General features: G+C 39.9%; 10 protein-coding genes, 4 long non-coding RNA genes and 1 pseudogene across 22 annotated transcripts in view; 6 read left to right on the plus strand and 9 right to left on the minus strand.

The window, feature by feature from the left end:
* Positions 1–24,053: 24,053 nt before the first annotated feature.
* On the plus strand, positions 24,054–25,037 carry LOC143710521 (uncharacterized). Its single transcript, XR_013194578.1, has 3 exons — positions 24,054–24,101; positions 24,183–24,266; positions 24,488–25,037. It is a non-coding gene; the product is annotated as an uncharacterized LOC143710521 (long non-coding RNA).
* Positions 25,038–36,631: 11,594 nt separating this feature from the next.
* Positions 36,632–56,785, minus strand: LOC143710404 (complement C3-like). The gene is made up of 41 exons (XM_077201352.1): positions 56,652–56,785; positions 55,474–55,666; positions 55,180–55,342; positions 55,009–55,082; positions 54,721–54,809; positions 54,296–54,378; positions 54,094–54,181; positions 53,843–53,948; positions 53,437–53,557; positions 53,193–53,308; positions 52,936–53,082; positions 52,619–52,822; positions 52,344–52,535; positions 52,112–52,267; positions 51,877–52,006; positions 51,711–51,782; positions 50,926–51,126; positions 50,597–50,711; positions 50,424–50,515; positions 50,053–50,192; positions 49,710–49,919; positions 49,348–49,405; positions 48,964–49,050; positions 48,680–48,883; positions 48,503–48,578; positions 48,241–48,400; positions 47,126–47,221; positions 46,814–46,964; positions 45,830–45,993; positions 43,634–43,792; positions 43,324–43,383; positions 43,143–43,233; positions 42,672–42,720; positions 42,228–42,318; positions 41,647–41,736; positions 40,740–40,845; positions 38,795–38,884; positions 38,626–38,706; positions 38,426–38,509; positions 37,993–38,128; positions 36,632–37,000 (listed from the first exon to the last, which is right to left on the minus strand). The coding sequence occupies exons 1-41, from the start codon at positions 56,723–56,725 to the stop codon at positions 36,865–36,867; spliced, it is 4,935 nt and encodes a 1,644-aa protein (XP_077057467.1). The 5' UTR covers positions 56,726–56,785; the 3' UTR covers positions 36,632–36,864.
* Positions 56,786–57,636: 851 nt separating this feature from the next.
* c3a.6 (complement C3a, tandem duplicate 6) lies at positions 57,637–83,840 on the minus strand. Its single transcript, XM_077201353.1, has 41 exons — positions 83,746–83,840; positions 83,149–83,344; positions 82,825–82,993; positions 82,643–82,716; positions 82,243–82,331; positions 82,016–82,098; positions 81,346–81,433; positions 81,114–81,216; positions 80,916–81,036; positions 80,381–80,496; positions 79,867–80,013; positions 79,372–79,575; positions 78,736–78,927; positions 78,393–78,545; positions 78,185–78,314; positions 78,038–78,109; positions 77,712–77,906; positions 76,166–76,280; positions 75,907–75,998; positions 75,667–75,806; positions 74,525–74,737; positions 73,112–73,172; positions 72,926–73,012; positions 72,644–72,847; positions 66,469–66,544; positions 66,228–66,387; positions 65,573–65,662; positions 65,340–65,496; positions 64,290–64,453; positions 63,034–63,189; positions 62,852–62,911; positions 62,688–62,778; positions 62,547–62,595; positions 62,314–62,404; positions 61,766–61,846; positions 61,271–61,376; positions 60,213–60,302; positions 60,031–60,111; positions 59,859–59,942; positions 58,362–58,497; positions 57,637–58,205 (listed from the first exon to the last, which is right to left on the minus strand). The coding sequence occupies exons 1-41, from the start codon at positions 83,817–83,819 to the stop codon at positions 58,064–58,066; spliced, it is 4,932 nt and encodes a 1,643-aa protein (XP_077057468.1). The 5' UTR covers positions 83,820–83,840; the 3' UTR covers positions 57,637–58,063.
* Positions 83,841–102,081: 18,241 nt separating this feature from the next.
* c3a.5 (complement C3a, tandem duplicate 5) lies at positions 102,082–130,551 on the minus strand. 2 transcript variants are annotated; one of them, XM_077201350.1, is made up of 41 exons: positions 130,360–130,551; positions 130,080–130,275; positions 129,830–129,998; positions 129,379–129,452; positions 129,169–129,257; positions 128,978–129,060; positions 128,795–128,882; positions 128,535–128,637; positions 127,599–127,719; positions 127,346–127,461; positions 127,085–127,231; positions 126,796–126,999; positions 126,079–126,270; positions 125,839–125,991; positions 125,638–125,767; positions 125,478–125,549; positions 124,713–124,910; positions 123,930–124,044; positions 121,198–121,289; positions 120,979–121,118; positions 120,015–120,224; positions 119,845–119,908; positions 119,666–119,752; positions 118,054–118,257; positions 117,896–117,971; positions 117,534–117,693; positions 117,192–117,287; positions 116,900–117,056; positions 114,412–114,575; positions 112,638–112,793; positions 112,392–112,451; positions 112,222–112,312; positions 112,082–112,130; positions 108,607–108,697; positions 108,318–108,407; positions 108,054–108,159; positions 103,322–103,411; positions 103,142–103,222; positions 102,879–102,962; positions 102,604–102,739; positions 102,082–102,431 (listed from the first exon to the last, which is right to left on the minus strand). In XM_077201350.1, the coding sequence occupies exons 1-41, from the start codon at positions 130,470–130,472 to the stop codon at positions 102,290–102,292; spliced, it is 4,989 nt and encodes a 1,662-aa protein (XP_077057465.1). In that variant the 5' UTR covers positions 130,473–130,551; the 3' UTR covers positions 102,082–102,289. The 2 variants fall into 2 exon arrangements, with proteins under 2 accessions (XP_077057465.1, XP_077057466.1); XM_077201351.1 differs by having other exon boundaries at positions 120,015–120,221; positions 130,360–130,497.
* Positions 130,552–131,643: 1,092 nt separating this feature from the next.
* LOC143710401 (complement C3-like) lies at positions 131,644–165,921 on the minus strand. Its single transcript, XM_077201349.1, has 41 exons — positions 165,763–165,921; positions 165,483–165,678; positions 164,857–165,025; positions 164,289–164,362; positions 164,076–164,164; positions 157,696–157,778; positions 157,520–157,607; positions 156,710–156,812; positions 156,455–156,575; positions 156,252–156,367; positions 155,990–156,136; positions 155,692–155,895; positions 155,355–155,546; positions 155,128–155,280; positions 154,916–155,045; positions 154,613–154,684; positions 154,253–154,450; positions 153,763–153,865; positions 152,584–152,672; positions 152,340–152,479; positions 151,848–152,060; positions 151,659–151,719; positions 151,309–151,392; positions 142,764–142,967; positions 142,573–142,648; positions 142,288–142,447; positions 140,541–140,636; positions 140,279–140,435; positions 139,023–139,186; positions 138,787–138,945; positions 138,481–138,540; positions 136,993–137,083; positions 136,831–136,879; positions 136,328–136,418; positions 134,987–135,076; positions 134,560–134,665; positions 134,156–134,245; positions 133,757–133,837; positions 133,260–133,343; positions 132,972–133,107; positions 131,644–131,932 (listed from the first exon to the last, which is right to left on the minus strand). The coding sequence occupies exons 1-41, from the start codon at positions 165,834–165,836 to the stop codon at positions 131,791–131,793; spliced, it is 4,935 nt and encodes a 1,644-aa protein (XP_077057464.1). The 5' UTR covers positions 165,837–165,921; the 3' UTR covers positions 131,644–131,790.
* A 2,323-nt stretch (positions 165,922–168,244) lies between these two features.
* Positions 168,245–170,656, plus strand: LOC143710463 (uncharacterized). The gene is made up of 3 exons (XR_013194556.1): positions 168,245–168,523; positions 169,626–169,673; positions 169,797–170,656. It is a non-coding gene; the product is annotated as an uncharacterized LOC143710463 (long non-coding RNA).
* A 494-nt stretch (positions 170,657–171,150) lies between these two features.
* dennd1c (DENN domain containing 1C) lies at positions 171,151–193,754 on the minus strand. 4 transcript variants are annotated; one of them, XM_077201358.1, is made up of 23 exons: positions 193,523–193,657; positions 192,489–192,553; positions 192,032–192,075; positions 190,818–190,867; positions 190,610–190,729; positions 190,289–190,358; positions 189,617–189,697; positions 189,460–189,534; positions 189,123–189,176; positions 188,902–189,012; positions 186,230–186,330; positions 184,125–184,170; positions 183,930–184,031; positions 183,727–183,852; positions 183,545–183,646; positions 177,144–177,234; positions 177,028–177,068; positions 176,718–176,768; positions 175,977–176,024; positions 175,753–175,872; positions 175,162–175,247; positions 173,234–173,441; positions 171,151–172,399 (listed from the first exon to the last, which is right to left on the minus strand). In XM_077201358.1, the coding sequence occupies exons 1-23, from the start codon at positions 193,537–193,539 to the stop codon at positions 171,608–171,610; spliced, it is 2,601 nt and encodes an 866-aa protein (XP_077057473.1). In that variant the 5' UTR covers positions 193,540–193,657; the 3' UTR covers positions 171,151–171,607. The 4 variants fall into 4 exon arrangements, with proteins under 4 accessions (XP_077057473.1, XP_077057472.1, XP_077057474.1 ...); XM_077201357.1 differs by having other exon boundaries at positions 171,151–172,402; XM_077201359.1 differs by lacking the exon at positions 189,460–189,534 and having other exon boundaries at positions 171,151–172,402; positions 193,523–193,754.
* On the plus strand, positions 172,396–193,529 carry LOC143710465 (uncharacterized). Of its 2 annotated transcripts, none has more exons than XR_013194558.1 (4): positions 172,396–172,536; positions 173,178–173,397; positions 190,608–191,093; positions 193,293–193,529. It is a non-coding gene; the product is annotated as an uncharacterized LOC143710465 (long non-coding RNA). The 2 variants fall into 2 exon arrangements; XR_013194559.1 differs by having other exon boundaries at positions 193,297–193,529.
* Positions 193,755–202,759: 9,005 nt separating the features above from the next.
* On the minus strand, positions 202,760–208,609 carry LOC143710397 (tubulin beta-4B chain). The gene is made up of 4 exons (XM_077201346.1): positions 208,364–208,609; positions 207,142–207,250; positions 206,822–206,932; positions 202,760–204,283 (listed from the first exon to the last, which is right to left on the minus strand). The coding sequence occupies exons 1-4, from the start codon at positions 208,418–208,420 to the stop codon at positions 203,226–203,228; spliced, it is 1,335 nt and encodes a 444-aa protein (XP_077057461.1). The 5' UTR covers positions 208,421–208,609; the 3' UTR covers positions 202,760–203,225.
* Positions 208,610–225,035: 16,426 nt separating this feature from the next.
* On the plus strand, positions 225,036–442,787 carry LOC143710403 (complement C3-like; annotated as a pseudogene). Its single transcript, XR_013194544.1, has 41 exons — positions 225,036–225,148; positions 225,231–225,426; positions 225,540–225,708; positions 225,910–225,983; positions 226,144–226,232; positions 226,414–226,496; positions 227,653–227,740; positions 228,113–228,215; positions 228,333–228,453; positions 228,626–228,741; positions 229,190–229,336; positions 229,474–229,682; positions 229,806–229,997; positions 230,073–230,225; positions 230,308–230,437; positions 231,301–231,372; positions 231,556–231,756; positions 232,080–232,182; positions 234,408–234,496; positions 234,598–234,740; positions 235,168–235,374; positions 235,518–235,578; positions 235,683–235,766; positions 253,940–254,143; positions 254,263–254,338; positions 254,482–254,641; positions 256,080–256,175; positions 256,351–256,507; positions 257,392–257,555; positions 264,834–264,992; positions 265,123–265,182; positions 265,256–265,346; positions 266,008–266,053; positions 357,143–357,233; positions 357,373–357,462; positions 439,946–440,051; positions 441,182–441,277; positions 441,532–441,612; positions 441,706–441,789; positions 441,917–442,055; positions 442,308–442,787. The product of XR_013194544.1 is annotated as a complement C3-like (transcript).
* On the plus strand, positions 279,759–291,062 carry LOC143710460 (complement C3-like). Its single transcript, XM_077201424.1, has 5 exons — positions 279,759–279,854; positions 280,026–280,112; positions 283,345–283,428; positions 283,592–283,727; positions 290,547–291,062. Exons 2-5 carry the CDS (start codon positions 280,079–280,081, stop codon positions 290,686–290,688), a joined length of 396 nt encoding a protein of 131 aa, XP_077057539.1. The 5' UTR covers positions 279,759–279,854; positions 280,026–280,078; the 3' UTR covers positions 290,689–291,062.
* LOC143710478 (uncharacterized) lies at positions 305,051–306,864 on the minus strand. The gene is made up of 3 exons (XR_013194572.1): positions 306,620–306,864; positions 305,733–305,772; positions 305,051–305,170 (listed from the first exon to the last, which is right to left on the minus strand). It is a non-coding gene; the product is annotated as an uncharacterized LOC143710478 (long non-coding RNA).
* LOC143710454 (C-type lectin domain family 4 member M-like) lies at positions 316,197–340,388 on the minus strand. Of its 2 annotated transcripts, XM_077201419.1 has the most exons (5): positions 320,256–320,423; positions 319,725–319,967; positions 319,520–319,629; positions 318,144–318,259; positions 316,197–317,294 (listed from the first exon to the last, which is right to left on the minus strand). In XM_077201419.1, exons 1-5 carry the CDS (start codon positions 320,353–320,355, stop codon positions 317,162–317,164), a joined length of 702 nt encoding a protein of 233 aa, XP_077057534.1. In that variant the 5' UTR covers positions 320,356–320,423; the 3' UTR covers positions 316,197–317,161. The 2 variants fall into 2 exon arrangements, with proteins under 2 accessions (XP_077057534.1, XP_077057535.1); XM_077201420.1 differs by lacking the exons at positions 319,725–319,967; positions 320,256–320,423 and adding an exon at positions 340,030–340,388.
* On the plus strand, positions 370,742–382,724 carry LOC143710484 (complement C3-like). Its single transcript, XM_077201430.1, has 16 exons — positions 370,742–370,840; positions 370,925–371,120; positions 371,590–371,758; positions 378,410–378,483; positions 378,631–378,719; positions 378,931–379,013; positions 379,110–379,197; positions 380,226–380,328; positions 380,463–380,583; positions 380,731–380,846; positions 381,151–381,297; positions 381,392–381,595; positions 381,741–381,932; positions 382,012–382,164; positions 382,247–382,376; positions 382,660–382,724. The coding sequence occupies exons 1-16, from the start codon at positions 370,770–370,772 to the stop codon at positions 382,722–382,724; spliced, it is 2,001 nt and encodes a 666-aa protein (XP_077057545.1). The 5' UTR covers positions 370,742–370,769.
* Positions 442,788–464,799: 22,012 nt separating the features above from the next.
* Positions 464,800–507,472, minus strand: part of gcgrb (glucagon receptor b) — a 63,151-nt gene continuing 20,478 nt past the window's right edge. Inside the window, exons 2-14 of one of the 2 annotated variants that reach the window (XM_077201379.1) lie at positions 482,350–482,440; positions 480,107–480,203; positions 479,899–480,006; positions 479,191–479,285; positions 478,847–478,953; positions 477,478–477,637; positions 474,404–474,563; positions 474,169–474,229; positions 470,597–470,666; positions 466,977–467,065; positions 466,753–466,897; positions 466,594–466,635; positions 464,800–465,502 (exon numbers count right to left, since the gene is read on the minus strand). In XM_077201379.1, the coding sequence (XP_077057494.1) occupies positions 465,143–465,502; positions 466,594–466,635; positions 466,753–466,897; positions 466,977–467,065; positions 470,597–470,666; positions 474,169–474,229; positions 474,404–474,563; positions 477,478–477,637; positions 478,847–478,953; positions 479,191–479,285; positions 479,899–480,006; positions 480,107–480,203; positions 482,350–482,400 (1,545 nt within the window). In that variant the 5' untranslated portion in view covers positions 482,401–482,440 and the 3' untranslated portion in view covers positions 464,800–465,142. Of the gene's footprint in view, positions 465,503–466,593; positions 466,636–466,752; positions 466,898–466,976; positions 467,066–470,596; positions 470,667–474,168; positions 474,230–474,403; positions 474,597–477,477; positions 477,638–478,846; positions 478,954–479,190; positions 479,286–479,898; positions 480,007–480,106; positions 480,204–482,349; positions 482,441–507,472 lie in introns of both variants that reach the window. The other variant, XM_077201378.1, reaches the window with a different exon arrangement.

Here is a 507,472-nt window from a genome sequence, read left to right on the forward strand (position 1 = left end):
AGCGTATTGTATTACGGATCTATGAGGGAGGACTCAAATGCAGATTGATCAGGGTTTCATTGAAAGACAGCAGAAAAGACAAGATATTGTGAGGAAGAGGAGGGGAACAGTCCAAACAGTAGGCAGGGATGAGGCACAAAGACCGGCAGGCTGAGAGCGACCACTGAATTCAACCCAGGATGACAGGAGGGAGGGTAAACACAGAATGGCAGCAAGAGACTGGAGGAGAACAGTAAGTGCCAGGCAGGATAGCACAGTACAATGCGATTGACTCTCAGGGCACGAACAATTACTGCACTGGTCTTGCTGCTTGGCTGATAGTGTAAGCGACCAGGGAAGCTCAGCTTGAAAACTCAGCTATCAGTGGGAAAGTCAGTAGCTAGTGGCTATAGTATAGTGATTTCCTACGACAAATCATTAGTCCTATTTTTGGACCTTCCGGCCCGCCATAAATTAATGATTATGTTAAAACACAACCAACACCATTGGATCATCTTTTCTATTTGTTCATCTGGCTGTTATAACTCACATACAGCAGCCAAACAAAATCTAAAGTTAATGATTTAAGGGTCAAGAGCCCAACTAAACCAAACACTGATCACCATAATGGTGACTTAAACATTACGGTTTTCTCCTTCAGAGATTCTGCTTGTTAACATCAGGTGTCTTCAATAATGCTCAATCATCACTCAATTATTCACTGAATTATCTCATTAACTTTAACATTGCTTCAGTGTTCATTTAACACTCTGCTCAGAGTTTATAAAATTCGCACTCTCAGTGTTAATTTAACACTGGGGATTTTGCTGTGTACAATGAATTAAAAGAGTAAAAGATGATACATAGATAAACTTCTCATCTGGCAAAACACTGGTGTATCATATTTTTCACTCCCAGTTTTACACTGAGGCCCTGTTTACACGAGAACGCTCGCAGGTGAAAATGTAAAAATATTTTATCAGATGTGCCTTTCGTTTACACGGCGACGGCGTTTTTGGGGTTTAAAAAGGCAAAAAGTGAAAGCACCCTCCAGAGTGGAAATCTTAAAAACGCTCCACCGTCGCGTTCCCGTCTAAAGGGTAAAAATGCAAATCTTCTTACAGTGGCTCTCGTCGTGTATGCGTTTACGTCACAGGCATGCGCCAGTACAGGAAAATAACAACCAACATGTCGGATTATTTACATACGTCGGACCTTCAAGTTGCCCTAGCAGCTCTGATAAACGTACAATAGTCTTTTTGCTGTTCGCTACAAGCAACCAAATAAATGTGTGCAGGGATAATGTTTTACTGTGTAGCCTGCGGGCGTTCAAGCGTAGGTTCTTCAACCCCTGAAGCATTGGCTCATCGCGGTTGGGGGCGTGGCTTAGCCATAGGTCAATTGGATGTTGTGTTTGTGGAGGAAGATGACAATGCTGAAAGGTCAGTTGACGAAGGCGGCCCGACAAGAGAGTACCTAAGGCTGTTTATGAGGGCTGTCCACCAGTCAAATATCTTTGAGGGACATGAGAAAGACTGGCTGTTGTCTCTTGATACTCAAGGTAGGGAAGCCAAAATTCTTAGGACTGTCCTCATTCAACTGGCAGAATTATAGAAATGTATACATGGAAACCAGTTTAAAAAGTATTGCTCCCTTATTTCTCCTGTCTGATTTATTGTTTGTTCTGTTTGTTTTTAATGTGTTGGGCAGGTTTCATCCTGTGTTATTGTCTGTCTATCATCTTTTATTTGTTTAATTATTTATTATTTTTTTCCCATGACTCTTCATTTCTTCATCTTGTAATGTACTGAAACACCATTTTACATGTTTTGAAAGGTGCAATAAAAAGTTATTTGTAGTAGCACATTAATCATAGCATTTTAAGGTATTACATTATGAAGCATTACAGCAGAGCAAGATTTTACTGTTAAGTCTTTAATTTTAGCTTTGCAGACTAAACTTTACACAAGGGTGGCAAAAATGATTGTGTGTGTGGTCCATGGAGGAGTCGGTCCACACTACTTTTCCGAAAGGCTTTTCCATCAAATCTGTGGGATACCAAAACCAGCGTCCACGGTAGATGAAGTTGGTGACCATACTTTCTTACTGACGTGGACTTCCAGGGCAGAGACAGGAGAGACAGAGAAAACATGACAATATGCTTTTGGCGTGACTGGTTAATTGATATTGAAGGTATAATATTTATTATAAAAGTTATAATAGCATGGACTTCATAAGTACAATTATTAGTGGTCATTTTGTTGTCCTGGTTGGCAGGAAAATAAATGCTGATAATGCCATATTTGAAGTGACATTGTGAAGTCTGGTTGTGTGAACATAGCGCTCTTAAACTTCATGTTGTGTTGTAATATTTTACCAAAAAAGTACTTGACTGAGGCTTTTGTGGTTGGTATTTACCACAAAAAGTCCTTGATGTCAATATGTAGCTTCCAAATTGCTCCAAAGTAACACATACAAAAGACTAAGGCTGGGCGATATGGCCTAAAAATAAAATCAACATGTGTGTTTTAAGGGTCCTGAATTACTGTTTCTCAACACTTTCTTGTGTTACAGAAGGAGAATGCAGTCCAGTCACCCTAGTGAAGGCATTGGAGTTTACATCTGCACAGCAAAATCCCCAGTGTACATATGTACAGTCTCGGTGTACATATAGGTCCAACTACAGGGTGTTACAAACGAACACTGAGGCAGTGTTGAAGTTAATGAGATAATTAAGTGATTAATTAAGTGATGATTGGCCATTAGTGGTGACACCTAATGTTAATAAGAGGAATCATTGAAGGAAAGAGAAAGAACAAGAACAGAAAAAAGAGAAACACAAGAAATACTGACTTCGAGCCATTACACATTATTGTACTTATTATTACCAGTGTATTTCTGTCATAGATCTACACACATTCTTATTTATATTGAACAGAAGTTTAGATGGTAATGCTTTATGGAATGTTTCGTTTCATGTCACCATTATGGTGATCAGTGTTTGCTTTAGTTGGGCCTGGACTTCTTGCTTTTTAAAATTGTTTTTTATCTTCCTGCTCCAACTCTGTGTTTATAAAACACATGTGTTACTGCAAGAGAAACCATGACATGGGCTGTGTTTCCTGAAAGCATCCATAAGCTTAATTTGATCGTACAGACCTTTTGTTGCTATCGTTCTACAATCAAGTTAGGCTTAAAATGCTTTTGGGAAACACAGCCCAGGTCATGATCGTTATGTTTAAATTATGAAATTACAGTCCTGTAGTGTCCTGATTCACTCAACCAGCATTATAAACTGATTATATACAAGTTATATTCATTATAGTAGTTAATTCCAGCAGTGCTTTAATAATCTGAAGGTTTTAAAGTCACACACAGATATAAAGAATCTACATATGAATCTCAACAATGGTGACAATCACACGAAAGATTCATATTGCAGTGCATGATGGGAGCCACCAATCAAAATGCATCCATGGCTCCCATCATGCATTGCAGTATGAATAAATTATACAGCTGAATTGTCCTGTAATTTTCATTGTTTTTCCTGTTTGCATGTTTTTTTTGCTATTGTTTTGTTATGACTTTAATAGCTTGTTTTGTGATGTTCAGAGTTGATCTGTGTGTCACTAGTTTGTTTATTGTCAACATTGTTGTGATTCATATGCTTATTCTTGATCTTTGTGTGTCTAAACACAAGAGCTCCAGTGCACAAAGATTTTTCAAAATTGTTCATATTGCTGTTGGATCTCAAACTGTAGAATGTCAGGGCTACAATCACCAATACTAAACCTCAACATCAATCAAATAGTCAAATTTAGACTCTGAATGACATTACTCATTACAGCGAGATGGTCTTTCTGATGGGCCTTAGGCCTGTCGCACCTCCAACGGTGCCTTTTGTGGACTATGCATGGCAGAGGCGTCCTTTTCTCTGAGGCAGGCTTAAAAACCTGACTGCATACCACACGGTTTTGCTGCAGGGTCTTCAGCTGGGGACCACCGCTCATTGACGTTTCGCCCCTTAACCCAGAACGTCTCATGGTGGCGGGGCAGTGAACAGGGACGTCTCCCTGACACCCCCTGCAGCAAAACCTAACTTGATGTTACTCCCCACGACTTGTCTCGTCGTTTCAGCCAGAGCCAGTGGCTTGCTTTCTCAGCTTCCTCAGAGAGCTCTTTGGTGGATCTGCTCAGTGTGGCTCCCCGTAGTCCCAGGTCCTTGAGCAAACGTGATATTGATCTGCCCACAAAGCCTCTGGCTCCCACCTCCACCGGGTACAGCCTCACATTCCATCCACTTTCCCTGCACTCCGCAACCAGGTCTGCATACTTCGCCTTCTTTCTCTCGTAGGCAGCTTCCAGACCCTCCTCCCATGGCACTGTCAGCTCGATTAGTATTACTGACTTCACAGCTACAGACCACAGCACCACATCTGGTCTTAAGGTGGTGCTGCATATCTCCTGTGGGAACTGGAGCTGCCTTCCCAAGTCCACTTCCATTTTCCACACCGCCCCTGGTGTTAAAAGCTTGGCAGGTTGTCTCTTGCTGGTATGAATTACGTCTTCCCCCTGCCTAATGAAGTGGATCCTGCATCGGCTCTCTGATGGACTCTGGTTGTTTGCCTCCTGTCGACTTTTCTCCAGCACCTCTGCCAGCTTTCTGAGCACTTGGTCGTGCCGCCATCTGAGCCGCCCTTGTGTCAGTGCTGTTTTACAGCAAGACAGAATATGCTGGAGTGAGGCATTGATGGTCCCGCAGAGGTCACAGGTGTAAAGACTCTGGGGCGGATCTAATCCGTGGGGAATTTGCATATCATAATTAATAATTGGTAATTAATAATTATTCATACATGTTTGGATTAGATCAGTCTTACATGTTAATAAAACTCCCGATAAGGGATGATATGTCATTTTACCTGCATGCATGCCTGTGTATCCTTGCACTTAACCACAAGTTGATTGCAATTACCTGCACGGACCACGTTTTACAAAACAGGCTAAATTAATTAGCTCAATTGTCAGAATAATATCTGTGGGAATCCACAATATCATCTTACTTTATAGGATTTCAGGAAAAGCAATTCTGTGGCCACAAGAATTGGGTTTCCTGCCCTATAAACACATACTCTTTAAAGTATCTTTAATTTGTAAGCTTGTTGCTATAAGATCTTTTGGCACTTAAGGGACTTAAATGAGCAAAAAGGCAGTACATCAATCAGATGAATATAATGAATTTAATAAGGCAGAACTACTTATGTATTTACTACGGTTACATGGGATATATTTATTTACAAACATAATAAACAACAATACACGATAAGGCATCGATGAACGAGAAATGCATAGAGTGTGGACAATGGAAACACGTGTGAGAGGGGAAGGGACAGAGAGAGAGAGAGAGAGAGAGAGAGAGAGAGAGAGAGAGAGAGAGAGCATTGGCAACATTCCCCTGACAGTCCCCTGCCTGTGACAACACAAAAACATCATCTTAATGTTTCTTAGAAGCTCTATAAAGAGATATACTTAAGTTTCTGGGTCTCTCTGTGTCGCGGCATTCCTGCGCGTGCGTGAGCGGAGTCCTTTAGGAAGCGTCACTGGGTGCTGCTTGGCGCGCGTTGAACGGAGTTTCCAAGTCTTTGGGGTAACATTACCAAAGGAAAATAGTTCGGCTAAGTTTGTTTCACTTTGTGGAAGTGAACAGAGTCGACTACGGAAAACAAAACTTTGACTAACAAAGAAAAGAAATAAAGATCTCTACGGGGAAATCACGCGGAGTTAACGTCACATCTTCGCATGGCTGGTGAAGAAGCGTGTGTGCGTCTCTCGCCACGTGGTCACGTGCGCGTGTTTCTCCTTCAAAACGAGCGCGCGCTCGTTTAAAGGTCCCTTGTAGATGGATTTGCTGAAGAGATATGTCACACGGTGTTCTTTTCACTCGTCGATTGGAATTAAACACGGAGACTTATCTAAGACTGAAAAACACAAACTAAACTAGAAACAAATAAAAGAAAGGCGAAGAGCTCGCCCGGAGGCGAGACCCTACATTTTGACAGTCAAAAGTAACAGAGAGACGAGCGGAGGGGGGAAGCGTCATTTATCACCTTGGAGAAATCCGGCCTCTTCCTGTTGACTTGGCCAATTAGAGGGTTGGAATTTCACAGGTGGGACTTTGGTTTTTATTGCTCTTTGTCTAAGAGAGAGACATTTGAAACCGACGAAATTAGGGTGTTTAAGAGCAGAATCTTCACAATTCTTATAATACTAATGTGTCACAAGTTTAGCAAAATGTAATGTCAATTAACAAATGGGGAATGAAGATTGGAGTTTATCAAGACCAAACTTGCCACAAATGGATTTGGTTAAACATTAGTTGGCCAAGTTTAAAACAGTATCGCATTAGAGTTGTCGAGAAACATAGACCAAACCACAAAAAGGCAACTCATGAAATAGGGAACTTAGATACATTGTTCATAAAATTCTCAAGTGGATATATAATAGCATATACTGTATATATATGAATACAGGATTCATTTCTCCTCCTTGGTTAGAATTCAGAGAGGGTGGCAGTTCTGTGAACATTCCTTTGGGTCGTAAACACCGTTATCTAAGAACACCAGTGATGTTAGTTTTGGTCTCTTTTCACTCCAAAGATGGAAAACATAGTAAACTATATTTTTCATTAACTTCTTACATATATTTGGCTCGAGCAAGTTGAGCGATTTCGTTTAATACCAATCACTCCGTGTTTGTTACGCATACAAGGATATATATAAACTCTTAGACCTTTATAGAAGTCCGCAAGGTTCAACTACATAACTAACAGTCCTAGATAGACAGGATACAGTATAAACTTCAAACATGCAGGAATACATCATGTTTACATTTCATAATCACTCATTTCTGGGTTTTAATGTTATAGATGCATATATGTGTGTGTGTGTGTGTGTGTGTGTGTGTTGTCCATTTGCGCATCTGGCATTCCTTCCTCGCTGGGGGGGGGGGGGGGGGGGTTTGGAGATAACGGTCTTCTTGGATGTTGGCTCGCGAACAAATCAGGATCGCGCGAGGATCTCTGTGGGGACTCATTACGCTGTAAAGGTGTCACAAACTAATCTACCCTCCAGACTGGCTGGCGCTAACGGAAGATTTAGAATTGGAAGAGTCATAGGTTGGGGCTTTAGAAACCCCTGTTAACGTGTGTTTATTGTGTTAAGGAATGCTGACTCCATGATTCTGCGCTCATACCCTACACAGGATTGCTCTGTTCCAAGCCATTGGTGGAGGTTTTTAGGGCTCGGGAGGGTGTCGTACGTTGCCCTAATGAGGAAACTGAGCCGAGCCTGCGGCAGTTTCCAGAGCTCTGGCCAGCTGATTGCTCGGCTCGTGACACCCTCCCAAGTTGTCCACCGCCCCTGCTGCCCCTGTACTACAGACCTCACTCTGATCTCCTCCTGCTCAATCCTGGTGACCTCTGCAACAACAAGGTCCTTCCTCTCCTTCCTGCTTGCCTTGGACCATGGGATGGGTGGCTTGCTCCATCCCAGACCTGCCCGTCCTGTCTGGACCATGCCCACGACTTGTTGATGTTGCAGTCTTCCCATCACCTTCTCCACCTCCTCCTTGGCCCTCCACTCCGCCCTCCACAATCATTCCAGTCTCAACTCTGGCATTTGCATCAGCCACTGTCCTGTCAGAGGAGTCCCTTAATTCCATTACCAGCCTTGCCTTCTCCTGCCTATAGCCCAGGGTGATGGATTTCAAGGGTAGCTGGAGTGAGTTCCATCCATACAGGCCAGCAGCTGAGAAGCACCGTGGTAGGCCAAGCCATGTAGTGAATCAGGTCACTACATGATGATAATGTCATCATCACAACATATTGTTAGCAGGTTTCTCATGGAATAACAAATGTGCTTTATAAACACAATGTTGGAGCAGCCAGAGAAAAACTAACAATAAAAAATGAAAAGGTTCAAGAGCCCAACTAAAACAAACACTGACCACCATTATGGTGGCTTGAAATGAAAAATTCCATAAAACATTGCCGTCTAAACTTCTGTTGATTCTCAATAACTTTTTGTAGATGTATGACAGAAATAAAGTCACACTGGTAATAATAAGTGCAATAATGTGTAAAGGTTCGAAGTCAGTAGTTCTTGTGTTTCTCTTTATTCCATTCTTGTTGTTTCTCTTTCCTTCAATGATTCTGCTTATTAACATTAGGTGTCACCACTAATGGCCAATCATCACTTAATTAATCACTTAATTATATCATTAACTTCAACACTGCTTCAGTGTTCATTTTTAACACCCTGTAGTTGGACCTATATGTACACCAGGAGTGTTCATTTAACACTGGGGATTTTGCTGTGTACGGGAGGTATTGTCAAAATGTCACCTTTAATAAGTCAGTCTGGTCATTATGAACACACTTAAAACATTTGGAACATCCCTGAATTTCTGTAAGTTTTAAATAAAAATACTTGTGTACTGTATGTACAGAAGGTCCCTAAAGCAGCCTACACAACAAAAACTCCAGTGTTAACTGTAACTGTGTTAACTTTTAACTCTCCTGGGAGTTTATATGGCTCCACACTCAAGAGTGTTAAAGTGTTAAAATATGAGTGTTAAATTAACACTCAAGAGCGTTAAAGTTAATGAGATAATTAAGGGATTCATTGAGTGATGATTGACAATTATTTAAGACACCTGAAGTTAAAAAGCAGAATCACTGAAGGATAAAATATTTTTAAACCACCATTATGGTGATCAGTGTTTGACTTTGTTGGGCTCTTGACCCTTTTACTGTTAACATCCATTTTAGCTTGGCTGTTATTTGACTGAATTATAACTAACAGATGAGCTAAGAGAAAATGTGATCAGGTGATGTTGGTTATGTTTTAACATAGGGCTGGGCGATGTATCGCACAATATTGTTATGCGCATCTAGTCAGTAAAGCCGGTTCCTTGATTAGTAGTAAATCGCCATCACCTGCTTTCAGATGGAGCGGCATTTACTACACAGCACAAACTCCAGTGTTAAATTAACACTCAAGAGTGTTAAAGTTAATGAGATAATTAAGTGATTAATTTAGTGATGTTTGAGCATTATTGAAGACACCTGATGTTAACAAGCAGAATCACTGAAGGAGAAAATCGCAAATTGTAAGCCACCGTTATGGCGATAAGTGTTTGCTTTAGTTGGGTTCTTAACCTTTATACATTCACTTTAAAATTGTTTGTCTGCTGTTTTTTTTTTATGACAGTCAAATGAACAAAAAAAAAACAGTTTGATCTTATAGTGTTGGTTATGTTCTGGCAACATCATGCTGTGATCTGAAAAATGCATCTTATTGAGATAGTTTGGATTAACTTGTTGGTAATAACTTCTTGATTCTACAGCATATATGAATATAGGTATGTTTCTTACAATCCAAAAAATTTAATAAACATTGTTCTGATCAAAACACTTTCGAATAAATTTATTTAGAAACACTGACATCAATAATCAGCCTGTGAAACTCAACAATGGTGACAATAATAATGCATGTTGCAGTGGCTGCCACCAATCACAACTCATTAATGGCTCCCATCATGCATTGCGATATGAATAAATTATGATCTGAATTTTCTATGTAATTTACTTTTCCTAATTGAATATTCTGTTTGTCACCATTGTTGAGATGCATAGACTGAATCTTGAAGTATGTGAGTGCCTATAAGAAAGATTTTTTTTTTTAGAAACAACTTTTAAGAAATCTTTTTATTATAGCTAAAATTCTGGATATTTATTCAGAATCACAGTTATGCTGTAACCAACAACATAAATCAAAATCATAAAGTTCAAATGATGATTGTCATAATATAACCAACACCACCAGATCACTTTTTCTCTGTTCATCTGGCAGTTATAACTCAGATACATCAGCCAAACAAAAATTAAAGTTAATAATATAAGGGTCAAGAGCCCAACTAAAGCAACCAATGATCGCCATAACGATGGCTTACAATTTTAGATTTTCTCCTTCAGTGATTCTGCTTGTTAACATCAGGTGTCTTCATCAATGCTCAATCATCACTCAATTAATCACTTAATTATCTCATTAACTTCAACATTCTTGAGTGGACTCATATACACTCCCAGGAGTGTTAATTTAACACTGGAGTTTTTGCTGTGTACAAAGAGCCGTAGTTAACTGACAAGCTGAGCCATATCGCATTAATTATCGCTCGCGATACGTCCGCGATATTGATGCGATATGGCTCAGCTTGTCAGTTAACTACGGCTCTTTGTAGTAAATGCCGCTCCATCTGAAAGCAGGTGAAGGCGATTTACTACTAATCAAGGAACCGGCTTTAATGATGAGATGCGCATAACAATATCGTGCGATATATCGCCCAGCCCTATTTTAACATTATCCTTGTTTGACCAGAATCACTAAACTCATTTAAAGAGTTAGGTTTACCTTGTTGATTACAACAGCCCTGTGATTCTATAGCAAACGGTTTTCAACATTTTCCATATAATCCAAAATATTTCTTAAAAATTTTCCTTATCAAAATACTGAAAAGTTTTTTATTTATTTAGACACACTGACATCAATGATCAGACTGTGAATCTCAACAATGGTGACAATAGTAAAGCATGATGCAATGCATTCTGGGTGCCACCAATCAAAACTCATTCCTGGCTCCCATCATGCATTGCGGTATGACTAAATTATGATCTGAATTGTCCTAGTTATTTCCTTTTCCTAATTGAATATTCTGTTTCTCACCATTGTTGAGATTCATACACTGATTATTGATGTCTGTGTGTGCCTAAAACACTATTATTTTTCAGAACAACTTTTAAGAAATCATTTGAATTATATAGAAAATTCTGGATCTTATGCTATAGCATCACTGTGATGCTGTAATCAAGAATATACATTAAAGTCAGAGATTAGGCTCTAATTTAGTTCAGTGATACAGGTCAAATTATGATTTTGTTAAAACACAACCAACACCACCTGATCACATTTTCTTTTTGTTCATCTGGCAAATCATAACTCAGGTACAACAGCCAAACAAAATCTAATGTTAAAAAATTAAGGGTCAAGAGCCCAACCGACGCAAACACTGATCAGCATAATGGTGACTTAAACTTTTGATTTTGATTCTCCTTCAGTGATTCTGCTTGTTAACATCAGCTGTCTTCAATAATGGTCAATCATCACTCAATTAATCACTTTATTATCTCTTTAACCTTAACACTGCTTCAGTGTTAATTGAACACTCTTGAGTGTGGAGTCATATAAACTCCCAGGAGAGTTAATTTAACTGGAGTTTTTGCTGTGTAGGTGAATATTTAACAAATATCAAACCTAAAACTAACTTTACCCCACTTGGCAAATTTACTTTTTAGGAAAACTCGACTATGTTCGTGTGACATGGCGCTGTCCATGTATGTGGCACTGAAGGTCCTACATGATCCTACCTGCCTTAACATTTCAATAACTTTCAATAGCTTTTCAGTGGAGTGGTTACCCAAGTTAAACACTTTTTAAGCACTCTCAAAAGAACACATTACACCATGGGGATTGGCATATTTATTGCATTTAGTTGACTGTGAAATGCAGAAATATATGCACCTCAAAAATCTTATATAGTGGAACAAACAGCTCCAAAATTTGTTAAAAGTGCACTATTGCTGCAGTACATGAAGTGTGATAGTTGAGTAAAGTTGGCAATAAATTCACAGATTAGAACTTCACAGATCAATAACTTGTGAGCTAATCATAACATTGTTGTAATAATGTTTAATTATTTTCCTCAAAACGAGCTTTCCTTCGCAGTGGAAAATATACATTGATCTTTTTATGCGCAGGCGGCTGAGAGACAGATCCGAAGGGACCATTCAGTAACAGTCAAAAAAACACACTATAGTGTCACTAAATTCAATTCACACATCACTGCTGTCCTGATGGTATACTACAACACTTACTTTGGGGGAATTTTTATTTTATTTTTGTATTGTTGCCAAATTCAGATCACACATTGTTATACAATTATACAATTAAAAAAAACAAAGTGTTGTTATATAACCAGCGGGACAGCAGTGATGCATGATCTGGCATCACATTGTTGGCAACAATAAAGAGAATTACAGTGAAGTTGTTGTAGCACTTTTCAGGTTTTGCACTTTGCAGACGGTGCCTTCTCAGCAGCCTGCGCATAGAGATCAATGTATTTTGTCCACTTCGAAGGAAAGCTCGTTTTGAGGAAAATTAGGTTGTAATTGCTGGTGTTATGTGTGTAGTTATATGTGTAAGGTGTTATTTGTGTAGTAACAACGTTTAGTTCACGAGTTATTGAACGCGGAAGTCCACGAATGTGCGAACATAAAACCAATTTTACCGCAAGACCTTGAAGGCGTGTGTGTTAATTGTCTGTCCTCTGTCAATAAACTGCAGGTATGTTTAACAACAACAATAAGGAAATAAACCACTATACGATCTGACAAATTGAGACATAGGCTACTGCTATAATATTAATGTAAAAATATGTACTTTTGATGGAATTTAATTGCTTTAATTTGATTTGTGTGAATGTGAATTGTCATAAATGAGACGCAGAAAGAAAGTAATTGTTGTAATACAAGACTTTATTGTAAAAACTGCTCTCAGAACAGCCTGTGACTGGAGAGAGTCAGCTGGAAAAGAGTCAACCTTGAAGGCGTGTGTGTTAATTGTCTGTCCTCTGTCAATAAACTGTAGACGTGGTCCACCGAAACCAGTGGTGTCGTGGAGTTTCCTTGTGGCGTGAGACAAAATCCGCTACCCAGAGATATAAAAAATCAGCACATTAATCTCAACAATGTTGGTAATATATATATTTTTTTTTTATTCATGCAGCAGTGCATGCTGGGAACTTTAATATACTATCCTGGTACCCAGCATGCATTGCGACATAAAATTTTTGATTGTCACCATTGTTGAGATTCATATGCTGATTGTTGATGTATGTGTTTGTCTCAAAATGTTTCAATCTGATTTCAATATCTTAAAGAATAACTGTGTACATATATTTTGCTGGATTTCTTGTCGCAGAATTCACAGATGAAATCAGCACATCAGACATGTCCAGGACGCTTTTGCCTTAACAAATGTGTTTTAAAAACTCACAGTTATAACAACCAGAAAGAAGCTAAGGTTAAAAAGTCAAGAACCCAACTAAAGCAAATACTGATCTCCATCATGGTGACTACAAATTTAAATATTTTTAATAAAACATAAACAACTAAATATCTGTTAATTCTCGACAAGAACTTTTGTACATGAATGAAAGTAATAATGTTAAACTGGTTTGTAAACTGGTTTCACACTCAGTGTGGCTGGAAGTCAGTTGTAGATCTTGTGTTTCTCTTTTTTCTGTTCTTGTTTCTCTGTCCTTCAGTGATTCTGCTTATCAGGTGTTCATCAGTGTCTCAATTTACTCATTTCCTTTCATTCACTCTGTCAAGTGGACTATATTAGTGAACTAATGTAGGGAATAGTGAATGAGGGTATAGGGTGTGATTGGGAAAACAGCCGCTGAGTATCGATTTTGAGAACTGTTAATTTACAGTATATTCCTGTAGGCTATTTTTGTATTATATGGTATATTACTCTTTTAATGGAAAATGATATGATATTGTCAGAATTTGGCCTTTTTTTACAGCACGGGTTAACAGTGTATCACAGGGAGTGATAATAATGAAGCAACAAGGGTATATTGGTGCATACAACATAAGGAAGCAAGAAGTGCTGGTGCATACAACATCAGACCAGCTTTTACAAGCAGGTTATACAAATACAATCACAGAGTCCGGAATAAATCTGTGGGACGAGCGAAGTGCACAAGCACAATAATAGGCAGACAGCTGAAACCACCGCATACTGAAAAGACGCGGAACACAGAAGGTTGTTCTATAAATGCATTAGTCGTCTTGGTTTACCCAAGTAAAACAGTTCTTTGTGCGTATTTGCACTTTGAAGCATTAACTGATCACGGCTACCAGTTTTCCTGCTTAAAGTGTGGATTCCATCCATCTGTTGTTATCATGGATGCTCATCGAAAAGCAGCTTTTAGCATGCCAGGTATATGATACAGATCTAATTAGAATTTTGAATAATCCTGACTTGCATGTAACTTATTAGAATCAATCATCAATTGAAGTTTTAAGTTGAACTGTCTTTTATTCATCAAATAATCCTGAAAAGTATCACAGGTTATAAAAAATATTTCCACATTGATAAGTCATAATAAATTAGAATAAGATCATGTGACACTGATGACCATCACTGAAAATTGTTTTGCATCACAGAAATAAATTATTTTTGATAATATATTAAAATAGAATTCCATAATTAATTTTAAATTGTAATTTCTGTTTCAATAAATGCAGACTTGATGATCATAAGAGACTTCCTTCAAAGCATTAAAAATTGTGATGTTTCATAAGTTTTGACTTGGCACTGTATTTGTAATTTTATTTTGTTTAGTCAGTGAAATAGAAGAACCACCAGCAAACTTTGATGGAAAGGTGGATGCGGAGGCTTTTTGGAATTCACTGTGATTGGAGATTATTGCAAGAGGTCTTGTGGAGAGTAAGTTATTTTATTCATTTGGATCAAAGTACTACACAGAAACGGGTATTTGTTTTATCTTGTATTATGCCTAAACTTTTACACTGGGAGACATTACACATGAATGCAACATGCACACACACAAATTGGAGAAAATATCCCAGAAACACCTGCTATGAGTGTACCCCATGACATTATGTTATTACATATTAATTTATTTATATTTATGTATAACTTTATTTTGTTAAACTTTAGAGATAAAAGTTGAGTTCCCTTTCAGTCGATAACGTCGGACGTAGTCGACGTCGACTGAAATGGGATCACGCCAGGGAGCCTATTGTCTTCGAGTATTATTGAACGAGGCAATACACATTGGCGTGCGAGATCTACATCTCACACTCCGCCCCGCAGCGCAGGTATAAATACGGAAGTGGATGCACGCACCATTTGCCTTTCGCTTCGGAGCCGAGCTTCATGTCTGGATCTGAAGAGTGTTGTTGTACAACGAGCGAGTGTGTCGGGGCTTCTTTGGGAAGTCTCTCCTGGTGTCGGTGTTTGCAGCGCAAGTGCAGCGGTGATCGCGAGCTTCAAGCTCTCAACTGCTGTTCTCACAGCAACCAAGTTTCTGTTTGTGTTTGTTTGTCTGACGGTCGGTTGAGGGCGAGAAAGTGAGTGCTTCACTAACACAGGGTGCACCATTCCTGTGTTAGTGTTGCCGCGGTCATTCCCCTGTGTGCTCCAGCACTGGTGAGAGTTTTTCACTTCCTAAAAGAGCAACACGGGTGCGTTTGCGTCTTTTTCAAGCTGTCATTCCGCCCGTGCGTTTCTGGGTGCGGTCGTCCCTGTCTCTCTCTGATGGTCACAATTGTTGTATCACGTGTTTGGGCTTACAGCACGCTGTCACGACAGATTGTGGCCTCCGGGGAACGGCGACTCCATCCCCGGGCGGTCCAGCTGATTTGGGACCACTTCGGGGCAGCATAGATAGATCTGTTTGCCTCTCCGGACTCGTCCCATTGCCAGTTGTTTTATTCCTGCACCGAGGGGACCCTCGGTACGGATGCACTGGCTCACAGCTGGCCCCGGGGCCTCCGCAAGTATGCGTTTCCCCCAGTGAGCCTGATGGCACAACTCCTGTGCAAAATCAGGGAGGAAGAGGAGCAGGTTTTGCTAGTTGCCCCTTATTGGCCCAACCGAACCTGGTTCCCCGAACTTTTTCTCCTCTCGACAGCTCCTCCCTGGCCCATTCCTCTGAGAGAGGACCTGCTCTCTGTTGGAGACTCCATGTGTGGTCCCTGGACGGGACGCGGAGGTTCTAGGTAATCTACCACAGGCAGTCGTAGATACCATCACTTCAGCGAGAGCTCCCTCTACGAGGCTTGCTTACTCCCTGAAGTGGAACCTGTTCGTTTAGTGGTGTGCTTCTCACAGAGAAGACCCCCGAAGGTGTTCGATCATTTCCGTGCTTTCTTTCCTGCAAGAGGCTTTGCAGCGTCGGCTGTCCCCCTCCACCCTCAAAGTGTATGTTGCCGCTGTTGCCGCACATCACGATGCAGTAGACGGGAAATCCCTGGGGAAGCACGATCTGATCGTCAGGTTCCTGAGGGGAGCGAGGAGATTGAATCCGCCTCGCCCCCCCTCTATACCCTCTTGGGACTTATCTCTGGTGCTAACCGCACTGCAGAGACCGCCCTTCGAGCCTTTGCAGGTAGCAGAGTTAAAAATTCTGTCCCAAAAGACAGTCCTCCTGCTTGCTTTGGCCTCCATCAAGAGGGTAGGGGACCTGCACGCATTTTCGGTCAGCGAATCGTGCCTGGAATTCGGGCCGGCTAACTCTCACGTTGTCCTGAGACCCCGGCCTGGATATGTGCCCAAGGTTCCTACCACCCCCTTTCGGGACCAGGTGGTGAACCTGCAAGCGCTGCCCCCGGAGGAGGCAGACCCAGCCCTGGGTTTTCTCTGCCCCGTTCGCGCTCTGCGCTTATACGTGGACAGAACGCAAAGCTTTAGGACCTCAGAGCAGCTCTTCATCTGTTACGGAGATCAGCGGAAGGGAAAGGCTGTCTCCAAGCAGAGGTTGGCCCACTGGATAGTGGATGCGCAGGGTGCCTCGCTGACAGATGTCTGTAGAGCTGCGGGCTGGGCGACACCTAATACGTTTGCTAGATTCTATAGCCTACGTGTCGAACCGGTTGCTTCCCGTGTGCTCTCTTCTCATAGAAGCCAGTAACACCGTGAGCCCCGGTTCAGTGTCGGCTTGCTGTGCCATTCCCCTCCTACGGACCGGATACGTGCGCCATTTCTGCTCCAGTTGAATTCCCTTATCCGGAACCTGTTGAGCTCCTCCGCACCCCTCCAACGTCGGACGTGGCGGAACGTCCGGTGTTATGCCTACCACTCGTATGCAGTGTGGAACCCCTTGTTAGGCTGGGTCCATATGTTGCGGTCCCTACGGCGACCCCATATGTGTATTCTTCCACGATACGGCTTCCCAAGGTGAGCCCGTGTCTTTCCCTTGGCAGAGTCCTGCCGTCACTTTAAATCGGTGTTGTCTCCCCCCTCTCTAGGCTGGAGCCACCCCAGTGATACTCCATATGTTATACTGCCCGGTCCTCCGCCCAGTTCATATGCGTATCCCCCCACTTTTTTTTCGGGGTTGGTTGGGCTTCCGCAGCGTCCCTTCCTTCCGATGTTGGGCACGCTTTCCCAGTGTAACCAAGTCTATCTGAGTGGGTCTTGTGGAACAGCAGCGACTTCCTGGCCTTAGCCCTGTCCTTTTCCGCTAAAACGTCGGGAGGATCAGAAGGCTTTTGTCTAGGCACTGGAAGGTGGCAGCGTTAGTGGCGTGTTCAAAGGGTGATCCCATTTCAGTCGACATCGACTACGTCCGACGTTATCGACTGAAAGGGAACGTCCTGGTTGCGTATGCAACCCACCGTTCCCTGAAGGAGGGAACGGCGGACGTAGTCCCCTTGCCACTACCGCTGGACCACCGCTGACTCCGAGTTACGCTCGGCTCCTCAGCGAAAAGCAAATGAGGCATGCAACCACTTCCGTATTTATACCCGCGCTGCGGGTCGGAGTGTGAGATGCAGATCTCGCACGCCAATGTGTATTGGCTCGTTCAATAATACTCGAAGACAATAGGCTCCCTGGCGTGATCCCATACACAACCAGGACGTTATCACTGGCAACAACATTATGACTTGTTTTTTTGTTTTGTTTTGTTTTTGCAGCTGGAAGCCCCAATCCTTTTGCAGTCAAACCAAGTTATCACATTTGGGCTCCCTGGATTGGACCGAATACTAGGAAGTCTGGCTCTGTCTTAAATACAGAATGGGAGAAAGTACATTCATTAAATCCTAATCCTGCATCTGAAGTTCCAGTAACTGAGGAAAGGCTTATTGATGAGCTCATGTCACTGAAGGTGTAGTGTTGTTTTGTTTACCATTTTGTAACAGTATTCTATTGTAATTGTTTATTTCTAATAAATTCTGAGTTTTTTTGTTGTTGTTTTAATTCATAGGTGGCTGCTGTCCGACATTTATGTGCATCATGAGGGTCAGATAACAAGGGATCAAAGATGGACCTCATAATGAGACTGAGGAGTGAAATGCAAAACAGATCATATGACAAAATTTTTCAAAAGGTTTGGGGTGCATCAGTATGGAGGACCAACTCTACCATATTTAAAAATAAATACAGAAATAAATAAATGCTCAATAAATAAATAAGCATACAATTAATTGCCCCAAAAAATACAATAAACAAATAAATGTAGGTAGAAATTAATTATACAGTGAGACATAAATGTATATATCTCTTTTAATTAGCTTCTTTATTTATTCACCTTTGTAATAATTACCTCATTTATTTATTGTCCGTTATAATCTTCAACTTTATTTATTAATTACATATTTTTTTAAGTATTTATTTATGTGCATGTTATAATATTTTTGTCTGTTTTATTCTTCCTTTGTATTTTTTTACCCTATTTATTGCTTCAATGCTATTTATTTCTGCCTGTCGTTTTTACATTTCTGTATGCATTTCTGACTCATTATGCAAATGAGGAGGGGCTGTGTCTTAAGGGGTCAACTTCTGCCCATTGGTTGGTTAGCATTTTACTGCATCGGTCGAATCTACATGCCACCGGCCACAGTCACAACAAAGATGGCTACCTACGATGAAGTTGTCAGTGAGCTGAGCCATTTAGCAACTGTTTTTGAAAACAATGCTAACGTTTGTATTGATTCTATTATTTTTCATTTGGACGCTCTGACAGAACGTGTGTTTCAGTTAGAGGCACACATGGACACAGATGTCGACAATGTAGTTTTTCAGAATCTGGAGGAAGCGGCCCATCTTCTTAACTCGGTCGCTAACGTTAATCACACACCTGGGATAGCTGGTCGCCCTGCTTATATGCTGCCTGTGGACGCCGTGGAAGGACTTTTACATGCGGGTTTGCCTGTGGGTGCCATTGCAAGGCTTTTTGGAGTCAGCGAAACAACAGTTCGTCGTCGGATGGCAGAGAATGACATAAGGTGAGTGTACCATTCATTACATGTGATGCCAATAGAACCAGTGTGTGTAACGTTACCAAATCACAAGAATGACACAGGAGAAAGACAAACCCTTCCTAGATTGTGTTAATTTACAAAGTTATGGAACTAAACAAGAATGCATAGAAAGTAACGCTAAGTCGCACACACAGTGACTTCAAACTCCACTTTAGACTCTCCTCAAAAGACTTCAGACTCCAGATGGCAGATGGCCAATGCTAAGCTAAACATGTTTACTCACGACAGGTTACTAACCTATTTTGCGTCGGTTCAGCGTTTCTTTGTTTGGGGCTTGTTGTGTGACGTTTTAAAGCCAAAGTTTATGATGAATGGTGGAGCAGCTGCCGGTGTTTGTTGTCAACTCTCACTCACGTGCAGCCGCGTGCAGCAGATACTACATGTTACGGAGGAAGCTCATCAGACGCTTCCTAAAAATAAACATTGATCACGAGTCCCGCACCTCGAGTCCGAGTCGAGTCTGAAGTCTTTTGAGGAGTCTGAAAAGGGGGGGGGGGGGGGGCAGGAGTTCTAAAGTGGAGTCTGAAGTCACTGTGTGTGCGACTTAACGTTACTTTCTATGCATTCTTGTTTAGTTCCATAACTTTGTAAATTCAGAATCAGAATCAGAATCAGAAAGAGCTTTATTGCCAAGCGTGCTTGCACACACAAGGAATTTGTTTTGGTACTGAGGCTTCCAGTGGACTATACAAATACAAATACAACATGAAACATGAAACATAATACTACAAATTATAAGAATAAAAAAAATAAAAATAAAAATATAAATATATGAGAATAAAACTATCACAGTTTGGTTTAGTCAGAATAGACATTTTCAGATTTACAGATTATGAACCTATTTACAGTGTTTTGAATATTATAAATAAATAAAATCTACATATAAGTATCACCTGAGTTGTAGGATATTGCACTAAACAGTGGGAGTATTGCACTTACAGGCATATGCCTTGGGAGGAGTGTTAACTGTTCAGGAGGGAAATGGCCTGTGGGAAGAAACTGTTCCTGTGCCGAGATGTTCTTGTGGCCAGTGATCTGAGTCTCCGTCTTGACGGTAACAGTTCAAACAGGTGGTGTCCAGGGTGAGTGGAGTCTGTGATGATTTTACCTGCTCTCTTCCTCACTCTGGAAGAGTACAGGTCCTGGAGGTTTGGCAGGGGGGCACCAATGATCCTCTCCGCAGTCCGGACTGTCCGTTGTAGTCTCCTGATGTCTGATTTGGTAGCTGAACCAAACCAGACAGTGATGGAAGCGCACAAGACAGACTCAATGACGGCTGAGTAGAACTGAATCAGCAGATCCTGTGGCAGGTTGAACTTCCTCAGCTGGCGAAGGAAGTACAGTCTCTGCTGGGCCTTTTTCACAGTGGAGTCAATGTGATTGTCCCACTTCAGGTCCTGAGAGATGATAGTGCCCAGGAACCTGAATGACTCCACTGCTTCCACAGTGCTGTTCATGATGGTGAGTGGGGGGAGTGCTGGGCTGTTCCTCCTGAAGTCCACGATCATCTCCACTGTTTTGAGCGTGTTCAGCTCAAGGTTGTTATAACTGCACCAGGCAGCCAGCTGTTCAACCTCCAGTCTGTAAGCAGACTCGTCACCGTTTTAACACAAGCTAGGAAGGGTTTGTCTTTCTCCTGTGTCATTCTTGTGATTTGGTAACGTTACACACACTGGTTCTATTGGCATCACATGTAATGGTACACTCAACTTATTTCATTCTCTGCCATCCGACGACAAACTGTTGTTTCGCTGACTCCAAAAAGCCTTGCAATGGCACCCACAGGCAAACCCGCATGTAAAAGTCCTTCCACGGCGTCCACAGGCAGCATATAAGCAGGGCGACCAGCTATCCCAGGTGTGGGATTAACGTTAGCGACCGAGTTAAGAAGATGGGCCGCTTCCTCCAGATTCTGAAAAACTACATTGTCGACATCTGTGTCCATGTGTGCCGCTAACTGAAACACACGTTCTGTCAGAGCATCCAAACGAAAAATAATAAAATCAATACAAACGTTAGCATTGTTTTCAAAAACAGTTGCTAAATGGCTCAGCTCACTGACAACTTCATCGTAGGTAGCCATCTTTGTTGTGACTGTGGCCGGTGGCATGTAGATTCGACCGATGCAGTAAAATGCTAACCAACCAATGGGCAGAAGTTGACCCCTTAAGACACAGCCCCTCCTCATTTGCATAATGAGTCAGAAATGCATACAGAAATGTAAAAACGACAGGCAGAAATAAATAGCATTGAAGAAATAAATAGGGTAAAAAAATACAAAGGAAGAATAAAACAGACAAAACTATTATAACATGCACATGAATAAATACTTTAAAAATAAGTAATTAATAAATAAAGTTGAAGATTATAACGGACAATGAATAAATGAGGTAATTATTACAAAGGTGAATAAATAAAGAAGCTAATTAAAAGAGATATATACATTTATGTCTCACTGTACAATTTAATTTCTACCTACATTTATTTGTTTATTGTATTTTTTGGGGCAATTAATTGTATGCTTATTTATTTATTGAGCATTTATTTATTTCTGTATTTATTTTTAAATATGGTAGAGTTGGTCCTCCATACATCAGGTTTGTATGCACAGATATATCTTAATTTATAATAGAAAAGACACATTTCTTTATTTTTTTACTTTAAGTGCATAAATTAATTAATGATTAATTTTAAACAATCCATCACTTAGGTGGCTGGGCAGTTGTTATGTGCCCCTGCGGTGTCGTTAACAGCATTAAAGTCCTGCTGAAAGCTGAAAGGGACTTCACTGACATTTTGCTGTCCTGGAAACACCTTCCCAACGTAACCATTTATGACTTTGCAAGAGGACTTTCCACTCATGCAAATCTCCGTAATCCAAACATGATTCCCTTCAGCCCACATAAGGGTCGGCTTTTGGAGCCAAATGATGGCAATATTTCAGCAGCAGAAGAGGGAAGACTTAAAATTTCATTGGAATGGCTCAAAGAGAAGAAAACGCCTGTTGATGTGAATGGGCATCCATTAACTGGCTCATCTGATCACTATGTACTTTCTGACAGAATCCATGAAAACAACACAAAGGATCCCCGTGAAAAACTTCGTAAAACACAGCTTGTGCCTGAGTTGGCTGAAAGAGTTAATTCTCAGTGTGCGGAGCAGTTGTTTTCTCAAATGAGAAAAAACTATTACTTCCTAAATGTTATGAAGCCAACAAATCACTTGTTTCTTATGCGAAACCGGCTGCACCACTACAACGTTGCGATTAACACTAGGTTTACAGAACAGCTTACCAAGGCTGTTGGTTGCACTCAGGTTGTCCTGGATGAGCATGGCCAAGCACTTGCAGGTAAACTTGATTTTTCATTATGCAATTTAATGTCATTATTTGGCTTCTCCAGAAATGTTATTTGACAATAGGGTTAGATGACACTCACATGCTTTATTGCTAGGGGCTTTAAGTAAAAGCACAGTCGAAATGGATGATGAGCCAAGTACAGACAAGGTGTCTGTGACATGGCTGAAGGATGTAAGGCCCAACAAGACCGGCTGGGAACAACCATTCAGCGAAGAAAAGGGGATTGCTCTATGAAGGTTGAAATCTTAAAAATTGAGGAATGAGTAGCCTGAAACATTTTGTAATGCATGTTGATAATGTTTTTTAGCTCACACGTGTTTTGGCCACAAAGCAAAATGGGAGTGAACACATGGCACGTGTTTATTCTACAACCCTGATGCGAAAAGATTTTCAGACCTTGGGTTTGGAACCATAGGCGCCGATTTATGTTTTCCTCCGTGGGTGCTCATGGGCGCACGCCCTTTAAAAAAAAAAAAAAGTAACGTTAGGCCTAGTCAAAAAAATTTTGCATTTCAGAACCGAACGAGAAGCGCAGCGCTGCGTCTATGACAACTCGAGGTAGCCTATCGCACACCGGACGCGTACTTTGTCAGTTTATGGCCAGCAATATTGTAATGTTATGTTTAAGGACATTATGGAGTTAAGATAATGTCTGTAGGCTACTATGTTACGATTGTAGGCTACTGTACAATTAAATACAACCGGGCGTCCGTTAACTGAATGAATTGAGAATATCACCTGAAAATCCGATAACATCATCAATTTTCATTCAAGCAGCTGATTTCTGTAAATGAATGTAAAATAAATGTATATTGCAGCACAGGTTGAAGTCAGTACATTAACGACAATTTGAGACAAATAAATGTTAATTTAATATAAAACTATGTAAATCGCGCTCTGTGGCACGGCAGGATTTTGAACAAGGTCCTATAGCCGTAGCTGGCCGCCGCCGGTGTGTGTAAGTTACACTCATAGAGAATAATGTGTTCGAATTTTAAAAGACATGGCACTGCACGGCGCTGCGCTTCTCGTCCGGTGTGCGACTCCTTTTAGGAAATGGACAGCCGCCGACACGAACGCACACACCCATTTACTTGATAATAAAGCCGTAAAGTAGGCTATCTTTCAAATCAGGACCATAGCTCAGGACAGCGGCACTTCTCACAAATACAAACAGGATTGGAGATCAAAAGTTTAACTGACATGTAACCGCGATCAGAGGCGTTTTCATCCGAGAAACGCTGTGATTGGTGGATATGATATGGAGCAGGCGACTGACAGCGACATAACCAATCACAGTGTGACAGACGCTTCACATAGCACCAACTGCAATGTTTAATTTTAAATGAATGTAGCCTACTGGCAGTCTGGCACACACGTGGGTGCTCGGTATATTCTCGGTATCGGCGCCTATGATTGGAACGCAATGTGGAGGCAACAGTCAGGATCATCTTTAATGTCTTTGATCCAGTTTACTTTTCAAAAATGTTCCTGGTTTTAAGTGAAGCTGTTACATCTTAACAGATTCTGAATTGCTGTTTCAAGAAAATTGAAGACCTCAGCAAATTGCACGTACAATTTCATTGCTTGCCTTGTAGCCTGAATACAATGCAAAAAGCTATTATGAAGAAATGTGTATGTTTCTGTTATTAGGGCATCCAAGTCTGGACGTCTAACAGCTATGTGAATGCAACGCTGATTCCCCCACTTTCTGCAGATCCCATGTTACATATCCCTGTAAGCAATTATGTATTTTTTTCAACAGTGTAATATTGTAGTTATGATTTGTTATTGTTTAGCATACATACTTTGGATTTCATTGACTGTTTCGATGTATTATTGCTATTGACATTTTACATGGCATATATGTTGTAAGCATTCTTTCAAAGCGGCCAAAAAGATTTCACAGAGCAAAATAAACATTGTGCACCATTTTGTATTATATTTATTTGCGATAGGTTGATGCTTCTACAAAAGACTGCATTCTATTTCCATCGTGGATCAAGTCACACTGGATGCTTTGTGTAAGTCATCAAGACATTTTTATCCATGTCAAATTGATTTCTATATTCTGTGTTTTTTAACAACCATTTTCAGATTTTGCGTGTTTTTTCTTGATTCACTCTGCGCAAGTGGTCTGAGTGATGGGAGATAAAGTCAAGGGTACAGGTCTTTTACATAGCTCAATAGTTCATGTTCAGAAGTTCCAGTTGAACAGTTCTTGTTCAAATGTTTTCAGCTGCTGTATGGTGGTTCAGTTCTAAACCATTCAGCACTTTTTTTTTCATTTGTGACGTTCTTGTGTTAATGATGTCTGATGTGAATTATATGAGGTCATTTAAGTTTATTAAAGTTGAAAGTACCAAAACACGTATAACCAATCAACAGTAAGGGGCGTACACAATCAAAATGGGGGACTGTTGTATAGTGTGTTCGTAAGTTTAGCAGCGGAGTTATAAAGATAGGGGTGAGAGACCTTTTGAATAGGGGTGTGTTTTGTTGATTTTGAATTTCAAAATAATTTCTCAATTTCTAAAAATCACTTAATAGGAGGGTTGCTCAGACTGTCATCCCTGGCCATTGGACTGAGATCTCCTGTAAGGATCTTCCAGTAAGTTTTTGAATCATCACTTATTCTTCTAGCACATAAATCAATTAATTACTTTCTTGCTTACTTGCTTTTTCCATTTCATGATTTGCTTGCAAATCTATCCAGGAGATTCCAATAATTTAGTTATCCATAAAATCTCAAAAACCTTATTACCCTTTGTTTTACTTATTTGGAAATAGGACATTTGTACCAGTCGCACTGTGACATTTTAAATAATACCAAACATGAAAATACTCTGTGATAATCATTCACATTAAACCATTTAGATTCTTATGTGAGTTTGGGAGATCTCTGCCAGGATGAGATGGGCAGTCATGGCCTAATGGTAACAGAGTTGGACTGGTGACCCAAAGGTTGCTGGTTCGATTCCAGTACTGGCAGAAATATGACTGAGGTTTCCTTGAGCAAGGTACCTAACCCCCAATCGCTCCCCGGGCGCCACTCAAGGCTGCCCGCTGCTCCGGGTGTGTGTATCCACGTTTGCAGTGTGTGTGTGTGTTCACTGCTCACTACTCTGCTCCTAATGTGTGTGCACTTACTTGGATGGGTTAAATGCAGAGGTCAAATTCCAAGTATGGGCTACCATACTTGGCCATCACGTGTCACTTTCACTTTCACAGGATGAAGAATGGGGGAGAGAAATGTAGATTAGGATGAGGGAGGTGAGGCCTTCGTCTCAATAGTGCATGAGGGGGAGTTCAAATGTTAATTTCCTTTGTTTTCTCAGAGAGTGGCCGTCTCTTAAAGTCCTTCCAGATTTTCCAGTCTTACAGTGTCCCACGTCACACTTATCTGAAATAACGCTAAACCAAAATAGACAAAGCAGACGCACCCGAATCTAGGTCGGTCAAACAGCATTTTGCTCTTCTAGACGGAAATAACTCGTCTTTGCAAACCAAGTACACTTGAATCTGTGTAGAATATTGGTCGTCACCAATCTGATCCAAAAATTGCGTTAACATACGAATCCGTTTCTAATTGGGAAAATAATTGTAGAACAATTCAGAATTAATTCAAACGTAACCATTTATAAATGTTTGTAGCCATAACAGCTCCCATAGAATGGAGAGGAAAAGTATGCGTTCTCTAAAGCTTTGAATATGAAAGGGTTTTTGTTTCAGGATTAATGAGATGTGCGTTTGTTGTTTCTCTTTGTAGATTTCAAATGCACTGTAAAAACACATTGTAGCCACATGGCAATCCTATGCTCCTGTACAAGGAGGCAAACTAATTTCTCATAGACACGTTTACACAGTATACACAAGATACATGGCCTAGAATGCATGGCATCTACAGCCTTTAACCTAAGTGCTACATCCAACACTTACAGTTATGCAATCATGTGTTCCCTTTCAAGGGAACTCGAGCTGCGTCAAGCTATCGGAACGCCCCTGCGTGTGTGTGTCATGAAGCACGTATGGAATCAGTCCAATGGAGATACGGAACGTCATAGGCAGGTGACGTCATCGACCAGGAAACTATAAAGCACCCCCAAAACACAAGCGCGACAGCTTCTATGCCTTCAGTAAGCGCTATATGTGGATCTGTCTCAAGTGTTTTTGTCTGTCACTAAGCAGGAGTTTCATTATTTCAAAAAACTATATATATATATATATATATATATATATATATATATATATATATATATATATATATATATATGCGGGAGATATCGATGATTTGCCATCTCGTTCTCCCGAAAGTGAGGAGCTTATGGAGGTGCTCACTCGTGCTGTTTCTAAATTAAGCATTGAGTGGCCAGCTGTTAGGCAGGAGTCTAGAGAAAAATCTAAATTAGATGAAAGATTTTTGCATTCCCGTTCTCAACCTCCACGCCGGTGAACCTCTTCACACAGAGGTTTCGAGATCTTGGAAAAAGCCAGTCTCTTATCGTGTTTTTAGCCCTCAAACTTCCACTTATTCAAATATTGTCGGGGCTAAATCTCATGGTTATGGGGCGATGCCCAAAGCGGAAGAGGCGCTTGCGAGTCATCTTTCTGCTGAAGCTGCATCTTCTTTTAAAGCACCACTTTTACCCTCTAAGCCTCTTAGAAGTACATCAGCTTTAGTGGGTAAGGCGTATTCGGCGGCCGGTCAAGCCACAGGCGTCAGGATGCTGAGGGTGGTCCCTGCCGTGGGAGAGAGGTGTTCAAATCCACAAACAGCATTACCAGCTTCACTTATTACTAACCAGACTGACTTTATTTCTGTCAGACGTCTACAGAAGTTTTATTGAGAATGAACAGAGGTTTAACTCTGTTTCATTTGAAATCACCATAACAGTGATTAGTGTTTCCATTAGTGGGGCTCTTAACTCTTAATGTATATTTTGTCTTTTTTTAACTGCTGTGACAGCATTTTAAACACATTTACAGCATAAAAGAAAGCTAAAGTGAAATGAGATCAGGTGATGATGGTTACCTGTTGATGTTCTTATAATCATCCTGAAATAGATTGTTACATTAATATTTTCACATCTAAAACCCTGTTACTACAGCATGAGATCCAACACTATTATAATCAGTTAAATCTTAAAACAAACATGACCTCAAAAAACAAGCCTTACACTGACACACACAGATATCAACAATCAGCACATGAATCTCAAAAATGGTGACAATCAAAAATATTTAGATCAATTCACAACATCACTGGCAATCTAACAAAAACATCAGCAAAAAATAAAAGCAAATATTTAGATTTAAACAAAATAATAGGACAATTCAGCTGCATTATTTATTCATGATGCAATGCATGCTGGGAGTTTTGTACTATGCTGGTACCCAGCATGCATTGTAGCAAGGTACTTTTGATTGTCACCATTGTTGAGATTCATACGCTGATTGTTGATGTCTGTGTTTGTCATGGTAGATTAGATTTCCGTGTTCATGTTTGTTGAAGTCTTCTGCTTGATTATTATAATATTGCTGGGTCTCATGCAACAGTAACACAGGGTTTTTGATATGAATATAGTAATGGTTCAACACAATTTCTAGATTCAAAAGACATCAGTGAATCAGGCTATTTCATGATGATAATTAAACCATCAACAGGTAAACATCTTCACCTGATCTCACAAGTTTCTTTGCTGCTGATTCTTCGTTTCTTTGCAAAAAGCAAAAACTATAGCAAAAAGCTGAAAGAAAAACGGATCAGATGACAATGGATGTGTGTTAATAAGTCACATTCATCATCAAGGGGCCTGATTCACTGATTTAATTTATTGTTTAATGTTTTTTTTTTGTGGGTGATGTTTTGCATTTTTGATTGTCGTATCATTGTGATTTTACAGATTAGAGTTTTAACAACCAGCAAATATGAAGGATTTAAAAAAAAGCTACTGCCCAAAGCTTTTTGAATGGCTAGATCTTCTTCATCTTCTTCTTTGGGGTTTTATGGCGGTCGGCATCCAAAGTGTTGCATTACCGCCACCTACTGAATTAAATAGTTTTCCCAGTGCAGTATATATACAGTGATCACCCTAAAGTTCACTGCCCATTCTATATGTCAGACTCAATGGTCTGAGATGGTATAAATTCTTCCCTCAGCGTATTATCTAGTTCTTCTCCTGATATGTCCATAATGTCCAAAAATCTTCTCGCCGCATCCAACACCATCTTGATCCTCTCTGATTTGCCTTTAATTTCCACAGTACAATTGACCACCATAACAATAAATGCTAGAAATCGCTTCTTGTCCATGCAAATAACGTTATTCTGATCATCTACCTTCTTTTCCGGCTCCTGTTCTGTTTGCACTACTGCTCGTTCCTTTCTTTCCAGTCTTTTGGTAGCTTCTGCGTCTGTTAGCCCTTCTTCTGCTCTGATTTTACTCACTTTTACCTGTTTAATTTTTTCAGGACATTGCGTTGACCCCGCATGATGATTTCCCGAACAGTGAATGCATTTTACTTGTTCCTCTTCACACTCCCCTCTTTCACAAGTATTTTTCCCACATCTCCCACATCTCCTGACTCCTCTACACACTGCAGCCACATGTCCATACTCCTGACAGCAAAAGCACCTTAATGGAGCTCTTTCATAAGACCTCACCCTGTAGCATATGTAGTCTAAGTATATCCTCTCTGGCAAATCTCCCACAAAAGTCAGACACACTGAAGTACTTTGTTCCCTTTCTCCTTGACGGAATCTTATCAGTCTTCTGGCCTCACAAACTCCTTCAATGGCCCAAAACTCCTCGTCTTCCACTGAAAGCGGTACGCCACTTACTACTCCTTTCTTTTTGTATTCTGTCCCAAGTGGGAAGCATTTCACAACGCTGTAATCTTCATACACCTTAATCCTTAGAGCTTGTTCTCTCTGACAACTTGACACGCAGTCAATAATAACCATCCCACTCTTTGTTATTTGAATGGACCGAACATCTCCGATTTGCTTTCCAACGAATCTTCCAACCTCATGCGAATCCTTGAAGACCCCGTCGTTTCTTGATACTGCTATCATACCTATTTGATATCTCTCAACAGTTCTTGAATAGCTAGATCAGCCAGACACACACAGATATCGAGAATCAGCGTATGAATCTCTACAATGGTGACAATCAAAAGTTTCATGCTACAAACATTGTACAAAAAAAATGTCCATGACTCCCAGCATGCATTGCGGCATTAATACATTATGCAGCTGAATAAACTGGTCATTTTCTTTATTTTTTACTTTTTGTTTTTATTTTTCCTGTTGGTTTTGTGTTGACTCTATGTAGTGTGTTTTGTGATGTTCTGAGTTGATGTTATCTTTTTTGTTGATTGTCACCATTGTTGAAATTCATTGGCTGTTTCTTGATGTCTGTGTGTGTATATAATAAGCTGTAGTCTAACATTTTTGTTAGTGAATGAAGAGCTTAAAAGTTCTTTATAACTGATTGCACTGCAAAATATTGTACTGTAATTTCACAGTGTAATAATACAAAGTTAGGTAAATTAAAACAACACATTTTTGACTAGGAAGTAGACATGGGATGAGATTGGTGATCTAAACATTATGTGATGACATCATAGACAAAACATAACCAACAACACCTGATCTCATTTTTGTTGATTTTGTTTCTGCCACAACAAATTTGTCTTAAAAACACACAGTTACAACAGCCAAAGCAAAACTAATCTTAAAGCCAAGGGTCAAGAGCCCAACTCTCCATAATGGTAACGTCAAAATAAACAAAACAACATCTAAACCTCTGCTGAGATCTTGCTGTCCTATCCTCTGTCCTTCAGTGATTATGCTTGTTAACATCAGGTGTTCATCATTAATGCTCAATCATCAGTTAATTCATCACTGAATTATATCCTTAACTTCAACACTGCTTCAGTGTTACTCCAACACCCTGTAGTGTGGACACACAAGTGTTCATTTAAAACTGAAGATTTTGCAGTGGGGTTAAAAGGGTTAAATGTGTAAAAAAAAACAGAGTGAAGCGTAATTTAACAGTCATCAACTGCAAATTAATTTACGGCATAAAACCGCAAAAAAGAGCAATTTACTGGTAACCCAGCTGCCAGTAGATTACTGTAAAATCTACAAAAATTTGCACAAGTTGATATAGGAGAGATCTGTTAGTTTAATTAATGAGTTTTGTGGGTCACCATTGTGCTGGAGAGTAGAGCCTACGCTTCATTCATAGATGAGCAGGGAAACACTGATGTTATGCGGCCTGTTGCTTTATTTAAAAGCAGGAATTGTGTAGTTGCTGATGCAGTGGCAATCTTCTTGCTAAGTACTCTAGCACATAAATGTATGCTAATGTTCGCTAAATACGAACTACAACGATTTCAGTCAAAGTCATGTTTTTAATTAATTACCTATTACACATTAGGTGTTTGCAGTTAGATATTAAGATATATTATTAAGAGTTCAAAAGTTCACAGTACTATCAGTATAAAAACTAGTTTTTAAACTCAAACTGTTTGAAGCAATTGGTTTCCCAAATTATATGAGTTACTTTCCATGGTATTTTTATGTAACATACCATAAAAAAGGAGAGCTATAAATGAACAGTAGAGGGGTGAATGGAAACCAGCTGCCAGTAGATTACTGTTATTTTACAGCACAATATTTGGCTTTCTTGTAGCTCAAACAGTTGAGCGTTGGTCCTTGCAACACCGTCATGGGTTCGATTCCTAGGGAAAGCATTAACTGATAAGAATGTAATTGTGTACCTTGAAATGCAATGTAAGTCACTTTGGATAAAAGCGTCGGCCAAATGTAAATTTTTTACAGTATGTTTAAAATATATCCACCGTGGATTTATGTGAGTGTTTTATCACTTACCCTTGATTCAGTGTTGAATTATCCCCCCATTTCATGATCCCCTCGTTCTCAATGTCAGACAAACCAATCCACACTCTCTCCTTGACAAATGAAGATATGAACTTCTGTATGTGAAAAAAAAAACATTGAATCAACATTACATTTTAGATCTTCATCTGGTATTATTTGACGGACAGAATGCAAAGACAATTACCAGCATTCAAAATGAATATTCAACAGCAAAAATATATAAAATATGGAAGACGTTTGTTATATCATTGTAGCATTTATTTTCCAAGCAGTGTTAAAACAAGAGACTCTGGTGTGACTTTTTAAATTACTATTGGTTGTTTGTACGTATGACAAAATATATTTAAGTATGTACACTCACAACAGAATTACCGTAAACTACAGTAGATATGTTTGCCACTGAACTCACCTGCTTCTCTTCAGTGTTGATAATGACCAGATCAGCTCCTCGATCTCTGCAGTATTTCCTGCTCTCAGACCAGCTCTTCAACTCACTGGATATGAAAAACCTGTCCGTTCCTTTCAATAAACATAAACAATTACATTTATTAATTGTGTTGTAAAGTGCAAATATACATATAAATCCATTTGTACTGACATAGTTCATATAACTTACTTAGTTCAGTCTCTAACTCTAGTTTCTTCTGACTCAAAGAGTCAAAACTTCTCTGTAACGGACTTTTCTCAGCACTGAGATCATTGACTCTGGTCTCCAGCTCCAGTTTCTTCTGACTCAAAGAGTCAAAACTTCTCTGTAACTGACTTTTCTCAACTCTGAGATCATTGACTCTGGTCTCCAGCTCCAGTTTCTTCTGACCCAGAGAGTCAAAACTTCTCTGTAACTGACTTTTCTCAGCAGTGAGATCATTGACTCTGGTCTCTAACTCCAGTTTCTTCTGATTCAAAGAGCTGACGTTTTTCTTCAGTTGGTCTTTTTCAGTCATTAGATCAGTGTTCTTGTCCTGTAAGCTAGTCTGATTGAACTCTTCAACTGTGTTCTTGTAACTCTTTAACAGGATTCTCTCTGCTGTGTATGCCTACATAAAATATATTTTTTAGAAGTTTCTTTTTTTAATTAATTTGATCATTTGGATTGCATTGAAAAGGCTAAAAATGGTATGCTCTACAATGACAGTGCTTCTATAATCCATAAGGTAAACTTAACTCTGAAATTATGCTCTCAGTGAGTTCAGGTCAAATAATGATTGTTAAAACACAAAAAACAACATCACATCACCTTTTCTATTTGTTCATCTGGCTGTTATAACTCATGTACAGCAGCCAAACATAATCTAAAATTAATGATGTGAGGGTCAAGAGTCCAACTAAAACAAACACCGATCACCATAATGGTGACGTAAACATTCCGCTTGTTACCATCAGGTGTCTTCAATAATAATCAATCATCACTCAATCATTCACTTAATTATCTCATTAACTTTAACACGGTTCATTTAACACTCTGCTCAGAGTTTAATTAGGTCACATAAAATGACTTAATTCCATGATGTTGAAGTTACATGAACAAATTATGTTTGTTTAAAGGAGTCATAATGTGCAATTTTCACTTTTCCATGAGAATCAATGTATGTTATGATTGACTAACGATTATACATTGGCCGGGATGCCGATATTCAAAAGTGAAGCGTTTGTTTACCCCAGGGTTCTTAAACTAGCCAACGTGCACGCGCACTCAAATACGAGATTTCAATTTCTCCCCCGACTTGACGTCAAGACGGGGCCGGATATACCATATATAGACACCGCAGAGGAGGCCCGCCCTGCCCCTCTCCCCATCATATTCAGTCAAGAAAGATGCAGAAACGTAGTGCACACGTGAGTTGCTCTGTGGTTGACTCTCATAATCCACATTCTAATGTTTTTTTTTACCCAAAACTGACCAAACTACAAGGGACAAGTGGATGAAATTTATTTTTAATGACGCTGTTCCAACAACCATCTCAACTTGCTCAACGTTAGGTGTCTGCGCTAAACATTTCACAAAAGAATCTTTTACAAATTTGGGGCAATATCAGGCGAAGTTGGCATCGAAGCTACGTATGGAAAAAGGTGCCATTCCAACAATCAGGGACTTGCCTGAATTTGAAACGGTAAGACTGTGTTTTTATTACTATATTTTGTGTAACAAACAGCAGCTAACTACTAATGCGGTTAATGTATGTGATGTAAACACGGGGAATGGACTCTACGAATGCTAGCCACATCTTTCCACTTTGTATTACACTACAGTAACGTTAGTTACGGTACAGGAGTCCATGCTCAGTGCCTAAAACCGTTTGCTAAATGTAATTCTGAAAACAATATACCACAAAACATTAACATTAAATGATACAGCTATTATTTAATATAATCGTATATAATATAACAATGACAACATATCATTGTATTGATTTTTTTTATATAATAGATAAGGATAGATCAATTTAAAAAACAGTCAAGAATTAATAAACATAAAGAAAAACATAACGTTACATGTCTGCAGATGAAAATTATTAAATATCTAAAAAAAACACAACGTCAAAAAAGGCAAAAACAACACATTATAGCAAACGTTAATCTCTATAACCACTGTAAGCTGAAAATAAAGTAGACTACATCTCCGTTAATGTAATCTACATTAAATTAAAGCTAAACTTATGTGGGAGAAAATAGCAAAAAACTTTTTGGCTCGTTACTGATGTTTATGTATGTCTCAGTCAAAAAAATTGTCTTTACCATTCAGAGACATGTTGATGTAGACGTCCTTCAATTGAATGTTGTTCCTCTTCCGTTTCCAGCTCTGGTTCAGAGTCTGGCTCAAACATATACGGTTGAATCCCGTAGGTCGCGTTCATTAACAACTTGCGCCATGATCTCTTTTTGGAATGATATGCTGAAGTTACCTGCGGTGTCAAGCCCCCTCCTTCCTGCTACCAATCAACGCGCCCCTCATTTGCATTATTAAAATGACCGTCCACGACAGCCAAAACCTCGCATCAGATCTCGCGAGACAATAATGCATTCAGAAATAAGGGTCAAACGAGCTCTGTGTTTATTTTTTTCCAATTTTTCTTTTTTAGAAGGGCATGAAATGACTATAATAGAGCGTGGGTATCAAAGTTAATACTACATTATGACTCCTTTAAAGTAACCCAGTTATGTGGGACCTGTTGACATAAAAAAGTTAATTAAAGCCAACATATCATTTTTTTTTGAGTGCAGGACTATGTTGTCGTAGGTCCTTCATCAGATCTGGATACGGCCTGGATCCGGCAGACTGCGGTAAACCTTGGGATAAACAGAGAGACTAATATTAATGTAGATGCCATCCTTCTTATGATGTACAAAGTACATCAGGATTTATGAGAAGTGTTCCCGGTTCCGGCTGATCTAAACTATGCAGCCTAACATTGAATTATAGAAATCTAAATTGCTCAGTGTTTACATGAGTCCACACCCAGGCCTAGTCCACACGGACATGGGTATTTTTATAACCGGAGTTTTTTCGTCCTGCGTTAAAAAAAAAAATCCCGTCCACACATGCTCGGTTTAAAAAAAAATCTCTGTCTACATGAAAACACAAAAACATGCTATCAAGCGCTGTCAAGAGCATGCCACACCAGCAGGCGGCGATATATAACCCTAACCGTAAAGTCACGTTGGCCAATCAGAAGCCTAACAAAAAGTTATTACCGGTTCCGGTAGGCGCACAATCTGACGTCAAACACAGCGGATAACATCCCACACTCTGACGTCGCAAGACAAAAACACCGGTTTTACTTTTTACACGACAACACTGCAACCGGCGTTTCTGAAAATCGTCACACTGGCAGGGTTTTTCAAAAAAGTGCATTCTGGGTGCCACCAATCAAAACTCATTCATGGCTCCTGTTATGCATTGCTGCATGAATAAATAATGATCTTATGTTCAGAGGTGATCTGTTTGTCACCATTGCTGAGATTCATACGCTAATTCTAAGGCAAACTAAGCCAAATACTGATCACCATAATGGTGACTTTTTGTTTTTTTTCTCCTTCAGTGATTCTGCTTGTTCACATCAGGTGTCTTCAATAATGTACAAGTATCACACAATTAATCACTTAATTACCTCATTAACTTTAACACTGCTTCAGTGTTACTTATAACACTCTGAGTGTGGACTCATATAAACACTGAGCAATGTTTATTTAACCCTGGGGATTTTGCTTGTGTGGTCATAATTACAGAGAAGTGCACTGTTAAAAATCAAGAATATATGTTGAAAACTACTGGTATTCAATGTATACATAACTAAAATCACACTGAATGTCTTACTGTGATTTTGAGCTGTTGCTTCACTCTGGCTGAATTTTTGCTCCTTATTAGCATAAATATCTTTATCTCTGTCCAGTCCCCTCTCGTTGCACTTGCTGCAGGTCTCGCTGTCAACACTGTTATAAATGCCCACCAATTCCATTGTGACTTCTGCGTCTCTTCAGTTGAGCTGTGGACTTTTGGAGGACGAGTGCAGGGTTTAATATAGAGAACCTCAAATTTACATATTGCTGACCAACAAGAATTCAAACTTTGATGCACTGTACATCTTCACAACATAAATGTGATGAATGTCAAACATGTTGGGTTCATGCCCCCCTCCCCCTCCCCATTTCACTAATACTTCATTTCATCCAGAGTCCAAACTGTAAATTACAAAAAAAAGTACCATAAATATGTCTTACATATTCATAAATATTTCCTTATTCTCTTAAAAATTAACTGATTTTAGAGCAGTTTTTTATGCATAGTGACAAACAGCACAGCTCATTGTGCAACTTTCTTTAAATACTAGTGAAAATTAGTACAATAATTCTTGCCTTCACGTATTTTTGTGAATTTACCCACACATTAATGTACTTTCTTTTTGTTTAAAAAAAATGCACAGATAAGCATTAAAAATGAACAATTCTGAACTTTCTATTGAGTATTATTGGCGCTCAGTGTCACTATGAGGTGATGAACTTCAGACTGATGTGCTATGTAAAACACAAATGCACATTTCCTTCCAAAGAAACTTTTACATCCTGCTGAGCTTGAATTATTGGAAAATTACACAACATAAGGTTACTCTATGTTGAAGATTATAAATAATATAATATGTGCATTTCGGCATCAATATTGAATCTGTTTATTGTTTTGGGACAGTAATCAGAATAGATGACCTAGCTAGATTTTTTTTATTATGGAAATTTGCATAAGGATTGTAAGTCAAGCTGGTATACATTATTTAATTTGCTGAGTAACAGGACAGTTATTAAAAAAAAACAGTCAAAATTAACTCATGTTTAACATACATTGAAAGTTGAAAATTAAGCTATCCTGAGTTTTGTAATATATATGATCTTGTCATCAAAAGCAGTAGTCTGGCATTAGGGCCGATTTGACTGATTATCAGCAGCCGAAGCGCAGATCCTGCTGGAGACTCAACATGCCGTCATATTTTACTTTGAGTTCACCGCTCGTCTTGCTCTGCTCCAAACTGGGCCAAAACTCGACCCAGGTCCTCTCGCCCAGAGCGTACTGAAGTCTGAGGAGGAAGCAGAGGAAGTGCATGTTGAAGAAGCTCACATGACAAACTAAAACAATTCAATTAAATCCTTTCTCCTTGATTATTCTTCCAAATCAAAATGTCTAACATTTCTGTCATTCTTCTTACAGTACAATCCACCTGTGGTAAAACTTTACTCAACATTAGTGTTCACTAATGAATTTGTACATGGTTTGTCTTAAAGCATATTGAAAACAACACATAGTCATGTTAGAAATAAATGTTTGTTTATATGTCTAAGCACGTTGCTAGCATGATTTAGTTGTTAAAGTCCCCCTGTGGTAAAAATCGACAAATGTTTATGTCTATGTGGTGTTTTTAATATGCTTTAAGACAAACCATGTGTAATTTCATAAGTCAACACCATTGCTGAGTATTTAGTTTCTTAAAACTAAAGTGAACCAAAGACAGTCTCAAAAATACGGTTTGAAATCGCTGGTGTTTCTGATGTCACAAACTACCGTGTAACCAATCAGATCAACATGTGATCGTCAACGAGTGGATCTCTGAGCTGGAGTGAGTGAGTGAAGGGCGGGGCTCATTTGCATATTCATAGAACCCTTTATACTAAATGCAAGGGTGTTGAGTTACATTCAAGATATTTTAAGGCATGAAAACATTTGTTTCAAAGAAAACACATTTAAATTCATCATTTCAGCTGCTTTTTATGTGACCGCAGTGTCAATATGGGAACTACACTATACACATTTTTGGCCATGTTTGCAACATTACCAGGCTTTCATATTTCCCTCAGCAAGTATTACGGCGATTTAAACTGTGCTTTAAAAAATGACAAGCAGGCAAAATTAACTACGCCAATAATGTTTTAATTGTAGTTATTGTCTACAAATAATGTGATTGGACACCAACCATTCAGAAAGTGTTTCATATTTCACACTCTCTCATGAATATAGAAGCATTTTCACAGATCAGGACAGACAAGCTTTGGATTACAAGTCAAGTGCACTTACTTTCCACCTTCCAGTTGTACATCCTCAGACTGGCCCATGATCAGATAGCTCTCACCCCGCTTCAGATCCAACGCTTCTTTGCATGAGATCTGTACAGTGAAAGTGCGCAGCTTCCCCTCCACATTGTTTTCCGGCTCTACACAGATAAACAACATTTTAATACACAAATGCACAAGTATGGTGACAAGTTTGAGGCACTGAGTTTGTACTGGCACAACACAACTAAAAAAAATCTAATTTGTTTCTTCCAAAATACTGTACAGGCCAGAAGTGAGTATTTTATTTACTGTGGGTTATTAAACTTAAACAAGATATCAGCAGAACATTTGTATATCACTTTAAATCTTACACTGAAATAAGTGGGAAACTTAATCTTTACATTGACAGAATTTACAAATGTATACACACTGTGGTTGGAGTGAGGAATTTATACCTTTTTTGAGGGCAGTTTCAATCCTCATATTGTAATAAACTGTTGAAGCGTCGTCATCTTCAGTCACCAGAACAGCCTTATAAACTGTAAAAAAAAATATATATATATATAAGTATATACTTTATACACTTTGCTGAAGACATTCTCATTAACTGCAGTATGCTGTCACTACAAAAAACAAAATTTTCATAATTTATTACCGTAATTTATTTTTGATTCACATGCTTTCTTATTACGCTGAGCCTCGTGAATTTTCTCCTTCCGTTGAAGACTGCAGTTTTCTGTATCAGCAATAGACAGATAAATAAACCTGCTGTAGATTAACAGCATAACTTACTTAAACTTTCATGAAAACAAAGTGCACATTACCTTCGGCACACTGACAGACATCATTCTTACAGATTTTTTGAAGAGCCCCTTCCTTCCTGGATGGATGATAAAACTTCACACAGCGATTTTCTAAACATGGAGGAATCATGACATCACATGGGTCACACAGGTGTACAGCGATTATTGTGTAGCATTTAAGATATTGCAGTCAGTCACAAAAATAATAGCCAAATAAGTCATAAATAGATAAAATAATCAATAAACTTAAATCTTTTACTGTAATCATGATTTGCATAAAATGATACTGAATATATAAAATTATAATTCCATCAACAGATAACCATCATCACCTGATCGCACTTCACTTTTTCTTTCTTTGCTGCTGCAAATGTGTATAACAAACACAGCAGCCGAAATAGACTAAAAGAGTTAAGAGCCCAAGCCCAACTAATGGAAACACTAATCACTGTTATGGTGACTTCAAATGAAACGCATTAGAGTTAAACCTCTGTTAATTCTCAATAAAAAAAATTGTAGACGTCTGACAGAAATAAAGTCAGTCTGGTTAGTACCCAGATAGCAACTTTGTTTCTGTCAGACGTCTATAGAAGTTCTTATTGAGAATTAACAGAGCTTTAACTCTGTTTTTCATTCAAAGTCACCATTACAATGATTAGTGTTTCCATTAGTTGGGTCTTTAATTAATTAATTAGTCTTCACTCTTATTACATATTTTGTTTTTTTGGCTGTTATGACTGTTTGTCAAATTTTTCAAAATGAGATCAGGTGATGATGGTTACCTGTTGATGGATTCTTAATCGTCATGAAATAACCTGATTTACTGATGACATTTGGATTTAAGCAAATATAACAATTTTATTGAACCATTAATGCATTTATGATACAATCCTTGTACTTCAGCAGCACTGCAGCAAACCATTTAAACAACCGTGAGCACAACAAATTAGTTTATAGTGTTGTGGTGACACACAGACATCAACAATCAGCGTATGAATATCAACAATGGTGACAATCAAAAGTACCTGGCTGCAATGCATGCTGGGTACCAGCATAGTCCAAAACTTCCAGCATGCATTGCAGCATGAATAAATTATGCAGCTGAATTGACCTATTATTTTGTTTAACCCTAAATATTTGCTTTTATTTTTTGCTGTTGTTTTTGTTGTGACTTATTAGATTGTCAGTGATGTTGTGAATTGATCTGTTTATTTAAATATTCTTGATTGTCACCATTATTGAGATTCATGTGCTGATTGTTGTTATCTGTGTGTGTCAGCATAGGTTTAGTTTTTAGAGCTCATGTTTGTTAAAAGATTGTAACTGATTGTTGTAGTATTGCTGGGTCTCATGCTGCAGTAACACAGTGTTTGTGATATCTAATACCTTGTAATATAAAAACCTCAGTGAATCAGGCTATTCCATGATGATTATAAAACCATCAACAGGTATCCATCATCAATTCTCAAGAAAAACTTGTGTAGACGTCTGACAGAAATAAAGTCAGTCTGGTTAGTAATAAGTGAAGCTGGTAATGCTGTTTGTGGAGTTATTTAATCCTCCTCTGCTGGGATCTTCAGATTTAATGTCTTCTTTTCTCTTCAGTGGATTTCAACTTAGACTGTGTCTGAAGTCAGTTGTAGTTCTTGTGTTTCTGCTCGTCTCTTATTAAGGCTATGATGACTTCATATTTAATGTACACAGATTTTTTGGCTCAAATAAGATCCAGTTCTGGTTTATTTCTTTGCTCTTGGCTGACATGTGGCATTGCTATGGCCTGCTTGTGCTCCAGATCTGGCAAACAGGAGCGACCCGGCAAAGGGCCGTCATTCCACGCTGCATGTGGGCCATATTATCTTTCCACATGTGCCAGATGTGGGCCGGATCTGGGAATGTTGCTGTGTGGGAATCTTTTTGCAATTTATGTCAGACTACTGGAGGGTTGGCATGCACATCAGTTTCATACCTATAGAGTAGTATTCATATACAGTGACTGCCGCTGGTTGAATAAAGCCTCCATTCATAATCCTGTGCAGCCTGAAGACAATCCTATCTCTCCTGTCATGAGAAACCTGCAAGTGTAAGTGCAAACAGCAGACACTTTATAGTAGGGATGCAGGAGGAATTTTTAAATTAAATTTTTAGTTAAAATAAATAAAACAAATAAAAACAACTGTTATAAAAGCACAAAAAAAGATGTCTGTTCAACCTACTTAATTTTGACGCTAAACAAGAAAATATACCTTATTCTGTCCTCTTTTGTGCACTTTCAGATGGGCTTGCGCTACCCAAAATCATTGTTGCTATTCTGTTTGCAGTATTTAAAATGTATTGACTAGATGTTATTGAAAAGTCACAGAATAGTGTAATCACTTTAAAAATATTAATATTATGTATGTAACAGAATGTATGTTAGTGTTCATTCTTATAGTCATCATGGTAACACTTTACAATATGGTTCATTAGTTAATGTATTAACTAACAATGAGCAATACATTTGTTACAGTATTTATTTATCTTTGTTAATTTAGGTTAATAAAATTACACCTGTTCATTGTTTGTTGATCTTAGTTCACAGTGCATTAACTAATGTTAACAAATACAACCTTTGATTTTACTAACGTATTAGTAAATGTTGAAATTCATATTAACTAAAATTAATAAATGCAAAAGTATTGTTCATTCTTAGTTATGTTAACTAAGATAGTTAGCTAATGTTAACTAATGAACCTTATTGTAAAGTGTTACCATAATTATTATTTATAGTAATTTAGGGAGTAATCTAGGACTAGAGTCTCACTTTGCCTTTAACTTTTTTCTAACTTTACAACACCTATATATGAGTGTTTTCCGAGTAAAACTGCCACAGAGACCTTGTCCAGGTAGAGGATGAGGGATCCTCGCTCTGAAAGCTGCTTGTCCATCTCAAATTTCTGAATCAGCCTGTCCCGTCCAGTTGACAGCTACAAACAGGAACAGAAAATTATTTTTGGGGAGTTTGACAACTTTTCTGTGAAGCGCAGGGTATGAAAATTGTGAGAAAATTAAGCATAAAATTACATTTTGGAAATTTCCCACAACAGGACAAAGCGATATTTGTATGATTTACCTTGACACTAAAGGTATGTTTAAATATAAAATGCTAAAATGTTATGCTTACTAAGGGTTAATAAAATATACTATATTATAATTTGTTGTGATTAAAGATTATTAGAAATATAACAGAACGAGTTTGCTACAGTACTTCCACAGTTTACTGTGGGACAATACCATACCGGAAGCTCGTGTAGCACTGAAATTGTAGTGGAAATATTGGGCAGTTCATTCATATTTTTTCGTAGTGGGAAAAAAACGCTGTTTGTTAGGACTAATATGCACATTTCGATTGAAAGCCTATATGGACTTTCCATTTTGGCAATAGCAAATGTGATAATAATGAAAAAGTGATCCATACCGCCTTCAGATCATTCTCATCCACAACAAATCCCGTCAGTAATGATATGTCCAGTATAGACATGGCGGCGTCCTTGTCCGCAGACAGATACCTGTGGAGAATAAGAAAATGTGAACTTTCAATTGCACTAAAATATGAGCTTCAGACAGTTTTATCCAACTCTGCTCTACATGTTAAGATGAGACAATAGAGAATATATTAACATCAAAAAACATGCACACATCAGCTTTAACAGAATAAATAAATGTCATGATAAGGTACTGTAATTCCAGCCAAAAGTTTGGACTGTCCACAATGTTAGTTAAACTAAACATATATAATAATTCATTTGATAATTTCCAAGGATTATTTACTGAACTTAGATATTTTTTAGTGCAAATGAACTTTTAATATTCAGTTGATTAGAACAGAATAGTGTGATGAAAATGGCACTTATTTGCACACCTGGTATTTATAGTGAGTTTATAACTCTCAGTTGCTCCCCGATATGTTACTAAAAAGAAAGAAAGAAAGAAATTGTTTGTGATTTTCCTAATTTGTAAGTCAGTTTGGATAAATGTTAAACGAGGTGAATATCACAAAATGTGTAGGGCATTTCACCAAAAACAAAAGCAAACATTTGTTTTAATTATATTATATTTTAATCATATTATATATTTAATTTTGCATCAAGAAAACGAATCCTATTTTAGGAACATTCATATTATTTTCATGACAAATAAAACAATTGTCTTTAAATAAAATAGTATTTAATTTTGGTCACAAAATATTGTAATAAAATAAAAGTAAATATAATGACAAGGCCTCATTTGTCTTTATGCAAAACATTTTGACATAATGACATCTCAACATTTTGAAATTTATTGTATTTATGATCATGTCTCCCTCTGAAAATTGAAGACACAAAAATCTGACCTTGATCATCCCTTTCAAAAGTCAAATCAAGCTCAAAGTTCTTGCAAGTGCCACTGCTCTCTTTTGGTTTTGCATAGTACTCAGTCACAACCTGCAGTGGAGAAAACAGACAGTTTAAGGTCTGGCGCATTGGTAAATTTTCAGCTTTTAGCTTTGATTATTGCTTTCTTCAGTCACTTACAGTTACAGCGGCCTCTCCAGAACCCCTGGCACTGATGGTGATCTGCCTGCTAGATGGAAGCTGTTGATGTAGTCACAAACAATAATGTACACTGTAAATGAATTAATCTTGATCAAATATATCAAATGTAGCTGATCAATATAAGAATTAAAACAGAGGTTCCGTCTTAAATAAGGTACACAATATGACTAAAGCTACACTCTGTGACATAAACGGTCATTTATATCTCACTGTACGATATACATCTTAGGACTTATGAACTCAGTAACATTAAAATGGAACATGTTTTCCACTTCCAGCACAAACTCACCTTTGTTGTTTGTGCGAGATGAGAGTCGTCTTTGTTGAACCTCCACACAATCGGCTGCCGGCTGCCTTCCACTCGGATGGTCATCTCCAGGTCTAACAGCTTTATGTCCTTCACTTTAATCCTGTACTCGGCTACAGCCTGAAACACTATGATGGTGGCCTGGGAGGGAAGAGACACGTTTCAACTGTTATTCGTGTGTAGGTTTTGCCCTTTTGGTCCCTCATCCTTCCCTCGGGTCATTTCAATTTTTTTTTAAATTGAATGTTCATCAGAGGACTCCAAGACCCAAGGATTTTTGTCGCACTTGAACCACAAATACACATTCGAGGAGTTTTGTGGTTGAAAATTAAAAAAGTAACATATCCTTCCCTCACGGGTCAATTTGACCCCCTTAGGAATGAATGGAATGTGAGGAATGATTCAGTACACATAGAAAAACCTAAAAATGCTCAAAATTAAAAAAAATGATGTTATAATGTCTCCATGTGTCTCTGAATGCATACTGAAGTGACTTTAGGACCCAGGGGAAACGGCTCATTTGCTCCAAATAGTGCTATAAGGCCATCTAGTGGCAAGAGTCATGAAATATCATGTTATATTATTTTTTTCCACAAGAGGTCGGCAAAAACACCCAATGTAAGATATTTTGAGCTGAATTGAAAGGGTTATGCATGAAATTGTTGAGTTATTTTGAATTTAAGTTGAAAGAACATGAGGACTGTGCTTAAATTACTATTTCATTTTTATTTATTGTTCAAATCTAGTAGTTTAAAGATAAATAAAATAAAAAAATAACAAAAATAAAAATTGCATTAAAAATATATAGTAGTCTGTCTTACAGGATTTTTTTGTTTGTTTGTTTGTTTTTGTTTTACAATGGCTAAGACCACTTTCTCAATAGCCTACTTAAGACACTTTTTCAAAACTTTCCACACAGTGAGAACAGAAGCTTTCTATGTGGGCTAAACTGTGGATCATTTATCATTGCTTTGGCACAAAATGCAACAAATGACTACATCGTTCAAATGACATGAATCCATTTTTCACTTGGACAAAAACATCACCAAAACGCTGTGTGCTCAAAACTTAACATAATACAAAACTGAATAAGTATACAATAGCCTACATTTTTACAGTAATACATTTCCATAATGAAATATATTCCAAATCTAAAAAAAGAAATACTATTTTTTTTTAAATAGATGTACGTAGTTGAACACCTTCACAGTGCACCTACAAAGGGGACATCTTAGGGATCATTTTGTACTGTAATGTAAACAGAGACCATGTAGCAAACTGAGTGTCATTCTTTTTTGTAATTTTTTTTTACAAAAGAAAATATTGTATAATGCTATCTGTTGTTCGGGGTTTTTTTTTTTTTTTTAAGTCATTGTTTTATGAGTGAGTGTGTTTGTTGGGTAAAAACCTTTCCTAGTTTTATGGAAGAATTAATTGATTTGAGACATGTATGAAATAATTTGGAAGTTTTAGTGTATTTTGGGTATTTACTAACAGCTTGCGACCAGCGCAAACCCTCTTTTGGCGTTAAAAAACTACTGTCAGGATTTACTAAAGACACGCAGGAAAAATGATCGCTGAAAAGACGTGGACAGGGTTTATTTTTGCGGCTGAGCTTATTACATATGCATTTGTAAGAGTTTCCCTTTCAGATGCAAATATTTATGAGAGGATATATTTAAATTAATCATGCAAGGTGATTTACTAAGGTTTGCGCTAGTCAATTGACAAGGTCTACCATTGATTTGGTATGATCATGAGGGAGAAAACAGCGCAATATTTTGTATTTGCGTCATTATTTACCGCCCCCAAAAAAGCATGTCTTAAACCAGACGTTAATTTGTGCTTCTCTTGGTTATGTTGGTCATTATGGAAATGATCCGGCTGCGTCTGTGTTCTTTAATTTAGTCGCCGTCAGTCGATCCTTCCCATCCTTGCTTTTCTGGGATTGAGCTTTCACACTAATTTGCCCTCTTTAGTAAATCTTGCCCTAAATGTGAAATTAACTGGTAAGTGAAAGCCGGTAATGACAACTTTGAAAAATTGAGAAATGTGTATATGGAGTATTGAGAAATGTGCCCTAGCTATTGTAAAAAATTAAAAAATTAAAAAATAAGTATGTTGCATAATGAACATACTGTATGGATAGCTATACAATGTTTAATGTACACTACAAACCTGAGTCGTGCCATATCCTCCACTGTTCTGCCTCTGTTTGTTGAGCCAGTTTACGATGGGAGCTGCGCTCTGAAAGTCTTCAGCTTTAACAAGAGCCAGGAGCGCATAAGCCGAAGCCTCCAAAGTATAGCTACTGCTTCCAGGCACGGGCCAGTGACTTCCATCTGTATGGGGTTAATTCAGTTTCATTTTATTTGTATAGAACTTTTCGCCATAAGTATTGTTCCAAAGCAGCCGTGCTTTGTTGTTGAAATAGTGTAGATACACAATACAAGACATCAAGCACATTTTATACTTCTTGACTTTTAGTTTTATATTGTGTCATCATTGATGCTTTGTTTATGTTCATTATCATTACACACTACCGGTCAAAAGTTTAGAATTATTCATTTTTGAGCGTCTTTGTCTTCATTGCTTTGAACAAATGTTATATGTTGTTCTCAGGGCTTGACATTTTTTTGCTCACCAGAAACTCTGGCTAGGGGTTTTCCAAAGTTACTAGCCACTCAGCATTTTCACTGGCCACAATTTTGACATCTATACCATGGGGGAAAACTGCCATATAGATTTTTTTATATAATCTCATAATTTGACAGTCGGTATATTAGGCTGCTGTCACGTTAAGACCTGACGCACAGACCCATTATACAGTTTTATATAGCCAATATAGTGTATTTATGTGCACACACTTTGGGTGTGCGGGAATGAGTAAAATTATGCTTAATACGCGCAGTCCCTCGTTGAAATTCAAGCCCTGTAACAACAACAATATTCAAATTAAACGAGAGATGAGAGATCCACCCGCATTTGGTGGGTTCGCGGGTGTTAATGTCAAGCCCTGGTTGTTCTGCATCTTAATCATTTTGCGTTGATGTCTAGACAGGTAAAGCAAGAAATGTTAATGCTGATATGATGACATGGGTGCAGCATTGACACCTGAACATTTCAAGCACAAATAAACATAAGAAAAGGCTGTGTCTTTACCTGCAGAGGCTTTCCTAAAGAGGACTTGTTTGTCAAGAGCGTTTCCATTGGCTAGAGCATAAGATGTCATAGCCACTGAGTATGGATTCGTCAGACCATGTAACTGTAATCTAAGGTATGCGATGGCTTTATAAATGCTACTGTCGAGACTCTAAAGAGGAATAAAAACAATAGGATTGTGAGAATAAATTACATGCATGACATAATAAATTAACTTTGCTGATATGTTGTTCAATGAAGCTAGAAACATATTTTCACTTTTAACTTTTTTTTCAAGTGTTGCATATTAACTAAAAGCCTAGCAGGACTCACTGAGATTTGGCCAGCACAACGGCTTCTCCCCTCCTGTAGGGCAATGAGCACAAATGCCGTCATGGATGCTTGTGCGTTTGACCCACGTACGTTCCCCTGTGTCACAGTGATGTAAGAAATAATGCATATGTAAAAGGTGTGGTCACAATTACAATTGCTGTGTGAAATTTTGCAACGTGAAATCCAGTCATTTAAATGGGAACTGGCGAAGTGAAGAATTTCGCCAGATAAACTTCCGGTGACAAAAAAAAATTCTCAACACAAATTTGCATTCTTGGTTGATGTTCGACAGCAATTTCTGTGTGAGTAGAGACTCAAGACTCAGCAACAAAGCAGAACAAAAGAACCACAATGGACAAGCTGCATCTACTCTGCAATTTTTTTTACAACACAATATTATCAAATAATATATTAATAAAAGAGAGTGTTTTTAAAGCAGTTAATTAGGGATGGTCTGTTTGATAGCTGCTAGAATTATCCTAGGACTTGTACTTCATTCATGGTATTTTGTAGCATCAGGTGCCACTTTCTTTCGTCTGCAAAATTTCACGGAGCATCGGTAACCACACCTTAAAACTGAGAAGATAAATTGTGAAATAAATGCTCGCAGGTTAATGCTGTTTAATATTTTCAATGTTAAAATACTTTCCATCTTAATCTGCTGAGAAAACACTTACTCTGTTTGTTTTAAGAGTTCAAAATGTCAACTTCTAACTCAACTAATGTAAATGGAAGCTTTGGGAAAAGTTTATTTTTCTTTTGTCATTCTTTTTTGCAATTGCATTGTAGACCTTAATAGATAGATATATTAAGGTAAAAGTTACTGCATAATTTGTAATGGTTTAACATTTGATGTCAGTGACAAACCACCATCTGTTTTTGTTGTTTAGCACAACAAAAGGTTTTTTACTCCTTAAAACATAGCACATAAGTGTTACGGACTACTTTTTGGCACTTTTGGAGTATGACGAACATTTTTTAGTTTATGGGCCACTGAAGAAAGAAAGTCATACAGGTTTGGAACAACATGAAGTTGAGTAAAAGATGAGCGAATTTTCATTTTTGGGTGAACTTTTTTTTTTAGTGTCATAGTGTTTAAAACAGGTCTCACTCACAGTCATCTCTCCATGAATTACAGAGGCATCTTCTTTGAAAGCACCATCAGGTAACTGCTTGTTCAGTATGAGCCACTTGAGAGCAGAGCAGATCACATTCTGGTCTATGTTTATGATGTTACTGGCCATGGCAAACACTTTAGCAACATACGCTGTCAACCTTTAGGAGAAAGGCAACTAAAATTTAGACTTAATCATGGCAAGATGCTTGATTAATAGTTCTTACCAAACAAACAGAACTATTGAGAAACATATGAGTTACCACGTGCTGCTTGAGCGATGAATCCATGCGCCATACGACCCGTCGGATTTACGATACGCCAGCTGTTGATTATAACCTGTACATCAACACAAATTAGATGGCCAGACTCTATACAAGAATGTGAAACAAAAGTTTCGGAGCACAATAGTTTGCATTCCAGTCTTATGTTTAGTTTACCTTTTGAAATATAGAAAACAGCTGTCTGTCTAAGCCCAGCCTTCACGGTGTGCCACTGATTGGTTTTATCCAAGTAATGCGTTGCAATGACAGGCATTGTTAGGCCAATCATATTCTGCTCCCCACAGCCACCAGGCTGGATAACCAGGGAACCCATGGCATGACCACTTATAGCCGCCTCTATTGTTATGCTGATCGTATCTCCTGTGCACAAAGATATTGACATACTGTTAAAAAACCAAGCCAGAGTTTGTTTTACTTACAGCAGATGTTAAAAGAGTCACCTATTGCTGATACGTATGTGCTCGCAGGTGTGTTGGGCGCCTGGTCCCTCAGTATAAGGCTCCTGATAACCTCCACATGTTCACCACCTGCTCCAGAAAAAAACGGGAACTGTATAGTCATGCTTCACTCTTATTTGTACATGCAGGGCAGGAATTGACTAGTGTGGCCTTTATTTATTATTTACAAAGAAATCATCCAGGGCTCAAGACAAAAATCATAAAACTTGAAAACATTCACAAAACACTGAATGTGAATCTGAAGTTCCAGAGGCTACACATTTCCCCTTCAGGTATTAGTCTACCCAAAAATTAACATTCAGACAAAAAAGTAAACATGACAAAAAATTATTTGTGTGCATTTCTGTTTTGTTGGAATATTCTTACCTTTCTTAGAAGGACTTAACTGTAGATTTTCATTAAGTTTGGTCAAAACACCTTCTGCCTAAAGAAATTAAGAGAACAGTGAGTGAGTGAGAGAACAAATTCTATGTGTTCAGAATAAATGGTCATTGTAGTAAAAGTATGCACTTAAACAACACATAATATATATCTGCAACTAGCATGTTTCGTTTTCTTTGAAACTTGAGGAAAGCTGTGGGGATTGTATACCAGTCCATTTCTTTATGTCCCTGTATGGAATCTGCATGTTTTGGCATCATGTTCTGTTCACAATATGTTAAACCTACACTCTGCAAATTATATACTGTCTTTTTGTTTTCTGATCAAGATGAGTTTTTTTTTCTTACCACCACTAGGAGATCTTTCTTCACGCCATCGCTTCCACGTCCCGAGGCAGCTGCCTTCACCTCAATTGCGTGGCGTCCCAAAGCCACTGGGACAATGACGAAAGGTACTGAATATGATGATTTAGCATCTACCGCCACTACGATTTGGAACTTTCCTCTATTACTGGCCGGGCTGCAGATGTCCTTGGTTTCCTTCAGTTCCACACGTACCTAATACAAGAAATGAAAATCACATTCTCCTTAAGAAGAAAGGAGGGCTGGTAATAGCCAAAGCATATTTTGTCATTATGCTGAGCGCCTGTCTGATAAGGTTTGCCATAGTAAAACATTCTTCCAATCTGACCTTTACTTTTCTGCTGTAAAAGTTGTGGATAATAGCCTTGATTTCAATTTGCTCGTTGCGCACGGCTGAATATGGAATCTTTAAGTCAATAAAGAAGTTCTTCATCACAATCATCTCATGAACATCTGCCACACAGATACCTTTGTAGAAAAAAAAGAGAGCGAGCCGTCACAGAAAGCATGAGATGTTTTGTAGGCCTAGAACATTTTCAGCCCAGGACTACAGGACATCGAAAATTGAGCGATGCATTGAAATTATTGGTTGGGGTAATCAACAGCATGCCACAAATGCAATGCATAAGGATGGAAAATTCCCAGGAATTTCCTTTAATATGGACAAGTGGTTTGTATGTTTACAACATCAGGCTTTACCATGAGTCTTGGACAAGCTAATGGCTGTGATTTCCCAGGTAGTTATGGAGTCTTTCAACTGGAGGCCATCTCTGGGTTTGGTGGTTGTTTGACTAAAAGAGAGATCATTTTTTACTTAAACAGGATCATCACTAGCTGAGCACTGACTGTTGAAAACTGCAAGTCACACTCACCACTGGCGGTTAGTTGACGGACAGTTAGGCAACACCACTTCCTCCCAAAGCCAACTTTCAGGGAAGAGTGTACGTGACACAATGTCATCTGAGTTCACAAACTCTTCGGCTTCACCTGTGGGTGAAAGGGTGGTTGATTTATTTAGACAAAACAGAAGCAACCCTTAAAAAAGGTAATTTTCCAATTGGATCAATTCCTGCAATTGCAGAACCACAACTTCAAACAGCTCTGCCTGCTCAAGACACTCCTGAAGCAGGATTTGAGTCCAGGTGAATTCGCTCGAGTGTTTAAATTTAAATATGTATACTATTTTTGAGGATGCTCTTACTGCGGGATAGAATCTGTTCTCCCTGTTTATCCGACTCTTTGTTGTGGCTGGTCATCTCACTGCAGCAGTGCAGGAAAGCCAGTCTGCACTCCTCTCCATCCGTGATAAATCCTGCCCGATACTCACAAGTGTATGTCAAATCAACCATATTCTTCATTCCATCCATACAGCATTCCTTCCCAAGGCCAGAGAACTTGTTCACTAGAGGTGGATCAGAAAAGACAAGTGGAAAGAGACTGATTACAAAAAATTTGGTTAGTCTTTTTTTTGTTTTGACTTATCTTTTACATCTACTGATTACAAATGTCTATTCAATTCAACACATATTGTTTCCGTTCGTGTTCTTGCCATCGCCCTCATCTCTGGCTGGGAGTCCATAAACTGTATGAACCCCTAGAACTGTATGGTAAGAAGTTGTGATAAATGACATACTAATTGTGGGGAGTTACAAAGTTTTTCAGGCCAAATTTAAGGTCTCTCTCTCAAATTCTCTAGTGTTGAACTTGCAAAAAAAATGTAAATGTCAAATATAAACTTTCCAAACTCACTTTCTTCATTCCATCCTCAAATTTGTGTCAAGTACAAAATACTTGACACAGTAATGGTCAAATGCTATTCACATACTGTACATACCAAACCATTAATCTATGATGCATCTAAAGTAGTTTCTTGACAATTGTTTTGATTCAAATGAAACCTAGTACCTAAACTTGGGATCATTCCTTGAGTGTAAAATTTGAGGTTTGCTATTTGTGGGTGTAAATGGAGGAATGCAGCTGTCTAACCTAGATTTTCCCAGAGTTGTGTTATGGTCACTTCTCGTTTTTTCCTTCGAGATGAAGAAAGGCATGCGGCATCTGGAACAGACCAGTTTTAAAAATGGAATTAGTCAGATGCATTCATTGATAATAGTGAAGTCTGTACGTGGATCATTTTGAATAGGTCAAGTACTTTTTCTGACGCTGGTGCCTCCAGCAGAGCTGGACTCAAACAGCAGGCCGGCATCGCTAAAAACTTGCATGCTTTCTTTTCCACTTCCTGCTGTGCAGCCAGTGTCATGCGACTCAACAACGTCCCAGATCTGTTGGAGGAATTAATGACAAAGTGAATGAAGTCAATATGTTTAGGTAAGAAAATTTGGCCTCATTCCAGTTACAATGGAAGGATTCAATTCTGATCTACCAACCTTTGTTTGAGTTAGTCTGTTCTTGTTGTTGAGAACATAAACGCCTTTATCCACAGCAACCAACCCGACCTTGGCCCCAGGGTCTCCTGTTACTCTCAGGCCAAATTCTTCACCAGGCTCATAGACATTCACAGGATCGTGGACTTCCACTTTAAGCTGGGAGAGCAAAGAACATAGATCAGAAAACAAATGAAGATCGATTCACAGTGTTGTATGACCAGGGCCAAAATACCGTTCCCATGCACGTGTCCTTCACGTCGACCCAGACTGAATCTGACACCACCTCAGACGAGCCCACATGATAATAAGCCACAAAGCGGAAGGACGGCACCATGTCTTTGGTTACAGGTAGAGACAGAGTCACTAGAGATTGTCCTCTCCTCTTAAACCTGCTTGCTTGAACAATCTGACCTTTACTTAAGATCTGAAAATGAGGCAAATGAAAGACACTGAATACATTTTTGGAAACATTTTCACTTCTTGAATCATGACAGGTCTGTCTCTCACCATGTATGTGTAATCTTGATCTTTGACTCCTTGACTTTGTCCAGTGTTGAGATCGACTTTCATTTGATCACCGATCTGAAGCTCTGCAGAATTAATGCCGATGTGGAGGTAGTTGTTGGAGCCGCCTTTGGGAACGTAAGCGAGAGCCGTCATCGTCTTTACTGCCTGCTGTTCGTTGCTTAATTGTGGATCCTTGGATTTTGCCTGAAAATAATCAATACATTGTTATCTGATGTGCTGTAATATACTCCTTTGTTTTTTTTTTAACATCTGTTAATCTGACTGAACATCAGTGCAGTTGAGATGGATGTTCTTACAGTGATCTGCAGTGTAGAAGATCGTCCTGGAGTGTTGACGGTAACCTTTGCAATGCCATTAGCTTTTGTTTGACCTCTGACCCCTCCAGGATTGACCTCCACTTCAACATTTTGAGCAGGAGTCTGGTCAGGATTTGTTACATAGACCTTTACGCAAAACCCAGAACAAAAAAATAAGGTATACAATAATATTTACTTAAAAATTGCTCTTAAGGTTATCAAATCATGCTTTTTGCTTTTTAGCCTATGCTTTATACCGAGACATCAAAGGGCATCCCAGGTTTGAAGAATTGTGGTGTTCTTTTGAAGTGTATGGTGTACGGTGACGTAACAATCTGAATGCCTTTCCTGTGAGCTTCTACCATTTCACTGCCTGAAACACACATGCGTACGTTAATAAACGGAAATTAACACATACACATTACATAATATTTCTGAGGCCTGAATATGTCCACGTTGTTGTCCAAGAAGAAGGTATGCCAGACATGGTGTAGTTCTTACCAGTGTCGGTCAGCAGACTGACTGTAATGTACAGTGATTGGCCAACAAGCTGTACGATGTTTGGGAAGGTCTCTAGGATGTGTTTTCTTCTCAGTTCTGCAGTTCCACTTCCATCAGAGATCTGACATTCAACAGAAAAACTTTATCAGATCTGTGCAATTTCTGCTGTATTTGTCAACTATCAACTGTCATATATGGACTCAATATACTTTGTGTGTGTGTCTGCATGTCTAAGAAGAAATTATGAACACGTAAGACACGTGTTTCTGAGTTTACGCCATTCTTGAAGAGGGCCTTTTTTATATAGAAAAAACCCCACAGAAATTATTCATTTATGGAGCAAATATTCCTAAAATCTAAGTTTAATATAAATCTCTGGTATTTCACAAACGTGTGTGTGTAGTACCTGCACTTTCTGTAAGGAGCCTGGTAAACTTATCTTCCCTTTATCTTCAGTAATCACACCAAATACAACAAATCCATGACCATTGACTGTCTCCCCAAACAAATACCTTTAAAATACACAAACACACACTTCTATACTTTAATAGCTAATGTAGTCTAAAACACTATTGCAGCTGTATTTATATTTTCTAGCTATTAAATTAGAAAACATGCATATGGCCATAATATTAAGTACAAAAAAAAGATCTGTACTTGGCTTCAATATCAACTGATAGCCTGTCATCGTTCACATAGAAGAAGGCTTTCTGTGGTCTCAAAGAGACCTCAAAGCTGGGCAGGACTGCAAGAGGAAAGGGAAGAACCTGAGTTGATAACACTGGATTGCAAATGTCATGGGTGTATTGTGTAATGCTGTTTCGTAACAGCTCGCAAAGACCCATCCAGAGACACCTACCGTATTCCTTGACTTCAAACTCACTGGAGAAGTTTGTCTGTGGGCTGTTCAGGTGCCATGCCATAAGTTTCCACGTCCCTGGGCTAATAAAAGTTACAATCTTATTAAAAGATAACAGGTACTTTCCACAAAAAGGATACAACATTTTTCAAAAAGTGTTCAGTTAAAAAGGTGCCTACTCTTCATAAAATTATATTATCATATTATTTATTTTAAATGAGGTTTGCAATTTATTTTGTCAAAATAAATATTCAACATATTGAACGATTCTAATTCCAATGAGATTTTAAAGCAATAAAGGCACAAAGATGGGACACCAATTTGTACAATACTCTATTTTTGGAAAAGTGCTAACAAACTGACTCAGTAATATTGGGTCTAAAAGTATCTTCAATACATTTGAAGTACTGAAATAGGATAGTCACCTGGCCGGATCAGTCAGGCTGAATGTGCCTGACACCAGTCCTCCATCGGGATAAACGGATTTGCTCTGAAGGCTGATGCCATCAGGTGTCTGTCAACATTGCAGATTAATATTTATTCTCTAGCTGCATTGAAATTGACGAACAAATATAAACATATATGTGTAAAAAATTTGAACTCGCATGCACGGCCAAACAAAATCAGCTATTCACTGTAGAGTACAAAAGTAAAAAAAAAAATGGTAGTGACACCACTGTACTTTAATACACACAGGCGGAGGGCACATTTACCAAGATCTCCACTCGTACTCCACTTTCTACGGCCCGTGTCATGCCTGGACTCAGTGAAAACACCCTGTAAAAAACTAAAAGGGGAAGACAAACATCTGTGTCATTGCAGCTTATCTCAAGAGACAAAACTGGCTCCACAACAAACAATTGTAGAACAGCAAATATGTCCACCTGTGCTGTCTGGAGTGTAGATGGTCTTATCAGTCTGTAAAACTATGTGTCCAGATTGAAAAATCACCATGACCTGTTTCTCCAGCAGCTTCTGTGGAAACTGAGCTTGCAGGATGACATATTGCTCCACTCCCTTCTCAAAGGCATATCTATTACCAGATACCTACAGGCGAACGATACACGGACAACTGAGAAACAACACGCTGAAACAGTGTTCACACAAAGCCCAACATATCAGTTTAAGTCTGTAAAACACATCCTCTCTTATTTTTGACACATAGACAACCTTCTCACCTCTATCTCAACCAGATCCTGGTAGTTCTTGACAGATGTCAGAGTAACTGATGTGCTCGTCACTTCACGCTTATCTTTAGAGTTTCTCACTGAGATTTTAACATCCAGACTGGCTCCAGAATAGTCCTGCGCCTCCACAAACACTCTCTCTGGGGACCCGACTCTCAGCAGGTTCGGGGCCGAGAGAATGTAGCTGAACAATACAGGTTCATTTAGGAGGAGCAGGTGGGAATACAGAAGAATATATCGATCACACTTTATTTTAGGGTCCAATTCTCACTATTAACTATGACTTTTGCCTCAATAAACTCCTGATTACATCTTATTAATAGTTTATAAGGTAGTTAAGTTTAGGTATTGGGTGAATTAAGGGATGTAGAATATGGTCATGCAGAATAAGGCATTAATATGTGCTTTATAAGTAGGCATCTAATAAACAGTCAATATAATAGTAATATCCATGCTAATGAACAACTAATTAATAGTGAGAATTGGAACCTAAACTAAAGTGTTACCAATATATCTTAAGTCTCATTTCACAGCAATTTTACAAAGGATACAGCACTAAATAATGCATTATTTACTGAAAATTAGGGCTTCCGAAGTTATCTTATGAGATTAATTTAAATACAGTACTGTGTGTTTAAATGAATAGTTCACTTAAAAATGTAAATTCTGTCGTCGTTTACTCAAGTTGTTCCAAACCTGTATGAATGTCTTTCTTCTGCTGAACACAAAGGAAGATATTTTGAACAATGTCGGTAACCAAACAGTCGATGGACCCCATTGACTTCCATAGTATTTTTTTTTTTTGTCCTACTATGGAAGTCAATGGGGTCCATCAACTGTCTGGATACTGACATTCTTCAAAACATCTTCTTTTGTGTTCAGCAGAAGATAGAAATTCATACAGGTTTGAAACAACTTGAAGGAGTAAATGATGACAGAATTAACATTTTTAAGTGAACTATTCCTTTAACACAATTTAACAGTTACATTTACACCCACAATTATCTCATTCTGTTGTGAGTGATTTGGCTGGACTATTCAGAAGCTCTTTGCAAAAGCAGATACACAAGACGCAACAATCCCGTAGCCGGGATCTAATTTCTTAACAGCTATTTTAAATCCATTTCATCACAACTCAACAAGCATCAGTTGAGTGTGTTGATACTCACAGGGGGTCGCAGAGGGAGAGGAGGGGTAATGAGACGACTACAGCCGCCAGCCACACTGAGTCCACGCACATCATGCTGTATCTGTACTACATCAGACGCTTATTCTCAATATATTCATCCTCACTCGAGTCCCTCCTTCAGTAAAAAAGCATCATCATCATCATCTTTGCTGTCAGTTATTGAGTAACATGGGTGGAGGGACCAGAACTATGATTCACTATGATCATCCAGTGCGATTAAGGTTGTGACACCTTTGCTATCTTCTTCTCTGGTTCAGACCATCACTGAAGCATCATGCTGTCATGAAATTATGTGCTTTTAAATAGATCGATCGATCAATCAATCAATCAATAAATCACTCAGAGTTTACAATATGTAAAGAAAGCATGTTTGTGCCCATTGATCTCTATTAACCATCCAACACCCGTTTTATCTGTCGTTATCAGCCTGCACATGCAAACTCATAGGGAACATGAAATAAAAACCACTATTGCTCAACAGATCAAGTTGCTGTTAGTGTTTGTAATACTGCTACTCCATTTTATATATATATATTTTTTAAATCTATATTATAGCTCTAAAGGACTTGTGTGTCTTTCACCTTAATCAACCTTATTTAAATTATGAATTTTAAATTGAATACTGAATGCTGAGAAATACTGAGTTGTTTGGGGAGTTGTTAATTGTATATTTAACAATATTATTACAACATTATTTTCCTGTTGTCTATGTAAAGCTGCTTTGAAACAATCTGTATTGTAAAAAGCGCTATTTAGCCTAAATAAAGGTGACTTGACTTTAATCTCATGTAACTCTGCAATTATTTTACTTTTCAAAGGTCTGAAAGTTCAGAAGTTGATGCAGATATTCGGTTTAGACGTTGATCATTATGCATGGTCTGTCTTTCACAGCCACTGCATTTTCCTGTTGTGTGTGTGTGTGTAGGTCAATACATAATGTCTGGTTTTTCAGCCAAAGAGATGAGAACGGAGAACAAATTAATTTTATTTGGCTAAATTGTTCAAAGCTCAATTAACTTTAGAAAGTACAAATGATACAAATAGACTGGGGCGAGTTGTCACATGAGGAAAAGCTGTCATTATGACTAGATCACAGTCTAGTACCGTTACACTAATGTGTTTTTACTATAGCAGTGGTTGGAGATTAAAACAATAAAAAAAATTGTCAATACAATAATTAATGTGAATTCAAAGCAGATACCCTGCAATTGGGGCGCGTTGTCACAAAAGTAAAATGTGTTAAATTAACTCAATGTAAAATGTGTGACACCTTGTCCCAGTTTTCCCTATTACAGAAAGGTTAGCGTCAGTACATTGATCATTTATTTCAGTAAATCTGGAAAAGAAATAAAATAAAGCAAAGTCCACAGATTTCACACGTGATTAGGATCTTTATGTTGTGCATCCGAAGTTGAAGAGCTGGTGAGCAAGTGCAGCAATGCCGACGTACTTGTCTTTGTATTTTTCAGTTTGGGCCTCCTCTTGTGTCGGCCAGTATTCAATCCAGGTCTGCTCACCCAGGTTATACCTCAGTCTAAAAACAAACACATAAACACATCAAGATCGATCCATACTGAGTGTGTCAACTCTAGTCTCATAGATGACGCAGTTTGGAGCGTTTGAAACTGAACTCGAGTTCAGACCAAACAAGTGAGAGAGATTGTCCTTGTAATGTTCATAAAGCTCCTACCTTCCACCAATCCTAGGAAGTGATGTGGTTTGGCCCATGATCAGGTAGGTTTTGCCTTCTTCAAATTCAAGAAACTCTCTACAGTAAGGATGAGCCAAGAAAGACCTGGTCTGCCCTTCCACAGCTTGATCAGTCCCTGAAAACCATACACTCTTCACTGTGTTGTAGATTTAGTAATAGGAAAAGAAAAACAGGCTTATGGCACTTAAGAAGTTTAAATATGTTTGCTTTCTGTATTGCATTCATTAAGCTTTACATTCAATGACTTTTTCATAATAGAATCTATAGCCCTATTCGCACGGGATAAGTATTACCTGGTGACCTCTAGTCAATTTCTAAATCACACGAGGTCCCCAGATAGTACCAATCCCGTGCGAATAGGACTTATGCTGATTCATTATCAACAATCATTTTCATCAATCATTATCATCATATCACTGACCTTAAAGATGTTCTTAATTGTAACAATTAAAAATAAAGTGATGACACACTGAGTTGTGCCATCAAAAAAAGTTATTTATGTTTTTACATGCCAAGCCATTTTGCATTCTGTTCAATTATTATAAATATAAAATTATAGAGGTCAATGGCGACAGTAGGTGAGTTTCCATTACAGATTTGCGCGAAACTTTTGCGATTTTTTCTAAATGTCGACAAAAAACTATTGCGAAATGATGATGTTTACATTAACCGATGTTATGTGACTAAATGTTGTTTTCTCCTTTCGCGAGAAGTCATTGCAAAAATCATGGCGAAGGATGTTGGTAGGTTTATGTATATCCCAGCCACCGCACTGGCCATTATTATTACTCAAAGGAGACTTATGTGTGTTATCCAAGCATTAATGGTAAGGAAAGACCCGTATACTTGGAGCGGCTGGTGTTTCTACTTCAAGGTCTTGGTTGTGGGATTTCTTTGAGGTTTAGAATGCAGTATTCCTGTAATTCTTTTGTCTTTTTTTGATTTAATAAAGAACTCTGTCTCGTATTCTGTCCAAACACACCGCGTCTTCTACGTCAGGTGACCTGTAAATGCGCAAAAACTGTTTCAATTGCAGTTTTGCGAAATATTTCTTTTTAGAATTGCCTGAAAAACCACCTCTTGTGAGCGTAAAAACTTTTCAATTTCAATTTGCACAATTTGAAGGGTAATGGAAACGCGGCTAGTAGCTGAATCAATTACTAATAAAAATATGAGAAATATTGTAAAAGATGCATTATTTACAAATTCGGGCATACTCCTTCGCCCTATATTTGCATATCCATACTCTCAGAACTGAAACTATATTTCCAATCCCCCTCATAGTTGATTTTACTGTGACTTTTTTTCTGCAGATTACAGTGCACTTCATAAAACATCATACCTTCTAGAAACAAGTGTTGCAAATTAGCTTTAGCTACGAGCACTATGATACACGCATCACTATGATACTGTTGTCACAGTTTTTTCTATGCTTATTGTATCTGTCCCTATACAAATAAAACATTAAATAAATACCTTCCTTCAGCACTTGTTCAATGGTCATGTTGTAGATGTCTGCTTGCAGTGAAAGCTGCTTTCCCACCACCCTGGTTTTATAAACTATAAGAGAAGTGAGTAACACCATATAAATCCCAGCTCTTCACACAGACAAACACATTTACAAAAGCAGAAAGCTGTGTGTGTTTACCGTAGTCAACTCCAGGCGCGCAGGCCTTATCAGCACGCTGCGACTCTTTAATGTGATGCTTCTTTTGGAGACTGCAGTTCTCTGTAAATACAGACAGGTTTATCTACAAACACGCACACAGACACACACCAGCCTCACAAATCAACTCAAACAGTGTGTATTCAGTTCATAGACGCACGTACCTTCGGCACACTCGCACAGGTCTTCATGGCAGAGTCTGTTCAGTGCACCGTCTCTCTTATGAGGATGGAAGAACTTCACACAACGATCATCTGCGTGTTAGATTCAAGTCACCATGAAACTGGCAATTCTTGTTTTTTTATGGAATATTGCATTATGCCTTTTACAATAAGTTGACCTATTATGCTCTTTTACAAAGATTTGAGTTTGTTTGTAGGCTCTACTAGAATAGGTTTTAATGCTTGAATGTTCAAAAAACACATTATTTTCCTCATATTTTCCATTGTTGCGGCTCCTCTCTTCCCAGTCTGTCAGTAACGCTCTGTTTAGTTCCTGTCTCTATGAAGCCCCTCCTTCTGAAAAGCACACTGTGCTCTGATTGGTCGACTGGAGCAGTGTGTTGTGATTGGTCGAGCGCTTAGAGAGTGTTTGGGAAATGTCCCGCCCCTTACCATAACCACCAGTTTCAGCACACTACTAACTCAACCAGGCCCCGCCCCTTTATTCTGCATGTTAATTATTTAAATGAGGCATATTGTGACATGTTCCTTCCCTGAATAAAACTCAAGATTACAATGGAAGTATTTCAGGGAGTTCAGAAACACTGACACTGATATAAAGAAGAACTCCCGCTGGAGGGACTTTTGAACTTTGCAGAGCTTTTTCAGACAGCAACATTACACACTAAAGAAAATTTTAAATGTAAAAAAAATCATAATAGGTCCCCTTCAAATTCATGTGCCTCAATCTTTAATCAGAATAAGTTTTCCTGCAACTTCATCTCTTCTCTGATAATATGTTTACTGGGACGAGGGCGGGGCAACCTGTCACTCACATGAGATTGACCAATAGCAAACCACAACCATTCAATCAATTGCCTATGGACAAAATTAAGTCCCACCCACATATTATCCTGTTCCAGAAGCTGTTTCACTTGGGTATACGTCTCAATAGTGAAACTTATGTTTAATGATTTGTATACAATATGTCTTTTCCACTTTCTTGCACTGTTTTCACTGTAAGCTGTGTATCGTGTGTGTGTCCATGTGACATCATGCACCTGGAGCGTTGTACTCGTACACAGTGACACCGGCGGGCTGCAACATTCCCACTTCATTGATCTTATGCATTCTGAAAGCAATCCTTTCCCTCTCTTTATGAGAAACCTAATGAGACACACCGACAATTATTATGACACTACATTCAAAAATCACTTTTACATTTATGCAATCCAAGTATTTCCATACATGGGTAATAACTTTCTCAGCCATCATTTTAAAGAGAGATTCATACAAGTCATACTGCACCACCACACAAGTGAATGTTATAAAGAAAATATTAACAAGTTTAATGTGTATAAATTCAATGCATATCATTTTGCATTGATCAAAGTTACTTCAGCCAAATTGTGTTAATGTCACTGTTATGTTATTTATGGAGTCATACACATCATATCATCATTTCATTCTGGCTACACATTAATTTACACAGCAGTTTTACTAGATGTTCACATGTTTGGTGTTCAGAGTCTCTCGCTGGTGTTAGTTTTCAGTACCTTATTCAAGAAGATGATTAGCGATCCACGCTCCATGTTCATCTCAAATCTCTCAATGTACTTCTCTTTCCCTTTAGATAACTAATGGATTTAAATCAGAAAAGTTCAAACACTGAGAAAATGATCCATTATAGAACCACATCCATAATATTACCAGTCAAAACCGAGAATTATATATTATATAAAGGTGTGGATGAATGAAATTTGATTGTGGCCCAGTGAGTTTCAGGAAGCACCCAGCTAACAAAAATATGTTCTTAGAACTTTTTGCTAATGTTCCCATTAAGGGGGCGTTTACATGACAGTGCTTTCACGGAAAACTTTTTATGTGTTTTGGGAATCATTTATATAACAATGGCATTTTGAGGGCCTGAAAACACACATTTTCGAAAACGATACCGTTATCGTCTCTGTTTAAACTACAAAAACATGAATTTGTGAAAAACGGTGACGTCATGCGCGTGCGTGTTATGTGTTCAGTCTATATGCGTGTAGTGTTTCTTTACAAAGTGACAAGTGGTATTATTTAATTTCTGAATAATTTTTACCTTTGAAAGATCAGTATCATCTACTTTAAATCCTGTCAACAGGCCAACATCCAAAACAGACATGGCAGCATCTCTCGCTGGGTTCTTGAAACTGCACAGATGGATTAAAACACATGTGATCTAACTTTCCATCATGCTCACATGCATCTGAAGATGCAAATCTAACATTTTTACCACTGACATACAGTACGGATGGACGGATCTGCTTTTACTCTACATGAACTTTTACTCACTAGGTTTCAATGGTGAGCAGGTAACTTTCAATGGCTCCTGGATGTGACACTGCATCCAATGCAGATTGAGAAGATATAACACTGTTATACGTCACTAATAAATGAAGAAGACATGAATACAGAAGAACTGATGAATCCTACCGTCATGCTGTTTCTCCATCTTCACACTGAGATCAAACGCATTACAGTCATTTTCTCTCTCTTCAGGCAGGGCATAATACAGAGAATACACCTGAGGACAGATCAAGCTGTAAACCTTTTTAAATAACATGTAATTGAAGTCGTGAGCGCTCACGAGTGCTCACCGAGAGAGTGGCCATCCCGTTCCCATGAGCAGTGACGTTGAATTTCTGTGTCAGTTTGACCTGTTGTGAGAACATTTTACATAGTCCAATTATGTTGCATGATTTGAAATCAGAGAAATGCATAAGAATTGAAGGGCAAAAGCGAACTGTGCATGTCTGTTCACTCATATTTGTTCGTTCACCTTGTCTGACCGCGTCACATGCGTGTTGGAACGAGTGAAAGTCCATCTGTTATGTGTTGTTCTTCCCTCCACAGAGAGTTCAATGTTCAGATTCACTTCCTGCTTCTTCGCTTCTGTAAGATATTCAGCCACGGCCTGGAAAACGATGATGTTCGCCTAAGAGACGAGGAAGAAAAATATACAGCATTCCCTTATTCATGAAGCAAATGCTCCAGTGTTTTAGACCTGGGGTTTTAAATGGGGTCCAAGAAAACATTTTAAACATGAAAATTAATTAAAAAATAATTCATACAAATTATATAATAGTATTATTAGAATATTTTAGAACATGTAATGGTAACACTTTCCAATAAGTTCCCATTATTGAATATATTAACTAGCATTGAGCAATACATTTGTTACATCATTTATTGATCTTAATTAAATAATTAATATAAATTAACTAATATTAAAAAAACTATAACAGCTACTTAAAATTTTAATAATGTAATGTAACTATTGAAATGATCATTTACTAAAATATATAAATGCTTTGTAAGTGTTTTTAACTGTTAGTTTATTTTAACTAATATAGCTATTTATTGTTAACAAATTAAATCTTATTATGAAGTGTTAGAAAATAAATAAATTACCGTATATAATAAAATAATAATAATATACAATAAAGTTTATTCTGCCTTCTGAAGACTGATCTGTAGAGATTAATGACAGTAAGAAAAAAGGATAAAGTGTTGACTTAATAAAGTAATTATTTTTTATACATTTTTAACATTGGGAAAGGGGTTCGTCGCAAAGGCAACATCATATTTAGGGATTCATGACATCGAAAAGTTTGAAAACCCATGTTTAAGACCATCGATGAACTGGTCATTAAAATGGTGCACTGTTTATTAAACCTTTCACACATATGTTTAAAATATTCTGGCGTGAGTAACGATGTTGCCTACACCGTGTTATCCTCTTTTTAAAATTTGCACCCTGTTGACTTAAATGGGGCAAGTTTTAAACCTGCTTTTAGCCTCTTAATATCCTCGTTTTCGTCAATTAGCGCTCGTTCCTGTTGCGTGTCTTAAACTGACAACCCGCGTGAGCGTTGAGTCTGAGCAGGAAGGGGCGGGAGAAACAACGTTCTCCGATATTTTGAATTTTGACTGCAGTACCGATTTCGACCACTAGGTATGTATGAAGAATGTATGTCAGCACCTTTAAACCTTGTCAGCAGGTTTATTTTCACGCAGTACTGATCATCTCTGTACCTGTGTGGTTCCACTGGCTCCATAGTGAGATCTCTGTGCTCTCAGCCAGCGTACAGCCGCTCCGGCGCGCTCGAAGTCCTTCACCTTCACCAGCGCAATAAGTGCATAACCTGTGGCCTCCAGAGAAAGCTCACGCTGTCCAGGAACTTGCCAAAACCGACCGACTGTTCAGAAGACACAAATGGAAAAGGTTGACATGGTGTGACATGGACATGACACATGGTGTTTTTGAAAATGTCACAATTTGTTATTTTCAAATCGATTAGTAATTTGTTTGCCATTTCTGTTTAGGTTAGCAAGTCACCATGAAATCAAAATTTCTCGCAGTATTTATTATAAATGATTTATCCGTGTGCAATAAAAAAAAAAAAAATCATGTTCCCTCATAATCTAGAATCAAAATAACTTCCCCTCCCACTTGCAGCTTCTCTTATCTGATGATGAGGGCGGGGCAATAACCTATCACTCACATCAGATCCACCAATAGCAAACCTCAACCATCCAATCAATTCCCCACAGACAAATTCAAGCCCCGCCTACATTTGTTCTGGTTTGAAAAGCCGTTTCACACGGATGTACATCACAATATAGGGAATAAAAGACTATCAAAACTTTTTATTTTTATTTTATTCATAAAATGTCAAAAACAACCAGCCACTGTTCACTTCCCCTATTTTCTGAGTGTCAGTTGTGTTTTTATCATAAAATAATCATTCATAATAATCAATCATTCATAATCAACTGACACTTAATCAGAAAAAACAGAAAGTGAACAGTGGCTGGTTATTTTACATGTCAATCAAACAGCTGATTAGTCCTTTCTGCAACACACTTATAGTGTGTAAAGGATTGAGGGAGAAACTGAAAATACAAGTCCTTTACTCAGAATTTTATTAGTATTTTTAGTTGTTATTTGTACTTTATTGTCCATCCATTCTCCAATCCACTTATCTTATGTAGGGTCGTGGGGTAATTTACTGGGTTTATTTATTCACACATTTTGAATAGTGGCTGTAGTTGCGCTGTTGATTTAACTGTAATGTCACTGACCTTCGTTCTCGGTGGAATGACTCATCAGGATGTCTTTATTGAGTTTTCCGGCATGGACCAAAGCGTAAGAAGTCATAGCGACAGCATAAGTGCTGGTCAGACTGTGAACTCTCAGAGTCAGGTAATTAACGGCTCTGTTTATACTGCTCTGAAGACTCTAGAATGGAGAAAGAGACTCACTGAAAATCATGTGACGTATCATAGAGCTGTTTGTTTCCAGGAATCGGACTTACAGATTCAGTGCAGATCTTACTGCACTCTTGCAGTGCAATCAGAACGAATGCGGTTAGAGAGGCGTCACTGTCTTTCCCCTGTACGTCACCCTGTAATTAACATACAGTCAAATAAACCAGATCCCAAACAATTGTTTGGAAAAAAAAAACTTAAACATTAGTGTGCCTACTGCAGGATTTAACAGCATGTTGATGTCTTTCTTTAGAGCTTTTCATTTTATGACCTCCAAATCATTTAAAAGTTATTATAAATTTAAATTAATGACACCCCCGACCCGTCACAGGATAAATTATTTTTTCTGAAACATAATGGACATTTCACTGCAATTTCAAGTGATGTATTGTGTTTGACAGCCTTCTCTGGTGGAAATTACATTTTTGGAAAATAAATGGCTGACTTGGTCTGGCAATTTATGTATTAAATAAGAATTATTATTATAAAATATACATTATTATATTTGCTTTAATGTTGTTAATAATAGTAAAAAAAATCTAGATAAATTCTAAATGTGTTTTTGACAATGGCTGCAGAGGAATAGTAACCTTACTAGTACAGAATATATCAAAATTAAACTGAGATAAAACAGTGTTATTAATAGCAAAACCTTGTCATGAAATACAATTGATTTGTTTTCTTAATCCAAATGTAACTTACAAGCATCTCCTCATGTATAACAGCGGCGTCTTCTTTAAACATGCCGTCTGGCAGCTGTTTGTTTGTGGCCAGCCACTTGAGAGCGCTGCAGATCACATTCTCCTCTATGCTGATCAGATCGCTGGCCATCGCAAACACTTTCACCACATATGCCGTCAACCTGTAATGACCAGAAAAGAAAAGGTAAGAAACGACATGTAACTAATTGGGCAGATAAATATGGCAGGAACGCTCATCTCACCATGTGCTGCTAGTCGTGCTCATCGAGGCAGCGAAGGACCCGTCCTGTTTACGGAAAGTTAGCTCTCGCTGATAACCTTGACACGAATGATACAGTAAATAACTTACGACTTCATAGCTTTTGTCAGCATAATAGAGAATATTCTGTTCCCCTTCAGGGACTACCGCTGCGTGAAATCGCAGTGGGAACGCGTCTGAAGCATGAATGAAATCAGTCAATGGAGAGAATGAGCGTACGGCGAGTGACGTCATCGACCAGGAAGCTATAAATATCCCCTGAGTACACAATACGCCAGCTTTAGTTACTTCAGCAGCTCTGTGTGTGTCTGAATCTGTCGATTGTGTTTGTCTGTTTTGTCAGGAGTTTTCACTATATATATTTTATATAAAAAAACCAATATGAGCGAGCAGTATAAGAAGTGTGTTCCCCCCTGCACTCGGTACATCACGGGTGGGGATTCACACGAGCTAAGTGTGGCTTGTTTGGGAGTGCAGCAATGCCCAGTCGGCTCTCGAGGGAGTCGATTGTCAGCATTGCGAGCGTTTTCCCTTGAGAACTCTGCGCTCGCGGCGATCGCTCTTCGAGGAGAGTGATTTGCTGCGAGCTCCCCGAGGCTCGGGTCCCGCTTCTGTTGAGGCAGAGTGGCGGCGCTTGTCTTGGGGCTCGCAGATGGATCTCGCTGGCGACGTTGAGACGGGCTCCGCCCTATCTCAGCTATCTCCGACGAGATCTAGTGCCTCTCACCCGGCTCTGGAAGCACGCGCTGCGGCGGTTACTTCTGCCCGGGTGGAGGCACATGATGATGTTGAATTGAGATTTTCCAGTTCTGAGGAGCTGGATGTCGAAAGTTTTGCATCAGAGAAAACTAGTTTATCACATTATACTGCAAATGAAGAAGGTTTGATGGATGTATTATCTCGGCTGTTGAAAAGCTAAAAAAAAAAATAAAATAACAGTATCGAGTGGCCAGCTGATAGACAGGTTTCTAGAATTAAAAGCAATCTAGATGATAGATTTCTGTCTGCACGACCTCAACCTTCTAGCCGGTGCTTACCGTTCTTCCCAGATCTTCATGCTGAGGTTTCAAAGACCTGGGTTAGACCGGTTTCAAGCAGAATTTACACAAATCAGTCCAATGCTTATGGTAACATTGTTGGTGCTAAATCTGCTGGTTATGTGACGATACTGTAGTCGGAGGAGACGCTCGCGAGCTATCTCTCTCCTGCTTCATCGTCTTCACTTAAAGCACCGGCTCTTCCACCAAAAAATAAATAAATAAATAAATATATATACCTCTGTGCTGGTGGGGAAGGCTTACTCGGTGGCTCGGCAGGCGGCTGCATGTTTGCATACGATGACTTTTATGCAGGCTTTTCAGGCCGACCTGCTCAAAGGAAATCTGAGGGGGGTCCCCGCCGAGAGAGACTTGCGTTCACCTCCCTTAAGGGTGCCCTGTCTCTCCCGGCGCCCTCAGGGGCCCGTCCTACTAACCCTGCCGAAACAGGGCGTAGAAGGGTCTGGCGAGTGCTTTCCCGAGGGACGCTCGCCGCCTCTAAGGAGGGTTCTAGTGTGTTCAGACCAGTCGTTCCCTGCCGGTGCGCCATTACAGGCACTGTGTCTGTCACGCAGAATGTTCAACCAGAGCAAAGTCTTTCGTCGAGTTCGTCTTCCAAAAGAGCACAGCAGAAGCGGAGTGTCACGTCTCGTGCCCCCCTGCAGAGAAACTGGAGGGACGAGGCGGGGCGCTCTCCGGCGCGGCCTTCTCGGGGCAGGACTGATCTGAGGACAGTCATTGTCGCCAGAAAGGCCGCGTCGAAAAAGTCCTGACGGGCTGAACGTCAGGACTCTGAGGGTGGTCCCCATCGGGAAAAACTTGAGTTCACCGAACAAAAACACGGTGCCCTGTCTTTCTCGATGCCCTCAGGGGTCTGTTATACTAACCCTGCCTATACAGGGCGTAGAGAGACTCGGCGAGCGATTTCCCGAGGGACGCTCGCCCCCTCCAAGGAGGGTTGTGGAGTGCTCAGACCAGCTGTTTCCTGCCAGTATGTTACAGGGCGCTGTGTCTGTCACTCGGGATGTTCATCCGGAGGCCAGCCTCGAGAGGCTGGTTCCCTTAGTAGAGTTCCTGGCGGAATGGGTCCCCCACCATGCAGGGAGTTAGGATACTACTTCATCGAAAAAAAAAAAAATCCTGACGTGCTGAACGTCAGGGTTCTGAGGGTGGTCCCTATCGTGAAAGACCTGAGTTCACTGCACAAGAACACGGTGCCCTGTCTTTTCCGATGCCCTCAGGGGTCTGCTCTACTAACCCTGCCTTCACAGGGCGTAGAGAGACTCGGCGAGCGATTTCCCGAGGGACGCTCGCCCCCTCCGAGGAGGGTTGTGAAGTGCCCAGACCAGCTGTTCCCTGCCAGTACGTTACATGGCGCTGTGTCTGTCACTGGGGATGTTCAAATCAGATCCGAGGACTGGTTTGTCATGATAGATCTAAAGGACGTTTACTTCCATGTATCTATCCTCCCTCAACACAGGAAGTTCCTGAGGTTCGCTTTCGGGGGCGAAGCGTACCAATATCGGGTTCTTCCGTTCGGCCTAGCACTGTCACCCCGAACATTCACGAAGTGTACGGATGCTGCTATAGCCCCGCTGAGGTTACAGGGCATCTGCTTTCTGTACTATATAGACGATTGCTTGATTCTAGCTCAATCGGAACAACAGGCGGTTCGGCACCGAGATGTCGTTCTTGCTCATATCAAGTGACTGGGGCTGAGGCTCAACGCCAAAAAGAGTGTTCTTTCTCCATTACAGAGAACCACTTTTCTAGGTGTAGTGTGGGATTCAACGACGATGCAGGCACGATTGTCACCTGCTCGTATTGCTTTGATTCTCACTGTTGGCGGTGTTTCAGGCTCTGAAACACTTCCTCCCAGACCTAAGGGGCCACCATGTTCTTGTCCAGACAGACAACACATCGGTGGTTTCTTATATCAACCATCAGGGGGGTTTGCGTTCTCGCCCGCTTTACAAACTGGCACGTCAGATCCTTCTATGGTCCCAGGGGAAAATTCTTTCTCTGAGAGCTTTTATCTCCCGGGGTATTTAAATCAGGGGGCAGACATCCTGTCAAGACAGGGGCCGAGGCCCGGGGAATGGAGTCTTCACCCCGAGGTGGTGGAACTCCGATGGAAACATTTCGGTCTTGCCGAGGTAGACCTATTTGCTTCTCGAGAAACATCACACTGCCCGCTGTGGTTCTCTCTCAGCCATCCAGCCCCGCTGGGGTTGGATGCGATGGTACATCCGTGGCCGAGGTCACGCTTGTACGCTTTTCCCCCGATCGCTCTGCTCCCAGGAGTTCTGGAGAGGGTTCGCCGGGACGGGCTCAGTCTCCTGCTAATAGCCCCGTTCTGGTCGGCCCGGGTATGGTTTGCGGACCTAGTGTCTCTCCTCAACGGCTCTCCCCTAGAGATACCGATCAGGAGAGATCTGCTCTCTCAGGCGAGTGGGTCGATCCTTCACCCCCGTCTAGAGCTATGGAGGCTGTGGGCTTGGCCTCTGAGGGGGCCCAGCTCATAGATTCTGGTCTCTCGGCTGAGGTCGTTGAGACCATCCTCCGATCCAGAGCTCCCTCCACGAGGAAGTTATATGCCGCGAGGTGGAAACTTTTCACCTCTTGGTGTGGAGAGCGCCAGCAGGACCCAGTTAACTGCCCGGTTGGTACAGTCCTGGATTTCCTGCTGGATCGTCTCTCCACAGGGTTATCCCACTCCACACTGAAGGTGTTTGTGGCGGCCTTAGCTGCTTACCACACCCCTTCAAGTGGAGGTTCCCTCGGGAAACACCCACTTATGTCTCGCTTCCTTCGTGTCACTTTGAGGCTGAGGCCTGCAGTTCGCACGAGGGTACCAGCTTGGGATCTGGCCATCATCTTAGAAGGTCTCTCCCTTGCTCCTTTCGAGCCCATCGAGGAAGTTTCGGAAAAGTTTCTTACTCTAAAGACTATCTTTCTTCTCGCTATCTCATCTCTAAAAAGAATTGGAGATACTCAAGCACTTTCGGTGGCTCCCTCGTGCCTGGAATTTGCTCCTGGTTGGTTAAGGCCTTTCTCTTTCCGAGACCAGGTTATGTTCCTAAGGTTCCAACTGTTTCAGTTAGACCTACAGTTCTGCAGGTTTTCTGTCCTCCGCCTTTTCTGACGTCAGACCAGGAGAAAATTAATTTGCTGTGCCCAGTTTGGGTTTTGATGCTTACGTCCACAGAGCTGCCCTGTGGAGGAGATCGGAACAACTGTTCGTCTGTTTGGGTCACCTAAGAAAGGGTGTCCTGCATCTAGAAAAAGGATGAGCAAGTGGGTGGTCGAGGCCATCCCACTTGCTTATGGTTCGGCCCATCAGCCTTCACCTTTGGCTGTAAGGGCTCATTCCACCCGGAGTATGGAGCTTCTCTTCAGGACGTTTGTGATGCGGCAGGCTGCTCCTCACCGCACACTTTCATTAGATTTTATTCCCTCGATCTAAGCTCCACTCCCGGGGCTCAGGTTCTCTCGTCGGTTTGTGTCTCCTAATGACACACGACGGGGATTTGGTCGTATGGGGATGTGGGTATTGCGTTCCCACTGCGATTTCACGCAGCGGTAGTCCCTAAAGGGGAACGTCCCGGGTTACGTATGTAACCCTAGTTCCCCGAAGGGACGGACGCTGCGTGTCCTGCCATACTCTCGGCATCCCCTTGGGTCGCTGCTTCAGTAACTTTTAAGCTGGCGTATTGTGTACTCAGGGGATATTTATAGCTTCCTGGTCGATGACGTCACTCGCCGTACGCTCATTCTCTCCATTGACTGATTTCATTCATGCTTCAGACGCGTCACGCTGAGGGCGTTCCCACTGCGATTTCACGCAGCGTCCGTCCCTTCGGGGAACTAGGGTTACATACGTAACCCGGGACGTTTCTGAAGGATCTATTAAAGGGGACCTATTATGCAAAATTCAATTTTACATGTTTATTTTTTTACATTATTGTGTGTCTGCAGTGTGTGTACACAACCACCCCACTCCTTTTTTATATTCCCCATAAATCAGAAACCGTGTCTCTCCTCCAATCACCTGACTCCATTCTAGTGTGCAAGCCCACTTTCAATGATGCAATCAGTTCCTAGTGGACAATAGAAGCCCATTTCCACCAAAAAACATGCTTTTGAAAAGAATCATACTTATGACATACTAGTCGAAATAATGATGTATTAAGTCCTAATTATAACATAAAAGTCAAAATTCTGACATTAAAAATTGAATTATGACATATTTGAGATTCGAAAGTGAAAATTATGACTTTCATAATTTTATGGCATAAAAATACCAAGTACTATGACATACAAGTCATAATTATGATATGAAAAGTCAAAATTATGGCAAAAGTAATAATTATGAATAAAAAGTCAAAATTGTGAGATACTAAGTCATTTGAGATAAGTTGAAATTATGACAGTCATCATTTGAAATAAAAAGTAAAAATGATGACAATAAAAGGCGAAACTGACATTATAAAGTCGCCTTTGACATAAAAAGTTAAAATTATGACACTGTTATACTTAAAATTCGAAGGTCGAAATGGTGACAGCCATAATTAATAAAAAGTCAAAATTCTGACATTACAAAGCCGAAATTATGAGTCATTATGGCATAAAAAGTAATAAGTATGACATACTAAGTCTTAATTATGAGATGCAAAGTCAAATTTATGACATAATAAGTCATATTTGATTTTAAATGTCAAAATTATAACATCTTGTCACTTGAGATATAAAGTCGAAATTATTTCAGTCATAATTTTGACATAAAAGGTAAAAATTATGACATTAAAAAGGCGAAATTGCGACATTCTAGAGTCGAAATTTATGAGTCATAATTCATTTATATCTCAATTTCAACTTTTAAAGTCATAATTTAACATAATTCTGACTTAGTATGTCACAATTCTGACCTTTTTTTGTCATAATTGAGATCTACTAAAGCATGATTTTTTTTTACTTTATTTATTTTTTGTGTGTAAATAGGCTTCCATAGGATAGGATTCCATCTGTTCTGGTTCTATGCCCCGCCCTTCATTTATACTCATTAAATATCATGTTTCTCTCAGAAATGCATCAGATTAAAAGTGAGAGTGATCAGCTGACCTGTGCTGATATGGTTAATGGCTTCATTACGCCGGTTCATGCCCACAGTCTCCCACTGCTTGGTGCTGTCCAGATAATGAGTGGCAATGACAGGTAGAGTCATATAGATCATAGTCTCCTCTCCATTACCTCTGGGCCGGACAATAAACCGCCCCATGAAGTCTCCACTGATGGGCTGCTCGATCATCTTACTGAACTCCTGACCTTGAGGAACACACCGCGGTCAGGACTGCATGAGCGGATGGACAAGCAGAATAAAGAAGCATTCAGATTCCTCCTTACTCTTGACTGTGATGTACGTGTTAGCGGGTGTGTTGGGGACCTGAGTGTCTGGTTTGAGACTCCTGACAGTCACTTGTTGTACTCCACCTGTCACACAGATTCAGATTGAAATAAGAAAAGGGGGATTTTGGGATATTTCAGAGGGGCATTTTTGAATATTTTGGAGGAAAGACTCCAATAACTCACCCATCTTAGCAGGATTGAGCTCGACATTTTTCTCCTGTATCATAGTGAGCACACCCTCAGACTGAAACAAAGAGATTGGGTCTGATCTGTTTAGGGTGATTGAATCACATAATGAAATCAAGCTTCTATAATGACAGTAAATGAATGGTTGTCAAATGTATTGAAAACCAAACAATATATATGTCTTAAAAACTTAAAATTAAAGCAATTATCATATAATGCATGGTCTTTAATAATGTTTTCAAAATGTTAGTTCAAAGACGCTTACATCATTCATGGAAAGTTTTTTTCTGAAACGTTTTAGTTTGACGTTGGTCTAATGCTTTTTAACTCTGGCCTCTGGTGCAATATGCATGTCGGTCAAAAATGATTTTTTTAAAATTTAAATTAAATGAATGTACTATATTTTAGTGTGATACTGTTATTTATTTAATATTTTGTATTTTTAGGGGATTTAATGGTACTAAATTATATTTACACAGTATTTTTAATCCATGAATTAACTCTTTGGGCATAAACTTGAAAATTAAATTTCCAACTTAAACTGGCGTAAATCTTTAATGCTTTTAAACTTTTCAAAGACGACACTTTGCATATTATTGCTGAAGTGAAAAAAAAGTTTTAAAAAGTTAACTTAAAAAAAGTTACAGAATTTTATGTTTATTGTTATGAATAATGCGCAAAAATGCTATTTTAAATTTTTATATGAAACATATTTCAAAAACACGTTTTACTCTAAAACTACAAGAAAATCAAAGCCATAAATCTAAACAAGTTGTGTTCCAATTTTGAGCTTGGTATCTCAAAAATAAATTGCTTTCAGTAAGATTTTGTTTGGCCACAGTACCAAAAATTTTCACTAGATGAAATTTGTCTCCCATTCATTTACAATGTGGTCATATTTGACTGCGGGGAGTAAAAGTGTGACTATTGTTTCAGGACCATTTAACCTTTTCGAATCATGTCCCATGTCCCCCATTAAAACCTTTACCAAGTTCCGTGCCATTCCGATAAAGTAAAAAAAAAAAAACTAAACGTAAAATTTTTCGGTCAAAAATAACCGAAGAGCATCAGAGGGTTTTAACGTTACTACTTGTTTCGGAATGTTTAGAGAACGTTCAACAGTAACGTTTCCATAATGTTTGCACAATAAAGTTTCCTTAATCACATACTGTAACCAAGACAAAAAATATATATTTTTAAAGCATTTAAAAAAACGAACGTTTTGAATGTTCAGGGAACATTCAGAAATAGCGTTTCCATTTTTGGGTCTGAAATATAAATGATAGCAATATAAAGTTGAAATGTTTTTGTTGTTTTGAATGCTGTAATTTAGCATATTTATGGGATGCCAACAAAAAAAAGAGCTCAGCTTTGTAATTTTATCAGTGAGCAGAAGGGACGTTAACTCACCACCACCCTCAGGATCTTCCTCACTCCATCACTGTAGACAGAGTCATACGCCGCAGCCTTCACATCGATCCAGTGATTGCCCAACTCCAGGGGAATAATCACATACGGGACGGACCTGGAGGACATGGACTCGACCTCCACTTCTGTTTGGTAGGAGCCCTTTCTTCTGGCGGAGCTGCAAATGTGTTCAGTCTCGATGAACTCAAGCCGTGCCTGAAGGAGAAGCCAACAGTTGGACAAATGCACCCATGTGTTACTGTGTTGTGTGTGAAAGGTTTTGAATGTGTGTGCTTTGTGTGAGATTTACCATAAAGTCTCCCTGTAGTCAATCATTTTATCCCTTAAAACTCATCTTTGATCACCAAAATTACATATTTAAACGTTTTTTCCTTGAGACAAATTTCTTCATGACTTAAAATATCTTGAATGTAGCTCTACACCCTTGCCTCATTTAGTATTCTCGGTTCTAATATGCAAATGAGCCCTGCCTCCAATCACTCACTCAGCTCAGAGATCCACTGGTTGACGATCACTTGTGATCTGATTGGTTACAAGGTAGTTTGTGACGTCAGAAACACCTGAGATTTAAAACTGTGTTTTTAAAACTGTCTTTGGTTCACTGCAGTTTTAAGGAGAAAATACTAGTGTTGACTTATGAATCTGCACTTGGTTTGTCTTAAAGCATATTAAAAACACCACACAGACATATAAACAACATTAAAGCTTGAATTTCCCTACAGGGGGACTTTAAAAAATAAAATGGTGCCATAGTTGTGGTTAAAGATAACTTGTTTGCTTGTTACCGAAAAACACTCAAATTTTGGAAGATTCAGCCCCTAGTTCTAGTCCTTGCTGTACTAGCCTGGGGTGCGTTTCCCAAAGCCAACTATGGTCGCAAGTTCCGTCGTTACCAATAGAGTTCAATGGAAATTGCGATCAAAGTTGGCCAACGATGCTTTTGGGAAACGCACCCCTGGTCCTTTCAAACAACCATGTAAAACCTGTGAACTTGGACTCCCAGAAGTAATGCATGATTGAAACAACTCTAATTTGCCTCATTGGCACATTTATCCTCAAATTAATTGTATCTGACACCACATTGGGTGATTATCGAGGGCCAAAATGACTGTGTGACTGTTTACCCTAATTTTCTTCTTGGTGTAGTTGTGAAGGATGACCCTGATTTGTAGTTGCTCATTGCGCACAGCTGAGAACGGCACCTTCAGGTCAATGAAGAACCTCTTATAAACTATCATCTCGTATGGATCTGCCACACATATGCCTTTGGAGAAAAAGACAGCAATGGAGTATTAGCATGATGCTACAGGTCTAAAACGAGGTGAAAAAAGTGTATTATATAAGTGTACTTCATAAAGTTTTACCATGAGATTTTGACAGGCTAAAAGCGAAGATTTGCCAAGTAGTGATAGATTCTTTCAGGTAGATTCTGTCTCTTGTCATCGATGTTGTTTCACTAGGACAGGAGGAAATAGAAAATGGTTAAAATAGATAAAGAAAGAAAATACCCACAAAGGTTGACAGTGCATGTAAGACTATCTACAGATAATAAGTAACTAGTCACTAAAAACCATTTCCCATCGCTTCTGCTCATTTAAAACGAAAAATTTGTCTTGTACTCACCATAACTTATTAGCTGGGCAGAACGGCAGAATCTCCTCTGTCCAAAGCCAGCTCTCTGGAAACTGTGTACGTGATGTGATTTCATCAAAACTCTCATAATAGTCGCTGTCCTCACCTGTCCAGGTTAACAGAAAAATATATATATATATATACTGTGAGAAACTAGGAATTCACTTCACTCATTTAATCCATCATCAATCCTAGTGTTTCTTTAGGAAATCTATAAACGCAAATGAACAGTACTTCCAATATTACTACCTGCTCGAACCTACATGTTAGTAACAAATTTGCATAACACCACTGATTGGCTGCTTGCGAACAACATGTCTGCAGCCTTGCTGACATATAAGACAGATGAAGATCAGTATAAAGTTAAAAATACAAAGTTTTAATAACAATAATCCACAGGGCAAGACAGAAGATACTCCAAAAGAATGCTAACGCAAACGAGACCAGAACACCACTGAGTGAAGGTGAGGAACTAAAATACACAGCAAGAATTAACCAATTGACGAACAGCTGTGATAAGGACTAGTGTCCATGGAAACTGATGAGTGGCAAGAAAAACAAACAAAGGAACACATGTGACTAATGAAAACATAGTAAAAGTCTAAAAAAACCTGATACCATCACTACTGTTAGTATGACTGTGTATGAAGTGCTGCAGAAGATCTGGAGCTGAAATTCAGAAATGGTAAGGGTGTTTGGTTCCTGACACATGCTGTTAGGCCATCTGACTAATCAGAGTAGGCCAATCACAACAGACTGAGCCATCTGACCAATCAGAATAGAGTAGTAGAACAATCACAACAGACTGAGCCATCTGACCAATCAGAGCAGAGTAGACCAATCACAACAGACTAAGCCATCTGACCAATCAGAGCAGAGTGGACCAATCACAACAGACTGAGCCATCTGACCAATCAGAGAAGAGTAGTAGACCAATCACAACAGACTGAGCCATCTGACCAATCAGAGCAGAGTAGACCAATCACAACAGACTGGGCCATCTGACCAATCAGAAGAGAGTCGTCTCTTGGAAAGGAGGGGTTTAGAGAGAACAAATCCTTTATTAAACCATTTCAGAAACTGTGAGAAAAGAGCTGACGCTGCAATTAATATAATGAGAAAATAAAAGTTTTTTCGACCTTGGTTACATGTAAACATTTTGGAGTAGAAAATTAGGAACCTTTAAAAAAAAAGCATTATATAAGCAATTTGGTTGTTGTGGCTGATTTGTGTATTATTAGAATCCGGGTGTTTCTTTGGTCCTATTGTCTGTAATTGTTATGTATTGCGTGAGCTACTGGATGCTTGAATTTCCCGAAAGGGATGCATAAAGTAATTATCATCATCATCAACATCATCATCAACATCACTTTAACAACTGCAGTGTTTTATTCTAAATAATTATTTCATTATTAACCATTTTATTGCCATCTTATATGCATCTTGTAAAGAAAATGGGTTTGTTAGCCTGTGGAAACATGACACAGTGTTAAGATCATGAGTTTGACAATCAACTGAACAATATTTAAAAACGTACTCCGAGCCAGAATCATCTCCTCCTCTCCAGCTTCCATACTACGAGCCACCACGTCATTACAGCAGTGCAGGAAGGCCCGGACACATTCCTCTCCATCTACGATGTACATGGCTCTTCGTTCACAGGTGTAGCCGAGTTTATTATCCCTCATGCCATCCACACAGCACTTCCTCAGATCACCAGAGTACTGACCAGCTGAGAAGACAGAAGGAGAAGAACTAATGAAGAACGAGTAACTGGAGCTATTCATTCATCCTCTCTCTCCAAATAATTTCCTTTCATCCTTTACTCTCTGTCAAGGAAAAAGAAAAGCTCCAGCTTCTCACCCAGTATAGTGGTGACCTGCTGAGCACTCTCAGCTCTTCTTCTTCTCTTTGAAGGGACGGGACACTCTGGCACTAGAGGATGTTTAAATAACAGGCTAAGAGATTTGTACAGCTTTAGAAAACTGAAATAACATTATTTATATATACCAGTTCTGGTGTTGGTTCCTCCTGCAGTGCTGGACTCAAACATCAGACCTGAATCACTGAAAACCCCCATACTGTCCCTTCCACCTCCTGCCGTACAGCCGGTGTCATGCTTCTCTACAATGTCGTATATCTAAAGCAACAAACAGACCATTTATAAGACAATCAGAAGCGTTCAATGCCTGTTGAGGTGTTGATGTAGGACCTCCACCTTCATCTGAGTGAGTCTGTTCTGGTTCAGTCCATGCACAGCTTTATCCACCGCCACCAACCCAACTTTAGCTCCAGGATCTCCAGTTATCAGCAAGCTGAACTCTTCTCCTGGCTCGTAGATCGGTCGAGGCTCCTTCACCTGAACCTTCAGCTGTGAAACACAAGAAACACTAAGGACCCTCTGAAATAATCTAATGGACCCTAGTAGTATCTATTCCTGCTGATCCTGCATTAATATAATCGAACTTCAGACACCACTAATCCAAACGAGACACTTTTGAAGCTTAGTGTCAATTCTTGATGTCTAAAAGATCTATAATAATAATACGTGGTTGACCCACCATTCCCATGCACGTGTCCTTCACGTCGACCCAGACTGAATCAGACACCACCTCAGACGAGCCCACATGGTAATAAGCCACAAAGCGGAAGGACGGCACCATGTCTTTGGTTACAGGTAGAGACAGAGTCACTAGAGCTTGTCCTCTCCTCTTAAACCTGCTTGCTTGAACAATCTGACCTTTACTCAAGATCTGAAAATAAGAGGGAAATTTGACATTTAACCTTGACATTCATGCAGAAGGTTTTATTCTTCGAGTAAACTAATATGTATTTATTTTTATCAATGGATGTACAAACAGAAAATGGTTTTAGAATTTAACGTATAGTTCGTATTTTTGAGACTTTGGCACCTGATCAATTTGTGCTATTATTGGATTGTTGGTCTATATAATATGTACAATATTAAAATGCTTTTCTAATTCACTTTTCCATTAGATGGCACTTTTCAGAGCAAATTCATGCTCTGAAAATCCATGCTCTCGTTGTGACATTTGGTTTAAAAATCCATACATTTTTTTGTGACCGATTAATCAACAGCATTGCTACTGTGCTAGCATGTAGCAGTGGTAACAGGTTATTGATGCTTTATAATTAATTTCAATTAGGCCACAGACTGAAACAGGTCTGTCTCTCACCATGTAGGTGAAATCTTGATCTCTGACTCCTGGACTTCTGCCCAGGTTAAGATTGACTTTCATTTGATCACCAATCTCAAACACTGGTGTATCAATGCCGACGTGCAGGTAGTTGTTGGAGCCGCCTTTGGTCTTGTAGGCCTGAGCCGTCATCTTCTTCACTGCCTGCTGGCCGTCATCTAATTTTGGATCTTTGGTTTGTACCTGGAAGTGAAGAGATTGATGATTTGATGCTATTCTAAGCTAAAAAAAAACAAACATAAAATGTCAAGAAAAACGATCAATTAAAACAGCCTAAGCTTGTGTCCAAGGCTGGTCTCTATTGATTAGTGTTAAAGACCAGCTCAAGACCAGTTTGACCAGACTATAAGACAAGTTATACAAGCTTAATCCACATAAAACCAACAAGCAATCTTAGGCTGTTTTTTTTTTTTCAGTAAGCCTGAAACAATTCAAAATCAGTAGTTCATTAATAAACCAGACATCAGGTATTACAATGATCTCTAGTGCGGAAGATCCTTCGTGAGAATTGACTGTGAGCTTCGCAATGCCATTGGTTCTCGTTCGGCCTCTGACCCCTCCAGGATTGACCTCCACTTCCACATTTTCAGCTGGCATCTTGTCAGGGTCTGTTAGATAAACCTGTTAGATATGAAAACATCAATTACGTTTTTGCTAGACCTGAATGACTGTTTCTAAATGCCATTTAATTGTGTGTTCAAGTCATGTTGGATAGACGGTATTAATGAGTTTAAAGTACATGATTGGCACCACAGAATCGTAATAACAAGGGGGGAAAATAAGTCAAGATTTTCTGAGTTGGAGGCGTGACAATGATAACATGGCCGACAATGGATGAAAAACAACAAAAAAACATGGCGGACAATGGATGCACCGCATGTATTTGCTTGATATCATAATCAAACAGCAGGCCAATTAGTGTATTTTTCCAAATTTTTTATGAATATAGACTGCTTATTCTTTTTGCAAGAACTGAAATACTTCATACAGAGACACTGAAGGGCATCCCTGGTTTGAAGAATTGTGGTGTTCTTTCGAAGTGGATGGTGTACGGTGACGTCACAATCTGAATGCCTTTCCTCTGAGCTTCCACCATTTCACTGCCTGAAACACACACAAAATTGTGACTAAATTGCGCCATTAGTGCTGTGTTTTGTAAGACTTTTTTTTTCAGTGTAAAATTAAAAATAGTAGCAGTAGTTCTGAAAACCCCATCTTGAGATCCTTGCGTTCTGCTGTGCACTATTGAGAAAAGTCATTTATTAGACATTTTTCAATCAGATTTTATGAACGGCTTATAGAGTGTATTGCATTATTTAGTAAAAAATATGTTTATTTAAAAAATAGCTTCATTTTTAAACATATTCACACAAAATAAATGCATTACAGCCCTAATATTTACATAACACATTTTTCCATGAAATGCCACTTTTTAGAGCTAAATTCATGTTCTATTTTTTGTGACATGGCTCAGAAATGCATAAATTACTGTAGATTGGCACTGCACTTTTAATTAAACTTACCAGTGTCAGTTAAAACACTGGCTGAAATGTAGATTGATCGTCCAACCAGTTGACCGATATCTGGGAAGGTCTGAAGTATCGTCTCCTTTGTCAGCTTGGCAGTACCTTCTCCATCTGATATCTGTGTTTTATGTAAATGCCATCACTTTGGCTGCATCACTTTAATACATCAGGTGTGTTGTCATCTGGGAATCTCACCTGAACTCTTTGAAGTGAGGAAGGAATACTAGTTTTCCTCTCAACTTCCATCACACCAAACACCACAAACGCATGTCCGTTCACGTTGTTTCCATGCAAGTACCTAGACAAACAGACTTCATATGTGACATTGGGATTGAAGTGCTTTGATAAGTATACAACTTTATGGAGTAAACACAGCAAATGTGTGAGAAACATAGTAGATCAAGAGACAAAACCATTAAAGCCTTACCTGGCTTCAATGCTAACCCTCAAACTAGCATCTTTCACACCAAAGAACGACTGATTGGGTGATAATGTGACTTCATAAGTGGGGAGCACTATAACAATAAACCCAAATAACAATAATGAACACTAGAAAGATGATCATGTGCATGCTGTCGGTTCCAAAAGTCACATGTCACAAATCGTTTATGTAAGAGGAATAAGAAATATCTGAAAAATTAATATCAGTACCATTGTTTTCATTGTTAACTAAAACTATTTAAAGGATTTTCGGTAACTGAAATAAAGCTGATAAAATTAAATGAAAAACTTGAAGTCTAACTAAAACCTGAAATAAATATAAAGCTAAATGGCAAAAGCATGAGACAAAATTACTAAAACTTAACCTACTGTAAAATGAAAACTAAAATAAAAACAAAATATAATTCAAACTATTAATAGTACTACAATAGTATATAAATTCTACTAAAATAACACTGATCAAGTGCTGCTGTAATTAAAGCAAAACAGACACTTGCCAAAGACATTTTCAAATTCATGTGTTGATGATCTATTAAATAATAATAAAAAACTGAATGGAAAAGAGATGTATTTTCACAAGTGGTCCAACTTTATATATGCGGTATGTAATTTATTATATACAACAAACATATAATAAATATAGCTAAAGCTTCTACCATATTCTTTGACTTCGAAGTCAGCAGTGTAATTCTTTTGTGGCGTGTTTGCGAATCTTGTGACCACCTTCCAGATCCCAGGCCTACAAATATAAGCAGATCAAAAACAGATGTTTACAGACCTGCGAACCAATATCCTTTTCCACTCGACAGACAGACCGAGTGATAATCCAGTCGGTTAACTTGTGCCCAGTTACATCAAGTCTCAGTTTTGAGGATGAACGCACCTGGCAGGCTGAGGTACGGCATATTTTCCTGATCTAATCCCTTGTTGTGGAAATATGATTTCTCTCATAGTTGTGATGCCTTGAGGATCCTTCAAGAAAAGAAAAAAAAGATGAATAAAATATAATATTAATGATCATGAACAGCCAGAACAGATTGTGCATCATAAAAACAAGAAAAAAAAAATCCACAAATTGTGGTAAATAATAATATAAAGTGTAACAAATACAAACATACCATCATGGTAAACCACATGACACTAAATTCATTAAATAAACATGAATTTAACAGTAAATGCTATGATAAAAACCTCTTAGGTTAAGTTTTATGTTGCTTCGATTACTTTTTAAGTGCATAAATCATTTTTAGGAAAGTTTTAGTGCAGTTTTCTTTTAATAGTACCATGATTTCCACTGATATTCCAGCATGTTCAAGTGGTTTCAGACCAGGTGTCAGCGAGAAGATCCTGTACTGAACTGCAGAAAGGATATTTTATCTTTTTTTTTTTTTTTACAGAAGTTGTTTATTTTGTGCTTTGCATCATTACATTCAAGGGGGCATCTAATGTTGAAGCTGTTTCTTACCTGTGCTAGCAGGCGTGTAGATGGGCTTGTCTGTCTGTATAAATATATATCCAGACTGGAATGAGACCATGATCACTTTCTCCAGAGTGTGAGATGGAAATTGAGCTTGTAGATACACATACTGCTTCTCCAGAGGATCATCAGAGAAATAGTCCCTATCACTGGGAATCTGAACAGCAGTACATAAAAATGAAAGATTTACAACATGCATTAAAACAAACTAACTTTAAATAAAATAGAAGATTGTTCTAATATGAAGTTTGCCCTCTGATGAATGACACACATATGTTTACATAAGGACAAAGTATGTCAGAGTGGCATCACCTCTATATCTGTAAGTAACTGGTAATTGTTTTCTGCAGTCAGTGTCACTGTTTTGAACAGTATCTCCTGGTTCTTCTTTGGGTGGTTCTTCACTGAGATCCTCACGTTCAGGTCTCCTCCAGTGTAATCCTGAGCCTCCACAAACACGTTCTCTGAGGAACCCACTCTCAGCAAATTAGGAGCTGACAGAACAAACCTGAGGAGATCAAATGAAATAGCTGTAAATCCTGAACACATGATGGGCACTGGTCTAGTTGTCACTTTATTCCAGTGAATATTTAGCATGGTAGGTTTATTTTTTTAAATGCATTATCAGTATAGAAGGATAGCTTAAAATTTCACCGCTATGCAGACAAACAAAGATACCTTGAACACATTATAATTTGTGACAACATGCCCGAAAAGCATGGCACAGAGCTGTCTCATTATATGGGGCAAGTTGTCATAGCAAAACAACATTATTAACACAATCTAATGAAACACAAAACAGATCTAACTCAAAACTTTATAGGTACTATTTTAACGAACCTAAACAACCTCTGTCTCACCAAATAATAAGTAACCTATTCATTAAAATGGTGTGTTATTAATACTCACAGCGGGTCACACAGTGTGAGGAGGGGTGAGGAGAGAAGAACAACAGTCAGACACAGCAGCTTCACCTCCATCATGTCTCTGTGTGTGTGTTTGTGTGTGTGTGTTCATGTTTGTACAGCTCTGATAAACTCCTCCCATAGTTCAAATTGCACTCGACCGCGTCAGTTATAGTTGATGGAAATAACATTGCGATTGAATATTACATAATTCAACGTAGGGGAGAGTAACTTAGGGGAGTCCCCTACTGCACACAGCGATTTCTTTTCTTTAAAACAGCTTTTTAAAACTGACAGATGAGGCAGATTTCAACAAATCTTCAACAAAAGGAATCTAAAAAGAATGACTATAACCATAAGGGTTCTAACTTCATTCTCAAGAGTGAAGGCATTGCCACAGTAACGTTAACAGCTCAGACCTCAGAGGATCCTTCATTGTTTGTTTAATAAATGCAGTTTTTTAATTGCATTTTCTTTTATTTCATCACATGTTTGTGACAACACATATAATGTACAAAAATAAACAACAATATCCTTAAATTAAAAATGGCTTTGTTAGCAGTTTTTTGGTACCCCCAGGCCCCAGCTTTTTGAAAGGTAAAAACACTGACAGCCAATCAAAATCCTCCTCCCTCATAAAGCGCGCTGCCGCTGAGGTAACTTTGAAATAAACAGTTGACTTATGGTTTGGATAGATGGCTGCTAATAAAGTAATCGTTAAAGTCGTTTGTTACAGTTTTCGTTCTTTGTGTAAACCGACTTTAAATTCATACAACTTTAGTCTTTGTCAATCTAACGGTTACTTTGATCAGAAAAAAGATTCTTACGGAGCTTTATGGGGGAAAGAACAGAGTTCACTGCAGTGAGATTTCCCGTAAATGACATGCACTGTTGTGCAAATGCAACCTTTGGTAAGTCTGCTGCTCTTCTATTGATCAGTCCGGGTTGGGAAACATCCCAGTATTTCAACTGAATTATGCTGTTAAACAAAGTTATTTTGGAGTTTTCCCAGAAATGAGATGGTGTTGAATTATTATGCTGTAACTGACACAGAAGTCAGTTTTATATTTCGTGTTTATTTAATTCTTTTATAAATATATAGTTAAGGACTTTTAATTTGAAACGGCTTAGTAAAGAGCTTTTGTGAGTGGAGACTTTTATTATAAAAAGCACAGAGTGACTCCAGGAAGAAAGTTGTCTACACCGCATGGCAAGCTGAAGCTATATTCCACATTTCTAAAGTGTGCTAAAGTTATTTACTCATCTAAAGTTACAGAAGATATTACAAGATGCAAGATTAAGTTCTCCTTTGGAAATAAGCAGCCAATGAAGTAAGTTTGTCATTTATATTGTATGTGATAAATGTGGATTGTGTTGCTGTGTGGAAAAGAGTGATATCTATACAAAGACTATAGTTTTCTGTTAAAGTGAATTTAACTCTGTTTGGAAAGTTTACAAAGACAACATTTATTTATTTGATTTATTTATGTCTTTTTATATTCTTTATTGTAACTTTATTTTTTGTATATTTAGTTCTCACGGCATCTTGAGTTGGATGGTTATCCTCATGGTGAACCAATCAATAAATCGCCTGTCATCAGAGAATCCTTGTGCTCGTGAAATAACTGGGGGGAGCTATAGTGAGAATTCATCTGCTCTTCACGGGTAGAAAAAGGAACGTTTCCAACCAGCAGTCAAGTTAACTCCAAGTTCCATCATTCTGGATTCTACGAGCACTGTATACACTGGTAACCAAGAAGCTAGTGACATGCACATCCACAGAGTTTAATGGCATTGTCAAGTTAAGACCAACAAGAACATAAGCACATCCAAGTTCAAGTTAAGGTGCTTGAAGTGGACTTATTCTTGCCATTTGCTGAAAAAAGGACTCTTTAAGTGTACAGTACAGTGTTTAAAGAAGTGCGGGTCTTATGTACTTACCTTTTCAAATTTAAGTCATTTTTGAGCAGGTTTCAAGCCGCAAGTAAAGAAATAATTGTGAAGAATTAGCAAAGTGCAACGCCTAAAAATATCCTGATCTAAGTGTTATTGAATTTCGGTTACAAGTTTAATATACAGGTGATTTACTATTAAAATACTATTTTAACCAGAGTTAATAATCTAAGAGAGAAACATCTGTTTACCTAAGTTCAGTTCAGTTCACGTTACATGTACAATTTGTCAATTAGAGTAGTCATTGTAACTAAGAGATACAGAAAATGGCAGAAGGTGGTAAGTCAACTAAGAGTGACAAAGAAAATATAACAGAGACTGTGCAATCACAGCAGCAGCTAGAATCCCAAGAATGTGTAGACATGCAAGCATTATTAGCTGTTGATGACACAACAGAACAAGAGCCGCGAAGAAGTCAAAGAGCACGCAAGTTTACAGAGAAAGGTAAAGAGTTACATGATGAAAAGCTGACTAAACTTAAAAATTGCTTTCAAAGCTCTTATGAGAAATGGAAGACTCTCGCTAGAGATGCTAGACAAAGACTAATGGGGCGTCTCTCCAATGACATGCTGAACAGCCTCATAGATGAAGTCAATGGTTCTTCAAATGATGTAAATGTTGCTTATGAAGAGTTGCGACAAAAGATGAGTCCAGACAGTGATACTCGCCGCAGAGTCGACACCTGTGGAGCAGTCACAAAATTGATAGTTGAGTCTGCATGGAGTCGTCTAGGTGAGGGAGTTGAGGGTCAAGATCTTCTTAGACCAGAAGCATGCTGTATTGATACGGGTTCTGTGTTCTCATCCATAGCCTCCAAATCAAGTTATGGACATTCCAGGTCTTTTCAGTCAATGAAAAATTCAAGTTTGAGCTCCAGAGGTGCAAGTTTTTCCTCCGCTAAGAAACAAGAGGCCGCTGCAGAAATTGCTGCAACTGAAGCAACATTAGAAATATTACAGCAACAAGAGCATGAACTGGAAGAACTACAAAGACTTGAGGCTGAAGATAAAAGGAGAATAGCAGAACAAGAAGCTGAAGAATTGAAGCGACGACTAGAAAGAGAGGAAGAAGAAGCTAGGCTACGTGTTAAGATTGAAGCTGAAAATGCTGCTAGACGAATGGCGTTAGAAGACAAGCGCAGAGAGCTTGAGCGCTTGGAGACACTAAAAAGGTTGAATGCTGCAAAAGCACGAATGCAAGTCTACGAGCAGAACGAAGACTCAAAGGAAGAAACAAGAGAGCTACTTCGTGACTGCACATCTGTAAAAAAGAAGCATGTACCAAAGTTAAGCAGCTCCGTGTCACAGAGCATACCTCCACAGGGAAGTGTAACAAAATCATATCAAGAAGCCAGCACTGCAGACCTTGTTAAGGTGTTAGCAGAATCTATCAGCTCAAGTCGTCTTCCTATACCTGAACCTGCAACATTCTATGGAGACTCTCTCAGATTTAGCGATTGGAAAATCTCATTTCAAACTCTGATCGACAGAAAAAACATACCAGTGAATGAGAAGCTTTACTACTTACGCAAGTATGTGGAAGGACCAGCTAAGAAGGCCATTGAAAGTTACTTCCTGCTAGGCACGGAGTCGGCATATCAAGCAGCATGGGGCGTACTAGAGGAAAGGTACGGAAACCCATTCGTCATTGCTAAAGCCTTTCGAGACAAGCTTAATTCATGGCCAAAGATTGGTTCCAAGGACAGTGTTGAGCTGAGAGAATTTACTGACTTCCTCAGAGGCTGTGAAGCAGCAATGTCTACGATTAAGGGTCTTGAAGTCCTCAATGATTGTAATGAGAACCAGAAAATCCTTTCCAAGCTTCCTGATTGGTTGGCCTCAACGTGGAATCGCCAGGTCATAGAAATTGAAGAAGAAACTAAGACATTTCCTACCTTCAGTCGATTTGTAAAGTTTCTAACACGAGAAGCTAAGATAGCTTGTAACCCAGTGACCTCACTTCATGCACTGAAGTCTAATGAGATCGGAAAGGGAAAGGTATCAAGAAATCAAGACACTAGAGCAAAGGTTTTAACAGTACAGTCCAGAGAAAAAGCAGATGCTGCAAGATGTACCTTCTGTGAGAGACCAGGACATAGTATTCACAAATGTCGTACATTTATGGAGAAGAATGTTGCCGAGCGAGTCAAGTTTGTCCAAATGAATATGTTATGTTTTGGATGTTTGAAGCCTGGTCATCACTCAAAGAACTGTGAAGACAGGAGTGTCTGTGAGAAGTGTCAGAAGAAGCACCCATCATGTTTACATGAGGATCGTATCAAGGAAGCAAAGAGGACTCCACAGTCAGGTCAGTCAAAGGAGAAGTTAAAGAAAAGAAACCCAGAGTTGGTACAGAATGAAGATACCACAAGTGAAGCAACATCTAACCGAGTAATACGGGATGTAAATAATACTCACACCTCTACAATTGTTCCAGTATGGGTATCAGCTACCAGTGAACCAAATCATGAAGTTCTGGTATATGCACTTCTTGACACACAGAGTGATACCACCTTCATCCTTGAAGAGATAGCTCAAGCTCTTGACACAAAGAAGGAATCTGTGCAGCTGAAGCTCTCAACAATGGTATCAAAGAGTACAGTTGTACCATGCCAGAAGGTAAATGGACTAAAGGTGAGAGGATTTTATTCAGATAAGAAGATCTCTTTGCCTGTAACCTATTCTAGAGAGTTCATTCCTGCAAACAGAACTCATATTCCTACACCCAAAACTGCAAGAGTGTGGCCTCATCTAATGCATATAGCTGAGAAGATTGCTCCTCAACAAGTTTGTGATATTGGCCTACTGATTGGCTACAACTGCCCCCAAGCTCTCCTTCCTAGAGAAATTGTGTCTGGTAAAGAAAATCAACCATTTGCTCAAAGAACGGATCTAGGCTGGAGCATTGTTGGCTGTTGCAATTTATCTGTAGAACACAGATCAAGGGAGTAATCACTCCACCAAATGTCATCAAAGCTCTTGAGTCTGACTTCAATGAGAAAGCAGCAGAGGATAGTTGTATTTCTCAAGAAGACCTACGTTTTCTGTCAAAAATGAAAACGGGCATCAGACACAAAGAAGACGGTCATTATGAAATGCCTTTGCCTTTCAAAGAAGACCGACCAGATTTGCCCAACAATAAAGGATGTGCTATTCATCGCCTCAAATGCTTAGAAAAAAGGCTTAGAAGAGATGAGAAATACTATAGAGACTATGTAGACTTTATGAATGAGACAATTGCTCGAGGAGATGCTGAGAAGGTCCCAGCTGAAGACACAGACAAGAACCCTGCTTGGTACATTCCCCATCATGGGGTTTATCATCCTCAAAAACCTGGAAAGATCCGTGTAGTCTTTGATTGCTCAGCAAAGTTCCAAGGTTCATCCCTCAATGACCATTTGCTAACTGGTCCAGAGTTAACAAACACCCTTGTAGGTGTTCTCTGTCGCTTCCGCAAGGGTCCGGTGGCAATCATGTGTGACGTAGAGCGCATGTTTCACCAATTTCATGTAAAGGAAGACGATCAAGACTACTTACGGTTCCTCTGGTGGGAGAAGGGAGAGCTAGAATCCAAGCCACAGGTCTATAGGATGAAAGTACACCTTTTTGGTGCAGCCTCATCACCCGGGTGTGCCAATTACGGCCTTAAGCATATTGCTGCTCAAGGTCGTGGTTGCTTCAGTGAAACCTCCATTCGATTCATAGAAAGGAATTTCTATGTCGATGATGGGCTGACAAGTGTCTCAACTGTAGATGAAGCTATCAAGCTGATGAAGGAAGCAAGAGAGCTTTGTAGCACAGGAAGGCTGCGTTTGCATAAATTTTTGTCAAACAGTCAAGAAGTGAAAGCATCAATTCCTCAGGAAGAATGTTCTCAGAGTGTTGTGGAACATGACTTGGCTTTGGGTGAACTTCACATGGAAAGGGCACTTGGTGTGAAATGGTGCATCAGATCTGACAGCTTCCAGTTTAGAGTATTCGTTAAGGAACAACCGCTCACTAGAAGAGGAATCTTGTCCACAGTGGCTTCTGTATATGACCCACTTGGCTTTGCAGCACCCTTCAATCTTGTTGGTAAGCAAATATTGCGGCAGATGTGTCAAGATAAGGTGGGCTGGGATGAACCACTTAAAGATGACTTGTTGACAAAGTGGAAAGCTTGGCTTACAGATCTGCGAAACTTGGCTGATGTGAAGATTCAGCGATGTTATGTCCCGTCGACCTTTAAGGAAGTTCAGCGTTATGAGCTTCATCATTTCTCTGATGCTAGTGCATCGGGATATGGAGAATGCACATATCTCAGAGCTATTGGCATATCAGGAGATGTTCATTGCTCCTTGGTTATGGGCAAAGCCAGAGTTGCTCCTACCAAGGTTACAACCATACCAAGGCTGGAGTTATCAGCGGCAGTAGTTGCTGTACAAACAAGTGACTTTCTCAGAAAGGAGCTGGAGATAGAAAACTTAGTAGAGTACTTCTGGACTGACTCAAAGGTTGTCCTTGGATACATTAATAATGACGTAAAAAGATTTCATGTCTTTGTAGCAAATCGCGTTCAACGCATCAAACAAAGTACAGATAATAAACAATGGAGATATGTGAAGTCTGAAGAGAACCCTGCCGATTATGCGTCCAGAGGCCTTACAGCAGAAGAGCTCATATCCTCCAACTGGTTCACAGGACCAAAGTTTCTGTGGGAAGATGAACTGCCCAGAGATGTTAAGGTGGGAGAGATCATGGACAATGACCCAGAGCTACGAAAAGCTCAAGTTCATAAAACTCAAACAAAAGAAGAAAGATCAATGCTTGATCGACTTCACAAGTTTTCGGATTGGACAAGAGTGGTAAAAGCTATTGCAAGACTTCAGAGATGTTCCAAAGAAGTCAAAGGTCTAAGTTCAAGGGTTAATGAAGCCACCAGTATTGAAGAAAGACAGGATGCAGAACATACCATTATCAAAATGGTTCAACAATCAGCCTTTTGTGATGAGATCCAGGGACTCCGGCAACAGAAGGAGATTGAGTCCAACAACAGCACAAACAAACTGCATCGCCTGAATCCCTTCTTAGATGAGCATGGTATCCTCAGGGTTGGTGGTCGCTTAGTACATGCTGCATTACACCCACATGTGAAACACCCAGCAATTCTCCCACGACATAGTCATATATCAAAATTAATCATCAGACATTATCATGAGCAAGTGTATCACCAAGGGAGAGGAATGACTATAAATGAACTGCGATCAAACGGGTTCTGGATTTTGGGATGTAGCAAAGCAGTGTCTTCATACATCTACAAATGCACTAGGTGCAGGAAACTGAGAAGATGCACCGAAGAGCAAAGGATGGCGAACCTTCCTCCGGAACGTATGGAAACAACCCCTCCTTTCACATACTGTGGGATGGACTGTTTCGGTCCTTTCTACGTCAAAGAAGGAAGAAAGGAGTTGAAGCGCTATGGGCTTCTACTTACATGTATGTGTTCTAGGGCGGTCCATGTAGAAATGCTGGATGATTTATCCACTGACGCATTCATTAATGCTTTGCGTGCTTTCATTGCCATACGTGGACCTGTGCGGCAACTTAGATCTGACCAGGGTACTAATTTCGTTGGTGCAAAACGAGAATTCGCTGAAGCACTAAAGGAAATTAACCAGGAACGCCTAAAGGAGTTTGGCTGTGAATTCGTCATGAACACCCCATCAGCCAGTCACATGGGTGGCATTTGGGAGAGGCAAATTCGGACAATAAGAAGTGTTTTTGACATCCATTCTGGATCAATCAGCTCAAAGACTTGATAATGCCTCACTAAGAACATTTCTCCATGAAGTCATGGCTATTGTGAATAGCAGACCCTTAACCACAGAGCATCTGAATGATCCATCTGGTCCGCAGCCTCTTTCACCTAACCATATCTTGACTATGAAGACTTCAATAATTTTACCACCACCTGGAGAGTTTGTCAAGGAAGACCTTTACCTTTGTAAGAGATGGCGTAAGGTGCAGTATTTAGCGAATGTGTTCTGGTCAAGATGGAGAAAGGAATATCTTCTAAACCTGCAACACAGGCAGAAATGGCACAAACGTCGTAGAAATGCAAAGGTTAACGATGTTGTCATTCTGAAAGATGACACAGCTCCACGCAGTCAGTGGAAGCTAGCGAAGGTAACAGAAGTGCACAGTGATACAGATGGCTGTGTGAGAACAGTGAAGTTATTGATCAGTGATTCGACACTGGATAAAATGGGCAAACGTGTTACTAAACCGACTTACCTCGAAAGGCCCATCCAGAAAATAGTTACCCTGATTGAAGCAGATTAAGAGCTTACCTTGTGTCTACCATTCCTTGGGTTAGTCCATACTATTTTTTGATTAAAGGTTATGTCTCTAAGTTACAAAAATCACAAGAAAGTGTTTTGGTGGGAGTGTAACTGACACAGAAGTCAGTTTTATATTTCGTGTTTATTTAATTCTTTTATAAATATATAGTTAAGGACTTTTAATTTGAAACGGCTTAGTAAAGAGCTTTTGTGAGTGGAAACTTTTATTATAAAAAGCACAGAGTGACTCCAGGAAGAAAGTTGTCTACACCGCATGGCAAGCTGAAGCTATATTCCACATTTCTAAAGTGTGCTAAAGTTAATTTACTCATCTGAAGTTACAGAAGATATTACAAGATGAAGTTACAGAAGATATTACAAGATGCAAGATTAAGTTCTCCTTTGGTAATAAGCAGCCAATGAAGTAAGTTTGTCATTTATATTGTATGTGATAAATGTGGATTGTGTTGCTGTGTGGAAAAGAGTGATATCTATACAAAGACTATAGTTTTCTGTTAAAGTGAATTTAACTCTGTTTGGAAAGTTTACAAAGACAACATTTATTTATTTGATTTATTTATGTCTTTTTATATTCTTTATTGTAACTTTATTTTTTGTATATTTAGTTCTCACGGCATCTTGAGTTGGATGGTTATCCTCATGGTGAACCAATCAATAAATCGCCTGTCATCAGAGAATCCTTGTGCTCGTGAAATAACTGGGGGGAGCTATAGTGAGAATTCATCTGCTCTTCACGGGTAGAAAAAGGAACGTTTCCAACCAGCAGTCAAGTTAACTCCAAGTTCCATCATTCTGGATTCTACGAGCACTGTATACACTGGTAACCAAGAAGCTAGTGACATGCACATCCACAGAGTTTAATGGCATTGTCAAGTTAAGACCAACAAGAACATAAGCACATCCAAGTTCAAGTTAAGGTGCTTGAAGTGGACTTATTCTTGCCATTTGCTGAAAAAAGGACTCTTTAAGTGTACAGTACAGTGTTTAAAGAAGTGCGGGTCTTATGTACTTACCTTTTCAAATTTAAGTCATTTTTGAGCAGGTTTCAAGCCGCAAGTAAAGAAATAATTGTGAAGAATTAGCAAAGTGCAACGCCTAAAAATATCCTGATCTAAGTGTTATTGAATTTCGGTTACAAGTTTAATATACAGGTGATTTACTATTAAAATACTATTTTAACCAGAGTTAATAATCTAAGAGAGAAACATCTGTTTACCTAAGTTCAGTTCAGTTCACGTTACATGTACAATTTGTCAATTAGAGTAGTCATTGTAACTAAGAGATACAGAAAATGGCAGAAGGTGGTAAGTCAACTAAGAGTGACAAAGAAAATATAACAGAGACTGTGCAATCACAGCAGCAGCTAGAATCCCAAGAATGTGTAGACATGCAAGCATTATTAGCTGTTGATGACACAACAGAACAAGAGCCGCGAAGAAGTCAAAGAGCACGCAAGTTTACAGAGAAAGGTAAAGAGTTACATGATGAAAAGCTGACTAAACTTAAAAATTGCTTTCAAAGCTCTTATGAGAAATGGAAGACTCTCGCTAGAGATGCTAGACAAAGACTAATGGGGCGTCTCTCCAATGACATGCTGAACAGCCTCATAGATGAAGTCAATGGTTCTTCAAATGATGTAAATGTTGCTTATGAAGAGTTGCGACAAAAGATGAGTCCAGACAGTGATACTCGCCGCAGAGTCGACACCTGTGGAGCAGTCACAAAATTGATAGTTGAGTCTGCATGGAGTCGTCTAGGTGAGGGAGTTGAGGGTCAAGATCTTCTTAGACCAGAAGCATGCTGTATTGATACGGGTTCTGTGTTCTCATCCATAGCCTCCAAATCAAGTTATGGACATTCCAGGTCTTTTCAGTCAATGAAAAATTCAAGTTTGAGCTCCAGAGGTGCAAGTTTTTCCTCCGCTAAGAAACAAGAGGCCGCTGCAGAAATTGCTGCAACTGAAGCAACATTAGAAATATTACAGCAACAAGAGCATGAACTGGAAGAACTACAAAGACTTGAGGCTGAAGATAAAAGGAGAATAGCAGAACAAGAAGCTGAAGAATTGAAGCGACGACTAGAAAGAGAGGAAGAAGAAGCTAGGCTACGTGTTAAGATTGAAGCTGAAAATGCTGCTAGACGAATGGCGTTAGAAGACAAGCGCAGAGAGCTTGAGCGCTTGGAGACACTAAAAAGGTTGAATGCTGCAAAAGCACGAATGCAAGTCTACGAGCAGAACGAAGACTCAAAGGAAGAAACAAGAGAGCTACTTCGTGACTGCACATCTGTAAAAAAGAAGCATGTACCAAAGTTAAGCAGCTCCGTGTCACAGAGCATACCTCCACAGGGAAGTGTAACAAAATCATATCAAGAAGCCAGCACTGCAGACCTTGTTAAGGTGTTAGCAGAATCTATCAGCTCAAGTCGTCTTCCTATACCTGAACCTGCAACATTCTATGGAGACTCTCTCAGATTTAGCGATTGGAAAATCTCATTTCAAACTCTGATCGACAGAAAAAACATACCAGTGAATGAGAAGCTTTACTACTTACGCAAGTATGTGGAAGGACCAGCTAAGAAGGCCATTGAAAGTTACTTCCTGCTAGGCACGGAGTCGGCATATCAAGCAGCATGGGGCGTACTAGAGGAAAGGTACGGAAACCCATTCGTCATTGCTAAAGCCTTTCGAGACAAGCTTAATTCATGGCCAAAGATTGGTTCCAAGGACAGTGTTGAGCTGAGAGAATTTACTGACTTCCTCAGAGGCTGTGAAGCAGCAATGTCTACGATTAAGGGTCTTGAAGTCCTCAATGATTGTAATGAGAACCAGAAAATCCTTTCCAAGCTTCCTGATTGGTTGGCCTCAACGTGGAATCGCCAGGTCATAGAAATTGAAGAAGAAACTAAGACATTTCCTACCTTCAGTCGATTTGTAAAGTTTCTAACACGAGAAGCTAAGATAGCTTGTAACCCAGTGACCTCACTTCATGCACTGAAGTCTAATGAGATCGGAAAGGGAAAGGTATCAAGAAATCAAGACACTAGAGCAAAGGTTTTAACAGTACAGTCCAGAGAAAAAGCAGATGCTGCAAGATGTACCTTCTGTGAGAGACCAGGACATAGTATTCACAAATGTCGTACATTTATGGAGAAGAATGTTGCCGAGCGAGTCAAGTTTGTCCAAATGAATATGTTATGTTTTGGATGTTTGAAGCCTGGTCATCACTCAAAGAACTGTGAAGACAGGAGTGTCTGTGAGAAGTGTCAGAAGAAGCACCCATCATGTTTACATGAGGATCGTATCAAGGAAGCAAAGAGGACTCCACAGTCAGGTCAGTCAAAGGAGAAGTTAAAGAAAAGAAACCCAGAGTTGGTACAGAATGAAGATACCACAAGTGAAGCAACATCTAACCGAGTAATACGGGATGTAAATAATACTCACACCTCTACAATTGTTCCAGTATGGGTATCAGCTACCAGTGAACCAAATCATGAAGTTCTGGTATATGCACTTCTTGACACACAGAGTGATACCACCTTCATCCTTGAAGAGATAGCTCAAGCTCTTGACACAAAGAAGGAATCTGTGCAGCTGAAGCTCTCAACAATGGTATCAAAGAGTACAGTTGTACCATGCCAGAAGGTAAATGGACTAAAGGTGAGAGGATTTTATTCAGATAAGAAGATCTCTTTGCCTGTAACCTATTCTAGAGAGTTCATTCCTGCAAACAGAACTCATATTCCTACACCCAAAACTGCAAGAGTGTGGCCTCATCTAATGCATATAGCTGAGAAGATTGCTCCTCAACAAGTTTGTGATATTGGCCTACTGATTGGCTACAACTGCCCCCAAGCTCTCCTTCCTAGAGAAATTGTGTCTGGTAAAGAAAATCAACCATTTGCTCAAAGAACGGATCTAGGCTGGAGCATTGTTGGCTGTTGCAATTTATCTGTAGAACACAGATCAAGGGAGTAATCACTCCACCAAATGTCATCAAAGCTCTTGAGTCTGACTTCAATGAGAAAGCAGCAGAGGATAGTTGTATTTCTCAAGAAGACCTACGTTTTCTGTCAAAAATGAAAACGGGCATCAGACACAAAGAAGACGGTCATTATGAAATGCCTTTGCCTTTCAAAGAAGACCGACCAGATTTGCCCAACAATAAAGGATGTGCTATTCATCGCCTCAAATGCTTAGAAAAAAGGCTTAGAAGAGATGAGAAATACTATAGAGACTATGTAGACTTTATGAATGAGACAATTGCTCGAGGAGATGCTGAGAAGGTCCCAGCTGAAGACACAGACAAGAACCCTGCTTGGTACATTCCCCATCATGGGGTTTATCATCCTCAAAAACCTGGAAAGATCCGTGTAGTCTTTGATTGCTCAGCAAAGTTCCAAGGTTCATCCCTCAATGACCATTTGCTAACTGGTCCAGAGTTAACAAACACCCTTGTAGGTGTTCTCTGTCGCTTCCGCAAGGGTCCGGTGGCAATCATGTGTGACGTAGAGCGCATGTTTCACCAATTTCATGTAAAGGAAGACGATCAAGACTACTTACGGTTCCTCTGGTGGGAGAAGGGAGAGCTAGAATCCAAGCCACAGGTCTATAGGATGAAAGTACACCTTTTTGGTGCAGCCTCATCACCCGGGTGTGCCAATTACGGCCTTAAGCATATTGCTGCTCAAGGTCGTGGTTGCTTCAGTGAAACCTCCATTCGATTCATAGAAAGGAATTTCTATGTCGATGATGGGCTGACAAGTGTCTCAACTGTAGATGAAGCTATCAAGCTGATGAAGGAAGCAAGAGAGCTTTGTAGCACAGGAAGGCTGCGTTTGCATAAATTTTTGTCAAACAGTCAAGAAGTGAAAGCATCAATTCCTCAGGAAGAATGTTCTCAGAGTGTTGTGGAACATGACTTGGCTTTGGGTGAACTTCACATGGAAAGGGCACTTGGTGTGAAATGGTGCATCAGATCTGACAGCTTCCAGTTTAGAGTATTCGTTAAGGAACAACCGCTCACTAGAAGAGGAATCTTGTCCACAGTGGCTTCTGTATATGACCCACTTGGCTTTGCAGCACCCTTCAATCTTGTTGGTAAGCAAATATTGCGGCAGATGTGTCAAGATAAGGTGGGCTGGGATGAACCACTTAAAGATGACTTGTTGACAAAGTGGAAAGCTTGGCTTACAGATCTGCGAAACTTGGCTGATGTGAAGATTCAGCGATGTTATGTCCCGTCGACCTTTAAGGAAGTTCAGCGTTATGAGCTTCATCATTTCTCTGATGCTAGTGCATCGGGATATGGAGAATGCACATATCTCAGAGCTATTGGCATATCAGGAGATGTTCATTGCTCCTTGGTTATGGGCAAAGCCAGAGTTGCTCCTACCAAGGTTACAACCATACCAAGGCTGGAGTTATCAGCGGCAGTAGTTGCTGTACAAACAAGTGACTTTCTCAGAAAGGAGCTGGAGATAGAAAACTTAGTAGAGTACTTCTGGACTGACTCAAAGGTTGTCCTTGGATACATTAATAATGACGTAAAAAGATTTCATGTCTTTGTAGCAAATCGCGTTCAACGCATCAAACAAAGTACAGATAATAAACAATGGAGATATGTGAAGTCTGAAGAGAACCCTGCCGATTATGCGTCCAGAGGCCTTACAGCAGAAGAGCTCATATCCTCCAACTGGTTCACAGGACCAAAGTTTCTGTGGGAAGATGAACTGCCCAGAGATGTTAAGGTGGGAGAGATCATGGACAATGACCCAGAGCTACGAAAAGCTCAAGTTCATAAAACTCAAACAAAAGAAGAAAGATCAATGCTTGATCGACTTCACAAGTTTTCGGATTGGACAAGAGTGGTAAAAGCTATTGCAAGACTTCAGAGATGTTCCAAAGAAGTCAAAGGTCTAAGTTCAAGGGTTAATGAAGCCACCAGTATTGAAGAAAGACAGGATGCAGAACATACCATTATCAAAATGGTTCAACAATCAGCCTTTTGTGATGAGATCCAGGGACTCCGGCAACAGAAGGAGATTGAGTCCAACAACAGCACAAACAAACTGCATCGCCTGAATCCCTTCTTAGATGAGCATGGTATCCTCAGGGTTGGTGGTCGCTTAGTACATGCTGCATTACACCCACATGTGAAACACCCAGCAATTCTCCCACGACATAGTCATATATCAAAATTACTCATCAGACATTATCATGAGCAAGTGTATCACCAAGGGAGAGGAATGACTATAAATGAACTGCGATCAAACGGGTTCTGGATTTTGGGATGTAGCAAAGCAGTGTCTTCATACATCTACAAATGCACTAGGTGCAGGAAACTGAGAAGATGCACCGAAGAGCAAAGGATGGCGAACCTTCCTCCGGAACGTATGGAAACAACCCCTCCTTTCACATACTGTGGGATGGACTGTTTCGGTCCTTTCTACGTCAAAGAAGGAAGAAAGGAGTTGAAGCGCTATGGGCTTCTACTTACATGTATGTGTTCTAGGGCGGTCCATGTAGAAATGCTGGATGATTTATCCACTGACGCATTCATTAATGCTTTGCGTGCTTTCATTGCCATACGTGGACCTGTGCGGCAACTTAGATCTGACCAGGGTACTAATTTTGTTGGTGCAAAACGAGAATTCGCTGAAGCACTAAAGGAAATTAACCAGGAACGCCTAAAGGAGTTTGGCTGTGAATTCGTCATGAACACCCCATCAGCCAGTCACATGGGTGGCATTTGGGAGAGGCAAATTCGGACAATAAGAAGTGTTTTTGACATCCATTCTGGATCAATCAGCTCAAAGACTTGATAATGCCTCACTAAGAACATTTCTCCATGAAGTCATGGCTATTGTGAATAGCAGACCCTTAACCACAGAGCATCTGAATGATCCATCTGGTCCGCAGCCTCTTTCACCTAACCATATCTTGACTATGAAGACTTCAATAATTTTACCACCACCTGGAGAGTTTGTCAAGGAAGACCTTTACTTTTGTAAGAGATGGCGTAAGGTGCAGTATTTAGCGAATGTGTTCTGGTCAAGATGGAGAAAGGAATATCTTCTAAACCTGCAACACAGGCAGAAATGGCACAAACGTCGTAGAAATGCAAAGGTTAACGATGTTGTCATTCTGAAAGATGACACAGCTCCACGCAGTCAGTGGAAGCTAGCGAAGGTAACAGAAGTGCACAGTGATACAGATGGCTGTGTGAGAACAGTGAAGTTATTGATCAGTGATTCGACACTGGATAAAATGGGCAAACGTGTTACTAAACCGACTTACCTCGAAAGGCCCATCCAGAAAATAGTTACCCTGATTGAAGCAGATTAAGAGCTTACCTTGTGTCTACCATTCCTTGGGTTAGTCCATACTATTTTTTGATTAAAGGTTATGTCTCTAAGTTACAAAAATCACAAGAAAGTGTTTTGGTGGGAGTGTAACTGACACAGAAGTCAGTTTTATATTTCGTGTTTATTTAATTCTTTTATAAATATATAGTTAAGGACTTTTAATTTGAAACGGCTTAGTAAAGAGCTTTTGTGAGTGGAAACTTTTATTATAAAAAGCACAGAGTGACTCCAGGAAGAAAGTTGTCTACACCGCATGGCAAGCTGAAGCTATATTCCACATTTCTAAAGTGTGCTAAAGTTAATTTACTCATCTGAAGTTACAGAAGATATTACAAGATGAAGTTACAGAAGATATTACAAGATGCAAGATTAAGTTCTCCTTTGGTAATAAGCAGCCAATGAAGTAAGTTTGTCATTTATATTGTATGTGATAAATGTGGATTGTGTTGCTGTGTGGAAAAGAGTGATATCTATACAAAGACTATAGTTTTCTGTTAAAGTGAATTTAACTCTGTTTGGAAAGTTTACAAAGACAACATTTATTTATTTGATTTATTTATGTCTTTTTATATTCTTTATTGTAACTTTATTTTTTGTATATTTAGTTCTCACGGCATCTTGAGTTGGATGGTTATCCTCTATCCTAGATGGTAAACCCTGTGGACCAATCCGTCAAATGTAAGAAGGCAACTCCTGAGGAAAATGCTTTCAGATTTCCAAGGTAACGGTCTACCATAAGATCTAAAGATCTAGAACAAATCTAAAGAGTCAGCTGCGTTTCATATTATGGTTGGCACCATAGACTGTAAAAAAAGATGGATGACGCCCCTTCGCTCTCTTCCATTGGTGAGAAGTGAAGCCGCCATTGTCCCGATATGGCGCTGACATCTTGGGACTTGAGTCTGCGCAGTTGCGATTTCGGGACCAGACATGCGCAGTAGTGAGCAGGAAGTAAAGCCGCGAAATCAACGTCCCGCTCGCGATATTTTTTTTCACAGGATGGTAGGGGAAGACTCGTGAATATTCATTAGGGAACTCATCCCTGATTGGTCTTAACCCCAGTGACTGGTAGGTTTAGGGGCGGGGTTAGGGGTAGGTCATCAGACCCCCAGTGACAGGTAGGTTTAGGGGCGGGGTTAGGGGGTAGGTCATCAGACCAATCAGGCATGAGTTCCCCAATGAATATTCATGAGTCTTCCCCTACCATCCTGTGAAAAAAAATATCGCGTCCCGCTCTGTTCCCTCCCTCACTCTCACTCAAGCCTAAGCACGCGCATCTGCTGTAGAACAAACCATTATGTCGGTGTGAAATAATTAATTATAGAAATTTAGATATTAAATTTAAAGCTCCAATCTCCTCAGTCCTCCAAAGATCCAGAAAAAAAGTCAGTTGTTGCTTCAGTGACTACTTTGCTCAGAGAACCTGTCAATCACAGCTGTCAATCATGTACGCCACAGCGCTGTTTTTATAGCATCAAATAACTAACTAAAAACAAATTTATTTTAAAAACAAACACTTGAAATTACATCAGCATGATGAAAACTACATTAAATGACCGAAACTATCTTTGGAAAAAAGATATGTGAAGTGTAATTTAATTGTTTAGTTGGTCTCACGTCTCATTGAATAACATGGGGAGGCGGGGTTTATGAGCTATACTAGGACCAGTCACCGGGGGGCGATCGAGACGCTTTAGCTTCACTTTTCAGGGCTTGTGCGGCAGGCTTGGTTGGCACTTACAGTTTGGTGAAGTTCCACTTAGAAAGACTACAATTTCAAATTATAAGGTTGTGCTACAAATAATAGGTAGCCTACTTATACGTAAGTTTGCCAGAATGAGCAGTAAAATTTCATTCATGTTCTATTTTAAGACTTTACTCCCCAAATTTCAGACTTTCCCCCCAAATCCTCACTCTCTTTTCATGTTTGTTTTCACACAGATGCTTTAAATTGTAGCCTAATTGTCTACTCTTTTTACTTCTAATCTCTATAAGCAGTGCTTACTTTCTGAAGCATATTGTCTGTCAAAAATTATGAAACTGAAATATCAATCACACAATGTTGCAGTTAATTAACTTTTTTATATATATAATATAATATAAATAAATATATTTTTTATATAATGTACATATAGAAAAAATATATAATTTTTTTATATATAATATATATCACTACAGTGTTATTTAACACGTCTATAATATTGCTATGGAAATAATCAGGGGTTATTCAAGGTCTGTTGTAGTAATTTGTTAATGCTTTTACACTTTTAAATATCCTTTTAATGTTCGATGGTTGAAAGGTGAGTATAATAGTGTCATCTTATTGTACCCAGTTTTTGAAAATACTTTGTGTGTTCATAGGGAAAACCTTTCGCTGACTGTTTGCAGTTAATTAATGGAAGTTACGCTCATTCATGCAAAGCATCATGGGCCATGGGAAAAAGGTGGATACAATACAACTGTCCGTTTACACTAAAACACACTTCACTTATGTGCTAAAATGCTGACTCTAATAGAAAAATTCACTGCCTCAGCCAATCCCTCCTTTCCACAATCAGCACAGGCTTAGTTTCCAATTCAATCCCTCACAAAAAAAGACTGTGAATCTTTAAGAAGTTAACAACGTTATTTCGACATCATCTGATTGTTAGTCTTGCAAAGAATCAAGAATAAAGTCGGTTGTATGTTTGATAATTTTATTTGACAAATGGCTAAAAATGATTATTACATTTTAGTTGATAGACATCATGTTGAACTAATTTAATTAAGCATACTGCATGCACTTAAAAAAGAGAGAAAAAAGACTATAAATGCTTGTAAATCTGGGATTATACTAGAATTAAAAGCTTGTTAAGTTGATTAGTAAATGAATTTCAGCTCATAAAAATGCTTATGTGGAGCATCCAGATTTCATGAGCTTGTCGGCGAGCGTATCCATGCCAATGAACTTTTCTCGATATTCGGCCGTCTGGGCTTCCTTGTTTGTCGGCCAGTATTCAATCCAGGTGTCTTCACCCAAGTGGTACCTCAACCTGAGATGATTGAGAAGAGCGAGAACATTTTTCATTAGGAGTATTTATGCACCAGACATAAGCCATAATAATATTTCTATTCAAAATGCAAATGCATCATCGACACACGTCTCAAAATTGAAGTATCAATCTCCACATAAACTAAATCGACATCATCCTCCAAATGTCATACTTTCCGCCAATCTCTGGAAGGGTTTTGGTTTGGCCCATGATCAGGTACGTCTTGCCTTTTTCAAATTTCAGAAAGTCTCTACAGTGAGGATGAGCCAAGAACGACCTCATATTCCCTTCCGCATCTGGATCAGTGCCTGAAAACAGACACATAAAACCTTTGAGGATAAAGCCAGTGCGATAGAGACTGTCTGACCTTCCATGATCACAGCTGACATCTTTTATGTCCAGTTTTTCACTGACACAGCAAATCAGAAAGAAACTGGCAAACCGTACCTTCCTTCAGCACTCGTTCTACCGTCATGTTATAGATGTCTGCGTGCAGTGAGAAGCTCATTTCCAACAACTTGGTTTTATAAACTACAAGACAAAAATGTGTTAAATGATCATCTACAAAACAGCTCAATTGGCAAGAACTGTAGGCCGTACTGGGACTGTATTAAGGAGAAAACTGTCCTGAGATGGAACGCTATTGTACAATACATACATAATCAAACATTCTCTATTGCTAATTTACAATAAGTTTTCTGGATGTTTACCGTATTCCACTTTATGTTCACAGGCCTGCACTTCACGATCCGCCTCATCGATGTGTTGATTCTTTTGCAAACAGCAGTTCTCTGTCAGGATATTTCATCGTTTACCATATTTACTCTTTCTTTCTCATGGAGACTTCATGAAGTAATTTTTTTAAAGCATGTTCGTTTAAGTGTACGTACCTTCCGCACACTGGCACAGCTCCTCACTGCAGAGCCTGTTCAGTGCGCCGTCTTTCTTTTGAGGATGGTAGAACTTCACACAGCGCTTATCTGTTAAAATATTAAAGTGCAGAAGTTATAATAAAGTGCAGCATATTGAAGCTTTTGGACGGAAACATTGTATGTCCAAAACCGTTACTTTTCAGGAAATAGAGAGAACATTGTATTTTCTAAATAATTAAACACCACGTTAATATTGTTGTTTTAAATGTGGTCAGACACTTGTGTTATATTCATAACATTTCGCGAAAATCAAGCTCAAACTGAAGTTACAAGGTTTTTGACCAGTGAATGTCGAACATACATGTTTTTCCGTCAATAGAACGGCAGTTACGTTTTCATCAACATCAAATCGCATCGCATTACGTATTGGTTGGTTGGGGAAAATTGACAGACACAAACACTTAAAGGAATCATGGTGTTCATTTGTTTCTTTTAATGGCAGCAGTGAATATATTAACTAAACAATTATTTGAACTGTACATTAAACTAAACATTGGAACATTTATTTTTTTGTAATTAATCCACAAAGTGTGCAGCTTTTGTCACTGCAGTGTATCTTTCTGGGCTTCTGGAAGAAAATCTCCAGAGCCTCTTGATGTGGGAAGTCAGCAACGTCTGGCCCATTTATTGAGATCCGCATGCATGATTGGCTACATCGCTCAACGCTGCAAACATGTTATAAAAAGAAACTCTGGCCTGTAAATTGTTTCTATTTTGTTTTTGTTGTTCTTGTTCTTGTTGCTTTTCTGCAACAGATGAATAAAAATGTATTAGTTTTATGTTTTATTCATAGATATTTCTAGTTTGCGGGAGTCCCGCGAATTGTTTTATTTACCCGCAACGTGCACACACAGAGTGATTGCATTACCGCCCGCACTCGCACTCGGCCATCAAATCTAGTCCCGCGCCGCACTCTATTGCGTTGGCATTGCACGTCTCTAGATCAAGGGCCCGGCCCGGCCCGGCCCGAGGATAGTGACGGGAAATATCGGCCCGAGAATAGTGACAGGAAATATCAATCGATTGTTGCCATCTTCAGTTCCCTGTGAGCGTTTAAAAAACTGATTTTTATCTCGTTGACGCGACATATTTCCCGCCGCGTGCTCTCTGTCCGCAAGTGCTCATCTGTATGACTCAAGTGTTTGTTTGTGTGTGAGTGTGCGCGTGTGCACACTCATTGGGATAATTGTAAATGCGCAAACACCGACAGAAAAGACATGCCATCGTGGAAATAAGATAAATAACATATTACTTAAGGGCTATTTAGTTTGTTTAATAAAATAACGAATTGTAATCTAGCGCTATAAAGACAATAAAATCAAATTTACTCGACCTTCAACGGGGGCGGGGCGAGCCGTTAGGAGGGCGGGGCGCCCCCTTATATAATGGTAGGGGAAACCCTGATAGCTATGTGGGAACACAGTTCTTAAATAGTCTTTGTACAGACTATTTAAGGCACTACTGGCTATTACTCTACAACAAATGATAGACTAATACACTGTAAAACCCAATGTTGTCATCAATAAAGAAATCAAGTTATCATAACTTGACATTACTTAAAATATCAAGTTTTGGCATCAAAAGTTAAACAGATGTGTTGAATGTACTCATTTGGCAGCAAAAATCTTTCGAATTGAGTTTGTGTTATTAACTCAACATTTCAAGTTATTTAAATTATTCGGTATGTCTCTGTTTAATATGATTGGTCATGCCTGAAATTCTGCCTTGACAACACCGTTGATTGGTCGATATACAAGGCAGTAATTTTTTTGTTCATCGTGAATTTGCAGGCCTTGCATTTGCAGCCTAATCACACGAGACTTTCAATTTCTGACGCCTGTAAATCAAATCTTTTTTGAATCAACTACTGTCTCTCGACCGTAGGGGTGTGACGGTTATTATATAACCGTGAGACCGACGGTTATAGTTGAACACCATCATTAGAACTCTATAACCGCCAAAACCATGTTATTAAAATATTTTTTACAAAAAAAATGAATCATACATTTTTTAAATACTAATATCAGCTTAGGAGGGAAACGGAGGCGGAGTTTTGGTGCTTCAGAGGCTGCTACTGCTGGAGATGATTCGGGAGAGGTCTGTGCCCCTTTACCGATCAGAGCGCGCACTGACACAAAGCCTTGTTTATACTCGACGCGTCCGCACGAGCGCGAAGGTGCGCGCGGCAAAAATGACGCGTTGGGTGCGCAAGACCCCATTTCGCTTGGCTGTGTACACGTTTTATTTTGTAACAGCACGCGTGGCGCCGCATCCGAGGATGAACGACTTCAAGCCGAATCTCCCTGAGCATGTACGTCTCACCGCAAAATTGCAATGCAAAGTTTTTTTTAAGGTTTTGTTTACTGTGTGTGATTTATTTAAAACAAAGCACCTTCATTGCAGAGTTTTTTTTTTTAAGGATTTGTTTACTGTGTTTGATTAATTTAATGGACAGCACATTCACTTCTAGTTGTCTTGCTGTTAATTTTAAATAAACGTAGAGCAAGTAGCTAATCAGTGTCTGCTCGTTTAGTCAAACTAGAATAGACGAACGTTCCCCCCGCCGGATGACGACGACGGTGACGGTTATGTTATGAACCGTCACATTTGACTCACGCCATAACCGTCATCACCAATTCTGAAACCGGCACACCCCTACTCTCGAGTATGGCGTTATTTTTTAGTCAAAAGTTATGAGCGTGTAAGACATGCTCACGAGCACATTATGTTATTTCACACGCGCAAAAATGAACCTTCAGCTGGCATGATAAAAGTACTCGCGCACAAATTCAACAACCGAGCGGTGTACAGGTAGCTGCGAGCGAGCGCCTGGCATACTCTCACAGGTTAACTCTGCTTGTACAGTGGAATCCTGCTCGCGTGCAGCGGGCTTCTGCTCGCGGAGTGCTGTTTTGCTCGCGCAGTGGATTTCTGCTCGCTCAGCTGATTTCTGCTCCCTCGAGTCTACATGACTTTTGACAATTTGGGGGCGGAACCAAGGAGGGCACTGACCCTCTTATGATTGGTCACTTTAATCGTAATCACAACCACAGGGACATCTTTGTACTTTGATTGACAGCTCTCATTACAGGAAGCACGGAGTCAAAGTATCTGACGGAGTTTTTTTTTTTATTGAAATATCAAGATTTACAGACAAACATGGCTGCATAACTTCCTTTTCTTTAGAATAGGATACAAGGACAATATAGTCAGAGGGAGCAGCTCTTCATACAACAAGAATATAAATGTAGTCTTAGTACAAAAATAAGGATATTTGTAAGCAAAATAAACATTTTAATAAATAAACGGTAAGGAATTATAATATAACATGACATAAGGGGAGAATTCAGTCTTTGTTCATCCATTTATCTTAGTTGGGAAGTGTTTTAGGGTATCATATATTTTTTGTGCTTTAGGACCTTTCAAAGTTTTTAAGGATTTTATATACAGTTTAAATTCATTTTAAAAAAAAAACTAAAAAAAAAAACTCCGTCAGATCCTTTGACTCAGACTTCCTGTAATGAGAGCTGTCCATCAAGGTACAAAGATGTCCCTGTGGTTGCGATTACGATGAAAGTGACCAATCATAAGAGGGTCAGTGCCCTCCTTGGTTTCCACCCCCAAATTGTCAAAAGTCATTTAGACTCGAGGGAGCAGAAATCAGCTGAGCGAGCAGAAATCCACTGCGCGAGCAAAACAGCACTCCGCGAGCAGAAGCCCGCTGCGAGCGAGCAGGATTCCACTGTACAAGCAGAGTTAACCTGTGAGAGTATGCCAGGCGCTCGCTCGCAGCTACCTGTACACCTCTCGGTTGTTGAATTTGTGCGCGAGTACTTTTATCATGCCAGCTGAAGGTTCATTTTTGCGCGTGTGAAATAACATAATGTGCTCGTGAGCATGTCTTACACGCTCATAACTTTTGACTAAAAAATAACGCCATACTCGAGCCTGTTCTTCCCCTGCAGCCTCGCTGACTCTCTACAGTTCTTGCGGGCTCAGAGAGCATCCGGTATTTTCTGAGGCTGAGAAAATATGGTAAGCGTGAATTCATGAAACTATTTTAAATAACATGTTTGCCAGAACATAACATCAACATTTGTTCAATGTTGTAACAGTTTTTCTAACTGTATTTTCTAGCCCGACGTTGTTTTCGAGCCGTTTATTACGGCACCTGCTCCATTCAAATCTTGCGCGCTGACACCATCCGGTATTTTCTGTATTTACATAAGACGAAGGTAAATGTAAATTCATACATTATAAATAACATGTTTGCCATAGCACAACGGCAAAGTTTTTCAATGTCATTTTTTCCTGAACCGTATTTTCTAGCTCACAGCCTTCAGTTACTGCGTGCGATGACAGCGTCCTGTGTTTTCAGACATATAAGTGCAAATTCATAAAACCTTTTTAAATAGAGTATTTACCAAAACATAAGATTAAGTGTTGTTGATTTAAATTGAGTGCGTTTATGTTGTAAAATTAGTCTAGCTATCTTAGTTAGTTTGGTAACTGCTAACTGGTACGTTACCTAGCAACTGCTACATACATTTCTAAGAAGTTAGTCATTAGTTAAATATTCACGTTTATTAGTGCAGCTCGTCACACCCCTAGTTAGATGCTTTTCTTTTCTAGTCTTCTTGACACAGATGTGTGTTGGTATGGTTCATGTGTGCGATCGCCTGTGATGTACCTGGAGCGTTGTACTCGTACACAGTGACACCGGCGGGCTGCAGCATTCCCACTTCAATGATCTTGTGAATTCTGAAAACAATCCTTTCCTTTTCTTTATGAGAAATCTAAAATGACATTAAGTAAAAAACTAAAATGAATTATTATAGCATTCACAATGCCAAACAGCAATTTAGCAAACTGCTCACAGCAAAGGAGAAAGAAATCAGTTGCAATCACAAAAAGAGAAATGAAACTAATATGGGAATATTGGCATTGATTGTACCTTATCTATGTAGATGATAAGAGATCCTCGCTCTGAAAGTTCCTTGTTCAACTCAAAGCTCTGAATGTACTTATCCTTACCAGAAGATAACTGGTGAGAAAATCATGAGGGAATAAAAACAGGTGTGATATCAAAATTTGAGTATAAAATGTCCATTATATGAATTTAATAGCACTTGTAACAATATTACCATGGAAGAATGCAATAAGTTGGACTCAATATGTTGGTAAATATTCAGAGTTTACGATATTGCAGTCAACTTTCACAAGCATTGACATTATCTATTTACCTTTGAAAGATCACGTTCATCCACTTTAAACCCTGTCAGCAGGCCAATGTCCAGAATAGACATGGTTGAGCTTCTTAATGGGTCCTTGAAACTGCAAAGGAGGCATAGTGAAGCTGACTGATTGGTGACATTGGCACTGACCATCAGTGTCACTTTCTATTTGTTGCTTTTGCAATTTACCATCATGCATCACAGCTTCTTCTTGTTCAAAATGATCACATTTAACATTGCTTTGCGCCTTTTGCTAAAAGTATTACAAGGTTAGATAGATGCCACAACATTCTTGATAAATATCTTAATCATCTATTTCAGGGGTTCCCAACCTTTTTTGTGCCAGGGACCATCATATTCATAAAACAAATTCCAGGGACCAGTTGTCAATTTTAATGCCTCAATTTTAAGATGGATCGTTTGAATTCGGAACATATCACTGTGTAAAACAGTAACAGCCTATAATTTATTTGCATATGTGACCCTGGATGACAAAACCAGTCACATGGGTCATTTTTTTGAAATTGAGATTTATACATCACATGAAAGCTGAATAAATAAGCTTTCCATTGATGAATGGTTTGTTAGGATAGGACAATATTTGGCCGAGATACGTTTCTTTTTAGCTTTAGCTATTCAGTGAGCAACCAAATATGACGCCTTTGTTGCAGCTACGTTTACTTATGTTGAGGATATCAAAACTTGCTGCTGAGCGTCTAAATCACGTTTCTTTCTTTCGAAAAACTCCTCCGTTTTGTCTTTGAGAGTTGGGTGTTTGGTGGTTAGGTGCCGCTGAAGTTTTGACGGCTTCATTGCTTCATTGCAGAGTTTTTCACCACAAATAACACACAACGGATTTGGCGCCACGGAATCGCCTGTTGTCGCAAATTCATACCTAATGGATGAGCTATCGTATTTACGATTAAAGCTTGACTTTTTTTTTTTTCATTCTCTCGCTATTTTCGAGTTGGTCATTGCCTTTCCTTTTTACGGAACTGTTCGCAATGAAATTAGCCATTGAAGTTTGCTGAGGCCCGCTCATCTCTCCACATACTTCTCTGTCACTTCAGGTGCACCACGCTTTTTTTGCAGTCTGTTAAGATACGACACGTTGCTAAGCAATCGCAAGACGCTCAAAGAAACACATTTTAATCTATTTATTTATTTTAAACTATTTATTGTTTAGGTTGACATTAAAAAGCATTTAAAAAAGACAATTATTATTATAAATATATATTCTGGGAATATTTCAAGGCCCGGTACTAACGGGTCCACGGACCAGCACCGGTCTGGGGACTGGGGGTTGGGAATCACTGATCTAGACCAGTGGTTCCCAACCTTTTTTTGTCTGGGACCCCCTAGAAAATATTTTGGTGCCCCCGTTCACATTTAATGATATTGTCGCTCTTGTAAGCTTGCAGCAAGGATGAATAAATGTTTTGTTTTTAAACAAACAGTATGTTTATTACTATAACCAGATAGGTTATGCACAAATAATAGCATATAATATTGAAGATACTATAACAAAAACATCAGTAGGCCATTTGTAATTTAAAAACATAAGCCAAGGAGTAGCCTATTAATTGGCCCTATTTGAAATGCAATAACAAAAATATCAGTATTCACACTAGTGTGTAGGGAAAAAATAATTAATATAGGCTATAACAAAATGACTGGTGTCTGGGATCTCGTTGAAAACCCATTTTTTGGTCAGCCAGGGGATCGTGAATAAAAATAGCTAATGTAATATGATCATTTGGCGCTCTATCGACTAATAAACATGCATTTATTAACAGAATAGTGCGTCTTACGGAAGAACATTAAAGCCGGAGCTACTTCCCTCTGTTTATGTCTATGAAGAATCACGCAGGCACTGGGTTACACCGCAGCGGTACGACCCGAACCAGTGTAAAATAGACCCAATATAAACGCTTATAATAGGTGTACCATAGTGACTCAGGATAAGACAAAATCACGGTTTGGAAAATGGATTCATGATGTACTCGCTCATTATGTACATTTTGAACACAAAAAAAGTTACGGACTGCTGCTTTAATGCTCACTGTTCAACACTTTTCAAAATATGACGCGGCCCCCCAAAGAGCTCGCTGACGCCCCCTTGTGGGCCGAGACCCCCCTGTTGGGAACCGATGATCTAGACCAGGGGTCGGCAACCTGTTTGTCATAAAGTGCCATTTTTAAGTTTCCGAGTTCATCAGTGTGCCACAACCCATATATAACCTACATTAGACTTTGAAGAACAGATTGGACCTGGTCATTCATGTGTTTTTACTGACTTCTTTCAGTTTTGTTAAAAGTGTTACACTTCCACTTGGCAACATAACTGCATCTCACTACTTTTAACGAAGACAATTGTGTGTTGAGCTTCAGAATGTAAGCTGAACTTTCAGTTTAATTTGAGCCAGTTTGCACGTCGGCTTGCTGAAGAGATGCGTGTTGCAGCAGCGCTGTCATATCTATAAACTGGGTTATAACGCTCGCATGTTTTTTTTTTACCAATTTGGGAGGAGTAAAATTTACATTTGTGACTTCAACAAGCATATGCATTTTGTTAATTTTCATCTGGAATATGTAAAAGTGTTCTCTCTGTCAGAGGGCATATTTGTCTCACGATTGGATAGCTTTCCAATCAGAAAAAACATGAATTGATCAGTACGCATGAACGGAGTTTCCACATGCATCACAGTCATTTTAATAGCCTGTGTATGGCATGTTTAATAAGGACTCTATACACTTGGTTGAAATTTATAGCATTAACTATTTACAGCGGAACGAGCTGTAAGCTGTCAGTTGGATAACTTGTTTGCGCTGATGCGCAGTGGTCAGTGTGACCACTCTGACCAATGGTTGACTTGTGCAGTTTAAATCTCACACTTTAACAGTATTAATAACTCCTAACTTAATAAAACAAGCTGTTACTACAAGGAATTATTACATCAATATGTAGATCTGTAAATAGGTGGGAGGTAGGCTACTTTATCTGAATGAAATACATACACCCCTCTCGCGCTTGCTTGCGTGCCAGCGATTAACCCTCCGCGTGCCAGTGTTGGCACGCGTGCCTTAGGTTGCCGACCCCTGATCTAGACGTTTTATTTCTGGTCTTTCCATACATTTCAGAAAAGAAGAAGACAAATTAAATTGGACCTGTGAATCTTGTTTAAAGTTAGAATGTAACACTTTATTTAAGGGTCCAATTCTTATTATTAACTAGTTGCTCATTAGCATGCATATTACTAGGATATTGGCTGTTTATTAGTACTTTTAAAGCACACATTAATGCCTTATTATGCACAACCATATTCTACATCTCTTAATCCTACCCAATACTTAAACTTAACAACTACCTTACAAACTATTAATACGCAGTAAAGTATGAGTTTATTTAGGCAAAAGTCATTGTTAAAAGTGAATATGTATTCCCCATATTAAAGTGTTACCGTTAGAATAGTTGTATACTCACATGTATTCAATGGTGAGTTGATAACTTTCAGTGGCTTTATCATAAGACACTACATATAGAAAGATAACATCATGATCCAACTTTATTTTACAACACAGCAGTTCAAATCAGTCATGTCACGTTCTCACAATGAATCCTACCGTCAAGCTGTTTTTCCATCTGCACACTTAGATCAAACACTTTACAGTCACTGTCTTTCTCTTCAGGCAGAGCATAATATACAGAAAATACCTGCGAGGAAAGTACATGAGCTTTTAACACAGAACAACATGCTGGTAAATATTGCATTACTGCATTTGTGAACACTCACCGAGAGCATGGCCACCCCAGTCCCTTGAGCTGTGATGTTGAAGCTCTTCGTAATATCAAACTGTGGAATTCAGTCCATAAAGTAGACCGATAAAGACAACACACTTTTCATCAGTTAACACATAAACATGTGAATCAGACTTTTGTATGCATTTTAATTCTATTTCTCAATAATACTTTTGAAATTTGCTAATTGAGTGCTGTTTTAAGACCACAAACTCTGGTTTATACAGTCATATTTTCAGACCTTGTCTGTGCGTGCAAGATTCATGTTGGACGGTCTTATAGCGATTTTCTTTTTTTCTGATCTCTCCTGCACAGCGAGCTCCAGGTCCAAATTAATGTCTGCCTTCTTAACCTGAATGCGGTACTCAGCCACAGCCTGGAACACCATGATCGTTGCCTAAACAAACAGGTAATTAGACAAGAGAATTTTTTTTTCTTGGGTATCAAGTTAAAAGACATGGCCAATTAACATAATAATACATAGCAATTCATTTAGGCATGTTTGCATTTTATTTTTCATTTATTTTGCATCAAACATTCCCCTAATGGACTGTCGGAAATGTCACTCCAGTGAATTTTAACCTCCATTACCAAGTCGTCTCTCTGTTATAGTAGATTGGCACGATTAATCGTTAAAATATTGTGATCCCTATTCAAACATCCACGTGATCTCATTCCTAAATGACAGAGATTCAGAGACAGTACAGGGCTCTACATTAAGCCTTTTTCATGTGTGTGTCCTTCAGACAAGTAAATCTGTCATTCACTTGTCCGAGTAAAAAAGTTGTAAATATAATTTATTCTGAAGCATTATTCTCATCTGTGTTCCATCAGCTTTCATATTATTTAAATCTGCATATTGTCATATCTGCACCTTTAAAGGGCATTTCAACCCCTTAATCTTTTTAAATGTATGCTTCACTGTTCAGACTCGTGATCTCAGTTTGAAACAAAGAAATCGTGATTCTCAATTTATCCAGAATCGTGCAGCTCTATGTTGTAATTTTCAACTCCCATTACTTTACCCACTGCTAAACTTTTAGCATACACATGAAAAATATGTCAACATTAGCTGTTTACATGGACACTTTTTGTTTCATCAGAAGGATATCATTACGATTGATGAATCCGAACATAGTGTTTACATGATTGCTAAATTAAGTGATCTGGTTGATGTGTGCATTTATATGTCGCAAGCTTCAAATCGGATTTGATCTTTTGACATACGTTCACTGCGCGAATATACAGTTTCCCACTGTTTGCGCACACTAACCATCATCCTCCCATCACTTCTTTGTTTTAAAAAGCAGACTTAATATATATCTATTTTAGTTCCTAATTAGTAGATGACGAGCACATAAGCCATTGTGCAATGCGGCTTGTATTTATCAACGACATTGTCCTGCAGCACTCCACAGGCGATCAGTGGAAGGAGAATTTATGTCAATTAACACACAATATTCAACAACAACAGCTCGTTCTGTGCATTAAATGTCATTATGCCACTTCTACAACATTGCACATGCGCAGATCTTTCCAGTTTCAGTTTTTAATCCGGTCAAGTGTTTACATGTACTACAAATAGATTAGAAAAGGTTTAAACCACTCCTTACAATCCGAATGAAATTTCTATTTGGCCAATGCATTCCATTTGACTACAAATGGATTATTAGGGTCCATTTAAACACTGATTTACTAACATCATTTGAAAAATGTATGATTTTCTGACACAAAACGTTTTTCCCCCAGAATATCCAAGCTGCTCTCTTCCAAACAATGAAGGTGGGCACTAAAGTCTTGCAATTCACACTCATTCAGACATTCAAAGCTTCTGGAGAATTTCTCAGTCTGGGTGAAAATGTCCTTACATGTGTGCGTAGATATAAGCAACTAAAATAAGTTTCCTTGGTATAATGATAAAATGCAGTATGTACTATTCCTTTAAATAAATAACTCCTAATAAACAAATCCAGACTAGATAAATCAGTTAATTCATTTGTGATTTGATGAAATACCTGTGTGGTGCCATAACCTCCGTAAAGGGTTTGTTGCTTTCCCAGCCAACGCACTGCCCGTCCGGCTCGCTCAAAATCCTTTGCCATCACCAGGGCAAGAACTGCATAACCTGTGGCCTCGAGAGAGTGATAGTGCTGCCCAGGAACTTGCCAAAATATGGCATCTAAACAAATTGTGATATCGCAGTATTGATTTTTGATAATAATGTGTGTTACAATACACATTTTTATACAAAAGTGATAATTTTTTTTATAAAAGTTTAAGAATTGTTGGGAAACAATTGACACACAAAACTCACATTTTTTATTTGAACAATCATGTAAATTGCAATAAAAATAATATGTTAAAATGAATTTCAAATACAAATTTTCAAAGAAAAAAAGAGAGAAAATGCCATGATTCTGCCATCTTGTTCCTGATATTCTCTTGTCTTGAGGCAGAATCATGACAGACCCATGTTTTCATGTTCAGCACATGGCCATTTGTTTGGGCCATGTGCTTGCGTTGTCTCATTTCTAACCCCGCCCCCTTGTTATCCTCGTTTTGTAATTATTACCATATTAGTATCACCTGTTGTTCATTTTTAGCCTCCCTTTATAACCCCCTTGTGTTTCTCTGTCGGTTCATTGTCAAACTCTGTCTATCATTGATCATCGTGTGTCTATCTTTATAGTACACTTCTGTGAGTACTTTGTCTAGTATCCAGTTTAATGTATTGTGAGTTTTTATATTTAGTTCCTACGGTGGCCGAGAGGTGCAAAACAAATCACAATTATAAAAACAAAATAACAATTCAGAAAACACAACGACATTTCAGAAAACACAATAACAATTCAGAAAACACAATAACAATTCAGAAAACACAATGACATTTCAGAAAACACAATAACAATTCAGAAAACACAATAACAATTCAGAAAACACAACGACATTTCATAGAAAACGGAAAAGGTAGGTACATTTTGAGAATGGCAAACTTGTCGCTGATTGGACGAGACACCTGTCAATTAAGCTTTACAGGAAGTAAGAAATTTAAACGTTACTTTGAAGAAGGACATTCATATGCCGTGATTGTGGACATGCTGGCGACATACCACGACATTAAAATTAATTGTGCTCAAATGGCTTAAGTTTATCGCACCCATCAACATGCCAAAGATAGTTCGGTCCCATGGAGTGATATGCAGACATCCCAAGTCTCCCGGAATTTCCCCGCATATTGATAGCGGCTCCCTGATGCCCGCAAATTAGTTAAAAACTCGGAGCTCTAGAGAATCTAGAGCTTGCGAGCTCCAAACCGTGTAGCACACGGCAGAGAGGTAGAGACAGAGAGCGAGAGACCTTGCGTGTGTGTGCGCCTCACGAAGCGCATGTAAATATTTTTTAGTAATCTTGTAAATAGTTTTAATATCGGGGTATGTCGCCAGCATGTCCACAATCACGGCACATGAATGTCCTTCTTCAAAATAATGGTTAATGTGTTCCATTTTCGCATTTAGCAAAAAAAGTTGATCACAAATTTCTTACTTCCTGTAAAAGTTTGATTGACAGGTGTCTCGTCCAATCAGCGACAAGTTTGCCATTCTCAAAATGTACCTACCTTTTCCGTTTTCTTTGAAATGTCGTTGTGTTTTCTGAATTGTTATTGTGTTTTCTGAATTGCTATTGTGTTTTCTGAATTGTTATTGTGTTTTCTGAATTGTTATTGTGTTTTCTGAATTGTTATTTTGCTTTCTGAATTGTCGTTGTGTTTTCTGAATTGTTATTTTGTTCTTATAATTGTGATTTGTTTTGCACCTCTCGGCCACCGTAAGTTCCTGCCTAGTCAAGTTCTAGTCAAGTCTTTATTTATCATCTAGTCTTAGTCTTGCTTGTTGCCTCTAGTCTTGTTTTGCCCCCTCGTGGGTTTTGTTTTCTCTGTTTTGTCTTCAATAAATTGTTTGTAGAGAATTCAGTCTGCTTTTGGGTTCGTCTATCTGCATCCCCTTGACAGAAAAGACTGTCTGTTTAGCATCATTCTGCAATTCTTTCCTATTTCCTATTTTGGATGTTGAATGAGACCTTGCAACTATGATTAACATGTGTAAATACATTATGGTTCAGGTATTACTCAAATTTACACCAGTTGAAATATTTCAAAGTTACTGTTTTTAACAGTATTTTATACAACCCAGCATTATTCAAGGATAATTTTGCTACCGTTATATTTTTATGGTTTAGACTTTTTAATTTGTGTTTTTGTATACATTTGTATTTCAGTTTTAATTTAGATATTTAAGTAAATCAAATTTAAATTAAGAAGTGTTTCCTTGACAACTTGCTGAATTAAAAAAAAAAGTAAAATATTTTATTTCAATTGTTCAATTAACAAATGTGTTTTTTTATGGTTTTAGTTAACTAAAATAACCCTGGAATAACCAAATTAGAAAGCTTTTGCCATAGACAAGTTTTTTTTTTTTTTTTGGGACAGACTGTAATGTCACTGACCTTTGTTTTCAGTGGAATGACTCATCAGGATGTCTTTATTAAGTTTTCCAGCATGGGCCAAAGCGTAAGAAGTCATAGCGACAGCATAAGTGCTGGTCAGACTGTGAACTCTCAGCGTCAGGTAATTAACGGCTCTGTTTATACTGCTCTGAAGACTCTAGAATGGAGAAAGAGACTCAGTGAGACTAAGTTTGCTTCACACTTGATTCAATTACCTGGTCCAAACCAGAGTTTGATTACCCTCAGTGAGACTGTGACATATTGTAGCGTTGTTTCTACGAATCACACTTACTTGAACTGATTCAACGCAGATCTTGCGGCCTTCTTGCATGGCAATTAGGATGAATGCGGTTAGAGAAGCATCGGCATCTTTCCCCCGTGCGTTACCCTGGAATTAACATACACTTAAATAATATGTTGTATAATGATATAATAAAAAATGTCGGGATCTTTCTGAAGTGCAGAGCTGTAGGTGCTACACACAGCCAGAACCAGCCCACAGTTTGGCAGACTTTCTCACATTGTACTTAGTTAGTTCTGGACTGGTGCTCAGGAATACATTCATGGGCTCCAATTGTTGTTCTTGATTTTTGAAGAGGAATTTAAAACAAACAAATTCAGACATTTAACTTACAACCATCTCGCTGTGATACACAGGTGCGTCCTCTTTAAACGTGCCGTCTGGCAGCTGTTTGTTTGTGGCCAGCCACTTGAGGGCGCTGCAGATCACATTCTCCTCTATGACGATTAGATCCCTGGCCATCGCAAACACTTTCGCCACATATGCCGTCAACCTGTAAATGGACACAAGATTAAGTATACTACAAGAAACGCAATCAATATTTTTTCATAATTGATAGGCGTTGCAACGTTTACAGTTATTGATCTGAATTGAATCAACACTGAACTCAAGTGATATAAATAATGACACTATTGTCTTCTTAGAGCTGCTTTACAGCTAAAATAGAAGTTTTTTATTTATTAGCCTTATTTCACCATGTGCTACTCGGCCTGTGTATCCAGGCAGCATAGGACCCATCAGCTTTACGGAAGGTCAACTCCAGCTGATAACCTTCACAAGAACAAAAAATGATGACATAGTGGCATTTGCTTTGCAATTTAACAATTGAGAGCACATTATTGTTGTTGCTGACCTGTTTTGATATGTTTAATGGCTTCATTACGGCGGTCCATGCCCACAGCGTCCCACTGCTTAGTGCTGTCAAGGTAATGAGTGGCAATGAGAGGTAGAGTCATAAAGATCATAGTCTGCTCTCCACATCCGTGGGGCTGGACAATAAGCTGACCCATAAAATGTCCACTAATGGCCTGCTCGACTGTGCGCGTTATCTCCTCACCTGCGAGCATGGAAGGTAAATGGCTGTGATTGGCTTTTGAACATCATATTGGCACGCATGAACTGATAGCTCTAGTGACCTGATTTATGCAATGCGGATATTAATGCAGACAGAATCCAGTAATAAAAATGGAATTCACAGTATGTTGTAAAATGTCATGGATTGGTCAGGAATTGCTTTAAAATAAAATGGATTAGGGCTGCAACTCACGATTATTTTGATAATCGATTAATCTGACGATGATTTTTTTCGATTAATCGATTAATCGGATAGAAATTAAATTAGATTTTTTTTATTATAACTAAATAAAACCGTAAATCAGGGTATTTATGTGTAAAAGTGTACTTTAAAAAGTGCAAAAGCCACACATTGAGTTTTACTAATATCAATATTTGCATTGTTTTTAATGATAATTGCTGATGGCAAGTTGACAAACATGATTATTGTTAAAAAAGATACCCAACATATTATGTTTTAACACAATTTTTGTTAAAACAAATTTATTCAAATGTGAATATCTGAACTAAAAACAAACTAAAAACATCTAAAATATATAATTCATTTAATTTTTATTTAAAATTAATTATATGTAAGGAATATAAGGATAAAGAATATAATATATATTATATATAATATATAGAAGAATAATATAAGGATAAATTGATTAAATAAATATAGAAAGACTGAAAACAATTGTGTGAACGTAGAGCCGCAGTAGATCGCGTTTGAAAAACAATTAAAACTTAGTAGACAAATGCTATAAAAAGAGAACGGAATGGAGGTAACGTTACCCAGCAAGCTAACAGGCTTGAGTAAAGGACAGGAGAAATTATGCATTTGTGCACAAGCATTCGCTGAAAACCACTGAGTACAGTGACTAAAAAACAATATTTTACTGCTGCTGTTATTAACTGCCTTTATATTTAGTGCTTCGCTTTGTAAAGACCGTTTTAATTTAACCTATTTCTGCGGTAGCGCTATTTTAATCCATCACTTACGTTGCGAGCGAACTGATTGCGCAACCTGATGCTCGAGACAAAATACAGACATCCCAAGATCCCGGAAGTCCCGGGAGTCTCCCGCATATTGATTGCGGCTCCCTGATGCCCGCGAATTAGTTCAAACTCCCGAAATCTAGAGCGCGCATGCGAGACAGAAGAGACTGCTCCAAACCGTGTAGTGCGCGCGCTCGGCAGAGCGCCTGAGGGAGAGAGACCTTGCGTGTGTGTGCGTACCAGTAAACGCTCCCCGTGACGTAAGCAGACCAACTAATCGATAATGACATTCGTTGACAACGATTTTCATAATCGATTATAATCGATTTTATCGATTAGTTGTTGCAGCCCTAAAATGGATTTCACAGGTCCCTATAGTCCTCAGAAGAATGAAATTGCAATAAGATTTTCACCTATCACTTTGATCAATGTGGAAGCAGGTGTGTTGGGAACCTTTCGACGTGGGATGTCACTCCTCATCGACACGACCTGCACGCCACCTGTTCCGATCAAGAGGGAATAGGGTGTTTGAAGAGGGTTCCAACCATCATTTTCATTGCATATCCAGCATGTGTTTCTAAAGAACCTGCACCTGAGTGCTCGGAGGGGTTGATCTCCACAACTCGCTCTTCGACTTCGGTTAGCACACCTTCAGACTGGAAGAAAATCGGACGCAAATGCAATTTGGTGAATCTTCAAATAAAGTGATTCCTGCAGAAGTCACAAGATCCTTCCGTCTAAATGTTGACATGGCAGACTCACCACCACTTTCAGATTCTTTCTAATTGCATCGTTGCGATTGGAGCTGTATGCTTCAGCTTCGATCCATTGGTCATGGAGATACATGGGGATGATGATGAGAGGAACAGCTACGGAGGACATGCTGCCAACGGTAACTGTAATCTTGTATTTCTGTTTTTTTCTGGCACTGCTGCAAATACCCTCCGACGTCTTGAATTTGATATGCACCTTCTGGTAAAAGACAAATCAGGATCTTCAGCCATACAATTTAACCTTATAAAGCCTGACATATGAACAATAGTCAGACAAACACCTCAATTTTTTTAAGACGCCCAAACTGAGCAAAAATATGCTATTTGTAGCATATGCTAATATTTATATCAATAAAAAAATTCTGATCTTTACAACAGTATAGCACACTACTTACATAAAATGCATATAAATATCAGTCGTCACTCTATATCTGCCAATAATGTCTTAGTAAGATAATATTTAAATGCTTAGGCTTCTGATAAAGCTCTGTAGTTTTAAAACATAGAGTATAATGCAGTACAACAATGATTGAGAGATGAACAAATAAACGTTCCTAAAAAGCCTGATGATCATATTTGATACATTTAAAAAAAAAAAAATGATGTATGGATAATCAAGTAAACCCAAGTTTCCTCAGTCCAGTGTTTATCTTGAACAATATCAAGGTTATTCTTACTTTTTTTGATAAAAAAAAAGATAACTTACTTGCTAAAAATCAGTGCAGAATTCAGAGCAAAACGACACATGAATCACGAGCTGACGGTGGACTGTGTACAATTATATAAGTAAACTATCAATTAGACGACAGAAGGCATCTAGTAGATTGCGTGCAACAGAATTTTCTGTAAAGTTTTGATCGTGTTGATCATTTAAAGGCCTTAGAAATTGCGTATTAAATATGATACAGTAGGCTTAAAGAGTGAAAACAATGTGATCAGTAAACTGCACATACTTTAAGCATCTGATTGCTGTAATTGTGAACAATAGCCTTTATTTCCAGTTGTTCATTCCGCACTGCTGAATAAGGCATCCTCAGGTCGATAAAAAAATCCTTCTTAACAGTGATCTCATAAGGATTTGCCACACATATTCCTGCATTGAAAATGAGGGAGTGTCAAAAAACAGCAAATGATAAACAGAATAAGAAATGAACAAGAGCTGTGCTTTTTACCGAGGGTCTTGGACAGGCTGATGGCTGTGATCTGCCAGGTTGTTATGGAGTCTTTCAGATATATTCCAGTTCTTAATGCAGACGTTTCATCGCTAGGTACAAATGAAGAGTGTCTCATGGTCAGATGTTTTCAACATCCATAGCCTATCATGAATATGTTTGTTTCATTGTCTTCTTATTTGGTTCGGATTAGTCTTGGATTAGTTACGCACCTGTTTCTGTTCCAGTTAATTATTTTACCCAGTGTGTTTAAGCCCTTAGTTTCCTTTGTTCAGCGTTCGGTCTCGTTTCAGTTTACGTGGTTGTTGATATCTAGCTCAAGCGTGTTCTAGGTTTTGATTGATGATTAAAAAATGTCTAATGCTACCCCATATACGTGCGATTCATTACAGCCACCAACATGTTTCAGTTCCTTCAGGATTTTGCAAACTAATCTCCCACACTATTTACCTTAAACACTATAACATATCAATAAAATTAATGTTTGTAGCTGATTTTTAAGACAATACAAGTGTGTCCGAGATTGCCTGTTCCCTTCCAGTCTGTCACGCTCGACATACCGACGTATTGGAATCACGTTAGAGAGCCCCAATCATCTTCGAGTGCAACAGAATGAGCCAATGCACAAAACATCTTGCATCTTGCACTCCATCCCGCATTGGAAGGGGATGCAAGCACCTGTTGTCTTCCGCTTCAGAGCCTAACAGATCTTTCTGTATGCAGTCTCTGAGAGTACTAACAGTCAACGAGTGTGTCAAGCGTTGCTCGAACCTGATCCAGAATTGATGGCTCCCGGGCCACCAAGACAGTAGGGTCTCGAGTGGAACAACTGTGTCCCGAACCCTCGAGGCTGGACAATTGGTATCTCGGGCGGGCCGTGCTGGTTCTCAACGTGCTGCCCCAGTGCCTTTCTTTCCGTAAGTACATGAAGAGGTTACCAGGTTGTGGACATCACCTTTTTCTGCGAGAAACAGAGCTGGTACCTCCTCGCCCCTTACTACCCTTGACGGTGGTTCGGCAAAGGTTACGTGGATATTCCTCCGGTCTGTTGTGATGCAGCTGTGTCCGGTGACCGCTACTTCATGGAGGGGTAATCCACGTCTCCCATCCAAGGCCTGTAAGTTCTCGTCTGTTCTCACGGGCAAGGCTTACATAGCCTGTGGACAGACCACTTCCTCGCATGCCATGGCGGTGCTGCAGGTTCATCAGGCCAAAGCACTCATGGACATGCACAAGGGTAGACCTGACCGTGAGCTCATGGCTGAGCTCCGTATGGCAACTAACCTCGCCCGGAGGGCGACGAAGGTTACTGCACGTTCAGTTGGCCAGGCGATGTCCACACTTGTGGTCCAGAAGCGCCATCTCTGGCTAAACCTGGCGGACATTAGGGAAAGCGACGTAGTATTGGTTCCTGGACTCCCCAATTTCTCAGGCCGGCCTTTTCGGCAGTGCGATAGTGGATTTAGGCTGTGTGTCCACCAAAGCGTTTTTTCACGCAGCTGGCGTATTTTTCCAATTGTTTTCAATGGGAGCGTCGCGTTTTTTCAACGCCATGAGCATAACGAGGTGCCAACCGTTTTTTTTTTTTTCACGCTGAAGTGCTGAGCGCCTGCCGTTTTTCACTGGTCACCAAGAGTTGAAGAATGTTCAACTTTGGGGTAAAACGCAGCGCTCATCACTGTCACTTTTTACCCAACCGCCCAATCACAGTGGAGGAGGGGCGGGACAAATATCACACCGACCAACCGCCACATTCTGCTTGTTCAATGTCAACAGATGACAACAAGAAGCATAATAATGAAACAAAATAATTTTAAACAAGAGCCAGAGAAAATATGTTACATTGTATCGACAATTTAATATAGAATCAACACAGAAACATGTGTGTGAAATGAGATACTAGTAACACTTTCGAGTATATTCCGTAATATAACAAGCAAAGTGTCTCAACTGAAAAACAAACAAACAAAAAAACGCAGAAATAGAGAGTTTTCAGCTGGCTAAAAACGCTTTGGTGGACACGCGGCCTTAACCCAGCAGTTCTCTGCCGCCCAGAAGCAGACGGAGGTGATCCCGGCCCGGATATGTGCCCAAGGTTCCTGCCACTCCCTTCCGGGACAGAGTAGTGAACCTGCAAGCACTGACCCTGGAGGAGGTAGACCCAGCCCTGGCTTTTCTCTGTCCCGTCCGTGCTTTGCGCCTACACGTGACAGAATGCAAAGCCTCGGGACCTCAGACCAGCTCTTCGTCTGTTACGGAGGCCAGCAGAAGGGAAATGCTCTCTCCAAGCAGAGGTTGGCGCACTGGATAGTGGATGCCATTGTCTTGGTGTACCAAACCCAAGACGCACTATGCCTCCTCAGGTTGCGAGCCCACTCCACTCGGAGTGTAGCTTCTTCCTGGGTGCTGGCACAAGGTGCCTCGCTGACAGATATCTGTAGAGCTGCGAGTTGAGCGACACCTAACACATTCGCTTGGTTTTATAGCCTTCGTGTCGAGCCGGTAGCCTCCCTTGTACTCGCTTCCCATAGCCCGTAAACACCGGAGACCCCGTTCAAAGTGTCGGCTTGCTTCGCCATTCCCCTCCTATGGACCAGTGTTGCCTCCCCCTACATAGGCCGGAGCCACCTCAGTGTATATATGTAATTGAGACGTTTTTTTATAAAGAACAGCATTGGTGTTCTCAAATGTTTTCAAGTCAAATTTATTTAACTATATAATCTTTCACTCACCACGACTGTTTTGGAGGACATGGAGGTAGATTGATCTCCTCCCAGAGCCAGGTTTCAGGGAACTGTGTACGTACAAACACGTCATCTGGTTCATCATCAATATCATCTCCCTCACCTGAGAAAACAAACTAGTGTACACTACCATACAAAGTTTTAAGGCCAGTAAGATTTTTTTTCTGAAATATATTTACTCTGCCAGAACACATTAAATTGATAAAAAATGTACAGTAAAGACATTAATTAACATTTAATGCTACAAAAGATTTCTATTTCAAAACAATGTTTTTTTTTCATCCAAAACCTCTAAAAAAAGTAACACAGCTTCCACAAAAACATGAAGCAGAAGAGACTATACTTTAAAAGTTTAGAATCAGTAAGATTGTTTAATTTTAGTGTATTTATATCATTACTTCAACTTGAAGCTACATAAAAATAATATTTAGATGTAAGTCTAATATTGGAGCAAAATGATAAATATAAAAGCAATTCATCTAAAAATCACACTAATGATACGTTTATTCTGGTGGGTTGTAATAAAATGAGAATTTGTGATCATAATATTGTCATAATATTGATTGATGATTAAAAGCTATAACTTACCCCCCACATGCACTCAAACTTTACAACTGTTTCTACATATTATAATATGCATAAATGAAATTTAAGAGAAAAAAAGCAAGAAAGAAGCATTTGAGAGTTACACAGGTGGATAATTCTCTTTCTGAAATCACTGAATGACTGAGAGCTGTGAGAATGCATTTGCTAATGAGGCAAAAATCTCACTGCGGGACAGATACATCTCGTCCTCGCTGGAGTACGTCATGCTGTGGTCTTTGATCACTTTGCAGCAGTGCAGGAAGGCCTGGACACATTCCTTTTCATCTAAGATGTACTCGGCTCGCCGTTCACACGAGTAGCCGAGTTTATTCTCTTGCATGCCGTCCACGCAGCACTTCTTTATTTCGCCAGAGTATTTACCAGCTGAGAAAACAATGTGTAGAAGAGATGGAGAGCAGACAATGAAGGCAAAAGCAGAAAAACTGTATGAAATGATCTTCAATAAAACATATGGCTGCACGATTTGAGGGGGATATCTAATTGCAATTTTTCTGATAAAAATTGCAACTGATTTAAAATGCAAACGTAAAAATGTGGCCAAATTTTTGATATGACTAAAAAGTGGCTAAAAATAACATGGCCATAAAATAATAATAGTTATTATTATTAATAAATAAATATATATTATAATTGTAATATTTCACTGTAAAATACAAAAATCAAGTATTTAATAAAATAATATAACCCTTATTATTACTACTACTAAATAAATTACAAACTATTACTAATGTAATATTTCACTGTAAAATACAACCAATGGAGTATTTAAGAAAAATTATTTAATAATAACAACATAACAATAATAATAATAATATTTCACACTACAACTGTAAAATTGCAATTCTATTATTTATGGCTGTCTTCATTTCTTCATTTTCAAATGTTAAACCACAGAATGTTTATTTTGACTGAAATAAAAAGATTCTTTACCCAAAGTAGTGGTGACCTGCAGAAGACTCTCGGCTCGTCGTTTTCTCTTAGATGAGGCAGGGCACTCGTTATCTACAAGAACATGAAAGATTTCTTTAGAAATGTAATGAACAAAAGAAAACAAAACAGTTCAATTCCAACTAAAGGAATCAATCAATACTTGTTCTGGTGTTGGTTCCTCCTGCAGTGCTGGACGCAAACATCAGACCTGCATCACTGAAAACCCCCATACTGTCCCCTCCACTTCCTGCTGTGCAGCCGGTGTCATGCTTCTCTATGACGTCCCAGATCTAAAGCAGGAAAAAGACTAGGTAATTTTAAGTCTGAAACTACTGAGGTTATTGTACATGAGGTTAATTACCTTAGTCTGAGTGAGTCTGTTCTTGTCATTAAGGACATAAACACCCTTATCTACAGCGACCAGCCCAACTTTAGCTCCAGGGTCTCCAGTTATTTTCAGGCTGAGCTGATCTCCTGGGCCAAATTGCGCCTGGTCCTTTACCTCAACTTTGAGCTGGGATTAAAAAGAGTAAAGAGATGCTTAGAAATTTTGATGGTAGTGGGATAACTGTCCTTGGTCATGGTTTATCAGTTCACCCACCGTTCCCATGCACGTGTCCTTCACGTCAACCCAGACTGAATCAGACACCACCTCAGACGAGCCCACATGGTAATAAGCCACAAAGCGGAAGGACGGCACCATGTCTTTGGTTACAGGTAGAGACAGAGTCACTAGAGATTGTCCTCTCCTCTTAAACCTGCTTGCTTGAACAATCTGACCTTTACTCAAGATCTGAAAATGAGGCAAATGAAAGACACTGAGTTGTATAGAAACGAGTGGCGGTTTGTGCCCCTGCCTGTGACGCATATATCATATTATCAAATCATATCATAATTTATTTGAAAAATCAGTTGCATTTGCCAGGTACAAAGACAATTAGTGGCCACATTAAATATGGCTAAACTAAATTGACTTTAAAGTTCACTTGTCAGTGCAATTGGTTAGTGTATTTAACTTAATTTATAAATGAATACAACTGATTAACAGTTTTAACACATCCACAAGAGGAAATGTTATTCAACTAAATATTTATTCCACAAAAAATTGTATTGTAAATTGTATTAAGTAGTGCCACTGCTAAGTCGTTTAAACTTCAGCATGGATGTAGGTTTTCAAAAAAAAATTGCAATGCATGCACATGTATGAATATAATTTGCATAACTCATCCCTAAATGGATGTAAAATATATTACTGATATCAAACATCTAAGACATAAGAAGTAGTGTATGAGCACCAATTGCATCATTTGATCCTCACCAAATAGGTGAAATCCTGGTTTGTCACTCCGGGGCTGTTTCCCAGATTCAAATTGACTTTAATTTGATCACCGATCTGAAGCTCTGCAGCATCAATGCCGATGTGTAGATAGTTCTTGGAGCCTCCTTTGGGAATGTAGGGCAGAGCCTTCATCTTTCTTATTGCCTGCTGGTCGTCGTTTAATTGTGGATCTTTGGTCTTTGCCTGGAAATAAACAATTATTTTACAGGTTTGCAAAATCCAAAAGTCAATAAGACTTTGAGATTTTTCACTCAAGCTCAGATCTTACAGTGATCTCCAGTGTGGAAGATCCTCCCTGAGTATTAATGGTAACCTTCGCAATGCCATTGGCTCTAGTTCTGCCTCTGACCGTTCCAGGATTTACTTCTACTTCCACATTTTGAGCAGGCGTCTGGTCAGGATTTGATACATAAACCTTAATAAGAAATAAAAGGAAACATTAAACAATAGCTTCATGTGTTTTCGGTCAGCGGAGATGAGTATGATCCCGTTCTTAAATTTTTTGTCAATTTTTTTCATAGCTTTATACCGAGACATCAAAGGACATCCCAGGTTTGAAGAATTGTGGTGTTCTTTTGAAGTATATGGTGTAAGGTGACGTCACAATCTGAATGCCTCTCCTGTGAGCTTCCACTAGTTCACTGCCTGAAACACACACACAGTCATTTTTCCAGGTGAAGTCAACAATGCCAAAGTCACCTGTGCTGCTAGGATATAAAGACCTTGTAGCAACTCTCAAACAAAAATCCAAAGGTTGCCGCCTCTTAGTTAAATTTTCTTACCAGTTTCTGTTAAAACACTGACTGAAATGTAGAGTGACTTCCCAACTAGCTGTTGGAGATCTGGGAAGGTTTCCTTGACCATTTGTCCTTTCAGCTCTGCCTCTCCTTCTCCATCAAATATCTACAGAGTGACAATAGACACATTAACTCCCTGTACAGTAGTTTTTTTTTTTTTTTTTTTTTTTTACTATTTCATACAAATGTTTATAAAATTGTATTTTTATATAAATATATTTTTTTACTATTTTATAGTATTACTGTCACAGACCCTATTGCAATGACATTAAAAAAGGTATACTATTTTAATAAAATTTTATTTTTATACATTTAATTCTGTCACAGTCAGTTGCAATAATGAAGAGTTGTTGAGACAGGATATAATCGCAACAGTCACTTTTTTTAAACAATATCACATGATAACGCAGGAATAACGCAACCAACTAAATATCAGCAGGCTATTTATACACGGACTAAAGAAAGGGAGAAAACATGGAATAGGCGAGATTAATCAATAAACAAATGAGTTAACATAGCAACCAATGAACTGGGACAAATTAAACCTAATCTAACACAGGAAAAACTAGGAAGTACAAACTACAAAAGTCCACTAAACGGGAACCTCACATGACATATACATTCTTATTATTTTGTAAATTATACTTTTTTTTTAAATAAAATTACTATAAACGCTAAGTTTTAACTACAGTAGTACTCTAAAAGTACTCACAAACCCCGTTTTGCCCTTGCGTTAGGATTGCTATACGAATTGCACACCTCATATTTATGTTGCTTAATGATTACGCTACAAGAAAACGCATATTCATACTGAAACTGCAGTTATGGTGAACTACAAACACACTGTACAAGCGATGCCTTTTTGTCTCCAAATGAAGATGATTGCGTTATGTGGGATTATATTATATAAATAGCACTCGCCTGAACCCTTTGCAGTGAGGCAGCGATGCTGATTTTCTTCTCGTTGTCTATCACACCAAACACCACAAAAGCACTTCCTCTAACCTTATTCCCAAACAGGTACCTAACAAAACAAATATACTGTCAAAGAAACATTTGAGAACATCCCTTGTATTAAATCTTCAAAACAACCACTTCAAACACAGACTACTACTGAAGAGTACTAAATTACATGTTTGCACAGTGAAACAGTAAAATAAACAACTAAACTCCTGTCTTACTTAGCTGATATGCCTACTGTGAGAGAGCGCTCATTCACATAGAAAAAGGGTTTGCTTGGATTTAAGGTCACTTCAAAGCTCGGCAACACTGCAAAAATAAAATAAAAGTTCAGCGATTATTAAATTTTTCACACAGCTTTAACAATAGAATAATTTGTTCTCTAGATAAGGCAGTAAACGTACCATATTCCATAACTTCAAACTCAGTAGTGAAGTTCTTTTGCGGTGTGTTTGTGTATTTTGCGATCAACTTCCAAACCCCAGCACTTCAAAACAATACCAGCAGAAAACACAAGAGTCTTATTAACAGAGACTGCCTGCACTAAGATAATTGATAATTCACTGATTAAACTTCACTAAATAGTTCAACAAACCTGGCAATTTCAGGCAAAGCAAAGTTTTCGGCCCTGATGCCTCCCCTTGGTAGGAATGTATCTCTGTTGAGTGTGATGCCTTGAGGATTCTTGTTAAACAGTAAAAAAGCAACACAAATTTAGTGTTAAGTGGAAGCAATGATAAACAATATAGGTGGTTGTTACGGTTCCGTTATTTCATCTATGCTTGTAAAGTATTTAACTGAGTACCATGATATCGACTGAGACAGAAACTCCATCAAATGGATGTTGATCAGGAGTTAAGGAGAAGACCCTGTAATTAACTGGAAAATAAAATGTAATCAAATATTACTTTATAAGCTTAATTTTTATGTAAAATGTTATGCATATATCTTATTGTTGGGATGTTTGTCCATGGAAAAAGCCTTCTTTAAAAGTCTGCATGTTTACGTGACTGGGAAATATATCAAGTTCTCAACATCCTCTCTAAAATTAAAATGCAAGGCTTTTCTAAAGGACCTTAATGTATGTGTGATTCTCTCGTCTTTATTGTCATGGAAATTATAACAACTTTTAGTAATAATTTATCAAAAGAACATCCAATATCACAGAATAGATTGCAACAAAAAAACGTTTAAGATTCCTTAATTTGATAAGCCAGTTAAACCTGTGTGACCCATAAACAAAACTTAAATCTTACCTGTGCTAGCAGGCGTGTAGATTGGCTTGTCTGTCTGTACAAATATATATCCAGACTGGAATGAGACCATGATCACTTTCTCCAGAGTGTGAGATGGAAATTGAGCTTGTAGAAACACATACTGCTTCTCCAGAGGATCATCAGAGAAATAGTTCTGATCATCAGGGATCTAGAGAACAGATAATCAGTCTGAATTAAATCTGATAATAAACTAATTAGAAACACTGCACTGTATTTATGGAGCTCTCACCTGTATATCTGTAAGGATCTGGTAATTGTTTTCTGCAGTAAGTTTCACTGTTTTGGTCAGTATCTCCAGGTTCTGCTTTGGGAAGTTCTTCACTGAGATCCTCACGTTCAGGTCTCCTCCAGTGTAATCCTGAGCCTCCACAAACACGTTCTCTGAGGAACCCACTCTCAGTAAATTAGGAGCTGACAGAACATATCTGAGGAAGTGAAAATTAAGATTTATATTTGTCTATCACAAGAAACAATCCTTTTTTGGACGTTTCGAAAATTAATGTACTTACAGTTGGTCACATAATGTGAGCAAAGGGAAGCACAGAACGATGGCAGTCAGCGTCACTACGTCCACATGCATCATGTTCACCAGCTTCTGTGTTTGTGACTTAAAGTGGAGCATTGTTTTCGACGTTTGTCATTTATCCATGTCCCTCCTCAATTCAAGATATCATCATTGTCCTCAGAGCTAACTGTTGAGTAACTCGAGTGGAGGAACTAAAGTATGATCAAGCAGAAAAGCGGCTATGGGTGCGTGTTTGTGTTGTGCAACTCTTTTCAAAAGAAAGTGTTTAAGACATCCGTTACATTGTTGGTTGCCTAAAATCTTGTGTTCTCCACCCAGTTCCACAACAAAGGTTGCTTGTGTCTTGTCTTCAAAACTAAAGATGACGTGTGAGCATCAGTTTGGATATTGAGAACCACCCAAAAAAAACTGTCTAAATGCATGAAGTGCAACTACAAGTTATTTACTAGTTTTTCAACTGGCTTTTTGAATATTTTAATTGAAAATAAATGAAAGATGTTGAGACAAACTTTTTACAGGTTAGAATTTGCTGACTTCCTGATTTCTCAACCCATAAGTTATTTCTCAAAAGCGTTGTACCTTCATATGCAAGCTCATAGTAAACCTGAAATTAGAGACCACAATTGCTCAATATAAAAATTATGCAATATAAGTTCATGTTTCAAGTGTTCTCCAACATATGAGAGAAAAGTAAAATGTTAGCTTGGTTGCCATGCAAAATGAAATTAGAAACGTCCATCCATTCTCCAGGATTTCACATTTTTTTACAAACACTGTTTATTTAGGCTAAACTATGATATTTGTTTACCATGACATTAGTTTATTTAGATTCAAAAAGGAACCGTGTACATTAATGAATCTAAATTCCTGAAGGCAGGTTTTCATTGGTAGTCCCTTTGCCAGATGTTATAAGGCATAGAAACTAGAGAAAAGATGGAGGGAGAGGGAGGGAGGGAGAGAGAGAGAGAGAGAGAGAGAGAGAGAGAGAGAGAGAGAGAGAGAGAGAGAGAGAGAGAGAGAGAGAGAGAGAGAGAGAGAGAGAGAGAGAGAGAGAGATGATCTTGGACTTAGAATATTATATGAAACCTTGTATCTGTAAATGTATCATGAGAATGGGGGGGGGGGGGGGGGGGTTTCATACCGTTGAAAGAGTACCGCCTGGTTATTTAAAAACCCTGACAAGAGTTCATACTGGAATGAAGCCACACCACTGTCCTGGCAATATATCAGTATATCACACAATGAATAACTGGAGTCCAATACAAACTTATTTTCTCTTTTTTTCAGTTTTTATTCAGTCAGTGTTTTCTTTATAAAATTACAAGAAGTATTTTGGACGAAACAATATTATGAAGATTTATTGAAAGTTTGCAAGATATGTTTCGTTTTCTGTAATCAACAAATGTTTATATAATTATGTAGCACATCCTTCTTTGAGGAGGCTATCCTCGAGTACAGAGATGCCGATGTACTGATCCTTGTATTCTTTAGTTTGACTTTCCTGTCTTGTCGGCCAGTATTCAACCCAGGTGTGCTCTCCAAAGACGTACTGCAGACTAAAATAAAAGGAAAGTGAAGACATGAACAACTTGGCGACACATGAATCATTTCCAGTATAAGGGTCAATGACAAAGAAGGATGTACAAGATGATAAAAAAAAACAATGTATTAAAGTGTTAATGGCTTGATGCTAATTGTACTATAGCTAACTCTAATGCACCTGTTGCGCCAGGAGCTATATATTTCACAATCTATTCGGTTAAAATAATTCACTTAAAGTCCCAAGAATACTTTTTTGTTTCTTTTCTAGAAAGACTTCAGATAATATAAATTTATAGTGGGATGAAACCGATATTTATGGGCAAGCAATGCAATGCACAATATGAGCTAATAATGGCAGAATACAAACAAAAGAATAACAATAAAATAATAATGAAGATTAAGTCTCTTTACGGCAGAAGTGTGAAAGGTTCGTTGTGTGAAAACAATAGAACACGAATTGTGCAAGAAAGTTATCCTTGTCATGCATTACTCAATAGGCTGCAAATGGGTGTTTAAAGGTCAATTAAATATGTATGTAGCATCTTATCAGCCTTCTCTAAAAAACTCACAACATGGTCTTACAATATGCTGCATAAAACAGAATTTTAGAGATATCATCCTCAAATTTAAACTGAAGCATGACCACACTCGTGGCTTCACTTTATTAATTGTGGTTATAAGTTATACTACATTCAAATAATATTTTTATACGTTTAAACTTTATATTCTTAATATTTGTATGTATATGTTTGAGCTTTTATATCTCCATATTAATAACAGTCTGAGTAATTCTGAGTCTTGAACTGTAAACTCCCAAGTGTTGGCTTTTTAAATTGGTTATGTGTCTATTGAGAGTTACTTATGAGCAGCAACTTATGAGCAGATGTGTATCCAAGCTATTTTTTTGCATATATTAAATAACACAGCAGAACTTTGAATAAATTTGGTCAAAATTGGAGCTTCACATCACTGAGCCATAATCAAGCTTGTACATACTTTAAATGCATAAAGCTCAGGCAAATCCTGTTATTTACAGAGAGATGAGACACTTACGATCCTCCAAGTCTTGGCAGGTCAGTAGATTTGCCCATGATGAGGTACGACTTGCCTTTTACCAATCCCAAATGTTCTCTGCAACTGGGACGACCCAAAAATGGTCTGACTCTCCCCTCAACATCCTCATCAGTGCCTACAGGACAGAACTTGTTTAGGACACACTTTCACTGCAATTCAAATTAGCCTCATGCTGAATATGTATTTGAGAGAAAAAACTCAAATCAGACAATATTCATATGCATTTCACAATCCGTGGAGTAGCATGGAGAGAACATTGAACCGTACCTTCTTTCAGCACTTGCTCCACCTTCAAGTGATAGATGTCAGAGTCCCGTTGCAGATCCATCTCCACCACTGAGACTTTATAAACTGTCAAACATACATGTTATATCGTTATCTACATGTAGAGCTGTAAGGCTCAGGTCAAACTGTTCAAATTGCATTTCAGAAAGGGTTAAAGGAAGTCCACACAAAAACAAAAATTATTATCATTTACTCCCATCATGTTGTTCCAGACTTTCTTCTGTAGAGCAAAAAACGAATTGAAAAAAACAATATTTCAGGCGTCGTGAACAGTGAGTTTGCTTTGTCTGATACAGTATTTTCTCTGTTGGCACTCCTCTTTTCATCCGTCTTCAGCGTTTTCCGGCTCTGGCCTGTGTTAACGACCTGTTTACAGACTTCGTCATTTTCAAGAACTTTCTTTTTTCATTCCAATGAAAAAAAAGGGCATTAAGGAATAGAACAACATGAGGGTGTGTAAATAATAAAAACACATTTACCATAATCCATGCCAGCTTCACAGGCTTTAATCAAACGCTCCTCATCTTGGACACCTTTTTTCTTCTGGTAACTGCAGTTTTCTGTGTTAAGAGAGGTTAACGGTTCATACAGTTATTTTTCCTCATTCACATTCAAGAGTAAATCATAACTGAATGTTTAACTCTTTTTCCAAGGGTTAAATCTAGATGTAGAGGTGATGATTGCAGTCGTAACCTCAACCGTCTTTTCTGGTAATTAAAAGCCAGACTGTTTAAATTTTTTGTTTTAATTTCTAAATTTAGTATATTTTTTTGACACTTTGATTGGCATTACAAGTGGACAGTATGGAATAAAAATAAAAAGCTACAACGCTACAGGATATGGTCATATTGTGTTCTTATGTGTGTGAGAGATAATACCTTCTGCACACTGGCACATGTCTCCCTTACACAGTCTGTATATAGCGCCATCTTCCCGCTCAGGGTGGAAGTACTTTGTACAGCGTGCATCTGGGAAAAAAAAAACAAACACATTCATGAGTTTAATTAATTTCATGAAATGCAAATGAGATTTTGACCAGGAGTGACATAGTCTGGTGCGACTTATTTCCTGGAAAATGTGCTAATATTGTAACAATATTTGCTGAGAAAAACATCCAAATGCAGATTATTCAAAGGCATTATTGAGCCAGATGACTAAATCATTGAATGGACTTTGTGCAGGATATGAAACTGAGAAATAAACGACAATGTTAATTTGTGAGCTCCAGTTTAATTAAATAAAAGTGTGTGTATGTGCTTATGCATGCGCACAAAAAACTTACTGGGTGAGTAATATTCATATATTGTGACAGCGGCGGGTTGAAGCAGACCCACATTAAGCATCTTGTGCATTCTGAAGGTAATTCTTTGTTTTTCTGTACGCAAAACCTAATAATACAAAAACCAAAGCAAATGTATGATTACATATATTGTGCACTGCAACAAATAGTTAAAAAAAATCCAATAAAAAAATTAATCTATAGCTACATTTACACTGCAAAGACAGAGTCGCTTGTCATATAGTTGTACATTCTCTTGTGCTTAAAAATGTTGTGTGAAATATCAATTTTATACTCATAAGTGAAATAATGAGCACTTTGGAACTTCTGTCAGCCAATCAGAATCAAGAATTCAAGAATTGCTTATAGAAATATAAAGCAAAGCAAAAAATTTGATGAAATGATCAGGCAACACAGTCTGCTGAAATACCTTATCCAAGTAGAGGATGAGGGATCCTCGCTCTGACAGCACTTTGTCCATCTCAAATTTCTGGATGTATCTCTCCTTCCCTGTGGACAACTGAGGGCAAGAAAATTAGAAAAATAATAGCAATACATGCTAGGGCTGGGCGATATTGCCAAAAAATCATATCTCGGTATTTTTTGGTTAAATGGCAGAATGGTAAATGGTAGAATACTTTCTACGTTTTTCTATTTGGATAAAGAAAATGTGTTTATTTAAAAAAAAAAAAAAATTTCACATCCTGCTCAATGATATCCAAACAATGTTGATATTGAAGGATATGGAAACAAATAGGGAATGTAATGTAGGCTATACAATATATTATGTGCAAAAAGGTGGTTAAAATCACATTACATTCTAACTTTGTAACATAACAAACTAAAAACAATAATAATGCTTTTGTTTTTAAAAATGACTAAAGGCAAAACTAAAAATGAAAATAAAAACAAAAGCACGAACTAATTATATTAGCCTGCATTTGATTACACCATTATAATGGTCACTTTCATAAAAATATACTTGTAGGTTTAAAATTCCACATATTGCACATTTATTGTGTACAACAACAAATATTTTAGTAATATGTATTTTAGTCAGAATTATTGCGCTACTGTTCCACTGTGCTCGTCTGTTTGGCGCGCATGCGCGCGGCGGCGCTCGCTCACGGAAGCTTAAATTTTAGCGGAGATTCATTTGCAGAAGCTCGTCCTCTCCTGACAGTGAAATGGACATATTTGTTTGATTTGTTTGAACATTTACAGATGGTGAATATACCTGTGAAATGTAAGTTAAGCACTGAGGAAAGCACCACGTCTCAAACGCATTAAACAGCGCCAGTATTTATCTTTCAGTCACTAACAGTAGGCTATCTGTCCGAGCATCTGACAGGGCAAGCTGCTTTAAACTTGTTAACTATCTTACCAATTGTTTTGAAGCGCTTAATAAGCTTGTGTCATGTTTAGGACAAATTGTACTGTTCTTTCACTGCAAGAGCTCACATTGCGTACTCCACTATTTTTCAGATGTGCTCGTATCAAACTACTGTATCGATATAAACGGTAGCCTATTGCCTCATTCCATATCATGGGGGAAAAAAATATCGATATATTGTACAAACTCGATATAGCCTACCGCCCAGCCCTAATACATGCTATGATCAAATGTCCTGTCTGTAGATGTTTATTAGATTCCTCATCTGTTTACATTATAAGCTTCTAAAACTGAGACGCTCCACATGGCTTGTGAGTTTTTGTTTCTGGAATGGAATCATTTACACAAATATGAGGCATCAGTTTATCAGCGTATTACCTCTGCAAGATCTCTGCTTTCCACTCTAAATCCCGTCGGTATGCCAATGTCCAGAATTGTCATGGTGGCATCGGTTTTATCGCTTTTGTAGCTGTGAAGGACAGATCAAGAACAAACTTCAGTTTTCCTCCATCAACTGATTCTACATTTAAGGTTGCTTTCACACAAGAGCTTTTTAGTCTGCATGTCAGAATTATTATATTGTAGTATAAAACAGAGCAGCTTGTCTCCTAATTATCTTTCTTTGAAGGACAAGTTGCATCTGCATCAGAACGCGGTGAAGTTTGAGTCTCCGCTGGTGTAACGGTGATAACCAGTTGTTGCTAGTAATCGTATTCATGACGCAAATGTACCGTGGTTGTGGGAAAAAGTAGTGAAGGATCGAACTCCGACCAAGCAAACAAACCAAGTGTGAAAACAGCCTAAATGAGCACATGCTGATTAATTACAAATAATGGTTTCTTGACATAAAAATAAACTTATTAGGAAATTTGTTCACATACAAGAAATCCATGGTGAGCTTGTAAGTTTCAAAGGCTCCTTCTTGTTTTGCTAAAGGCAAAAAAATATATAATAATTAACATAAATATCCAACACACATGGGTATTTTGGAGATTTCACTTTCTAAATGAATGGAAAGTGCATGAACTCTTTGTCAATCTTACTTTCAAAGTCTTGCTCCATTTTAACAGTCAGATCAAAGAGTGTACAGTCAGACTTCTTCTCAACAGGTCTGGCGTAGTACAGCGTCAGAACCTGAAAAGAGCAGCACGTCTCAGATTAGATGTTCAAACTATAGACTGTATAAAAAGATGGACGACGCTCCTTCACTCTCTTCCATTGGTGAATAGTGAAGCCGCCAGTGTCCCGATATGGCGCTGAGATCTTGGGACCTGCGTCTGCGCAGTAGTGAGCAGGAAGTAAAGCCGCGAAATCAAGGCCCTGCCCTCACTCTCACAGAGTCAATCGCAAGCACTTTTTTTCGGATATGCCAGATCGGTTTGCAGTTAGCACAATCTACTGCAGAACAACCCTTTATGTCAGTGTGAAATAAATAGTTATGTCCTCGAACATCCAGAAAAAAGTCTGTTGGTGCTTCAGTGACTACTTCACTTTTACCGCTTTTCCACCAACAAGAACCAGGTGCTGGTTCAGAGCTAGAGCTAGTGCCGGTTCGGAGTTGGTTCAACTGACGATCTTTCAAAGAACCGGTTTTCCTTTCCACAGGCTAGAGAGCCATCACAGAGCCAAATCTTACGTCACTGTATATCTCATGTTGCCCAGCAACGCGACCGCGGCACACACAAACACACCAGGCTTCTTCGAGATGGTTCGGCACTGTGAATCTCGAACTGCGAGAGCGATCCAAAAGCAGAAGGAGTCGTATCCTCTCCAAACACTCCAGCAGCTCCGATCAGTCCATGCCGCTCCGATGCATCTCGAACAAGCCTTCCATCAACAATGGCGATCGTTGCGTTACTATTTAAGCTCATGGCTTTGCAAACCTACATCGGTATCCAAACACGGCGAATCCAGCACGTTCATGCAGCTCGCCGTAACGGAGATTACAATCGAGCTGCTATTAGCACGATTAGCTGCTATTTAAAAAATGGCGGTCACAAGTTTTGTGTTTGTCTTGTTGGTCACGGTACCCCGCCCCCAGCCGCTGACTTAAGCGGTTCTTACTTCTAGACCAGCAATGATTTGGTGCTACTTAAGAACCACTTTTACTGGTTCGGAGCTGGTGCTTTGGTGGTCGAAAAACAAAGAACCGATTTGAAACTAGGCTCTGGCTCCGAACAAGCACCAGCTCTGCCTTGGTGGAAAAGGGGTATCAGAGAACTTGTCAATCAAAGCTGTCAATCATGAAGTCACACCACAGTTTTTACAGCATCAAGTAACTAACTAAAAACAAACTTATTCAGCGTGATAAAAACTACAGCAAATGACAGAAACCATCCTTGGAAAAAAGATATTTGAAGTTTAATTTAATTGTTTAGTTTGTCGGGGTTTATGACCTATACTAGGACCAGTCACCGGGGGACGATCGAGGCGCTTTGGCTTCACTTTTCAGGACTTGTGCAGCACACTTGGAAAAGTGTTCAAACGCTTTAATCTTGATGTTGACAGTATAGACGCTCATGAACACTCACTGAGAGAGTGGCTGTTCCAGTTCCTTTAGCCGTCACATTGAAGTCCTTGTTGATCTCCACCTGTTGAGTGAACACAGATGCACTCGAGTCAGCAGAATCAAATCCATGATGTAATGGAGATATCTGAAAACCTCATTATACTGGACATCATTTGCTTCTGGCAGTGAGCACCACTTGTTTTATTTACCAAACACAACACTATTGACATAGACAACTAAATACGATAAATGGTGAATAACATAACAATGATACAACAAAAACATCCAATTGACACATTTTGAAGGAGGTTGATGAGTTTCTCCTCACCTTGTCTGACCGTGTAAGATGCACATTCTCTCTTTTAATAGTAAATTTGACAGGTCTGCTTCTTCCTGCCACTGACAGCTCCACGTCCAGATTGAAGTTTTGTCGGTCCTTCACTTGCGTGCGATACTCTGCCACGGCCTGGAACACCATGATGGTCGCCTGGAAAGTGCAGAACAGCATTCAAAGACAAGTTCTGCATCTGTTAATCACAGTCAGATGATGAGATGTTAGTGTACCTGTGTGGTGCCAGATCCACCATAATGAGACTGTTGTGAACGCAGCCAGAAAACTGCCTCTCCTGCTTTATCAAAGTCTCTGTCCTTCACAAGCGCCAGCACAGCATAGGCCGTCGCCTCCAGAGAGTGATGATGCTGTCCAGCGACAGTCCAAAACCTACCGGCTGGTTCAAACGCAAATCAGGAATAATAACAGGACTGTGTTCCATTACTGTTATTGACACCAACAAGCAGCAATCATTACACCATAAAATAAATAAAGCCAAAATACATTTTATAATTTTTCCTAGTGTTGGGGCGGTACACCGGTTCATACTGAATACCGGTGTTTATTTTTGTTATAATATGAATTTTTAATATACCTCAATACCGGTGAATGTTGCTTTAACAACGTTGGGAACGTGGTGCGACACTAGCTGCGTTTGCATGGACCCTTAGCCTAACCCGTAAAGGTGCACATCAACCCGATTACTTTATTTATCATGTTCATGTAAACAACGTGTTCGGATTCATCAATCGGATTGATTTCATTCCGACTGAACCAAAAGGTGTCCATGTAAACGTACTGTTGCACTGTTGATGAACAGTTGTGTTACTAAGCCTGACGGTGAAGATGGATAGGTTAATCTTGATACCTGTCAAATTAAATTACAGTGTTTTCCATACATTGGTTCACATATCAACACAGCCTTTTGGAAAATATATTTGTGGTTGGTATTGACATTGTTGAATAAAGTCGAATTGAGTCAAAACGCGGTGCGGGTGTTTTTATATGAATGAATCTGAAATGAACAGACAGTCTTTAGAAACGTTTCTTTAATCTTTCTTTATCTTTCATAAAAAGCAGCGTTTATAAGCGCTGCTGCTTTGTGTTCAGCCGTTACCGGGGAAACCGCTATTTCTGCTCCTAAAGCGCCTCCTTCTGGCAACTCTTTGTAAACACTTCAAACCTGTATCAATACTAGTGTGGATTTTTTCGACAATATTCACTCATGACAGTAAAATATGGAATTCTATGTTAATCTACTGCAGTATTTCCTCTTTTAATCAGTAGAAAATGTGGTTAACATTCAGTCATGCTTGAAAAAAATAAATAGAAATAATACTATCATATACCGTGAAACCGATATAATTTAGCAAAATACCGTGATGTGGATTTTTGGTCACAAATTTTTCCAATATTTACACTTGGGTTTTGGTTAGAATTGTTCCATGTTGTAAAAAAGCAAAACACTTTTTGATAACTTGTCACTGACCATCTCCTTTGGTGGAATGTTTCATCAAGATGTCTTTATTGAGTTTTCCAGCATTGGCCACGGCGTAGGACGTCATCGCAACAGCGTAAGGATTGGTCAGTCGTGGAAGCCGACCTTCTAAGAATGCAACAGCCTTCCTGATACTTTCATGCAGACTCTATAAAAGTGTGTGCAAGAGGTTAAACCCAAGAGGGGAAAAAAATCAACTTAATTTATAATTTAGCATTTTTGATGAATGAAACCGTGGAAGAGCTGTACTTACACCAACTGATCCAGCACAGATCTCTCTGCCCTCTTGCATGGCAATCACAACAAAGGCCGTCAGAGAGGCATCAGCATCTATGCCTCGTACATCACCCTGGAATAAAGCACAAATAAACAGTATCACAAAAAATTGTTTTCTAATTAAAGGGAATTTTACACAACATTTTGGGGCCGGAAAAAGCAAAATATTTAAAAACGGGTTTCAAAGGGCAAGTTTTTTTTTACAAAGTGAAATCGCCAACTACTGGCCTGGCAGCATTTTAGTTATTTTCGCGGATTCGTGTGAAGAGGGATAATTTTTACAACGTTGTCATCTGTACGCGAAAAAATGCGAAGGAAAAACATTTATGTTTTTAGTACATTGTTGTCATGTAAACATGCCCTGAATCAGCAAATGTAGTCTGCTAAAATATTTTTTACTAAACCTACACTGTAATGTTAAAACATAACCAACACCATCAGATCACCTTTTCTCTTTGATTATCTGGCGGTTCACCACTCAGTTTCAGCAGCCAAACACAAACCTAAGTTATAAATGTAAGGGTCAAGGGCACAACTAAAGCTAACACTGATCTCCATAAAAGTGACTTAAAAATAGTGATTTTCTCCTTCAGTGATTCTGCTTGTTAACATCAGGTGTCTTCAATAATAATCAATCATCACTCAATGAATCACTTAATTAGCTCATTAAAGGTACTTTAAGCTACGTCACCACAGGCTCCACAAACGGCAACAAAAACACACTGGGCTAACCCGCACCACGACACATAACAAACTATTCCAGCCAATAACCGACAAGAAGGGGTTTGGGGGGTTAGTGCGCGGATGAGGAGGAGGGAGGGTCTAGCTAGCCTCCGTTTTGTTTGACAATACTTTAAACGTCAACAAGAATTAACGTCACCCAACATCGCTTAGAGCACATTTAACTTTAATTTCTAAGTTGAAACAAAGGCAGTCTTCAAGTTGAGTGAACTTCGATTTTCAAGGCAGCATGTGAACTTGTATTTCCAAGTTAAACTAACATGAAATGTCTTACAGTGTATCAACCAATCAGTGGACAACAATTGAGTCCATGAAGAACTTTAACAAACTATGAGATAGTGACAGTATTACGCATTTCAAATGTATCTTGCTTTGGTTCATAATTCATTCAAATGTATTACACAACCACAGTTTTCTTTTAAATAATTATCTTTAATTTGCCTCCAGGGCTTCAGATTGTGCAAGCAGTATGCAAACTTATTAATTATATTTTACACATAAATTGTAGTTAAGTTAATCAGTCATAGTAAAGGTTGGGTATCATTTGAATTTTAGCAATACCGATTCTTATCGATGCCCAGTTTAGATTCCAATATGGTTTAAAAAATAAAGTCAAACATTTATATATCAAACATATCAGCAGCAAATTTATTATTGCTGTCACTTTAAGACCTAATACGTTTTCTTTCTCAACTGTTTTTGTTCACTTAAGACATAACCAAATGTATATACAAGGATATTTTGACATAATGTTGTGTATTTGCCCGTTCAAGCGCAAGAAGACACAAAAGAGAGCTCAATTCAGTATTCATGCCCTATATAAGAGGCAGCTTTTTGAGTTCAAGTGAGCACACAGGAATCAATAAGCGGAATCGAAATTTTAATTTTATCACAAGTATCCAATTCCTGACCTTAGGTCTCCGATTACAGAATTGAAATCGATTTTCGATTCCCAAACCTAGTCATAGTGACATTCAACTTACCACCATCTCTCCATGAATTACAGGTGCATCCTCTTTAAAGGAGCCGTCTGGCTGTTGTTTGTGGAGAACAAGCCACTTCAGGGCGCTGCAGAGCACATTTTCTTCTATAGGAGCAAAGTTATTGGCCATGGCGAAGACTTTGGCCACATACGCTGTCAGCCTTTAATAGACAGAAACAAATAATAATTTGTTACTAATAATTGTAAAATAATAAAATATGACGGGAGAAACTGGGCATGAAAATACATAAAACAAATTAAATTGATTGAAATGAAATGAAAATACCATGTGCTGCTTGGCCTGTCTACCCAGGCAGCGTAGGATCCATCTTTTTTACGGTAACCCAGCTGCCGTTGATAACCTTAATGCAAAATTAGTTAAAGAAAAAAATATTTTGTCTATATTATGTATTCTTTTTTTTTGTCTTTTATTTCAAATCATAGTCAACTTCTTTATATCTATTGTATCCTGCTGACCTGTGCTGATATGGTTAATTGCTTCACTACGGCGGTGCATGCCCACAGCCTCCCACTGATTGGTGCTGTCCAGATAATGAGTGGCAATGACAGGTAAAGTCATAGTGATCATGATCTGCTCTCCACATCCACCGGGCTGTTTAATAAGGCTACCCATCATGTCTCCACTGATGGCCTGCTCAACTGTCTGGGAGATCTCTTCACCTGGAAGGAGGAAAGAGGAAATGTAGGCTGAGAATTCAGTTTTTGTGATCTTTGTTATGATGAGCTGAATTGATTGTATCATTGTGGTTTGCTATTGGTTGATCTCATGTGATTGGCAGGTTATCCTGTCCTCTTGCAAGTTCATTTGGTTAAAGATTACGTGGGCATATTCATCAATGATCAGCACAGATGAATAATTTTCAATAAATACTGCAATATTCCATATAAAATAGAATTGTAAATAGTCAAAAATTGTCTATTTTGATTTAATGCTAACTTTAACATTCTTTATATGTAATAGATTTCTAGTGCGTTCAATTTAAAAAAAATGTTTACATTTTATTTACTTTCTTAACCTATTCTCAAAGTTGGAAAGCATAATTCTTTAAATTCTGTCATATGTCCTGGTTTTATTTCAGTAGTGGCCAAGCCCACGCTGTGGTTCGATCTAGACCGTGGGATAGTCAGTGTTCGTCCTGAAGAGAGAACAGATATCAGAAAACTCACAATGTGTCCTAACCAGATGCGAAACAATGAAACAATTACACAATAAAATGTGTCTATCTTTTCCATGTTCCCTTTCTTTTGGTAATGTTCGACGTGGTGTCGGACCGACATTAAGTGGGTCATCCTTGGGAGCCACAATCACCTCTGAGAGTATCAGAAAAGGCCAATGGAATTGGGTGTGTGGTATTTGCATGCCAGGCCACACCCCCAGACGTACCGGTATAGAGACAGAACGCATTTAGGCCACGCCCATACTGGGGGGTGAAACAATCCAACCCTCTCCATTGACTTTGCATTGCAGGAAGCTGCCTCCTTGTCATTTCTTGTTTCTAAGAAAAGACAGAACAATGCCTAAAAGCTACTGTGTGACAGGGTGTAGGCTACAGCAAACAAGCTACAGAACCCAGAAAGTTTTTATAACCTACCAAACCGTATAAGCCAGCCTTTAAGGAGACAAAAGTGGAGTATTAAGATGTGAAGCATCAGCAGGAAGAATGCAGGGCGGTGGGAAGATGTTTTAGGTAAGGGGTGCTGTGGGGGAGGGGTATTATTACAATACAAGAGCCTGCACAGTGACAGGAAATAGAAATGAACCCTAAAAACCTGCCTAGTGCCTACCTTACACAACGCTGACAGTGGACTTGCGCTCAGGATTAGAGTGGCTGTGGACTAATTCTTTCTACGCACACAATATTCTGTGCATATGTTTTAAAAAATATAATTTAACATATACATAACACTTTTTTGAATAGCCCACTCAAAGTGTTTATTACAAATAAATTACTACATTCTAATAATGAATAAATGTAACTTCACCAAAATCTGCGTTGAATTTACGATCCTGTGCCACACCCCCAGCACCTCCACTTCCCTCGCCCCTGGAAGAATTGGTAAATTGTGGGATCCTGACACTCAGTAGGCTATGCCTACGTGTGCACTAAACATTTTGACACTGGGAAGTCAAATATCCAAATGTCAGTTTTATATAGCTAAGCTATCCTGTCGCGGATTACGTACCCCTCCAGTGGGTATGGTTCTCAGAGTAATATGACACGTTGTGCTCTGTCTCAATTACCTGTATCCACTTTTGTGTCCTTAAACGCTCTTTTTGTTGGGGTCGACAGCTTATAAAAACTTAGTTCTGGGTTTTGGGCACAGCTTTTAGACAATGTTCTGTTTTGTGTTATAAGTCAGAAATGATAAGTCAGAATATAAGTGTTGCAAGTCAGAAATGACTTCCTTAAAGTTGTATGAAAGTAAACTTGGCTACAAGTGATGTGTAGCCAAGTATGGTGTCCCATACTCGGAATTTGTGCTCTGCGGTTTACCCACACACCCTGAGCAGAGGGCAGACATTTTTTCCTCGGCGCCCGGGAAGCAATTGGTTAGGCGACTTGGTCAAGGATACCTCTGTTGTAGGTAATGAGAGTGGAAGAGAGCAATGTTTATTCACTCACCCCACCTATATTTCCTGCAGGTTTTGGAATACCTTTTGGTACAAGTCCAACTCTCTAACCATTAGGCCACAACTTCCGCCCTAAAGGCCCTTTCACACCAAGCACGATAACTATAAAGATAACGATAAAGATTTCATTCTAAAAATCGTTCTCCATATTAAAGAATAACAGAGTTCACACCACAACTATAACGATAAAGATATAAGGAACGATATCGTTGGGATCACTTTCAGAACGATTTTTTCCCAGCTGTCGAACGATAAAACACTGACAGCCAATCAGAATCCATTCTAATTTAAAGGTCTCGCGCATTTAAAATGGAAGATGACACTGCAGAGAAGTTAATCGTCGAGGTACAAAAAAATCCCCCACTGTTTGACAAGTCAAACCCCCTTTTCAAGGATACGTTAAAAAAGATGTATATATGGAAAGCAATCGGTCGTATCCTGGGAATAAATGGTGAGAAGTATTAACGATGAGATATTATGCAGTTTAGCATAGTGTAACAAAATTACCTCAGGTAGGCTATCCAGCGCTAGTTTTGACAACATTGCTGAAGTTGCAGTGAAAAAGCATTGTATACATAAAGGTGTTGACTAGTCGATGTTTTTATCCCATCATTGACTTCGTCAGCTAAATTCACTGTTAGATTAGATCGATTACACTAGACTTGCTAGATTCACTGTTTAGATGCGCTCGGAACATAGCATGCTGGCTGAGGACATCTGCTGGCAAAGACATGTAAAGGCAATAAGAACAGAAAAAACATATTCAATGACATGTTGTAAACAACAATTATAATAAAATTCGGATTCTCCCAACTCCTCTCGTCTTTTAAGGATATCGTGTACCCAAAAGCGCCTGTTTTTCTTTTGATATTTTTTTGTAAAGTAAAGCAGCAGCAGGTCATCCATTTTTGCTACTTTGAAACCGCAGCGCGGGCGCGCGCGTGCTTAGAATAAAAAGCTCCGTTATCGGTCGTTGGTGTGGACGCATACATAGTTATCTTTATCGTTATCTTTATAGTTATCGTGCTTGGTGTGAACGGGCCTTAAGGTTCCTGAGAGGCACACAAAGAGGTTGAACAAGACCTCGCTTCATCCCTTCTTGGGATCTTTCTCTAGTCTTACAGGCCCTTAAAAGATCCGTTTGAGCCTTTGCAATCAATGTTTTCTTAGTGCCCTTTCCATGAAGATGGCCCTCCAGACTGCGCTCACATCTCTCAAGAGGGTGGGAGACCTACAAGCCCTGTCAGTTATTGAATTGTGCCTGGAATTTAGGCCGGCTTATTTACGCGTTATCCTGAGACCCCGACCTGGATATGTACCCAAAGTTCCCACTACTCCCTTCAGGGACCAAGCACTTCTGATGGGAGAAACCCACCCTTGTCTCTAGTGTGCGCCTTGCGTATCTACCTGGACTGTGCGCCTTGCATATCTACCTGGTTTTAGACAATCTGAACAGCTCTTTGTCAGCTTCACAGGCAGAAGAGGAAAGCTGTCTCTAAACAGAGAATGTCCCACTGGATTGTGGACGCCATTCTCTGGGCGTATCAGGCCCAACATGTACTGTGCCCGTTAGGAGTGAGAGCTCACTCCAATCAACGTATTGCTGCCACTTTGGCTTTGGCAAATGGTGCTTTACTAGCAGACATATGTAGAGCTGCTGACTGGGCTAGACCCAACACTTTCGCACGATTTTATAATCTCCAAATGGAATCAGTTTCTAGCTGTCTAGCACACAGAGGACTGTTCTTGTCACCTAGCAACTCTAACTGCTGCAGTTGATTAGCGACAGTAATGTTTGTACTGCACTTTTTATATTCAACTGCCTAAAAACAAAACAGGGTTCATAACCTGTCTTAATATGTTCACCTTGGTCCATTTATGTACATGGCCTAATAAAGAGCATAAACTATTGTGGTGACGCACCGGTCTCGTATCTCTTACGGAGGAGCGGAAGCATAAAGGAGTAGTGACGACAGTGAAGATCGAGAGAGGAACGACTAGTGTCGAGGTTTTATGTTGTGTTTTGTTTATGTTTTATTGTATGTGACAGCAGTCGTCCCCGAGGGGCTGCTGTCGTTTACTTTCGATTTCTATTTTAATATTAAAATGTGTCTTGAACGTTCACCGGTTCCCGCCTCCCTCTTCCCACAACATCTAACTGCGTTACACTGGTGCCGAAACCAGGGAAGAAGGAGAAATACACTGTCAAAGAGCCCTCGCCACTGTGGAGAATCCGCAGTGCCATTGAGCATGGCTGAGCAGAGTCCGTCGCCATGGACACTCGAGGTGGTGCGGTGGAGTCAGTTGCCGGGGGGACAGACGAACTAGCTGCCGGCCGTGAGGGAGCGGAGGAGCCGTCGAAGTCCACCTCCTTCTTCCCACAACATCTAACTGGATGTTATATAGTCGATCAGCCCTATACACACACTACGCAAGTTGCGTAGGGCTCCGCAAATTACTCAAGGCCCCACCTCCTCCTCATGTCAAAGCGCGTCAATCAATGTTTACAACATTATTGAGAAAATTAAGCGGACATTATAGGCGCACATACTTTTAAAACAAGACAAAGATTATCTTGTCTTCAAGTCAGTTTAGTTACAACTCTGCAATAAATCAGGATGGAAAGCAATGTATTGACATTGACTATTGATTTATAGGCTATATGGCATTTAAAATGTTGATTGGCTGGAATTACTGGTCAATATGGATGCACATCTCTCAGTAGATAATAACCATCAAGTATTGCTTGTATCATTTAAAACAGTGGCATGTTAATATTTAAATCCGTACTATTTAAAATGTGAATTCTTGATATTAAGAATGTACTTTTTCTAGTAACAATGTCTATTTCTGATATCAGGAATTACATTTTCATTAGTACTAGTTAAAGTCCCTGCAAAGTCAAAATTAAGTATGTGTTCTGAGTTTGTTATATCACAGAAAAATTTGTTATTAGCCATCCAGCCAAATTCGAATGATAAAAAAGCCGGCAAGTACATAAAATAAGCTATTAAAATCTTGAAAAAATGAGCAGTAGTCTCTGCTCTCAAACACTGGGGGCGTGTCCGCTGGCTGCGCTGAAACCACATCCACTCGTGGTAAAGCTGCCGTTGCCACACTCAACTGTCACCCGCTACAGCCGGAATGGATGCTCCTAGCAGCTTATTAGGTTAATTAGCGTTATAACAGAAGCACACAAACATACACTCATTGGTGGGCACGCACTGCCAATGATGGCACCAGCTGTCGGCGCAACAGGAGGATGAAGGCCGAGGCGGGAGATAGCTGGTTCGGCCCCATTCACCAGTAACAGCGGATTATCAGTGAATCCCAGTTGTCTCCGACGAAAGTTTATAAAACTATCCCGTGTAAAATGATCACTACAGAGGCGGGTTTTGGCGGTGATCCTCAGCTCTCCATTAAGGTGGCTCTTCACAAAATTAATCCACCTCTTCTTGATGTGATCGTTTTTAGGAAATTTAAATAAGGACACGATCTGTTTTGTACATGATCGCATCCAGGTAGTATGCATTTCCGTGACGAAGATATAACTAGCAAACTGTACGCTGTAGTAACTATAATAGTACTGACAGTAACTCGCGATTGAGCGCCAAACTGATACGAATGTGCTTTATTTATATTGTTAGTGGAGCGGCCAGCCTCAGTGGCTCCAGTGCATCATCGAGCCCCGTTTTAGACCTGCCCAAAATAGCAATGGTGAGAAACTGTTTAACGGTCTAAAGCCTGTTTTATGCTTCTGCGTCGAATCGACGGCGTACCCCCGCAGACCCCTCTGCGTCGCCACGAACCCCTCCGCCGTAGCTCGACGTGCACCTCCAAAAAATTTTAACTACGCGTCGAGGCGACGCAGACCACAAGGGCTGTGATTTGTCAGATGCACCGCGATGCAACTCAACCTGACGCAGAACCATAAAACGGCAACGACGAAGTAGGAGTGACGGCGTAGCTACGCCGTGGAGTTGACGCAGAAGCATAATGAGGCCTTAACTCCACAATTCAGTTCTTTACAGTTCACAGTCTTTGTAATATGTTTTAGCAACACATTTCTAACATTAATAATTGTGTTTAGATTTTTTTATTGTCTTTACAGGGACTTTAAAGGAAGGAGGATTGTAGTGGGAGCACTGGGGTGTCAGATGTGATTGTGTGGCAATGGCAAATGGTTACATGGGTCAGGTAGGAGGGTCCCTTAACAGGATTTTTCTTAGGGAGGTCAGGATCGGCTCTGGTTGCAACTCTATGTACTGAACAAAATTATAAACGCAACACTTTTGTTTTTGCCCCCATTTTTCATGAGCTGAACTCAAAGATTTAAGACTTTTACTATTAACCAAAAAAGCCTATTTCTCTCAAATATTGTTCACAAAACTGTCTAAATATGTGTTAGTGAGCACTTCCCCTTTGCCGAGATTCGAAAGTTTTGTTTCGGCTGACAAAAACCAGTCAGTATCTGGTGTGACCACCATTTGCATCAAGCAGTGCAACACATCTCCTTCGGCTTGAGTTGATCAGGTTGTTGATTGTGGCCTGTGGAATGTTGGTCCACTCCTCTTCAAGGGATGTGTGAAGTTGCTGGATATTGGCAGGACCTGGAAAACGCTGTCGTATATGCTGATCCGGAGCATCCCAAACATGCTCAATTGGTGATATGTCCGGTGAGTATGCTGGCCATGCAAGACCTGGGATGTTTTCAGCTTCCAGGAATTGTGTACAGATCTTTGCAACATGGGGCCATGCATTATCATGCTGCAACATGAGGTAATGGTCATGGATGAATGGAACGACAATGGGCCTCAGGATCTCGTCACGGTATCTCTGTGCATTCAAAATACCATCAATAAAATGCACCTGTGTACCATAACCCCACCGCCACCATGGGCCACTCGATCCACAACGTTGAAATCGGCAAACCGTTCACCCACATGACGCCATACACGCTGTCTGCCATCTGCCCTGTACAGTGAAAACCGGGATTCATCCGTGAAGAGAACACCTCTCCAAAGTGCCATGTGAACATTGAATGTGAGTGTGGCGTGATTACTGATGAGCGCCACCTGCACGATGCTCTGGTCTTGTATCTCTCACAGTGGAGCGGAAGCATAAAAGGAGGAGCGACGACAGTGGAGATGGAGAGAGGCCAGGCCTGGACTGGTGTTGTGTTTGTTTTGTTATATGTGACACCAGTCGTCCGAGAGGGGCTGCTGTCTTTTACTTTCATTTTGTATTTGTTTTATTTTTTATATTAAAGTTTGTTGAATGTTCGTCAGTTCCCGCCTCATTCTTCAGTCAGGTCGAGACCCCGATGAGGATGACGAGCATGCAGATGAGCTTCCCTAAGACGGTGTCTGACAGTTTGTGTAGAAAATATTTGGTTATGTAAACCGATTGTTGCAGCAGCTGTCTGGGTGGCTGGTCTTAGACGATCTTGAAGGTGAAGATGCTGGATGTGGAGGTCCCGGGCTGGTGTGGTTACACTTGGTCTGCGGTTGTGAGGCCGCTTGGATGTACTGCCAAATTATCTGAACGCCTTTGGAGATGGCTTATGGTAGAGAAATGAACATTCAATTCACAGGCAACCGCTCTGGTGGACATTCCTGCAGTCAGCATGCCAATTGCACGCTCCCTCAAAACTTTCGACATCTGTGGCATTGTGCTTTGTGATTAAACGGTACATTTTAGAGTGGCCTTTTATCGTGGCCAGCCTAAGGCACACCTGTGCAATAATCATGCTGTCTAATCAGCATCTTGATATGCCACACCTGTGAGGTGGATGGATTATCTCTGCAAAGGAGAAGTGCTCACTAACACAGATTTAGACAGATTTGTGAACAATATATGAGAGGAATAGGCCTTTTGTGTACATAGAAAAAGTCTTAGATCCTTGAATTCAGCTAATGAAAAATGGGGTCAAAAACAGTGTAAATCGCATCTTGGTAAGATATAAGTCAACATTTGAACCTGTTTTATATATTATTTCTACATTTGTATCATTAGATACATAAGATTATTTGAGTTAGTTGAAACCCAATAGTTAGATTTAAAAGTGTAATCCGGCAATTTCTCTATAAAAAGTTCACCACAGTGAATTCTAGTGAAGTGAAGGTCAAATTACTGTTCGTTTTACGGAGACGCATTTATGAATATGGAACATGCAAACTCAATTGGATGAGGCACATGTAGTGACCGAGTGACAAAAGCTTGATTACAATTATTACAAACCATCCCTGAGAATTAAACAGATGTAACCACTTGATTGTAGATAAAGGCATCATCTGTCTTTAAACAAAACATGCATAAAACGTTTAAGAAATAATCATTAAACATTCATGAAAACATATTTTTCCTTACCAGCAATTGAGATGTAGGTGTTAGCAGGAGTGTCTGGAACCCGGTCAGCTGGTATTTCAGCTCTAATAACTATAGGTTTCTCCCCTGTTCCATTTGGGATGAGAAACAGAGAAAAACAGGAAGACGCAAGAAGAACAATGAGTTATCAGAGTAGTCAAATTTTTTTTTATTGTTTTGGTGAGTATTGAGCAAGAAGAGCAGTTGATTGTATCAGGCCCTGTATCTTGATTGGCAGGAACTATAATGATATTCGTAGATGTTTTTGTCTTGACTGGATAGAAGTAAACTGACATCAATTCAATGATTTTATGATGAAGTATAAAGTTTCCATAGTTCACAGTAAATCTTACCATCCTTAACAGGATTGAGCTCCACCTTTGGTCTGTGTAATGGAATCAGCACACCCTCAGACTTAAAGAAAAACGAGAGTTAACTACACGTGGTGCTCTGGATAATCTGTTTAAAATATGACAAACATCTATTGAGTACTGTGTAACAAATGAACAAATCAAATTAAATAGAATTTCCATCAGACGTACCACCACCTTCAGTGTCTTTCTTACTCCATCAGTGTGGACAGAATCATATGCTGCAGCTTTCACCTCAATCATGTGATTTCCCAGCGTCATGGGAATAATCACATATGAAACTGCTATGCTGGAGTCTTTGTCAACGTTTACTACTGTTCTGTGTTTGCCTTTCTTACTGGCAAAGCTGCAAACATGTTCTGCCTCCATAAACTCCACACGCACCTGGTGAAAACCAGAGACAAATCATTTCAGTATATTTAGAGGATAGAAACTTCCTCTAAAGTAAATCAAATAGGAAAAATGTGATATACACAGCATTTAGCAATGCTCAATATCCTACACTTTTTTTCAGTTTGAGTCACATAGAGCTTAAAATCCGAAATGACTCTCAGAATCCATGTATCCTGTCTTATTTGACTTAAGCAGAAAATGGTTATTACGATGAACATGGTTTTATACCATAAATCTAAATGTATTTTTTTTTTTTCAAATCAAATCTACCTTCTGCTTCCTTGGTGTATAGTTGTGAATAATGGCCTTGATTTCCAGTTGTTCACCGCGCACAGCTGAATAAGGGATCTTGAGGTCAATGAATAAGCTCTTAAAAACAATAATCTCCTCAGGTTCTGCCACACAGATGCCTTTGAGGAGGAACACAGACACACAGAAGAGTTTAAAGCAGTAGCTCCTGTTTGATAATGATGTTTTTCAGACCATGTATCCTGTGTTTGCAGCTTCACCTTACCAAGTGTTGGCGACAGACTGACAGCCAAGATCTGCCAGGTAGTAATAGAGTCTTTCAGGTAGATCATTTTATCTTTGACTGGTGCTGGACTGGGATATGAGAAAATTACATTTAAAAATTAGACATTTTCAAGAACTCTTCTAATGGTTGTTAACCATTTAAACCTGTAGCCTATCAGGCTAAAAAGCTTCATAAGCCAGGCAGCCTAAAAGCATTATGTCTTTCCAGGACAAGATTCAGGTAATTTTGAAATGTAAGCAAATTAAATACTGTTGTCACACAATTTGTATTTCAATTATTTTAAAACTGTCTCCAGCTGTAATACTTCTCACTGGTCTTAAACCTGCATTATAGCTGCTTTGCTATCAGACATTCCCATTACTGGTTTCCTATCAAAATTCATGAACGACACTAGTGGATGTCATTTCATGTTGTTGACCTATAATCAGGTTTCTTGCATCTAAAAATAAACATTCTAGTGGGGATCAGTGCATAAAATGCATAATATCAAAGATAATTAAGAAACAATGTATGTTCTTTGTTTTGTGAGTGAGACTTAGGCTCAATCCAGATTCACCCCTTGGCCCACGTCTAGGGGTAGGGTGTCCCGATTCTTGTTGAGATAGAGGAGTAGGGCTACATAGCCCTCGAAACTGAGATTTTTCAGAGGCACACTCCGAACGGAGGGCTACGAGAAAGTTTGCAGAATACATCGCGAATCACCGGCGAGATGGCTTCGCAAACGGTTAAACATTTAAATTTAGCACCAGATGACACCACCATTCAATTTATTTACTCTTATAATAATAATATAGTAATTTAAATTAAGAAATTGTATAATAAATGACCTTTCCGAAACAGAAAAGACATACATTTCGAGGAAGGAATGTTGTAAACATCATGTTTCCTCAAAGTTAAAAGCAGCTGCGGTGATTGTCAGTCGTTGTCATGGAGAAATCCTGTAAAAACTCTGTAACGTCAGAGCCATCATTGACGACTGATGACGTATCGGGTTCATAAAGGGTTGTTCCATTTCGTAGGGGAATATTTCAACCCCTTGGCCCTAGTAACTCTTTTTTAAGGGCCAAGGGGTACACTCGAAAAACAAGGGGTAGGGGCAAGGGGTGAATTGGGATTGAGCCTTAATTTACAGCTTTTGACTAAAAGTCTCCTACTCACCAATTCTCACATAGATCAATCTCTTCCCAAAGCCAACTCTCAGGGAACTGAGTACGTGACACGATCTCATCAGAATCTGTATAATAGTCATCATCATCATCACCTGTTGTAACAAAAACAAAAAAACAATAACACATCAGATAATGATAATCAAATAAATTGCATCATTATTCTCTCTGATGACTATCCACTTTCATTATTATGCACAATTACTACTTTCCAAAGTACCCAAGATTCAAAATATCAGTATCAATCACTGCCACCGGATTCATGCAAGCTGCTTTGAAACAATCTTTATTGTATAATTCCCTATTGACTTGACTAAATGTGGAAAAATGGATATGACAGTTGTGAGAGTGTCACTTACAGTTGTGGGAACATCATGAAAACACTGTAAAGCCTTTACATTTTTAGACAGAGTACTGCACGAGATGGTAGAGCCATCTAGAAACTTAATGAATTGCAACAACCTTAATCAATTACTACTTACTGCGAGCCAGAATCATCTCCTCCTCTTCTGTTTTCATGTTTTTGCGGGTTTCCATCTCTTCGCAGCATTGCAGGAAGGCCTTTGTGCACTCTGGCCCATCTAGGATGTAGGTGGCTCTTCGTTCACAAGTGTAGCCGAGTTTATTATCCCTCATCCCATCAAAGCAGCACTGCTTCAGTTCACCAGAGTATTGACCAGCTGAGAAGATCATGAACAATGACAGGAGTAGGAGAACATGGTGAGAACTACTGGAGGAAGAGACAGAATTCCCTAAGGGCTCTTGAACTTTAACACAGTAAAACCAAAAAAATTCTGATTTGAATGGCAAGAGTAAAATCTGAGTAAATTCCAGTTCCTCACCCAGTGTAGTAGTGATCTGCAGGAGACTCTCAGCTCTTCGTTTTCTCTTTGCAGGGACAGGACATCCAGGCACTAGAGGACAATTAATTTGAATAAATTAGCATATTGTACAAAATTATGTAAAAGAACCCAAGAGCAGCGAGAGCTATTCATTAAACCTAATTATATATAGATCTTCCAAAAAACAGGTAACCAAGACACAAGGAACCAGACAACTCAAGTGAAATTTATAGTACAACATTCAAGACCTGAACAAAGGATGCAACCCTTGGGAATCTCTGTTCAGTAAAAAAAAAAAATTACTTATTCTGGTGTCGGTTCCTCCTGCAGTGTGTGACTCAAACATCAGACCTGCATCACTGAAAACCCCCATTCTGTCCCTTCCACCTCCTGCCGTACAGCCGGTGTCATGCTTCTCTATGACGTCCCAGATCTAGAGGTGCGAAAAAGACACCAGTTACATGCGGTTTAAATCAGAGCTGATTGTGCCACGACATCTGAAGATGGTCCTTCACCTGAGTCTGAGTGAGTCTGTTCTTGTTCAGGACATGCACAGCCTTATCAACCACCACCAGCCCAACTCTGGCTCCAGGATCTCCAGTTATCTGCAGCGTGACCATGTCTCCTGTACCATAGGTATTCATCTTGTTCTTCACCTGAAGCTTGAGCTGTTTAAACGAGAGACACTGAATCAGATCTAGTTGATTAGCACGTCAATCATTTCTTGTGATGGTTGACCCACCGTTCCCATGCACGTGTCCTTCACGTCGACCCAGACTGAATCAGACACCACCTCAGACGAGCCCACATGGTAATAAGCCACAAAGCGGAAGGACGGCACCATGTCTTTGGTTACAGGTAGAGACAGAGTCACTAGAGCTTGTCCTCTCCTCTTAAACCTGCTTGCTTGAACAATCTGACCTTTACTCAAGATCTGGAAATGAGACAGACAAGTAGAAAAGTCTTAAGGTATTTGTACAGTTTAAAACACAAGCTGTGATAGAAATAAAATATTGATGTAATTGATGCATTGGTGGTACTGGTACATTGGATGAATAACAAATAACTATAATCTTTACCATGTATGTGTAATCTTGATCTTTGGCTCCCGGACTTTGTCCAGTGTTCAGATTGACTTTCATTTGATCACCAATCTGAAGCTCTGCAGAATCAATGCCGATGTGTAGATAGTTCTTGGAGTCTCCTTTGGGAACGTAAGCAAGAGCCGTCATCGTCTTCACTGCCTGCTGTTCATCTTTTAATTGTGGATCTTTGGTCTTTGCCTGAAATAAATAAAAAAATAAATTCCTGCTGATTCACAGCAACTAAAAATACCTGTAAAAAAACAGCTTGTTCTATATTTATTCAATGCCTTACAATGATCTCTAGCTTGGCAGATCCTCCTGGAGTGTTGACTGTAACCTTTGCAATACCATTGGCTGTTGTTTGACCTCTGACCCCTCCAGGATGGACCTCCACTTCCACTTTTTCAGCAGGAGTCTGGTCAGGATTTGTTACATAGACCTTTTATAAAACCAAGACCAGAAAACATCAGCCTTCATCATGTCTATTAATATTTCGTTAAAATTGTTCCTCTGTTCCTACAACCCTCCAGGTTTGTAAAGTAAATGTTTTATACCGAGATATCGAAGGGCATTCCAGGTTTGAAGAATTGTGGTGTTTTTTTGAAGTGGATGGTGTACGGTGACGTCACTATCTGAATGCCTCTCCTTTCTGCCTCCACCATTTCACTGCCTGAAACACACACACGATTAGCCTCTCATTTGCAATTATACACAGGCATGTAAACATACAGATGTGCACGTATCTGTTGAGTCTTACCACTTTCTGTTAAAAGACTGACTGAAACATAGATTGATCGTCCAACCAGCTGGTGAATGTCTGGAAAGGTCTTAGTGATCATCTTACTGGTCAGTTCTGCTTCACCTTCTCCTTCACTAATCTATTTATATATGAGAAAGACAATAACATCAGTCAACAAGACAAGACAAAACATTTATTAAAAAATTTAAGTCGTCCTATAGTTGAAGAGAAATGAGATTGATCTCAGCTTGTAAACTGTTTAATTTCTCTCACCTGAACTTTTTGCAGAGAGGCAGGAATACTTGTTTTCTTCTCACCGTCCATCACACCAAACATCACAAACGCATTTCCTTCCACCTTCTGTCCAAACAGGTACCTATAAAAGCATATATAATTTCTGCTGTAAAAACTGAATGGTGACAACAACTGTGCTTGATCCACATCCAGCTTCAACACAATGCATTTCAGTCATATTAAACAATACTGTATATCTGTGTTGAATAAAAAATTAAATGGTTCCACATTTTAGGCTACCTGATGTATTTTAAAAAGTAAACACAGGTTATGTATTCTGGATAATAAACTACTATATTTCATAAATTAACATGAAGCAAGATTAATAAATGCTGCAAAAAGATTTGTTTGTTAGTTCATACTGTAATACCTAATGCAATAATTATCTGAAATGTTAACACATATTTTATGCTGTAGATCTACCGGGAAGTGACTGACACAATACTAATACGAATAGTAATAAAAATACGCCCTTTGGAGACTAAGATAAATGTCTTCCCAGACAGTAGGCATGGTCCTGCAATTCCAGTATGTTCAAATCAACTAACCCAGACAGTACTATAGTGTCGGCCCACATCTGGACTGTGGTGAATCCACGTGTACTAGATCTGGGCCGACACTATGTTGCTGTCTGGGTTAGTTGATTTGAACATACTGGAATAGCAGGACCAAGTTTTAGTTGCTCATTGTACATTATTTCAGTTAACATACTAACATATCTTAAATCAGTGTGTTCTCACATCATAGATTTACTTTCAATACAATGAAGCAGAACATATGTTGTCTTACTTGGCTTCAATGTCGACTGTCAGGCTCTCGTCTCTCACATAGAAGAATGACTTACTGGGTTTTAATTTCACTTCAAATGTTGGAAGCACTATAAACCAAACCAGAGAAAATACAAATAAATAAATACATTATTTTAGTTATCACATTTTTACACAGGTTTCTTACACACATCTTACCATATTCTTTGACCTCAAAGTCAGCAGTAAATTCCTTCTGAGGGGTGTGGGCGTACCGTGTGACCACCTTCCAAATCCCAAGACTGAAAAATACAGAACACATCCAGAAACATAAACATGTCTGATTTCATGACATCAAAACAGATGATAACAGACCATGAACAGGGTTTTGCTGTTGTTTATTGATAACTCACTATCCAGTATTTGTCACGGTTGGTAAATCCTATGTCTGCTCCTTGTCTCGTGGTTCTGTTATTGTATGTGTGTGTGCTGACTAGAGGGGCGTGCTCGTCAGCAATCACCCATCACCAGCTGCAGTCTATCATTCAAGTGTATATATTCTCATCAACTTCTCATCTCCTTTGTTAGATCTTTGTTTGTGGTTCCCAGTGTGTGTGTTCCCAGTCTCGTTCAGTCTTGTGCTTCTCTTGTTCCGGTTCTTGTTCGTTGGATGTTGGATTACTGTTTGTCGTTGGATTTTCACCACCACTACCACTGCACGCTGCACTGTCATCTGACCATCGGAGTCCCTGTGCTACTAACCTGTTTGCCTGGACTTTGGACTGCCTATCCATATCATCATTTAAATAATAGAGTTAACTGCAATTGCTTCCGTTTGATCACTCATGACAGAACGATCTGACCAAAGCATGGAAGCAGCAGGAAACTCCTCGAGCTCACTGGATGATTTTGTGAGTAACAGTATTCAACGAATGGACACTCAAGAAAATAATCTCTACGATACTGCTCGCGCTGTCCAGGCGTTAGTGGCACAGGTGTCCAAGCTTCAACATCTTCGTGTTCCCACCGCGCCACCCCCGCCGCTGATTCACCTCCAGCGGTGAATTCACCTCCCCATCACCTCCAGCGGACCCATCCCAGTGAGAGCCTCGTCTTCCGGTCCCCGAGCCTTACTCAGGTGAAGCAAACTTCTGTCGATCATTTTTAACCAGATGTTCTATGCATATGTTCTATGTTCTATCCCTGGAACCCAGGACGTTTCACGAAGAACAGACCAAGGTGGCATTCGTGCTGACGCTTCTGACTGGGAAAGCGGCACTATGGGGAAGAATAGAATATGGGGCTATCGTTCCAGAGGCTCTCCGAAGAGATGCGGCGAGTCTTTGACCGGGCCGCGTCAGGAAGAGAGGCTGCCAGGGTACTGGCGGAACTTCGCCAAGGAGAGAGGTCCGTATCTGACTTTTCTATTGAAATCCGAACCCTGGCAGCCGAGAGCCAATGGAATGAGGAGGCGCAGTGGGACATGTTCCTGCATGGGCTAGCTGACCGCGTCCAGAAGGAGATCTACGCCCTGGACCTGCCCACCGGACTTAACGATCTCATCGTGCTGGCTCTGAGAGTGGATGCACGGCTGTCTCGAGTCAGCAAATGTTTTCATCCTGATCGTTTTCCTGGAGGGATCGAGGGGCAGCGTCCAGGAGGCGAGGGCGCGGTCAGCCCCATCCACGATCACGGGCCCATGCAGGTGGCTCGAGCCCGGCTTTCCCGGGAGGAGAAGGAGAGGCGGAGATCCCTGGGCCTTTGTCTATACTGTGGTGGAGCGGGACATTTCGCTTTCAATTGTCCGTTAAAAGGCCCAGCCCGGCAGTAAATATGAGGCTACTGTCGGGTGGGATCTCTGCCGAGAAGACCTCATCGACATCTACCTTCCTCCCGGTAAGGCTCCGATGGTCAACTCACCTCCACGATTGTCGGGCACTGCTGGACTCAGGGGCGGAGGGTAATTTCACGGACCATTCATTTGCACTAAGATTTCAAATTCCCCTCAAACCCCTTTCACACCAGATCGACGTTCACGCCCTCAATGGACAAAGACTCCCCACGATTTCACTGATCACCGAAGACATAACACTCATCACATCCGGCAATCATTCTGAGACTATTTCCTTTTACATTCTGGACACTCCACTAGCACCCATCGTTCTTGGTCACCCATGGCTCACCCGTCATAAACCAAAAATAGACTGGCAAATCAAATCGGTGGCATCATGGAGCAGTTTTTGTCATAAGTCTTGTCTTGTGTCTGCCTGGCCGTCTGTTCCTGTTCATGTGTTACAGGAGGAGACAGTGGATTTATCAAACGTGCCCACAGAGTATCGGGATCTGAAGGAGGTGTTCAGTAAGTCTCGGGCTGATTCTCTTCCTCCGCATCGTCCCTATGACTGTGCTATAGACTTACTGCCAGGTACGTCTCCGCCTAAGGGCAAGTTATATTCACTCTCTGTCCCAGAGAGAGAGGTCATGGAGAAATACATTTCTGATTCTCTAGCAACGGGATTCATCCGCCCTTCCTCTTCTCCAGCGGGGGCGGGGTTCTTTTTTGTGGGGAATAATGATGGATCGTTGCGACCTTGTATCGATTACCGGGGGTTGAACAACATCACGGTAAAGAATACTTATCCTTTGCCGTTGATGTCTTCAGCTTTCGAGAAGTTGCAAGGAGCATCTATCTTCACAAAACTGGATTTAAGGAATGCTTATCATTTGGTCCGCATCAGGGAGGGGGATGAATGGAAGACCGCTTTTAACACCCCTAGGGGGCACTTTGAATATTTGGTTATGCCGTTCGGCCTTTCCAACTCCCCAGCGGTCTTCCAAGCACTTGTCAATGACGTGTTGCGAGACATGATCGATCAGTTTATATATTTCTACCTGGATGATATATTGATTTTTTCTTCGTCTCTCCAGGAACACGTGCAACACGTTCGACAAGTGCTTCAGAGGTTGCTAGAGAATGGGCTTTTTTCAAGGTGGAGAAATGCGTTTTTCATGCACAGTCTGTTCCTTTTCTAGGTCACATCATCTCGGTTGAGGGAATGCGCATGGATCCTGACAAGGTTAAGGCTGTGGTGAATTGGCCAAGTCCAGATTCTCGTAAGGCCCTACTGAGGTTTCTGGAGTTCGCCAATTTTAACCGGCGTTTTATTCGCGATTTCAGCCGACTAGCCGCGGCTCTGACCGCCTTGACCTCCCCAAGAACGACGTTCAGGTGGTCAGACGCAGCAGAAGCTGCGTTTGCCAAACTGAAGGGTTGCTTTGTTTCAGCCCCCATCCTGATAACCCCTGATCCATCACGTCAGTTCGTGGTGGAGGTCGATGCGTCAGGTGTGGGGGGTAGGTGCAGTGTTATCCCAGCGCTTTCCTTCAGACGACAAGATGCACCCTTGCGCATTTTTTTCCGCATCGTTTATCCCCTGCCGAAAGCAATTATGACATTGGCAACAGAGAGCTGTTGGCGGTCAAGTTAGCTTTGGAGGAGTGGCGCCACTGGTTAGAAGGGTCAGGGGTATCGTCTGGACCTTTTATCGTCTGGACCGACCACAAGAATTTGGAATACATCCGTACTGCTAAAATACTTAATTCCAGGCAGGCTCGGCGGGCTCTTTTTTGAGCCCTCTTTTTTGACTTTACTCTCTCGTACCGCCCGGGTTCCAAAAACATCAAACCCGATTCTTTATCGCGAATTTTTGACCGTTCCGATCGCCCGTCTGCTCCCGAGTGCATTTTACCAGAGAATCTATTCATCTCTACACTCACATGGGAGGTCGAATCGAAGGTCAAGAAGGCCTTAGAAGGGGTAACGCCTCCGACTCGTTGCCCACCGAACCGTTTGTTTGTGCCGGAGAGTTTACGGTCCAGCGTCATTCAGTGGGGTCATTGTTCCAATGTGGCTTGTCATCCAGGAGTCAATCGTACTATGTTTTTGGTTAAGCAACGATTCTAGTGGCCTCTCATGGCTCGTGACATTCGCAGTTTTGTATTGGCTTGCTCAGGTTGTGCCACGGGTAAGACTTCCAATCAACCTCTAGATGGGTTACTCCAACCGCTGCCGATGCCTTCGAGACCCTGGTCCCATATCGCGCTAGATTTTATCACCGCCCTCCCACCCTCCCAGGGTCACACGGTAGTTTTGACCGTGGTGGACCGGTTCTCGAAGGCGGCCCATTTCCTTCCCTTGCCCAAATTACCTTCAGCCAAGGAGACAGCGTTGGTTGTCGTTGACCACGTCTTTCGGCTTCATGGCCTCCCGACAGACGTGGTTTCTGACAGAGGACCCCAATTTTTGTCCAAATTTTGGCGAGAGTTTTGTAAACTTCTGAGGGCGACTGTCAGTCTGTCCTCTGGGTTCCATCCCCAGAGCAATGGTCAAACTGAGCGAGCCAACCAAGATGTGGAGAGAACGTTGCGATGTTTAGTGTCCAAGAATCCTTCCTCCTGAAGTCAGCAATTGTCTATGGTGGAGTATGCCCACAACACGTTGCCAGTGTCATCCACGGGCCTATCACCATTTGAGTGTAGTGTAGGTTACCAGCCACCAATTTTTCCTAGTCTAGAATCCGAAGTCGCGGTCCCCTCCGCCCACTCCTTCGTCCAGAGGTGTCACCGCACTTGGACTAGAGCCCTTGAGACTCTACTCCAAGTGGGGGCACGCACCAAGGCCAAAGCCGATCGCCACCGGCGGAGGTCTCCCGTATACGTTGTCGGTTCTAAAGTGTGGCTTTCTACCAAGGACATTCCTCTCCGTTCCGTTTCAAATAAGCTCACACCTAAATTTATTGGCCCGTTCTCTGTCACCAAAATCATTAGTCCGGTGACAGTCCGCCTTAATCTTCCTCCAGTGTACATGAGGATTCATCCAGTCTTTCACGTTTCCAGAATTAAGCCCGTATTTTTTGGTCGTATTAATCCGCCTGTCCCTGTTCCCCCCCCCGCCGCGTCTCGTAGATGGGGTACCTAATTATTCGGTGAATCGTGTTCTGGAATCGAGACGGAGGGGGTGCGGTTTCCAGTACATGGTGGACTGGGAAGGTTACGGTCCGGAGGAGAGAAGTTGGGTACCGGCTAGAGACATCCTGGATCACTCCCTTATCGATGATTACAATCGGCAGGTAAGCGAGTCTGGGAACGCCAGGAGGCGTTCCTAGGGAAGGGGGTACTGTCACGGTTGGTAAATCCTATGTCTGCTCCTTGTCTCGTGGTTCTGTTATTGTATGTGTGTGTGCTGACTAGAGGGGCGTGCCGCTCATCAGCGCTCGTCAGCAATCACCCATCATCAGCTGCAGTCTATCATTCATGTGTATATATTCTCATCAACTTCTCATCTCCTTTGTCAGATCGTTGTTTGTGGTTCCCGGTGTGTGTGTTCCCAGTCTCGTTCAGTCGTGTGCTTCTCTTGTTCCGGTTCTTGTTTGTTGGATGTTGGATTACTGTTCGTCGTTGGATTTTCACCACCACTACCACTGCACGCTGCACTGTCATCTGACCATCGGAGTCCCTGCGCTACTAACCTGTTTGCCTGGACTTTGGACTGCCTATCCATATCATCATTTAAATAAAAGAGGTAACTGCAATTGCTTCCGTTTGATCACTCATGATAGCATTGCCCTGAAGTACACATCAGGGTTCCTCAATTAGTTTTTTACCAAGAGCCAAATTATTTCAACAATACATAGCCAAGGGCCACTGTATGAAATGACGTTTGATGTTATCAGTTTTACAGGCCGTCGCGATATGCACGCACAAACCACACTGTCAGAGTAAAGACCCATTCACATCAAGAATAAAAAATTATAAAGAGATAAGATAACAATATTATATATTATCGTCCACACCAATGGACAATAAAGTTATTGTAAGCATGCACTGCAGTTATGTCTGCTGCTTTAAATGCTTGAGGTTTTTAAAGCTGGGTGGCTTCTGTTTGGCTGTCAACCAATCAGAATCATGCATGGAAACTATGTTTTTATAATCAATCTTTTAGTCTATCCAGTTTTCAGTAGATGAATGAACAGAACATTATTGAGCGCCTTCCATCAAAAAAAAAAAAATTCACATAAAGCTTTGAGCTTTTTTTTTATGAAATTCAAACAATAAATACTGTTTTGGCACTTTTTAATGTGGTTTAATGTGTAGATCACTATTGCCTCCTCAGATCACGCGAAGCTACAGCGCGGAGCACGTTCTTCCACTTTACTACTTGTAACGGCACGAAATGAACGAATGACCATCAGAAGGTATGTTAAAAGATATGGTACAACTTACCAAAATCCGTATCATGTCTCATGTAATCGCTCGATCAATGTTTCAACCACGGAAAGATTTCAATAAACCACTTTGAGAACATTAGACACAGTTAGACACTGTGCAATTTAAAAATGGATTTAGAACTATTAAGAATTATCAGTGATTTCATGCCAGTAACATGATTGCAGTGATGTTAAACTGACAGAAACATTTGACTTCAGCGCAGGACCTCGGACCAAACATTTGTCTCTTGTGGGCCGCCTATTGAGGAACCCTAGCAGAGACATATAAAATGTGTGGTCCATTCACTCCAGTCCTGTCAGCGTTTCACACACCTGGCAACCTCAGGAATGGCGTATTTTCCGGACTTCATCCCTTTCACTGGATATATCTTCTCTGATGAAACTGTGATGCCTTGTGGATTCTTAAGAAACAGAAATCAGTATTAACACTGTTTTCTGAGACCGTCATGCTCATTACAGCTAATATGGCACAAATGAATATATATGTGAATGTATGTGTGCGTGTGAACCTATATAAGTGTGTACCATGATTTCCACCATGACTCCAGACTGACTCAGTGGTTTCAGGTTGGGTGTCAGAGAGAAAATCCTGTATTGAACTGAAAGAGAGGTAAAAAAAATGAAATTTTAAACTGCTTGTTCTTTTTACATATTTGAGACACTTGCCATTCAGTGTGTAAAAAAAAAAAACGATAGCATAAACAACTTTTTTACAGTGTATTATTATAGCCATTATAGCAACAAAAATCCAATATAGGCTTATAACAGCTGAATAAACGGTAAAATTAACTTTTTAACGGCATAGCTTATATTGCAACAAATATTACATATAACATTTTTTAGTTTAGCTTGAGACGGCTTGAGGCAAAATTGCAATGCAATTTATTATCACTTGTCTGTGACCTTTCCAAAAAAGCAAATGCAGCCATTTTGTGGAACAACCCAGATGCCATTCACACTCCATCTGTCCTATATTTAATTGCCAATATACGTGCAAAACTACACAATCTTTATGATGTCATGCTGATGTAACAAATTTAAAGTTCACATTGTGTGTTAATTCCCTCTATATGTTCCAAGCACTGAATCGTACCTGTGCTAGCAGGCGTGTAGATGGGCTTGTCTGTCTGTACAAATATATATCCAGACTGGAATGAGACCATGACCACTTTCTCCAGGGTTTTGGATGGAAATTGAGCTTGTAGATACACATACTGCTTCTCCAGAGGATCATCAGAGAAATAGTTCTGATCATCAGGGATCTAAATAACGGAAAATGAATTAGTCCTTTGCAAATTTTGTAGAAAAAAAAGTAACAATTTACTAATTGAATTGTTCAAGTGTAGATGATGAATCACACACTTACACAACCCAGTGGGCAATTGATGTTGAAAAGACATCAAATTGATGTCAAAATCAACGTCAAGCAACAGGTCAAATATGCAAATCAAATTGACGTCAAAACCAATCCATGACATTGATTTGATGTAAACTGAATGTCAAACATATTGACCTGCATATACATAAACCAATTTCAGTGTGGGTATTAACTTTCTCTTTTCATCTAATTACCACTGGAAGACATTTTCTTTTCAAACTGACCTTAAAATGATATGCAATATCTTGATCAAGTCTTGACCAACTTTTGACGTCAAATTGATATCATGATGCCCGCTGGGAGGCCAAACAAAACAAAAAAAAGTGTCAAAGTGACATCACCTTTATATCTGTAAGTATCTGGTAATTGTTTTCTGCAGTCAGTCTCACTGTTTTGGACAATATCTCCTTGTCTTTCTTTGGGTGGTTCTTCACTATGATCTTTACATCAAGAGCTCCTCCAGAGTAATCCTGAGCCTCCACAAACACGTTCTCTGAGGAACCCACTCTCAGCAAATTAGGAGCTGACAGAACAAACCTGAGGAGATCAAATCACAGCGTTTGAAATCTTAAAAACAGATGATTAGTAATACTATGAATGAACGGTGTGTTTAATACTCACAGCGGGTCACACAGTGTGAGGAGGGGTGAGGAGAGAAGAACAACGGTCAGACACAGCAGCTTCACCTCCATCATGTCTGTGTGTGTGTGTGTGTGTTTGTGTACCTGCAGCAGCTCAGATTTATACCCGCCTCCGTGACCCTCACAGCCCTCACTGCTCTCTCTTACTAACACCCCTCTTCCCATCATGGCCATTAGGCAACACATTTGGGAAGGGGAGGATCTTGGAAAGAATTTTTTTTTGCAGGATTTCCAAAATTTCAAAACAAGCACCAATAATTGCACTTAAAATATTGTGTTTATTATTATTGTGTGTGAGGGAAAAAACCTTATTATGACGAAGCTGTCTCTCAATATCATGTGCATTTGTCAGCTACCATTATTTATTTTTAATCATGTTTACATGCATCCCCTACAAACTCAAACCAAAGAAATGACATACCAAAACTATTATGGTTGCAATTCATGAACCCTCTGAACTATAGGCATAATTGCCTCCCTTAAAGAAGATACTTGGTAGATTGCATTCCAAAAGTCCCAAATAAAAATATTCATTAGATAACTGTAAGTGTCAACTGTACTGCATGTCATTATGTGTTCATGAGTCTGAAATGCACTTTACCTATGTAACAGATGCAACTACTGTGAAAAAGAAAGCATGTTTCAGTGTGTGAGGTCTTTCCTTTCTTCATAGAAAGCAGTAAAAACAGAGATGTGGTCAAACTCTTAAAGAGTTTGAGAGTTCTCAGCAGTGCATTTCAGATTTCCCATAAATCATTATGGTTCATGTGTAAATACAACCTTTGGTAAATTGGCAGCTGCTCTATTGATCTTTCAGGGGTCGGGAGAACTATTGAACAGTATATTTTCATGAAAATGTGCCCAAGCTGCTCTGGAATGAGGTTTGTTGACGAATGTTTTGCTCAACATTTAACTTTTGTAACACTGGCAGGAACAAAGGAGATGGCAGGTGTAGAACGGATCTATATGAAGGGTTTATTATTGCAAACATTCAAAACTTAAGTGCTAAGGAACACAAAGCACCAGGGAACATGAGGCTCAAAAGAACACAGACCATCAACATGTACAACAACGAACAAGGAAACACACAGGCTATTTATACACAAGACAACAAGGGACAGGTGAAGGCAATTAGTTGCTATGGGAACAAACAAGGCTAACTATAGAAACTAATTAGACAGGAAAAATAAACAAAGGAACTAAACACAGGAAGTCAGAACACAGGAACAATTGCAAACAAAAATACTTCCAAAAAAAGTCCACAAAACAGGGAAACACAAGAACAGTATTCATGACAACTTTATACATTAAATAGCAACATTATCTTTCCCTCAAAATTCATACACCTATATTCTTTGTAGTCTACTACTACATGAAAATAAATGTTAATGATATTTTAGAACGTGCCTGGTGGTTGTGTGAATGTGCTCCAGGGAGTAACATAAAAAGTGAGGTGTTGTAACTCTATTATTTCTATTATCACCAATTAAAGATGAGCAACAGCACATGAATACCACAAACCTTCAAAGTTGAACAGTCAAACATACATACAGACACTCTGTTAAAGGATAATGTAAAGTTAACAGTCATTATCATAAAATAAACAAAAAGGTAAGTTAAAATAAAATGTGATCATGTTAAGCCCTGAATAAATGTATTTTGTAATAATAAAAATATGGCCACTGATTTTAATTGTAAACAAATATCTCTTAGATTAGTTATAGATTAGTTTTAAGAACAAAATAGTCCAGTAGCTACTGCGTAGAAATAATAGATAGATAGAACAAATAGAGAAACACTGCAGGTGCAAGAACTTTACTACATTTATAGGCTGTATTATGAGTATTAATCTGCAATAGGCCTATAATTAGGTAGCCTATGTCTTCCTCAATTTTTGAGTTAGGAGTTTGTTGTTTTTCCCAGCAATGTTTTTTCGTTCTTGTTTTAACTGAACACTCCTCAACATGTTTTATGTTTACCATAAAAGTAAACGCAAATTGCACAAAATCTACACCAGATGGCATAGATAGCGCGACACCGCGGAGGAATACAAAGACATGGAAGTAGGGCCTAGTAGCACAGGTAAGTAGTAGATCGTAAATTCCCGAAACGCGTGGTGGTCGTCAACCCTGTACTCTACTTTGCGAATTCTGGTCACATTTAGGCTATCATTCCCTCTTCACTAATCTTCACCCGGCTTATGGAAGTATCTTTTGAATCCCAAAAAATTGACAGTTTGTGACAGATAATTTTACGTCTCTTATGGATACGCAAACCCCCACGACCTTCGAAAGCTGGACAAGCAATTTTTTAATTATTCATTTTTGACAGTTTTGAAATGGGATGTGGCGATGGCCTTTGATTTACCAATGTAATGACAAAAAAAGTTTTTTTTAGGCCTACCTACAATCTACCTTGTATTGGAATTGAGTTCCTAGGCTACGTGCCATTGTTATTTAGGCAGTTTAAGGATGAGTTTGTGTGAGCGCGCGCTTTGGAAATAAAAAGTGGGCGTTGAGATTCTAGAGTGAGTTTCACCTGAGTTTCGTGAGTGGAACAGAACAGGTACAGCGAGTTCACGCGCTTCCGGACGCAGGTGAGAGAATCGCCGTCATGCGCGCGCGGATCAAACGAGGCTGCGTCGCGCTCTTCGCTTTCACGCTGAGGTCGTGAACGTTTTTGGATTAATAATAATACTATTAACAACAGTTCCTCCGCTGGATCTCACAACATTTTCTCAGGTGAGTTTAGTTTCTCTTTCAAACGATGGTTATTCCTCTTACTCGGTGTGTTTTGAGAACAGCTCGTCTAACCGGCTGCGCCTCCGACATTCCGTGACTGACAGTCATCACGAGGAGATAAAGCTCATTTATCCTCAGCCCTGTCTGCTTACAAATACATTTATCTCCAGGAAATAGTAATCCTTACACTTGAAATATCTTTTTAATAAATTAAGTAGGCTACTTTGTAAAGAATATATAAGAATCATACCATGTATCAATTTCAAATGAAAATACTTTGATATCAAGGGAAATGTTTTGAGTCAAAACATGACGTGCTTAAATTATGTAATCTGATTGTGAGGTAAACTTGTGTAGCCTATATTTTAACTTTGAATGTAAAGCTGCCATTCTTGACATTAGTTTGTGTTGGTGACATTAGTTTTGTTAGTATAAATCTGCCAGGATCACTTCATAAAGTCACTCTGAAATGATCATTATATAATTCATACACTAGTTTTTTTTTTTCATAGTTTTGATGACATTCTAAGATAAGAGTAAACAAAAAACAAAAATAAATTATGTAGGCTAACACCTGAACATTGGTACACTGGTAGTTTGTTTTAAAAATAAATATTAAAATCATGGTAGTGACCAAAAAGTGTCATGATGGTGGTATATATTGTATGGTACTTTTCAAGGCGTGTTCACCCAAAATGTAAATTCTGTCGTTTTACTCATCTTCGTGTAATTTCCAAACACAAAAAGGAGGAATTGTTGCCTACTGGCAAAAAATGATTGGGCTCTGAGGCTTCCTAGCTCCATGAGGATGCAAAAACACCATAACATAAAACTAATTTACTGTGTTCCAAACCTTCTGAAGTCAAAGATGGTTTTGTTTGAGGAACACACACCAGTTTGAGTCATTTACTAAGTAACATGGCTTTGGAACGCTGGGTTTTTGTAGATGTCCTTGTAATTGTAGGTCAGTGTTTTTCTCCCAGACTAATAATTAACCTCATCAGTCCACAGCCGAACAGTGGACCCTTTTTACACTATCTTCTCATCTGTTAATGTTTGTGTATTGAAGTCACCTCACCTCTATCTCACTCTTCCTCTATAGGTTAGAGTCTCCTTCCAAAATGACCACCGTGTAATCACTATTAACCAGGTACTTTGCCTCTCGCATGCATACGGATGCTCACATCTTGTTATCTTGAACAGACACACCCTTGGAACACAAATAGTGCATCTTTAGATATTCTCAGTCTGTGTTTGTTTTTACATGTGCGAGTGTGGAGCATCATGAGTTCGGTGAGTGTGTCGGGCCTGTTCATGCCGGTGTTGTTCCTGCTGGCTCTGGCCGTGGTTCTGTTCTCATGCGTGCTTCGTAAAAGGAGGCAGGTGGAGGGATCGTACCAGCCCAGTGCAGAAGAGCAGAAACAAGCCAAGAACAACAGAGCCGAGAAACCCGGTCTCACTCTCCCACTGCCCAAAGAGGAGAGACTGATCTGAACACAAACCTCAAAAGATGCTCTGGTGAAACCACACACCACTGGTAAACCTACATAAATGTCATCATAATGGACCATTGCTGTTTAAACGGAGTCCAATCGCCATGCCAGAAGCACATGTGTGATGTCCTGAAAGACGAGGAACATCTGAAATGGTGTTGGATATTTATTCAGCGTTTATGACTGAGATGCGAGAATGCTTTCACTCCCTAATGCACTGTTATAGTTGATAAATTAATTCAAGTATGCCTTAAAAGAGGTCGGGGCATCTGAAGACATTTACCTAAAGTAAAGAAGTCGATGATTTACATGGACGGCCAAACCAGTTTTTGTTTACTTTATCTGTACTCCCTTTAAGTTTACTCACCTGCGAGTCCATGTGAAGAAAACGCACCAGCTTTACCTCTAAAACAGATTAGCATCGACCGTATTTAAATGTCCACAAAGGAACTTTGTTGCAGCTTTTTCAAAGGTAGAGAGAAAAAAAAATGTATATTGCACTTTGCCAAATATTGTTTTGTGTTATGTTTGCATTTTTGTAACGTATCAATACTAGGATGTTGTTGATCATAACAATGTGATGAAGTTAATGTGTAAATGTGGTTGATTCATTAAAATGCATCTATGGTTTAAAAACCTCGTCCTTGATTCAAAGCATGTCATTCAGAGCTCAAAATTAACATTTTTACTTGGTAGCACTGGTACTCCCAACTTCAAATAGTTAGGAGCACCAGCAAAAATGTAGGAGCACCAACCAAATTTGCCGTTTAGCTCTGCCAGTAGAGTTTGTAGTGATTGACAGCAAATATTAACCAATCTAAAATCTTCTTTAAAGTTAAGTTTGATTGGTTATGTAACGTTGGATAGAATGATGGTTCGGCCACCGCGTATCAGCGCACATAAGGTACACACTGTGCAGTAATTTGTAAACGTTTTGTAGTGAAATGAAAACAGGTCGCACCTCAACCATTATTTGCACTCGCACAAATGCTCCCAAATATATATTTTTAAGTCGCACAGATTAAATTTCAGGAGCTTTGGTCACAATTTCAAGCCTTGTCATTTGAGATGCCATGTGGACCGTTTCTGTCAATGTTTGCTCTCTGAAAAGCCTTTTATAAATGATTAAAGATATTTGGATGAAAGGAGTTGGACTTGCTTTATTTGTCAGAACTGGCATTGATGACATTTGTTACTTTTTTAAAGTTAATAATTAAAAATCTAAATGGACCTAATTTAATGCATGTTCCTGGTCTTACACTGAACGATTCATCAGTTTACATTTATTCCAAAGGGGGGAAAAAGTCCTTCTCCAAAATGTAATGACTTTAAGCTCAAGTTTCAACCAACGGGTACATGAGGCGTTTCATGAGGTGAGTGTCCTTCCACAACCTCAGAGTCTAGTATTGAACGCCAACTTTTCACAATCCAATCAAAACCCAGTGCATAAAATCAATTTGATCTCGTTTGACTCAGAAATTTTGCTTTACAAAAATCTAAATGTGTTGCAGGTGTCTTTTCATGTTGACTCGAGATCTGAAAAAGTAATTTTTAGTATGGTTTTACTCCGATACACTTGATTTATGATGCTCTAATGTTCGAATCTCTTCTTCAGCTCAGAGACCTTAATGGGAGCCTTATCTTGCTCTTCTGGAGTTGATGTAACGGGTGATTTTGTACTTTGTTCTTCAGTCTGCACACCTGTTTTTGACCCCTTATTGATTTTGAAGGTTCTGATGGGAGGTTTAATGGAGATTTCCCTTCTTTGGGAAGCAGAAGAGTCAGTCATGGACCTAGACCGCAACAGAGCTACGGTAGACGAGACTTTCGGTGACGAAGGTTCAACACTTTTCTCCTCTGGCTCTTCTTCTTTGTCTGTCTCTTCGTTGAGGACGACAGCGATAGCTCCGATAGCTCCATTTGCGGGTCCATTTGACCCCAAGTCATTGGTCGTCTTATGCCCTTTCTGATGTTCCTCTTCTTTGTCTGGTTGTGTCTCTGTTTTCTCTTCAACTATTGTCTCGGTATGCAAGCTTTCCTCCATTGTCTCTGTTTTCTCTTCAACCATTGTTTCGGTATCCAAGCTTTCCTCCATTGTTCCATTCATTTGTCCATCTTTTTGTGAACATTGGTCCTCTTGCACCTCTTGAGAAACCACTTCAGGAACCAGAGAAGCATCTTCTAAACTGTGTAGATCTGAAGACAGACTTTCCCCTAACACGTTTAAATCCTTCTCTAATTCGTTAAGCTCATTTTCTGGGCTTTCAATCATGGCATCAGACTCCTCCCTCTCCCCTCCAGGCTCCTCCTCCTCCCAGCTCATAAGACTTCCGCTGTTTCCAAAAGACTGGCTCAGACTCTCCTGACTTGGTGTGGTGTAACTCTTCTGAAAGAGAAATTAAATGGTGAGACAAGTGTGTGGACATGTGTATGTGCTTCTCCTTTTCCACCGACAGGTTCCCCATGTTAGAGCGCACGGCTCTGTTCGACTATTTCAAGTTTTCAAGAAACATCAGTTGGGTAATACATCACTTAATTTGAAAAGCATTTTTCTTTATGCTGTTTTCACGCTGCAAAGCCACTTTGTTTTACCAGTTCATTTTATGTTTTAAATGATTGATTACCATGAATTTTAGTCATTATATATTTAACCCTTTATGGTACGGTGTAGCCATGTTGTTTTCCTTTACTTTCTAACCTTTCAGAATTTTTTTTTTAAACATTTATGATTTGTGTGAAGAGGATGAGTGATTTTGCACTAAATAACAGTGAGAAGAGTTTTTTTTTTTTAAGTAATATCAAGGAACATATGATAGTGGTTCACTCAATTTTAGTTTGTTGGAGACCAAAATGTAAAAATGCATCAATTAAAATTCAAGAAATGTTAAATCATGCAGAAATGGATAATTCTACAGGAAAAAAACATTTTCCATTGTGGTACAGGCACGCTAAATGACAACAATTCCCTAATTCCTTAACAGTTTTTTTTAAAGCTATTTTATGTCGTAAAAAACATGGGAAAAATATTCCACTGTAAGAACATATGCTGCATAACATATAGGGTTAAATACCTTCTGACTGTCTGGTTATGGGATAAAGACTGTAAAATGTGCTCTCATAAACAAAGACTGTAATGTGGTGTGTTTGTTGCAGGCTGACAGAGTCCAGCACCATTTACAAGGATTGTGTGAGACGAGTGAGAGGATCCAGGCCTTACATGTCTGATGAAGTCGCTGCTGTCGGAGCTGAAGAGGTCGAGGCTGCGTGTGCCGTACAGTAAACCCGGCTCTCTGGAGCTCTGAGCGCTCAGGGTGTCGAAGATCTCCCCGAGCAGGTCCATCTCCTCCGGGTCAGCCAAGAGGGAAAGGTCATCCTCATCCTGTAAGTCGCTGGTGCCAGAACACTGCTCAGCACTTTCTGTTACACTGCAAAGGGAGATGCGTTTTAAAGAGACACATTAAAAGGATGGTTCACCCAAAAATGAAAATTAGCCCATGATTTACTCATCCTCAAGTCATCCTAGGTGTACATGGCATTCTTCTTTTAGACTTATGCAATCGGAGTTAAATAAAAAATGTCCTGGCTCTTCCATGCTTTGTAATGGCAGTGGATGGTAGTTTCTGTTTTGAAGTCCAAAGTGCATCTTAAAAGCTGTAAGTGTGTAGTTGCTGATGCAGTGATAGTTACATTAGAGTGTTTCACAAAATTAATCCAGTAAAATCTAGAAAAGTAACTGGTTTTTGTAAATTATGAAATTTTAGATTCTTCTGTTAGTCATCGGCCGTTTCTGTTTAAACTATCTTTAACCATTATTTCATTAATGGTAATTGTTGGGCATCATGTGCTGCCATGCATTTCACAGTTGTTTTTTTCAGGGTTTTTTTAAAGTGTGAATTTCCCCAGCTACACTGAGAGACTAATAAAGAGTTAGAGAACCTTTAAAGAATTATACAGGGGCTTAACGGGTTCTTTGTATGGCAGTGGTACTATATACAGGTAGCACCTCAACCACCCCAAAGAACCGCTGAAGAACCATACTGGGCTTAACAGGTTCTTTACATAGCATCATGCGCTTGTGGAAGAAAAAGTATCCATATTTAAAACTTTATAAAGTCAAATAAGCAGCTTCCGGGCAAACGAACATACGGATTCGACAAAAGTCTAAGCGCAACTTATGCGAGTAATGTGATGCACTGGTGATATTTACTCTACGCCATGACTCACTACGCTACTTCTGACTTCACAAGTTGTGTAAGTTGCGCTTTAGGCTTAAGTGGAATCCGTATGTTCGTTTGACAGAAAGCTAGTTATTTTACTTTATTAAGTTTTAAATATGGACTTTTTTTACACAAATGCATGGCTTCAGAAGGCCTTTATTAACCCGCCAGAGCCATGTGGAGCACTTTTATCATGAGCCCCTTTCACACCGCGTGTTGATCCCGGGAAATTGCCAGAACACCTACTGTGTGAATGCAAACACGACCCGGGAATGATGCCGGGTTTGGGACCTAGTAACATTGCCGCGATCAGTCCCGGAACGCGCGCTGTGTGAACAAAAGCCGTAATCAATGCCGTGTCGTAATGATGCAGATTGAAACGGTATGTAATGCGCTAGTTTATGATCGAATCAGAGAAAAAAATGCACAAGCGTAGTTTCGTAGAGCGTAGAGAGAGAGAGAGAAATCGCAGCTCATAAGCAAACTATAGACGCTACTGAGACATTACATGTCACATCCATGTCACGTGTCTTTACGGGATTTTTATCTGATTCTGTAAAATCACTGTGAATGAATCACATTCAGTGAATCACAAAATCACATTCAATGAATGAACCAAAATCAAACGAACCCGGGTCAAATCCCGGGTCATTTTATCCGTGTATTTTCCGGAATCTCTGTGTGAAAAGGGCTAAGGATAGATGCACTTTTATGGCCTTTCACAGAAACCGAAAACACAAACGGCCAATCACTGCCATTATAAAGCTTGGAAGACAAAGGACAATTTTTTTTAATATAACTCTCATGGTATTAATCTGAAAGAAGAATGTCATATACACCTAGGATGACTTGAGGGTAATTTTCATTTCAGGGTGAACTATCCCTTTAAACGGAAAAGCTTTCATGCATGCGTTTCCTCTCCTCTCACCTGTCCTCATAGGTGTTGTCATCCTCTGTCTGTTCCTCTGTGTCCTGGTTGCTGGGGTGTTTGCGAGCCGGCCGTCGTGGTCGAGACTGAAAAACAGCATTGAAAGTGTAGTTGAGGGAGGGGGGGAGCAGCATATTTAGAAAGTAAAGTGCCTGTGCTGTACTGTTGATGAACACAAGGTGGAGCCAAACTGCTACAGTTTTCACACTCTGGTGAAGCTGCCTTTTATTTACATTTACATTTACATTTAGTCATTTAGCAGACGCTTTTATCCAAAGCGACTTACATTTGAGGATTAAACCAAGCGAGTCATCATGGAGAGGCAAAAACAACGCAAGAAGTGCTCAGAATACCAAGTTCAAACATTGCTCAGAGTAGCATAAACCAGACAAGTGAAGATTTCAAGAAAAAGTTTTTTTTTTTTTTTTTTATGTTAAGTGCTCACGGAAGAGATGAGTTTTCAGTTGTCTTATGAAATACAATATTACAAAAATTTTAATATTGTATTTTATGCAATACAATATTAAAAATGTGCATGTATTTTTATATAATATTAATGTATTTAGGCATGTGTTTTCAGGTGTCGCTCACCCTGCCAAAGTGCTGTGTGATTGGTAGACGGTTCTGAAGGCAATCTGATTGGATGAGGCGATACGTGTGCGTTTCACACACGGACCCGCCTCTCTGTAGCATTTTGGTTTCTGGCTGATCCTGAGAGGGAAAATCCAAAGGTTCAACGTAAATGCGCACAGATGTGAATTAAATCGCTTATTTTGTGCACAGAGAGGAACCACATGCAATTTACAGAAACTCACCTTTGATGACCGGAGGTTTTTCAGCCCGAATTTGCTTTGATATTTGCTCTGAGTGAGATATTAACAGATTTAAGTCATGCATGTACATGCACAACAAATATGGAAACTTTATTGATGGAGAATATGCAATATTTAATCATGCACAACAGCACATTATAAATTAATACAATAGAATGTTGTAGATAGAATATAAATAGAATAGAATATAAAAACAATAAAACAATAGAATATAAATGACGTTACCCTTCAAAAGTTTGGGATCAGTACATTTTATTTATTTTTTTGCTGAATGAATGAATATAGTTCTTTCATTCAGCAAGGGTGCATTGCATTGATTGAAAGTGACATGTTCGTTTGAACTTTCTATTCATCAAAGAATCCTGAAAAAACAAATTGTATCAGTTTCCCCAAAAATATGGTTTCAACATTGATAATATTCAGAAATGTTTCTTGAGCATCAAATCATCATATTAGAGTGATTTCTGAAGGATCATGTGACTCTGAAGACTGGAGTAATGATGCTGAAAATTCAGCTCTGATCACAGGAATAAATTACACTTTAACATATATTCACATAGAAAACAGCTGTTTTACATTGTAATGATATTTCAGAATTTGTTTTACTACATTTTTCATCAAATAAATGAAGCTTTGGTGAGAATTAGAGACTTTTCAAAAAACATTAAAAATCTTACCAACCCCAAACTTTTAAATAGTAGTATACATACAGTTTTTACTCACTGCTTTGTTAGCTGTTGACTTCCATGTCACAATCAGAGCTCCACCCCCTTTCTGTAAAGATATATATATATATATATATATATATATTATTTTTTTATCCAATTTTGTGTAAAAGCAGCTTTTGACAGTCCATTCTTCTTGTACTTTACTGTTCTAAATAACATTTTTTTCAATTTATCATGTAGATATTCAGTGCATACTGAAAACTCCCATAGTGCTCCTTGTATACACACTGCAGATATAGTAAGAGTAGTATGGTAGTCTGCCAGAGTCACATCTTGTTTATAGTTACTGTCTGGGTAAAACGTACCTTTAAATTTCCCACCCATTGCCGACGCAGTTTAGAGGCACCTGAGAGGAATGGGGAGCAGAAGGATGTTAAAATGAGCAGCCAAATAAACCTGATTCTCTGATGTAAATACACACCTGACGAAGCTCCGCACTGAAGCACCTCTTCCTCAAACGCATCCTCTGGATCTTTGCCCTGATTCAGCATTTCCAGCCGGCCGTCAATAAACTGAGAACAACATGAGATTATAATGGAAGATAATTTGCAGTCATGTCACTGGATACGCATTTAAGTCTGTTTAAATATCTTTTATAATCTGGCCCTTCATTGTAAAGTTCAAATTTAATTTCACATCAAGTTAGAATATGATGATGCACAAGTTGCCATGCTATTGTATGACTTCAGAAAACTTTAAATATAACATTTGGCTACATTTTATGGTGCTCTTTTTGCAGCTCAACGCAAAAGAGCAGCTTGAACATTCTTCAAAACTTGAAAGAAAGAAAAAGAAAGAAAGTGTGTTTGGATTGGTATAAGGGTGAGTAAATTATTCTTGGTTGAACTATTCCTTTTACTGGAATTTAACTTATTAATACTTCCCCAGTTGAGTTTTTTTTTTCCGTACCCCTTGTTTTAAGTGCCCCAGTTATGCTATTTTAAAGGTTGCTAATTTTTTGGAGTCTCCTTCGGTAGGTTTACATGCAACGATCTTTAAAAAAAAAAAAAAATTAGTTTTCTCAAAAAGCCTACTCTGCTCTGATTGGTCAGATGGCTCAGTCTGTTGTGATTGGTCTGCTCTGCTCTGCTCTGATTGGTCAGATGGCCCAGTCTGTTGTGATTTTGTCTGCTCTGCTCTGATTGGTCAGATGGCCCAGCCTGTTGTGATTGGTCTGCTCTGCTCTGATTGGTCAGATGGCCCAGTCTGTTGTGATTGGTCTACTCTGCTCTGATTGGTCAGATGGTCCAGTCTGTTTTGATTGGTCTACTCTGCTCTGATTGGTCAGATGACCCATTCTGTTGTGATTGGTCTACTCTGCTCTGATTGGTCAGATGGTCCAGTCTACTCTGCTCTGATTGGTCAGATGGTCCAGTCTGTTTTGATTGGTCTATTCTGCTCTGATTGGTCAGATGACCCATTCTGTTGTGATTGGTCTACTCTGCTCTGATTGGTCAGATGGTCCAGTCTACTCTGCTCTGATTGGTCAGATGGTCCAGTCTGTTTTGATTGGTCTATTCTGCTCTGATTGGTCAGATGACCCAGTCTGTTGTGATTGGTCTACTCTGCTCTGATTGGTCAGATGGGTCGGTCTGTTGTGATTGGTCTACTCTGCTCTGATTGGTCAGATGCCCCGGTCTGTTGTGATTGGTCTACTCTGCTCTGATTGGTCAGATGGCTCAGTCTGTTGTGATTGGTCTGCTCTGCTCTGCTCTGATTGGTCAGATCACCCAGTCTGTTTTGATTGGTCTACTCTGCTCTGCTCTGATTGGTCAGATGGCCCAGTCTGTTTTGATTGGTCTACTCTGCTCTGATTGGTCAGATGGTCCAGTCTACTCTGCTCTGATTGGTCAGATGGTCCAGTCTGTTTTCATTGGTCTACTCTGCTCTGATTGGTCATATGACCCAGTCTGTTGTGATTGGTCTACTCTGCTCTGATTGGTCAGATGGCTCGGTCTGTTGTGATTGGTCTACTCTGCTCTAATTGGTCAGATGGCCCGGTCTGTTGTGATTGGTCTGCTCTGATTGGTCAGATGGCCCAGTCTATTGTGATTGGTCTACTCTGCTCTGATTGGTCAGATGGCCCAGTCTGTTGTGATTGGTCTGCTCTGCTCTGCTCTGATTGGTCAGATGGCCCAGACTGTTGTGATTTTGTCTGCTCTGCTCTGATTGGTCAGATGGCCCAGCCTGTTGTGATTGGTCTGCTCTGCTCTGATTGGTCAGATGGCCCAGTCTGTTGTGATTGGTCTACTCTGTTCTGATTGGTCCGATGGCTCAGTCTGTTGTGATTGGTCTGCTCTGCTCTGCTCTGATTGGTCAGATGGCCCAGTCTGTTTTGATTGGTCTACTCTGCTCTGCTCTGATTGGTCAGATGGCTCAGTCTGTTGTGATTGGTCTGCTCTGCTCTGCTCTGATTGGTCAGATGGCCCAGTCTGTTGTGATTTTGTCTGCTCTGCTCTGATTGGTCAGATGGCCCAGCCTGTTGTGATTGGTCTGCTCTGCTCTGATTGGTCAGATGGCCCAGTCTGTTGTGATTGGTCTACTCTGTTCTGATTGGTCAGATGGCTCAGTCTGTTGTGATTGGTCTGCTCTGCTCTGCTCTGATTGGTCAGATGGCCCAGTCTGTTTTGATTGGTCTACTCTGCTCTGCTCTGATTGGTCAGATGGCCCAGTCTGTTTTGATTGGTCTACTCTGCTCTGATTGGTCAGATGGTCCAGTCTGTTTTGATTGGTCTATTCTGCTCTGATTGGTCAGATGACCCAGTCTGTTGTGATTGGTCTACTCTGCTCTGATTGGTCAGATGGTCCAGTCTACTCTGCTCTGATTGGTCAGATGGTCCAGTCTGTTTTGATTGGTCTATTCTGCTCTGATTGGTCAGATGACCCAGTCTGTTGTGATTGGTCTACTCTGCTCTGATTGGTCAGATGGGTCGGTCTGTTGTGATTGGTCTACTCTGCTCTGATTGGTCAGATGGCCCGGTCTGTTGTGATTGGTCTACTCTGCTCTGATTGGTCAGGTGGCCCAGTCTGTTTTGATTGGTCTACTCTGCTCTGCTCTGATTGGTCAGATGGCCCAGTCTGTTTTGATTGGTCTACTCTGCTCTGATTGGTCAGATGGTCCAGTCTACTCTGCTCTGATTGGTCAGATGGTCCAGTCTGTTTTCATTGGTCTACTCTGCTCTGATTGGTCAGATGACCCAGTCTGTTGTGATTGGTCTACTCTGCTCTGATTGGTCAGATGGCTCGGTCTGTTGTAATTGGTCTGCTCTGCTCTGATTGGTCAGATGGCCCGGTCTGTTGTGATTGGTCTGCTCTGATTGGTCAGATGGCCCAGTCTATTGTGATTGGTCTACTCTGCTCTGATTGGTCAGATGGCCCAGTCTGTTTTGATTGGTCTACTCTGCTCTGATTGGTCAGATGGGTCGGTCTGTTGTGATTGGTCTACTACTCTACTCTGATTGGTCAGAGGGCCCGGTCTGTTGTGATTGGTCTACTCTACTCTGATTGGTCAGATGGCCCGGTCTGTTGTGATTGGTCTACTCTACTCTGATTGGTCAGATGGCCCGGTCTGTTGTGATTGGTCTACTCTGCTCTGATTGGTCAGATGGCCCGGTCTGTTGTGATTGGTCTACTCTGCTCTGATTGGTCAGATGGCCCGGTCTGTTGTGATTGGTCTACTCTGCTCTGATTGGTCAGATGGCTCAGTCTGTTGTGATTGGTCTGCTCTGCTCTGATTGGTCAGATGGCCCAGTCTGTTTTGATTGGTCTACTCTGCTCTGCTCTGATTGTTCAGATGGGCCAGTCTGTTTTGATTGGTCTACTCTGCTCTGATTGGTCAGATGGTCCAGTCTACTCTGCTCTGATCAGTCAGATGACCCAGTCTGTTGTGATTGGTTTACTCTGCTCTGATTGGTCAGATGGCTCGGTCTGTTGCGATTGGTCTACTCTGCTCTGATTGGTCAGATGGCCCGGTCTGTTGTGATTGGTCTGCTCTGATTGGTCAGATGGCCTAGTCTGTTTTGATTGGTCTACTCTGCTCTGATTGGTCAGATGGTCCAGTCTGTTGTGATTGGTCTGATCTGCTCTGCTCTGATTGGTCAGATGGCCCAGTCTGTTGTGATTGGTCCGCTCTGCTCTGATTGGTTAGATGGCCCAGCCTGTTGTGATTGGTCTGCTCTGTTCTGATTGGTCAGATGGCCCAGTCTGTTGTGATTGGTCGACCGCTTACAGCGTGTGTTGGAAACCAAACGGCCATTACTATTTCTAAATTTCAGCTCCAGATCTTCCTTAGCACTTAATATACAGTGATACGAACAGTAACGTTGGTGTCGGTTTTACTGTATCATTCTCATCCTGGAAGTGCATCAAATTGGATTTGCTTTGGCAGCTAAAACAAGTGTCTTCTCAACATGTCAACAAGATGAACCAAACTCTTTCAGTCTTGGCTACAACTAAAGTGTTTTTGAGGGTCAAAGTAGACATTGTTCGCGGGCAGCCAATCAAGACCATTGGCTGGCATGGGACAAACTTACGGTACGTAGGCTTGAGCAGCAAGTAAGATTTGAATTACTTAAGACTAATTTCAGGCTGTTCAGAATCAATTCTTTCTTTCAGGAGAAAATCACTCCATTTATCTGCACTTTGATCTTTGAAACTTTGAGTCCTTTCACATCCACAAACCGCTGAATAACACACTGCATGAAAGGGAATATCTGAAAAAGCATTATGGGGGCACTTTAAAGGTGCCATGTGTCAGAATTGAGTTAAAAATATACAAAAAATGAGTTACACAGATCAAAAGAATGAGAAGTAATAAGGGCGAGGATGTTATTAAAAAATTAAAAGTTATAGTGTTGCAGAGATATCAACCTGAATTAGCATGCTAAATTACTAGCCCTGGCCCGACAGATGTCATAATACCAGTTTCGGCCATGGGAGGCGGTATGCGGGCAACAAACTGCAATACACGAATAAGTCGCATGGCTTGTGGGCGTATTTGAACCTGATGTCAATCGTGTGGAAAGTACACCCCACTACTACAGTTCAGTTCAGGGAAGAGAGCGGAAGAATGGCTGAAGCCCTTGGCAAGAGACCCTTACCACCACCACAACCACCCGCTGCAGGGAAAAAAACGCGCTCGGAATCACAAATAAAATCGGATAAAAAAAGGAGCAGAACCAGAGTTAACATTGGCACTGCTTTCCATCGTTGGAGACAACTAATGGAAATTAAATAAATGAGGTTTGAGTCCGAACTTCCAACATTTCTTTTGGATTGGTAAATAAGATGCTGTTAGTATTTCGCTAGAAGTTTGTTTTATATGTTTGTTTAGTTTTTTCGGGAAGTTATAACATAGAAATATATCAAAGGCTGTTCGATATTAGTTCTAAAGTTAGCGATGGCTACATTGAAAGGTGTAATGAGAACTACGTGAGCTATATTATGTTTACTAAATTGCTTTCCTGAGGTAAATCTGACATATTTGTTCTCCAGCTATGTTATTGACCTCTGCACGCTGATTAAAAAAATGATTGGTCGGTATTATGTATGAAGAATACATTTTGGTAAGTTGTAGCATACTGTATCTTTCAACAGTGTTCGTGTGTTTTTACTATTAGCTAGTAGAGATGATCGGTTCACGTGCGCTAGGGATCTGTCGTGTAACGTTAACATTTACAAGCGCCAAAACAGTATTTTTTGTTTAAATTGCGTAATAACATTGACAGAATCGGTGACAGTGAATTCGTGAGAGTTGGCAGATCTGAATGGCGCTAGCTTGGTCAACAGCAGCGAATGCTGTCTGTCAAATTAATGTGATTCAAACTAACAATAAAAATGTAATATGAACAAAACGAATATGAACATTCACTGGTGAAGGGGAGTAGTTTGAAGATGTCATTTAAAAATCACTTGACATCAACCAACGTTCCTCTGGACTCAAAACGTCCTCTATTAGGAGTTGGCTCGGCTTCGGCTATGGCTCTAGGGTCGTTGTGAAGGTAGGGGCGGAGCATAGAGACTATGCTGTTTCTCGTTTGTTACTCTAGAGTAGATCAATTCACTTTCTGGAGGTAGATTGCCCCCATCTGGTATGGAATGTGGAGTATGAATTGATTTTATTAGCGGATATTACACAAGTCACCTTTAATTCTAATTTTAGTTTTAATTGTAGTTTTTAGCCTTTAACGATCCGTATTGCTATTTAAATAAATAGATGTAAATAGATGAAGTGCAACAAAATAAACACTTAAATGTGTATTTTTGGATGTTTTCATTCCACTAAACTGAAAGAAGACATATTATGGAAGCAAAACAGCCCTCAAATTTGACCAGTGCATGAAAAAATCAATGGTTTCGCCTGTAGTGTCTTGGGTTAAGATAATTCCTGACATTGCGCATACCTATAGACTAAACACAAAATATGCATGTGCGCGCCGTCACCGTTTTCACAGATTCACATTTTTGAAGATTACACGGAGATGATAACGTTTTTCCCCTTGTAACCTACTTCAAAGTTTGCGTTTTGAGCCACCAAACACTGTTGTCGTGCAAATGAACGGCCAGAACACATTGAAAGTTTTCTGGTTTCAGTTAAAACGGTGTCCTGTTAGTGCCCCCTAAGTTAATAACTAATGATCTTTGCAACGGAAGTGAATGAAACAAACACTAATTTTAGCTGGACAAGAACTTAATTCTAGAGCTGCTGTAAAGCCAAAACAATCTGTTACTTTAATGTCCTATTATCACTGTAAAGCGGCTTTGAAAAATGCTATATAAATGGTGACTTGACTTGACATTGTGGATGTGTGAGTTTGCAGTTACCTCTTTAAAGCACTGCAGGTGAACCGCGCTCTCCAAAAACTCCCGCATGCTTTGAGACTTATGACTCAGAAACGTCTCGTTGCAGAACACAACCGGCCCTTCCTTCAGAGTGAGAGAGAGGAACATTGAAGAGAGCATTGATAAACCTGATGCTAATGTTTATGTAAACGAGCGTCACTCACGGCAGGCGACTGTAATGCATCTCTGTACCCGCCGAACAGCAGAGCCTGCGCGCGGAGGAACGCGTGCGCGACCCCTGACCCCGCCGACGCCGCCTGTCTCTTCAGCCTGACCTTCAGTCCCGCCACCTGCAGAAACAGTGTTTGCTGTAAACCTTCAGCCGCTGCGTGTCAGAGGCCAGCGAAGACGAGCAAACGAGTCTCACCACGTCGGCCGGGATCTTTTTCAGGTCCTCGTGGGGCGACTCCAGTGTGTTGGTGTCAACGTTTAGTATGACCACGTCCTCCAGAGCTCGACTCTTGACTCTCTGTCGCACCAAAACACACAGAAGGAACCGTAATGTGAGTGTTTATGCGACACAAACTGTGAGAGAAGACGATGAATGAGGGAATGGTCGTACCTCCGCCAGGCTGGAGTGGATTCCAATGAGGTACGGCATCGGTGCGCTGAGGTAGAATTAGGTGGTGTTAATGAAGGATGTGTTCATATTATTAGTTAATATTAATATTATAGGCAATATATCATACTGAGGCCCCCTAGTTGACAAACACTGCTTTCTTCTCTTTTCTCTTTTTTTTAATTTTCTTTTTTGTGTGTGATGGGTAGGTTTAGGGGTCGGGTTAGTGTGTGTGTGTGTGTTTGTGTGTGTGTGATGGGTAGGCTTAGGGGTCATGTGTGTGTGTGTGTGTGTGTGTGTGTGTGTGTGTGTGTGTGTGTGATGGGTAGGCTTAGGGGTTGGGTGTGTGTGAGTGTGTGATGGGTAGGCTTAGGGGTTGTGTGTGTGTGTGTGTGTGTGTGTGTGTGTGTGTGTGAGTGTGTGATGGGTAGGCTTAGGGGTTGTGTGTGTGTGATGGGTAGGTTTAGGGGTCGGGTTAGTCTGTGTGCGTGTGTGTGTGCGTGTGTGTGTGTGATGGGTAGGTTTAGGGGTCAGGTTAGTCTGTGTGTGAGAGAGAGTGTGTGATGGGTAGGCTTAGGGGTCGTGTGTGTGTGTGTCATGGGTAGGCTTAAGGGTCGTGTGTGTGTGTGTATTTGTGATGGGTAGGTTTAGGTGTCGGGTGTATGTGTGTGTGTGTGATGGGTAGGTTTAGGGGTCGGGTTAGTCTGTGTGTTTGTGAGAGTGTGTGATGGGTAGGCTTAGGGGTCGTGTGTGTGTGTGTCATGGGTAGGCTTAAGGGTCGTGTGTGTGTGTGTGTTTGTGATGGGTAGGTTTAGGTGTCGGGTGTATGTGTGTGTGTGTGATGGGTAGGTTTAGGGGTCGGGTTAGTCTGTGTGTTTGTGAGAGTGTGTGATGGGTAGGCTTGGGGGTAGTGCGTGTGTGTGTGTGTGTGTGTGTGTTGTGTGTGTGTGTGATGGGTAGGCTTAGGGGTCGTGTGTGTGTGTGTGATGGGTAGGCTTACGGGTCGTGTGTGTGAGTGTTTGATGGGTAGGCTTAGGGGTCGTGTGTGTGTGTGTGTGTGTGTGTGTGTGTGAGAGAGAGAGAGAGTGCGTGATGGGTAGGCTTAGGGGGTGTGTGTGTGTGTGTGTGTGTGTGTGTGTGTGTGTGTGTGTGTGTGTGTGTGTGTGTGTGTGTGTGTGTGTGTGTGATGGGTAGGCTTAGGGGTCGTGTGTGTGTGTGTGAGAGTGTGTGATGGGTAGGCTTAGGGGTTGGGTGTGTGTGAGTGTGTGATGGGTAGGCTTAGGGGTTGTGTGTGTGTGTGTGTGTGTGTGTGTGTGTGTGTGTGTGTGTGTGTGTGTGTGTGTGTGTGTGTGTGTGTGTGTGTGTGTGTGTGTGTGTGTGTGTAGTGTGTGTGAGTGTGTGATGGGTAGGCTTAGGGGTTGTGTGTGTGTGATGGGTAGGTTTAGGGGTCGGGTTAGTCTGTGTGCGTGTGTGTGTGCGTGTGTGTGTGATGGGTAGGTTTAGGGGTCAGGTTAGTCTGTGTGTGAGAGAGAGTGTGTGATGGGTAGGCTTAGGGGTCGTGTGTGTGTGTGTCATGGGTAGGCTTAAGGGTCGTGTGTGTGTGTGTTTGTGATGGGTAGGTTTAGGTGTCGGGTGTATGTGTGTGTGTGTGTGATGGGTAGGTTTAGGGGTCGGGTTAGTCTGTGTTTGTGTTTGTGAGAGTGTGTGATGGGTAGGCTTGGGGGTAGTGCGTGTGTGTGTGTGTTTTGTGTGTGTGTGTGATGGGTAGGCTTAGGGGTCGTGTGTGTGTGTGATGGGTAGGCTTACGGGTCGTGTGTGTGAGTGTTTGATGGGTAGGCTTAGGGGTCGTGTGTGTGTGTGTGTGTGTGTGTGTGAGAGAGAGAGTGTGTGATGGGTAGGCTTAGGGGTTGTGTGTGTGTGTGTGTGTGTGTGTGAGTGTGTGATGGGTAGGCTTAGGGGTTGTGTGTGTGTGTGTGTGTGTGTGTGTGTGTGTGTGTGTGTGTGTGTGTGTGTGTGTGTGTGTGTGTGTGTGTGTGTGATGGGTAGGCTTAGGGGTTGTGTGTGTGTGTGTGTGTGTGTGTGTGTGTTTGTGTGTGTGTGTGTCATACCAGCAGTAGTCCAGCAGATGAGGCGGCAGTACTGGAATGAAGATGTGCTGCCAGTACATGGGGAAGAGCATCCCGTTACACGCGTGTACGCAGGCCGTGAGCTGAACACACACAAAACACTGAAGTTTTAATGTTTAATGAAGCCGTGTCCTTACTAGATCCTACACAATAAGTGTCTAGCAACAAGTGACTTTTCTGCCTTAAATGAAAGAAATAACATTCTCAGATAATCTGAAGATGTTTAATTGATTTTTGGAATATAAATAGAAACCAAACAATATGCTGCAGCTGGTTGGGACAAAAACTGAGATTGTGCACAGCAAAATCCCCAGTGTTAAATTAACACTACTCAGTGTTTATATGAGTCCACACTCTCAGAGTGTTATAGTAACACTGAACCAGTGTTGAAGTGAATGAGATAATTAAGTGCTTAATTGAGTGATGATTGAGTATTATTGAAGACACTTGATGTTAACAAGCAGAATCACTGAAGGAGAAAATTAATGTAAAATGGTCACCATTATGGTGATTGGTGTTTAGTTTAGTTGGCCTCTTGATTATTAACTTTAGATTTTGTTTGGCTGCTGTAATTTAGTTATAACAGCCAGATGAACAAAAAACAGGTTTTCTGAGGGTGTTGGTTGTGTTTTAACATAATCATTATTTGATCTGAATCACTGAACTCATTGAGAGCATAATTTCTGAGTTAAGTTTACCTTATGGATTACAGCAGCACTGTCGTCGTTGAGCGTACCATTTATAGCTTTTTCAATAAAATCCAAAGGATCAAATCAATTACAAAAAAAAAAAAAAATCCTTCTTTGGAAGTATTTAAGGTAGGCACACACAAAGATGAATAACTAGCGTATGAATCTCAGCAATGGTGACAAACAGATATTACCTCTGAACATAAGTTCAATGCAGCCATGCATGATGGGAGCCATGAATGAGTTTTGATTGGTGGCACCCAGAATGCACTGCAACATGCTTTATAATTGCCACCATTGTTGAGATTCACAGGCTCATTCTTGATGTTTGTGTCAAAAATAAAAAAAATTATACGTGAACAACTTGAATAAATTATTCGGATTGTGTTGTAAAAGTTAAAAAAATCATGCTATACAGAGACAGGGCTGATAGAATTAATAAAGTAAATCTTACTAGGAAATTGGGCTTTATACGAGTTCAGTGATTCAGGTCAAATAATTGTGAAACAATGATTATGTTAAAACACAACCAACACCATCAGATCACCTTTTCTCTATCTGACTGTTATAACTCAGGTACAGCAGCCAAACAAAATCTAAACTTAATGACATGAGGGTCAAGAGCCCAACTAAAGCAAACACTGATCACCATAATGGTAACATAGCAATTACCATTTTTTTCCTTCAGTGACTCTAGTTGTAAACATCAAGTGTCTTCAATAATGCTCAATCATCACTCAATTAAGCATTTAATTATCTCATTAACTTCAACACTGGTTCAGTGTTACTATAACACTCTGAGAGTGTGGATTCATATAAACACTGAGCAGTGTTAATTTAACACTGGGGATTTTGCTGTGTGTCACGCCTGATTAGGTGTTTAGGCGTTTTTGCACTGGGGTTTCGGATGACGAACCAAGTCCATTTGACCATTTTACGGTTTGTAGGGATGCTGTAGAAAGCTGCACCGCACCAAAATGAAAATCAGGCGCACGGTTTACATGCGATTCCCAAATGGTAATTAAGCAATCCGACATAATTTGTGGAAGATGACTTTTATAGCATAATGCACATGTAATAGTGGACAAGATGCATGGACTACTTTTGCTTATTGTTAGTTGTTATTTAAATCAGTTTTAATCAGTCACTTTGAGAAAAGAGTCGCATTAAAATTCTTTGAAATTCTTAATTTGTGTTTCGTGGAAATAACATCATCCCAGCAAAACAAAAATTACAAAATATATATTTTTTAAATGTTACGTTGATTATTACTATGTTTTTGTGCCAACTTTTAATAAATGTTCTATTACTATGTGTTAGTGGAAGAACGTTTGTTCATAACTTTAATAAAGCCTTCCCAGAACATTAGCCAAAGTTACAAGACCATTTACTGTAAGCTGGGGATACAGGTTGAAACATGAGGGTGAAGAATGTTTTTCAGTTGACTATTCCTTTGTTTCACATTAATATTTATGGTATCCAAAGCGAATTACATTGCAGTCAAGTTATGTATTTCAGTACATACATTCCCTGGGAATTGAACCCATGACCTTGAGTTGCATCCCAAATGACACCATACACTATGCACATATACTCTATGTACTTATGCACTATGTACTCATCCATGTAATGTGTGAATTTTATAAGGTTACTTTATCATCAACATGGAAGTCTGATGCTCCTCCCCCTCTGCTATGTAATTAAAGCTGCTACAGTTGAGTGCATGAAGTGTCCAACAGACCACACTTTGTTTTTCCTGTTAATTTAGTGCATCATCCGGGTGTTTAAAGTGCACTTTTTCTTTTTGGAATTTTCAGTGTGAACTTGCACTATTTATACTAAAATAACTGCATACAATAGTGCACAAGTACGTGAATTGGGACGCACTTGTGGTGTTGCTAGCGCCATGCTCTTCTGTTTTCATGTTAAGTTTTAGTAGCACTAAAGCGTCCCGACTGAACTCACCGTGCTGAGTTTACTGCAGTAAATGAGGATCCGTCTCTCGAACAACATGCTGGCGTAGAGCTGAAGGAGATTCCCCACATCCACCGCCACCACCAGCTCCGTCAGGTTCCTCTGATACACACACACACACACACAAGCTTATAATAATCGAGAAATGATCAGGCAGATCAAATCCACACATTATTGAAATCATAGAATAGAATCGATGGGGAAAAACTCACACTCTCTGGGATTGAGGGCAAGCCTTTGGGATCCGGCGCGATAAAGTAGGGGATCTGAGGCAGAGGAACAATATTTCACAAAAGTGCCAAACTAAATTGCATGTTTGGTTAGCAGATACCTCAAGGGTTTTAGGTTAGATGAACAAAGGTTTTGGGATTCATTTTGTGATAAATTTGAGTTCTAGTTAGTGTTTTAATTAAGCTTTGGTCCGTTTTGTGGTTAGTTTCAGATGCTGGATTAGGTCAATCCCGAATTATGGCATGCATTAGGGTTTATTAGACGCTGAAGTGAAGGTTTAGTCCGGTCGGCTCGTTGTACAGCAGATCAGGGACTCACCCCCTCTGACTCTTCCCCTTTAGGGGCGTGTCCACAGATGCCAGGCATCTTCCTTCTGATCATTAGCTTCCCTCCCTCAGTGAAGAACAAACGACCCTGATTGTGATGTCACACGTGATGTCATAAACAGAACTTCCAGCAGCCAATCAGCACTTACCATCTGCAGCGTGATGGAGCCGTTCGCCGGTGGGACGGGGTGCTTGTAGAGAACCGAGAGCAACTCTTTCATCTCATTGGTCTGCCAGGGTGTGCAAATCAACAAAACGGTTTTAGATACATTAATGGTCACAAGTTTGGAATCATTTGGAAAATGTTTGGAAAAAATTTAGGTTGGCTGCATTTATTTGATTTGAAAATACAGTAAAACGGTAATATTGTGAAATGTTATTACCATTTAAAATAACTGTTTTCCATTTTTCTCATTTTAAAATGACAAGAAAAAAGTATCCGATGAATAAAAAAGTATCCGTTTCCACAAAAATATTAAGCAGCAAAAACTGTTTTAAAGTTTGATACCATTATTAAGCATTTAAAACCAATAATAATTGAGCTTCAAATCAGGAAATGATTACTGAAGGATCTTGTGAAACTGAAGGCTGGATTACTTCATTTGCTGAAAATTCAGCTTTGATCATGGAAATAAATTACAGTTTAACATATTTACATAGAAAGCAGCTATTTTAAATTGTCATAATATTTCACAATATTACTGTTTTTACTGTAGTTCTGATCAAATAAATGCAGCTTTGGTGAGCAGAAGATACTTTATCAAGATCTACTTTAACTAGATCTTAATTATGCCAAACTTTTTTCGCCGTATAAACCTCACCTGTCCTTTCGTCCAGTAGTCAGCTAGGTTATTCAGAAGTTTGTAGAAGACCTCAAACCATGGCAAATAACTGAGAGAGAAAGAAATCGCACTGCTAAGTCTGTTTTGTATGTACTTATTATGAGCTAAAACTAAGAACTTAAAGCAGATCATAACTCTAACGTTCTGACGAGACATGAAAACGGGCCTAGGTGAATGTGTTTAGCCAACGGCCATGAGAATCAGACTGTTAATCATTAACAGGGGCTTCATCGACGAGAATCAGTCCTCAGCCATGTGCACTGAGAGTGAAACTGTCTGTTTTTCTGTGTGTTTTGAGACCTGAGGATGCAGAAGCAGGTCTGAGAGCTGGACGTGAGTCTGCAGAAACCGAAGCGCTGACATCCCTCCAGATCCGTCAACACGAATGTGAAGTGCTGCACAGCAACCGTGTCCTTCGCCCTGGCAATCAAACGGTTAATCAGTCATAAAAGGTAAAAGACTGGCGTGTGCATTACTATAGTCAATAATAATAATGAATGATTTTCACCTCTCTATGTCATAAGGGAAGCAGAAGCGAGGCAAGGACTGCAGAGACTCCTGTGTGAGAACAGCAGACGTTATCACTCAATATGCCTTTGCTTTCGCGACACATTTTACATGCACAATGTGAGATATTTCTGAGTTCAACAGGAAGAATCCCTAGAGACTGCAGTGGATCATGAAAACTGGGTGTTTGACACCAGAATGTGAGTTTGCAGTGGATTGTGGTGGATCTGAGGAGACTTTTGGACCCAGACGTGGAGGCTAAATGTAAAATTACCCGGTAAGGCCTGTCAAGTTTAAAATCTGTCTTTATTTTTTCTATTATTGGTGTAATCTCTATTATATTAATGTTAAAAGTCGTTAAAATACTTTTCACTGCTGTCTACAGTTTAGAAAGGCTAAAACAATTTCAAGTATGTATTGTTTATATACTGTATATGTATGTTTGTGTATATATATATATATATATATATATATATATATATAGTTGCAGAAGTGACACAAGTTTGTTATATTTTGAGGAAAGATGAAAAAAATCTTTAAAAATGTCAGCTGAATCATGAAAAATAAGACTTGGAACATGTTTTAAGAAGTAAATAGGATAAATTCTGAAATGTTATCAATTATACAATTGATTATATATCTGCACAGTATATTATTAAATTGTATTTATGCATCATGCATTTTTATTTATTTATGCAGTATTTTTATTTATTAATATTTCCACAATTCTTAAAACTTAGCTATTATATCATAGTGAGAGGTGCATTATTATTTATGCATTTATTTTTTTATGCAATGTTTTATATTTTCCCTTATTTTAAAACTTTGTTATTACATAAATGGTAAGTACATACAAATAAAATACTAGTTAAACAGTTATATTAATGCAAATAAAATAAATTAATAAAAATAAATGGTAACACTTTAGTTTAGGGTCCAATTCTCATTATTAACTAGTGGCTCATTAGCATGCATATTGCTATGATATTGACTGTTTATTAGTACTTATAAATCACATATTAATGCCTTATACTGCATGACCATATTCTACATCCCTTAATTCCCCCAATACATAAACTTAACAACTACCGTACAAACTATTAATGAGCAGCAAGAGTCATAGTTAATAGTGAGAGTTGGACCCTAAACTAAAGTGTGACCAGATAAATAAATAAAAGCCAGAAGGAAATAACCACAGTGATCTCGAGGACTAACCTCATCATTAAAGTCTTCAGGGAACTGAAACAGCACACCAGGATCTACTTGGACAGAAAGAAAACACACACACACACACACACACACACGTGCGGGTCAGGCACATCAGTTCATTTCTCAACTAGAGGATGTGGTTAAAGTCAGGTCAAAGTTATCCACAAAGAGCCAGACCTCATCTCTATAACCCTGTTAGCAGAGGACAGCATACTAACTAGCTCCCCTGCTTTTCTCTTTCTGATGAGTGTGTATCGGCCCGGGTGTGTGGTTTTTCTGGTTCAGTCATGTGACAGGAAGAGCCATTCTCAGAAAAGACAGGCTTCTGTGTGCGTGTGTGTTTATTGCATCAGTTAGTCCGTGTGTGTGTGTGTGTGTGTGTGTGTGTGTGTGTGTGTGTGTGTGTGTGTGTGTGTGTGTGTGTGTGTGTGTGTGTGTGTGTGTGTGTGTGTGTGAGGCCCACCTTTATCTCTGGCGATTGGACATGAGGCTTGAAAGCACCAGTAGAACGTTTTATCAGGGTTTTCTCTGAGAACAACAAAACCATGAGGAAAAAAATAGTCATCATAACAAAACAACCATTGAAATCACAGCATAAAAACATTACAGTTCTGATGTGAAACATAAACGCTGTCAGAATGACCATGACTCTGAATGGGATGAGCAATGAATCATTATCTTCTGTTAATTCTGCTCATAAACTCTTGATATGAAGCTTCGTGCGAGGAGCAGGATGTGGTCGACTGCTAAGTTAGTTGAAGCACATCAACAGAAAAAACTTCTGACTGAACATTTCGGGCGCTCTTTATTACATTAATGCAAATGTAATGATCCTAACAGCATGTTTGTGGCAGGAAAGGTTGCATTAATTACAAAATATCAGTTATTTGCTCTTGAGAAAATTTGAGAAATGTTCAGATTTTCATGCATGACTTTTAATGGGAGATCAGTGCAACTTTTTAGAAAAATCGGAGAATGAAGGGTCTCCATTTGTGATTGAGATATATAAGATATGATATTCATGATAGATGTGGTGTTTAGGGTGTTAATAGTTAATGTGAATTTCAACACCTGTGCGAAACTTAACACGTCCACTGTAAAGTGGAAAAACACCTACTAGTTTCCGACACAATGAGACTCCAGCAACGATGAAGAAAAGTCATGATGCTTTTTATGATTTTGTCTAATGCAATGACATTATGCAGACATATTTTTGTGACTTAAAGCAGTTTTGAGGCCACTGTGCATTATCTTTTCTTTTCTCAAGGCAGCTTGAAATGAAGGATGAGGTGATGAGCATCTCAGAGGAAACCTGTCCAAACTCAACATCTGCAGATCTCACCTCCACACTTGCTCTGGTGTTGGAGTTTATTCACTGAATCGTGATAGAAAAAGTCCTCACGTCCGAGAACGACAGAGCGAGGAAGAGGAAGTAAGCAGGAGACCGCAATGTGAGCAAACAGAGAGAAATCGAGAGGCAAACGGAGAGAATCTTACTTTATCCTGGAGCCCATGATGCTCTTGTATGTCGGGGCCCATTCGGGGTGTTCAGGGCCGTCAGCACACCAAAGTCATTAGATCCTTAATTAACATGCTTCGACACACACACACTTCTGCACACACACATCCTCATCAAACAGCCAAATCCGCCGACTAGCACACAACTCAAGACAGCACTTCCTGATCTGTGTGTGTGTGTGTGTGTGTGTGTGTGTGTGTGTGTGTGTGTGTGTGTGTGTGTGTGTGTGTGTGTGTGTGTGTGTGAGAGAGAGAGAGACAGAGACTTACATGACGTTTGCTGGTCTATTGACTATAATATCCACTTTATAATCCAATATTCTCAATAAGAACTAGAATATTTTGCCCTTAGACCGATACTCATCTTGAATCACTTCAGAAACCAATTAATTTTACTAAGACAATTTCAAAATGCTCACTTATTATTATACGTAACATTGTATGGAGTTGAATGATTTTTGTGGCTTTATCTTAGTGTTGTTGTTATACCTTTATATTTATATATATATACACACACACACACACACACACACACACACACACACACACACACACATATATATATATTAACTGTCCTCTAGCGAATGTGTGTTCATTCATATAGGATAAACTCACACTTTTGCCTAGTGATAGTTGAAAACATAAACACATGGAAGAGGAAATCCAAGAATGGACTTCCTCTATTGTATCACTGCTGGTTTGCTCTCATCATTTCTCATGTGTTTGCTCTCTCTCTCTCTCTCTCTCTCTCTCTCTCTCTCTCTCTCTCTCTCTCTCTCTCTCTCTCTCTCTCTCTCTCTCTAACACGGAAGGGTACTCAATATGGATGGGCTGATCAAACAGGTAACTTTGTGTGTGTGTTTGTGTGCGAGGTAGTGTGTCTGTGTAAATAGGACACTCTTCTGACAGTTCATTTGACTAATAATGTCATTGTGTTGAAGTACATCCAAGTTCTTGGTACCACTTTATTTATGCAAACTGGTTCCCTCTAGTGTTCAGTGGAGGAACAGCATGACAAGTCGGTTTTGGAAACAGTAAAGAAAAAAGAAAAAAAAGTAAAGTAATATTGGAAGCGCTTTATTTTACTATCCTGTTCCCCATGTGTACCCCTGAAATATCAACAAAATATGTGTATTGTAAATAAGATTGATATATACTTAAAATAGTTGTGCAAGTAGTAAAACAATATAAATGCAAATGGGACACTGCCTGCTCCCCTTTCACCTCAACACACACAGACACACACACACACACACACACACACACACACACACACACACACACACACACACACACACACACACAGACACAGTCAGGTGCGAGAGAACAAAGTTTTTGAGTAGTTGTGGAACTCCAGTAAGTCAATGATATTTTATTCACTTTAAACATCAGATGAAGTGATTATTTTCTCTTTAATATAGATGATGCTGAGTCATTAATAAATCATTTAAAAAATATATATGATTGTGTACAATGTACTTTTGGCCCCGATGTAGTCTGCTATGTTAGCGATTATAACGTTTACCCTTGTTTTTTACAGTCTATGGCACAGACTCGATGCTTTTACCTAGCTTGTTTAATACTGTAGTATATCCCTCACACACACACACATACACACACACACCCATAGAGTGTACGCATACACTACGTGATGTAGTCGTGTAGATTAGACTAGCGCGGGTGCGCATTTAGATTTTCACGCTTTCACTGTGATTTAGTCGGTTTATATCATTTACTATAGCTAATATAATATAATATCACACGAAGAGTGCAGTTTTTCTCCAGATATTAGCAAGTGCACAATTTAACAAGTGTTATGAAAAAAAGAGTCTTTATTTAGAAGTCTTGCTATTGGGTTGGATGAGGTAGTTATGCAACACCTCTTCTGTTCCAGGAGTCAGACTGTCCTGAGACAGTTAACCCTTTTCCACCAAAGCGTTTTGAGAGCCGGTTCGGAGCCAGTGCCTACTCGCAAACCAGTTCTTTGTGTTTCGACAGCCAAAGAACCGGTTCTCGGCCAGGAAAACTGTTTCCAAAGCGGCACCAACTCTTTGCTGGACTACAACCGTTCTTTTACCACGTCTTGCTTACGTCGGGGGCTGGGGCGGGTGTTCTAAACATCTTTTCTGACCATAATATAGGATCGCAAAGCCAGGAGAAACATTTGCAGAAACACGATGTAGTCCGCCATTGTAATTGTTATGCTTGAAGTTGGGGCAAGCGTTTCTAGTTTTTCTTATATTTTTTTTTATTGAAAACATTATGTAAGCAAAGAAGAATACAGTCACAACGGAAAGAAAAAAAAAGACAAAAGACAGGGGTACATAACTAATCAGAAAAGATTACATATCAAAGGAAAAGATTAAAAGACTTACACATTTCAATTGTTTTTAAAGCCTTCTTGGTACACGAGTTAGAGATAATCCCAAAGTAATGTTATACTTGCAAGCGTTTCTAGCTAAGACGTATGGCGATGTACACAGTGTCGTAACCAACTTTGAACCAGCACCAGTTCCGAACCAGTTCTTTTTTGGTGGAAAAGGGGTAAGTGAGAGTAGAGGAAGAACCAGGGAGAGAGCCAGAGAAAGCAGCACACGGAGACGATACTGCCAGCACCAGCACAGGGGACAGGAGCACAGTCTTTAGTTCAGATCTCAGTGACTGCACAAAGCCATACCAACCACATTCCCAGTGTATCGAAAAACAAATACTTCCAAACAAGGCATTGGCATTCCAAGAGAAATGGTACCAAGACTTTCCATGGCTACATCACGGTCCATCAGTGAGAGGGGTCTGTGTTTTAACTGCAGCAAATGTGTTTCAAATCAGTACTCTTTAGGTCATAGACCTGATGCTGCTTTCATTAGTACAAGCTTAAGAAATTGGAGAAAAAAAAGCCATTGAAAAATGTACAGCACACCAGACCTCCCAAGCCCACCGACATTATGTGACTGTGAGTGCACATCAGCCAAACCTAATCAGTGCCCAGTTATCCAGTGCATGGGGTAAACTAACTGATTGCACCATTGCAAACACAAGCCCTAAATCACAGAATGAAATCCTGAAATTATGGCCAATACAATAATCCGAAGCATTGCAAGTGAGATTAGGTCTCTAGCCCTTGTTCAGTTTCTGTAGTAGTTAATGGTACCTAGGATATTTCTGGTGTTGAGCAGGAAAGTGTCTGTCTGCGCTATGTTGACCATGACTTTGTTCCACATTAGGAATTTATTGGATTATACAGTTGGTCAGAGACAACAGGCCAGGGACGGTCACTGATGTGCTGTTGAGGCTCAATCTGCCCATGTCTGCTTTACGTGGGCAGAGTTACGATGGCGCCTCAAACATGGCAGGAAAGTACAGCGGTGCACAGGCAATAGTGAGGGAGCAGCAACATTAGCTCTCTATGTGCATTGTGGCGCACACTGTGTCAGTCTAATCACACAGGCTGGCTGTTCATCCTGCCTTTCTTGGGTCCACCAGTTAGGCATCCTTTTTAGCCAGTCAGGAAAATTTGATTGTGTGAATGATTGTGTAAACAACTTCAAAAATATTGTAATAAAAAAATTAAAGGTTTTGAAGAGTCAGTTTTAGTCAGTTTTTTCATTGAACCAGAAAGCAACTTTGAGAAGAAGGATAATGGAACGATCTCTATGCTACACTAATGATAGTAGTAAGGCCTTCCCCTCTGTACACACGTCCTTGCAAGTACAAGTTTGCCTGAATTATTGGTGTCCCCTTCAAAAATTGTTCTTGAGAAATGTTATGTTTATTGCATTAGTCACACTATGTGTTTAAGCATTGAATAAAAAAGTTTTGCAATAAATAATAAAAACATTTGTAATGCATGAATGTGTTTTCGATGTTTAATAGTTATTTAACCATATGAACCTACAGAAAATGGCAAGAGTAAGGAGAAAAACTACAAGGAGAGGAGAGGTTGAGCCAGAGGTATATGAAAGGGCCTATTTAGATATAGTGTCTAGGGAGGTCAGCATTAGGTGTGCAGCTGAAATACATGGCCTCAATCATGTCACCCTGTCACGGCACGTGTAGAGGATAGCTGAGACAACCCCACTGCAAGTTAGGCCCCCAGGCTACTTGAACCCGAAAAATAGGGTGTGCAACCCAGAGCAGGAGGGCAAGCTACAGGCCTATCTTTAAAGAGAAGCTGCAATTTACTTTGGCTTGAGCCCTAAAGAGGTCAGTGTGAAGAAAACAGGGAAACACAAAATTAAACTACATCCTACTTTCACACATGAACCCCAATAAATACAGAACTGTATACAGTTAAATATGAATACAAATAAATACAGAACTATATACAGTTAAATATGAATACAAAACACACACAAACCAAGATGATTACCAAGATAAGTTATAAAAATGTTCTGTTTCATTATAAAAATGTTCCATGAGCTCAGGTACGCAGGCTTGCATACCAACTTGGAGCAAGATTTCACTGCAAATGCCCTGCCTCGTGGGAGAACAAGGAGATGGCAGGAAAGGACTGGCTCACATCATTTCTCCAGCGTGCCACCTCCCTGTCCATCTGCAGCCCCCAAGCCACCAGCATTCAGCGGGCAACTAGTTTCAATGTGAACTCCTTCTACCTCAATTTGCAGAAGGTCCTGGACCACCACAAATTCACAGAGAAGAATATTTGGAACGTGGACGAGACAGCTATATTCATGAAACTCATGTTAATAAATAAATAAATAAATAAATACTAGTCTAACTATAAACACGTGCTTAAGTTAATTTAAAAGTTAACATTTAATTTAACGTTTCTTTTGTTTTTGCCGGCATTACCAACGTGCAGGTTCTGACTAGAGTGATAGCCACACGGGGGAGCGGTAGGTAGGAGCAATGACTTCTGGGGAGAGGGGGACATTGGTCACCATCGCCTTCGCGGGTAACGCGCAGGGCAACCATGTCCCCCCATTCTTCATGTTCCCTAGGCAAAAATAGGGAACCACTTCATCAGGGATGGTCCGGCTGGCTCCATTGAGTCCGCCAATGAATCCGGGTGGATGCAAGAGGCCGATTTTTTTTTTTTACTTTTCCTCCAGCATTTTGCCATTCACACCTGTGTGTCCAAGGAGTCTATGCTGCTTCTGTTGCTGGACAACCACCACTCCCACATTTCAGTAGCAGCAATAGCCTTCTGCAGGGCACACGGGATTGTAATGTTGTCCTTCCCAACTCACTGTTCCCACCGCCTCCAGCCTCTGGATCGAAGTGTGTTTGGTCCACTCAAACACTGTGTCAACACTGCAGCTGCAGACCTGTGAATGAAAAAACATCCAGGCCAGCATATGACCATATATGATGTCCCCTCCCTGGTGGCAGCAACATTACCCCTGGCGGCAACAATATCTAACCTGGCGGCTGGGTTTTATTGCATCGGGATCTGGCCCCTGAATCCTGAGATCTTTGAAAAGGATGCCTTTGCCCAATCATTCGTGACAGATCGTCCTCCTCCCCCACCTCCTACCCCATCACACAGTGCAGACCAGGTGCCGGAACCCTCTGCGACTCCAGGTACGATGGATGGATGGATAAATAAATAAATGAATGTTACATTTAAAATTAAAAAAATCCTTCCATTTGCTGACATCGACATCCTTGAAGCTGCCCAAGAATTTAGCCCGGAGGCAGTCCGTCCTTTTCCTAAGGCTGGTTCTAGGAAGGAAAATAAGAGAGGATGGAGCAGGAGTTAAGTAAAGTTTAGTGTTTGACTTATCTTTCTTTCCAGTCATGTGCAGTGATTCCAAGTTGTTTAACTATCATTAGCCTACATTAAAACATGATACAAACACTTAGGCTTATATAAGTCAAGATCATTTTTTCCAATTGCCTATTTACTGTTCCAGGACAACTGCGATCCTTAAAGACACCCCAGTCAAGGTGGCTTTAAAGAAGGAAGAGGATCAGCGTCTTCTGAAGTCCTCCAAAGCAGCGACTTTTCTCCATCGCCGCTGCCGCTGCTGCAGTCGCCCCTGCCTCCACCCCAACAGCAGTTACTCCGGCTCTGAAGAAGCGCCGTCGTCCAAAGACACAACTCTTCTCCATCCCTGCCACTGCTGCCTTTGCTGCAGTCGCTCCTGCCACCACAAACACAGGTTCCCAGGAGGAGGAATGTGTGGTGTGTGGCGAGGCCTTTAATTCCTCCATGCCTGGGGAAATGTGGGTGTGTTCTGCCTTCACTGGTCCCATGAGGCCTGTACCGATGGTGCAGAGCATCATCTGTGATCATTGTGACATGAATTAAACCTGTTATTTATATATTTGTTATATACAGTATATATATATATATATATATATATATATATATATATATATATATATATTATATACATTATGTATTTGTTATTTAGCCAGTAGGCTACTGTTCATAAATGTTTATTTGCCAATACTGTTCATAGATTCATATAGGCCTACTGTTCCATGTTATCTCTTTAATAATATTCAATTGTTCAATCTTCAATAAATTTAATTTATCGTCTTCCGGTTGACCTCATTTTCTTCATAATAACAGGCTAGTCAACTAGCAAACACTCAATATGACTCAAGGAAGAAATGTAAGAAAATGAATTGTAAACGGATTTGTCTGTCTTCTTCAAAATAGCCTATTAGAAAGATTACGCAAAATGTGTATAGGCTGATCACCTATTGTTTATTGGGCGACAGAACAAAAATGTTGATATGAACCTTTACATTAAAATAAATTACAAAATATATTTGCAACCAGGGCCGTGCACAGACATTTCGAGGGGCAGTGGCCTAAACAAAAAAAAAGGGCACTAAGGGGGTGGTTGCTTATTAACACAAATTATCCAGTTATTATAAAATATACAATTAAAAGAGAAGACAGAACACACTCAAATACATTTTAGACTTTATTGTAGATGTTTTGATAGAACATCACAATTATACATTGCTGATAATAACAGAATTAATTAATTATAACGTGAATTATAGCGGGTTCAACGGACTAAACGGTTTTCTACTTCCGGCTGAAGTGTTTGTTTACACAGCATGCGAGCACTAGCGTAAAGGCTATGGTGATATTTTTTAAAGTTAATAAAGTAGTAGATAATTGTTCGGTGAAGATGGGAAGTAGTCGGTGGCTACAAATTTTCATTTTGTTTTTATCTGTGATTTAATAAAAATAACGTGATCAGATCACTTTTGATTAATGTTTTTTTCGATTTAGTTTAGCGATGACGGGATGACACAATCTGAAACACATGGCCAATGGATATAGATCAGACTCTGGTGGTAACGTATAAGGCGTTTGTCGACAAAATTGTGCGAACACACATCCACCTTTTTCGGTGGATGCTTCAGTTTTAGCACAGCTAACCAAAAACGTCTACTCTCTGGCATTGAATGTAACAGCTGATACGGAACCGGACATGGGCATTCGCTCCTTTTTATCTTATGCTCAAAGCACTCAGTTTCTAAAAAGATTTTTTGGTACTTTCCTGTTATCCGGACCCCACCATATACCATTTCAGAACTATATTCATCCCTGATTGGTCTTAACCCTAGTGACGGGTAGGTTTAGGGGCGGGGTTAGGGGTAGGCCATCGTGGGGTCCGGATAACAGGAAAGTACCGATTTTTTTTTATCTTCGTTGAATTGTTAAAACAACCAACAACAGCACATGTAGAGGCCAAACTCATTCTCTCACTGCTAATACAGGTAGTAGGTCGCTAGGAACCGGAAGTAGGCAACCGGAGTCGTCGTCATGGCGGCGTGCATTGTTTAGAGCAGAATAAGGATACTGTGAGTGATGCTGCGGAGCGATCGGGAAAACCTGGAGTAGATTAGCGGAATGCTTTGAGCGGAGCGGTGGGGGTGGGGAAGAGGTGCACCTCAGTCAATGATTTTTATGGGACTGGAGTTAAAAATAGACAAATTGTGTGGTCTCTTTATCTTTTGTAAAAATAAGTTTTCAATTTAGATTAGTTACAAAAAACACAATTTTATTGTGTTAGTCTTTAACGTGTCAGGTGGTAATCAGCAAGAAATGCCTTTATTTTTAATATTCTTCCCTAATTTTTCCCAAAATACAGGTAGTAGGCTAGTTGAGAATAGTGTGATTGAGATAGAATACTGTAACTGGTTTTGAAGGGAGATATTGCCTTTAATTAAATTTTTAATTTTGTCTCTCTCATATTGTGCCCTTCCTTCTGGGTCAACATGTATCTGCATCCACAACAGTGTTTCTGTATTACATCAAATATTCCATCATGTCAGTATATCTTTACTGGAACCATGACCTTTTTTTAAAAATTTAAATTATTCATAAATGAAGTGGAAAAACTCAACCCTGAAACAATGAGAAATATAGAGATATGTGACAGGGTTGAGTTTTTTTGCTCAAAATGGCCGCCCACTGCTCCTCGTGTAGTTTAGGAGAGTAGACCATATATGGCAGCAATGAAATAAGTACATTGTATATACTTATGGATTACTGGAAATAGGAGCAGGCTTCACTCAATGATTAAACTTAAACTTTAAGAATGCTGGCCTGATAATTAGAATACATAAACAGGAAAGAGGACACACTATTTGTAGCAAATAAAACAATTTATGCATAGTGCAGCCTCTTTCCTGTTTATATGGATTAAAATATAATTTTGAAAAATGGGGTTGATTTGTTAAGACAATACCCTCCCTATAGTAGGCTACGCCTCAAAAACATGAAATTACTTACCATATTCTGCATCATTGTTAACGAGAACTGAATGATGTAATTTCTGGTAAAAGTGTCACATATTGATGGAGCCTAAATTATTGGCATGACAGTGAGTTTAGACTGAGGGACATAACTTATAGTCTGTTTTTTATAAAATATTTTTCACAAGAAAATAACAAATAGATACAATATCGGCAAAAATTTTAGACACTGTGCACATTTTCTTAAATATGTTCTAAGTACAAATTCAGTGAAGTGCCTCAGTGCCATGTACAATAGAAATTTGTTTTATGATAAAAAAAAATATTTAAATGCAATTTTATTCATTATAATGGACATAACAAATTGTGGAAAGCTTTTATTTCATTTTGGTGAACCGCCACTTTATAAAGTCTGGGGGAATGAAATATTACCAAATACCAGGAATGACCTACTAATAAAATCATAATGACATTCAGTTAAATTTATTTCAAGAACGTTTGTTCTGTTAAGTCACACAGCACAACTTTTTTTCAGTTTTGTCATGTCTTTATTCAGTGAATCCATGGTCATTTTAACAAAATGAGGAAAGGGCTAGAATCACAGAAGAATTAGAATCACACAAGAATTTGAATGGATTTTCTTTGCTTAACAAAACTGGACTGGGATATTTAATACTCAACAATATTATTGTTCCGACTGCACTAACGCAGAGCTGGACGATGATTTTTTTTTTTTTTTTTTGCAGAACTGCTTAATAGATGAAATTAACTAATTTATTAATTGATGATCTTTACTACGAAACTGAATTAACACTGAACTGACTCGAGCTGAACAACAGCCGGAATGCATCATTTTCCCATTATTACTATAAAGCTGCTTTGAAGCAATCTGTATTGCATAAAGCGCTATATAAATTATATAAATAAAGGTGATGAGACTTGACTTGACTTGAGAGGAGATGAATCAGAAGATTGGCGGAGGAGATGGCGTTCAGGCGGCCTCTTCTTCACCCTCCTCCTCGAACTCTCCCTCCTCGGCAGTGGCTTCTTGGTACTGCTGATACTCGGACACCAGGTCGTTCATGTTGCTCTCGGCCTCTGTGAACTCCATCTCGTCCATTCCCTCGCCGGTGTACCAGTGCAGGAAAGCCTTACGGCGAAACATGGCAGTGAACTGCTCGGAAATGCGCTTAAACAGCTCCTGGATGGCTGTGCTGTTACCGATGAAGGTTCCCGACATCTTGAGCCCGCGAGGCGGGATGTCGCAAACCGCTGTCTTCACATTGTTCGGGATCCACTCCACAAAGTAGCTGCTGTTCTTGTTCTGGATGTTCAGCATCTGCTCGTCCACCTCCTTCATGGACATGCGTCCGCGGAAAACGACAGCAACGGTTAGGTAGCGTCCGTGGCGCGGGTCGCACGCGGCCATCATGTTCTTGGCGTCGAACATCTGCTGGGTGAGCTCGGGAACGGAGAGCGCACGGTACTGCTGGCTCCCCCTGCTGGTGAGAGGAGCGAAGCCGGGCATGAAGAAGTGCAGACGAGGGAAGGGCACCATGTTGACCGCTAGTTTGCGAAGATCAGCGTTCAACTGTCCAGGGAACCTCAGACAGGTGGTGACACCGCTCATGGTGGCCGAGACGAGGTGGTTAAGATCGCCGTACGTGGGCGTGGTAAGTTTAAGCGTGCGGAAGCAGATGTCGTACAGCGCCTCGTTGTCGATACAATAGGTCTCATCGGTGTTCTCAACCAGCTGGTGGACGGACAGCGTGGCGTTGTAGGGCTCCACGACCGTGTCCGACACTTTGGGAGACGGCACCACGCTGAAGGTGTTCATGATGCGGTCGGGATACTCCTCGCGGATCTTGCTGATGAGAAGCGTTCCCATGCCGGAGCCGGTTCCTCCACCGAGCGAATGCGTGAGCTGGAAGCCCTGCAAGCAGTCGCAGCTCTCAGCTTCCTTGCGTACCACGTCCATCACAGAGTCCACCAGTTCGGCGCCTTCTGTGTAATGACCCTTAGCCCAGTTATTACCTGCTCCGCTCTGACCTACAGTACCAGCAGGACACAAAATCCATTAGCACTTTATTATGCAAAGTTATTAAGTGGTTAGTTCACCTAAAAATGAAAATTCTGTATATCTTCACTCACTCTTATGCTGTTCCAAACCTATTAGACTTGTTATATTTATATGATGCACAGATTGAATATAGGCTTTTATAGTCACATATAAATATTGATCAGCGAACATAAACAGAAGCTCAACCAAATCTGCTTGACGTGTGAAAAACAAACCTCTTGCTGAAGCTCAAAAGTGATGTGTAACACGAGAATGAACCTCATTGGTTCGTGCTGAAGCTCAAAAGTAATGCGTAACACGAGAATGAACATTATTGGTTCTTGCTAAAGCTCAAACGTGATGCGTAACACGAGAATTCATCTCATTGGTTCTTCCTGAAGCTCAAACGTGATGCGTAACACGAGAATGAACCTTATTGGTTCTTCCTGAAGCTCAAACGTGATGCGTAACACGAGAATGAACCTCATTGGTTCTTCCTGAAGCTCAAACGTGATGCGTATCACGAGAATGAACCTCATTGGTTCTTCCTGAAGCTCAAACGTAATGCGTAACACGAGAATTAACCTCACTGGTTCTTGCTGAAGCTCAAACGTAATGCGTAACACGAGAATTAACCTCACTGGTTCTTGCTGAAGCTCAAACGTGCTGCGTAACACGAGAATGAACCTCATTGGTTCTTGCTGAAGCTCAAACGTAATGCGTAACACGAGAATGAACCTCATTGGTTCTTCCTGAAGCTCAAACATGCTGCGTAACATGAGAATTAATCTCATTGGTTCTTGCTGAAGCTCAAACGTGCTGCGTAACACGAGAATGAACCTCATTGGTTCTTGCTGAAGCTCAAACGTAACGCGTAACACGAGAATGAACCTCATTGGTTCTTCCTGAAGCTCAAACGTGCTGCGTAACACGAGAATGAACCTCATTGGTTCTTGCTGAGGCTCAAACGTGCTGCGTAACACGAGAATGAACCTCATTGGTTCTTGCTGAAGCTCAAACGTGCTGCGTAACATGAGAATTAATCTCATTGGTTCTTGCTGAAGCTCAAACGTGATGCGTAACACGAGAATGAACCTCATTGGTTCTTGCTGAAGCTCAAACGTGATGCGTAACACGAGAATGAACCTTATTGGTTCTTGCTGAAGCTCAAACGTAATGCGTAACACGAGAATGAACCTCACTGGTTCTTGCTGAAGCTCAAACGTGATGCGTAACACGAGAATGAACCTTATTGGTTCTTGCTGAAGCTCAAACGTGATGCGTAACACGAGAATGAACCTCATTGGTTCTTGCTGAAGCTCAAACGTAATGCGTAACACGAGAATGAACCTCATTGGTTCTTCCTGAAGCTCAAACATGCTGCGTAACACGAGAATTAATCTCATTGGTTCTTGCTGAAGCTCAAACGTGATGCGTAACACGAGAATGAACCTCACTGGTTCTTGCTGAAGCTCAAACGTAATGCGTAACACGAGAATGAACCTCATTGGTTCTTCCTGAAGCTCAAACGTGCTGCGTAACATGAGAATTAATCTCATTGGTTCTTGCTGAAGCTCAAACGTGCTGCGTAACACGAGAATGAACCTTATTGGTTCTTGCTGAAGCTCAAACGTAACGCGTAACACGAGAATGAACCTCATTGGTTTTTCCTGAAGCTCAAACGTGCTGCGTAACACGAGAATGAACCTCATTGGTTCTTGCTGAAGCTCAAACGTGCTGCGTAACACGAGAATGAACCTCATTGGTTCTTGCTGAAGCTCAAACGTGATGCGTACACGAGAGAATGAACCTCATTGGTTCTTGCACGTGAAGCAAACATGCTTGAGCTTCTGTTTATCACAACTGCTGTGGGAGTAGATCAAAGTTGGAATATGTGAATAAAAGCCTAAATTCAATCATGCTGGTGCAATCCATACTGGTAGGAGCGGTGCACAAAATGCTAAAAACAGGATTTTTTTGTACCTTCATTCTAATGTTTTTCATTAGATTTAATTATTTTAAATTAGCCTGTCAGTGGGAACCAATTAGCATAATACAATAGAAAAGTATAAACTATAATACAAATGACAAGAAAAACTCAAATTACAACATTTTTGTTTACAAGGCCATTAGGAGTCTGTGATTTTATCTTTCCTTTAAAATAAATTTAAAGGGATACTCATGTTGTTCCAAATCTGTATGATATTCTTTCTTGTGCAGAACATATATTATAAGAATATATTTCAGGGTACAAAATAACACTGGACCCTACTGACTTTTGTTGTATTTTTCAAAATCTCCACTAGTGTTTCACTGAATAAAAAAAGTCATAAATAATAAAGGCAATAATATAATTTAAATAGTGTGGCTATCCCTTTAATTTCACTATAAAAATGTCTGCACGGGTTTCCTTGAAAAATATATCTGAGATATTTCTACATTCAGAAGTGAATCACTGTATAACACTAATAAAAAAATATTTCTGATGTTTGCATGCAATGATATAAGAGTGGAGGTTGTTTATATACCAAAAACAAAGTTGTCAGGTCTGAATATCTGTCCAAAAGGCCCAGAGCGGACAGAGTCCATGGTTCCAGGCTCGAGATCCACAAGGATGGCACGAGGGACATACTTTCCCCCTGGGAAAACAGAAAACCAGAGAATGCATCTCAATATAAGGACTTTAGTTGTTTGTATGTAGATCGTGTGTCTACAAGTTAGGGTTAATAGTAATAAAATAAAACATTTAGTATAAGGTGGGAGTGTGTCTGTGATATGCAAGGGCCCTTAAATTGGTCAATCCAGGAATCAAGACATTCCCTATGGTAAACGGTGTTGATGTGCTTACCAGAGGCTTCATTGTAGTAAACACTGATTCGGTCCAGCTGCAGGTCACTGTCTCCATGATAGCTGCCGGTGGGGTCAATGCCGTGCTCGTCACTGATCACCTCCCAGAACTGAGCGAAAAAAAAGAAAAAAGGAACCCATGAAGAATCACTGATGCTGTGTAATAAGCCCAGGGCTAGTGGTCACACTGGGAAGTGGTCTCAAAAATTATATCACAAAAGGTATCAATTCAAAAGTTAAACAAATGCATGATTTCTGTATACAGCATGATGGTTATACACCTAGTTCAAAATCCTCTTGAACATGCAATATAATGTTTGTCCAGTATCATATTTTTTGCAATATCTGTTGTGAACAGTAAAACCACACTACATTAGGATAAGAGACACTATATTAGAAAGGTGCATTCTAACATGGTTTTAAACTGTTATAAATGCATATAATTTATGAATTATGATATTTGATAGCCAAATCAATAGCTTAATAATATTGAACATTATCTTTAAAAATTTGGTTCATTCATGGTTTCGCTAACGTTACATAATTGAGGTACAGTATAGTTCCTCTGTTGATTTAACTGTATCTTTTTATTCTTGAGCAATAAGAACGAAAACGCCCCTTTTGTAGTCCACATTTTGAAATATGCCAATGAAAAAAATAAACATCCTAATAAATATCCACAATATAAGCTGACACTCTTTAATATTGCATTTAGAGCTAATTTGATGGAAATGTGTAGGCTAATTTCAGAGAAAAACAAGAACGAAGAGCATCCCCATCCCCCATGAACATGAACATTGGCAAACGTCTGGCATCGCCTGCTACGCCATTGGAATGTCCTGCATTGAAAGAAAACACGACGAAAAAAGACACTGATATTTTCTATTAAACGTGTCGTTATAATTAAAATGCTTATTATTAATAATCTTGCAGTATTTTGGATGATTTTAAGGCTAGTTATGGCGCGAGCCAGCCGCCACACCCCTCTCGCGCACCCGGCGAGACATACGCATCAAACAAATACGACATAAAGAAAAACGCATCGATCGCTTCGCATTACAGACAATTCAAAAAGCCATCGAATTCGATAACCTTCAGAAAACTGCTACAAAGATTGTACATAAAATGATTGATTACTAACAGCGCAAATCATTATATTTTGAAGATAATGAAAGGGCCTATAAAACATAGAAGTGAGAAAATGTTTATTTTTCTTGTTCTACCTTCGCTCCGATCTGATTCCCGCACTGGCCCGCCTGAAGATGCACTATCTCACGCATGTTGACTTGAAAGATGTGAAAATAATGTGTAAATCTGCAGAATCTCGATGGCCCGTTCTCACACCCTCTTCGGATTATGTCTCGCCCAGACTAGTGCGTAGTGCGCGCTCCCGTCAGCCTGATTCCAACAGTCCGTCGGTGTTGCCAGATTGAGTCGAAGATTTCCACCCTTAAATCTCACCAAAACCCGCCCACTACAAGAAAACACGCCCAAATCATTAACTGCCAAAATAATGCCATAGAATTTTATTGCCATGTCATTCAAGGTTGATAAGAACGATTTGTATCTCCTTAAAACAAAAAATTATGATAAGATAGAATGAAAATAAACCAAGAAAACAGAAAACAGAGCAAATGCATTAAAGAGATTTAGCAAATATGACTAAAATATCTTTGTAGAATGGCCTACTAAACGGCAATGAATCAATTACTTTAATCATTGGAAAATCATAATTTTCAATGTAAATAATAGTAATAATAATTAATTTATCAATTTAAATGCAAAAAGTGCACAATATAAGTGAAAAAGCAACATAATTAGCAGGCATTTAGCATATTTTCATGCTAAAAAATGCAACAAAAAACTCAAAAAATGTGTCATTCATACTGTACAATAATACAATAATAATGCACTTAGTTTTGTGTTGCACTTAAACATATTGCGTGAAGTAGCTAGAACAAACGGCAGAACTTTGCACAGTCAAAACTGATGCTTGTCAGGAGTAGCATATAATTCCATAATCACTTTCGATTCAATTGTCCTCTGATTTCAGAGTTACAAGTTTTGAGTTTCCTATTCTTTACACTGCAACTTTTGCCACTTTGGTTTTGTGAAAATCTGGTCCTTTATCGCGCTAAACCCCCGTTACTCACGAGACGGCTCACCAACATCAAAGATGACAAATTGATTGACAGGTCTCTCTTATCCGGCTCAAACAGTTGTGTTAAGGAAAAAAATGTGTACACAAATGTGTACACTACAGATTCTGTGATAGGCTTCTTTCTTTATTGTACGCGTGTTCGAACTTGGAACATATTAAAATAACATAACTAAACATAAAAGCGAAGAAGAAGAAGAAACCCGCCAGTTATTTAAAAAAAAAAACAGCCCAAATTTTGTCTGCACAATGCCTATTTTCTGGTCCAATCCTAACAAAAGAAGCCCAATTGGGCGGAAACCAGTCCAATCTGGCAACACTGGCAACAGTGCTGCATTACGACGTGATCATCTCCATGACAACAGAGCGCATAAGATGGTCCAGCACTCCCTCATCTTTCTCCAGAGGGGCACGTGTGAAGTCTTAGCTGAGTCATTCTCTGGGCCTTTTGTGTCCCCAATAAAGATAATGATCTTACTGCCTTAAAATATTGAACAATGGAGATTTTAAAGCTGTCTCAGTCACAAATAACATCACTTGAACTCAAAACATATTTAAGTTGATTAAAGAAAATAATTTGAACCATTTTACAGCATTTTGAACCACCATATAGCACCATTTTAGCCTATGTGATTTTTTTCCAAAAGTAACAATTCTATATTATATTATACAACTATATATTATATTATAATCAATTATAAACCTTGATTATAATAAAGGTTTTTAGCTTGTATCCCTCAAGTTATTGTCCAATCTGTTATTTATATGTTCCCTTCAAATGAAAGTTGTAAAATATCCATTATATCATGACATAAAGTAGTCATCCTTTCTTTGAAAGGAAAACAACTTGGGAACATGAGTGAGATCCTCTATTATTTTAATTCTATATTTTTACCAATTGAACCTCAGTAGCCTCTGGGGAAATATGAAAAAAATAGCATGCAGTTTTTAATTTGATAAACTGTTAGCTTCTTTTTGCTCAGACATTGTGCAGTGGCTGATTTCAGGTCAGAGAGTGTACATTGTGATTGTGTAGGTAATGTAGGCATAACCTTATTCTGCTCTAAACAATGCGCGCCGCCATGAGGACGACTCCGGTTGCCTACTTCCGGTTCGTACTGTATTAGCAATGAGAGAATGAGTTCAGGCTCTACATGTGCTGTTGTTGGTTGTTTTAACAATTCAACGAAGATAAAAAAAAATCTTTTTAGAAACTGAGTGCTTTGAGCATAGGATAAAAAGGAGAGAATGTCCGGTTAGTTTCAGCTACATTCAATGCCAGAGAGTAGACGTTTTTGGTTAGCTGCGCTAAAACTGAAGCATCCAACGAAAAAGGTGTATCTCTCCTCACGATTTTGTTGACAAACGCCTAATAAGTTACCAGTAGGGATGGGCATTTCAAACAAAAACAATAATCGAAGAAAGCTGGGTATTATTCAATTATTATTCGAAAATCGCACCCTCCATCACATCACGCACGCATGAATGTATAGGCTACACACCAGAGCATGTGAGCAAAGCGAGCAGTGTGACGCTTAAATGTAAGTAAAAAAAACAACAAATAAACATGCGTTTTATATTTAAGTGTCACAATATAATGTTTTTTATTTATTTATTTCATCTATGTTGATTATGCAACCTGATCTCACAGAAATACGTGAAATGAACACGACCCCTTAACCCCTTTTTACGTGGTGGTGGCACCTAATGCATTAAAATTACGTGTCGGCACCACGAAAACAACACCCATTCAAAGTGAGGCTCATTTGTCGCGGTGGACACACGGATTCCCTGGTCGCGATATTTTTTTTCACAGGATGGTAGGGGAAGACTCATGAATATTCATTAGGGAACTCATCCCTGATTGGTCTTAACCCCAGTGACTGGTAGGTTTAGGGGCGGGGTTAGGGGGTAGGTCATCAGACCAATCAAGCATGAGTTCCCTAATGAATATTCATGAGTCTTCACCTACCATCCTGTGAAAAAAAATATCGCTCCCTGGTTCAACAACGTCACTGTGGGCGACGGTAAATGTTGTTTTCTAGTTTACGAAACATCTTCCTTTTATCATTTATTATAGTGTATTAGTTCTGATTTTTGTTGACTAAATAACAGTAAATTGTTTGTGATATAACTATCAATTTATATATGGAGTAGTTTTAAATAATGGCCCGAGGCTGTTATAAATAGATTGTTCCCTTTAAGTTATAAAACCCTTTACAATATTTTATTTTTTTCAAATGTATTTTCTGTCATATCAGTGAATATTATTAATAATAATTATTATGAATCAGAAGACTTTCAGTCGTTACCACGGCAATGATACGTCACGTTACGCACGCTACTTGCCCATAATCACTGCCCTTTTACCGCTCATTTCAGATTTCACCCGCCTACTTACTAAAGTAAGTATCTCAACCATAGGATCTCAACCCAAGGGGTCTTTGTTTGATAAAAATAACGCAAAACCATTGCTGTTATTTATTTAGTTGTAGCCCGAACTGTGTAGCGTTTCATCCCTGGAGATTAGGTTGAATTTGTTAGTGTTGCATTATCATTTACACGGCTAGCCACCAAAGTAGTTAGCTAGCCAGCCAAATGACAGCTGTCCCCGGCACAGTTGGATTGTGGCACTGCCAGCTACCAAAAAGACAACAATTAACAACGTGTTGTTGCAGTGGTTAAAGTTTTATTCAAACTGCAAAGTAAATGTCAGAAGTGTAACTAAGGAGAATTAACGCAATCAGGGATGGGCTGGAATAAAAAAGTGGACCTGGAATCTTTCCAGAGGATTTGACTGCTCATTGCTACCACGACCAAGTGCGACTCAATGTCAATGACCGTTCATACCTGATCTAATTAGTGCATAATTAACTAGAGCAGAGGTCTTCAATCCTGGTCCTGGAGGGCCGGTGTCCTGCAGAGTTTAGTTCCAACCCTAATCAAGCACACCTGAATCAGCATACCAAGCTCTTCAGGTTCGCTTGAATATACAAAGGCAGGTGTGCTGGAGCAGGTTGGAACTAAACTCTGCAGGACAGTGGCCCTCCAGGACCAGGATTGAAGACCTCTGAACTAGAGTGCCGAAGTTATGACCTCCCTTTGTAGGACAACTCGGAAGTTAGCAGCGCATGGGTTCCCTCGATCGAAAAGCTATGCATTTTCCCCATAGACTTTTGGAAAATCGCAAAAAATAAGATCTGTGTTCAACAAAGGGTTGTGACCCTTACACGTTTTGTCTATCAAGATAATCTTTACAAGTTAATACAAAATGTATATATTTTGAAGCCTATATAAAGTTTAAAAAACCACAAGCAGGTTATAACTGGTCTGTTTTATGTCATAGATCAAAACGTGAACATATTTAGAGGCTTTGTTAACCACAGATCTTATTTCAGGCGATTTAGCAAAAACCCATTCAAAAAAACCATAGACTTTAGGACGAGGGAACCGGAGGGAACTCACTTCCGCGTTTTGGTCTACAATGTGGCGTCATAACTTCGGCACTCTATAGAGTGACGAGTGACGACCCACCACACTTTTGTAAGACTTTGCCATTTTAGAAGACACTGAAATAAGAGGGTAATTGTTACTTTAGTTATTTGTGACATTGAGAAGAGAGAGCGGTGGATATTATGAGACATAATGGACAGAAGAAGATCACTGTTTCCAATATTTGTAGGCCTAAAACAAAAATAGATTTGTGTAGGTACTTGCTTGTGTCAACTTAATGTGGTAAAAATCTGATATTTGTACAGTAAGGATTGATTTGTATTGTACTACAATTACTCTGTTCTAACAATTAACGAATGCTCATTTACTAGAATACTACTATTCTAATAATCTTTTGCTTTTTCCTGTTTTACAGCTTTATTGCAACACGTTTGACTCCACCAACACACACATATACACACACAAATCAAAACAACAGCACTTTTAAGAGCCACTCTCTATCTCTCTTTCTCACTTGTCTCTTTCGATCACTCTCTTTCTCTCTTTCTTCATTTTGTGTATTGTTTTTATATTGTGTCTGTATTGTTTGTATATGTGATGTCCCTCAATTCTGACGTGAGGGTCTTTGATGATCCCAATGATGCCAGGATGCACATGGCAGCATTAATTAGTGATGCTCATCTCCATGATGCCAGGGTAAGGCTTGTCAAGATAAGCAAATACCTAAGTCTGAAAATACTAATGGCTAATGCTGTTTATAGATGTGATGTAAAGGGTTAGTAAGACCCTTTTATGCAGCTACTGAATAATGCTCAATTATAAGTGCTGCTGATATAAGTGCTCTGCAAATATATAGGCTACCATGGCCGTGGAAAACCCTGCCTTTCCGCAAAGAAAAACGAGGAAAAGCAGAAAGAGATCCCTCACTAATCCAGTGTTCACAGGCAGGCGTGAGAAACGTTGAGAAACACACTGCCCTGGATCAGGTTTGTTCTTAATAATTACTGTATCTAAGAATAAAGATAATTCATTAAATAGTGTTTTGGTGGTTACACGTATTATAAAATGAGATTCAGATACCACTTTGACAAAATGGTGTTGCATTGTTTGTGAAAAATTTTCTCACTAATATATAAGATAGTTTAAGAGCATGCGACTGATAATCCTTACTTGTGTTTTAAGAATTGTTGCTTAGTTTCCTTGCCTCCAGTCCTTATGGAATATTTTCATTTTGAAATGAATTGGTTTCATGTTATATTGATCAAAGGGTTAAGCAAAATGTCAGTCTCTGCAGCTGCTTCTCCAGAAGAAGGGATCCTGTGCACGAGGAAGGCCTTCAGATAGAAGATCAAGAGTTCGCAAGTCTTGGTGGGAATACTGAGTGTTACAGAAGTATCATTACACTACATTTTCCAATTTCCCCCATTTATTTAATCATAATCAAGCATTATGTTTTGTCAGTTCCACTACAGACTCACAGTATAACTGATATATACTTGTGTGTGATCATAATCACGAGTATAGCCCTTTTAAGGACAAGCGAATGAATATTTTTGTTTTTTAGAAACAAGACTCCAAGAGTTAAGGGACACCATAACTGCAGGTCAGGTTCTGGAGGGAACAGACAGAATGGTTTCTGCTTGGGAACAAAGGCAGCTTCTTACAGATGGGAGAATAAAAAACTGCTAGGCCTATGCTTTTTGATGCAAAGCTCTCAGCCGAGAGAGTATTCATCCAAAATTGTCACAGATGCTGTGCTGTAGAAGCTGTGATTAGATGCCTGGACTGTGTACCTCTGGACATTGAGTTCCTCTGTGCTACCTGTGACATGGAGGCCCACAAGAGAAATGTCTTCCATGACAGAGAGGCTGTGTTTCATGGATTTCTTCAGCCCATTCCCCCTACAGCTGCTGTGGTGGTGAATGAAAATGGCCAGCCTCAGTTTTGTAAAAAAAGTATGTTAAGTTAACTTTACCAAATATTAAGTTCAGTTATAGAACTTTAACGCATTTAAATTAAAACGCGATATCAATATCGCGCAAAACAGGTCATTACCGAATTGAGGGTTGTTTAATAATTATCAAGCATACAACTTATTTGAGACAAACAATGCCAACTTGACTGCTGTTAGAGAATGTTTTCCAGGTAATTAGCATCAGTTTTTCATGAGTGTCTGTAACTTACCCAACAGTCTTGCCTGTCTTTAAAACTTGAGAGCCCTGTCAATCAGACTGGAGTTGCTCTCAAAGTACGCCGGGAGATGTAGAAAGCGCTTTTATCACGACTCAACAAACGTTTAATTCAGAGTTGATCTTTCAACGTTGTATCATTATTCATGTATCAACACTTTTTCAACAGTTAATTGATCAGCATTGTTTCGATGTTGGAACAACGTTATTTTTCTACTGATATATTTCAACAAAATAATTAAAAGTCATGGTTGTAAAAATAATGTTGATTTGACGTACAACTCAAAATTTTAAAATATTTTTATGTTGAATCTGTAGTGAGTTAACAACACCACTTCAACTATTTGGTCTTCAACGTTGTTTTGACGTTGAATTAATGGTTTTTCATAAACTGACATTAATTCAACAACATTTAAACGTTTAACGTCAGTCGAATGCCAGCTGGGAAGCTGATTAAATAAGGGTTTCTTCAAACAAAGCAACAAAAGTAATTTTCTGATAAATCATCGTAGCTACACGAAAGCACTGTGTTTTGTTGTATCCCCAGATTTTGAGGGTCACTTAGAGAAAGATGTCTTTGTATTTTTAAAAACATAGATAGATCTATGACCTACATAGATGTTTTACACGAAAAAATATTTCAGAGATCCTTGTGCGGTATTCTATATTCGCAATCGCATTAAGGGTTAAAATATAAAATATACATTTAAGAGATATTTAAAAACTAGGATGGTATAACAATATAATGTGGTTTAAACCATAATTTTATTAAATCAAGCCAATTCATGCAAATACTGTCGTATATGAAAAAAGAGAAGGCCTAGAGTTCACTAACATTACAGCTAACTGTAGGAAACGGATATCCATGGGATGAGAGTGTAAAGAAAACATCGTACAAAATACGAAAAGTGTTACGATTGTGTTGTCAAAAATGAAACCGTGGTAAACTATTTAAGAACACTAGCGGTTCAATAACAATGTTCAATATAAACAAGAATCCGACTCTAATGCGACTGAGCGTGTTTCACATATAATTTATATAACAATTGATATTTACAATATGTTTAAACATTTTTGATGATGAGGCCAAAAAACTGCTTATCACATGTTTTCATAACTTACTGCTTACCGTCTGTTTTCTGGATCAGACCTAAAACTCTTGTGTCAAAGTATCGGTGTAGACGGATTAAAAAATGAATCATCCCGCCATTCACGTAAAAATATAGCCGGTAATTCATTAGCTTAACCGTTGTTTAGCCACATGCATAAAATAACTGTGTATCTATGACTGTGCTGTGAAATGGGCAATAGCTAGATGAGTTTGAAGTATAATAGTATTATAGGTAACAGAAAAACAGCAATACTCATCTTTCATGTCGATGTTTCGTAGACATAGCTGAAAGATGTTCTAAAATAAATATCTCATGTAGAAATATCTGTTCATGTTTTTCATAAATTCCTGCTCGGAGACTATAGTTTTTGCAAACTGTACAAAAACAAAAAGAAGCAAGATGTAAATGGCCTAACTGACTATATAAAATGTCAATTACAAACATACAAAACTGATCACAAGTGGCTTTTCTGTATGGCTCATGTTGTATTTACTTTTTTTTAGCAAGTTGATCACTAGCATTTACTTTTGTGCGATTTTAATTTTAAGCACCAAACTTTGTTTAACAGTCTTAATGAATACGCCTCTCTCAGTGCAATAGTCATATGTGATTTTGTTGTAATAGTTTACGTGTAAAACAGCATGCACGTACTTTTTGCGTTAATACTTTGTGTGATTCCACATCCCAGATAGAGGGAAAGTTGCAATTTAGTCAAACATTCTCAAACAGAAATACTTCAGAGTACAAACACTTAAATTATTAATGGTCATTTATTCCTATAAACAATGAATGTTGACGGCTCTCAAAGAAAAGTCTGAAGGCTGTAGTAATAGTTACAATTCTGAGTCTGAATAATCCAGGAGCATGACACCGCATAAAATAAATTAATCTTGGCGTATTCTACAAAACTCGATCCAATAGTACCAAAAATATTTCAAATTTGTACATGATGCTGTTAGATCAGAATGTAACTTTCCTTAAAATTAGTCCCAAATAGTTAACTCGGACTGCTTAATTAAGATTAATTTTATACATTACATACGCCGCGAAAAGCTGTTTTAATAGTTTCTCATGTATCAGACTTACAATTTGCCAGTACATTTGATTTGGCAGAAGTCATGTTGATCTCAAAGGAGGAGCCATGAGTTAAACCAGTTATGATAGGCAAAAACACATGGCCACCATCAGATGAAGAGATTTTGCCTGTTTACATAAAATATCTGTCAGTTCATCTGTCAATTGTTCATTATACATAGAGTGCAACAGTGCCTCCCCCCCCCCCCCAGCCCCCTTTTTTCATTCTTATTTCCCATAGTGATTTTTAAAAAGATATATATTTATATATAAATATGCAAAATATGCATATATAGCTTATACAAACATTTCTGTATTTTGAATGGTAGGGAGATTATGTCATTCGCAGTGCTTCATGGGAGTGGGGAGAGCTATTTTGGAGTGTGTTGCTTTAAAAAAAAAAAACTATGTTTGACATAATTTTCACTACAGCATCATGGCTCATGGGTAATGTAGTTTTCACCAGGAGTTCAACTGTGAAACATGATTATTTACAAAAAAAATAAGCTGAAGGCTTTATCAGAAGCAAATACCATGTATTAACAACCTTTTAGCTCACAGTAGGTCTGTCTTTAAAATTAATTTCCGTATGGAGAAAGTAATTGTTTTTACTCCCAGAAACCGCCTGTTGCACTCTATAATGTTTTCTCATTAAAAATAAAATATAAGCCATGCTAACATGTTACTTGGGTGCCTGATTGTCCTGCAGTGTTTGCTGACTCTAGAGAGAGAGAGAAAAGGAAAGACCATGTTATTTTAAATGGAAAAAAAATCATGCAATCATCCTATAGGCAGTAACGCAGTGCATTACAGTACATTGATGAAGTTTACAGTTCTTTTCCATTCAAGGGAGCATAATATCATAAACATTGATATATAATTTATAATTTGGTTATATAATTTGGTTATCACATTGTGCCATTCATATTTATAGCTTACATTTTAAACAATTTTATCATGCAAATTGCTAAAAGTTAAAATCAAAGACAGAGTAAAAGAAGAATTAAAAAGTAACCTAGCAAAATTTAAAAAGTAAGTAACTGAAGAGGAATAAAATAGCCCTATGCATATATAAGCATGTCTGACTAAAATAATCTCTAAATAAGATTTAAAACTGATAAATCCAAAACATTTATTTTAAGGTCCTTCATGGAAACCCCGCAGCTTAAATAAACTATGCTGCAGATTTTAGTTACATCAGATAAAAAATACAACAGTTAAAACAACATAGCATAATGCAAAATAAACATTGCTGTAAAACAGTCATGTTAAACTGATACTTTTGTGATATGGTTTCAAAAAAACATAGCATAATGAACATAAACAATGTTGTACATTTTTAAAATCATAATTTATGATAAATTAATATAGTAGATGCGTGTTAATATCTGTATCACATCAATATCATAATACAATGCTCCATATTTAAAAAAAATCATACTTTGATAAATTAATATAGTAGATACATGTTAATATCTGTATCACATCGATATCATAATACAATGCTCCATATTTTTAAACCCATACTTTGATAAATTAATATAGTAGATAAATTTTAATATCTGTATCACCAGTTACAGCAGATAAAAATACTAATAGCATAATGTGTATAAAACAAATACGTAGCCAGGGCTATTTAAAACACTAATGAATTATACCGTCTTTTCCTTATGTATAAACAATTTTTCAAATTAAACATCATTGCATAATACAGATAAACAGCACCGTAGCATAAATTAATTATAGAGAAAATACTTACTGTTTTGCATTTTTGATGAGGTGGTCATAGAAGAGAGGGGCAAAAGTTTTTGGTCCAGACATGGGGTATGGCACACGTCCATGTGTCTTGGTTATTTTATAGCCTTTTACAGTAAGAGCCTGTGGAAAACTATGGGAAAACGGCGGAGCTGTGTGTCCACTATATTCTTTCAGTACTCTATGAATGGAACTGTTTAGGTTCAAGGCCAATTCACATTCCCAGCATTTAGGCAGAGCTTTTGATTACACGAGCGCCATATTTCACTGATAACTGTCACTCCTGAAAATAAGTCTTATGAATTAAAAGTAATTTATTACCGGTGGTACGAAAACAGCGATGATATCACTTATTTGTCACGCACACATGTCCATGCTGGCAGGCACTACCTGTGTGATTTTTTTCTTCAACCCTGGTGAAAATGTAAGATGATTTTATTTTTATCTAAATCTAACATAATTGGTACTGTCATGAAACTGCACATGGAACATGGACAGAGGTGATCCAAACGCGGGCTTTATTAAGAGGAGAATCCAGAGACAGGTACAAGGAAACAGGCAGGGGTCAAAACCAGGTAAGCAGTCCAAACAAACATCAAATCCGTGCAGGGATAAGGCAAACGGGGAACAGGCAGATAATCAAGGAACCGAAACACTAGAATATAAGGAAACTGGAACAAGGCTAGGTAATGCAGTCAGACACATACAAACACTTACAATACTGAGCCCTGAACAAAGGGAAAACTCAGGCTTAAATCAGGGACGCTCAATCTAAAACAGGTGCAACAAATAAACCATAATCAGTCCAGGGTGAAACATAATAGAAACAATAAACTAGGAAGGAGTGCCCTCCAGAGGCTCAAGCGGGCACTCCAGCCGCAGATCGTCACATAACCCCCCCTCTAAGGAGCGGCCTCCAGACGCTCCTAAGAGCTCCGGAGGGAGGTCGACGGGGGATGGGATGGAGGGCCAGGCCCGTGGAGAGGCAGGGGGCCAGGCCCATGGAGAGACCTGGGGCCTGGAGACCAGAGCAGGGCAAGAGACCACGGGGAGGCACGCTCCGCAAGTAGCCAGGGCGGAGCATGCTTGGCAGGAAGACAGGCTGGAGCATAAGTGACAGGAGAACAGGACAGAGTACACATAACACAGGACCAGGGCAGAGTACACTTAACAGGGGACCAAGACGTGGGGAGCACAGGGCTGGACAGGACCAGTGACATGGTAAGCTCAGGCGAAGGTGGTTGTGCAAAGGTCCATGTAGGCACCACCTCCATGACCCTCTCAGGTGTAGGTGGTAGTGCAAGGGTCCACGTAGATGCCACCTCCATGGCCCTCTTAGGGTACCTATTGCCCCCCCCCAAAAAGTTCATGGGGAAATTGAAAGCTAAAGCCTCCGGGCTGGAAACCGCTACTGGAAAAGGCTCCCGAAGCTTGAGAGGCGCAGGTAAGGCGAGGCGCAGAGGCGGGGCCGGCAGGGCGAGGCGCGGAGGCGGGGCCGGCAGGGCGAGGCGCGGAGGCGGGGCCGGCAGGGCGAGGAGTCTGGGAACACCCACCGGAGCCTGGCGAACCAAACGAGTCCTCCTTCTCCTCCTGCGACGGCGAGTCACTGGGCTTGATACACTGACTTGACTGGATTCACTCATTTGGCTCGACTCATTTGATTCACTCGACTTGGTACTAGATTCACTTGACACGGCACTAGATTCACTTGACACGGCACTAGATTCACTTGACTCGGGACTAGATTCACTTGACTCGGGACTTGACTCACTTGACTCGGGACTTGACTCACTTGACTCACTTGACTCACTTGACTCGGCGGCACTTGACTCACTTGACTCGGCGGCACTTGACTCACTTGACTCGGCGGCACTTGACTCACTTGACTCGGCGGCACTTGACTCACTTGACTCGGCGGCACTTGACTCACTTGACTCGGCGGCACTTGACTCACTTGACTCGGCGGCACTTGACTCACTTGACTCGGCGGCACTTGACTCACTTGACTCGGCGGCACTTGACTCACTTGACTCGGCGGCACTTGACTCACTTGACTCGGCGGCACTTGACTCACTTGACTCGGCGGCACTTGACTCACTTGATTCGGCGGTACTTGACTCGGCAGTTGACTCACTTGACTCGGCACTTGACTCACTTGACTCGGCACTTGACTCACTTGACTCGGCACTTGACTCACTTGACTCGGCACTTGACTCACTTGACTCGGCACTTGACTCACTTGACTCGGCACTTGACTCACTTGACTCGGCACTTGACTCACTTGACTCACTTGATTCAGCTGGCACGCGCTCAGACTCAGTAGAAAACTCTTGAGGCAGGAATATAACGGAGCTTACGTGAAGTGTTAGAACGTCGGGATTCACATGTTGCGTGGATACGGCGGACCCTTTACGAAGCGCTGGTTCAACTGGGCTTTCATGTAGCGCAAACTCGGCGGAGCGCGTGTGATGCGCTGGTTCACCGGGAGACAATTGATGCGTGGATTCAGTGGGTACCTTGTAAAGTGGCGAATCGTCGGGTCCTTTGTGAAGCAAAAGTTTCAAAAAATCCACAGTAAAAGCCGAACCGCTCATGGAAAGGGCCAGGTCAATATATTGGGTTAGAGTCCAGCTTGAACACGGAAATGGTATAGCAGAGCCGAGCGGTTCAGACAGTCCTCCCCGAAAGAGCATCATCAAACAGAAATCATTCAAGTAGGACTGACGAGAGAGCTTCAAAAAATCTGTCACAAAAACCTTGAGAGGACGTTCTCCTTGACGGAGGCTTACGATCTGCGCTGTGGGATCCATATCGAGGTCAGTGTTCCTCTCAGCCGCTGGATCAGTTGTGGCTCAGTATTCTGTCATGAAACTGCACATGGAACATGGACAGAGGTGATCCAAACGCGGGCTTTATTAAGAGGAGAATCCAGAGACAGGTACAAGGAAACAGGCAGGGGTCAAAACCAGGTAAGCAGTCCAAACAAACATCAAATCCGTGCAGGGATAAGGCAAACGGGAAACCGGGAACAGGCAGATAATCAAGGAACCGAAACACTAGAATATAAGGAAACTGGAACAAGGCTAGGTAATGCAGTCAGACACATACAAACACTTACAATACTGAGCCCTGAACAAAGGGAAAACTCAGGCTTAAATCAGGGACGCTCAATCTAAAACAGGTGCAACAAATAAACCATAATCAGTCCAGGGTGAAACATAATAGAAACAATAAACTAGGAAGGAGTGCCCTCCAGAGGCTCAAGCGGGCACTCCAGCCGCAGATCGTCACAGGTACAGTAAATTTGTAAAATATTTATTTTAAATGAACAGAATGCTTTTCAACTTCAGTAATTTAGTAAGATTTTAAATGAACAACATGCTTTTCAACTTTAGTTAAATTAGTAAACTATTTATTTTATATATGATATATTTTAATTTATACACTTTTAAAGGAACACAATGCTTTTCAATGGGCTCAGGAACGTGTCACAAAAACAGATACCAGGCCAGACACACGCTGGTGTGACAGAGAGAAGACTTCAGGGGAAACACTTGTGGGTTTTTTTCAACCATGGTGAAACAGTAAGATGATTTTATTTTTGTTTAATTTATATACTTTTAATTGAACGGCATGGTTTTTCAACTTGAGTCAGTGTCAAATATTTGTGAATGACTAAATGTAAATTTTATAATCATTTAATTTAAATGAACATAATGCTTTTTCAACTTCTGTGTGAGATAAACTTCCAAGGTCCTCAATAAATGCGGAGGGGGGGAAATTCCTGCTTTGACACACACACACACACACACACACACACACACACACACACACACACACACACACACACACACACACACACACACACACACACACACACATAGACGCGCGTGCTCCCTATGTTTTTGAGACAGAGTCAGATCATTCATACATTGTACTGTTTGCAATATTTTTGTGGCTCCATTTTATTTAAACTGAAATGCTTGGTTCAGTGAATAGTTCTACATTTTATTCAAACTTTTTGTGTGAGATTTTATTTTCTATTCTTTTTACAGAACAGATAAACTTCCACAATTTTTCTTATCACTTTCACAGCTGCCGTGATAAGCTCAGGGATATGTAGGAGATGCGACGACAAAAACACCAACTTCGAACGATCAAACTAACTGTCACCATCAAAGCCAATACATCTGAGACTATCTGTCACACATCCATCATTTTGACAGAAGCTGTAACCGCAAGGGGCGGAACATAGGTCAGAAACGAACTGTCACACATCCTATATGCTCCTTTTTCTTGATTAAACTAACTTCAAACGATCAAACTAACTGTCACATCACTTTGTAACTGTAACATCAAAGCTTATGTTAACATCAAAGGCCAATACCTCCCTTTTCTTGATCAAATGAACTTCAAACGATAAAACTAACTGTCACACATCCATCATTTTGACAGAAGCTGTAACCGGATGGGGCGGAACTAGATCAAAGGTCATCATCCATCATTTTGACAGAAGCTGTAACCGGATGGGGCGGAACTAGATCAAAGGTCATCATCCATCATTTTGACAGAAGCTGTAACCGGATGTGGCGGAACTAGGTCAAAGGTACCGGAACTAGATCAAAGGTCATCATCCATCATTTTGACAGAAGCTGTAACCGGAAGGGGCGGGACAAGGGGCGGGACAGGAAGGGGAGGAACCAGAAGGGGCGGGGGCGATCAAAGGAAAGCCACGCCCACCTGTCAATCAATCATTTTGACAGTTTGACACTACCATCAATATTTACATTTTCAAAGCATCTTATCAAACGTATACTTGCATGGCCTGTGTTGAAGTTGTTGAAGATTGAAGTTGTTGATGGTTCCGTGAGTGTCAAATGTTGAAGTTGCAATCGTTTTCTTCTCCGTTGGATGAAGAAGATATGATGAACTTGCGGGATTGAACCTCTCAGGGTTGACTCGACCAATAAGAAAGGTGGAAAGTCCGAGTGGGAGAATTTGATTTATGGATCTTTGTTTCAAGCATGCTCATTTGCATGTGCAGCTGGATGGGCTGCTGATGAAGAAACTATGAAAGATTCTTGTAATACTAATATATTGCGCAGCTATCACCATATCATATACACGATAATTTCAATCTTCAAAGTACCAGTTTATAAAGACATGTTATAGGTGAGGTTATATTGACCATTGGTTCTATTATAAAAATACATACCGTAATATCAAATACATAGTACACAAGACAGTAGATAATTCACACAGTTTCTGGAATGCATGTTCATGTATAGATCAGTTCATATAATTAATGCAGCAATATGTAGCAGTAATATGTAATGCAGTCTGTTTTAAAGTCTTTTTCTGTTTTTTGTATCTTAACCATGTGACCACATTTTTAACAGCAATAAAACCAACTTATCTGATCATAGTCATGGTAACCAAAGACCCTTCTTGCCCTGGGACCACAGATCCCAGAGTGAGCTTTACATTTTATTTCTTAACTTTAACAAAAAATTGTGTCTGATGTGTCTCAGTCGTTACAGATTAGAACTGCTGCTCATTGGATGTTTTGACATCGCTGGGGAAAAAAAAGAGTAAACTTTTAGGCATCATTCCAGTGCTGCAGTTTACACAAACATCTCATGACCCCTAAAAAATCAATAGAGCAACTGCCAATTTACCAAAGGTTACATTTACATAACTGTTGTTTACAGGTCATTTAGAAGAAAACTACCCTCAATTTGACTGACCCCAGCAAAAGTGTTATTTCATGATAGACATCTATATGTGGTTTTCAAGCCTGCTGATCATGATATGATCACCATGTTGGAGCCTAACAATGACAAGCTTACAGGAGGAGTCACTAAACAAAGTCTAGTGGACAAATCTGAACTATTGGTCTTTGATTCTGAATGTTCATGTTAAATAAATTCAGTTCCCTGAGAGAAATCAAAGTATCCACAAAATAAAAAATATTATTTTAAACATAGCAAAATGCTGCGTGCTATACTGTTTAATTATATATTGTGTACGTAAAGGCCCCTTGTGTAATTTCCAGTAAAACAAATTGCAAAAAAAAAAAAAAAGCAAACAAATAGATAGATAGAGAAATAGCAGTTTGGACTGTGAGGGTCACAGAGGCGGGTATAAATCTGAGCTGTTGCAGGTACACACACACACACACAGACACACAGACAAGATGGAGGTGAAGCTGCTGTGTCTGACTGTTGTTCTTCTCTCCTCACCCCTCCTCACACTGTGTGACCCGCTGTGAGTATTAAACACACCATTTGTTCATAGTGTTACTAATAATTAGTTTTAAAGATTTCAAACGCTGATTTGATCTCCTCAGGTTTGTTCTGTCAGCTCCTAATTTACTGAGAGTGGGTTCCTCAGAGAACGTGTTTCTGGAGGCTCAGGATTACTCTGGAGGAGCTCTGGATGTGAGGATCTCAGTGAAGAACTTCCCAAAGAAAGACGTGGAGATGCTGTTCAAAACAGTGAAACTGCCGGGAGACAAAAATTTCCAGATCATTACTGATATAAAGGTGATGCCACCTTATGCAATTTACAGAATGTAAATTTTTGTTTGTAAATTGAAAAATGTTTTTTTTCTTTTATTAAAAATTTGCAAAGGACTAATTCATTTTCCTTTATTTAGATCCCTGATGATCAGAACTACTTCTCTGATGATCCTCTGGAGAAGCAGTATGTGTTTCTACAAGCTCAGTTTCCATCTCACACTCTGGAGAAAGTGGTCATGGTCTCATTCCAGTCTGGATATATATTTATACAGACAGACAAGCCAATCTACACGCCTGCTAGCACAGGTAAGATTCAATGCTAAGAACATATGTTATATAGAGTGAATTAACATACAATGTGAACTTTAAATTTGTTACATCAGCATAACATCCTTCTGTTTATTATTAAACTGACTGCTATGTGTATCAGAGTTTGAATCTGAAGGGGGAAAAAATCAGAACTCAAAAATCAGAATATTTCAGTTTTTGCTTTGACCTCTTTTGCAGTTCAATACAGGATTTTCTCTCTGACGCCCAACCTGAAACCACTGAGTCAGTCTGGAGTCACAGTGGAAATCATGGTACACACTTATATAAGTGCACACTGTTACACACACACACACACACACACACACACACACACACACACACACACACAACATTTCAGCTGTAATGAGCATAATTTGCACTGACGATCTCAGTAAACACAGTGGTAATATACTGATTTCTGTATTTCTTAAGAATCCACAAGGCATCACAGTTTCATCAGATAAGATATATCCAGTGAAAGGGATGAAGTCTGGACAATACGCCATTCCTGAGGTTGCCAGGTGTGTGAAACGCTGACAGAACGGAGGCTATTCAACCTGAGTGAACTGACAAAACTTAATTTTGATTGCCTATAGTTTCTAATTCAGGACAATATATTAGTGTAGAAAAAATATTACTCTGTTCATGATGATATCATCTGTTAAAATATCACTAAAATCGGACATGTTCGTGGCATTTCAGTCCTGGGATCTGGAAGGTTGTCACTCAGTACACAAACACTCCTCAGAAGAAGTTTACTGCTGACTTTGAGGTCAAAGAATATGGTAAGACCTGTTTCAACAAACTGTATGTTGTGTATGAATAACAACTGAGTGTGTTAAAGGGGGTATAAGCTCATGTGGAGCATTGGTTCTCAATGGATATGAGAGAATGAAACAACAAAATATTCCAAGGCACTCCTGAGGATACAGTATACAGGGGAAGGGTTAACCAAAACGCATAGAATTTTTTATTTTTTTAAACTTTTGAATTTATTGAAGCTCCAGTCCATAACTTCTAAAAATTATCCAAAATAAATGTTTAAGCAAGTACATAACCAGCCAGTGTTCAAAATGTTCTGCTTGCCTTAGCTCGATTCAAATCGGTAAGCTTGTAATAATGTTTTTAATTCCAGCGGTACTGGTGGATTTCCATGGGAAATTCGAGCATGTCTTTGCGTCATTACGTCACATCTGTACACATAAAGAAGGAGTCTCGGCTAGGAGCCTGTGAGTGTGTGAGGATGTTGGAGGTGGAGATTTATAGACTTTTCTCACAGTACATGATATAATTAAACTTATTAATTTGATGGCGAATTCAGAAAGGTTCAAACGACAATCACCAGTGACAACTGCAGATTCACCCATTGTAAAATGAGAAAAGGCAAAAGACTTCGGAGTGGCTAGAGAAAGAAAAGAGACTGCAACCGGCCCATGCGAAAACAAGGATAATATCGGAATGTAGTCATGCAATGCTGATGTTGTTAACATTAACAATTTGTGAACAAAGTAGGCTACAATATGCACGGTTTGACCTGATATGATAAGCGATCGTTAGATTTAATCAGCACAATTTACTGCAATGTTTTTTTTCCCTTAGTTGGTCAGAACAAAAGTGGATGTTACTTATTTGTTCAGATGACATTGTCCGGTGAAAACTATTGTTATGTTGGTACTTCCAAAAAGTATAATCTGTGATTGCGAATGCCAGGATCCACACTGCCGAGGCACAACTCGTGCGTAAAGTTGATAATTCTGCGAATAACTGCAATTGCAGATTTCGAACAGAGATGGCGACAAAGAGGAAAAACTACAGACTGTAGCTTTAATAACTTAGCCCAATAACTTAGGCCTTTTAACGTTAACCATGCGAGTGCCTTGGAAGTTTTGTTGTTTGAAAAATATTTATTTATTTGTCTATTTTCTCTGGTTTGGTTTATAGTGCTTCCAACATTTGAAGTGAAATTAAAACCCAGTAAGTCATTCTTCTATGTTGGAGACAAGAGCCTGACAGTCGACATTGAAGCCAAGTAAGACAACATATGTTCTGCTTCTCTGTATTGAAAATGAATCTATAATGTGAGTAAACACCTATTTAAAATATATTTGTATGTAAATCTGTCAGGACCACTTCCGTCAAAGGTAATTGACAATTAGCATACAGTTTGGATTGACGGTATGGTTCTGTTCTGGGCAAGCCCAAACTGACATCATTGGGTTACACCAGCTAACATAATTTTAATGGTCAGATCGGAGTTAAATGGTAAAATGTCTTGTTTCCTTCTTTTGAGGAACAGAGAATGTCCAAGCTAATTTTTTTATGTAATGAAAGCGGATGTGGATCAAGCACAGTCATCGTCACCGTTCAGTTTTTACAGCAGAAATTGTATGTGCTTTTACAGGTACTTGTTTGGACAGACGGTGGAAGGAAATGCGTTTGTGATGTTTGGTGTGATGGAAGGTGAGAAGAAAACAAGTATTGCTTCTTCTCTGCAAAAAGTTCAGGTGAGAAAAATTAAATCCGCTAGGATATCATTTCTTCTTACCTAGAATTTACAAGAAGTTAAGATTTTTTTTTTTACTGCATCTTAGACTTTTATTGTCTTTCTCATATATGAATAGATAAGTGAAGGAAAAGGTGCTGCAGAACTGACCAGGGAGATGATCACTAAGACCTTTCCAGACATTCACCAGCTGGTTGGACGATCAATCTATGTTTCAGTCAGTCTTTTAACAGAAAGTGGTAAGACTCAACACTGTACATCTGTATGTTTACATGCCTGTGTGTGATTGTTTATGAGAGGCTAATCGTGTGTGTGTGTGTGTGTGTGTGTGTGTGTGTGTGTGTGTGTGTGTGTGTGTGTGTGTGTGTGTGTGTGTGTGTGTGTGTGTGTCTGTGTGTGGTTTTTTTTCAGGCAGTGAAATGGTGGAAGCAGAAAGGAGAGGCATTCAGATAGTGACGTCACCGTACACCATCCACTTCAAAAAAACACCACAATTCTTCAAACCTGGGATGCCCTTCAGTGTCTCGGTATAAAAAAGTAGTTGATTTTACACATTAAACTCCATAAATGACTATAAATTAGCAGATTGGCTATTCTGGCAAAACACGCCATATCTGCTGTTCACACAAGCAATTGATTTTACGATACCATTAAGATACTGTTAAGATAACTCATCAGCACCAAAATACTGAACAACAGGCAGATTTTGAAACACTCATTACTTGTACCTTTTAGCAATTGGTTGTGATTGCATTTTTCACCTGTCATTTGGATAAAGTTGAGCAGTTCTCAAATTGATGACACACTCAATGTCAACGCTTGTAACACTAATTTGCTGGTAATGTTATTACATATCATCCTGAAAATCTGCCACTGATTTACAATTGAAAGCTGTTAACTATAAAGTTAAGAACCTGAATGGTTGTAGAAACTATTGAAAAATTTCATTCATTTTTGCTCTGTGTTCTATAAAAGGTTTACGTAACAAATCCTGACCAGACTCCTGCTGAAAATGTGGAAGTGGAAGTCAATCCTGGAGGGGTCGGAGGTCAAACAACAACCAATGGTATTGCGAAGGTTACCGTCAACACTCCAGGAGGATCTTCTACACTGCAGATCACTGTAAGACCTGCAAACTCAACTAATGTTCAGTCAGTTTCACTGAAGAACTAGTGGAAAATAGATCAGTTAACATATGCTGAATAAGCAATGGAGCATATACTACACAGCACATTAGAACACAAATGTATTCTTTCCAGGCAAAGACCAAAGATCCACAATTAACAGATGAACAGCAGGCAGTGAAGACGATGACGGCTCTGAACTACCTTCCCAAAGTAGAGAGCTCCAAAAACTACTTGCACATCGGCATTGATTCTGCAGAGCTTCAGATCGGTCATCAAATGACAGTCAATCTCAACACTGGAAAAAATGTCCAGGAGTCAAAGATCAAGATTACACATACATGGTAACCACACCACACCACAAATGTATTCATTTTATTTGGTCAATATTTGATTAACTTCCACAGCTTGTGTTTGAAATCATATGATTGTTATAAATACTGTTAACTCATCTGTCTCATTTCCAGATCTTGAGTAAAGGTCAGATTGTTCAAGCAAGCAGGTTTAAGAGGAGAGGACAAGCTCTAGTGACTCTGTCTCTACCTGTAACCAAAGACATGGTGCCGTCCTTCCGCTTTGTGGCTTATTATCATGTGGGCTCGTATGAGGTGGTGTCTGATTCAGTCTGGGTCGACGTGAAGGACACGTGCATGGGAACGGTGGGTCAACCATCACCAGAAATGGTTGACATGCTAATCAACTAGAATCTGATTCAGTGTCTCTCGTTTTAACAGCTCAAGCTTCAGGTGAAGAACAAGATGAATACCTATGGTACAGGAGATAAGGTCACGCTGCAGATAACTGGAGATCTTGGAGCTAGAGTTGGGCTGGTGGCGGTTGATAAGGCTGTGAATGTCCTGAACAAGAACAGACTCAGTCAGACTCAGGTGAAGGACCAACTTCAGATGTCGTGGCACAATCAGCTCTGATTTAAACCGCATGTAACTGGTGTCTTTTTCGCACCTCTAGATCTGGGACGTCATAGAGAAGCATGACACCGGCTGTACGGCAGGAGGTGGAAGGGACAGTATGGGGGTTTTCAGTGATGCAGGTCTGATGTTTGAGTCACACACTGCAGGAGGAACCAACACCAGAACAGGTTTTTTTTTTTTTTAATTATGATGATTGTTGATATAGAGAAAACACACTTTGACGCAAAACCCGCATTATGAATTTTTCTAAATGTTTATGTTCATTACATCACATTGTCATAATTTGTCAGGAATTGTCTAAATAGGGAAGACTGGGTCAAGCTGTCACCAGGTCAGTATCTACATTTACATGCATTTAGCAGACATGAAGATTTTGGAGAGTGACTTTGTGCCTCATTGTGAAGGAACACCAAAGCGGCCCTCGTTCAGTTGCCCTAGCTGGAGGGAGGGAGCACATACTATTAGGGGTGAATTGAGGTAGGGAGGTGCAGTTCCAGTGGCAGTCTTGAAATTCAACATGAACGTTTTAAATATTATCCATCTAGTGAGATCAGGAGGGGTGTGACATGCTGTCACTTTCTGGATCATCTGCAGAGGCTTTGTCAGTTGCTTCATTGACATCAAAAGAAGATAAATGTTTAGTAAATGTTAACGGATGCAGAGACCACAGAGGAGAAATCACGGTTGAAACCGCGGCCCGGGGGAAAATAATCAATGTAAGGGGCACAGTAACTGAAGTGGCCAGGACAGGCTCCCTAGGGCCCAGTAGTGGAGCCGACACTGGTGACATGACACAAAGAAGGCCGATGTGGTTAATCCAAGTAAAATATAAAAACAGATGGTTTTGCAATAAAACAGGTGAAAATTAAAAATCAATCAATCAACTCTACAATTTTATGACCACTTTTTTGGAATATATTTGAGTAGGTTTACTAAATAAATGTTGCTGCTCTTGGTTTTTTTAAGCTAAGTTTTAATCAACAAGTTATTTTTAAAATATACTAATTCATTGAAATGAATTGTCCTCTAGTGCCTGAGTGTCCCGTCACTGCAACGAGAAAACGAAGAGCTGAGAGTCTCCTGCAGATCACTACTAAACTGGGTGAGGAACTGGAATTTACTCAGTTTTTGCTTTTATAATGTAAATCAGAAAGGGATTGTTTTTTTTGTTTTTACTGTTAAAGATCCCAAACCTTTCTCTTCACTGTTCATGTTTTCGGGAAACTTTTTCTTTCCCTCCAGTAATTCTCACCATGTTCACCTACATTGTTCATGATCTTCTCAGCTGGTCAATACTCTGGTGAACTGAAGCAGTGCTGCTTTGATGGGATGAGGGATAATAAACTCGGCTACACCTGTGAACGAAGAGCCACGTATATAGTAGATGGGACCGATTGCGCAAAGGCCTTCCTACAATGCTGCAAAGAGATGCAAACCCGCAAAAACATGAAGACAGAAGAAGAGGAGGAGATGATTCTGGCTCGCAGTAAGTACACAGAAAAATCCCCAGTGTTAAATCAACACAGCTCAGAGCACATATTGTCCCACTCTACAGAGTGTAAAAATAACCCTAAAGCAGTGTTAAAGTTAATGAGACAATTAAGTGATAATTAACCACTTGTGGTGACACCTGATGATAATGAGCAGAATCACTGAAAGAAAGAGGAACAGCTAAAGAGAAAAAGGGCAGAAAATGAATAATTGGTAAAACAGTACAAATACAATAGGGTCCCTAATACATTTTTACTTGAATTGATTTTTTGATGTGTCCTTTTGCTCTAAAAGGTATATGTTTATCTGTTACAACAGGTGATGATGATGATGAGTATTATACAGACTCTGATGAGATTATGTCACGTACTCAGTTCCCTGAGAGTTGGCTTTGGAAAGAGATTGATCTGTGTGAGAATTGGTGAGTAGGAGACTTTTAGGGGGCTTTTACACTGGGCTCGTTTGCTGCGGTCCGAGCCCGGGCGCGATTGTTCCCGGGGCCCCCCGCAGCGTTGGTCTGGTTTCACACTCAACTTGATTCGCATGATCGAAAACACGACGCGGGTCAATATATTGTGTTTTTTATTAATTTGGTGCTATTATTCATAGCGAGTAAACAATGCAGGTTAACTGTGTCTGTGTTTCGCATAAGCTGTCTTTCCGCTGCTTGCAAATGGACTCTTTTGAGGAGACAGTGGATTTCCATTAATTTGTTGCCCTGATTGCACGCACTATGCGCGAATACACTCCAGACTCACTCTTGCTCGTATCCAGGGTAAATCTTCATCCCTTACGTGTGTTTTATTTAACTAAATACATCATAATCGGCTAAAACGCATGCGCAGGATACTTTACTTCCTGAACAAGTGTGCACCCGAGTCTGTGTTGCTTTCACATACACGCGAATCGCAGCACGGTTCGGGAGCAGCCGAACTCAGACCACCTCCTCCAGGTAGTCTCGGGTTCGGTACCCCAGTGCGCACCCGGGTCCCATGACAGCGTTCACATTAGCGATTTTTCATGCGAACCGTGCCCCGTTCCGAACTAAACTGCCAGTGTGAAAGCCCCCTTAGACAAAAGCAGTGAGTTTATCCCCTTTCTCACCACTAGTGACTCGTCTGATCAAATGATCTCATTCAACTTGAGTGTGTGTATGTGTGTGTGTGTGTGTGTGTGTGTGTCTCTGACTGATAGTAAAAGGTTTTCGAATGTGCGTAGATTACCGGCAGTTAAATGCAAATACCAGGAAAGATGCTTTTCCTTTGCCGCGGATTGAAGAGTCATTGGATGGTCTTACTGGGGCAAAATGGTTTTCAACACTGGACTTAGCCAGTGGCTACAGTCAGGTTGAGGTTGCTGAAAAGGATAGGGCTAAGACAGCTTTTTGCACCCCATTATGATTATTTGAATTCAATAGGATGCCATTTGGGTTGTGCAATGCTCCTAGCACTTTTCAGCGCCTCATGGAGCGTATGTTTGGTGACTGCCGGTATCAGTCAGTTTTGTTATACTTGGACGATTTAATTGTGTTTTCTTCCTCTGTTCAACAGCATTTGGAAAGGTTGGAGGAGGTGTTCTTGCGTCTTCAAAAACAGAGTTTGAAGGTTAAACTGTCTAAGTGTCATTTCTTTCAGACTCGCGTTAGGTACCTTGGTCATGTGGTTTCGGCGGAGGGAGTTACTACAGACCCAGATAAGGTGGCAGCAGTACGGGATTGGAGAACCCCAAGTAATTTGGTAGAGCTGCGATCTTTCCTCGGGTTCGCCAGTTACTATCGTAGGTTTGTTGCAGGGTTTGCAAAGATGGCAGCACCATTGCATCGAGTGGTGGCCCAGTTAAGTGTTGCAGGAAAAAGAGGTAAAACTCCAAGGAAGCCACTTGGCTTATATTGGAATATAGAGTGTGATGATTCTTTCCATCAGTTGAAACAAGCTTTGATATCTGCTCCAGTTTTGGCTTACGCTGATTTTCAGAAGCCGTTTGTTTTAGAAATAGATGCTAGCCATTCAGGTCTTGGAGCCGTGCTGTCACAGTAACACGACGGCAAGTTACGACCAGTTGCATTTGCTAGTAGGGGGCTTAGACCATCTGAAAAAAAACACAAGTTAAATTCATCAAACAAAACCTTGTGAATCACTCAGTGTATAAATTACATGCAAAAGTAGCTCCTCTGTTCAAACACTAAGCCAGTAGCATCCTCGTGCTGCAGTAATAAATAGTGGGGGAACAAACAATATACAAACAAAAAAGAAAAGAAAACTAGTCCGCCCCAAAGGCCTTTCCCATTTCTTTTGGGCCCGATTACCAGCTCAATCGCCCGGGCGGACTAGACAATATACCCAAACCAAATAAACAAACAAAAAACAAACAAATTCAATTACAACAAGAACAACAAATGGGCTCCGTAGAGCTTTCTCAAAGATCCAAAGAAATCCACAGGCGAACCTCTCGCATATGAACACCACAAGTGTCGATCAATTTCCGCCGGCCAGAAACAAACGCACCTACTATCCTCGTTCCTACCACTGAGCTTTATACTAGGCTAACCACACCCGCTTGATTCACAACTTTACTCCCTTGGTGTCACCCGCTACACATTAAAAGAGTATTTCGACAGTTTTTCTTGTATTTTTCCTCATATCTCAGTTCAGTACCAGTCAAAGACGAAGTGATCTACCTGAAAGACTCTATTACTACCTGGCAGATCTTGGCTGTCAGTCTGTCACCAACACTTGGTAAGGTGAAGCTGCAAACGCAAGATACATGATCTGAAAAACATCATCATACAGGAGCTGCTGCTTTAAACTCTTCTGTGTGTCTGTGTTCCTCATCAAAGGCCTCTGTGCGGCAGAACCCGAGGAGATTATTGTTTTTAAACCCTTTTTTATTGACCTCAAAATCCCTTATTCAGCTGTGCGTGGAGAACAACTGGAAATCAAGGCCATTATTCACAACTATACACCAAGGAATCTGAAGAAGGTAGATTGGATTTAATAATAAAAATGCTTTCAGAATTTGTTATACATTTAAACCAGGTGTGCCCAACTGCTCCTGCCGATCGACTGTCCTGCACAGTTTCATCTCCAACCCTAATCAAACACACCTGAAGCAACCAATTAAGGTCTTCAGGATCACTTGAAAATTAAAGGCAGGTGTGTTTTAATTAGGGTTGGAGATGAACTGGAGGACAGTCGATCGGCAGGAGCAGGATTGGGCACCCCTGATTTAAAGTCAAATCATTTATCCTGAAAAGCATTTCAGGTTTTTTGAGCTGCTTGTGACTCAAACTGAAGAAAAGTGTAGGATACTGAACTGTGCAGAAACAGAAATGTCCTCCATCATCACGCCTGATGACGTTTCCTCTTGATATTGAAGAGATTTGTGTCTCGCTCTCCTGTTTTCACAGGTGCGTGTGGAGTTTATGGAGACAGAAAATGTTTGCAGCTCTGCCAGTAAGAAAGGCAAATACAGAACAATAGTAAACATTGACCAAGACTCCAACATAGCAGTTTCATATGTGATTATTCCCATGACACTGGGACATCATGATATTGAGGTGAAAGCTTTATTATCTGAGTATGAGGATGGAGTGAAAAAGACCCTGAAGGTGGTGGTAAGTCTGATGGCATTCCAGTCATTTTTTAGCACTTCTGTTTTATTTGGTCATTTGTTAATATAATGATTAATAGATATTTGTCCTTTTTTTAATAGATAAACTAGATTACCATAGGTAGTCATTTACTCTCTCTCTTTCAGTCTGAGGGTGTGCTGACTCCAGTACAAACCGATATTGTGGAACTCAATCCTGCTAAGAAAGGTTAGATTCTTTGATCAAGACTCACCAAAACTGTACAGCATCTGATCAGCACATGACTCGTGACTCTTCCTTTATCTTCCTGTTCTTTATCCCAAATCAAACAGGGGAAAAACCTATAGTTATTAGAACTGCAAAACCAAAGGATCAAGTTCCAGACACACCTGCTAACACCTACATCTCGATTTCTGGTAAGGAAAAAGATTTCAAGAATATGTGTGATTTATTTCTGTCATGTATAGTTGTGCAGTTTTTGTTTAAAGGAAGCTGAAACCTATATCTACAAACATCATCTTGCATCTTTCTATTCCTCTATGTACACAACAAATGTTGTAGTACTTAAGTGTTGGGGGCTGTTTTGAAAAAAATGCAGCCACTTTTATTCACCACTATGTTTACCTATTTTTTTGTAACATTAACTTTGGTTTGACCCATTCAGCACTGTTATGCCGAGTAGGTGAAGGGTGCATCGTGAAAGACTCCGAAAAATGCAGTAAATTTGAACAAAGATATATTTATTGACTTAAATTGGGACTTTAGATTCAGCAGCTGACCAGGACAAAATAACAAATCAAACTTCCTTATTTTTAAACCTCTTTACTGAAACCTAACCTGAAAAGGAAAATACAATATACAAACCTAACTCCTTATCCAAAAACAGAGATCTAAACAGTTTACAATAAATGAAAATGGCGGCAGACTCCCTACTTTCCCAAATACTCAGAATTTACAATATAAAGCATTTACAACCAGGCAAACAAACTGAAAAGGGCAGTCCAAACCAGTATCAGAAAACAGGCAAAGGGATCAAATATACCAACAAAGTTCTTAAGGTACAAACTATGTTCTATTTCAAACAAACAAGTAATACTCAAAGGTTGTGACTCTCTTATGCTCAAGTGTCGAGGCTAGGCATCTCAACATTTGGTTGTGGGCACGGCAGTGTTGGGCAGTAGAGTCGCTACAAGTAGTAATGTGTTAGTTTAACTACATTTCTCAGTAGTGTGGTGGTAGCGTTGCTGTTTTTTTTATCAAATAGCTTTTCAGTAGCGAAGCACTTTTGTTGATCAAGTAGTGCGGTAGCGTCAACTCAAGCTACATTTTCCCAAGCATTTCTGAAGCTCAAGCTCAAATCGGAAATACAAATGTTAAGGATTCACTGATCCTGGATGTAAGGGATGCCACCTCCATACACGGACCTGTGTAGCCAACAGAAGAAAAAGTCAGTCTCAGATTTCAAATTCTGTCCGTTGTATTATGAAATTCAAAAAATATATTGTGTTGGGGCTGTTTAATGTGGTGCGACAGATCGCCGTAGCGCCTGAGTTCAAGAGAAGAGGCAACGCGGGAGCGCACATGAACTGATTGTCTCCGCTTTAATACCAGAACAGCGCAAAATAAACATAAATGAACATCTGATAATATGGCTATGTTAAAAGATACAGAACAACTTACCAAAATCCGTATCGTGTCTCATGTAACCGCTCAATCTGTGTTTCAACCGCAGAAAGACACCAATAAATCAGCTTGTGAAAAATGTCACGTATTGTCACAGAAAAACATATTCAGTGACCATATCTCGTAAGTCAGTTAGGAAAAATTAATTCTAGAGAGGGGCATTTTGTTAAATATATGCACCATATTACATATAGAAATTGGAATACAAATATAATGATGTAATTGTAAAGTTATACTACTAACTTTATTATTACAAAAAACTTGTGTTTGTGTAAGTGTTTGTATACAAATCAGTACATTTTAACCTTCAATATTATAGTAATGTAGCCTAATACCAACCGACTTCCATGTAGGCCTATAGTTTATAACATTAGTTGAAAGATTTCTTTTTTCCCTTGAGAAAATTTGCCATGTACTATGCCTGGTAAATATATACCAAATAATCAATATTGAATGTGCTTAGTAATCCATTTGAGGTACAAACCAGTGACTAACGTTTCGATGTAAAGTTACATCTTCATCAGAGTCCTTGGAGATCATGGGTAATGAAACCATTAATAAGGATCTTCAACAGGTGTGTAAAGGGGGCGTTAACCACCCAAGACGCACCCATCTACAACAAGGTGCCACACTCAAACAATCAATCATTTAAGGGGTAAATGTCCAAACACAAGAAACATACATGAAATGTGCACAGTATAATGGGAATCGAAATATCTACATCTCACAAAATGTACTACTATGTTTAAAATATTTAGAGAAAACATGATAGGCTCAATTCTTCATTTAAACCTAGAGGTTCAAGAGTGTTAAGCGTATGTATCCAGAACGCTTCTCTGCATAGAAGTTTATTGATAATGTCACCACCTCTAGATGGGGGTGTAATTTTCTCAATTCCCCAAAACTTCAAAGATGCAGGGGAACCATGATTGGCCTGCTTATAATGCCTCGCCATGGCATATGTTATATTTTGGGTACGAATTGCTGTTTTATGTTCAGCTATTCTTAATTTCAATTGACGTTTTGTTTGACCCATGTATACCAGTCCACAGGGACACTTTAACACGTATATTACGTGAGTACTATTACAATTAATAAATTAAGAAATAAAATATTTCTTACCAGTACGTGGATGTGAAAACTCCTTTGCATTGGTCAAATTGGAGCATTGCGCACAGTTGCCACATTTATAAAAGCCCAAAGGTGGGCTAGGGAGCCAGGTGGTCGGCGGTGAAGGAGTCATTTCTGAGTGGACCAATCGGTCACGAATGTTACGCGCGCGTCTGAATACAAACCTGGGTGGCTCGGCGCAGATGTCTTTAAGTATAGGGTCACTGTTAAGAACATGCCAATGTTTGCGAATTATATTTTTCATTCTTCCTGCTGGTGGAGTATAGCTAGTAGAAAATAATTCTTTAGATGTCGTGTGAGGCTTAGATTTCTTCTTTAACAATGAAGCGCGATCTGTATTTAGAGCCCTATCCCATGCTTTACTAATGTCAGATTTATCATAACCTCGTTGTTCAAAACGACGCGCTAGATCGATTGCTTTAGACATAAACTCACTTGCAGTACTACAATTTCTTCGGACTCGCAAAAATTGGCCCACTGGTATATTACGAACCAGATGAGGCGAATGATTACTGTCTGCTCTTAACAGGTTGTTCCTGCTGAGAGGCTTGCGGTAAATAGTAGATTGTAAAATATTATTTTCATCCTTAGAGATGGTAAGGTCTAAGAAATCAATGGACAGCTCATTATATTCCATAGTGAAAGACAAATAGTCTGCGGTAGAGTTTAACATAAGTCAGAAATTGAGACAACTCACTCATTGTGCCCTTCCATATTAAAAAAAAACATCATCTATGTATCTGCGGCAGAGTGATAATTTAGAATGGAACGGGTTATTTTCGATGTTCTGTATACATTTTTCTTCCCATAGACCCATTACCAGACAAGCATATGAAGGTGCAAACGAAGACCCCATTGCAGTCCCTTGGAGTTGTAAAAAAAAAATTGTCATAATATTTGAAAAAGTTATTAGATAAAATAATCTCGACCAAGTTTATAAGAAATTCTGATGGAGGTAGAACATCAGTGGGACGTTTAGTAAGATAATGAGATATGGCTTGTAAGCCTATATGATGAGGTATACATGTATATAGACTTGCGTTGCACATCCAACGATACAAGGACATCAATACTTTCACAGGGAAGCGTTCTGGATACATACGCTTAACACTCTTGAACCTCTAGGTTTAAATGAAGAATTGAGCCTATCATGTTTTCTCTAAATATTTTAAACATAGTAGTACATTTTGTGAGATGTAGATATTTCGATTCCCATTATACTGTGCACATTTCATGTATAGTTCTTGTGTTTGGACATTTACCCCTTAAATGATTGATTGTTTGAGTGTGGCACCTTGTTGTAGATGGGTGCGTCTTGGGTGGTTAACGCCCCCTTTACACACCTGTTGAAGATCCTTATTAATGGTTTCTTACCCATGATCTCCAAGGACTCTGATGAAGATGTAACTTTACATCGAAACGTTAGTCACTGGTTTGTACCTCAAATAAATGGATTACTAAGAAGATTTATGTGTTGCACCGGTGATTTTACTTTTCTGCCTTGTCTTGTCCTGCCCTGGTTGCACCGGATTGTTTGGGAATCACAGTAGCGCAGCAAGCCTTCCTTCTCATTTTGAATCAATATTGAATTTTCCTTTTCTCAATGCCATCCCAACTTGCCAACAACTTGTGTGACCGCTCTGGCATGTCTAGCTGCTTCCTCACCACCATTTGACACCGCTTAGTTGGAGTAGCATCTTCCCATGTGGGTGTTGTTGTTTTTAACCCAAAGCTGCCCCTACCCAGTTTGACATGCTCCACTATATCCCGATGTCTGAGGGCGGCCTTTGCATCTGCCACTGCTGCGCCCGGCTTCCATTTCTTCCCAGTTGCCAAAGTGGGAGCAGCACCACGTACCAAGGGATCCTGGGACTCAGTGAGTGTCAACTCCAGTCGTGCCTTGGCACATTTGTACTCTTCAACCAGGCTTGAGATGGGCAAAGAAAGCGCTCAGTTCACATACAGCCCTATACTGCTCATGCATATTGACAGCCCAAGCCACTTCCTTACTTGGGCATTCACCAGTCTCTCCACTTGCATGACGTGTGATAGGCTGGTCTCGTAAATGCTAATTGGCCGCATTAGACGGGGTACCAGCCCGAAATGGAAGCACCACAACTTCAATTTGCCTGAATTATACCACCGCCCAGGCTTTTGATGGATTTCTCAAGGATGGTTGGTTTTTGGCTCCTCATTGATGCAGAACCTCTAATTGGCAAGCTGTCCTTTAACAATGGAGATGCTACAGGACTTGCTGGGTTTGTTCTTCAAATGTGCCCAGTCGATATTATCCTGGAGCTTATCCAGCAGGTATCTGGTACTGTTCTGTGTAGTGACGCAGAACTGGAGGTCCTGGAAGTACGCCTTAACCAAAAAGTTGAACGCCGTCCAGATTATCTTGTGTAGCACTGAAACTAAGGCGTTGGCAAGCTCAAGGAAAACCACATGCAGGTCCTTCTTTTCCTTTTTGGCGGTTTGTTGCTTATGCCAAATAATATTTGCATGCTCCTAATATCCTGAGAAGCCACTTATCCCCGCCTTCTGCACTGAGATGTCAACAAAGCTGTTTTTCAGCAAGAACACCAAAAGCCTTTGAGCCACAATGCCGAAGAAAATTTTCCTTTCAACATTTAGCAGGCTGATCTGGCGGAACTGGTTGATGTTTAAGGAGTTCTTCTCCTCAGGAATAAGAATCCCTCCTGCCCTTCACCATACCTTTCTAGGGATGGGAATCGAGAACCGGTTCTTCTTCAGAACCGGTGCCCAGTGAACCAATTCCTTGGAAACGTTATTATGCCTGCTTAACGATACCGCTTATCGGTTCCGCTCGTTGCAAATGTGTCATGACCTCACACAGGCGCTGCCTTGTTTTGGTTCAGAATGCAGCAAACATCGAGGCAGAAGCACTCTAAAGTTTGGTTATATTTTACGCGAAAGAACGACAATGAGGCGCCGTCTAGGGCTTAAATCAAACTTCATTCACGCACAGTCGCTTACATGTATGTTTGACTACTTAGTATACGTGTATGCAAGTGTTTCATATATGTACACAGCTGAATGCTCAAACAAATACATATGAAATGCACAACGACACACCTAAAGTCGCTCACGCTCATACACGCAAACTCTACACACACGAGATGGCGGAACTCTCCAGGCACATACTCATAAGACGCGAGCACACACACTAACACACACTCAAACTCGCGCAGACGGGCACATACTCAATGAGAGTATGACGGCGCCTCATAACAATACGGTCACTTGCAACACTTGTAAAATTTCCATTTCGTCAAAGGGGGGAACTACCTCCAATATGCAGAAACATTTGGCCACACACACAGCATGAACAGACTTTAGTCCCATGAAACTTAAACTGGAATGTCACTGTTTCTGTCACTGCGACTTCACGAACAGGTGAACACGCAAACGCGCACGCACGCACGCACGCACACATCACTTTTGAAGTAAAATTGAAAATTGAGGATGCAGTGCATGTAATGCATGAGATATCGAATTGAACTGAATTGATGACATGATAATCGTAATCGAACCGAACCATGAGACCAGTGTAGGTTCACACCCCTAATACTCTGTGCGGTGTCAGCTAGTTAATAATAATTAACAAACAAATAAGTTAAGTTATGATTTCCATTACACGAGAGTAGATGTTAAAACTTCATGCTGATTTGTACTCGGCTTTCGCCAAGATAAGCAACACTTAACTTAAGTTATAAGTTCAATAAGTTAATACAAACAAACAAATTTGTACTTATTCCCTCACCCAATGAGAATCGATAAGAGAATCAATATGGAATCGAATCGATAAATTCTTATCAATTCCCATCCCTATACCTTTCATATGATGACCTTTTTCCATGCCACCTTCATTTGGTGCTAGAGGTACTTCAGAAGGCCAGGAGTATTTTTATAAACCCTATATGGAATGCTGTTGGGTCTGGGCTCTGATGCTGATCTTGCCCGCTTTACCGTGCTTTCAAATTCGCTCCATGTAGGGAGCTTTGTATCCATCTGGTGCACTGGTGATTGGATTGGTGGCATGTCGGTTGGGATGGTAGCAGGCACATGCCTCTGATTATCTGAATAGGTGTTTTTCAAATGTTCCTCCAGTTCCCTCATTGGTCTTCTCCTTTACGAAGAGGCTTTTGGCAAACATTTATGGGTCTTTGTAAAAAGCAGCCCTCGTCCGCTCTTCCTTCTTAAGCTGCTTCCTCAAGCACTCTGCTCTCCTCAACGTTGCCCTGTGCTGGCACGGTTATAATATGTTATAACCGTAATTAAATTAAACTATACCTGTTCTATCCTCATGCAGCATATGTTCTCTGGCTCTGACGGCATCTTCCAACAGTTCCCACACGAGCGATTTACAGATTATCATGATAGAATATGCTAATCAATGACTTGAATTTATTTAGCTCATGTGCAGTTAACCATCTTCATCAACAAACCATTCAGAAAACTTCCTGCTGCATTCTACATGTTGTCATTTCTTCTTGAAACTCCATCATTATCCAACTCCTGTTTTTGAACATAAAAGAGCAGCTGAGTCGGTAGCTACTTTCAAGAAACTGCTGAAGACACCTCTTTTTTGGCAACACTTGGTCCAGTAATACTAACACTTTCACTTCCATTCTATTTATATATATATATATATATATATATATATATATATATATATATATATATATATATGTATATCTATATGTATATGTATATATATATATATATATATTAGGGGTGGAGCCGAACCCGAATACGGTATTCGGAAAGGCACAAATAACGTGTTTTTTACGAATACTTATTTCGAACAAATACTTTAGAAAATATTTGTATTCGGGAACAAGAAAAACTTTATATCAAAAAGCTGCGTTTCCTCACGAGACCGCAGTGCGCGAGTGAGTGAGTGACGTTCAGGAAGAGGTGACTGACACAGGCTGCTCCACACAGCAACAGAGAGGGCTCGGCTGAGCGAAAAAACACTTAACTGCATTACTATTTTTGTTGAATAGATTTTTGTACCTTAACTGGGTTCCGGAGGCAGTTTATAACTTTCGGGAAGTGGAGTTTGATCGGGAGATTATTTCATTACGCTGCATTATTGACGTCTGCAGCCGGGTGCTCTCATGTTCGCTCTGTTTACGTAGCTCTGTTAGCTCCGTAATTATTTGTTTTTATTACATGGCTTGGTTGAATTCTAATGTAGAATGCGGTCTGTTATTTCCATGGTTATTTCTTAATAACAGACCGCTGCTAAGTATAACACACCGTTGCCACGAAAAACAGAGCGTTGCCATGGATTCTAAACGTAGAGACGGAACGGACTATTTTTTTTAGCGGAAGCAATACAATCGTTTTTAAATCAATAAACTATTTTTTAAATCAATATTTTGAGTCAAATTATTGATTTATTTGGTAGGTAGCCATGTAGTAAGCGGGATAATGTATAGCGAGGTGGTTGTTATAGCGAATACAAACCCTTCAGGCTGAATCAAGACCCCTCCGCTTCGCGTCAGGCTCATAATCAACCGCCTCGCTATACATTATCCCTTACTTATTCTGTCTGTTCAGCGTCCTCCAACAAGGACGGGGGGTGGTGGGATTCATAATGTTCACAATGGTATTTTATTAGTTGTTGGTTTAACCATGGATGAGGTAATGGCTGTTATGTTATTTTCTTTTCAATGACGTTCCTTGGTACATGTTCATTGCTGGATTTATATAATTAAAGAATACTTACACTATAACGTAAATTAGAAGTGTAACGCAAAAAAACTAGATTTTTACGCCTATTTTGGATTTTACTCGAATACAAATACAAATACTTTTCCCCCCTCAACAAATACAAATACAGATACAAATACCGGCTGCTTTGCACACCCCTAATATATATGTATATATATGTATATGTGTGTGTATGTATATATATATATATATATATATATATATATATATATATATGTATATATATATGTATATGTGTGTGTGTGTGTATGTATATATATATATATATATATACACACACACACATATACATACATTATATAATATATATATATATATATATATATATATATATAGTAGAATGGTAGATCTATGCTGCCTTCAAAAATCCATCAGATGAAGGTTTATCAGGAGACAGGAAGGGAAGCTAGCATTGGATTCTGGCATGTCTTGATCAATGTTCCCTCTAATTTTTTTTCTTGCTGAGCAAAACTTTTTTCTTTTGGGCAGACATATTTCGCCACCTGAGCAAAAATATTCTTTATACCTGACCTGTAAAGCATACGTAGAAACACAATGGTTTCAACATTCAGTTGTAACTTTTAACTTGAATGTGGCATTTCTAGTTTTTGTCTAGTATTTTTTCTAGTATTTGACCCTTGATGTAACTTATTGGTATTAAATCATATTTTTGAAAAACAAGCAGTTAATTAAGAAGTCACTAAATGAAGCACATTTTAGGTTACCTGATATTTTCTTCACAGTGCTGTTAACTGTACAGTCTTTACCAAGAAATCCTATGAAAAATTATTTACAAAATCTTCTGCAGGACAGTTCAATTCTTTACAATAATTGTCACGACAAGCACACACAAGGAATTCAGTGATCCAATAGCGGTCTTTATTTAAAGGGTAATCCGTACTCACAACAGTCCAGGCAAAGGTCAAAATCCAGAAAAGGCAATCCAATAACAAGAAGATATACACGAGAAACCGACTCGAACAGTAAACGGAAGTGTGGGGACAATAACAAGGACTCCGTGACACATACTGAAACAGACAGGGTTATATACACAGGGAATCGACAATGATATTGGGGAATTGGCTGAGTGCAATGATCAGTGATAAGGAACAGCTGTGTGCAATGATGAGACAAAGGATCGTGGGAAATGTAGTTCATAAGTTAAGGACACCGTGGGAAAGGAGGACATCTAGTGGACATCAGGGGAACACAAACCCAACACTGTGACATAACCCCCCCTCTACGGAGCGGCTACCAGACGCTCCATGACAACAACAAAAAACACAGAGAACACAACACAATACAATACAAGAGGTTCAGGAGGGAGGTGGAACGGTGGAGGATCAGGGGGAGGGAAGGTGGGCCAGGTCCATGAAGGGAGACAGGAACAAGGGGTGAGGGTTTAACGGGGACCAGGGCAAAACAAAAAATCTATCGGGCATCCAGGGGGAAACACAAAGTCTATCGGGAGGCCAGGGCGAAACACACAGTTCATCGGGAGGCCAGGGCGAGACGCAAAGTCCATCGGGCGGCCAGGGCGAAGAAGACCTCTCGGGCGGCCAGGGCGATGACGACCCCTCGGGCGGCCAGGGCGGCGAAGACCACTCGGGCGGCCAGGGCGGCAAAGACCCCTCGGGCGGCCAGGGCGGCGAAGACCCCTCGGGCGGCCAGGGCGGCGAAGACCCCTCGGGCGGCCAGGGCGGAGCAGACACCGGCTCAGGAACAGCAGACACCGGCTCAGGAACAGCAGACACCGGCTCAGGAACAGCAGACACCGGCTCAGGAACAGCAGACACCTGCTCAGGAATAGCCACAAGAACTGTAATAGTCACAAAAACAGACACAAACACAGAAACAAACACTGGCTCTGGCTCTGGAACAGGCACTGGCTCTGGAACAGGCACTGGCTCTGGAACAGGCACTGGCTCTGGAACAGGCACTGGCTCTGGAACAGGCACTGGCTCTGGAACAGGCACTGGCTCTGGAACAGGCACTGGCTCAGCCTCCGGCTCTGGAACAGGAATTGGCTCAGCCTCCGGCTCTGGAACAGGAATTGGCTCAGCCTCCGGCTCTGGAACAGGAATTGGCTCAGCCTCCGGCTCTGGAACAGGAATTGGCTCAGCCTCCGGCTCTGGAACAGGAATTGGCTCAGCCTCCGGCTCTGGAACAGGCATAGGCTCTGGAACAGGCATTGGCTCTTCCTCCGGCTCTGGAACAGGCATAGGCTCTGGAACAGGCATTGGCTCTGGAACAGGCTCTGGAACGGGCAATGGCTCTGCCTCCGGCTCTGGAACAGCAGACACTAGCTCCGGCTCTGGAACAGCAGACATGGGCATGTCCAGGATCCGAACCAGACGCTCCAGATAGTCCAGATCCAAGAAGGCAGACGGCACTGGCTCTGCCTCCGGCTCTGGAACGGATACTGGCTCTGCCTCCGGCTCTGGAACAGGCATTGGCTCTGCCTCCGGCTCTGGAACCGGCAATGGCTCTGCCTCCGGCTCTGGAACCGGCAATGGTTCTGCCTCCGGCTCTGGAACCGGCAATGGTTCTGCCTCCGGCTCTGGAACGGGCACTGGCTCTGCCTCCGGCTCTGGAACGGCCATTGGCTCTGCCTCCGGCTCCGGCTCTGGAACAGCAGACACTGGTTCCGGCTCTGGAACAGCAGACACGGGCATGTCCAGGATCCGAGCCAGACGCTCCAGATAGTCCAGGTCCAGGAAGGCGGACGGAACGTGAACAGTCTCTCGCTGGGCAGACGTGACATGAACAGTCTCTCGCTGGGCAGACGTGACGTGAACAGTCTCTCACTGGGCAGACGTTACGTGAACAGTCTCTCGCTGGGCAGACGTGACGTGAACAGTCTCTCGCTGGGCAGACGTGACGTGAACAGTCTCTCGCTGGGCAGACGTGACGTGAACAGTCTCTCGCTGGGCAGACGTGACGTGAACAGTCTCTCGCTGGGCAGACGTGACGTGAACAGTCTCTCGCTGGGCAGACGTGACGTGAACAGTCTCTCGCTGGGCAGACGTGACGTGAACAGTCTCTCGCTGGGCAGACGTGACGTGAACAGTCTCTCGCTGGGCAGACGTGACGTGAACAGTCTCTCGCTGGGCAGACGTGACGTGAACAGTCTCTCGCTGGGCAGACGGAACGTGAACAGTCTCTCGCTGGGCAGACGGAACGTGAACAGTCTCTCGCTGGGCAGACGTGACGTGAACAGTCTCTCGCTGGGCAGACGGAACGTGAACAGTCTCTCGCTGGGCAGACGGAACGTGAACAGTCTCTCGCTGGGCAGACGGAACGTGAACAGTCTCTGACTGGGCAGACGGAACGTGAACATTCTCTGACTGGGCAGACGGGACGTGAACAGTCTCTGACTGGGTAGACGGGACGTGAACAGTCTCTGACTGGGCAGACGGGACGTGAACAGGCTCTCGACCACCTCCTCCACTGCGACCTCCACGGGTCCCGCGAAACTTGACTAATCGGGTCCCCTTAAAAAACTCCCTTCTCTCCCGCTCGGTGGCTGGGGAAGAGATATTGAGAAACATACCGCTGGATCTTGTGACGACGGAGTCCTTCTGTCACGACAAGCACACACAAGGAATTCAGTGATCCAATAGCGGTCTTTATTTAAAGGGTAATCCGTACTCACAACAGTCCAGGCAAAGGTCAAAATCCAGAAAAGGCAATCCAATAACAAGAAGACATACACAAGGAACCGACTCGAACAGTAAACGGAAGTGTGGGGACAATAACAAGGACTCCGTGACACATACTGAAACAGACAGGGTTATATACACAGGGAATCGACAATGATAATGGGGAATTGGCTGAGTGCAATGATCAGTGATAAGGAACAGCTGAGTGCAATGATGAGACAAAGGATCGTGGGAAATGTAGTTAATAAGTGAAGGACACCGTAGGAAAGGAGGACATCTAGTGGACATCAGGGGAACACAAACCCAACACTGTGACAATAATAGAATATAGTATGAAAGAAAAGTAAGCTGTTACACTGAGATGGTTTGGGAAAAACATCAAGTGTTTTTGTACAGTCAATTAATTGTGTACAGGAAGCATTAAACTATCAAAGTTAAATGATTGTTTATTTCTTATGAATTTCCTATTTTTTCGTTAGCAGGGGGTTTCAACGTTTTTAATGGCAATGAGCCCGTGAGATTCTTTATTTAGGCTTATAATATAATAAAATATAGGCCTAATATAATATAATATTAAAAAAACGAATTGAAGTATTTGAAGTGATATAATATATCAGTTTAAATGCTTCAATTTGTTTACATATTATATTATTATAATATATAACAAACTGAAGCATTTAAATAGATCGAATAGCTAAATATTTTCAAGAAAAGTGAATATGTGAACTCTTTTATAGTAATCTACCCCCCCCCCCCCCCCCCCCCCACTGGCACAAACAAACAAAGAAAATCCAAACAGGGAAGACAATAATCCAAACTATGAACAACATAATCCAACGGGGACTGGAGACGCAAAAGTCGGCAGAAGAGAAAAGCTAAAGGTAGGCTGTAAACAAACTACACCATGGTCCCACAAATTCAACGTCACATCACTAAGCATCCGACAACTCTTTCAGTTTTTATCTAAAAACATTTTGGAGTTTGAATAGTTTGTAGAATTGCGATTTATATAAGCATAACAAGGCAGTAAAAGCAGTCTGAGTTTATCTGTTCGCCGTGATGACATTTAGGGTGCTTCTCAATATCCCTCCTCGCTCCTCCGTCCTCCATCCTATGACCCAGAAACCTATCAAGCTCAGCCATCTTGAAGGACATCTCAATTCTCTAACTGCACCATGAGGAGTGAGGAGGCTTCCAGAGGAGCCATGAGCAAGTATACACAGGTGTATCCTATGCGGAAGTGTTTTATCGACTAAACGTGAGGCACATATCAATTCTCCTCCCCCTTCACATCGATCACAATCATTTTAATTTATACTTTACCTTTTAAAATTTATGTAAACCACACATCACACATATTTCAACAGGGTATCTTGCTTTATTATTATTTATTATGAATTTCTTAAATAAACAAACTTCAACAACATAAGGGCAGATCCTTTTAGAGCAGCTGATGATGCTGTGAACTGACACTCGAGTGCTAAAGTATGTATAAAAAAAAGCTTTCCATCGATTCCTCCGTCCTCCTTTTTTTCCCCTTGCAGCCTTCCCTTGTATCCTACAGGGGGTGGAGCTGAGACACGAGGAAAGGAAACAAAGATGCACAAATAAGAATTTAGAAGCACCCTTAATCTCCCCGAAAGCCTCTGTAGTCCCATTTGTTTCTCGAAAAGACAGACTTCCGTATATGGATACACCTGTGCATCCTCGCTCATAACTCCTCTGGAAGCCTCCTCACTCCTCGATCCTCGAGGTGCAGTTAGAGAATTGAGATGTCCTTCAAGATGGCTGAGCTTGTTTGGTTTCCGGTTCATAGGATGGAGGACAGTGGAGCAAGGAAACCAGGAGGGATATTGTGAAGCATCCCAAGTAAAACAGGAACTGAACACAGGAAGTGAGCACAAGAAACAATGGAAAAAGAAAATGCACTTCAAAATAAAAGTCAAAAACCAAGAAACACAAAAGCAGTGAACATGTTACAATTAGAATTATCTGAGACGTTGTTCTGTAGTGGAGGGGACCAGGGGAGCACAAGTTTACAACTTTATCTCAAAGACACATGCTGCTGTCCTTAGCGCCCAAACTCCATTCCTTCCATAACTCTCCTCTGAACTTTTTCTGGGGCATCTGATCTCTCACAATAGCTCTACTGAAAATCCTTAGATCCTTCATTATTTTATTTTTTTTTGCAGTTTTAAATCATGGCTTATATATATATATATATATATATATATATATATATATATATATATTATTATTAAAAAAAATTCTGTACTTGGAAATGAGTCAAATTAAGTTATATTTCGATTAGTTTACTGACGTCAGTTTTGATGTATGGAAAACCTACAAATATGACAGTTGTAGCGAATTAGCTCTATGAAATATTAATAACCAATCATAACTTGTTATAATTGATTATGAATATTTGTGTCAGTTAATCGGATTAACTTGATGTAGCTACATTAACATTACAACCAATTACTCAGTTCACCCTGTGAACCCTCAATATTGGTAATTAATTAATAGAAATGTACATTTCCGGGGCATGGAAAAATGTCTTTCTTAATATGTACTACTAAGAGCAAGTACTCAAGATCGATATGATTAGGGACTCCAGATATGAGCTTGAAACACAGACAGCTTTACGTGTGACATGAACAAGACTTTATTAACTAAACTAAACATTTAAACTACTCTAACAAGCACATACATACATGCATACAGTTTCCCAAGGGAAAGAGAGCTGAAGAAGAATACAGGAAAGCAAGAAGTTATAGCATTGTTTGAAATTCAGCAGATCAACAGTCCTTGAGCAAACCATCATTTTAGTTCTAACACACCCTTCTTTAAAAGGTGTAAGGATACTTAATGCATCAAATAATGAGACTAGGTTTGATACTTGCATGTCTCGCCCATTTGAATTAAACTGTCCTGATGCAATTTGTTGAGGCTCCAGTTGATCTTTGCTGATGTTGTTTTGATGGGAGAGAACCAAGTCAGAGGATCTTTGGTGAATGGAAAGACAAGGCCGCAGCCTGGCACAAGTTTGGGGTCCTTAGAAAACTTCTAGTTTAGCATCATCTTCACATCAGGACTTCCCAGGAAGGACCAAGAGAGTAAGAGAGAGCTAAGAGAAGCTAAGAGAGAGGCTGATCTTGATCAGTAATTTATAAAGCGTTTAATAAAGCCATTATAAATTAACAAATGGGTAACGAAGATTGGAGTTCATAGAGACCAAACATGCCACACATGATTTTGGTTAACAATAGTATGCAATGTCTGAAACATTAACCCATTAGTTTACAAGAAAAAAACTACATAAAAGGAAAATCATGAGATGGGAAAATTAGATACATGTTTATACATTTCTCAAGTTGTTATATATATATATATATATATGTGTTGGATTAACGGGGTTTACTTCTCCTTCTCAGTAAGAATTAAGTGAGTGTCACATCTCTCAGGAATTCCCTTTTTGGGGTCGTAAAAATTCTTATGTTACAGGACACTGTGAGTGTCTGAGTTCTGCCAGTGGTGATAGATTCATTGTGATGTTAGTTTGGGGGGACGTTACACAGATCTTTGTTGGGAGAGTGAGTTTGCCGGACTAAATATAATGAATAATTTGTGTGTTTGTGATTGGTCCAGACGCTACACAGTATTTTAAGTGTTATTTTTAAAATACTGTGTATTTTCCCAGACAGGAAAATAGATCACAGATATAATATTTTATTATGGATCACACTAGAATATCCTGATCCACCATTTACAGGGGATGTTAAAGTATGAAAAGATTACTGACTATTTGAGCTGTCAGTTAAAAACGTACCAATCACAACATCCCAAATAGCAACATTGTGACATCCCAGATCCGGCCCACATCTGGCACATGTGGAAAGATGATCTGGCCCACATGCAGCGTGGAATGACAGCCCTTGGGCGGCTCACTCCTGTTTGCCACACAGCAAAATCCCCAGTGTTAAATGAACACTCCTGGTGTACATATAGGTCCAACTACAGGGTGTTAAAAATGAACACTGAAGCAGTGTTGAAGTTAATGAGATAATTAAGTGATTAATTAAGTGATGATTGGCCGTTAGTGGTGACACCTAATGTTAATAAGAATTATTGAAGGAAAGAGAAACAGAAAAAAAGAGAAACACGAACAACTGACTTCGAGCCATTACAAATTATTGCACTTATAGACGGAAATGTTTATGGAATTTTTCGTTTCAAGTCACCATTATGGTGGTCAGCGTTTGCTTTAGTTGAGCTCTTGACCCTTTTACTCTGTCTACTCAAACATTGTAATTATTAAGCACATTTGTTACTGCAAGAAAGAACCTGCTCACAATATGTTATGTGATGACGTTATCATCATGTAGTGACTTGGTTCACATTCAGAGTCTAAATATTCAACTATATGCCTGATGTCTTATTTTAGCATTGGTGATTTTAGCATTGGTGATTGTAGCCCTAAGATTCTATAGTTTGAGATCCAACAGCAATATGAACATTTTTGAAAATACTTTGAGCATAGAAATTATTGTGTTTGGACACACAGACATCAAGAAACAGCATATGAATCTCAACAATGGTGACAATAAACAAACTAGTGACAAACAGATCAACTCTGAACATCACAAAACAAGCTACCAAAGTCCTAACAAATCAATAGCAAAATAAAAGCAAACAGGAAAAAAACAATGAAAATTAAAGGACAATTCAGCTGCATAATTTATTCATGCTGTAATGCATGATGTGAGCCATGGATGCGTTTTGATTGGTGGCTCCCATCATGCTCTGCAACATGAAGCATTTGTGTGATTGTCACCATTGTTGAGATTCATATGTAGATTCTTCATGACTGTGTGTGATTTTAAAATCTTCAGATTATTAAAACACTGCTGTAATTAGCTACTGTAATGAATATGAATAATACATTTGTATAATCAGTTTATAATGCTGGTTCACTGCATCATGCCACTACAGGATTGTATTTGATCTTAACATTACCATCATGACCTGGGCTTCATTTCCCAAAAGCATCTTAACTAACTTAATAAATGGTCTGAACCATCAACTTAGGCTTGCGATACTTTTGGAAAAAGCAGCCCAGATCATAGTTTCTATTGCCACATCAAATGTGCTTTATGAACACCGAGTTGGAGTGGCCAGAAAACAACTAATATAAAATAGTGAAGGGTCAAGAGCCCAACTAAAGCAAACACTGATCACCATAATGGTGACATGCATTGCAACATTCCAAAAAACATCACCATCTAAACTTCTGTAAATCGAAATACAACTGTGTGTAGATGTATGACAGAAATAGTCAAACTGGTGTACAAATAATAAGTGCAATAATGTGTAATGGCTCACAGTCAGTACTTCTTGTGTTTCTCTTTTTTTCTGTTCGTGGTGTTTCTCTTTCCTTCAATGATTCTTCTTATTAACATTAGGTGTCACCACTAATGGCCAATCATCACTTAATTATCTTATTAACTTCAACACCGCTTCATTGTTCATTTTTAACACCCTGTAGTTGGACCTATATGTACAACAGGAGTGTTAATTTTAACACTGGGGATTTTGCTGTTCAGATCTGAACCACAAGCAGGCCATAGCAACGCCGAACATCACTGAAAAGCTAATAAATGTCACAGCAAAAAACAAAAGAAAATATTTAGAATAATAAAAAAAAGAGATTCGAGAATAATTGAGATTCATGTGCTGATTGTTCATGTGTGTGTGTGTCGTCGTAGATTAATTTTTAGTGTTCATGTTTGTTAAATCTTCTTACTGATTGTTATAATATTGCTGAGTTCAAATGAAACACAATAGTTAATGTTCAATAAAAAATTTTGTAGACGTCTGACAGAAATAAAGTCAGTCTGGTTAGTAATAAGTGAAGCTGGAAATGCTGTTTGTGGAATTGTTTAATCCTCCTCGGCTGAGATCTTCAGGGATTTAATATATTTTCTCTTGTGTCTGAAGTCAGTTGTAGTTGTGTTTCTGCTCATCTCTTTTTCTGTTCTCTTCTTTCCTTCAGTGATTCTGCTTGTTAACAGGCTTATTAAGGCTGAGATGACTCCATATTTAATATACACAGATTTTATGGCTCAGATAAGGTCCAGTTCTGGTATATTTCTTTGCTCTTGGCTGACATGTGGCTTTGTTATGGCCTGCTTGTGGCTCAGATCTGGCAAACAGGAACGGTCCACCCAAGGGCCGTCATTGCAATGTTGCTATGTGGAATAGTGTTGAAAGTATTGCATAAATTATAGCTCATCGTAAAGATAGTTTAAGAGCTTAATTCTCAGCCTCCATTTCTTCTTTCCTCCTTCCAGGTGAAGGGATCGCCCAGACAGTTGAGCGGGCCATCAGTGGAGACTTCATGGGTAGCCTTATTAAACAGCCCGGTGGATGTGCAGAGCAAAACATGGCCAGTATGACTCTACCTGTCACTGCCACTCATTATCTGGACAGCACCAATCAGTGGGACGCTGTTGGCATGGACCGCCGTAGTGAAGCCATTAACCATATCCGCACAGGTCAGCAGGATACAACAGATACACAGAATCTGACTAGGATTTGAAAAGAAAAAAAGGAATAAAAAACAAAGCAAATAATAAACATAAATATTATTTATTTATTTACTTTTTGTATTAAGGTTATCAAAATCAGCTGAGTCATCGTACATCAGATGGATCCTACAAAGCCTATTTATCCTCGCTGAGCAGCACATGGTATTTTCATTTCAATCAATCAATTTTATTTGTTTTATTTTCATGCCCACTTTCTCCTGTCATGTTATTGTTTAATAACATTTAGATTAATAGTAGCAAATTATTACTTGTTATTTATTAGCTTATATTTCTGTTTGTTAAAGGCTGACAGCATATGTGGCTAAAGTCTTCGCCATGGCCAATAACTTAGTTGTTATAGAGGACAATGTGATCTGCAGCGCCCTCAAGTGGCTTGTTCTCCACAAACAACAGCCAGACGGCTCCTTCAGAGAGGATTCACCTGTATCTTCGCCTGTGTTGGCAGTAAGTTAAATGTGGCTATGACTGACTGTATTTGAACTCATCTGTGGAGGAGAAATTGCAGTGACCTACAATTAATGTGTAAGCTTGCTGAAGAGCAGAAGCTAAGGCCCTGTCCCAATACCCACACTTCTGCCCTTGTGCCCCTCAAATGCGCGTTCTCGCTAAGGGGTGCAAGACCGTAGGGTGTCCCGATTCTCTAAAGTGTTCTCCAGGGGTGATCATCAGTGCCCTTAATGCACCCTTTTCGCAAGTGCGCATCAGACCTCACTTTGCTATGGCCTATTACCCAAAATCCTTGTAGTGTCGTGACGTTTCAAACAGCTAACCAATGGGGGAGCAAAGCGGTTGCTATGGTGCTGGTCAGCAGCGGGAAAACTCCGAAGAAAATGGAAGCCGGCAAGAGGAAAAACAAATGGAGAAGAATTTTTTTTTAAGTGTCAGTGAAAATTGTTTTTTTTTTATAAGAATAGGAGCAATAAATAAGATAATACATGATGATACAATGATTTCCCTTTCTTTTGTCAGGGCTCGACGAGCAGAGTTGAACAAAACTTAAAATAACTCCTATTTAATTACACTTGGACACGCGCGGTGTTTACACGATAATTCATTGAACAGACACAAACAGATAAGCATAACTGTTTATCACGGGGATCGCAGTGGAACACTCACTGACAATCAGATAAATATATGGCCTTTATGACTAGATGAGGAACACGCTCATCGCTCTGTGAGGAGAAAATTCGTCCTTACAGGGTTATTTTAATTATGTCATGTTACAGGTATTATTAACTTTGCAGCACACACATTAGCCAAATGAACGGTAGAGAACGTTACTCTCCTGATCACAACAGAAGTACGTAGATAGTGACGTATGCAAAGCTGTCCCAATTCTGCTCTTCACAAGATTCTGGCCCTTGCGCACTTACTCCGCTAAGTGCACTTTCAGCAAGTGTCCACTTCGGCCTTAGGGCTTAGTGTGAGTATTGGGACAGGGCCTAACACTGTTATGTGCCGGCATCCCTTTATGGCTTCCGCTTACACGTCACATGTGACGTCATGACGCAACACCAATTGAGATTGGACTAGTTCCACGTGTTCGGGAAGGAAACCCAAACAGCCAATGATCATCATACATTTTAGTTATTTGAAAGCAAAACAAAACTGATATTTTGTTAATAAAATGTTTGTGTTTTATTGGGAAAATACAGTTGCATACACCCCAAATAATATCCATATGAAACTGTGAACCATAGAAAGATACATTAGTAATGTCTATTCTGTCTATATTACAATATTTTAAAGTCCTGAATGGATTCAGTTGATGGCCACTGATTAATAACCTTAGTAAAAAGTGCTAGATTTGCTGATTTATTATAAAACGCATTTTTTTGTTTTTTTTGTTTTTGATATTCTGTTTATGTGTGCTTTATTCCAGGGTGGCGTAAAGGGCAACGATGCTGATGCCTCTCTGACGGCCTTTGTTGTGATTGCCATGCAAGAGGGCAGAGATATCTGTGCTGGATCAGTTGGTGTAAGTACAGCTCTTCCACTGTTTTATTCATTAAAACATTTAATTCTAGATTAACAATTGATTTTTTTTTGGGTTTAACCTCTTCCACTGTTTTGTTTACCATAAACATTAAAAATGAACAGTTGCTTTTTCCTACTCTTCCTCTTGATTTAAACATCTCACACACACTTTATAGAGTCTGCATGAAAGTATCAGGAAGGCTGTTGTATTCTTAGAAGGTCGACTTCCACGACTGATCAATCCTTACGCTGTTGCGATTACTTCCTACGCCGTGGCCAATGCTGGAAAACTCAATAAAGACATCTTGATGAGGCGTTCCACCCAAGGAGAAGGTCAGTGACACCAACAAGTCATCAAAATGTGTTGTGCTTCATATAACATCGAACAATAAAATAAACTATAGTGGAAATTACGAAATAATTATGTAATTTTTGTGGGGTTATGATAGCTGCTTGTCCGTATCAATAACAGCAATGGTATGAAATATATACCCCATATCAACTAGCTTGTCGAGCCTTTTTCCATTTTTTTTTCCCCATCTTCGCAATATTGCTCGTATACGACCCTCACTAAATTTCAAAGGAGCTGAAACTGTTGTTCATGCTTTTATAACGTCACGCCTGGACTATTGTAACACTTTGTTTTATGACCAACGCAATAAAGCCCTTAACGCTTGCAGCTAGTTCAAAATTCAGCTGGCCGTGCCCTTACATATACTAAAAATTCAGCCCACATCACTCCTGTGCTGTTCTCTCAACTTCTGACCTTCTAGTGTGGATGGCAGGGCTTTCAGCATTTCAGCTCCTAAGCTCTGGAACAAACTACCACAAAACCTCCGTACTGTCTCTTCCCGACCTTTAAAACTGACCTCAATACTCAATTATTTATAATATGTTTTGATAATTGATTATCTGCCTCAATTTTCAGTTCCATGCTTGCTTTGGTTACTTATATATATTACTTATATGTATATTATATGATCTCTGTCTGCTCTATTTGCTTGATTATGTGTTGTATACTGATCGTATTCATGTTTTCCATCAACATTACAGCGTGCTTGGGTTCTTGAAAGGCGCTATATGAATAAAACATATTTTTATTATTATATAAGCCAAAGCATTAAGCTCGATGGTCTGGATCCCCATATGTGAGCGGATCGACAGATTTCCCATAGATCTCCACACTTGTTTCTATTCCTGTTTTGTGATTGAAACAGCCGGTACGTTCTGGAGTGTCCCTGGACAGCGTCATCACTCTCTGGAGGCGACGGCCTATGCTGTGCTGGCGCTTGTGAAGGACAAAGACTTTGATAAAGCAGGAGAAGCCGTGCACTGGCTGGGCAGACAACAGTCCCATTCTGGTGGTTATGACACCACACAGGTACACTAACATCTCATCATTTCACTGTAGCTTGAGCTTAATAAAAACGGGAACAACTGTAAAAACTTCATAGGGTTAAGTTTTAATATTCTGATTGACCGAGTTAAGACTCTGCTCTTATTAAAAAATGAGAGCAAGGCAGCTGCACTTGTGGGATTTTTTTTTTTTAGACACGCACACACAGACATCAAGAATCAGAAATGAATCTCAATAATGGTGACATGTTCCATGCCACAATTCCTGCTGGGAGCCATGATTTTAATACTATGATTCCATTCCAGCATGACGCATGTCACCATTTTTGAGAATCATATGCTGATTCTTGATGTCTCTGTGTGTGTGTGTTTAAACACATTATTCCCCATAATGTATTTTAAAAACAAAATTCAGAATGTTTGATCTGCTGCAAGAAAGTTTTGCTGGTAAAATTATAATAAAAAAAATAATCAATTTTGATCATAAATAATATTACATGTTGCAGTGGCTGCCACCAATCACAACTCATTAATGGCTCCCATCATATATTGTGGTATGAATAATTATGATCTGAATTGTATATGTAATTTACTTTTCCTAATTGAATATTCTGCTCGTTACCATTGTTGAGATGCATTGACTTAATCTTGATATCTGTGTGTGCCTAAAAGAAGAATTTTATTTTTTAAAACAACTTTAAAGAAATCCTTTATATTATATCTTAAATTCTGGATATTTATGCAGTATCGCAGTTATGCTATAACCAACAGCATAAATCATAAACATAAAGTTCAAATGATGATTGTCATGATATAACCAACACCATCAGATCACTTTTTTCTTTGTTCATCTGGCAGTTATAACTCCAATACAAAAGCCAAACAAAATCTAAAGTTAATAATATAAGGGTCAAGAGCCCGACTAAAGTAAACAATGATCACCATAACGGTGGCTTACAATTTTAGATTTTCTCCTTCAGTGATTCTGCTTCAGGTGTCTTCAATAATGCTCAATCATCACTCAATTAATCACTTAATTATCTCATTAACTTTAACACTCTTGAGTGTGGACTCATATACACTGCCAGGAGTGTTAATTTAACACTGGAGTTTTTGCTGTGTACAAAGAGCCGTAGTTAACTGACAAGCTGAGCCATATCGCATTAATTATCGCTGGCGATACGTCCGCGATATTAATGCGATATGGCTCAGCTTGTCAGTGAACTACGGCTCTTTGTAGTAAATGCCGCTCCATCTGAAAGCAGGTGAAGGCGATTTACTACTAATCAAGGAACCGGCTTTACTGACCAGATGCGCATAACAATATCGTGCGATATATCGCCCAGCCCTAATAATACACTATACACCTCTGGGTCAGAATTAATGGAACCCCCTGGTAAATATGATCAAAAATGGCTGTAAAAAATAAATCTGCATTGTTCAGCCTTTTGATCTTTCATTCAAAAAATTTGCAAAAATGTAACTTTTCGTTGAAGTAAAAGAATTGATAGTGGGGGGGAAATCACATTGTGAAATAAATGTTTTTCTCCCAAAATACGTTGGCCACTATTATTGGCACCCTTTTTTTAAATGAATTTTGCAATCTCCTTTTGCCATGATAACAGCTCTGAGTTTTCTAAATGACGACTGTCATAGCCTACCATGGTCGCCCAATAAGTAAAAATATAAATCAATATAATTAGTTGTAAATTAAATATTTTAAACATTCATAAAAAAGGAAAGAATAATGCATTGACTCAGGTATTAATAGACCAAATATTCACACATGATCTGTCATTTAGACTATCAGAAATATTGATATACATAATTTTGTGAGTTTTATGATGTAGGCCTCGTGTTTTTATGAACATAACCATCAAATTAACTTTTCCAATTGCTCATCTGACTGTTATAACTCATGTACAGCAGCCACAAAATTTCTAAAGTTAATGATTTAAGGGGGAAGACCTTAACTAAAGCAAACACTGATCACCACAACGGTGACTTTAAAATTCAGTTTTTCTCCTTCAGTGATTCTGCTTGTTACCATCACGTGTCTTCAATAATGCTCAATCATCACTCAATTATTCACTTAATTATCTCATTAACTTTAACACTGCTTCAGTGTTCATTTAACACTCAGCTCAGAGTTTATATAATTCACATTCTCAGTGTTAATGTAACACTCTCAGAGTTAATTTAACTCTGGGGATTTTGCTGTGAGATAATCATAGCAATAAGAGATGATAGGAGCAAATCATTTGTGACTCTAATGAGAGCTGTCTCAGTACTAAGATACGGTCTAAATCCTGATTGAAAATCCTTGCAGATACCATATTTTTCTAAAAAGGAACATCGTTGTGAAGATCCTGCCTTTTCTAGTATCTTTGACAGAAAAGGTAGATTCGAGATCTAGGTCGAGGCCTGTAATTGAAAAATTCTTTAGGATACAGTTGTGGTTTAATCATACTCAGCTTAAAAGTATTTAGTACGTATCCTAATGACAAAGATGAATTAATGATATTTAGAAAAGAGGATCTATGACCCCTAGAAACATCTCTTTCAGTAGTTTAATCGGTATAGGGTCTAACATACACTGTTAACCCTTGCTGTAAAAAAAGGCCACATTTTGACAATATCATACCATTTTCCATTAAATGAGTAATATACCGTAAGAAAACAAAACTAGCCTACAGGATTATACTGTAAATTAACAGTGCTCAAAATCGACACTCGGAGGCTGTTTTCCCAATCACACCCTATACCCTCATTCACTATTCCCTACATTAGTTCACTAATATAGTCCACTTGACAGAGTGAATGAAAGGAAATGAGTAAATTGAGACACTGAGGAACACCTGATAAGCAGAATCACTGAAGGACAGAGAAACAAGAACAGAAAAAAGAGAAACACATGATCTACAACTGACTTCCAGACACACTGAGTGTGAAACCAGTTTACAAATCAGTTTAACATTATTTATTTCATGCATGTACAAAAGTTCTTGAGAATTATCAGATATTTAGTTGTTGATGTTTTATTGAAAATAATAAAACTTGTAGTCACCATGATGGAGATCAGTATTAGTTGGGTTCTTGACTTTTTAACATTAGTTTTCTCTGGTTGTTGTAACTTAGTTTTTAAAACACATTTGATATGGCAAGAAACAGCCAAGAGAAAGATAATCAGGTGTTTTTTGCTGTTGTGATGATGGACATGCTGGACATATTCAACCTGGAGATTTCTGATGCTCTAATTTCATCCTGTGTACACTCAAAAAAATGATGTGTTGACATTACTTAACTTTTTTATGTAAACAGGTTCCACTGGTTCCACATAACTGGGTTTTGTTAAACAAACATAATTTGTTCATGTAACTTCAACATCATGGAAGTAATTTTAAGCGATCCAATGAAACTCTGAGCTGAGAGTTAAATGAACACTGAAGCAGTGTTAAAGTTAATGAGATAATTAAGTGAATAATTGAGTGATGATTGAGCATTATTGAAGGCCCCTGATGTTAACAAGCAGAATCTCTGAAGGAGAAAACTGGGTTTTTACTGAGAAAAACTCAGTAAAACTCAGCAGATGAGCCCAGAATATTAACGCAACGCGTTTAATTAAATGCTAATTTTCTCCAATTTGAAAACCATTATTATAAAGAAAACGCTTTACGTGACTTTCTATAGGAGGAACACGTTGCGTTCATATTCTGGGTTCATCTGCTTATCTGCACATTGTATGGTTTCTTAATGAGGTAGCCTACTATACATTAATTAAAGCGGCACTATATATATGCAGGATTTCTGTTTTTGTCAAACAGCGATCCCTAGAGTCGCTGTAGAGCACTTGTATTTAACGTTAATGTCGTAAACACCACTCACGCAGAGTGTATCTGCACTCACGTCCTCTGCACTTCATAATAATAAAGTAGCCTACCGCGTTAGGCTTACCTGAGCCTAAATGCCAGATGACACCAATAAAGTGAATCATGTACGTCGCATTATTTCGCAGGGCTCTCAAGTTTTGAAGACAGGCAAGAGTGACAGCCGACAGATACAATAGTGCTATTTTCTGATTGGCTATTGTGTTGCCCGACGAACAACACCAGAGGAGACGCGCTTGATTCCTGCCGGTTCCACAGTGAGAGCGGCGCGGCCAGAGTTTTGGCATATTAAATATATTACAAATAGTTTTTCAGCGTGAGAAATACAATGTGTGGCGGGAGAGCATGACACAAGACCGAAATGAGTGACTCACGCTCAATGCGTGACACTTGATAGCCCTGATTTCGTAACAATGTCCGTTATGATATGATGTTGTTAGACATGATTATTGCAATTTATCATAATAGTTTGCAAATTGCGCTCATTTACACTATTTACAACATGTAGGCTTATTTATGTCCTGATAATTATGTGAGATATTGACAACTGTTCTCATGATAATCGCAGGAATCAACTTTAACAGTGAAAGACTGAGCGAGTGGGACTCTTGTCCGGTTCCTCGTGCTGTCAGATTCTCGTTACCTTTTTCTAGACTCTTCCGACCGAGCTTTCTTCGTTTTTTTTCTGCCATTCTGAAAACGCAGATCCGACGTTTACTCGTGTCTGACTCCTCGCTCGGTCAGTCTGCCATTTCCTCTTTCTCTGTTCCTCCGACAATGCTTTTCTAGCTTTCTGCTTCTTATATGCCAGCTTTGCCATGGGACGATAGTTGTTATTATAGCTAGCTGTATCCTGGATGGGGGCGTGTACGCGTGCAATGCCGTAAAGCAATCTGTTACCTCGCGAGACCTGATATCACACGATACTTCCTAACACGGCGGCCCGCCGGCCCAAAGTTGCAAGGGTGGTTTTGCGGCTCACAGGCACCAGGGGGGTGCGAGACGACCACCATTCAACACGAAATCAGTAATATAAACATTACAATGACTCCAAAGCTGTTCGGTTAAGGTAAAAAAGTTACTTAGTTCTGCTTTAAGCCAAAAGTGCCCTAGCGTTTTAAAAGCTTTTTTCATGTTAAGCGCTTTAGAATGTCCAGAGAAAAACCAACTTGTTAACGTTGGCCTGCAGAAGTGCGATCATGATGCTAAATCCAGTCTGGGAAAATATCCTTACTGATGGTCTGCATCGGATCTTTAGATTTTCTTATCCCAGAAATTTAAAAAACACAGTTCAAGCAGGAGAAAAAGTAATGTTAAAAAGTCAAGGGTCAGCATCCCAAGTAAAGCAAACACTGATGTCTATAATGGTAACTTCAAACCAAACATTATGGCATACTGCCAACAGTGTTGCCAGTATTTTACTGTAAAAAAAAAACTAACTGGTAAGGTCTAACAGTGTACATGTTGTCGATATAGATGATTTAACAAGTTTATAAAATTCACCCTCTCCTATAGCAATAAATGAATAAAATTTTTCGTCAGTGAGACTATGATGCACTGTTATGCGATACTGTAGTAGACGGCTGCATAGTTATAATTTTATCCCTGATTTTATCCATCTTGTAAGTAAAAAAAGTTCATAAAGTCATTACTGCTGTGCTGCTTGGAAACGTCTGGGCTTGAAGCTTTTTTTCTGTAGGTTTAGCCACTGTTTCAAATAAATGCCTAGGTTTTTTTTCCCTTCTAATAGGGTTGAAAATTAAGCAGATCTACCAGTTTTTAAGGCCTCTCTGTATGTAATCGTGCTCTCTTTCCATGAAATGCAAAATGTTTTCTTCCAGTTGCGCTCCATTTTTCTGGCTGCTCTCTTAAGGGCCTGAGTGTGCTTGTTGTACCACGGCGTCGGATTATTTTATTTAATCTTCTATAAGCGCAAAGGAGCAACTGTTTCTAAAGTGCTAGAAAAGAGATAGTTAAAGGTTTCTGTCGCAATATCGAGTTCTTGTAAGCTATCTGGGATGCTGAGAAGATGAAACTGATTATTAATAAAGCAATATTTACGGGCAGAAGTGATAGGTCTAACATATTTGTAACACGGAGTTGGCTTTGCAGCCTTGGTTAAATGAAGTTTACACGAGACTAGATAATGATCTGAGATGTCGTCGCTCTGCTGCAGAATTTCAACGGCATCAACATTGATTTCACGTGATAATATTAGATCTAGAGTATGATTACGACAATGAGTAGGTCCTGACACGTGTTGTCTAACTCAAATAGAGTTAAGAATGTCTTTAAATGCCAATCCCAATGCATCTTTTTAGTTATCTACATGTATACTCAAATCAAAGTCAGCAAATAATTTATTTAATTATTAATTGAAGTAAGGGATTGAATATTCAGCAACCCATGCTTTATCATTTGTTCATTTTTATTATATCTGTTTTTTATTTTTTTAACATCAATTCAGTTTTTACCCTTAGATGAGTTTGGAAGTTTTTGTATTTCCTAATTCGGGGAACAGACACAGTCTCTATATGATCATATCTAGGTGAAAGAGCATCTATGTGATGGGATTTATCTGACCTTGGTGACGCGAGGCCGCTAGCAGACGGTCGGTTTAGCCAGTTTGTCTGCTTCCTGACCTGAGCCCCAGATTGTCATGTTTGAGCTCTAAGACTATGTGCCAAATTACTAGAGAGAAGAGCAGCACCATCCCAGGAGGGATGAATACCATCTCTTTTCAACAGGTCAGGTCTGCCCCAAAAACTTTTCCAATTGTCTATGAATTATTTGCGGACACTACTTAAGACAGCCAGCCATTGAGTGAGGACAGTTAACTATCTCATCACTCCTTCAAACAGGAAGGGGGCCAGAGCAAATTGCAGTGCCTGACATTGTATTTGCGAGTTTACACACCTCTTTAACGTTAATTTTAGTAATCTTTTAAGTAGATTTAGTGGCGCCTATATAGTGAACGAGCCCGCCCTTATTTCATACAGTTGGATGCCATTGGCCAGTGCAAGGTTTCAGGATTTCTCTGAGAAGGAGAAATCCCCCCCATAGTGTCAGCTACTGATGCCATGTTGAGTGAACAGAATTTGAAAGTGAACAAACAAAATAAGGCCTTCAAATTAATGAAATTACATTATACAGACAGATAATATTTAATGGTATATAGTATATACACTATCAATAAAATATTTGCATGTTTTTATGCATGTTTGGGGTTGTCATTGCATTAACACTATTCTGACCAGCAGGTGTCACCAGTTTGAGGTGTTTTAAATGTGCTTTGAATCAATTGCTTCGTAAAATGATTTGCTCTTTCAAAGTTTAGAAAAGCTGTGTTTCTCCCATCTTTACATTTTAGTCACATTCTGAAGCTCTGTCTTTGCATGCTTTTCTGTGCTTTCCAGGCGACCATCATGGTGTTTCAGGCCGTGGCAGAGTATCGCACGCAGGTGAAGGACCGACAAAACTTCAATCTGGACGTGGAGCTGTCGGTGGATGGAAGAAGCAAACCTGTCAGATGGACCATTCGAAGAGATAATGTGCATCTTACACGGTCAGACAAGGTGAGGAGAAACTCATCAAAATTGTTCAAATGGTTCCTGCTCAATTTTTCCGTGTTTGGTCAATGAGACCTTCAGGAACCCTACTATCATGGATTTGATTATGCTGATGACATCCATGTTCACTCATTAGGTGGAGATCAACAAGGACTTCAATGTGACGGCTAGAGGAACTGGAACAGCCACTCTCTCAGTGAGTGTTCATGAGGTCTACAGCAAGATTAAAGCATTTGAGCATCTTATCTAAGACTTGATGCTCTTTTCAGGTTCTGATGCTGTACTACGCCAGACCTGTTGAGAAGAAGTCTGACTGTACACTCTTTGATCTGACTGTTAAAATGGAAAAAGACCCTGAAAGTAAGACGGACTGAGTTCAAGGGCTTTCTGTAGCACTTTTCATACTGTGCTTTACCCCGGGTTATCTTCGCTCTAAACCCTGTTTTTAACCCCAGGTAGAGGAACGTTTGACACTTGTAACTAGAACTACAATTACATTAGAAGTGTGGTTAGCACTGTTTTTTACACAGGTTATAAAACCTTATCGCTTTTGATGTGCTAACCACACATTGCAGTGACAAACTTTTATTCTTGCCTCTAAAGCCTGAAAAATCCTTTCAGAAAATAAAAGTGTAGTACAGTTGGCAATATACAAAATGAAGATGTAAACAGGTGCAACGCTTTATGTAAATGGGTCACTTTCTGCATTTGTCCAATCAATGATAATGACGCAGCATATATGCAAATAAGAACATTAATCCAAGGTTTATACATTTAGGCTACAGTGTGGAATGCCACCAAATGAATACTCAGGATTACTTGTTAACCCCAGGAAAATTATGAGCAGTGAAACATGAAACAAGATAACCCAGGATACTGTTTACCCAGGGTTAACTAGTCCAAGTGTGAAAAGCTTTATTACTTTTTCATTTAAATTACTAGAATTCTATTGTTATGTTCCCTTTAGAAAGGGAAGACTTGACTTGAACTAAAACCAACAAATACTTTTGTTTCTCTTTAGCAAAACAAGGAGCCATTGAAAGTTTCAACTTCATCATGGATTTCTTGTATGTGAACAAATACCTAATTTATTTTTATGTCAAGAAACCATTTTATCCATAAATAATCAACATGTCCTCATTTAGACTGGCTTCACACTTGGGTTGTTTACTTAAGTTTGATCCCACCCCACATTTTCCCACAGTTGCTGTCCCAGTCAACACGTTGATCTCACAGTGATCTCTCCATACACAGCAAAATCCCAGTGTTAAATGAACACCCCTGATGTACTTATAGGTCCAACTACAGGGTGTTAAAAATGAACACTGAAGCAGTGTTGAAGTTAATGAGATAATTAAGTGATTAAGTAAGTGATGATCGGCCATTAGTGGTGAGACCTGATGTTAATAAGCAGAATCATTGAAGGAAAGAGAAACAAGAAGAATGGAAAAAAGAGAAACACAAGAACACATTTCTTTACACATTATTGCACTTATTATTTCCAGTGTGACTTTATTTCTGTCTTACATCTACAAAAAGTTATTGAGAATCAACAGAAGTTTAGACGGCAATGTTTTATGGAATTTTTCATTTCAAGCCACACAGTGGACAGTGGACAGTGTTTGTTTCAGTTGGGCTCTTGAACCTTTTTATTTTTTATTGTTAGTTTTTCTCTGGCTGCTCCAACATTGTGTTTATAAAGCACATTTGTTATTGCACGAGAAAACCTGCTAACAATATTTTGTGATGATGACATTATCATCATGTAGTGACCTGATTCACTGATGTCGTGCAGAGTCTAAATGTTTGACTATATGATTGATGTTGCGTTTTAGTATTGGTGATTGTAGCCCTGACATTCTACAGTTTGAGATCCAACAGCAATATGAACAATTTTGAAAAATCTTTGTGCACTGGAGCTCTTGTGTTTAGACACACAAACATCAAGAATCAGCATATGCATCACAACAATGGTGACAAGAAACAAACTAGTGACACACAGATCAACTCTGAACATCACAAAACAAGCTATTAAAGACAAAACATTTCACAATTTAAACATGACCATCATGACCTGCGCTGTGTTTCCCAAAAGCATTTTAAGCCTAACTTGATCACAGAACAATAGCAACAACAGGTCTGTACAATCAAATTAGGCTTGCAGAAGCTTTCAGGAAATACAGCCCATGTCATGGTTTCTCTTGCAGTATCACTTGTGCTTTATAAACACAGAGTTTGAGCAGCCAGAGTGAAAAACTAATGTTAAAAAGCAAAGAGTCCAGAGCCCAACTAAAGCAAACACTGATCGCCATAATGGTGACATGAAACGAAACATTCCATAAAGCATTACCATCTAAACTTCTGTTCAAGATAAATAAGAATGTGTGTAGATGTATGACAGAAATTCACTGGTAATAATAAGTACAATAATGTGTAATGGCTCGAAGTCAGTATTTCTTGTGTTTCTCTTTTGTCTGTTCTTGTTGTTTCTCTTTCCTTCAATGATTCTTCTTATTAACATTAGGTGTCACCACTAATGGCCAATCATCACTTAATTAATCACTTAATTATCTCATTAACTTCAACACTGCTTCAGTGTTCATTTTTAACACCCTGTAGTTGGACCTATATGTACACCGAGAGTGTACATATGTACACTGGGGATCTTGTTGTGTATGATCATAATGTGAGTTCACAATGAGCTAAAAGTGTAACTGCACAGTGCACTCACTATGTACTCATATTATATCAAATATGTGAGTCACCCCAGCTAGAAATATTATTGGACATGGACTCCAACATCACTCAGACATCAAATTTTGGTTGAAAATTAAAATTGGGTTGACGTGTAAACATTGGATGTCAGGCTCCAACGTCATTAAACAATTCCACATCAGGGCCATTACCAGCTTCACTTTAAATAACCAGACTTTATTTCTGTCATATGTGTACAAAAGTCCTTATTGAGAATAACAGAGGTTTAGATGTTGATGATTTATTGAAATTGAGTTTGGTTTGATGTCACCATTATGGTCAGTGTTTGCTTTAGTTGTACAGTTTGACTCTTAATGTTTTAATGTTAGTTTTTCTCTGACTTCTGTAACTGTTTGTTATGACAAGAACAGTAAGAGAAAATGTGATCAGAAGATGACAATGGTATAATCATCATATTATGCACTGATCAGCTTCTAGACTGTCATGTGTGTTATTAATTTTATATAATTGATTATAGTAAAGTTATTGCAGCATGACATCTAACCATGTTTAAATAAGAAAATCTGTATAATAAGATAAAAAAAACATTTTGAACTTATGGTTCACTTAGACATGCACACAGACCTTAAGAATCAGTGTGTGAATCTAAATAACACTGACATGCTTCATGCCGCAATGCATTCTGGGAGCCACTGATGAGCTTTGTATGATGCACCCAGAATGCATTGCTGCGTGAAGCATGTCATCGTTATTGAGATTCACGCGCTGATCTTGAGGTCTGTGTTTGTCTCAAAGTGGTTTATAACTTAATTCCACAGATTTAGTTTCTTATATTAAATAGTTCAGATTTTCTGATTAAAATGTTGCAGAATCTCATGAGTTTGAAATCCTTAATTGTTATGATAGATTATTACAAGTAATTTTTATTAAGTTGTTATTAATTTATTTGTCCATTTACTAGTCCATGGATGAAATCAGGCCACTACATTATCATAATATCTGTATTATCAACAAGTAGTCAACATTCTTGTTCACATTTTTTCTTGCTATAACACACACTTACAGCTGCCAGAAGAGTCCAACTAAAGCAAACACTGACCTCCACAATGATGACCAAACCAAACTATTACTTTCACACAAACTATTTTAAGAGGTTCAGTCCTGTGTCTGCTGGAAAACTTCCCGCTAAAACGTTTGGGGATAATGTTTAGAGAGTGTTATCCTACCGTTTAGGAGAACATTCTGATAACAAAAATAAAATTAGCTACAGAAACCGATACAAGAACATAATATAATGCTCTCAAAAGATTCATGGAACAAAAACATTTCTAGCTGGGATGAGCTCATATTGTGGCCATAGCATGTACACACAGCGAGAGCGCTGTGAGGTTACACTTTTACATCACTGTGAACTCAGATTGCAGACGTTGTGACCACATGTGACATCACTGTGAGATCAACGTGTTCACTAGGGTATGTTTGCTTGTTAGTACTAGTGACAGCTGGTTACCAATGTGACTGCATTCTGACAATGTCACTTTCTCTTCAAAGACCGTTTATTCAGAGACAAGCATCTCTGTGTTATACAACAATATTGTAAATCTGACATCAAACGGACTCGGGTTCAAACCAAAAGCTCTTGTGTGAAAGCAGCATTAAAAGCAGCCTGGGTAGCCTATGAAACCTGTTAATACAATCTGCTCTTTATTTCCATCTTTACAGCTACAAAAATGATAAAACCGATGCCACTATGACTATTCTGGACATTGGAATACCGACAGGATTTGATGTTGAAGAAAATGATCTTAAAGAGGTATTATGATGATAAACTGATGCAGTGATGCCTCATATTTGCATATAGAAGAGGAATCTAACACACATCTGCAGATAGGCCATAAAACATGTTGGTCATCATGTGATGCATTGAGCTTTTTTTCCTCATTTTCTTGCCCTCAGTTGTCCACGGGGAAGGAGATATACATTCAGAAATATGAAAAGAATAAAGTGCTGTCAGAGCGAGGATCCCTCATCCTCCACTTGGATAAGGTATTTCAGCAGATTGTGTTGCCTGATTATGTCAAAAGCAAAACACGTGGTTTCCTGATAAAACGAAAACAAATCTGTTTATCACAGTATAAAGTGCAAGAGACGGGGTTCCAGAAGTAAAAACTCTGTTCAATTTCTCCAGAGGGAAACTGAATTTTAACGATAACTTTTAATATACCTTTATAGACCCTACTGTCCCTTACGCAACACAAACATATGGGAATATATTGCAAAATATGATGCGATATATTACATAATACATTTCCATATATGGGAAACTAGTGCTTATATTTTTTAATATACTTCAATATATGCATTGACCATGTATGGCTTTATATTAGTGAATATAAATATGTGTAAATGAAGACAAAAATAGCATTACATGTATTATATTCACAAAGTTTTATCCTTTATTGTGTACATACATTCACATTTATATGGGGACATGTATGTGCAATGTATGTTCACACATCTGTTATTGTTTATCAGTTAGTTGTAGATCTGTTAGTGTTTAATTCTCTATTATTTTGGATTTTAAAAGGATATCTGGTATGAGTGAGTTTTTGGGGTCACCATTGTGCTGAAGAGTAGAGCCTGTGGTTCAGTTGGTGATTGGCTGAACACCATTAAGAATACAATTATTTTATTTAAAAGAAATGGTTGTGCACTCGTCAGCACAGTGATAGACTCTAAATACTTGAGTAAATGCATTTGTTAACTAGCTTGAAAATAATAAAAAATTATAATGTAAATAATTAAAGAATATAATAAATATATTTCATTATATATGTCTCTATATATGTGTGTTTATGTTGCATGAGTAAATATATTGTAATAGATTACACATGCAGTACCATATCTGATCACCTCTCAATAAATTATGATGTGTATTCCTGAATATAAAATTACATAGCCTACATTATGATATATTAGTAAATATATTGTCGTCACATATTTTTCAATATATGGAAAGCGACAATTCCTTATGTATTATTCAATATATTGTAATATATTAACAAAATATATGATTCTGTATATTTACAAATATACTGTTAAACCATTTAATATATTGATCATTCCTATATGGGAAATATAAATTATATAATTTCATTCCGTAAGGGCTGAGCTACGAGGTTGTTATTCGATAGTATTTGCTTCTGTTGAAGCTGTCAGCCTCCCTTATTTCAACTTAGTTTTAAAACATTGTTTAACAGTGGAATTTGTGGTGAAAATGAAAAATCACCATCTTGTTAGCTTCCTAGACTCTCAAAATACTTAAAAGGATAGTTCACCCAAAAATGAAAATTAGCCCATGATTTACTCACCTTTTTTTATTATTATTTTTTATTTATTTATCAGGGACAATGCACAACGTACAATAATCTTGCGAAAAGATGTTTTGTGCCAGAGTTAGCTGATGCTAATTTTCATCCGCAGTCCACACTTGAAGTCATCCTAGGTGTGTATGACATTCTTCTTTCAGACAAATACAATCTGAGTGATATAAAAAAATGTCCTGGCTCTTCCAAGCTTTATAATGGGAATGAATGATACCAATTTAATCCCATTGTAAAGCTTGGAAGAGCCAGGACAATTTTAATATAACTCTGATTGTATTTTTTGGAAGTCCATCAAAGCGCATCCATCCATGATAAAAGCCCAGGTAATCATTTTAATGATATTGGTCCACATAATGCAGTTCCACAAGATAGGTGGTTATAAATGCCAGATATAAAGACAAAAGTCTAAACACAACATTAAATGATCATTTTGTGATTTTGTCATCATCGACAAGGAGCTGATGACAACCGAGCTTACTTTGTCTTGGCTTTCTCTGCCACAACAATGGTGTTATACAAACACACAGCTACAACAGCCAAAGAAAAAAATAAAGAAAGAAGAATTGGGACCAAGAGCCCGACTAAAGCAAACACTGATCACCACAATGGTGACTTAAAATGAAACATCAACATCTAAACCTCATCTAAACAATGTAAGGAAATTACATTTATATAAACATGAGTTTTAATTTAATGCATCCTGAGTGTTTATTTGGTCCAGAAACAGTATAAATTGTCTAAATGAGACCATAAATGATGTTGAATATATGTCCACAATGGCCACATTTGAACTAGTTTTTTAACCTTGTCAGAAGAGGGTCCATGAACGTCTATATCGGACATGCAGAACACGTCAAAAAAAGACGTAATAACAACTTTCTTTCTGGCTCCTCAGTGGACTTCTTTTCAAAGTCCGACTTTTGTGACAAAGACGTTGAAAAGACGTCTTTTGGACATCATGTTGTTTAGTGGGCAGTCTATCTAATGTTGGTCCACCAATAGATTTGAAATATTTTTGTAGTTTTGGCCAGATTACTAGTTTTGAATGAGTGATCTAAAAGGTTTCAGACCGAAATGAACGGGACAGATCGGATCCGCAGCGGATGAGCTGCTTTATCAGCGGATACGGATAGGGTCTGCCGCGGATCTAGTCTGGATCCGCAATCCTTATCTGTTCCGGATCCGTTGCGCTGTGCAAGTGGACTCCGTTCTGGACCTTGTGATACCTCCGCGGCAGATCTGTTCCGGAGTCAGTTTGCTATCTGGGCTCCTCACGGCTCTGGCGGGTTAATAAAGGTCATCTGAAGTAAAAGAAAAATATCCATATTTAAAACTTTATTGACTAAAATAACTAGCTTTCGACATACAGCCGTACACATCATTTTACGCCTAAAGAGTAACACTTTAACTTGACACACAACGTAATGACGAATGTGGAAGCGCAGAGCATAGAGCAAAACAAAACACCAGTCACGAATTAAAGTCTAAAACGACAATTATTAAAGAGAAATGTCGGAGGAGCTTGAGTTTGTTCCCCAGCCCTATTTGTTTGTTTCTTTTCAAATCAAAGTTGTTATTAATTAATGTTTGATTCACCTTGTATCTTGTTGGCTCGGTTCATGGCTTATAACGCTTTAACGAAGACCATATAGTTCATCGAACTGCATATTCACCTGTTTGTACATTACAGACTGCATATCAGAATCCTATTTCACATGATAATTTATGCAAAAGAAAATGTATTGAATTTATAGGTCGAGCCTATGACTATACAAAATTTACATACATTTTGTTTTCTATCAGCTATCCAAAACAGAATGCTGTTGGAATACATTCTGGAATACATTAAACAAATTTCAATTGTTAAATGACTGCAAGAAAGAAACACCATTGCAATTCATATGCAAACATAATAATTAATACTATTAATTGTCGCCTGTGCAAATGCTAATGTGGGCAGTTTCACATTTAATATCAAATAAATTTGCTTTTTATTTATCTTTTTCTTATTAGGTTTCTCATAAAGAGACAGAAAGAATTGCCTTCAAAATGAACAAGATGTTTAATGTGGGTCTGCTTCAACCTGTTGCAGTCACAATATATGAATATTACTCACCAGGTGAGATATTAATACCCACACACACACACACACACACACACACACACACACACACACACACACACACACACACACACACACACACACACACACACACACACACACACACACAAATATTTTTGTTTAATTAAACTGAAGCTCTCAAAATTATTAATTGAAAACTGAACACATCTAGCCATGTACATAATACGTAATTGTATTATTGTACCATGGCTCAGTTCAAGCTTGAATTTGTGTGTGTATATCAGCACAGCCTCAGCTGCTGCTACAGGCAACTGGGAAAGGGAATCATAAGAAAATGAATGATTCATCTTCCAATTATTAGTAACGATTCTTGTGTAGTCACATAATCAATAGAGATCACATCAAAGTAATGCACATCTCTTTACTTAAAGGGGTGGTTTACTGCTTTTTTTCCAACCCTATTGAAAATGCTACTGCTGCTTGTTAGCTTTTGAGATATGGTTTTCTCCTGATTAAATATTTAATATAACTGAATAAATGACTGAGTAATACCGTTTTTTAAAGTTATTGTTTTATCGATATAATGAACAACCGTTTATCTATTCACAAAACTTAGTTTACTCGGTGTATCGTTTTCTTTAGGTGTACATGTGGCAACTCTGTTAAAATTGCAACAGAACGTGAAAACATCTGTTGCAAAGAAATACAAAAGGTATTGTAAATATATATATATGTCAATATATATATAAACCATACTGTACCCTGATAACAGCAGCTGAAGTTTGCTGTTGCAATTACATATAATTTTTTGAACTTTATACACGTTTGTCTTATACACACAAAATAGCATCGAACTAACTGGCTACTATAAACAAACAGCGTTGGCATTGGTTTACGTTCTTGATCAAATCGAAAAATTACGTCATGAAGTATACATGGAAAATACATTTACAAAATGAGTACATAATTACAAATTCAGGTCCAAAATGTACGCGTTTGTCATAGACACACGAAATAGCATAACTAAGTGGCTACTAAAGCCAGCGCTGGCATTTGTTTACGTCCTCGATTAAACCCAAGACATTACGTCTAAAATTATACATGCAAATACATCCCAGTGGGCAATTGATGTTGAAAAGACATCTAATTGATGTCAAAATCAACGTCAAGGAACAGGTCAAATATGCAAATCAAATTGACGTCAAAACCAATCCTTGACATTGATTTGATGTAAAGTGAATGTCAAACATATTGACCTGCATATACATAAACCAATTTCGGTGTGGGTATTAACTTTCTCTTTTCATCTAATTACCACTGGAAGACATTTTCTTTTCAAACTGACCTTAAAATGATATACAATATCTTGATCAAGTCTTGACCAACTTTTGACGTCAAATTGATATCATGGTGCCCGCTGGGATTTAAAATTATTAAGTCTTTCTTACAGGTTGTGGCCCAACAACTGCTGCCTCTGGTTTTAAAGTTGAAACTGCTTCATGCTTTAGTTTCTTGTTGAATCCGACATTGAATTTGTGGAGATTCTGGAAGCTGCCGGATCCGTAAAATGCGCAGCACAGAGAGCTAAATTACGATTGTAATTTTCTGGAACATAATCAAACATAAATTGTAGCCATTGTTGACGAACTACAGCGACCGTAGGAAGCCCGACAACAGAAGACCTGACTGCTGGGTGAAAATAACACACTTTCGACGGCATGGCTACAGCTCTCCACTATAACTCTTCCTCTTCGACAAAGCCGCAGAAATATGGCCATGCCTCCTTTTTTGCATATTCCGGAGGGAGGGTTGATGTAAATGAATGGGTTAGCTACGTATAAAACCCGGGAAGTATGTCGTTGTACTCCCATTCAAGTCGTTTTTGTAGGCATTAAACTTTAACTATAACTAAACTTACTATTCATGCACCAACAGCAACATTACACACTATTTAAAATGAAAAAAGTGAAATCGCAATCAACCACCCCTTTAAGCATTGCTTGCAAAAGCATACTTTTTCTCGCCTCTCAAATACATACCGATTCCCCACATAATACAACACCTACCCCTAGTGGCCGTTATCTAATCAACAGAGTATTAAGGGAACCCAACAACAATTACTTTTGTGGAAAAAATATATAAAACATGCAATTCCATTGCCAAATGATGATATCGTTCGGAGGATAACACTACTAAATGAGTTTACACTACACAGACTTTTCACAAACAACGTATAAAATAACAATACTAAAACAACAATACTAAAACAATGTTGGTGACATCTTCAACTACATGCTGTCATTATGAAAAACCATTCAGGAACCACACGGATTTGAGTCTCACAAGCCTCAAATACAGCATAACAGCTGTGAGCGGTGTACGTCTTTGGTTCACTAAAAAGAGTCATTGCTGGGTACTGTGTTCTGAGTTCCCAATCCTGCACAAAGAGCCCCTATTATGCCTATTATGCTTATTTACGATTCATCATTTTGTTCAGGGGGTCTACTGGAATAGCTTTACATGATTTAATGTTGAAAACAATAATTTTAATTGTTGCAGCACCTGTTTTCACCCTCTGTCTGAATGCCCTTTTAAGTTTTTATTTTTTTAAACCCGCCTTCCGAGAAGCCCAGTCTGTTCTGATTGGTCAGCCGGTCCCAGTCCTTTCTGATGGGTTTACCGCTCAGAGTGTGTCGGAAATGTAACTGCCCTTACTTTGACTGTTGAGTATCAGCTCTGGAGGCTTTGCTGTAAACAATACTGCAACTACGCTAACTATGGGATCAGTTTTGCCGTATCAGTTCGAGTCCGAGTCCAATAATGACAGTCAAGAAGAACAAGCTGATTGCCCCAAACTACCTTCACAAGCATGACTTGTACAGGACGTTTCACATTGGTAATTTCATTTTATACCTATCTTAAATGTCAGATGTGATATTATATCTGTCATGTCTTTACAGTACATCACGGCATCAATCGAACCGCAGGGCAAAAGGTTGTAGTTGTTAAATAATTGTAACCACTGATTCTTCAATTCCTTTGCTGTTGGAAATCTATGCAATTGTTTTTCCCTCGCAGTGAAAAAAAACGCATTTCCTTCACATATATTTGCTTTAGTTGGAAGGCCAGCCAAGTAGTCATCAAGCAGGCATTATGCAAATATGTTAATGTCACATTTATGTTCAGATAGTTTCACTTTCATGGACTTTTAGTTTGTCTTCCGTCACATGTTTCCTTTTTTCTAATTTCCCGCCACTCATCGGTAACCATGGACATTCATTCATCACAACTGCTCATAATTCAGTTTGTCACCACTGTGTATTTAAGTTCCTCCATCTTCACTATTCGTTTGTCGGTTGTTGTTTGTGTTACACACGCTGTTACATTTGCTACCTTCTAGTTTAATAAAACCTTGTTTATGTTGTATTATCCTGTTGACCAGCTTCAGAATTGTTAACCAGGCAGCTGGTCAGCGTTTCCCAGCGGCTACAGGATAATGGTTTACCAACAAAACCGCTTCAATGTGTTTTTCAGTAAAAACAAAGTACTGGATGATCAAAGGGGAATCAAGGAAGTGATTGAATTTAAATATTTAGATGTCATTGTAGACTCTTAAGTTTAAGTTTAATGCCCATATTAAGAAAATGTCTTAAGGCCCGATCACAACAAGGATGATAACGATAAAGATACAGTTCTAAAAATCATTCTCTATATTAAAGAATTGCAGAGTTCAAACCACAGCGATAACGATAGGCCTATAGAGAAATTATATCGTTGGGATCACTTTCGGAACGATTTTTTTTTCCAGCCGTTGAACTGTAAACACTGACAGCCAATCGGAATCTATTCTAATTTAAAGTCTCGCAGACATTGCGGAGAAGTTAATCGCCGAGGTACAGAAAAAATCCAACACTTCAAGAAAATGGATTCCGAAACAATCGTTTGTTTGTTCTCTCTGAATAAATGGTGAGAAGTATTACCTCAGGTATCCAGTGCTCATTTCGACAACATTGTCTTGCTTCCTTTAAAGTTGCGGTAAAAAACTGTTAGGTGTTGTTTTTTACTCCGTTATATTGACCACGTCAGCTAAATTCACTGTTAAATTATTAGATCGATTATTCTAGCTTCACTCAAACCATAGCATGCTGAGGACATCTGCTGGTTAAAGCCGTGTAAATGCAACAAGAACAGCAAAAACATGTTCAACGATGTTGTACACACTAATGGATCAGAAATAAATGAAATGGCATAATTGTCAAAAGTATAATTTGTTAAGTTTTGATAATTTTATGAAGTTTTCATTTATAAAAACAGTAAAAGTGTATTGCCTTGTAATCTGTCAGTTCATACAAAAATACAGTAGTAATAGGTCGCAGTAAGTGGGAATTGCAGAACTGCTGTGGGTCAATCATCCTTTTCACTGAAAGCTTCACTTCTATGGAACACCATTCCTGTAGATTTAAAGTTGGAATCAGAACTCAGTTTTCTCTACAAAGCTGAATAAATGGCTGAAATCTTTACAGCAATGTAAACATTGAGTAGGGGAAAGCCGGGACAGTTGAAACACTTTTCAGATAAACTTCGGTTTCTAAGATAAGGTTACAGATAGATTTTGTTTTGTTTTGTGATCAACAACTTACATATGTGTTATCTTAGTATCATGTGTTATTCGGTAGAAACATAGAATGATTTAAGTAAAAATTTACTTTGAACGGTAGTTGTGTTTTGTTGCTTTGAAACACACAGGTGGGACGAATGAAACATAAGTTTAAACAGTAACTATTGATCTAATGCTTGTTTTTATGAACAATACCTGACAAGTAAGTTATGTACATATTGTTAAAAACATATTTTTTTATTTTATTTTTTAATTAAAGGTTCATATTGACATTTTTGTTCTGTCGCCCAATATACAATAGGCGATCAGCCTATGCGCATTTTGCGTAATCTTTCTAATAGGCTATTTTGAAGAAGACCGACAAATCAGTTTACAAATAATTTTCTTACATTTCTTCCTTGAGTCATATTGAGTGTTTGATAGTTGAATAGCCTGTTATTATGAAGAAAATTAGGTCAACCAGACGATAAATGAAATTTATTGAAGATTGAACAACTGATGATTATTAAAGAGATAACATGGAACAGTAGGCCTATATGAATCTATGAAAAGTATAGGGTAAATAAACATTTATGAAGTAGCCTAAAGTCTAAATAACAAATATATAATATAATATCTAAATTATTTTTAATAATCTAAAAATTAATGGCCACTGGAGCGTACGTCAACAGCGCCGCCATATTGCAGAGGGTAACTTTCCAAAACCTCTCATTACGGGAATTGAGAAAAATGCCTGCTTCGTGTGCTGCTTGGGGCTGTACAAATCACCACACAATTGAAAACAGGTCTTGGGGATTTTACAAGCAAATTAGAATTTCAAATAATACGTTTAACATAATGGCATAGTTTTGCGTTGCGATTACGTAATGACGTCATAGTGCATTGTCGGATGCCTTATTCCACATATCTTCGAAGTTCGAACCAGCAGGCCATTCTGGGTTGAGCGAGCGACCCTGCGGAATGAGCGAGCGAAATTCGCTCTCCGCTCACATGCTCTGATCGGAACAAAGCCGAACACTGTCTGCTGAACTTGCGCAGAAACATCAAAATAGACATAACCAGCTTTTTAAAATTGTTTTTAAAACTAAACATTTAGACTATTTTGGCACAATTTATGAGCTTATTGGCGATTTTCTTATAATTCTTGACAATTTTTTTTTGAAGAAAAGCACCCATAACGCCGTGCCTGCTAATACACCTTCCGTATTATCATTACAATGGCACATGAAAGCATAAATGTAACTTGTCAGTCAAAAAAAAGTATCGCACGGATGAATTCACTAACTGCACTCAAAAACAGTTTTCCGGCTCAAACTTTAAAACGGCATGACGTAAAGAAGAAATGTTTTCGCGGGTTTGTTCTGAATTGCGTGCTGTACGTGCTGACGAAATTTGACGTAAATGACGTGAGTGCTTTTCAAGGAAATCTCAATGTTTCATCTGTCCCATGTTTCAATCGTCCAGGCTCTCCCCTACTTTAGGCTTATTACGGTTGGTTAAGTGTTTTGTTTTTCTGTATGTAGGATCATTTATATTTTATGTTTATGACTGTGTATAAAGTTACATATGTGCTTAGGTAAGTCAATATGCCATTGTTTGATTGTTTAGGTACGAACATACACACCATATTCTTTTGTATATGTGTATTTGTTTGTTTCCTTATGATAATTTTTTGTTTTGTATTTTGGATGTTTTTATTTTATGTTAAAGAGAGGTAATTTTTTTATGGTGATTTACTCATCTGCCACCATAATGTCTTCAAATGATACTTATTTGTGAGCTTTTCTCAGCAGATATTGTTATATAATATTTCTTGAAATTATGTACATTTTTAATTAATTGACATCCCTGCACTAAATGTGTGTGTGTGTGTGTGTGTGTGTGTGTGTGTGTGTGTGTGTGTGTGTGTGTGTGTGTGTGTGTGTGTGTGTGTGTGTGTGTGTGTGTGTGTGTGTGTGTGTGTGTGTGTGTGTCAGATGCACGCTGTATGAAGTTCTAGCACCCTGAAAGGGCAGATGGCGCTATATACAGACTGTGTAAGGGAGACTTGTGCCTCTGTGCTGAAGGTATTATCACACAAAAATAATAATATAAATTGACCATATCCTGAACTTTTGTAGTATTTGATTTGGTTACCTTCAGTCTACTTGTAATTTTGAACATTCAGTGATGTTTTTTATTCTTGTATGTGAACAAGGAAACAAAAAAAAGCGTTATGTTAATTTCTCTGAACGCAGAAAGCTGCACTTTCCAGAAGAAAAACAAAGTCGACAAAATCGACGATGATCGTATGGATAAAGCCTGTGAAGCTGGCATGGATTATGGTAGGTTAATTCATTTTCATGACTGTTATACTTTTATGTAGAATATTCTACAGAATTGGTTCAAAGTTTGAGTCGGAAACATTTTGAAAAAATTGTCTTTTTCCACAAGCTTTGTATGCATGCAAATTGTATAATATCCGAGGTATACATTTCTAGTAATTGTGCAGTTAATTATCATAGTGTATTTTCAGAAAGTTTTGGAATATGTTTTGGAATAATATCCTCTCCCCAAATTTGTTACTGATAAAACACAATAAAAAAAGGTTAAAATTACAACAACAATTAAAATTAACAATATTTCAAGTGTAATCTTTCTTTGTAAAAAGTATACATTTTATCTTACGTATTTCAAAGGTAAGGATTTATTAGTTTGAATATTGGAACAAACACTATAATAACCTCTTCATTGATAATTCAATATACCTACTTTATTTTTGACAAAACATCCCATACTATATATTTAACATATGAGCAGAAATGGGCGAACAAAAGCTTATTTAATGTGGCAGTAGGCTTTTTTTACAGTAAAAACTTTAAAATCTATCCAAAACTAATCAACGAAATCTTGTCTAAACATTCATATTTAGTCTGTAACATATAGTGTTTATGATATATTAGCATACAAATGTTAATTTGCAGTTTGTTGCTTATACAAATACATTTTATTTCAACATATTTCAGTCTATATTTACTCATCTCAGTAGGCTATAGCAATATAGTTTGGATGTGTTCATGTAAAAATAACATGTTTACTAGCACTTAACTGTCACATTACTGTCACATTAACACTTAATCAGGTATAATGAGCTGAAAAGAAAAAGGCTGACATCTCTCTCTTTTCATACAGATTACATAAACTGAGAATATTGTTTTTTATGTTAATTACTTCATTTTAAAGAGAATTTAAGCTTCATAAAGAAAAATCTCTCGTGCCTGTGTGAAAGTATTCGCTGAGTTATAGTTCATTTTCCGGGGCGTTTCAGAATGGACTTCACTGACAGAGAGAAGGCAAATACCGCCGACCCCAGAGGATTAACTAATTTGGTAGCAATCACATCATTATCTACATAGTGCAGCTGATTGGTTGCTTTTGCATATAAGCCAATAAGCTGTGGCTCAACATTAAAACAAATACCGGTTGTGTTGCTGTTACCAGTCTAGAGCCCGCTTTCAGAAACCCTCCACCTTCACCAGCTCCACTTGTATAGATCTGCTATGAGGGTTAATTCATGTATGTTATACTGTATGTGCAGCAGAATTATGTCTTACATGCTCACAGGAATTTCTGTGAATGTATTTGCAGTAGCAAGTCTCGTAGCAGATCTATTCTGCCAAGACCAAATACATTAACATATCCATTACCATCTCTATTACATTACTAATCTCTCAGAGTGTTGTCATGACAGAATTATAATTAATTACAAATATTTTGATTAGTTTTAGAAGTTATCAATTCTGGGAAATTAATTATCTTCCTTGCCAAGAAAGGACAACTTGTCCCTATTGTATACAGTACTAACAGGGTAATACCATGTAACAAAATGATATTATTTGATACCAGGCAAGATAGGAATTTGAAGACATTAAAGCAGTGATGCATACTTACACTTGGACATTAAACATTTGGAGTTTCACAATGATGAACGAAAGTCTTACGGGTTTGTAATTACATGAGGGTGAGTAAGTAATGACAAAATAAATGACAACGCATACTGTTGCTCACAAACCAGTTAACCAAAAAAGATGTGATGTGTTCACTAGTGCCCATTCCCTCTTGGCTCTCAACGAAGGCGGTCGCATTTTCTCTCCCTCTTCCTCCCCTCACCTCTCCTGCTTTGCTTCTCTCGTCACGTCTACTGTCTTGTACTTTGAGAGACTCTCGCTACACTGCTCTCCAAAACCAAGAAATTATGGATTTGATCAACTGGTCTCTCAACGCAATTGACACCATCTTCTCAACGAGAAGCTTGGGTTCGGGGGAACCTGACTGCCCTGCCGGGACGTTCGTAGCTGGCACACGATGGACGCGTGGGAGAGGTGGCGGGTCGTGTGTCTGGCGGCTCTTTCCGTGGAGGACGTTGAAGATATCTACCTATTCGGCACCATGATAACAGGTCTTCTGCTGATTGGATTAGGTACTGCCCTGGTTTATCGAGGAACTAAGCAGATGGTGACAGCTGTCAAAAGCCCCGCAAGGCTGCCCGTGATGATTGAAGCGGTGGGCAGAGCTGTCAGCACTCGGACTGGGTCTATGAACCACAATATGGATAACATCATGGAGAAGCTCACAGCTTTGCAAAGGCAAATGGATCGTTTCAGAGACCAAAACGGACCAGGAGAATAGCCTGTATAAATTGGATGCGGCTACTCGCCCGAAGACCAAACAATCCCAATCTTATCTGTTTCGGCACCCCCCTACCAGCACTGGCCTTGGCCAAGGCCGCTGCTGGAACAACAACTCTCCCGGAAGAGCACTGCAGTGAGCCGCTCTTGCGTTCCTTCCCCGACTCCTCAGACACCTGGTGATTGTTGACTCTGCCTGGGACATGATCAAGGTTGTCTCCATGGCAACTTGCTGTGTATCGCTATGACAATCCTGCGGACTGAAGCTCCTAGATTATGGTGCCGGCTTAGCGACTCTCTCCAGGCCTACACACACATGAACTTACACATACACAGATATGCACCTAACCCACACCCCATCCCACGCCTTCGCCGCTTCGTACCCCCAGTCTGACAGGCGGGTCTGTGACCAGCGCCATAATGGCTGCAGGACCGGATGTGCTTGCCTGGGCTGGACTACCTCCATCCCCCACTCCCAACCGTGTTGCAATGTCTTGTTCATGTTGTAGAGTGTACTGTTTATGTGCTAATGTTGCTGAGGTGTTTTTTCCTGTTCCCAGACTGTTCTCCTTACAGGAGCATAGTCTGGGGGTCGCCTTTTTTTTCTCCTCACCTATCCTCATGTCATGCTGTATTTTTTTCTCAAGTTGGCGCTGATATAGCAGCCTCGGTAACACCTTATTACCAAAGCAAATTCCTTGTATGTGCACAACACTACTTGGCAATAAAATTGATTCTGATTCTGATTCTGATTCTGATTTCTACTAAGCTCCAACATTGTTTTGTGCACGTATTCCATGTCTCCTGAAGCCAAACGAAAGCTTTCTGAGAGCAACAGAGATCTAATCAGTTATTATGCCAGTAAGAATATAAAATGTATGTTTGACAGTTTATAAAGTCTCAGTGGTGGAGATGGATCTGGCACGGGACTCTGACATCTATCACTTGAAGGTGGAGCAAGTGCTGAAAGAAGGTACGGTTCAATGTCCTCTCCATGCTACTCCACACATCATCAAATGCATATGAAATGTGTCTGATTTTTGTAAAATGCATTTTTTTTTTTCAAATACATATTCAGCAAGAGGCTAATTTGAATTGCAGTGAAAGTGTGTCCTAAACACTGTTCTGTCCTGTAGGCACTGATGAGGATGTTGAGGGTAAAGTCAGACCATTTTTGGGTCGTCCCAGTTGCAGAGAACATTTGGGATTGGTAAAAGGCAAGTCGTACCTCATCATGGGCAAATCCACTGACCTGCCAAGACTTGGAGGAACGTAAGTGTCTCATCTCTCTGTAAATAACAGGATTTGCCTGAGCTTTATGTATGTAAAGTCTGCAGAATGTTGTTCATGGCTCAGTTGTTTTTTGTCAAAATGCATTTAATATAACCTAGAATAGACTTGAACTAAGACTTCAATAAACTTGAATAAATAAAGACATACAATTAACTATTTCCCAGCCAGTTTATTTATTTTATTTATTTATTAAAGTTGTCTGTTCCCCCCAGCATTTTTGATTATTTTCACAAATATTTCATGGCCCCCAGAATATTTTGTTGAATGGATAACATGCAATGTATCAAAAGAAAAAAACATACCCTCTGCCTTCAAACCAAAAGCCAATTTTATTCTAGCTATATGCATTCTTCATCAACACTTGAATGTGTGTAAGTTTAATTAAAAAAAATGCTGAGAAAATCTAATTTTTGTCAGATTAGATTCAGAACAATGATCAAAACACAGATGGAGTAGATCGAGTCCATGAACGCCCCTAATGTTTCACAGTCGTTTTCTCTTTATGGGTCGACAATTCATTCTGTAACATTAGCCAGTTTTGAATTCCCTTTCAAGGGAACTCGAGCTGCGTCAAACGCTGTGGGAACGCCCCTGCGTTGTGCGTCATGAAGCACGTATGGAATCAGCCCAATGGAGAGATGGAACGTCATAGGCGGGTGACGTCATCGACCAGGAAACTATAAAGCACCCCATAAACACAAGCGCAACAGCTTTCTGTGCCTTCAGTCGCGTTATATGTGAATCTGTCCCTGTGTGAATATTGTCTGTCTTTACATACTCTGCACCACACAAACAATTATATATATATATATATATATATATATATATATATATATATATATATATATATATATTAAGAGAGATATGGCGAACGAACAGCAGTTTAGGAAGTGTGTCCCTCCCTGCTCGCGTTATTTTACGAGTGGGGATACACACATTCTTTATGTTGTTTGTTTGGGAGTGCAGCATGCCCAGTCAGCTCTCGAGGGAGCTGATTGTGAGCATTGCGAGGGTCTGCCATTAAGGACGCTCCGCTCCCGCCGGGCGCTCTTCGAGGAGAGCGGTTCGGTGCGCGCTCCCCGCGGTTCGGGTCCCGCTCTTGCCGAGGCAGAGCGACGAAGCGTATCGTGGGGATCGCAGATGGATCTCTCGGCGGGGTTAGAGACGGGCTCTGCCTTATCTCTCCCTTCACCTGTGAGATCCAGTGCCTCAGTCCCGTGTTCGGAAGCACGCGCTGCGGTTTCTTCCGCTCGGGCTGAGGCACCAGTAATAAATGAGGGAGATGTGGAGGATTCGCCACCTTACACTCCCGAAAGTGATGAGCTAGTGGAGGCATTAACAAGAGCTGTAGAAAAACTCAGCATTGTATGGCCAGTGACTAGACAGGAGTCTTTTTCTAAATCAAAATTAGATGAGAGATTTTTGCCGTCACGAGTGCAACCTCCACGTCGGTGCTTGCCGTTTTTTCCCGATCTCCACACTGAGGTGTCGAAATCGTGGAAAAAAACGGTGTCATATAGAGTGTTTAGTCCCCAGACTTCAACATATTCTAATATTGTGGGGGCAAAATCATATGGTTATTTGGCTATGCCTCGCTTGGAAGAGACGCTTGCGAGTTTTCTCTCCCTCGAGGCTGCGTCATCTGTTAAGGCACCGGCATTACCCACCAAGCCTCTTAGAAATATTTCGGTTTTTGTGGGTAAAGCGTATTCGGCGGCGGGTCAGGCTGCGTCATGTCTGCATACTATGTCTATTATGCAGGCATACCAGGCTGACCTGCTGAGGGACATGAGTGAGAGTGAGGAGGTCAGTGCTGACGTGGTTCGCGAACTGCGTCAGGCTGCTGATTTATCCCTGCGCGCATCCAGAGAGTCGGCCAAGCTAGTGGGTCGATCTATGGCAGCTCCGGTGGCCGCAGAAAGACATCTGTGGTTAAATCAGACAAATATAAAAGAAAAAGAAAAAGCTTTCCTTTTAGACACTCCTCTCTCCCCCCTGGGTTTATTTGGCGATGCTGTAAATTCTGTCATCGATAAATTCCAGGAGAAGGAAAAGCAAACAACAGCTTTTAAGAAATTTCTCCCTTTAAAAATTCATGTCCCTGGGGCTGCTGAGCGGGAGCAGCCCCGGCCGTCTGCAAGCTCATTATATAGGGCGCTAAAGCAGAGTGTCGCGTCTCGTGCTCCCCCTGCTGGACAGTGGGCTCAGCCGCGGCACTCTCAGCCGAAATCTCCCAGTAATAGAACTGATCTGAGGACAGTTATATAAGCTAAGAAGGCTTCGGCTAAGAAGAAGTCCTGGCGCCACGGCGCGCAGGACACTGAGGGTGGTCCCCACCGAGGCGGAAAGGTGTTCACCTCTTTCTACGGTGCCCATTCTTCCTCGGTGCCCTCAGGGGCCCGTTCTGCCAACCACGCCCTTCATGCCGGGGCGCAGACGGTCCCAGCGAGCGATTTCCCGAGGGACGCTCGCTCCCTCTGAGGAGGGTTTCAGAGGGGTTAGACCAGTTGTTCCCTGCCGGTGTGCCGTTACAGGGCGCTGCGTTTGCTGCTCAAGTTACACCAGAGGCCAGTCTCGAGAGACTGGAACCCTTAGTAGAATTTCTGGCAGAGTGGAAAAGCCTTCCAAAAATATCTCATTGGGTCCTGCAGACAATAGAAAGGGATTATGCTATCCAATTCAGGTGTCGTCCACCAAGATTCAGAGGGGTTCTGCCTACAGTGGTGGGCCCCGAGCAGGCTCTGGTTATGGAACAAGAGGTGAAAGCACTCCTTCAAAAGGAGGCTATAGAACGGGTTCCTCCTCCCAGTGTGGAGTCAGGCTATTACAGCCGATATTTCATCGTTCCAAAATAGGATGGGGGGTTGCGTCCAATTTTAGACCTGCGCCTATTGAATCGCTCGGTAGGGAAGCCAAAATTCAAGATGCTCTCTATCAAGCAGATCGTGTCACAAATCAGATCCGAGGACTGGTCTGTCACGATAGATCTAAGGGACGCGTACTTCCACATTTCCATCCTTCCACAACACAGGAAGTTCCTGAGAGTCGCCTTCGGGGGCGAGGTGTAGCAGCACAGGGTTCTTCCGTTTGGCCTAGCTTTATCTCCCCGCACTTTCACGAAATGCATGGACGCAGCGCTAGTGCCCCTGAGGCTTCAGGGTGTTCGTGTCCTCAATTACATCAACGATTGGTTGATTTTAGCTCAGACAGAGCAGATGGCGGTTCGACATTGAGATGTCGTTCTCGTTCTTGTCAGGAAGTTGGGGTTGAGGCTGAACGCAAAGAAAAGTGTATTATCTCCTCAGAAGACCACTTTTCTGGGTGTCGTTTGGGTTTCGGTTTCGATGCAGGCGCGACTCGCTCCGACCCGCATCGTTTCGGTTCTCTCAGCTGTGAAACCAGTAAAGCTAGGCCAGCTACTTACTGTAAAACAGTTTTAGAGACTGTCGGGTCTGATGGCAGCAGCGTCCGACGTTATACCTTGCGGCCTGTTGTACATGAGATCGCTACAGTGGTGGCTCAGGACCAAGGGATTCTCCCCGAGGGGAAATCCGCTCCGCACGGTCAAAGTCACGCGGCGCTGCCTTCGTGCTCTGGTCATGTGGAAAGAAACTTGGTTCCTATTCAAAGGGCCTGTGTTGGGGGCTCTTTGTCGTCGCGTAACGTTAACATTGGATGCTTCCCTCACAGGGTGGGGGGCGGTCACGAGTGGTCGTCCAGCCCTAGGGCTGTCGCAGGACCATCATCTATCACGGCTTATAAATTGTCTAGAGATGTTGGCGGTGTTCCTGGCTCTGAAACACTTCCTAGCAGACCTGAGAGGTCATCATGTGTTAGTTCAGTCAGACAACACGTCAGTGGTCTCTTATATAAATCATCAGGGGGGCCTGCGGTTTCGCCGGCTTTACAAGTTGGCCCGTCAGATCCTCCTGTGGTCCCAAGGGAGGTTACTATTTCTGAGAGCAATGTATCTTCCTGGGTATTTGAATGTGGTAGCAGACTCCCTGTCGAGACGGGCCGAGGCCGGGGGATTGGAGACTCCATCCCGAGGTGGTGGAGCTCCTTTGGTTGAGTTTCGGTCGCGCTGAGGTGGACCTATTCGCTTCCAAGGAGACCACGCATTGTCATCTGTGGTTTTCCATCAGCCATCCAGCCCCTCTGGGGTTGGACGCTATGGTGCAGCTGTGGCCGAGGTCACGTCTGTTCGCCTTTCCCCCTATTGCTCTGCTACCTGGAGTTCTGGAGAGGGTTCGCCGGGACGGGGTCAGCCTACTATTAGTAGCCCCGTTCTGGCCGGCCCGAGTATGGTTTGCGGACCTGATTTCTCTCCTGGACGGCTCTCCCTTGGAGCTCCCGGTCAGGAGGGATCTGCTCTCTCAGGCGGGCAGCATGATATTTCACCCCCGCCCAGTATTGTGGGCTTGGCCTCTGAGGGGGCCCAGCTCATGAACTCTGGTCTCTCAACCGAGGTTGTTGAGACCATTCTTCACTCCAGAGCTCCATCCACGAGGAAGCTTTATGCCTTGAAGTGGAAACTCTTCACTTCTTGGTGTGGAGAGCACCTGCAGGACCCAGTTAACTGCCCAGTGGGTGCAGTGCTGGATTTCCTGCAGGAGCGCTTCTCCACAGGGCTATCCCCCTCCACACTAAAGGTGTATGTGGCGGCACTGGCTGCTTACCACGTCCCTTTCAGGGGAGTTTCTCTTGGGAGACACCCGCTTATAACTCGTTTCCTCCGTGGCACACTGAGGCTGAGGCCAGCAGTTCGTACGAGGGTGCCGGCCTGGGATCTGGCCATCGTATTAGAAGGTCTTTCCCTAGCTCCTCTTGAACCTATCGAAGAAGTTCCTGAGAAGTTTCTAACGTTTAAGACTATCTTTCTTCTTGCTATCTCCTCACTAAAGAGAATCGGAGATTTGCAGGCTCTGTCGGTTTTACCCTCGTGCCTGGAATTTTCGCCTGGCATGGTTAAGGCTTTTCTGCATCCTAGACCAGGTTACGTTCCCAAGGTCCCTACTAATGTTGTTAGACCTACAGTTCTGCAGGCCTTTTATCCTCCTCCATTTCTGTCGTCTGACCAGGAGAAACTTAATTTACTCTGCCCTGTTAGGGCGTTAGACGCCTATGTCCACAGAACTGCCCTGTGGAGGAAGTCAGAACAACTATTTGTGTGCTTTGGGCCACCCAAGAAGGGGTGTCCCGCGTCTAAACAGAGAATGAGCAAGTGGGTGGTCGAGGCTATCTCACTTGCCTATGAGTCGGCTGGTCAGTCTTTACCTTTGGCTGTACGAGCCCACTCTACCAGGAGTATGGCGGCTTCTAAAGCCTTACTGTCAGGAGTTTCCCTCAGTGACGTTTGTGATGCGGCTGGATGGTCTTCACCGCATACTTTCATTAGGTTCTACGACTTAGACTTAAGTTCTACCCCTGGGGCACAGGTGCTCTCGTCCTCTGTGCGCTAGTTCTCACATGGCGGTCACTTGGTCCTATGGCGACGTGGGTATTAGCGTTCCCACAGCGTTTGACGCAGCTCGAGTTCCCTTGAAAGGGAACGTCTCGGTTACGTATGTAACCCTAGTTCCCTGATAGGGAACGAGACGCTGCGTCATTCCACCATACTCCCGGCATTCCCGCTAGCGCTTCCTTCAGGCCTATCAGAAGCTGTTGCGCTTGTGTTTATAGGGTGCTTTATAGTTTCCTGGTCGACGACGTCACCCGCCTATGATGTTCCATCTCTCCATTGGGCTGATTCCATACGTGCTTCATGACGCACAACGCAGGGGCGTTCCCACAGCGTTTGACGCAGCGTCTCGTTCCCTATCAGGGAACTAGGGTTACATACGTAACCGAGACGTTTTATGCTGTTTAATGTTTGTGATCACGTTATTTAACAAATGCATTAAAAAAAAAAAACTCATAAAAAACGTGTTTGCTCATAAAAAACGGAATATCTCGTCACTGGCAGGGAAAGAGTTAAAAATGAAATGACTTGAATTCAAAATCTCCTGTGATGAACATGAGTTTAAACCCCACAAACATAATCAAAATAACTTAAAGTAAAAAATTATAGGTGGTATAACGGTCCGGAGATGAACTCTTTCCCCCGCCATTGATGGAATTTTCCGGCAATCCATGTTTTCACAGTTATATGGTACGGGGCGCTATTATGCCTCCGAAAGAGCAGGGAATCTCCTGATAAAAACACAGGCGAAGAAGAAAGAAAAACAAGCAATAGAAGCATTGCTTACACACATGTAAGCTAACGTGATCATAGACATTACATAGCATATATATCAAAACTGCCTAACATTTCCGAATGAAATATTGACCCAGTACGAGCTGTAGGAGACACGAAATACGAGTACGAGCTGTAGGTTGATGGACCAGATCAGATTCAGAACGAGGATCAAAACAGATCGTAAGTCTTTGTCAAAACGTTTTTCACAGCGGTTAGTTCAAAATGTTGCTCTTTTTATTAAATTTACCCACATTCAAGTGTTGATAAAAAGAGAATATATGAAGGTAGAATAAAATGTTTTTTTGTTGTTGTTGTTTAAAAGCAGAGGCTCTATTCTTTATTTTGATATAATCAAGACACCAGAATATATTTTGTATGAATATCTGAACATGCAATATAAGGCTGTTAAAATATTAAATATTGTTAAAATAATTCTCCTTTTTTATCACCTTGGACATCCTTATTGTGCATTGACCCTAACAAAAATGTATACAAAAATGTATAGAGTGTAGTAGCTAACTCAGTTTGTCTGTTTTGACTTCACTTTTCTGTTGTTTTAGTCTGCAGTACATCTTTGGAGAGCACACCTGGGTGGAATACTGGCCGACAAAACAGGAAAGTCAAACTAAAGAATACAAGGATCAGTACATCGGCATCTCTGATCTCCAGGATAGCCTCAGCAGACAAGGATGTGCTACATAATTATATATAAACAACGTTTGTTAGAAATGAAAAATCATCTCTTGTTTACTCTTAATAATATTGTTTGAGCTAAAATACTTTGGGGTTTTTAAATAAATAAAATAAAAAATGGTGACCTAAATTAATTTCAAGTTCAATTTAGAATCTTGACAAACTAATACCTTGCAAGAATATTCTGATAACTTTTTCCATTCTGAATCACAAATCCATCATTATAATTTGTTTTGTGTGATATTTTAAATCTGTATCTCATTTTAATAATCATAAGAAACTTTAAAGGAGAATTTCAGGATATCTGAATAGGCTACAAATTATTCAAAAGGGGGGAAAACAAGACATTTAAATAAAATAAAATGAATGTGTTCAGATGATTATTCCTGATATTTTCTTTCTAACAAGAGTGGATGTGGATGATAAATGAAATGGAAGAGATCTTGAGATAAATTACTCCATTCTAGAACATTCGAAAAGCAAAACCTCAGGAGGCCTCAGAAAAGTGTCACATACCTGGGTTTAACATAAGAGCAGTCATTAACCTGTAAATCTATTGCTGACAGAATATTATCCAAGTGTGCCGGTAAACTAAAATCCCTGTATCGCAGAACAAGGCATCTAGATTCTTCTATCAAGAAATTATTGTATCACTGATTAAATGTCATTTCGATTATGCATGTTCTGCTATACTGTGGATTATCAGTTAAACTTAAAAACAGAGTGCAAGTGATGCAAAATAATTTGTCTTTGTTCTGCAATAGATCTTTGTTATGTGTTAAATGTTCTAACACCAGGGACCATGTTGGAATTAAGTGTTCACACTTTATCATGAGTATAATATGAGTTTGAGTATAATAGCTCTGTGACCTTACCACCTTTAGCCAGCAGCAACTTTAAAAACACATTGTGTATGTTACGTTCCCCTAACCGTCTAGGGGTAGGAAGGAGAGGTAACAAAGGAAAAAAAAAAAAGAAAGGCGAGAACACACTTCAATCCTCTGTCCCAGAGTGAAGATGACACCAGACGATATATATATATCAAAGAAAGGATTTTATTTACAAAAAAAGAAAAGAAAAGACAGAACATGTTTACTAGGGAGCAATGGCTCAGGGGAGAGCAAGGCCTAAAAAAACAAACAGCCCACCAACTAATTTTGGGAGGAGTCCTAACTAACCTAAGAAAGGTTAACTAAAAATAAATAAACAACACAAACTTCCCTCAACTCCCTTGCTATGCAAAAACAGGGACAAAAACACCATTGAAAGAAAAAGGCACTCACCCCTACAGCTTCCCTCACAACAGTAACTAAACAGGTTAACAATAACACAATACCGTCTGCTTAATATTTAGTTGAAACGAGATCAAGATCTCTTAACACATGTCACTGTTAAACTCATTTAGGCACTGCTAACTCCCAACTACAGTCTCTGAATATCAGAAGCAGACAAATTTAACAATATGGAGCAGGGGAGAAGTGTGTGTCTCTCTGCAAACACTGGACTGCACCCTTATAGCCTACTCTCCATCTCAGGCACACTTACAAACGAGTGACAGATGCTGATGATTAGGCCTGAGAGAGAGAAGGAGAGACAAGCAAATAAAAACACAGGGCATTCAACCGCCATTCAAAGGTTCAGGAGAAAATACTCCAAATATAAATAAATAAATGAATGAATGAATTGTAACAACATTCAGTTTTACATTAAATTACCTCAAATTATACATAGGGAATTTTAATAATTAATCATGAATATGATTATTATATTGCATATTACAGTAAAATTATCGAAGTTGAAAATAGATCGATTGTATATATGAATGATCAATCACAACGAATTATAGTTCCTCAATCATATGTCAATGGTCCACTTCCAGATCGATTACATGAGATAACCTTTAATGGAATTAATTTAGCTATCGAACTGTTTGTCCAGCAAACGGCCGTAAGATTAACTTATCAACTTCTCAAAAAAGTTATCCCTTCTTATAAACTCCAAGAAATATAATTTTTTTGGCCGTGAACATTAATTTTCCTTTGTTTATAAAATTAGACAGTAGTTATAATAGTTAAGATATTTTTTATCAAAAAAATGATTTATGACCCTATGATTGACTGGTGGGCGGGGCTGACCTTTGACCTTCCGGGGGTCCTCCCAGAAGCCGCTTTGATCTAGGGATTAACCTTTGCCCTTGTCAGCGAACGATCATCTGGTTGAAAGGAATTTTTGACAGCTAGTTTTGACCTGTTGACCTGGAAATGATCCGTCATTTTGACAGTTGGTTTTGATCCTGGGGTATGATATATCAAGTTGACAGTTAGTTTTGAACTATTGACCAGGATATAATATGTCAAGTTGACAGGTGGTTTTGATGTTAACATAATGAACATAAGCTTTGATGATAATGGTTTATCAGAAGTGACAGAAGGTTTGAGATTTAATGGCTTTGATAGTTTTGATGTTATTGGCTTTGAAAAGCCGAAATTCCCCTCCCACCCACCCACCACCACATTCCAGAGCGCATTGCCGGGGCATTTAAAATCTGACTCGAGTTGAAAAAGCATTGATCTTTAAAATGGTTATAAAATATCTTACTGATCCAAATAAAATGTGCATTTAGTCATTTACAAAATATCTTACACTAACTAAAGTTGCAAAACATTGATCTTTAAAAGTGTATAAAATATATTTTCAAAAACAAAAAAGATCCCAGAGAAAAACATACAGGTGATGAATGGGTCCTTTAAAATAAAAAGCGATTATTTTAGATAAAATAAAATCATCTTACCGTTTCACAGTGATTCTCTCACAGACCTCTGCATTTGACAGCCTCTGAGCTGTGTGTGTGTCTGTGCACAAGGCTGGTATCTGTTGTTTTAGCGAGTCCGTCGATCATAAATTACTGTAGTCCTCTCTCAAAGTCGCTCATCCTCCTATCTTAGTCAAAAGAACCGCGCGCACCTATTTTCCGTGTGTCTGTGTCTGTGTGTATGTATGAGAGGGCAATAAATTACTTTAGCCCTCTGAATCCTGAAAACCTCACTCTAAGTCAGAGGGAGCGTGCACTTATCTGTGTGTGTGTGTGTGTGTGTGTGTGTGTGTGTGTGTGTGTGTGTGTGTGTGTGTGTGTGTGTGTGTGTGTGTGTGTGTGTGTGTGTTGGTGTGTGTGTGTGTGTGTGTGTGTGTGTGTGTGTGTGTGTGTGTGGTGTGTGTGTGTGGTGTGTGTGTGATGTGTGTGTGTTTCATGACACCCTCCACATTCCTGAACGCATCAGTGAGAAAAAGAGTTAATGCCACATATCTTACACTAGAGTTGAAAAGCATGCTGTTCCTTTAAAATGGTTATAAAATGTACATTTATTCATTTACAAATATTTTTCATACTAACTAAAGTTGAAAAAGCATTGATCTTTAAAAGTATATGAAATGGTTATAAAATGTAAATTTAGTCATTTACAAATATCTTACACTAAAGTTGAAAAACATGTAGCCTACATTTACAAATATAATATTTTTAATACTAGCTAAAGTTGAAAAATCATACTGTTCTTTAAAAGAAATGTACATTTAGTCATTCACAAATATCTTACACTAAAGTTGAAACACATTCTGTTCTTTAAAAAGTATAGAAATGATTATAAAAATCTTTTAAAAACAAAAAATAAAATCATCTTACTGTTTCAGAGAATTGGGTTAAAGTTAAAAAGTTGAAAAGTTCCCCAAGTGATTCCCTCTCACACCCTTTGCATTTGACAGTCTGTGATTCAGAGGGGAGGGGTGAGTGTTCAGTGTTCAGAATGTGACATTGTGAATGTTTTTTCTAGTATTTATTTCAAAGTATAATCTTAAAAGTTTAAAAATCATCTTCAATTCATTTCAAAGTATAATCTTAAAAGTTTAAATTACATCTTTTATGATGAAAAGATTGTTTAAATTGTATCTTTAAAGTTTTAATACAGTCGTATCTTTTATTTATCTTTTAGAAGATTATTATAATGATTTTGTTTAATGGTGCTCTAAAGTATAATGTTTATTAATATAGTCATAGCCATAATGATTTTTGTACTGTAACAGCATATTCTACCCCGTACACCTAAACATGACCATCACAGAAAACAGCATTTTTTTACATTTTCCAAAATAAGTAAAATAATCATTCCATTAAATTAAATGATTATAAATATAGAATAATAACAAGTATGTTACTAAATTCAAACAATTTAAACATATAAGCTAAATGAATTTATATAAAAATAAAAAAGTATATATATGTATAAATATAAAATACCTTAGACATTTCATGGTGCTGAAGATGTAGTTCTTTAGTGATAAACTACAGGGTGAAATGAATGCTTGAGCCCCGAGATACAGGACAGATGAGCCTCTGGGGTACACTGTCATAGCATTTGTAAAGTTAGTCTGCTTTCCAGAGTTTTATTCATACTAAATTCATTTAAAAGGATATTAAAAGTTTAAATTAGATCTTTAAAATTAAAAGACTGTTTAAATCAAATCTTTAACGTTTTATTAAAATCGTATCTTCTATTTATCTTCTTAGAAGACTTATGTATGATATAAATGATTTTGCATAAATTTAGGTATTATTTACTAAACAGTTTAAAGCAATTTTAAGATTTTAAAGCAAAAACAGTGCTTTGGCATCTGAGATCTTATACAAATATATTTCAAACAGTATTTTTTGTCCATCCACATGAAACATGTTGTCAAAGTTTGTCACAATGGTTTTGTTATTTTTTGTAGTTGTTTTTAAGAAATCCCAGGACTCTACATTGGTCTTATTTAGATTAAGTTGTATCATTTAGAAAACCACCGTACATTTTCAGAGAGGCGATGTGCCTATGCGATCCATCACGCAGCATATTTAATTTTACTCGTCTTAATTCAAAGCATGATCTTACTTTTTCTACGGTAGCTATGATCTATTGCACGTATAAGGTGTATATAATTTTTTACTTTTCTTGTATCTCCCAAACTATCCTTAATCAGTGTGGAAACACACAGGTTAAAATCTTTACTGAGAATATACTATCGGTTATCTACTCAAAATATATATGTAGAACTTTAAAATGTTAGCATTTGTTGATGCGACAGTTTGTCTGTTGGCTGCATGAACAGCATTTGGGGGAGCTGATGATACTATATCAGGAAACATGCCCTTTGACCTCCTCCATTTTGGAGGCTTTTTTGTTAAAGACCCAACAATTTAGTCCTTAAAGGTACGCTGTGTATTTCTCTCATCTAGCGGTGAAATTGTATTTTGCATTCAAACGAATAGTGCTCTTTAGGGCCTCGCTTTTTCAAAAGCATGTTGCAACTACGGTAGCCATTATGTGCCAAGAAGCAACGACATGTCTTCCAATAGCACTTCATCGAGTTTAACTATACATGTTCTACTGTTACGCTACCTATATAATGAATTAAACAATCAAGCAATGAAAAAAGCGTGTAATTTAGACCATAACATTGACTTACCTGTCGAGAAGAAAGCAGGACTTCAGCGTCCCTTTCAACGTCTTTCTCCTTCATTAGCTCTATCCACCGGGAAAAAGCTAATATTTACCCTCGTTTTGAATTTGCCGTTCACATTTCCTTTTAAATAAAATGTTTATGCTTTTTGGTTACGAGGATTGCATTATGAAGTACCGCGCAGTGCAGCCTTTCAAATTTGCCGGGGTCGTGACATGCGCCTCTCACTGACCTCCTTGGGAGCTTCAGCTGTGTTCAGTCCGCCGGCTCTGAGCGAAAAACGCGTTGAGGTAGGCTAGTGCTTTTTGTCCCTCTCTGCTATTATAGTTTTCAAGATGGCAGAACGACATGGAGGTCTCCATGGACTTACCCGTCCCATGTAAATAAAGATAAGAAATTCTTCGCTTACGAGGATAAGTCAGATCATTGGCAAAGCTAATTTTACACCAATGAGATCATATTTATGAATAAAGACATTTATTTTAGCTAATAAAATACTTTTTTTTAAAACTACTGCACCTTTAATTTCAGATTTGTAAATTACAAAACAGCATTTTTCAACCCAGTGAATCTACACGTGAGAGATCTTCAGAAGTCATAACTTCAGGGGTCAAGGGGTCTCCCGAGAATACTTAATTTCCCTTAAAAACTAAAGATCAAGTTTAAAGACACTAGTTTGCAATGTTCCCCCAAAAATCAAATACTGTATTAACCTTTTCAAAGGATAATCTAACTTTAAATTTAGAATAAAACGTTAAAAACAAAACATATCTTTATACCTGTAGTGTTTGGACGCAAGGCCATTAACTGATCCAGGCATAGCTTTACTAAAAGAAAATAATATGCAGGCATAGCTTTACTAAAAGAAAATAATATGAAAGTCATTATCAAACTTTAATTAAACCCTATTTTATTTATTAATATTATGGTTTCATGCTGATTTAAAGTTTTTGTTTGGTTGTTATTAACCTTTATTTTTTACATCCAGCACAAATTAAAGAGGTGTATGAACTAATGATGTTCCCTGAACCCAAATAATCAGATAATGGAATGTTCACAAGCTACTATTGGATATTCTCCTGCTTAGTATGTGTGTAAATAGTTGTGCTTAAATGTTTGGGTGTATTTTTACACACCAACATATTTTGTCACAGCGTAGCAATATTTATATAAAATATTTTTTTCACACACTTGTAAAGACTATGGCCAACCTTTAAAACATAATCTTTAAACAGGAATCACCCGTGTCCAAAACATCCATGTAAGATTCAAAAGTCAAGTCAAGTCAAGTCATCCTCATTTATAAAGCGCTTTTAACAATGTAGATTGTTTCAAAGCAGCTTTACAGAGATAAACATATAATTTAAGGTAACAGAGATTGGTTTGGTTTTATAGTGGCTCTTGAAAAATGGTTTTTCCAGCTAAAGTTAGTTTTGATTGATTCACTTCCGTCTAAATGATCATTTGTTATTAAATTAGGGGCCGCTAAGACGACACCGTTCTCTCTAAACAGACTTTAAACGTGAACCTGTGATAGACACTGATGGCGTTCACATGCGCATTAAGGATTGATTATATAGTTATGTGCGTTTGAATATATGTGCGCAGGTTTGTAATTCCTTACAAACCATGCCTAAACAAACTACTTGTCTATAATTTTTGATGATGCAGAATTTTATTTTATCTTATCACTTTGGGTAGGTACGCGAACCGAAAAATTCCACAACGCTTTATCCGTAGAGTGGTATAGGGATCAAAAGACCAAATCACTAAGAAAAGAGGAATGAAAAGCATCGTTTATTATAAATACACAAAAGTTTGCAAAATATGGTTTTATTACCATTCAGATAGCAGATGACACTTTCACATTTTGAATGTTAGACTATGTGTTTTAGGTGAAAACTTTTCTTTGAGAGCGGTCAACATTCAGTGTTTATAGGAATAAATGACCATTAATAATTTAAGCGATAGTATTTCTGTTTGAGACCTAAATTGATACTTCGTTTAGAGCAACTTTCCCTCTATCTATGATATGGAATCACACAAAGTATTAACGCAAAAAGTAAGGGCATGCTGTTTCACACTAAAACTATTACAGCAGAATCACAACTGACTATTGCACTGAGATAAGCCTATTCATTAAAGCTCGAGGCTGTTAAACAAAGTCCCTCACTACGTTAAAACCTGCAGATAAAATTGCACAAAAGTAAATTCTAGAAGCTAACTTGCTAAAAAGTAAATACGGCACGAGCCATAGATACACAGTTATGTTGTGTATGTCGTCAGACGACGGTTAAGCTAATGAATTACCGGTAGCTATTTTTACGTGTAAGGTGGGGTGATTAACACTTAATATGTAAGATCAAAATCAACAGAGTATTTTGAGTTTCTTTTGCACTGATAAGAAAAAAAGTGAGACTATCGCGCCGACCTCAGAGGGTTAAACCATCATCTTCCCTTGAGACATTTACATTATATTATTATACCATCCTAGTTTTAAATAGCACTTAAATGTATATTTTACCCCTTTATACGGCTATAGAATAACGTACAAGGATCTCTGAAATATTTTTTGTGTATAACATCTATGTAGATCTATCTATGTTTAAAAAAAAAACAGCAAAACAAAGAATGAAGACATCTTACTATAAGTGACCCTCAACATCTGTGCATACAACAAAACACAGTGCATCCGTGTTGATTTATCAGAAAATTACTTTTGTCGCTTTTTCTGAATAATCTCACCAAGTGCGGGTGCTTGATACCTATTGAACAACCCTGAATTCGGTTACTCAATAAAAACTCAATACATTTGAATGCGCTAAATGTATATAACTGAACTCTAACATCTTAATAGTTGGTAAAAGTTCACTTAAAGTCTGCGCAAAATAAAATACATCCTAGCTACTTTCTAAACGCTTGTTACGGAGCTTAATGCGATCCATCCATACGTTTTGAACTTTTAATGTTTAATCAACATTTTGTTGGAAAACATATGGTGGATTTACTCAAATTTTTATGTCAACAGGTTCTACATAGCTGGGTAATGTCACATTTAATTAACATTGTTTATTTCAGTAAACTTACGTTTATTACATAAGATTAATTCAATGCCATTTAGTTGAATCAGGTTAACATTCTTAATTTAGAAAACTATTAAGTTCAATTATCCTAAAATTAATATCAAACAAAAATTAAAACAAATAATCCAATTGTTTCGTTTATTTAGGGATTGTGTTCAACAACCTTTACAAATATATCTAATAAGATAACCTTTTACAAAATCTTTACTCCGTAAAGACTCTTATTGGTTTTGTTGCATCCAATGCATCCCCAAAGTAGTTGTTTTTATAATGATTAAAACCGCTTTAATTATTATTAGCATGGTCTACACTTTATGGTAAAACACTAACATATCAGAAACTCTTTTAAATATAAACATTAACAAGTCAACGATTTTTTTATCTTGCTGTTAAAACACATAAATAACGTTTTATTTCAAATTGTATGATGGGAAGGGGAAATCCATAGGATCTCTGAAATATTTAATATCTTAAATATTCTCATCTAGTATTTATTCATTACATTATTAATGTGCAAGAATCAAGACTTATAATACCATTTTTAGCTCCGACACGGTCGCAAAGAATGATGAGTTAAGTGGTACAATCTTTTATTTCAACAGTATTTTTCTTTACAAAATTATGAGAGACCGGCATTACATACACATAAAGTAGACAATAACTCCATTTATTTGTGATCCAACCAGAATAGACTCTGCACGCTACCATATCTTGGTCTAGGGTATAGTTGACGAGGCCTTCAACTATTTCGCCAAGATCTGGTTTGGCATTTTTTAACACCAGTGACACACAGAGATCCGTTACAAACGTACACATACCGAGTAGTTCGTCGACTCTGAATTCGCCACTAGATGCACACATCACATCCAGAACTTTTCTGAGGATTACACCGGTCGGCTCTATGGTGTTAAAAAACATGGGCGTCACATCGGTCCATGTCCCCACCAACCCTCTTATGACATCCATTTCTTTTTTGAGATTTGTGACACGTTTGGTATCCCGCTCACAATCGGTTTTCTTATCACACGCAGCATCGATGATCATGTCCATCAAGTAAACCATCTGGTCTCTAAAATGATCTTTAAACATACAGTCTAGCGTAGCTCTTAAACGACACTCTTTCCCCGTGGCGCACTCACACGCCGGATGATACTTCTGTCCCGCATCGCTGGAACTCGACAGGGAGTCATTCTCCGTCAGCTTTTGCGTCGCCATTTCAGTGGTTTCTAGATTTTTGAATAGGAAACTGTTTGATGGTGAAAGATTCTAATAGTTTCCGGAATCTCTTGAGCGAGTCCTTGCAGCACAATTGTCCAGGCCTTGTGCTTTAACGCTCGGAAGCTTGTGTTTTTGGGTCAGAAGCGTGAATCGAAGAAGTGTAGTTTGCGTCAGGCTCAGACAAACAGGAACTTCTGATCAATTCCTTCCACTTTTGATCAATGAGATGTTGTAGTACCCCCGCAGTACGATTTCAAATCTAACGTCGTTGAAGCATCCGTCCGTAGCGTTGAAGCGAGTTTAGCAGCGTTACCGGCATACACAGCGGTTAGGAAATACGGCTTGTGTGCGATAACTGAGGCTGGGCTCTGTGTAGAGTTTATTAACCCATGCGACTGGGGTCCGCCCTCGCCCCTGGAGTGTACGGTGGGGGTCGTCATCAGGACGCCATAAATAACCATGTCCTGCATGTCGTCCGAGAGAATTCAGCCGAAAATTATTTTACGATACTGTACAGTTTATTTTAAAAATATTTTTCATTTAACACCGTTGTATTAGCTTTCTCATTCAAACACAATGCACTGTGTTAAACTGACATGTTGAAAGAACATGTTTCAGTTAAGTAGACCAAAATAATTACTTAAGTAAATGGAGTTAAATCAACACAATACTTTCAAACATTTTACTTTATCCATTTGAGTCGAGATTACACAAATGAGTTGTTTTAAACATACAGTGGCAGTAACGGTTAACAGATAATGACATGGTCCTTTTTTTATACCCTAATCAGGCAACATATCTCAGGAGACACAACTCATAAAATCCAAAATATATCAAATTTTTTAAAAATTATTTTGGATATGTTTTATTTAAGTCCAGATGATATAAAAAATTAAATGAAATTATTTTTGCTTCTTTTAAAAGAGAAGATCTTTTTAAGATAGCTACTAAAAATAAAATAAAAAATAAAATAAAAAAATGTATCTTGATTCTTACAAATTAATGGTTGAATGATCTTCCTGGATTGTTTTACTACATTTTAAAAATACTGGTCAGTTTATGAAAAATATTTTTTCATTTAACACCATTGCGTTTTGGCTTAACTCAATATGTTCATGTTAATTAGACCAAAAACAATATTTGATGCTTGTTCAATTTACTTATGTAAATGAAGTTAATCCACATACAATAAAACACAGTGATTTATCAGAAAATTACCATTGTTTGAAGAAAAACTTTAATCAGCCGATGCTTAATAATTATTGAAGTTATTAAACACCCCGTGAATTCGGTAATGTTTTAATTTCACTCTAGACAATTTAATAAACGCTTCAGGGGAGAATTCTTTGGTAATTGTTAACTTAAAGAATGCACAAAAGAAATTCCATCCTATCTACTTTCTAAATGTATGTTATGGATCTATGGCGAACAATTCACACGTGTTGGATTTTACTTAACGTTTTATGTCAACAGGTACAACCTTAACAAATGTCATATAATAAGAAAACATTTTACAAAATCTTTACTCCGTAAAGACTCTTAATGTTAATGCATTTGCTTTAGTTCACAGAGGATGGTATCATGCAATTGTTCAATTATTGACCAATCATTTGTTAACTAACCTGGAAATTGAATTAAGTGTTGTCTTTAGGAAGCAGTAAAAATTACGTCAACAAAGCTTGATGTGATGTTAATTTGTTTCTCATTTGATGGTAATAAAAAAAATACTTTATATTTGATTATTATAATTGATTATTATAATCATAAGGTTGTTATGATTCGTAGAATGAAAAAACATTCAAATGTATTTAAAGATATCTAAGCTTAAAAACTTGAAGAAATACAAACTTTGCTGCTGTTTATTATGTGCCCAGTTTGGATTCTTCTCACTTGTACAATATACTTGGTTCTCAATACAAAAATTAAAACTCCATCACCAATCAAATATTAAAAAATACATAATGCCAAACAATACAACAGTTGTTACTGCAGTTTCTTCATGAGATATTCTTCATGCTTGAACAAAGCGTTGACCAGGTCCTTGGCAATGCTTTCACAATTCACAAAGTCAAGCAGTTCCCTCATCTTCATCATACAGTCCAGCAGTTCCCTCATCTTCATCCGGCGTGTTGAATTCGCTCGCACATTTTCAACTGATTCATTGTGCAAGTCAAGATCGTCAATGATTGGATCAACGTTCTTCATTTTTCTACTTCATGCAAAGTCAAGCTACAATTCTGAATAATCCAGGAGCAAGATACCAGATAAGATAAATTCATCATGGCTTATTCTACAAAACCTGATTCAATAGTACCAAAAATATTTCAAATTTGTACATGTACTGTAAAAAAAGATTAGTTGACTCAACTTAACTAAGTCAAGTAATCTTGTTGCTTTGACTGAGTTAAGTTGAGTCAACTTATAGTGTCAAGTTTATTGCACTTCAAAACACGAGTTGACTCAACTTCCTGTATCAAGTAATGTGGACTGGAAAACATTAGTTAAGAGAACTAAAAAAAAGATGTTGGTTGATCTTATGTTGTTAAATGGACTGCATTTATATAGTGCCATCCAGCTCGTCGGGAGCAGCTGGGGTTAGGTATCTTGCTCATGGACACCTCGACACTTGGTCAGGTGGATCCGGGGATTGAACAACCAACCTTCTGGTTTGTAGACAACCTACATGAACCACTGAGCCACTGCCGCTCAGATTTTATCAAGTTAGTTTACAGAAATTACTAGATTTCAAAAATGTAAGCAAGCTAATATCTACAAAGAATCTACATGAGAATTGAGAATTGGCCAGTCAAACTTAACACTGACACTCTGGCGGCGCTAGCCAGCTGAATTAACAGCGCTCAAAGTCGACACTCAGAGGCTGTGTTCAAAATCATATTCTATACCCTCATTCACTATTCCCTACATTAGTTCACTAATATAGTCCACTTGACTGAGTGAATAATTCAGTTAATTTTCAGTTAATTAAGTTAATTGAGACCCTGATAAACACCTGCTGTTAACAATCAGAATCACTGAAGGAGATAGGAACAAGAAGAACAGAAAAAAAGACGAAATCAAGATAAAAGACATTAAATCTTAGCAAAAGATCTCAGCAGAGATTGATCTCAGCTCACCATTGTTGAGATTCATACACCAATTAGATGCCTGTGTGTGTCTGGCTGATCAAGAAGTTCAAAATGTTCTGAGTATAACCTTTTTAAAAACATTATTTTCTTTACATCAAATCCACGCTAGATCTCAATCTAGCGTGGAAAATCACAATGACAACAAAATCAAAACTACAAGACATCACCATTTAACAACTTTAGACAGCAAATGAGATCAGTAAATCAGGCCATAATATGATGATTGTGACTATTAACAAACAGTCATTGTCATCCTGTTGTCTTCAGCTTTGTGCCATAGCTGATGTATTTTAAAGACACAGCTACAGCAGCCAAAGAACGACTAATGTTCAAAAGTCAAGTGTCAAGAGCCCAACTAAAGCAATCACTGATCACCATTATGGTAACATCAAATAAAAATAAAATGACATCTAAACCTGTCACCTTTTAATAAGAACTTCTGTAGACGTCTGACAGAAATAAAGTCAGTCTGGCTAGTAATAAGTGAAGCTGGTATTGCTGTTTGTGGAGATGTTTAATCCTCATCTGCTGAGATCTTTTGCTAAGATTTAATGTCTTTTATCTTGATTTCGTCTTTTTTCTGTTCTTCTTGTTCCTATCTCCTTCAGTGATTCTGATTGTTAACAGCAGGTGTTTATCAGGGTCTCAATTAACTTAATTAACTGAAAATTAACTGAATTATTCACTCAGTCAAGTGGACTATATTAGTGAACTAATGTAGGGAATAGTGAATGAGGGTATAGGATATGATTTTGAACACAGCCTCTGAGTGTCGACTTTGAGCGCTGTTAATTCAGCTGGGTAGCGCCGCCAGAGTGTCAGTGTTAAGTTTGACTGGCCAATTCTCAATTCTCATGTAGATACTTTGTAGATATTAGTTTGCTTAAATTTTTGAAATCTAGTAATTTCTGTAAACTAACTTGATAAAATCTGAGCGGCAGTGGCTCAGTGGTTCATGTAGGTAGTCTACAAACCAGAAGGTTGGTTGTTCAATCCCCGGTTCCACCTGACCAAGTGTCGAGGTGTCCATGAGCAAGACACCTAACCCCAGCTGCTCCCGACAAGCTGGATGGCACTATATAAATGCAGTCCATTTACCAACATAAGTTCAACCAACATCTTTTTTTTAGTTCTCTTAACTAATGTTTTCCAGTCCACATTACTTGATACAGGAAGTTGAGTCAACTCGTGTTTTGAAGTGCAATAAACTTGACACTATAAGTTGACTCAACTTAACTCAGTCAAAGCAACAAGATTACTTGACTTAGTTAAGTTGAGTCAACTAATCTTTTTTTACAGTGTGACGCTGTTAGATCAGAATGTAACTTTCCTTAAAATTTGTCACAAATAGATAACTCCGACTGCTTATTTAAGATTAATTTTATACATTACATAGGCGAAAAACTGTTTTAATACTTTCTCATGTATCACACTTTCAATTTGCCGGTACATTTGATTTGGCAGAAGTCATGTTGATCTCAAAGGGGGAGCCATGAGTTAAACCAGTTATGATAGGCGAAAACACATGGCCACCATCAGATGAAATGATTTTGCCTGTTTACATAAAATATCTGTCAGTTCATCTGTCAATTGTTCATTTATTTTATTATTGCAACCATGAATTGAGTTAATTCGTGGCTTTGATAAAATCATCAGTAAATAAAAGGCTATAGTAATGTAGTATAGTAAAATAATCCTGGAGCATGACAAATTTGTACATGACGCAGTTAGATCAGAATGTAAATTTCCAATTGGTCCCAAATAGTTAACTCGTACTGCTTAAGATTAATTTAATACATTAAATAGACGAAACTGTTTTATTACACTTACATTTTGCCGGTACATTTGATTTGGCAGAAGTCATGTTGATCTCAAAGGAGGAGCCATGAGTTAAACCAGTTATGATAGGCAAAAACACATGGCCACCATCAGATGAAGAGAATTTGCCTGTTTACATAAAATATCTTTCAGTTCATCTGTCAATTGTTCATTATACACCCAATAGAGTACCTGTCCCCTTTTTCACAGTCGCTGGTTACCGGAAGTGTTTTTACTTCCAGAAAACGCCTGTTGCACTTATAATGTTCTCATTAAAATAAATATAAACCACACTAACATGTTACTTGGATGTCCGATTGTCCTGCAGTGTTTGCTGTCTCTAGAGAGAGAGAGAAAAGGAAAGACCATGTTATTTTAAATGGAAAAAATCATGCTATCATCCTAAAGGGAGTAACGCAGTGCATTCGAGTACAATGATGAAGTTTACAGTTCTTTTCCATTTAGGGGAGCATGATATCATAAATATTGAACCATCTGAAAAAAGACGCTGGACTCTGCCCACCGTCAGAATGTATAACTAAATTATGAGAATGTGTATTGTGAAAAACGCTAGGCTATATAAATAGCTTTGACTTGACTTTTATATATTTTGGTTATCAGATTGTGCCATTCATATTTATAGCTTACATTTTAAACAATTTTATCATGCAAAGTGCTAAAAGTTAAAATCAAAGACAAAGTAAAAGAAGAATTAAAAAATAGCCTACCGAAATTTAAAAAGTAAGTAACTGAAGAGGAATAAAATACAGATTAAATAATTAAATAGGCCTATGCACATATAACCATGTCTGACTAAAATAATCTAAATAAGATTTAAGACTGAATAAAAACCAAAACATTTATTTTAAAGTCCTTTATGGAAATCCCGCAGTTGCCAACTACAGTAAACTGTGATTGGATGGGGGGGAATTATATATATATATATATATATATATATATTTTTTTTTTTTTTTTTTTTTTTTTTTTCTGAAACGTATATGACGTCAAAAACATTTGATATAGAACATATAACAATGTGTAAGAGCAACAAAGCATGCTAGAGGATAAGCTAAACAGCAATAGCACGTTTAAAACACTAATGAATTATACCGTCTTTTCCTTATGTATAAACAATCTTTTTAAATAAAACACCGTAGCATAAGTTAATTATAGAGACATACTCACTTTTAGACATGTCTTTTGCTGAGGGGGTAAGAGGAGTGAGGGTGCAAAAGTTTTTGGTCCAGAAATGATTTGTCTTGGCTATTTATAAAGAAGAGGCTGGGCAAAATACTCTTGGAAAACGTCAGAGCTGTTTGTCCACAATGTTCTTTCAGTACTCTATGAATGGAGTCCTCTCACAGCCGTAGCCATGAGGTCCACGGTAGGTCATCGTTGACATTTTTTATCAAGTCTTGTTTTTTTCAGGTTACACACAAGGTTGTACACATTACAATAAATTACTATAGCTGCTTAAGGACTAAGTTGTAAGGTATTTGACAAAAAAGCCTCCAAAATGGATGAGGTCAAAGGGCATATTTCCTGCTATAGTATCATCAGCTCTCCCAAAGGCTGTTCCAGCAGACAAACTGTCGCATCAACAAATGATAACATTTTAAAGTTCTACACTGTAAAAAAAGATTAGTTGACTCAACTTAACTAAGTCAAGTAATCTTGTTGCTTTGACTGAGTTAAGTTGAGTCAACTTATAGTGTCAAGTTTATTGCACTTCAAAACACGAGTTGACTCAACTTCCTGTATCAAGTAATGTGGACTGAAAAACATTAGTTAAGAGAACTAAAAAAAAGATGTTGGTTGATCTTATGTTGGTAAATGGACTGCATTTATATAGTGCCATCCAGCTCGTCGGGAGCAGCTGGGGTTAGGTGTCTTGCTCATGGACACCTCGACACTTGGTCAGGTGGAACCGGGGATTGAACAACCAACCTTCTGGTTTGTAGACTACCTACATGAACCACTGAGCCACTGCCGCTCAGATTTTATCAAGTTAGTTTACAGAAATTACTAGATTTCAAAAATTTAAGCAAACTAATATCTACAAAGTATCTACATGAGAATTGAGAATTGGCCAGTCAAACTTAACACTGACACTCTGGCGGCGCTAGCCAGCTGAATTAACAGCGCTCAAAGTCGACACTCAGAGGCTGTGTTCAAAATCATATCCTATACCCTCATTCACTATTCCCTACATTAGATCACTAATATAGTCCACTTGACTGAGTGAATAATTCAGTTAATTTTCAGTTAATTAAGTTAATTGAGACCCTGATAAACACCTGCTGTTAACAATCAGAATCACTGAAGGAGATAGGAACAAGAAGAACAGAAAAAAAGACGAAATCAAGATAAAAGACATTAAATCTTAGCAAAAGATCTCAGCAGATGAGGATTAAACATCTCCACAAACAGCAATACCAGCTTCACTTATTACTAACCAGACTGACTTTATTTCTGTCAGACGTCTACAGAAGTTCTTATTAAAAGGTGACAGAGGTTTAGATGTCATTTTATTTTTATTTGATGTTACCATAATGGTGATCAGTGATTGCTTTAGTTGGGCTGTTGACACTTGACTTTTGAACATTAGTTGTTCTTTGGCTGCTGTAGCTGTGTCTTTAAAATACATCAGCTATGGCACAAAGCTGAAGACAACAGGATGACAATGACTGTTTGTTAATAGTCACAATCATCATGTAATGGCCTGGTTTACTGATCTCATTTTCTGTCTAAAGTTGTTAAATGGTGATGTCTTGTAGTTTTGATTTTGTTGTCATTGTGATTTTCCACGCTAGACCTCAATCCAAAAAGATTTGATGTAAAGAAAATAATGTTTTTAAAAAGGTTATACTCAGAACATTTAGAACTTCTTGATCAGCCAGACACACACAGGCATCTAATTGGTGTATGAATCTCAACAATGGTGACAATCATAAGTTTTATGCTGCAATGCATGTTGGGTACCAAAAAAAAAAACATGACTCCCAGCATGCATTGCAGCATGAATAAATTATGCAGCTGATTTGTCTGGTTATTTGCTTTAATTTTTACTTTTTGTTTTTATTTTTGCTTTTGGTTTTGTGTTGACTTTTAGTTGCGTATTTTGGGATGTTCAAATTTAATGTTATCTTTTTTGTTGATTGTCACCATTGTTGAGATTCATACACCAATTATTGATGCCTGTGTGTGTCTGGCTGATCAAGAAGTTCAAAATGTTCTGAGTATAACCTTTTTAAAATCATTATTATTTTCTTTACGTCAAATCCACGATAGATCTCAATCTGTAAAATTACAATGACAACAAAATCAAAACTACAAAACATCACCATTTAACAACTTTAGGCAGCAAATGAGATCAGTAAACCAGGCCATTACATGATGATTGTGACTATTAACAAACAGTCATTGTCATCCTGTTGTCTTCAGCTTTGTGCCATAGCTGATGTATTTTAAAGACACAGCTACAGCAGCCAAAGAACAACTAATGTTCAAAAGTCAAGGGTCAAGAGCCCAACTAAAGCAATCACTGATCACTATTATGGTAACATCAAATGAAAATAAAATGACATCTAAACCTCTGTCACCTTTTAATAAGAACTTCTGTAGACGTCTGACAGAAATAAACTCAGTCTGGTTAGTAATAAGTGAAGCTGGTAATGCTGTTTGTGGAGATGTTTAATCCTCCTCTGCTGAGATCTTTTGCTAAGATTTAATGTCTTTTATCTTGATTTCGTCTTTTTTTCTGTTCTTCTTGTTCCTATCTCCTTCAGTGATTCTGATTGTTAACAGCAGTTGTTAATCAGGGTCTCAATTAACTTAATTAACTGAAAATTAACTGAATTATTCACTCAGTCAAGTGGACTATATTAGTGAACTAATGTAGGGAATAGTGAATGACGGTATAGAATATGATTTTGAACACAGCCTCTGAGTGTCGACTTTGAGCGCTGTTAATTCAGCTGGCTAGCGCCGCCAGAGTGTCAGTGTTAAGTTTGACTGGCCAATTCTCAATTCTCATGTAGATTCTTTGTAGATATTAGCTTGCTTAAATTTTTGAAATCTAGTAATTTCTGTAAACTAACTTGATAAAATCTGAGCGGCAGTGGCTCAGTGGTTCATGTAGGTTGTCTACAAACCAGAAGGTTGGTTGTTCAATCCCCGGATCCACCTGACCAAGTGTCGAGGTGTCCATGAGCAAGACACCTAACCCCAGCTGCTCCCGACAAGCTGGATGGCACTATATAAATGCAGTCCATTTAACAAGATAAGATCAACCAACATCTTTTTTTTAGTTCTCTTAACTAATGTTTTCCAGTCCACATTACTTGATACAGGAAGTTGAGTCAACTCGTGTTTTGAAGTGCAATAAACTTGACACTATAAGTTGACTCAACTTAACTCAGTCAAAGCAACAAGATTACTTGACTTAGTTAAGTTGAGTCAACTAATCTTTTTTTTACAGTGTACATATATTTTGAGTAGATAACCGATAGTATATTCTCAGTAAAGGGGTTCACCCTGTGTGTTTCCACACTGATTAAGGAAAGTTCGGGAGATAAAAGAAAAGTAAAACATGATATACACCTTATACGTGCAATAGAAAGGGGGTTCTTAACCTTTTTGATGTCGGGGCCCAAATTTTACAGTACAAAGTGGCCCAGGGCCCATTCAAATATTAGCACTGTATTGGTTTATTGATCTCACCATTGGTTTGATTTGTATTCAATAACTAAATGAAATCCACTTGCAGTTTAACAGGTTATTGTGTATGTAAACCTGCACTTGGGCTACAACAAGATGCAAAACACACAATAATTCATGGAACAAATCAATCTGCATCAAGAACAAATTTAAAGGCTCAAGTCAGGCATATTAGCCTAACTAGTGCTGCACGATTAATCGTATCGCAATCGCGATGTCAAGCCAATGCGATTATATGACGCAAAATGCTGCGATTTTATATGAAATAAACAAATAGGACTATTAACGCAATTAACGCAGCATCTGTTATTTTTGTCATCCTTTGGCTAGTGTTACATGATCCCGCTCTTATTCGTGCGAATGCTTTTGAACCATTCATGCGCGACAAGACAAAAGAGAATTTGCTGTATCACTTGAATCACTGCCTGTGAATGTCACTGCCTGTGAAAATGTATATAAATAAAAATAAAAACAATAAAATGTGTTGCTAAAATAAATAAATTCATAATAATATTTTTCAAAATAAATAAGTTGTAAATTAAAATTTAAATAAAGTGCAAATGAAAAAATATAGCATTATAATCTGCAAAATAATTTGATAATTGTTTCAGCAGTCTACATTTTTGCATGGTAGAACCTGAAGTTGCTCTTCATATCTGTTATAAATGAACAATAACAATCACAACAGTCCAATTTGAACAAGCTACAACTCCCTATTTATGTTCCCCTCTTAATGAGACACTTGGGCCTGCTTCACAGATATTATCAGATCCAGCCTGGGTGGAATGGGGGAAAGGCTCACTCTCAGGGTAGCCTCCAGTGTTGGCATTACTGCCACTAGTGGTGGGATGGTGCATTGTAACGGCTGTTTCACACCGCAAGCGTGAGCGGCGCTTGAGCAGTGCGTCAGCGTAACTACATCGTCACTGCAGCTGCAGACAAGCGAGAGTATTCACACTGGAAGCGTTTGTACAGTGTCACAGTAGCGGCTCCAAAGCTACATATAAGCGAACAATTATTTACAAAGACAACTATACATTTGATTTTAGAAGTTGGTAAACCATATAAATGTCAGTAAACAAAAAAACAACCAAGAAAACAGCTCCAATCTTGTCGTTTGAGTCATAGCATATTTTCAATAGGTTTACAAGAATGCAAACTCCGCAGATAAAGCACACACACACACACAAAACCGCACACTCGGGTTTGATTTGGGTTGTGCTAGCCTATGTAGCTGTCTGTGTATTTCATAAACTAAAAGAAAGTTTTTATATAATATTTTCTGGCTATTTTACTTTAGGTTTTTTAGTTTTTTATAATACACCATACTTTCACCCAAACTGAATTTGCCTATATTCCTTGCCTTTTTTGCCTACTCTAGTTCTTGTTAAAACTCACTAGACATGCTTATTCTGTGCATTTTGGGCACTTTTTGTGTGAAATCAAATTTATTTTGTCCATCAAAAGTGTGCTTTCACTTTAATGGAGCGTGAGCAGCGCAGCAAAAATAGACTCGGCGCCGAATCCCCCGCTTCACTGCTGTGCACGCGACGCTCCTGCTTGACGCTCACGCGCTGCTCCTGCTCGCAGTGTGAAAGCACTCATTGATTAACATGCAAGCCGAAAAAAATACGCGCTGCTCACGTGCCGCTGACGCTTGCGGTGTGAAGCGGCCGTAACTGTCTCATGGATAACAGTGGTCATTCTGGTGTCTTCAATTGATAACTAGTTTGGTCCCGCGGCCCTCGCGGCCCACAGGTGAAAAACGTAAAGTTTTTTGCGGCCCTCCAGGTGGCGCTCGCGGCCCAAGCGTGGGCCGTGGCCCTATGGTTAAGAATAGGTGCAATAGATCATATAAGATCTTGCTTTGAATTAAGATGAGTAAAATAAAAATATGCTGTGTGATGGACCAAAAAAGGTACATCGCGTCTCTGAAAATGTGCGGTGGTTTTCTAAATGATACAACTTAATATAAATAAGAGCAATGTAGAGTCCTGGGATTTCTTAAAAACAAAAATAACAACTACAAAAAGACAAAAAACATTGTGACAAACTTTGACAACGTGTTTCATGTGGCATGGACAAAAATTCTGTTTGAAATATATTTGTATAAGATCTAAGATGCCAAAGCACTGTTTTTGCTTTAAAATTTTAAAATTGCTTTAAACTGTTTAGTAAAAAATAATACCTTAGGTTAAATTTATGCAAAATCATTTATATCATACATATGTCTTCTAAGAAGATACATAGAAGATACGATTTTTATAAAAACTTTAAAGCTTTGATTTAAATAGTCTTTTAATTTTAAAGATCTAATTTAAACTTTTAATATTATGCTTTTAAATGAATTTAGTATGAATAAAACTCTGGAAAGCAGACTAACTTTACATATGCTATGACAGTGTACCCCAGAGGCTCATCTGTCCTGTATCTCGGGGCTCAAGCATTCATTTCACCCTGTAGTTTATCACTGAAGGAACTGGAGGGCTTTGTTTATGACAACTTAAACTATTTGCTTTTTGGACTGTTTTTATGATTGCATAAAGAACTACATCTTCAGCACTATGAAATGTGTAAGGTATTTTTATATATATATAATATAATATATATATATATATATATATATATATATATAATATATATAATAAAAAGGTATATATATATATATATATATATATATATATATATACACCTTTTTATTTATATATAAATTAATTTAGCTTATATGTTGAAATTATTTGAATTCATTTTAGTAACATACTTGTTATTATTCATTGAGTTATATACTTTATTTATAATCATTTATTTCGGAAAATGTAAAAATGATGTTTTCTGTGATGCTCGTGTTTAGGTGTACGGGATAGAATATGCTGTTACAGTACAAAAATCATTATGGCTATGACTAAATTAATAAACAGGTCTCTTTAGGTCTCCGTTAAACTAAATCATTACAGTAATCTTCTAAAAGATAAATAGACGATACAAATCTATTAAAACTTTAAAGATTTTAATTTAAACAATCTTTTCATTTTAACAGATCATATTTAAACTTTTAAGATTATACTTTGAAATAAATAGAAAAACATTCACAATGTCACATCCTGAACACTGAACACTCACCCCTCCCCTCTGAATCACAGACTGTGAAAGAGAGAGAAACACATGCGGGATCTTTTTTCATCCCGGTGAAATAGTTGTTGTTTTTCACCTTTAGTTAGTATGAAAAATATTTGTAAATGACTAAATGTACATTTTATAACCGTTTCATTTATATACTTTTAAAGATAAATGTTTTGCAACTTTAGTTAGTGTAAGATATTTTGTAAATGACTAAATGCGCATTTTATTTTGATCAGTAAGATATTTTATAACCATTTTAAAGATCAATGCTTTTTCTAGTCAGATTTTAAATGCCCCGGCAATGCGCGGGAGGGTAAGGGAGGGGAATTTCGGCTTTTCAAAGCCAATAACATCAAAACCATCAAAGCCAATAAATCTCAAACCTTCTGTCACTTCTTATGTTAACATCAAAACCAACTGTCAACTTGACATATTATATCCTGGTCAATAGTTCAAAAATAAATGTCAACTTGATATATCATACCCCAGGATCAAAACCAACTGTCAAAATGAAGGATCATTTTCAGGTCAACAGGTCAAAACTAGCTGTCAAAAATTCCTTTCAACCGGATGATCAATCGCTGACAAGGGCGAAGGTTAATCCCTAGATCAAAGCGGCCAACAGGAGGACCCCCGGAAGGCCCAAGGTCAGCCCCGCCCACCTGTCAATGACAGGGTCATAAATCATTTTGACACAAGCTGTAGGCTTATAACTACATTAGACTACTCAACGCACACTCTCAGAAAAAAAGGTACGGAAGCTGTCACTGGGGCTGTACCTTTTCAAAAGGTACATTTTAGTACCTAAAGGGTGCATATTGGTACCTTAATGGTACATATTAGCACCTGAAATCAGAGGTGGGTAATCCAGGGGTCAGAAAGTAAAAGTCCTGCCATATGTTTATTCCACCCATGAGCTGATTTCACTAATTAGTTCCATCTCCTGTATGAATTAGCAAATCCAGGTGATTGGAATAGAATACTAATACTACTTTACTTTCTAAACCTGGACTTTACACCTCTGCATAGCAATGCCACATGTCAGCCAAGAGCAAAGAAATAAACCAGAACTGGACCTTATCGTAGCCAAAACATATGTGTATATTAAATGTGGAGTAATTTCAGCTACAGCCTTAGATGATATCAACTGGAAGAGAAAAGAAGACATTAAATATGTGAAGATCTCAGCAGAGGAGGATTAAACAACTACACAAACAGCATTACCAGCTTCCCTTATTACTAACCGGATTTACTTTATTTCTGTCAGACTTCTACAGAAGTTTTATTGAGAATTAACAGAGGTTTAACTCTGTTTCATATGAAGTCACCATAACAGTGATTAGTGTTTCCATTAGTTGGGCTTTTAACTCTTATTATATATTTTGTCTTTTTTGGTTGCTGTGACAGTGTGTTTGTTAAACACATCTGCAACAGCAAAGGAAGCTAAAGTGAAATAAGGTCAGGTGATGATGGTTACCTAGTAATGGTTTAATAATCATCATGAAGTAGACTGATTTACTGAGATTTTTAAAATCTAACAATTATCTTGTTCCACTAATATAATCACATCACAAACCCTGTATTACTGCAGCAAGAGGTCCAGCAATGTAACAGTCAGTTTAGACATTTTACCAAAAATGAATTAAAAAAAATTTGGCTTACACTGACACACACAGATATCAACAATCAGCACATGAATCTCAACAATGGTGACAGTCACAAATATTTAGATAAACAGATTAATTCAGAACATCACTGAAAAGCTACTAATTCACAACAAAAACAACAGAAAAAAATAATAGCAAATATTTAGAATCAAACAAAATTATAGGGCAATTCAGCATTCATTTATTCATGTTGCAATGCATGCTGGGAGTTTTGTACTATGGTGATATCCAGCACGCATTGCAGCATAGTACTTTTGATTGTCACCATTGTTGAGATTTATACGCTGATTGTTTATGTCTGTGTGTGTCATTATAAACTGACTTTTTTGTGCTCATGTTCGTTAAGGTCTTCTAACTTATTGTTATATTATTGCTTGATCTCATGCTGCAGTAACACAAGGTATGTGATGTGAAAAAAATAATTGTTAGATTAAAATATCTCAGTGAATCAGTCTGTTTCATGAAGATTATAAAACCATCAACAGGTAACCATCATCACCTGATCTCATTTCACTTTTGCTTTCTTTGCTGCTCAAAATGTGTTTGACAAACACACTGTCACAGCAGCCAAAAAAAAAATATATATATATATACAATAAGAGTTAAGAGCCCAACTAATGGAAACACGAATCACTGTTATGGTGACTTCAAATGAAAAACAGAGTTAAACCTCTGTTAATTCTGAATAAAAACTTGTGTAGACGTCTGACAGAAATAAAGTCAGTCTGGTTAGTAATAAGTGAAGCTGGTAATGCTGTTTGTGGAGTTGTTTATTATTGGCTACGATAAGGTCCAGTTCTGGTTTATATCTTTGCTCTTGGCTGACATGTGGCATTGCTATGCAGAGGTGTAAAGTCCAGGTTCAGAAAGTAAAAGTCCTCCTTAGTATTTTGTTCCAATCACTTGACCTGGATTTGCTAATTCAGACAGGAGATATAACTAATTAGTGAAATCAGCTGACTGAGTTCATGGGTGGAATAAACTATGGCAGGACTTTTACTTTCTGACCCCTGGATTACCCACCTCTGAGTTCAGGTGCTAATATGTACCATTAAGGTACCAATATGCACCCTTTAGGTACTAAAGTGTACCTTTTGAAAAGGTACAGCCCCAGTGACAGCTTTCGTACCTTTTTTTCTGAGAGTGTAGTGTTTGAGTGTATCATTCATAAAAATAAAACGGTAAGCACTGGTTTACGCTTACTCCTGTCTCCCGTGTATTTACCTAAAAAATATAACAAATATATAACAAATATATAACAATGTCACACAGATTTTTATTGATTTTTACATACAGGGTTACATGTATACATGGGATGAATTATATATCATCAAAAAAAATTTTTTCAACATGTATTTAAGTACATTTTTATTTCAGAATATCAATAATTTTTACAAACATACATTGGATGAATTATATATACCATCCAAATAACAAAAGAAAATTTATAGACATTTCAATTTTTTTCTCCAGTATGTATTCAGCCAGTATATCAATAATTTTACTAATATCTGGACGTTCATTTCTTGACAGTCTGCAAACATCAGTTACATACGTACAAATACGTAATATATTTTCTATTTTTGTCTTTTTAAATGGGGAAAAATCGAAGATAACGTCAGTAGACTATGGGGTCCCGCAAGGATCGGTGTTAGGCTATTCTCAATATATATGCTGCCACTTGGTAGATTTATAAGAAAACATGGAATTAATTTCCACTGTTATGTTGATGACACTCAATTATATATTTCATCACGACCAGATGAAAACATTACCTTATCTAAATTGACATATCTAAAGTGTCTTAAAGATATAATATGCTGAATGACTTTTAATTTCCTGCTATTAAATTCAGATAAAACGGAGGTACTACTTATTGGTCCAAAAAACTACCCACAAAACCTTGTACAATACAACTTTAATTTAGAAGGATGTCCTGTTACTTTATCCACTACAGTAAAAGACCTGGGTGTTATACTAGACCGCAACTTGTCTTTCGAAAATCATATTTCATGTTACAAAAACAGCCTTTTTCCAGGATGTTTGAGTTTATTATAGCAATGAGAAAATAATGACAATTTTACATTTGCCTTCTAACAAATTTATATGGAGATCAGATGGCAGTTTTTTAAAAGACATAAACCTCAATCAGAAATACATTCATTATAAGAATGATTCACTAAAATAATAGAAGCAAAAGTACAACAAGACTGGATGAAACTTATTTCTCACAAATACATTTCTTCCCCATAGAGCATGGCGCATCATTCCAGTTGTTCACAGGGTCTCTAAATGTATCCACTTCAATGCAGTCCTCATTTCCCATGTTATTCGGCTCACCTCTGTCAAAAAACCTGAATAAAATGTGTCCGATTTTCAGTTATTCAGGACCCCAGATGTTCAATAAAAAGTTTTTATCCATTCAGCAAACAACAAATGAGGAGCTTAACAAGCTATTCATCGTAAAAGAGACAACACTATTCACAGCTAACAGTGAACGATTGGATAACATACTGGCAACGTTCTCTTAAAGTTATGAACAAACATTATTCCAGTAACAGTAATAGAGTTTTTCTTCAACAAATACCTGCAATTGCTGGAAGAAAGGAAGGAATGTCAAGGTCAAGAGACCAACTAAAGCAAACACTGATCACCATAACGGGGTTAAGATTAAACATTTTCAACCAAACATCAACATCTAAACCTCTGTTAATCTCAGAACTTCTGTAGGCGTCTGACAGAAACAAACTCAATCTGGTTAGTAATAAGTTGTTTATTCCTTCTCTTCTGAGATCTTCAGAGATTTAACATCAGTTATCTTCAGTTCTAAGACTGTGACTGAAGTCAGTTGTAGTTTTTTTCTGATCTGGTTTCTCTTTCCTTAAGTGTTTCTGCTTGTTTACAGCAGGTGTTCAAATGTTTGAAAGAATGTTTTAGAAACATCAGACTAAGATTTAAATGAATTTCTCAGGAAACCGTCAATTTTTATGTTCTTGGAATGTTACAAATCAACATGTTAAGTTGTTCATAAAAATTAAGTTGTTATTGTTTCAGGAAGACCATAACCTTAAAAACACGTACCTCTAACATCTAGAAAACTGGACATTTTAACGTTTCCACAACCAAAACAGAATTGAAATATAATTAAAAAGTATTTAACAAATGCATTCGAAGTGTTTCTCTGTGAGTGTTTTATCACTTACCCTCGATTCAGTGGTGAATTATCCACCCATTTCATGATCCCTTCAGTCTCAGTGTCTGACAAACCAATCCATGCACCAAAAAACATATCCTCCTTGAATAATGAAGTTATGAACCTCTGTGTGTGAATAAAAACAGGAGTAAGTGTGATTCCTCTCATTGATGAACAGACACTCACACAGTGGCGGATTTAGCAAATTGGGGGCCCAAAGCGAAGGTACCTATGGGGCCCCCCCATCCCATCTTTAAAAGAGAATGAAAAAAAATGTACCGACTGAAAGCTAATCTACGGGGAAGTAAAGGTTGGAGAGAAGAAAAAAAACCCTTGCCCTTTAAACCCTGCATACATTTCTTTACTCCAAAATGAAGATGGAAAGCAGAGAACACACAAAGTGTAGAACTACACAAACTAATAGTCATGATGGAACCCAACAGAGAATACGGTTTTAGATAACACCTGTCTTTGCCAAAATGCCAGGAAAACCAGCACTGTTTATTATTTTTTTAAGATCAAATCAAGATCAATATAACCAGCAAGACAAGTAGTTAGGGTAAACCCCCACAAACAGCCATATACTTATTTTAGCCATATGCAAATATTGTATATGCCACCCCCCCCCCCCTAATTTTAAACATTAATTATGGCCATCCAACATGACAGTGTAATTGAAAGCCGAAAAATTAACATTTATTAGGCTTCAAAAAATATATAACAACTTTTAATTTACGTGAACTTCAAACAATCATTACATAAACCCATAATAAATGTCATATTTTCTTTTGCCCTTTCTGTAGGATGTAACGTTATACACGTTATACTCACCTAGCGTCACTTCACATCTAACTGCAGCTGCTCTAGCGGTATGTATCCCTAACAGAAGGCGTAAAAAAGTTTGTCATTTTTTGGCAGCGTTGCCAAATACTTATCGGCGTCTTTTTTCTTTTATTTGAGCCGCTTGGGTTACTTCGTTTCATTTTCGCGTTTAGACTCGTCTCGCTTCGTTGTGTACTTCCCAGTCCTCCTGTCATTGTGTTTATCTTTCGCCGTTTCGCGCCTCGGCGCGCACCGTTACGGACTAGTCCATTTCATTGAGAAAGTAAGGGGTGTTATGTGTAGGGACAGATAACCATGAACTGGACATTTTAACTACTACTTCAACATTTCAACGTATTTCTTAAGAATATTAATAACATTTACTATGCTTTTGAAGCGTTCACGATGATAAGAGGCTTTTTCATGTTTTTTCTTTTCTATATATATTTTTTTTTTTTAGGTTGGTTTTGGGGCCCCCCTACTACGTCCGCTGTTAGGGGGCCCCAAGCAGCCGCCTACCTATGCCTCTATGTAAAGACCGCCACTGCAATCACACACACTCACCTGCTTCTCTTCAGTGTTGATAATGATCAGATCAGCTCCTCGATCTCTGCAGTACTGCCTGCTCTCAGACCAGCTCATCGACTCACTGGATATAAAAAACCTGTCATTTCCTTTCAATAAACAGAAAAAACATTGCTCATTATTTGTGTTGTAAAGTGCAAATAAACAGAAATCCATTTGTACAAACCTTGTGTAGATTACTTACTTAGTTCAGTCTCTAACTCCAGTTTCTTCTGACTTAAAGAGTTGAAGTTGTTCGTCAGTTGGTCTTTTTCAGTCATAAGATCAGTAAGATCAGTGTTCTTGTCCTGTAAGCTGATGATAGTGTGAATGAACTCTTCAACTGTTTGCTTGTAACTGATGTTGATGTACAGTGTGGTGAAGACCAGCAGAAGAACAGAAATGAGCCCGAAACACACTGTCATCAACACCAAACACCTCCTTCCTCCTGACACACAAGAGACAAAACACACACTATGTTTCAAATCAACCTTTGTAAGTAATCAGGTTTTTGTTAGATAAATAAGAGTTTTTTATTTTTATTTTTAAAGTATGTTCTTTTATAATGACAAATATCTGGAATTCCTGTTCACTAAAATATGGAACATTTCATATAAAACCAGTAACAATTACAGTTTTTTATAGAGAAAACAATTATTAAAACTTTACGTCACATTTCTCATCCCCTCAAACATTAGCGACACCATCTCTGCGTCAAACAAAACTTTCTGCTTACTTTTCTTTTGGTCTTTTCCTTTATCCTCGTAGCAACTCTGTGTTGGAGGTCTGTATTTGTTATTAATATCTCTGCTTGGAAAAAAGGGCTTTGATTCCATTACTAGTTCAAACTTACAGTCTTACAGTAAAGTATAGTACAGTCTGTGTTCCCAGATGAGGTGTGGTCTTTAAGATGTGTGCCGTGCTTTTAAATAGTACCAACACAGGAAGTGTTTTTTGTTAGATCAGACACAGATAAATCTCTGGATTTCATTTTCACTCTAAAACTCCCTGCTTATACTGTATAATTGAACACATATTATTTATGGCATTATTTGGAGTCATGTGTGTGTCACCATGATGTTGTTTTGTATGTGTGTGTATGACACTGTGCCCCTTTAATATATTATTTGAATATATATTTATGTTAGTGAAACTGAATTATTAGTTTTATTGGTTAATGATATATAAGAGTTGGCCAGAGAAAACTAAAAGCTTGGTACTGTATTTTTTATGGCAAAGTACTGGGAACCACAGCTGATGTGTTTTACCACACATTTAAGCCCTGCTGCCAAAAAGTATTTCATGGAGGTATAGAAAAAAAATCTATTTATACTTTTATGCTGGCTTTTGCAGGCGGGAGTGGGACAAAACATGAATGCTGCGGGCAGGAGCGTGAGAAGATAACAAAAACAAATCTGTCCTGCGAAGGTCTATTTTGTAGCTGAAGTGAAACTTCTTTTTCATCTGCTAAATCTAGATGACAACAAGATAAAAACATTCCAAACATGTGTAGGGTATCTGGCTAAATCATGGGTCGTTTATCTGAACACATATAAATGCACATTCCTTCTGAAATCACAAAGCGTTTAGCCTCTGAACTCATAGAGGCAAATTATGCATTAGGCTCCGGCCAGTCTGCAAAAGACGATTCGGGAGACAATTTTATGGCACCCAGAGGTTTAACAGACAACAAGACACCGAGCTTCACAGAGATGTGTTATCACCCAACTACCCCCCCTTTCTGGCAAGGAAGAACTCAGGGTGAAGACACACACACCCACACACACACATGACACTTTCATTAACTTCATCATATAAAGACTTTACCGAAATATATTTGATATGTTGTTATGTTCGTCCGATCGACCAGGTCCTATGGAGGGATCTGTGAGTGTATAAGTAGTTGTAGCGTCTGGACCAATCACAAACACACACAGATTGTGGGTTTTGCCTAGTGAATATCCTGTTACAATAGATAAGGATTTTTACGACCTCTAAAAGGGAATTCCTGAGAGATGTTACACTCACTTCTCCTGAGGAGGAGAAATAAACCCTGTTAATCTTTTATACATATATATATATATATATATATAACCACTTGAGAAATGTATAAAAATGTATCTATTTTTCACATCTCATGATTTTCCTTCGGATGTTGTTTTGGCCTTTGTTTTCTTGTAAACTCTAATGGGTTAATGGTTTACACTTTTCATACAAATATGTGAACCATATTTGGTCTCTATAAATTCCAATCTTCGTTCCCCATTTGTTAATTTACATTACATTTTGTTAACTTTGTGACACATGGGTATTATAAGAATCTTGAAGATTCTTTCTCTTGAAGGGGAGATGAACTGAGAAATCAAATTTTCCTTGAGCTTTTGACATACAGGAGGTCTTCATACTATAAGAATATCCTGTAAGTTTCAGAACTGAAAACTTCCTTGTTAGTCCAATAAAAGTTTTTATTGACACCAGGCTCAGCGAACGACAGGTTTTTCAAAGTGGGGATGACGTCAAAGAGGATAAAACCCCTCCTCTGCAAAAGAAGATTAACGCCTACTTCAACACGGCCTGTTTAGCCCTGCCCACCGACTCGCGCATTACGCTATAACATAGGCCTACGACAAGGTAATTTTGCTAAACTGGATCGAGCTACCAAGCAATAAACATTTACGAAATATTGTGCAGTACCTGGTTGTGGAAGAAGACAGTTGCTGCATAAGCTTCCTTCGGATCGCAATATTAGGAATGCGTGGTTAAGCTTTATTAAATCAACAGAAAATCAGTCACAATTTCCAACACAGGCTCTGCAAACAGACTTTTATGACACAGATCTGCCAGCAACGCCACAAACATGTAAGTAACCATGTTTATTTTAATGCCTGATCTGTGAGCAGTGATTTCTGATGTGTAATTATTCAAGTTCAGTATTATCTTTCTCTCATCATTCAATACTGTTTATGCATCAGTGACTAAAGATCAACTTCACATCGTTTCTCTTAACATGAAATAATATTAAAACTGTGATTAAGTTATAGAAAGAATGCGACCAAAGAACGCTCCCTTTCCAATCGCCCAAGCTGTCAGTCAATCAATCACACAGCGCGCAAATCTCGTTATGAAATCAATGACGCTGTTACACTGCACAACAAAGCTCTACCTGTATTTATGTCGTGTTTGCATTGTTATTTGGTGTAAAAGCATTCGTGAGTGTGCAAAAACTGAGTTGCAATAATGAGATCTTTATTCACGCGATCACCAGACTGTATGTCATCTGCTCAGCCCATCACTGCAACCTTTCATGTGATGGAATAGATTTAAATATAATGCTTTAAACAATACATTTAAATATTTGTTAAACTTCTCGATAGCTGTAATAGTAAAAACGTGGTAGTTTCCGAGAGTTTCACATGTAATACTAGCTATTTTAAATGCAAACATGTCAGCCAATCACAGCAGTGGGCGTTTACACTGAAGTCTCACAGCAGAAACGCCCGTTCAAACAGAGCGTTCAAATCAGATGCTAAAATCAGGCTAGGAAAAATGCCTTTTATTTCTTAATTATGACAATGTTTGATGTAAAATCATACTAACATTATAAGGGCACCCCAGGCAACATTATAAAATAATAAAATAATCCAGTTAATGACCCCTTTAAACACCCAATGAAATTACAGATTCAAATGTGCTGTCTGGACACAAAGAGTCATAAAATCTCCCTCCAAAGGGACCACTTTGGATTGGCTCACATACCCCCAGAGGGGGTGACGTCTTCACCCTTTTAAATGACTGATCAAGATCAGTCTCTCTCTCTTACTTCTCCTCTCTTGGCATCATCATGTAACTGCCCTGCATGATCTTTTCTTTAGTTTGTTTAAGTTTTATTTTTCCTTTCTACTTTGTTCATTTCCTCAGACGAGTAAGTGAACTTAGCCTGAATCCTTTCTTTGGTAATTTTACGTCCGAGACCTTTAAACCTTCGTTCGAAAGTACGTGCTCCGGACCATCTACCTTCGAAGCAGCCACACAACGAGCCAGTGCAAGTATATATATTCGTACCGGGCTTTAAGAGCATTAAGATGTGTTTCCCCATGTTGTCTCTCAAAGGTTTTAAGGTCTGTAATTTGCCACTGATCCTTCCAGATTCTCTCTCTCTCATTCTCTCTCTCTTTATTGATGCATTCTCTTTCATTGTGTCGTTGCCATTATTGTGTTTGTAAATACATTTATTGTTTGTTATAACCGGTATACGTAACTTTGCCTTTATTAAATGCATTATATTCATTTATTGATTCTGTCTTGTCGCTTATATACAAGTCCCTTTAATGTTACGATCCAGCTACGAGCTTACTTTAAATAGTATTGTTGCAAAAGAGGAAAGCTATCTTTCACGGCCAGAAAGATCGTCTTTTCCGGCGAGTCCCTTAAGGGTAACTTCCCTATAGTAGTTGATGAAGATTGCATGATCAGTTTGCTGGACAAACAGATTAATTCGATGACGAATTAATTCCCTTAGAAGTTATCCTGGGAATCTATATATTCTGGACAATTGCTCAAAACTATTCTGCTCAAACCGTATGAATAATTATTAATTGTGAAATTACTATTTTTTAAATACGTATCCCCAAAGCCTGACCCAGGTTCCTTACACATGAAACAAATATAAAAAAAATTCAAACATGAAACCAAGATAAAAAAAAAAAGCCAAACATGAAACCAAGATAAAAACATTACAAACATGACAAGATAAAAATAGTAGTCCATCATGCTCTTCGGATGTGTTTTTTTATTGTCTTTGTTAGGTTATTAAAAATCATGTTGCTTTATTTCAAGCATCATACCAACATATCAAGAACAGGCAAACCATTTCCAGTTATAGAATTTCCACCAACACGGGTCAGTTCACCTCATTTCCAGCTAATGCTGAAAATCAGCAGAGGTGGGTCAATCCAGGGGTCAAAGAGTAAAAGTCCTGCCATATATTTATTCCACCCATGAACTCAGTCAGCTGATTTCACTAATTAGTTCTATCTCCTGTCTGAATTAGCAAATCCAGGTGATTGGAACAAAATACTTCCTTTCTGAAGTTTCTGAACCTGGACTTTACACCTCTGCATAGCAATGCCACATGTCAGCCAAGAGCAAAGAAATAAACTAGAACTGGACCTTATCTGAGCCAAAAAAATCTTTGTATATTACATATGGAGTCATTTCAGCCACAGCCTTATGTTCAAGTATGCTCGAACAAAAGCTGTTCGGACCAATCAAATTGTCAGGCTGGGCTTTATACGATGATGGACAGATGATCAAGAGTAACATAATCATCCAAGTCACCAAAGAGCACTTGAGTTGAATTTGTTTACAACAAAGAGCTGACGCTGGAGAATTTAGATGTTTCAGCTGCTGCGTCTGTTATAGAAGATGTAGACAGCGCATTCATTTTAAAAGAGGAACAGAGAACCGCGATCAAGGCATTTGTCGATCCAATTGAGTGCAGAGGCATTTTCTTTCCTGGTTCGGTTGAAATTCCCCACAATCACAATGGAGCAGTATCACTCACATTCTGACTAAACTCTGAGTATGACGACATCAGGCTATTTTTGAACCGGAGTGCACAGACAAATAACTTAGATAGATGACGTGCGTGTGTCCTTTCAACGTGATGACGCAATGTGTGGCGCATCTCAGAGATAAGATGGGCATTTACGGCTAAACATTGTTTTGTGTGTATGTGAAAATGACTGACTGTTTCGCTGGATAAGACCCTTATTTCTCGGCTGGGATCATGTCTAGACTTTGAAGCTGCATTGAGATGGACATTTGAACCTTCTTTGAACATTGAAATATTTGGTTGCCATTGAAGTCCATTAAAGGGAGAAAAATCCTGGAATGTTTTCGTCAAAAACCTTAATTTATTTTCGACTGAAGAAAGAAAGACATGGATATCTTTTTTTTTAAAGTGAACTAATCCTTTAATGGATGTCAAGAGTGCAAAATAATCAATATGTAATGTTTGATATTTTGAAAAAAATCACACACATATGCAGTCAGTCACGTCTTCACCGGTTTATTTGTGTTCACTTACAAGATAGTGTCCGTTAGGGCTCTCAGTCCAAAGGCGTGCATATTTTAAATAAATATTGATTTGTCATCACATGTTTGCAAAATATTTCGTCATACAGAATAACATTTCTGTAAATTTTCCACTGAATTATGCGATCATCTAGAGCAGAGATGGGCAAAAAGTATTTAATTACAAATTACAAATACTTACTCGTCAAATGTATTTAAATAAAATACTGCTGTGAAAAATGTATTTAATTATTAAATTTGTGAGTACTTCACAAAAGACTAGTTCAGGTTCTGCAGTTAGCAAAGTCATTGAACTCCAAGCTTGTGTCTGTGGCTGGAGCAAGGCGACAACGGTCAGGGGGTTGAAGATTCATCAAGGGAAAATGAAATGCTTGAGGGAGAAGGGACAAGGGCCTCGCATTGATCAGTACTTCTTACGAAGTCAGTCAAGTCAGTCGAATGAAATCCAGCGACAGGGAGCAAACCACAGTCCCCAGGATTTCAGTGGGCAATAAAAGATAAGCTTGCAACATTACGCAGAGCTGAGCGCCTACGGAAACGCTACAAAAAGAAGGAGCGTGCGAGGGCTAATTTCTATAAAGATCCATTCAAATTCGTAAAGAAGTTATTCACCAGTGAGAAGAATGGCACTTTAAAAGCATCTAGGGTTGAGCTAGAGAGATATTTGGAGGAAAAGCATATAGATGCAAAAAGGCATGAGCCTATGTCAATTCCGTCAGATATCCCACCTATCAATCCACCAGAATACCAAATGAAGGTCTGTGCACCTAAGTGGAAAGAGATAGAGCAGGTTGTGAGAAAGGCAAGGGCTTCATCATCTCCAGGGCCTAATGGAGTTCCGTACAGAGTGTACAAGAGTGCTTCAGGAGTTCTACGAATTCTGATGAAATTGATAAAAGTGGCATGGGAAAAGCAGGTCGTACCTAGAGAATGGCGCCGAACCGGTGGAGTCTTTATACCTAAAGAAAAAGATGCTACAAGCATCAGTCAGTTTCGTCCTATTTCACTATTAAACGTCGAAGGTAAGATTTTCTTAAGCATTATTGCGCAGAGATTGTCAACCTACCTATTAAAGAATGGCTTCATTGACACTTCAGTTCAAAAAGCGGGCATTCCAGGGTTCTCAGGATGCTTAGAACACATCAATGTCATCTCGCAAAGAATTCAATCATCTAAAAAGGAGAGGAAGGAGCTCCATGTGCCATTCCTGGATTTGGCTAATGCATATGGTTCAGTGCCACATGAGCTTCTTTGGGCAGCATTTGATTTTTTTAGAGTACCAATGTCAATAACAAATTTAGTGAAAGCCTATTTTGGAGATTTGCAATTTAGTTTCTCAACTCCAAAATTCAGCACCGCATGGCAATGCTTAGAGGTTGGAATAATGGCAGGATGCACCATTTCTCCACTGGCTTTTACCATGGCAATGGAAGTAATCATTAGGGCATCAAGATGGGTAGTAGGAGGAGAGACCTTGGCTTTTCCCAGCAGGCACGGGATATAGACTACGACGTCGGTCAGACGTTGGATTTTGGTTGAAAATGAAAGTCGGGTTGACGTCTAAATCCAATGTTTGTTTGACGTCAAGCTCCAACGTTGGGCAGTCGTTGAATTTTGTTTGGAATAAACCAAACAAAAAGGTGAAATGCATGGCCGTACACTTATTACCAGCTTCACTTAAAACTAACCAGATTTACTTTATTTCATTTCCATTTTAATGAAATCATATCTTGTATTTTAAAGTCACCATGGTGGTGGTTAGCATTTGCTTTAGTTGTGCTCTTGATCCTTGACTCTGTAATATAAAATTTTCTCTGGCTGCTATAATTGTGTGTTTATAAAGCACACTTATAGCTAAAAAAGCCATGCGATCAGGAGATGTTGGCTGTTTATTGATGATATCATCATGTAATTGCCTGAATCCCTGATCTTATTCAGTGTTTAATGTTTTGATTATTTGACTAATACTTCTGGTTTTAATGTGGTTTTATTCATATAGGAGTCATTTGATTCTACAGCATATCTAGCAGTGTTATCACATAATATACTTGTTTTTTTGTAAATACTATTTAGTGCACAAAAACCTTTCATCTATGGCATTACTTAGACACACCCAGACATCAAGAAACAGCATATGAATCTCAACAATGGTGACAATCAAACAAAATATCCTGATAATCAGATCAACTCATAAGCTACAAAAAATCCAGCTGCATAATTTATTAATGCCACAATGCATGCTGGGAGATATGGGTGAGTTTTGATTGGTGGTACCCAGCATGCACTGCAGCATAAAGCATTTCATTGATTGTCACCATTGTTGAGAGTCATACGCTGATTCTTGATGTCTAAGTAATAATGTGGAGGAGAAAGTTTAATGTACTAAATGTTTTTAAAATCCTTTATATTATTTGATAACCAACATTGCTCTCTTGCTGTAAAATATAATGACTTCTGTTATAAAACAACATTAGAAAACACAAGTCCAATATAATCAAAACATTAGACTCTGATTAAGATCAGGGACTCAAGCACTTACATGATGATGACTTGATCAACATCATCAATAGACTGCCAACATCAGCTGATCTCATTTTCTCTAGGTTTTTTTTGCCACAATAAATGTGCTTTATAAACACACAATTATAGCAACCAGAGAAATTTAATAATAAAGAGTCAAGGGTCAAGAGTCCGACTAAAGCAAACGCTAACCACCATCATGGTGACTTTAAAATACCACTATTGATTTCATTAAACCGGAAGTGAAATAAAGTCAGTCTGGTTAGTAATAAGTGAAGCTGGTAATGCTGTTTGAGTTGTTTACTCCTCTTCTGCTGAGATCTTCACAGATTTAATGTGCTGCCATGCATGTCACATTTTTTTGCGGTGCTTATTCCAGCCAAAATTCAACATCTGTCTGACGTTGGAGCTTGACGCCAAACAAACGTTGGGTTTAGATGTCAACCTGACTTTCATTTTCAACCAAAATATGACGTCTGACTGACGTTGGATTAGTTGGAGTCCAACGTCTTCCTGACGTCACATTGACGTACTGTGCCTGCTGGGTTGGGATGTGACTACCACCAATCAGAGCATACATGGATGACATGACAACCATGACTACAACAGTAGCCTGCACTAATCGGTTATTGGGAAAGTTAACAGATAATATTGAATGGGCACGAATTCAATTTAAGCCCTCTAAATCAAGGAGCATCTCGATAGTTAGAGGAAAGCTAGTAGATAAAACATTCTTCATTAATGGTGAGGCAATACAGTTTCTGTGAAGCCAGTGAAGAGTCTTGGGAGATGGTACGATGGGGATCTAAAGGACCCAGTTCAAGTCGGAGAAGTTAGACGACAAGCAGTGGAAGGGTTGAAGAGCATAAACAGCTGTGCTCTACCAGGCAAACTAAAACTCTGGTGCTTTCAGTTCGGTCTACTGCCAAGGTTGCTGTGGCCTCTGACTGTGAACGAGGTTTCTTTGACAACAGTGGATAAGCTGGAAGCGTTAATAAGTTCATACATCAGGAAATGGTTGGGAGTTCCACGCTGCCTCAGCAGAGTGGGACTTTATAGTAAAGGATTATTGCAGCTGCCAGTCTCTGCTTTAACCGAGGAGTTCAAGTGTGCCAAGGTCAGACTGGAAATGACTTTAGCAGAGTCACGCGACAAATGTGTAAGGAAGGCAGCCCCTGTGGTAAAAACTGGTAGAAAGTGGTCAGCAAAGAAATCTGTGGAAGAGGCAAAGGCTGACCTTCAAATTGGGGATATCGTGGGACAGGTACAGCATGGAAGAGGGGGTTTTGGGCTCAGTTTAGCTCCTCCTAAATGGCACAAGGCAGGCCCAGCTCAAAGGAAGAAGCTGGTAGTCAACGAGGTGCGAAAGCAGGAGGAGAGGATGAGATGTATAAAGGCCATTTCCCAGGCCAAGCAGGGAGAGTGGATGAGATGGGAGAGTGTGTGGAACAACGCAAAATGGGCTGGCAAGACCTTTGGTCAATGGAAGAGAGTAGGATCATTTTCCTTATTAGGTCAACATATGATGTTCTCCCATCACCGCAGAACCTAAACCTCTGGGTAGGAGAGGATCCCTCTTGTCCTTTGTGTTCATCACCTGCCACATTAAGGCACATTTTGACAGGATGTAAGTTGCTCTTAGCCAAGGTCGGTTTACTTGGCGCCATGACCAAGTATTGCGATGTTTTGCTTTAGCATTGGAAGGCAAGCGTAGTATGACCAATAAGTTACCACATTACACGCATAAGACAATATTCCTCCGCCCAGGCGAGCAACCACCAAGAAAAGGTGCTAACACCAATTCTCGCCCAGGACAACTGGAAGCTGCTAGGGACTGGAAGATGTTGGCTGATCTTGATCAACGGCTTATTTTTCCACCTGAGATTGCCACCACTAACCTACGACCAGATATTGTTTTGTGGTCTGGATCAGTACGCATTGTTTAACTGATAGAGTTAACAGTGCCATGGGAGTATGCGGTAGATGAGGCATATGAGAGGAAGAAACTGCGGTATGCTCATCTGGCCACTGAAGCAGAACAGCGAGGATGGAGAGTCCAGGTTTATCCAGTGGAAGTGGGTTGTCGAGGTTTTGTGGCACACTCTACAACCCGGTTCCTCAGAGACGTCAGATTCAGTGGCCAAGAGTTGCGTCGCACAGTAAAGAACTTATCTGAAGCAGCAGAAAGGAGCAGCAACTGGCTGTGGTTTAGACGGAAAGATTCTAGCTGGCTGTGTACAGGCCGCCAGGCTACGGTTTCTTAGAATTCTTGAAAACTTGAAGAGTCTGTTGGTTTATTTGTATAGGTTGTATAGTATTTACAGTCATTACGTTCCTGTGTATATTGCGTGAATGACGGGTGGTTGGGCAGATATTGTGTTTTGCAGTAGGTGGTATGCCATACGGAACCGTTGTCATGGGGGACCGCACTGTGGTTGCAGCCGTTGTGTGTGCTGACGCGTGTTAACACTAGACAGAAGGAGATTTACATCACCATATGGAAAGCGTAAATGGATGGAGAAGCATAGGTTACTGTAAAGTTATGTCTTAGTTGGTGCTTATCTTGGCGAAAGCCGAGTACAAATCAGCATGAAGTTTTAACATCTACTCTCGTGTAATGGAAATCAGTTTTAAGTATTTAATTAAAGTAATTTGTAATTTGAAAATACACAAATATTAAAGCAATAATTTTAACCACAGGGTGTTAAAAATTAACACTGAAGCAGTGTTGAAGTTAATGAGATAATTAAGTGATGATTGGCCATTAGTGGTGACACCTAATGTTAATAAGAAGAATCATTGAAGGAAAGAGAAACAACAAGAACAGAAAAAAAGAGAAACACAAGAACTACTCTAGTAGTACTACTAGTATGAGATATTACACATTATTGCACTTATTATTTGTACACCAGTTTGACTTTATTTCTGTCATACATCTACACACAGTCTTATTTAGATTTACAGAAGTTTAGATGGTGGTGTTTTATGGAATGTTTCATTTCATATTACCATTATGGTGATCAGTGTTTGCTTTAGTTGGGCTCTTGACCCTTTACTTTTAAATATTAGTTGTTTTCTGGCTACTCCAACTCTGTGTTTGTGAAGCACATCTGTTGTGGCAAGAGAAACTATGACCTGGGCTGCTGTTTCCAAAAGCATCGTAAGTTTAAGCTGATTGTATAGACATTTCGTTGTAATTGTTCTACGTGTCATGATGATAGCCCGGGTCATGATGATAATGTTTAGATCAAATTGAATCCTGTATTGGCCTGATACATTGAACCAGCATTATAAACGATTATACAAATTTATTATTCATATTTATTAGACGCTAATTCCAGCAGTGTTTTTTTATAATTTGATGGTTTTAAAATCACATCAAGAATCTACATATGAATCTCAACAATGCTGACAATCACACAAATGCTTTATGTTGCAGTGCATGATGGGAGCCACCAATCAAAACAAATCCATGGCTCACATCATGCATTACAGCATGAATAAATTATGCAGCTGAATTGCCCTGTATTTTTCATTGTTTTTTCCTGTTTGCTTTTATTTTTCTATTGTTTTCTTAGGACTTTAGTAGTTTGTTTTGTGATGTTCAGAGTTGATCTGTTTGTCACTAGTTTGTTTATTGCCACCATTGTTGAGATTCATATGCTGATTCTTGATGTCTGTGTGTCCAAACACAGCAACATCTATGCTCAAAGTATTTTCAAAAATGTTCATATTACTGTTGGATCTCAAACTGCAGAATACAACCACCAATGCTAAAATTAGGCATATAGTCAAATATTTGGACTCTAAACATGAATCAGGTCACTACATGATGATAATGTCATCACATATCATAATGTGAGCAGGTTTTCTCTTGCAGTAACAAATATGCTTAATAATCACAATGTTTGAATAGACAGAGAAAATCTAACTGTACAAAATAAAAGGGTCAAGAGCTCAACTAAAGGAAACGCTGACTACAATAATGGTGACTTGAAACGAAAAATTCCATAAAACATTTACTTCTATAAGTGCAATAATGTGTAATGGCTCGAAGTCAGTAGTTCTTGTGTTTCTCTTTTTTTTCTGTTCTTGTTGTTTCTCTTTCCATCAATGATTCTTCTTATGAACATTAGGTGTCACCACTAATGGCCAATCATCACTTAATAAATCACTTAATTATCTCATTAACTTCAACACTGCTTCAGTGTTAATTTTTAACACCCTGTAGTTGGACCTACAGGTCCTTCTCAAAAAATTAGCATATTGTGATAAAGTTCATTATTTTCCATAATGTAATGATAAAAATTAAACTTTCATATATTTTAGATTAATTGCACACCAACTGAAATATTTCAGGTCTTTTATTGTTTTAATACTGATGATTTTGGCACACAGCTCATGAAAACCCAAAATTCCTATCTCAAAAAATTAGCATATTTCATCCGACCAATAAAATAAGTGTTCCCTTTCAAGGGAACTCGAGCTGCGTTTGAGACGCGATGGGAACGCTCTGCGTGATTACGTCGTGAAGCACGTGTAAAATCAGTCCAATGGAAGCCCACTACGACATAGGTGACGTCATAGACCAGGAAACTATATAGCAGCCCTGAAATCAGACCGCGACAGCTTCTGTACCTTCAGCAAGCGCTCTCTGTATATCTGTCCTTGTCTATTTATTGTTGTCTGTCAAGCCCAATCTATCATTATTATGGAGAGCAAGCAAGATTATAGACGGTGTGTTGTTCCCTGCCCTCGTTATATTACGGGTGGGGACACACATCAGCTTTGTGTTGCTTGTTTGGGAGTGGAGCATGCCCAGTCAGTCCTCGAGGGGGCTGATTGTGTGCATTGTATGAGTCTATCTATGAAGACGCTCCGCTCTCGCCGATCGTTCTTTGGGGAGAATGGTTCGGTTCGCGCTACCCGCGCGGGTCCCGCTGTTGCCTAGACACGGCGGCGACTCGCATTTTGGGGTTCGCAAACGGATCTGACAGCGTGGGTTGGGACGGGCTCCGCCCTATCTTAGCTTTCACCTGCAGATCCAGTTTGCTGCGATTTCCAGTTCCGAGGAATTGGTATCGTTAGTGTTTTGTTAAGAAAAAGTGAACAAAATAAATAAAAGTACGTCTTAACTAGAGTAATGTTATGGGTATTAAGTATGATGGTATGACAGTGCCTTGGATTATAGAGACGCTTGCGAGCTTTCTCCCTCCCAAGTCGGCGTCATCATTTTTAACCCCGACGTTACCCACCAGCCATCTTTAATAATAAATAAATTTTATGAGGCAGTACTGGTGGGTAAAGTATTTAAGGACATAGATGAATGTGAGGATGTCAGCATTGACTCTATTCAAGAATATATTCGAGAATAAATATGTATATATATATATATATATATATATATATATATATATATGTTTATATGTATACGTTTTTCTGATATAAAAATAAAGAAAAAGAAAGATAAAAATGTCTGTTCTTCTGGACGCTCCGCTTTCAAGAAAACTAAACCTTTCAGCGGCGTTCCAGAGGTTTCTTCCTCACCAATCTATGTTCCTTAAACTGGCATAGAGTGCAAAGAAGAAGACCTGATGCTGAGGCTATCAGGCTTCTAAGGGTGGTCCCCTCCGGGGTAGGGACGGTTTTGAGAAATCGTTTCTCCTCGGCGCCCTCTGGGGTGCGACTCTCTGAGGAGGGTCGCAGCGCTGCCAGTTCGGTTGTTCCCTGCCGGTTCGCCGTTCAGGGCACCGAGGTGTCAGCGTCCCCATACGATCCTCCGAGGAGGGTCGTAGAGCAGTCAGTTCGGTCTCCCTGCCGGTTCGCCGTTTCAGGGTGCCGAGTTGCCTGCTTTTTCCTACGATCCTCCGAGGAGGGTCGTAGGAACTAAGCTGTTAGAGGTAGGCAAGATCTAAATAAAAAGAGGACTGTCGTCATCTCTAATAAAGCTTAGACAAGAAGTCCTGTCGAAAAAAATAAAAGGAGGGACGGTTTAGAGAAATCGATTCTCCTCGGCTCCCACTGGGGTGCGACTCTCTGAGGAGGGTCGCAGCGCTGCCAGTTCGGGTGTTCCCTGCCGGTTCGCCGCTTCAGGGCGCCGAGGTGTCAGCGTCCCCGTGCAATCCTCCGAGGAGGGTTGTAGAACGGTCGGTTCGGTTGTTCCCTGCCGGTTCGCCGCTTCAGGGCACCGAAATGATTGTTCAAGCAAATCCAGAGGCCACTCTCGAGAGATTGGTTCCCCTTATCTGAATTTCTGGCAGCGTGGAAACTTCTGCCAAATATTTCTCTATGGGTCCTGCACATAATAGAAAAGCGTTACAGCGGTTCTCGTCGGCCGAGATTTCAGGGGGTCCTCCCTACGGTAGTGGACTCACAGCAGGCTCTGGTTATGGAGCAGGAAGTGCTTACACTCAAACAGATTGTATCACAGATTCAGTCCGAGGACTGGCTTGTCACAATAGACTTGAAGGACGCATACTTCCAAGTATCTATTCATCACAGGAAGTTCCTGAGGTTCGCTTTAAAAATGGGGCGAAGCATACCAGTATCGGGTTCTTCCATTTGGCCTAGGCTTATCACCCCGCACCTTTACAAAATGCGTGGATGCAGCTCTGGCTCCTTTGAGATTCCAGGGCATTCGCGTATTGTATTATATCGACGATTGGTTGATCCTAGCTCAATTTGAGCATATGGCAGTTCGGCATCGAGATGTCGTTCTGTCTCATTTAAAGATGTTGGGGTTGCCACTCAACGCCAGAAGAGTGTGATCCTCCCAGCTCAGAGGACCACTTTTCTAGGTGTAATATAGGTTTATCTAGGCCAGTCACTCACTGTGAAACAGTTTCAGACTGTGGGTCTCATGTCAGCTGCGTTCAACGTAATTACTTTTGGCCTTCTGTACATGAGACCCCTGCAGTGGTGGCTCAGGACCAAGGGGTTTTCTCCAAGGGGAAATCCGTTTTCACATGATCAAGGTCACGCGGCTATGCCTACGTGCATCGGTCATGTGGAAGTACCTTGGTTCCTCACCCAGGCCCAGTGTTGGGGGTTTCTTGTCGACGCATTATGCTATCGACGGATGCTTCCCTCACAAGTCGGAAGTGATCATGAGTGGTCGCTCGGCGGAGGGTCCGGACAACACACTGACGATCTCGTAAATCAGAGCAGATATCCTGTTGAGGCAGGGGCTGAAGCCGGGGGAATGGAGACTTCACCCCATGGTGGTGGAGCTCCTATGGGAAATCTTTGGTCAAGCTCAGGTCGATCTTTTCGCTATGGTTTTCCCTCACATATCCAGCTCCTCTCGGACTGGACGCTATGGTGCAGGTGTGGCCGAGGCTGCACCTGTACACATTCCCCCCGTTATCAATGCTCCCGGGAGTTCTGCTGGGGTGCGACTCTCTGAGGAGGGTCGCAGCGCTGCCACTTCGGTTGTTCCCTGCCGGTTCGCCGCTTCAGGGCGCCGAGGTGTCAGCGTCCCCGTGCAATACTCTGAGGAGGGTTGTAGAACGGTCAGTTCGGTTGTTCCCTGCCGGTTCGCCGCTTCAGGGCGCCGAAATGATTGTTCAATCAAATCCAGAGGCCAGTCTCGAGAGACTGGTTCCCTTATCGGAATTTCTGGCAGCGTGGAAACTTCTGCCAAATATTTCTCTATGGGTCCTGCACATAACAGAAAAGGGTTAAACGGAGTTGTGGAAACGGTGGGCTTGGCCTCTGAGGGGGCCCAGCTCATAGAATCCGGTCTCTCGACTGAGGTCGTTGAGACCGTCCTTCAATCCAGAGCTCCTTCCACGAGAAAACTATGTACATTGAAATGGAAACTGTTCTCTACATGGCGTGGAGAACGTTTTTTAAATCTTGTTAACTGCCCTGTTGGTACAGTTCTCGATTTCCTCAAGACCGTTTCTCTGCTGGATTATCTCCCTCCACCTTAAAGGTGTTCGTAGCGGCTATATCTGCTTATCTCCCCTCTCGGGGCTTCTTCTCTTGGGAGAGATCATCTTATTATTTGTTTTCTCCGTGGTACATTGAGGCTCAGGCCTGCACTGCAATCTAGAGCACCGGCTTGGGATTTGGCCATTGTACTTGAGGGTCTGGCCTTGGCTCCCTTCGAGCCCATCGAGGAGGTTTCAGAAAAATTACTCACTCTAAAGATTATATTTCTCCTTGCTATTTCGTCTATCAAGAGAATTGGTGATTTACATGCTCTGTCGGTTGCTCCTTCATGTCTGGAATTTGCACCTAGTATGGTGAAAGCATTCCTCTACCCTAGACCGGGTTATATTCCTAAGGTCCCACTAAATGTTGGGGGCCCAATAGTGCTGCAGGCCTTTTATCCTCCTCCCTTTAATACCCCAGATCAGGAACAGCTTAACCTGTTATGTCCAGTCCGGGCTTTAGATGCCTACATTCACAGAGCTTCTCTGTGGCGTAAATCTGAGCAATTATTTGTTTGTTTTGGGTCACTCAAGAGAGGATGCCCTGCATCTAAACAGGTGATGAGTAAATGGATAGTCGAGGCTATTCATTGGCTTATGAAGCGGCGGGACAGCCTTCACCTATGGCTGTGCGGGCCCATTCTACTCGGAGTATGGCGGCCTCTATGGCCTTAATTTCGGGAGTTTCCCTTCTTGACGTGTGTAATGCGGCAGGATGGTCCTCATACATTTGTCAGGTTTTATGACCTTGACCTCTCCACTCCTGGGGCGAGGTTGCTTGCTTCTTAGTGTGCGCAGGACTTCACACAGAACGGGCATTTGTCACTATGGCGTAGTGGGTATGGGGTTCCCATCGCGTCTCAAACGCAGCTCGAGTTCCCTTGAAAGGGAACGTCTCAGGTTATGTATGTAACCCTGGTTCCCTGATAGGGAACGAGACGCTGCGTTTGCCTGCCATACTTCCTGCATGCCCAGATCGACTTGCTTCAGGTTTTTCAGAAGCTGTCGCGGTCTGATTTCAGGGCTGCTATATAGTTTCCTGGTCTATGACGTCACCTATGTCGTAGTGGGCTTCCATTGGACTGATTTTACACGTGCTTCCCGACGTAATCACGCAGAGCGTTCCCATTGCGTCTCAAACGCAGCGTCTCGTTCCCTAGCAGGGGACCAGGGTTACATACGTAACCTGAGACGTTTTTAATACAAAAAAGTCAACCTTCAAATAATTATGTTCAGTTATGCACTCAATACTTGGTCGGGAATCCCTTTGCAGAAATGACTGCTTCAATGCGGCGTGGCATGGAGGCAATCAGCCTGTGGCACTGCTGAGGTGTTATGGAGGCCCAGGATGCTTCGATAGCGGCCTTAAGCTCATCCAGAGTGTTGGGTCTTGCGTCTCTCAACTTTCTCTTCACAATATCCCAAAGATTCTCTATGGGGTTCAGGTCAGGAGAGTTGGCAGGCCAATTGAGCACAGTAATACCATGGTCAGTAAACCATTTACCAGTGGTTTTGGCACTGTGAGCAGGTGCCAGGTCGTGCTGAAAAATGAAATCTTCATCTCCATAAAGCTTCTCAGCAGATGGAAGCATAAAGTGCTCCAAAACCTCCTGATAGCTAGCTGCATTGACCCTCCCCTTGATAAAACACAGTGGACCAACACCAGCAGCTGACATGGCACCCCAGACATGGCATCACTGACTGTAGGTACTTGACACTGGACTTCAGGCATTTTGGCATTTCCTTCTACCCAGTCTTCCTCCAGACTCTCGCACCTTGATTTCCGAATGACATGCAAAATTTGCTTTCATCCGAAAAAAGTACTTTGGACCACTGAGCAACAGTCCAGTGCTGCTTCTCTGTAGCCCAGGTCAGGCGCTTCTGCCGCTGTTTCTGGTTCAAAAGTGGCTTGACCAGGGGAATGCGGCACCTGTAGCCCATTTCCTGCACACGTCTGTGCACGGTGGCTCTGGATGTTTCTACTCCAGACTCAGTCCACTGCTTCCGCAGGTCCCCCAAGGTCTGGAATCGGTCCTTCTCCACAATCTTCCTCAGGGTCCGGTCACCTCTTCTCGTTGTGCAGCGTTTTTTGACACTTTTTCCTTCCCACAGACTTCCCACTGAGGTTCCTTGATACAGCACTCTGGGAACAGCCTATTTGTTCAGAAATTTATTTCTGTCTTAGCCTCTTGTTTGAGGGTGTCAATGATGGCCTTCTGGACAGCAGTCAGGTCGGCAGTCTTACCCATGATTGCGGTTTTGAGTAATGAAACAGGCTGGGAGTTTTTAAAAGCCTCAGGAATCTTTTGCAGGTGTTTAGAGTTAATTAGTTGATTCAGATGATTAGGTTAATAGCTCTTTTAGAGACCCCTTTCATGATATGCTAATTTTTTGAGATAGGAATTTTGGGTTTTCATGAGCTGTATGGCAAAATCATCAGTATTAAAACAATAAAAGACCGGAAATATTTCAGTTGGTGTGCAATGAATCTAAAATATATGAAAGTTTAATTTTTATCATTACATTATGGAAAATAATGAACTTTATGCAAATTTTTTGAGAAGGACCTGTATATGTACACCAGGAGTGTTCATTTAACACTGGGGATTTTGCTGTGTACTATCAGATATTATGCACTGAATGTCATTATGACATTCAGTGAATAATATCCGATAGTATATTTTACTAGATACTTTACCTCGACAGGAACATGTCACGTGATTTACTTGCATCTTGCCCAAAAATTGTGATAGGCTATTTCGTAGTCTTATTAAGTCTGGTGATTAAAGTTATTGTATACAAAAATAAAATGACATAGGCCTATTTAAATAAGTATTTAAGTATTTGAAATACAAAATACAGTCTCTCACTGAACACAGTGAGCTCTGTCTCTCCTCTTTCTGATTTGCGTCACTTATGATCTCAGTGCTCGCTCTCTCATTCGCTGTGTCAGCTGTCAATCATTTCACGTGAGTCTCAACGTGACCATACAAAGTCAACGATCTGATCTCACCATGAATCACTGAAGGAAAGAAAAACACAAGAACTACAACTGACTTCTAGCCACAGCCTTATTTAAATTCATAATCAACATGAATAATCAACAACAACGGCAATAATCATTCAATCACTCTGCATTTAATATTTTGATTTTGCTCTTATGTCGGACAGTACGTCTACAGATATGAGCTGTGATCTTCAGGATGAGGAGTGTTTTTTGTGTTTTTTATGCTACTAACAAGGGTAACACTGGCCTTCAACAAGAATACAAACTTTCAACCAACTTAAAAATACTCAGCAGACTCATACTACTGTCTTTGTGTATTGTACGTTCAACATATTATCAGCTTCAAAAGCCAACAAGAGGAATCTGTGAACACTCAAATAAACCCAACCAAACTTAAACAGGCCAAACTGGACTTGTGTGTTGATGATGCAGGAAACAGCAGAAAGTGTCTGAATCTGATGTTTCTGTTCCTCTCTGATCACTTCAGTCTGATAAACCTGCTCTCTGCTGCACCTGCTGGACTGGAGCAAATATAGCCATAGTGCAATAAACAGATACACAAGAATGAAATAAAAACAAAAATACAGTTCAATATAATACTAATAATGTTTGTTAATCAGTTTATTCAAAGTGAAAGCCATACAACTCAAAAGCAGTTTCACAGACACTCAATATCAGAATAACAGTCACGACCACATCAGAGGTTTGGTGTCCCAGATGGGAGCAACTACTCTGTGGTTCTACTCTGTTTACAGTTCACATTTATATTTGAAATATAATTCCTTTGTGTTGTTTAATTTAATTAGGTGATTTTACCATTAAATATTGATGATTACAAGCTTGGGGGAAAATGCGATTAATTGCGATTAATCACAGCAAATTGTGTGATTAATTAGTAAAAAAAAATGAAGCGATTCTCAGCCCGAAAATATAAATACATTTGTACAAACCGTGTGTAGATAACTTCCTTGGTTCAGTCTCTAACTCCAGTTTCTTCTGACTCAAAGCATCAAAACTTCCCTGTAACTGGCTTTTCTCAGGACTAAGATCATTGACTCTGGTCTCTAACTCCAGTTTCTTCTGACTCAAAGAGTTGAAGTTGTTCTTCAGTTGGTCTTTTTCAGTCATTAGATCAGTGTAATTGTCCTGTAAGCTGATGATAGTGTGATTGAACTCTTCAACTGTGTTCTTGTAACTCTTTAACAGGTCTCTCTCTGCTGTGATGGTGATGTACAGTGTGATGAAGACCAGCAGAAGAACACAAATGAGCTCGAGACACACTGTCATCAACACCAAACACCTGCTTCCTCCTGACACACAGAGACCACACACACACACACACACACACACACACACACACACACACACACACACACACACACACACACACACACACACACACACACACACACACACACACACACACACACACACACACACACACACACACACACACACCAGTGTTTACAGCAAAATCCCCAGTGTTAAATTAACACTGAGAGTGTGAATTATATAAACTCTGAGCAGAGTGTTAAATGAACACTGAAGCAGTGTTAAAGTAAACGAGATAATTAAGTGAATAATTGAGTGATGATTGAGCATTATTGAAGACACCTTATGTTAACAAGCAGAATCTCTGAAGCAGAAAAACATAATTTTAAGTCACCATTATGGTGATCAGTGTTTGGTTTAGTTGGGCTCTTGACGCTTAAATCTTTAACTTTAGATCTTGTTTGGCTGTTGTGTGTGAGTTATAACAGCCATGTGAACAAATAGAAAAGGTGATCTGATGGTGTTGGTTGTGTTTAACATAATTATTAATCGACCTGAATTGCAGAACTCATCAAGAGCACAAATTCTGAGTTAAATTTATCTTATGGATTTTAGCAGCACGGTCCTTTTAGAACATATCGTTTTTAGCCTTTTCAATGAAATCCAAACGATAAAATTAAAAAAAAAAAATTATGTAGGCACACACAGACATCAAGAATTAGCGTATACATCTCAGCAATGGTGACAAACAGATCACCTCTGAACATAATCTCATTATTTATTAATGCAACAATGCATGTTGGGAGCCATGAATGAGTTCTGATTGGTGGCACCCAGAATGCACTGCAATATGCTTTATAATTGTCACCATTGTTGAGATTCACAGGCTAATTATTGATGTCTGTGTGTCTTAAAAACATTGTAAAAAATTGTATAAGAGAAACTTTTAAGAAATTATATGGATTACATGTTAAATGTTAAAAATATTATCCTGTACAAGGTCACTGTTGCTATAATTACTAAAGTAAACCTAACTCAGAAATTAGGCTCTATATGAGTTCAGTGATTCAGGTCAAATGATTGTGAAAAAATGATTATGTTAAAACACAACCATCACCATCAGATCACCTTTTCTATTTGTTCATCTGGCTGTTATAACTCATGTACTGCAGCCAAACAAAATCTAAAGTTAGTGAATTAAGGGTCAAGAGCCCAACTAAAGCAAACACTGATCACCATAATAGTGACTTAAAAAAATTCGTTTTTCTCCTTCAGTGATTCTGCATGTTAACATAAGGTGTCTTCAAAAATGCTCAATCATCACTCAATTATTTACTTAATTATCTCATTAACTTTAACAATGCTTCAGTGTTCATTTAACACTCTGCTCAGAGTTTATATAATTCACAGTTTTCAGTGTTAATTTAAGACTAGGGATTTTGCTGTGTATTTGGACAGTCTCACATGACGTAACCATTCTGAGTTTTGGGGAAAGCTTTCATAGTGGGATATCTGTGATTTTATCGTAGTATTAAATTAACTATAAGTGTGTGTAGTTATGCATTAAGCTGTATCTTTGTAATTCTTATTCTTTTTCATGTTGTATTTGGTACCGTTGTAATCCCCTTGGTCTCACTGAGTTAGCCAGATACAGAAAATTACAGTAAAATATATTATTCTTTGCACAACAGCTTTCTGGTTAGAAACCACACATTTTTACAATGTCATAAATTATGTAGATGAGTCTTCAGACGGGACAAAGGAAGATCTTTTCCCGCTCACAGAACCCCAAGCTGATTCGTCAGTTCACCCAGGAGAGGCGTGAGCTGCGCTTTCGTAAAACAAGGTGACCGGGATTCATCTGTGTTTTAGTTTGCCTTTTTAGCTTTTTGCTAGTTCCAGCTTTCGTTTTCTCTTCAGTGTTTGTCTTTTGTTTTGTTTGTTAAGTTTTTGTTTTTCCTTTTTCGTATTCTACTCCGATCATTTCTACTTGCGAGTGAAATTAATTCAGCCTGAAGTAGCTGGCAAACTTCATCTTCCAATGTACATTTAAACCTTTGTTGAAGTGCGTGCTCCGGACCCATCTGCAGACCACGTGACGCTCCCACAGAACACGCATCCACATGCCTTCAATGCAGCCACACAAAGAGCAACTGTGCAAGTATTAGTTTATCGAGCTTTCAGAGCATTAAAATTGTGTTTTTCTGTGTTGTCTCTCAAAGGTTTACGGTCTGTAATTTGCCACTCCTCTTCGGGATTTCTCTCTCATTCTCTCCCTTTTTCTTTCACTTTCGTTATCTTTCATTGTTCATTGTGTTATTGTAGCTTATGTATATACATTTTATTCCATGTAATCTTTAGTTCACCTGTATGCGTAGTTATATTTATTAAATACATTATATTCATTTGACATTACCCAACATCGCTTAGAGCACCTTTAACAGAGGTTTAGATGTTGATGATTTATTGTTTCATTTGAAGTTACCATGATGGTGATCAGTGTTTTCCTTAGTTGAGCTCTTGACTTTCTGACATTAATTTGTTTCTATTAGCTATAACTCTATGATTATTAAACAAGATAAGGCAAGAAAATCAGAATCAGGTAATGCTGGTTATCTCTCGATGATAAGATAATCGTCATGTATAGTGACCTGTTTCACTGAGCTCATACAAAGTCTCTTCTTTGATTATATGTGATCAATCAGTGTTGTGTTAATCTGAAGAATTTTAATAATGTGTGCAAAAAAGGTTTAAATTACTGTATCTTTCAGACACACACAGACATCAAAAATCAGCACATGAATCTCAACAACGTTGATGATATAAATTCAGTGCATGATAGGAGCCATCAATCAAAACTCGTCAATATATCCCAGCATGCATCGCACAAGAATCAATTATTCTGAATTGCCTTAGTATTTTTATTTATTTATTATTATTGTTATCTGCTTTTATTTTTGTTTTTGTTGCACCTTTTTAGTAGCTTGTTTTGTGATGTTCAGAGTTTTCTCTGATTATTTTGTTGATTGTCACCGTTATTGAGATCAATACGCTGATTCTTGATGTTTCTGTTGGTCTCAAGTGTACAGTACATTAGGTTAAAAACCTTTTTTGTACATGTTAGGTCCAAGAACGTATTCATTCATTAATTTATTTATTTATAATTTGAGTATTTTCTCCTGAACCGTTGAATGCCCTGTGTTTTTATTTGCTTGTTGTCTCTCCTTCATTCTCTCTACTTGCTCTCAGGCCTAATCATCATGAGATGGAGAGTATAAGGGTGCAGTCCAGTGTTTGCAGAGAGAGACGCACTTCTCCCCTGCTCCAGATTGCACAGCAAAATCCCCAGTGTTAAATGAACACTCCTGGTGTACATATAGGTCCAACTACAGGATGTTAAAAATGAACACTGAAGCAGTGTTGAAGTTAATGAGATAATTAAGTGATTAATTAAGTGATGATTGGCCATTAGTGGTGACACCTGATGTTAATAAGCAGAATCATTGAAGGAAAGAGAAACAACAAGAATGGAAAAAAAAGAAACACAAGAACTACTGACTTCAAGCTATTACACATTATTGCACATATTATTACCAGTGTGACTTTATTTCTGTCATACATCTACAAAAGTTATTGAGAATCAACAGAAGTTTAGACGGCAATGTTTTATGGATTTTTTCATTTCAAGCCACCATTATGGTGGTCAGTGTTTGTTTTAGTTGGGCTCTTGAACCTTTTCATTTTCAATTGTTAGTTTTTCTCTGGCTGCTCCAACATTGTGATTTATAAAGCACTTTTGTTATTGCACGTGAAAACCTGCTAACAATATGTTCTGATGATGACATTATCATCATGTAGTGACCTGATTCACTGATGTCATTCAGAGTCTAAATCTTTGACTGTATGATTGATGTTGCGTTTTAGTATTGGTGATTGTAGCCCTGAGATTCTACAGTTTGAGATCCAACAGCAATATGAACAATTTTGAAAAATCTTTGTGCACTGGATCTCTTGTGTTTAGACACACAAACATCAAGAATCAGCATATGAATCACAACAATGGTGACAATAAACAAACTAGTGACACACAGATCAACTCTGAACATCACAAAACAAGCTATTAATGTCATAACAAAACAATAGCAAATGAAAAAACATGCAAACAGGAAAAACAATGAAAATTACAGGACAAATTCAGCTGTATAATTTATTCATACTGCAATGCATGATGGGAGCCATGGATGCATTTTGATTGGTGGCTCCCATCATGCACTGCAATATGAATCTTTCGTGTGATTGTCACCATTGTTGAGATTCACATGTAGATTCTTGATATCTGTGTGTGATTTTAAAACCTTCAGACTATTTAAGCATTGCTTGAATTAACTACTGTGATGAATAGAACATTTGTATAATCAGTTTATAATGCTGGTTGAGTGAATCAAGATACTACAGGATTGTAATTTCATAATTTAAACATAACCATCATGACCTGGGCTGTGCTTCCTAAAAGCATTTTAAACCTAATTTGATCATAGAACCATAGCAACAAAAGGTCTGTACAAGCAAATTAGGCTTACGATGCTTTCAGGAAACACAGCCCATGTCATGGTTTCTCTTGCAGTAACATATGTGCTTTATAAACACAGAGTTGAAGCAGACAGAGAAAAACTAATGTCAAAAAGCAAAGAGTCCAGAGCCCAACTAAAGCAAACACTGATCGCCATAATGGTGACATGAAACGAAACATTCCATAAAGCATTACCATCTAAACTTCTTTTCAATATAAATAAGAATGTGTGTAGATGTATGACAGAAATACACTGGTAATAATAAGTACAATAATGTGTAATGGCTCGAAGTCAGTATTTCTTGTGTTTCTCTTTTTTCTGTTCTTGTTGTTTCTCTTTCCTTCAATGATTCTTCTTCTTAACATTAGGTGTCACCACTAATGGCCAATCATCACTTAATTAATCACTTAATTGTCTCATTAACTTCAACACTGCTTCAGTGTTCATTTTTAACACCCTGTAGTAGGGCTGGGCGACATATCGCACGATATTGTTATGCGCATCTCGTCAGTAAAGCCGGTTCCTTGATTAGTAGTAAATCGCCTTCACCTGCTTTCAGATGGAGCGGCATTTACTCTACAGCACAAACTCCAGTGTTAAATTAACACTCAAGAGTGTTAAAGTTAATGAGATAATTAAGTGATTAATTTAGTGATGTTTGAGCATTATTGAAGACACCTGATGTGAAGTTTTCGCAGCTGGCTGCGTTCTTCATCAACTCACCAGCCGAATGATCCACCGCTAAGAGTTGTACACTTAACAAGCAGAATCACTGAAGGAGAAAATCTCAAATTGTAAGCCACCGTTATGGCGATACGTGTTTGCTTTAGTTGGGCTCTTAACCTTTATACATTCACTTTAAATTTGTTTGTCTGGTGTTTTTATTTATAACAGTCAAATGAACAAAAAAATGTGTGATCTGATAGTGTTGGTTGTGTTCTGGCATAATCATGCTGTGATCTGAAAATGAGTCTTCTTGCAGTAGTTTGGTATAACTTGTTGGCAAAAACTTTCTGATTCAACAGCATATATGAATATAGGTACGTTTCTTATAATCAAAAATATTTAATAAACATTGTTCTGATCAAAACACTTTCAAATATATTTATTTAGAAACACAGACATCAATAATCAGCCTGTGAATCTCAACAATGGTGACAATAATAATGCATGTTGCAGTGGCTGCCACCAATCATAACTCATTAATGGCTCCCATCATTCATTGCGATATGAATAAATTATGATCTGAATTTTCTATGTAATTTACTTTTCCTAATTGAATAGTCTGCTCGTCACCATTGTTGAGATGCATAGACTGAATCTTGAAGTCTGTGAGTGCCTATAAGAAAGATTTTTTTCTTTCTAGAAACAACTTTAAGAAATCTTTTTTATTATAGCTAAAATTCTGGATATTTATTCAGAATCACAGTTATGCTGTAACCAACAACATAAATCAAAATCATAAAATTCAAATGATGTTTGTCATAATATAACCAACACCATCAGACCACTTTTTTCTTTGTTCATCTGGCAGTTATAACTCAGATACATCAGCCAAACAAAATCTTAAGTTAATAATATAAAGGTCAAGAGCCCAACTAAAGCAACCAATGATCGCCATAACGGTGGCTTACAATTTGAGTTTTTCTCCTTCAGTGATTCTGCTTTAGGTGTCTTCAATAATGCTCAATCATCACTCAATTAATCACTTAATTATCTCATTAACTTCAACACTCTTGAGTGGACTCATTTACACTCCCAGGAGTGTTAATTTAACTGAGTTTTTGCTGTGTACAAAGAGCCGTAGTTAACTGACAAGCTGAGCCATATCACATTAATTATCGCTGGCGATACGTCCGCGATATTAATGCGATATGGCTCAGTTTGTCAGTGAACTACGGCTCTTTGTAGTAAATGCCGCTCCATCTGAAAGCAGGTGAAGGCGATTTACTACTAATCAAGGAACCGGCTTTACTGACGAGATGCGCATACAATATCGTGCGATATATCGCCCAGCCCTACCCTGTAGTTGGACCTATATGTGCACCAAGAGTGTACATATGTACACTGGGGATTTCGCTGTGTGAACGTTGTTGTTAAATTTGTCTCCTTCTGATATTCAGAGACTGTAGTTGGGAGTTAGCAGTGCCTAACTAAATTTAACAGTGACATGTGTTAAGAGATCTTGTTCTCATTTCAACTAAATATTAAGCAGAAGTTATTGTTAACCTTAGTTACTGTTGTGAGGGATGCTGTAGGGGGTGAGTGTCTTTTTCTTTCAATACTGTTTTTGTCCCTGTTTTTGCATAGCAAGGGAGTTGAGGGAAGTTTGTGTTGTTTATTTATTTTTAGTTAACCTTTCTTAGGTTAGTTAGGACTCCTCCCAAAATTAGTTGGTGGGCTGTTTGTTGTTTTAGGCCTTGCTCTCCCCTGTGCCATTTCTCCCTAGTAACGTATGTTCTGTCTTTTATTTTATTTTTTTGTAAATAAAATCCTTTCTTTGATATATATATCGTCTGGTGTCATCTTCACTGTGGGACAGAGGATTGCAGTGTGTTCTCGCCTTTCTTTTTTTCCCCTTAGTTACCTCTCCTTCCAACCCCTAGACAGCAAAATCCCCAGTGTTAAATTAACACTGAAAAGTATGAATTATATAAACTCTGAGCAGAGTGTTAAATGAACACTAAAGCAGTGTTAAAGTTAATGAGATAATTAAGTGAATAATTGAGTGATGATTGAGCATTATTGAAGACACCTGATGTTAACAAGCAGAATCACTGAAGGAGAAAACCGGAATTTAAAGTTGCCATTATGGAGATCGGTGTGTGTTTTAGTTGGGCTCTTGACCCCCACATTATTTACTTTATATTTTGTCTGGCTGCTGTACATGAGGTATAACAGCCAGATGATCAATTAGAAAAGATGATCTTACTTGGCAAGGAAGATAATTAATTTCCCAGAATTGATAACTTCAAAAACGAATTAAAATATGTGTAATAATTATAATTATGTAATGACAACTCTCTGAGAGATTGGTATGGTAATAGAGATTGTCATGGTAATGGATATGTTAATGTATTTGGTCTTGGCAGAATAGATCTGCTACTGCCAATAAATTTACAGAAATTCCTGTGAGCATGTAAGACATAATGCTGCTGCACATACAGTATAACATACATGAATTAACCCTCATAGTAGATCTATACAAGTGGAGCTGGGGAAGGTGGAGGGTTTCTGAAAGCGGGCTCTAGATTGGTAAAAGCAACACAACTGGTATTTTCTTTTAATGTTGAGCCGCAGCTTGGCTTATATGCAAAAGCAACCAATCAGCTGCGCTATGTAAGATAATGATGTGATTGCTACCAAATTAGTTAATCCTCTAGGGTCGGCGGTATCGCCGGCGATACCAGCTCGCTTTTTTTCTTATCAGTGCAAAAGAGACTCAAACTACTCTGTTGATTTTGATCTTACATATAAGTGTTGTACATCATTCGATCCAGTTAAGTGTCTATTTTTTGTGTATACTCACAATAAAAACAGTGTTGTGCTTTTTGTCAAATAAAGAAAAATAAACATGATCCGAGTTTTGCCTTCTCTCTGTCAGTGAAGTCCATTCTGAAACGCGTCCAAAAATGAACTTTAACTCAGCGAATGCTTGTCATACAGGCACGAGAGATTTTCTTTATGATGCTTAAATTCTCTTCTTTTAAATGAAATAATTTATATAAAAAACAAATATTCTCAGTTTATGTAATCTGTATGAAAAGAGAGAGATGTCAGTATTTTTCTTTTCAGCTCATTGTAGCTCATTAAGTGCTAATGTGACATGCCCACGGAGAGCAAACGCAAATGATCTGAGGCAAGCCATGCAAGCATGCTAACGCCCACATCAGTTGGATTATAAAACACATCAACTTTAATAAGAATCATTTACTTTACGTCATATTGTTACGCTGTGAGGAATAATACTATCGTAATAATCCTGGAACATTTACCCCAGAAGTGCTGGTATCATTTCGAGGAGCAACGGATCCAGCTGATGTGAATAGTAAGTTTATTCTTAGGTGCTTTGTTCTAATTGCGATATGGAATAGTGTCTGTAAACCGCAAAAAAGACTGTTTAAATATGAATTGCATGTATGTGTGTGAATGAATGAATGAACGGCACAGACGCTCGCCCGCTGTTGTTTACTACAACTGTACCGTTCATTCACTCTCGCATCTACATTAGTAAACATGTTATTTTTACATGAACACATCCAAACTATATTGCTATAGCCTACTGAGATGAGTAAAAATAGACTGAAATATGTTGAAATAAAATGTCTTTGTATAAGTAACAAACTGCGAATTAACATTTATATGTTAGTAATTTATCATAAACACTATATGTTACAGACTAAATATGAATGTTTAGACAAGATTTTGTTGATTAGTTTTGGATGGATTATAAAGTTTTTACTGTAAAAAAAAAAAGACTACTGCCACATTAAATAAGCTTTTGTTCGCCAATTTCTGCTCATATGTTAAATATATAGCGCAGGACAAGACCAAAACATATGTATTAGAGTCCCAGGACTGGAATAGCATCTATCCCATTCGGGGGCGATGGCAGTATTAATACGGGCCAGTCTACTCTTAGACCAATGTGCTGGACAACTTTACACTGTATCACTCCGTGACGAGTACAAATATAAGAGGAATGAATCCGATTAAGAACCTCTGCCCAAGTCTCTTCATCCATTTATGTGAATCGACAAATATAGACTGAAAAGAGAAGATTGCGTTCTATAACTTTGAAATAGACCCCCTTTGACATGGATTAATACTTAGAATCATGTCTACTTCAGATGGTCGAGGTTTGTCTGGGAAATCAGGAAATTGTTTGCAAATGAAATTTCAAATCTTTAAATATATATATATATATTAAAAAAATAATTTTAGGAACATTTAAAATTATGAGTTAACTGTGAAAATTATGCAAAAGCATCATCAATGTACAAGTCAGCAAAGGAGATAAGACCGCATTCTTTCCAAGAGGCAAATGCTCCATCCATGATAGAGGGGGGAAATAAAGGGTTGGAGTAGATGGGAGAAGACAAGGAAACGGTCTGAATTCCAAAATGGCGCAAAAGCTGGGTCCGGATCTTAAGGCTATTAGTCACTAACACATTTTGGAATATTTTGCTACAGATAATTTGGTCGGGCACAAAGAAGTGCAGACAAAGAGGAGAGTTTGCATGAGGCCAACAATATAAAATAAAAAGTTTGGGAGTCCAAGGCCACCCAGTTGTTTAGGTTTTTGCAGGATACTTTTACGAATCTTTGGAACTTTACTATTCCAAATAAAACTGAGAGATCGAACTATCAAGAGTGTGAAAAAAAGATTTGGGGATGAAAATTTGGAGACACTGAAAAAGATACAATATTTTAGGAAGTACGTTGTATTTAAATTAATTTATTCTTCTGGCTAAAGACAAGGGAAGGATAGACCAATGCTCAAAATCTTGAGCCAACTTATTAATCAGCAGGGCAAAGTTGTTGTTTTTTGTCACACAGATGCCTAGATACTTAAAGTTGTGATGATGCTTTAAAGGGCAATGTTTACAGTGGATACACTAATGCACCAGAATGAAGAGGCATCAGCTCACTCTTGTGCAGATTCAGTTTATAACATGATATGAGGCCAAATTGTGTAAATATGTTTAACACAGAGGGCATTGAGCTGTCTGGGTCAGAAACAAATAGCAACAGGTCATCTGCATATAAGGCCTGTGTTCAACTCCTCCCCTAATAATGCCAGTCATACTGCACAATCTAAAAGCCACCGCCAGGGGTTCAACAGCTATGGCAAACAACTGAGGGAAATACTGAGAATGGCAATTATTTGTCCGTACACCAAAGCGTTTGAACATCTAATCTGAGACGTGATGCTCTTTTCAGTTTCTGACGCTGTACTACGCCAGACCTGTTGAGAAGAAGTCTGACTGTACACTCTTTAATCTAAATGTTAAAATGGAAAAAGTCTCTGAAAGTAAGATTGACAAAGAGGCCTTTCTTTAGCACTTTCTATACATTAAGGCTTTTCACACTGTGCTTAACCCTGGGTTATAGTCACTCTAACCCTTTTTAGGAACATTTGACACTTTTAACTACAACTTGACATAGAAGTGGGTTAGCACTGCGTGTTACTCGGGTCATGAAATGTTAAACATGATAACAGAGGATTGTGTTTACCAAAAGGCTAGACTGACCCAGGGTTAACTAGTTCAAGTGTGAAAACCCTAGTTTGAGCTGAAAACTCCCCAAATACCTTTATGTATTACATCTTCATTTCAATGAATTTTATTTTTATATTCCCTTTAGAAACGGAAGACTTGACTTGAACTAAAACCACCAAAAACTTGTGTTTCCCTTTAGCAAAACAAGGAGTCACTTGAAAGTTAAAACTTCATTATGGATTTCTTGTATGTGAACAAATAACTCATTTATTTTTATGTCAAGAAACCATTTTATTTTTTTAATCAATCAGCATGTGCTCATTGTCAGGGGAGGAATCACATGATCCAATAGCAAGTAAAAGAATTTATTAATAGTAAATGCTGAGTGAACAGTGAAGACAGGAAGGCTGGTGACGATCTTTGTCAGACAGCAGGGCTCTGGCACCGCAGATGACAGCAGTGGGTGAAGCGTGGTTCCGTCACTCCGAAAGTCCAACACGAACCAGATAATCCACTGTAGCAGAGTGAAACGACACGGACCAGAATCCACTGTAGCAGAGTGAAACGACTCGGACCTGCAGGAATCCGTGAACAGGAACTGAGAACGAGACTGACACCAACATGAGAACCGAACAGGACCAAGGAAAACAACAATCTGACACTGAACATGACAAACACAGCACTACATATAGGACTCACAAACAAGGTACACCTGCGACTGATCTGATTGCTCGTCAGCACAGCTGACGCTCGAGGGCAATCAGATCAGAGCAGTAACACACAGAATGAGAAGGTGAACCTGTGAACGTGACATTACCCCACCCCCTAGGAGCGTCACCTGACGCTCCCAGAGGGACCTACCTGGCGATTGTAAGCATCGATAAGGGAATGATCCAATATGTCTCGGGCAGGAACCCAACTCCTCTCCTCCGGACCGTAACCCTCCCAGTCCACCAAGTACTGGAATCCATGTCCCCTCCGCGTAGCGTCCAGAATACGGTTAACCGAATTAACTGGTTCCCCATCTACGATTCGCGGCGGTGGGGGAACCGGGACTGGCGGATTAGTAGGAGAACGAAAAAAGGGCTTGATTTTAGAAACATGGAAAACGGGATGAATTCTCCGGTACGCCGGAGGAAATTTGAGGCGGACCGTCACCGGACTAAGGATCTTGGTGATGGTAAACGGGCCAATAAATTTAGGAGCAAGTTTTCTACAAGCGGAGCGGAGAGGAATATCGATAGATCAAAGCCACACTTTTTGACCAGCGACGTAGATGGGAGGCTTCGACCTGTGGCGATCGGCCTGGGCCTTGGTGCGCAAACCTACCTGGAGAAGGGTCTCCCTGGCCGTTCTCCAGGTGTGTCTACACCTCTGGACGAATTCATGAGCGGAGGGAACCGCGACTTCGGATTCCAGACTAGGAAAGATTGGTGGCTGGTACCCTAAACTACTCTCAAACGGAGACAGGCCCGTGGACGACACTGGTAATGAGTTATGCGCGTACTCAACCCATGAGATGTGCTGACTCCAAGAGGACGGGTTCTGTGAAGCTAAACAACGCAGCCCCCGTTCTAAATCTTGGTTGGCCCTCCCTGTCTGCCCGTTGCTCTGGGGATGGAACACAGAGGAAAGACTAACATTCACCCCCAGCAACCGGCAAAACTCTCTCCAAAATTTGGATATAAACTGGGGACCTCTGTCAGAGACCACGTCCGTCGGGAGGCCATGAATCCGAAAAACGTGGTCTATGACAGCCACCGCTGTCTCTCTGGCTGATGGTAATTTAGGCAGAGGGATGAAATGAGTTGCCTTCGAGAACCTGTCCACCACGGTTAAAACCACCGTGTTACCCTGTGAGGCAGGGAGGCCTGTGACGAAATCTAGCGCAATGTGTGACCAGGGTCTCGAAGGCACAGACAACGGTTGAAGGAGCCCAGCTGGAGGGCGAGTGGAGGTCTTACAGCTAGCACAGACAGAGCAGGTCATAACAAAACGACGGGTGTCGCGGGCCATGGTCTGCCACCAGAACCGTTGTTTAATGAGAAAGATGGTACGATTGACTCCCGGATGACAAGCTAGCTTGGAACAATGACCCCACTGGATAACGTTGGACCGCAATCTCTCTGGCACAAACAATCGACCTGGTGGGCATCCGGGCGGAGGCACTACCCCATGTAAGGCAGTGCGGACCTTCGACTCGATCTCCCAGGTCAGCATTGCCACCACACGACTCTGTGGAACGATGGACTCGGGTGAAACCGGGCGTTCAGATTGGTCAAAAATGCGAGACAATGCGTCAGGTTTGATGTTCTTGGAACCTGGGCGGTAGGAGATGGAAAAATCGAATCGACCAAAAAAAAGTGCCCACCGAGCCTGCCTAGAGTTAAGACGTTTGGCGGACCTGATGTACTCAAGGTTCTTATGATCGGTCCAAATGATAAAGGGTACTCCCGAACCCTCCAACCAATGACGCCACTCCTCCAAAGCTAACTTGACTGCCAACAATTCTCTATTACCAATGTCGTAGTTACGTTCGGCAGGAGATAGACGATGAGAAAAATACGCGCACGGATGAACCTTGTTGTTTGCAGGGGAGCGTTGGGAGAGAACCGCGCCTACCCCCACCTCTGACGCGTCGAACTCCACCACAAACTGACAGGAAGAATCAGGGGCCACCAGAATGGGGGCTGAAACAAAGCAGTCCTTAAGTTTGGAAAATGCAGACTCAGCTGCACTAGACCACCTGACATCGTCGTGGTGGAGGTCAAGGCGGTCAGAGGCGCGGCTAGTTGGCTATAGTTGCGAATAAAACGTCGGTAAAAATTGGCAAAGCCCAGAAACCTCTGCAGGGCCTTGCGGGAGTCTGGGGTTGGCCAAATCACCACTGCCTGAATCTTGTCGGGATCCATACGCATCCCCTCAGACGACACGATGTATCCTAGAAAGGGAACAGACTGTGCATTAAAAACGCATTTCTCTGCCTTGACATAAAGCCCATTCTCTAACAGCCTCTGAAGCACTCGTCTGACGTGTTGGACGTGTTCCTGGAGAGACGAAGAAAAAATCAATATGTCATCCAGGTAGACATATATGAACTGATCGACCATGTCTCTCAACACGTCGTTGACGAGTGCCTGGAAAACCGCGGGGGAGTTGGAAAGCCCGAACGGCATAACCAAGTATTCAAAGTGCCCCCTGGGGGTGTTAAAAGCGGTTTTCCACTCATCCCCCTTCCTGATGCGGACCAAATGATAGGCATTACGAAGATCCAACTTTGTGAATAAGGAGGCGCCCTGCAGTCTTTCGAAGGCTGAAGACATCAACGGCAAAGGATAAGTATTCTTTACCGTGATGTCATTCAACCCTCGATAGTCAATACAAGGACGTAAGGAACCGTCCTCCTTACCCACAAAGAAGAATCCCGCCCCTGCGGGAGAAGAGGAAGGACGGATGAACTTGGCTGCTAGAGAATCAGAAATATATTTCTCCATGGCCTCCCTCTCGGGAACAGAAAGAGAGTATAATCTTCCCTTAGGCGGAGACGTACCTGGCACTAATTCTATCGCACAGTCATAGGGACGATGAGGAGGAAGAGAAGCAGCCTGAGACTTACTGAACACCTCCTTCAGGTCGAGATATTCCTCGGGCACGTTAGACAGGTCCACCTGCTCCTCCTGCAACACAGAACAAGACACAGAAGAACACGCAGACACCAAACAAGACGCATGACAATTCTCACTCCAAGACATGATAGAGTTCTGCCGCCAATTAATGTGAGAGTTATGGAGGGTGAGCCAGGGGTGCCCTAATACCACAGGCGCAAAAACAGAGTCAATGAGGAGAAAATGGATCTCCTCGACATGGTTGCCAGAAGTAGTCAAACTCACCGGTCCGGTGGAGTGCGTGACAGGAGTTGACCACTTAGTGCGTTGACAGATATGGGATGAGTGATGGGAATGATGGGAATACCCAGGCGTTGTGCCAGACCACGGTCCATAAAGCTCCCCTCCGCTTCAGAGTCCATAAGCGCATCACAGACGTGGTGAGAGGTGGCCCACTGCAGTCTGACCGGGAGGAGCGTTGATTCACGGGAGGTTTCTTCAAACGAAATGCCACCTCCTCGCTACTGACGGGCCTTGGCTTTTACCGGGCACTTGATGGCAAAATGTCCCCCGGTCCCGCAGTACAAACACAGCCCCTGGGCTCTCCTCCGCTCCTTCTCCTCCCGGGAGAGCCGAGCTCTGCCCACCTGCATGGGTTCTGGGTCGGATGTAGGACTGACCGCATCACAGGAAGGAGTAACCGGATGGTTCTGTACGCCAGGAATCGACCTCCTCTGCATTATCAGATCTCGACGTTGCAGTCTTGAGTCCACTCGAATGGCTAAATCAATCAGGCCATCCAGAGATGCCGGAAGGTCCAGAGTGTAGATCTCCGCCTGGATGCGGTCGGCCAACCCATGCAGAAGGATGTCCCACTGCGCCTCGCTGTTCCACTTGCACTCCGCGGCCAGTGTCCGGAACTCGATGGCATAGTCCGCCACTGACCTGTGATCCTGCCGAAGGTCTGCCAAGAACCTGGCCGCCTCCCTCCCTGAAGCCGCGCGATCAAACACCTTCTTCAGTTCTGCGCCGAAGGACTGGAAGGACGTCAAGCACTGATGCCCCTGCTCCCATACAGCGGTTCCCCACAGTGCCGCTCGACCAGAGAGTAGTGTGACTACAAGGGCTACTTTAGATTCTTCGGTGGGGAACGATGACGGCTGGAGAGCAAAATACAGTGAACATTTAGTCAGGAATGCACGACACAGTTGTGGCTCACCCGAATAGGTAGTAGGAGGAGGTAGGCGAGGCTCCGGACTGTTGGAAGACTGGGCCGGGGGTGGAACAGCGGGTGGTGGATTAGGCGCAGTGGTCCCGTGGGCAGACTCGACTCTCAGCTGTTGAAACTGGGAAGAGAGTTCTGTCATCTGCGCCACCAGGGTCTGGACAGCACGGCCGGTAGCTGTGATCTGTTCATCCTGTCGATCGAAACGTGCGTTGTTTTTATTGAGTATCTCTCGTAGCTCGGCCATCCTCGCTGGATCCATAACTGGTCAGATCGTTATGTCAGGGGAGGAATCACAGGATCCAATAGCAAGTAAAAGAATTTATTAATAGTAAATGCTGAGTGAAAAGTGAAGACAGGAAGGCTGGTGACGATCTTCGTCAGACAGCAGGGCTCTGGCAGCGCAGATGACAGCAGTGGGTGAAGCGTGGTTCCGTCACTCCGAAAGTCCAACACGAACCAGATAATCCACTGTAGCCGAGTGAAACGACACGGACCAGAATCCACTGTAGCAGAGTGAAACGACTCGGACCAGATAATCCACTGTAGCAGAGTGAAACGACACGGACCAGAATCCACTGTAGCAGAGTGAAACGACGCTGGCAGGGAGCTGCACGAATCCGTGAACAGGAACTGAGAACGAGACTGACACCAACATGAGAACCGAACAGGACCAAGGAAAACAACGATCTGACACTGAACATGACAAACACAGCACTACATATAGGACTCACAAACGAGGTACACCTGCGACTGATCTGATTGCTCGTCAGCACAGCTGACGCTCGAGGGCAATCAGATCAGAGCAGTAACACACAGAATGAGAAGGTGAACCTGTGAACCGTGACACTCATTTCGGCTGTTTTCACACTTGGTTTGTTTACTGTCCCACATTCGCTGTATGTTTGCTTTATGAACGTGAGTACCAGGTACAGTTAGATAATGATTTCAGTGGAGACTACAGTCTCACTGCGTTCTGACACGAGTGTTTATTATAAGACAGTTTCAGCGATGAGCAGCTCTGCATTATACTACAATATATTAATTCTTACATCGCACGAAAAGCTCTAGTGTGAAAGCAGCCTTAGATGCAGGATCAGTTGAAGGAGGAAAACTGAAGACCTATGAAACCTATTAATAAAATCTGCTCTTTAACTCCATCTTTACAGCTACAAAAATGTTAAAACTGATGCCACTATGACTATTATGTACATTGGCATACCGACGGGATTTGATGTTGAAGAAAATGATCTTAAAGAGGTATTATAATGATAAACTGATGCAGTGATGCCTCACATTAGAAGAGGAATCGAACACACATCTGCAGATAGGCCATAAAACATGTTGGTCATCATGTGATGCATTGAGTTTTTTTTTCTTCTCATTTTCTTGCCCTCAGTTGTCCACAGGGAAGGAGAGATACATTCAGAAATATGAAAAGAATAAAGTGCAGTCAGAGCGAGGATCCCTCATCCTGTACTTGGATAGGGTATTTCAGCAGACTGTGTTGCCTGATGATGTCAAAAACAGTTTTGTTCCCTTTCGTAGTCACTCCGAGTTACGTCGGATGACGACGAATGGGGGTTTCGCCTAGAAAGCCAATCATCTTCGTGTATTATAAAACGAGCCAATGGCGATGAAATGCCATGGGTCTGCGGAATTTGCATAGCGTAACTCCGCCCCACCTCGTGGGTATAAAAGGAGGACGCTCGGCAACATGCAGATATGTTTTCGCTTCGGAGCCAAGAGCTTCTCTTCACTCCACAAGCCAATCCTGACTTCATCTTCTGTGACGAGCGAACTCTCCGGTGTTGGTGTGACGGGGGTACCCAGCGAGTTCACATTGCCTGCGATCTGAGCAGTGATCTGCCAGTCTGTGTGTTTCTCCCTGGTCGCCTCAGCATCGCTGAGTTTTTTCTCTAAAAGAGCTGCACGTGGCACGTCTTTTTAAAGATGTCTCGCCCGTGTTCTTCTGGGTGCGGTCGTTTCCTGTCTTCCTTTGATGGGCACAATCGCTGCTTTGCGTGTTTGGGCTTAGAGCACGCTAAAGCAGCGCTTGTGGATGACTCATGTTCCTTCTGTGGGAACATGGCCATCGCAACACTGAGGTCTAGACTCAATGATCTCATTCGGGAGAGAGTCCCCTCATCCACACCCCGATCTACATCCTCCACGAGAGGCTGTACTTCGGCTGGTGGACAGGGTGATCTGAGGGTTACGGTGTGGGACAATCCGACGATGCGTCCTCGGACCACGCCCCCCTCTACAGTGTTGCAACCCGCGAGTGCCGCGGTGATTCTACCGGGTTCATCCTTCGATGCCCCGCGTGTTTCATTCGGCGCTCCAGAGGAAGACTCGATGTCGATCGCGGCATCACAAGGCGGGCAAGAGTCATCCGGAAGTGACGATGCGGCTGCGTTGCCTCCTTCTGGAGCTCCAGCGTTGCCCGTATCAGATCCCGAGATGACGGCCATGCTCTCCCGGGCCGCCGCGAGCATCGGGCTTGAGTGGAACCCTCCGCCCTGCCCTGAGCGCTCGCGGTTGGATGATTGGTTTTTGGGTTGGGCTGCCGCCTCACGGCCACAGCCAACCCCAATGCCATTCTTCCCGGAGGTGCATGAGGAGTTGACGAAATCATGGAAGGCTCCCTTGACCTCCCGTGTACGTTCGTCAGCTTTCTCCGCTTTTCCTCCCCTCGATGGGGCAGCCGCCCATGGGTACACTGGGATTCCCCCGGTTGAACGCTCTGTTGCCATGCAACTATGTCCTCAGAGTGCTTCATCTCGTGGTGATCCTAAGCACCCGTCCAAGGCCTGTAGATTCTTGTCCACCTTAGTGGCGAGGTCTCACAGAGCTGCAGGACAGGCGGCTGCCGCTCTGCATGCGATGAGCACCTTGCAGGTCTACCAGGCCCAGCTGCTCAGAGATATGCACGAGGCGGGGACTGACCCAGGGCTCTTCAATGAGCTGCGTGTCGCCACTGACCTCGCTCTCCGAGCGACGAAAGTGGCCTCACGCTCCCTGGGTCAGGTGATGGCCACCTCTGTGGTCCAGGAGCGTCACCTATGGCTGAACCTGGCTGATATGCGGGACGCCGAGCGTACCCGTCTGCTCGACGCCCCCATATCCCAGGCCGGCCCCTTCGGCGGAGCGGTTGAGGACTTTGCCCAGCAGTTCTCAACCGCACAGAAGCAGTCTGAGGCGATTAAACATATTCTGCCCTGACGGCCTGCTGCTGCCTCCACCCAGCCGTCGGTACAGACACCTCAGACTGCTCGCCGCCGAGGGCGCCCTCCTGTGGCTCCCTCCCCTCCCGCACGGCCCAGCAGCAGCCTTCACCCGGGCCGCGTCGTGGAGGAGGCCGCAGGAAGGCGCCACAGCCCTCTCCAGCCCCGCGCCCCGCTAAACGCCAGGCTAAGCGGCGCTCCTGAGACGGGCTGCTCAGTGATGGTGTCGGTTTTTTCCCAGGAGGTGGTTGCAGGCCCCCTCCTTCCCCCGGCGGAGGGCCGGGGGAGAATCTTTTGTTCTCCCGCTGCCCACCCACGGGTGGGCAGTACCCTATTATGGTCAAAGAAAGAATCAATACACCCATCACTGAGCACACAGAGCCGGTTGACAGTGCGCGACGCCCCCGGGCCTCGCCGCTCTCATCCCCCTCTGTCACAGAGTTCTCGGACCGCAGTGTGTGCCGCCTCCGGGCCTCGCCACTCCCGTCCCCCTCTGTCCCGGAGGGTGCGGGCGACAGTGTGTGCCGTCTCCGGACCTCACCACTCTCGTCCCCCTCTATCGCCAGACCCCTGGCAGAGCAGACCCCCGTGGAACGCTGGTCCTTCCCTGGTCTCCTCTGTCAGGACGCGGAGCATGACCGCGCCCCCGCTCCGGGCCGCTTTGCCACCCTCGCCTGGGCTGGTCACTCCGCTTCGCTGCCCCTCCGGGGGGACGCCTGTGGTTCGTATGCCCCGTGCAGAGGATCTCTTTTCTCGGTATGGAGATCGACTCGGTCGCCATGTCCGCGCAGCTTACGAGCGAGCGCGCACACTCGCTGCTGACTTGCCTTCGACAGTTCGATGGCAAGAGTGCGGTCCCACTGAAATTGTTTCAGACGCTCCTGGGGCATATGGCATCCGCAGCCGCGGCAACGCCGCTCGGATTGCTTCATATGAGACCGCTTCAGCTGTGGCTTCGCGATCGAGTCCCGAGGTGGGCATGGCATCACGGCACGTTCCGAGTCCCAGTGACTCCGACCTGCCGTCAGTCCTTCACTCCGTGGAGGAACCTCAGCTTTCTACGGGCCGGAGTTCCCCTAGAACGAGTTTCCAGGCATGTTGTTGTCTCCACAGATGCCTCTTCCACGGGTTGGGGCGCCATGTGCAACGGACATGCTGCCGCGGGCTCCTGGACAGGACCCCAGCGCCTTTTGCACGTCAATTGCCTCGAGTTGCTGGCAGTACGACTTGCCCTGCACCGTTTCCTCATGTTGCTCAGGGGTCAACACGTACTAGTCCGTTCAGACAATACCGCGACTGTAGCGTACATCAACCGTCAGGGTGGTCTACGCTCCCGCCGTATGTCGCAACTCGCACGCCACCTCCTCTTATGGAGTCAGAAGCACCTGAGGTCCCTTCGTGCTATCTACATTCCGGGAGATCGGAACTTTGCAGCCGACGAGCTGTCACGGTTTCGGCCCATCTCCGGCGAATGGAGACTCCATCCCCAGTCGGTTCAGCTGATTTAGGACCAGTTCGGGGACGCACAGATAGATCTGTTTGCCTCTCTCGACTCGACCCATTGCGCCCTGTTCTATTCCCTGACCAAGGGCTCTCTCGGCACGGATGCACTGGCGCACAGCTGGCTGCGGGGCCTACGCAAGTATGCGTTTCCCCCAGTGAGCCTTCTCGCACAGACCTTGTGCAAGATCAAGGAGGACGAGGAGCAGCTCATTCTGGTTGCGCCGTATTGGCCCACCCGGACCTGGTTCTCCGAACTGGTGCTCCTCGCGACAGCACCTCCTTGGCCAATTCCTCTGAGGAAGGATCTCCTTTCTCAGAGACGGGGCACCCTTTGGCACCCTCGACCCGATCTCTGGAGGCTCCACGTGTGGCTCCTGGACGGGACGAGGCAGGTTTGAGTACCCTGCCACCAGCGGTGGCGGCTACCATCACTTCCGCTAGAGCATCGTCCACGAGACATGTCTATGCGTTGAAGTGGAACCTCTTCGTCAACTGGTGCTCTTCTCGTCGAGAAGACCCCAGGAAATGCTCGATCTCTGTCGTGCTTTCCTTCCTGCAAGAGGGGTTGGAGCGAAGGCTGTCTCCCTCCACCCTGAAGGTGTATGTGGCCGCTATCGCCGCATATCACGAAGCAGTTCAAGGTAAGTCTCTGGGGAAGCACGACCTGATCGTCAGGTTCCTGAGAGGAGCGAGGAGACTAAATCCTCCTCGCCCTCCTCTCGTTCCCTCTTGGGACCTCTCAGTGGTCTTAAATGCCCTGCAGAGGGCTCCCTTTGAGCCTCTGCAATCAGTGGAGCTTAAGTTCCTGTCTATGAAGACAGCGCTCCTGGTTGCATTGGCCTCCATCAAGAGGGTAGGGGCCTGCACGCATTCTCCGTTGACGAAGCGTGCCTGGAATTCGGGCCCGGTCACTCTCACGTGATCCTGAGACCCCGGCCTGGATATGTGCCCAAGGTTCCCACCACTCCCTTCCGGGACCAGGTGATGAACCTGCAAGCGCTGCCCCGGGAGGAGGCAGACCCAGCCTTGGCACTGCTCTGTCCAGTACGCGCTCTCCGCGCTTACGTAGACAGAACGCAGTGTTTCAGGACCTCAGGCCAGCTCTTTGTCTGTTATGGTGGGAGACTGAAGGGAAAGGCTCTCTCAAAGCAGAGGTTGTCTCACTGGATAGTGGACGCCATTGCTTTGGCTTACCAACAGCAGGGCCGACCGTGCCCCCTTGGTGTGACAGCCCACTCCACACGGAGTGTGGCTTCCTCTTGGGCTCTAGCGCATGGCGCCTCGCTGGCAGACATTTGTAGAGCTGCAGGCTGGGCGACACCCAACACATTCGCCAGATTCTATAATCTCCGAGTGGAGCCTGTGTCCTCTCGTGTACTCGCTTCAGTCAGCTAGTACTGGACCCGCTCAGGTGTCTTCGCTTGCTCGCCTTTCCACTCCACGGACTGGATACGTGCGATTATTCCTCAGGTGAGCCTTCCTCTCTGAAGCCCTGAGTTCCTCCAGCACTGTTGATGCTGGCGCCAGTGTCTATTGCCTGGGCGTCGGCTAGGTGCCTCCGTGTGCATGGTTCCTCCCCCAGTAACCCCCACATGTGTATTTCCGCTGTAAGCCTCCTTGAGCATGTGTCTTTCCCTTGGCAAGCCACCTTGCCCTCCTGGAGTTGAAAGTTGCCACCCCTCGGGCTGGTCACTCCAGTGTTCCTCCATATGTAGCCCTCCGGCCATATGCGTATCTTAAGTCCTCCCTGCGGGTAGGCATGCTGCGGCATATCTCCTCTGAGATATGCTTCCCAGTGTACCTTGGTATTCCTGTGTTAAGTAGGACTCCTTCGTCTGTGCCAGTATCACGACAGGGGGATCAGACTTTCGCAGGGCACTGGAAGACAGCTGTGAAGGTGGCGTGATTTCACGGGGACCCCCATTCGTCGTCATCCGACGTAACTCGGAGTGACTACGAAAGGGAACGTCTCGGTTACATATGTAACCCTCGTTCCCTGAGTAGGGAACGGAGACGTTACGTCTCCCTGCCACTTCCGCTGTACCGCTGGGTAGACGCCTGAGTTCAGTCTCGGCTCCTCAGCGAAGACATATCTGCATGTTGCCGAGCGTCCTCCTTTTATACCCACGAGGTGGGGCGGAGTTACGCTATGCAAATTCCGCAGACCCATGGCATTTCATCGCCATTGGCTCGTTTTATAATACACGAAGATGATTGGCTTTCTAGGCGAAACCCCCATTCGTCGTCATCCGACGTAACGTCTCCGTTCCCTACTCAGGGAACGAGGGTTACATATGTAACCGAGACGTTTTCTTTCGATCAGGAAACCATGTGTTTTAATTAATATCACAGTATTGTTAAATGATTGATTCTGATTCCAAGATGCTCATTAACTGTAAGAACATGTGGTTCCACGTAACTTTGGTACATTACAGACTGCTTATGAGAATCATATTTCACATGATACGTTAAGCAGAAATGAATGTGCAAATTTAATATATAGATCTAGCCTTTGACTATAAAAGGTTTACATGTATTTTGTGTTCTATCAGCTATCCAAAACAGAATACTGTTTTATCGGTGTAATTACAGCTATAAATGAATGCAAGAAAAAAAGACCTATCGCAATTCGTATGCAAAAAAAATATTTTGTTGACAAAAATTTGTTTGAATTTGAATTTTTACAAATTATTATAATTTGTTTCTTGTGCAAATTTTAACGTGGGAAGTTTCCAGTGTACATTATGAAATGTAATATCATGTAAATTTGCTTGGATTTGTTTTTTGGTCTAAATAGGTTTCTCATAAAGAGACAGAAAGACTCTCCTTCAAAATGAACAAGATGTTTAATGTGGGTCTGCTTCAGCCTGCTGCCGTCACAATATATGAATATTACTCACCCAGTAAGTTTTTGGTGCACGTGCATAAACACATACACACACTTCTGATTAATTAAATTGGATCACTCAAATTAACAGGGTCATTTAGTCCCAATATTAATGGCACTAATTAATTATGACAAGAATTGTCTGGTCTCATAGTGTAGGATGTTGCAGTCATCTGTGTGTTTCAGATACTCGCTGTACAAAGTTCTACCACCCTGAGAGGGCAGATGGCGCTATTTACACACTGTGCAAGGGAGATTTCTGCCTGTGTACAGAAGGTATTTTATTACTTTTTAGTTTATACTTTCACCAGACACTTTTATCTAAAGCAACTTTTAAATGAGAAACATCACAAGCAATTTACCATAAGAGCCAAAAAATCTTTAATGCGTCTTTCTCGCATCAAATGTAGGGGTGTGATTATTTACTTTTTATGAATGAGGGAACAACTTTATGTTGGGTATGTTATGAATGTGTTTAAGTATAGATATCAGAAAATCAACAACTCCTTATAATAATATTATAAGGATATTTATGTTTATAACATACCCAACATAAAGTTGTTCCCTCATTCATAAAAAGTAAATAATTGCAACTATTATATCTAATCATGGGCAAATCCAGTGACCGGTCACAGCTAGGAGGAAGGTAGGTGTTTGTAATTCCTACAGATTCTGCTTTTGCACACAGGACACTCAACCAGGTAAATTTGGGATGCAATACAAACACATGAGGAAAAACTGATTGCATTCACATAGAATTGCTGTATGAGTCATTTGTTAGACAGGGGAAAACTGAATCACACTTGGGTAAAATATCAAGAAGTGCACATTAGTGTCATGTTTGTGTATTCAATGTCCATTAATGGTTGTTTATACCATGTTTTGCATGTGTTTTCTGTTGTTTTAGTCTGAAGTACATCTTTGGAGTGCACACCTGGGTTGAATACTGGCCAACAATAGAGGAAAGCCAAAAACCAGAATACAGGGATCGGTACATCGGCATCTCTGAGCTCCAGAATAGGCCCTTTAAAGAAATATGTGCTACATAATAGTATAAATATTCTTGATTTAAAGGAAATGTAACATTATCTCTTGCACGCTCTTAATAATCATGGTGCATGACGTACAGTGCCTTACAAAAGTATTCAACATTCATAATTCTTATTTCAAGATCTTGTTTAAAATATTCTAAATTGAACAAGATAACAGTCGCATAAAAAAAAATTGTTTAAATTCTATAACGCTGTCAGGATTCAGAGTCTGTCGGATTTAAATTCATCCACTTCTCCCAAAAACGTTAGAGCGGCTGGAAAAATATATAAGAATATATTTACTCTATTTATGGATGTGTTATGGAAGCAGTCTCTATACCCGATGATCAGTGTTTGCTTTAGTTGGGTTCTTTACCCTTGACGTTTAATGTTAGCTTTAAATAGAATACTAGAAAATACTAGGGGGATTCGGAGGAGAGGAGAGGATTATCAGATATCTTGAAGAGACACCACCCAAAGAGGAGACAGGATTCAATAAAAGTATTCAATCTTTCTCAAAATACCAATGACTGCAACGAAATTAAGACCATTTTACCAATCGCACTGAGACATTTAAAATGACACTAAACATGAAAGGGAAACAACAATAGATTCAATAGATACATGTAGTAGGGAATCACGGGGCACAACCTAACACGAGGTTAAATGTAACATGGACTTTTTACATTTAGTCCGGGTCAAGCAGGTTGTGTTTCCGCTTATTTTCTCTCACTGCCAGATGAAAGTCTCCCGCTGATTTGTGGAAAGTTTTGATAAGATTTTGTGAAGATACTGGACAAAAAGTGTGTTTTGACATCATGCAAGTAAATTTTTTCGTCATATTCTTTATTTATTTTTTTAAATAAAAAAAAAAATTATTTATTTAAAAATAAATAATTAGGGGGGGGGGGGGTAAAACAGCACAATTTTGAAACATATCAGCAACTCCTAGCAACTGTTAGCTAGGCTTTTATATGTTTTACACAGCGGGGTTAGTTGTAGCACAGTGTTACAACTAAGCCGCCAAGTGTACAATGATAATGAAATGAAAACAGGGAGCCACAACTTTTCAGGTTTGAATATTTATTTAGCCACATTTAACTGTTGGGCTTTTACAAACAATGTTGGAATTTAAATGTCAAAGTACGATTTTTTCCACATTTGTTTACTATAGTTACTTGTTTACTATATTTGATCACTTGTTTATTTATTAAGAATATAGCCTGTTTTTCATGCAATAAACCCTTTAAAATGTGATTTTAATCTAAAATGATGATGAAACTGTTTCCAGATTGGGTTAGTGGTGTATTTACAAGAGGGCTTGGGATCCAAAGTTGGATCAAAAACTAATGCTGGTAACGAGGTTAATAATCAAGGAGTTAGCTTATCAATATCCGAGGAATTACATCATGCATAAATATTCTGGATATTAGCTGCCCAATAGTAGAAAAGGAAATTTGGAAGAGCGAGACCCCCATCTTGCTTAATTTTTTAAAGAGTTGACTTGTGTACAACTGGAGGCTTACCAGCCCAAATATGCAAGGATATAGTGGCATCGAATGATTTAATGAAAGATTTGGGGAGAAAAATCAGAATCAGAAAGAGCTTTATTGGCAAGTGTGCTTGCACACACAAGGAATTTTCCTCGGTACTGAGGCTTCCAGTGCACATATACAAATACAGATACAACAAGTAATAGTAATACAAATAGTAATACAAATTCTACAAATTAAATTATAAAAAATATGAAAATAATATAAAAATATATATGGTCACAGTTGGGTTTTGTCAGAATAAACATTTACAGATAATGAACATATTTACAGTATTTTGTATAGTATGAATAAATATAAATATAAATATCACCTGAATTTTTAAGATATTGCACTAAACAGTGGGAGTATTGCACTTACAGGCATATGCCTTGGGAGATATGTTAACTGTTCAGAAGGGAGATGTTCTAGTGGTCAGTGATCTGAGTCGCCGTCTTGACGGTAACAGTTCAAACAGGAGGTGTCCAGGGTGAGTTGAGTCTGTGATGATTTTACCTGCTCTCTTCCTCACTCTGGAAGAGGACAGGTCCTGGAGGTTTGGCAGGGGGGCACCAATAATCCTCTCTGCAGTCCGGGCTGTCCGTTGTAGTCTCCTGATGTCTGATTTGGTAGCTGAACCAAACCAGACAGTGATGGAAGTGCATAAAACAGACTCAATAACGGCTGAGTAGAACTGAATCAGCAGCTCCTGTGGCAAGTTGAACTTCCTCAGCTGGCGAAGGAAGTACAGTCCCTGCTGGGCCTTTTTCACAGTGGAGTCAATGTGATTGTCCCACTTCAGGTCCTGGGAGATGATAGTGCATGTGTGAAGTGCAGATCAGACCGGTGTGTGGTGTGAATGAGGGCTTTTCAAACCGGCAGTAAAATGAATTTAAATCATCAGCCAGGTGTTGATTGTCCACAGATCGAGGGGATGGTGACTTGTAGTTGGTGATGTTCCTCAGGTCATTCCAGACTGATGATGGGTCGTTGGATGAAAACTGTTTTTTCAGTTTATCAGAGTAGTTCCTTTTAGCAACTCTGATCTCCTTTGTCAATCTGTTTCTGGCCTGGTTATACAAGATTTTATCCCCACTTCTGTAGGCATCCTCTTTGGCATGACAAAGGTGTTTGAGTTTCCCAGTAAACCATGGTTTATCATTAGTGAATGATAAGAATGTCCTGGTAGGAATGCATGTATCCTCACAGAAACTTATATATGATGTTACAGTATCTGTGAGCTCATCCAGATCGTTGGTAGCAGCTTCAAAAACAGTCCAATCAGTGCAATCAAAGCAGGCCTGTAGATTCTGCTCTGCTTCATTAGTCCATCTTTTTACAGTCCTTATTCCAGGTTTAGCTGATTTCAGTTTCTGCCTGTAGGTCGGTATGAGATGAACCAAACAGTGATCAGAGAGCCCCAAAGCTGCCCGTGGGACCGAGTGATACGCATTTTTTATTGTGGTGTAACAGTGGTCCAGTATATTACTGTCTCTGGTGGGACATGTAACGTGCTGTCTGTATTTTGGCAGTTCACGGGAAAGATTTGCTTTGTTAAAAACCCCAAGAATGATTAAAAGAGAGTCTGGGTACCTTTGTTCCGTTTCAGATATTTGTTCAGCCAGCTGTTTTAGCGCCGCGCTCACGCACCTATCTGGAGGGATGTAAACATTCACGTGAATGAAAGAGGAAAATTCCCAAGGCGAGTAGAAGGGTTTTACAGTTTATGAAATGTGCCTCTAAATTAGGAGAGCACATCTTCTTCAGTGTTGTTACATCTGAACACCAACTTTCGTTAATGTAGAAACCCAATCCACCACCTCTCGTTTTCCCAGTTAGCTCTGCGATGCGATCCGCTCGGAACAGCTGGAAGCCCGGCAGATGTATTGCGTTGTCCGGTATGGCTTCACTCAGCCAGGTTTCAGTGAAGCACAAAGCAGCAGAGTTTAAAAAATCCTTGTTAGTGTGGGTGAGGAGAAGAAGTTCATCCGTTTTGTTGGGAAGGGATCAGAGATTCGCGAGATGAATACTGGGGAGTGCAGTGCGGAGGCCGCGCTCGCGGAGTTTAACCAGCGCGCCGGCTCGCTTCCCGCGTTTGCGTCTGACCGCGCGTTTGAACAACACCGCTGCCCCTCCGACGAGAATGTCCAGCAAAACGTCAGAATAATCAAAAACTGTAGAAAAGGTTTCTGGTGTGTTTTTCCTAATGTCCAGTAGTTCGTCTTTGGTGAAACTATGGGAACAGTCTGAAATGAAAAAGTATTCGTGGTAGAATATTCATTTGAATTGATTCTACAATGATAGTGGAAGACTGCTCCAACGCATGGTTTCATTGTTTCATTGCACATATTAATTTTGTAACTTGCCCTCGGCGCCAAACTTTTTCTGAAACTTTTTCTGAAACTTTTTCTGCATCTTCCGAGCTTTTGCATCTACAGGAGTATTGATGTTCAATGTTCATCAGGGCAAATCCACTCAGTCTTTTGTATTCCAGAGATTAGTGTAAAGTCTAAGGGCGACGTAAATAGCTAAACGAGTTTAACTGCAGAAAATCTTACATTACCAGTGACCCCGCAATGGCTTTTAGGTCTTCAAGTTGTGTAACATAAATATACATTTACAGGGGTACTTTTAGATCTGTTTATACAGTAGTCAACATTTGAAGTGGATCAAAAAAAGTTAATCAATGTTGTCCTAAGACAAGAATGGGTATTGTTAAAAATTCATGTATAACTTTGATGAAAGGTTTTGATCCACTTCAAAGGTTGATCAATTTATCATCAATCCTCAAGTCAATACATCATCAATCCTTCTTCCAAAATGTGTTTTTGTCTTACCCTGATTCACTATGGTAAGCCTATTAAAAGTGTTATATGTTACCGGGATAGTTTTCACAGGAAAAGGCGTATGTCACTCGCCCGTGCGTGTCTCGTCATCCGTAAACAGTTGCTCCGGCTGCCTTGACTCGTGTCTGTGGGAGTGGAAGGTTAGTTAACACAACAAATGAGAAAGATTGACATGGAGCCGCTAAATCTCCAACCTCCGGGGAATCACCTGTTTTAAACAAACACAGAGAGGAGAGTCTGCTGGAGAGAAGAGAACGAGACAGAGCTCGTAATAAAATAAGAATCAACATCAGCTTTTTTTTCAGAGATTACGAGAGCAGATGTGAAATGTAAAGCGATGCAGAGATTATGCCGTTTTTATTCTCAACAGGTGAATAAGGTATTTTATTGAACAGATAAACTGCCATATGTATCTCTCTAACAGGGTTCACTAAAGCATGATCTATTGTGAATATCATTTCATTATGGTTGTTGTAGCAGTGCTGGAATTAATTTTCAAGGCAGTACCGTGTCTATTAATGGCCATATACAGTAATGTCTTCATCTAGTCAGCTTGAGATCCTTTCCATCTGTTTCTCTTACGCCTTTTTTGAGCAGTAGGATAATCTCGCTCACTTTTTTAGTTATGAGAAAGAACAATGTCCACCCGCAAAGTCATGCAGAGTTACATAGGTTGTAAATCTCTGTGTAAGATTATTAAATGTACACTGTCACCTCCGGCTGTGCAGAATGAGTCGTTGTTACTGTCAACTTCCTGTCAGTGGGATTCAAACTGGTCTTTCTCTCATTATAAACAATGGGAGTTTATTTTTACATAATTAATAAACTGTGAACATCCCAGGATCAGCAGTCTGCTAATTATATAAAAATGAATGAAATGAAAATGAAATGTCTTCTTATATGCCAATTTATAAAGTGGTTTCTTTTTTTAAAAAAATCTTTAAAGTTACCAGTTTTATTTAAACCAGTTGTGCTCTAAACAATATATTTTTTTCTATATTTTATTCATATCATATAGAGTTATATCTTAACTCATTGCCCCATGTTCCATTTACAACTACAGTATGAATGAAGGGCTTTGAAACATCCATCCATGCTCCAAACTGCTTGTCCTGTAGGGTTGCTGGAGTCTATTACTAGCGTCTCGGGCTGAAGGCAGGGAAACACACTGGACGGATGGCCAGTCAATCACTGCTTTGGAACATTTACACAAAAGCACATGTGTTGTGCTGAAATGTACAAAAGATCAACAGAGCGACTGCCAGTTTACCAAAGGTTAAATTTACACAACAGGTTTTTGCAGGTCATTTACGGGAAATCTGAATTTGACTGTTGATACTCTTTAAATGCTTATGAGATATTTATGAATTTCCTGCACTTAATTTGCATTTTTACATTAGGCACTGATTAAAAGACTCAAGATTCAGATTTATTCAGAGTCTATATGTTAAATGAACTTAAAAGATATATTTGATTTATAAAATGTACGAAAATAAAAAAGTTATTGGTGTATCACACAGGAGATTCATAAAGATCTCATAAGGATTTGAAAAGTGAATGGCAGTCAAACATAAATATTACTTGCTATACTGTTAGATTGTAGAATACTAAAGTGTCAGTTTATTTACAAAACAAATGAAAACAAACAGAGAGAAAGAGAGAGCAGTTTGGACTGAGGGTCACAGAGACGCGGGTATAAATCTGAGCTGTTGCATGTACACACACACACACACACACACACACACACACACACACACACACACACACACGATGGAGGTGAAGCTGTTGTGCCTGACTGTAGTTCTTCTCTCCTCACCCCTCCTCACACTGTGTGACCCGCTGTGAGTATAAAACACACAGTTCTTTCATAGAGTTACTAATAATGTGTTTTTAAGATTTCAAACGCTGTGATTTGATCTCCTCAGGTTTGTTCTGTCAGCTCCTAATTTGCTGAGAGTGGGTTCCTCAGAGAACGTGTTTGTGGAGGCTCAGGATTACTCTGGAGGAGCTCTTGATGTAACGATCACAGTGAAGAAGTTCCCAAAGAAACACGTGGGGATGCTGTTCAAAACAGTGACACTGACTGCAGAAAACAATTACCAGATCCTTACAGATATGAAGGTGAGCTCCATAATTACTGTGATGTTTCATTCTGTAACATGGTGAGAGTCAGGCAGGTAAAGGAGCCGGCTGGGAAGCGTATCCACGTGCAGGTTTAGGTTTATTAAAATTATCCACAAGGTCATTAAACACAAGGTAACTGGCATAAACAAATAAAAACACAGAACAGGAGGAAACACGATAAACCAGAGAAAGTGATTTCCGCGACTGACAGAGAACAAGTGAAACAGCAGGGCTATATATACACAGGCAGACAAGCTTAACATGATAACAATGGGGCGTAGATAATAAGAAACACCTGGGGAGAATAATCAACATGTAAACCTACAAAGAACTACAAAACATGGTGTAAGACAGGAAATAACACAAGAGTCCAGGAACACAAGACAGGGGAACACAGGCTGGGATAATAACGCATTATCTTTATTGTATTATCAGATAAAATTCAGACTCACTGATTGTTCATTAGATCCCTGATGATCAGAACTATTTCTCTGATGATCCTCTGGAGAAGCAGTATGTGTTTCTACAAGCTCAATTTCCATCTCACACTCTGGAGAAAGTGATCATGGTCTCATTCCAGTCTGGATATATATTTATACAGACAGACAAGCCAATCTACACGCCTGCTAGCACAGGTAAGAATATGAGCTTAATAAAGTTCACAACATAATTTCGGGAGGAGTGAACCCATCTTTCAATGAACTGTCGAGCATAAAAGCAGCCGCTCGCCTTGCTCTGGCATCAGCTGTTTTAGTGTCCCTCCACCAGGGCTCAACATAAAAAAAAAATCCCAACAGTAGATCAGAGTTTTGCTGGCCCCTTCTATATTTTTACTGGCCCTGAAAGAAATATAAGGAAAAGCACTTTTCCATTAAACTGTATTTATTGTATACATTAGGATAAATTTTTCTTGTCCTCTCACAATGACAGTAAACTATAATTATTAGCCTACATTACATGAGTGATGAGTAATGTTACATAGGCCTATTTTCACTTCAAAATGGCGAAATTAGACACAAATATGTTAGTTTGCCTGATTATTTTTGTCATTCGTTTAACATTTATGACCTAAAAAAACTGTCAATGAAGAACGCGCTGAATCTGATTCTATAACAAGACTGAAGCGAACACGAATTATGCATTTTGCATGACGGCTCGGTCGGCTTTTGTAGGAAATTTCCGGCAAACGAAACAGTACATGCCCTCATCGCCTTTCTCCACCCAGGTGTACTGTGTTTTCCATGACACTAGGAATTAGGGCTGGGCGATATGGCCAAAAAAAATCATATCTCTGTATTTTTTGGTTAAATGGTGACATACGATATCTCGGTACTTTCTATGTTTTTCTATCTGGATAAAGAAAATCTGTATTTATTTAAAAATATATATATTTTATTCAACATCCTGCTCAATGATATCCAAACAATGTTGATATTGAAAGATATGGAAACAAATATAGGGAATGCAGGCTATGCAATATTATGTGCAAAATGGTGGTTAAAATCACCACCATTACAATCTAAAAACAAAAATAATGCTATTGTTTTTAAAATGACTAAAGGCTAAACTAAAAGGCTAAACTAAAAATGAAAATAAAAACAAAAACAAAAGCAAAAACTAATTATATTAGCCTGCATTTGTTTACCCCATTATAATGGTCACTTTCATAAAAATATCCTTGTAGGTTTAAAATTCCACATATGGCACATTTATTGTCTCCAACAACAAATATTTTAGCAATATGTTTATTTTAGTCAGAATTATTGCGCTACTGTTCTATTGTGCTCGTCTGTTTGGCGCGCATGCGTGCGGCGGCGCTCATCAGAATCAGAATCAGAATCAGAAAGAGCTTTATTGCCAAGTGTGCTTGCACACACAAGGAATTTGTTTTGGTACTGAGGCTTCCAGTGGACATATACAAATACAAATACAACATGAAACATAATACTACAAATTATAAGAATAAAAAATAAAAATAAAAATATAAATATATGAGAATAAAACTATCACAGTTGGGTTTAGTCAGAATAGACATTTTCAGATTTACAGATTATGAACCTATTAACAGTGTTTTGAATATTATAAATAAATAAATCTACATATAAGTATCACCTGAGTTGTAGGATATTGCACTAAACAGTGGGAGTATTGCACTTACAGGCATATGCCTTGGGAGGAGTGTTAACTGTTCAGGAGGGAAATGGCCTGTGGGAAGAAACTGTTCCTGTGCCGAGATGTTCTTGTGGCCAGTGATCTGAGTCTCCGTCTTGACGGTAACAGTTCAAACAGGAGGTGTCCAGGGTGAGTGGAGTCTGTGATGATTTTACCTGCTCTCTTCCTCACTCTGGAAGAGTACAGGTCCTGGAGGTTTGGCAGGGGGGCACCAATGATCCTCTCCGCAGTCCGGACTGTCCGTTGTAGTCTCCTGATGTCTAATTTGGTAGCTGAACCAAACCAGACAGTGATGGAAGCGCACAAGACAGACTCAATGACGGGTGAGTAGAACTGAATCAGCAGATCCTGTGGCAGGTTGAACTTCCTCAGCTGGCGAAGGAAGTACAGTCTCTGCTGGGCCTTTTTCACAGTGGAGTCAACGTGATTGTCCCACTTCAGGTCCTGAGAGATGATAGTGCCCAGGAACCTGAATGACTCCACTGCTTCCACAGTGCTGTTCATGATGGTGAGTGGGGGGAGTGCTGGGCTGTTCCTCCTGAAGTCCACGATCATCTCCACTGTTTTGAGCGTGTTCAGCTCAAGGTTGTTATAACTGCACCAGGCAGCCAGCTGTTCAACCTCCAGTCTGTAAGCAGACTCGTCACCGTTTTGGATGAGACCGATGACAGTGGTGTCGTCTGCAAATTTCAGGAGCTTGACAGTGGGGTCTTTAGAAGTGCAGTCATTAGTGTACAGGGAGAAGAGCAGTGGGGAGAGAACGCACCCTTGGGGGGCTCCAGTGCTGATTGTGAGTGTCTTGGATGTGTGTTTCCCCAGTCTCACTCGCTGCTGCCGGTCCGTCAGGAAGCTGGTGATCCACTGACAGATCGAGGATGGTATGGAGAGCTGGGTCAGTTTTGCTGTGAGAAGACCAGGCATGATGGTATTGAAGGCCGAACTGAAGTCCACAAAGAGGATCCTTGCATAAGTCCCTGGTCTGTCGAGATGTTGCAGGATATAATGCAGTCCCATGTTGACTGCATCATCCACAGACCTGTTTGCTCTGTAAGCAAACTGAAAGGTATCCAGCAGGGGTCCAGTGATGTCCTTCAGGTGGGCCAACACCAGTCTTTCAAACGACTTCATGACCACAGACGTGAGAGCGACAGGTCTGTAGTCATTAAGTCCAGTGATATTGGGTTTTTTGGGGACAGGAATGATAGTGGAGCGTTTGAAGCAGCAGGGAACTTCACACTGCTCCAATGATCTGTTGAAGATCTGCGTGAAGACCGGGGCCAGTTGGTCAGCACAGGCTTTTAAACAAGCAGATGAGATGCCGTCTGGGCCTGAGGCTTTCCTAGTCTTCTGTTTTTTGAAGACTCGGCTCACGTCCTCCACACAGACCTTAAGCTCAGGTTGGATGGCAGGAGGGGGGAGTGATAATTGGAGTGCAGGACGTGAAGGTGAATGTGTGAAGTGCAGATCAGACCGGGTGTGTGGTGTGAATGAGGGCTTTTCAAACCGGCAGTAAAATGAATTTAAATCGTCAGCCAGGTGTTGATTGTCCACAGATCGAGGGGATGGTGACTTGTAGTTGGTGATGTTCCTCAGGCCATTCCAGACTGATGATGGGTCGTTGGATGAAAACTGTTTTTTCAGTTTATCAGAGTAGTTCCTTTTAGCAACTCTGATTTCCTTTGTCAATCTGTTTCTGGCCTGGTTATACAAGATTTTATCCCCACTTCTGTAAGCATCCTCTTTGGCATGACGAAGGTGTTTGAGTTTCCCAGTAAACCATGGTTTATCATTAGTGAATGATAAGAATGTCCTGGTAGGAATGCATGTATCCTCACAGAAACTTATTTATGATGTTACAGTATCTGTGAGCTCATCCAGATCATTGGTAGCAGCTTCAAAAACAGTCCAATCAGTGCAATCAAAGCAGGCCTGTAGATTCTGCTCTGCTTCATTAGTCCATCTTTTTACAGTCCTTATTCCAGGTTTAGCTGATTTCAGTTTCTGCCTGTAGGTCGGTATGAGATGAACCAAACAGTGATCAGAGAGCCCCAAAGCTGCCCGTGGGACGGAGTGATACGCATTTCTTATTGTGGTGTAACAGTGGTCCAGTATATTACTGTCTCTGGTGGGACATGTAACGTGCTGTCTGTATTTTGGTAGTTCACGGGAAAGATTTGCTTTGTTAAAATCCCCAAGAATGATTAAAAGAGAGTCTGGGTACCTTTGTTCCGTTTCAGATATTTGTTCAGCCAGCTGTTGTAGCGCCGCGCTCACGCACGCGTCTGGAGGGATGTAAACATTCACGAGAATGAAAGAGGAAAACTCCCAAGGCGAGTAGAAGGGTTTACAGTTTATGAAATGTGCCTCTAAATTAGGAGAGCACATCTTCTTCAGTGTTGATACATCTGAACACCAACTTTCGTTAATGTAGAAACACAATCCACCACCTCTCGTTTTCCCCGTTAGCTTCGCGATGCGATCCGCTCGGAACAGCTGGAAGCCCGGCAGATGTATTGCGTTGTCCGGTATGGCTTCACTCAGCCAGGTTTCAGTGAAGCACAAAGCAGCAGAGTTTAAAAAATCCTTGTTAGTGTGGGTGAGGAGAAGAAGTTCATCCGTTTTGTTAGGAAGGGATCAGAGATTCGCGAGATGAATACTGGGGAGTGCAGTGCGCAGGCCGCGCTCGCGGAGTTTAACCAGCGCGCCGGCTCGCTTCCCGCATTTGCGTCTGAACGCGTGTTTGAATAACACCGCTGCCCCTCCGACGAGAATGTCCAGCAAAACCTCCGAATAATCAAAAACTGTAGAAAAGGTTTCTGGTGTGGGTTTCCTAATGTCCAGTAGTTCGTCTTTGGTGAAACTGATAGGAAAAGAATGACTAAACGCAGAACAAACGAACAAAAACAACACAATAGCTGGAGAGCTCCACACCGAGGCAGCCATCCGCAGCGCCATCTTGGTTAATAGATTAACGGAAGGCTCATTAACGGAAGCCTGAATTTTAGCACAGATCAGTGTTGGCAGATGTACGATAATGATCGTATTTGTACGATAATTTTGACCTCAGTACGATGTATGATCAATAATGAAAAAAATCCCATAATGTACGATAATTTCAGAGTTTTCAGTCGTTTGTCCAAACACACATACCGCTTCCCTCTCTGACCCCGAATCAATTCTCAGGCTCGCCTGCATGCACGCAAGCACGTATATATACACACACACACACAGGCACCACACGGTGTCGCCCAGCCCGCAAGTCAACTACACATTCCCAAGTCTCCCGCAAGTGCCCCCTTCAACAGAACCGAACAATCCACCATACATATTGGTCTAGATAAATAGCTGTATTCTGCACTTTAAGTCGTGTACGATAATTTTCTTCCAAATACGATAATTTTCAACTTCTAGTACGATACCAAGTTTCGGTACCTAAGTGGTTAATCTCGTCAACGTCAGTGAAACAATAAACATGCAGCATGATTGGCTGTGGCGAAAAACACTAGTTTACGCGGCTGCCCAGAGACGTGCCTCTGCCTCATCGCACACGTGAGGCTGTAGTGTCTTTATGTGTGTGTGTGTGTGTGTGTGTGTGTGTGTGTGTGTGTGTGTGTGTGTGTGTGTGTGTGTGTGTGTGTGTGTGTGTGTGTGTGTGTGTGTGTGTGTTTTTGTGTAAGCGTCCAACCCAGATAGATAGAAAATATGTGGAAATGATCAAAAGTGTACCTATGTACCCGACTCGATGCCATAAGCACACAATGCAATATTTTCGACAAGATAAATGCTGCCAAGACCGGTAACACAGTAAATCTGATAAGACACTTAAAAGCGCACAGAATACACTCGAGAGTAGAAAGTTTATATAAATAGTTTGATTACCTAATCAATAGGCGCCTGCGCGTTCACTACTGCGGGGATGACGAGTCAGCATCGCAATAATCATCTTTGCCGCCAACACACTGTAAACACTTGTTCATTAATAAACAATTAAAATATCTCCTTGCTATCGTTTCCCGACACATCCATAATCATTAGGCTACTTTTGCCAGTGCTTTGCGCAAGCTTCATGTGTGCTGAGCGCGAGGCATATATCCCGCACCCCAGTAGCCTATATTTAATTCAATTCACATTTATTTGTATAGCATTTTTCACAATACATATCGTTTCAAATGAGCTTTACAGAAAATGCATGTGTCTAAATTACAATTTAGAGTGATCTGTTATCAGGGGTGACTGTGTGTAATGCATTTCAATTAATTTTCATTCAGTTTCATTGTTAAACAATGCATTAAGTTAAGGAAGAAACAATGAGCTCATTGAAGTAAAGAATACATGTTGTTAAATGATTAGGAAGCATAGAAAACTTTAGCATTGGTGCTTTCTTACAGACTCAAAATATGAGTGTAAAAAATAAAAGTTTTTTTTTTTAGGTAATGTTATATGGATAAAATTGGTATCGAAAAAAGTATCGTTCAGGAACCGGTATCGAAGTCAAGGTATCGGTATCGAACATTTTGTTACGATACCCAGCCCTAGTATTGCCTCATTCCATATCGTTTTAAAAAATCGATATATTGTACAAACTCAATATACCGCCCAGCCCTACTAGGAATGTCCTCTTTCTCATATCAGCCTCATAGTTCTTTGACATTTTATCACGTTATAAATAACCTGAAGTAACATTGACACTCTTCGTGCCACTGTGTATGACGTTTGCTGTTTGTTTTGCTGATGGCCAGTGACTGGCCAATCAACTAGCCCGACATACTCTTTAACTGGCCCCGAGCCATCGGGCCAATGCTTATGTCGAGCCCTGCCCTCCACCTCCCGAACTCCACCAACGTAATTTAGGCATCTTGCTAACATACTTATTATCTAGCATTAGTAGTCCCAATGGTGTATCTAAGCTCAAGTTGAAGCTGCTTCCTTCAGCCCCTCCATTGTGGACAGCAAGCCAAATACGCTTAACCTTTTTAGCCTAAAGATTATATGGGCAAAGGAACTCGTGAAATACTTATATATTTATATATATAACTTTATATATAAGCATGACATCATCTTGTTTATTATTATCAGAACTCGTATTTCAGTTTTTGCTTTGACCTCTTTTGTAGTTCAATACAGGATTTTCTCTCTGACACCCAACATGAAACCCCTGAGTCAGTCTGAAGTCACAGTGGAGATCATGGTACACACTTATATAAGTGCACACTGTTACACACACACACACACACACACACACACACACATTTGTGACATTTCAGCTGTAATGAGCATGTACACTGACGATCTCAGCAAACATACAGTGTTGATACTGATTTCTGTGTTTCTGAAGAATCCACAAGGCATCACAGTTTCATCAGAGAAGATAAATCCAGTGAAAGGGATGAAGTCTGGACAATACGCCATTCCTGAGGTTGCCAGGTGTGTTTGTGTGTGAAATACTGAAGACTGAGCTTGCTCAACCCGTGTGAACTTTATTTAGTGATTCATTATGTCTATCTCAGGATAATAACTCTTGAATTTATATACACACAACGCAGCTAATACTCATAGATGTGATCTGTGTTATACGTTTTGTTTCATCTGTTGTATAATGCTAATTTAAAAGTGTTTTGAAATGTTTTTGTTTCAGTTTTGGGATGTGGAAGATTGTCACTCGGTACACACACACTCCTCAGAAGACGTTTACAGTGGACTTTGCTGTCAAAAAATATGGTAAGAACTGTGTCAACAAAATGTGTGTTGTGTAAATGCGATAAAAACTAAAAGAATGCATTTATTTATTTGTCTTTTCTCTGGTTTGGTTTATAGTGCCTCCAACATTTGGAGTCAGATTAAGATCTAGTAAGTCATTCTTCTATGTGGGAGACGAGAGCCTGACAGTCGACATTGAAGCCAAGTAAGACGACATATGTTCTGCTTCTCTGTATTGAAAATTAATCTATAATGTGTGCACACACTGATTTAAAGTATATTTCTATGTAAACTACAAAATAATGTGCTATGAGCAACCAAAACTTTTCATGAGTGTTTGAGATGGTATAACTTCCAAAGTAACAAAGACATTTATCTTAGTCTCAAAAGGCATATATTTTTTTTGAATTGTGGTTATTCTGTATTTTACTGGTAGTATGAATATTGTTTCCTGTGTATCCGCTCTCATGACTCCTCATGAAGCTCGCTCATCGTTCCTTGCAGTGTAATTAGAGGACTGAGATCCATCTTTTCCAGGCCACGGGCTGGAGGGCGGAGGAGCGAGGAAACAAGAAAGCATCAATTTGAGCATTGAGAAGCACCCACAGATTGTGGGGATGCTAGAGCAAGGAACATGGTGGATTATGGACAATATATTGATGTATTCTGTGTCTGAAAGGATCTCTATGTGTACATGTTTATAACCATGAAGGAATGAGAACCCCAGGATGTGGATTTTTATGCAATATTTGGTTTGCAACATTTGTTTGCATAAATCTGAATGCATGGACTCTGCTTGCATTTGTTACATGTTGTCAACAACAACAGCTTAAGGGAAAGCCGTAACAGGTTTTATACATCATTTAATTTGACTGAATCATCCTGACATCAGTTGGTTACACCAGGGGTTTTCAAAGTGTGTGGCACAGAGAGCAGCAACAGAGAATATTGGCTACTTACACTGTAAAATCCAACAGTTCTTCTTCTAACTAACACTTTTTAGATAACTATAAATACAAAATGAGTAGTGTACATGCTCATATACCAAAAAAAAATAAAATAAAAGAAAAACACATGCTGTTCAAAACATGTATGACAGTGAAAAAAAAAAAAAAAAGTAGTTAGACAAATGTTCAAGCTGCTTTGTTTCTGTGTAATGAAAGTGGATGTGGATCAGGGACAGTCGTCGTCACCGTTCAGTTTTTACAGCTGAAATTATATATGCCTTTATAGGTACTTGTTTGGACAGAAGGTGGAAGGAAATGCGTTTGTGATGTTTGGTGTGATGGACGGTGAGAAGAAAACAAGTATTCCTGCCTCTCTGCAAAGAGTTCAGGTGCAGAGACATTAAACAGTTTACAAGTTGGGATCAATCTCATTTCTCTTCCCCATAGAACAACTTAAAACATTAAATAAATGTTTTACCTTGTCTTGTAGACTGATGTTAATGTCTTTCTCATATATGAATAGATAATTAAAGGAGAAGGTGTTGCAGAACTGACCAGTAAGATGATCACTAACACCTTTCCAGACATTAAACAGCTGGTTGGACGATCAATCTATGTTTCAGTCAGTGTTTTAACAGAAAGTGGTAAGACTCAACAGATACTGTACATCTGTATGTTTAAATGCCTGTGTGTGATTGTATATGAGAGGCAGATAATCGTGTGTGTGTGTGTGTGTGTGTGTGTGTGTGTGTGTGTGTGTGTGTGTGTGTGTGTGTGTGTGTGTGTGTCAGGCAGTGAAATGGTGGAGGCAGAAAGGAGAGGCATTCAGATCATGACGTCACCGTACAACATCCACTTAAAAAAAACACCACAATTCTTCAAACCTGGGATGCCCTTCGATATATCGGTATAAAACATAGATAAACATTACATAACCATTGACTAAAAACTAAACAAGTAAATATCATAAACTTTTTAAGTTTGCATGAAATGGAAGTTGCGATAGTTTTTTCTTCCCTAATGTGATTTGCAGTGTGTGTATGTATGTATGTATATAATATATATATATATATATATATATATATATATATATTTTACCATATCACCTATCCCTACTAGAAAGTTTGGAACCAAGGAACAATTTCATAATTCTTTTTATATATATATATATATATATATATATATATATTTTTTTTTTTTTTTTTTTAAAGGTCTGTGTAACAAATCCTGACCAGACTCCTGCTGAAAAAGTGGAAGTGGAGGTCCATCCTGGAGGGGTCAAAGCTCAAACAACAGCCAATGGTATTGCAAAAGTAACCGTCAACACTCCAGGAGGATCTTCCAGGCTAGAAATCATTGTAAGGGATTGAATAAATATAGAACAAGCTGTTTGTTTACAGTTACTTGAAGTTGCTGTGAATCAGCAGGAATAAAAAAATATATATATTTCAGGCAAAGACCAAAGATCCACAATTAGGAGATGAACAGCAGGCAGTGAAGACGATGACGGCTCTTGCTTACGTTCCCAAAGGAGACTCCAAGAACTATCTACACATCGGCATTGATTCTGCAGAGCTTCAGATCGGTGATCAAATGAAAGTCAATCTGAACACTGGACAAAGTCCAGGAGTCAAAGATCAAGATTACACATACATGGTAAAGATTATAGTTATTTGTTATTCATCCAATGTACCAGTACCACCAATGCATCAATTACATCAATATTTTATTTCTATCACAGCTCTTGTTTTAAACTGTACAAATACCTTAAGACTTTTCTACTTGTCTGTCTCATTTCCAGATCTTGAGTAAAGGTCAGATTGTTCAAGCAAGCAGGTTTAAGAGGAGAGGACAAGCTCTAGTGACTCTGTCTCTACCTGTAACCAAAGACATGGTGCCGTCCTTCCGCTTTGTGGCTTATTACCATGTGGGCTCGTCTGAGGTGGTGTCTGATTCAGTCTGGGTCGACGTGAAGGACACGTGCATGGGAATGGTGGGTCAACCATCACAAGAAATGATTGACAGGCTAATCAACTACAGTAGATCTGATTCAGTGTCTCTCGTTTTAACAGCTCAAGCTTCAGGTGAAGAACAAGATGAATACCTATCGTACAGGAGATACGGTCACGCTGCAGATAACTGGAGATCCTGGAGCTAGAGTTGGGCTGGTGGTGGTTGATAAGGCTGTGAATGTCCTGAACAAGAACAGACTCAGTCAGACTCAGGTGAAGGACCTTCTTCAGACGTCATGGCACAAACAGCTCTGGCATAAACCGCATGTAACTGGTGTCTTTTTTGCACCTCTAGATCTGGGATGTCATAGAGAAGCATGACACCGGCTGTACGGCAGGAGGTGGAAGGGACAGTATGGGGGTTTTCAGTGATGCAGGTCTGATGTTTGAGTCCAGCACTGCAGGAGGAACCAACACCAGAACAGGTATATATGTATATTTGTAATTTCTTTAATTTTAATATAAAATACCATTATTTTTTATTTTATATTTTACTACAAATAATCCATAGGGTCAGTGTCCATGAACATACAATTGAAATAATTTCCTACAGATTTGTCCCTGAATGTCTCGAGTGTCTTTATGTTAACTAATTTAAGTTGGTATGATCGGCGCTGGAATAACACTGCACGAGTTCAATTGTAGTGAATATCCTCTCACACATTAGATTGCCATATGCTAATTTTACTCTAACGAAATTTCCTCTAGCGCTGGAGTGTCCCTTCCTTTCAAAGAGAAGACGGAGATCACTGGGTGAGAATCTGCTCTTATGATTCAACCCTTAAACATTAAACATGTTTTTAGACTTCATCTCTGCTGTTGTTTTTCTATCATTGCGGCTTGAATGAACCCTGTATTGGAATAAAGTTAACATTATCTTGAGGATTATCAGAATATGCTATTAATGATCCAGCTATAATGTCTACAGAGCACGTTAAGGGACATGGTGGGAAAAAATATGAGATGGGAGGAAAAATATTATGACAATGCTTTTGCATTCTCTCACAAATATATGGCATTCCCCCGAGAAACTTTCAGAAAATACATAATTGGTAAATCATTGCATAGGGTTCCGACTTGTTTACAAACTTGATTGTTTGTCCTTTTGCTCTAACAGGTGATGAGGACTATTATACAGACTCTGATGAGATTTTGTTACGTACTCAGTTCCCTGAGAGTTGGCTTTGGGAAGAGATTGATCTGTGTGAGAATTGGTGAGTTGGAGACTTTTAGATTAAAGACGTGAGTTAAGCCTCGTTCACACCATAGTGACTCGTAGCAAGTAATTTACATTATCTCATTCGACGAGAGCTTTTGGTGACGTGTGTGTGTGAGTCTGAGTCTGATGGTAAACAATCATTAGAAGAGTACTTCAACAGTCTTCTTGTACTTTTCCTCATATCCCAGTCCAGCACCAGTCACAGATAAACTGATCTACCTGAAAGACTCTATCACTACCTGGCAGATCTTGGCTGTCAGTCTGTCACCAACACTTGGTAAGATGAAGCTGTAAATGTACAACCCCATTTCCAGAATAGTTGGGGCAAATTGTAAAATGCAATAAAATCAAGAATCTGTGATTTGTTAAATCTATTTAACCTTTTTTTAACTGACAAAAGTACAAAGAAAAGTTTTCCAATGTTTCACTGACCAACATACCGTATTTTCCGGACTATAAGTCGCTCCGGACTATAAGTCGCATCAGCCCAAAAATGCGTCATGACGAGGAAAAAAACATATATAAGTCGCACTGGACTATAAGTCGCATTTATTTAGAAATTTATTTAACAAAATCCAAGACCAAGAAAAAGTTATTTAAACAGACTTTAATTCATTAAAACAGAAGGCATTTAAGTTATTCAGCTACACACAATAGCACAAAGAACAACAGGCTGAATATGTGTCCGGTATGTTGTTAACGTAACACATCAACAGTTAGCTACACAATAGCATAAAGAACATACCTGAGAGGCTGAATAGGATAAAATAAAATAAAATAACATAACAAGACAGCGAGTCCAACAGTTATCGGTAAAGCAATTTCACCAAGCTCCCACGATCTTATTCCACATCACTGAACCCGTTGAATTCTTCATCCTCCGTGTCGCTTCTGAACAACTCCGCTATTTCCGGAGGAAGATAAAGCGCCGTCTCCTCTTCTGCGGGGCTGTCGTCAGACTCGGCATCAGTTCCGGTTATTCCAGCCTTTCTGAATCCCGACAGGATGGTTTCGGTTGTCACTGCAGTCCATGCAGTGTCGACCCATCCAAGGACTTGCTGGAAAGTTGCATGGCGCATCCTCCCGGTTGCCGTGAAGCTGTGCTCTCCATCCACCATCCACTCCTCCCACAGGCGACGCAAGACTGCCTTAAAGCTCCGGTTCACCGAGATGTCGAGTGGCTGGAGTACTTTGGTTAAGCCTCCAGGGATGATGACAGGTATGGAGTTGCAAGTTTTTATTTTATCTTTGAATTGTGGCGTTATGTGCGCTCGCATACTGTCCATCACAAGCAGGGCTTTGCGTGTTTTCAGGATGCTTATTGTAGCACTTTGTAAGCCAAATGTTCATCATTTCTTGATTCATCCACCCTTTCTCATTCACGGCCACGACAACTGTGGGGGGAGATTCGTCTTTGGGCATGGTTTTCCGTTTGAAAATGACCATCGGTGGTAATTTCGATCCATCTCCACAACATGCAAGCACCACTGTGAAGTGTGATTTCTCATGACCAGTTGTCACTATATTCACACTTTTCTGCCCTTTCTCTGCGACACTTCGGCCCATGGGGATGTCAAATGTGAGGGGGACCTCGTCCATGTTGATTATATGATCCGGTGACACGTTGTGTTCAGTTACCTTTATTCTTTATTTCAAGGATAGCCCCTTGAGATGTACCATCTCATTTTCGAGGGGGTCCTTACAATAATGACAAACAAGACAAGATGATAAAGAGTAAATATTAGAGATAATTCCAAACACATAAGTACAAAGACACACACACACACTCACACACACACACTCCAACAATGCTCCCTGAAACTAGCCCCCCACCCCCTCACCAGCCAATAATGCACAGACTATGCACAGACAAGGTATGAAAAAAAGGAGAAAAAAGAAATATATATATATATATATATATATATATATATATACACATATATACACACACACACATATATATATATATATATATATATATATATATATACATACATAAAAAATATAGAATATAAAAAATAATAACAATAATAATAATAATATAAAAAAAATAATAGATAAATAAATAAATAAATCCCTTTACAAAAAATAGAGATAGACATTTGTACACATAAGCATACTATACATCCCCTTAGAAATACATCTGCTTGCATGCACGAGTAAAGTATACAATCCATATTTGTAAACAAATACACACATATATACATTACACTGGACAGTGAGTAGTATGAGACCTAAAACAGTTCAGAAACACGAGCAAAGTGTTTGAAATTGAGTAATTAAAGATGATTTAAAGATATAAAGAGAAGTGATCGACCTTAGTGAGGAAGGAAGGTTATTCCAATCAGATGGAGCTTTGAATTTGAATGCACGACGACCAATTTCTTTACTGATTCTAGGTGTAACTAGAAACAGTTGGTCCATGTGCCTTAAGTTGTATTGAGAGCTGAAGGGAATTAAAAGGTCTTTCAAATATGACGGGAAATTAAAATGAATACATTTAAAAATAAGTGTTAACCAGTGGAGTTGTCTTCTGGTCTTCGGCGTAGGCCAGTTCAATGACTCGTACATTAGACAGTGATGGGTTCTGTAAGGACAACTGAGCACAAATCTACAAAGACTATTATATAAAACATTAAGAGGACGGAGATTTGTTCCAGAGGCGTTACCATAGACCACATCAGCATAGTCCAGTATCGGGAATATTAATTGTGTTATAATTCTCTTACGTACTTCTAGTGAGAAGCAGTCAGCAGAACGATAAAGTGATTTCAGACAACCAAATATTTTCTTAGTAATCCAATTAATATGAGATTTAAAGGATAGCTGAGAATCAAGCCAGAGGCCTAGATATTTGAGTTCTTCAATTTTTTCTAATGTTGTTCCATCAGAAAAGCTAATCGACCAGTTACTTAACATCGAGGGATCAGATCGAGTGCAAAACAACATGCTATATGATTTTCTCTTATTCAAAAGAAGCTTGTTCGAGGAAAGCCATCCTTGAACCAAATTGAAATCAGATTGGAGAGAGTACTGAATTTGAGAAATATCAGAACTAAAAAAGTATAATACAGTATCATCTGCATATAAATGAAATTGACAGTCAGAACAGATTTGAGATAGATCATTAATAAAGATTGAGAACAAAAGAGGTCCTAAGGATGATCCTTGTGGAACACCTTTATCACTTATCTTAAAATCTGATTGACTTCCCAGAAAGGCGACACATTGACTTCTATTGTGAAGGAATGAATTGAAAAATAATAAAGAATTCAGAGAGAGACCAATAGCATACAATTTATCTAAAAGAAGATAATGATCAACCATATCAAATGCTTTTGAGAGATCAATAAATATAGCACCCGTACGCATATTGCTGTCAGCAGCTGACAGTATATCATTTGTAAATTTTAGAAGAGCTGTGGTGGTTGAATGGCTAGGTCGAAAACCTGATTGGTATGAAGATAGTATATTATGGTCATTAAGATATGTAGTTAATTGATTAAATATTAATTTTTCAAATATTTTTGCTATACTATTGATAATAGAGATTGGTCTATAATTATTAGTGTCTGATGTGTCACCTCCTTTATGAAGAGGAATTATCCTAGCACTTTTCCATGCTGTGGGTATTTCACAAGTTGCAAAAGATAAATTAGATAAATCAGCCAGTGGAAATGACAAAACATGAGAAGCAAGTTTAAAGAACTTAATTTCCAGACCATCTGGACCAGCATTGCATCCAGAGCTTAGACTATCAATAACCCGCAGGAACATCAATTGGAAAAATCGTTTTGAAACAAAAGGAGCAGCCACACCTAAACTGAGTCGATGCAAGACCAGCATAAGTGTAACCAGACCGAGAGCTGCCAATTGTAGAAAAGTGCTGGCTGAATGCCTCTGCAATTAATAAAGGTACACTCACGGTTTGATTATTTAATCTAATATGCGTAGTAGAGCTTTTTGTGGATTTATTGGTTATATCATTAATTCTCTTCCAAAATTTCTTCGGGTTCTTAAAATCAGTTGATAGGCAGTCTTTATAGTAGTTTGCTTTAGCATTTCTTGTGTTGGTTTTACATTTATTCCTTAACTCCTAATATACATTCCAATCGGTAGAGTCCAATGTAATACGGTATTTTTTCCAGGCCTTGTCTCTTTGTTTAAATAAATATATGAGATCTCCCTTGATCCAGGGTAAATGTCGACCCTTAACCTTAATTGATATCAAAGGAGCATGCTTATTGATAATCTCGAAAAACTCGGTATAAAAAAAAATCCATGCATCTTCCACTGTTGGAATTAAATTAAATCTCTCCCAGTTTATATTTAATAGATCCTGTATGAAGAGTTCAGGGTTAATTTTATTAAATTGTCTTACTTTAATCAATTTAGGAGGAAGACAAGGCACTTTAATTTTCCAAATACAGAAAACCATAGAATGGTCACTAAAAGAATCAGGTAAAACCCCAGATTGTAAAATTCTATCAGGATGGGAGACTAAGATCCAGTCAAGCAAAGATGAGGAACTGGAACCGACTCTAGTAGGTTCCTTTATGAGTTGAGATAGATTTATACTATTAAAGAGATTACGATCTTTCTGAGAGGAGCGATCAAGCCAATTAGAGTTAAAGTCACCTAATAAAATCTTTTCACAGTTGCCATCTAAAGAATTAATGGTAGACAAAATACAGTCAGTGGTTTCTGCTGGCGCAGACGGAGGTTTATAAATATTTCCAATGATTAATCGTTTATTTTCATGGAAAATGATTTTAACAAAAAGGCCTTCGAAATGTCTGGGATTCTCATTTGGCAAAACAAGTTCTGCAGTCAAATTTGTGGATACATATATTACGAGGCCCCCACCTCTTGAACCTCTATCTTTCCTAAATACAACATAATTGTCAAATTTGATTTCTTCATCAGGAATATTACTGTTTAGACAAGTTTCAGACAAAGTAATTACATGGGGTTTATTATAGGTAAGCCAGGCTCTCAGTAAATCCATTTTAGATGGCAAGCTCCTAATGTTCAAATGAATAACCTGCAACCCTTTAGCACAATTCATTATTCCAAAATAACTGAATAAGTCTGTGTATAGTCAGGCAGTAAGAAAGCACACAGAGCATCATCGCAGATTGTGGTGTATAGCAGCCAGAATAGACGGAGAGAGAGGCAGAAGGAGAGCAACAAACACAAACACGGACACATACGCACTCACACATAGACCTGACAGGAAAGAGCATACGGCATTGGAGCAAACACATACAGCTCTTTCCAAATAAATAATAATAGAGAGTAATAAAGGAAAAAACAACAAAGTACGCAGCTCAGTCTGCTGGCTCAGCATAATGCGAGGAAATCAAAATGAAAGCCCAACTCTACTAACAGTAAAATAAAGTGCCTTTATGAAGTCATCAAAAGACAAGCAAGCAAGAATAAGATAGTAAGAAAATAGTAAGCTTCGACAGCTTCGTAATTTAATAGCTTCAAAAACCCAAAAGAAGACAATTCAGTATTTATATTAAACCAATTATTTATAAGCGTCTATCATACCATGTTACATAATTTCGATTAACCTATCTTATATTATTAGGCCATTTATGACACTTGTGCTCTGCTATACGGCAAATAATAATAAAACAATTGCCACTATCATCACACAAAAACAATTTTGTCAGAAAGAAAGCGGAAGTAAAGCAGCAATCGCCAACACAGTAATTCTATCAGGAACACAGATGATCATATAAAACAAACTCAATGTCAGTCCGATGATGAAATAAGTTCACGACTATTTATGACCGAAGAATTCCAAAAGGAGAAGAAAAGAGAGAGAGGGAAGAAAAAAAAAAAAAAGAAATTCATCAACAGACCGGGTATTAAGCTGGTGCTGGTACTGACCACTGGTCAACACCATCCATCACTCAGCTACCATATCAGAATCAATGGAGGAGTTAATGGAGGAAATTACATCGAGGAATTTCTCAGCTTCACCAGGAGTATGAAAGAAGTGCTTCTTACCAGCATGGGTAACTCTCAGCGTAAAGGGAAAAATCAGTCCATATTCAATGTCCCGATCACGGAACTTTTTCTTCACAGTATCAAATTCTCGGCGTCTCTGGACTACACCAGCAGAGAAGTCCGGGTAAATATAAACTCAAAATTCTTTCGATGAGCCCTCTTGATTCGTAGCCCTCGCTTTGTACCAGAGGAGGTCCTTCCTGTCCCTGGCTAGTTTCTATATCTTCAGCTTGTCTTGGAAGTGCTGAAACTTTACCAAGATAGGCCTGGGACCCTTGGCTTTAACGTTGTCCATGAAACCGATGCGATGACAGCGCTTAATCATAGGAGGAACGGAGAAATTTGTTTCACCTAGGAGCTGAGGAATCAGATGACTCATGAAGCCGAGGATATCTTTAGCCTCCGCCTTCTCAGGTATGCCGATGAAGCGTAAATTAGAGCGTCTGCTTCGGTTCTCGGCGTTTTCCGTCCATACTTTAAGATCGAAGTTTTCCTTTTCGAGGACCTTTACACGTTTGACCAGTTCAGCTATGTTATCTTCGTTTGCGCTAACTCTCAGCTGAATCTCGTTGACCTGATCTCCAAGCATATGAAGTGAGTCATCTATTTTCTCCAGACTGGGTTGAAGTGAGTCTATTTTAGAGTCAATATGTGAGATCATGTCGAGCTTCATTTGCTGCATCATATCAAAAATCATTTGGAGAGTAATAGGTTCACCCATTGGTTCACCCATTGTGAAGCCAGCAGCGTTTCCACTCGCAAATAAGGAGAGTGGAATCACAAAGTTCGTAGATTTGAAGCTAGAGGCTGTTATAGTGTTTCTTTCTTGATTCACCACATATAAATCATTGGCAGATGACACCAGATACTTGGCAATATAGGTGAAAGTAGAAAGTATAAATCTTAACACCCAAAATAGTTGAGCCAGCAGACTAGAGCTCGCAGCACTCGCGCACTACTCGGCAGCCATCTTTGACAATTACCTGCTTTTCAACAAACTCACGGAAACTGTCGATCTTAGCTTGGAAGTCTGCTGGCAGTTTCTGACACAACGTTGTCCGTGCTCTGATAGAGAGGCGGTTGCGTTGCATGAAGCGGTAACACCAAGAAGGTCCGCCTGCAAAGTCACTTATATTCATCTCCTTAGCAACTACCAGGGCGTGGAGACGCAACTGCACCGTTGACAAGCCTCTCCCGGCAGCGCGTTGTTCAAGCACCCATCTGTGGACTCGTTCCTCCAGCTCTGGCCATCTTGCTTTCAGCCCGCGATTAGCTTTCTTTGTTTTCTTCATTTCAGTTAGAGTAACCTCTGCTTTTCGCCAGTCCCTCACAAGTTTCTCATTCACTCCAAACTTTCTTTCTGCTGCTCGATTACCGTTTTCGGCTGCATATTTTATTACCTGCAGTTTGTAATCTGCAGAATATGATTTTCTTTTTGGGGGCATTTTGTTTGAATTTTGTTGAATGTTCAGTCTAATATTTCAGTTAATATCAGTTGTTTCAGTTAATTTTTTCAGCGGTAAAACTAGCTGTAGTCTAGAGCGCATAGAGCGCTCTCTCGTGGCTGTAGACGGTAATGCCACCCCCAATTTCGGCAAATGATGCATTCACGTCATACCACAAATACATCAAAAACTCGCAAATAATAATCTGGGGCCGTCAGCGATCCTGTGACGAGTAAATCTTGGTAATTTTGATATATAAGTCGCACCTGACTATAAGTCGCAGGACCAGCCAAGGTATGAAAAAAAGTGCGACTTATAGTCTGGAAAATACGGTAATTGTATTTTGTAAATATGAACAAATGTTGATTTTGATGGCTGCAACACACCCCAAAAAAGTTGGGACAGAGATAAAATAAAAGTGAAAAGATTATCCAAATTAGATTATCCAACTCTTTTGAAACAGTCCACAATGAGCAGGTGAATTGGTAATAGTTGAAGGTATCGTGTTTGGGTATAAAAGTGCTTCTCAGTCTTTTTAAGTAAAGATGGGTCCGGTCATGGCTCATCACTTTGTGCCAAAAATCATGAGACAATTGTAAAACAATTAAAAAATCACATTTCTCAATGCAAGATTGCAAAGAATGTATGTCTTTCATCATCTTTCATACATAATATTGTCACAAGATTTGTCACAATAATATTGTCACAATATTGTGTGCTGTGGTCAGATGAGTCCATGTTTCAGCTTGTTTTTGAAAACAAAAAAATGGACATCGAGTTCTCAGTCCCAAAGACAAAAGGGACCAACCAGACTTTCACCAGCGACAGGTGCAAAAGCAAACATCTGTGCTGGTATTGAGGTGCATCATTGCAAACGGTATGGGTAACTTGCATTATTGTGAAGGCACCATTGACATGGAGGCATATATTTGGATTGTACAGAGACATAAACTGCCATCAAGATGACATCTTTCCTGGGAAGCAAGACCATGCCAGGCCTCATTCTGCACATGCTAAAACTGAGTGGTTTCTAGACACTCTGCACCATAGAAGGGATGTGCCTGCCTGTTTACTGCAGTCCAGATATGTCTCTTATGGAAAATGTATGACCCATCATGAAAAGGAGAATCAGGCAACGATGACCAGAGCCGGTCCGAGCCTTTTGGGGGCCTTAAGCAGAATTTGATTTGGGGGCCCCCTCCCACTACGCGGAGTCACCTGTGCTTGACGATTATTGACACAAATGTCACGCAATAATGATACATTACAAATGCATACAGTGAGGTTATGTATTAATACAAAATAAATACTAAAAAATAGATGCCTACTTAAATAAAAAAGTTTTAACTTTTACTTTACTCTTTTACTAACTCTTTGAAACTTCTTAAAACAAACTGTCTCAAAACATATAAAATAAATTATTTGCTAAAATAATGACAAAACTGAGAAATCAGAAACATAATAAGAGCAAGGGTTCAACAATGACAATTATTGTTGAAAACTGTAAAAATATTATTATTTCTTAACTGTCTCAATACAGTGTAACTGTCCTCAAAATCTTTTTTATTATTATTATTGTAACAGACTTTGTTGGATTGTATTTGACAGAATCCAACAAAGTCTGTTACTATAATACCGGCGGTAATGATGAATACTGGCGCTCGTTGTATGTGTGTATGCAATCTATTTTTCCCCTCGGGGATTTCCGTAGATAGGAATGGCTCGTGCGCACTTGATACTGGAGTGTCGCGGGTTTTTGGAGTTAGTCATCTGATGTGTGGTATAATAAACTGGAGAAGAGTTCAAACTGCTATGTTTATTATTTATTCAAACTGCTACCCTTACACCTAGACGGTTAAGTTCCCCTGCGGCTATTTTCTCCAACTTAAACCGATACCATGACTATGGGCAGTTGCGCACGAATTGTCTCTGTACTCGCGAGGTGTCTAGATTATGCGCATGACTTGAACGCTGGCAGACACAGCAGCATTTGTTGGCAGGTATATTGATCATGAAATCAGATTTTTTTTGAATTATTCATTCATTCATTCATATTCATTCATTCATTTATGTCACTTGTTTAAGTCATCTAAAAAAAAAAAAAAAATTTAAACTCGATTGGGCCCCAAGCAGCTGCTTAGTTCGCTTATGCCTCGGGCGGCCCTGACGATGATCACAGACTGTTGAGCGGCTGTCTTGTATCAGACAAGATTGGGCAAATATTCCACTAGCAAAACTCCAACAATTAGTATCCTCAACTCCCAAATGGTTAAAAAGTGTAATTAAAAGGAAAGGTGATGTGACACAGTGGTAAACATGTCTCTGTCCCAACGTGTTTGCTCAGCCATCAAAATCAAAATTTGTTCATATTTACAAAATACAATTATGTTGGTCAGTGAAAACATTGCAAAACTTTTCTTTGTACTTTTGTCATTTGAAAAAAGGTTAAATAGAATAAACAAATCACAGATTCTTGATTTTTTTGCATTTTACAAAATGTCCCAACTTTTCTGGAAATTGGGTTGTAGAATACATGATCTAAAAACATCATCATTATACAGGACCTGCTGCTTTAAACTCTTCTGTGTTTCTGTGTTCCTCCTCAAAGGCCTCTGTGTGGCAGAACCTGAGGAGATTATTGTTTTTAAGAGCTTTTTCATTGACCTCAAGATCCCTTATTCAGCTGTGCGCGGAGAACAACTGGAAATCAAGGCCATTATTCACAACTATACACCAAAGAAGCAGAAGGTAGATATGATTTGATATTAAAAAATACATTTTAATTTATGTTATACACTGAAATCATGTTCATCATAATAACTGCTGGAGTTAAATCATAGACATATCAGAAATATCTTCTGTCATCACACATTTCATATTCAGTTGAGATGCATTTACTTTGGAGGAAGTTTCCTCTAGATATGGAAGAGATTTGTCTCTCTCCTGTTTTCACAGGTGCGTGTGGAGTTTATGGAAACAGAAAATGTTTGCAGCTCTGCCAGTAAGAAAGGAAAATACAGAACAACAGTAAACATTGACAAAGACTCCAGCATAGCGGTTTCATATGTGATTATTCCCATGACGCTGGGACATCATGATATTGAGGTGAAAGCTGCAGCATATGATTCTGTCCACACTGATGGAGTAAGAAAGACACTGAAGGTGGTGGTACGTCTGATGGCATTTCTGTCAATTTGATTTGGTCATTCATTAATATAATAATCAATAAATGTTTGTCATATTTGAATAGATAAACTCTCTCTTTCAGTCTGATGGTGTGCTGATTCCCTTACACAGACCAAACGTGGAGCTCAATCCTGTTAAGAATGGTGAGATTTACTGTGACCACAAATGAACACTGCTGTGTTATACTTCCATTATACGACATAACACACATTGTACTTTCAGACAATTATGAGAAAAAAACTTTTCTGAATATCATTATATTTCGAGTTAATCAAGGGATCAGAATGAACTCCTACACTTTTGTAGCTACTCTTACACCAAAAGCGTACACATTTTTACCAACTCATTACTCTTTCTCCATATTCCTCTTCCTCTATGTTTCTCATCCCAAATGAAACAGGGGAGAAACCTATAGTTATTAGAGCTGAAATACCAGCTGATCGGGTTCCAGACACTCCTGCTAACACCTACATCTCAATTGCTGGTAAGGAAAAATATGTTTTCATGAATGTGTAATGATTATTTCTTAAAGGTGCCCTAGAATGTTTTTTTTTATTATTTTATAATGTTTCCTGGGTTACCCTTATAATGTTAGTATGTTTTTTAGATAAAAAATAATCATAATTTAGAAATAAATGGCATTTTTCCTAGCCTGCTTTTAGCCTCTGATTTGAACACTCTGTTTGAAGGGGCGTGTCTGCTGTGGGATTCAGTGTAACCGCGGCCACTGCTGTGATTGGCTGACATGCTTGCATATGAAATAGCTACGCATTACATGTGAAACTCTCTCCCGAATACTTTTACTACTGCTATTATATGTTTTTACTATAACAGCTATCGAGATTAACGAATCGTGAGATGTTTTTAAAGTATTTAGATCTATTCCCATCACATAAAATGTTGCCGTGATGAGCATTGAGCAGATGACAGTGTGTTGATCGCGAGAATGAAGATCTTATCATTGCAAAGCAGTTTCTGCACTCTCTCTAATGCTTTCACCAATGCAAACACGATGATGTAAATACAGTAAGAGCTTCGTTGTGCAGTAACGTGCGCCATTGATTTCATAACGAGTTTGGCAAGTGTCCAGATAAACTCGCGCTGTGTGGAAAGATTGTTCTTTGATCGCTTTCTGTATATAATTTGTTCACAATTTAAATATGATTAATTTCATCCTACTAAAAGAAACGATGTGAAGCTGATATTTTAGTTACTGGCTTGACTTACTGATGCATAAACAGTATTGAACGATTTTGAGAGAAAGATTACCTGTCTGAACTTGAACAATTACACATCAGAAAGTGTTGCTTGGTAGCTCGATCCGAGGCCAGCTCTGTATTGGCCCAAGTTGAGGAAACAGTCGGTGAAATGTTTGGAAATTTCCAGAGAAAATAAAATTAACCCATTGTTTCTTCAGAGGCTCAGATGAAGGAACTAAAAAATACTTTTGTGTTCATGTGTACATCCACACTGAGCAACTGCCATGCTTCGGCTGCGCAGTTCCGCCTGGCATTGAGGGCTGGCATTATGCAAATATTTGGAGGCGTACATATTAATGATCCCGACTATTGCGTCACAGTCGGCATTGTGTGGAGAACCGACCGTTTTTCAGGGGTGTTTTTCATAAACGTGAATTAAATGAGAACGCGAAAACAGTCCAGTTTGAGATTCACTCTATGTCATGTCCATGCACTGAACTCTTGTTATTTGACTATACCAAGGTAAATTCAATTTTGAATTATAGGTCACCTTTAAAGGTTGTATGCATGTTTTGGTTAAAAAGAGAGATGAAGCTATATATATACAATCATCTGATGGCATCCATCTGTTTCTACTCCTCCAGGAGTTTTGTAGGAATATTTGAAGATTGTACCGCTGTACTTAATGCTCGGTCTGGTTTGTAATAATTGCAATTGCAACTATGTTCTGTATGAGGATGCTGAGGATGTTTCTTTCAAGATTTTATTCTCCGCTTGTGTGGTTTAAGTTTAAGCACTTAATTAAAAATCAGGTGTGAATGATTTAATACACACAAATATCCCATGAATGACAGTATTCCACTTGAAATCTATTGTTTGCCACAAATGCTCACTCAAGTGAAGTTTTAATTTCTTAGAAACTTTGTTTCTCATTTTTCTTCACTTGTAATCCCTATTAGCACACTTTACTGTGAGAATGTTTTAAAGCAGTGCAATGCAATTGACAGATCCCTTGGCAATAACATTTTGAATTATCCTTTGATGTTTTTAAAATTCTGTAAATGAAGAAAAAGCTTTTTAATATAACCTGTAAGAAAATAAAATGTAATTGACAGTTTTAGCAGGTAAGTGCAATCTGATCTTAACTCTTTCCACGCCATTGAGGGAATTTTCCATCTTTCCATGTTTTCACTGTTATACGGTAGAGGGCGCTATTACGAAAGAGTAGAGAATCTCCTGATCAAAACACATTCGAGGAAGATGCAGAAACATGCGATTATCATATCATATGCATATGTAAAATAACACAGTCATCAACATTAAACGGTATATAAATCAAAATTGCCCAAAGAAACGAGCTATAGGACTGTGATGCTTTGGGGTGTTGATGGACTCAGTCTACACCATCAATAGCTGTGTCCCAATGTGAAGGCTGCATCCACCGAAGGCCATATTTGAAGGCCGATTGCGTCACGGCGGCCTGATGAAGGCTGTCCCAATTCAATTCTCCACCCTTTGAAGGCCGTATTCGAAGGCCATTTGCGTCATCGCGGCGCGACAAAGGCTACCCCTGATTCAAAAGCGACGTCAAATGCTCTCTTCGTTTCCCCGTGAAAGGAAGGCTACATAAATGGATCCTTGGTGGCCTATCCTACCCCATAAGTAATTGCGCGACGGTGACGACAGGATTTTTATTTTAAAAAAACGACGGACGATTGTTCTTGTCGCCTAGCAACTGTGACCGCTACCGATGACGAGCAGGAGTAACATTTGAATTGCACTATTTTATATTCAACTGGGTTTTATACGGAGCCGGGAAGTCACCTGTGGGGAAAAAATAAATAAAAATCCGTAGCGACGGTTTTGCAATTCGTCCCCTCAATTTATAAACTGTACTCACACGTAAATTTACAGGGACCCAAGACTATCAGACTTTTTCTACAAATACATTATTTGAAATATTTAATAATACAAGGTCGGTGTACTTTTGTACCAGGTGTACCAGGACAAGTGTACCAGGTGTACCAGGACAAGCGGTCAGTCCGTGAACAAGACAAGAGCGCGCGAGTCGTTTTTCTGAATATCCAGTTCTCCTGTTGTTTCAGTGTAGTATCTACCAGAAGGTAGGGTTGTTTTCGATTCTCTGGTTATTTTCTTGTTTTGCCTTCTCACAAATTTGTATTTTAATTAGACGCGTTCCCACTTTATATAACAGCCGCTCTGAATAGTATTGCAGTTTAAATTGTATAGCACTTAAGTGAGCGCTGTCCAACAGCTAGTTTCGATTCCTCGCCTTATTCGGGTGATTTGCGTTTGCTGTGTTAATTGCTGGGCAGAAACAGCAACTGTAAAACAGATATAAAGTCGAAGAGATCCAGAACAAGGCCAGGACAAGCGGTCAGTCCGTGAACAAGACAAGAGCGCGCGAGTCGTTTTTCTGAATATCCAGTTCTCCTGTTGTTTCAGTGTAGTATCTGCCAGAAGGTAGGGTTGTTTTCGATTCTCTGGTTATTTTCTTGTTTTGCCTTCTCACAAATTTGTATTTTAATTAGACGCGTTCCCACTTTATATAACAGCCGCTCTGAATAGTATTGCAGTTTAAATTGTATAGCACTTAAGTGAGCGCTGTCCAACAGCTAGTTTCGATTCCTCCCATTATTCGGGTGATTTGCGTTTGCTGTGTTAATTGCTGGGCAGAAACAGCTGTCCTCACTCAGGCGTTAGTACGCATTATATCTATGTAGTGCGCGCGCTGTCGCGGAAGCGCCAGCGGAAGCGTTCAGCCTTCTCGTGTGAAGACCGACTCGGGTAAAGACCATCGACTCTACCTGTGCAACTCCACCGAGCAACGACACCAGCTACGCACTTAAGTATCTTCTTCTCCCTTTCCTTTCCTACTTGTACTCTATTTCCCTTAATCAACATGTGCTTTCAATACATTCCTGTTGTCTCTCGACAACGCACTCTCATCACGCACAGAAGGCAGCGCAATACTGCTAATCTGCGTCCCGTTCTCTCATCCACACACACACATCTCTCTCTTTCTATGGGTCTATGAAATTGTCAGTCAGCAGTCAATAAAGCTGACTTCATTCCTGCCTTTGCATCTCTTTCAACTCTTAATATCTTGGGCTTGACTGAGACCTGGATCAGTCCAGAAGACTCAGCAACCCCTGCTGCTCTCTCTAACAACTTCTCTTTCTCTCACAGCCCTCGCCAGTCTGGTAGGGGTGGGGGGACTGGTATTCTCATTTCTAACAATTGGAAATACTCAACTCCCTCCTCTCTATGCAATAACAACTCATTTGAATATCACGCTATTACACTTACAACTCCCTTTAAGATCGAGATTGTAGTCATTTATCGCCCCCCAGGTCAACTGGGAAGCTTTGTTGAGGAGCTGGATGTGCTGCTGTCCTCTTTCCCTGAGGACGGCACTCCACTTGTAGTCTTTGGCGATTTCAACATTCACCTAGAGAAGCCGTATGCTACAGATTTCATCTCTCTCCTAGCCTCATTCGATCTCAATCGGCTCATCACCACTGGTACTCACAAGTCAGGCAACCAACTGGACCTGGTCTACACACGCAACTGCATCACAGACAACATTTTGGTGAAACCTCTCCATGTTTCAGATCATTTCCTCATTACTTTCAATCTACAACTCACTATCCACACTCCACCAACTCCCCTACCAGTTACCTCAGACGAAACCTGCGCTCACTTTCTCCCTCCCGTCTTTCCTCTGCTGTGTCATCTTCTCTTCCCTCACCCTCACAATTCTCATCTCTAGATGTGAATACGGCAACGGATACGTTATGCTCCACATTAACTTCTTCTTTAGACACTATCTGCCCTCTCTCCTCCCGGCCAGCACGCGCTACCCCCTCTAACCCCTGGTTATCTGAGGTTCTTCGGGAACACCGGACTAAACTCAGGGCAATGGAGAGGAAATGGCGCAAATCAAAAGATACATCTGACCTGAGTATGTACCAATCTCTGCTCTCTTCCTTTTCTGCTGATGTTCATGCCGCAAAATCTTCATATTTCCACAACAAGATCAACTCCGCCTCTAACACACGAACACTTTTCAAGACTTTTAGGGTGGTGATGGCGCAGTGGATAAGACACATGCCTCTGGTGTGAGAGACCCGGGTTCGAATCCACTGTGAGACACCAATGTGTCCCTGAGCAAGACACTTAACCCCTAGTTGCTCCAGAGGCGTCCGACCTCTGAAATATAGCAATTGTAAGTCGCTTTGGATAAAAAGCGTCAGCTAAATGAATAAATGTACATGTCTTTATTTACTGCTACAAACTGATAACGGTCAGATAAGTATGATTTGGGGGTGGTGATGGTGCAGTGGATAAGACACATGTCTTTGGTGTGAGAGACCCGGGTTCGAATCCACTGTGAGACACCAATGTGTCCCTGAGCAAGACACTTAACCTCTAGTTGCTCCAGAGGCTTGCGACCTCTGAAATATAGCAATTGTAAGTCGCTTTGGATAAAAGCGTCAGCTAAATGAATAAATGTAAATGTAAGACCCACCTCCTCGCTAACTGCTGATGATTTTGCTAACTTCTTCACTAACAAAACAACAACCATTAGCAGTCAGTTCTCTCCTCCACACACACAGGAACCTAGGCCAACCTCTCCCACAGCCAATAACCTTCTCTCCTCCTTCTCTCCTCTAACCGAGGAAGAAGTATCTAAACTTCTCCTCTCCAGTCATCCTACCACCTGCCCTCTAGACCCCATCCCCTCACACCTTCTTCAAGCCATCTCTCCCACACTTCTACCATCACTCACACACATCATCAACTCATCCCTCCATACTGGCATTTTTCCTACAGCATTTAAGCAGGCTCGGGTAACCCCACTGCTTAAAAAAACAACTTTAAACACATTACTTCTAGAGAATTACAGACCTGTCTCCCTCCTACCTTTCATTGCAAAAACACTTGAACGAGTTGCTTTCAACCAAGTATCATCTTTCCTGTCTCTGAATAACCAGCTGGATGTTAACCAATCTGGCTTCAAGAAAGGGCATTCGACCGAGACCGCATTACTTTCAGTCACAGAAGCCCTGCGGATCGCCAAAGCTGCTTCCAAATCATCAGTTCTCATTCTCCTAGACCTGTCTGCTGCCTTCGACACTGTGAATCATCAGATCCTTCTGTCCACCCTCTCATCACTGGGCATCACTGGATCTTCCCTCCACTGGTTTGAGTCCTATCTCACAGGTAGGTCATTCAGGGTTGCATGGAGAGGCGAGGTATCCAAAGCACATCGACTGACCACAGGGGTTCCCCAGGGGTCAGTCCTTGGACCCCTCCTCTTCTCCATTTACACCACATCACTGGGACCCATCATACAGGCACATGGTTTCTCTTACCATTGCTATGCTGATGACACCCAGCTCTACCTCTCATTTCAACCAGACGATCACACAGTAGCTGCACGTATCTCTAGCTGTCTGGCGGACATCTCGGCATGGATGAAGGAACATCACCTGCAGCTCAATCTGGCAAAGACTGAGCTTCTCGTTCTCCCTGCCAATCCGTCTCTACAGCACGACTTCACTATCCAGTTGGACTCATCCTCAATCACCCCATCAAGGTCAGTCAGAAATCTTGGAGTAATCTTTGATGACCAGCTAACCTTCACAGACCACATTTCAAAGACAGCTCGATCATGCAGGTTTGCAATGCACAACATCAGGAAGATCAGGCCTTTCCTAACTGAGCATGCAACACAACTTCTTGTCCAGGCCCTGGTTATTTCTAGGCTTGATTACTGCAATGCTCTTCTAGCTGGTCTTCCATCATTAGCAACTAAACCCTTACAATTGATCCAGAATACTGCTGCTCGTATTGTCTTCAACGAGCCCAAAAGGGCCCACGTCACTCCGCTGTTCATCTCCCTGCATTGGCTACCACTCGCTGCTCGAATCAAGTTCAAGGCGCTGACACTTGCTTACAGATTGTCCACCGGCTCAGCTCCCTCCTACTTTCACTCGCTCCTACGGGTCTACATCCCTACCAGAAGCCTACGATCGGCCAAGGAGCGACGGCTCGTGGTGCCTTCACAGCGAGGCACAAAATCACTGTCCAGAACATTCTCATTCACGGTTCCATGCTGGTGGAACGACCTACCCACCCTCGTCCGTAATGCAGAATCCCTGACCGCATTCAAAAGACAACTGAAAACTCATCTCTTCCGTGAGCACTTAACATAAAAAAAAAAAAAAAAAAACTTTTTCTTGAAATCTTCGCTTGTCTGGTTTATGCTACTATGAGCAATGTTTGAACTTTGTATTCTGAGCACTTCTTGCGTTGTTTTTGCCTCTCCACGATGACTCGCTTGGTTTAATCCTCAAATGTAAGTCGCTTTGGATAAAAGCGTCTGCTAAATGACTAAATGTAAATGTAAATGTAATGTAAATGTACTTTTGCGTCCATTCGTTTTTCTTTTTTTACGCCGTAATTGAAAAGCGAAAAATGAACGGTTGTTGTTTTTTAAAACGCATATTTTTTTTACATATTTTCAGATTTTTGACTTTTTGCCCCTTTATTAAACATTTAAAATATTAACAAATTAATATGGAAAAAAAAATTGATTTTACTGGTTTTCTAAGGCCAAATCAGAACCTGGAAATGATATTTCCCCCCCATTGCTGAATGAGAAGAGCCATGTCTCTGGAACCATACAGAGAGCTTTATAGGCTAATGATAATGTGTCTGAAAAAATAACGAGGCATTTTAATAGTTCGTTTAAAAGTGGACATTTCAAGCTTTATATAAGCAGGCTATATTTTGTTTCAGTTCATTTATGAGACGCTCCAGTTCACAGAGATCATGAAAGCACTCCTGATTGTTTTATTTTTCAAAAAAACAGCGTTTTCTTGTTATTGTGAGTTTGGACAAATAAAAGTAGTTGCGAATGAGGTATTATTCTTTTCTGTATGACCAGAAATGATAGTTTTTTAAGCTGTTTCCACTGTTGATAGGAAAATGCAAGTGTTCGCCCCGGCACCTCTGTGCCATGCAGCAAGCTCTCTCCGCACAAACACTTGGATATGCATCAAAATCTTGTTTATTTGTGATATTCTTGATAATCTTGATAACCCTGTATTATAATTGTTGAACCTGTATTATGACTGACATTTGACGAATTGCTTTGTTCCTTTTTTGGATAAAAGCGCCTTTTAAATATGTAGCCTAAATGTAATAATAATAATGATAATTATTATTATCATTTGCGTTTATAACTATAAATGAGTTCACTGAAGACAGTAATATGTTAATAATAAACTTATTTATGAATGTTTTATTTTTATATAACCTAACCTTGTGGTATATTTCTTTTTTATATTTGAAGTCTTTTTTTTTTTACTTATTCTATTATACTGAGTTTTTTCTGCCAAAAAATGGACTTTAAAGATACAAGTAGCTTAAATGTCATTTTTTAGAAAATTCAAGAAATTATCCATTTAAAAAAAAAAAAATTTAAAGGGATAGTTCACCCAAAAATAAAAATTCTGTCAGTATTTACTCACCCTCATGTTGTTCCAACCTTGTAAGTCTTTTGTTCATCTTCGGAACACGAATTAAAGACATCGTTAAAATAGTCCAAGTGACTACAGTGGCTCAATACTAAATTTATCAAACGACGAGAATACTTTTTGTGCGCAAAAACAAACAAAAATAACAACTTTATTTCAACTATTCATTTCCTTCTCTTTGGGCCTCGAGTCAGTTCACTAGTGTAATAGCGTACGCTTCTGTTGTTGTACGTCACACGCATCACGCACATGACCAGCGTCGGCCAATAGTGAGCCTACGTGTGACGTAGCTCTACGCCATTACACTAGTGAACTGATTAGAGGCCCACAGAGAAGGGAATAAATAGTTGAAATAAAGTCGTTATTTTTGTTCGTTTTTGCGCACAAAAAGTATTCTCGTCGCTTGATAAACTTAAGATTGAGCCACTGTAATCACTTGGACTATTTTAACGATGTCTTTAATAACTTTTCTGGGCTGGCAAGTTTCAAACCCTTAGAAGCCTATGGAGGAGTGATCCAGCTCTCAGATTTAATCAAAAATATCATAATTCGTGTTCCGAAGATGAACGAAGGTCTTACGGGGTTGGAACAACATGAGGGTGAGTAAATACATGTTTGGGTGAACTATCCCTTTAATAATAATGAAATGCATCCCTAAACAGGAGGCCTGGTAAAATCATCCGGCACAGACACAGGAGAGGCCACAAATCCGTGAGTACAGTTTACAAACCCGTGGGAAAGGATTGCGAAAGCATGGGCACGGTGGGTACAGATTGCAAAATCTGAGAGTGCCGATTAGGAACTTGTGGGTACGGTTTATTAATCCGTGTGCACGATTTGTTAAACAGTTTAAGAATTCGTGAGTAGCCTACAGTTTATAAACTAATGGTGTGATAGAGTATATCGATACATAGACGATACTCTGAAGGGATAATACTGGTCTGACAGTTTCCTTTGATAGGGCTCCGGTCAAAGAGAAGGGCACCGAGAAACTATTCCAGCAAACTTTCTTTATTGAAGTTTGAGTACAGGCATCGGTGTACAACAGTTACATATATGTTTGTGGTCTATAAAAGAAACATAGAATAAAATAATATTAATCACAATGTACAAAGTATAAAATATGTACAAAATGTATACAGTAGTTTCCAATATAACAATAAACATTGAATCAGAATATTAAACGTATCAATTTGGTCAAATAAGTCGGAAAGAGCCATAATCAACCAATATACAGGCATACAAAGGGGTTGATGGGGCAAAGTATGAATCCTAAATGGATTTGGTGGTCTTTGGTGGGCTCCCTCTAGTGGAAGCGAGCGCAACTGCACCCCATGCGCTCAACACGTGAGGGGCTCATAGCCAGAGAATGCCTAACTACACTCTAAGCGCGTCTGAAGACGACACAGAGGCTAAACACAATTTAACCGTAGGACTAAAGGACACAATAAATGAAATCTAGCACTCGAGAATACAGCCTAAAGCTGAAATAATGTAAAGGAAACAATCTCCAGTCTACTACGTCTTATAACATAGTCACATAATACCTATTAACTAAAGAAATACACACGAAAGTATCAAACCCATGGATATAAGAGACTTAACAGGAAAACAGATGAAAGTAGACAATATCTAAACAAGTCCGATGGCAATATTTGCATCTTAGTACATTTACATTTATTCATTTAGCTGACGCTTTTATCCAAAGCGACTTACAATTGCTAGATATGTCAGAGGTCGCACGCCTCTGGAGCAACTAGGGGTTAAGTGTCTTGCTCAGGGACACATTGGTGTCTCACAGTGGATTCGAACCCAGGTCTCTCACAGAATGAAACTTACTTCCGCTTAGGTTACACACACGAGAGCTACCATCCCACAGAATGCGGAGTCGGTAATAAGGAAATGATGCACTCAGAAAGGAAATGACATCACTACAATTTCAAAATAAAATGACAGGAAATAAAAGACTTTCTGACATAGCCACCCCCAAATTTAGCAATAAATTTGAATCCCAAGGGAAAGTCTACTTAGTTGGAGTCATCTTCATCCTCCCAGGCTGGCAACCGCACAAGGCGCACAACTGGCCGTAGGTAAGTCTGTCCCTTGATCTTGACTTCAGCTGCCCTCACTCGTCCATCCAAGCCGGAACAGGTATTTACCACTCTCCCGATGGGCCACTGGGCTCTGGGTAGCTGCGAATCCACCACCATTACCAACTGGCCCGCAGTCAGATTATCTGTGTCTTTGTGCCACTTCGACCACTTCTGAAGATCCGGGAGATGGCGACGGATGAAGTTGGACCAGAAATGGTCCGCCAAGATCTGGCAGTGGCGCCACCTTCTTCTGCCGAGAAGGTCGCTAGGTGCATAGACAGCCTGTGGGAATGATGCATCACGGCGTCCCATCGACAGTAGATTTGGTGTAACGGGATCCGGGTCCGCAGCATCGGAAAAGATGTACCCAAGCGGTTTAGCATTGCGTATTCCAACCCACTTCAATCTGTACAGTTTGCAGCACAGGTTCGGCAACGGTGTGGTACTGAAGGATGACTTGGAGAGCTGACTTAATCGACTTGATCTCTCGTTCTCTCGTTCCCACGTTCCTCCAAAGTGTGGAGACCCAGGGGGATTGAAACGGAACTCGATTTGATGTCTGGCCAGCTGCTCTTGAAGAGGACCTTCTAAAGCAGCAAAGCTGGCTTGCAGCTCCACCTCGGAAATTGGTTCCTCTGTCAGACAGGATCTCAAATGGCTTGCCTCGTCGGGTGATGAAACGGCGGAGAGCCATCAAGAAAGCATCGGTGTCTATGCTCTCCAGTAGGTCAAGATGCACACAGCTCGTCGTCATATGGCGCTGGATGGTACGGTTCGGTACGGATCAGTACGGTTCGGCTCGGCGCGGCACGGTTCGTCTCGCTTCGCTTTTCCACTGCGTGGTACGACTCGGCTCGGCGCGGCACGACTCGGTTCGCTTTAGCTCGGTTGCTTTTCCACTGCAGTTAGTACCGCTTCAAAGTGGGTGGGATTATGACTGATCGTTATAGTTTATCCGCTCCTCGGCAACCAACAAGAGGAACGTCTGCACTTCTCGTCCACTGACCACGATTCAGCCATTTCTTTTTTGGAAGTTTTTTTTTTTCAAGCAAGTCAAGCAAGTAGTTTTAAAACAGGTGCTACAGCGGTGGCTGTTACTGGCTATTTAAATCTAGCGGGTTTGATGTCTCGCAAATGCAATGACGCTGGTAGTGACGATTCTGTCTGTCTGACCAATCAGTGATCTACAGTGCTTCCACGTCACATTTTAGTATCGGTACGGTACGCTTGGAACCTCAACAGAGGTGGTACAATTTAAAGCGAGCCGAAGCGAACCGTACCGTACCATGCAGTGGAAAAGCGCCACAAGTGAGCCGTGCCGAGCCAAGCCGTACCATACCATGCAGTGGAAAAGCGCCAAAGCGTGCCTTACCAAACCGAACCGTACCGTACCATGCAGTGGAAAAGCGCCAATACACTTGAAAATCAGACCCCACCGCTTCTCGGTACACCGGCCCATCTTGACGTTGGACCGAAACAATCGATCCCAGTCGATCAGAAAGGTGGCTTGGCAGGGGGCAGGTCTGCCATCTGAGGTACCACTGGAGTAGCACGCCATTTCTGACATTCAACACAGCCGTGTTGATGACGCTTAATAGACTCTCTTCCTCGGAGGATCCAATATCTTCTCCTCATCTCGGCGAAAACCCGCTCGGGACCAGGATGTAGCAGTTCACTGTCATATTTCTTAATGAGCAGCGTCGTGACATGAGATTTGGGATCAAGGATGATAGGATGTATTGCATCTGGGTCAAGATCGTCTGCTCTGCGTAGTCTACCTCCCACTCTCACTAGGCCAACAGCTTCATCATACTCTGGAGCAAGCATGAGCAGGCGACTCAGTCTCGAGATGGACTTACCAGCAGCCAGAGCTTTCACCTCTTCAGGGAAGGACTCACTCTGAGCTTGTCTGAGGACATGTAGCTCTACTGTTTGGACGTCAGTTGCTGTCATGGTAGGGCTGCTCTGGTCATCAGCCGCCCCCTGAAGGCTCTCATGGGTAGCCTTGAGAAGACTGTCCCAGTTGTCTATATCAGACATAAGTGTCTTGGTCGGAGAGCAAGTGGTGACTCCACAGAACAATGCCTTCCGAAGTTCATCCTCGTCAGCTTCTTGCGCTTCTATTAACTGAAGTACTGGCCAGGAGTCTGCATGTTGTCGGAGGAATGGTGGACCTTGGCTCCACCGGTTCGGCTGGCTGAGCTCGAGCAAGGGTTTACCACGAGTAAGGTCATCTGCCCCGTAGGCTCTTTCAGAGGCATCGAAGAAGATGTGTGCCTCTCGTCTGGGTGACCCAATGCCTGCTACTGATGGGACATAGCATCTGGGAATTTCCACCTGTGGAAGATGGACTAGTTCACTCTACCATTGTTTCCAGATATCCAGCAGAGCCTCTGGTCGAATCGGTTCATCCCAACCAACTCCCACTCTCGACAGGTCTTGAATCAGGATCTTCGCTCGGGTGGTGAATGGAATCAAGTATCCTAGGGGATCATATTGTGTTGCCATCACCTTGTAGACGTTCCTCAGAGTTGAGTGTAAATACTCTACGGGTCCGTGGCGGTATCCAAGACGATCGGTAAGGCAGTTCCAGCGAAGGTCTAAAGCTGGCTCTTCAGGATCCTGTCGAGGTTGAGATAGCCACAAATCAGTGCTTGCTTCTCTCGCTTCCAAGGGAAGATGCTCAACAACTGTGGGGATGTTACTGGCCCACTGGCTGATGTCAAAGCCTCCAGCTGAGAGCAGTTTACGCATCCGGTCAACAATGTTCTTGGCTTCATCAGCGTTTGTGACACTGGTCAAACAGTTGTAGACGTAGAAGGCGGTCTCCACAAGGTGTAAGATGTCCTCATGACCGCTGCTGTTATCCTTCACATGCCGCTGAAGGGCGTATATGGCACAGCAGGGGCTGCATGTCATCCCGAATGGCAAAACCTGCCACTCATATACCGTTGGTTCCTCTTCCCTCTTCATACCTCTCCAGAGAAAACGGAAAAGGGGCTTATCTTCTGTTAACAGACGAACTTGATGAAACATCGCTTTGATGTCACCAATGATAGCCACACTGTGTTCTCGGAACCGAAGAAGTACACCGAGGAGAGTAGGACCTAAGGTCGGACCGGGCAACAGTTGACTATTGAGACTTTGACCGTTGTGCTGGTAGGAACAGTTGTAGACAATCCTCGCCTTACCATTGTGGTGGACAATGTGGTGCGGCAGATACCAGGACTCTGTGGAGCTGTCTACTGTGTCAGGAGGTAGAGGTTTGGCATAACCCAACTGTTCAAGCTTCTGCATTTCTTGACAGTAGATGTTAGCTAAAGCAGTGTCTTTGGCTAAACGACGTTCTATGCTCCGTAGCTGTGGCAGCAATGTATGCTTTGGAGCCCAGAGCGTGGTCTAGCTTTGCGCCTCAGTAGTGGAGTAGCATACCTTGTTACTCCATCCACTTTTACCTTGACTGTGCACTGTTCTAGCAGTTCTAGGGCCTGCTGATCTTCTTTGGAGTGAATAACAGTCTTGGTGTTGACATACGGGTTTATGTCAACTTCCCACAGTCGTTCAACGTGCCGCTGCAGCTCTGTGTTAGGAGACATGGTGAAGTAACAGTCAGAATGCTCACCAGTGAGGTTGAAGTTGGCGGAGCCTTGCAATGTCCAACCAAGAGCAGTACACACAGCCACAGGGCTCCCAGGTGGACCTGCTCGGATCGGTTGTTTGGGAAGCAGCAGATGTGGAAAGTCAGAGCCTATCAGCAGAAGCGGTTGGACCTTGTCAACGTTCGGCAGAGGAAGACCTTGCAGTTGGGAGTATCTACGCATGAGCGACTTGACAGGATAGTTATGCTCAGACAGGCTCAGCTCACCAGCAGTGAAGGCATGAAAGATGTTGTACCTTTTTTTGGGAGAATGAGCTGGGGAGATGTCGAACGAGACAGCTGCTCCTTGTAGATGGATCACCTCATGGCGGACAGTACGCAAAGGCAAGCTTTCAGGCTCTTTGTCTAAATGGAGATGCCGGACTGCTGAGGGATGAGGGTTCTCTCTGATCCGTCGTCCAGGATAGCAAACCCTTCCAGAGAGTGCTCGGCATTGTACAGGCGCACCTTAACTAGCTTCAATATGACTCTATGCGGACGACTAGGTCGGTCAACATATATAGTGTCAGGAGCAGCACTGACCATTAACACTTTCTTAGCCTCTTGGGAACACACTTCGTGGAGCACGGTCAGGTGTTGCTGTTTGCACACTTGGCAAGGCTTCTTGAGAGTACATGCCTCAGGTTTATGGTTTCTGCCACACCTCCAACAGCCTCTGTCTTTAATCCAGGTGGAAATCTCTGACGGAGTGAGCGTTTTAAATTTTTAGCATAAACTGTGGTAATGTTCACGGGCATCGCAGTACTGGCAGTAAGGCTTCATACTAGGTTTACCTTTGGGTGACTTTGTGCTACGAGCAGGATCTGGAAGGGCTACCTTAGCTTGGCTCTCAGTGTTGTAAAACACGTTGGATAAAGGACCCTGGGATTTCCTTTGGCCCTTAACTGACTTAGGCTGGTCTTGGAACATCAGAGCTGCTCGAGATGAAATGCGCTTGGCTTGTGACTTTAACTGAAGCCAAACAGAGAAGTCTTCAAGCTTATAGGTCTGATCAGTGCCAGTCCTCAGGATGCTGCGGTTTAGGCTGTACTCCACAAACCCATCTCGATAGTTAGTAGGCAATTTACTGAGCACAGTGAGCAGCCTGTCGACAAGGGAGCCGCATCGCAGTTCATAGCTATTCTCAACCTCGAGGGAACGTAGCATGTCAACTAGACCTTGTACTGATAGGGCAAAGTTGTCAAACGCCTCTGGATCTCCAGATCTTACGTGAGGTGAGTTTAAGATAGTACCAAGCTCACTCTGCACAAGCTGACGCGGTTGCCCATATTTGTATTGGAGAGCCTGGAGGGCTGAGGTGTACGGCTTCGGATCGTGCATGTAGGCCTGGGCTAGCTTGTAGGCGCTTGGCAGTTTCAAATGGTCGAGGAGGACTTGATATTTGAACTGCTCTGTAAGGTGAGCATGTGTGTTGAGCAGATTATCCAAAGCCATCTTGAGCAGGGCAAAGTCTGACTCTTTACCTGAGGTGAAGTGAGGTAGAGTAGGTCTAGGAAGGCCATAAGAAGTAGCAACTAGGAGCTCCATGAGGTCTGTACCCGGCGCTGTGCCCTGTAGTACCAAAGGTGGCATATCAGGGTAAGGATAGGACAGCGTGTCAGCAACTGATAGCACTGGTTGTAAAGGTGTAACAGGTGGAGGCACATGTTGGATCTGGGCTTGGTTATAGACCATCTGTGGCTGACGAAATAGGCCCATACTCTGTTCTACTGACAGTGGTGGAGCATTTGAGGTAACGGCACTCACAGCTGGTCTAGGAGCCGACTGCAAAGCTGGGTTGATGATTGCAGGAGGAGGAAGCATGGTAGTATACGTAGGCTGAGGCTGGGCGAGTATACTAGTAGTAGTATAAGCACTCACTTGTGGAGCGGGCTGGACTGATGGAGGACTGGTCGAGTCAGGTGGACTAATGACTGCACTGGAGACTGGTGTCAGAACATGAATAGAAGGAGTAGAATGGAAAATTCCATGTGCACCTGGTGAGTCGAGTAGGAGAGGCTGAGCTTCTGATGAGGACCTTAGGTTGTACTCACATTCACTGAGGGGCCCGGAGCAACGGGAACTCTCACTTCTTTCTTCCTTCAGAAAAGACGTGATCAGAGCTGCTTGCGCCAATTCCATCTATTTCTATTTCAGTCGTCGTCGCAGCATCTGATGCCTGGTGATAGCCTCTTTATTCTTGTATGACATAGCTGCTTTCTCCTCCAGTCGACGTCTATGCCGTTCTTGTTCTCTGAGAAGTTCCTCCTTCTCATCGAGGACGTCTCTGGCTTCTTTGTCCAAAAGAGTGCACTGCTTGTCCACTAGAGTCTGCTCCGTAATCTACCGCTTTGCTTCTGCTAATTCCATCCGCTTGACCTGTTCCTCCAGCATGGCACTCTGTAGCGCGGATAGCCCTTCTGCAACAGACCTCTTAGTTGATGAGGCCTCACTGACTTGAGATCTCGGTCTGCTACGATGAGAAGATACCAAGGATCGACATGACTCTGCTCTTACAAACGGCAGGAAGTACTGTGACTCTCGGTCTGTACCCAACTTCAAAGTTTGCAAGGGATGCTGGTAACTGTATCTCCCGCTGAGGTCGAGAACGCACTGCTGGATCTGCAGATGGTTGTCCTGGCTTCATATTGTCTCCAGAAAGCTGTCAGATCCGGCTCGAAGGACCATGTGATAGAGTATATCGATATATAGACGAGACTCTGAAGGGATAATACTGGTCTGACAGTTTCCTTTGACAGGGCTCCGGTCAAAGAGAAGGGCACGGAGAAACTATACTAGAAACTTTAATTATTGAAGTTTGAGTACAGGCATCGGTGTACAACAGTTACATATATGTTTGTGTGGTCTATAAAAGAAACAAATAATAAAATAATATTAATCACAATGTACAAAGTAAATTGATCAGAATACTAAACTTATCAATTTGGTCAAATAAGTCGGAAAGAGCCATAATCAACCAATATACAGGCATACAAAGGGGTTGATGGGCAAAGTATGAATCCTAAATGGATTTGGTGGTCTTTGCTCCCTCTAGTGGAAGCAAGCGCAACTGCACCCCATGCGCTCAACACGTGAGGGGCTCATAGCCAGAGAATGCCGAACTACACTCTAAGCGCGTCTGAAGACGACACAGAGGCTAAACAAGATTTAACTGTAGGACTAAAGGACACAATAAATGAAATATAGCACTCGAGAGTACAGCCTAAAGCTGAAATAATGTAAAGGAAACAATCTCCAGTCTACTACGTCTTATAACATAGTCACATAATACCTATTAACTAAAGAAATACACACGAAAGTAGGGCTGGACAATAATTCAATATCAATATATATCGCGATATTTTTTTTCCAATAACGGTGATATGATTTTTAAACACATTTTCGATATTTCAATATACATAGCAGCATTTGTCACTGACTGACGTTAGGCGCGCAGCCGTCAGAAATGGCAGAACACAATTGGCTACTCTCCTGATGACGTACACCACAGACACGCAGCCACTGCTCAGAACAGCGGATCTCCAACGTGGCAAGTTTCAGCCACAGAATGAGCGCCCCTGACCGCAATGCAAATGTAACTGAACGAGCTTCCACAAGTGAGGAGAAAGCATACGAAATAGTTGATAAGAGAGGAAAGACTAATTCAGTGGTATAAATTCAGTGGTGTTTCAGTGTTTCAGCGTGCTGCAAAATGTGCCGGAGTGTGACTGCCGAGTCCGACTAGCAGCGGGAACGCATCAAACGAGGATCAGGAGATAGACTGTGCCGATGCGCGCGTCCGCGGCCAGGAATGTCGCGTCCACACTCTAAAAATAGCTCACCGAAAGTTCTAATGAGCAGGTATCGCGCTCCCTGTGAATGTCCTGACGCGCGCACACACACGCACACGACGCGCAGAATCCAGTTCTCTTTCTTTAGCGCTTGAATAATAACACACACATTTATGCCAAAATGTCCGTTTTGTCAATTGTATCCTCACAAGAACAGTCTAAATGAGTTAAATAAAATCTTAAATGGAAGTTAAGAGTAGCCAAATGAGAAAATTAAATGCGTAAGATCCTCTCATCAGCGACATATCTTAAAGGGGCAGCATCCAATTCTGACTGTCAGTTAAGTTAACCAAAGAACAAAGGGGAACAGAGCAAATTACTCACTGATCTAGTCTAAAGAACGTGTGTAGCTTTAATAAGGATTAATCTATATTTAGATTAATAAAATATACACACCTTCTAAAGAACGTGTGTAGCTTTAATAAGGATTAATCTATATTTAATTTATAATTTATGCAGTTCAGACTATTTTATAACCTTATTCAATTTCTGTATATTTCAGTTTTATTTACACACAAAACATTAATGGTGAACATTTTTGACTTTATAAAATGATTTTCTCAAGTCTTGAAAAAAGTAAGACATATTTTTGTTATACATAGTTTAGTAGCCTACTTTTATTTTTGGCAGAATTTATCATTATAATCAACTTAAATATTTCCTGGATTTTGTAACACCATAGTCCCTAAATTTATGTAAATGAAGAAATGGGATTTAAATCGAAAAAAAATTCCCCCATTTTGTGTACCAAATGTTGCACAAATGTTATGGCAAATGTAAATTTAAAAACAGAAATGCATTGCCATTTTACATATTACATTGTCATTTTGCATATTACATTTCAAACTGAATATTGCTACCCATATGCTTTCATAGTCTTGTAGCAGGTATTGAGAAGACAATATTATTGTTATGACGGGCTATTTTATTGCTTCATGTAGTTTGTTATGGTGCAGTAGCGAAAGACTCCAGCAGATTTCATAGACTTGGCAAATTCATTTTTCAGAAGATTGTAGGAACAGACATCTGTTATGGGCGTTCTTGGCAGTTTTTCTGAGGCTTTTATATTGTTCATATCATAATCGGAATTATATCGTATCGACCGAAATTAAGAAATATATCGTGATATAAAATTTGGCCATATCGTCCAGCCCTACACGAAAGTATCAAACCCATGCATATAAGAGACTTAACAGGAAAACAGATGAAAGTAGACAATATCTAAACAAATCCGATGGCAATATTTGCATCTTAGCACAGAATGAAACTTACTTTCGCTTAGGTTACGCACACGAGAGCTACCATCCCACAGAATGCGGAGTCGGTAATAAGGAAATGATGCACTCAGAAAGGAAATGACATCACTACAATTTCAAAATAAAATGACAGGAAATAAAAGACTTTCTGCCAAATGGTAACGGATTGCAAAACTGTCGCCACGGAAATTGTATTTAAAAAAAAAAAAAATTTTCACAGGCGACTTCCCGGGCTCCGTAATACAGGGTTAAACCTGTGTAAATATATTCACCATGGTCCATTTATGTACATAATAAAAAGAATACACTAGCCTACAAAATTGCATCACGGTAAGATATAAGTGAACATTTGAACATTATTTATATATATATATTTATTTATATTTATATATATATATATATATATATATATATATATATATATATATATATATATATATATATATGCCTATGTATGTTTTCTTTTCTTTTCATATTTCATTACATTATTTACGTACTGTAAGTTAACACCCACTACTTTAAAGTGCAGTTTAAAGTGTAATCCGGCAATTCAGGACGCAGCCTCTGAATCGGGACGCAGCACCAGCTCTGGCCATGGTCTTGGCTAAGCCGAAAATACATGAGCCGGCGGCGCCGGGGGTGAAACATCCTCACTATGTCCTCCAGTAAAATATAAAACATAAAATGACAATAGCCAATTCTGGCTCCATAGCTGTTTACTCAATTATATAAAATGAATTATCAGGATGGCAGCTGTACTCTCGCACCGTTGCTTGGTGCCAGGAGTGGTAATCGGGAACACCTGGATGCGCAATTAGGAAATCCTAAGAAGGCTACATGGTTCGTCCTTCGAAGGACGAATAGGCTGCATCCTTCAAAGTAAGCAGCCTTCACATTGGGACACATCTTTCCGAATATGGATGTAGCCTTTGACAAAAATGTGATTTTTCTCCGCTTTCTGCTAAAAATGTTGCCTTTTTTTTTTCTTGGAGCTAGAATAAAACTTTTATTATTATTATTATTATTGTTCTTTTTATCCATTTTGTTTAAAAGCCGAGGGTCTGTTCTTTCTTTTGATATATTGCATGTTCACCCAGCGGGCACCTTGACATCAATTTAACATCAATATAACATCAAACATTATGTCAAAATGACGTCACGAAATAGGTCAAAAATGAAAGTCATATTGACGTCAAAGTGTCAATGTCAATTTGATGTCAAGATTTTGACCTCTGCTGATGTGATTATTGAAGACACCTGATGTTAACAAGCAGAATCACCAAAGGAGAAAATAAAAAAATTAAGCCACCATTTTGGTGATCAGTGTTTGCTTTAGTTGGGCTCTTGACCGCTAAATTATTAATATTTCACAGTTGTTTGGCTGATGTAAATGTCACTGTCAGATGAACATTGAGAAAAGTTGTTTAGGTGGTGTTGGTTATGTTTTGACATAATCATCACTTGGCCTAAATCACCCAAAGCATATAGAGAGTCTTTACCTTGCACTGTGATCCTATAGCAAACAAATATCAGCATTTTCAATATAATCCAAAACATTTCTTAAAAGCTGTTCTGATCAGAATACTTGAAACAATTATTTTATTTAGACACAGACATCAATAATCAGCCTGTGATTCTCAACAAGGGTGACAATAATAAGTTGCAGTGCATTATGGGTGTCACCAATCAAAACTCATAAATGGCTCACATCATGCTTTGCGGTAGGAATAAATTATGATCTGATTTGTTTTAGTAATTTCCTTTTCCTAATTGAATATTCTGTTTGTCACCATTGTTGAGATTCATACACTGATTCTAGATGTCTGTTTGCCTAAAACACATATTTGTTATATCAGAACAACTTTTAGAATATCCTTTGGATGAAATAAAAAATTCATGATTATATGCTGTAGAATACCATGATTATATGTAGTAGGTTATTATGTCAAAACATAACCAACACCATCGGAACACCTTTACTCTTTTTTTCATCTGGCTGTTTACCACTCATCAGCAGCCAAACAAACTCTAAAGTTAAAAACTTTAAGGTCAAGAGCCCAACTAAAGCAAACATTGATCACCAAAATGGTGGCTTAAAATCTGTGATTTTCTCCTTCAGTGATTCTGCTGGTTAACATCAGGTGTCTTCAATATTGGCCAATCAGAGGTCAAAATCTTGACATCAAATTGACATTGACACTTTGACGTCAATATGACTTTCATTTTTGACCTATTTCGTGACGTCATTTTGACATAATGTTTGATGCAATATTGATGTTAAATCGACGTCAAGGTGCCCGCTGGGCAGATATTCAAACAACAACATATTCTGGGGGCCATGAAACCTTTGTGAAAATTATCAAAAATGCTGGCAGGGAAAGAGTTAAACTTAAATAATTTGAAACTGTCTAGATACCAAACCAAATAGTGTTGAGAATGTCACATACAAAATATTCCATCATGACAAAGATTATTAAAAAAACCTGAATTCTCAGCCTGTATTGCCTCTTTTTCCTCCTCCTAGGAGAAGAGATCTCTCAGACAGTTGAGCAGGCCATCAGTGGAGACTTCACGGGTCGCCTTATTGTCCAGCCCAGTGGTGATGGAGAGCAGAACATGATCACTATGACTCTACCTGTCATTGCCACTCATTATCTGGACAGCACCAATCAGTGGGAGACTGTGGGCATGAACCGGCGTAATGAAGCCATTAACCATATCAGCACAGGTCAGCAGGATACAACAAATATAAAGTCAATTGAGGTTGATTGGGAAAGTTTTTGCCATTAACATGACTAGGAACATGTGTCCAAATCAACCTGAATTCACCCCTAAAGAAAATTGAATAAAATCAAAAAGGACTCTCAAAGATGCTCTCATGAAAAATGCGGAAAATATATGTAATAAATAAATATTCTTTCTTTATGTTGTTTGTATTAAGGTTATCAGCAGCAGCTGGGTTACCGTAGATCAGATGGATCCTATGCTGCCTCGATAAACAGGCCGAGCAGCACATGGTAAAGTCATGTTTGTCTGATTTCTCCTGTCTTACATAATTTATTATTTAAAGGTGCTGTATGTAACTTTTTTCACACCACTAAAGCATACAAATACCATAATATGGTTGCAGATATTGAGGAAACATCCTGAGTTCACATACTTCTTTCTCTGAAAAACATTTCTGTTGTAAACCTTTTTCTTCTTAAGTGTAGGAGACTTAGAATCGAAAAACCAGGAGACGTTGTGATATCTTTCAATGCAGAAGTTACTCTTTATTGAAGACTTTGCTGTTGCGATGCTGTAGTCACCAAGTCTAACTAAGGCAGTATACAGTAGAGTTCATATACCTTTAAAGGGGGAGGAGTTACATAGAGGTGGAGGCACTCTGAAACAAAAGCATGTAAATGAGGATGAAGCATGTAAATGCGTTCAGGTTTAGGAACCTGCCCTAGACTGAGAGTGTTACCAATCCTAATCCAATCAGCATAACAGTGTGATTCAAATGTAAATATTCTAATCCAATCAGCTGGACTATTCAACGATTGGGACAGTGGCTCCGAGAGCCATTAAAACAAAGGGCGAGAGTCTCAGGCCCTGTCCACACGGAGACGCGTTTAGCTGTATACGTACAAATTTTTTATCGGATCTGCGTTTCGTCCAGAAGGATCCGGCGTTTTGGGAGACTGAAACCGCTATTTTTTGAAACCGGGTCCCAGGGTGGATAAATCTGAAAACGACGCCCTTGCATTTTCCTGTGCACAGCCAATCCGTATATTTTGTGAAACGATGATGTCATCACCCCACAGGTCGACTAGTCAGACACGCTAAATCAGTAACAACAACTGCGACTATTTGCTTGAGTTCATGCTTCAGAAGCTACTGAGCCTCTTTTATTTTCTTTATTTATTATTTAGGCCTACTTTAATGTATTTTTATTTTATTTCTTTATTTTACTTCTTTAGCCTATTTATTTATATTTCTTTCTTATGCTATGATGCTTGTATTTTGTCTGATTAAGACATTTCGTATTTTGTAGGGACGGGCATTTCAAGCAAAAATAATATTCGACGATCGCTGGGAATTATTTTATTATTATTCAAAAAACGCACCTCTGCCCCGTCATGCTCACCGGTGACACGGCGTTCGCTCCGACATTAAATTTCTCTGTACTGTAGTAGGCCTACATGTTGTAGCCATTAAAGAAAAGTTAGTTTCATATTTATGTTTAAATGTTATGTTATTTTTTTTCCATTTCATATATGTTGATTATATGAAAAGTGAACAGCTTGAGTAGCCTAATCATAAGATGCACAATATCGAGACACATCATTTTGATCACTTCATTAAGTTTTGTTTTGTATAAAGCCTTTCTTTAAAGTGAATTTCGTTTTGTATAAATTGTATCTTAATTTGAATCAATGTTTCATCAACCAACTTCCTGAATTTAATAAAAAATAAGCAAATATAGCAGACAATAGCCTATAATCTGGACATGGAGGCGCCGACGCGATATAACTTGCATCGAACGTGAACTCGAGCTTGTCTCATAAATTAACAGAAACTCAGAAATATATCTAAGCTTGAAATGTCTACATTTAAACAAAACAATTCAAAACGAAAAGAAACAGACTCTAATAATCCGAATGAAGTGTGCATTTCTCTCTATAGGCACCTTCACAATACTGCGAAGGTGGCGAGTCAGCATCGTCACAGAAAACACTAGTTTATTAATAAACAATTAAAATGTCTCCTTGCTATATTTGACACATTCATAATGATTAGGCTATTTGCCGGTTCTTTGTGGCAAGCTTTATGCGTCTGCTAATTAATCGAATATCATGACTCATCCCTATTTTGTACCAGGCCATTTATGGTTTTTCATATTGTTCAATAAAGTTCTTGGTAAAAAAGAAAAACTACTGTGCCTAATATTACATACTGTATATTATTGTATACAGCGCACAAGGTTTATGCGCGAGTCTTCTTCTCTGCTTTTAGTGTATCTGTGTCAGAATTACAGAGCCTCATACTGGTCTGGCATGTATACTACATCGGTTTGAGTCGGTTTCAGTTGTTTCGTGTGTACGCAGATATTTCTTGAGACGGCGCCGTGTTTACGGAAATTTTTTTTAGAACGAGGGAAAAAAAAGATCGGATAGGGAAAGCTCTGGCTTCGTGTGGACGTGGCCTCAGTCATCTGACTCATTTAACTTGCAATAGAGAGAACAGGACTGGCAATGAATCTCTTGCTGATACTCTATCTAAATTCAGTCTACTAAACTTTCTCAGTTTCTATACTATTGTGTTGGAACCTAAATTAAAACATTTTAATAAATTTGTAACGCTAAACTTCAGCCAGTTATTTTACTTTGAAATGTGCATTTCCGTGTTGGAATGTCTGTTTTTGTTTTGGTCTGTGATACTGCACGTTGCCAATTTGTCAATTTTCATTGTCAATTGCGCTCCTGTTCCTGTCAGTTCGTGTCCTCAAACTGGCAACCCGTGTGAGCATAGAGTCTGTCATTCTTCAGACTGCACCTTTAACATTGTTTTTAATAGTAAAAATAATTATAACTTGTTATGAATTTTATTTATTTATATCCTTCTGTTTGTCTGTTAGGCTGACTGCATATGTGGCTAAAGTCTTCACCATGGCCAATAACTTTGTTGCTATAGAAGAAAATGTGATCTGCAGCGCCCTCAAGTGGCTGGTTCTCCACAAACAACTGCCAGACGGCTCCTTTAAAGAGGATTCAACCGTAACTCATGGAGAGATGGTCGTAAGTTGAATGCGGCCTGTTTGTGTTCAGAAAAGAATAATTTGAGCAAATGAAATGATCCAGAACCAGGTATTTTTTTCTCTGTGGTTGTCAGTAGTAATGCATGAAATAATCACTACTACAGTAAGACTTCACAGCCATTACAACATGTTATATTGTAGCTGAAAGCAGTTTAACTAGCCTTCTAGAAATATATTTAGTTTTAAACTCAAAGGCAATGAAAACTTTAGACAGCTGAATAAAAATATAAGACATTCAAAAATAAATGAGTAATATTAATATATATATACAGTATGTATATAAAATGGGGATGTGATCATACTTATTTTATCATAACATTTAACATTACTAGTTCTGTTACTCATAGAAGCCAAATTCATACAAAGATTTTCTGAGACCAGCAATGTTTATTATTGTACATTAATTTGCAAATTAATTAAACCCACACATAATCTAATTTTTTTGTGATATAGTCTGTTTATGTATGCTTTATTCCAGGGTGCCGTACAGGGAAATGATGCTGATGTCTCTCTGACGGCCTTTGTTGTGATTGCCATGCAAGAGTGCAGAGAGATCTGTGCTGGATCAGTTGCTGTAAGTTCATTTGTTTCACCACCAGTGGTGCTCATGTATTTTAAAATAGAGGGAGCACAATAATAGTAACGATCTGGGGTTCATCTCCTGAGTATTTCTCTATTATTAACTGCTTTAAAACCTTTTTGGGTCACTTTTAGACATAAGTTAGGCCTTTTAGTGAAGCTTAAAGGGGTCATATAATGGTACATGCACTTTTACAAGTTGATTGTGCTGCAATGTGTGTTGGCAGTGCCTGTACACATCCATCATATAATGATAAAAATCCATCCAGTGTTTTTGTTTTAATCTCCTTATATGTATTTCCCTGTCTCAAATCGAGCCGTTCGATCTTGTGACGTCACTAGATTGGACACCCCTCCCACGATTGTTGATTGACAGCAGCGTTTCAACAGATCCCTGCCCTGAGCGAGCTGTCATCATAGTCCGTCATTGTTGATACACTGTAGCAGAATGGCGTCTAAGCGATTGTGTTGTTCTGTTCTTGGGTGCAATAACAAACACAGAAATCATTTAGATGTTCCTAAATTTGAACCGCTGAAGACGCAGTGGCTGAGTTTTGTTTACGATGGGAATATTCCCCACGATCAACTTAAATGCGTTCATGTTTGCGCGAATCATTTCTCACCAGACTGCTTTTTAAACGAGGGTCAGTATAAAGCTGGTTTTGCTAAGAAGCTGCTCCTGAAAAACGAATCGGTACCAACTACTCGTGTTCCTGCTGCACCTCCAGAAGAAGTGAGTATAAAGTTTTATTAACCTTTTACGATACATATTAATCTTTGCAAATCGCTTGCACGCTTCACGATGAATGCGGCTAATGTTTACACTCAGGGTACATCACGGCATGTATTCTATGTGTTACGACGTTCTCAATATAATTCATTATCCCACGTTTATAATGAACAACGCGTTATGGTTATTGTGTAATTAAAAACTGTGTACGCAGGTGTTACAGTCAGTGGCGGTTCTAGAGGGGGGGCCAGGGCCCGTGCCCCCCTTGTGGCCCCCCTAAATGTGGAGTGTGAAATAATTTTTACAAAAATGTTTTTTGCTATCGTTGTATGCGTATTATTTTTTTATTATTCTATCTTTGTGGATTTGCTTGTTCACGTGACAATTCGCATCACATTCGCGGGAATCGCGGCAGAATAACATCTGTCTCCTGCACGCGAGAGAGAAGAGAAGGAGAAAGCTGGTAAACGTCAGTTCAGTTGCAAGTTCATTCTTTATGTGCGTATCGGCTGTGCGATGTGTACTGTCTATTATAATATTGTAATCAATGTTTATACTGTATACGAGGCACTGTGAGCTGACATCGCATTTGTCTATCGTCCTTTCACTGCTGTGTGCGGTTCATAGGTAGCCCAGGTCAGGTCATGTCCCCAAATTAGTTTATGTCTTATATTTATATCATATTATGTTCTTATATTAGAATATCAAATCAGAAAGAGTGCCGTTTTCCTGTGCACAATTGCAACTGTGATATTGATGTTATACAACAGTTAAATTAACAATAAATTAACATTGGGAGTTACTTTTAGACACAATATTGTCAATACTGTTTGTTTTCCCTTTATTCCGCCAACTAGAATTTCAAAATGAAACCGTAGCAGAGTCTCAATGCAACAGACAGCGATGATTTATTGACTGAAATCCGCGTTTTGAAGGAATCACTTGCTCCTTTCCCGAATGAATCGGTTTGAACTAATCGGTTGAATGAATGAATCCCTCAACTCACTTTTTAAGACAGGGACTTGCCGCCGCCTACTGGCGTTTTTAGTTTCATATTTAAAGTACCCTTTAAATAAAACGTTACACTTAGAAATCATTTAATATTTAAATATTGATTTAAAAAAAAAATCTCATAGCTTTATTTATGCAATTGTAAATGGAGTGTAAATATATTAATGCCGCTTCTGTGTCACCTCAATCATAATCATACACTGTTCGTTTGTTGGCCAAAGGAGGACTGGCCCCCCGACTGAGCATGGTTTCTCCCAAGGTTTTTTTCTCCATTCTGTCACCTGATGGAGTTTTGGTTCCTTGCCACTGTCACCTTTTTTTTCGCCTTCATTCGCCATTGGCTTTTGGCCTGCTTAGTTGGGGACATTTAACATTTAATTTTGAATTTAACAATACTATTACAACTTTACTTTCCTGTTATCTCTGTAAAGCTGCTTTGAAACAATTTGTATTGTAAAAGCGCTATATAAATAAAGATGACTTGACTTGACTCTAGACTGCACTGCAAACATGGATTTTGATTGAATGAATTAATTTGACTGAAACAGTGGTACTATATAATTATTGTATAATTAAGTATTATTGTATAAATAAGTATAATTACTGAATAATTTGAATGTTAGTATTTGACATAAAAGGTGATTCATAACTCTAAATAAGTTTAGAAAGAATGTCCATATATAGGTGAAAATGCCCCTGGAAATCAATTTAAGGTGGCAAATTAAATTAATTAAAAATTAATAAAAAAAATAATTTCGGTCCCTGCTGTTAACTGACCACTGCATAGAATATTAAAAATATGATTATCTTTGAGAGTCTGCTGTCAACAAAAGGCCTAAACCAGCCATGGCACCAGCACAAAAACACAATCAGTAAAATATCATCTAATTATCAACAAAACATTGAAAATATTGAGATATATTTTTGTCAATATTGCACACCCCTAATGTACGGTATGAATTTTGATTTCTTCAGGTCTTAAAAAGCCTTAAATTTGACTTTAAAAGTGTGCAGGAACCCTGTAAACGGTTAGACATAGTTACCTAGCAAGTCGGTTATTTTCAGTAAATGAATTAATAAGCTTCTTGGTCCCCATTGCTTTTGCTCTAGTTCTCACCAAAATGAAGAGAAAGAAGGACATCATGTCAATTACAGTTGCTGTGACTAATACTGAATATGTAATGCAAATGTAAAAATATAATGGAAATGCAAATACATTGTTGAATTATTATAAACATGGTATTTTGCCTGTTAATGCCTGCAGTGCAGTGCAGAAAATGATATGACAACAATAAGGTCTATATGTAACTGGCCCCTCTAACTGTACAACTGGCCCCAGCCCCAGTTGAAATGTTCTAGAACCGCCACTGGTTACAGTTAATGTGCAAACACTAAGTAAAACCTAATACATTTTCGTACAGCACTAAACATAAACATACAACAAATTCTAACCCAGCGGGCACCTTGACGTCAATTTAACATCAATATGACATCAAACATTATGTCAAAATGACGTCACGAAATAGGTCAAAAATGAAAGTCAAATTGACGTCAAAGTGTCAATGTCAATTTGATGTCAAGATTTTGACCTCTGCTGATGTGATTAATTGAGTGATGATTGGCCAATATTGAAGACACCTGATGTTAACAAGCAGAATCACTGAAGGACAAAATCACAATTTTAAGTCACCATTTTGGTGATCAATGTTTGAAAGCAGGTTTTGTTTGACTGCTGAAACTGAGTGGTGAACAACCAGAAGAACAAAGAGAAAAGGTGATCTGATGGTGTTGGTTATGTTTTGACAATCATCATTTGACCTGAATCACTGAACTCATTTAGAGTCTAATCTCTGATTAAGATTTATATTGGTAATTACAGCATCACGGTATTCTACAGTATAGAATCCTGAATATTTAATTTAATCCAAATGATTTCCTAAAAGTTGTTCTGATAAAACAAATTTGTATTTTAGGCACACACAGACATCTAGAATCAGTGTATGAATCTCAACAATGGTGACAAAAAAATATTCAATTAGGAATAGGAAATTACTAAAACAAATCAGACCATCATTTATTCATACCGCAAAGCATGATGGGAGCCATGAATGAGTTTTGATTGGTGGCACCCAGAATGCACTGCACCTTATTATTGTCACCCTTGTTGATATTCAGAGGTTGATTATTGATGTCAGTGTGTCTAAATAAAAAAAAGTTTTAAAGTCTTCCGATCAGAACAGCTTTTACGAAATGTTTTGGATTATATTGAAAATGCTGATCATTTTTTGCTATAGAATCACAGTGTTCCTGTAATTAACAAGGTAAAGACACTCTATTTGACTCAAGTAATTTAAGTCAAATGATGACTATGTCGAAACATAACCAACACCGCCTCATCACCTTTTCTCAAAGTTCATCTGGCAGTGACATTTACATCATCCAAACAAAATTGAAATATAAATAGTTTATGGGTCAAGAGCCCAACTAAAGCAAACACTGATCACCAAAATGGTGGCTTAAAATTTTTATTTTCTCCTTTGGTGATTCTGCTTGTTAACATCAGGTGTCTTCAATAATCACATCAGCAGAGGTCAAAATCTTGACATCAAATTGACATTGACACTTTGACGTCAATATGAGCCTTAATGGTCGAACTTCTTCGGGCCCGTCATCTTGTTCGTGGTCCGACTCCGGTTCAAATTGGTATGGCAACACTACAGATGTGTCCGCAGAGACTCCCGCTGCCATTCTTTCGCCAAAATATACCATCATCTGTTGTCAAGGCAACACTCCACGTGCGTTGTGTCAAAAACGCCCCAAAGAACAGAGGGGCGGAATCAGCAATCTCATTATCATTTAAAGGCATATGCACTGAAACAGTGTGCTGAAAACAGAGCTGTTTTTTAGCAGGTAAAATTATTGTTTTCTTAAAATACTAATGAGAATTTTTAATAAAAGTATATTACAAAGTTTTCATTTAGACCCTAAAGATTCATATTAACTTGTACAAAAATGGCATTATATGACCCCTTTAAAGCCCATATCCAACTTTGGAGTGGGTCTTCCTTCATTTATAATTTGCAGCTGCTGCTAGATTGGTATCTTGTTAAATTTGTTGACAATCAAATATTCAATATTTCTTCTCTCCATAATTAAAGTACCTGCTAGATTAGCAGTGAGCAGTTCAAACTAATATCACATAATTTACGTCTCTCCGATGATGAATATACCATGGGAGGCTAGCCTAGTGTTACATTGGGGAAATTACAAACAAGACATTCTCTTTCTGAGACATGAGTTGAATGAAAAACAGAGAATTAACATTAAATCGCCCTTCTTCTTTTTTCCACCTCAAAATTTTGGGCTTTGGCTCCCTTGCCTCTCCTGAAGAGCCGCCACTGTTCACCATGTTCTGGTTTAGTGCTTTAAACTCTTATTTCCCCCTGAATCAATGGCAATGTAAACGCAGCTAAACCTGAATGCCACTTTATCTTTTAGACCAAGACCAAAATATCTCAACCTGCAACAGCTTGACTGATAAATGGACTGATTTTATAGACTTAATAAACTTTATGAAGTCCATAATGTCACTCCATAATAAAGTGACTCTTATAATTATTAGTGGCCAAGGCAAACCTTGGAACCAGCCATCCAAGCATAAACAAAACACAGGGCGTCTTTCAAATGTGGTTTATTTCAACTTGCTTGACAGAATTATTTATGTTTCATTCATTAACTTCATTGTTACTTTCCCTGTGTAGCCTTACATGTTATCAACTTTTTCTACCATGAACGGGATTATAATCGGTTTCCCTCAATACCTCATCATACTCAAGGATTCCCCTTCCATCAGGACAAAACGCTTAACGTAGCTTAATGGACTAATACAGTGATATAAAAGCCCAAACTCGCACCTTATTGGGGAAGTATGCCTACATACATGTTAATATTTCTACATACATGATTAATCTGGGAAGGGTCATAGCACTTTCATATTGTTGTCCTATATTGTTGTTTAACTGTAACTTAAGTCGCTTTGGATAAAAGCGTCTGCTAAATGGCTAAATGTAAAATTGTCTTGACATTTGCACATTTAGGGACCGTCTCTAAAGTAACATTGGTAGTCCTATAGGCCTAAACGTTTCTAACTTCAACAGCAAACTTCAATTTATTTGAATAAATTGCGCATTATGCCTGACACCTACATGAACACTTTACAGTTGGTTTAATGACTGCAAGTCGTTCTCTTCAAATGCTATTGAAGTTAGAAACGTGTATACCAATGTCGTATGTAACTTTAGAGACGGTCCCTAAATGTGCGAATGTCCAATGTCAAGCCAAATTATGCCCGTATCACTGAGAAACGCTCAGCTTTAACTTTGTACGTTAAGTTCATATTCGGAGTCCTTCTGCTTGCCTGCGAGTTTGATCTTTTATATCACTGTATTAGTCCATTAAGCTACGTTAAGCGTTTTATATGTCCAACAGGGGAATCCTGACGTATTGAGGGAAACCCTAGTAGCTACTGCATGCAGCACAATCCCCGCAATATAAGGTTGAGGCAACTAAACAACCAATAGAAATGTCAAACTAAAATGTAACATTGGATCTGTATACATCCGCATCGGGGGAATAACATTATAATCTCGTTCACGGTAGAGGTGCATGTAGGCTACACAGGAAAAGTAATCGTGAAGACACTGAATTTCACATAAAACATAATAATCACAGATACACTTACATTGTTGTAAATGAGTTTTTATGAATGAATGGCTTGCTCTAACCATAGATATTATGATGTCTATGGCTCTAACTGTTGCTCTGGTGTTCGTCAACAACACGCGCTTGCACCCCCTGCTGGTGAGGATGACTAACAGCAGATGGAGATTATGCTCGGTAATCTACTGCTTTTCTTGCAGTTCCCGGATGTCAACGTTGAATTTACTGTCGAATTTGAACCACTGAATTTGTGGAAGCAAATTTGCACAGCAAAATAAAATGGACCGAAAACCACCTGTTGAATATTATAGGCTGTATTTTTAATCAGTTTGAATATTTTGCAAGTGAAATATGAAATTGCTGTACAGCTTTTGAAGGCCTTAGACTTTCTATCATGTAATCGAACAGCAACAGAAAAAGATACAGGCACACTGGGTTCCCGCTTGTTCTGTAAACATTTGAGAAAGTTATTGTTATCATAGCGGGGACCCGACACATATCACTGAGAGCTGGTATCAGTTGTTTTTGGTTCACCTCGAGCCGCTGGAGGAGGGTGTGGGCCCTGGCGCTGTGGCAGAGGCCGAAGAGCTCTCACAGGAGGAGGGGGAGGGCGAGCTGGGCCCGCAGGCTTTGGTGGTTGTGGGGCCTGGCGTTTTTTGGTTGGTATCTGGGGGCTCGCAGCAAAAGAGTGGGATAGTCTAGTTCCAGCATGCACCAGTTGTTCCATTTTCTCTGAGAAGCACAGAAGTGGAGATGCTGGAGACAGTGATAACGTTTCCGGTGAGAAGGATTGTTGCTCTGGTGTTATTGGAGGCTGTAATATGCTGTCCTGGTTTCCCTGGCTGTTTTCCAGAAAGTCGTCCTTGGGTGCTGTATCTTGGAGCAGTGCTGGTATGTCACAGTCTGTCTGTGGTGAGCTCTGTGGGCAGGGCTCAGCTGAGATTGTGTCCGTGAGCAGAGGTTGTTGTGGCTGAGTGGTGTTATCACTGTCCTTGTGTGATGTGTCAACCGCATGTCCATTCAGGTGCTGAAGTAGTAGAAGAAGAATGTCCTCTTCTCAGTTCTCGCGCATGCGTCGTGGAAATCTCTTGAACTCTCGTCTGAAGGCCCAGAAGGAAGTAATGGAATAGTCGAATAAAGTTGTAATTTATGTTTTTTTTTCGCACAAAAAGTATTCTCGTCGCTTGATAAACTTATAGTTGAGCCACTGTAGGCACAAGGAATATTTAAACATGTTCTTTAATGACTTTCTGGGCTGTCAAGTTTCATTCCCTCAGGCGGTCTATGTAGCAGTGATCCACCTCTCAGATTTAATCAAAAATATCTTCATTTGTGTTCCGAAGATGAACGAAGGTCTTACGGGGTTGGTACAGCATGGGGGTGAGTAATTAATGACTTAATTTTAATTTTTGGGTGAACTAACCCTTTAAGATACACAGACATCAATAATTAGCCTGTGAATCTCAACAATGGTGACAATTATAAAGCATGTTGCAGTGCATTCTGGGTGCCACCAATCAAAACTCATTCATGGCTCCCATCATGCATTGCTGCATGAATAAATAGTGAGCTTATGTTCAGAGGTGATCTGTTTGTCACCATTGCTGAGATTAACACTCTCAGTGTTAATTTAACACTGGGGATTTTGGTATGTAATATTCATTTTTGGGTGAACTATCCATAGATTGTTGTAGATTTTCCCCTAAACCTAACCTAACCTACCGTAACGTTAGCCGAGTCCACACTCCAGCGAGTCTCCAATCGACTACAGCCGAGTCTAATCCTATAATTCTAATTTACTAGTTTCCTTTCTTTTCTGCTAACTAAATTACTTCCCTAAACTGACCTGCTGTGCAGTAGTAATATCAGACAGACTCCAGCAAATGTCCTTTAAATGCTTTAATCACGGCCAGGAGAGTTCTCGAGTAAGTTCTCAGAGAATCTCCCAAGAAGTAGCTTTAAGCTAGGCCGGAGGATCTCGGACAAATCCCATTGAGAATCCCACCAGTAAACACGAATACAACAGTTTTTATAGTATGCGGGTATGGCAAAATGATACATTACCACGAGTTTTCAAACCTAGACATCTGTCTAGTTCCATTTCCCATATTTGTTATTTATACACACACACACTCAAAGTCATGAGTTTTCAACTAAAGGGGAAACATATATTTCAAATTCAAATGTTAGATGTTAAAAACATGGTCAGTCTAAAATTTCCACCACAAGATCTAAGAAATTTTAACCTCTTGCACACACTTTTATAGACTCTGCATGAAAGTATCAGGAAGGCTGTTGCATTCTTAGAAGGTCGACTTCCACAACGGACCAATCCTTACGCTGTTGCGATGACGTCCTACGCCATGGCCAATGTTGGAAAACTCAATAAAGACATCTTGATGAAACATTCCACCAAAGGAGATGGTCAGTCACATAATGTAAAAATAAAATGTGTTTTTTTTTTTCCTTTATGCAACAATAAAACAAGCCCAAGTGGAAGTTCTGCAAGAATTTTTTAAGTTTTGGTTTGTAAAAATAGCTGCGTGTTGGTGTCAATAACAGTAATGGAACAAATAGAGAGGCAACAGCAACACAGACCTGTTATTATTCCTGTTTTGTGTTTGAATCAGCCGGTAGGTTTTGGACTGTCGCTGGACAGCATCATCACTCTCTGGAGGCGACGGCCTATGCTGTGCTGGCGCTTGTGAAGGACAGAGACTTTGATAAAGCAGGAGAGGCAGTTTTCTGGCTGCGTTCACAACAGTCTCATTATGGTGGATCTGGCACCACACAGGTACACTAACATCTCATCATCTGACTGTGATTAACAGATGCAGAACTTGTCTTTGAATGCTGTTCTGCACTTTCCAGGCGACCATCATGGTGTTTCAGGCCGTGGCAGAGTATCGCACGCAGGTGAAGGACCGACAAAACTTCAATCTGGACGTGGAGCTGTCAGTGGCAGGAAGAAGCAGACCTGTCAAATTTACTATTAAAAGAGAGAATGTGCATCTTACACGGTCATACAAGGTGAGGAGAAACTCATAAACCTGATTCAAAATGTGTGCTGCTCATGTCAATTGGATGTTTTTGTATCATAGTAAGTGTGTAATTTTGGGAGTTTTGTTATTCGTCATCCATTATATTTAGTTGTCTATATCAATAGTGTGGTGTTTTTTATTTAATTTTTTATTTATGATTTATTTATAATTTTTATAATTACATAAATTTTATTTATGTAATTTTTACATTCAGATTACAAAGAAAATAAGTAAATAAACAAAATAAACAGGTATAAATAAGTTATAACAATGATAATAATAATACAAAACAACAACACAAAGTAAAAACAAATAGAAAATAAAAGACATGACAAAAGTAAAAATGGAAGTAGTAAAATCGATATACAAATGCATTCTCATCAGCAGCTAACAATGGAAAACTGAGAAAACAGGTATAAACAGACAAAACCATATAGTGCACTTAAAACTGAATTATTGATATCAATGTAAAATGAAAAATACTAGCTGCATGTTAATCAGACAAATTAAGAGATTGCAGAGCTTCCAAATAGTAAAGAATGATGTACTGGGTCGGTGAAGAGAAAATCCTTTTTTTTTTCAAGTTTGATGAAATAAGGTGTCTTTAATCCACCTAGAGTGTGATGGGGATGGGAGTTTCTCCAGTTAAGCAAAATTCGTCATCTGGCAATAAATGAGCAATAAAATCAGCAAAATAGCGGAGTAAAGAATAACCAGCAAGCAGCACTCCATACAGGCCAATGATAGGTAAGGGCTGAACATGGAGAGAGGAAATGAGTGAAAGGGAGTTGAAACCGAACACCAGAATAGCGCAGGACAAGACCAAAACATATGTATTAGAGTACCAGGACTGGAATGGCATCTATCGCATTTGGGGGTGATGGCAGTATTAATACGGGCCAGTCTACTCTTAATGTGCTGGACAACTTTACACTGTATCAGTCCATGACGAGCACAAATAGAAGAGGAATGAATCCGATTAAGAACCTCTGCCCAAGTCTCTTCATCCATTTATGTGAATCGACAAATATAGACTGAAAAGAGAAGATTGCGTTGTATAACTTTGAAATTGACCCCCTTTGACATGGATTAATACTTAGAATCATGTCTACTTCAGATGGTGGAGGTTTGTCTGGGAAATTAGGAAATTGTTTGCAAATGAAATCTCGAATCTCTAAATATGTATTAAAAAAAAATACTTTTAGGAACATTTAAAGGGGACCTATTATGCAAAATTCACTTTTGCATGGTGTTTGGACATAAATGTGTGATGGCAGTGTGTGTACACAACCACCCAGCAGTGATAAAAATCCACCCACTCCTTTTTTTTAAATCCCCATAAATCATAAGCAGTGTCTGTCACGGTATACTATTCTCTGGTTCCTTCTCGTCTCGTGTTTATGTTGTGGTATGAATGCACGTGCGTTGTGGGCGTGAGTGTGATGTCATTACCTGATCCGCTCCAGCTGATCATCATATCACCACCAGCTGCAGTCCATTTCCTCACCCTATTTATACTCACCGGTTTTTGTCCTCTTTGTCAGATCGTTGTTTGATGTCTCCTGTGTCGGTGTTCCAGTCCTGTCATCCCGCTCGTCCGGTGTTCGTGTTCTTCGTGGATTGTCGTTTCGTTGTGGATTATTGTTTGGGTTGTGTGGATTCCGTCTTCTGTGTTTCACCACTTCACGGTTCCTGTCATCACTTCTGGCCATCGAAGTCCCTGCGCTACCATTCCACGCCCGTGTCATTGTTTTGGTCATTAATAAATTGAGTTACTTGCTATTGCTTCCTGTGTTCTGTTCCCCGCCATGACAGAACGATCTGACCAAACCATGGAAGCAGCGAGTGCACCATCGTCTTCGTTGGAGGACTTCATTCGGCACAGCATACGTAGGATGGATTCCCAAGAGAGAAATTTGAATGACACGGGTCGTGCGGTACAATCTTTGGTGGCGCAGGTGTCCGAGCTTACCCAGCAGATCCAACAAATGCGAGCTCCCACTGCGCCACCCGCACCAGCCGTTCCCCCCACACCACCAGAGTTCCACCACCAGTCTGAGCCCCGCCTACCGGTTCCGGAGGCTTATTCCGGGGAGTCCAGGTACTGTAGAGCCTTTCTGACACGATGCTCGATGCATTTTGCGCTACAACCAAGAACTTTTCAGACTGAACAGGCCAAGGTAGCGTTCGTCCTGACCCTTCTGACGGGAAAGGCGGCGCTATGGGGAACGGCGGTGTGGGAGAACCAAGACCCATGCTGCGCCTCGTTCCAGACACTCTCCTCCGAAATCAGACGAGTTTTCGACCGCGCCGTCGCGGGGAGAGAGGCCGCCAGGGTGTTGGCCGACCTGCATCAGGGAGAGAGGTCGGTTGCGGACTTTTCCATCGAGTTCCGGACCCTGGCGGCCGAATGTCGATGGAACGAGGAGGCGCAGTGGGACATGTTCCTGCATGGGTTGGCTGACCGCGTCCAGAGGGAGATCTACGCCCTGGACCTCCCCACATCTTTAAATGGACTAATCGAGCTGGCACTGCGGGTGGACGCTCGACTCTCACGAGTCGAGCGAAGAGGGTCGTTCACCCGCACACCGGAAGGAGCCGAGGGTCCTAGGTCCAGCGGCAGGGACGCGGTCAGTCCCGTCTACGATCACGAACCCATGCAGGTGGGGCGAGCTCGGCTTTCCCGGGAGGAGAGGGAAAGGCGGAGGTCCCAGGGCCTTTGCCTCTACTGCGGGGGTACGGGACATTTCGCATACAACTGCCCGGTAAAAGGTCAAGCCCGATAGTAAGTATGAGGCTACTATCGGGTGGGATCTCCGCCAAGAAGACCTCATCCACATCTACCCTCCTCCCGGTAAGACTAAGATGGTCAGTCCACCAGCACGACTGTAGAGCACTTTTGGACTCCGGGGCTGAAGGTAATTTTATGGACAAATCATTTGCACTCAAGTTTCAGATTCCCCTCAAGCCCCTCACTCACAGGATTGCAGTACACGCACTTAATGGTCAAGAACTTCCCACTATTTCACTCACGACTGAAGATATTACCCTCATCACATCTGGCAACCACACTGAGACTATTTTTTTTTACATACTGGATTCACCCCTCGCACCCATCGTTCTTGGACACCCCTGGCTCATCCACCACAACCCCCGTATAGACTGGCAGCAAAGAACTGTGCTGGAGTGGAGCAAGGAATGTCATAAGTCCTGTCTTGTGTCTGCTTGTTCGTCTGTGCCTGTTTTTATGTTTCAGGAGGAAGCAGGGGATTTGTCTAGCGTGCCCAGGGAGTACCTGGACCTGAAGGAAGTGTTTAGTAAGTCTCGTGCTGCTTCTCTCCCTCCGCATCGTCCCTATGACTGTGCCATAGATTTACTGCCAGGTAAGTCTCCGCCCAAGGGCAAGTTATACTCACTGTCTGTTCCTGAGAGGGAGGCCATGGAGAAATATATTTCTGATTCTCTAGCAACCAAGTTCATTCGCCCTTCCTCTTCTCCAGCGGGGGCGGGGTTCTTTTTTGTGGGGAAGAAGGATGGTTCTCTGCGACCTTGTATCGATTACCGGGGGTTGAACAACATCACGGTAAAGAATACTTATCCTTTGCCGTTGATGTCTTCAGCTTTCGAGAGGTTACAGGGAGCTTCCGTCTTCACGAAATTGGACTTACGTAACGCATATCATTTGGTTCGCATTAGGAAGGGGGATGAGTGGAAGACTGCGTTTAACACCCCCAGGGGGCACTTTGAATACTTGGTCATGCCGTTCGGGCTGTCCAACTCCCCTGCGGTCTTCCAGGCACTCGTCAATGATGTGCTGCGAGATATGATAGATCAGTTCATTTATGTCTACCTGGATGACATATTGATTTTTTCATCTTCTCTCCAGGAACATGTGCAGCACGTCCGACGAGTGCTTCAGAGGTTGCTAGAGAATGGGCTTTTTGTCAAGGCGGAGAAATGCGAATTTCATGCACAGTCTGTTCCTTTCCTAGGGCACATCATTTCGTCTGAAGGAGTGCGTATGGATCCTGAAAAGGTTAAGGCTGTGGTCGAGTGGCCAAGCCCAGATTCCCGTAAGGCCCTACAGAGGTTTCTGGGCTTCGCCAATTTCTACCGGCGTTTTATTCGCAACTTCAGCCAACTAGCCGCACCTCTGACTGCCTTGACCTCCCCCAGAACGGCGTTCAGGTGGACAGACACAGCGGAAGCTGTGTTTGCCAAACTGAAAGGCCGCTTTGTTTCAGCCCCCATCCTTATTGCCCCTGATTCTTCACGTCAGTTCGTGGTGGAGGTTGATGCGTCAGAGGTGGGGGTAGGTGCAGTGCTATCCCAACGCTCTTCTACAGACGACAAGATGCATCCCTGCGCGTTTTTATCTCATCGCTTGTCCCCAGCCGAACGTAATTACGACATCGGTAACAGGGAGTTGTTGGCAGTCAAAGTAGCGTTGGAGGAGTGGCGTCACTGGTTAGAAGGGTCAGGGGTACCTTTTATCGTCTGGACTGATCATAAGAATCTAGAATACATTAGAACGGCTAAAAGATTGAACTCCAGGCAGGCTCGGTGGGCACTTTTTTTCGGCCGTTTTGATTTTACTCTCTCGTACCGCCCGGGTTCTAAAAACATCAAACCCGATTCATTATCTCGTATTTTTGAGCCTTCCGAACGCCCGTCTACTCCCGAGTGCATTTTACCCGAAACCCTATTTGTTTCCACACTCACATGGGAGGTCGAATCGAAGGTCAAGTCGGCCTTAGAAGGGGTAACGCCTCCGCCCGGTTGCCCACCGAATCGTTTATTTGTGCCGGAGGAATTACGGTCCGACGTCATTCAGTGGGGTCATTGCTCCAACGTGGCTTGTCATCCAGGAGTCAACCGAACCAGTTTCTTGGTTAAGCAACGATTTTGGTGGCCACTTATGGCTCGTGACATTCACAGTTTTGTCTTGGCTTGCTCAGTTTGTGCCACTGGTAAGACTTCTAATCGACCTCCAGATGGGTTACTCCAACCGCTGCCAGTCCCTTCGAGACCCTGGTCCCACATCGCGCTAGATTTTATTACCGCCCTCCCGCCCTCCCAGGGTAACACAGTCGTTTTGACCGTGGTGGACCGGTTCTCGAAGGCGGCTCACTTTATCCCCTTACCCAAATTACCCTCAGCTAAGGAGACAGCGTTGACTGTCGTAGATCACGTCTTTCGTTTACATGGCCTCCCGATGGACGTGGTCTCCGACAGGGGACCCCAGTTTGTGTCCAAATTTTGGCGAGAATTTTGTAGATTACTGGGTGCGACGGTTAGTCTGTCCTCAGGGTTCCATCCCCAGAGCAATGGCCAAACTGAGAGAGCCAACCAAGATCTGGAAAGGATGTTGCGGTGCTTGGTCTCCAAGAATCCTTCCTCATGGAGCCAACAACTATCCATGGTGGAGTACGCCCACAACACGTTACCGGTGTCGTCCACGGGCCTTTCTCCGTTTGAGTGTAGTTTAGGTTACCAGCCACCTATTTTTCCCAGTCTGGAATCCGAGGTCGCGGTCCCCTCTGCTCACGCCTTCGTCCAGAGGTGTCACCGTACCTGGACTAGAGCCCGTGAGACTCTACTCCAGGTGGGGGCGCGCACCAAGGCCAAGGCCGATCGCCACCGGTCAAGGCCTCCCGTATACATCGTCGGTCAAAAAGTGTGGCTTTCTACCAGAAACATTCCTCTCCGCTCCGTCTCCAATAAGCTTGCTCCCAAATTCATTGGCCCGTTCACTGTCACCAAGATCATTAGTCCGGTGGCAGTCCGCCTCAATTTACCTCCGGCGTACAGGAGGATTCATCCCGTCTTCCACGTATCCAAAATTAAGCCCGTGTTTCATTCGCACATTAATCCGCCAGTCCCGGTTCCCCCCCCGCCGCGACTCGTAGATGGGGAAACCACTTATTCGGTCAACCGTATTCTGGACTCTAGGCGGAGGGGACGCGGATTCCAGTACTTGGTGGACTGGGAAGGTTACGGTCCGGAGGAGAGAAGTTGGGTACCTGCTAGAGACATCCTGGATCACTCCCTTATCGATGATTACAATCGACAGGTAAGGGAGTCTGAGAACGCCAGGAGGCGTTCTTAGGAGGAGGGGTACTGTCACGGTATACTATTCTCTGGTTCCTTCTCGTCTCGTGTTTATGTTGTGGTATGAATGCACGTGCGTTGTGGGCGTGAGTGTGATGTCATTACCTGATCCGCTCCAGCTGATCATCATATCACCACCAGCTGCAGTCCATTTCCTCACCCTATTTATACTCACCGGTTTTTGTCCTCTTTGTCAGATCGTTGTTTGATGTCTCCTGTGTCGGTGTTCCAGTCCTGTCATCCCGCTCGTCCGGTGTTCGTGTTCTTCGTGGATTGTCGTTTCGTTGTGGATTATTGTTTGGGTTGTGTGGATTCCGTCTTCTGTGTTTCACCACTTCACGGTTCCTGTCATCACTTCTGGCCATCGAAGTCCCTGCGCTACCATTCCACGCCCGTGTCATTGTTTTGGTCATTAATAAATTGAGTTACTTGCTATTGCTTCCTGTGTTCTGTTCCCCGCCATGACAGTGTCTCCCAACGACCTGCTTTCAGAATGCGTTCACAGGCCCCGCCCACGAGTGTTGACAGACACTGCCGTTCTAACATAGAACGCCCTGATTGCTGATCGAGGTCACAGCGAGTTGAGAATTGTACACATTGTCTGCCAAGCTTTGTCGGTGTTGTGTTGATATATTAATCCTCATAGCTCTATTTATTTACTGGAGCGATAGACCTAAAGTTAACGTTATTGATCATGGCAGTAATGAAAGTGAGAGCGCACACTTTATTACAGTTCATAGGAGTTGTTTTACGGATATAACAGTTACAGTTGAGTTTACCAGTTTATTAAGCACCCCCTGAAAAGGTGTGTATAATATTTGTTTACTGTTAGTTGTAACGAGTGTTTTTTTGTACTTCGCTTTGTAACGTTATGTTGATGATAATGAAAGGGAGAGGGAGAGAGTTTATGGATAAGACTTTAATGCGGACTTCTTATACAGTGTTTATTCAGCTCTTACAGTGATTTTCTGAAGTGAAATTGACGCTTCATCTTTTGTGTGATGTGCAATAAACTTCACTGAACTCATCAGTATATTTTTATAACATTCGGACGCGGTCCGCTAAGTTACAACACAACAGGCTTGTACTAATAGTGGATAAAAGCAAGATGGAAAAATAAGTTATAAAACCATAATTAAACTAGACTATACCTGTTCTATCTCCATACAGCATATATTATCTGTCTCAGTGGGCATCATTGTCCGACTCCGGGTCGAAATGAACACGGCTACTGAGAGTTTATGTTCTGATATTATCATTCCGTGAGATGAGATTGTCCTGACCATAGACATGATGTCTATGGTCCTGACTGAGTGCGAGCTCGCGAGGCTCCGCCCTCTGGGCCGGCAGCAGCTGCTCATTTGCATTTAAAGGGATACACACTAAAACGGTGCGTTTTTCGGAGACACAAAAAGTGACAATTTAAACATGCTGTAAAAAATTATCTGTTGGGTATTTTGAGCTAAAACTTCACATACACACTTTGGGGACATCAGACAAAATGGGCATAATAGGTCCACTTTAAAATTATGAGTTAACTGTGAAAATTATGCAAAAGCATCATCAATGTACAAATCAGCAAAGGAGATAAGACCGCATTCTTTCCAAGAGGCAAATGCTCCATCCATGATAGAGGGGGGAAATAAAGGGTTGGATTAGATGGGAGAAGACAAGGGAACGGTCTGAATTCCAAAATGGCGCAAAAGCTGGGTCCGGATCTTAAGGCTATTAGTCACTAACACATTTTTGGAATATTTTGCTACAGATAATTTGGTCGGGAGACAAAGAAGTGCAGACAAAGAGGAGAGTTTGCATGAGGCCAATAATAAAATAAAAAGTTGGGGAGTCCAAGGCCACCCAGTTGTTCAGGTTTTTGCAGGATACTTTTACGAATCTGTGGAACTTTACTATTCCAAATAAAACTGAGAGATCGAACTATCAAGAGTGTGAAAAAAAGATTTGGGGATGTAAATTTGGAGACACTGAAAAAGATACAATATTTTAGGAAGTACATTAGTTTAAATACAATGTATTATTCTGGCTAAAGACAAGGGAAGGATAGACCAATGCACAAAATCTTGAGCCAACTTATTAATCAGCAGGGCAAAGTTTTTTTGTCACACAGATGTCTAGATACTTAAAGTTGTGATGATGTGATGATGCTTTAAAGGGCAATGTTTACAGTGGATACACTAATGCAACAAAATTAATAGGCATCAGCTCACTCTTGTGCAGATTCAGTTTATTGAATGATATGAGGCCAAATTGCAACCCAGAGGGCATTAAGCTGTCTGGTTCAGAAATAAATATAGCAACAGTTCATCTGCATATAAGGCCTGTGTTCAACTCCTCCCCTAATAATGCCAGCCATACTGCACAATCTAAAAGCCACCGCCAGGGGTTCAACAGCTATGGCAAACAACTGAGGGAAATACTGAGAATGGCAATTATTTGTCCGTACACCAGCTAAAGTGGAATTACATAGAAGCCTAATCCATGAAATAAATTTGGTACCAAACCCAAATAGTGTGGTGTTTGGTCAAAAAAGTCTTCAGGTATCTCTCCTACATGGATTTGATTATTTTGATGACGAGAGTACGTGTGTTCACTCAACAGGTGGAGATCAACAAGGCCTTCAGTGTGACGGCTAGAGGAACGGGAACAGCCACTCTCTCAGTGAGTGTTCATGAGCGTTTATACGGTCGACATCAAGATTGAAGCGTTTGAACATCTAATCTGAGACGTGATGCTCTTTTCAGTTTCTGACGCTGTACTACGCCAGACCTGTTGAGAAGAAGTCTGACTGTACACTCTTTACTCTGAATGTTAAAATGGAAAAAGTCTCTGAAAGTAAGATTGACAAAGAGGCCTTTCTTTAGCACTTTCTATACATTAAGGCTTTTCACACTGTGCTTAACCCTGGGTTATAGTCACTCTAAACCTTTTTAGGAACATTTGACACTTTTAACTACATCTACAATGACATAGAAGTGGGTTAAAATATTGTAGAAGTGGGTCATGAAATGTTAAACATGATAACACAGGATTATGTTTACTGACCCAGGGTTAAGTGTGAAAAACCTAGTTTGAGCTGAAAACTCCCCAAATGCCTTTATGTATTACATCTTCATTTTAATGAAATCTATTTTTATATTCCCTTTAGAAAGGGAAGACTTGACTTGAACTAAAACCACCAAAAACTTTTGTTTCCCTTTAGCAAAACAAGGAGCCATTGAAAGTTACAACTTCAATATGGATTTCTTGTATGTGAACAAATAACTCATTTATTTTTATGTCAAGAAACCATTTTATTTGTTATCAATCAGCATGTGCTCATTTCGGCTGTTTTCACACTTGGTTTGTTTACTGTCCCACATTCGCTGTATGTTTGCTTCATGAACGCAAGTACCAGGTACAGTTAGATAATGATTTCAGTGGAGACTCCAGTTTCACTGCGTTCTGACACGAGTGTTTATTATAAGACAGTTTCAGCGATGAGCAGCTCTGCATTATACTACAATATATTAATTCTTACATCAAACGAACTCAGGTTCGCACGAAAAGCTCTAGTGTGAAAGCAGCCTTATATGCAGGATCGGTTGATGGAGGAAAACTGAAGACCTACGAAACCTGTTAATAAAATCTGCTCTTTAACTCCATCTTTACAGCTACAAAAATGATAAAACCGATGCCACTATGACTATTCTGGACATTGGAATACCGACAGGATTTGATGTTGAAGAAAATGATCTTAAAGAGGTATTATGATGATAAACTGATGCAGTGATGCCATCACATTGTATATAGAAGAGGAATCTAACACACATCTGCAGATAGGCCATAAAACATGTTGGTCATCATGTGATGCATTGAGCTTTTTTTCCTCATTTTCTTGCCCTCAGTTGTCCACGGGGAAGGAGATATACATTCAGAAATATGAAAAGAATAAAGTGCTGTCAGAGCGAGGATCCCTCATCCTCCACTTGGATAGGGTATTTCAGCAGACTGTGTTGCCTGATGATGTCAAAAACAGATTTGTTTTCTTTCGATCAGGAAACCATGTGTTTTGCTTAATATCACAGTATTGTTAAATGATTGATTCTGATTCCAAGATGCTCATTAACTGTAAGGCCATGTGGTTCCACGTGTCTTCGGTACATTACAGACTGCTTATCAGAATCATATTTCACATGATACTATTAAGCAGAAATGAATGTGCAAATTTAATATATAGATCTAGCCTATGACTATAAAAGGTTTACATGTATTTTGTGTTCTATCAGCTATGCAAAACAGAATACTGTTTTTTCAGTGTAATTACAGCTATACATGAATGCAAGAAAAAAAGACCAATCGCAATTTGTATGCAAAAAATTATTTTGTTGACAAAAATTAGTTTGAATTTGATTTTTAAAAATTATTATTATTATTTTTTTTTGTGCAAATGTTAACGTGGGCAGTTTCCAGTGTACATTATGAAATGTAATATCATGTAAATTTGCTTTGATTTGTTTTTTGGTCTCATTAGGTTTCTCATAAAGAGACAGAAAGACTCTCCTTCAGAATGCACAAGATGTTTAATGTGGGTCTGCTTCAGCCTGCTGCCGTCACAATATATGAATATTACTCACCAGGTGAGTTTTTGGTGCACGTACAGAAACACTACGGCTTTGACTTTGGCCCAAAAATCATATTCGAAGTTCGTTGGTTTATTAATATTAATATTCGAATATATTCGAATATTAATTATTAATATTTTGACCATTAAATGCTGCGGCGCTAGGGCTGGGCTAAGGGGGCTTAAGCCCCGAATGTTTTAAGTAAAGCCCCCAATATTTTTTTACCTTGTCTTTCTCATAGAGCAAAACAATTAATCAGAAAAACAAATATGAATAAGACTACAGCTGCCGCGATAAACTTACCTAATCATGAAAAGTGCATAGGCTATTACAGTTTTATTTATATTTTTAGCTCACCGTCACCGAGTTCTACACTTTTCGCAAACCTGTCATTATTATTGGCAATAAACTTAAGATGCAAATAAGAGATTCTCGGCAATGTATTTAATATTCTTGATGCTGCTCTGATGCACTCCATTACGCACCGCTGTTTGTTTTCATGATGACTAAAAGTTCAGCAGTACGTTAGCTCATCGATGTCAAAATGATTAAAGAAGCCGGGGCTTACCGTTCACAGAAGGATGTTAACAGTGAACGAATACCTGGTAAAATGTAAGTAGCGCCACACGTTGCTTTTCAAATTGTCCGGAGTGTAGATTTCGAACTCCTCGTCAGTTTGTTGTTGTAGGCGTTGGCGCGGCCATTGTTTTGACATACAAAATAGGCGCTGCGCCAACCAGGACACTAACGTCACCTACAGGAGCCCAGATGACCAATAATTGCCTTGCTAATGAGCTCGTGATTCACAACTTCACCAGGCGTGAAAAAGCCTCGGAATCTGAATTGAAAACAACGTTTACAAGCAAACACATTTACACATAACAGGTTCGAATATTAAAGGCTGCCTAATATTCGTTCGAATATCATTATTTTTTTAAATATTAGAATTCTATTCGAATAACGAAGTTCATAGTCAAAGCCCTAATAAACACATATACACACTTCTGATTAATTAAATTGGATCACTCAAATCAACAGGGTCATTTAGTCCCATTATTAATGGCACTAATTAATTATGACAATAATTATCTGGTCTTATAGTGTAGGATGTTGCAGTCATCTGTTGTTAAACGTGCGCGTTTCAGATGCTCGCTGCACAAAGTTCTACCACCCTGAGAGGGCAGATGGCGCTATTTACACACTGTGCAAGGGCAAGGGAGATTTCTGCCTGTGTACAGAAGGTATTTTATCACTTTTAAGTTTATACTTTCACCAGACACTTTTATCTAAAGCAACTTTTAAATGAGAAACATCACAAGCAATTCACCATAAGAGCCAAAACATTTTCAATGTGTCTTTCTGGGGTGGGGGGTATTTACTTTTTATGAATGAGGGAACAACTTAATGTTGGGTCTGTTATGAATGTGTTGAAGTATAGATATCAGAAAATCAACAACTCCTTATAATATTGCAACTATTATATCTCATAACACAGAAAACTGCAGTATCCAGAAGAAGGATCAGGTCAGTGAACAGGAGCGTTTGAATAGAGCCTGTGAATCTGGCACAGATTATGGTAAACGCATGTTCTCCATCCTCAGCCATTGACTCCTATTTCATCCAGTCTCAAAGTTGATGCTGATAACAATATAACATGTATCATTGACAGTTTATAAAGTTACAGTATTGGATATGGATCTGGTAATGGACTCTGCCATATATGACATGAAGGTGGAGCAAGTGCTGAAAGAAGGTATGGGTAATTATTCCCTTCTGTCCATCAAAGTATATTCAAATTTATGTTTTTAGAGCATGTAACTCTTGAACTGTGGCTGACGTTTGGACGTCCTATTAGAACTGTTTCCTGTTATGTCCTGTAGGCACTGATGATAAGAAAGTTGAGGGGAAAGTGAGACCATTTTTGGCTCGTCTTATTTGCATTGACCTTTTAAATTTGAAACAAGGAAAGTCGTACCTCATCATGGGCAAATCCAGTGACTGGTCACAGCTAGGAGGAAGGTGAGTGTTTGTACTTCCTACAGGATTCTGCTTTTGCACAGGACACTCAACCAGGTAGATTTAGGATGCAATACAAAACACATATGAGGAAAAACGGATTGCATTCACATAGAATTGCTGTATGAGTCATTTGTTAGACAGAGGAAAACTGAATCACACTTGGGTAAAATATCAAAAAGTGCACGTTAGTGTCATGTTTGTGTATTCAATGTCCATTAATGGTTATTTGCCTGTGTTTTCTGTTGTTTTTAGTCTGAAGTACATCTTTGGAGAGCACACCTGGGTTGAATACTGGCCGACAAGAGAGGAAAGCCAAACACCAGAATACAGGGATCGGTACATCGCCATCTCTGAACTCCAGAATAGGCCCTTTAAAGAAATATGTGCTACATAAATATTATTGATTTAAAGGAAATGTAACATTATCTCTTGCACGCTCTTAATAATCATGGTGCATGACGTACAGTGCCTTACAAAAGTATTCAACTTTCATAATTCTTATTTCAAGATCTTGTTTAAAATATTCGAACTTAAACAAGATAACAGTCGCATTAAAAAAACTTTTTGTTTAAATTCTACAACGCTGTCAGGATTCAGAGTCTGTCGGATTTAAATTCATCCTCTTCTCCCAAAAACGTTAGAGCGGCTGGAAAAATATATAAGAATATATTTACTCTATTTAACTACACAATGTGTGTTTGATATGAATAAAAACATGACGTGAAATTATGATTGAAATGTTATTTGGTTATTGGTGCTTCCATAAGCATATATGCCTATGTTTTTTCCTATTAGGCTATTTATGTGAATTTAAATATCTGAAGCACCAACAACAAAAATGTGGTTGAAACTGGACAGTTAAGCCCAATTTATACTAGTGCGCGCAGTAAGAGCGGCATAGCATACGCATCAGCGTCTACCATAGTACCCTTCGTACCGTTCCCTGACGCACACCTCCTCAAAAATGTAACTACACGTTGTGACGACGCAGACCGCAAGATCTGTGATTGGTCGGCTTGGTAGCAACGCATTTCTTCCAACGTATTTCCGGTGTGTTCTTCTGCACCGCCCGCCATTTTCAAAATTCAGAAGTTTAGTGAAGAACATGTCAGTCAAACCAGGAAACCAGATTTGAAGTTAAAGGTTAAGCGATGTCACATGTTTTTTAGGCCAAAACATTTTTGGTCACATACAGCAAACATCTCCTTACTATCCGCTAGCTGCCTGTTCCCTGAACACACTGTAATAAACGCGGTCTCTGCAGACACATCAGGCTCCACAAACGGCAACAAAAACAAACTGGGCTAACCCGCACCGCGAAACATAACAAACTGTTCCAGCCAATAACCGACAAGAATGATTTGGGGGGTTAGTGCGCGGATGAGGAGGAGGGAGGGTCGAGCTAGCCTCCGTTTTGTTTGACAATACTTTAAACGTCAACAAGAAGTGACATCACCCGACATCGCTTAGAGCACCTTTAATAACGTCATTCGCTGAACGTTCAAATCATACCAGTGTGATCATATGTCTTAAAGAGTTAGGAGGTGTATTTTACTGCACAGTGGTAGCGGCACAAAAACTTGGTTCCTACCCTTTGATGCTCATGGTTGTGTGATCAAGATTAACCCATTCAAAAGAGTACGATGACTCGCAATATAGACCAGTAAACTTTTACCTGCGTTTACTCTGTTTTCTCAATTGAATATTCAGCGTAGTCACATCACTCAGGCTAGATCTCGTTTGAAATGGTTATTTCTCATAAATCATATGTGTCAACATATAAAAATGTAATAACTTTTGCAATCATTTCAGAAAGAAATGTGGAAAATGAAAAACACATTTAAACTTGAAATTAAAATTGACACTTTTTTACAAATTAATAAAGCAGTTTTTTTTTTAAATGATTTATTCGTACACATCATTATTGTTTTAAAAATTAATGTGCCTCGTAAATAACTTCCCTTCCCTCTTGCAGCAACATCTTTCTCTCTGATGATGTGTTTACTGGCACCATGGCAGGACAACCTGTCACTCACATAAGATCAACCATAATAATAATCGGCCAAGAACCGCTGTCCTTGTTAAAATATATAAAAAACCAAAAGACCTTTGATAAATCTTAAGTTCAAACAAATTAATACGAACCATTGAACACTCGGCCGGTCAGAGCAGGATGTTCTTCACTAAAGTATTCCAAATAAATGATTTTAAAATGTTAATCAATTTTTAAAGCACATTTTTGAAACTGGAATGGACGAAAGAGGGCGCCATCGTGTTATTTAGCTCTGCTTGTCCCACTTGACAAAAATTGGACTATTATGATTTCAGCTGAGTTGACAAATAATTGCTTTAGTCTGACTGAAATCGAACTTTTGAAGTGCATGTAAATATGGTGCAAAATGACTCGCCAACAACAGATTTCCATCAGCTCAGTAAACAGTTTAACAATCATTACATTAATTACACCACATTCATCTTAATGTTTAGTTTAGAAATAGCTTGGCTTAGTGTTGGGTGATGTTCTCCACTTCTGACTGCTACATCTTCTTTAGAAATCATTTTACTCTGGACAGATTAAACACTTAGGACAAAAAAAAAAGGAGAATCAAATAGTTACTCAATACACAGCAAAAAAAAAAAAAAAAAAAAGGTTTTAAATTTTAAAAATGTTTTAAAATATTCAGATTTACTTATGTTTATATTTATGAATATAATTCAGCAAGCCTTATGCCTAAGGAAAATAAAATATTTGCAAAGGGGGAAATAAGGATATAAGCACATTATGTAAGTTTTGCCGCTAGAGGTCATCTATTCAAAACAATAATAAAGGCGTAGCACGATGACAATGTGAATGAGCGTGGAATCATGGGAGTTGTCGTCTTCACCTCCACAGCCGGTGGAAAGCAATCCGACGGGACTCAGGCAGAAATCATGTTCGTGGATGAGCTAATGTATTAAAGTTGTATTACAGTTTTTTACAGTCGCTAGGACACATTTCTCAATACTTAGGTCACTTTTTCAAAACTCTTCACACAGTGAGCACAACAGAAGTATATGTGGGCTAAACTGTGGATCATTTATCATTGCTTTGGCACAAAATGCATTCAATGACTACATCTTTCAAATTACATTAATTATTTTCTCACTTCGACACAACAACCACCAAAACGTCTCAGGTTACGACTGTAACCTATGTTCCCTGAGAACAGGGAACGAGACAATACGTCAACGACGCTTAGGGGAACGCCTCAGGCGTGACATGTGTCTGAAATCACTATCAAATCACGTCAATCATATTGACCGGCGACAGCCCGTGAATCATTAGCGTGAATGATTAACGTGCGACCTGGAAGTATAAAAGGGCGCCTTGCAAACATGACAAATCACCTTATCGTCTGAAGGGACTGTACGGTAGGCAAGCACCGCGGCATGGCAGGGAGACGTATTGTCTCGTTCCCTGTTCTCAGGGAACATAGGTTACAGTCGTAACCTGAGACGTTCCCTTTCGAAGGGAACTCAACAATACGTCAACGACGCTATGGGGAACGATATACCAACGCCGCCATGCTAAGGGGAGTGCATGCCAAGTGGCAGTGACAACTGTCAGAACCAGCAACTTCAAATGAAACGCTAGAACCACTCACCCTCAGGTCACACTGGGCTGTCAGTGACAGCATTCCCTACGGTCATAGCCCAAGCTACAGCCTCACAGAAAAACCTTCATAAACATGGTTAAATGAAAGGTCTACCTGGGCCGGCTCCGGGCCTGGAACCTCAGCTTCCAATTAGAAGGGGTCCCTTCTAGGGAATGTGGCTAGGGAACCCAAGGGAACCCCAGCCAGTCACTATTCAGGGGAACGTACTCACCCCGAAATGCCACCAGGACGGCCTGACCTGGCGCCAGTACATAGACACTTCGTCAGGCCAAATCCTGTCTGTCTGAAGACAGAGCCTCTGGACAAATGCCTTAAGTAAGGCATCCAACCCGAGGGACTGCGAAGCTGGCAGTGAACCACTCGGCCCGGATCTCAGAGACGGGATATCCCGGAGAGTATGACTCAGCATAGTGCTTTCCGACCCTTGCTAGCGAGGGGAGTTTCTCTACTCGATCCACGGATCAACCCAGTGTCTGTGTTTCAAAACACTGAGGAGGCCTGTGAAGGCCTAAGGGCTGATCTAACTGGGAGGCCTCACGAGAGGCCTACGACCGTCTGACCAGACTCAGGAAGCCGCATGCTCATAGAGACCCTCGTGAGGGGAGCACAAGGTCTGCCTGGTAGGCAAACCAGGCTGTAGGCAGAAAAGGTTCCGGGAGGGAACCTTTAGCAGAGAATGAACACTTTAGCGAGCCAGGGCGCAAGCTCGCCTTCAGCAGCTGCCTATTAAGGCTAGCTGAAACTGATAGCAAGAGACCACTAGCTTCATAAACCCAGCACCACTAGGGAGCGTTACAGGGAGGCCCGGAGAGGCCTACTACCTGATCCTTTAGGGAGGCACGTGAGGCCTACTACCTGATAACCACAGTACGTGGGAACTCACCTTCAGGGAGGCACGGTGAGGCCTGCTACCCTACGACCACAGTATGTGGGGAGCTCACCTTCAGGGAGGCCTGGAGAGGCCTACTACCTGGTAACCACAAACTGTGGGAACTCACCTTCAGGGAGGCCTGGTGAGGCCTACTACCTGACTGTTCTCAATCAAGGAGGCCTGGAGGAGCCTACTACCTGATAACCCCAGTATGTGAGATGCTCACCTTCAGAGAGGCCAAGAGAGGCCTACTACCTGATAACCACAGTACGTGGGAACTCCTCCTTCAGGGAGGCCCGGTGAGGCCTGCTACCTTACAACCACAGTATGTGGGGAGCTCACCTTCAGGGAGGCCTGGTGAGGCCTACTACCTGGTCACCACTATCTGTGGGAACTCACCTTCAGGGAGGCCTGGTGAGGCCTACTACCTGACCGTTCTCATTCAAGGAGGCCTGGAGGAGCCTACTACCTGATAATCACAGCATGTGGGGAACTCACCTTCAGGGAGGCCTGGTGAGGCCTACTACCTGACAGCCAAAATATTTGGGAGCCCACATCCAGGGAGGCCCAGAGCGGCCTGCTACCTGACAGCCACAATATTTGGGAGCTCACATTCAGGGAGGCCCAGAGAGGCCTACTACCTGATAGCCAACGTAAGTGGGAATTCGCCTTCAGGGCGGCCGGGTGAGGCCTACTACCCGATAACCATCTTAAGTGGGAATTCACCTTCAGGGAGGCCTGAGTGGCCTACTACCTGATAACCACTGGTAGCTTTGAGCCCTGAGTCCGGGTGAAAGTATAAGGTGGCCTGCTAAGGCCAGCCAGCTGGGGACTCGCCTATCAGGGAGGCCTGGTCGGGCCTACTAGCTAATAGCAAGTCATATTCTGCCATAAAGTACACTGTTGGAAACCATACTACACAGCATAATTCACTAATGGGCTTCCAGTAGCGCTATAAGGTATGTCCCACAATGTTGGGACTCACCTCCGAGGAGGCCTGTTTAAGGCCTACTACCCATCAGTGAGTCAACTGCCCGAACCACCAAGGCCAACCACGTAAAGTGAGCTGGCCTACAGTGCCCTCTGGGGGGCTGTCCAATCAAGGAGGCCTGCTGAGGCCTACTACCTAATGGCGCAGCCTTCGTTGGCAGAAAAACTGTTTACACAGCGCCTACAGCATCCTGGTGCCTAATCACATTGCCCATGGCAGTGTACTCCGCAAGAAAGCTAGCACCCTTAAAACAAGGGGAGTACAACATACGCCACTCTGCCTCAACGGAGGCCCCAGTTAGCCAGGGGCCTACCATCTATGCATGGGCGTCAGCTCAGGGCAATGCTCTGGCTTCAGGGGAGCGTACTTCGACCAAAGAAGAAGTGAAGCTTACTTCATACTCGACCCGAGCCATAGTGGTGCGAGGTGGGATAAAACAGAACTGGGAGTGAAGTGCTCAGACCTACCCTGTATCACAGGGGAATACTCACACCTCACCCTGAGGTTACCAGGGTGCGGGCCTGCCAGCGGCTCTAGGGGTGACAGAAATGTATCTGTGCCCAACCTAGGGGAGTGGGGCTTGAATGAAAGCCAACCACCTACAACCTAGCGCTCGAGCAGTAGCTCAGCGAGGTGAGTGAAGCCTAAACTGGCGGCCTAAATCCGTAGGCCAGTTCTGCATGGCAGGGTCGGGCAGGAAACCCAGTCTTCTTCGTGAAGCGAAAGACGGCCTAACCCTGCTCAATAAAGACATATATACCACGGAGGCCTGTTTGAGGCCTACCATGTCCTTACAAACCATCCTCAGCACCACGCTGCATTACTCTAGTCACCCCAGAATGCAGAGAAGGGGGCGGGCCTTGGCCTAACGACTCCCACGGGAGGAGGCTGTTTATACAGGGATGCTAGAAACCAACATTCACACAGTGAAGGGTCAGAGGAAGAAATGCTAAAATTTTTAGGAGAGCGCCTCTATTATCCCTGGCACAGCCTAGGCCAGCTACAGAGGCGGCCCTGGTAAGGGCCAGCCTGCAAGCATAGATCTATCTGAGGGCTCGGAGGAGCCACAGCCTTACTAAAGAATATAGTCTGTATTATTCCATACAAAGGGCTGCAGAATCGCTCAGCCTAATGAAAACCCAAACAGAGCTCAAGGGGCGACATACTCAGGAAGAAGTCAAACGGACCTGTGGGCCGGACATAAGATCTATCTGAAGCTCTAGCGTCAGTCAACACTCTAAGTAAAACAATTTAAAGAGAGAGACCAACCACTCTACCCTGAGGTGGCTAGCAGCCCGAAGGCTAACACAGTTACCGTTCTGGCCACCTAACGGGGAACTTCAGGGCCCTGATAATCCAATAAAGTTCTCTTACCTTATTACCTTGACATGACCCCATGACTCTATACAGGGAACGAGGTCTGTAGAGAGATACATTTCGGAATTTTTATTCACAAAAATTTACTCTTGAAAAGACCAGACAGCTCACCTGCGGCGTGCGGAGTGAAGACTCGCCAGATAGTTCTTTATGAACCTGGGGTCCCCCACTTTACATGCCTGAAAGAGGCATTTCTACTAACCAAGCCTAGGCGGGCCATTGGAACATCGTTCTTATCATAGGCCCAGCGCCAGGCCTGATGTAATGAACGTCTGGGGAGTCAGAAGAGAGGAGAGGGCTGGATTCTCTTTTTAATGAAGCCCTCCGGGGAGATTATCCATCAGCGACGCTGTATGCGCTTGTGCTGGATAACCTCCCTCAGATCCTCTTCTAGCGGGAGTCACGCCTTTCCTGCGCCCTGTTCCTCCACAGAGGGGGCGCACGAGAGGCGACACTGGCTCTCTGGCCCTGTCTACGGTCCTCAGATCGTGAAGGGCCAGGCCCTCCCGCCTGCCTGGGCGTGGAACCGGATCTCAGCGGTATGTAGGTTTTTTCCTAAAAGCAGCTGAGCGTGCCTTCGCCTCCCTGAACTTCCCAAGCCCCGCCTCCACGGCGGGGCCAAAGAGTTCAGAGGGCGAAACCGACGAATCGAGGAGAAAGGCCTTCTCTTTCTCCTCAACGTCGGCCAGGTTTAACCAAAGCTGTCTCTCCGTGGCCACCATCGCCGCCATCGACCGACTGATCGTGGCAGCAGTTTGTTTGGTGGCCCGGAGCGCAAGAGCCGTGGTTCGGCGCGGCTCAGTAACTGCCTTAGGGGACAACCCTGCCCCCTGGTCGAGATCCTGCAGCAGGTCGGCCCGGTATGCCTGCAGCACCGCCATGGTGTGCAGGGAAGCACCAGCCTGAACTGCTGCCGTGTATGCTCTGCCATTCAAACGCGCTGTTGTCTTTAGCGGTTTGGATGGCAGAGTTGGAGCTCTCAGTGTCGACGCCTGCCCAGACACGAGATAGTTTGCAAACGACTCGTCAAATGGGCGGCATCGACACATACCCATGCTCTGCGATCCCATCAACATCAGCGAAATTAACCCGCTGATGTCAGTGAATACGGGCAGAGCATGGGCTCTTCCATGCCCTCTCGATCTCCGTGTGAAGATCAGGAAGGAATGGAAGGCTCACCTGAGCTGGTGGTGTATGGCCGGGGAGAAACCGATCGCCGAGCCTACCGCGAGCGGTCTCTCCTCTAGCGCGTCGCCATGGCAGCTACAGCCTGTTGGCGGCGCGCTCCACAACATCCACCAGACCTGCATACACGGGGCAGGGTGGTTGAGAGGGTTCAGGATCTACCTGATTATAAACCTCCTCAGCCATCTCCTGCTCGTCCTGAAGAGCAGCAACTGCAGGAAACCGTCGGTGAAAAATCCTCGTCATCGACCTGCAGTTCGCCCTCGTCAGCCGTCGAATCATCTGAGAGGTTTACAGCACTCTCAAGATGATCGACGAGCTCTATCTGGAAGCCCATGATGCAAGTCGCCGCTCTGCCTCGGCACGAGCGGGACCATGAGAACCAGACGTTGAACCCCCTTCACTCGAGAAGAGGGCCAGACGAGAGCGAGCGTTTTAAGAGAAAAACGCTCACAGTTCACACAGAGGATTCCCTCGAGAATCTCCCGTGCGCGCTCTTCTCCCAGGCAAGAAAAGCACACTCGTGTGCTGTACATTTAATTTTCTTACCGTTTCATTGAATAGCGTTTTCAAACAGACAGTCCCTGAAGACGATGAGATGATTTGTCATGTTTGCAAGGCGCCCTTTTATACTTCCAGGTCGCACGTTAATCATTCACGCTAATGATTCACGGGCTGTCGCCGGTCAATATGATTGACGTGATTTGATAGTGATTTCAGACACCTGTCACGCCTGAGGCGTTCCCCATAGCGTCGTTGACGTATTGTTGAGTTCCCTTCGAAAGGGAACTCTGTGTACTTACAGGCTAATTTGCACATGCTTACATACTGTTTTCAAAATGGTTAAACTTATGTTCAAAACAATAGCATAATATAAAACTGAATATGACAGCAATTTGCTACATTTCTACAGTAATATTGTAATGAAATATATTTCGAATGTAAAAATGAAATGCTATAAAAACAATTGGACGATTGGACCAGCCACAGCTGATTCCTATTGTATCTGTATCAGTGAATGGTGTGTACAAATTCTTGTATTTTGTAATTAGTCTGTGCAAAAAAACAAAACAAAACAAGACATAAAATATATTGAAGCACTGCATCATGTCTGATTCATTCCAGTAACATATATTGCAGTGAATTCTAAACAGTAGAGAGGTGTGCTTGTTTTACAGAAGAAAACATTGTATAATGCTACCTGTTGTTAGTGTTTTTAGGTCATTGTTTTGTGGGTGACAGAGTGTGTTTGGTGTCTGTCAACCTTTGCTAGTGTGATGGAGGAATATGTTGATTTGAGACATGTATGAAGTGATATGGTAGTTTTAGAGCATTTTGAAAGTGAAATGAACTGCTGTGCCGAGCTGAAAGTTGGTTTGGAGAACTGTGTGAAGAGTTTTGAAAAAGTGACCTAAGTATTGAGAAATGTGTCCTAGCGACTGTAAAAAACTGTAACGTTCCTGTTGTATGAAGCAGTGCGGGGCAGAGAGCTGTGGGAGCGGATGCTAATGAGACACATATGCGCAACACACTGGTTTCGAGTCCCATGGAGGAGCTCCGCAAGGATATAAGCAGGAATGATGACAGTAAAAGCGAAAGAGGACCAGGCTTGGGACATTTTATGTCATTATTTTATATGCCACAATCGGTTGCCACAGTTTTCTGTTGATAAAGGTTGCTCAAATAAACAGTTGCTTGTCTGTCTAAAACACAATTTATTAAAGCGTCTATGGTGTTTCCAAGGATTGTATGGAAGTGAAATGGAAATCGAGGGTATCGTGGATTTGACGTCAATGACAGTGGACACAATGACACAGGACGTTACGATTTTGATTTCTCTGGATCCAAAAACCTTATATATTGTGCCTTTAAGGTCACTCCTGAAAGGACCACTTAGTCCTAACATAACTATGTTTGGACACATTTTGCTTTTGTTTTATTAATAACCATTGATTACATTTTCACTAACCATGGATTACATTTTCACAATTTGGAGAGAAATTAAGGTCCAGATAGTTGAAAGCAACCAGGCTATTTAAAAGAAATTGATTCTCAAACCAGTGCCACTCACCTGTCCGAACAGCAGTATATAGAATATAGAGTATACACACTTCCACTATGACGAAACATCCAGAAAAACAGTTTCCACATATTTCACACATCACACACACATCCAGCATGTTGTGTTGGTGATGTTGATGACAGAAGCATGTGCATTCATTATTGCAATTGTCCTTGCAGCCCTCACATCCTTTTTTGCTGTTCGCACAACCCATAATTTGTCTAGTAAGATTTAATAATCAGTTGATGTGGAAATGTTCTTGAATATTTACTTTGTGTAATCACAATTGACAATTGCTTGAAGGAGCATGAGCTTGTGAGGCAGCGCAGTCCAGCCAATCGACTGGTCTCACGCAACAAACATTTACATAAAATATGTGTTCCCAAACTCTATGCAAATTAACCATGACTGGGTTTACCAGGACCACACACACACACACTTTTCAGAAGCCTCTCTGGGCACACACATCAACTGTTACAATCCAATGCAGTCTAAGATGTAAGAATTGATTAGATATTCGCTAGATAAAAAACTCTTTTTGTCTAATGACCTGCTGAATAACCACTTTCTTGATGAAACCAAAAGGAATTATCAGACATTTTGTGTGTAATTAATTGCCACTTAATAATTTGCTAAACTGACCAAGTAAATGTATAGCTGTATGAGTTAGTCATTTGTATATATGCATATGTTCAGTGACCTTTAGAGCTTCAACAACAAGATATAGGAAGTGTTTTGTCTTCCCTTTTAAAAGTACACGTATATATTTTTTCTGCCCTAAGGAACACAGCACCATTCATGGCAGACAGACATACATACACAATCTTACAATGACACTTAAGCAGTAAGACTGAAACAAAAGCCTTTGGAATTTAACACACTTAAAAAAACACATACAGCTGTGTCGAAGGCTTTGCACTCGCACAGTCGACACATTTACATCCCCTTGAAAAACAAACTGTTTTGCATTGGGAGACTCTGTATTCACATGTTCAGTCCTAAAGCTCTCTCATTAAAAATCATCACAGTCATTGAGGCCAGCAGTCTTGTTGATAAAAGTGAATGTCCTGTAATTGTTTTCCAGCTGTCTTTCCGTTTTAATGTCGGATATACTATTGATGTTTGCTCTGTTTTGAGATGCCAAACATCCCTTTCAATAAATCACAAAAAACATATTTAATATTCACGTGAGTTACTTTCACTCATTTGAGTTATGTTTCTGCTACACAAAGTATTTGAGTTGACTTTACGAGGAAAGTTGGAAATATGTTGGAAACATGCAGTCTAATTGGTCAAATACAAATTAGTTGAGTTCAAAATGCTCAAACGTTTGATATAAATAGTTTCCTCAATTATATTTGAGTTAACTGTTATTTATTTGTGGAAACTGGTTGTCTTAAATAACTCAAGCATGTTTTATTCAAAGTTGTAAGTTGTTAATATAAGATATACAAAAGAGTGTTGAGACAACAATAGACCATTTAGTTTGTGGTCACCATTATGGTGATGAGTGTTTGCTTTAGTTGGGTTCTTTACCCTTAACTTTTAATGTTAGCTTTAAATAGAATACTAGAAAATAACAGGCGTGTCTGAATAGGTTATGTAAAGGCCACTTCTCGGCCCAACGATAGAATCCAACGCTGTGGGCGAAGGTAAAATGCGCATATGTGTTTTCAGCGCTCCAGTGAAGTTCACCTAATTTAGCCTATTCGAATTTGCTTCCACAGTGCTGTTCATGATGGTGAGTGGGGGGAGTGCTGGGCTGTTCCTCCTGAAGTCCACGATCATCTCCACTGTTTTGAGCGTGTTCAGCTCAAGGTTGTTATAACTGCACCAGACAGCCAGCTGTTTAACCTCCAGTCTGTAAGCAGACTAGTCACCGTTTCGGATGAGACCGATGACAGTGGTGTCCTCTGCAAATTTCAGGAGCTTGACAGTGGGGTCTTTAGAAGTGCAGTCATTAGTGTACAGGGAGAAGAGCAGTGGGGAGAGAACGCACCCTTGGGGGGCTCCGGTGCTGATTGTGAGTGTCTTGGATGTGTGTTTCCCCAGTCTCACTCGCTGCTGCCGGTCCGTCAGGAAGCTAGAGATCCACTGACAGATCAAGGATGGTATGGAGAGCTGGGTCAGTTTGGCTGTGAGAAGACCAGGCATGATGGTATTGAAGGCCGAACTGAATGCATGAGGTGATGGTGAATGTGTGAAGTGCAGATCAAACCGGGTGTGGGGTGTGAATGAGGGCTTTTCAAACCTGCAATAAAATGAGTTTAAATCATCAGCCAGGTGTTGATTGTCCACAGATCGGGGGGATGGTGACTTGTAGTTGGTGATGTTCCTCAGGCCATTCTAGACTGATGATGGGTCGTTGGATGAAAACTGTTTTTTCAGTTTTTCAGAGTATAGCTTATTTTAGCAACTCTGATCTCCTTTGTCAATCTGTTTCTGGCCTGGTTATACAAGATTTTATCCCCACTTCTGTAGGCATCCTCTTTGGCATGACGAAGGTGTTTGAGTTTCCCAGTAAACCATGGTTTATCATTAGTGAATGATAAGAATGTCCTGGTAGGAATGCATGTATCCTCACAGAAACTTATTTATGATGTTACAGTATCTGTGAGCTCATCCAGATCATTGGTAGCAGCTTCAAAAACAGTCCAATCAGTGCAATCAAAGCAGGCCTGTAGATTCTGCTCTGCTTCATTAGTCCATCTTTTTACAGTCCTTATTACAGGTTTAGCTGATTTCAGTTTCTGCCTGTAGGTCGGTATGAGATGAACCAAACAGTGATCAGAGAGCCCCAAAGCTGCCCGTGGGACGGAGTGATACGCATTTTTTATTGTGGTGTAACAGTGGTCCAGTATATTACTGTCTCTGGTGGGACATGTAACGTGCTGTCTGTATTTTGGTAGTTGACAGGGAAAGATTTGCTTTGTTAAAATCCCTTTTTTTAGTCATGTGCCTCAACAAGTAAAGTTATAACATAATGATACCTTTTCAAATCATTAGCTAATGATTAATTAAAGCAGACAACTGGAAGTTGAAGTACATAGCTTTGACCCATTGTGGTAATTAACACATTAATTTACACTATTAGTTAATAAAATATGTTATTAAGGAATTAATACATGATGACACGTTTAATTAATAGCATGTAGCCTAATGTATTACTTAATCTATTAATCATATAGGCTCTTTATTAGTTGCTGATGCAGTAAGAATTAATTAATGGTTTAGTTCTTCATGAGTCATGCTTATGCTTATTAGTGCACCCGTATTGTAAAGTGTTTCCGAATATAGCCTTATAATATAGTTTATAATGAATATAGTTTTGCATGCAATAAACCATTTAAAATGTGATTTTAAGCTCGTTTTTATTATTACTGTTATTATTAATAATAATAATTTTGCATGCAGCTGCCACACACCAATATAATTCAATTGCAATTACAATATTTGGTGATTTTTTTTTTATTTGTTGCAAAACTGTGCAGTCCTTTCCTATATCTCTGTCCATGATATTGATCCATAATAGAAGGATGATTGGATGAGGGATGGATATCTATCTATACATATGCACAAACAATATCAAACTATACAGATAAAATAGTACTGAATTATGTGTGTTACACACAATTGTTACAGCTAACCCCTCTGTCTGTTACAATTAACCCCGCATATGGGGTAAGTTGTAACATTTGCACTTCTGTCACTTTCAGTGCATCTGTACGAAAATGGTCCTAGAAAAAAAGAAACAAAACTTCAAGTGTTCATTTGTAGCAGAGATTTGTATGTTGCTTGTGTAAAAAAAGATGAATCTAATTAATTTTTTTAATAATTGAGACAAAACCAAAATGTGTTAGGTTGTGCCCCGCTCTCCGTAATCTTCTTAGTGGACTTTTAGTGACTTGGATTGGGGGAAAGGAAGGGATGAGGGAGAGGGGGATGCACAGATAAGGAGGAGAAAAGTTTGGACAAGACAATGTCCTGTGCTCTTTCTTTGAGATCCTCTGTCCAGGGTGTGTGTTATTGCTTTATTGCAGGAGGAGTTTTATCTCAGCTTTTGTCCTAGCAGGATAATCAGGTCTTACAGTTGTGTTGAAGAAGCAGAATGACCTGCGTCTTAATACTGTGATTTATTAATGCAGGATCTGTTTGTTTAATTAACATCAGTCTTTTACTCACACATAGTTATTTTTATTGGGATTGTGATATCATTAAATCTTTATTAACCATTCAGTCAAGCCTGTTTAAAATGCATAAGCTCAGGAGGAGCGCTAATAAACAAACAAAGACGTCAATCGATTCGCTTTCAGAAGAACAATCGCAGAAACACTTTGTCTCTCTGTAGGGTCTTTCTTCTCACTTTGGTTTTGTTGTCTTATTCCCTAAAGGGTTTATTAAAGATCACTGCAAAATCAGACGTACTTACCTACAGTTTGAGGAGTCCTATTGCACCAAGAAAATAAAAGAGAATAATCTTTTTTGGGGGGATTCTTCCTATTTATCTGACATGATAAAATTCCAATGCAATGGATTTATTATTTATGACTGAGCGGATGCCTGTGACGGTGGATCAAATATCAATATGTATGAGGACGTCCCTTTTTCATTTCTGCTGTTTCATACCGCATTTCTCTTCTCTAACCCTCATATTCAGCTGAACGCCAGACACAGGATTCTTACATTTAAATGGAGCTAAAGGTCAAAATAAACCTGCATTTTGGCAGAACATTAAACTTACAAATGAAATGCATATCTTGTTTCGTGAATGAGCGCCACTGGAGTAATGTGAGATTACAGGAGATCAATAACATTGTAATTTATTCAGACCCTAAAATATTTTTAGATCATTTTGCCAACAGGATTAAACAGATCTGATTGGATTTGAACACACACTGTTTAATGTTGATGTTGGCATTGTGAACATCCTTCAGAACTGAGAAGATTTGTGTGAGGGTTATATTTAGAGGAAATATAATTAGCTCAATATAAAAACAATCAATCGTCAATGGAAAATCTCAAAGTGTATGTGTTTGAATTATTAAGATGAGTGCAGTGCGCTTATGGGGTTGAATGGGAAAATAATTCAATCAACAAAGAAACTGCACTCATTAATATTTCATTTATTCATAGCCCTATAGACACACACACACACACACACACACACACACACACGCACGCACGCACGCGCGCACGCACGCACGCACGCACGCACGCACGCACGCACGCACACACACACACACACACACACACACACACACACACACACGCACGCACACATGTGGAATACCATAGTCTAAGAAACATGTTTAAAAAGCCAGATACTGAACCAAATGTATTTTCTATACAGTTTTGTGTATATGGACATTATATTGTTTTGCATGTGTAAGAAAAGTTATTATTTGCTAACAGTTTACTTCAAAGCAACTTGATTCAATCAAGTTTTTTTGTCTAATTTGGGTGGTTACTCAATTCAATTTAGTTTCATACATGAAGTATTTGAGTAGAGATAACATGTTTCCATTGTGAGGAACCACAACTATCCATGAAGTTAAGTCAAAGACAGAAGTCATTATTCATTATAGGCTACACTTTGTAAATCCTAGAATTGTATTCACCGCAGAGCACAAAAACATGCAGACAAAAATATAAAAAAAGACTCAAATCTGTGGCATCTCTGCTTGTGATTCAGCCTCAGTTTCATTCCCAGTTCAAGAAATTATTTGTGAAATGTTCATAGATTAATAGTTCTAAATAACCAGACTGGCAGACCAATAACAGACATCAAAAGGTTTCATAAATGCTTGTCAGAAGTGTTTATTTGAGGAGTCACTTCAGTAAAGTCTCAGTTCTTGAGTAAACGTCTGGTCTGACGTCTGACTCATCTTAAACAAGCAGGACTGAAGGAGTCGGTGAAGAGTGTGCAGAAAACACTTCGGCCTTTGTGTGAGCCAAGACATCATTATCTGCTATTATTTTATTGTTTTTTTAATGGTGATCCAACATTTCATCTGTTAAACTAAAAAGGGGCTAAAAAAGCTTGAATAATAATAATAATGAAAACTATTATAAAGTGGTCCATAAAATGGTGAATTACTAATCGCTTTTTTTGTCAATATAATATTTTTTTTGCGCTTGCTTTTATGCGTTGCCATTGTCAGTTTTTGTCATTCGTGAATATGAAATATGAGTAATATGAAATCCAGATGTGCTAAATCATCTTTCTCCATTGACAGTCAAAAGCAGCCGTGTAATCTAACAAAATGAATAAATATGTCTATGACCAGTAGCATTTCCATGCATGTCTTTGCTTTCTCATCCGTTTCCAGCACTTTCCGTCGGTCTATGAGTGAGTTGGTGAAGTGTGTGATGAGAACAGGGATGCAGTGTCTGGATGACTTTAAATCACAGTCATTACACGTCTACATAAGAGAGCAAACGAGTGCTAAAAGCTTTTCAGAAGGCAGACAGACGCCTACATGAGCTACGTTTGTGACTATATTACTTAACATAATGTAAAATGAGTTATACAAATATTAGTGATGTATTGTTATCCTTATTGTGTAGTACCGTGCTGTAACTTAGCATGCTACTCCACACGTACAAATCACTGCTAATCGGTGATTTACGAGGTCCATTTCATAGGATCTCAGTGTACAACAAGGAAACTCACTGGGGTCTGGAACAGTCTCACTCCTTCAGTTCATTCACCGAGCGGACGAGATAAATGAAGATGGATACTTTCAATTAAAAACTCAGACTCAGAGTAAATAAACAATTTACATGAATCCCCGTGACTTACGCTGACACCGCAGACGCGCGTGACCGTGTTAATGTTCACGTGAACCCTGCGATTACAATATAAGAAGCAGTATCACACACGTTTGCTAGGTTATGCGGAGCCACAGGCCAAACAAACTGTTTGTCATCTATCAAACGCAGCATAAACACGACAGATCGTTGAGGGAACGCGAGGGAAATGGGAGTCGGTTGGAGTTTGTTTGCAGCTCGTGCAGAAGGACGATAAGAACTGGAAAATACATCAGTGGTCAAATGGAGATTTAAAACATAATCTCAGATATTCCTGTCACACGTATTTAGCTCTGTATACACAAATCCGGCGAAACACGGAAGTAAAGCAGTGCCGCCATTACTGCGTGCCTTGCTGCTAAGGAAGTAGCGTTTTGGTCCCGTAGGCGGCTGTAGCAGATGTTAGCTGTACAAATTTACATGTTTTTTAGTACATATGCTGTCAAGTGATGCCGGGAAGAGCGTGTTGTGTGGTTGGCTGTTTTAACAACAGCACAAAACTACAGGCCTGGAATAAAACCGTTTGTGAAATTCACGAACCTTTGTTGCACATTGACTGGCCATGTTAACGGCCATACGGATTACACAGAGGTCCTGGTCGAGCGGAGGACCAAGATGTGCGTCAAAAGTGGATGATTTCTGTGTTTATGACATGACGATAGTTTTTCTCAAACATAGCGGTTAAATGCTCACAAAGTGACTCAAAGTGATCTAGAGTCTGGAGAGGAAGTTCACGCAGTCGTGTCCTCTTATAGGCAAATAAACAGCTCGAGCAATAAAACATTATGTTGTCAATAAATTACCTTTATCTGTAAGTTTTGGCCACTGCCTGACATCATATGCCCAATGTTCCCTTTCGACAGACATGTTCTTTCACGAGCAGGATCCGCTTTCATTGAAATGTCATTAGAGGCACCGGCAAGTGTCACACTTCGCAGGCACACAGTAATGGCGGCAGGCAAGATGGCGGCGCACATAGAGTTCGCGAGGATTTGTGTATATGAGGTCATACTGTTGTTTACACCGAAAGCTAAGTCCAAAATATATATTTTTAACACAGCCTATAAAATATATGTGGTCTGTTTTGTTACCAGACCTCACGTAAAAAACAAATGTTTTTAGGTTATCGTTGCAAATGTATAAATGCTCTATTTACAGTCGGACTGACTCAGACATGATTCATTTATTCCACTGCGTCTAAAATTGCAGATTGAACAAGTATTCATGTCGGCTAAAAAAGTATGTTCTATATGAGTGTGTGTAGATTGAATGTAATCTGGATGTGCCACTTTCACCATGTTGTCAGTCATTATCATGTGACCTACCAGCATCAGTTGCGTCACTTCCCTTCCATTCACAAATCCTCTCCCGTGGCCTCTTGGGATAGTAAAGTGTCCATCATATGCACACTCCAAAATCTCACCAAAAGAAAAAGGTGAATGAGCTTTCCCTTGTGCGAGTACTGTGAATTCAGACATACTTCTCTTGTCGCGTACTGTTTTTCGGCTACAGGGAAGTGATTTCGGATGCAGTCAAGGTGTCCAATAACTGAAGAGTTACTGGGATGAATCGAGTATTATCCGGCTGGTCATGTGATTCACCCATGAGGTCACTGCTCACTGTACAATAAAGCCATTTTTATTACACTACCAGGGTCTTCATCACATTTATTTGAAACAGATTTCTCAAAAGTACTCGCATATTAATTTATTCACGGCAGAACCCTTCACTTCGTTCATTTAGGCTAAGATGGCCTTATATCGGTGCTGTCAGATTTAGATCTGCAGGTTGTTTGTGAGTTTTGATCATGATATCTGTGTTGTTTTCACATAATTCTTTATTTACAGTCTAATTTGTGCATGTGATGACATTAACGCCTCTAGAGAAATCTATTGAAATCATGCAAAATTCAAGCTGAATGATCTGATAATAATAATCTTGATGGTTGATGTTTAAAGGAATAGTTCACTTCAGAATTCCATTTTCCAGATAATTTACTCACCCCCATGACGTCCAGTGGTATTTGTGGTTAAAAGGGATATCAAATGTAATTTTTTCTTATAAAATGGCCGATGGTTTGGCTAGATAAGACTCTTATTCCTCAGCCGGGATCGTGTCGAGACTTTGAAACTGCACAAATATGGAGAAAATCCTGGAATGTTTTCCTCAAAAACCTTCATTTCTTTTCCACTGAAGAAAGAAAGACATGCACATCTTGGATGACGTGAGGGTGGGTAAATGATCAGGATATTTGTGAACTAACCCTTTAAATTGGATGTTACAAAATCACTTTTTAATGTTAGGAGCATTTCAAATGCTTCAAAGCGACTGTTTGCTTGTTTGTTAACTTGTGTGCTTGACAGTGCAGAAATGCTCAGTAAAACTGCACAGTTCAGCTTCCATTGTAAAATCAGGTGTACGAGCACCGCAGTAATACCGCAATAATACCGCAGTAAATGAACTGAAGGATCTGAGCTACACGAGGGAATATATCAGAAACTTTTGTAAATGACACACAATCTCACAATCAAATGATCCATTCAGCTGTAAATCAGGGCCGTAAAAGAAATGCTGTGAAAATGATGCCGGCGGCCAGTGAAACGCGTGTCAGAAAGTGAAGTGGGGCTCTGTGATCGTTTGATCAGACCATATGCTCATTAACTGTGCCTCATTAACAGAGATTACTGCATTATAGAGAGAGAGAGAGAGAGAGAGAGAGAGAGAGAGAGAGAGCTTCAGCAAATGACCTGAGAAAAGAATTAATGAAGGGGAAAGAAGAGGTATCCCTCACTTCAGTAGGCCTTTATTACATACAGTGTGTGAGTGTGTGTGTGTGTGTGTGTGTGTGTGTGTGTGTGTGTGTGTGTGTGTGTTTCCCAGAGATCTCCATATAAAACCGTAAATCAAACCCATCCACACCAGACTAAACATCCAGGCTCAGGGAGTTTTATTTTCACAACTTTCCTTTCGATTTCTGCTTCTTTTTTTGCTCCCTCTTTACTTCTTGTTCTCACAGGCAATAACAAAAGTGATTTACACATGTACCATAATTCAACTCTTCCATACAAATTCTTTCCACAAAGCACAAAATAACACTCAAATGAAGCAGATGCGTGAGATCACGATCACATGACGTCCAGGACTCCACACCAAGCCCCGTGTTTACGATGCTGCATTATTCACACATGAAGCTTTACATACATAGTCGTTTGAGATTTAGCTGTCAGGTTTGAACTAAATCAATCTCATCTTTTAAATGTCAATCTTATAAACATAAAAAATGTAAATGATTAGCAGCATCTTTAACATCTTTAAAGGTTTGGCTTCTGCTTTTGGTCAACACAGCGTTATGTAAATCAGAAACCGCTACAACACGAAACACCTGCTCATTCATTTCTGATACTTTTGGTGCATAGCCATATTCTGTTATAGGGACTATATCTTCAAGCAGAAGGATGATATTTGACACTAAACTATTTGTTTTATTAAACCCTTCAGTCACTTGAGGTTATTTTATATTGTGAATACACTGCGTGCCGCTTTATAACACCCTAAAACAATATATACTTATATACTTTATACATTATAATATCTTGAATACTATATATATATATTATTTCAGCTGCAGCAGCCAAGGTGTAATTTCTCATTTTCATTTAGTTTAACTTTACTAAAAACCTCAAATTAAATAAACAAATAAAACTGAAATAAAAATGACAAAAAACAACAAAATGTTAATTATTACACAAATAAAAACTAATTCATTAACAATACAATAAGGTCTCGTTTAATAACATTAGTTCATTTATTAACTAATACTGTGATTTTTTTTTAAAACATTCATTTATCTTTGCTATTGTTAGTAAATAAAAATATGGTTGTTCGTTATTTGTTCATGTTAGTGCACAATGCATTAACTAATGTTAATAAATACAACTATTGATTAAAAAAAATAGTAAATGTACATTAAGATTAATAAATGCTGTAGAAGTGTTGTTCATTTTTAGGTTAACTAAATGGGTTAACATGAACTAAAAATGAACAACACTTATTATTAAATTAAACCTTATTGTAAAGTTTTGCCACTAATTCAAAATCTTAATAAAATGTATAGCCTAATAGTTACTCAGTTGTACTAAAATAACATTCTTGGTTCACCAATCCACTGCGATCTAAAACTGGGTTTCTGAAGCAAAGTCATTCAAGAAATGCTGCGTTCTTTAGATCATGTGTAACTGTGATTTTAAGTGACGCATATTCATAAATATTTATTTCCATAATTTAACAACCACCTCCAGTACCTTATCGCTTCAGTAAATAATGCATCATGAACAGGGAGAGTGTTTCAGTCTTCACTACAGATTTTTTGTAAGTAAATAATCCCAGAAGCCTAAAGAACATTCCCAAGCTCTCAATTGAGCTGCTTTTTCCCCCCCGTCCCAATGAATTGTGGGTAGTGTGTAAGAATGGCACTTCAGTGAAGTGTGTGGATAGACATATAGCATGTAAACAGTAGCTTTACACTGTACGCTTCCAATGCGGATCTGCTTGAATTTGACACTGTTTATTAAAGCATCTGCTCACGACACCAAGCGCACAGCCCATGTGAAACACCAAACTCATGTTTACTGATGCCGAACGAATGAAGATCTCGGATCGACACGTTTCACTGTCTCGTGTCCGTGGTCAGTGAAACAGAACTCAATTCTGGACGGCTTGCAGCTCATCTCTGTCAGTGTGAGTGTTTTGCTGAGCGTTTCTTAAAGGACGACCCAATGAAAGCGGTTTTAACTCCTGAGAGGGTAAATTACCAAGTGTTTTCATTGGCACTGAATGAGAAATGCCTTGTTGTTCCTTCAGAATGAGCAGCTTTCCAGACCCTTCACCCTCTCTGATCCTCTCTGGTGGAATAAGCTGTGAAACCATCAAGAAGCAGCATCGTTTTATTTCTTTAGCTCTAGTCTGTTTCGAAATCCAGCTAATCCAACGAAAATGGCATTGTATACTGAGAATATTGTTTGCTCTGTGACAAACTGCCTATGCTCTATTGTAAGTCATTTTGGATAAAAGCGTCTGCTGAATACACAACTGTAATTGGTATCTCCAATACTATGATTGGCGGTTTCTAGGCGGTTGCTCAGTCAAAAGAGAAATAACCCATGACCCTAATGAATGAGCTTAGAAAGCACCAATAATTAATACTGTTTAGTAGGGCTGTCAACTAAAAATTTGAATTTCAAATATTCATTGAATTAAAAAAAAAGTGCATTCGAATTTTTGGTGTGTCAAGAGGCGCTCGAGACATCATGATGCTGTAACTGACACGGTTTGTTTTTGTTAGTTTATCCAGTACAGCGTTTTGTGGCTGCGCTGTTAATTTGAAAAATGACGGAAAAAGAAATCGTGCAACGACATACTTTTACCATACCTGCACATCAGTCAGAGCTGAGTGTGTGTATTCATCAGCTGAAAACATTATCAACAAAAGCGTTTCTAACTCGCTCAGATCAAGTTAAGCGTCTGGTGTTCTTGACCAACAATAAGCAGATGTAGTGAGTGGAAGTGGATTGTTTCTGAATGGCAGTTTGATATTTTGTGTTCATGTAGTGCATTACGCTGTTATGTTGAAGCATGTTTTCTCAGTTTACTGATGCACTTACACAGTTTTCAGCACTTTTGTTACTTAATTTTCCTTGCAGCGCATTAAGGACATTATATTTTATTTAAGAACAATTGTTTTAAAAGTGAATGCACTTTAAAAAGCGAATGTCCTTTCAATAAAAGATGCGATGCTTGATGTGGTTTATATGCACTCATTTGCGCCCATATCTTGTCCATAGGAGACAACACAGTACTTTTCCTCAAACATTAAGTGATGCCTTTAGAATTCAAATATAATTACAATTTTGCTCATATTTAAGAAAGAAATTCAAATTTAGCTTTTCAGCGATTTTGACAGCCCTACTGTTTAGTTATTTACCAACTCAGGAGACAGTTTCGGCTTGTTATTAAAGGATCCACAGCTCCATAATTTCTCACGATAGAAGACGCTTTTTAATGTAAAGTCTGTATCTGGAATGTATCGTCATTTCCATTGATCCATTAGTGTTAAAACATCCGTCAGCATCACGTTCCTCAAACGTTAGTTTCCGCAACCCCCGCTGAGCACTCACTGTTGAGGGGCCGCTCTTCCAGACAGATGTCTTCCGTCAGAGAGCTGCAGTTACTGGCGCCCTCCTGTGGCTCGGAGGACATCTGCAGTCTCGCTCGTCCTCTGCTCCGGCTCCCCCCGTTCTGAAGACACGACACCAGACGCTGGGACTCCGCCGAGGCCGTGCTCGCCGCCTCTGGGGTGTCGGGGCATCCGTGGGCCATCGCCGGGGCTATGCTAACACTTTTGGCGTGGGGTGTCTGGCTGTGGGTGTGACGGTACTCTTCCTCGATGTCCTTGCCCAGTTTCCACCTCTTCCACTTCTTCAGCATCTCGCTCTGGACCTGGAGAGCAGGAGAAACAGCCTGAGTCGAAGGACTATTCTGGGGTGTGTTTCCCGAAAGCATCGTTAGCCAACTATGGTCGCAAGTTCCACCATTATCACCACAGTTCAACGAGTCGGTGTTTCCCGAAAACCAACGAACATTCGCAAACAGCATAGCAAAGTTGTGTGTATGGAACAACAGCTCTCGACCTGAGGTTAGAAGCAATTTCAAGTTTGTATGACATGTGGACTCAATAAATCGTTAACTTGAGCCAAATAAGCAAGCTATTCAGTAAAATCTTGATCTTTTATTTATAATAAATACAAATGTCATTTACGTCATTTAGTTTGTCGAGAGATTTAAAGCACCGTTTTTGTAAAGTGCGCATGTGCGAATAAGCTCTAGTACGTAAGAACGAGCCTATGATTGAATCTGGAAAGTAAAGCAAAAATAACTGAGAAAAATGAGAATGAGTCCTCAGATGCCATGTCTGTAATTTATAGCAAAACATCTAGAATTAATTTGATCTTAAACAGATTCATTAAAGAAAGTTATTACTCCACCACATGCGTGACATCATTAACCGACATGGTTGAACGACAATTCTGCGACAATGCGATTTCGGGAAACAGTCATGACTAGCTAGTTGGTTTCTTCAACGATGCATATATTTTCTAAAATGGTCAAATTTCATATTCCACTGAATAATGTAATCATTTTTCAAATTGGCATGCTATTTTTATTTATTTGTTGCAATTTTGCAGCTCTCTTGATCAGGGTTATTATAGTTAAATAAAACTAATACATTTTCAAAGACTTTAAATACAATAAACGTTAACCGATTTAATGGTTTACTCAATTACTAAACCTTTAACGTTGACCAAAATGAAAATGATAATGAAAATATAAATATAAAAACTAACCCATAATGTAAATAAAACAATAATAGTACCTCAATGATACTAAAAAACAAACAAACACTGGTCTTGGGACAACAATCAAGTCCAAAAAATAAAAGAAAAATGTGTTTCTGAAGCAAAACCAGTTGAGAACTGCTGCATTTTTGTGATTTTAAGTGATGATTTTGAGAAAAGAGTAACATTTCTTACCTCTTTGTTGACAAAGCAGTACAGGATGGCCACGAGCAAACCCTACAGACAACAACACACATGAACCTCCTCCATCTGCAGATAAAATCCAATCTCTGTTTGAAATGCTCCGATGCTAACGGTGTGTGTGTGTGTGTGTGTGTGACCTGGACCTCTGACCTGGAAGGAGCTGAACAGGAGGTCATAGAAGAGGCGGATCAGCCTCAGAAGAGACTCCTTCGGCACGGACTCGTCGATGACGAAGGTGAAGAGGATGGCGTGGATTCCCAGCAGAGGGATGAGTGTGAGCGTGGACTTGGCCAGCCTGAGGAGGTCGAGAGAGGTACACACGTTCAATGAGGCCGTGACGTGTGTTTGTGTTAAATAAAGACGACGCTCTTTACCTGAACTTATAGTCGGTGTATCTCATCTGATGCGCCTTCAGCTTGGACATCAGAATCTTTATTATACGAATGAATATGATGAAATTAATCTAATCCAGAAGGAAAGAAATAGAGACAGAGAGAGAGAGAGAGAGAGAGAGGTTAAAATCATGTGTCATCATGTGATGTGTGTCATTCAAACAACCCCAATATCTCTGTTTAATTACCGTACATGGTAACATATCAAAACATAATGCATTATCACACCCTCCACATACACATCAATGTGATCTCATTAATATTCATAGAAAAGGTGTGGTCTTCAGCACACAAATCTGTATGCTTGAAGCCTACAATATCCACATAATACGGTAAGTTTTATGTTTACGGTAAGTATGTTTCCCCCTTCCATATGTGGAAGCGCTTTGTGTACCCAGTAAAAAAGCAATATATAAATGTAATAAATTATTATTATTATATGGAAACAGGCTGATTTTACTGTATTCCTGCATCATATTTACTACTCTGACATTAAAGACTAGATTTAGTTGTGTGTGATTTCTGAAGACTGAAGAGAATCACTGTGACAGACACTAATCAGTACAACAGTTATAGCATCACATTGATGAGTTTGATTCTTACTGAGTTTCGATGAATACTGAATTCATCCACACAGACTGCAATCCACTTCATACTTATTAGTCACTTTTGGAAATGATTTATAAGCCAAAATGCAGTTAAATGTGTACAAATGAATAAATAACAAATATAGATTAATAATACATACATTTATTTCTAAATAAAATGCAATTAATGTATGGCAATTTTAGTTCTGACAAGGTGTCAGATGGTTTTCATGCATGTAAAGAGATGCTCTGATGATCAGATGATCCAGTCTGTTGTGATTGGTCTACTCTGCTCTGATTGGTCAGATGGCTCAGTCTGTTTTGATTGGTCTACTCTGCTCTGATTGGTCAGATGGCTCAGTCTGTTTTGATTGGTCTACTCTGCTCTGATTGGTCAGATGGCTCAGTCTGTTGTGATTGGTCTACTCTGCTCTGATTGGTCAGATGGCTCAGTCTGTTTTGATTGGTCTACTCTGCTCAAATTGGTCAGATGGCTCAGTCTGTTGTGATTGGTCTACTCTGCTCTGATTGGTCAGATGACCCAGTCTGTTGTGATTGGTCTGCTCTGCTCTGATTGGTCAGATGGCTCAGTCTGTTGTGATTGGTCTGGTCTGCTCTGATTGGTCAGATGGCCCAGTCTGTTGTGATTGGTCTACTCTGCTCTGATTGGTCAGAAGGTCCAGTCAGTTGTGATTGGTCTAATCTGCTCTGATTGGTCAGATGGTCCAGTCAGTTGTGATTGGTCTACTCTGCTCTGATTGGTCAGATGGCTCAGTCTGTTTTGATTGGTCTACTCTGCTCTGATTGGTCAGATGGCCCAGTCTGTTTTGATTGGTCTACTCTGCTCTGATTGGTCAGATGGCTCAGTCTGTTGTGATTGGTCTACTCTGCTCTGATTGGTCAGATGGCTCAGTCTGTTTTGATTGGTCTACTCTGCTCTGATTGGTCAGATGCCTCAGTCTGTTGGGATTGGTCTACTCTGCTCTGATTGGTCAGATGGCTCAGTCTGTTTTGATTGGTCTACTCTGCTCTGATTGGTCAGATGGCTCAGTCTGTTTTGATTGGTCTACTCTGCTCTGATTGGTCAGATGGCTCAGTCTGTTGTGATTGGTCTACTCTGCTCTGATTGGTCAGATGGCTCAGTCTGTTTTGATTGGTCTACTCTGCTCAAATTGGTCAGATGGCTCAGTCTGTTGTGATTGGTCTACTCTGCTCTGATTGGTCAGATGACCCAGTCTGTTGTGATTGGTCTGCTCTGCTCTGATTGGTCAGATGGCTCAGTCTGTTGTGATTGGTCTGGTCTGCTCTGATTGGTCAGATGGCCCAGTCTGTTGTGATTGGTCTACTCTGCTCTGATTGGTCAGAAGGTCCAGTCAGTTGTGATTGGTCTAATCTGCTCTGATTGGTCAGATGGTCCAGTCAGTTGTGATTGGTCTACTCTGCTCTGATTGGTCAGATGGCTCAGTCTGTTTTGATTGGTCTACTCTGCTCTGATTGGTCAGATGGCCCAGTCTGTTTTGATTGGTCTACTCTGCTCTGATTGGTCAGATGGCTCAGTCTGTTGTGATTGGTCTACTCTGCTCTGATTGGTCAGATGGCTCAGTCTGTTTTGATTGGTCTACTCTGCTCTGATTGGTCAGATGCCTCAGTCTGTTGGGATTGGTCTACTCTGCTCTGATTGGTCAGATGGCTCAGTCTGTTTTGATTGGTCTACTCTGCTCTGATTGGTCAGATGGCTCAGTCTGTTGTGATTGGTCTACTCTGCTCTGATTGGTCAGATGACCCAGTCTGTTGTGATTGGTCTACTCTGCTCTGATTGGTCAGATGACCCAGTCTGTTGTGATTGGTCTACTCTGCTCTGATTGGTCAGATGACCCAGTCTGTTGTGATTGGTCTACTCTGCTCTGATTGGTCAGATGACCCAGTCTGTTGTGATTGGTCTACTCTGCTCTGATTGGTCAGATGGCCCAGTCTGTTGTGATTGGTCTACTCTGCTCTGATTGATCAGATGGCTCAGTCTGTTGTGATTGGTCTGGTCTGCTCTGATTGGTCAAATGGCCCAGTCTGTTGTGATTGGTCTACTCTACTCTGATTGGTCAGATGGCTCAGTCTGTTGTGATTGGTCTGCTCTGCTCTGATTGGTCAGATGGCTCAGTCTGTTTTGATTGGTCTACTCTGCTCTGATTGGTCAGATGGCTCAACTCTTCTCTGATTGGTTAGATGGCTCAGTCTTTTGTGATTGGTCTGCTCTGCTCTGATTGGTCAGATGGCTCAGTCTGTTGTGATTGGTCTACTCTGCTCTGATTGGTCAAATGGAAGATATAAAGTACACAATGTGCTTAATTCTGCATCAAACATTAGGAATATTATGTGTATATATCCTTTTTCAACAACTTTTCAGTAGCTGAAAAAAAAAGTGCATAAGGGATCAATCAATAGCAACAATCAGTGTCAAGCTCTATAGTCGCTATAGACGCACGTCATATACTGCATCATTAGATTCACATATCGCATTAAAAAAAGTTTTCATAACCTGTTATGCTAATGCCTGCTGTTTTTTATGTACTTTTTTATTAAAAGAAAACATGGCACTGCTGCAGTACAAACGGGACTCGTGAAATAAATAATTTCGGTTGTGTAGAACCAACATTTCTGTTGTGATGGTCTTCATTATTTTGTAAAGCCCCCGGAGCATTTTTATATGTGTTGATGAGCGCGCCGAACAAACGCTCAGTGACACGCCGAGTTCATAAAGCATTCCTGAGCCCGAGGCGCTCGATGAAACAGTCCTCGGATAACATCAGCAAGAGATTGTGTGTGTGTGTGTGTCTGAATGCAGAATAATATTAGAGACCGCCTGAATTTCAATACTTCAGCACATACATATGCAACACAAACACACAGAGCAGATCTTCTGCATAGACACATGACGAATGTGTTCGTTGTCATGCGAATCCGAGTTCTTTTCGTTTCAAACACGTTGAATGAGATCAGATGTATGTCTGAGTCTCTTACCAGATACGCAAACAGAATGGGAGAACGGATTATCCACCAGTAGCCCATGTTGATATTCCTTTCCCAGCATCTGAATATGACAAAACATCACAATCCATCGATTAAAACATGGAAAAATTCTAATTCATAACAATGCTAATACATTTTTCATAAAAATGGTGACACCAGAAAGGGATGTTTGCATTTGCATGGAATGCTATTTTCAAGACATGTATCACTTACAGTTACAGTTCTGTCTAATAATTAAAGAAGTTCTATATCTATATAGAATTCCCTAGAGTTCTTGGCTTAATTTTAAAGAACAATTTAGGCTAAAAAGGTTCTATTCAAGGATAAATATCTTAAAATATTGCTGAATAGTTTCATGCTTAACCGATTATTTCAGTTTGCAAGCTGTTTAGTTTATAACATGCATTTAAATTAAAATTAGAGATATTAGGGTTAGAATAGGGATAGAATTATTTGAGATAAATCCATAGAATGATCCCATGATGGAACCGCTGAAAGGTTCTAAATATGAAGCACCTGACGGAACACTTTAAGGTTCCATATAGAAGCTTATCTTCTAAGACAGATGACATATTTCAGAATGAAACTGCATATTTAATAAGAAACAACAGAAATCTTAGGTGCAGAACTTTATTTTATCCACCAGGAACTGATTGGATGGTCGTTTGAGAGGCTGACCAAGTTTGATTATATTTTGATTATAGTTTTTCTTTTAGAATAACAATCCCTGATAAATAAGTCCAGAAACTAGTACACACAGTGAGTTTAGATGTAATATTGACTTTAAGGTGTGTGTGTGTGTGTGTGTGTGTGTGTGTGTGTGTGTGTGTGTGTGTGTGTGTGTGTGTGTGTGTGTGTGTGTGTGTGTGTGTGTGTGTGTGTGTGTGTGTGTGTGTGTGTGTGTGTGTGTGTGTGTGTGTTTCTATCTGAGCACTGATTACACTTCTGAGTAAGAGTAGCAGGTGTCTTTAATTAGGCGTTTCCATTCCAACGATCTGGTTCATTGTTATTTGAACAGAGGCGTTTTGTTTCTCGTTTAATAGCTATTTCTATAAATTCCACTCATACATCTGTGAACATGAGTGCACCTGTTCCAAAAGGGTGAGCTCATTAGCTTTCATAGGTATTTATTTGGTACGTTTTTGTCTTTCACAAAATTGTAAATGCACACAAGTTGTTTTAATCCTCTGGATGAGTCTGAACTGAAACCAGTGTGAGTTTTTAAAACCCCAGCGGGACTCGTTTATCAGACCATGGAGAAATCCAAATTAATTTAGAAGTCAAATCCTGCCCTGATTAAAAATTAAAAATTAAACCTTGTTTTTCTTAAATAAAAGAGCCACTTATGATAGCTCCTTTAAACTGTTATTTGTCCGTCTTTAATTTTTTTGTAATTTTCAAATGTGCTTTTATAAATAAACTTGAATGGGGATAATTTTTTGGGTGGTGTAAAAGCAGAAATGTAATTTTATAAAAGTACTCGCAATAATTCATCTGTTAATTAACTTGTTATAAGCAGAGAATATTCCTTGAGGTTTTGTACGTCTTTATTCATAAACGTGGCCCTGAGCTGCAATAGCGCACAACAAAGAAGAAAACCAACAAGGAAAATAAACCTTTACAAACTGAACTGTGGGTTATGAAATATGTACTGTCACCACATCACCCACTGATGAATCAAATTAAACTCAAAACAATAAACAGAAAGGCAAATAAGTTATAATAGATGTTTTACCGTAGGGAGGAAAAGAGGGACCAAATAGAGAAGCCATGAGAGAGAAAAGTGTGAGTTACAGCGACTTTATACTCGACATCCGCTGCTGACGATCATAACTGGGGCAGCTGATTGGTGCAGAAAGAAAGGGGCGTGGCTAAAGTCACATAAGGTTCGTCAGGTCTCCAAAAACTCACACTGATCCAGAATCAGACGGCATGAGACACCGTTAACACTTGAGAACTTATCAATACATTGCCTTGCTTTCACTCTCAGAAAAAAAGGTACAAAAGCTGTCACTGTGGCGCTACCTCTTTTTTAAAATGGTACACCTTTGTACCTAAAGAGTGCATATTAGTCCCTCAAAGATACATATTGGTACTAAAAGTGTACATATTAGTACCTGAATGGTACATATTAGACACATTTTGAAGGGTACTGTCCCAGTGACAGCTTTTGTACCTTTTTTTCTGAGAGTGTATATATATCAGTATATACATCAACTGCACTTTAAGCACACACAGCCACGCATACTAATGAGATCCCGCTGGTTCTCACACACACGCAGGAGTTTTTCACATTGGTGTGTATTATTAAAGAGCACTGGGCCGCTGTACGAGTGTTTTCTCCAGTGTTGGGTCTGAACACGACTGTTAGGGGAGATCAGCCGAGTGAACGGCTCATAAAGAGCTGATAGTCTCTCAGTCTTATATCTTCCCACACAAACTCACTCCATATCTGACAGGACGTCAGGATTTACTGTACGGCTCCCGCGGGACTTCGACTGCCAGATGTGTTTTAGGGAAAACATTCACTGGAGTTGTTTTTATAGCCCTCAAGTGGCACATTGTTTGGAGAACAACATTGAGATGGATAACAATTCAATTAAAATTAATTTTATATGTAAATCATTAATACAATGATTTTTTAAAAATCTGATTAATCAATTTATCAAATAAATAATTGACAGGTAAAATGCTGCCCTATAATATTATGCATTATCAAATATAAAATAATGTATAATATTATTTTTTATTATAAAACCAAAATATAACCGACATTTTAACACTGATTTCTCTCTCTCTCTTTACACACACACACACACACAGACATATATATATATATATATATATATATATATATATATATATATATATAAAGAAAGTATCTTTGTAACACTATTATACTTTTTTATATTTTGAATGAGTTTTATTTTCATATTGTGCTTTATCATTTTAATTTCAGTTTATTTTTTAGGAATTTTATTACTTATTTATTTTACTTTTTAACAAATACATCTAGATAGTTTCTATTCATTTTTAATTCAGTAATTTTAATTTAGTATATCAAAATAAATTAAAGGAAAGTTAAAATTTTTGCTACTAGCTTAATAAAATAAGGTGGTTTTGTACTGTATTATATTTCAGTTAATGTTCATTTTATCTCAAGCAACGAATTTTTATTTATTTTATGCTTTAATTTTTTGTTAACTATAATATACCTGCTTTCATGTAACGCAAATAAAAAGTGAGATTCAACATACGGGGTCCTTAAACTCACCAAAAATGTAAAATAGTGAAATCTATTGAAAACATTTGGAAAAAAAGCATCATTGCTGTAAATCAAGACAATCTGCATGTTTAAATACAGCAGCACAAAAATAGGTTTGAGCATTTCAGGCACACACTAAAACTAAAGTCACTGCATTAGATGAAATCCTTTAAAAACTCTAAAATCATCAGAACAGCAGCAAACATGATGAAGTTTGTTCGGCATCTTATCTAATGCAAAGACAGTTTTAAGAGTTCAAACTCTTTCTGTAGTCAGAACTGAAGTGAAAGACACGTACTCTTCATTCTCATACAGGTATTTGACTATCATCCACGGCAGCACAAACATGAGCGGCGCACCTGCAACACAAGACACACACAGTCAGTCTGCCAATCAAAAGCCTCGTGAGCTCATTAATATTCAGACACGCCCCTCTTCAATCAACCACTTCAAAGTAAATGTAGCATCAGAACGTTTCCTCAAACGCCTTTCTTTAGACAGAGAGAAGCTTGTAACTGTGACGGCTCACACACCCCAGCCGATGCAGAGGTAAATGTAGAAGTAGTTCCTCTCGGAGAAGACGGTGATGACCAGAAGACTGTGCAGATACAAGCCCTCCACCAGCAGCCAGCAGTTGTTGGCCATCACGCTGTACTGCATCATCACCATGGCAACACGACAACCAGTCACCGTCTGAGGAACGCATGCAATATGCAAATTCAGCCTCTGATGACACACCCACTGACCAATCACAGACTGTCTGATGTACGGAAAAATGCAAATCATTATTAAAACGGAAGGATGAATATATTACATATTTTATTAATTTTAAATACTTTTATAGAATATTATACGACTGCAACAACTAATCAAAAACGAAAGTAATTTGATTATTGATACTACACAGATAATTTCACTATATTTTTTCCCTATCTTTAAAAGTGCACATTGTTTGGAATATAACGTTGGGCAGGATGTGTAATAATGTGTACTCATTTTTAAAATAATGGATAAAAATAAAAATTATTAATTAAAAAAATCTAAAAATTATTCAATTATAATATTTCTGTTTTTTTCTCATCTGACTGATTGATTGATCAAATAAATAATAGACCGGTCCTAGAAAATTATATTTTATTATATCATGGATAATTTATTATCAAAACAAAATATAACAGTAATTTTAAAACCAATTTCCATAAATGTGAAAGCAAAAAGGTAAATTGTTCAATATATATATATATATATATATATATATATATATATATATATATATATATATATATATATATATGGTGTAAAATGGGGGGGGGGGGGGGTTACTTTCAGGGGAAACGACTAGTGTCGCGGACGGGGGCGTTACGAATATGTGGTGTAAAATTTTAAGTAATCAAAAAGCATGTCTAATTAATTTAAGTCATGAAATTCATACAATTATTAAACTTACACAACATTTAAAAAAAATCCATGAAATGTTCTTTTTCACACAAATTTGGTATTGTGTTTTTTCTGGTAAACAAATTAAATTAAGGTTTTACGTATTCAATTATTTTAATCATATAAATTTAAACAAACTTTTTGTCAAACAACATGCTGCACAATGACCTTTACTGATAAAATTAAAACATTAAAGAAATATTTTGATTATTCCTTAAAACTAGGGATGCAGCGATCCGATACTCGGCATCGGTATCGGCTCCAATACTGTCATTATTACAAGTGTTCTGAAGCCATTATAGTATAATTTGAGATAGAAATGAACATTTAAGTCTTTAAATTCAAGATCACGTAAACTTTTCCCTCCGCTGTGGCTGTCAATCATTCTCCATTCAGTATTCAGCGTCGCGTTCGGTTACGACAGTCAACATGATGAAACCCTCTCCAGGATGATTCAATGTTACTATTATTATACTTGATAAAAGGCTTAATAAACATCAATATGTCTTTCGTTTGTGCTTTGAACTTTTCAATGCAGACTCGTCGCGCTGTGACTCCGTGTTTCTACAAGCGCATCATTCTCCGCCGCATAAGCACTTTCTGCCGCACTGCATTGCAGCCTTTCATATCATAATACAGTGACGCAATGAAAGATTATTAATGGCCTTTCTTGTTCTTTCCTATCTATCATATGTTGCTGCCTCATTTAACAGGTGTGCTGTTTATTGAGACATGCAAGACTTGTCTTAATTGTATAGTAGCCTATAGGTATATATAAAATAATTTATCTTTTTGATTTTTGTTAACTTGTTTTTCATGAATGCATTTTACAATACAAAGAGCAATGTGTAACGTTTTACCAGATTTAGTGTTACACTTATTGTCTCTTATTTGTTTTTTTCACTAGATGTTCAGATTTTATACAATTATTGTGCACTCGTGATTTTTCTAGACTAAATTTTACTGCTGAATTATCCACTAATCTAGTTTATAAAAGCATTTTTGTCATAGATTATGATCATATATTTTTTGGATTTGTTTTTCTTTATAATGAAGTTGTCTGTATTAAGTAGATTGTGTTTAACACACAAAAGAGTGATTATCAGTTCAACACACAGAGAGTTATATAAATTCTACTTAATTAAAAAAAAAAACTGTGTTGGTATCGGATCGGCATCGGTATCGGTCGATACTCAGAATTTTTGGTATCGGTTCGGATCGATTCTGAAAAAAGTGGTATCGGTTAATCCCTACTTAAAACATAAAGTTTTAATCATTTATTTGTATTGGTGTTAGTATTATTATTACATTGAGACATATCTAAATTCTACTGTACAACAGTCATATATTACTGTCAAGTTAAACCAAACTTTTATTTTGACGGGTTGCCGTGAAGACATTTGAGTTTCTGTGTGTTTATGACATGATGATAGTTTATCTCAAATGAAGCGGTTAAATGCAAACAAAGTGACTTTCAGAGTGGATCTAGAGACTGGAGATGACGTATTCATGTCCTCATATAGGCATATATGTTGCTTTTAAGAAATAAAAAACAAAATTTTCCCTTTTTAGGATTGTCACCATCTCCATTCCGCTCACACGTCCATTTTTTTAAATATATATATATTTTTTTGTTGTATAAAAATAGCATTAGTGGCGTTTTCAAAATAATAGTAGGGGAAACACTGCTTTAACATTTTTTTATATATATATATATTATATATAATTATTTATAAACAAATATATTAAATATATAATATATTTAATGTATATATATATATATATATATATATATGTGTGTGTGTGTGTGTGTGTGTGTATGTATGTATAATGTTAACAAATCACACTTTTCAATAAAACCATTTTTAAAATAAATGTTAAAAAAAAAAATTTAATAAAAAACTATTTATCTGCTCAAGATTGTTTTTTTCCAGCAAATAAATAAATAAATAAATAAATGAATGAATGAATGAATAGTTTTAGCTGACTGAAACTAAAATCTCTCATTCACACAATTCTTTGCTCAGTTTCACATTGGCTCTTCCATGATATACTGGAAATAATCTGACGCACATCAATGCAAGTCAGTGTCTGTTTACAGAAGGAGATTTTTCGAGAGCTTGATTTGAGACCCTGTACCTGTAAACATCACGGGTCATGTGACCTGTACCTGTCCGCTGGCCCAGCGCTGCCCCTGGAAGTGATGCGGGCCGCTCTGAGCTCTGCTCATCCGGTCCAGAAGAGCGTCTTTGAGGAGGATGGAGAGCGCGCGTAGGATGAAGGAGCCGAACAGGTTCATGTGGATGTTGTTCCTCATGCAGTGCAGCTTCCTGAGTTAAAAACAGCGGGAGAACTGAGATCTGTGATCAGGAGAAGTGGCCGATATGACCGAATTATGAGACATTTTCTTTCATAATAGCGTTCTATCTCCTGGCCAAAGAACCAAAGAAAAAACAGAACTGAGTCAGAAAGAACTGAATGAGCCTGTTCTAGCTAATTCTGTTCTTCATTAATTTTGAACACGATCTTTGGTTCAATAATCCATCAGGAGATGCTCATTGGCTTATTCTGTGCTGTGTAAAGGCTCATTCACACCAAGAACGATAAAGATAACTATAAAGATATTCTGTTTATTATAAGCGTGTACTCGTCTGTCACTTTAAATGCTGGAGCTCTTTAAAGCAGGATGGATTCGGATTGGCTGTCAATGTTTTTATCGTTCAATATTGTTCTGAAAGTGATTCGAACGATATAGTTCCTCTGTGCCGTTATCGTTATAGCTGTGTGTTTTTAGAACGAGAACAACATTTTTAGAACTATATCTTTATTGCTATCTTTATAGTTATAGAGTAAACAGGCCTTAAAGAGCTTGTGCTACTTCTTATCTAAAGTTCAGTTCCATTTGATTCTGTGAACCAGCTTGAACGGTTACTGACTTAAAAGAAGGATTCGTTCAAGATTCAAGCATGAGTAATAATATATCAATATATCGCCCCGCCCTAGTGATCAGATACATGTGTAATATATGAGCAGATACATGTGTAATATATGAGCAGATACATGTGTAATATATGAGCAGATACATGTGTAATATATGATCAGATACATGTGTAATATATGATCAGATACATGTGTAATATATGATCAGATACATGTGTAATATATGAGCAGATACATGTGTAATATATGAGCAGATACATGTGTAATATATGAGCAGATACATGTGTAATATATGAGCAGATACATGTGTAATATATGATCAGATACATGTGTAATATATGAGCAGATACATGTGTAATATATGAGCAGATACATGTGTAATATATGAGCAGATACATGTGTAATATATGAGCAGATACATGTGTAATATATGAGCAGATACATGTGTAATATATGATCAGATACATGTGTAATATATGATCAGATACATGTGTAATATATGATCAGATACATGTGTAATATATGATCAGATACATGTGTAATATATGATCAGATACATGTGTAATATATGATCAGATACATGTGTAATATATGGTTACCTGAACGAGACCAGGACGGCCAGAGCGAGAGTTAGCGCTGCCAGAGACATTGAGTATCCAACGGTGTACATGACTCTGAACTTACTGAGGATCTGACCGTACTGCTTCTGCACACACACACACACACACACACACACACACACACACACACACACACACACACACACACACACACACACACACACACACACACACACACACACAGATACATACACACATGCGCACAGACACACACACATAGAGATACACACACACACACACACCCATAGAGAGAGAGAGGGATTAGCAGACCGTTAGCCCCATCGCTCAGAAACCTCATCAAGTCATTAAACCGCCGTTCTCACCTGTCCTGGGTCGTCCTGCTCACACTCGCTGGTGTTTTTCCCATGAGCCCATCTGCCGTCAGCGCCACACACACGATAAACCAAGCCCTGATGAACTGATCAAACACACACCGGTCACAGCTGGACTGATTTACTGCACTTTACATTCATGAAGACCAAGCCATATTACTGAGATCCTAAACTAAAACCACTCATAAACTATTACAAGTCATTTACAAGAACTGAAATTAAACTAAAATAAGTAGAAAATAAATAGTAGATTTAAAATCCTGATGAAATTTTGAAATCTTGAAATGAAATCTTGAACTAAAATGACCAAAACTAACGCTGAATTGAGTACAGTCAGAGAGATTATATCACTATTTTTTAAAGAAGAAAATACCACAGGGTTAACAATTTAGAAAACATATACACATAGACAGTGAAAGCATGTTTTAGTGTCAATAAAAGCATAATTTAGCTTAAATGAATATAGATAGGCCTATAACCTATATATATATATATATATATAGGATGCATCGGGACATGCAAACTGACTGATATTTGAATTAAAAAGTGTTTCATTTAAAAAAGTAATTTAATTGTTAATGATGATAGGAGTAATTCATGATTGAAAATGACCCATATTTACTGCTTTATAATCTGACATTTAGATCATATCTCATAACAGGACTGTTATTTCTTCAGTAGTGAGTTTAAGAGCTTTACCTTTGCGGTACCAGGGCAGATACCAGGGGCAGGACACGTTAACCGTGGTGCCGGCGGGGCCGTCGGGCCAACACACGTACTGATCAAACGTCCTGTTACACACCAGCCCTGAAACACACACACACACACACACGGAGAGAGAGAGAGAGAGAGTGATGTAAATACTAGTGCCTCATACACACAGCAGCTGTTCATCAGAGAGCCGGACCTGAGGCTGGAGGTGTGTTGATGAAGCTCTGAATACACTCATTCGTGTAGATCCTCCATTGTTCCTGCAGCAGTTTCAGGGATTTCCCAGAAGACACCTGTGAATATTACACTTCATTCAAATTAAACATTTACAGGAGACTAATTCTGCAATATTACAGATGAATACACACATTACTATAGAGAACACGCTAGTACTGCATTTCAATGATGGTAGACAATTATATTAAATCATAATATAATAACTATTTACTTCAGTTTTATTTTAGTATTATTTATATACTATTTCAGTATTTATTAATATTTTTATTAAATTATTTTTTTTATTGTTGTAATGTGCTTTTGAAATTCTATTAAGTTAAAAAACATTACCAAATTAAAAAAAATATATATTTTTTTATTTTATTTCTATTTTAGCTTTAATTTATTTTTATTTCCATTTTAGTTTTAGCAATTTTAGTACTTTAACTTTAAAAACACATTTATTTCAGTAAGTTCCTAAGACGACATGTCTAATTTCTGTTTAAGTGTTAGCTTTATCTCATATTTATATTTTATTCTAATTTATGTCAGCTTTATTTCAATTTTATTTTTAATTCGATTTTAAATAGATTTTATTTTTATTTCAATTTTGTCATTTCTATTGGCTTTTTTTTTAAAGTCTATTTTGCTTTAAATTATGTTTATTTCAGCTTTATTTCAATTGCCAGAAAATGTTTTAATAGTTTTAGTTTCAGTAATAGTTCAAATTTCTGTTACAGTTCCTCCAGCAAAACTCAAACGCGCTTCATTCATCAGTGTACAAAGAAGTTTTTCGCTGCAATATCAGTTAAACTCAATCAACAGCATTCGTGACATTACGTCTTTAGCAAAAAAAAAAATCATCCACAGAAAGCAAAAATCCTGCTTACAATACGACATTTACAGCTGAAGGCCAGGCAACAAACACTGACACACACGTTCCTGTAAAACCCAGTAAACATGTTGCATGTCAAAATAAATCAACACATGCAGTAAATGCTGTCGATAGAGTTGAACTTGATTATTCTTTTAATAGCATTCACGCTAAATCACTTTTTTTAGACAGACTTAGTAGTAGATCAGATCTGAAATTCATTTATGTTTCCTTACATAAAAATCTGCTTCTTCAACAGACAATTAATGAACCTGATCACATTTGAGTGCTGAAGTCCACAGAAGAAGAAGAGTTGCGAGAGTTGAGAAACGCATCAAACCTGGAGGATGCTTTGGTGAATACGTGTGTAATGTGAATGTACATAAAGAGATAATGTCCTAAAGGGCCTAATGTCTTTTGTCCTCAAAAAAAAAAACTGTCTGAGAAAGGACAAAAATAAGTGAAATGTACATTTAACAGATGTTTAAGCTGATGAGGGGGAAAAAAAACACAGCAAAAATCATTTTCGTAATCAGCATTTTCCCCTTTCTTCCCCAGTGGAATATGTAAATATCCTAAAAACAAGACGGACTTACTTTGAAAATTGCACATGATGAAACGTTATAGTTTGAACAGAATATATCTTGAAGGAAATGTTTTTTGCATGAATCTAACAAAAAAGAGTTATGTTTGAAACAGAGAAAATACTATTTAACTAGGAATAAAAAATATAAACTTCACCAATTCGGTCAGTAAGATAAAAAAAAAAAGAAAGTAATATTTTTATTCAGCAAGGACACAGTGAATTTGTTTAAAAGTGACAGTAAAAGCATTAATAATGTTACAAAAGATTTATATTTCAAATTTATATATCTGTTTGATTTAAGTTTTTATCCATTAAAGAATCCTGAAAATACTATATCACGGTTTCCACGAAAATATGAAGCAGAAGCACAACTATTTTCAACATCGATAATAAGTTTGCTTGATCATCAAATCATCATATTAGAGTGATTTCTGAAGGATCATGTGACACTGAAGACTGGAGTAATGGTGCTGAAAATTCAGCTTTGATCACAGGAATAAATTACACTTTAACATATATTCACATAGAAAACAGCTTTTTAAAAGTGTAATACTATTTCACAATATTACAGATTTTACTGTATTTTTGATCAAATACGTGCAGCCTCGGTGAGCAGAAGAGACTTGTTTTAAAAACATAACAAACTGGTAGAGATTTTGAGCGGTCGAGTGTCTAAAAATGAGCTGGTGTGTGTGTGTGTGTGTGTGTGTGTGTGTGTGTGTGTGTGTGTGTGTGTGTGTGTGTGTGTGTGTGTGTGTTTCACCTGAGTGTGTGTGGTCAGTGTGAAAAGGACCAGCAGCAGACAGATGGACATTCCTCACATCCAGATCATCACTCGCTCTTCATCACACCGCCTGCAGGAAACACACACACACACACACACACACACACACGCACACACACGCACACGCACACACACACACACACACAAGAGAGTGTCTTAAAGACAGAGCAGAAGTGTTAAATGCTGAGGGTTTGGATGGGAATGTTCTTCAAACAGATTCAGTTATGGATTAAGCATCTGAATTAAACTCATTGTTTTCCCCGGGATCATGATGGTCTTGAACAGACTCATACAGTGTGTGTGTGTGTGTGTGTGTGTGTGTGTGTGTGTGTGTGTGTGTGTGTGTGTGTGTGTGTGTGTGTGTGTGTGTGTGTGTGTGTGTGTGTGTGTGTGTGTGTGTGTGTGTGTGTGTGTGTGTGTGTGTGTGTGTGTGTTATGAGTAAACTCCAATTTTGGCCAAATCCTTGCAGAGCATTCAGATTGGAAGAGATTCGCTCCTCAGATTTCCCACACTGACATTCCTCTGGTAACATGCCATCATATCTCTCACACACACACACACACACACACACACACACACACACACACACACACACACACACACACACACACACACACACACACACACACACACACACACACACACACACAGTCTGTTTCCCTATCTTTGTGGGGACTCTCCATAGACGTAATGGATTTATACTGTACAAACTGTATTCTGTCCCTTTACACTAACCCTACCCATCACACACACACACACACACACACACACACAGTAGTAAGTGCAGAAAACATGAGTGATAATCTGTTTTGCTGGAAAAGATCCGCTCCGTCCAACTCCACACGACAGCAGAATGTTTTTCTGAAGCCGGAGAACGTCACGAAATCTGAAACGTTTCTGCAAAAAACACCTTTACCATGGTAACATTTTTGGCTAAAACGTTTCAAATTCCATTCCGTTCCAATCTCTCTCTGCTGGACGTCCATCAGTGTGTGTGTGTGTTTGTGTGAGTGTGTGTGTTTTCATTGTAGGACTGCAGTAGAGTGTTTGCACAGGGAGAAGTAGAAAAACAGTGACATTCCTATAGGGATAATGTTTTTTTTTAATTTTTTTTTTAGTTATGCTCAGCTGAGCATAACAACAAAACATATATATTCCCTAAAGGAATTCAATGCCATGTGAAGACTTCCATTTCCAGGCTTATGCTGAGATAACAGGAATTTGTTGAAAAAAAAAAATCCCTATAGGAATTTCAATGCCATTTCCAGGCCTTTCCAGTTTTCAATGCATTTCCAGGCTTTTAGAAAGACCTGATATTTACATGCTCTACATGAGCATGGGAAGCCTCGTTTTTATTCTTATTTCTACTCCTAAACTTAAGGAGAAACTGGAATAGATGTGCCGCGTGCTGTAGAAACACACCTGTGAACTGCATGAAGTCTGTGAGCTATAAAAGAGAAACCTCTGAGCAATAAACAACAGCCACTCCTCTCAGGGTCTCTCCCTGCGGTAAACCCTTCACAGCTGCACAGCATAGATTGAGATACAGGTGTAGAGGGGCTGAAAGGGTTAAACCTTTTAAACCTTTACACCGCGTCCGCAGCTGCGATGCGATAAGATTCCAGCGACAAATCATTTGTCTGATCAAATCACACTAGACGCGACGCGACTGCGAGATGCGTCAAAATCAATCAAAACCCACAGCCAATCAGAACAGCGTGTGGGCGGAGTCTCTCGGCAAGTGCACATCTTGAGCGAGTACATCATGAATCCATTTTCCAAACTGTGATTTTGTCTTATCCTGAGTCACTATGGTACACCTATTATAAGTGTTTATATTGGGACTATTTTACACTGGTTCGGGTCGTACCGCTGCGGTGTAACCCAGAGCCTGCGTGATTCTTCATAGACATAAACAGCTAGAAGTAGCTCCGGGTACAATGTTCTTCCGCAAGACGCATGCTTATTAATCGCCAGAGCGCCAAATGATCATATTGCATTAGCTATTTTTATTCACGATCCCCTGGCTGACCAAAAAATGGGTTTTCAACGAGATCCCAGACACCAGTCATTTTGTTATAGCCTATATTAATTATTTTTTCCCTACACACTAGTGTGAATACTGATATTTTTGTTATTGCATTTCAAATAGGGCCAATTAATAGGCTAATCCTTGGCTTACGTTTTTTAAATTAAAAATTGGCTACTGATGTTTTCGTTATAGTATCTTCAATATTATACACTATTATTTGTGCATAGACATATCTGGTTATAGTAATAAACATACTGTTTGTTTAAAAACAAAACGTTTTGTCGTCCTTGCTGCAAGCTTACAAGAGCGACAACATCATTAAATGTGAACGGGGGTCTAAAATATTTTCTTGGGAAAAAGGGGGTCTCAGACAAAAAAAGGTTGGGAACCACTGGGCTACATAATCAAATTCACAAATATTACACCGTGTCCTAACTACACGCGACGAGCGATAAAAGGAATGTAGTCTTTTGTAACTTAAAAGAAGAATCAATAAAACATTTATTCTTTGAATGTGTATTTACCCAATTGTTTTTGGATTGATATTGAATATTGAATATTTCAATTCACAAAATTAAGGATTTGACTATCTGGTAAAGATATATTTTTGTTGTATAAAAATAAGAGTTGAGAGCAAAATTTGGTGATTAACTTAATAATTATGTATGGAAAATACCATATACACAAACAGACATGGAGTAATAATACACCTAACATTACATTATTTAAAATTGAACTGAAGCGTTACATTGAGGCCCTAAAGGAAGCAAGAAATAAAAAAGCAAAATGGATGTATAGAATTGTTTTATTCTTTTTGTGAGTTATCCCCTGTATAATTATTTTTCTGTTGTTTCCTTTAAAGCTATTATAATTTTAATAGTTAGTAGTCGAATACATTGTGATCCTCTATATATGTATGTAGTTACAGTTCTGTTATGCAACAAAAATAAATTAAAAAGTAAAAAAAAACAAAAAAACAAAATCCGAATGGCCCTAAAAGATCAGGGGGGTTATGATGCACACCAAGTGCACCAAACAGAACAAACACCCTGAAATGCAATGCTTTTCACTGTGAAAACGTTTATCGTTCTAATTGCTATAGCATCAGGCTTGGTTTGCATGCGGTTGTTCTCCTGTGAGATGTTCTTCTTTAACGATGTTAATCAGAGTTTTTGTCCTAACCAGCGACGATTATATCTTAGAAACAGTTTCTATTTTTCTGCTGGAACAACAAACACACAGTGTGGCAATGATAATCTCAGGTACTGTTTATGTGCTTTATTGAATGTTAAAAGCGTGTAATGTGACTGAATATAATTTAGTGCTCCAGCTTTGTAGCTGTAAAAGCAACAATGGATAATTCACCTTAGATCTTGAAATTAAACAAATGGAAACAAGAATGTTCAAACTGTGAACAAACAAGTGTATTATTTGACTAAACTTGTTTTAATGTTTAAATGGTGTAATATTTGTGAATTGGATTATCCTATACTTATCCATCTTGCGAGTGCGTCAAGATTACTTGCATAAATCCTGCGGACGCTCATTAATTCAGAGACACACACAAGCGTGGCATTATGGGAAATAATGTTTCTCAGATAAGTGGAGCCATTAGCATTTATACCGTGTCTGTCTTTACCGTTCTTAATGGATGTTTTTAATTAGAGGAGTGTTTACTGACTCAAGTGTGTGTTTGTGACCCAGACATGAATGATTCCTGAATCAGGGATCAACATCTACAGACCAGAAGATCACAGAGACACACTAGAAAACACCTGCAGCCATTCATTTGACACACACACACAAACACACACACACACACACACACACAAACACACACACACACACACACACACTTGTTTTTCTTTTCTAAAAATACAGAAATTCTATCAGATGTTTATGTTTATTTTCATCATAACAGGTCAAATGAAAGGGTAATTATGGAAGCCAGGATTATTTTTACCCCACTGAAAATAATGCATTGTCAACTGGCAGTGGATATTGTAATAACAAAATGAAGTAGTTTTTAAAAATCGAAAAGTAATTTAAAAATGATATATTTACACACACACACACACACACACACACATGTATATAAATAAATGATAGCTAAATAACTAGGGGGTCTCAGAAAGCCCATTAACTTGCATTTTAAGTTTTTAGAAAGCGGTTCCACGTTCACAGTAATCTCTCTGAATCACTAGACAGAGACTGGAGACAGAGATTGACCATCAGTAATGAAATAAAGCTTAATAACCAAAAACAGTGCTGACTGGAAATACCATTTAGCCATTGTGTGAGAGAGTGTGCGTGTGTGTGTGTGTGTGTGTGTGTGTGTGTGTGTGTGTGTGTGTGTGTGTGTGTGTGTGTGTGTGTGTGTGTGTGTGTGTGTGTGTGTGTGTGTGTGTGTGTGTGTAATGGTTTGTGTAATAAGCTGAATTAGGGCTGGATCTGAAGTGGACTGTGTGTCGAGGCTCTTTAATTCATTGCTTTTTAAATACTCTCATTACGTGCTTTTTTATATAAATGAATCACCTAAACGCTTATTGATTTGAAAGAGCTCAAGTAGCGTTTTCAAAAGCGATTAGGATCCTCCACACAGAATATAAACAGCGCATGAATCAGCTGCGTATCTCGACCATTAGACGTGTGTGTTTAATGTGAATGTCTTCAGTCCTGCTCCATCATAATGTAATGCCGCAGAATATTTACAGAATATTTCATTTTACCCACATAACAAGACTGCTTGAGTGTGTGTCCTGCCACATGCTTTTTTTTGTGCCAGTGATCAACAAAGATATAATCTTTTACATCTTACAATATTTCAATAAAATAAGAAAAACATAGATATATATGCATTATATTTTTAAGTAGTATTTGTAAAAAATATGGTGCATTTTCTCGACCGCTATGACAGTCGGCGCAAGCGGAGTGATACAAACGGTGAAATATCACACAGCTGGAAAAGGCTCTCAGCCAATCAGATTCGAGAACCAGAAATTGCTGTTGAATAAAAATGTGTAATTTTAATATACATATATATATATATATATATATATATATATATATATATATATATATATATATATATATATATATATATATATATATAAATTAATTATGAGAACAATAAAATGAACGTGCATTATGTAATAAATAATAATAACAAACAACAACAATATAAACGATAATATATGCACACACATTTTTATCTGGAAAGTCTTATTTAGTATTATGGCAAAACACCCCAGCAAATGAAAAAAAGTAATTAGACACCACAAGGCAGATGATGGATACTAAGTAATTAAATCCATAATTAAGAAATTGAAAGAGTTTTGGAGAAGACGGTGAGTAATGACTATAAAGAGATATAAACTTCACTGAGATTGCACAACTACAACAACTGATGCCCGAGAGCCTCACACAGCTTGAGCACTACAACAGACTGAAGGCCAATGCTAAACGTCACATGACCTCTGAGCTCCAGTGTGCCAGGAGCATCTGAGAGTCTCTATATTCAGCTGAAAGAAGCTTCAGGCGTCCGATGACAGCAAACGCTCTGCTTATTCAAACGGCATGAAACGACATGTTTGTGTTTTGGCATAAACAAGATACTGCGCATCACAGCATCCAACTGTGAAGTATGATGATGGCGGTGCAGTCACGCTGAGACGAGATCAATGCAAAAAAACATGAGGAAAACTGGATGGAGTTTCCAAGAACCTGGAGATTTGTTTTCCAGCTGGATAATGGAGCATAAAGCCAAAGGTATGCAGGAATGCCTTGAAAACAGTGACATTCAGAGTTCAAACAGACAACTTGATGCCAAAAGTGCAACTTGTAAACGCTGGGGGTGAATACTTATGCAATTGATTATTTTGTGGTAATAACCCGACCAGTCTGCAGAAATCTTTCACTTTGACATGAAATAATATTTCTCTGTTCAGAATCAAAAACACCAAATTCCCTGGTGGCTCAATTTGTGTAAAACAACAAAACCAACTAAATGTAGGATTGAAGCTGTGCTTGGTAACGATTAGACACCTGGGAAACACTTTTACTAAATAGGTATCAAAAAAGGTATCGTGATTTCCACAAAAATATGAAGCAGCACAGCAGTTTTCAACATCGATAATAATCAGAAATGTTTGCTTGAGCAGCAAATCATCATATTATAATGATTTCTGAAGGATCATGTGACTCTGAAGACTGGAGTAATGATGCTGAAAATTCAGCTCTGACATTAGAGGAACAGATCTACACTTCAGCATGACTCCGGTTTACTCTTGAAATTCAGTATTGCAGCGCTGCTGATCTATGAACTTCTGTTTTTGCTCTGATAAGAAAAGCATCTGTTAAATGACCAAATGTAAAGCGCACTGCTACTGATCTGAGTGCTATTGCATGTGTCTGAAATGAAGACTGATGTGTGAGTAACATCTGTAAAGCTTCACGTTCTGTTCAGGGACTCCAGTGTTTTCTGAGTTATTCTTTAATGGATGTTATCTTTTAATTAAATGTGCGATCACTGATATGCATATTTAGCGTTATGTCTGGCATTTTAAACTGTGTGGCTTCCAGTCTGGAAAGAAAGTCCAGTGACAGAAGCTTCTGATTTACACGAAAGAGCTTAAAACGAAATACTAGAAGTAACTCTGAGACAGAGTTTAATGAATAATCAATGATTTTGTGTAAGTTAATGTCCATTAGAAGAACAGTATTTGACACCCATTAACACTAAAGTTTTTGTAGAGGTTCAATGAAATATCTGGCAATGTAAGGTGCTCTTAAAGGAACTGTAAAAATATCTGGCAACGTCACCGTATGGATCGTTTCTCTTCAACTGTCCTCATGTGGCCTTAATATCACATAACCAGCAACATGAATCAAAGCAAAGATATTACTGAACATCTGAAGGTTAAAATGAGCATTTGACAGCACCTCTGGCAGCCAAAATTAATATATAGAGAATAATGAGCGCTTCCAAACGAGAGAGAAGATATGTTATTTAATGAGATTTAAAAACGGGCTACGCTTTTCTAGATTATGATTTTTAAAGTGACCACATTTATATGCACTTATTTGACAGGTAGGCTAATTACAATAGTAAAATACACAAACACATAAGAAAGAAAAAGAGTGAATGATAGAGTATGCGGTGAACTACACAAGGTGTTTCTGAACAAGAACAAAAAATACATTAAATCCTGTCTGGCAGTTCAGAGGGATTCTCCTCTGCGAACACACACTTTCACACACACCTGTAAACCAGTGGTGGCTGGCTGCTGGTCTTTCAAAGAGGGGAAGCTCATTCGGCCTACATCATAAAAATTGTCCATTTATTTATAGCCTAGCCTACTGTATGAATGAATGAATGAAAAAAATATATATTAAACTCGACGGAGGAAATGTGGGAATTAGATTAAACTGAAACAAGGAATGTGGTGTATAATTGTGTGAAATGTATGATGCAAATTGGCTAGCAATTTCGCCAAGCAAATACCAAGAAATATGTTGTGTTTCGACTACACTTGCAAAATCCGCCATGGGACTGAGCTCGAATAGCTTCCGCGTCAGCGACTTTTTATTGTACAAAATCACTGTCAATCAAAAGGAGATGCAGTCTTTGGACAGACCCTCCAATCATCACGCAGAAGCCCAGACATAATTGCAGCATTTATCCAATGACCGTCTAGTTTCGAAGCACTGAAAAAAACTGTTCAAAGCAGCCCCATTGAAGTCAATGGACGCTCGGCTTAAACAGGGAAATGTACTGTGACGCTCCGGGAATGTATGAGATCTAAATCGAGTCAGCCGACCTGCTATATGAAGCTGATTCTGAACGAACTTGTCTTCGAGATGAACGTGTTTTTAGTCAATAAAATGTTAACACAACAGTACATATTTGACCATTAATTTTTTGACATTATAGGGGAAGCCGAGCTTCCCTTGCAGTCCTGAAAGAAATGCCCACTGGTGTGTGTTTTTGTTCACAGCTGAGCTTCATGAATTGGCCTGAGTGTGTCTGACAGAGATTAGACAAAAGACGGAGAAAATTCCTGCAGCCGAGGCTACGTGACGAACACACCAGAAAAACACACACAATGAGTTCAGATGCCATAATGTGGACACGGGCCAACATCAACATGCCAAATATATGATACGCAGTAATTACTCAGTGGCAAACCAAATAAGATAAAGGTTGTGTGTGTAAACATGTGCATGTGTGTGTCTGAGGATGATTAAGTGATCTCAGTGATGTCATCAGAATCCCAGCATTCCAACGCTGCAGATGTTTTCAGTCCAATCCCAAAACACACACACTGTAAAAAATATTCGTAATTTTAACGGTAAAAAAATTTAAAAAAGCAACGGAAAAGACATGTTAATTGCTTAACAGTATGTACTCTTACTATATACAGTAAAGAACTGTAATAGCTCTCACGGGACATTTCATGTAATTTTCACAGTAAAATACTGTTAAATGTACGGATTTTGGAAGTACACCGTACCCTTCCCATTGCATTTACCGTACCTTACCGTGAAAAATACAGTAGCAATTTTTATGTTTTACATCAATGAACTAAAATTTACGGTAAAAAACTGGCAGCTGTGGTTGCCAGTACTTTACCGTAAAAAAATACAGTAGAAATATTTATGTTTTACAGCATTGAACTAAAGTTTACGGTAAAAAACTGGCAGCTGGTTGCAAGTGATTTACTGTAAAAAATATGGTAGAAATATTTTAGGTTTTATGGCAGTGATCTAAAGATTAAGGTAAAAAACTGGCAGCTGTGGTTGCCAGTACTTTTCCGTAAAAAATACGGTAGAAACATTTTAGTTTTTAAGTTCAATGCCATAAAACCTAAAATATTACTACTGTATTGTTTACGGTAAAGCACTTGCAACCAGCTGCCAGTGCTTTACCGTAAACAATACAGTAGTAATATTTTAGGTTTTATGGCATTGAACTTCAGTTTATGGTATATAACAAAAAAAAAACTGCCACCTGTGGTTGCCTGTAGTTTAAAAATATTGTATTACAAACCATTTTGTCATACAAGTTATTATTAAGAATTACCAGAGGTTTAGACTAGGGATGGCGAAAACTAAAAATTTTCTTGACCGACCACCGAGCCTCATTAGCCGGTTAAAACCGGTTAACCGATTAGTTTGAAATATGCTACGCTATTTGAAATAACAGCCATTTCGAGCCGCGCCTGCAATTTCGCAACTCTGTCGCATCTCTCTCTGCCTCCCGCTCACACACACACTGCCCCGGGGCCACCCTTCCACTCACGTCACTTTTTTTAAATCCCCTACAGCGCGTAACATTAATCCCGCAAAGTACGCGGCGCCGAGGAGCTTGTAATCGAAGGACAAATGGCTCCTTAGATTTGTAGTCTAGTGTTAGAAGCTCATTTGAAACATTGGCGGGGCTCATTTAATAATAGACTGCAACATGATAAAACCAATAAAGCAGGCACCTTCAGAATGCGTAAAAGACGCACCGGCCAAGGCAGGTCTAACTCACTGTGTGCCTTCTAATAATGGACAGAACAAGTCGCGTTTTCAGGTGATACATCATATATGATGTAGGCCTACTGTATTTAAGCACTGTATCACACAAGTTGCAATTTACATCTGTGTCATTATTTTTGATGAAATGGTCCCACACACTACTTTTCTTTGCACACTTCATCCTGTCGTCTACCCTGGCTCTAACCTCGAGTGCTTTAGCCTGTAGCCTTTACTTTTCGCAAACCTTGTGAGCGCGCGAACCAAACGCTGTGACCTCGCGCCAAATGTTTTTATTGGTTTATTAAAGTACAAACAGGCGAGTTATGAAAAATTGAGGGTGAGGGATTTGTTCACTTCGAACAAAAATATATTGGAATGAGATGGCTAACTGTAGTAGCGATTAGTCCACTGTCTATAATAGCCTAATTTAGAGATCACTTTTTTTTAACCGACTACCAACAACTTTGATCGGTTAACGTTGATATGGTCAACCATCGGTCAAACGTTCATCGGTTAGCATCCCTAGTTTAGACATTGATGTTTTATTGAAAATAATAAAGTTTGAAGTCACCATTATGGAGATTAGTGTTTGCTTTAGTTGGGCTCTTGACCCTTGACTTTCGATATTTAACTGTGTGTTTATAAAACATTTTCGTTATGGCATGGAAGTCAGAGAGAAAATGTCATCAGATGATATTAGCTATTTGTTGATGATGGCATAATCATCATGTAGTGGCCTGATTCTCTGAGCTCATAAAAAAAATCTTATTTTTCATTGAATGAGGAATTTTAAATAATAATATACTTCCTGTTTTTGAGAATAAACATGAGCTCTGTGACCCCACTGCCTTCTAGCCAGCAGTGACTAAAAGATAATCTGAGATTCTTTCAAAACACATGGCGTACAAAAAAAAGGGTCTGAACTACAGTACAATTTAGACCAACACAGACATCAAGAATCAGCGTATGAATCTCAACAACGGTGACAATCAATAAAATATTCAGATAAAACTCTGAACATCACAAAACAAGCTACTAAAAAGTTGCAACAAAAATAGCAGCAAAAATGAAAACAGATAATAATAATAAAATTATTTTATTATTATTCTCCCAGCTGCAATGCATGCTGGGAGATATTGATGAGTTTTGATTGATGGCTCCCATCATGCACTGCACTTTTATCATCACCGTTCTAGAGATTCATACACGGATTCTTGATGTCTGTGTGTGTCTGCAAGATCCAGTAGTTAAAACCGTTTTTCCGTCAAATGTTTTTAAAATTCTTAAAATTTTCGTAACACTTATTCACATATACTGAAGAAGCATGGGGCTACTGCAATCAACAATCTAAATTTTTTTTACAATTTTTCATCAACATTGCCAGAATTCCCTGTGTAACACTTCACATTTGATGTTATTGCATTTAAATAATTATGTTTCTTCTTAGTTTTTGTTATCAGTTGTATACATTTGGGGTTTATATTACATTATAATATATATGTAATATTACATAATATAATATATGGTGTGTGTCACCATGATGGTGTTTTGTATTTGTGTGTGTGACACAGTGCGCCTTCTTTATATTGACATGTGCCTCAGCTTGTGGAAAATTAATGATTATGAATAGGGCTGGACAATAATTCATTATCAATATATATCGCGATATGTATATTTTTGATAGCGGTGATATGATTTTTAAACACATTTTCGATATTTCAGTATACATAACAGCATGTGTCACTGATGTTAGGTGCGCAGCCGTCAGAAGAGCAGAACACAATTGGCTAATTTCGTGATGACGTACACCACACAGACACGCAGCCAGTGGTCAGGGCAGCGGATCTCCAACGCGGCAAGTTTCAGCTACAGAATGAGCGCCCCTGACCGCAATACAATTGTGACTGAACGAGCTTCCACAAGTGAGGAGAAAGCAGACGAAATATTTGATAAGAGAGGAAAGACTAATTCAGTACTATAAATTCAGTGGTGTTTCGGTGTTTCAGCGTGCTTTAAAATGTGCCGGAGAGTGACTGCCGACTAGCAGCGGGAACACATCAAACAAGGATCAGGAGATAGACTGTGCCGATGCGTGCATCCACAGCCATGAACGTCGAGTCCACACTCTAAAAATAGCTCACCGATAGTTCTAATGAGAAGGTATCGCGCTCCCTGTGAATGCCCTGACGCGCACACACACGCACACGACGCGCAGAATCCAGTTCTCTTTCTTTCGCGTTTGAATAATAACAAACACATTTATGCCAAAATGTCCGATTTGTCAATTCTATCCTCACAAGAACAGTCTAAATGAGTTAAATACAATCTTAAATGAATATTAAGAGTAGCCTAAATGAGAAAATTAAATGCGCAAGATCCTCTCATCAGCGACCGATCTTAAAGGGACAGCAGCCAATTCTGTCTGTCAGTTAAGTTAACCAAAGAACAAAGGGGAACAGAGCAAATTACTCACTGATCTTGTCTAAAGAACGTTGTAGGTTTAATATGGATTAATCTATATTTAATTTATAATTTATGCAGTGCAGACTATTTGATAACCTTATTCAATTTCTGTATATTTCAGTTTCATTTACACAAAACATTAATGGTGAACATTTTTTGACTTTATAAAATGATTATCAAAAATGCTTGAAAAAAGTAAGACATATTTTTGTTATACATAGTTTAGTAGCCTACTTTTATTTTTGGCAGAATTTATCATTACAATCAACTTAATTATTTCCTGGATTTTGTATCACCATAGTACCTAAATGTGTGTAAATGCAGGAAATGTGATTCAAATCGAAAAAAAATCTCCCCCATTTTGTGTGTCCCCCTTCACGCAGGGATTGACAGGGCGGGAGGGGGCGGGACGGGACGTGATCGGCTTGGAATGCATTTTCAATTTGCACATTGAATTTTGCTACATTCATTGCGGAAATTTAATGAAAATGCAATCGCAAGTGTCTTAAATGTGAGTGTAAATGCAATTAAGAAAAATAACATTTAAATGATCATTTTGCTATAATTTTAGCTTGGACATGTTAAACATATCTAATCATATCTGTAATACATTTTAATTTTGCAATTTATAAAACGTTAAAATATGTATTCAATTTACATATTAAAACTAGTGTATGAAATGGCAGCTGTAAATTATATAATTGAATTTAAATTTTTGCACCAAACGTTGCACAAATGTAATGGCAAATGTACATTTAAAAACAGAAATGCATTGCCATTTTAAATATTACATTGTCATTTTGCATATTACATTTCAAACTGAATATTGCTACCCATATGCTTTCATAGTCTTGTAGCAGGTATTGAGAAGACAATATTATTGTTATGACGGGCTATTTCATTGGTTTATGTAGTTTGTTATGGTGCAGTACCGAAAGACTCCAGCAGGTTTCATAGAGTTGGCAAATTCATTTTTCAGAAGATTGTAGGAACAAACATCTTTTGTGGGCGTTCTTGGCAGTTTTTCTGAGGCTTTTTTGGTTCATGTCGATATCGGAATTATATTGTATTGACCAAATTAAGAAATATATTGTGATATAAAATTTGGCCATATCGTCCAGCCCTAATTATGAACTTTGATTTATCATGTGGTTTTCTTTTTTACCATCTGTATTATTATGGTGGTTATCAGTATAATACAAAGGTATAAAGCAGATTTTCACTGTAAAAAAAAAAAAAATCCTAATTTTACAGAAAATAACTTTGATTTTTTGACAATCATTTTCTTTAATTTTAAATTGTACTTAAAATTACAAATAATATCTGTAAAATAAAAATGCAGCTGTTATCTTAGGTATTGTGACATTAATGACAAATTCCAGTAATTCATATTTTTTATACAGAAAATGTATTGTATTTTTCATACAGTATTTTTTCTCTTTTCTTAAATTACATAAAAATGCATGTAAAATTACAAATATAATCTGTAATTAAACAGTAACAAAACAGGTAAATGATAAAACGGTTAAATGACTGGCAGCCCCCCAAAAAACTGTAACATTAAAGTAAAACATCCTAAATTAAATAAACTGAAAAACACTGTTATTTCACAGGTATTTGCTGCATTATAATGATCAAATACCTTCATTGTAAAAACAATTTTTAAAAAAGGGTCAAATGACTGGCAGCTACGGCTGCCAAACAAAAACCATAAAGTAAAATATCCTAAATTAAATAAAGTGCAAAAAACTTTAACAGAAATGTGATGTCACCATGATTGAGATCAGTGTTTGCTTAAGTTGGGCTCATGACCCTTGAGTTTTTAACATTAGTTTATCTCTGGCTGCTTTAAATATGATTTTGATACATGTTTGTTATGGCAATAAATGCAGGAGAAGATATGAGAAGATGTTGGTTATTTATTGATGATGTTACAGTCATCATATGGTAACCTGATTCACTGATATTACAGTCAAATATCTGAATATATTAGCTCAGATTACAATATATAGAGATGGACTTTTGTTTTATACAAAGTCTATGAATAATATCATAATTTTTCACATGACCTTTGAAATATTGTGGCATCAGTATTATAACAATCTGAAATTTAAAAAATATTTATTATAGAAAAAAGGTTTTGAGCTGGTTTATTTTTTTAGGAGTATAGAGACATCAAGAATCAACATATGAATCTCAACAATGGTGACAATCAACAAAGCCTTTTTGTGACTTTATAGTAGTTCAGAGTTGATCAGGATTTTTTTCATTGTCACCATTGTTGCGATTCATACGCTGATTCTTGATGTCTGTATGATCGTGTCAAAACATTTTCTGTATAATGACACTGTAGGATCTTCTATAACAGTAGTGGAATGCAAAATTAACAACTCATATTTAACGATTTAATCAAATATTACACTTCAGGCAACTACATACTAATAAGTGACCAAGATCTTCAGATCTGAGTTTCTCTTGGATTCCTACAATATCAAATACAGAGGTGGATAGTCCAGGGGTCAGAAAGTAAAAGTCCTGCCATATTTTTATTCCACCCACAGCAAAAACTCCAGTGTTAAATGAACTTTACTGGGAGTTTATTTGGATCCAGACTCAAGAGTGTTAAAGTTAATGAGAATAATTAAGTGAATAATTGAGTGATGATTGAGATATTATTGAAGACACCAGATGTTAACTAGCAGAATCACTACCTCTACAACAAGCACTGAACCAGCACACACTCTTAAACCACTGCTTCCAGTTGTCAAATAAACCTGGCATTGAGAATATTGTTGCTGAATCCTTGACGAATCGCTTTGTTCCTCTCTTGTAAATTGCTTTCGATAGAAGTGTCTGCTAAATGCATAAGTGAATATATCGCAATACCAAAATTCAGCAATATGTATTGTGTATACTTCACCCAAAAAAAAAATTTTTTTTTTTTTTTTTTTAATTCAACTTTCAGTGCCGGTACTACATTAAACTACTATATAGCTAATGTTGAATATAATGTGTAATAATGCAATAGGGAATATTTGTGGGTCCTGATAATGCCAAATGTCTGATGATACCAGTAAAAAGTGGGCAACATTATTTTAAATATATCTAGTCAGTGACAGAGTGAAAGCATATTCGTCTAAAATAATTCTGTGCTTTCAGCTTCAGAATCATGAATATTTTTTTCTGGTGTCTCTATTGTCCTGTGCTTTGGGTTTCCAGTATCAAGTCCAAGCCTATTCATTTACACACACAGTGTAACATCAAATTTAGCATTTTAATCAACAGTACAGTTTTTGTAACCTTTTACCAAATGTCTTGGAGTATCGCAATAATATCGTAACTAGAATTCAGTATCATGATAAGTTTCGAATGGTAACATGAGGGCATAGTTGCATCCATGGTGTAATGTAAATGTAACTTATACACTAACAAATGTGGCCAGGAATATACAAATGAAAGCACTAAAGCTTGAATCTCATAGAGAGTTTGTCATGAAACTCCTCAGAGCTCCTGCTGTTGGCGGCTGCTGCGTTCATGAATGTCATCTAGAGTCGAGCATGTGTTGCAGATGCACAAATCCCACCTCAAGACTCGGACAGCCAAACATCTGCGGAATCACACTGCAGGATTATAGCGGGTTGAAATCAACGATGATCTAATAACAGGCGTATATATGAAGCTATTAGCCTTGAGTGGCTCAATCTAATGTACGTTTTCTTAACTGGCGCTTCAGTGTGTAAACATCCTCACTTCTCTCCCAGAATGCCTTCACTGTCAGGAGATCAAGAGTTCGTATGGATTTCTGCACTGGAAACACTTACTGAGAGTTTTATTTCATTAGCCAGATTTCCTCGTTCATTATCTGTGTAGCTACACCTGAGTGTGTGTTTTATTGATGTGTGTGTAATCAGGCCTGAAGAATAGGATGTGTTATTGAATACAACTGAACGCTCTCTCTTCTCTCTCTCTCTCTCTCTCTCTCTCTCTCTCTCTCTCTCTCTCTCTCTCTCTCTCTCTCTCTCTCTCTGTGTGTGTGTGTGTGTGTGTGTGTGTGTGTGTGTGTGTGTGTGTGTGTGTGTGTGTGTGTGTGTGTGTTTATTCATTATGTATTTCAGTCACCAGAGATATGAGCTCGAGCTCAAACACACACACACACACACACACACACACACTGACACGGCCCAGACGCTCGACAATACCCTCAAACTGCCTCGTTCATTTATTTCCAATTAAATTATCCTCCTCGGAAAGGGTTTCTCTCTAATTCGGTTATTTCATTTAAGGTTTCATTTAACAGATAGAATTGCAGAAGTGTTGAACCTCATGTGAAGATATAATTTGATATGATGAGCTGTGTATAAAAATAGGGCCGAATGAAATTCATTTAGTTCCCAAATTACTCCTCAAATTTCCCCCATTGTATTTCTCTCGATTAGGGCTGCACGATGTATCGTTTGAGCATCGATATCGCGATGTGCGCATCCACGATAGTCACATCGCAGGATGTGCCATGTAAGTAGCCTTACATCGGGGATCGTAGCAGATCCGTGATTCATGATCAGTACGGGCCAGCAGCTCCCCGGCCCGTAACGCTTGCGATTCGCGGATTAATTGCAAAGTTTAACCATCATATAGTGAAAGTTTATCATTTGCATGTGTTTTTAAGTCCTGTCAGTTTAAACATCAAGCGTAAGAAGACTGGAACTTGCGCGTTGTTTTCTGTGAGCCGGGCAGTCACAAAGATCAGTGGTCTTTCTCTTATTTCTGAGCTTGAACGAACACGAGAACTCAAAATAAAGTCAGAATGCCCTTACTGCATTGAACATTTTTTGGCGGCCGCCAAAGCGTATTTTTGTCCAGCCAAAGCCTTGTTTGACCGGTGAGTGATAGATGACTGACTGACTGAGAGAACGAGCAGAGAGAGAGAGACCCGGTCGCGCGCGCACTCTCACCATCTTCAAACTACCTTGCTCTCTCTCTCTCCCTCCCTCGCGCATATAAATGAATTGAGTTGACTGAATATCTTTGAGAATACACAATGGTAAAAGGTTGACCTAAGTTTCACGTGAAGCATCGGATATATTCTTTTGCTGAACTACCGCTGGTTGTGAATTGTGCTAGAAAAATCTTCTCTGAAAAGCGTTCCACACATTCAGATAAACCACACTTTCAATAAACAAAAAACGTTTTCTGGTTTGAGACAAATCTTGTGCGATGTCCTAAACTGCCGGGATAATCACACAACGTGTGCCGTGGTCCGCTAATGACACGTCCGATTCGCAAACTAATGACTCATTTGACTCTAGTTAACTACATTAGTTACTATAATAGTTTCTATGCAGATTTACTCCATTACAAAATCACCCCAGTCATTCTTTCCAAAGAGAGCTATTCAAGTCATCTGGTGAAATTTTCATATCGCGATATATATCGCAGAAAAATAAAATATCGCAATGTAATTTTTTCCCAATATTGTGCAGCCCTACTCTCGATTCTGTTGTAATGGTTTAATTAAATGTAAAACATCAGTAAGCACGTTAAATCACAGAAATTCATTAAAGTTTAAGATGAACAATTTATTAAAATGAACAATATTTGGGCCCTATTTTTTTTTTATTCAATTTAATTTGTTCACAAATTCTATTTAAATTTGTATATGTTTTGCATTTTAATTATTTAATACAAATTTACTATCCAAAACTGTAATGAAATAAAAAAAGTGTATTTTTGTTTACTTTTTTGTCAAATTAAGTGCTGCACATCAGAGGTTTACGATAAATTAATACATAGATAAAAAGAAAAAACTTGATTATGTGATATTCCTTAAAACTATTTTAGTGAAGTGTATAAATATTATTATTAATATTATTACGTTGATACAACGTACTATTAAAAATATATATTTCGGTCATAATTTTGATTTACTAATAACAAATGTTGCCAAATTCCATGAGTGTGTGTGTGTGTGTGTGTGTGTGTGTTTGTGTGTGTGTGTGTGTGTGTGTGTGTGTGTGTGTGTGTGTGTGTGTGTGTGTGTGTGTGTGTGTGTGTGTGTGTGTGTGTGTGTGTGGTTTGAGCAGTGTTTGGGGTCAGTTCCATACTTCTGCTGCAATACTAAGTACCGTAATACAATATTTTGAGAAATCCGCAGGGTCTAAAGGAAGGGATATGAAAGAAAATGATAAAAGGACACAGAGAACAAAACTTGAAAAATATCTTCTCTTGAAGAAGAAGTGAAGGGCAGAATTATGTGGATTCAGAGAACAGATACCAGACATTGAAAAATAAATCACACCTTCATTAGGATAGCAAATTACTGGTATAAAATTATGATTTATATTTTGAAGTATTAAGTAAATACTAGTTATACTTCATTGTAAGTCTCTTCTGCTCACCACGCCTGCATTTATTTGATCAAAAATACAGTAAAAACAGGTAAATATCATTACAATGTAAAACAGCTGTTCCCTTTCGTTGTCACTCCGAGTTACGTCGGATGACGACGAATGGGGTTTCGCTTAGAAAGCCTATCAACTTCGAGTATTACAAAACGAGCCAATGGCAAAGAAATGCCATGGGTCTGCGGAATTTGCATGGCGTAACTCCGCCCCACCTCGTGGGTATAAAAGGAGGAAGCCGGCAGCAAGCAGATATGTTTTCGCTTCGGAGCCAAGTGTATTCTTCTCTCCACAAGCCATCTCTGAATTGTCAGCTTTACAAACGAGTACCTCGAGTGTTGGTGTGACGGCGATCTACGGCGAGAGCGTGCTTCCTGCTGATCTGTTGCAGTGGTCTGCCAGTCGGTGCGTTTCTCCCCGGGTGCTTCAACACTTGAGTTTTCTCTCACTAAAAGAGCTTACACGTGGCACGTCTTTTTAAAGATGTCTCGCCCGTGTACTTCTGGTTGCGGCAGATTGGTATCGGACTCTGATGGGCACGAGCGTTGCATAGTATGTTTGGGCATTGATCATGCTAGAGCAGCGCTCGTGGATGACTCATGTTCTCTCTGTGGGAACATGACCATCGCGTCATTACGGTCGAGACTCCGTGAACTCGCAAGAGTGAGAGTCCCCTCATCCACCCCCCGTCCTGCGGCTGGTGGCCAGGGTGATCTGAGGGTTACGGTCTGGAACAAGGCGCCGACTATGTGTCCGCGACCCCAGCCCCCCTCTTCAATGACGGTGCCCGCTAGTGAACTGCTGATTCCCGCGGGTCTACCCTCTGGTGGCCCGCGGGCTTCAGTTGAAGCTACAGAGGAAGATGCCATGTCTGTTGCAGCATCACTAGGCGGGTTTGACTCTTCTGGAAGTGAGGGCTCGTCACAGCTGCCACCTTCCGGTGTGCATACGGCTGTGCTCGAGTCTGATCCGGAGATGACGGCCATGCTTTCCCGGGCAGCCGCGAGCATCGGACTTGAGTGGAGGCCTCCACCCTGTCCTGAGCGCTCGCGGCTGGACGATTGGTTTTTGGGTAAGGCCGCCGACCCTCGTCCTCGGCAAACCCCAATACCTTTCTTCCCGGATGTGCATGATGAGATCTCGAAGTCCTGGAAGACCCCCCTGTCTTCTCGGGACCGCTCGCTGGTCTCATCCGCCTTTCCTCCCCTCGATGAGGCAGCTGCCCGTGGGTACACTGGGCTTCCCCCGGTTGAACGCTCTGTTGCCATGCAACTATGTCCGCAGAGTGCTTCTTCTCGGGGCGAGCCTAAGCACCCATCCAAAGCCTGTAGATTTTCGTCGACCCTGGTGGCGAAGTCTTACAGAGCGGCGGGACAGGCGGCTGCTTCACTGCATGCTATGGCCACTCTGCAGGTCTACCAGGCCCAGATGCTCAGAGACATGCACGAGGGTAGGACAAACCCAGGGCTCTTTGATGAGCTGCGCGCCGCGACCGACCTTGCTCTCCGGGCGACGAAGGTTACCGCGCGCTCCCTGGGTTTGGTGATGTCCACAGCTGTGGTCCAGGAGCGACATCTGTGGCTGAACCTGGCTGACATGCGGGACGCTGAGCGGACCCGTCTGCTTAACGCCCCCTTGTCCCAGGCCGGCCTCTTCGGCGGTGCAGTTGAAGACTTTGCCCAACAGTTTTCAACTGCCCAGAAACAGACCGAGGCCATCAAACACATTCTGCCCCGCCGGCCCGCTGCTGCCTCCACCTTGCCGGCCGGGCAGACGCCTCGACCTGTTTCCCGCCGAGGGCGCCCTCCTGCGGCTCCCGCCCCTCCCGCCCGGACCACGCAGCAGCCTCCACCCAGGGCCGGTCGCGGAGGAAGCCGTAAGAAGGCGCCACAGCCCTCTCCTGCCCCGCCCCCCGCTAAACGCCGGGCCAAGCGGCGCTCCTGAGACGGGCTGCTCAGGGATGATGATTGTTTCTCAGGAGGTGGTAGCAGGACCACTCCTTCCCCCGGTGGAGGGCCGGGGGAGAATCTTTTGTTCTCCACTCCCCGCTGCTCACCCACGGGTGGGCAGCACCCTAATGTGGTTAAAGACAGAAACAATCCCCTCTTCCCTGAGCTCACAGAGTTCTCGGGCGACACAGAGCGCCGCCCACAAGCCGTGCTCTCCTCGCCCCCCTCTGTCCCAGAGGCGGTTGACACGGCGTGCCGTCCACGGACCGCTTCGCCCCTGTCCCCCTCTGTCGCCAGACCCCTGGCAGAGCAGGCCCCCGCGGGACGACCAGCCTGGTCCTCCCCTGGCCCCCTCTGCCAGGGTGCGGTTGCTAACTGTGCCCCCTCTCCGGGCCGCTATGCCGTCCACATCTGGGCCAGTTACTCCGCCTCGCTGCCCCTCCGGGGGGACGCCTGTGGCCCGCATGATCCCGTTGGTTCAGTTCCTGGGAGCCTGGCTAGAGCTTCCCCGTCTGTCCCACTGGATCGCGCGTACCGTCAGGCTCGGCTATGCGATTCAGTTCGCACGGTCTCCTCCCCGCTTCAGGGGAGTCCGCTCCACTTTGGTCGGTGGCAATGCCCCTATCATGAGAGCAGAGATTGCCACCCTGCTGGCGAAGGGTGCAATCGAGACTGTCCCTCCAGCCGAGATGAGGTCCGGCTTCTACAGCCCCTACTTCATTGTCCCCAAGAAAACCGGTGGGTTACGGCCAATCCTGGACCTGCGCGTGCTGAACCGCTCCCTTCATCGGATGCCGTTCAAGATGCTCACCGCCAAACGCGTTTTCGAATGCATACGGCCCCAGGATTGGTTTGCAGCGATCGACCTGAAGGACGCCTACTTTCATGTCTCCATTCTTCCTCGACACAGACCGTTCCTCCGGTTTGCTTTCGAGGGGCAGGCATACCAGTACGCGGTTCTCCCTTTCGGGCTAGCCCTGTCTCCTCGCATCTTCACGAAGGTCGTCGAGGCGGCCCTTGTTCCCCTTCGAGAGCAAGGGGTTCGCATCCTGAGTTATATCGACGACTGGCTGATCCTAGCTCACTCTCGAGATCAGGTTTGCGAACACAGGGACCTAGTGCTCCGGCACCTAGCCCGTCTGGGCCTTCGGGTCAACTGGGAGAAGAGCAAACTTTGCCCCGTGCAGAGGATCTCTTTTCTCGGTATGGACATCGACTCGGTCGCCATGTCCGCGCAGCTTACGAGCGAGCGCGCGCAGTCACTGCTGACTTGCCTAAGACAATTCGAGGGCAAGAGTGCGGTTCCACTGAAACTTTTTCAGAGGCTCCTGGGGCATATGGCATCTGCAGCCGCGGTCACGCCGCTCGGATTGCTTCATATGAGACCGCTTCAGCTTTGGCTTCGCGACCGAGTCCCGAGGTGGGCATGGCAACACGGCACGTTCCGAGTACCAGTTACTCCGACCTGCCGTCAGTTCTTCACCCCGTGGTCGAACCTCGATTTTCTCAGGGCCGGTGTCCCCCTGGCTCGAGCTTCCCGGCATGTTGTTGTCTCAACAGATGCCTCCACCACGGGCTGGGGCGCCATGTGCAATGGACATGCTGCTGCGGGCTCCTGGACAGGACCCCAGCGGCTGTGGCATGTCAATTGCCTCGAGTTGTTGGCAGTACGCCTTGCCCTGCACCGCTTCCGGGCGTTGCTCAGGGGTCAACACGTACTAGTCCGCTCAGACAATACCGCCACTGTAGCGTACATCAACCATCAAGGTGGTCTACGTTCCCGCCGTATGTCACAACTCGCTCGCCACCTCCTCCTATGGAGTCAGAAGCATCTGAGGTCGCTTCGAGCCATCTTCATTCCCGGAGCGCTGAACTGTGCAGCCGACGAGCTCTCACGGCTTCAGCCCCTCCCTGGAGAATGGCGACTCCATCCCCAGTCGGTTCAGCTGATTTGGGACCAGTTCGGGGACGCGCAGATAGATCTGTTTGCCTCTCACGACTCGACCCACTGCGCCCAGTTCTATTCCCTGACCGAGGGCACGCTCGGCACGGATGCTCTGGCGCACAGCTGGCCGCAGGGCCGCAAGTATGCGTTTCCCCCAGTGAGCCTTCTTGCGCACACTTTGCGCAAGGTCAGGGAGGACGAGGAGCAGGTCATTCTGGTTGCCCCTTACTGGCCCAACCGGACCTGGTTCCCCGAACTAGTACTCCTCGCGACAGCACCTCCCTGGCCGATCCCTCTGAGGAAGAACCTTCTTTCTCAGGGACGGGGCACCCTATGGCACCCTCGTCCCGATCTTTGGAACCTCCACGTGTGGCTCCTGGATGGGACGAGGCAGGTTTGAGTACCCTACCACCAGCGGTGGTGGCTACCATCACTTCCGCTAGAGCGTCGTCCACGAGACACGTCTATGCGTTGAAGTGGAACCTCTTCGTCAACTGGTGCTCTTCTCGCCGAGAAGACCCCCGGAGATGCTCGATCAGTGTTTTGCTTTCCTTCCTTCAACAGGGGCTGGAGCGAAGGCTGTCTCCCTCCACCCTGAAGGTCTATGTTGCCGCCATTGCCGCACATCATGACCTCATCGAAGGTAAGTCGGTGGGGAAGCACGACCTGATCATCAGGTTCCTGAGAGGAGCGAGGAGACTGAATCCTCCTCGTCCTCCTCTCGTTCCCTCTTGGGACCTCTCAGTGGTTCTAACTGCCCTGAAGAGTGCTCCCTTTGAGCCCCTGCAATCAGTTGAGCTTAAGTTCCTGTCTATGAAGACAGCGCTCCTGGTTGCACTGGCCTCCATCAAGAGGGTTGGGGACCTGCACGCATTCTCCGTTGACGAAGCGTGCCTGGAATTTGGGCCGGCTTACTCTCACGTGATCCTGAGACCCCGGCCTGGATATGTGCCCAAGGTTCCTACCACTCCCTTCCGGGACCAGGTGGTGAACCTGCAAGCGCTGCCCTCGGAGGAGGCAGACCCAGCCTTGGCACTGCTCTGTCCAGTACGCGCTCTCCGCGCCTATGTAGACAGAACGCAGTGTTTCAGGACCTCAGACCAGCTCTTTGTCTGTTATGGTGGGAAGCTGAAGGGAAAGGCTCTCTCCAAGCAAAGGTTGTCTCACTGGATAGTGGACACCATTGCCTTGGCTTACCAGCAGCAAGGTCGACCGTGCCCCCTTGGTGTGACTGCCCACTCCACCCGGAGTGTGGCGTCCTCTTGGGCTCTAGCGCATGGCGCCTCGCTAACAGACATCTGCAGAGCTGCAGGCTGGGCGACACCTAACACATTCGCCAGATTCTATAATCTCCGAGTGGAGCCTGTGTCCTCTCGTGTACTCGCTTCAACCAGCTAGTACCGGACCCGCTCAGGTGTCTTCGCTTGCTCGCCATTCCACTCCACGGACTGGATACGTGCGATATTTTTCTCAGGTGAGCTTCTCCGGAAGCCCTGAGCTCCTCCAGCACTCCTGACGTCGGCGCCAGTGTCTATTGCCTGTGCGTCGGCTAGGTGCCTCCCGTGTGCATGGTCCCTCCTCTGAGCGACCCCCACATGTGTATTTCCACTGTAAGCCTCTCTGAGCGTGTGTCTTTCCCTTGGCAAGCCACCTTGCCACCCCTGGGGTTGAAATATTCCACCTGCGGCTGGACACCCCAGTGTTTCCCATATGCTTCCTTCGGGTCATATGTGTATTCTCTAAGTCCCCCCCCTCCGGGCTGGCATTAATTGCATACTTCCCCTAGCTTGGGATATGCTTCCCAGTGTACCTTGGTATTCCTGTGTTATATGGAGTCCTTTGTCCAGGCTGACAGGGATCTCGATTTACGCAGGGCACTGGAAGACAGCTGAGAAGGTGGCGTGATTAGACTGGTAACCCCATTCGTCGTCATCCGACGTAACTCGGAGTGACAACGAAAGGGAACGTCTACGGTTACGTATGTAACCCTCGTTCCCTGAGTAGGGAACGGAGACGTTACGTCTGCCTGCCACTTTCCGCTGTACCGCGGGGATCGCCTGAGCTCAGTCTTGGCTCCTCAGCGAAGAAACATATCTGCTTGCTGCCGGCTTCCTCCTTTTATACCCACGAGGTGGGGCGGAGTTACGCCATGCAAATTCCGCAGACCCATGGCATTTCTTTGCCATTGGCTCGTTTTGTAATACTCGAAGTTGATAGGCTTTCTAAGCGAAACCCCATTTGTCGTCATCCGACGTAACGTCTCCGTTCCCTACTCAGGGAACGAGGGTTACATACGTAACCGTAGACGTTTTCTATGTGAATACATGTTAAACTGTAATCTATCAAAGCTGTATTTTCAGCATCATTACCACTTTCAGTCACATGATCATTCAGAAATCACTCTAATATGATGATGTGATGCTCAGGAAACATTTCTGATTATTATCAATGTTTAAAACAGCTGTGCTTATTTATATTTTTGTGGAAACTTTTAAACATTTTTATGTCAGGATTCTTCGATGACTAGAAAGAGTTCAGTTAACAGATACTCGTTACTTGGCGTGTGTTAAATGTGTGCATGTGCACAGACAGACTTAGATCAATTAACTCAATTACAGAGACCAGAACTTTCAGAGATCATCGCCATGACGACCATTACTATAGTGATGACATGCAAATGAAATGGGGATTTGGTGGGAGGCGCCAGAAGGCCGTGATATGAGGGCAGGTTTGTGTGTGTGTGTGTGTGTGTGTGTGTGTGTGTGTGGGTGTGTGTTTGTGTGTGTGTGTGTG

Source organism: Siphateles boraxobius, unplaced genomic scaffold, assembly GCF_051911475.1.
Source record: "Siphateles boraxobius isolate OS27281-9 unplaced genomic scaffold, OSU_SipBor_1 47, whole genome shotgun sequence".
Taxonomy (NCBI): domain Eukaryota; kingdom Metazoa; phylum Chordata; class Actinopteri; order Cypriniformes; family Leuciscidae; genus Siphateles; species Siphateles boraxobius.

Excerpts from the sequence above, each read along its gene's own strand:
- LOC143710404 (XM_077201352.1), bottom strand. The coding sequence starts at position 56,725 with ATGATGTGCGTGGACTCAGTGTGGCTGGCGGCTGTAGTCGTCTCATTA. Across the intron at positions 54,182-54,295 it reads GTTTGAAGTCAAGGAATACG|TCCTGCCCAGCTTTGAGGTC; the intron begins GTAGGTGTCTCT and ends TTCCTCTTGCAG. Across the intron at positions 48,884-48,963 it reads CACATACGTATCAGCAATAG|GAGATACGATCAGCATAACA; the intron begins GTGACTCTTTTA and ends CTTTGTGCACAG.
- c3a.6 (XM_077201353.1), bottom strand. The coding sequence starts at position 83,819 with ATGATGGAGGTGAAGCTGCTGTGTCTGACTGTTGTTCTTCTCTCCTCA. Across the intron at positions 81,037-81,113 it reads CCTCACTTCAAAGAGTTCAG|ATATCAGATGGAGAAGGTAC; the intron begins GTGAGATTCCCA and ends CATAAAACACAG. Across the intron at positions 66,388-66,468 it reads AGCACGACTAGCAGCACATG|GTTGACGGCATATGTGGTGA; the intron begins GTGAGATGAGCG and ends TGGTCATTACAG.
- c3a.5 (XM_077201350.1), bottom strand. The coding sequence starts at position 130,472 with ATGCTCCACTTTAAGTCACAAACACAGAAGCTGGTGAACATGATGCAT. Across the intron at positions 126,271-126,795 it reads ACCAGGATTTCACCTATTTG|ATCTTGAGTAAAGGTCAGAT; the intron begins GTGAGGATCAAA and ends CCTCATTTTCAG. Across the intron at positions 121,119-121,197 it reads CAGCCTGTCCAAGACCCTCG|GAATATGTGTGGCAAATCCT; the intron begins GTAAAAAGCACA and ends TTTTCAATGCAG.
- LOC143710401 (XM_077201349.1), bottom strand. The coding sequence starts at position 165,836 with ATGATGGAGGTGAAGCTGCTGTGTCTGACCGTTGTTCTTCTCTCCTCA. Across the intron at positions 140,637-142,287 it reads TAATTCATGGAGAGATGGTG|GGTGATGTACGAGGCATAGA; the intron begins GTAAGTTGAATG and ends GCTTTATTCCAG. Across the intron at positions 139,187-140,278 it reads ACATTCCACCAAAGGAGATG|CCGGTAGGTTTTGGACTGTC; the intron begins GTCAGTGACAAG and ends CGTTTGAACCAG.
- dennd1c (XM_077201357.1), bottom strand. Across the intron at positions 183,853-183,929 it reads AAAAGATCCCGGCCGACGTG|GTGGCGGGACTGAAGGTCAG; the intron begins GTGAGACTCGTT and ends CTGTTTCTGCAG. Across the intron at positions 176,769-177,027 it reads AATGGGTGGGAAATTTAAAG|AAAGGGGGTGGAGCTCTGAT; the intron begins GTACGTTTTACC and ends ATATCTTTACAG.
- LOC143710397 (XM_077201346.1), bottom strand. The coding sequence starts at position 208,420 with ATGCGTGAGATAGTGCATCTTCAGGCGGGCCAGTGCGGGAATCAGATC. Across the intron at positions 207,251-208,363 it reads GGAATCAGATCGGAGCGAAG|TTCTGGGAGGTGATCAGTGA; the intron begins GTAGAACAAGAA and ends TTTTTCGCTCAG. Across the intron at positions 204,284-206,821 it reads ACCTGACAACTTTGTTTTTG|GTCAGAGCGGAGCAGGTAAT; the intron begins GTATATAAACAA and ends CTGGTACTGTAG.
- LOC143710460 (XM_077201424.1), top strand. The coding sequence starts at position 280,079 with ATGGATAAAGCCTGTGAAGCTGGCATGGATTATG. Across the intron at positions 283,429-283,591 it reads GGAGCAAGTGCTGAAAGAAG|GCACTGATGAGGATGTTGAG; the intron begins GTACGGTTCAAT and ends TCTGTCCTGTAG. Across the intron at positions 283,728-290,546 it reads CTGCCAAGACTTGGAGGAAC|TCTGCAGTACATCTTTGGAG; the intron begins GTAAGTGTCTCA and ends CTGTTGTTTTAG.
- LOC143710454 (XM_077201419.1), bottom strand. The coding sequence starts at position 320,355 with ATGGAATCAAAGCCCTTTTTTCCAAGCAGAGATATTAATAACAAATAC. Across the intron at positions 319,968-320,255 it reads AGGAAAAGACCAAAAGAAAA|GAGGAAGGAGGTGTTTGGTG; the intron begins GTAAGCAGAAAG and ends CTTGTGTGTCAG. Across the intron at positions 317,295-318,143 it reads AATTCACCACTGAATCGAGG|GTTTTTTGACAGAGGTGAGC; the intron begins GTAAGTGATAAA and ends CATTTTATTCAG.
- LOC143710484 (XM_077201430.1), top strand. The coding sequence starts at position 370,770 with ATGGAGGTGAAGCTGTTGTGCCTGACTGTAGTTCTTCTCTCCTCACCC. Across the intron at positions 371,759-378,409 it reads CTACACGCCTGCTAGCACAG|TTCAATACAGGATTTTCTCT; the intron begins GTAAGAATATGA and ends CCTCTTTTGTAG. Across the intron at positions 382,377-382,659 it reads AGGAACCAACACCAGAACAG|CGCTGGAGTGTCCCTTCCTT; the intron begins GTATATATGTAT and ends AATTTCCTCTAG.